The following is a 576716-nucleotide window of genomic DNA, read 5'->3' as shown; positions in this document are numbered from 1 at the left end:
CAATACAGAAACTGTTTAAATCCATTGTGTTTATATAGCAGCTTTATTTCCGAAGTGCTTGAAATACATTTTCATATTTGGTCTTTGCAATCTATTTACAGAAGATGAGTTGGGGAGAGTGAGTATTGCAGTTTACGCATCAGGCACTGAAGCCCAGAGAGATGAAATGCCTTCCTTTAAGCCACCAAGCTGCACAGTGGCAGGGGGCTGTGACATGGACTCAGCGTTTCCTGGAAATTTCTCCACCAGGATACCCCCCAAGTTCTTGGGCTTCACCTGATAAGTGGAACCATCTCTTCCGCTCCCAAGCCTTTGTCCTCCTCCTGGTCAGTCCCACCCAGGCTCATCTAGGCCTGAAATCTGGTCATCAGCCTCACTTTTGGGACTTTGTCATAATCCACATCCAATCAAGCACCAACTCGTTCTCCTAAGAATTCCCTAAAACCTTTCCCTTTTCTACACTCTAAAGTCAACTGCCCTAGGTCAGACCTTCATTATGCCTCATCTCCTCTGGACTGGGCTTTTTTTTTTTTTTTAATCACAACTTCCTAACTGGTCTCCTTGTTCCCAGGCTCCCTCAAACCCCTTCTCCAAAAATGCAAATCTGGCCACATCCACCCTCTTCCCTGCCCCTCCCACACTAGTTTGAAGGCCTTCATTGGCACTCATGATTTATTGAATAGCCTGTGTTTTCTAGCATGGTGTCTGGGCATTCCCAGATCTGATCTCATCTGGCCCATCTATCTGCACCACACCTTATGTTTTCCTAATACTGGGCCAACAGTAATTCTCCAAATAAGCCATACAATTTTCTACCTTCACGCTTTGGCTTGTGCTGTTTTCTCTGCCTCGAACAACCTGTGCGGTCCTGTTTGCCTATTCTTGGCTAATTGCTGGTCTTAATCTTTCAAGACTTAGCCCATGTGATGCCATGTGGCAGGATTAGCCACTCTCTGGCTCGTCTAATACCCTGTACCCATTTCCAACATGGAATCTTCTGTGTTATAGGTAGAAATGATCTGTTTACCTATTTATCTCCATGGTAAGACTTCTGTTTCTTGAGAGCAGGAATAAAATCTTATTCATTTTTATAGCTTCAGTGCTACAACTACAAAGCAGAACAAAGTATGTGTGTGGTAGGGTTTGAAGGAAAACACTATCTTTGATTTTATTCTCAGAGTAGTGGAGGGGGAGAAAATGCCTAAGGATGTAGGATGTCCTAATAAAGATGTTGTTTCTTCTTTGTGCTGATCCTGGGGGTCTCTACCTAAGATGCTTCACTGAGGTATAGATGCTTGGTCAAGGTCAACCATATCTGTTCAACACTGTCTCTAGTTCTGAGTCCAAGACTGTGACTCCAGCCCTAAGAAGAGCTACTTACTTGGCTTAGAGGAAACTTCTATTCCAAAGCCACAGATATTCCCATGATCCTCAGCAGTCATCTTGGAAATTACTGTCATTGGCTCACAAGGAAGAGCTGGTGACAGGTCATGCAGACACCAAGGCAAACCCATTCTTTCTCCTTGTACAGGGGAGGAGAGAAAACTCTAAGGAAGCCTTCAGAATCACTGTATGCCTCCCAGCAGTGGTGGTGGAGGAAGGGGGGGTCAGAGGGCAAGTACCATTTCAGGGAATCGTGTCTCTCTGTGTTTCTGTGTATGTGTGTGTATGAGAAAGAGAGAGAGAGAGAGAGAGAGATACTTGTTTTCTCTGCAGCCTATGGAGACTGAATAAATGTTGGGACAGAGTCTGGCAACAGCCAAGGTTGACCAGAAGTAGCAATTGGCTTTCCCTCCCATGAGGACACTTCATCCCTGTCTATCCATGGGCCTAACCAAGCAATCACTGTCTCCCACTGTTTCAGCCTTTTACTCAATCACTTAATGATTTCTCAGGTCTGGGTGGCATGGCCACAGCCCTGTATTAGCACAGAGCATAATTACCCACCCCATTCCTGTGACTGTGCCTCCTATTTACTGCCCTTAAAAAGACCAAATTCCACCCCTCTTCTTGCTGTGGGCATAAAAAGGACCTTGGCCTCTTATCACTGCCTGGGGCCTTGGAGCAGCCAGCCATAAACTGCAATATCTGCTCGTTTATTCCTGTTCATTCAATTGGCTCCAAATTGCTCTGAACGAATTCTTGGGCTGCAGAAGAAGCTGTGCAGGCCTATTTTCATTAGCGTGGACACTGAGCAGGGAGACAGCAAGAGAAAAGAGGAAAGGAGAGGGCACTGCAGCTGGGATTTTCTCTACTCCGCACCCCTACCTTACCCCTCAGCTCTTCTGGGCACACATTGCCCCTCTGTGCAGGAAACAGGCCACTCCAGCGTGCCTGTGCCTGAGCCTTCTGCTGACAACCTGGATCTTATTGACACAGACTCACCCGCATTAAATGGATAACTTAACAAGCCCACGATAGGAGGGAGAGCTAAACCTGTCTTCCCCTCCAGCAAAGCTGTACTTGCTGGAGAAGATGGCACCATCTGACCATCTTTTTATCTTTCCCAGGGAGCTGGAGAAGCTTGGCCAGGGGGAGATAGGGTCCCAGTGTGACCAGTTGAGCAGGGATGCAGGATCAGCTTTACAATGATCTTAACACATTGATATAGTTTGGATCTGTGTCCCAACCAAATCTCATGTTCAACTGTAATCTCCAATGTTGGAGGTGGGGCCTGGTGGGAGGTGACTGGATCATGGGAGTGGTTTCTCATGAATTGTTTAGTGCCATCCTCTTGGTACTGTTCTTGGGATAGTGAGTGATCTTGCAAGATATGATTGTTTAAAGGTGTGTAGCACCTCCTCTGTCTCTCTCTTGCTCCTGCTCCTTCCATGGGAGACACCTCTTCCCCCTTCACCTTCTGCCATGATTGTAAGCTTCCTGAGGCCTCCCCAGAAGCAGATGCCTATGTAATGCTTCCTGTACAGCCTGCAGAAATTAAACCTCTTTTCTTTATAAATTACCCAGTCTCAGGTAGCTCTTTATAGCAAGGCAAGAATGGCCTGATACACACATTGATGATTTTCCCTTCTTATCATCAACACGGTCCCCATAGGACCACCTCGTCCCAGCACCCTGGGGCTGAAAGAAGGATTCTGAGGTCAAGACATTTGGTTTCCCTGCCTTGTGTTCTTTCTTGATTTCCTGCCTACTGTGTTTGCAGTTTGGAAGTTCTCAGGCAGTCTGATCTGAATCTTCCTTATATAACGAAAGCCTATTTCTTTTTTGTTTGTCTTCCCTTGGGGCGTCTATGCCTATAACTCTTTTGAAACTGGAAGTCAGTTATGAAAGTCTTGTCTCATTTCCCTCAGCCTCATGTTCTCCAGGCCAAATCTTCCCAATTCCAAGAGTCCTAGCATCATGTAACTTAAGAGTCAGAAGGATGCCTGTTAACTAACTCTCCTACTTGACTTTATTACCCCTTCTACACATAAGTGACTTCCTTCAGATCCTGCCCAATTTATCTGCAAGATTTTTAAAAATGTGGGTGGTCCACTTCTATTTCTAACAGCCCATGTGGTTCTGGGGGCTGAAATGAAAACTTTAAAGAGGGGTTCTTGGTCTTTCCAGCTTTTTTTCTAGAGTACTGGGATGGAAAAACATTAACCTGACTTCATTTTTCTCTTTCCTTAAGGACAGGGCAAGGGAGACGAGGTTTAGTGGGACTGTGGGTTTTCAGCATCCGGTTCCTACATTTCAGCTTCAGGAAGGAGGTCTGCCCAGAGGAGGTGGGGTGTGGTAGAAAGAATAATTTGTTTGTGTCCAGGATGCATGAATTCTAGGTATAATTCTCCCAACTCTAGCTGGGTAACCTTGAACAAGTCAATTTACTTCTCTGGGTCTCAGCTTCTTTGTCTATAAAGTGAAGAAACTGGAGCAAAGGAATTCTAAAGTCCTCTCTAGTTCTGACATTGCTGAGTGAAGAGCCCTCTAGGGGAATGACCAGAGGGTGAGGGACACTGGCGATCCAGGACAGTGCTGCTGAAGACACCTGGGCCAAATGAGGCTCCAATGAAATAAGCAAGAGAATGTGATGGACGGAAAACAGGGTGGTGGTATTGACTCGGCGGGCTGGTGCAAGGTGTGTGGCATGGGTGGTCAGGCCCACATGGGCTGGGGAGTGTCAATCTCCTTTTTGTTCTTCTAGAAGCTGCTGCACCCATCCATGGTGCTCTTCATGGCATTGACCTCCGTCTTTCTCCTGTACCCATAGCTCATGTTGAAGTAGGTTGCTTCAGATTTTTCAGATCATCTGAGAAGTGCTGTGTTTTCCAGAGTTTCTCTCTATCTGGTCATTCGGTAGGCAAAGAAACCCATCTAAAGGCTAGGATCATCTCACAGATAGATAATAAAACCTGCCAGCTTCAAGCGAGCCTTTTCTAACAAAAGAATCCAATAACCAATATTTCCCACTGCCTTTTCTTTGTTAATGCTATGGAAATGGTGCATTAGATACAGGAGCTGGAGTGGTTTGAAGGATGAAGAATCTGTTTTTCTGTGTCTGTAAACATTTTCTCCTTGAATTATTTGACATGGTTGGATGTTTTAATGCCTTGGGCCCTGGCAAGTGGAGTGTCCACTGAGCAGGCTCATTCCCCTGTCTCCTTCTCCCCAGGCTCAGCCAATTGCCCCAGCTAACAGAGAAAATGTAGCTTTCTTGTAGTGATGGAGGCTGGAGCAGGCGTGGAGCCCTGCAGCTTGCCAGATAGTGCTGGGCAGTGCTACCATCTGAAACAAGCTCCAGAGGCAAAGGCAGGGGAGAGACCAGGTTGACTCCTGGCCATTTCTCAGAGCCATAAGATTTCCAGGCAGCTGAACCAGCTTTGGCTGGACAGTCAGGAGCAAGGCCTGGCCAGAGGGCTGAGGGTGGCATTTCTAGTCCCTGGTCTCAGCGGCATGCTGTGGGCATTGTGGCTCAGGACTGTTAGGGCAAGCTGCTTTGTCAGTGTCCCCAGATCATTCGCCTTCTCTCTCCTTTTCCCTGAGAACATTCTGTGAACTACTAAAATTGCAAAAGACTGAGCACAGATGAATCCTTCTGTAGTTTCCTGGTGTATGGATCAATGAAGCTCACATGATATATGACCTTGAACAAATCATTCTTGTTTTTTGTAAAGTGAGGCCATCTCATCCCTGGCTGCTGCCTGCATCCCCCCTCTGCATTGTACAGAAAGGGTCATGGACCTGGAATGAGGCGTCTTGGTTTCAGTTTCAGTTTCCGTTTTAACAGTGCCACATAACAGCAAACTTGTGACATCAAGCAACACTTTTAACTTCTATAAGCTTCAATTTCTTTATCTGTGAGATGGGTTTAATATTTGCCTTGACTATAGGGTTTTGGAATCAAATGAGTTAACACTGCTTTGCAAGAGGTGAAGATCTGTACAAGGGTAAAGTAGTGCTAATGATATAGATATGTGTAGCAAGTTTCATGAGAAGTCCTTTGACGTCATCATCAGAAAGGATATGTATACGGGAGTGGCCACTGGAAGTGCTGTGTTGAGCAAGGAGATGAGCATATCAGACCATAGTGCTCAGAGCTCCATGCCATCATCATTCACTTAACCATCTGAGAAATGATGAATCATTGGGGCTGCCCAATCCCTTACTTGTCATTCCTCAAGTCATGCCTATGAGGACATTTTGGGGAAGACGGAAGAGAAGAGAATAGGGAAGGACCATGAAGTGAGGAGGGCAGGAACCCAAGCTTCTAGATCCTGGAGATTGGCACCATCTAGTCCCTATCCTGGTGATCTTCCGAATTCATCAGCAGCTTCTCCAGGCAGGCCTTAAGCTAAAGGTAGGATTCACTTCTTAAAAAGGCTTATTCACTTCTTAAAAAGGGGACTAACTGGGTCATGGGAACCATCGAGACTTTGACTAGGGTTGACCAACTTTGAGCTAATTCAGTGGAGAAAGCCTCATGGGTTGTGGATATTTCATGTGAAAAAAGAACCAAGCTAAGGGCCTGTGCATGAACAGAATTGCTTTTTAAGACATTACAGTGTTGCTAGTGCCATGACAGTGCCTGCCTTTGCCTTTGCATTCAAGTGTGTGTAGGCCTGATCTATATCACATGGATAGGTATCTAGATTATCCTTTAAAATATTCTGCGATAGGAGATTCCAAAATTGCCCTTGGCAAGCTATATAAGTATTAGCAAATTTAGCAATCCAGAGGCCTGGACCCACATCTCATTTTCTACTGTAGAAGAGGATATTCTTGAGTTTCCAGGAAGCAAGAAATAAAGTTTATTGACCTCTCTTTAAAGATATACTATTATTTTTATTGAAATTTGTTCTCAAGTCTATTAAAGCCAAGAGTTGTGAAGGGTCTGAGATTTTACTTTACTTAAAATGTAATAGTTAGCCTGTTATTGTTCAAGTTGTTGTAAGACATGAGATTCCTGGATCAGAGATGAAAGACTTTATTACTCACAGCAAAAGCAGTAGCCAAGTTGTCAGCTTATTTGTGTTGGTTCCCTGGACCCACTTCGCACAAGGTGGGAATGAAGATGGACAGATAACAACCGGTACGCAGAGCAAGTTTTATTGTAAGAGAGAAACCCTGAGCTTAGAGAATCCAAATCTTTTCTAATGGGCAGTAAACGTTCCTGTTCTTCACTCTGGAGTGAGATCCCATCTTATCTTCCAGGGATGTTTGTACACAAATACTCTTGAAAAGGTAATCTAGAACATAAGATAACACCTTGCTTTCAAGACATGCAAAAAGCTGAGTCCCATGGAGAAGTGTCTCCCAATATTGATCAGTTTTACTATGTTTATGTGAGCAAATTCCAATTTCTTTAACCTTTTTCCCTGGGCTCTATTTCCCTACCCCTTCATTTATCGGGCACTTATGCCCAGTGGTGCTCCGTGGCTATTTTTGGGTCCTGTGGTTTCTTGCCTCTTAGGCAGCACCATCCAGACAGACTGTCTACTCTTCTATAGGAGACTTCCACAGAAAAAGTTTACCTCCTTGTTCAGAGGTCCCCAAGGAAACTGCACCTGCAAGGTGCATTGCCATCATCTGTTCCGTTCTAGAAAGATGAAGACAAATTGAAGGCAATTCAGAGACAAGCAACTTAGGTGATTAGGGGTGATGTCAGGGGAAAGATGAAAAGAACTGCACATGCAAGCGTCTGCTCAGGTTGTGTTGAAGAAATTGGAGAAAGGGGATGTAGGGAAGCTTCCAGTGCCTGAGCGGATCAGGCTCAGAGTAACTTTCAGGATACAGACATCTGACTCGGTTCCTCCCTAGCTTGGCCTCTTTGTGGATCTGTTTCCTTTTTCATAAAACCGGGATGAAAAGGGTGCATTGTTGTTGGAGATTAAAGGACATACTATATGTTTATAATCACCTAGAAGGCACATAGGAAGAGCTCAAGTAATGCATCATGTTTTTGGAACACAGAAAATGCGAGCTAGAAAGAATCTTAGCCCCATATTCAGCTTCTCAGTCTACAGAGGAGGAAACTGAAGCTCAGAGGCAGAGGTGACGGATCCGTGGACACAACACTAGCTACAGGAAGAATATGACTAGTCCTAAATCCATTCTTTCTTTAAGACAAAATAATATATTATGGCTCCCTGTCATTTTAAAGGTGTTTTAATGGTTAATGTCCAGACAATGAGCAAAAGTGGCACATATTTATTAGGCTTCAAGTTCTCCTTCTGAGTTTCTTTAGAGAGGGTAGGCACATTGGTGGTAGCTTTTCTGAGATGAAATGTAGCCTTCTCCTTACAAAGGCCTACGGATGAAGCTCACCTTCTTACTCTGAGTGTTAACACCATGGCTAAATGCATATGGGCTTTTACAACAACTTTGGGTGTTGACGCCATGACTGGAGACATGTGGGCTTTTTATTCTGGAGGCTAAGTAAAGGCAGATACCAGCTCCTTATTTTCCAAGTTCTCCTGTAGGTGTCTGTGGGTATGGGTGAGGAAATGTACTCTAACTTGGCAAAAATAAATTAAGCTTCCTCTTGCAACATACATGAAGGATGTCAATGCTTTTAACTTCTAAGTGATCTCACAAGACATTTTTTTCAAAAAAATGCATTGATTAAACAATGATTATTATTCCATCTTATGTTAATCAAAATTTAGCTGCCAATCAGAGCTTCTGATCAGTAAAACGTCATTGCTATCCTACTGAGTTGACCTAATTCTAGGCCATAAATTGAAACATCTTTTTTTTTTTTTTTTTTTTTTTTAGTGTGCCCGGGCAAACCTGTCTCTCATAAATATTTCTGTTTCATTTTTGGAAATAGTGAAAGATGTCCAAAGAGCCCCATTATTACTTTCAAGAAGCACTAGGGACTGCCACCATGAATCATAGGGTCAAGAAGCTAGGAGGGATCTCAAATAATCTAGTCAAACTTCTGGCATTTACAGAAGGAACAGAGGCCCAGGGACTGGATAATGGTCCAAAGACAGTAGCAGAGGCCTCTTGGAGTGGCTTTGTATTAGTTCGTTCTCATGCTGCTAGTAAAGATATACCCCAAACTGGGTAATTTATAAAGGAAAGAGATTTATTTGACTCACAGTTCACATGGCTGGGGAGGCCTCACAATCCTGGCAGAAGAGCAAGGGACACCTTACATGGCGGTAGGCAAGAAAGAGCTCGTGCAGGGGAACCCCCCTTTATAAAACCATCAGACCTTGTGAGACTTATTCACTATCATAAGAACAGCACAGGAAAGACCCACCCCCATGATTCAATTACCTTTCACCGGGCCCCTCCCATGACATGTGGGAGCTACAATTCAAGACGGGATTTGGGTGGGTACACAACCAAACCATATCAGGCCTTCCCAGCTCTACTGATGTCCCTCATTCCTGAGAACGACTGCAGTATAGGGGGAGGCCTCAGGGCCACATCTGGGCCGTCATTCCTCCTGACCTGGACCCCAGAGGTAGCAGGTTCTCTCTCCTGGCCTCGAGCTGAGCTTATCAGTCTCTTTCTCAAGAGTTTGACGTTTGACACAGGGACTCAGGCTGAAGGCTTCTTGAGGGTAGGTCTGTGAAGGGTGGCACAATTGGAAGGAAGTCCATGCTCTCCTAATGCTGAGTGCTGGAGCCAGTCTCATGCCCTCTCTTCACGTATCTTGGTTGTCCAACTCCTTCAATTTCGTACACCAGAAGTCTTCCAATAAATTTTTCATAAAAAATAAAGATGATTTAGAGCTGGTTTACATTACTGGTTACCAAGTGAACTTTAACTAAAAAGATAAAGAATTAGTAAATAGCAATATTATACCTAGAATCCAGGTCTCATAATTTTCAATCTAATGCTCTTTCTGGCACAGCAAGCTGCCACTCAGAAAAATCCATAAAGCCTTGATGTAACTCATGCTTTGAGCAATATAATAACTATTAGACAATGAAAATTCTAGGGGGAAAAATGCAACCTTTTTTGGAATCTTTATTGAAAGCTCTTTTTCAAAGTATGAGATGGGAAAAACAAAAGTCACATATATACCTAAATACTTGATTGCATTAAACTAGAATAATGCATTCAGTTTACTTTAAAATGAGATATTATTACACAATCTCTAGGGTAGTTTTACCAAAGCATTAATATACAAAATAGAAAGACATTCTCTGAATTTTGAAGTATCTTTCACTGGTATGTTTAATAATGCCACCTGGTTTTCTGTGAGTTCCTAGAGGGATGCAAATGAGTATGCTTCTATAGACAAATGAATATGCTTCTCTTCGAGGTTGTGAAGGAAAAAATAAGGATCTTCTATTTTACTCCTGTCCCTGTTTATGAATAGAGAAAGCAAGGCATTGAGGCTGATTTAATTGCTTGAGGTCCACTGAGAGAAGGCAGTGGAGGGGTCAAAGGAGGAACTAGAATTAAAGTCCACATGCTTACTGCTCTTGAAGCTTGGGCTTAGCTTCTGAAGTGAATTTTGAATGAAAGGAGAATGATGACTTAGTTTGTGTATTACACATCTTTATACTTCCCCATGCCTACCATGTAAACAGGCACCTAATCAATATTGATGGAAAGATGAATAGAGGGAGGGAGAGGAACTAAAAAGGAGGATGAAAGAAAAGTAGGAAATAGGGAGGGAAGAAAGACAAAGCTACTGATGTGGTTTGGATTTTTGTCCCTGCCCAAATCTCATGTTGAATTGTGATCCCCAGTGTTGGAGGATGAGCCTGGTGGGAGGTGTTTGGATCATGGGGGCGGATTTCCCCTTTGCTGTTCTCATGATACTGAATGAGTTCTCACGAGATCTGGTTGTTTAAAAGTGTGTAGCACCTCTCCCTGCTCTCTTCCTCCTTCTCTGGCCATGTAAGACGTGCCTGCTTCCCCTTTGCCTTCTGCCATGATTGAAAGTTTCCTGAAGTCTCCCCAGCCCTGCTTCCTGGACAGCCTGCAGAACCCTGAGCCAATTAAATCTCTTTTCTTCATAAATTACTGAGTCTCAGGTAGTTCTTTATAGCAGTGTGAGAACAGACTAATACAGCTACTGAACTGGAGAGTGTTAAAGGAGAGTTTATTTAAAAACTGCCCCCGGAAGTCCTGAGGACACATGTCCCGGTTACGCTATGAGGCAGAGAAGTTAGGAAACCTCTAGCCATCCTGGCTGGAATGGGGATTCATATGTGGAGAAAGGGAAAAGATGCAGAATAGAGGAAAGAGGATCAAAAGAAAGCTAAAAATGAAGAGGTTGAGGTTGACGTTTGGGGAGCAGCTGTGCGGTGCATGGTGAGCTGCCCGTCCTTCCCAGCTGCTAGGCTCTCTCAGCTCCCCCTGGTTATTGGCCCCCTCCTCGCTCAAGGTGCCTACTCCTCTCCTGTTTTTGATCAAAGCCAGCCTCCAGGAAGCGGAGGCACATTCACAGCTGAATAAAACACTGACCTCTTTTTAAAGTGTTACCAAGACATTTGCATTTTAGCAGATTTAAACCTTGAGCTACAGAAATGAATTTGTAATGACGCAGTTTGTGTCATCAGCTGGGGGACTGACAAAGTTTCACTTGGTGCCCCGAAATGAATCCCACTGAATGACTCTTACTGCTCAAGTCCTGCTTCTTCCCCAAATGCTCTTCCTCTTCCTACTTCCTGACTCAGCCCTCCTCCATGCACCTGGGCCCCACTTGTCTTCCATCTGCTCGGTTTCCTACCACTTGACTGGTAAGCCAAGCATTAAGGAGTTCTAGTCCCAAGTGCACACACAGGAAGAAATCATGCACTGCATCCAAAAGGGGGTGTGTGCTCTTCCTGCAGAATATGTGGCTTGTGCTTTGGGCCCAGGGTGGCACGTCCCCACTCCTCGAGATGTAATTTGTGCTCACCAGTGTCACAGGCTGGCCCATGCTGTGCCAAGAAAGTTTAGGTAAACAGGGGTAAGGAGGGAAATATGGAGATGGTTTGAGGCAGATGAAAATAAGAAGAAAGATTAATGGATGAGGACGGGTCCATTTGGCCACAGTAGTTCGATGCCATACTCACAGATGTCCACCAGGAGCAGTGTTTCCTAGAGGGTTCCTGTATTAGGGTTCTGTAAAGGGACATAACTAATAGGATATATGGATATATGAAGGGGAGAATTGACTCACACGACCACAAGGTGAAGTCCCCCACAATAAACCGTCTGCAAGCTGAGGAGCCAGGAAGCGTGTCTGAGTCCCCAAACCTCAAAAGTAGGGAAGCCAACAGTGCAGCCTTCAGTCTGTGGCCAAAGGCCTGAGAGCCCCTGACAAATCACTGGCGTTAAATCCAAGTGTCCAAAGGCTGAAGAACTTGGAGTCTGATGTTCAAGAGCAGGAAGCATCCAGCACAGGAGAAAGATGAAGGCCAGCAGACTTAGCAAGTCTGCTAATTCCACCTTCTTCTGCCTGCTTTTTTCTAGTGAGGCTGGCAGCTGATTAGATGGTGTCCACCAAGATTGAGGGTGGATCTGCCTCTCCAGTCCACTGACTCAAATGTTAATCTCCTTTGGCAACACCCTCACAGACACACCCAGGAACAATACTTTGCATTATTCAATCTAATGAAGTCGACACTGAATACTAACAATCGCACTTACTGTTTTGGTGATCTGGGACCAGGGCCATTAGGACCCAGTGGGAGTCATTTGAATTTCACAGTTAGGAGGTTGAATGAATGGAGAACTTTAAGGGCAAGCAGTGTAGTTTAAAGGTATGAATAAACTGTGTGTGTGTGTGTGTGTGTGTGTGTGTGTGTGTTTTCCAAATTGGTGGGAGGCTAGCAATTAAGACTATGTTGAAGAGACCACTATATCAAGAAACTGACATTTTAATAAATCCAGATCAGCTTCTGTTTCAACCATTCTGAATGCTCTGCTGTGGGTCTGAAATTAGAGCTTTTTTTTTTTTTCTTTTGAGACAGAGTCTGGCTCTGTCCCCCAGGCTGGTGTGCAGTGGCACCATCTCGGCTCACTGCAAGCTCTGCCTCCTGGGTTCATGCCATTCTCCTGCCTCAGCCTCCGGAGTAGCTGGGACTACAGGCATGTGCCACCACGCCCTGCTAATTTTTTTTTGTATTTTTAGTAGAGACAGGGTTTCACTATGTTGGCCAGGATGGTCTTGAACACCTGACCTCGTGATCCGCCCACCTCGGCCTCCCAAAGTGCTAGGATTACAGGCTTGAGCCACCATGCCCGGCCGAAATTAGAGCTTTTAAGGACCCATTGTACCAATACTTTCATCTCTTGATGCCTCAGTTTCCCTTCCAAATGACCATTTCGTTATTGACACGCCTTCCGTTTTCTTTTGCCTTATCAACCATGCAGCAAAAACAATTTAAATTCATGCCTTAGTAAAATTGCAAATTACTTTGGGTAATGAACCTCCTGGGTCAAAATAGCAAATGATAAGCCTGTAAATGCCAGTGTTCTGTCTACTGTATAAAACTGGTCTCCAGAGGAAGGTAGTTCGGTGGTGTTCCCACTTAACTCGGGTCCACTTACAACTCTGAGCTCCTCTGTTTTGAGATGAAGGGAATGAGGTTTTTTACTGAGAGGGGAATCTATTGGAGAATTCTCCTTCCTTAAGGGAAGGTTCTGGGGTGCACCATCAAGCCTGATGAACCAGCTGCTATAGTTTTCTATCCTCCCAGGACTGGGTAGTGCAGTTGCAGCCTGAGCCTCCGGCGGGCCCTGGGTGAGTTGCTGGTGTTGGGATTTTAGCAGGAGAGGAAGCAGACAAGAGGAGCCCAGCACGGATGCTTGTGAGCCGGAAGAGGCAATAGCATCTGCCAAGTTGATAAAGAGTAATGCTTGGATCTTGAAATCGCTGAAAGTGCAGAGGGAGGGGCCCTCCGAGAGGGAGAGAGAGCACAATGTCCCGCCAGGGAAGCCGCAGCACTTCCTCTCTGGTTTGATTCCCGTTATGCATGTCAGACAGACTTACTCAGAGAAAGAAGCGGGTGGAGGGGAGTAGAAAATCAATTGTTTTTCATATTTATTGATCTCTTTCAATGAATCGCTGTGGTAATGGAGTAGGAGGGGATGGAGGAGAAAGGGTCAGCCCCAAAGGGTGAGTAGCCACCCACTTCAGCACTAGGAGTGTCAGGAGCCCACTGAGGGTGCTGGGCGAGAAACTGCCACTGTGTCCCCAAGAGGCTGTGGGAGGAGCAAGGCTCAAGTCTACCCAGCGTTGGGGGAAGGGCCTGAACGTGCTTGTTTAAATATTTGGGGTTAGAGATTCATCCAGATGAGTTAGAGTTCTCCACCTCCGTGTTAGAAAATAATACACATCTAATTGCAGAAAAGATGGCTATAGAAAAGCGTACTGTAGTAGAAAGGTATGTAATTTTGTGAGAGCATTGCAAACATTCCAATCTTTTCTCCACATATGGTTTACGTACTTACGATAGAACTTACATGTACAATATGATATCTTGCTTTGTTTGCTTATCAATAAGTTGCATTTGCTATACTATTAAAAGCTCTTTAGAACATCCTCTAAATAGGACTTTTTTGGGTATAAAATAACAAATGACCATTACAGAAAATTTGGAAATATGCAAAAAATATAAAAAATAAGTAAAAGTATTCAAAATTTTACCACCTAGAAATGACTCCTGTTGATAGTTTAGTATATTTCATTCTAAGCTGTTTTCTATACATGTATACATGGTGTATTTACCTCTGTGAAATTTTGATCATGATGTATACATATTTTTTATGTTCTATTTTTTCACTTATGTGATCAAATAAATTTTAAAAACATGATTTTTAATGTTCGTATAATGTTCTATCATATGTGCTCAGCGGTTTTTATTGTATTGATCCTATTACTTCCAGTGTTTGGGTTATAATAAACAACACAGTGATGGCTTCTTTACATCTATCTTTAACCTCTTCTCTGGGTACCTAGAAAATACTATTTTCGTGGAGATGGAGCTGGATTTCCCCTCAGCTTCAGGTGGAAACTCCACTTCCCCTGGCCCGCTGAAGCTTGGCCCATGCAAATTTCGAAACTTGGCTCAGAACCTGCTGAAAGCCTCTAGTGGTGGTTGTCCCTCACTGACAGCCCTCATTTTTTTTTTTTCAGTTTAGTTTAGCGTTTTTCTAGAGCTTTCTGTCTAATACAGTAATACATATGTGGCTCTTCAGATTCAAACTAATTCAAATCAAAATTAGAAACTCAGTTTCTTGGTCACACTAACTACATTTCAGGTGCTCCAGAGACACACACATGGCTCATGGCTACCATATTGGACATAAAGTCACGGAGCATTTCTATTGTGGCAGAAAATTCTATAGGAAGGTTACCCTGGGCACTTCTGATTAACTTGTCTGTGGTCTCTCCAAGTTTTGGGGGCTGTCAGTCTCTACTTGCAATCCCCTTCCACCATCTTCTCAGGCAGACCCATATTTCAGCCTTCTCTTTGTCTGCTTATACCTAATTTTTGCGCCTAAGATGGCGTTTAGAACAGGTTCTTTTTGTCTCTAGGTGAGTAAGAATTTACCCAGAGATCCGAATGATAAAAGCATAAGTAAGCTTTTCTAGTGCTACCTCCTCAGACTCAATGAGGAAGAAAATGGATATTCCTAGCCAAAAAAGGAGGTTAGTGGAGGTGGCATCTCACCCCTCCAGGCTGGGGACGGCTCAGCTGACAGAAGGGTGGGCTGTTGTTCCTGTAGTCACTGCTCTTAGAGAGCTGGAGCCTTTCTCCTCAGCACAAGGGAGGGCTAGAGCGGCTGTCAGTGTCTTCCAGGCAGGTTTCACAGCAGCAGCTTGGGCAGAGCAAGACCATCAGTTACCACTTCCCCTTTATATAGGACTGGCCAGGTGTCATCAGACTCTGATAGCACGTAGCAAGCAAGCAGGGACTGAGGGCCCTGGCACGTCGAGGGAGACCAGGTGTTCAGGAGTGAGCAAGTCGCTTAAACACACCAGGGTGTTGAGAAGGATAGGGCGGGACACAAGCGACACACCGAAGCTCGTGAAAAACATAGCTCCAAGCCATTTACATTCACATTTCAACCATGATGCCAGGATCCAAATTCAGACTGTTGTGGTCTAAGCAGATGGCATCAGCCAGGTGTATAGAAAGGCCTACAGGCTTTAATTACTTGGGGGGCGTATTAGTCTGTTCACATGCTGCTAATAAAGACATAGCTGAGAATGGGTAATTTATAAAGGGATGAGGTTTAATGAACTCACCATTCCACATGGCTGGGGAGACCTCACAATCATGGTGGAAAATGAAGGAGGAACAAAGTCATATCTTACATGGTGGCAAGCAAGACAGAGCATGTGCAGGGGGAACTTCTCTGTATAAAACCATCAGATCTCGTGAAACTTATTCAGTATCACAAAAACATCATGGGAAAAATCTGCCCCCAAGATTCAGTTACCTCCCACTGGGTCCCTCCCATGACACATGGGAACTGTGGGAGCTACAATTCAGAATGAGATTTGGGTTGGGACACAGCAAAACCATATCAGGGGGACAGTCTGGTGGCCAAAGAAAGTCTAATTACAAAGATTACAAAGTAAGATTTGTTTGAGAGGCAGATTCTAGACCCCAGAAGAGATTGGCTTCTCCCAAGACAGGTTCTTATCCCTTGTCCACTGCCTCTTTTCAGAAGACAGCAGCACTGTGGGAAAGGAAATGGAGATTGCTTGCCCAAGAGGAAGTGAAGAAAGGAGACATTCTCCAGGACTCAGGTTAGCTCCTAGAGTCTTAGCTCTGTCAAAGTGAGAGCAAGAGCCAAGTTTGTCCTGCTCAGTGACCGGTCCTCAGGGCAGGCACATGGTAGATGCTCCATAATCTTTGTTAAATGAATGAATAACAATGATTTTACAATTTGAATTGATCTGGCCTTAATCAATCTCAACATGCCCCCAAAGGGCAAATGTATTTCAGGGAAGATAATGAGATTTGGGACCAGAGATGGCTTTCCCTCACATTCTTTCTTAGTATTTTAAATTTTAGTATATAATATTTAATAAATGTATTAATAAATATATGTAGAGTCTACATAACAATGTAACAAAGCATACTAATGAAACACACACTGCTGAAGCCACCACCCAAATTAAAAATCAGAGTTTTACCAATAAGATAGATGCTATCTGCTTTCTCCTCCTCCAGCAGACTCCATGGCCCTGCTCTTCCATAAAAATAACCACTATTTTGAACTTTATGTTTATCATTCCCTGAACTTTTAAAATATAGTTTCACCTCCTCATCTGTGTGAATTATTAAGCAATATGTTGTTTCATTCTGCTTGATTTTGAGTTTAAAAAAGACATATTGATGGTGGTCCTTTGAAACTTGCTTTTTATTCAACGTTATGTTTCTAAGATTATCCTTGTGTCTGTATTTACATTCACTTTTCACCACTACCTAATTTTCCATTGTGTGAAGATACCAGACTTAGTATGCACTCTCTCACTGATGGGCATGTAGGTTGTTTCAGGCTTTTAATGGGAATATTAGGATTGTGGATATCTTGCATATGTCTCTGGGTACACATGTGTAAGAATTTCTCTAGGATGTGTACCTGGAGTGGAATCACTCACCCTATGGTAGGTGCAATTTTAACTTTCAAGGTGTTTCCATATTATTTTCCAAAATGCCTGAATATACTCCTGACAAAATAATTATACTTCTGACATAAGAATCCCCAGTCTCCACATCCTCACCACCACTTGTTATTCTCGAGTTTCTTAATTTTTGCCAATATGGTGAGTATGATATTGTGCTCCTAATTTATATCCTCCTGACTATTAATGAAATCGACCTTCTCTTCATATTTCCTCTCTTTGATTTTGTTTTTCATATTTCCTCTCTTTAGTGGCATCCTTTCTCATGCCTTTTGCTCTTTATCTTTTGGGTTTTGTCTTTTCTTTGACTTTTAAGAATTATTTCTGTGTTCTAGATACTAATCCTTGGGTGATTAAATATCCTTTCAATGTTTTCTCCAGTTGCTATTTACTTATTTAATGGTATATTTTGATACCTCAAAATTCTTTCTTTTTGAATGGAAGTTCTTGATTTTAGAGTAGTCAACATGTATCAATCTTTTTGTGTTTTAAGAATCCCTTTCTGATTTTGAGTTTGTAAAAATACTCCTCTGTCTTATCTTATCTTCTACATGTTTTAAAATTTTTTGCTTTTTGTATTTAAGTCTTCAATGCACTTGGAATATATTTTTATGTGAGATGAGAGTAGTGACTCACACATTTCCCTGGATATCCCATTGTGTGGATCTTTGTGTGGATAGACAATTGTCTTGACACCATTTATTTAAATTAATCCTATCCCCAGTGACCCCAAAGCCACTTCTTTATCAAGAATATGGGTCTACCTAATAAATCTTGAAATCTGGTAAGGCAAGTCTCTTATTTCATTATTCTTGAGTGTCTTTCTTTCATTCTTAATCTGGAGGAAGGATGGCAGTACCCGTGCCCAAGGTCATAAATAGCAGGGACTTAGAACTCTGACAGTTTGTGTGTGATGCTTGTTTATGAGGTCTACACCAAGTAGACTATGCCAAAAACATCCGTCTGTGATGCTGAAGTCCCCAGTTCAATGTAGGAAATTCCGAGTCTCTTTTAGCTTTGGGCTATACTTTCAACATCATTGTAAGTGCTGAATTCCTAAGACAGTGAAACCATCTGACAGGAATATTAGGGTTTACCCAAGAACAGGATATCAGCGTTTGGCTTGTAAACCAGATGCGGTGGATGTGACAGTCCCGGGAGGGAAGCAGCATGGTCTCAGGATGGCTTGCAGCCAGTGGTGCCGTCCTGTCACACATTAGGAAGAGAAAATGAAGCAGAAGAAAAATGCTGCCTGAGATGTTCTCAGCAAAGCACTTTTCCATCACAGCCTCTGCTTCTTGACAAACAGACTCTCAGATGCATCTAGGAATATCTCTGATGTAGAAAAATACAAGGTCAGAGACACATTGGGTGTGGGAAGAGTCCATTTACTCATCTGTACAATAGCTATTTATTGAGTGCCTACTGTGTGCCAAGCACTATTCTATGGGCTGGGATTCAGCCTTGAACAAAACAGGCAAGTTGCTGACGTTCGAATGGGGGAAAACAGACACTAAACAGCTAAACAAATAAGCCAGATAATCTTACCTATGAATAACAGTTATCTAGAAAGGAAAACTGCATGATGCTCAGGGAAGGTTTCTCTGGGGCAGTGTGAATGGCAGGAAGCAGCAGCCTTGGCAAGATCTGCTGTTTAACTCAGTCCTTCAACAAAGGCAGCTCAATAGAGCAGCTGGACCCAGGTGTTGGCACCTCTGCTCCCTTCTCTTGCAGAGGCCTGGAGTTTTCTTCCATGCTCTTGGAGGTGGTCTTTCACTCACCAGCTGCCTCACACCCTATCCCCCATACAATCCCTCCTGCGGCCTGTGGTGGCCTCCTTAGAGAGCTGCTGCCCGACACTTGCTCTTCAGAGTTGCCATTGTGTTCTTCCTGACCAGCCCTATCTGCATGAGCTGTGGGACCATGTGCTCTCAGCTGCCCCAGCCAACCTGGCCTTGCCTGTTTTGCAGTGATGTACCAGTCTGCCCGGGGATTCAGGCTCCATTGCTGGAGCTGTCCTTTACCCGTCGGGTTCAGAGAGCTCAAAACCAGAAACCAGGAGACCTAGGTTCTCATCCTAACTTGCTGTGTGACCTTGGTTAAGCCTGTCTGGACTCCCATCTATAAAATAAAAGGACTGCACTAATGATTCTCTAACTGTTCTGTGGGACCCAGGTCTTTTCTCTCTGCAGAAGTGATTCGAATTTTATCCAAAAACTATTTTTATGGCTGTAATAGAAAAAACAAAACTCCAATGGGTTATATGCCAAATATCAACAGTTTAAAACCCAACATGTTAATTTGTTTTGCTAGGCAAACTCCTTTTTGCACAGATCTTAAACTAAATCTCTTATTGCCATCTGTGTGTGTGCATGTGTGCATATATATATATGTAAACTATTTATTAAAATGTCATTGATTTGGATGCTTGTAACTCAGCTCTTATCTGGGATGTCTGCACCTAATAAACGGTACCAGCAAGTGCATGACTACAGTGCATACCTTCCCTGAGCAACTCACCACCAGGTCCGTGCTAGCAGCATGTTTGCAGTGAACATTGTAATATAGGCTGGGCCTAGCTTTTTTTTTGTAGTTAAATGTTTTAGTTGGAAAGAACTTTAGATTTACAGAAAAACTGTCAAGATAGTAGAGAGTTCCTATGTATTCTTCACCAGCCTCCCCTAATGTTAACCTTTTGCATACCCCTCATCCCATTGGCAGAGCAGGGAAATTAACATTGGTACAGTACTGTTACCCAAATTACAGACTTCATTCAGATATCACCAGCTCTTCTACTACTGTTCCCGGGTCCCCTCCAGGGTCCCACATGGCATTTAGCTGTTAGGCCTTCTTAGTCTCCTCCAGTCTGTGTTGGTTTTCCAGTCTCGTTTTTCATGACCTTGACAGCTTAGAAGAGTGCTGGTCATGTATTTTGTAGAATCCCCCACAATTTAGGTCTGTCTGGTGGATTCTCATGATTAGACTGGGGTTATGCATTCCAGAACCCTGATCTAATCATGAGATGAGTTTCAATGCATCCCAGAACCCCAGTCTAATCATGAGATGCAGACCACATGGAGATCTTGCCCACTAGTAGCGTGGCCCAGTCAGCATTTTGGGACACAGCCCAATCAGACCAGTATTTCCCCTCTGGAGCTGGATTGAGGAGGGAACATGGGGACTGAAACCTTGAATGCTTCTGCTTTAAATACCCCGAAAAGGTAAAAAGCACTGGGTGGAGGAGCCCCCTCATTAGGGATCACTGGGGATACTGAGCAGCATTACTGTTGAGAGTGTGAAGGCAGAGGAAAGCTGAGATACAGCTCTTAGTGACATCCCTTGGCTGAAGCCCCATGGGAAATGGCCAAATTCTATATTTTATGTCACTGAAAAATTGGTAAGAGTTGGAAAAGGGGAAGGTTCTGTAAGTCACTAGTCTCAGTAATCAGGAATTATTGGTACTGTTGGAAATGGAAAGCATATCTGTGCTTAGAAGGACATACACGATGTGTGAGTGTGTACGTGTATGCATATGTGTGTGTGACACGGTGTACGTGAGTGTATGTGTGACTGTGAATGTATGCATAAGTGTGTGTGTACGTGAGTATATGTGTGAGTGCATATGTGTGTATATGTGTATATGACACTGAGTTTGTGAGTTTGTGTGTGTGCATGATGTATATGTGAGTATATATATAACTGTGTGTGTGAGTATATGTGTGTTTGTGGGTGTATGACTGTGTGTTTATGTGAGTATATATGTGACTGTGTGTGAATGTGTATGTAAGTGTATGTGTGAGTGTGAGTGTATGACAGTATGTGTTCATGAGTATATATGGGAGAATGTGGATGTGTGTGTTTGTGAGTGTATGTGTGTATATGTGTATATGATAGTGTATGTTTATGAGTGTATATTTTGAGTGTATGTGTATGTGTGTGACTGTGAGTGTATATGTGTGTACATGATAGTATTTGTGAGTGTATATGTGTGTAATTGCATGTGTGAATATATGTGAGTAGATGTGTGTCTGTATGTTCATGAATATACATGTGAGTATATGTGTGACTGTGTGTATATGTAAGTACATGTGTGAGTGTATATGTGTATATGATAGTGTGATTGTATGACAATGTGTGCTTGTGAGTGTATATGTGCATGACCGCATGTGTGTGTGTGTATGTTGGTGTATCTGTGAGTGTGTGTGTGTATATGATAGCATGTAGGTATTTGTGAGTGTATGACAGCATGTGTTTGTGAATGTATATGTATGTGACTGCATGTGTGTGTATGTTGGTGTATGTGTGAGTGCATGTGTGTGTGTATGATAGCATGTGTTAGTGTATGACAGTGTGTGTTCATATGTGTGGCCATGTGTCTGTGAGACTGTGGAACCGGCAGTGGCTTGGGAATTGGGTCCTAGTTCCAGCCTAGTTTCATGCATTCAACAACCTTACATCTCAATTTCCTCTTTCATAAGATGAGCCCACCAGTAGGGCTCAGACTGAGTGGCCTAAACAACAGGCATTCATTTCCCAAAGTTCTGGGGGCTAGGAAGGCCAAGAGCAAGCTATCAGTTGGATTGGTTCCTGGTGAGGGCCCTCTTGCTGGCTTGCACATGGCCACCATCCTCACTGTGTCCTCACAGGGCAGAGAGAGCACTCTGGTCTCTCTTCCGCTTCTCATAAGGACACTAATTCCATCACTGGGACCCTGCTGTCATGACCGTATCTAAACCTAAACACCTCCCAAAGGCCCCATCTCCAAATACCATTACATCGGAGATTAGGGCTTCAACATAGGAAATTTAGGAAGCCAGAAACATTCAGTCCATAACAGGGAGGGAATACAAAAGAGACTTCCCATGAGCCCAGGTGTTCTGGGTGGAAGAGACTGAGGGTGGAGGAGGAGCTTGGTGAGTCCAGCCCTTCAGCTGTATCCTCGGATGACTCATTCCCAGAGAGTCCATAGCTCTTCCAGGGAAAAAAAACACCAAGGGACTGACAGAGGGGAGATTAGCGTGTTCTATGAAGCTTGTCACCTTAATGGCCTGATGAAAGGAGGTGACAGAGAAAGATCAGAATAATACCGTAGATCACTTAATGGATTGCCACTATCATTAACAGCCTTAATTAGTCCATAATATACTGTACCTCCACAGCAAGTGCCACTGTTAGAAATGGAAATCAGGCCAGCCACTGGGGTGGCAAGCAGCAGGAATGCAAACGTCCACGACCCCTCAGATCCACACAAAGCCTTCTGACCTTGGAATTCAAGGTACTGGCTCAAGCACAAAATTCAGACCTGAGTTTCTAATCAAGCCTGTCTCTGGCTCCTCTCTCTTTACAGTCCTGTTCTTTTCCTCACTGCTCTGACCAATCATTGTAGCTCTTACTGCTTTCGCTTCCCTTGATGGTGATGCCACCCTAGGTGTGCACATCACTTTGTGCTCTTAGACTTGTGTCTGTGAGACTATGGAACCGGCAGCAGCTTGGGAATTGGGTCCTAGTTCCAGCCTAGTTTCATGCATTCAACAATTCTACAACTGAATTTCCTTACTCATAAGATGAGCCCCTACCAGTGGGCCATAGCAGCCACAGCTGCCTAAGACACTCTCCTAGTATTCTTATAGAAACTGTATATTAGTCAATTTTCACACTGCTATAAAGAAATAATTTATAATGAAAAGAGGCTTAATTGACTCAGTTCCATATGGCTGGGGAGGCCTCAGGAAACTTATAATCATGGCAGAAAGAGAAGCTGGCACCTTCTTCACAAGGCAGCAGGAGAGACAGCGCACGTGAAGGAGGAACTGTCAAAGACTTGTAAAACCATCAAATCTCATAAGAACTCACTATCATGAGAACAGCATGGGGGAAACTGCTCCCATGATCCAATCACCTCCCACCAGGCTCCTCCCTCGATATGTGGGGATTGTGAGGATTACAATTCAAGATGAGATTTGGGTGGGGACCCAGAGCCAAACCGTATCAGACTGGGACCATGAAATGAGGGCAAAGGAAGCGGCTGCATGAAACTTGGCATCTGGTTACAGTGTAAGTTCTTAATGGACATCCTTAGTAACAGGTGGCTCGCCCCTGTGGCCCACACTCAGCTCTGCAAACTAAGCTGACACACCTGAGAAGGCATCCCAGTGCTTCCTGACCCAGAGCCATTGGGTGTGGTCCTAACCGGAGGGGAAACATCTGTTGGTCTCTCCAATACTCTCAGGCTCTCAGCTGTGCCCATCTCTCTTGACCTGTACCTGAGCTGGGCACACAGCGTTGGCAGTTGGTTTGGGAAGTATGAGAGAGAGAGGGAGGTGGGCCTTGAGATTTTTGTCAGATGAGGAGACTCAGAACCAAACCTCCCCATGGTTCAGAATCTGCCACTGGGAGCCAGAAACGGTGTCTTTTTGTCAAAGGTCCTAATAAAGCACTTTCTCTGCCTCTCAGATATTGATTCATCATCTTTAATTTTGGGCAGGGCATGCACATCATATATTCTTTCCAACCACAGATCGACTGCCATTATTTCCTTCATCATCTTCCTCTTTAAATATATCATGAAGGAATTACGGTGGCTGGGACCATCTATTTCCCTGGAACCAATGCTGAAAGGGGGCTGGGATAACAAATGTCCTATTAGAGTAAAGTAATGTGCTCCCCTGAATTGAAATGCGCCTTTCTGGTCACCCAGCCCCTTTGATGGTGAAGAGGCAGGAAGCTGTGGAGCCAATTGCTGCCTGTGGAGTGAGAAGGAGAACACTGGGGAGAAGCTGCCAGGCAGAAGAGCCATGGGACAGCCAGGAACACAGGCCATGACCAAGTCTATTGTCTGCTTTGGTGCCAGAGATTCTTGAGCAAGACGAAGGGCGTATTTCTTGGTTGTGATAGTGATAGTGAATGTCTCTCGAGTGCTAACCATTTATCAAGTGTTAAGCCAAGATTTCAAGCTAAACCTAACACCTTGCAACCATCCCATGAGGTGGGTGTTGCTACTGTCTCCATTGTACCATGAGAGGAGGTTAAGTCACCTGCCAGGGAGACAAAATCATAGATGTGGGGTTTGAACTAAGCTTTGCTCAACTCCGGAGCCTTTGCTCACTCACTCCTCTAGGCCACTGCCTTTCAAACACTTTTGGCTGCAACCCACCGTAATAAATATATTTTACCTATGACCCACTATCCACACACATATTTGAAATTAAACATTTTCACAAAATGATACTTATTTTTACTAGTGTGTGATATATTCTGACTTTTGAAAATTTCCATTCTTCTTTTTTAAGAGACAGGGTCTCCTTCTTTCACCTAGGCTGGAGTGTAGTGGTGTGATCTTAGATCACTGCAGCCTCAAACTCCTGGGCTCAAGCGATCCTCCTGCCTCAGCCTCCCCAGTATCAGGAACTATAAGCATGGACCATTATGCCTGGGTGATTTTTTAAAATTTTTTTATAGAGATGGGGTCTTGCTGTGTTGCTGAGACTGGTCTTGAACTCCTGTCCTCAAACAATCTTTTCCTTGGCTTCTCAAAGTCCTGGGATTACAGGTGTGATCCACCTTGCCAGGCCCTCATTCTTTTTAAAAAAGGCTTGTTGGACTCTCCAAATTGATTTCACAACTTACTGTAGATTGTGAACCCTCAGTTTGGAAACCCTTCCCCTTGGTGTCTGTGAAAGTCATTTTAACCACAAAGAGCAGTTCTAATACGGCCTCTGAGACTGGGTTGGAATTTCTAGGAGGAGAGAATTCCTCCAGCTTGATTATGCAGCATTTGGGTTTGGGGCAGACTCCAGAGGCTGCTTTGTGTGGAGTGGGGGCTGGGGGAAAGTGAGTCAGCACACCTGGCGGCTGGAATTAAGACACCCTTTGCTGTGTTTCACATGTGTGTTAGGCACTGTGGGGGCTCTGAACTTGCACGTGAAGATTCCTGCCCTTGAGGAATTTATGATCTTTCTTAAAGAGCATCTCTGTGAAACAGCAGAAAAACAATACCAGACAGACAGGATCCTGCAGGAAGCTGAAGGAACATAGAGGAGCTTCATCATTACCCGTCCACACACAAGCCTTCCCACAAACAGAGCCACAGTCTTATATGAGCTGCCCTTCTACTTAAAACATCTTTCTTCTCCCCCCTCCTCTTCCTGCAGGTCTGAAAAGATTCAATGGCAGACCACTGAAATTCTCCCTACCACCCCATCCCCAGCCACCTAATACCTTTCTCTGCAGGTAACCAGCTCTTTTAATTTCTTGTGTATCCCTCAAGAAATAGTCTAGCACATATAAGCATGTGTAAATTAATTTTTTTAACACAAATTATATCATATCATACTCCTGTTTTGCATCTAGCACTTTCTATCTAGCACCTTTTGCATCTAGCACTTAATTTGTCTTGGAGATCACTGCATAGGAATAAAGAGTTCCAAGTTGGTTTTTTTTGGAACTTCCTAAAAATTTCTGTTTGGGTAAACCATAGTTTCTTTAACCAGCCCCTTTCGGATGAAACATTGAGATAATTTGTAATCTTTTGCTGTTATAAAAACTGAAGCAGTGAGCAACCTCCTTGTACTCTGGGATGTGCCTAGACGTGGTGAGGTGGGCCCAGGAAGGCCTCTGCCTGTATCTCTGCTCCGTGCCCTGTCGTGCCCCCCTCCCTCGCCCTCAACTTCAAGTCTGTCTGCCTTCTCCCTAGTTTCTCTCTCCTACCTCCAGGCCCCTGTGCATGCTGTTCGTTCTCTTTGGAATATCCCTTCTCCCTGGCTGACTCCTAACTCACCTTCTGGGTCTCAGCTTGAGAAATTTTTTCTTAGGAGCAACTCTGTTCATCCCAGCATTCTGTAGACTTGTAATCAATCACTTAATACTATACAGGGTGACCCTAAGGTTTGTATGCTTTTAGGAATTTTAATACATTTATTTCTATAATACAAACAATCCGCAAGATGGAAAATAGAGGAAATTTAATCATAATTTACTATATTTAATTACAGAAATGTTGGCTTTCTACATATCCAGCCTCAGTTTAGATATATTTGGATAGAACCATTCTGTATAAAGAAGGGTTTATTACCTAGAAAATTAAAGAAAGAAATTAGAACAAATGAATCATTAAAAATTTCATTGAAATCTTGAGTAAATTCATTCTCTGTCACACTTTGCAATTTGCTTCTATATTATATAGAAGCAAATTTATTAAAAACTCAAACTACACAAGAATTACATGGATATCCTAATTTATGTATTTATTTATTTATTTTACCATATTTCATCTAAAACACACACACTTTTCCCCACATTTAACATTTCTGAAAGGGGGATGTGTCTCACTGTTAAATGCTATCTTATGATGCTATGGGCTGGACAGCCACATTGACTGCTGTGATCATTGTCTGAGCATACACAGACTTGGTCATGGGTACTTATGTTGTCATCCCTCCAGTGGAGTTAGGTGCATGATTGACATTGCATATCTGGGGTTTAGTTTATATTTAAAATATCTCTTAAAAAACAATATCATTCTAATTTGGTACCGAAACAAAAAGTTTATATAGAAAGAAAACAGTAGGCCGGGCGTGGTGGCTCAAGCCTGTAATCCCAGCACTTTGGGAGCCGACGGGGGCGGATCACGAGGTCAGGAGATCGAGACCATCCTGGCTAACATGGTGAAACCCCGTCTCTACTAAAAATACAAAAAATTAGCTGGGCGTGTTGTTGGGCACCTGTAGTCCCAGCTACTTGGGAGGCTGAAGCAGGAGAATGGGGTGAACCCGGGAGGCGGAGCTTGCAGTGAGCCGGGATCATGCCACTGCACTCCAGCCTGGGCGACAGAGCGAGACTCCGTCTCAAAAAAAAAAAAAAAAAAAAGAAAACAGAATAGCAGGGTGTCAATTTGATGCTAGCAAGCAAAGCAAATGTTTTATCATTCGAAAGATGAGATCACTATTCTCTTGCAAAGTAACAACAAAATGCTTTGCAAGACTGTAGTAGCCTGAATTGTGTCCCCCTTAAAGTCACATGTTGAAGCTCTAACCCCCAATGTGACTGTATTTGAAAATAGGGCCTTTGGGGGAGGTAATTCAGGTTAAATAAAGTCATATGGATAGAGCCTTCATCCAACATGACTGGTGTCCTTACAAGAAGAGACACCAGGGATGTGTGAGCACAGAGGAAAGGCCATGTGAGGATGCAGCAGGAAGGTGGTCATTTGCAAGCCAAGGAGAGAGGCCTCAGGAGAAACCAAAGCTGCCTGCACCTTCATCTTGAACTTCATTCCCCAGAATTGTGAGAAAATAAAGCTCTGTCGTTTAAGCCACCCAGGCTGTGGTATTTTGTTATGGCAGCCTGAGCAGATTAATATAAGGACAAAGAAAGAAAGAGTCCACAAGGAGATGAAGCTATGTTATGGTTACATTAGTGTGCAAGAATTGTGTATCACAGGCAAGCATGGAAGCATCAACATCCATTTGTATGATGAATGTCAAGAACTTGGAAGAAAGTCTTGGAAGCAATAGTGGAGCAAACTTTTAGAAAATACGGCCTCATCCATCATCCATCCATGGTGCCATTTTCAAGTCTGAGTTGGAAAGTGATTCAGAAGACTTCAACACCGAATAATAAGTTTTAGGGACAGTGTAATTAATTTATTTTGCTTTTATTCCCCTTTTTGCCTGTATAAGGGCAACACAAAACTAAATGATTCTAAAAGAGTTTTTCAATAAGTGTAAATGTTCTAAGTGATAAGAAGTAATTGTGTTTAATTGGCAGGGCCTCTTTTTTTTTTTTTTTTTTCAGTAGACATAAGACAATGGTGTGTCACAAGGTCAATAGTGTCCTGGATTTGATGAAACAGGGTGCATTGGTCACCTTGGGCTACCATAACAAAATACTGCAGATTGGGTAACTGAAAAACATTGATTTTTCTCATACTCTTGGAAACCATAAGTTCATGATCAAGGTGCCAGCATATGTGGTTTCTGGTGACGGCTCTCTTTCTTGCTTGCAGATGGCTGCCTTCTCTCTGTGTACTCTCATAACCCCTTTTCTTTGTACATGCAGAGGTAGCAAGCTCTGGTCTTTCTTCCTATTCTTATAAGGACAGCAGTCATATGACCTCATTTAACCTTAAGTACCTCCCCAAAGGCCCTATCTCCAAATACAGTCACATTGGGCTTAGGGCCTCAACAAATTAATTTGAGGGGGATGAGATGCATTCCGTAACCTATGGCTATATGCATTTATTTAGTGTAAGTTTCTCCTACCAATTGAAAGATCCCTGAAAGCCATAACTTCTTTGATTGTCAGTTCTATGCTGATCATGTCTTCTCTGGTCACTGTGTACCCCAGCACCCAGCACGTGGTCTGGCATGCAATAGATACTCCAGGAACATCTGTTGGCTCACTACCATCTCTTCCTGATCCTCTGTAAGAACAGAGCACCATTTCTGCTTTGGGAAAGAATAACAGAGATATCTCATGTATGCTTTAGATGCTGGTGTCAAGGCCATATCCTGTCTTAGTTATAATTACTTATCATGAATGACAATGCAACGTTAGAATGTTGGAGCTCTGCAATCCTTAGAAATCCAGCCAAATCCCCTCGACTCACAGATGAGGAACCTGGGCAGTGTTCTTACCCGAAGCCAGTTAGAGAAAGGGCTGGGGCTGGATCTTGGGTCTCCTCTGTCGTGCCCTTTCTACCCATGACTCTGATCAGTGGTCTGGAAATTTACAAGTGTCACATGGAACTGGATGCCATGGCTTTAAGACTTTTACAATTTGAGTGTAGAAGCCAGGATATTTATCATTGGAAAATTGCATGCATTTTTTTCCTAGCTATAGATGAAAACTTTAACATTATTTTGGAGAAGATTAATCCTTTGTTCTGCAAGACCCCCTGAATGGCCCCTTCAGTTCCACGCACGCTGGGGAACCAGGTGGGGGTGGGAGGCGGCAGTGTTGACTCAACGCAGAGGTAAAGCCTGGAAAGATAAATGTTCTTTTTAGGAACATTTTACTACTGGTGATTGTGGGGGCGCATGGTTCTTGGCAGGGCTTCAGGGAATGAGGGACAAGCTGAGTGGCAAATATTATATTTTACTTTGCCTGAATTCTTGCTTTTTCTTATACACACAATGATGTCAGTGTATACATGGTCATGATGGTGAGAGGTCAGGGAGGTTGGGAGCTGCTTTTAGGAAAATAGAAACAGAGAGCAGACACAAGAGCATGAGGTTTGATCTTCCCTTTGGGCTGGAAGTGGAAACTGAGGCACAGACTACCCTGCTAGAGAAAATTAGCACAAAGGCCTAAGGACTGGAAGAATTGTCGCTGTCCCTTCTAAATGAGAAGCCCTGGATCTGGGCACCCAGGATATGGAGGATGGATCAGCACTGAATCTCAGCCTGAGACCGCTGGCCTGGGTTATAGGCTCAGCACCATGATGGGTGTTCTCAGTCCATCCTTGGATGGTGAACTTTGATATGACCCAGATGCTGCAGAGTTGCTGCTCTGGGATGCCAACCCCTAGAGCACCATGCGAGGGGTGCCCACTGGAACTGGGAAGTGCTGGACCTGTGGGTGTAATTCCTGAGGACCTTAGGGATATCTGGAGACTTGAAAAGATAAGATGTCCTGTGATTAAGCAGGCTGGGGCTCAGAGTCATTGCTCTTTGTACGTTGAATGTCAGTGAGCATTTGTCCCCACAGGCTAAGACATTCTGGTTAGACACACACCAGAGCATGTCTTGCTCCCTCTAAGCTCAAAATGCTTCCTTACCATTATTAATTTTTTTATTTCATGTGATCAGGGTAAAAAGGGTAAAAGAGAGTGAAGATGTGATAGGCCAGAAACCATGGGTACAAATGGTCGGCATTTTTTTTTCTTTTTTTCTGTTTTTTGAGACAGAGTCTTGCTCTGTCGCCCAGGCTGGAGTGCAGTGGTGCAATCTTGGCTCACTGCAATGTCTGCCACCTGGGTTCAAGTGATTCTCCTGCCTTAGCCTCCAGAGTAGCTGGGATTACAGGCACGCACCACCACGCCCAGTTAATTTTTGTATTTTTGGTAGACACGGAGTTTCACCATGTTGGCCAGGCTGGTCTCGAACTCCTGACCTCAAGTGATCTGCCTGCCTCAGCCTCCCAAAGTGCTGGGATTACAGGCGTGGGCCACCATGCCTGGCCCTGGCAGTTTCTTGTATAGGAGTTTTACTGAGATTGTCTCACTTAGTCTTCCAACCATTCTAGGCCTAGACCTGCTATGATGTGTGTTCATCTGCTCATGACCTCATGGGGTAAGCAGGGATGGGCACAGGGCTGCACCTGGCATGACAGCTGCCCATGATAGAGGGACAGATATGGGAAACCGAACCACAGTCTCTCTTGCACACACAGCTATGTAGGGAGGAGGCTATGCGCTGGGAGCAGAGGCTCCATTGTGGCAGCACAGACCCTGGGGGTGGATGAGAGCCCAGGCTTCAGCCTGGGCCCTGGTCAAAAGCTGTCAGGAAGCACTGCTATGGAAGACATTGGAGCCCAGCTGACTGTGGGGCTGTGGGCAGACTCTAGGACTGACAGAGGCCAGGAAACTCCTGCTTAGTATCCATTTTTGGATTTAGGAGTTGGAACCAAGGTAGAATACTTTATAGTGGGGAGAAAGAAACCGAGCCACCGTAGAAGCTTCCTGTCTCAGGATTAGTTCAGGATCTGGGCAGGGAGTGGAGGAGGGAAGTCTCTGTAGTCAGCCCATTGGAGATGGGGAGGCAAAGGCATGGGAGATGAGGCAAAGCCTCGCACCTGCGGTTTTGGGATGTCCTGTCCTCATTTTCAGTTATTTGCTTGTTGATGGATTTTCTGCTGGAGTAACTACATCACAGGTAGGGAAACTGAGGCATAGGACAGGCCAATGCTAGGGCTGCCAAGGGTTTCTCATAGACTTGGAAGACAAGCATGGTTTCTGTCAGTCTTCCAGAATTTTCTTAGGCAGGAGCTGGGATGAGGGGCAGCTGAAAGCAAGTATGGGGGCATCTTTGCTAATATTTTGCTCCCAGTTAAAGAGCACTTCCAGTGTCTGAGAACGTCGCGTGGCCTTCCCCCTGTGCAGGGTGTGGAAAATTGCATTCTTCTGTGCTCAAGGCAACCAAGGAGAGCCTGGTATGTGCAGGACCCTGCTCTGGTCTCTTTGTCAAGTCCTCTGTGACAGCTGCAGATTCAGAGACCACACTTCAATTACGAACCCAGCAGGTGAAGGGGTGCTTGGACAGGGCCATCACGTTGAGATCAAGGAGGTAATTCATCCTTTTCACAGCCACGGAAAGGGGGAAGGATTGTGCATACAAATTGTGGTCCTGGTCTGAGAGTGGAATGGGGGATGAGGAATGGGGGAGGGGATAGACAGAGAAAGAGAAGGGTAAAGGAGCTGAGAGCCAAGAGAATGATCAAAAGGCTCTTTGGGAATGGACTTATAGAGCCATCTATCTCTGCATTCCCTCTCGCTCATCCTTGTCATTCCAAGCATTTCTACAAAGCACTGTTTCAGCATCAAACAATATCAAGAAGACTTGAGGCAATAGCTTCCTGGGAGGGAGGACGTGCATGTTGGGGGAGCTGGATGGAACAGAATTCTTCTGACCTCCCCACCTCCTGCATCCTTTGCATGCAGATAGCTGTGGTCTCTGTAACCTCATTCAAATAGCAAAGGCGAGGGCTGGCTTGGATTTGCCCAAGGGAGACCAGAATGATTCAGTGCCTGAGGCCAGTAGCATTTCGGGAAGAGAATGAAGCTCAGAGAACTGCTAGGCTGGGAAGTCCTTTCTCTGCTCAAACAAGGCCACCTTATTGGGGTGCAGTGGGGGAAGCACGTGGGGTGGCATCATATGAAATCTGACCTTCTAAGGCTTTATGTGAATCTGGAAGGGCAACAGCAGAGCAGGGTTTTGGCAGGTGACTGGCTGCTACTCCCTGGGCCTTGTATGGCTGTGCTTTGAAGCCCACTTGCCTCAGGGCATTTGGGCATTTGCATAGCAACCATGGGATGTAGCTGGGAGTATGGGATAACAGCCAATCACTCCTGGGGGGGCTATTCCTTGATGTGGTCTCTGAAGCACACAGATTCTTGGAAAACCATACCCCAGAAGCCCCACCCCTGAAACATCAGACTACAGGGGATCTCCCAACCCATGTGGCTAGAAGTCCAGGCTGCTGGTGCCTCAGCTTCCCTCCTTGACTTGGGACAGCCCCTTCTCTCCTCTGCCCTCTGCCTGGTTTCTTGTGGTCCCCAATTCCTAGGCCCCTGTACTCCCAGAAGCCTCTTGGCTGAGGAACTCTTCTGGCTTTTGGCTATGGAATCTTCGGATTGCTTGGAGTTCTTGTGCGGAGCTGAGCCAACCTGGGTATTGGATGGGAGGCTTTGAGCTGAAAGTTTCTTGCGCTCATTTTCCGTCCTTATTGCAAGATAGTGGATGCTTTTCCTCCCACCTCCCTCTGCACATTGGAGCCTTTTGGAGGGGATGCCCACTCCTGAAGCTCTCTACCCTCTGAGTTCTGTTGAGAGGGATTCTCCTAACAGATCCCTGGAAACTCCTCCTCCATCCCCCAGCCGCCTGGAAGAGTTGCATCCTATCTTTGCTGCCTGCAGATAAATACATTGCATTCATTTACCTATTTCAAGTTCAATAACCCGGCCCTTGGAAAACTCCTCTGTTGTTAAGTATTAAACGTGGAACTTCCTGATGCTGTTGCTGTTGTGTGATTTTACATCTTCCGGAGTTAGTTGGAAAATTCCTGTGTTGCTAAGTATTAAACGTGGAACTTACTGATGCTGTTGCCGTTGTGTGATTTTGCGTCTTCCGGGGTTCGTTGGGGGTTTGAGGCCAGACTGACAGAGGCATGGGGCAAGGTGCAGGGCAGTGGGGTCAGAAAGAGCCTGTCCTGGGGAGCTGAGGAATTGTCACGGCATTTCTTCCTCTTCAGTCCTCCAGGAAACCTCTTAGCAATGTCAGCTCACATCGTTTTTTCCTTCTAATTGCTGGGAACATTGTGTGTTCTATCTCTCGGTTATTTTGAATCTAGCACTGTATTTTGTCTTAGAATGTTTCATGCCTGTGGGTGTATTATCCCTTCCAGCCAATTTACAAGCTCCTGGGAACAGGGGCCATATCCCTAAATCCAAGTATACAGTTCAAAAAATCTATTCAAGTTCTTACTCTGTGCCAGGTGCTGTGTTGGCATTAAGAGTGCAAAACTAAGTATGCTATGACCTTTGACCCCAAGGAGGAAGCAATGGACACATGACTTCAGCAGAGCACAGTGACTGTATTAGGGTTCTCTAGAGGGATAGAACTAATAGGATACGTATATATATATATATAAAGGGGAGTTTATTAAGTATTAACTCACACCATCACAAGGTCCCACAATAGGCTGTCTGCAAGCTGAGGAGCAAGGAGAGCCAGTCCAAGTCCCAAAACTGAAGAGCTTGGAGTCCAGTGTTTGAAGCCAGGAAGCATCCAGCACAGGAGAAAGAGGTAGGCTAGGAGGCTAGGCCAGTCTCGTCTTTTCATGTTTTTCTGTCTTCTTTATATTCTAACCACACTGGCAGCTGATTAGATGGTGCACACCCAGATTAAGTGTTGGCCTGCCTTTCCCAGCCCACTGACTCCAATGTTAATCTCCTTTGGCAACACCCTCACAGACACCCAGAATCAATATTTTGCATCCTTCAAAGTTGAGATTCAGTATTAACCCTCACAGAGCCCATCATGACAAGGCCTGCAGGCACATCCACATGTCCCAGACTACGTGAGAGGTGGTGGCCAGAGGGGGATCTCAGAGGGGATCCTTGAGAAGCTGAGACCTGAGTGAGGCCTGCAAGGGTGAATGGAATTAGGTGGAAAAGGGAGAGGGCAATATTCAGAGAGAACAGCATGTGCAAAGGCCCAGGGGCACTTATTCAGCGATCTAGAGGAAGTTCTATGTTTCTGGTGTATTGAATTTAAGGCAAAGAGTGGGATAGGATGTTGTGGATAAGTATGGCTTTCTGTATGTGTGTGTGTAGTATGTGTGTGTGTGTGTGTGTTGGGGCAGTGTTCCTGTGTGTATGTGTGTTGTGTCAGACCCCTACTCACTCCAGTAGGGATGGAACCATGTCAGAGAGGCCAAAGAAGAGACCTAGAGCCAGTGAATGAGACAGGGTTTATTGAGGCCTTACATATGGGCAGACTAGTGGCAGTGGGCTGGACGGGAGAACTGCTACTGTTTGTAAAAAGCATGCAGTTTACATAACATTTTCACTTAGCACCCTCTACCTGGGAACCTCCACCTAGCAACCTCCATTTAACCCTAAATAAAGGGCTTTGATGCCCTGTGTGCCCTGCATTCCAAGGAATGGGCCAAGGGTTTAGATGACCCTCATAGATAAGGAATGAGGCTCCAAGCTGGCCAATCCTGGATTTCTTAGCTTGGAACTCCAAAACCAGCACTTTTCTTAGACCACAGGGCCAGTCTCAGGGTATGCTTAAGTTATTGCTATCAGGTGCATCTGCCATACACTGTGTGTTTGTGTGTGTGTGGTGTGGTGCGGTGCGTGTGCATGTGTGTGTGTGTGTGTGTGTGTGATGTGCTGGAGTTGCTGTGTGTACTCAGTGAGAGATCTCAACTTGATTCCTTGGGTGACAAGGGAGAAGATACTGATGGGAGGAGGTGAATCACAGGTTTGCATTTCTGAAAACTCGGTCTGGAGAAAGATAAACAGGCTATGGGGACATGGAGCAAAGCTACTTCAGTGGTCCACCAAAGAGATGATGAGGGTCAGAGTCAGGGAAGCAGCTGGGGGAAAAACGTGAAAAATACTTCGGAGATAAAATGGTCAGGACCAGATCCTTGCCTTTAACTATTCAGTGCCTGAATATATCCTTGATGACACCGTAGACTGAGAAAGGAACAATCCGCACAAGAATGAGAACCTTGGTGGGGTGTGGTGGCTCACGCCTGTAATCCCAGCACTTTGGAGGGCCGAGGCAGGTGGATCACAAGGTCAGGAAATCGAGACCATCCTCACCAATATGGTGAAACCCTGTCTCTACTAAAAATACAAAAATTAGCCCAGCGTGGTGGTGGGTGCCTGTAATCCCAGCTACTCAGGAGGCTGAGGCAGGGGAATCGCTTGAACCTGGGAGGTGGAGATTGCACTGAGCCAAGATCGCACCACTGCACTCCAGTCTGGTGACAGAGTGGGACTCCGTCTAAAAAAAAAAAAAAAAAAAAAAAAAGGAGAACCTCAAGCCCCACTGTTTTCTCTATCATGTGGAGCAAATTGTGTTTGTCCTCCTCTGTCTCAGGCAATTTTAGACCTTTGCTGTCTGCAACCCACTCAGAACACTGGCTTCATTGATTTAATTTTTCTCTCCCCATCTCTTCGCCCACCTCCCCCTACATACTGACTGCTCTTGACCCAGTAATATTCTGAGTTGAAGGGAGTGTGGAAAGCCTGGTTAGAACGGAGGATGCCTTGGATAGGAGCAGACACAGGTTTTCCCTCCTTATGATGTTTCCAGGGTTGAAGCTGGGGGTCTGTCTCCCCACCTTCCACTCCAGGTCAGCTTAGAGACTCAGCTCTGTGTCCTGAGAACACAGAGATTAGAAGAGCTAATCTCTGGCTCCAAATGGGAGCCAGTGGGATCCCAGATAGTTTCCACTGGTCTTCAGCAAAATGGGGAAAATGTGGAGGCTGTCCTATTTTTCATAAGTCTAAATTTATTCCGTTTAAGTTTCTGCTTTTATCCTGAGATTATCTTCTTCCCATCTTGCGGTGTTAACAAGTCATTTAAAAAATGAAATGATAGTGATAATGGGATTTATTTTTAATGTGGTTATTTGGCAAAATATAAACTTGGCAATTTTGTGTTTATCTACCCTCCCCCAAATTATTTTGAAATTTTCTTGGCAGGTGAAATCTCAGAGTCTGGGAGCTGTTGAGATGGATGCTACATTTCTATCCCAGGAGGTAGATAATGAGTAAGAGCCTAACTCTGGAATCAGGCACATCTAAGCTCACACTCAGCTCCAGCATTTGCTCACTGTATGACTTCTGGGCTTCAGGTTCCTGATCTGTAAAGTGGGAATAATACAGTAGCTACTTTATAGGGTTGTGAGGATCAAATGAATTAATGTGTATCCTCTATGATTATTACTTCTAAAGATTTCCACTACATATATCATTTTTTTGCCTACCATGAGCTCTAATTTCAGAAATTCTACCCAAGAAATTTAGAATGCTCTTCCTCCGCTATTTTTTATTTTTTTTTTGGAGATGGAGTCTAGCTCTGTTGCTTAGGCTGGAGTGCAGTGGTGCGATCTCGGCTCACTGCAACCTCTGCCTCCCAGGTTCAAGTAATTCTTCTGCCTCAGCCTCCTGAGTAGCTGGGATTCCAGATGTGTGCCACCACGCCTGACTAATTTTTTTATTTTTAGTAAGGACGGGGGTTTCACCATGTTGGCCAGGCTGGCCTTGAACTCCTGACCTCAGGTGATCCACCTGCCTAGGCCTCCCAAAATGCTGGGATTATAGGCATGAGCCACCATGCCCGATCTTCCTCCACTAATTAATCCAATCCCTCTCATATTTCTTTGGCAGTTAGAGTTTTGATGAGAGGAATGAGCAGAAAAGAAAGGAATTGAAAGGACAGTGCTTAAAGTTGGAACATCTGACTATGTCCCTTATTGTAAGATCAGCCCTACTTCCAAGCACGAGCTTTTAGCATTGGCTTGGACATGTAGCATAGATTTAATCATCCCACGAATAATGAGGAGAGGTGGGTGAGGAGCAGATGAGACCATGGGGTTGGGGGAGGGTCTATGGAGTTGAGTGACACTTGTTAAGTATATTATCTTCTAGGAGCCAGCTACTTGGCCCAGTTTTGATGACTCAATAGGACTAAGGCACCTTAAGAATAAGGGCTGTGCCTCTTAAACTGTATGTGTCTCATGGATACACAAAGTAATGAGATAAATTGATCAGTTTTTCAAAGCATCAATTTGACTTGAAGACTGAAGAAAGAAAGTAAAGGAAAGCAATTTAAATGCCAAGTAATTTAAAACAATATTCTTATATTAAAACAAACAGATCCATTATGGAATAGGGGCAAAATTTGCATATATTTAAAAAATAAAACATGAGATTTCAAAGAAATTTTATGCAAGTGGTTGAGTCTTTTGGACTCCATCCCAGACACTTAGGCATACACATGTTAATTCTCTGCCACTATGGGTGTTCTGGTTTAAAAGTTTGAAAGTTCTTTCTGTGTGTCATGGGAAGAAGTTGAAGGGTTTTAGTTAGGGAGAGTCATAATAAAGGTTGCAGTTTAACAATGTCACTCTTGAGGAATACCAGGTAAACGTACAGATCAAACACTTAATTTATTTCTACTCCCTCTGAAAACTCCACTGATATGACCATAAAGAGTCAAATAAAGGCCAGGTGCAGTGGCTCACGCCTGTAATCCCAGCAATCTGGGAGGCTGAGGCGGGCAGATCATGAGGTCAGGAGATGGAGACCATCCTGGCTAAAACAGTGAAACCCTGTCTCTACTAAAAATACAAAAAATTAGCTGGATGTGGTGGTGGACACCTGTAGTCCCAGCTACTTGGGAGGCTGAGGCAGGAGAATGGCATAAACCCAGGAGGCGGAGCTTGCAGTGAGCCAAGATTGCGCCACTGCACTCTAGCCTGGGCGACAGAGCGAGACTCCATTAAAAAAAAAAAAAAAAAAGTCAAATAAAAAAAGCAAAAAAAAAAAAAAAAGCCCAAAGTGGACAATGTTTACAAAATTGAGGAAGCTGGAAAAGCAATGGGCACATGACAAATGACTTAGCAGTGCAGAGAAAGTGAAAACGCTGCTGGGGAAAAACCAAGAAGCGAAGTGATTTGCAGAAAGAACCAGAAATCAGAGGCAGTAGAGTCTGAAGTTTTCTGTTACAGACTGTGTGCTATGGAAATTGAATTGTGTTTTCCCCAAACTCATATGTTGAAGCCCAATATCCAGTGTGACTGTATTTGTAGATAGGGACTTTAGGAGACAAGTAAGGTTAAATGAGGTCATAAGGGCGTGGTCCTAATCTGATAGGATTAGTGGCCTTATAAGAAGAGACACCAGGCCGGGCGAGATGGCTCATGCCTGTAATCCCAGCACTTTGGGAGGCTGAGGCAGGCGGATCTCGAGGTCAGGAGATTGAGACTATCCTGGCTAACACAGTGAAACCCTGTCTACTAAAAATACAAAAAAATTAGCCGGGTGTGGTGGCAGGCACCTATAGTCCCAGTTACTCGGGAGGCTGAGGCAGGAGAATGGTGTGAACTCGAGCGGCATGGAGCTTGCAGTGAGCGGAGATCGCGCCACTGCACTCCAGCCTGCTGGGTGACAGAATGAGACTCTGTCTCAAAAAAAAAAAAAAAAAAAAGAAGAGACACTAGAGAACACTGTCTCTCCATGCATGCACAGAAGAAAGGCCATGTGAGGACATAGTGAGAAGGCGGCCATCTGCAAGCCAGGAAAAGAGCCCTTACTGAAAACCAAGTTGGCCGGAACACTGATCTTAGTTTTCTAGCCTCCAGAACTGTGAGAAAATAAATTTCTGTTGTTTAAACCCAGTCCATGATATTTTGTTATGGCAGCCCAAGCTAAGACACTGGCTGGCAATAGGAGAAATGGTTAAAAGTTGTTATAAGGCACAGTTGGACTCATGGTTCCCAATCCTCAGTATGCATCAGTTTCATCTAGAAGAGTTAAAAAATATGCAGGTCAGGACCTCACTCCAGAAAATCAGAGGTAATGGTTCAGGAGAGGGTCTAGGCATCAGTTTTTAAAAATGTTTCCGAGGAGATTAATGTGCACTCAGCATTAGAATAATAGAATAGGACCTACGAGATGCCCTTTACAAGTCTACATACTCAGGTATCTGTCTATGATCTTAGTGCAGGAATGAAGCTTTCCTCTCTGGAGAAGTTGTACAAGAGAGTCTCTAGACTCAGAGTCATCAGATAAAATTGATGGTGAAGTTGAGTTAAAGCCAATTTACTGAGGCCTCTTATTCCCCTTCTTCCATTTAGCTTCCCAGAATGCTGGTAGTTAGGTTTATTTGTCCAAGGCAGGGGTTCTAAGTATTCCTCTCTGAGTAAAACGATCCACCCGAGAGAAAAGATCTAAAGGTATTACCACTTGGGGTCTCCTTACAAAAGGGCCTGGGCATACCTGATCAATCAATAATGAGATCAACTAGCAGAAAAGACAGTGACAGAGCTTTCAATCAGCATTTGAGTGCCTCACTCTTGAATATAAATAGACAGCCAAGGACATAAGACATCTGAAGAAATATTTTTAACATGAGACAGAATTTGAACTAAGCAAATCAGAAGGAACTCAGAAGAAATGAATGCAAGGCGTAGTGTAGAAGGAAAACAAAAAATATCCTCATCATGAAAATGCTTTGAGATGTAAGACAGAATACTACATTCATAAAACAATAACAGAAGGTTGTAAAACAAGGAGTTTCAGAGAACAAGATCACAGAAATTAAAAATAAGAGAACGGAAATAACAAAAAAGCTACAAGATAGTGTTGAGGAAAGTCTAGAAATTAGATCAAATTAACCTAGAGACTGAAATGGAAGAGAAAAATAAAGAAAATCCAGGAGATCCAAAAAATAAAAGATGTTTAGAAAAAGAGAAGAGAGGAAATGAGGGAGAGAGAGAGAGGGCATTTTTAGAAACAAACCCACAAACAAAAAGACATGTTCAAAGAATGTGAGTTTCTAGACTAAAATGATCTGCTGAATGTTCAGCATAATCGAGGAGAAAAAAACACTCTAACAGAAAATATGAATTTTCAAAATGCCATATAAAGAGCCTAAAAGCTGAGAGAAAAAGAGAGAGAGAAACAGAGAGAAAGAGAGAGCAAGAGACAGAGAGCAAGAGAGAAATACAAAGGAGCAGGAGTCAACACAGCATGGGTCTTCTCATCAACAACATTAACAGTTGGAAGACCATGGAGCCATGTCTTCAGAATTCTGACAGAAAATGCTTTTGAACCTAGAATTTTATACCCAACCAAAGTACCTCAAATATGAGGATAGAATAAATTTTTAGGAAGGCAGGTCTCAAAATATTACCACCTGTATACTCTTTACAGTAAGCTGTTAGAAAATGTGTTCCACAAGGATGAGGACTATTGAGCAGGATTAGAAGGCTTCTGTCCTTATTGGGAAAAGATGAGAGAGAGCCTCAGAAGGGATGCCTCCAAGGAGGAAAATATTAAATGCATTGAAGACCATGAATGTTTAAACATATTGAGAAGAAATATTCTGGTGGAGGGTTTGGAGAGATATTAGTGAGAGTATCTGAGTCCATTCTTGTTGCTATAACAAAATACTTTAGACTGGGTTATTTATAAAGAACAGACATTTATGCAACCACAGTCTGGAGGCTGGGAAGTCCAGGATCAAGGTGCCAGTGGATTCATTGTTTGATGATGGCTGTTCTCTGCTTCAAAGAGGGTGCCTTTTTGCTGAGTCCTCATATGGTGGAAGGAGCAAATACTGTGCCTTCACATGGTGGAAGGGATGAAGGGCAAAAGGGCCTAGTGAGTTCGCTCGAACACTTTTATAAAAGCACTAATCCCATATATAAGTGTGGAGCCCTTGTGACTAATCACTTCCTCTTAATACTGTCACGTTGAGTCTTAATTCCAGCATAAGAATTTGTGTGTGTGGGACACATACATTCAAATGATAGAAATGAGGGCTACATAAAAACTAAGCAAATAAGACAACCAGGGAAAACAAACAAACAAAACTGTACAGGAAAAGAAATGTAATCATAGTATACACCTTAGATCAGCTGTGAATAATGTCATATAGAATGAAAACAACAAAAGCAATGAAAATTGTGATATAAGAATCTCAGGAGAATGAAGACAGGAAAAGTGTGTGTGTGTGTGTGTAGAAGATCTAAACCTTCATCTTTCGTAATAGGAAGTTGACAGATATCTAAAACTGAAAAACATCAACAAATAGAAGCATAAGCATGTTATTTAGAAATGTAAAAATAAATGGCAGAAGGCGATGGGATGGGTGTTGGGAAGGAATACTGTTCTTCGTTATGAGCCATGAGTTATATTTTGTTTCATAAACTGTAGTACTTCAATAAAACTAAAAGTTACACTACAGAGATTGGAAATACAACTTTTGTAGATATTCAGAGGTGGGATTGATGAAGGGTTGAGCCAAGGTAGAGCAGGTAGTCAGGAGCCATTGAAATTTTCTTGTCCTCATAGATTGGATTCCAGCATGCAGACTCTTTATTAAGGAGGGTCCTTGGGATCAACATCTGTGAAAGAAAATGGACAGAGTACCATGTTGTTCTGTGATGCAGGCTCACTCGCATTCTCAGATGACCCCATAGGGTGCTCCAGAGCTATATCCTGGGTTGGGCTGAGATGCATGCACCTTGAGTGAGACAGTTCTCTGCAGCTGAAGCAATCCCATTAGGGATTGACAGATGTGTTAGGTCATTCTTGCATTGATATAAAAAAATACCTGGAACTGGGTAATTTATAAAGAAAAGTGGTTTAATTGGCTCATGGTTCTGCAGTCTTCTAGGGAGGGTTCAGGGAGCTTTTACACATGGTGGAAAGCAAAGTGGAAGCAGGCACATTAGATGGCCAGAGCAGGAGCAAGAGAGATGTGGGGAGATGCTGCACACTTTTAAATGACCAGATCTCATGAGGGCTCACTCATGATCACAAGGACAGTACCAAAGGGATGGTGCTAAACCACTCATGAAAAATCTATCTTCGTGATCCAATTACCTCCCACCAGGCCCAACCTCCAATACTGGGGATTACAATTCAACATGATATTTGGGCAGTGACAGATATCCAAACTATAGCAATAGTTGAAGGCTGAGCACCGACAGCACTCCCAAAGCTGAGGCAAAAGTCCTTCAGGCTAGATTGAGAGGGAATCTGGGCTGTGCATGACAGTGTCCACTACAGTAGGTAAGAAATGATGATGTGACGAGGGCTTGACCTAGTTTGTGGCAGTGGGAATGTGGAGGAGGGAATAGATTTCAGAGGTACTTAGAAGGTAAAGTCTACAAGGCCTGCTTGATTGGTGGCAGTGAGTGAAGGGGAGTGAATTGGGATCATCTGGTATACCACCAGTTTTCTTGCTTGTAAGTCTGGGTTCACAGAAAGAGGGTGTATAAGGGTAAGGGTGATGAATTCAGTTTGGGATAAACTGAATAGAGAGGCCTGTGCGGGGAGAAGACCTGCTTAAAGCTTCTATTTCAGACTACTCAGATCTTTTCTCTTAATTACTGATGACTTTGTTTTCTGAATTCCACAATCAAACCTTGAAATATATTTCCTACAAGAATCTAAACTCCATGAGAGCAGGATTTTTGTCTGTCTTGGTCTTTGCTGTATCCCAGTCCCTAGGGGAGACACTGGTATGAAGTATGCAGCAATATGTGGATATTTGTTGTTGATCTACCATTCCCACATCGCTTCTTTGTGTCTGACTTCTTCAATGACAGTGCAAGTCTTTTGCAGTGATAGTATGAAAATTATTTTACTCCTCTACATCCTATAGCACCCAGCACAGTGCTGGCACACATGTGACAAATGCATGAGGATGAACAGATTGATGAAGGCCAGGGGATCTCAGGCCTCTAACTGCCTAGGACTCCACACACTCCACCCTGCCTCACAGACCTGCCTTTTGTGATGGTCTCTCTGGTGCTTGATGTAACAGATGATCAATGGTCTACAGGATCTATGTGAATGGTGTGAAAAGATAGTACCTACAGAGGGGGAAATCCCCTTGAAATATTGCAGAATTAACCAGTTTTATTGGAGATGAACTCACATAATGTACATTAACAGGGTAGGGAGGTAGTTGTTGCATCTTAGGACACAAATGTCAGAAGAGCAGAGTTAGGGATCCCTTGACCTTCATAATTCTGCTCCTTCAGGATCCAGCACTGTGCTTGGCTGGAGGGGCTTTTATCATGTGGTTGCATGACCCTCAACCCAGAAAGGCTTGATTTGGCACTCTCCACCTCTCCTGGGCTGAAGTCATCGGTCTGTACCCCATCGGCGGGTTTAGGTTCTTTCAAATTGCCTAGCCCTCACTTTTGAGATGGAAAGAGTAAGTAAAGGACAAGTTTGAAGAACAAAGAAGAAAAAATCATGAAGGTCAAATAGATAGCTTTATTTTGGGGACTCAGAGTCCTGTGGATGAAAATGCATTCACAGCATTGGCCATTTGTGGGGAAGAGTTATTTTATCTACTTTACACAAGGAGAATAAATTGGGCAATCTAGAAGCAGAAGAAAGTCTGAGGACTTGGGTGAGTTTTTCTCTTTTACTCTGGACTCTTTGTACACTTGCTTCCTGTTCAGGCTTGAGGACTGACTTAGAGGTAGGTGAGCTTTTGAGATTTATGGTGAAATTGATTCTAAAGGTTGTGGCAGGTGGTGGGGAGCCTAAATAGGGCAGCCTTTGCAAAATTTGCTGGTGGGGCTGGTGTTTAACCCTAAGCTTGCTGAACGCTAAATCAGAAATCTGTGAGTTATATGGACCAAGTTCATGACTTATACCAGGATCCAGGAGCTGTAGTTTTCAAGCTCATGCTTCCCTTTCCAAGATTGAGTAGCCCCCAGATGTGACTTTTCATATGAAGTAGTACTTGGGCTTTGAGTTGGTTTCTAGGTCTTGAGGATGAGTTTGTGCTGATCTGCTCATTCTCTCTATTCTTCCCACATACACATCCCCATGTGACCTCTAGCATAAAGATTTCCACTATTTGGCATGGGCTCTGTGATCTATGCTCATGAGAAAGGATCACCTTTCTCAGTGTGAAGAGACAGAACCTGTAGCCATGGGAGCTAACCAACCAGGCATATGCTTATGGCCAGGGACTGGAGTCTGTATGTGCTTTGCATATTGCTATGATGAATAGTATACTACCATCACCATGGGTACTACCATCATGATGGCAGCATCAGAGTCTCAGCAGTGAGGGTAGGATAAAGAGCCCAGGTACTTGGAGCCTGAAGATGTGGTTCCAGTCTTGCAACTGCCTTGGGACTAGCTTTGTGGCACTGAGCGTGTCACCAAATCTCTCTGAAATTCTGTTTCTATTAAATGACAATCTATCTTGACTACATCATAGTAGGTTCTGAATATTGAATGAGACAATATAAGGGAAAGTGCTATATAAACTGTGAAGTGCTATGTGGCCAATATGCTGTGACTATTACTGATGGCAATTCAAAGACTAAGCTTCTTTTATTCTTTCATTCCCCAAATATTAAGTGCCTGATATGTGATGGATACCAAGCCAAGTACTCGGAGTACAACAGGCAAAAAGCAACTAAGCAGCTTGGCTTTATGGTCCAATGTTAAGATTTCCAGGTTCACATTTGGTGGTCTGCCACCTTTGGGTGAGGTGCTGTACACCCTGGGGGTTGCTTCCTGCTAGACCTTTGGATGGGTCACCTGTAAAGGCCTTTGGAGTGGTTGTTTTTAAACTGTTCTCTGTAGAGCCCCAGGGTCCCAGGGAGAAACTCACATGGATATGGGGTAGAGCAAACAGGAGGGACTCTAAGTCCTCCTCCCCCTGTCTTCAGCCAGGCTTGCTCTCCTTTGACTATTTTATTTGATTGTTTGAAAACTGCTGCTATGGTGGAAGGAGCTGGACAGTCTGGCTCCTTGATCTCTTCTAACTTTTGCATGTGACTTATGGGTGAGTCCTTTTTAAAGTCCCTTTCCTCCTCACTCTTCCTAGGGCAGCCAGAGGCATAGACTGTTTGTTGTCATTATTGGAATGTAATCAGGGTATGAAGACTTTAATTTTAGTTTTTCTTTTCTTTTTTTTTTTTTGAGATGGAATTTTGCTCTTGTCACCCAGGCTGGAGTGCAATGGTGTGATCTCAGCTCACTTCAACCTCTGCCTCCTGGATTCAGTGACTCTCCTGCTTCAGTCTCCTGAGTACCTGGGATTACAGGAACGTGCTGCCATGCCAGGCTAATTTTTGTAGTTTTAGTAGAGATGGGGTTTCACCTTGTTGGCCATGGCTGAACTCCAGACCTCAGGTGATCCACCCACCTCGGCCACCCAAAGTGCTGGGATTACAGCTGTGAGCCACCATGCTCGGCCAGTTTTAGTTCTTATACCCAATGGGGAAGGGGCTGGAAGGGTCACCTGGAGGGGTGGGTTGGTTTCCTTTGATAGCCGTGGAACAATAGCCTGCACAAATAGCTTTGACAGTCACCTGGCTGGGCAGCCATGCTTCATGAGAAATGTTGGGCATGACTCTACCTTGGGCAATTTCTCCATGCCACAGAAAGTCAACTTCAACAGGTAAACTGGTAACCATGTGGTAGCTTCACCCCTGGCCCTGAGCTCGAGGGCAGCTTCCTAATAGCAAATGGCATTTTAAATAGTCTTTGACCTCGGATGAAACAATTCTGCAGCATCTAGACTCTCTGCAGTAATTGACTCTGATGGCTGACAGGACATTTCCATGGGAACAGGGTCCTCCAAGCCTGACGCACTGACCAACAACTGGAGTCATCTGGGAAGTAGTTCTTGGGTCACAGTGGGGACCAGAAAACGGAAGAAATCTCTTTTTTAGCTAACCTGTGACATAGGCCAGGGATTTTTTTTTTTTTTTTTTTTTTTTTTTTTTTTTTTTTTTTTTTTGCCTTCGGATAGCCCCTAATTCTTCAGACAGTTTGTAAGATGGAGTGTTCTGTGCTGGGAGGTATACCTATATGCCCAGGATGACTCCCTGATTATTTTCCTAATGTTTTTATAGCATCTGCAATCATCTTCATGAGCTAATCCTCACTACAATACTGGTGGTTGCTGTAATAATAATAAATAACCCGACAAGTGCTTGAATAATTCTTGCTCACATTAAATCCAAAACAGGTGTTCAGGATTGGCAAATAGCTCTTTTCAAGTGGTGACTCAAGGACCCAGGCATCTTTTCTCTTTCCTCTGTATTTCTGCCATCCTCAACGTGTGGCTTCTAGGTTCATCATGCTTGTTTATATCCAGCCAGTGGAAGAGAGGACAGCATGGAGATTGTGTGCAGAAGGTTTTTATAGGCCAGTCCTGGAAGCGGTACACATCGCTCCATTTACATTTCAATGGCTAGAACCCAGTAATAAGTCTCTACACAACCGCCAAGAAGTCTGGGAAACACAGTCTAGGTGTGTACCCAAGGAGAAGAGATTTGGAGGATAGCTAGCTGTCTCTGCTACTACTATCTACTTAGGTAAAGTCTCCCTATTTATGGGGAGAAGAGGACAAGAAATAGAGTTAGAAAAATTATGTTAAATAGCAGCAATGTAGTTGACTTCCCACATTCAGAATACTCCTGGGCAAAATAAAACAACAGTGAGAAACCATTTTCACTCATCCGATTTGAAATGGTTTTAAAGTTTGATGATGATGGCAGAGGTTTAGGGAAACTGGTTCTCTCATACCTTGCTTGTGGGAGAGTAAATTGGTGCAGCCACTTCAGAATGCTATTTATCAGTAATTATGGCAATTTTAAGTGTTCACGTCCTTTGACCCAGCAATTTCATTTCTCACTATTTTTTCCTGGAGTTAACACTTGCCCATGTATATGGTGGGGCTCAAATGAGATACCTTTGCAGCAATGTATAAAAACCAAGAGATTGGCTGGGTGCGGTGGCTCATGCCTGTAATCCCAGCACCTTGGGAGGCTGAGGCGGGCAGACCATGAAGTGAAAAGATGGAGACCATCCTGGCCAACATGGTGAAACCCCGTCTCTATTAAAAATACAAAAATTAGCTGGGCACGGTGGCATGCGCCTGTAGTCCTAGCTACTTGGGAGGCTGAGGCAGGAGAATCACTTGAACCAAGGAGGTGGAGGTTGCAGTGAGCCAAGATTGTGCCAGTGCACTCCAGCCTGGGTGAGAGAGTGAGACTCCATCTAAAAAAAAAAAAAAAAAAAAACCAAGAGATTAAAAATCACCTAAATGACCAGCAGTTAGGGACTAGGTAAGTAAACTATGATTCACTTGAATTATAGAATACCATGGAATGGTGCTATGGACTGAATGCTTTTGTCTCCCTAAAATTCATATGTTGAAGCCCTAGTGTGATGGTATTTGTGGGTAGGGCCTTTGGGATGTGATTTACTCATGAGGGTGGAGCCCTCATGAATGAAATTAGTACCCTTATAAGAAAAGACATGGGAGAGATTATCTGTCTGCCCTGCGAGGATACAGCAAGAAGGAGGCCATCTGCAAACCAAGAAGCAGGCCTTTACTGGATACTAAATTGGTCAGAACCTGGATCTTGGACTTTCAGCCACTAGACCTGTGAGAAATAAATGTCTATTGTTTAAGCCACCCAGTTGTTGGTATTCTGTGATAGCAGCCTGAACTGACTAAGACAATTGGTTAAAAATATAGGGTAGAGTTATATCAATGGATGTGGAAAGGGCTTTAAGACATATTCCAAATGAAAACAGCAAGTAGTAGAGAAAAAGGTATCCTATTACATCATTTATAGAAATAATAATGAGAACAAGACAGAAACTACAAATCTCTCTTTAAGTGCGGATACATTTATGTATGTCAAAGCACAGGGAAGAGTCTGGAAGGTTATAAACCAGGGCAATGTTTTTACCTTGGGGAGGGGACTGGGTTTGACATGGTAATTCAGGAGACTTTCGATTTTATTGTTTGGATTTTAATAACCGTGAAGCATCCTCAATGTACTACTTATATATTAAAAACAAATTAATAAAAGTAAAGATGTTATATAAAATAAAAAACTCAAATATTTTGGACTTTGCAAATATAAATACCAATGGTATTTATCATGTTTTATTATCTTAATATTTTAAGACCTTGAACAAAGAAACAAAAACTAAGCAAAACAACAAGAACCTTCTCAGAAATCCTAATCAGAGGCAGGCCGCTTATCCAGTGTCACCTCAGAAATCATAAGAGTAGGTGGGATTATGAGAACATGCATACTGAGTGTGTCATTATGTCTTTCAAGACCAGTAGGTGATCATGTGACCCTGAAGCCTTAAACATGGTACCATCAAAAAATAGCTTATTAAGAAAAATGGGCCAGGCGCGGTGGCTCACGCCTATAATCCCAGCACTTTGGGAGGCTGAGGCAGGAGGATCACGAGGTCAAGAGCTCGAGACCATCCTGGCTAACACGGTGAAACCCCGTCTCTACTAAAAATACAAAAAACACTAGCCAGGCATGGTGGTGGGCACCTGTAGTCCCAGCTACTCCAGAGGCTGAGGCAGGAGAATGCCATGAACCTGGGAGGCGGAGTTTGCAGTAAGCTGAGGTCGCGCCACTGCACTTCATGAAGCCTGGGCGACAGAGTGAGACTCTGTCTCAAAAACCAGAAAAGAAAAATGGACAAGGAGTCCTGCTGTTACCTAGTAGTTCTCCAATTATGTTCCAGTAGTCTGATAGCTGGAGTGAGGTTGGTTCAATAGCTAAAATCAAGTAGTTGATCACACGTCTTTGCTTAGCTTCTAGAATATGCCAGATATGCTAACCAGGAACTGAAATGGAGCCATGAATAAGACAGTCATTGCCACTTTGTTCATGGGGCTTGTAATCTAGAGATATTTTCCTAATTAATACAAAACATTTAGTCAATTCATAGAATTTTCTCTGTTTACAGTTTTTCTTCCATAGATGTTTCCGTTGATTTTTGAGTTGCTTACATACCAGCAAGCACAAATGACAACAGCAATAAAGCTGATGAAACAGTAGCAAATAAGTATTAACAGAAAAATTGTGAAATCACTTTTTATGTTTAATCTGGCAGTTAATCTTTTTGGACACGTATGCATGGTCGTGATATTGTATTTCATGTATGTGGTATAATCTTCTTGTCCCCATATAAAATTGTTGATTTGTAAGTGGAATTTAAAATATCTCTTGGGGGCTAGCCAGAGAATGTCATGATTTCCAGGCTTGATACTATCTGGAAAAGTTTGAGAAACATACACATATACTTCGCTCTTTTTAAGGGTTCTTTTTCCTAAGGATTCAAAACAGGCGGAAATCTTGGTTAAGAAGGTTTTTTGGGATTTACACTTCGCTGACATTTTCCCACTGTTCTGAGTCATTTCCTTCTGAGCCACAGCTTGTCTAGTTACCAGGCAGTGTCTGGGTCATAGAAATACAGTCTATTGAATTTAAAAAATTTCCAAATAATTTCTGTCCTCTTCTTGCATTTTTTAATTTCATGATGTCCATAGTGATACTTCTGAAACCTACTTTTCTTTCCTGTCCACTTCTCTCATGGAGCCCAGGCTACCAGAAATCACTTTTTATGTTTAATTTGACAGTAATCTTTTTGGACAGGAATGCATGGTTGTGATATATTTCATGTATATGATATAATCTTCTTGTCTCTAATTAAAATTGTTGATTTATAGATGGAATTTAAAATATTTCATGGGGGCTAAACAGAGAATGTCATGATTCTGTCCTCCCAACATAAACCTTCTGCTACTTTTCTCTCTCCTCGTTGCCTCACAATCTTGCATTACGAAAGCCCAAAGCAGTTGTCTGGCCCGAATGAGCCTGGCCTAGAGGACGACGAGGAAAAACTTGAGAGGCAGACCAAGTTAGGCAGAGCTAGAGGGAAGCAGGGAGTGAAAGGCAGAGAACAGTCAGAGGTTAATTACAATTATCTTTTCACGTAATCATTTGTGAAATAGTTCACTTGGTCAACACATATTTATTAAGAACCTACCAAGTGCCAGGGCCTGGAGATGCAATAGTAAACAGACAGAATGAACATGGCCTCTGCCTTCATGAAGCTTCCCCTAATGGGACATAGAGAGGAGTAAGCAGGTATTCACCCAGCACCGTGATGAATGCTGAAGAACAGCAGTACAGGAGTTCATGGGCCATGGTGAGGTAGGAGGAAAAGCTTCCTGAGGGAGGCCACATGGCTTGCCAGGAAGCCAGAGGCTGCTAGGTGTCCACTAATATTCCTTTAATAACAGCACCTAAATTTATCTGACCAATGGCTGCCCAGCTAGGGACTGCATTTCCCAGGCTCCCTTGCAGCTGAGTTTGGCCATATGACTCAATTCTGGTCCATGAGACTGGGGCAGGAATGATGTGGGCAATTTCTGGTTTGCACCCATAAGATGAAGGGTCTGCCTTCCTGCTCTGATTCCTGCCTGGAAAGTGGGCCTGGAGGTGGTAACTGGAGCAGCCACCTTACACAGTGAGAAGGAAGCTCAATGGTAAAGGTGGCAGAGGAGAAAGAATGAAGCAGAAACAATACTGTTCAGCAGAGTTGCCCTACCAGCCCAAGACCTGCAGAGAAAAAGATTCTGTCTGGTATAAACTACTCTTATTTAGTTTCTATTCTGGTAGCTGGACAAACATTTTAGGTCATATATCAGGTTTAAGAGAGAGTTCTGAATTTCTAATCTCCTCTTCTTATCCACTTGGGATCCCACAATTTAATTCAGTAGCAGTCCTTGGATCAACCAGACTGGGAGGCATTTGGGAAATGGGCTGTCAGTGTTTTAGATTTCATGGGAGGAAGCCTCAGTGATGTAGATACTCGTCCAATTTAATTACTGTGAAAATTTCTAAGAGACAGTAATTACTGCCTTATTTGCTGAAAGAATAGCCTAAAGGAAAAGAATTTATATATTTGGTCTAAAATCAAACTCCTTACCATTAGGAAGACATAGGACATGCAGAAACAGGGAATACAGAGGCATTTTTCACTCTCTGGCTTAGAGCTCTTTAGCCCAATGTTCAGGGATGGCCCTGGGATAAGAGTGGAAAGTGCCCATCAGTTCCTGGAGCAAGTCTACCCACATGGTGCCTTCCTGATCAGTCTTCAGAGTCTGAGCCATTTCTTACATTTTGACCCCATTCCTCAAACCACCCCATGCTTTTCCTCCGTGGCACTGTGGCTCCCTGTCACTACTGAGAAGCGCCCTCTCAGCATGACAGCTGGGAGGGAGCAAGCCTCAGAGAACAAACCCGTGCCCAAGGTGGCAATCGGGTTCTCTACAAAGAGGATCAGTCAAGAGAAGCTAGGTTGTGCTGATGTAACGAAACCCCCCAGATCTCAAATCTAACATGGCTGCTCACTTTAGCCACTCAAGTCAACCTGGATGACCATCTTGTGACTCGACCATCCAACATGAGGCTTCAGGGTTCGTCGTGGTGAAGAGGAGAGAGAGCATGGGAAGTTCTTGATGCTCCCAATCAGAAGGGACCCATTTGCTGGACAGGGCAAGTCATGCAGCCACTCCTAACTTCATGGGTTGGAGAGTAGGGTCCTCCTGTCTGTCTGGAAAGGAAGGGCAACTGGAAGGGTCAGAGAGCGGCACAGTCTACCACAGAGACGACCCATGAAAGGGCCGGTGGGTAAACGCAGTGTCTTCAAACAGGTGCATATTCCAGGAGGCTCACAAGAGGATCCACTGGGTGCAGGAACAACATAATAGAACGTTGAGTTATATTTATTCTTTGTCTTCTCCTTTTACAGTTTCTATATTTTGAGTATGTCAATTACATCCACTATAATGTCTATTTATAGTATAAATAATGTTAGACATGTAGTTTATGTGATTATAATTTATAAATAAATATGTATATACTGGGGGTGGGTGCACAGAAAGTTTTATGGATGAGGCAAGCAATTAAAAATGTTTGGAGGCCACTGGGCTGGAGAACAGGACACAGAGCCTCTTAGGTTATAAGTGCTGAGGGCTCTTGGAAAACAAGGCTCCTGCAGCCCTTGACCTCAAGTGACTCAGTTTCCTTGGCTATGAAATTCCCATTATGATTCCCTTTGCAGAAGCTTTTAGGATCAATACCCCAAAGGTCCTTAGAGAACGGGCTGAGACAGGCTAGGCAGGTAAGGTAGACAGAGGAAGCTGAATACATTTTCTCCTCTCTTGCCTGCAGCCAGCAAATGCAGAAGCACTGCGAAGACGCAACGTGCTTTTTAAACTGTGCATGGCACATGGAGTGGGTGTGCGGAGTACATGGTGACCATGTGTGTGTCAGGTAGAGAATGCGGCCTTGGACTGGAGAGCCAAGAGAAAGCGTGATCAGGGAGTCTGGGCATTATCTGCCATTGCTTTTCCTGGTGTGGCTGGAAATTTTTGAGGGATCCACCCCAAGGGAAGAGTGTTGCTAGCTAAATCTGACTGATTTGGGGACAGGGCAAAAGCAGGCGGTGGGGAAGAAAGAGAGAGAGAGAGAGAGAAAGAGAGAGAGAGATCCTTTATCTGTCAAAAAGTGTATTAGGTCTGCAGAGGGGAGAAGGGAGAGGGGAGAGAAGAGAGGGGAGAGGGAGGGATAGAGGTGGGGAGAAGGAGCGAATGAATGTATGTGTGTGTGTGCATGTGCATGAGTGTGTGTGTGCACCCACGTGCACGTTGCTGAAAGCTGATGTGGACAGAGTCTGTTAGTTTTTCTTCCTCTGGTTCAAATGGGGTCTCCCAGCTTTGGGACATGGAAAGCGTCACTTCCCTGCTCACTCCAATGGCCCGCAGAAGGGAAGAAGAGCAGAGAGGTGAGCAGGAGCAGGGAATAAGGTATAAGGAGCAGGTGCTACAGGGTGCGGGAAGGAGAAAAAGTGTCAGAAGACAGATCCCGAAGTGGACACCGGAAGTGACTCTTCGTTGCGTCCAGAGCCCTCAGCCATCAGCCAAAGCCTGCAACCCAGGGCCCCAGGGACGCCGAGGCCGGGCACTGCGGGCCGCCTGCGGTGGGGTGGCGGGAGCAGCCCCAGCCCCCGTCCCCTCCGCCAGGGGCGGGGGCTGCAGAAGTCCCCATGGCGGCAGTCCAGGCAGACAGGACGCGCGTGGGGTTTGTGCTGTACAGGCTTCAGTTTCCCTTAGGGCCCTGCTCCCTCTGCCACCACTCCCCTCTCTGTGAAGGACATCATCACGTTCCCAGCCACAGGCTCAAAACCTCAGCCATCTCCCGAACCCCCCTCCCGCTCCACCGGTGGCCAAAGCCCTGGAATCTCAGCTCTCCCAGATCCCTCCCTTCCCGCCCCCGTGCCCGGTCCCTAGGTCGGGAGGCAAAACCACGGAGTGTCCTAAAGCCCTGTGCTGATGGTATTTCTTAGGACCTTCTAAATCTTTTGTTCTGTGGGTTAGAAACCAGCGTTCTAAAAGAGGGCGAGGGCTCGGGGGAGAGAGATTTATTACAGTTTAAGGGCAAGGGCCATCTTGGGAAGCCAGGGGGCAGGATTTCAGAAGAGGCTCCGGAAGGGTCTGGAACTTGGAAGCCGGCGGGACACAGGCGACCTTCCCAGCCACTCCTCCATCTCCGCCTCCCTGCACATCTGCTTCCTCCTTCTCTGCAGCTTGCTTTTCTCTGCGGCGGCTCAGTTCCGCGGTGGGAGGTGTCTCTGGCATTTCCCAAGTATTTACATCTCCTCCATTCAAGAGACCTGAATAAACTGAACTAGTACCAAATTTCTTGGAAATTTCTCATTAGTCAAATTGGACCAGGTGCCTCTGTCCCCGTCAGCTGTAGCCAGGCAGTCAGAGCGCTGCACACAGCTGTGGTTGCTGGGGCCCGCGTCTGGTGCCTGCCAGCCTTGCCTGGGCACCCTCCCTGTGGGTCTGGCATTTATAAATCTCTGCTCCAACAGTGCTCCCTGAGTCTTCAGTGCCTCCCGACTTTTGAGCTTTATTTCCATCAACTTACATGCTGAAAACAATATCAAATACGCTTGTTCCAACTTCACCCGCTGTCTGCTGCATCCTGCTATCTTTCAGGGTGGGCCTGCTTAAGCCCACTCCCACTATGGCACTAGACCTGTCCAGTATGAGGGCCTCTGGCCGCATGTAGCTACCGAGCACTTGAAATGTGGCTAGTCTGAACTGAGATGTGCAGTGTGTCAATCACACACTGGATTTTTAGCGTTTAGAAAAAAAGAGTGTAAAATACCTCAATAATCATTTATATTGTTGATCTGTTGGAACAACATTTTGGATATCCAAAATATTGAATATTAATATTAGGTTAAATAAATAAAATGTAGTTTTAAAAAGTTAATTTTACCCATTTTTTACTTCTGTAATGTGGCTGCCAGAAAAATGTGACTCACATTACATTTCTACAGGATAGCACTGGATGAAAGCACATTCTCAGCAAAGGCCTGGGCTTTCTCACTTACTCCCTTTACTCAAGCTGTTCCTCCCTCCAGAAGGTCTCCCCATCTTCCACCTATGCAACTCCTATGCATCCTGCAAAACCTCCTTCCAACGTTGGCCTTTGAAGCCCCATGCCCACAGGCAGAAGTAATCTGCCCACCTTCAGAACTGTGGAACTCTTTTTTCTTTTACTTTTTTTTTTCTGGATTTAAAAATACACTCCTAGCAGACTTTACATGTAATTATTAAAATATATTTTATCTTCTGTATTATATTGTAGGTCCTTGTGGCCATGTTTTGTTTATTTTTTTATTCCAGGTATAGATAGCCAACAAATGCATATAACTAACTCGGAAATATTAAGTCTGTGCAAGAATATCACACATGCTACTTTGCGTTTGTCCTGGTCTGTGTTCCAGTTTTCTCCATCACCCCCTCACCCACTCACTGACACACCACAGGTGCACACAGTCTCACCCCCATTGCCATATCCACTCAGCCACCGAATACTTAATGGCACTTTCCTGTGCCAGGTGCTGGTGGAATATGGGTGAACAGCAGCGAATAAAGAGACACGGCCCCTGCCTTCATAGAAGCCACAATCTAATGGGGAGAGTGATAATTAAAAAGTGAATAGATCCACATGGACTTATGAACTGTGATATGGAGCATTCAGAGAAGATGCCAGTGGGGGAGGGCGGCTTTATTCAGATTCATGGTCAGTTGGTGGCAGTGACCTTTAAGTAGAAGCTGGTGGCGTGAGGAGGCAGCTATGTACAGAGCAGAGGAGGAAAGGCCCAGGCTGAGAATCTGATGCAAGAAGATCCTGAGATGGAAAAGTGCAAGGTGTGCTAAGCCGAGGGACGGAGGAGGAAAGCTGCGTGAGACCAAAGGGCATTTTCTCTGCAGTCCAACCTTTGTGTGCGTGAGAGGAATCACTAGTAGGTCAGTTTCCTCTCTGTCTTCCGAGTTTACTCTTTGGAAATTCAGAAGCGTCAGGGACTACACTGGTCTCTTAACATCTTTTCAACAAAGCATAAAGATTAAGTCCATTTTTTTTCTCATAGTGTTACATCTAGGTGACTGTGTAATATAGTAAATGTATATATATTCTTATGAAGATCATGTGTATAATCTCATTTTGATGCCCTTTTGATAGAAATCAGTGGTTCTCACCCACGGTTGATGTTGTCTTCTATGAGACATTGGGCAATGTCTAGAGACAGTTTGGGTTGTCACAACTGCTTAGGTGGGGGATGTTGCTACTGGCATCCAGTGGATAGTGGTCAGGGATGCTGCAAAATATCTAACAATACACAGGACGGGCCCTCCCTGCACCCAATAAAGAATTATTTGCACAAAATGTCTGTAGTGCTGAGAGAGAGAGTCAGGATGAAGACTTTTTTTTTTTTTTTTTTTTTTTTTGAGATGGAGTCTCTTTCTGTTGCCCAGGCTGGAGTACAGTGGTGCAATCTCCTCTCACTGCAACCTCTGCCTCCTGAATTCAAGCGATTCTCCTGCCTCAGCTTCCCAAGTAGGTGGGATTACAGGGGTGCACCACCACACCTGGCTGCTTTTTGTATTTTTCAGTAGAGATGGGGGTTTCACCGTGTTGGCCAGGCTGGTCTTGAACTCCTGACCTCAAGTGATCTGTCCACCTCAGTCTCCCAGAGTGCTGGGATTACAGGCATGAGCCACCGCCCCTGGCCAGGATGAACATATTCTTTTAACAGGTAGAAAGTTGAATCTGTGACAGAGACTGCCAGGTGCTACATCACATCTCTTGTTCCTTCCATTCTTAGTAAAAGAAGTCCAATTTTTTTCAAGGTCACACAATGCATGCAGCTAACAGGTGCTATTTCCCAGTGTACTCTGCAGTTAGGTGTGGCCATGTGACTAAGTCCTGGCCACTGAGATGTAAGCCGACATGTGCTATCCTTTGGGAAGGTTGTTAAAATGGAGTTGACTTGGCATGCATTGCTGTCAAGGGGACATTTTGCTCTTGTTTTTCTGATTTCCTGCTCCCTAGAAGGTGGTGTAATAGCAGAAGCTCAAAACAGCAATCTTGACCTACTGAATGGGAGCCGTGATGCAGCCTTGAGGTGACCTTGAAGATGGCAGAACACAAAGTCAGCAGCTTTTGTCTCCAATGACTTCATGGAGCCCCTGGACTCTTTCCTTCCTCTCAGCCTTTTTTAGGTGAAAGAATGTGCCCTGCCTGTTAAAACTTCTGTTACTTTAGTTGCTTGTAATATGCAGCTGATCTATTTTTAGCTGAGAGCATCACGGTCACAGAGAAGGCTGAAGGTCCAGGGCCCTTTCTACTGGTTCTCTCTCACTACAGGTATCTGGACTCCTCTTTTGGTACTGGTCTCTCTTGCTAAATTGTCAGCCTTGGATACAATTTTCAAATTCTAGGCCAGACTCTACCTATGGGGAGATTTGTGTGTAGCCCATCTTCCAGGATCATGCCCCAGGTTGTTTAATAAATTCCCCCACCTTTGGGTGCACGTTATGATGTGGGCACATCACAGTAGCCTTGCTGCCCTCTGATCTTTCTTGGAGACGTTCAGAAGTTGTGAAGGGGTTGGGTACTGAGAAGTGTGCACTGGGCTTGGCCCCACTGCTGTCACTTTTGAAGTCTGAAGTTCTGTGTTGGAGCGTGGATTTGGAAGCGTTAAGATATGTTTGCCAAAGGCTGGAGTTTTGATGTGGAGTGGAGAAGGAGCTGTTACTTTGAGGGGGAGAAAAACACCTTTCATTTCTTTAGGGAAAGATAAGTAATGCAACTTTGCAGTTTCTCACTTCTGATCTTCTGGGGAGCAGATGTTTCTTAAGGAATGGCAGGTCCAGAGGCGACATATTTAAGTTCGCAAACACCACACATTTAGATGTTAGACATTTCAGTGTTGCTAAAGAAAACCACCAAATGAAACAGCCAACTCTCCCTCTTAGTTTGTCAAAGAGAGACTTTTAAAAATTCACTTGGCTGCTGGCCGGGGGGATCGGCTCACTTGCCAGTCTCAGAGATGGGGAAAGGGGGTGACTGTGTGATTGGAGTTGAGGAGACCAGTGACTGAAGGAGAAGAGATATGGGGGTGCCTGGGCACACAGAGAAGCTTCCCTTCCTTGTGGGGACAGACGAGGAACCGCTCCACGGGCCAGACACCCTCCTGCTCATCCACATTACAAGTGGCAAACGTCTGCTCCTCTAAGAGGCAGTATCATGGCACTCAAGGTGGAATCCATCCCTGTGCTATATGGCCAGTTATCTCTTAAGGTGCTCTCTCCAGGAGGCAGAAACTGGGAGGAGAAGAGGAGCCTTAAGCAAATGAATGGAAAGGATTCCTTCAGATAAGAATGAATGACACCTGGGGTTTAAATGATGCACTTTGGGTTGGGTAAATGGCTTCCCTTAGCCTGATGACCCTCTTCCCATGCATGCACATTTTAGTCTTGAAGACATTGCTGAGGCTGAATGTTAGGGCAGGTTGCTGCAGAGAGCAGAGAGAGAGGGAGCTTTAAGCGGCTGTATTCTAGCTATGGTCTGAATAAGATGAAATTCCGCCTTTTATTTTTAGCAGGGATGGGGGGACTAGGAAGAACCTTTGAGAGGGGACTGAAGAGCTGCTTTTGGAGGATGAGGATGAGAAAGTTAGGGATGCCCTCCAAACACCTGACAGTGCAGCAGCAGCAATAGCAGAGCAGTCCCTCTGCACACAGCATAGCTCCACTTCCCAGTCTCAGAGGCTCCTACTGCCAGTGCTCTGGTGGAGAAACTGAGGCCCAGGGGTTGTAGTGACTTGTTTCCTATCTTCCCAGAAATTCCCTAGGAGGAGCAGGGCCAGCCTGGGGTTCCTGGCATCTCGTGTAAGGGTTTTGTCTGCATGATTGCTTTGCCTTCATTATTTCACTTTCTGCTCGGGTTCTTGGAAGTGTTCCATAAATGCCCTGCTATGTGAAGCTCTTTCTTAAAATAGGAAGAGGATAAACTCATCTAAAGGAAGAGAAGGACCTTGTGAAGAGAGCTGGGCATAATTACAACTCACCCTGGTTTCACTAGTTCAAGTAGGCAGATGGTGGATAGAACTGAAGCCAGATAATTTGCACTTACCAAATTAGCACCCTTCTGTTAGAGTCTGGAGAAATGGGAAAAAATGGGCATCTCTCTTTTCACCATATAAGGTAAATAAAAGCCAGTGCTCATGGAGTGTTGGCCCTACAGGACACAGAGTCAATGCTGTCCCAGCTACTGCTCTACAGCCCACAGGCTTCCCCCTCCCACTGCCAATGAGGGGCAGCCCATTGTAGCGGGAAGAATTTAGGCCTGGGAGTCAGACAGCCAGAGGTTCAAATCTTAGCTCTGGTACTTACTAGTTGTGTGGTCTTGGGCAACTTAACACGAAAGAGGCTGTTTATTCACCTATAAAGTGAGGATAGTAATATCTATTAGTCTAACTCAGTAAATAAAAGTAAATGAGCAGGTTGTATTTGGCCGTCTGCAGTGATAGCTCATTGATAATGGCCACCAACCCCCTTTTGGTCATCACCTACATATGACGACAGCCACAAGAAGGGAGGTGGAAGGGACTAAGGGGAAGGCCGGTCCAGGGCAAATTCCCCATCACTCCAGGACATTGCCCACAAACCACATGCTCTTGTGGTTAGCCATATGTGAAAGAAGGATGAGGCTTTTACTCTGCAGGACTTACAACCGCGTGATGGAGCAACTCACATACTTCCAAGCAGCCATGGACACATTTTGGAAACAGTTTGTCGCTGACCACTCTTTCCACCATCTATTACTGAGTGGCCCTACTCAATGTCAGGTGCTGCTCTGGTATTGAGGAGACTGGGTCTGCACTCAAAGAATTGCAAATCTGGGAGGGAAGGGAGATACAGAAATGTAATTATCACAAAACGTGTAAAATGCCATAATCAAGGTGTGATGAATCCCACTGGGAACGGGACGGAGTGGGCTGTGGCATGTCACTCATGTGGACACTGAGCTGGGCCTTTAGGGATGAGGGGCATTTCAGCACGTAGTGACAGGGTAGGAAGGGCCCCCCCAGGTAGAGAAACAACATGTGAGCAAGGCCTCAGGTTTGGCAGTTCCTGGCTCTCCCAGAGTGAGCACCACAGGGTGACCAGTGTCAGTCCCACCTGGGCACGGCAGAGCAGGGCTGCGTCTGACTCTGAAGGGCCTTTTCTGAGTTTGAATGTGGTCCTTGAGACAAGGAGAGTTTTTAGACAGTGGAGTGAGTAATCCCTGAGGGTTGCAGTTTTGGGAAGATCCATCTGGCTGCACCAGGGAGAATGGACCACGAGAGGCAAGTGGAGGCAGGGAGACCAGTTTTTAGGCTGTCGCAGGAGTGTAGGGGTGGGGGATGTAGGGAGGGGTTGAATGGAAGCAGTGGCAGAAGGAACGGATTGAAGTCTCCATGAGAGGAGAGACTGGGCAAACTTGGTGATGAATTGGCCACGGGGTAAGTGTCAGAGGGCCAAGGGTGAATGCCTTATGACTTTCTTGGGCAGTTAGAATCTTGGGCCAGCTTCCTCTGAGAGCACTTTCACTGTAATGCTTGCAGTGTACTTCTCTTTTGCCATTGGACTGAGTGTTCCTCGAGTGCAGTGACTCTGTGTTATTCATTCTACCTGTAGCCCTCATGCTAATACAGAGTACGGTCCCAACAAGCATAGAATTAATATGTTGGTGAATAAATGAATGAACTATTCATTCTGCCTTTTGCTGCACACGTCTGCCTGGAGAGTGTGTGCCCAGCTGGCTTCTTACAGCTCTCAGCATGGGGTCTCATTATCCCCATGGTATAATGAGGATGATGGTGATGATGATAGTGATGGTGATAGTGATGATGATGGCGGCAATGGTGGTGATGGTGATAGTGATGAGGATGATGGTGCTGATGGTGGTGATGGTGATAGTCATGAGGATGATGTGGTGATGGTGATAGTGATGAGGATGATGGCGGTGATGGTGGTGATGGTGATAGTGATGAGGATGATGGTGGTGATGATGGTGATGATGATAGTGATGATGATAGCTGTGATGGTGGTGATGGTGATAGTGATGAGGATGATGGTGGTGATGGTGTTGATGGCAATAGTGATATGGCGGTGATGGTGGTGATGGTGATAGTGATGAGGATGATGGTGGTGATGGTGTTGATGGCAATAGTGATATGGCGGTGATGGTGGTGATGGTGATAGTGATGAGGATGATGGTGGTGATGGTGTTGATGGCAATAGTGATATGGCGGTGATGGTGGTGATGGTGATAGTGATGAGGATGATGGTGGTGATGGTGTTGATGGCAATAGTGATGAGGATGATGGTGATGATGATAGTGATGGTGATAGTGATGAGGATGATGGCGGTGATGATAGTGATGGTGATAGTGATGAGGATGATGTGGTGATGGTGTTGATGGTGATAGTGATGAGGATGATGGCTGTGATGGAGGTGATGGTGATAGTGATGAGGATGATGGCGGTGATGGTGTTGATGGCAATAGTGATGAGGATGATGGCAGTGATGGTGAAATGATGATGATGATGATGGCAGTGATGGCGGTGATGGTGATAGTGATGATGATGATGATGGTGATGGTGATAGTGATGAGGATGATGGCGGTGATGGTGGTGATGGTGATAGTGATGAGGATGATGGCGGTGATGGTGGTGATGGTGATAGTGATGAGGATGATGGGAGTGATGGTGGCGATGGTGATAGTGATGAGGATGATGGCAGTGATGGTGATAGTGATGATGATGATGATGGTGGTGATGGTGATAATGACGATGTGATGCTGCTCACTTTCCTCTTTCCAGAACATAATGCTTCTGTTCTGAATTTCCTTGGGGAATTCAGGAGGCCTAATTAATTTACGTGAGAAAAGTGATTTGATTGGCACTTCTAGGCTGCAAAAAGGCACAGCCTCAGAGAACATCTTCTTCGCACAGTGATCATTGCTCTCATAGCCCCTCATAACGGGCCCCATTAAGGTGTTTCTATCAAAGGTAGATAAAACTCCAATCCCTTTAGCCTTGTTATTACGTTTCAGAACTATCTGTCTCTCCATCTATAAAGTTTTTCCTTGATTTCTCATCTGTTCAGTATGGATTTGCAGCTGCTCTTGTGTTGTGCTCTGGGCTGCTCCTGGCTAGGTGTGAGAGGCCCTGTCTGCCATTGGGGATGCAAAAGGAGATCCAGGGTTGGTGAGCAGTGAGGCAGGAGGGGGAGAAGGTGGAAGGAAGGAGAGAGGCTGCTTTTCCTTAGACAACTTGAGCCATACTGGCAATTTCTCTAGAATTTGAAACCATGCTCAGAAGTCTTGTCTCTTGGGTGTATGTGCAGGTCAGCCTCTTGGAACTGGAATGCTCTGGTTGCAGGTTTTCTGGTTAACTATGGATTATTGAAAATCTTTGTTTTGGTTAGTCTCGTTAAACTTTTTCAAAGGCGTCTGTTCATTTTCCTTCCTCAGATGTTTGAATGTTGAACATTATTTACTTTTGATTTGGTGATTTAGAAAGCATCCAGGATCATGATTCAGAAACCCCATTCCAAAAATGCCAGTTTTTATTATGCTTGACCACAGGTGTGGAAGGCTCAGGGTACTGTGTGAATCTCACTTTGGGATGCATTCCTGATTTTGTTTGGCTAAATTCCAGATATCAGCTTGTTTCTCGTGATTTGCTTCTAGTGAAGTTGAAGGCAGAGAATTCTAAATATATGAGAGCTCGAGCTGCTTTCTGATGAATGAAAATTTTTGCCATATATCAGGTTCTCCCTCCTCCCTATTTTTTGTCAGGCTTAAAGTGAGGGGTGGCCCTCACGTGAATCTAGAGAGTTACGTGTAAAACTGTGCCCAGCCCTATTGCTAACTCTCTGTGTGAATTTGGTGGTTCAGTTAGTTCTGCTATAGTGCTTGTTTTGGAAATGCAAATCTGTTCCAATGCAATTGATGGATTAGGGAATGATTTGAGCGTAACACAGATTTCACATTTACTTATGTGCGATTTAGCCTACGAGAAACACTGGGTGAATGCAGAAAACTGCATACAGCTGAACTGAGTGGCATGAGAATGTATAGAACGCATGCTTACACACTTCAAAGGTGACCCAGTGACCTCGGTTGGTTTCCCTTTTGTTACCCTGACCTGCTCAAGGAACTGGGTTTTTCTGATGATGACTACTATTTTCCTGGGGCTGACATAACAAAGTACCACAACCTAGGTGGCTTAAAACAACAGAAATTTATTCTCTCACAGCTCTGGAGGCTGGGATTCTAAAATCAAGGTGCCTACAGGGCCATGCTCCCTATGAAACTCTCAGGAGAATCCTTCCTTACCTCTTCCTGGCCTCTGGTGGTGGCTGTCAATCCTCGGTGCTTCTTTTCTTTTATTTGAGACAGAGTCTTGCTGTGTCGCCTAGGCTGGAGTGCAATGGCATGATCTCGGCTTACTGCAACATCCGCCTCCCAGGTTCAAGCGATTCTCGTGCCTCAGCCTCCCTTGTAGCTGAGGTTACAGGCGTGTGCCATTGTGCTCAGCTGATTTTTGTATTTCTATTAGAGGCGGGTTTCACCATGTTGGCCAGGCTGGTCTCAAACTCCTGGCCTCAAGTGATCCACCTGCCTCAGCCTCCCAAAGTGCTGGAACCACAGCTGGCCTTTGGTGTTTCTTGACCTGCATCTGCATGGCTCCAGTCTCTGCCTCTATCTTCACATGATGTTCTTCCTGTGGGTCTCTCTGTGTCCAAATTTCCCTCTTTGTATAAGAACACTAACCATATTGGATTAGGGCTCACCCTAATCCAGTCTGATCTCTGCTCAATTTGATTACATCTGCAAAGCCTTATTTCCAAATAAGATTACATTCACAAGTACTAGGGGTGAGGACTTAACATTTTTTTGTGCATGTGAGGGGTGGGGGTGGTGGTGACACAATTTAACTTATTAACAATAACCAAACCAAGTTCCAACTCTGCCTGGCTTCCTGTGTCCCCAGAATTGGCCCAAATCTACCAATGCCACCTACCCACTTCCTAACAGACCCCCCATGCACCATCACGCTTCCAAGCCCTTGACTTTTCCACCACTTATCATGTCACCTACCTGTTCTCCAGGGCCAAAGTCTAGTTCTGCCTTGTCCCCAAAACCTGGGGACAAAGATCTGTTGACTCTATCACTGGATCCCCTCTCTAAATTCTTACAGCTGTTGCTCAGACATAGCCTCATCAGTACAGTAAATAACAAAAGCAATGCCTAGTCCAAAGGGTCTCATCTACCCAGGCTACGAGGCAAAGTGCATGGCCTTGGCACACCGCCGCATGGATTTGTATCTTAGCTCTGCCGTTTCCTAATTGTGTGACCTTGAATAAAATGACTTATCTTCCCCATGCTTCATCCTCTTCATCAATAAAATGTGGATAAGAACAGTGCCAATCTCATAATTTGTGAGAATTAAATGAGATGATTCCTGCGGAGTGCTCAGCATGGGGCCTGCGCATTTGTTAATTTTATTGTGAGTGCTGAGGACACTTGCCTTTTAAAAGCACTGCTTTTTAGGTCGATGCTGAGCCTGGGCTGGTGTGCACTGCTAGGACTGGAGTCAACAAAGGAAGAGCCATCAAGGGGTGGGACAAGAGGGAAGTGCAGGACCAGAAGGGTTGAGTCCCAGGGAGAGGCTGTGGCTAGGGGCAGAGTCCGGTGCAAGCGGAGTCATATCTAGGGGACAGGACTGACAGATGTCACCATCTGCACATGGGAATAGAGGTATGTCATGGTCCCTGCACCTGTACAGAGAAATGGCTTATCAAATGAATGAGTTATTGAATAATGATGAGTTTAGTTCAAAGTAGTTGTAGGATATATAGATAGGGAAGATGTCCCAGTAAGCAATTATATCAAGTCAGATAGTTGGCTGGGCAGGGGTGGGGTGGGGCAGGAGAACCTGTGGCATCCGTTGGCCAATTCTCTTATATTACATAAGTTGATGTTTACTGTTTATTGAAAAACAACTGTTTACCAGATTATTAAGACTTTTTTCTATTTCATGTAACAAAACCAGCACAAGCTACTTTTCACGAGACAGAGAACCTTATTTTGAGGATGCAAGGGTATGAGTTTCATGGAAACCCAGGGGCAGAGATGAATTAGAAGCAGAGCCTCGAATGATATCTACCCTCTGTCTCCTGTTTCCTCTCCATGTATCTATGTTCCTCTTCTCTCTCTTCATTTGAAGACTAGCTCCTCCCATTGTTCCAGGCTGGTTGGCAGAGCACAGGGTCCCTATCAGCTCCTGAGCTAGTGGGAGTTCATAGGCCACTATCCAGAGAGAGATTGATTTCTCTCAGCACTCATCCAGTGCAGAATCTTGGGGAAAGGCATGCATATTGGCCTGGCTTGTGTTAGGTGCCCCCCGCCAGAACACAGAGGGGTAGTGGAGTCAGGTACCTTAGCACCCTCCCCTGCAACACAAGGAACTTCACAGAATAGGGGTGTGGACAGTGGTGGGCACAGCTGGGCAAATAACCCAATTGGATAGTCTGCTAAGCACTTTGGGCATGTTATCTTTTAAATCCTCACCACAACCTTGCAAAACATGCATTAACTTTCCCAGTAAGGCACCATCAATACATAGTGGATGCAGGGTTTTAATTTAGATCTATTTGAAACAAAGGACCCCGCCCCAAATTAAGTGATTTGCTCAAGGCCAGAATTAATTGGTAGCTAAATATGCACTCATCAGTGTGATATAGTTTTTAAAATTCAAAACCATACCCAAGGAAGAAATATAAATATACATAGGTCCTCACAGCTGGGAGTCTAATATACTTGGTTGAAGTCCAATATCTGACTCCCAAGTCCTAAGGTTGGCCCTGCCCTTTTGCATGCTGTATGAGCTGGCTCCTGGGGAATGCAGGCCCCCTCCCATAGCAGAATCTGTACTTTTAGCAGTGGCTTCTCTACTCAAAATGTTTACCTGTGAGACTGAATCCTGGCCTGCAGGTGGTCAAAAAAGCTGGTGCATATTAGAGGCTGGGCTCGTCCACTTCTTCCTGCAGGCAAAGCTGGTACCAGAATCCTCTTAGGGGAAGTCAATGAATCTTTTGCTTAGAGACCAGACACAATCATGGTCTGGATTATCTGCAACTCAGGGCTGCCGAGTAGCTGGGCAGAAGTGATTTACAGAGGAATAGTTCCTGACAAGGGATTCTGGTGACCTTATAAACCAAGAGACTGAAGCAGCTCGGCTCCTCTCTTCCCAGGGTGGAATTAATTCCACCTTAATCTCTGCAGTCCATTTGATATTTTTTTTTCAATAAGGAGAATACAGATCCCAGCAGTCTATGTTGCTTCTTGGAGACATTTAAACGACCAATCTCATTAGTGTGGGAGCTTCTTCAAGGAAAATTGAAACCAGCAAACTGGCTATGAGAAGAATAGAAACATAGTATGGAAAGGAAGGAAAATAGGGAAACTTTTAAATGCTTTTATTTGCAGGCTAACAGCTCTTTTCTGGGTACTTTTGGTATTTCTTTCATTTTTTAATTGATTGACGGGTTGTAAGTGGTTGATAGGGCATACGTATTGAAAAGTTTTGGTTAGGGTAGGGGAGAGGTTCTCTTTCTTTCTCCGTGTTTCTTCTGGTTCATAGACTTGCACTAACACTTCCTGATGGCTTTAGAGAGATCTTTCCACTCCTCAGTGACTCCTCCATGGGTAGAGGAGAATCCATTGAAAGGTGAGACAGTGAGAGTCTGATGACTTTCTCACCATGCCTGTGTCCCTTCACAGTGCAGATCTGTGTCAATGGCTGATTCTCATGTCTCTGATCCCTCTTGTACTCTCTTCCCTCACTAAGATGGGAGGCAGGTCCTTGTCATCCCTGGTAACTATTTTGGTGGCTGGGTAAATGTCTTTTCTGTAAGCTGAAACCTTCCTTGTGTGTGAGGATCAGAGTTGGGGCTTGGAAAGAAAGACTGGGAAGCTTGTTTGGGTCTTGAGTGTAAACTTTTCTCCTGGTCACAAAAGCAAATATTTTTTAATTTAATTCAGGTGATTTTGAAGTTGATTTTGAGAAGAACACTCTGAGAAACTCCCCATAACAACAAGGAGACCACAGGGCCATAAAGAAGCTGGTAGACAGAGGCAACATGGTCTCTTGGTCGTATAGGTTATAGAGCATGTAGCTGTCATCTGGGGAGCTTGCTCTGGACTGAGTTCCAAACCTCCCTGCAAAGCCATGACTGAGAGAGTGGACTCCAAATGACAACTCATGAAGGAGGTGAAATAGCCCTTTGAGAGTCAAGCTCATTAGCCACAATGGGTGGACAAAGTTTTCATATTTTTGTCCAGTGGTCTTTGACCTTGAAAAGAACAGGGAGTCTAATTACCTCGCTAGCTAGAGAGTCAAACCTGAGAAAAATCATACCAGAGTCTGAAAAATTTGAGGCTTACTTGGATTTTGCCCAGGCAGTCACTAGAACTGAAAATTATTCAGTGTTTACATGAGTAAACCCAGATTCTTCTATGGTAAGAACCTTTGGGACCAGCCCTCATTGATTTAGAAGACGCAAATCTGTCCAACAAATTGAGATCTGAGTAAGAATGAGAGATAAATCATAGTCTCAGCTCCCATATTGCTTTCCCCATGTGTGAAATGGGATTTAACATCAACTTCTTTCTTAGATCTTTGTTGTGTGTGCAAGGTCACCTTTCAGAAAAGGATCAACATGTACCAACTGAATCAATTACTAATCTAATTCTATTCTAATCATTTAATATGTTCAGCTACATGTGGCAGAAACCTCCCTCTTGCCACCGTAGAAAAAGACCCCAAACTGTGCGTTAAACAACAGAGGAGTTCTTTCATAAAGAAGTTCAAAAGCTATCATCTTGAGCTACCATGAAAGCTTCCGGTACAAGGAACCCAGGCACTTTATCTTGTTCCTCTGTCGTGTGAGACTTCCATTCCCAAGGTCACCTCCTTATCCATTTTAACTACTGGAACCCTAACCATGAGATGCAGATTCAAGAAAGCAAGACTAAGAAAGGGGAGGAAAAAAGACACATCTTTTCCCTTTATACTTTCTCAAGTTGTACCCACCATTTTCACATGTATCCCATTGACCAGAAGGTAATCACTTGATCTTTATTTCAGATGGTTGTGTGCCTAGCTAGAATTAGGGGTTCTGTCACTAAGGAAGAAGAAAACAATGGGGGGAATCACTAATGGGCTCTACCACACTATCAGAAACGTTTACTGTTTTTTTTTTCTTTTCACTCAGAACGCTCAATTATATGACCTCTGGAGGTTTCTTTAAATAGAGAGATATATATTTCTTTACATTAAATATTCCTTCAGCAAAAATTCCCTCAATATTTACTGAACCCTCCCATGTGCTAAGTGGTGTAGTAGGTATTTTGAGGACTATGAAGATTGACAAAACATATTATCTGATCTCAAGGTGTTTAGAATTCATTTATTCAATAAATATTTGATAGAAAAAAGTTTCTGTGTACTAAGTATATGCTAAGCTCTGGAGATAGAAAGTCAAAACAGAACTATGGGATTAAGCCAAAGAAACAAGAGTACATGAAATAATAAACATAAGGGCAGAAATCAATAGAATTAACAACAAAAGAAAAATAATAGTAAAGATTACTATAACCAAAAGTGAATTTTTTCATATTATTGGTAAAATAGACTTCTGAAGAGACTAATCAAGATAAAAGAGAGAAGATACAAATAATAAAATATGAAATTTAAAAAAACTATAGACAAATCAGGAAGTAAAATAATAAGAGTGTTATGAATAATTATAGGCTAGATGTAATGGATATATTTTTAGAAAATATAAAAAGTCAAAATTGGTACAAGGGAAAAATGACAGGCCGGGTGCCATTGTTCATGCCTGTAATCCCAGGACTTTGGGAGGCTGAGGCCAGGGGATCCAGGGATCCCTTGAGCCCAGGAGTTTAAAGCCAGCTTGGGCAACATGGTAAGATCTCATCTCTACAAAAAATAAAAAATAATTGGCTGGGCAAAGTGGAACACACCTTTGTTCCTAGCTACTTGGGAGGCTGAGGTGGGGGATTGCTTGAGCCCAAGAGATCGAGGCAGCAGTGAGCCGTTCTCACACCACTGCACTCCAGCTGGGGTGACAGAGTAAGACCCTGTCCCAAAATAAAATAATAAAATAAAATAAAGATCATAATTAGACCAAAAATATTAAAGAAATTGAAATGATAACCAAAGACATCTTATCTCCCCAAACTCTAAGCCCAGATAGCTTTAAGTTTCATTCTATCGAACTCACAAAGAACAATGAAATCCTACCTTTTACATATTATTTTCAAGAAAAGAGAAAGAATAAAAGTTGAAGTTAGTGTAGTTTTTATTTCAAAATGAGGTAAGAGCAATGTAAGAAAAGAAAACTACAGGCATATTTCACTTATGATAGGTACAAAAATCCTAATTAAAATATTAGCTAACCAAATTAAACAATGTATTAAAACATATCATTATCAAGTAGGATTTATTCCAAGTGAGCAAGGATGGTTTAACACAAGAAAAATCTATTAACATAACTTATCGTATTAATAGGCCAAAAGGCAATATTCATATAATTATCTCAATTGATGAAGTACAAGATAAAGTTCAACAGCTGTTTATGACAAAACTCTTAGCAAATTAGGAACTATGGAAATTCCTTAAACTGGTAAAAGATACACCAAAAAAGAAAAAGTAAACATTATCTTTATTGAAAAATATTTGGACATATTTACCTTAAGACTGAGAATAGAATAACAGGGCCGTTATCAGTGCTATTGAAAGACAATATAGTTGTGTTTGACTATAAGAAAAGAAGAAAAAAGGGGGAGAAGTCTAAATGCTGGAAAGGAAGAAATAAAAGTGCTTTGTTTGCAAATGATATGATCACTTACCTAGAAAACACAAGACAAACTACTAGAATAAATAAAAGATTTCTGGGCATCAGATCTACCTAAAACAAAATGGCATTTTTCTATAACAATAACAAAATATAAAATATTTAAAAATAGAGTGTTATTCTCATTGGTAATAAGAACTAACCAGGAATTAACTTAAGAACACCTGAGGTCCTTCCAGAGAAAAAGTTAATATGTAATAAAGTACATAGAAGTTGATCTGAGTAAATGGAGACACATGCTATGCTCAAATAAGATTTTTAATATTTTAAAGATATCAATTAATCTCCAATTAACCAATATATCTGTTGCACCTTTGAATCAAAATTCCGATTGATTTACAGAACTCAATGCATCTACACTGAAATTTACATAGAAGGATAAAAACCCACCAACAAAGCAAGATCATAGGAGGAGTAAGTAGGGGGACATACCCTGCCAGACTTTAAGACATATTAGAAACACGTGGTAGCAAAAACTGGGGTGGTCGGGCAAGAACAGCCAAAAAAATCAGTAGAACAGAGTCAGTATAGGGAGTAAATATATAGTTAAGATGAATTATGAATTAATGAGGGAAAGATGAATTATTTAATTAACAGATTTGGCTAAATTTACTTACCATACAGATAATCATTAAACTACTTCCCCACCTAATGCCACATATAAAGGTGACCTAGAGATGGATTAAAGGCCTAAATAGGAAGGACTAAACTATAAGGTTAAAAGAAGATTTCCTTTGAGATCTAGAATAAAGGATAACTTCTTAAATGGAATTTTAAAAGCACAAAATATAAGGAAAAAAGTATTTTATTTACCATAATCGTATCAAAATTCAGGATTTCTATTGGATGAAGGATACCATGGACAGTGAATGAGCTGATGACAATTGGGAGAAGATATTTTACTATGTCTAAAACTGACAGAGCACTATTATTTAGAATTCACAGGAAATTCTTGCAGATCAACAAGCAAACAATGAGAACTCCAAATGAAATACGGGCAAAGGTTATGAACAGCTAACTTATAAAGAGGAAACCTGAACAACTAACAAGTATATGCAGAAATAATCCAAATCTCTTTAAAATGCAAATTAAAATGTTACTTTAATGTAGTAGACTGACAAAAATGTGGAGGTTGGATAATGTTTGTTGAGGTTGTAGGAATATGGAAAATCTCATGCCAATAAGAATATATATTTTGGCCAGGTGCAGTGGCTCACGCCTGTAATACCAGCACTTTGAGAGGCCAAGGCTGGCCGATCATGAGGTCAGGAGTTTGAGACCAGCCTGGTCAACATAGTGAAACCCCCTGTCTGTACTAAAAATACAAAAATTAGCCAAGAATGGTGGCGAGCACCTGTAGTCCCAGCTACTGGGGAGGCCGAGGCAGAACAATCTCTCGAATCCGGGAAGCCGAGGTTGCAGTGAGTTGAGATCACACCACTGTACTCCAGCCTGGGTGACAAAGCAAGACTCCATCTCAAAAAAATACAAAAAAAAGAATATATATTTTGTTGTAGACATTCTGAAGGGCAACATAGCACAAATTAGTCACACATATTTGTTAACCATAGGACCCAGAAATTCCATTCCTGAGTATATATTCCATGGGTCCCTAACGGGATTGCACCCAGGCGCAAGCTGGGTGCCTATCAATGGGCAGTAACAAATGTAAAATGTGGTAGAAGCATACGATGGAGTGCTATTGAGAAGTTAAAAATTACAGATTGGATGTATATATATATATATATATATATATAGAGAGAGAGAGAGAGAGAGAGCAACATGGATGGATTCTTAGAACTTAACATTGAGTGAAAACAGTAAGGAACAGAATGAAGCATATGACATTATATATGTATGTAAATTAAAATTCTATATCCATGAAATATACACATATTTTACAAGAATGCATACAAACAAAAGACCCTCATTAACCTTAACAGAATTGTAGTCAGTGGTCAAGGTAACAGGATTGGAAAGGGAAATAAAGGGAATAAATAAATACATGAATGAATGAATGAATGAATGAAAGGAGAGAGACGATGCATGATTGAATGTGTCATGAACTAGGAATATGGTTGACTTAATTCTCTGGCCTAAAGCCTAGTAAAATAGAAAAGAAAAAAAGAGATGATTAAATATGGCCACTAGGTCTTACAATTTAGTAAAAGGACATAGACATATTTCATTTAAAAATAGACTGGAATTATTAAGATATTTTGGAACAATTCTGCTTGTGATAGAATAGTGACACAAATGATGATGTAGTGACTTCTATCTGAGTGGGGACTGGGGAAATGAGAAGTGGCCTTGTAGAGGAGACAACAAACTATTGGGGGAGACGGGCGTGAACAGAAATAATACAATTCAGAGAACGATAGGGAAAACTCCAAAGTGAATTACAAAAATGAATTCAATGGAAATGCAAGGAAAGGCGTGATAGTTCTGCAGAGGGACTTGAGGAAGGCACCTTGATCCTGAGCAAAGTCCATAGCACCGGGCTGGTGACTCAGGCAATCAGCCTGTTTGGGGTCACATCAAGTCCAGAAGTGGCTGCTGACTTTAGCAGACTATGTATGGAAGCCCAAATCAAAGCTCTGCACAATCGTGCCCCCGTGTAGTTAGTGTGACCTGAGAACCAATCAATTAGTAATAAAATACAAACTTTTATTCTGCTTCCTCAGTGAGGAGGTGAATCCTTTTAAAACCAGGTTCCATGATGCTGGTTTTTTTTTTTTTTTTTTTTTTTTTTTTTTTTTTTTTTCAGGATTTAGATTCTGTTTCCAAGTTTGTAGATGTAATTAGATGATTTATCATGGAAAATTATTGCATGATCATCAAAAAGTAATGAAAGTTGTCACAGCCTTCCTTCTTAATGGTATTTCTCCCTGACCTCCTTCTCCCTAACCGGAAAATGAGCTCTAGGACTCTAGCATGGAGCCAACCTAGGAGTCTGATGTTATTTAATTCATGCAGGCAGTCAACCATAAATGCATTTTTCAGAAGTAAAGACAACTCCCGTAACTTTTTAATTAGAGCATAAAAGCCGTTAATTAAAAAGACATAAATCACTGAGAAACCTTTAAATCTTTATAATCTTTTGTGGCATTGTATGTGTGTTTCCAGCTGTGCTCACTAAAATCTCAAAGGCAGCAGAGTCCAGAAAGGGCCAGTACTGTTCTCCAGTGTCCTGGGGCTGTGGCTTGGCAGGACCAGGCATTCAGTGGCTCTGTCGTGGTGGAGGTGCTGGTGTGGACCTCACTCAGTGGAGAGAGAGGCCTGGAAGACCTTGGAACAGGAACATCCAGCCCTGCTTCTCTCTTAGTCTCAGCCCACACTCAGAGTGTTTAGTAGGTCAAGATGGCAGCCATTTCTAGGGGATAGAGGGACAAGTCAATCAACACCAGAAAGAAGCAATCAGACAAATCAAGAATATACAACATTTATAAAACTATCAGCCTGGGTTCATCAAAAAGTCAGTGTCATGAAAGAAAAAAGTTGGAAGACTGTACTGGATTAAAAGAGAGTCAACAGACACTACAACCAAATACAATGTGTGAATTTTGATTGGATCTTGGTAATTGTAAAAAAAACCTATAAAATATATTTCTTAAGATGATGGAAAAATTGAATAGGGATTTGATGTTAGATAATATAATGGAATATTATTAATTTTATTATGCACAATAATGATATTGAAGGTATGTAGGATAATGTTTCATTCTCAAGAGAGGTTTGCTGAAGGGTCTAGAAGTGACATTTCATGATGTCTACAAATGTGACAAGATGATAACAATTATTGGGTATAGGTGGAGGGCACCTAGTGTTCATTTTATTAATCTTAAACAGTTTATATACATTTGAAGCAACTTTGTCACAATACTTGGGGGGAGAAAGAATGGCAGCTTCTTTGTAACTTCTATGTGATCTTTCTCTACATGTGGGTCACCAATGTACTGATTGAACGAGAATCAGGTTGGGCCAGTATATCTGGACAAGTTTTCCTCTTCGTTCTGACTTAGTGCCTGGGTGTTGTGAAAGTACCCCTTTTCCAGATTTTAAAATAATATGGGCTTTAAGAACAAGGTAATTATTCAGGTCTTCCCTCTGGAGCACTCATTGCTGATCCACCCATATCTGGGGATTTAAAACTTACGCGCACAGAAGTCCTTATTCTCCTGGAACTCCCAGTCTAGCATGGGAGATGGATGAATAGTTAGGCAGCCAGTCTCCATGAGGCATCACCCCGTGCAGAGGCTTCTGACACCTGTGTAATTGAGTCTGCCATGATGCCTGGTGCCCCTACAATATTGGGGATACCATGCTCCTTCTTTCTCTGTTTAAAGATAGACAACAAGGGCATCATATACATCTCAAAGTGGTGTTTATTGTTCTGTGAGGCATTGGACATCACTGCTGGGTGCTGGGGGTCTCTGTGGGAAGATGGGGAAGTGGTAGGTCACAGAATCTTTCAAGTGGTTGGGTTCACTGTGGAACTTGAGATGGTGACTAGGGTCTAGAATGGGACCGAGTCTCCAGGATCTAAGCCTAGCAAAGATTATCTATCTATCTATCTATCTATCTATCTATCTATCTACCTACCTACCTACCTACCTACCTATCTACCTACCTATCTATCTACCTATCTATCTATGTCTGAATGGAAACACCACTGGACTAGACCCAGAAATCTCCGTACTTTCTAGCTCCCACGTGAGGTAGCCACCTTCTGCCAGGGCTCAGTGCCTGAAGAAGCAGACTGGAATTATGTGGGATGGAGTCCAGTAGGGTCCCATCAAGAGATCAGCCTATCCATGCAGCTGGAGAAGAAAATGTCCCCCCATACAGCCTTCCCTAAATTTTGAACCGTTCTTTGTCAAAACTGAAAAAGGCGGGGGTGGAGCCAAGATGGCCGAATAGGAACAGCTCCGGTCTCCAGCTCCCAGCCCCAGCGACACAGAAGACGGGTGATTTCTGCATTTCTGCTTGAGGTACCGGTTTCATCTCACTAGGGAGTGCCTAACAGTGGGTGCAGGACAGTCGGTGAAGCGCACTGTGCGCGAGCCGAAGCAGGGCGAGGCATTGCCTCACTCGGGAAGCGCAAGGGGTCAGGGAGTTCCCTTTCCTAGTCAAAGAAAGGGGAAACAGACGGCACCTGGAATATCGGGTCAGTCCCGTCCTAATACTGCGCTTTTCCAACGGGCCTGGAAAACGGCACACTAGGAGATTGTGTCCCGCACCTGGCTCGGAGGGTCCTATGCCCACAGAGTCTTGCTGATTGCTAGCACAGCAGTCTGAGATCAAGCTGCAAGGCGGCAACGAGGCTGGGGGAGGGGCGCCCGCCATTGCCCAGGCTTGCTTAGGTAAACAAAGCAGCCAGGAAGCTCGAACTGGGTGGAGCCCACCACAGCTCAAGGAGGCCTGCCTGCCTCTGTAGGCTCCACCTCTGGGGGCAGGGCACAGACAACCAAAAACTCAGCGAGAACCTCCACAGCCTTAAATGTCCCTGTCTGACTGACAGCTTTGAAGAGAGTAGTGGTTCTCCCAGCACGCAGCTGGAGATCTGAGAACGGACAGACTGCCTCCTAAAGTGGGTCCCTCACCCCTGAGCAGCCTAACTGGGAGGCACCCCCCCAGTAGGGACAGACTGACACCTCATTCAACCGGGTACTCCTCTGAGACAAAACTTTCAGAGGAACTATCAGACAACTGAATTTGTGGTCTCACGAAAATCCACTGTTCTGCAGCCACCGCTGCTGACACCCAGCCAAACAGGGTCTGGAGTGGACCTCTAGTAAACTCCAACAGACCTGCAGCTGAGGGTCTTGTTTGGTAGAAGGAAAATTAACAAAGAGAAAGGACATCCACACCAAAAACCCATCTGTACATCACCATCATCGAAGTCAAAAAGTAGACAAAACCACAAAGATGGGGAAAAAACAGACCAAAAAAACTGGAAACTCTAAAAAACAGAGCACCTCTCCTCCTCCAAAGGAACGCAGTTCCTCACCAGCAACGGAACAAAGCTGGATGGAGGATGACTTTGATGAGTTGAGAGAAGAAGGCTTCAGACGATCAAACTACTCTGAGCTACGAGAGGAAATTCAAAACAATAGCAAAGAAGTTAAAAACTTTGAAAAAAAATTAGAAGAATGGATAACTAGAATAACCAATGGAGAGAAGGGCTTCAAGGAGATGATGGAGCTGAAAGCCAAGTTTCGAGAACTACGCGAAGAATGCAGAAGCCTCAGTAGCAGATGCGATCAACTGGAAGAAAGGGTATCGCTGATAGAAGATGAAATGAATGAAATGAAGAAAGAAGGGAAGTTTAGAGAAAAAAGAATAAAAAGAAATGAACAAAGCCTCCAAGAAATTTGGGACTATGTGAAAAGACCAAACCTACGTCTGATTGGTGTACCTGAAAATGATGGGGAGAATGGAACCAAGTTGGAAAACACTCTGCAAGATATTATCCAGGAGAACTTCCCCAATCTAGCAAGGCAGGCCAGCATTCAGATTCAGGAAATACAGAGAACGCCACAAAGATACTCCTCAAGAAGGGCAACTCCAAGACACATAATTGTCAGATTCACCAAAGTTGAAATGAAGGAAAAAATGTTAAGGGCAGCCAGAGAGAAAGGTCGGGTTACCCACAAAGGGAAGCCCATCAGACTAACAGCTGATCTCTCAGCAGAAACTCTACAAGCCAGAAGAGAGTGGGGGCCGATATTCAACATTCTTAAAGAAAAGAATTTTCAGCCCAGAATTTCCTATCCCGCCAAACTAAGCTTCATAAGTGAAGGAGAAATAAAATACTTTACAGACAAGCAAACGCTGAGTGATTTTGTCACCACCAGGCCTGCCCTAAAAGAGCTCCTGAAGGAAGCACTAAACATGGAAAGGAACAACCGGTACCAGCCCCTGCAAAAACATGCCAAATTGTAAAGACCATCGAGGCTAGGAAGAAACTATAGCAACTAACGAGCAAAATAACCAACTAACATCATAATGACAGGATCAGATTCACACATAACAATATTCACGTTAAATGTAAATGGGCTAAATGCTCCAATCAAAAGACACAGACTGGCAAACTGGATAAGGAGTCAGGACCCATCAGTGTGCTGTATTCAGGAAACCCATCTCACGTGCAGAGACACACATAGACTCAAAATAAAGGGATGGAGGAAGATCTATCAAGCAACTGGAAAACAAAAAAAGGCAGGGGTTGCAATCCTAGTCTCTGATAAAATAGACTTTAAACCAACAAAGATCAAAAGAGACAAAGAAGGCCATTACATAATGGTAAAGGGATCAATTCAACAAGAAGAGCTAACTATCCTAAATATATATGCACCCAACACAGGAGCACCCAGATTCATAAAGCAAGTCCTCAGTGACCTACAAAGGGACTTAAACTCCCACACAATAATAATGGGAGATTTTAACACCCCACTGTCAGCATTAGACAGATCAACGAGACAGAAAGTTAACAAGGATATCCAGGAATTGAACTCAGCTCTACATAAAGTGGACCTAATAGACATCTACAGAACTCTCCACCCCAAATCAACAGAATATACATTTTTTTCAGCACCACACCGCACCTATTCCAAAATTGACCACATAGTTGGAAGTAAAGCTCTTCTCAGCAAATGTAAAAGAACAGAGATTATAACAAACTGTCTCTCAGACCACAGTGCAATCAAACTAGAACTCAGGATTAAGAAACTCAGTCAAAACCGCTCAATTACATGGAAACTGAACAACCTGCTCCTGAATGACTATTGGGTACATAATGAAATGAAGGAAGAAATAAAGATGTTCTTTGAAACCAACGAGAACAAAGACACAACATACCAGAATCTCTGGGACACGTTCAAAGCAGTGTGTAGAGGGAAATTTATAGCACTAAATGCCCACAAGAGAAAGCAGGAAAGATCCAAAATTGACACCCTAACATCACAATTAAAAGAACTAGAAAAGCAAGAGCAAACACATTCAAAAGCTAGCAGAAGGCTAGAAATAACTAAAATCAGAGCAGAACTGAAGGAAATAGAGACACAAAAAACCCTTCAAAAAATTAATGAATCCAGGAGCTGGTTTTTTGAAAAGATCAACAAAATTGATGGACCGCTAGCAAGACTAATAAAGAAGAAAAGAGAGAAGAATCAAATAGATGCAATAAAAAACGAAAAAGGGGATATCACCACCGATCCCACAGAAATACAATCTACCATCAGAGAATACTACAAACACCTCTATGCAAATAAACTAGAAAATCTAGAAGAAATGGATAAATTCCTCGACAAATACACCCTCCCAAGACTAAACCAGGAAGAAGTTGAATCTCTGAATAGACCAATAACAGGTTCTGAAATTGTGGCAATAATCAATAGCTTACCAACCAAAAAGAGTCCAGGACCTGATGGATTCACAGCTGAATTCTACCAGAGGTACAAGGAGGAACTGGTACCATTCCTTCTGAAACTATTCCAATCGATAGAAAAAGAGGGAATCCTCCCTAACACATTTTACGAAGCCAGCATCGTCCTGATACCAAAACCTGGCAGAGACATAACCAAAAAAGAGAATTTCAGACCAATATCCTTGATGAACATTGATGCAAAAATCCTCAATAAAATACTGGCAAACCGAATCCAGCAGCACATCAAAAAGCTTATCCACCATGATCAAGTGGGCTTCATCCCTGGGATGCAAGGCTGGTTCAACATACGCAAATCAATAAATGTAATCCAGCATATAAACAGAACCAAAGACAAAAACCACATGATTATCTCAATAGATGCAGAAAAGGCCTTTGACAAAATTCAACAACCCTTCATGCTAAAAACTCTCAATAAATTAGGTATTGATGGGACGTATCTCAAAATAATAAGAGCTATCTACGACAAACCCACAGCCAATATCATACTGAATGGGCAAAAACTGGAAGCATTCCCTCTGAAAACTGGCACAAGACAGGGATGCCCTCTCTCACCGCTCCTATTCAACATAGTGCTGGAAGTTCTGGCCAGAGCAATCAGGCAGGAGAAGGAAATAAAGGGTATTCAATTAGGAAAAGAGGAAGTCAAATTGTCCCTGTTTGCAGATGACATGATTGTATATCTAGAAAACCCCATTGTCTCAGCCCAAAATCTCCTTAAGCTGATTAGCAACTTCAGCAAAGTCTCAGGATACAAAATTAATGTACAAAAATCACAAGCATTCTTGTACACCAATAACAGACAAACAGAGAGCCAAATCATGAGTGAACTCCCATTCACAATTGCTTCAAAGAGAATAAAATACCTAGGAATCCAACTTACAAGGGATGTGAAGGACCTCTTCAAGGAGAACTACAAACCACTGCTCAATGAAATAAAAGAGGATACAAACAAATGGAAGAACATTCCATGCTCATGGGTTGGAAGAATCAATATCGTGAAAATGGCCATACTGCCCAAGGTAATTTATAGATTCAATGCCATCCCCATCAAGCTACCAATGACTTTCTTCACAGAATTGGAAAAAACTACTTTAAAGTTCATATGGAACCAAAAAAGAGCCCGCATCGCCAAGTCAATCCTAAGCCAAAAGAACAAAGCTGGAGGCATCACGCTACCTGACTTTAAACTATACTACAAGGCTACAGTAACCAAAACAGCATGGTACTGGTACCACAACAGAGACATAGATCAATGGAACAGAACAGAGCCCTCAGAAATGATGCCGCATAGCTACAACTATCTGATCTTTGACAAACCTGACAAAAACAAGAAATGGGGAAAGGATTCCCTATTTAATAAATGGTGCTGGGAAAACTGGCTAGCCATATGTAGAAAGCTGCAACTGGATCCCTTCCTTACACCTTATACAAAAATTAATTCAAGATGGATTAAAGACTTATATGTTAGACCTAAAACCATTAAAATCCTACAAGAAAACCTAGGCAACACCATTCAGGACATAGGCGTGGGCAAGGACTTCATGTCTAAAACACCAAAAGCAATGGCAACAAAAGCCAAAATCGACAAATGGGATCTCATTAAACTAAAGAGCTTCTGCACAGCAAAAGAAACTATCATCAGAGTGAACAGGCAACCTACACAATGGGAGAAAATTTTTGCAACCTACTCATCTGACAAAGGGCTAATATCCAGAATCTACAATGAACTCAAACAAATTTACAAGAAAAAAACAAACAACCCCATCAAAAAGTGGGCAGAGGACATGAACAGACACTTCTCAAAAGAAGACATTTATGCAGCCAAAAAACACATGAAGAAATGCTCCTCATCACTGGCCATCAGAGAAATGCAAATCAAAACCACAGTGAGATACCATCTCACACCAGTTAGAATGGCCATCATTAAAAAGTCAGGAAACAACAGGTGCTGGAGAGGATGTGGAGAAATAGGAACACTTTTACACTGTTGGTGGGACTGTAAACTAGTTCAACCATTGTGGAAGTCAGTGTGGCGATTCCTCAGGGATCTCGAACTAGAAATACCATTTGACCCAGCCATCCCATTACTGGGTATATACCCAAAGGACTATAAATCATGCTGCTATAAAGACACATGCACACGTATGTTTATTGCGGCACTATTCACAATAGCAAAGAGTTGGAACCAACCCAAATGTCCAACAATGATAGACTGGATTAAGAAAATGTGGCACATATACACCATGGAATACTATGCAGCCATAAAAAATGATGAGTTCGTGTCCTTTGTAGGGACATGGATGAAACTGGAAAACATCATTCTCAGTAAACTATCGCAAGGACAAAAAACCAAACACCGCATGTTCTCACTCATAGGTGGGAATTGAACAATGAGAACTCATGGACACAGGAAGGGGAACATCACACTCCGGGGACTGTTGTGGGGTGGGGGGAGGGGGGAGGGACAGCATTAGGAGATACACCTAATGCTAAATGACGAGTTAATGGGTGCAGGAAATCAACATGGCACATGGATACATATGTAACAAAACTGCACATTGTGCACATGTACCCTAAAACCCTAAAGTATAATAAAAAAAAAAAAAAAAAAAAAGCCAAAAAAAAAAAAAAAGAAAAAGGCTTTAATTTAGAGAGTGAGAGCTGGAGGGACCTTGGAGATTGCACCATGGTTTTCAAAGTGTGCTGCCGCGAAGTTGTGGGACATCAAATGGAAGTTCAAATGGAAGTCAAGACTCAAATAGTTTGAAAGCTGCAAATCAAGTCCAACTTACTCACCTTATAGAAAACGAGCCCATTAGTTTCCCAGGATTGCCATAACGAAGTACCACAAACCGAGTGGCTTAGCAGAAATCTACTGTTTCACAGTTCTGGAGGCTGGAAGTCTGAGATCAGGGTGTCTACAGAGTTATGCTCCTGCTGAAGGCACCAGGGGAGGTTGTTTCAAGCCTTTCTCTTAGCTTCTGGTAGTTCCTTGGCTTGAGACAGAATAACTCCATATGGAGAACATGGTATTCTCCCTGTACGGGTGTCTGTGTCCAAATTTCCCCTTTTTATAAAGACACTGGTCATGTTGGATTAGGGTCCCATGCTCCTCCAGTATGATCTCATCCTAACGAATTACATCTGCAATGTCCCTAATTCCCAAAAGGTTACATTCTGAGGTATTGGTGGTGACCACTTTAACATACGATTTTTGGGGGGGGACACAATTCAACCCACAACAGTGAGTAGAGAGGCATAGACTTGCCTTAGCTCAAGTAGCCTTGCCTGGTCATGGCCCCATGCCTGGGTCTGGGTCTCTTGGTCCATCACCCGGAGCTGCCTTCATTACTGCAAACTGCTTCCCACCTGATGCTCGGGCTGAACAAGGATGCCCAGGCACACTTTTTTCAGCCCTAGCATAGGAATTGCTTGCCAGTTTTGGGGTGCCTTCAACCTCTTTTTGTGAGTGCCTGATCTCCCATTTGGGGAATCTGCTATTGTATGGCCCTTCCATGGCAGGCAGCACTTGTTTCCCTCTTGGGGACAGAAAGGGCAGACCCTCTTTCTCCTGTCTTCAGGGAGCCCATGTGGATATATAGCTTAGGCTGAGCCAGTGAGACCTGCTGCCTGCAACTTGGTCCCTGGAATGAGCGATGGCACGATGTGGAGGCCACATTTGGGCTCCAGGGCTGCAGCCATGCCTGAACCCACCTGTCCTGTAGGGTGGCCGCGTGGGGCCTCCTCCTGAGCCATCCTCCAGGACTCCCTGCCTTCTCTCTTTTGCGAGTCCCTGATGTCCTTTTAGTAAGTTCTATCTTTGCCTAGGAGAGGCAGATGGCATCCATTTCTGTGATGGACACACCCAGGGTGTCACCGCTTACCTGGGGTGGTGTCACAAAATTCATCATGATTTTAGGATGAGCCAGGACAAATCATGAGACCCTAAAGATGACAAATGACCATTATGTGGATTTTTTTTTTTCCTAAGTGAGACCTGAGACCTGTTCTCTGAGGGTGTGACTAACCCAACCAGCTTGGAGCTGGGGTAGGCAGGGAGAGGAGCTAATTTAGATTCCACAACAGCCCACGCTGCGCATCAATTGTGTGGGTAAACAGCTTCCCCACTGGCAGAACACCAGGTCCAGCGATTTTATCTTGTTAAAACTGAGCCTAAACAAAACAGATAAGCGCTATATCATCCTCACGAATTAGTCCACCTCTGGTTTATCTTCTGAGAGGCTTGCCACCCTGTCATTTGTGTCACTGTAAACATAGGTTGAGTAGATCACTCTTAACTAATTTAATTTGCTTTCAAATGTATATGTGTGTGGGGTACCTCCTCTAAACCAAATTATTTGGAAAAATAACATCAAGATCGGTGAAGAAATGCATGTGGCAAAACAAGGTCTTGGGTTTTTTTTTTTTTTAATTTTTTTTGCTTTTGGAAAACAAAAAGACACATAAGGGTTTATTTTTGATTAAATGCCTTAGCCTTGCTTTGGTATTTATCTTTCTGTGGCAGCCCCTGATCTAGTCACAATGTGTAATTCCATTAGCATTATCTCTCCATTCATTTGAGAGGGGCTTCAGCCTGGACAGCCACAGCATAAAAGGGCTACAGCGTTCCGGAGGCTTATTTCTTATTTCTTCAGCAAGTTTATTCCTTTATCGGCAGCTCGTTTAAAGGGAGCTAAAGGGGCCCCCGTCAAATCATTAAACGAGAATTTAATGTGGGTTTTTAAAGGCAAACCCAAAAGCTTTTCAGAAAAAAAAAAAAAGGTTAAATTAAATAAATGAACAATGGCCCACAGCAAGCATAACTGATGGCTGAGGATAATGCGGACTGGCCTCAGATTTATGAAGGAGGTTTTATCTTTGTCCTTTTAATGAGACGAGTGATTTTGATCGGGTGTCAGGACTCCTGGGTGCGTTCTAGCTGAGTCGCTAAGTGACCTCATGACTCTGTTTCTCTCCCTGTACCGCACTCCCATCTTTGTCTCTTGTCCACCGCAGAGGTGATGCTGGGAGGAAGAAAGAGAGGCTCTTTCTAAAGTGCTTTGAGTAGCTGCAAAGGAAGATGAGGGCAGGTGGAATGTAGATACAGGCAATTCTCATTTGTCCATGCTAATGGGAGGCAGGGTTCCCACGGAGAAATGAATTGCACAGAGAATGCCCAGACCTTGAGTTTTAACTCTCCCTTCCCCGAGGGGACTTTCACCTCATGGGCTGATGGGTCACCTCTCTGCCTGGCTTTGCTTCTCCTCCTCTCCTTGCTCTTGTTCACCCCTTCACAGAAGTTCCCACCAGCCAAGACACATACGGAAGATGAACAGCAGGTGGAAAGAGGAGAAGATGCTGGGGGTTGTGGTAGCGATGTGATAATAGCTCCCGGGAGCTGCTTGTAGGACTTAGCACCTGTAATCCTGTTTTCTGGGAGAGGGATTTGAGGTGCCCAAAGAGCACATAATATGCAGCATTCTGAGAATGGAGTTGGGAAGGACTGTGGCAGATGCCGACCCTTGCCATTAAAAATGGCAACACTAATGCATCTGAAAGGGAGATGGGGACAGCCTTTGCTGAGGACCCAAATTCTCCCAGTCCTGTGCTAAGTCCTTTATGTGTGTTATGTTTTTAAGAAAGTGTTTCCAAGCTTACAAATAAAATCTAGACCCTTACCAGTAAATTTTTTGAGCATTTCCAACATATACACATGTATGTATTTATAAGTTATATATATTCTATTGTTGTAAAGCATTATGTATATTATATGCACAACTGTACGTATTTTAAAAGAATGAGAAAAATAAATAGAAATAGAAGCTACAATACTTTTGTCCTGTATCCTTGTGGAGTCGTGGGCAGACACTAGGCGCTCACAATTCACTCTGGCAATTTGTGCTCTTCACAGCCTGCTTGACAGATAGGTGTTGTCACTTCCTTCGTATGGATGAAGAACCATGGTGAAGATTGTTTGAGTGATTTGATCGGAGCTGGGATAGTGACCTGTGTCTTCTGAATCAATTACAGTGCATTCGCTTTTCTTCCCTCTTGTCCCCAACATGGGCCCTGTGTTTCTGTGGCCCAACCTTCCCTCCTTCCCTTGTTCCACAGCTCCCCATGTTGATTACATCTGCAGAGGATGACAACTTGACTCTTGATTAGTCCAAATCAGTGTTAGTGATCCCATGCCTCCTTTCCAGATGCTCTTTTTCCCAGCCTCCCTTGCAGCTTGGAGTGGCCACGTGACCCAATTCTGGCCAATCAGACATGCAGGAGCACTCTGAGAAGTTTCACTTGCTGTCAGAAGAGAGCACTGGGAAGGAGATGCAGAGAAAGTAGGAAGAGAGACTGGGTCCTTGATAACTTCACTGAGTCCCTGCACCAAGCCCAGAGCCACCTACCTCCAGACTGCTCTCCTGAGATATTAAATGTCTTACTGCTTGAGCAGCTAGATGAGTGTGATGGTTAATATTGAGTGCCAACTTGACAGGACTAAAGGATACGAAGTATTGTTCCTGGGTGTGTCTGTGAGGGTGTTGCCAAAGAAGATTAATATTTGAGTCAGCTGGACTAGGAGAGGCAAAACCCACCCTCAATCTGGGTGGGTACCAGCTAATCAGCTGCCAGCACAGCCAGAATATAAAGCAGGCAGAAGAACGTGGAAAGATTAGACTGGCTTAGTCTTCTGGCCTACATCTTTCTCCTGTGCTGGATGCTTCCTGCCCTCAAACATCAGACTCCAAGCTCTTCACCTTTCACCACAGACTGGAGGCTGCACTGCCGGCTTCCCTACTTCAGAGGTTTTGGAACTCAGCCTGGCTTCCTTGCTCCTCAACTTGCAGATGGCCTATTATGGCACTTCACTTTGTGATCACGTGAGTCAATACTCCTTAATAAACTCCTCTTTATATATACATCTATCCAATTAGTTCTATCCCACTGGAGAACCCTGACTAATACAATAGGCATTTTGTTATTTGCAGACAAAGGCCTTCCTAACTGACTTAGTCTCTATTCCTAATAGGCACCTTCCTTCCTCAGTTCATTTCCTCAGTTACCTTCTGTGCCCGTGCCTCAGTTAACTTTTATGGAACCAGGCTTGGTTCATATGGCATAAGAAGTCAAATAACCAAGAGATCTTTTCAGAGCTACAATAGATTTTCCTAACTCTTTTCTGTTATCTTTCCCAGTTGAATTACTATGTGTGTATTTGCGTGTTCCATTTCTTTCCCTTGCATAGTTCTACCCACATTGACCCTTTCATGGTTCTTTGGAACCGAGTATTTTCCCTCCTCTGTGTCCCACCTGGAACTGAGTATTTTCTCTCTTCTGTGTCCCACCTCACAGCCTTTGCACTGGCCACTCCTGTTTCATCTTCTCTCGTCTGCTGGCTCCTTCTTTCCCTTCCAGTCCCAGTCCAGATGTTACCACCTCAAGGAAGTTGTTCCTAGCAGTGTATCTCCACTCTTCACAACACGTGTTTTAATTTTCTTCATGTGAATTACCACTGCAAGAAGTTCTATTGCTGGTTCATTTCACTCATTACATCTCACCCCCATCCAGAATGTAAGTTGCACAAGAGCTTTGATCTCCACTTTATCTGCAGCACCTAGAGCAGTGCTTGGTATACACTAGGAGCTCACAGTCTATTTTTATAAAAAATGAATAAAAGAAAGAATGAATAGATATAAGGTGTCTACTCACCCGAGTCCTTGGTTTTCTTCCTCAAGGGTACATTTGAGTGTTTATAAATGGGGATACTAAAAGCTAGAATAATCAGAGCTTCCTGTGCAACATGCTAATTAAATAATATGCTATCATCAACTTTCTATAATTTAAAATCTTAACTTAGAAGAACATATATAAACATTATTATTTCTTACTGAGTCTTATTTTTGAAACATTATAACAGCAGAGACAATATTAATAAAAATACATAGTTATAATTTAATATAGTGTTATGATCAGAATCAAGAAGAATTGCATTCTAAATTGACACCCTCTCCATCACAATCCCACACTATTGGGAGAATACTTATATCTTGGCATTAACAACAGACTACTACAGTTATTTGTTTACCGTTTTGTCCCCTATTCACCTGAAACCCCCTAAGGGTAGTGACTATGGCTGAAACAGCTTTGATCTGCAGCATAGTGACATATGGCAGGCATTCCATAAATGTTTTTTTCAATGGATGATTCTAAACATGATGTGAGTTACATAAAATATCCTGTTGGCATATTTTGCTCTACAATTACAATGAAATTTTCTAAAACAAAAAATCTTTATAGTCCCATGAAAATCTGTACTATCTCTTTTGGTTTTTTGAAGATACCTTTATTATTGTCATCATCACTCCTTCCTTCCTCTATTTCTTTCTCTCTCCCTTCCCCAGCTCTTTCCCCCCTTTCTTCCCTGTCTCCCTCTTTTCTTCTTTCCTTCCTTCCTCCCTCCCTCCATCCCTTCCTTCCTTCCTTCATTCCCTCCTTCCTCTTTCTTCTTTCTTTCTCTCTTTCTTTCTTTTTTCTTTCTTTCTTTCTTTCTTTCTTTCTTTCTTTCTTTCTTTCTTTCTTTCTTTCTTCTTTCTTTTTCTCTTTCTCTCTTTTCCTTTCTCTCTCTCTTTCTTTTCCTTTTTTCTTCCTCTCCCATCCCTCCCTCCCTCCTCCCTTCCCTTCCATTTCCTTCCTTCCTTCCTTTCTTCCGTCTTTCCTTCCTTCCCTCCTTCCTTCCTTCCTTCCTTAAGGTGTGCTCTGTCTTCCTGTAGTTTTTATGTCTGAATACGCGTGAAGAATTAGGGAGGGAAATTATGATCATGCCTGAAAGATACTGATAAAGCCACCAGGGAGGAAAATATGGGTGCTTTAGTTTTATTTTCAGGAGAAGAAAATGATGCCAGTGTTGACAATACTGATTGCCGTACAGGAGGAAGCATAATTGGGAATGGCAAAGAGATATTTAGACAAAATTTGGAACTCCTGCAGAAGAAGTAAGCACACATTATTTCACAGACAGGTGTATTGATGACAGAATAATTTCTTCCAAGGGAGAGATAAGAATGCCATTGTTCAGGTCATTTAAGACAAACTAGAGGAGGAAAAAGCAGTAATTATTTTTAGTTTGGAGAATGTCCACAGTGTAGTTAGGCATAGGACAAAAACCTGTCCAGCCAACAGGTTCGCAGTCCATAGGATGAGATGACGCTACCTGACACTGAGTTCATCACCTGAGGCCTCTGTGAGACATTAAGATCCCTGTTCTAGTTTTCAGGACCTTATTAACTGTTGAAGCCTTCAGAGGGTTATGGGGGTAGGAAGGGAGAAATGGAAAAGGTCCCCCAAGGAAAGGGAGAGACCACCTAGAGAAAAGGGAGACAAAAGGATTCTGGACATAGAATGAAGAAAGACCAGGAACTCTGGGGAGTGTGGAGTGGGAAGAAGATTTGAAAACCAAAGAGAAAAATAAATAAAAATTCAGAGCCCTGGATTATATGAATATCCAGTAGGCAAATGGAACATGGAAGATGAATTCATATGGACCAGCAACAAGCGGAAGATGGTGCATCTGATGAATGAGGTGTACAGTGCAGAGTGGGGAGAGGCAGGGTTTAATTGAGTTCTGTGCCTGCCTCTTCCCTTCATCCCACCCTTGGCCTTATGTTTCTGGCTTCATCCTTGACTTCTCTCCTTAGTAATGGTCTTGGGTGGGATATTGGTTCTCTTCCCTAGGAATTACCCCAAAAGCATTCCAGTTCCACCTAATAAATATCTACTAAGTCAATGCAAAGCCTATAGCACCATAGGGCATACAATGATAAATACAGAACAACAAACATCTCAAACCTCTAGAGACATCAGAGGTCATTCAATCCAAACTCTAGTCTTCACTTGAGCATCCCCTGGTTTCTGCCTGACCACACGAAGTGATGGAGAACTCACTACCACTCAAGAAAATGTATTTTATCTTTAGAGAACTCTATTAGAAAGACATTCCTCACATCAAGCCAAAATATGTCTAAATAAGATAAGTTCCATTCTCTGATCCTACTTTCACATCTTGAAGTTACACAGAAGGAATGCAGCAGCTCTTCTCTTTGACAGCCCTTCAAATATTTGAAGCTGTTATGTTCCCTTGAGCCTTACTTCTCAAAGCTGAACATCACCAGTTACTTTGATTGTTTCAAATTAATTCCCTTCTGGGCTCGGCCACTCTCTCCTGAATGTGCTCAAACTTATTATAAAGTGCTTAAAGTGTGGGGCCTTGAGCTCTATAAAATAATGCAGGTATAGTCTGCCTATCTCAAAGTTGAGTGGGACTGCTTCCTTTGGGACTCCATTCTCTTTTAATACAGCTTACAATCCCATTGACTTTGGCAGTGTTTCACTATTGATTCATATTGAGCTTATTGTCAACTTCAGCTCATACTTTGTTTTTGGTTTGAGACAAGGTCTCACTCTGTCACCCAGGATGGAGTGCTGTGGTGCAATCATGGCTCACTGCAGTCTTGACCTCCTGCTTGGGCTCAAACGATCCTCCCACCTCAGCCTCCTGAGCGGACTACAGGCACATGCCACCACACCCAGCTAATTAATTTTTTTTTATTTGTTTGTTAGAGATGGAGTCTCACTCTGTCACCCAGGTTGGAGTGCAGTGGCACCATCTCGGCTCACTGCAACCTCCGCCTCCCAGGTTCAGGTGATTCTCCTGCCTCAGCCTCCCGAGTAGCTGGGACTACAGGTGCCCACCACCATGCCCGGCTAATTTTTTTGTATTTTTAGTACAGAAGGGGCTTCATCATGTTGCCCAGGCTGGTCTTGAACTCCTGAGCTCAAGAAATCTGCCTGCCTCGGCCACCCACAGTTCTGGGATCATAGGCATGAGCCACCATGCCTGGCCTGAGTGCCATATATTTTCAAATGAAGATCTGTTAAGCTCGCTCACCTTTTTTATTCCTTAGAATGGTACCTCAAGGCAACACCAAAATGCCCTGTCAACACCCAAAATGCCCAACATTCAGCAAAAGTTTCTTTTTCTTTAGGATGGAGCAGGATTGTAAATACTTATATTTAATATGTTTCTTTTATTGCAATCATAGACAAATCTGATGACCATGTCTCCTCTATCTTTACCCAAGTCATTAGTAAATGCGTTGAATAGGATTAGTCTGAGAACAGAGCTCTGACATATACCCTAAGAAAACCTTCCTTCATGTTGTCTTTGATGCGTTAATGAACATCTTTGGGGTTTAACCATTGAGTCAATTAATTCACCAGCCTACATTGCCTGGTGTTCTACAAGGATTTTATTAAAGAGTCTATTAAATGCCTTGATGCAGTTCAGATATTCTCTCTTACGTTTCCTTGATATAAAAGCCTCACAGCCTTGTTGAGTTAGAGAGCAAGACCAGCCTAACCAAGTTTGTTCTTCATGATTGCTATGGACTAAATGTGTCATCCCACTCCCAATTCGTATGTTGAAGCACTAACCCCCCAAGTTGGGGCCTTTGGGAGGTAATTAGGTTTAGATGAGGTCATGAGGGTAGAGCCCCCACACATGATGGATAGAGTCCTTATAAAAAGAGGAAGAGTCACTTGAGATCTCTGTCTGCTTGAATGAACCAAGGAAGAGCCATGTGAGGACATAAACAGGAAAGGAGCCATCACCAAGTACCTGACCATGCTGGCACCCTCATCTCAGACTTCCAACCTCCAGAACCATAAGAAATAGATGTTTGTTGTTAAAGCTACCCAGAGAGTGGCATTTCATAACAGCAGCCCCAAATGATTAAGACAGTGATTCCAGACTTACTCCTAGTGATCAATCACATCCTTTTCTAAATAATTACACATCTATCTTTTAGTGATCCAATGGTCACTTTGGGGGGCCACACTCATTTGTTTGTGTTTTTCAGAACTTACATTATTTTCCCCTTTTGCAAAACTGGAATGCCATTTGCCTGTCTCTGGTTTTTCTTTGTCTCTCCCTACACAGTTCCTGATAACATTAATAACAATATGGAGCTTTCACGCGCTGCTATCTAAATGTCTCCTGAAGTCATCCTATTTTTGGCCTGTACCATGTCTGAGTATTAGTTTCCATGAGTTTACTGACTCCAATGTAGAAGGATATTTCCTTTGACTTGATCTAAAGCTGCTTGCTTTAGCGTAGAAAGGAGGTGCTGGAGCATCCCTGGAATCCGCCTAAAATCAATCTAGTGCCAAACAGAAGTTCTCTGGCCAAGTAGGATACTGGCTGGTCTTTAGGAAATGAGAGATGAAGTCTCATTCTCTGGGACGTTTACCAGATCCACTGAGCTGTCTGCCTAGGCAGACAGGCTGCTGTGTGACCTTCATGGCAGCCCTCAAAAGAGGAGCAACAGGGTGCATCTAGTAGGAAACTAGAACAAAGGCAAGCTCAAATATGATACAGATTGGGTGGAGGAGTGGTTGGCTGGATTTGAGAAGAGAGAGTGAGCAGAGGACTGGCGGTGTGAGAAAGATGTTTTTAGCAGCAGTATTTTTTTGTTCATTTTCAACTAGCTTTTTGAAAAATAGAGAATGTAGTACTTGCACGTGGTAAAACATCAAAAAGAATAAAGAATATACAATAAATTAAGAAAATACATATCGCTCTGTTTCTCACTCTGAGGCTTCTGCTGTTAAGTTTTTTGTGTATCCTTCCAAAATGTCCTATGTATGTACAAGCCTATTTTGTATATTCAAAATATGCAAAGATATACATGAATACACCGTTCTGCATTTTGCCGTTGTTTTTCAGAGCAGCATACATAGATTTACTTCATTTTGTTTTCATTTTGTTTTACATCTGCACCATGTTCTGTTGTATGGATGTACGGTAATTTTAATGCAGTGCTTTGAGGAAATGAAAATAGAATTTCTGCCAAACCCAGTGCATTAATCTTGAGGTGGAGGGAGTAAATGACAGGTGTTACCAGATGTACATTTCAAGCTTCCTACACACCCATGGGTCACGTCAACATCTCTTGCCTCAGTTTACCTAGCAGGAAAGAATAACAATTTGATTTTAGTGTCAAAAACCACGAATAAAGGCTCCTTACCTACAGGACTTGGAAAGAACAGCTAATAGAAAGAGTCCATATTAATATTTTCTTATAATCAAAGGGTGGGGTATGGACAGAAAGAAACTCTTACTCTGACCCTGAACTGGGCTGATGCAGTTCATGTATCTGATGGGTTCCCAAGAACAATCATTTGAGAACTGGGCAGGCCTGGGCTGACCTGTCTTATCCAGGCCCATCATTGGCCCTGCCAGAAGTGTACTGGCAGGTGTTTAACAACCAGCTCTCCACAAAAACAAAAGTCCCGATTTGTAGCATGTGCCAATTCCCATAGTGCAATACATCCACAGTGGCTGATTTCCAGCGACTGACCTGGCATCGCTTGTTGCAGAGTTGGGGAGATATGGCACAATTGGCCCTCCCCAACCCTCATGTGCTACCACACACCTCTGTGGACTTCAGGCTTCGAGGGCCCCCGCTCTCTCTGGACTCCACAAGGGACACCTTACATTTGTGAAGGTTACAGTCAGCAGGGCTGCGTTAAGAGAAAGCTCTTTAAAAACAGAGGAAGAATATAGGGCCTGGCCAGGAAAATAGGGCCAGAAGGAGAATGGAGCCAGGCCACAGAGTCCTGGAGATGGACACTAAAGTGGGGAGAGGTCACCTTGGGCCTAAGCACTGTCCTCAGAATCCCTAAGGCAACTGTCTGCGGCTCTCTTTCTCCGCTTTGCATAGGCACTCCTGTCCCTTCATTCTTCTTTGCCTCTTTCTTCTCTTCTTCTCTCGTCCTAATCCTTGTATATGCCTTGGCTCTGCTGATAGCCTGCAGGCTCCACTGAGCTCTCTGGAAGCTGCTGAGGGCACAGGAGAGAAGATGATGCGAGAAGTCCTCAAGGAGAATGGTGTGGAGGGAAAGTGGACGATCAGCTTTCAATCATGTCTCGCTTCTAGTCTGTTTTTACTCTACTTGCCATCTATGGGAAGCATCGTTGGGCCTCCCTCCTGCCCTGTGGTGCAGCATGGGTCAGGATCAGATGTAGGGAACACTTTCAGCACCACTGGGCCTGGTGCTTAGCAGGTGCAAGGCCTCACCCTGGAGCCCCATTCAACCTCTCCTCCAAAAGGCTCTCTGGCAGAGGCAGGTGCCAGACAGCTTGTGAAAGTGAACAGGACTCGGCACAACTTTCTGCCTGTCTCTTGAATGTCTCTGATGGCCAATACTCTGGAACTGAACTGATGATGGCCCATCTCAAGTGAGTGCTGGATTTCAGTATTCTGTATGTGGATGCTTTCAAGCCTCTTCATTGGGTTTTCTCATTTCCATGTAACACACTGAGATGAACTAAGAGGCTTAACCCCGGAGCTCTGAAGGGAGTGACTGGCAGGACATCTATTGGTGCTCAGTCCTGCCTAGTATGAGACTATCATGCATCAAGCATGCCCCACTTTGTCCTTCTTATTCTAAAGCCAAGTGGGCTCAAATAATAAGCTTAAGAGGTTAATGAGGTCAAGGTCAGAGGAATGATATCTTCCCTGCAAATCACTGTATTTGTTATCTGTTACTGCATAACGAATCTCTGGCATAAAACCATATCTTATCTCTGCTCCATGATGTCTGGGATCTCAGTTGGAAGCTTCTGAAGGCTGAAATCATCTGAAGGCTTAACTGGGGCTAGAGGATGGGCTCCTAGGGTGGCTTGCTCATAGAGCTGGCAAGCTGGCACTGGTTGTTGGTGAGTAGGCTCAGTTTCCCACCACATGGCAGATCCAAGGGACTCAAGAGACCAAGCTGGGAGCTAAAATGTCTTTTTTTGACCTAGCCTTGGACACTGTCACTTCTTGGTCACTTAAGTCAGCTCTGATTCAGTGTGGGAGCAGACTGTATGAGGGCATGAATACCTCTGGTTGAGAGTCACTGGGGCCATTTTGGAGGCTGGTAACCACGGTCACTTAGAACAGCTTACACTCAGACCACCTGGCCACCATCTTGTAAATGTATTACCAGGCAAGAGCATTCAACCCATCAGCACGAATCCATCTTCATCACAGGGAAAACAACTTGAGGCCTTTCTGTTATGTGCACCCCAGTCAGAGGGGCCAAGTGACTCATTTAAACTACTTAGCCAGTGTACTAGGCAGTGCCAAGAGAGAGGCACCATGTGGGAGACATGAACTGTATCCAGTCCTTGTAATGCAGGCATACTACGGGACCTTGTGCCTCCCAGGACTTAACCCCAAGAAGGGTTACACTGAGGTATTTCTTCTTTCTTGTTGTAGTAAGACATGGCTCTGGCCAGATCTGGGACTCTCTTGTTTCTGGCCAATGGAGTTAAGTCACACCCCCTCCCTCCCTCCCTCCCTCCCTCCTTCCATCTCCCCTCACCTCACAATATCCTCTAACTTCTGGTTTCTGTAGTTAAAAAGACAAGTTTTTTTTTGTTGTTAGTTGAAAGAGAAGGAAGCATTCCGGAGAGGGGGCAGTGGATGAAAGGGTCTGGGGAAGAAGGGGAGTAAGACTTGGACCATGGGAGGCATGGGAGTTGTTTTGGTGCCCAGAGGATCAAGATCCACAGTGTGTGTGTGTGTGTGTGTGTGTGTGTGTGTGTGTGTGTAGGAGGAGAGGGGTGTCCTCCCCACCTAAACACCAACCCTCCAGTGTGGCTTGGAAAGCCACGGCACAGTAGCAGAGCTTGCCATGTTCAGCAGTGCAGCCGGGTGGAGGTGCCCTTGCAGAGCGCAACCACAGAGCTGGTAATGCAGAGATGTCCTTCCATCAAATGGCTCATGGGCAGTGGATTTCCAAGCGGGTACTTGTGGTGAATGAAGTGGTCAGACTTGTTCCTAAGCACACCCACCAGTGGCGGTCTCTGACGTAATGGGAGGAGACAGGGAGGGGTTTTTCAGTGGTGGCCAAAGTCTTATCTGAGCAGAAAAGGCTGGGAGTTGAGATTCGGATGTTAATATCTCTGTGCTCATTTGCACCCACATGCTAGGGAAGCCTGGAACAGTTGGGTCTACTAAGAATACCCAGTCACCAAGTTCAACCTACTAGTAGGCCCTGTGGTGACACAAGGATGTTCCTCCCCTCATCTTCCTCGAAAGGCAGTCACTTCTCCTTTCTGCTTTACTGTTCCATGGTCCAGTCTTGAAGACAGAACCCTTGGCTTAGAGGTCCACTTAGTCCCTTAGGAGACAGATGGAAGAATAAGTTAGTTTGAATGGACTGAGAATCTTGAGAGCTGCTGCCCATCCCTCGAAATGGCAGCATTCAAGGAGGATGCAGATTAAAGGCTGCTGGAGTGTGCTGTGGACATGTGGTGACACATGCAGAAAACAGGGGCCAGAGGGGACCCTGGCCTCACCTGTGTCACTGCGGAAGGCTCCTCTTGCCTCCTCTGCTGAGCTGTGGGATACCGATGATATTCCTGCTGTCCTGCAGGTGGCGCCACAATTTAGGTTTTTAAGCTGCTGACTGCCTGCCTGTGGTTTTTCTATCCAGTGCAAGGTACAAGACCTAGCCATGGGGGCAGCTCTTGGGGGAAAGAAAATGTCTCTTTAGCACCACCAGGCTCTGGTGATTTATTTAACGAGCAAATCTGGCTTTTATCAACTTAAATAGCAGCACTGTTCCTAGGCTAATAAAATGGTGGTAGCTGAGTGAAGGGAAACTTAAGGGTTTCTTCTCTTCTTTCCTGTTAAACTGGTCCTTTTATTCAGCCATGGGAGATGAACCAACACTTTTTCTGTCTAAACCCAGCAATAAACCCCAACCCAAGTCCCACAAACATAGCTTCTTTAGAAAACAGGACTCTCTGAAGCAATGTGCCATTTAGCCTCTCCCTCTTGTGGCCATGGGTCCAGACAATGACATAATCAGCTTCGTGACCAGGCGAGGGGTAGAGGGAGTGACTCACAGAGCCATTGTCAGTAGGGGACACCTAGATGGTCCTACTTGTGTCTCCCTTAGCCCTCACCAAGGGACAGGGGGTAGAGGAGGTGTGAGAGCCAGAAGAGCTTGTACCTAATGCAGAAACACATTTTGAACTGTGGGAAGATGCTGCTTTTGCCTGTGTATTTATTCATAGGGTGGGGACAAGATAGCAGAAGGCCTACCCTCATTGTATCGTTCTATTTGAAAAAAAAAAAAAATACATTCGTCTGGAAAGTGACTCTAATTCCCTACATGTGTTTTGTACCTACCTTAGAGTTTGAAAGCACATTAATAAAATGGTATGTCCTTTGAATGTCATTGCAACTCTAAGGGGCGAATGTGTCAGGTGAGAGATGAGGTATCATTGAGAGGATGTGACCCACTCCAAATTTTAAAGCTGGCCGATGACAGAGCCAGGAGTAGGACACGTGTTTTCTAACTTCCAATGTAGAGGCCCTACTCATCCCACCCCATTCCATTCTCCTAACTCAAGGGAGTCAATCCAATGGGACATCACTGAAAAAAAAAAATCCTCTACTGCGGCTAATTTGACCCTTTCTGCGCCTCCTCCCGATAATATGATAACTGCCCCCTTCAGTATGCCTTTTACCGTGTTATTCAGTGCAAGGCAAGCAGGGAAAAGGCAATTTGAGATATGGCCCCATTAACAATGGGAGAGCTGGCTGGGCCCCTCACCTGCCCATGGCTGGTCCAGCTTTTTGCTGTATGTCTTCCCTGTCATTTGGCTCTGTTATTAGTCTTCAGGCGCCACATGGCATTCATTTCTCTGAATGAAAATAAATGACACCACACACTAGGCAGGAGATAAAGAATAATAAACACATTTTATTTGCCACCTCTGGAAAAAAAAAAAAGGTCTTTGACTTCCCGTCCATCCATCAGGAAATGGGCCTGGAACTCAAGCCATATTCACACACACACACGTACACACACACACACACACACACCCGATACAAGGAGGAAAAAGACAATCAGATTGTATTAAAAATACATGCTAGAATGACTGAGAATGGAGACAGAGCTGTTTTCTCACCTCCCCCCCTTCCTTTCAGCATTTTATGGCATACCCTGAAAGCTGAGTGGCCAACAGACGTTCGAAAGGAGTCCCCCCACCCCCGCTTTTATTGAACGATATTCCTTAAGTAACCCATTAGGGACTTCCGTGGGGCTATCCGGGCTGTCACTTCCGGAAATGGGCAGTGATGGACCCATGCAGCAATTTTAAAAGGGACACTTAGAAGCAGTGCCAGGATCAGGTGATGCAAACCTTAACATGGACCTTGGGGTGAGGGGGCTTCCTTCGATTTTGTATCCTCAGTGCCCAGCTGGCCTCATGCTAATCCCAGTCTTGCATAGAGAAGCATTTGGCCCTGTGCTTCCTCCACCCTGGAAGGATGTCCAAGAGGCAGTAGCATTGAGTGATTTTGTTATGTGTGTCTCTGGACTTCTGAAACTAACCTGATATTGTGTGCTTTATCTAGAGTCTGGGATTCAGGGTTTCTGGGAAGAGTGGAGTCAGATCAATGTATTCACGTAAGCTTAATAAGATAACTCCTTGCTGCTTTCTCGACCATGCAATACTCAGCAGAGAACCAGAGACTAAAAGGGCTCCACGCTGTCTCCTGGAATATCCTTTAATCAAAGAATCAAACATCTGGTTTCCTCCTCATTCTGGCTTGGTTCATCTTCTCATTGGTGAGAGCAAAGTTTCAGCAGGGTCCTCTCTGGGCCAAGCCTGACCTACATGTGCTGCTCACCTTGGGGCTTGTTTAAGCTGTCATCTCACAGCTCCTTTCATAGGCTCCCCAATTCACACAACTTTGATTTCTGTGAGAATATAACCCCTATAGGGAGGTATAGGAACTTAAGCCATTATCAATCATGTCCATCTAATAAGGAGGCTCTGAGATGTTTCGATGGGAGGGACAGTAACGGGCAGGGAGTTGCTGGGTGTGAGGACAGGGAAAACTAAAGAAGGGACAGGAGAGAAGAGGCCAAGAGCCATGGGCTCCTTTAGAGGGTCGTCCTTGATGGTTGCCTATCCCAGGGAACGCTTACTGGACACTGCTGAAGGTGCCGCTTCCCTGAGACTATGGTGGGAGCAGGGATGAGGATGAGGGAGGTACGCACAGAGTTGAGTTAACAGGTGTGGGAATCCCTTCGGTTTCTCTTGGTGGGTGGGCCCATTCCTAGGGGGATCTAGGCAGAGGTTTGGGAGGTAGTGCCACCCACTCGCCATCTTCACTGCCTAAACCAGAGCCACATGGTGATTTCTTTCTTTGGGCTTCAGAAACCACCCTGATGTTGGCATGGTCTGTTCTGGTTGTAGTCTAGGATCTAGGGTTTCAGAGAAGAGAGGAGCCAGGAGAGCCGCTCAGTATAAACATGACTGGAAAAGTCAGGTTACCAAACCAGCTCTGGGGCACTGGCCACTCATGTTCTCTCGTGCAGGCCTTGTGCCCTCAGTGTCCTCGGCCTCCTTGGGTGCCATGTGGGGGTGACTTGGCGGGGTGTTGGGAGGGGTTCTCACTAGGAATAGGTGTATGCCTCAGCGTCAGTGTGCGCTTGTGTCAGCTCTGAGCACCTGAGGTCCCTCCGACGGCCAGTGCCCAGAGCCGTACCTTCCGAGGCGGCTGAGTGCCTCCCTCTGAGCGCGTGCCTTGCGCCCCAGTCACCCATGTATGCCCCCCTCTCCGCCCCACATCGCCACCGCCAGGGTAGCTCCGTGCGGGCCGAGGGAACCCAGAGGGGGTGTCGGCAAACGCTGGTGCGGAGGAGAGCCGGCAAGCCAGGCGGCGGCGGGTGGGAGCGTCTAGGGAGGCGCCCCCTGCCCCCTCTGCCGGCCGCTCTCCCTCGGTCTAGATGTCAGCCTCGAGCTCCGAGCCAGCGAGAGCGAGCCAGAGAGGGAGCGGCGGCGGGCGGCGGGCGGCAGGGAGGAGAGGAGGCGAGGCGAGGGAGGGAGGAAGGGAAGCAGGGAGGGCGGGAGGGAGGAGAGGAGGACCCAGAGAGCGCCAGGCAGCTGGAGTTTTTGCAGCGCTTGGCCGGGCTTCAATGCACAGCAGCAGCGAGCCGCGGCGGCAGCAGGCAGCCCGGGAGCTCCGGCGGCGGCCGAGCCAGCGGCGGCCCCGCTCCCTGCCCCCTGCAAACTTTGCGAGTAGCTCGCCCGGGGGGCCGGGGGCGCGCCCGGGAGGCCCGGCTCGGCCCGTGGCCGAGCTCTCCGCCGCCGCAGCGCCAGCCGCCGCCGCCACCACCGCCGCAGCCCCGCGCCTCCCAGGGGAACAGCCGGTGGCTCCCGCGGCCCCCCAGCCCCGGCCCCAGGGCACTGCCCGGCGAGTCCCTCGGCAAGGGTGGGGGCTGCCGCGGCGCGGCCGGCCGCGGGCTGCCGGGGGGCGGCCGCCGCTACCCAGAGAGGCGCGCAGAGGCTCCGAGAGCGCTCCCCGGCGGGTCCCCCGCGCACTCGCCGCGCCCGGGCAGCGGCCCGACCGGGAGAGCATGGGCGGCGCGGAGTGACGCCGCTGTGCCCGCTTGGCATCAAGGACATTCAGCCCGCGGGGGTGGGGACGAAGGGGGGCAGCCCCGCGTCGCTACCGCAGCCCCCGAGAGCCTTCGCCGCTGCTCGGGCTCCGGGGCTGGGTGGAGGAAAGGGGTGTTCGGAATCGATCCCCATTTTCCGACCTTTTTGTTGGACATTACGCCCACCTTGGACGCCGCAAGAGGAGCTGTCAAGCCCCGCAGGCTCTGATTCGGCGCCCTCCGCGTTCCTCGGCTGCTCCCGGCTTCCGTGTGCCTCGGTGGAGTATTTGCGTTCGGGGCTGGGGCTGGAGGAGGCAGCCACACGCGCGCACACGCACACGTTCAGAGGAGGGCGAGAGGCAGCGGCATAAGCTCCATCTGCAGTGTCAATGCGGCGCTCCCGCTGAAGGAGGGAAACGCGGCGCGTCCAGGTAAGGAGCCGGCCGGCCGGGGAGTGGGGCTGGGCGGGCGGCGAGGGCAGCGCGGTCGGAGAGACCCGGGCCGGCCCGGGAGTCCTCGGTGTCCCGGAACCAGCCCGCGGCACACGCACACGCACACACGCAGGCACACACACAGATCCACACCGGCACACACGGCGCTCGCGCACCTGCCCACGTCCCACCTGGACGCCCGCGGAGGTGCAGCGGCCGGAGCAGGGATTTCCCGGGTGTGTTCTCCTCTCACGCTCCCGGACTCAGACTTCTCTTTCCCGGCACTTTCGGGGTGGGATTCTGTGTATTCCCGGCTCTGCCTCCCACCCGGGGAGGTTGAGGGAGCAATTTTTCAGCTCCCAGCCCCTTTCGTCCCGAGCTGGGCTTTAAAACGGGAGAAGTCCTGAGAGGTCTCCGGAGACCCACCCAGTGTCATCGGGGTCCCGTGGCCTTTGGACACCCTGGGATTTCAACGGGAGACAGACCCACAGATATTCGGACGCATATTTGGAGAGTGGTGGCCCAGCGCCCGGGGAGGAGGCCACATAGGCGGTTGGGGCTGCAGTTCTGTAGGGCGGCGCATATGAAACAGACACTGCGTTTCCCCAGTAAGAGGCAGCACAAACGCCTTTCTGAAGCGTGGCACTGCTTCCCCCAGAATGCGCCGAGATTTCAGGCAGAAAGCGGCTTAAAGCATCGCCGCGTATGTTGCTTGTCTAGGGAAGGTACGGGGGTCCGATCCTCCTTAAAAGGTATGACCTTATTCACAGCCTCAGTCCCTGCTTAGCAGCAAGCAGACAGGACTTGGAGACACAGGACTTGGGTCACCTCTCACCTCCCTACCCTTCCTGGGCACATGGGGCTGCCTTCCCCGGTGCCTCCGGCTGGCGAACACCTGTCACATGCCTTTCGCGGTGTGTGTCTGAGAAAGAGAACTAGAAGTGGGAAGCACGAGGGGTGTAGTCCTCCAAAAGAGGAGGCTCCCCTCCCTCGCGATGGCGGCGGCAGTGCCCACCGGAGGAGGCAAGGCAATCGTGGGTCTGCCAGCGTTCCCCAGAGCCCAGGGCTGCTCCTATGTAGAATCACTCCCCAGAAGCCCGTGCTTTAAGGTCCTATTTCCCGAAAGCATTTTCATTCTTGTTCTCTCTGGCTGGAATTTCACAGGCTGCTCATTTTAACTTTTTCTGGAGGAGGTAGGAAGTGGCTGGGCTTCTAAGAGGCTTTTCCATAGTTCCCTTCTTGGGGTCTAAGAGCAACTAATTTAGGGTCTCAGTTTTCATAGGGAGAAGAACATGAGATCCAAGTCAAATTCAGAATTGAATATACATGTACAAGCTCCTGTGTTTCTGGTGCTGTCACTTTGAGGTAGCTTTCTAGGCAACCTGATCATATCATTCTCCCACAAAACTGAATAAGCTTGTACCCTCTGTCCAAGATCATGTGTTCAGAGTATCCCACAGACCCACCAGTGGAAAAAATATGTTAGGAGCCTTCCAGAACGTGATGGAAGAGGAGCAAACATTCTTTTGAACAAGGAGGCCCCAGTGCTAGGCTCAGAATTTGGGTTGTTTTTGTAAATCCTGAAGATAGGGGCTGAATGAAAGGGCTTTTTCAGCACCCTGACTCCGCTATTTCCAAACTTTTTTCAGCTCCTGCAAAGGTCTCTGGATAGGCTGGGGAGAAGCGCAGACGCCCCGGGAGGGAGATTGTATTCCTGCTGTGTGCTGTGTGAGCTGCCCTTTGATTGATTGAAAAGCATAGACGGAATAAAGCAAATCTCTCACAATGGAGAGACCCCAGTAGGGGGAAGAAACCTTATTTGCTTTTTAGGAATGGTGGGCGTGTGCACACACACACCCAAGATATATACACACATGCGTTCTCAGAGTCTGGCTAAATGTGGTCAGCTCCCCCCCCACCATGTGTGACAGTGGGGTCCACCTCTGTCTTCCGGGCTGTGGAAGAAATGGAACATTTCTCCCCACATGCCCCTTGAGGGCGTGGACAGGCAGATCCCACCTACGCGTACAGCAGCACATGGTTTGCAAAAGAAATTATGAGCTCCAGCAACAGCGGGTGCTTCCCAGGTAAACAGCCCCTCATGGGACCTGGAAGAGGCAAAGGGATAGGGTACAGGGTCTTCCTGAAATGTCTGTGTCTTCCCTGTAGACCTCCACTCCTTTCTCTGCTTTCCTCCCTACCGTCTTTCCTTTCTCATGTATTTGCAGCCTCAGGATCCATCATTTTAATGCAAAGCTAGTATCATTATGCTGGTTATAAGCTAAACATCTGGGTTCAAAAAATCTCTGCACTTAGCATTAGGTACTAATTTGGTTTCTAGGACAAGGCAGGCATTAATTAACATCTCTGTAAAGCGGAGTATACATCACGTTTTCCTGGCTCTCTTGCCTAGCCCTGGAGCATGCCACGCTGTCATTCACCCTCTCTGCCACTCTTCTGTGCCCTTCCTTTTAAGTTCTCTGAGGTCTTTCTCACTGGGAAGAGAGACACACTAGAAAAACCCCAGCCATGAATGCTTCTTTCCAGCAGACCCTCACTGCCTGGTAGATGGTGCTTAAGGCAGCTCTCCTGTGAGCACTAGGCATGGGTCACCTACAAGCTGCTCCTTCTTACACAATCACACCTCCCGGGGCTCTCGTCTGTCCTCCCAGGACTTCCTCCTGGATGCCCACTGGGACACTGCAGACATTTCTGGAGGACTCCAAGGCAGTCAACTTGTTTCCTTTCTCCTTCTCTGTGCCTTTCTGTCGCCTGCTGCTGCTACTCCCTGCAGACAGGGAAATCTGCATGGCATAGTCTGCCTACACACACTTGGCCTCGGGATCCTTTTCATCACAATGAGGGCTGCTGGGAATGAAGTGGGGGCTTTCTAGGATGGCAGCAGTCCTGAAGTGGGAGAGAGCTAAAGGGGCTGGGTCATTAACCACTCTTGATTCATAATTATCAGGCTTTGATGCAAAGAAATCGCAGTGGATCTCTCTCCTCCTAGTCAGCTAGGGGGCATTTCTTAGCTGCTTCTCCCCATCCTCACCTAGAGAAGGCATACGCAGACAATGCACATCAGAGACCTGTTGGAGCAGCTCTGTGGTGGGTTACAAGGGGGCGGCAGCAATACAGAAAACACGACCATGGTCTTGGCTGTCATTAGACTATGCAACCGATGTGCCAGCATCTCCTCTCTTCTTATTTGTGTCCAGCGCTACCCAATGTGAAACTGGCTCAGACCCTGGGCTATTGAGTAGGTTCATTTCCCTCCCTTGACACCTCCCTTCCTCTTCCTCCAACCCCCACTTCTCCGCCCCCACCACTTGCTAATCTACCTCTTGGCTTTGTGCGCACATCCGCCAGCCCATTCGCCCTCAAATTTGCGGCACTCCAAGAAATCAATATAACATGAATTTAACGACAGCTGGATGATTAAGTGTTATTTATATTTAAGAGCGGCATTTTAAAAAGACGTCTCACTAATAAATCAAATGGCTGTTTGGGAGATGCACATGATTAGGGTAATTGGCCTATAGGCTCTATCGAGCTATGCTTGGTCCACACAGGGCCCTGTGGACAGGACACTGTCTCTTTAAAAGCTGCAAGCTCCACTGCTCCCTCCCCAGACTCCCACCCGATCCCCTCTAGCTGCCCAGACTTTTTCTTTCTTCTTTCATGTTGTCCTCACTGCCCAGGCTGTACCATTCAAGTTGCGGTAGGAAGGTGGAGCCCGCAGGGAGACTGAAGGGGGCTCTGCTGCTAAGTGGTGAGAGATGGATCTTAAAACGAAAGGCAGGCAGGGGTCCTGATTCCCCTGGAACAAGAGCCCAGGCCTTGTTCCTGAAGGAGGAGGCTGCTTCCCTGCATGGTGTGGGGCAGCCTGGAAGAAGAGCTTCCTGAGTCCCTGTGTGAGTCTGTGTATGCCCCCACACCCTTGTCTGGTCCCGTGGCATCAGCCTCCCAAGGGAAGAGGCTGTGAGGATATTAGTATTGGTTTCAGTTCTTGTAAAAACAATGGAATGGAAGATGATAATTAATGATGATGGTGGCCAATATTTATTGAGCACTCATTTGGTTTAGGCACCATTTAAGTAGTTTGCCTCATAACAACCTAGATAGGCTGTTATGGTCCCTATTTCCTCCAGGAGGAAACTGAGATGCAGGAGGTTAAAGACTTTGTCCCAGATCACACAGCCACTTAGTGATGGAGCCAAGTCTCACTTGTGAGCAATCCCTTTCTCCTCATCACTGTGCTGGTTTCCTCCTTAGAATATATGTGCTCACTGTTCTGCTGCCCCCTTGGGAGGTTTATGGGTGAGTGCTTGGGAGGAAGTTTAGAATATCTGGTCCCTAGTCTCTTGCACTACCTCTGTGATGCCAGGCAAATGGATTTATTCACTGAGCCTTGATTTCCCCATTCGTCAAGGGGGATGAGTCTTCTCCTTGGCTGTTGGTAGGTTATAAAATTGCATGGATCATTCTAGCAGAGTGCTCAGGTCCTGAGGGTGACTGTCACCTCATTTGGCAATTCCCATTTTCTCCTGGGAAAAAATGAGTGAATGAATGAATGAGTGAAGTCCCCATCTTTACTTTAGACTCTATGAGGCTCCAATTCTGATAGGAGTCTAATTCTCCCTGGTGACTGCTTCAAATTGCTAGTATTGTAGAAACAACACTTCCTCATTTCATCTTTAAAATAGCTGTGCAAGGTAGGTATTGTTTATTCCCATTTTGATAGCATAGAAACTAAGGCTGAGAAGAGAGTTTAGGTGAGATGTTCAAGGCCCCAGGTTGCTAAGGGATGGATGATTTTTTCACTCTTGGGCAAAGATTCTTACCATTACACCACTCACGGTAGATACTTGACACTTGTTCATTCATTCATTTATTACTCCTAGAGTTTCTGACTTCAGGATCCAGAAGCAGGGAAGAAATCTGTGCCTGGGGACATCATGCCATGCTGGGTGCCTGGATCCTATGGTGGTTGCAGCAGAGACTCATCGCGTGTTGGTGCCAATGGACCATGTCAGGGGATAGCCATCCTGTAGCACTTAGAGGAATTTTGATAGGTCCCCATTTGCACGAAGAAAATAATTCAGACCTGAGATGGTGCAGGCTAAGGCAAGGCATTAGGAATTACATCCTGATGCAAAAAGGTGTGGGTTTGAATCCCTGAAGGAGCCCATGGGCCCTGTTGGGTTCTGTCCCACTCCAAAGCCAGGGCTAAACTCAGTCCCTCTGGTCTGAACATTTTAGGAAAAAGCAACAAGTGAGGCACTTTGGTTACTTGCCTTTTTTTTTTCTTTTTCTCCAAAAGACAAACTTTTATTCCATGCATTATTTCTTTGACTTCTCTACACTGTAAAGTGAGTGAAAGTTCTGTCCAACTTGAGGTGGCTAGAAGGGGTGCACTTGGAATTTCATCACCTCACCCTCTGAGGCAGCAGTAGGAATGAGTGGATAAAACATTGGGAGGTAAAGGCCTGTGCAAACTGAAACCAACAGGTGTTGGCGAGATCTCAGGCATCCTCTCTTTTCCTTCTAAGCTTGGATCTTCCCCTCCGCCTCTATGGTGTTTCCTCCATGAACCAGGATTCGCAACAGCAAATTGGATTTTGGGATGTTTTGTCACTCCGACACAAAACAGATCACTAGCTAAGAGGATAGTCTCCGCAGTCAATGTGCTGAACACAGCCTCACTGAATCAATTCCCAAGGTCTTACAGGGTAGAGTATTTTCATTATGAAGTAGGACAGAAGCAGTGGAGGAAGAGGTCATTGGAAATTTAGGAAAGGAAAACCATGGCAGTTGAAAGGCTTTCCTGGTCTTCGCTCAAGATCAGTTCCTTATCTGACATACTCACTGAACTCTTCTTGAATGAGCACAGCTGGATTTCCCTTTTGGTAGTGTGGAGGCTCAACCTAGAAGGTGAACCAATCATTCCTTGGCTTTGACCCAGAGGCCAAGAGGAAAGAAGTAAGCAAGGCATAGCTGGTGGATTGCTTCCGTTCTCGTGGTGGGGTTAGAGAGTGAGAGGAGACAGTAGCAGACGTCAGGATGTGCAACTAAAGCAGCCTGCCTGGAATGTCAGCTAATGTTGCTAGAGTCAGTTGGAGTTCATTTTCTTCCTCTCCATCTCAGACCTGCTTTCCTGAAAGTAATACTTAAAATAGACCACAGTTTCCCAAAGTATATTCTGCAGGGGTGTGAATAGGCATTACATACAAAAAAGTTTCTGCAGTGAAATAAGTTTGCAAGACCCCGGGTGTAAAGCAAAGCTAAAGATACTCCTTGCTGCAGGACTTCTCAGAGTCTTTAATACACTCACATGGATTGTGAAATCACTAAAGTAGATCAACTGTGTAGTGGACCTGGAATCCACTGAGAAACACTGGATTAAGACAAGCACTTTCTTATGACTACTCTCAAATGTGAATAAAGGGGTGGCTTCTCCAGTGAAAATTTCCACTGAACCTTTGCATTATGTAAACCAAGTACTGGATTCTGCTGATGGTGTGAGCAATAGATTCTCAAGCAGAATTGTGCCAGATAGGTAGAGAGTCCACTTCTGGCCTCAGCATTTGCTCAGCCTTCTTCAGAGCCAATCCTGCCCCTTGTCTTTCCAAGGAAAGAGACAGCTACTTAGGCACGTGTCCATTTTCTTAGGTTCCTAGATGATTCCAATATGTCCCCTTGCTTAAAAACCACTGTTGTGGAAAAAGCTAGGCTTTGGATACAAATAGATGTAGATAACTCTAACTAAAGCATCTTGGGAAAAATCATTTTATGTTTCAGTTTATTGTTTATAAAATGAGGAGGTTAGTCTAGATCGGTGATTAAACATATTTTAATATGTATACAGTGAAAGTCTTTGCTCCAATGAAATTTTATATGGAATTCCAATGCACAGAACAGATGCAAGCAGGACTATTCTTGTCAAAGCTATGGAGAGCCTGGGCCTTGCCCCCTCTGCCTGTCTGTCCTTCACCCCAGTCACAGCCTGGGTTCCCTAAAAGTAGAGCTCAAGGCAGAAGCTATGTATTACCACTTTATTGAGGGGTGGGGTCCCAGGGAAGCAAAAGTGAAGCAAAGGAGGAGAGGTAGGGAAGGAAGGAGAACAAATAGTGTGTTACCAAGCTGGCCCTGCCTTCCCAGTGAAAAGCAGCTGGTGGCTCAGTCACTCAGGAGGTATCCAGGGAAGCCTGGTGTGAACACTATGTCTCGGAATAGTCTGTGGTGGTGAGGCACAGCCAGCAGTTAATCCACGGGTCCTTCTGGTCTGCTGGAACTCACTGGTCACAAGTCACCCCACGAGACATGAGTCAACTCCCCTCACTTTGGGGTTGGGAATACCAGGTCAAGCTAGAGCCTCTGTGGGTCAGGCCCTGGGGCTGGGGCTTCCTTGGCTCTCCCTGCAGAAGGTATGTCAGGGTTACCCCTACAGGAGCCCAGCCTTTGCCTCTGAAGGAAGAAAAGACAGCAAGAACTTTAGGACCAGAGGAGCGGCAGAAAGCATCACTGAAGCCTTTTGTCCGTTAGATACTGACTCTGTCTTCCTCCCTAAATACATATGCCTGCCCCTAACCACTGATCGATGTGAGCAACTCATTGACTTAGAGACGTGGGTCTGCGTTAGGGCATCTGCCTGAGAGTTGCGGCTCCTAGAGGGTAGGGTCAGCCTCTGCTTCAAGCAGTGTCTTGTTTAATCAAGAGGTCAATTCATGCTTTTTAATAATGGTGAAGAAGCTGCTCCTGGCAGTGGCAATGATAACAAGGGTTCAACAGGAAAATGGCCGCAGTTCAGAATTGGGGTGGGGTGGCATGATGTCAGGTGGGACTCAGCAGATTTGGGCAGATATATAAATTGGAAGTCTGGGATAATGGTTTCCATGCAAAGAACATAAAGTTCTTCAGAACAGAGTCAGATGGCAAGACAGGGGTACTCCAATTAGGAGCCCCAGAATTCACGTGTCTATGTCAACACTAGTCGACTACACTATCATCCCATTGAAACCCCAAATAGAAACCACATGAAGAATGGGTGCCAATCCGATTTCTGGAGACTTTTCTAATGTTTTGGGGCTTACTAAACAACAGCCAGCCTTCCGCATACTGGTGTGTGACTATCTCAGGGGCGGCACGGCTGCTGGGAAGCAGGGAGAGGTCGAAATGACCTCTGCCACCCTCCTAGTTTTAAGAAGTAATGAAAGCATTGAAATGTAATGCAACAGGGGACATTTCTGCATAAAATATTTCCTGTAAGTCATTGCTTGTAGCTAGTCCTGCCCCTCATCAATGTTTTTTTACTACTCTTGTGCTTTGAAGGCCCTTTAGGGTCAGGCTGGGGAGAGGACTGATGGTCATGCTGTGCTTGTGACCTCTTTCCCTGCTCTCTTGTCCATTAGATACTGAACCTATCTTCCTCCCTAAATGCACTTGCCCCTAACCACTGATTGATGTGAGCAAATCACTGACCTAGAGACGTGGGCCTGCATTAGGGTGTCTGCCTGAGAGTTGCAGCTCCCAGAAGGTAGGGTCAGCCCCTGCTTCAAGCAGTTTTTTTTGTTTCATCGGTAACTCAATTCATGCTTTTTAATAATGGTGAAGAAGCTGCTACTGGCAGTGGCAATGAAAACAATGGGAATCATGTATTTCCTTATGTTTTAGGTTGAGAGGGATCATTTCTTACTTCTTGTATACTCAGTGCCCAACCCAGAGCCTATCTTACTGGAAGCAATTGATAAACATTTGCTGTAAAAATAGAAGGAATAAATGGAGCAGGATAAGGTGGAGAAGAATGACTTTAAAAATATCAAGACTAGGGAAGTGTGAACCAGACTAATATGGTGGGTTCTTGCTCTGCAGCAGGGACAGAGTAGGGATCACATCAAGTCAGACTGACTGGCTATTCCAGAGGATTCAGATGAATCCAGATGGGTACAGGCTGAGCCCCTCAGTTATCCTCCAGCATCCTGGGTCATAGTGGTTGGGGACAGGTAGGTGCAGTTGTCTTGCACATGGATGCACATGGAATTAAGTTATTTCTCTCTGTGTAAAACTCACTATGGGTTTAGGCGCTGATAGATTAGGGGGGAAGACCAAGCTGAATTTAGCAGAACATTCCAGAGACTAGTCTATAAAATCCTCCATGGAAAGAGCATTCTGTGACCAAGTAAGTTTTGCAAGCATCCTCTCTTTTGTCCTCTTCAGGAGATGCACAAGGGCAAATTAAAGGTGAAGAAGACCTGTTATTGGGAAACCTATTTACTCTTCGCCCACTGCTTTTCAGATTGTTGGGTCATGGGGGTCCCTTTGTGTGAGTGTATTTAAGCCTATTGATGTCTCCTGGAAAGAGGGTTCCATAGAAAGGCATTTTGGGAGATGGTGACCTTCAACTGGAAGCTTTCAAGTTTTGGTTTACTTCAGAGGTGAAAAAACCAGAAGAATGAATTCACTGTACTGACAAAATAGGGACTTATAGGGACTTGTGACCCCAACTTTCAGAGGCACCGCCTGCCTCTTGTCCTTGTCATTTGCTTTTGAGACTCCCAGAAATGACTGCGAATTCTCACAAAACTTTAGCGACCGTGGCCTTGCGATCTGCCTTCAGGTGTATATTTCATAAAGAAACAATTTCGAAAAGTGTGAATGCCACTCTGACAGGTTTGTGGACATGTTTCCCACAAGTGGCACTTTTTGGTTTCACATAACGGATCAAGATGGATGTTTTCAAAATATGTGAGTAATGACATTCACCTCAATTTTTTTTCTCCAACTATACTTTTTGAATAAGAGGCTTCAATATAACTGACAAAGATAGATGTTCCTTATCAAATTAACAAAGGAAGCTTGAGTTATTAAGGCACATCTCCCTAAGCTTTGGATGGCTGAAACAAATTTTCTCTTGGGAAAAGAAAACTTTGCCATCCAAGAAAAGGCTGAGGATTTCTAATTAGACTGTAAATCCATGGTTTCCACCACTGGGTAGTGACCTGGAGAGTGAAGTTAGGCATTTCCCATGGAAAGCGTTTTCACTGCCCGGCATTCTTCTCACATAGGTAATGATTGTACGTGTGTGTGTGTGTGTGTGTGTGTGTGTGTGAGAGAGAGAGAGACAGAGAGAGAGTGTGGGAGTGTGTATGTGGGTTGGGGTAAAAGGGGGTATCCTCTCAGTGGTATTTGGGTTTGAATCACTTGGGGACACTGTCTGGTAATTCACATGCCCAATTATAGAGCCCCCACCCCCCATGCTTGGTGCAGGCACAGTGCTCCTTTCCAGAGTGAATAACAGTTGCTAACACACACTAACAAAATTCCCCTGACGCCCATTCATAAAGCATTGCACTGGTGATTCTATCAGCATTAAACTGTTTGGTGACTGAGCTTAGAATTATAGGAATTGGAGAAATGAATTAGCAGTAAATCAAGTCCCAGCTGAGTTCGAACCCAACTGCAGTGAGTTTTAAATTAAAAATATCTTGCTATGATGAAGCAGTTGTAAGTCAAGCACTGGAGCTCTGTTGCTCTTGACTTTGGAGAAGTGTGGCAGCCACCCTTTGAAAGGAAAACGCTGACAACAGCTTGTATTGATTCCCAGCCATGCTGGGAAATTGTCACTTCATTTCTTCTTCATAAACTGTTGGCTTTCATTTTTTTTTTTTTTTTTTCAAAAAAGGAATCCTATTTGCAGGGATACAGCAGAGCTTTGGGAGGAAGACAGGTGGGAGAGGGCTCAGGCCCATGGGGGACTATTCATGGCATTCTCTTTGGTCCTCAGAAAGAATCATGTGGAAGAAGAATCTGGGTCTGCGGGTGTCATGTGGTTTGTTTCCCTGCTTGGACCATATTTGATTCTTCTTTCTGGAGGATCTGTATAAAAAATAACAAAGAGAACACTTCAAGGAAGCTGCAAGACTGTCGTATTGCAGTGACAATTGTGGTGTAATAGGAAATCATTTATGTAAGTTATGGTGCCCTCTGAATGGAGCTTGTCAGAAATGTGGCTATGGTTTTTCCAGGCCTATTTTTGTTTCCTCCTGCAAAATAATCCTGAGGTTTTCATTTTCAGAGCAATTGAAGAAGTATTACGTACTGGCCAGGGAATATGGAGACTGAGCTTCTAATCCTAGCTCTGCTGAATGTCTTTCAGCAAGTCCCCTCTCTGGGCTAGGCCTCAGTTTCTCCTCTTTAAAGCCAGGAATAAGCCCTTGCTGTTTCCCACCTGCAGCCCAGGAGGTGAGGATGAATGTGGCCTTGCATATTAAAGGGTTGGGTGAGCATCAGAAGAAAGAGTCTATTTACACACAAGGTCAAAGAAAATCAAGACAAAGAGAATGAAAACTGAGCTTAGGCCTCTCATCACACCTTTGCCAGCTCCCGTGTGTTTGCTGATCTGGTGAGGAGGTGTAAGTCATAAAAACCACATGCAGAGGGTCAGAAAGGAGAATGCAGTAGGGATGGCAGGAGACAGTAGCAGGGGATGGTCAGTGCAGGAGTCCAGAGGCATGGGTCCCCGGGGGGATCTCCACCCTGGCAGTAGTAGGTTCAGCTGGGGACTGCAGAAAAAGAAAAGAGTTCGTAAGATCCTTTGATGCCTACATTTCACCAAGCTCCATGCACATATATTTGCATATTTTAGTAAGAGAGGTTGATATGATGTTATGAAATATTTAATCAATTAATTGACCAAGAAATCAGCCAATTCAAGCAATATTTATTGAGTGCCTACTATGCACTTAGGCACTATGTGAGAATTTGTGCAGAGATGAAAGACCTACTTCTGCCAGTAGGGAGTTCACAGCTTAGTGTAGCCACAACATACGTGGGAATAGAGAATTTACATGCAATGTGGCAGGAAGTGAGATTGGGACATGAAGAGGGTGCTCTGGGAATAGGAAGAGGGGCACCCATGCAGTTATGAAAAGCAGGACATGAAGAAGGGCTCCTGGAGAAGGAGGAGGAGGAGCAAGAAGAGGGGGAGGAAGAGGAGGAGGAGAAGGAGGAAGAGGAGAAAGGAGAGGAGGAGGAAAAGGAGAAGGGGGAGGAGGAGGAGGAGGAGATGGAGGAGGAGAAGGAGGAGGACGAGTAAAAGGAGGAGAAGGAGGAGGAGGAGAAGGAGGAGGAAGAGGAGAAGGAGGAGGAAGAGGAGAAGGAGGAGGAAGAGGAGGATGAAGAGAAGGAGGAGAAGGAGTAGGAGGAGAAGGAGTAGGAGAAGGAGGAGGAGGAGAAAGGAGGAGGAGGAGAAGGAGGAGGAGAAGGAGGAGGAGAAGGAGGAGGAGAAGGAGGAGGAGGATGAAGAGAAGGAGGAGGAGGAGAAAGGAGTAGGAGAAGGAGGAGGAGGAGAAAGGAGGAGGAGGAGGAGAAGGAGGAGGAGGAAGAGGAGGAGGAGAAGGAGGAGGAGGAGAAGGAGGAGGAGGAGGAGGAAGAGAGGAGGAGGAAGAGGAGGAGGAGAAAGGAGGAGGAGGAGGAGGAAGAGTAGGAGGAGTTGGAGGAGGAAGAGGAGGAGGAGGAAGGGAAGGAGGAGGAAGAGTAGGAGGAGTTGAAGGAGGAAGAGTAGGAGGAGGAAGGGAAGGAGGAGGAAGAGTAGGAGGAGTTGAAGGAGGAAGAGGAGGAGGAGGAAGAGAAGGAGGAAGAGGAGGAGAAGGAGGAGGAGGAGAAAGGAGGAGGAGGTGGAGGAGGAGAAAGGAGGAGGATGAGAAAGAGGAGGAGGACAAGGAGGAGGAGGAAGAGGAGGAGGAGACGAAGGAGGAGGAGGAGAAGGAGGAGGAGGAGAAGGAGGAGGAGGAGGAGGAGGAGGAGGAGGAGGAAGAGGGGCATCCAGTTGAGTTTTAGAGGATGTTTTGAAGGATCCCTCAGATTGGCTTTGTGAACTCATAAGCAGAGGTCCCACGTGGAGGAAGCAGCACAGAGAGGTGAGAGCACAGCCCTCTGGGTCTGCAGGAGTTCAAGGCAGAGGTGGGAAGTGGGGCAAGGGGCAACACGGCAGAGGCTGCACCAGGACCAGTGTCAGTGTCCAGCTAAGGGATTTATCCATCAGGCAGCAGTCAGGCCTTGAGGATCTCCAAGGAAGAGAATCAACAAGACCAGATTTGTACTGTAGCAAGATTCAGCGGGGGCCACGTGGAGAACAAGTGGAAGCAGGCTATTGCAGTAAATCAAAGCATCCTAGCTGGGGCTGATCAAAGGTGGTGGCAAAGGAGAGAAAGGGGCTGATCTGAGAATTACATCGTAGGAGTTAGCGCTGACAGATGATGGTGGATATGGTGGTGAAGGTGGTGGGCAGCAAAGAACGGGCAGTGGGGTTGTCCTGCAGGTGTCCTGCCTGGGCAGCTGGTGGGAGATGATGCCATTCATGGAGCTGGAGAAATCTGGACTGAGGCAGGTTGTGGGGGAAGTGGTGGGGCAGGAGTGCTGCATTCTTTTCTGGACAAGGTGAATTGAGGCACATGTGGATTTGCAGGTGGAAGTGACCAGGAGGCCGGCGGATACAAGGCTTTTGTGTCCCTGGCAGCTTCAACTTCATGCTTACCTAGTGATGTTTACTTCTGGACCCAGTTGCAGACTTAGGAGTTCCTTTTGGGATCTGGCAGAAACTTGACAAAGAAGCAAGAAGATCCACGTAGAGATTCTTGCATTTTTCAAGTGGTTCATGTTTCGATGTAAACATACTCTCTTGGACAATGTACTTGAAATTGTTCTGAAAGCATCCCAGGTATTCACCTTCCCTTAGGAGAGTCCCACTACTTTCCAGTGGGAAAAGAACGATCCCAGGAGGCTGAGTAGCACCCAGAGTGCTATGGAGCAAGCTTGGAACAGAGTGCACCTGGGTCTCTGTTCTGCTTGTTCCCTTCCTCGGTGCATGCCTCCAACTTCAATGAGCGCATGCTCAAAACAGTGTGGTCTAGGGAAATGAACTCCACCATGAACTAAGAGATTGGTGATTAAAATATTGACCTTGCCCATTGGGAATAACGTCCTGTTGGTCTAATCCCACATTCTGGGAGGTAGGACAAAGTCTGCACAATCAAAGCCTGCAGGTAGGACCTGGCCGCTAGATAGGGTTGGCTTGGTCCGGGAGTGTCAAGCGTCAAGGAAAAATTTTTATCATGGGAATGCCTTTAGGTGGGGCAATCCCTCTCCAGGTTCTACCCCCTGTTTCTCGTATCTTTGCTTCACACATCTATGATGAAGGTATTTTTAAAATACCAGACACAGTCTAGGGCTTAGTAAAACTCAAGCAGTATCTGTTCTCTCTCTTTCCAATACATGGGGAAAAATTGAATGGGTTAGCATATTAGTGACAGATGCTTTGCATTCTGCAGGGGAGCTTTATAATTTAGTGGTCTTCATTTGTTTTAGGAGATGTAGACATGGGCTCCTGTGTTCCATTACAGTGTTCATGTCATAGGAACTGCAGAGAACAGGCCACTGGTTTGAGCAGAGTGCTAGAGAGAGAGATATGCCCAACTCCTTCAAGTCTTCCCAGACGCTTTCAACCCTCTGTGCTGCTGCAGAAGGTAGTGAGACTTGGGGTTGGGGAGAGGCCCCAGACAGTGCAGGGCCTCTGACTAGCCCGGGCATCATTTATACCAGTTCTTCAAGACTGAGGGACCCTGGGAGTTCAGGCCCAAAGAGTGTCTTTAGTTGCAAAATTGCAGTACAACATCAAGTGAAACAATGGATCTACCCTCTTCTCTGGATTGCTTCTGGGTATCTCAGAGCTGCTAATAAAATTGGCTTGTGCTTTGGGCTGTCTTGTGGGGAGAAACGGGGGGCAGCGTAAGTGTTTTTGAGCTCTAACCTTTCAAAAACCCCATGGAGGTGGCAGGATTTCTGTTCATTCCTCCTCATGCCTCTTTTCCCAGCCCTTGTACGTTTTATCAATTGCTCTCAGCATGTAATACATTTACGGAGCTGCACTTTTGGTCTCAGGGAATTCAGCAGTTTCTCCAAGTTTATCTGGTGGCACATTGTTTCCTTACTAGGAGGCAGAGGGCAAGGCCTGGGGATCTAAGAAGGAAAGTAACCTAACTGCAGTGATCTGTGGTCAGGACTGGAATAGAGCAGTTGACGCCACCGAGGGTGTCCTTGTTACATCCCCTCACCATGCCCCTGTCCACTGTGGGTGAGGCCTTTGAGATTGGTGAGCTGAGCCCTCTCCAAGGCTCAGAGCCTGCAACAAAGGTAGGGAATCCCTACACTTTCCCCTTTTCTTATACCACCTTCTTATGTTTCATTTTAGAGACTACCTACTGAGCTGGGGGTATCAGATGTCCTCAAAGGGGCTGCTGGCTTTATGCTCGGATGAGAAGATCTAAGAAAGCAGGCAAAGGCGAAAGAGGCGGGGTAGTGACCATGTGCATGATGTCAAATTGGACAAAGAATCTTGGCTGTCATTGGCCCCAGGCTGATTGTTGGGGGTGTGGAGGAGAGAGAGTGAGCTTTGCTAAACCCAGGCCTAATTGCATGAAGTTGCTGTAGCTGATTTCACTCTCCTTTGTTCCTTCTCCTAGGACTTAATACTAGCAAGACCGAAGCCTTCTTAGCAAATACTTAAAAATAAACTAATTGAATAATTTTTCTAAACTGTATTTATATTTCTGGCAATCATTGTTGAGTGAAATGGTATTTTATTTACATCTAGGATTTGCAGAAATGTAATAGAAGTTCTCTTGTTTTAATTTGATGATGCTCATTTTTGGAATGTTCTAAAGAACATTTATAAAAAAGCTTACAGAATATCACATATAGAATATGTGAAAATTCACTTATATAGTGAATATATATACCAAATATAGAAAATTCACTTTGAAAAAATGTCATTTCTCCCGCACATACTGTTTTGAAAGAATGACATTTTCACCTGAAACTTATATTTGAAAACTTAAAAATATTGCTAGGCATGGAACAGCATTTAACCAGGTAACAAATTTTACAAGTAGACTTAGCCACATGCCAGGTCTGGGCATTTTTGTGTGCAGACAGTATTATATGTAGAGACTTTCTGAAAACTCAGCCTGCCAAGAATTTCCTGGTAATATATGATTATTGGCTTGTATTTTCAATATTTACATCTCATATTCCCACTTAATTGCAAGCTTCTTGAAAGCAGGCATTGTCTTAGACACATTTGCAGTTCCCTTTGGACCCAACATAAGGTTGTTTGATTGTCTCTCTCTCTCTCTACCTTAAACTTGGTTTTCTGAGCTTGAAAAGAAAAGTATTTGAATGGTCGGACAGTAGAGGGCATTACACATCCTGAAACAGCTGTGGATCTACAGGAAGTGGGAAGTAGCTTCCTGGGGAAGTCTGCAGGCAGTCATGTCCATGTCTTGGTGTTTATTCTTCCATACAATTATCATTTTTCACCAGCTGATAGTAAACAGAGCACCTAATGAGTAGGTCTCTATACCACAGATGTACCATATTGCTTGGTAGACACAGAGGAGCTGCAGATAACATCCTTTCCAAAATGAAAACTCCATTAAACTTGGCTGACTTCCTGTTGTCTTTGGTCAAAAGGTCCAAAGGTTTTGCAAAGGTGAAAACTTTTTTTTTTAAAAAAAACGTAAATTAAAGGAAAATTCAAGGAAATAAAGAGATTTTTATTCAAGGGCACAAACAGTTGCTTCTTGGTAATTGATTGCCTATCTTTATGTCCCCCCCGCCTCCCATTAACTCCATCTTCTGTAAAGAGAATCTTAAGTTGTAGGTTTTGATAAACTCTCCTCCCACCTCTTTTCTCTGAGCCAAACATCCTGGCTGTGCTGGCAAGTTGGGAGCCTTTGCAGGGGATGGGAAGAACTCAACTTCAGTAGCACGTGATAGAGGGTTCTTTCTCTTTTAACTGCTTTGCACATTGATGGAGAGCTCATTGCTGCTCATGGTGCAGGTAGGTCTGACTCCACATCTAATTTTGTGACTGATCACAGGTGCAGGTCACCATCTGCAGGAGGTGTGGATAGCAAAGCCCAATGTCAAAATTCATTCGTGTGGCAGGGTTTCTGGGCAGAGGGTCCTTTAAGATCTTGGGGCAGCCCCCATCCCACTGCTGGTTCATAATAAGTGGGTCTCTAAGCTTCTCTCACCCTCATTTTATGTGTGTCTTACACAAACTTCTGCCACCTGGTACTTTATTCATTAATATTTTTTGAAGCCTAAAATTTGAATTTATGTATGTCACATTCAATTTCTTTTTGGGGGTCCAGTTTTGACCCTGTTTCAGGCTGCTAAGATAGTCTTAAACTTTGTATCATCCTCATCAATGGGTTGAGACTTACTCTACTATTAAATGACTTCTCTCATATTATCTCATTTGACCTTCACAAATCCTGGAATCTGTCAGTTGCAAATTTGATAAATGTGACTCTCAGTCTTCATTCAACTTACTGATAAAAGTATGAAACAGCACAGCACCAAGGACAGAACCCTTTGACATGGCATTTTCTGAAGAGCTTCCCTTTTGGGTTTGACAAATAACCATTGATTCACTTTCTTTAGGCTCCAGAAGCAGGAGAGCACCCAGGACCCAGGATAGACTTTGGAGGCAGACAGGTCTGGCACTGCAACCCAACTTAATGCCAACTTGGCCATGCCCAATGGGCAGATTATGTGGGGACTCATTTCCAATGATTATAGGCAGGTGAGAGCTACGGGCCTTCTCCTCCACAACCTTCCTACTAAAGCAAGTTGCAGATTCAATTCTACGCTACCTACCAATCTTTGTTAGTAACCAGGCATGGAAATAGCCATACAGCCTGTTTTTGAAGCTCAGTGTGGATCCTGCTGTCTGCCTCAACTAGTGTGCCGGGGAACAGTCTCAAGGTTTGCTGATATAGCGGGTCACTTCAACCCTCCTGGTGGACAACCAGAGGGCACGAAGGGCATGCAGCAGGCAGAAGCTCCCTCTCTGGCCCCAGGGTGTGGTAAAAATATTATCACTTTCTGCAAGTGTCAGGAAGTGAGAAAGTTTGGGAGGCACTGACTTAGTAACTCTGACAAGTTTATTTCAAGGAAGATTTATTTGAGGCAGATGTGGCAATGCGGTTGCAGGTTTCAGCTCACCTTGTAGTGGGATTAGAGGACAGCATCCTTTGAGAGATGAAATAGATCCTAGTAGGACCCCTAGGCCAAGAATGGAGCCACAAAGGGCTCTAGGCTTGCCAGATTCTTGTGCCCAAAGGGCAGAGATGCCTGGATGGCATTTCTAACCAATTATGCATATTCGACACTGCTTAATTTCCTGTTGATAAATTGTTTCCAACATCTCTTATGTTTTTTAACAAACAGTGTAGACTCTGATGCAAGGCTTTCAAAGGCTAAGTCACCAGCTCTGGTTAGTTACAATACTTCAGATGTCGACTAACCATCCTTGGGTGAGGATTGGAACTAACTTACATTATACCACTCTGTTTAAGCTGATGCATTTTAAAGTAATTTACAGACATCGTCAAGCCTTGGCTACTCAGCTGTGTGGCATCAGCATGTTACCTGTCTTCTCTGATGTTCAGTGTCCTTATCATTAAAAGAGTAAAATAAGGGACTGCTCTAACAATTAAGTGACATAATACATGGAAATAGCTTACACACTGCTTGACACATATTAAATGCTCAATGGAGAGGTAATATTATTGAAAATTGTTGCCTGTTCTTCAGATTCCTAAAGCTTGTCAGTTCTGCTTCTTGCCACCCTATGTTGGATTAAAACACTTCAGGTTTCTTAGTTTATAAATAGTCACATCTGTTTCTAACACTGGGCTTTGACAAGTCTACTGCCTTGAGGTTCTATAAGCAAATGGGAAGGGAAGAAGAGCAGGTGGCTGGTCCCATTGCATTAATTCTGGCTCTCTGTCAGAGTATGACCTCTTAAAAAAAGATTTAAAAATATTTGTAGGGATTCCTTTATTTTTGGAAGACTCAGAATTTTCTCAGAGTCTAGAATTAACAGCCACGTTTATATATTCAATCTGTGCTCAGATCAGCTATCCACATGTAAACGTACGTTATTTTTATAGGACCTAGAGTGATATCTTAGATAATGTGGTTTTCTTGCCAGGCCATGGTGATGCTTACTGTTTTTTTTTTTTTTTTTTTTCAGGTTTACCACCCAAGACTCTGAATTTGGTGTAGGGAGAGCAGGTAGGAGACTCTTGGCTCAAAGCAGTGGCTAACCATTAGTGAGTAATTATTGCCTGGAGCCTACCTGATAATTATGCCAAGCATTGCAGGATGGGGCATCTGCTAATGTTTGCCTGCAACAAAGTCAGAAAGCTGAAGTGGTCCATCAGAGACCAGAGAGGTGTGTTCAGAGTACATGGTATTTGCATACTTGGAAGTCCTCACCTTCCTCCAACAGAGGATATTTATGAACACAGCCCATCTCAGCTGTCTTCAGCCCCAGGCCCTGGTTTCCTGGAAAGCTAGACTTAAACTAGCGAGTAAGGGCCTCTGGGATTCTCCTGTGTACAGCCAGCCAGCCAATCAGAACCCTCTGCCCTAAGGCACCCTGGTTCAGAGCGTGCTTGATTCTTCCAGGCACCTTAGCTTTGAAATCAGTGAAATCTCTGCATGATGACAAATGATTAAGCTGGAAACATTGCATTATTCCCAGCAACACTCGGGCTGAGAGAGGAAAGAACCACTGGTTGACTGTGGAGAAAGGTGATTTGCCACTGTGGAGAGGGAACAAAAGCTTGGGGAGTCTGTAAATGGAGTATGTCAGTGTATTTTGAAAGTGATGGGACGTCTGTGAGCAGAGAATCCGGCTCTGGTCTTGTGGAGGTGGTCTTTCCACCGCATAGCACACCATGGGGAGATTTGCCGTTGCTTCTCTGTCCCCTAAAGGAAAAGGGGCACCTCATTGTCACACTGTCCCCCCAGGATCCTTGTCACTGCCATCCTCTACTCTTCAGCCCATCTATAGTGACCACAGGCCCTGTGTTCACTAGAACAGCCTGTGTTTCAGATATTCTGTGCCATTGCTTGAATGTGTGTCCTGATATTTTTGGTTTGAAAATAGTCATGTATCTATATCTATATCTATCTCCAAATGGGTATCCTTGGGCAAAATTGAGAAGTAGTTGAATTTTGCTCCAAGTACTTGGGTATCTCCTCTCTATTTCTCTCTTTCTTTCTTTAGACAGGGCTTTTGGTGCTATACGCTGTAGTGTGTATACCTGTGAGCTGGGAGCAAATAAGGGCTGAAATTCTGCTCATGTTTTATTGGCCAAGGCTTGGTGTATCCCTTTACTCAGGAGGGGTTGCCCTTTTCTTCCCACAGGATGCCTTCTGCTTACCAAGTTCTGGCCAACCAGAGAGGACAACACTCCCTAATTCTCAGTAAATAGCCATGTAGATCAGTGGGGACCCTGCTGTTTGCACCCTCTCCACTCTCTTCTGTTTAGCCTTGGGCCACAGAAAACAGAGGTGATGGAGGAGGTACACTAAGGTGTAGGTTGTTGAAAGAGACAGCATGATGCTTGACCCAAAGAAACCATGTTCCAATGGTGGACTTTTAGCATGTCAGTGGAGGGAGTAAGATATGGACTAGCGCAGGGGAGCTTTGCTAGGACCTCTCAAACCAGACGGGAAGGTCCTATGTGTGGCCATTCGCTAGGTGCCTGTGCTTCAGATTGAGCTGGGGGACAGCTGTCTCTGGCCCCTCTTTTGCACTTAATTTTCATGTACCCTGTCAGGAAGCTGTCCCCCTGGGCTGGGCTGATGACCATCACCCCTTGGCTTTTCTGATGGGTCTGGGGAACCTGGAGATCCTTCTGACTGTGTTGTGAACCTCCTGGGGGCAAAATACCATTCGCAGGAATGTGGAAAATAGCCTAAGGACTGCTGAGAGCTGCCTCCTGCCATGTCCCCAACTTCCTTTATGTGTGTCCTCCCTGTCATTCCAGGAATGCTGACCTCAGGGTGAGCAGGTTGCAGGCCACGCCTGGGGCTGGCAGAAACATATCTCAGGACGCATCTGCAAGGCTTCTAGATCATCCATGTGTGGATGCCGTGCCATAGCTAGGCATTCAGAGCAGCAGGTTTTCTGCCTGTGAGGTCCACCCAGAGATACTGGCTTTTCCAGCAACCAGAATTAGGAGGAACTCCGGTTTCATGGCATGGGAGCCCATAGCACCCCAGAATCCTGAGCCAAGCATTCTAACTGCTAACAAGCCAATTCCCTGCCTCCTGGCAGAATCACCCCTAAGAGGGCTTGTAATGGGCAGTACTGGCCCCAAGGCAAATTTTTTTTTTTTAGTTTCTTTTATCCTAACACAACTTCTACTTCAACTAGCATCACTGAGCTGGCTTTGGGGTGAGGGTCTCAGGCACCTAATTGATTTTTTACAGAAGGGCATTTCTCCTGATATTAATCTTTAGGGAAATGGAGGCCCACTTTTCTTCTGTCCAGTGTTTTGTGGCCCAAAGGGGATGTGTCTCTAGATGAAGGAAATGGAGTATCAATGCTAATTTGAGATCCAGTGAGCAGCGGCTCAGGTAATCAGATACCACTTCAGCTGGAAACCTCACACCTGCAGAAGGACTTTTTCTTCTCACCTTCCAGAGCCTTCTAGCTATGGGGTGTGCTACAGGAAATTGGAAGCTGATGAAGAGGCAGGCTGCCCCATTCCCACCCCCAGGGCTGCCTGTAGAGAATCCAGGCCCTTCATTTCCCAGTGCCTAGCATCTTGGGGCAAAGGTACTTCCAGCTACTGCTTGTGAACTAGAATTTTTGATGAGGGGTAAGACTAACAAAAAGCCCCAAACAAATAACTCCCCCTGTGGCTTCTTTTTGACCAAGTGTTTGCTGAGAACTAAATCAACTCTTGTAAGTGTGTTCTTTCTTAGTATTTTAAAACAAGGTCTAGGAGTCAGGGCTTTAGCACTGAGGTTCCGGGTAACTCTGCCAGCTGTGATCCTGGACACCATCTCTGAATGGCTTTTCCTGCCCCAATTAATGTCTTCCTTGCTCATCACATTAACTCTCACCGGGAGCTTTCCTGTCAAAGGAAGGAGGCGGAGCAAGCACTTAGCTTTCCATCTTCTGTCAACTTCAGTTGCATCTTGGCTGCATGTGCAGCATTGATTTTACATGTCCCTCCTCAGCAAACCTGCTAATAAGATTCTTTTCCCTCCTCTCCTTCCCCCTACCCCCTTCAACCTGGCCCCGACTCCTGGTCAGACCTTGATTACATGTCTCATTGATTCCATTCAGCTATTTATTAATACACTAATTAGTATGTTCATTTAAAGGAGAGTGACACGCTTTTTAAAAATAGATGTACAGAGGTGTAGGTTAATGGAAATCTCTGTTTATTTAACATCGATGTCTGGTGTGAAGAGGATTAGTTTTGGATGTTAAAAGGACACAGGGGTTTTTCCAGGGCTTAAATCACTTTAGCTGACAGTCACTAACACCCTTTGAAAGGTGACACCTAGAATTGTATTTCATTTTCCTTCAGTGATCATAGACACTCCAATATTGGGGTGGGGAAACTAGAGGGCAATTGAGAGGGTACAGTACAGGGCTGGTGGTATTAAGTCTTTTGCAGACAGCTCTGATTGTGTATGGAGACTGGCTGGCCCTTGCAGCCTCCAGTGAGGTATACTCACTACTCTGGCTGTAGGACCCGACTGGCATTTTGTAATGAAAGGTGTGTGAATGGAAAAGCATTGCTTTTCTATTATAGGCTTGTTCTTTTTGTTCTTGAGTTGCTCACTATTAATCATGGCTGGTTAATTCTGTAACAAATCACCACAGTTCAATAGGGGTTGGTATGTGGGGGGATTTTTCTCCATGCAGTCATTCAGGAGCCCAGGTTCCTTCCACGTTGTGGCTCCACCATCCTGTTAAGGGCTTCTCAATTTCCCACTGGCTCTTCTGTATCTGATCAAGAGAGAAGGGAAGAGAAAATGTGTGAAGAAATCTGCTGAGTGCTCTGGGGACCTGGGTGTGCACCTAAGCCCTCTGTCTCCAAGTTCGACATGCCAGGACTGCACTTTGAGTGTTGGGGAATTGTCAGGAGGCTGCTGCTGTGGTCCAAGGGAGAAATTATGAGGACTGGGCCTGAGGTACTAAGTGGAAGGGAAGGCAGAGGCCCAGAAGTGGCTCTTGGTGAGAATTAGATGAGGCAGCTGAGGGGCATGGAGGACCGAGTGGGTGCTTGTGCTCTAGCAAAGGGAGAGAATGCAGGAGAAGGAACAGGTGGGGCTTGTTTTTGAGTAGCTGGGTTTGAAGTGTCTATGGGACAGCATGGAGATATACTGGGTGTGTGAGTGGCCAGGAGGTCAGGGGGAGACCAGGATTAAGGTCTGCACTGCAAATTGGATGAGGGGCTATAGGTGCAGATGTGGTCATTGCAGCCCAGTGGAGTAGGAGGACTATTAGGGTCATCAGCAGCGGAGGAGCTGGACTCTTCCTTTCCTCCTCCCACTGAGTCTCTCAGACAGAAGCCTTGAGGGAGGGGAGGACAAGGAAGGTTAATTGTGTATAGCAGACTTTGGTGCCTTGCAAATGCAAAATAAAGTCATATTTTGGTTAAAACTCAAATTATGATGATTTTTTAAATTAGCTGAGCTGCACTCAGATCCTCTTTAAGTGTCTACTAATTGCCTCCTGCAGCTGAAGAAATGCTGACCCCTCCCTCTCATTGCTATTCTCCCTGTTAATCGTAGCCTGGAAGAGGTCCTTCCCCAGATTCCTTCCAGCAGAAAGAGATCAGGCTGTGTGTTTGAATACAACTTTTTTTGATGGGTCAAGGGTAATAAAAGAAACACAGAGAGTAACTTAACACTTCTTCAAAAGGTAGCCACTGTAGGCACATCTCCAAGATTAGACCTGTCCTCACTTGTGGGTGCCTCATGCCCCACTCCTGGGCATCCTGCTCCCTAGAGGAAGGGCAGGCTCCCCACCATGCTGTGGGGTCAGGGGTACTCTGAGTTGCAATGAGGACGCACATTCCAGCCTTCATTGTCTTCCTAGGGAACGTTCACTTCCTTCAGGGTAAACCTTACCTTTGGGCAGCAGGTGGGGTATAGCCCTAGCCTTAAAGCACCCACAGAACAGCCACAGCAGAACAAGGTTCCAACCCCAAAGTCTGGGTTGGTGCTCCAAACTGCAACTGGATCCTGGGCTTAGCCTCCACCTTCTTGTAAAGTGAGGATCTCACCCACCTGTGCTGTCTTCTTCTGCCTAATTTTCAAACTATAACTCTACCTCTCTCTACCTAATGTTCAAACTGTGGTTTGAACTATAACTTGTCTGCCCATCCACAAAAATAAGCTGAGCATTCTAAAGTCATTTTAAGAAAAAAATCCTAGCCCCCATGCTGCTCCCCAAACAAACAAACAAGCAAGCAACTCACCCCAAGGAAATATTAAAGATGTAATTTAACCCAAATAGCAATTGTCATGACTGCTGAGGAATCCTCCCTGCATTTGATGTACTTTGCCATTTTCCAGGACACTAAGGAGGGTAATGACTCAGGCAAATGACCCTCCCAGAGGCAAGGAAATCTGCCCCCAGGAAGATTTTAGGGTCCACTCACTTTTAAGGTTTTTCCTGCATTGATGATTCCAGCTTTCAAAAATCTTGGGAGGGCCAAATGTATCAGCATCACCGGGGTTGGGACCCAGGATTTTTTTAAGTTCCCTAGGTGATTCTCATGAGTAGCCAAGTTCGGAATCCTTTCCAATATCTGAAGGAAGTGGTTCAGTTCCTACCAAGACACCTCGAGGGTGTGAGTAGTTAATAAGTATTTTGCACGAGGGGAAATTAGGTTCCCTGGGATTCCTGTTTTCTTAGGTGGGATGATGATAGGGGTCTTACCAGAAAAGGGTCCTGATCCAGACCCCAACAGAGTTTTCTTGGACCTCACACAAGAAAGAATTCAGGGCAAGTCCATAAAGTAAAGTAAAAGCAAGTTTATTAATAAAGTAAAGGAATAAAGAAATGGCTACTCCATAGGCAGAGCAGCAGGATGAGCTGCTTGACGGAGTATACTTACAGTTATTTCTGGATTATATGCTAAACGAGGGGTGGATTATTCATGAGATTTCCAGAAAAGGGGCAGAGATTTCCCAGAACTGAGGGTTCCTCCATTTTGTAGACCATATAGGGAAACTTGTGGATGTTGCCATGGCATTTGTAAACTGCCAGGGTGCTGGCCTGAGTATCTTTTACCATGATACTGTATTATAATTAGCATACAATGAGCGGTGGGGAAGACCCGAGGTCACTTTCATCACCATCTTGGTTTTGGTGAGTTTTAGCCAGCTTCTTCACTGCATCCTGTTTTATCAGCAAGGTCTTTATGACCTGTATCTTGTGCCAACCCATATCTCATCCTGTGACTAAGAATGCCTAACCTTCTGGGAATGTAGCCCACTAGGACTCAGCCTCATTTTACCCATCCCCTATTCAAGATGGAGCCGCTCTGGTTCAAACACCTCTGACAGGGGTATATTTTACTCTGCAAACTAGGAAATAACAGATTAAGGTTTAAAAGCTACGTTGGGTATTTATTGGAACGTTTAGGAGAACCCTTGGTCTTGGTCTCGGGTGAGAGCAAGCCTAACCTTGGGTCAGAGCACATTTCTCTTGGCCTGGGGCTAGGAACAGAGAACTCAGACTGCCTAGCAGCCTCTCTCACTGTTGTCAGTGTTGTCTACCGCCATGTCCCACTGCTGGGCTCTCTCCACAAGTAAATGCATACAAAATGATGGGACATTTTTTAAAAAGCAAATAAATAAAGACCTTACTTGCACTTGAAATTGCCCTAGCCTCATCTGCTTATCATAAAAATCCTTTCTTAGTCATCTTGCAATTAGAATTAAACTCCACTCATTGATTTGTAACGAGGGCTAGGGGAGTCTAGAACTCCACTTCCTACTATGACAACTAAGTGTTTTCAACAAGCAGGACTCTCCAAACCCCTCACAAACCCCACCGGATTTGGGACATGGCATTCCTAGAAACTCTTTTGAGGCTTTCCAAAGCCAGGCTTTGTCTCTCTTCACTCTCTCCCCACTCGCAGCCCTGGAGCGAAGCCACCAATTCAAAGGGCTCTGTGTGGATGGGTGTTTTCTTCGGTTTCACGTTTTGTTCGACAGCATTAGATCTGCTCATGTTCAGACTCCCCAGGGCCTGTGTGTACGTCACTGAAGGCTTTTTGTCCTAATTTGGTCATAGTGGTCTCGGGATCTGTAGTTGTGGCTACAAAGAGAGGTGCTTTCTGCTTTCTTGCCATCCCCAGGGCTCTTTTGCCAGCTGCTGCATGAAGCTGAAATACAGAGCAGTCCAAAGAATAAAAATCTAGGCCACCAACAAACTCTCTTCTTGCCTCCACAGACCCTGATTTGATTCTCCTGGTGGGTATGTTTGTGAGGTCCTGATGGCTTTGACCGCCTCCCTGTTTTCTCTGAGGTTCTGGTTTGCCTGGCTGTTGGAATGTCTGTCCTTTCATTCTTCTGCACAGTAGGCCAGAGTTGGAATCCCTGGTATAGTTCTGCACCCCACTAGGAGATCCCAGGAGGAGCCCCAGACAGCTCCCAGCCTCTCGTCTTGACTCCTACTACTCACTGTATCCTTACGCATGCCTTCATGCACTCAGGAGCACCCTAGTGAAGAAATGGATGCAACCACATTGGCATGGAGGGGATGCTTGTTAAATGACATACAAAGACCTAGAAACTTAAGCAGAGATGTAGGTGTGGGAAGGTTTAAGAAAGCAACATACCGTATAGGCTTCAAGGTAAAGACTCCGAAATCAGATTAAAGTTCAATTCACATCCCACTACTTTGTAGTTTGGGCAAAGGTACTTAAATCTCCCTGAGACAGTGACTTCATTTGTAAGATGGGTGTGACAATGCCTTCCTTACAGATTATGTGAGATGACGTGTGTGACGTGGTCAGCATCAGTACTGGGCCCAGAGCAAGCATCATTGAAGAGCACAGCCTACCGTATCTTCCTTTTGAAAAGGATTTTTCACTTTAAATTCTCTCTGTGAACTGAATCAGGGAAAATATCACCATGGAGCTAGCTTGCTGTAATTCAGTTTACTATTTCAAGAGAGGAAGTATTTAAAACATAGATGTATTTTTCAGGCCACTTGTAACAAATTAGCATCCTTTTGGGCTCCCTTTCCTGGAATAGTGAAACCAGATGGGCCAGTTTGGCATTTGACTTGCATATTTTCATTTTGTGAATCTCATGGGTTGGACCCATGATTCCTAAGCCTTGTTTGTCCTCAGATTCACCTGAGGAACTTTTGAAAGTTACAAATTCCCTGCCCTTGTTCCAGACTGATGTAACCAGAATCGACAAGGGTGTTAGAAGCAAGGGTGGGGATGGAGAACCTTCTCAAAAGGCGGGCTTAAGGTGAATCTGATAATCAATCAGTTTCATAAGCCCAAAACAAGTTCACTGTTCACTAGTGGGGCATTTGTTTCAATCATTTCCATTAACGCTGTTTCTTCTCCCCTCTGCTCTCCAATGTGTTATTAAAAAAGCTTAGCACTCAAGGGATTACCAGCACCTGCCCCCTTCTGTTCCTGAGTCTCAGTGAGTATCTGGTTGTGAATTAAGAGTGCCCACTGTTTTTGGCCACACGAATATATTAGATTCTGGAGATATGCTTACAAATGGCTTTCACCAGAGTTCTGCTTTCTTTGGACTTAAAAAAATTTGACTGGTGCCTTGGGATTTTTAGTCTCTCAGTTCCTACATCCCAACAGGGTAGAATATTGAACCCACTAAGACTGTCAAAGCAGGAGGGAAGATCAAGACCAAATGAAAGGGATCCCTAATACTTGTCCCTTCTTAGATGCTGCATTTTTTGTGGTCCTGGAAACATCTATTCCTGCATTTCCACATCCTAGCCCTTTTTCTGCAGTGCTGCCATTGTTTTTCATTCTGAAGATTAGTTTTAGGAGTAGGTAAGCTACTATTCCTAAAGTTCTAGCTAGAGACAAAGATCCCAAGTACTTGGGTGATGGCCAAAACATCACAGAGGAGAACCAGATGTAGGTCAAGCTAGTCAAATGCACCCTTCTGAGCACCATCTGGGGTTGGTGTTAAAGCCAGTCCCCTGTTGGACTCACTAATGATGACTGTGGTTATCAAAGGTGACTGACCACTCAGCACTGGTCAGTTTTGGGGGTTGGTCGGTAACTGCTGGTCCTCTTCTTAGCCTTGAATGTGCACAGTTATCCTAACAGTCAGCAGGAATACACCCAGCCGCCTCCTGCAGGGTCCAGGCCTGCAGGTGCCTGATGACTTTGTGGTGATGGTGTCAGTCAATCAGTCAAACCTCTCCCTAGTACAGCAACACTGGTTTTTCTTAGCCTCCTCTACCCTATTACGCTTCTTAACACCTTAGTTCCAAATTTTCTTAATCCTCATTTTTTTTCTTTTCCTGCGAAAAACAAATGAAAGTCATCCACTCACTGTTTTACTTTCTTCTGGAATAAAGGCATTTAGAGAGAAAAAATGAGCACATTTATAGGGAGGATTCTCTTTGGGGCTGTGTCATGAAAGAAAAACCTTGGGTCAACCCATTGCCCTGCCTTTGGGTGGCAAATGTACAAGGATTATTTGACAAGAAAGTGACGCCTGGCTTGTTTTTCTCATCCCAGCTCTCTCAGTTCAACAATTCAACAAGTATTTATAGTGTGTTTTTTATGAGCTAGGTATTGTGCCAGGTGCTGGGGGTTCAGTGTGAGTGGCAAACATGGCCCTACCCACAGGGAGCTGAGAGTCTATCCCTGGGATGTTTTTGTTCAACCTCATTCTCCTTTGATAGGCTTCCCAGGCCTCTACACAAACCTACATCCTGACTTCCACTGGGATAAATTAAAGCTGCCCACAGGATCATGTGAAATAACTGCAGGAGGTAAGGTCCTTTTGAGAGAATTAGTAGGAGCTTTCTTGGGGCAGACAATAGGAGCCCAGAGGACACTGGGGGAGGGGTGGTCATCCTCTTAAATTCCAGGTCTGAAGCCAGAGAGGAGTCCTGGGATAGAATAGGGAGAAAAAAATACATTTGCTACATTTGCTTCTTGCAGATCTTATTGATTTGGTGTAGACAATAAGAAAGGCAAAAGCAAACAGGTTGTGTGCTGAGCTTTGCCTGGTGTGGCTGTACTAGTCCCCTCTATTGTAGCACAGGTCCAGTTCAGATCAATGTCAACCTCAGTCATTTATTTATGAAATTTATATAGCCCTTTCCCAAGTTACATTTTACTTTTATTTCATCTCCAAGATCTTTGCAGTGAAAGCGAAAGTTTTCTATTTTTATTTTTTACAGGTACCTACTTTTGATATTCACTCATATACATGGAAGGGAGGAAAAAATATCTGTAGCGCATGACAGACATCTAGGCCAAGAAAGCCATAATTATTTAAAGGTTTACATTTCCACTCCATTCAGACCCTACCTAAAAACCTGGGAAGTTAACCCTAATGGGCACCTTTTCATCACTCAGTAGAACCAACAGTGAGAATCCTAGGAGCCCCCATGGATCACCTGTCACATAGTGACAGGGTGTGTCCCCCTCACCCTCTGCATACTTAAGTCTATTTCTATGTGCTCCTTCTTTTCTATGGAAGTTCCTGGCTTGTATTCCAATGCTCCAAGACCTCTGCTACTAACAAGTGGCTCTGGGAGCTTTCTCCTTCCCCAAAACAAGAATTGTGCTGTCAGCCAATTTCACTTAGAGAATCTCTAGTATCACAAAATGGGTTGCTCTCTGACTCTCCAAGAGGTTATCCCACCTGCCTGATTGTAGTGACACCATGGGTAGGTTCTCTATTCTCATATGAAATCATCTCTCCTCTGGGAGGGTTTTGGGTTGGAGAGTGGCCACTGTCACTTACTTGAAACTGAGATCTTTTCTTTGAGCTGTCTCATGACTAAAAGGAGGATGGGTGGGTTGTGGCTTAGCCCTCATAATCACTTTCCCTTGTCTGAGCTACCCATGTTCAAAACCTCAGTATCATCTTTGATTCTTCTTTCTCTTTCAATCCCACTCTCAGTTAATGGGCAAATCATATCATTTTACTTTTCTCCCTCTGTCCTTCATCTGGTTTTCTTTCCATACTCTGATTTCTGTCTCCATCTTCTAGGTGGTGTGCCTCACTCATGAAATAACCCTGCACTTCCCATCTGTCCCTGTCTTCCTAGTGTTGCCCTAGCTCAGATAGTTTGCCTTCTTCTCTGAAAGTTTGATAAAAGCAGTCAACTCTCCTTCCTGATTTTGGTCTCACCCCCCTCTAATCAGTTTGGCACATAAGTGTCCAATTCATCTTCCTCAAGTATAGCTCCCAAGGAGAACTCCTTTGCTTGAGAATCTTCAGTGGCTCCCCATCGCTTATCAAAGATCCTTCCTTTTTAGCTTAGCATTCAAGTTTATCCATGTTTTGGAATTGGCCTATTGTTTGGGTTTATCTTTTATTTCCTCCCAAAAGTAAATCCAATGCTCCAGTCAAATCAAATACCAGCTGGGAGGTTTTTGCTTCTAGTAAAGGCAGACTAGCTTATTCAATTGACTAACCTTCCTACTGATAAAAATTCAGAAAGTGGAGAAGATATTTTCAAAAGCATGCTTGAAGACACATGAAAGCTAGTAAGGTGGTAAATATTGATAGGGCCAAATTTTGGAAGAAGCTGGAAATCAAGAGGTTAACTAATCAGAGGGATTAGACTTTTGCTGGCTTCTAAAGAGGCATCTGAGAGTCTAAGCATTGCATTTGACAGCATTAGGGCATTAGAGGACACAAGCTGGAGTCCAGGGCCTATTAAGCATGGGAACATTTTGGGTTGGAACTACAAGTAAACCAGCTTTTGCAAGTTGTGAAGTCAGGCTTTGAATCCCTTGAGTAGCTTAAGAAAAATGATAATTTCTGAAATGGGATTAATGTTACACTGTGTTGCAAGTCAGTTACCTGGTAGAAGCAAACAATACTATCTGGAGGAAGATACCTTATCCTAGTCATTGTATTATTTCTACAAATAAATCTTTGAATACAATGTCCAGCATGTAATCAAAGATAAGCTGACACACAAGGAAATAAGTCAACATGACCAAGAACCAGCAGAAATAATACACTCATAGGTTTCCTGGATAATTTCCAGTGCAATTATCAGAACATGGATTTAAAATAACCATGCTTACTATTTTCAAGTAGAAATAAGACAAGATTACAAGTTTTGGCAGCAAACTAGAAACTATAAAAATGACATAGTAGATTTCAAACAAGAACCAAAAAGAAATCCTGGAACTGAAAAAATACAGCAACTGAAATTAAGAATTCAATGGATGTATTTTAAATAATTTAGAAATAGCTGAAGAGATAATTAATGAATTAGGGTAGGGGGCACATGAAATCATCCAAAATGAAGTATAATAAATACAGAAAACTTAGGTAAGAGACATCGAGGATACAGTGAGAATAGTGCTATCTATTTAATTGGATTTCCACAAAGAAAGAAAAAAATGAAGAAGTATTATTTGAAGAGGTAATGGCTATGAATTTTCTAAAACAAAGAGAAAATATCAATACAGAGATTCAAGAAGGTCTGTAAATTCTAAGCAGTTTAAATAGGAAGAAATCTACATTCAGATCAGTCACAGTACAAACATAGAAAATTGAAGACACATTGTAGTATTTGTTATTTCCTGAGCAAGTCTTTAATTTTCTTGCATCTGTACCTTGGCCTATACTATTCCTCTACCCCCTCATCTTCATCTGTCCAGATGTTACCCATTATTTACCAAGCTTTATCTGATAATCCTCCTGTCTTTACCTCCAACTGGATTAATAATTAAAATTATCAGTAAAAACTTAATGTCAACCATATTAATCCTACTTGTTAGACTACTGCTGTCATTACCAAGTGCTTACTTAGTTCCAGGCATTGTCCTGGGCACCAGTCATGTATTATTTCTTTTAATTCTCATAAAACTCAGTAGAGGTTATTACACAAGAAAACACAGAGACCACCCACCTCTCCTCTGAACTTGTCTAGTATTTTACCTTTCATGTGCCACCTATTTCATTTTTTTAAAAGCACCTCTCCTTCTAAACATATATTAGATTTTCCTGGAACTATTATAATTTGTATGTAAAGCCCATTTCATCTAGAGGAAGTGATTTGCATCTGGTTTTACTCATGCATAGTAGGTGTTCATTCATTTGTTGAGTGAGTCTCTCACGTGGCTTACCTGGCTTGTCCCTGAGATGCCTTAAATGCCTTCGGATCTGTTAGAATCTGAGCAGATGCACCAATGGAAACTGAGCCCATCCCCACACCTTATCGTCTCTGCTTGCCTTAGCAGCTCCCATTCACACATTAAATTGAAAGCAGCAACCCATGCTCTATTTAAAGTGTCCTCGAAAATGGTACTCAAGTGTATAACACAGCTATTTCACTCACGTGGGCAAGGCATTTATGGAGAAGTTGTTTTTCCTTTGGATAGGGGGCTTTATAACCAGAAGCCATTATATGACACCTATGTGGATGTCAAAAGGAAAACAACGAAGAAACCTCTACTAGAGTTACTTCCATCTCTATCAAGACATAATCTCCCTGGTTATTTTCTCTATCAAGCCGTCTCTCTTCCATCAGCATCCAAAGATCACAAAATGCAACCTGGGGCCAGTAAAGTTGAAGCAGGAATTGTCCAGAGCAGAAAGAATAATTGCGGTTTTCACCATTAGCATTCCGGCAGCACCGGCTCTCTCTGGGTTTGTTCACCAACTCAGCTTGACAGCTTAATGGTTTGTGGGGCAAGGAACATTTTAGCACAGTCAGTTGCTACTCTTATGGGGCGGGGGAAGCTGGTGAAAGCACTAGGTAGGAGTCTCTAGAGAAAGGGGCTATGTATGGGAAGAGAGGCGTTAAGTTAGGGGAAATGGCCAACTTCGTCCAGCCACATTTCATCCAGTGCTTCAGGAAATCTGTGAATCGTGCATGCTTTTGTGTGCTGCTGTCACTTTTCTCCCCTCTGCTCTCTGTCTGGCACTTTTTCCTTGGGAATCCTTTGAAATAAATCTTTATTGATTCTACTGATTAAATTCACTCCTGCCATTTTTGACAGCCAGGATTGTTAAGTTTCTGAACAGTACCAATATTCTCCTCTCATCCTTACCTCCGTCTCCCTTTCTGAGTAACAAATAATAAATAGCACAGAGTTTTTAAGAACGGTCCACACTACACCTTCTGCTCTCTTGACCCAGCATCCATTTCCTGTATGAACTTTGGGGAAATTTGGGGAATTCCTACTAACACAGTGTTGGAGAATGTTTGCCTGCGCCCATGGAGCTGGAGATCTAGCCCAGGTCTGGTAAGGGGTGATTGGAGCTTGGGCAATTGAAGCAATTGCATGTTAAATGAGATTTGAAGCAATTGCATGTTAAATAAGACAATGAAATGTCTAGAGTGGAAGGTGGCCCTTACAACATCCACAGTAGGACTTGAGCAGGAAACGTGTCCCATGAGACGTCCAGCCCTCCACAGCAATTGTGATTGTTTAGTGGATTCTCCAGGCAGACACATGGCGCATGCTCTGGATAGCTCCGAAACTCTGGGTTGATCAGTGTTTCTCGGTGGAGATGCCACTGGCATTGTAAGTAGGATGCTTCTTCATTATGCAGAGCCATCTTACACAGTACAGGAGGAGCATCCCTGACCCTTTGGATCCTAAAAGCCAAGAGCACTCAGTCAACCACAAAGCCTCCATACATTTCTAGATGCCCATGGGGAAGGGAAATGGCCCCATAGGAGTCCTTTTGCAAGTCAGAGAGAAGGAAGGGCATTGTTAACACCTTGCCTTCGGTTAACACTGCTCTCTTCTCTGGGGAGTGTCTACTAAGATATCTTTGATAGCTGAGTGACCTTGAGTGATTCCTTTAAAAACTCTCTAAGCCTTCACTGAGGTCCTTGATAGTTGCCTGGTGATCGTGGAAGAACTCATCTCTTAGGTTTTTAGGAAGATCAATATTAGCAAATATTTATGAGTGCTTACAATTTGCTAAGCACATTATATGCAGGGTCTCATTTCATCTTTGTAACCGACAACCCTGTGAAATAGGTTCCATCATCATTCCCGTTTAACACATGATGAAACTGGTTTTGGTCCCACCTTACAGATGCAAAGACTTAAGTGTATTACTCAAGGTTGTGCAGCTAGCTGGACTATAACAGGTCAGTGGCTTTTCAAACTTCAGTGTGCTTCAGAACCTCCTGGAGGGCTTGGAAAAATGAGATTGCTGGAACCCAGCTACAGAGTTTCTGATTTTGTAGGTCTGAAGCGGGCCTGAGATTTACATTTCTAATAAGTTCCCAGGTGTTGCTGCTCTGGGGACCAATCGCAATTTGAGAACCACTGACTGGAGCCCTCCAATTTGTAACTGCCAGTAATTTGGAATGTATTGTGGGCTCTGGGAAGACAGGTGGAGGGTCTGTCCCTCTCTCCATGTACACATAGCACACTCATCAAGGGATATTGTATGGCTCTATATGGCCTTGGACAGGGCACAATCTTTGTGGCAGGGACAGAGTCTCACTTGGGTTGTGCTCCACTGTCAATCTCTTGAGACTCCCTGTGTCCCACAGCCCTGGGATGGAGAGGCAGGGTCCTAAGTAGGCACAATATATCCTGGGGCCTTGTAGTAGGAGAGAGAAGAGCAAGGAGGGTGAGAGGGTGGCAGCAGTCACAGGGAAACAGGCAGAGGCTGAGAGGTTAAAAAAGTCATAGAAGATGTGAGTTATTACAGGATCTGAAACCTGTATTCAGGAGCTTTAATTATTTCTACTGTGTTTGTGTTTTCTGTGACTATCAGATTTTCATTCTCTGCTTTTCACAATGTCAACTTGGGCAAAGAGGAGCCAAGGAAAGGGATTTTCTTTCCCTCGTGCTTGGGGCAGGATGTTCGTGGGGGAACAAGGTCTCCCTCTGGTTGGTCATGACGGCAGCAGCTGGAATCAAAGTGAGGGAAGCCCGGAGATAATGGACAAGGGGTGAGGCAGCAGCCTACAGCGTCCTGGCTCTCCTGGCCTGGAGGTGCTTCCAGTCATAATATGATAGCCACTGCTTATCACGTGCAGGGACAGATGCTAGACACCTTATAGTTGTGAGGGATGGATTCTATTTTTGAAATCCATTTTATAGATAAAGTAAGTTTGAGAGATTCAGAAATTTCAAAGATTTACACAATGAACAAATAACAGAGCCAGGCCTGGAGTCCAGGGTGGCCTTAGGTATAGCCCCCAACCTTAATGCTTTTGCAGTAATGCTCACAATCTTGGTGCTTGCTGTGTCTGAATTCCTGATGGTGGGGACATTTCAGTTCCATTCACCTTGTTTAGAAGCAGATATTCCCTTCCTGTGAAGCTGGTGATGCTCCAGGCTTCAGACTGCCTCTGCCTAAGACCTTGCCAGTGAATTTGTGCTGATCATATAATCTCATGGGGCCTGAGTGTCTCTGCTTGGGGAGCACCAGGACTCCTTTCCTCTCTTGCTGGGCTGCTGTGTGGACACTGACATGTCTCTGGGCTCATGAGAGGAAGGTGGTGCAGGTGCTCATGGAAGCAGGCAAAGGCTCCACTGCCACCCTGTGTCTGCAAGCCTGGTACACATTTCTCCTCCAGGTGGGTGGCGGCATTGGGAGGACTGCAGAAGGGGAAGCAACAGAGGACAGCGATTGTCTGATCCTTTTCTTGGAGGAATTGAAATGTGAGCAGGTTTGGGGTCTGGCAGGATCAGCGAAGCTCTGCATTTCGCAGAGGAGTTGCTCTGTGCTGGGGGATTTTCCCCTCTGCTGGTTTGATAAATGATCCCAGGCTGGGTGTCCAGGCTGAGCATGCAGGTCATGGTGGCCCCCACTGCCCGTGCACTTCTCCATGAAATTGACAACAGAAGGTCATGGCTTGAAGAAGGGCTTGATCCAGATAAAGACTTTCTTTTTTAAAAAATTTCCCAGCTCCCATTCTTACCAGAAGCTTTGTTGTCATTGTGGATTTGACACCTCACTCTCAGAGGGCCTGGCTTCACTTCTCTCTTCCTGTCTGGCCTTCCTCATTCCCACTTCCATGCAGCATGGTAGAGCATGTTGAGTAGATGCCTCCCACCCTCTTCGGGGTCTGGTCAGGCACACGTGCCTCAGTCCCGAGACACCCTGCAGTTCTGCTTCTGGTGTTTGTCTCTAACTAGAGAATCCTAGCTAAAGCCCTTAAAGAAGGTCTTAACTTTTTTGAAATAGGAACTGGGGTGCTGAAAATGGCCCCTTCAGGGCAACGTATGGACTTAGAGGATTAAGGCTTCCTCCTAAGAGGCTACTTTCATTGTGTCAGGCCAAAAAAGAACCACCAAATCTTATCATTAGATTGTTAATTCCACCAAATTTTCATTTGTTGTGCTTGGTAGGTGCCAGACACAGCCAAGAGCTCATTTTAGGCATTGCTTGCTCTAACCTCCTGCCTTATCGGGGAGTCTGGTGCACAGGAAAAGGGCACCTGGCTGCTGCCTGGATATGTCTGTGGTAGCTTGACCCATTGCCAGGCTGGCCCTGTGGACAGCGAGGTCTCAGAGAGGATCAAGATCTCTGTCTTCTGACCTCCACTTGCAGGTCCTGCTTCTGCCCTTTGGAAGAATCCAGAAAGAAAGCTCGCTCCTCCAGGCAGCAGCCCCCAAGTGCAGTTTATATGTAACCTGTCGCTTCAAGGCTTCCCAGACTTCTCTAGTTGCTTGCTTCCTTGCCATCTTTTAAATCAGCCTAATGCTCCTGGGAGGAAGGTCAACTTAGCAACACTCCTTGGCAAGAAGCAGAGGCTGACACAGAGTGGGGACTCAGCAGTTCGTGCTCAAAATAGTCTGCTTTTCTTCAGAAATACTTTCTTCATGACCATTTCTTTCTGCCCTGACTTCTTGGAGTTGGGACCTTCGACTTGTCAAAGTCAGCCACCTCTTTAGGGCAGCATCTCCTCGCTTAGGGGTGGCGTATGAGTCGCTGCCACTGCCATAGCTGCTGGACCAGGCAACTCCGTGGCTGGCTCTAGGATTACAGCCTACCAGCCTCTCTCTGCAGCTCCTTGTGGCTGGGTCCTCTGGGCTGATTTGCCCAAGGACTGGCTGCCTAATTAATCTCCAGGTATCTGGAGCCCTGGTAGAGCAGCCTATATCTGGCAGGTTTACTCAGAGGAGAAGCTTGGCGGCGCCACATGGGGGTCCTGCAGGGGCTGAAGGAAGCCTTGTTCAGAAGCCTCCTTCTCCTTCCTTCTGCACCATTGAGGTCCTCGTTCTATTTGTTGAGACCTCGATGTCTCAGTGGGGTGCATGCAGAGGTGGAGGTAGGCTTAGGGAGGGGAATTTAGTCTTTGCCTTCTGTAATGCACAACTTCTCCCTTGGTCTGTTGCAAGGGTCAAGACTGGGATAAAAGGATAAAAATTAGTCACTTACAGGGAACAACAGGAAGAAAAACTGAACTTACTAGGGAGAGCAATATAACACAGTCATGATGGCAATAATAACTGCAAACACGAAGTACAGCAGCTACTATGTTTGCAGCACTGTTTGAAGCATTTACACTTATTAACTCATTTAATCTTCACAAAAGCCCAATGCAGTATGTCCTATTATAACCCCATTTTATGCATGAGGGCCCGAGGTTCAGAGAGTAACTCGTCCAAGGTCATAAGACGAAGGTAAGTTTTTCTCCAAGTTTGGCACGCCCGATTGCTGTGGGAAGCAGGAGAGAGGTGGGGAGCAGAGATTCTGGAGCCTGGCTTTGAGTCTGGGCTGCAGCCTTTAAAATGATCTACTCTCTGTAAACCCCAGTTTTTCCCTCTGTCTAATGGTAATAAGACCTACCTTGTAGGGTTGTCGTGGGGATTAATGGAGATGATGGGGGTCAAGTGTTCAGCCACGTGCCTGGCCTGTGGCAAGTTCTCTGTAATTAGCTCCTATTGTGCAGGGGAAGATGCCTTGATTTTTCAATCATCGGGGAAAGATCCTGCCTGTGTGGCCTGCAGAGGGGATCTTGGCCAAGGTGTAATGCATGAGCCTGGGAACAAAAGGACCTGGGTTCTATTCTCTCGGGGTCACACTTTCCTTTTGGCTTTCTTAGTGAATTGGTGGGCCAGTGAGGTGTGGGGTATGGGGCGGCTGCCATCGAGGTAAATGAGATGAATCAGGGTCCTGAATACCAAGGGACCCCTTTCCTTTCCTCTGGAGCCCCAACTCTGCAGCTGATATGAGGAAGAGGGTAGGAGAGGAGATAAGCTCATTGGCCTCAGCCACAAAAGGCCATTACCAAGAGCTGGGTCTTGAGGTTCCTGAGTGTGGCCCCCCTCTTGCTCTTCTCCCATGGAAACACACCAACAAGACCACAGCCCCTCCTCTGACTCTGCAAGCCAGGAGAACCCTCAACAAAGTCGAGGAATGGCATTTGGTCTCTGATGTTTTTGGCATGTGCCCCCATCCATTGGGCATTGTCTCTAAGTAAATCAGCGCTCACTGGGAGGTTCATCATTAATGATGGTGAACATAAATCCAGATATCAAAATAGTCTTCTTCATAATTTTGATTTCTTTTTTATTTGGAGACGGGTTGATTTCTGGTCTGATAAGTTGGTCCTGCAGCTTGTAATATGGATGATGAAGAGCTATACTAGGCGTCGAAGGATCACATCTTCATTTTCTTATTGATTACCAGTGCCTGCATTATTTATGTGTTATTTTCTATCCATATTCTCCTGATAGGAAGCCCTTAAAGCCACTTGCCTAGTTTTTAAAACGCTGGATTATTGAAGTGAAATAATGCAGTAAATCATAAGTTTCCTGAATTGGCTCAGGTATACTGTCATATCTTGCTAAATACTGATGGCAGGTTAAGGAATGGGGGCACTGTGTCAGCCTCAGCATCATGGTGCCATCTGCTCTCAGGCATCTGTAAGACCCATGCCCCTCAACACACCCAGTAATGGCACCCATTCTTTATATCAAATATTAGTAGAGCTGTTATGTTTCAGTCTTTTGAGATACAAATAGATTTAAATAGAAGTTCTAGTATTTTCTTTCCATAGCCCTTCTTTTGGAGACTACTAAAATAAAAGGCTTTGAGTGCCAGCCAACCCAGTGTTCATCCCATTTGCTCCAGCTCCTGGCTGCTATCAGGCTAGAGGCTCTTTGTGCCTCCTCACCCCATTCTGCCACTACAGAATCTGTGCACACACAACACTCATGGGTAGGCATCCGTGGACAGGGCCCCTGGAGCCAGATTCTCGGTCTCTGCATCAGGCTTAGATGTGTGGACGCCAGGGTAGGGAGGGCTGGGGTGGAAGGAACCTCAGGTCTCTCACTTGGCTCCTCTCACTCGGAAGTTGCTGCTGTTTCATGGGGCCTCCCACAGAGGGGAGGGGGTCTAATGGTGGAAGTAGTTAGTAGGGGCGGTTGCCTGAGGCTGATGACTTGGGGAGCCGTAGAGCAGAGTCAGGGAAGATCTGGAATTGCTGATTGGATTTCTCAGCAGGTATCTCTGTTCCAGCCAAGTAGGCTTGTATCCTCTCCTTGTTGAAGCTGACCGGTTTTCTATTTCAGTGTGAGTTCTTGCTCCCCTCTCCTCTTTACAACTACACACACTCAAGCTGCGGCTTCCTCTTCACTGGCCTTTTCTTTTCTTCCTCTTTACTGGCCTTGGGAGTTCTCATAAAGCAGCCATTTTATTTCCCTGTCTTCAGCCTTCACTCAGCCACCAAGGAATGTCTCTGAATCTCATTGCCTTTGTTGCCTGGTGACTTGTTAACATAATAATAATAATAATAATAATAATAATAATAATAATAATATCCTTATTCTGTCCTGTAGAGCAACCCCACAGGGGTCTGGTTCTGTGGGAAGTGGTCCCAAATTAGAGTTCTTGGTTCTAAGATGAGAGGATGAGGTGGCTTTGTTCAAGGAGGTGGGTTGGTGTGGGATGGGTGACAGCTCCAAGGTGGGCGGTGAAGGGAGGAAATGCTGGGTGCTGGCGGCAGGCATAGAAGGGAGAGCAGAGCTCTCTGGTCCTGCAGCCTGTGTGCTCAAGAAGCCCGGCTTCCACTGATCAGAGCTCCCTGAGGTGGGCAGGGCAGCTGAAGCTTCTTAGACTAGCAGAGCAAAAGGAGAACAGAGGCCCAGAGCATCAAATAGAGAAAAATGGTTTTCTTGTGGAGCCAAGGTTTTTTGTTTTAAGTAAGCACAGGGGAGTCCTGATGTGAATGGGAATCCTTGAATTATTTGAAAGTGCTTGGGATGGCAAATTGGGCTGAGGCTGGCCTTTGTGGATTCTGGGGAACCCTTTGAACAGGGGGTGTCTGGAGACAAGTTAATTGTTTTCATGTTGGAGGCCTTGCACCTCTCCAATTCCTGAGTTTATGTTCCACCCAAGGATTTGGCTACCTACGATGAGACCTCAGAGCACTGCAAGGGCAGCTCTGGGAGGCAATTTAAGGTAACACAGTCCTGATCATTTGTTCCTCCTACTTTGAGTGGGTGTTTACACTGTGCTGAGTACTGTGCATGAAACTGAAAATAAGAAGCATATCTTCACCTTAATAAGGTTTCCTTAGCAGCAAAGGGAATACAGGTATAAACGTTATGGCAAGTGCAAAGTAGAACATGATAACAATAATGTGTATACAGGTTCTATTATTCTGGAAATTAAAGGAAGGACAGAAATCCCTTTGGTTTGGAAGTTAGGAGGGATTTGCGGTGGTGGCAACCAGTTCCACTGATTGCCCTACTTATTCCTCATCACAACCTACGAGGAAGATTCTGCTGTCATCTCTGTTTTATGCTTAAGAAAACTGAGGCCTAGAGGGAATAAATAGCTAGTCTCAGGTCACATTTGTAAGTGTAGAGATGGGGAAGGAAGGAGGAAAAACGAATCTCAGGTAAAGAACAACTGGGTGAAGGCGTGACAACAGGAAAGCACAGGACATGCATGGGCAATAGAGAGTAGTTCTATTAGAGTGGAAACCATGAAGTCAGATGATGGAGGTCTTTGAATACAATGCTAAGTCTGTCCCTCACTGCGTAGGCAATAGGGAGCCGCTGAAGATTCTCAAGTAGCAGAGTGGCATGATCAGAGACGACAAATGGTTTGGAAAGAGGAGAATCTGGAGATGTATAGAGCATTAGAGTTGATGGTAATAAAACATACGAAGGATAATGCATTGTGCATAGAGGTTGGTATGATGTCATATTTTTTCAAACAAGGCAGGAAAGAAAATTTTCTTTCACTTGCATAAGAGGCAACTGATTTCATAAGAATAAAGAGGAAGTGACCCATATTCTAGTTCTTCCCAACTGCGTCCACGCATTTGTACCTGGAAACTTTCTAGAAATGCAAACTCTCATATCCCACTCCAGACCTGTGGAACCTGTGTCTATAAAAGTCCACCAGGTGATTCTGAAGCATGGTCAGGTTTTAGATTCCACTGTGACAGAGTCCTGACCCCCAAACTAGGCTGTAGTCCTGACCCCTTTTTCTGTCTTCTTACTGCATTTCTTTGGCACAAATGCCAGTTAGTTTTTTAGATCACTCTAATGCCAGTTTGTTGGAATGGGTAAAAACATCTTTTATGTCTTCAGACCTGTGTTGGCTTTGAGGGAGGTTGTGCCAAGTTGGCACCTGGAAGCATCCAGATCACTGGGGTGATGGCTTTATGCTGTAGTGAAAAAAAGCTTTGGACTGAGGCTCTAGGTCCAGCCAATAACTAACCCCTTTTGTGGTTCTAGGATTTACAATGTCAGATTTTGAGTTACTGCATCTGTAAAATGTGGATAATAATGAGATTCTGTATATTAGTGATTCTCAAAGTGTTGTCTCTGGGCTATGAGTGTTACCTGGAAACTCGTTAAGAATGCAAATTACTGGTGGAGCCAAGATAGCCTAATAGGAACAGCTCTGGTCTACAGCTCCCAGTGTGAGCGACGCAGAAGATGGGTGATTTCTGCATTTCCATCTGAGGTACCGGATTCATCTCACTAGGGAGTGCCAGATAGTGGGTGCAGGACAGTGGGTGCAGCGCACCGTGCGCGAGCCGAAGCAGTGCAAGGCATTGCCTCACTCGGAAAGCACAAGGGGTCAGGGAGTTCCCTTTCCTAGTCAAAGAAAGGGGTGACAGATTGCACCTGGAAAATCGGATCACTCCCACCCTAATACTGTGCTTTTCCAATGGGCTTAAAAAATGGCACACCAGGAGATTATATCCCACACCTGGCTCGGAGGGTCCTATGCCCAGGGAGTCTTGCTGATTGCTAGCATAGCAGTCTGAGATCAAACTGCAAGGTGGCAGCGAGGCTGGGGGAGGGCGCCTGCCATTGCCCAGGCTTGATTAGGTAAACAAAGCAGCCTGGAAGCTTGAACTGGGTGGAGCCCACCACAGCTCAAGGAGGCCTGCCATCTTCTGTAGGCTCCACCTCTTGGGGCAGGGCACAGACAAACAAAAAGACAGCAGTAACCTCTGCAGACTTAAATGTCCCTGTCTGACAGCTTTGAAGTGAGTGGTGGTTCTCCCAGCATGCAGCTGGAGATCTGAGAAGGGGCAGACTGCCTCCTCAAGTGGGTCCCTGACCCCCGAGCAGCCTAACTGGGAGGCACCCCCCAGTAGGGGCAGACTGACACCTCACATAGCCAGGTACTCCTCTGAGACAAAACTTCCAGAGGAACGATCAGGCAGCAGCATTTGCGGTTCACCAATATCCACTGTTCTACAGCCACCGCTGTTCTGTAGCCACCGCTACAGGCAAACAGGATCTGGAGTGGACCTCTAGCAAACTCCAACAGACCTGCAGCTGAGGGTCCTGTCTGTTAGAGGGAAAATGAACAAACGGAAAGGACATCCACACCAAAAACCCATCTGTACATCACCATCATCAAAGACCAAAAGTAGATAAAACCACAAAGATGGGGAAAAACAGAGCAGAAAAACTGGAAACTCCAAAAAGCAGAGTGCCTCTCCTCCTTCAAAGGAATGCAGCTCCTCACCAGCAATGGAACAAAGCTGGATGGAGAATGACTTTGATGAGTTGAGAGAAGAAGGCTTCAGACAATCAAGCTACTCCGAGCTACAGGAGGAAATTCAAAGCAATGGCAAAGAAGTTAAAAACTTTGAAAAAAAATTAGAAGAATGGATAACTAGAATAACCAATGCAGAGAAGTCCTTAAAGGAGCTGATGGAGCTGAAAGTCAAGGCTCGAGAACTACATGAAGAATGCAGAAGCCTCAGGAGCCAATGCAATCAACTGGAAGAAAGGGTATCAGTGATGGAAGACGAAATGAATGAAATGAAGTGAGAAGGGAAGTTTAGAGAAAAAAGAATAAAAAGAAATGAACAAAGCCTCCAAGAAATATGGGACTATGTGAAAAGACCAAATCTACGTCTGATTGGTGTACCTGAAAGTGACGGGGAGAATGGAACCAAGTTGGAAAACACTCTGCAAGATATCATCCAGGAGAACTTCCCCAATCTAGCAAGGCAGGCCAACATTCAGATTCAGGAAATACAGAGAACACCACAAAGATACTCCTCGAGAAGAGCAACTCCAAGACACATAATTGTCAGATTCACCAAAGTTGAAATGAAGGAAAAAATGTTAAGGGCAGCCAGAGAGAAAGATCGGGTTACCCACAAAGGGAAGCCCATCAGACTAACAGCGGATCTCTCGGCAGAAACTCTACAAGCCAAAAGAGAGTGGGGGCCAATATTCAACATTCTTAAAGAAAAGAATTTTCAACCCAGAACTTCATATCCAGCCAAACTAAGCTTCATAAGTGAAGGAGAAATAAAATACTTTACAGACAAGCAAATGCTGAGAGATTTTGTCACCACCAGGCCTGCCCTAAAAGAGCTCCCGAAGGAAGCACTAGATGTGGAAAGGAACAACCGGTGTCAGCCACTGCAAAAACATGCCAAACTGTAAAGACCATCAAGGCTAGGAAGAAACTGCATCAACTAACGAGCAAAATAACCAGCTAACATCATAATGACCGGACCAAATTCACACATAACAATATTAACTTTAAATATAAATGGGCTAAATGCTCCAATTAAAAGACACAGACTGGCAAATTGGATAGAGTCAAGACCCATCAGTGTGCTGTATTCAGGAAACCCATCTCACATGCAGAGACACACATAGGCTCAAAATAAAGGGAGGGAGGAAGATCTACCAAGCAAATGGAAAACAAAAAAAGGCAGGGGTTGCAATCCTAGTCTCTGATAAAACAGACTTTAAACCAACAAAGATCAAAAGAGACAAAGAAGGCCATTACATAATGGTAAAGGGATCAATTCAACAAGAAGAGCTAACTATCCTAAATATATATGCACCCAATACAGGAGCACCCAGATTCATAAAGCAAGTCCTTAGTGACCTACAAAGAGACTTAGACTCCCACACAATAATAATGGGAGACTTTAACACCCCACTGTCAACATTAGACAGATCAACGAGACAGAAAGTTAACAAAGATACCCAGGAATTGAACTCAGCTCTGCACCAAGTAGACCTAATAGACATCTACAGAACTCTCCACCCCAAATCAACAGAATATACAATTTTTTCAGCACCACACCACACCTATTCCAAAATTTACCACATAGTTGGAAGTAAAGCACTCCTCAGCAAATGTAAAAGAACAGAAATGATAACAAACCGTCTCTCAGACCACAGTGCAATCAAACTAGAACACAGGATTAAGAAACTCACTCAAAACCGCTCAACTACATGGAAACTGAACAACCTGCTCCAGAATGACTACTGGGTACATAATGAAATGAAGGCAGAAATAAAGATGTTCTTTGAAACCAATGAGAACAAAGACAGAACATACCAGAATCTCTGGGACACATTCAAAGCAGTGTGTAGAGGGAAATTTATAGCACTAAATACCCACAAGAGAAAGCAGGAAAGATCCAAAATTGACACCCTAACATCACAATTAAAAGAACTAGAAAAGCAAGAGCAAACACATTCAAAAGCTAGCAGAAGGCAAGAAATAACTAAAATCAGAGCAGAACTGAAGGAAATAGAGACACAAAAAACCCTTCAAAAAATCAATGAATCCAGGAGCTGGTTTTTTGAAAGATCAACAAAATTGATAGACTGCTAGCAAGACTAATAAAGAAGAAAAGAGAGAAGAATCAAATAGATGTGATAAAAAATGTTAAAGGGGATATCACCACCAATCCCACAGAAATACAAACTACCATCAGTGAATACTACAAACACCTCTACGCAAATAAACTAGAAAATCTAGAAGAAATGGATAAATTCCTTGACACATACACCCTCCCAAGGCTAAACCAGGAAGAAGGTGAATCTCTGAATAGAACAATAACAAGCTCTGAAATTGTGGCAATAATCAATAGCTTACCAATCAAAAAAAGTCCAGGACCAGATGGATTCACAGCCGAATTCTACCAGAGGTACAAGGAGGAGCTGGTACCATTCCTTCTGAAACTATTCCAATCAATAGAAAAAAAGGGAATCTTCCCTAACTCATTTTATGAGGCCAGCATCATCCTGATACCAAAGCCTGGCAGAGACACAACAAAAAAGGAGAATTTCAGACCAATATCCTTGATGAACATTGATGCAAAAATCCTCAATAAAATACTGGCAAACTGAATCCAGCGCACATCAAAAAGCTTATCCACCACGATCAAGTGAGCTTCATCCCTGGGATACAAGGCTGGTTCAACATACGCAAATCAATAAATGTAATCCAGCTTATAAACAGAACCAAAGACAAAAACCACATGATTATCTCAACAGATGCAGAAAAGGCCTTTGATAAAATTCAACAACCTTCATGCTAAAAACTCTCAATAAATTAGGTATTGATGGGACGTATCTCAAAACAATAAGAGCTATCTATGACAAACCCACAGCCAATATCATACTGAATGGGCAAAAACTGGAAGCATTCCCTTTGAAAACTGGCACAAGACAGGGTTGCCCTCTCTCACCCCTCCTATTCAATATAGTGTTGGAAGTTCTGGCCAGGGCAATTAGGCAGGAGAAGGAAATAAAGGGTATTCAATTAGGAAAAGAGGAAGTCAAATTGTCCCTGTTTGCAGATGACATGATTGAATATCTAGAAAACCCCATCGTCTCAGCCCAAAATCTCCTTAAGCTGATAAGCAACTTCAGCAAAGTCTCAGGATACAAAATCAATGTACAAAAATCACAAGCATTCTTATACACCAATCACAGACAAACAGAGAGCCAAATCATGAGTGAACTCCCATTCACAATTGCTTCAAAGAGAATAAAATACCTAGGAATCCAACTTACAAGGGATGTGAAGGACCTCTTCAAGGAGAACTGCAAACCACTGCTCAATGAAATAAAAGAGGATACAAACAAATGGAAGAACATTCCATGCTCATGGGTAGGAAGAATCAATATCGTGAAAATGGCCATACTGCCCAATGTAATTTATAGATTCAATGCCATCCCCATCAAGCTACCAATGACTTTCTTCACAGAATTGGAAAAAACTACTTTAAAGTTCATATGGAACCAAAAAAGAGCCTGCATCGCCAAGTCAATCCTAAGCCAAAAGAACAAAGCTGGAGGCATCACGCTACCTGACTTCAAACTATACTACAAGGCTACAGTAACCAAAACAGCATGGTACTGGTACCAAAACAGAGATATAGATCAATGGAACAGAACAGAGCCCTCAGAGATAATGTCGCATATCTACAACCATCTGATCTTTGACAAACCTGACAAAAACAAGCAATGGGGAAAGGATTCCCTATTTAATAAATGGTGCTGGGAAAACTGACCAGCCATATTTAGAAAGCTGAAACTGGATCCCTTCCTTATACCTTATACAAAAATTAATTCAAGATGGATTAAAGACTTACATGTTAGACCTAAAACCATAAAAACTCTAGAAGAAAACCTAGGCAATACCATTCAGGACATAGGCATGGGCAAGGACTTCATGTCTAAAACACCAAAAGCAATGGCAACAAAAGCCAAAATTGACAAATGGGATCTAATTAAACTAAAGAGCTTCTGCACAGCAAAAGAAACTACCATCAGAGTGAACAGACAACCTACAAAATGGGAGAAAATTTTCACAACCTACTCATCTGACAAAGGACTAATATCCAGAATCTACAAGGAACTCAAACAAATTTACAAGAAAAAAAAACAACCCCATCAACAAGTGGGCAAACGATATGAACAGACACTTCTCAAAAGAAGACGTTTATGCAGCCAAAAAACACATGAAGAAATGCTCATCATCACTGGCCATCAGAGAAATGCAAATCAAAACCACAATGAGATACCATCTCACACCAGTTAGAATGGCCATCATTAAAATGTCAGGAAACAACAGGGGCTGGAGAGGATGTGGAGAAATAGGAACACTTCTACACTGTTGGTGGGACTGTAAACTAGTTCACCCATTGTGGAAGTCAGTGTGGCGATTCCTCAGGGATCTAGAACTAGAAATACCATTTGACCCAGCCATCCCATTACTGGGTATATACCCAAAGGATTATAAATCATGCTGCTATAAAGACACATGCACACGTATGTTTATTGAGGCACTATTCACAATAGCAAAGACTTAGAATCAACCCAAATGTCCAACAATGATAGACTGGATTAAGAAAATGTGGCACATATACACGATGGAATACTATGCAGCCATAAAAAATGATGAGTTCATGTCCTTTGTAGGGACATGGATGAAACTGGAAACCATCATTCTCAGCAAACTATCGCAAGGACAAAAAACCAAACACCACATGTTCTCACTCATAGGTGGGAATTGAACAATGAGAACACATGGACACAGAAAGGGGAACATCACACACTGGGGACTGTTGTGGGGTGGGGGGAGGGGGGAGGGATAGCATTAGGAGATATACCTAATGCCAAATGATGAGTTAATGGGTGCAGCACACCAACATGGCACATGTATACATATGTAACAAACCTGCACGTTGTACACATGCACCCTAAAATTTAAAGTATAATAATAATAAATTTTTTTAAAAAAAGAATGCAAATTACCAAGCCCTCCCCAAGATCCACCAAATCAGCCGACTCAAGATGGGCTCCAGGTGAGAATCACTCCAGGCAAGAATGCACTCAGGTGATTCTGATGCATCATTAAGCAGAGAACCACTGCTCTTTGTTGAGAATGACTGCTGCTTGTCATAGCACTCAAAAGTTCAGGCTCTTAACTGAACTCGATTTTGGCTCTATTACAGTGGTTCTAAAATTTGACCATCCTTCAGAATCACCTGGCAGTCTTGTCTAAACACAGCTTTCTTAGGTCTGGAGTGAAGTCTGAGAATTTGCATTTCTAGGAAGTTACCAGATGAGAAACATTATTCTATTACATACTAACTTTGTGGTCTGGGACAGGTTTCCTGCTCTCTGTGACTCAGTTTCCTTGTCTATAAAATAAAGATCATAATAGTATCTACATTATAGACTGTTAAGAGAAATAGAATAGGTAATTCATGTAGAGTTCTTAGTGCCTTATAGCTTCATAAGCCTTTTCCTTGTTATTAATTAATCTGTAACATGTTTTACAAATACAGACAGTAATTGTGAGAGTTGGATGGCAGAGGACTACAGTGTGTCTACATTTAAAAATTCTTGCAGGGTAGAGTACATAAAACATTAAATTTTCCATTTTAACCATTTTAAATGTAAAATTCAGTGGCATTAATTACACTCATGATGTTGTGTAACTAAAGTTGTCATCCATCTGCAGAACTTTGTCATCTTCCCCAGCTGAAACTCTGTTACCATTAATAACTCCCCATTCTCTTCTCCTCCCAGCTCTGGGTAACCACTGTTCTACTTTCTGTGTAGGAATTTGACTGTTCTAGAGATTCAGATAAGCAGATTCTTACAATATTTGTCCTTTTATGTCTGGCTTATTTCACTTAGCATAATATTTTTAAGGTTCATTCATTTGTAGACATATCAAAACTTCATTATTTATATGGCCAAATAATATTCCATTGTAAGGATATATCACATTTTGTTTATTGGTTCATCTGTGGATGGACACTTGGGTTGTTTCTGTCTTTTAACTCTTGAACATTGTCTGCAGTGAACACTGTTATACAAATATCTGTCTGAATTTCTGTTTTGGAATATACTTAGGAGTGGAATTGCTGGATCATGTGGTAATTCTATGTTTAGCTTTTTGAGGAACCATCAAATAGTTTTCCACAGTAGCTGAATAAACCATTCTACACTTTCACCAGCAGTATCCAAGAGTTCCCATTTCTCCACATCTTCACCAATACTTGTTACCTTCTATTTTCTTGATTATAGCCCTTCTAGTGGATGTGAAATTGTATTTTGTTGTAGTTTTGATTTACATTTCCCTAATGGCTAATGAAATGCATATTGACCATTTATATATCTTCTTTGGAGAAACATCTCTTTAAGTCATTTGCTCATTTTCAAACTGGTTTATCTATTTGTTGTTGAGTTGTAGAAATTCTTTATATATTCTGGATATTAGACTCTTATCAGATAGTTGATTTGCAAATATGTTGTCCCTTTGTGTTTGTTACCTTTTGGGTCTATTTTTAAATACAGTTTTGTTGAGGTATAATTGATATTCCATAAACTGCTGGACAGTTGAATAGACAGTTGAATAAGTTTTGACCTGTGAAGCCATCACTATAATCGAGGTAATGAGCATATCCATCATCCCTAGAAGTTTCCTCATGGCCCTTGGTGAGTCCTTCCTCCTGTGCTTCCTCTCTCTGTCTATTAATAATAATGATCTAAATACCCTGGAGTTGACACAGAAGCATGATGAGAAGATACCCGGTCTGGGGCTCAAGAGATCAGACCCCAAGTGCCCTGGCTTTCTTGCCAGCAGATGTGTGATTTTGAACCCTGGACCTGCTTCCTCATCTGCACGTGACAGGGTTTGTCTATCAGTGGTTCTCATCCACTCTGGCTGCATATAAGAATACCCATTTGAGGGGCCGGGTGCAGTGGCTGATGCCTGTAATTCCAGCACTTTGGGAGGCTGAGGCAGGTGGATCACGGGGTCAGGAGATCGAGACCATCCTGGCTAACACGGTGAAACCCTGTCTCTACTAAAAATACAAAAAATTAGCCGGGCATGGTGGTGGGCACCTGTAGTCCCAGCTACTCGGGAGGCTGAGGCAGGAGAATGGTGTCGACCCGGGGGGTGGAGCTTGCAGTGAGCCGGGATCGTGCCACTGCACTCCAGCCTGGGCGACAGAGCAAGACTCCATCTCAAAAAAAAAAAAAAAAAAAGAATACCCATTTGGGAAGCTTTTAAAAAATATTGATGTCTGCCCTAGACCCTTTAGACCAGAGTTACTGGGGGTGGGGTGCTGAAATCTGTGTTTTTAAAAAAACTTTCCCAGTGAATCCAATGCATAGTAAGTTGAAAAGATTTCCAACACAGCCTTCATGTCCCAAATTCCATGATTTCTGTAACATCTTGTATTTTTCATATTGATTTAATTTTATTCTTTCAAAAACACCACGAGGTGGGTAAGAAAGACATAGCTCATCCAAAGACATGAAAATAAGTATGCAGAGTAGGGAGGATTTGAGGAGATATGAGGTAGAGTGGGGATGAGAAGGTAGCAGGTGTTTTCTGCTATTTCTGTTATTCCCTTTGATTGCTGTTAAACAAGGTGACACCAACCTGCAATGGGAGGCAGCCAGTAGTTGCCAGGTAGGGCCTTCCAGGGTGGGGTTATTATGGACTGGGGCTGGCTTTGCTGGTATGTGTACCCAGAGATGAACAGATTCTCAGGTCTAACTCATTCTAGTCCCAAGTATATTGATATTTAAGATAAAATGCCATCTTATTCATTGCTGGAGTCTGCTGTTATCCACTTAACAAAAGAATGGCTGTTGCTGCCCTAGACACCCTTCATAGTCTTTATGGTAGCAAAGTATCATCAGTGAGCACAGCTATAGCCTGAGGGATTACTGGGTGAGTCAGTGAGATGCTTTCACCTTCTGGTAGGACCCAGTAATAGTGTGAACCATAAGTGAATGGTGGCCTCATACAAGAAGACACAAGTTGGGCGGCTCCAAAACTGGTCATTCAGCACCTCCCCTGCATCATCCTACTCCTGGCACTTCCCTTCTCTCTGTTCAGCCATTGCAGGCACATCAGTGGTGACTCTCTCACGGGTACAAGAAGTCTGCCACAGTTCTAGGCATTGTAAGCAGGTGGACAAGTAAGGAAGAGAGGTGCTCCCTCACATGTGTCTCTTTTAAAGAGCAATAAAATTACATTCCTGAGGCCCCTGGCAGGCTTCTCATTCAGTCCCATTCATGAGGCTTGGGTGGCATAGCTGTTCCTAAACTCATCACTGGTAGGGAGAGGGAGACCAGCATGATTGGCTTAATCCAATCACAACTGTTGGTTGAGGCTGGGAATCACTGGCTTATTCCAATCATGGCTGCCTGCTTCTGGAGTGTGGCCATGTGTGGAGGGTGAACTCCTGAATATAGTTGGGAATATTCCAGCAAGAAAGACACATTGGTGGATTGGCTGCTCCTTGGGGGAGCATGAATCGGGACCAGGAGGCTGGGTGTTCTTGAGAACAATGTAGTCCGCACAGTGGAGAAGCCTCATGTCCAACTGCTGCCCCTCCTGGGAGTTCACCTTCCTGGTGAGTCAACCACAGCTCTCCCTCCTTGGCTGGCATGAGATTAAAAACCAAGCACTCATGCTGCTTACTCTGTTCTCCGAGCCGACCACCCCGAGTTGGTTAATACCTTCTTTATTCGAGCTGTTTAGATTACAGCCTTCTTAAGTTATATTCTTGTCCTGGGGAAGAAACCTTGTCGCCCTGATTGGGCTTCACTTCCCTGCTTTTTCAGTGGAGACCTGGGGACACCTTGCCCTTGTAAGGTGGTTTCTGCAGATATCTGGTGCTTCCATGCAGATGTCTTGATTGTTACTAAATTAACTCTCAGAAGGTCACCTTATCTCCTTGTTCCAGGGGCTCTGTTCTCTTGCTTCTGTGTACAGGCTCTATTAGCTACCTCTCAGGGCTGTTGGAAGATGCTCTTCAGATTGGATCAGGTGGACACGTGCGTGGAGGTTGAGTCTGGCATGTGGGCAGTATGCTGGCAGGTGGCATGGGGAGTCGGTCTGGGCAAATACAAATATGATTGTAATGCAGTCGGGTGTCAATTCAGCTGGGAATACAGGTTATTGGTCCATTGCCTCATCGATTTTTGCAGGCTGAGCCTTTGCCTCATTGATTTTTCACTTTGGACTGAATCTTGTTCATCCGTTCACTAGAGATTGCTTCATTTCTTTCCAATTCTTTTTTTTTTTTTTTTTTGAGTCTGTTTCACACTGTGCCACATTGTACTGCCCTTACTCACTATAGGTTCCTAGGAAAATCTCTGCGACGTGGAGAAAGGCATTTAGCCTCCTTAAGCTTCACTTTCCTCATCTGCTCAATGGGGATGGTAATTCCTGCCTAAAATGCCTACAAGCTTTGAAGGCAGTTGGGTATCTGGGAGAGTAGCTCCTGAGAGGTGGATGGCAAGATTTCCTCAGTAAGGGAATTCTTACCTTGCTGAGCAAAATAAAACTCAGACTCTAGACTTGGCAATGGAGGAAGAACGTCTACTTGAGGAGGTGCTGAGGTCCTGCAGCCTCAGCTCTTGTCTAAAGATTCAGTTTTTTCTGCCAGTAACTGCAGCTTTGGCCACATTGGGTCCAGAGAATGGAATGCATCTTCCCAATAATCTACATCCTAAGTTTGGATTTACAACTGTCCATTAACTTCTAAGAGCATGGCTAACATAAGGCTGGACATTTAACAGGATTTTACCCGGGGCCTGGGGGTGATAAAAGTGAAATAAATAGAGAGAGTTACTATAACAAGTCAATGGGGTTTCCAAGTTATGGTTTATTTTGCTTCATCAGTGTCTCTTGTAGAGTGGCCCTGTTTAACACCCATTGTGCCACCATGGGGCAGGGTCTCTTTGACCACTTGCCAGACCCTCAAGACCCCTTAAAGTTTAGGCATGAAGACTATGCACCAAAGAGGGATGGGAGGTCCCTGTCATACCTGTGAAGGTGTGCCATCAGTCCTAGTGATCTATTTGAGAGCCACCTGGATGACTGCCACTGTAAATTGTTCACCTTCTTGAGAAGCCATGTCCAACCCTCACAAGCATAGCCTTACCCCATAGGGCAGGACAGAAGAGTCATTATCCCCAAATAAAACAGTAGCCCCTACAGGGGCACCAGGAGTACATGCACTACAGGCAGCAAGGAAGTGAGCCATTCAGGCAGGGCACCTTAGAAGTCAAATCAGCAATTTGGGTGTGAGGGTTGGCGGGGACTTTGAGTCTGGGAATGAACTAGGAGGGGATGAAACTGAAACCTACACTTTGTTGAGATAGACTCATTTTATCCTTCCTCCTTTCTCTACGTTTGTTTTCCTGTCAGATTTCTTATAATCAGAGAAAATTGTGGCCTCTCTCATCTGTGCTAAGCGGATCAGGAGAATGCAGTTGTCACAGGCATGCAGGCATCTGCCAGGAGATTAACGGGAGGGCTGCTATGTCTCCATGGGGCCATGGTGATGGAGGATGCAGTGTGTTCCATGCATGAGCCTTCGGTGGGAAGGGAATATCAAGGAGTGCAGTCTATACCACTTGCTCCCATTGCTTCTCCTCACCTAGAGGTTTTCCTTCCAGAACTAAATCTTGAGAGCTTGGGTTTTCATTTCAATAAGTGAAACAAATTGCTTTAAGTTTCTCAATTTACTTGACAGGGTTTTAATAAAGACTCAGTGAGAAAATAGATATGAAAGTGCTTTGAGGAATGGAAACCAACATGCCAGTATTTCCCAAGGTGTGTACCATGGAACAGTGTTCCCAGAGGTCATAATAGGGGTTAAGCAAGAAAAGCTTCCTTGGTCAAACAAGTTTGAGAAACCCTGGTTCACAAACCTTCCATGGGTTTGCTTATCAAAGCACCACCTCTCAGGACTTTTAGTGAGCTGACATGCATCATGGCTCCCCAGGAGGGTGGTGCAGTGTTGCTCATACTTGCTTAATAGGGGACTCTTTCAAGGCAGAGCCTTGGGAGGGACTGGTATTCTTCTCAGTGCTATATTATTATAATCCTATGGGTCTGGAGATGCAGGTTGGTGAAAGGGGCATGTTTTCACCCAATAAGGCATTTGTTCACACGTTTTCTCTAGGTCTTCCCTTTCTCACCTGTGTCCATGAACTGGCAACTGTAAACCGGAGTTACTTAAAACCCAGAAGTTTCTGATGCCCCCGCAAAATGGATCTTTATTAAAAACCATCTTTCATGCCTATAATCCCAGCATTTTGTGAGACTGAGGTGGGAGGATTGTTGGAGTCCAGGAATTCGAGACCAGCCTGGGTAATATACTGAGATTCAACTATACAAAAATTTAAAAAATTAGCCAGGTGTAGCAGCCTGTGTCTGTCTTCCCAGCTACCCAGAAGGCTGAGGTGGGAGGATTGTTTGAACCCAAGAGTTAGAGGCTGCAGTGAGCCGTGATTATGCCACTGCACTCCAGCCTCAGCGACAGTGAGATCGTGTCTCTCAAAAAAACAAAAACAAAACAAAAAACACCATGTTGTCTACATGTTACCACATGAATGAACCTTGAGGACATTAAGCTAGGTGAAAGCAGCCAGACACAAAGGGAAAATACTAAATGATCCTACTCATATGACATACTTAGGATAGTTAAATTCATAGACATAGAAAGTAGAATGGAGGTTGCCAGGGGCGGGGGGGTGAGGGGATGGGGAGTTGGTATTTGATGGGTACAGGGTTTCGGTTTGGGAAGATGAAATGGCTCTGGATGGCAGTGATGGCTGCACCATGACATGGATATACTTAATGCCCCTGAACTGTATGCTTAAAAATTGTGAAAATTGTAACTTTTATGTAATGTATATTTTATCATGAGTTTTAAGCATGTTAATATGTTTTTTTAAAAATAGTCTTGCTGGGTGCGGTGGCTCACGCCTCTAATCCCAGCACTTTGGGAGGCCGAGGCGGGCAGATTACGAGGTCAGGAGATCGAGACCATCCTGGCTAACACAGTGAAGCCCCGTCTCTACTAAAAATATAAAAAATTAGCTGGGCGTGGTGGTGGGCACCTGTAGTCCTAGCTACTCAGGAGGCTGAGGCCAGAGAATGGCGTGAACCCGGGAGGCAGAGGTTGTAGTGAGCCGAAATCATGCCACTACACTCCAGCCTGGGCGACAGAGTGAGACTCCATCTCAAAAAAAAAAAAAAAAAGTCTTGCCCTTAGTCTGAATTATTTTGATTTCAGCCTAATTTCCTTCAGACTGGCCTTTAGCCCTTCACTGGTTTATATAACGGGGCACCCAGGACACTCTTTATGACTTGAGAGAAGAGAGGGCTCCTTGCTAAGAAGTATATGATCAATACTGTTTCCCCTTTTCCATTTTCAGTCCTTTAATGTTATTAACTTTGGTTGGGAATTTATGAAGTTTATAAAGTAGCCTGTACTGCATAAGCATCTGTAATTTCCCTTTGGTAAAATCCAGTTTGCTGTGGTAGTTCTTCCTTCACAAAAAATAAGCATCGAATTCTAGGTTCCTCAGTAAAATTCTTTCATTGACATCCCCTTCTTCCAGCCAAGGACCCTTGGTACAATCTCTGCATCTACACATGAGCCATCACAGTTACAAGGCCACCATCTCTATGGGGCTTATTGCAGGGTTAGGTTGGTGTCTTAGCCTCACTTCATTTTAGTTATTGAGAATCAGCTTCTCATCCAGAGAATAGGGATGACATTAGCATCCTCCTGGGAGCATGTACATGAGATGCCTTCTGCAGAACACACAGTGTGGTTCTCTGTGAGTCACCTCCCTTGATTGTTCTCTTGAGCATCAACCTGGGCCAGGTGGGGCCTCTAGACAACCTCACCCTTGACATCCTAAAAAGAACTCTTGTCTTCTCTGCTCCTCTGCCCTGATTTCCCCATATCAGTTAAGTGGTACCAGCACGCACCCAGACCCTCAATCCAAAAATCAAGGAGGTGTGACTAAGTCCCTCTCTTCCACCCCCTCGTTTCCATCATTACCAGCAACCCCTGCTTCTTTTTTCTTTTAGGTCTTAGCACTATCTGAAAATAGTTATTTTTCTTGTTTATTGTGTGTCCTCCCTATTAAATGTAAACTCCACGAGTCCAAAAACCTTGTTGTCTTACTCATTGCTGCACCCCCAGAATGTAGGTTCCCGGTGTAGAGTCTAGGGAGCTGAATAAGTGTTGGTGAATGAATGCATGAAGACATGTGCCATCTTCCCTGCCTGCTGCTTAGCTTCTTCAGACTAGCCCTTGGCCCCTGAGAGCTTGCCCAGTGGTGCCACCTCCTTGAGCTCCGTTGTGCACAAGCTATCAAGGCCTATCAAGGTGACAGGCCAGAACAGGTCAGAAGGCTTTTCTCTCTTCCCAGTTAACATCTGTGCATTTATCATGGGCCTTCTAGACAAATTTCCCTTCCCACTTTTGCTATACAATCCCCAGTGATGACTCTGGTGAGTGGCTTTGGGGTTTGTTTATTTATTTATTTTGAGACACAGTCTCCCTCTGCCACCCAGGCTGGAGTGCAGTGGCACGATCTCAGCTCGCTGCAACCTCTGCCTCCTGGGCACAAGTGATCTTCCTGCCTTAGCCTCCTGAGTAGCCGGAAATGCAGGTATGTGCCACCATGCCTGGCCAATTTTTGTATTTTTTATAGAGATAGGGTTTCACCAAATTGCCCAGGCTAATCTCGAACTCCTGGGCTCAAGCAGTCTGCCTGCCTTGGCATCCTAAAGTGCTGAGATTACAGGCATGAGTCACCACACCCAGCCAGCTTTGGCATTTATTAGGAAGGTATTGGCTCAACAGAAGACCCGAGGCGTAGAGAGAGGAAAGGCACGACTTTGGGAAAGTTAATGAGATTCTCTGATACCCGAAGTCATGCCTCGGCAATAATCCTAATGGGTTGGGTTGGGGTGGTCATATATGTTTGGAGCCATGAGTGGTTTATTGCCTGTGAAGGAGCTTAGAGAAGGCAAAGCATTCCACCAATGAGAGGTGGTGATGGTTGTGTTGATGATGGAGTTTTGGGTGGCATAAGAGTAGGAGGGCAGTGGGAGCTGGCAGGTGTTGTCCCCTCTGCATGGAGCATGCGGTGTCTGTGTCCATGGAGCTGATCCACAGAGTGGATTCAGAAGAGCTACCGAGTCTACTGAAAGGCCTCCTGGGTCTTGCAGCAGATCTGACCCTTTATCACACCCCAGCCCACCTCCTGGCCTCTCTTTCCCCATGGACACAGCTTCTGAGCAGGTCCTGAAAGGGGGATGTCAGTAGCATCGAACATGAATCCCCCCTGTGCCAGGCCCTGCCTTGGGCCCTCCACCAACATGCTCCTTTCTGTATTCCTGTCACCTGAAAAAGGAAGAGGGCATGGCCAAGTCATAGGGGTGCTGTGGGAGGGAACCTGTTATGTCAGGAGCTCTGGCAAGAGGGCCTGGTGCTGATTTCAGAGGTAGAGGTCGGCTTACTGAGGACACATCTACTTTACAGTCATGGGCACCTGAGAGGATGGTGTCCCCGGTGTTTCACCCTTCTGTGCCCGGCTTTGTGAAGTTGGGGAGTAAGGGGATGAGACTTCCTGTTCCTTGCCCAGGTGTTGCTGGCACAAACACAGAGATAGGGTGAGGTTTCATCACAGTCCAGGGGTCAGGGGAGAAAGAGCTGGGAGATGGGGATGTGTTAGTTAATTTGGAATCATTGCCAGAAACTGCACATCCCCTTGGCCATTTGATTCACAGGCGTGTGCCCAGTGGGAAAGGCAGGATGACTTGGAGACTGGGACCCAAACCCTTAAAGCACATGTTAATTCTTGGGAGTAAGGAATGAGTGGGACCAAAACAACCTCTTTACGATGTATGGCATGTTCTTCTGGCATGTGCACTATATATTACACTTGTTACTTGATCAATACTAAATATTTCTTAAATTTAGTGTTGTCATGGTGATACAGATTATTTCCAAACTTTATGTCCAAAAATCCTCTATTCTGCTACCCCCTTACATATTATCAGGTAGTAGTGCCTGGCCCCAAAACTTTGTTGCCGTCATTCTGAATTTTTTTTTTTTTTTTTTTTTTTTTTTTTTTTTTTTTAAGGAGCAAATATAGCTCCGTTCAGCTTCCGGCTGCAGCGGAGATTTCTGCCAAGATTTTCGGCACACAGCTGAAATATGTTTTGTATTTTATGAGCTTTGGCTCATCGTGGAATTAAATAGCACTAATTACATGAATATAGACCAGCAAGGGAGACAACTGTTCACTTCCTGATTTTCCGGGGAATTGAGAAAGAAGAGAGGGGGTAGAGGGACAAAAGGGGCCTGGAGTGAGGCGCTCCCACTAGATGTTGGTGACAACAGAAGCACTGTCATTTGGCTGAGTGAGCCCCAAATAGCCTGCTCCCCCACAGTGCCAGTGTTTGGTGGGATTATGGGCTTCCTCGAGTGAAGACTCTGTGGGGCCAGAAGGTGGGTGGCTGAGCTGTTGGGGCGGCTGTGACAGGGGCTGGTGGGGGTGATCAGGCCTTTTAGGAGTGGAGGGGTGGCCGGAGAGATGCTGAGGTCCAAGGATCTGAGTGTATGGACTCTCGGCTCGGTTTTTCCAAAACCTTGCATATATTATCATTTCTAAACTCACTGACTGTTTTTACAGTTAGAAAAGTCTAGCTAGAGATTTCACACCAGTCTGTGGAAGGGAATATTTCCATTTCTTTTTCTTACTTGCTACAGGTAGGAAATGAAATGGGTCAGATCATGCTGGCAGAGTCAACCTGTTGAGGGGTCTAAATTAAGCCCTTGGGTGGGCGGGGGAGTTTCAATGCTTGGAGGCCTCCTGCTGGCCTCCTGCTATGGACTGAGGTCCTCAGAGGCCGTAAGAAGCAAAGGCCTTTCCCGGAAAGATCAACTTGCTTGTCAGCCTCAGTGAAATGGACCAACACCTGAGATGTTAAGAATGTGCTTGGGCCTTTTTATCTAAGGGAGAAAATAGACTCCAAAGAGTGTGACTTACATCCACTTAACAGATGAGTATCCCGAGTTCTCTGAGGGCAGGCTGTGGAATTCAACCCTGGCAGGCATTCCTGAGGCTCCCCACAATCTAGATTCAGGCAGCTAAAAAGGCAACTTAAGCAAAGATGCAAAGAGTCTTTGGAGAGAAACTTCAGTACCAGCTTTTTGTCACCCAGTGAACACCACCCCTGGGTGTTGTAATCATCACATCATGTGGCTCTGCCCTGCACCTCCACAAAGGCGGTTTGTGGAAACTTCCCAACCTCAGTGATAGCCTGTGTTCTGTGAAGCCTACATTTCACTCTCACTTCTGGATTTAGCACAAGAAGAAACTGGGTGATCTCTCTTCCCCATCCTATTTCCAGAAACACCATTTTACAGATGGGGAAACTGAGGCAACAAGAAAGAAGGGCTGTCACTTAGCAGGACGTGTCTGGTTAGAATGACCTGATGCCAATAGTATCCTTGGCCATGGCAATTCTGAGAGGAGGCTTTTATGGGTGACACTGGCTGATGCATGATTGGCTGCGAGCTAAGAACATCCCACTTCTTCCCTTGACCATGAAAGGAGAACAAGGAGCTCATTTGGGTGAAGACCACTGAATGTGGCTTTGCCTACTGGGGCCAGGCCAGAGCAGCTAGAGAGGCTACAGGGAGTGTAGGTTAGAGTGGCAGGCAGGGATGCAGTGAGCCTCCTCTCCTGATGAAAATGTCAGCTGGGCAAGCCTCAGGCCACATGCACGAGACAGGGATTCCTGGAGAGGTGACTATCCCCAGCCTGTGGTGACACCCAAGCCCCTTTTCTGTGGCCCCTATGTCCACTCAGGTCTTGGGGCAGCAGAAGTGACAGCAAGTCTCCCTTTGCTACAGCTTAGCAACTTCCCATGGTGTCCCCCCCATTTCTGTGCACTCAGAGGCCAGTGGATCCCCTTTGAAGACCAGGAGCCAGTACCCCTGGACAGACCCTGGATAGAGTATTCATCATGGGCTGGGTAGGAGACAGTGGCCACATAGGTGCCAGGCTGTACCATTTTGCAGAGCAGGTCTTGACACCAACTCCAGCTGGGGCATCTGACTCCAAATTCCTGGCTGGCCTGTTTCTTTAAGTGAGATGCTGGAAAGAAGTTTAGGATTCTATCCTCCCCAAGCCAGGATCCTATTGAGAGTGCTGTGTTTTTAAAGCCTCGCTGCCACACTTGGAGTAAAGGAAGCCATTGCCTAGCGACTCCCCCGCCCCAAGGCACAGTGCCTGGAATCTCAAGGCGATCTCCACGTGGTAATGGAGAGTTTCACATGGGGCTGCCTGGGCCTCGGCTGGAGCTCCTGCTCCACTCTGCTGGGAACGGCAGACTTGGCCAGGGAGAGGTGGTTTTGTACCCTGAAGGAACACCCTCCAGGCCAAGGACAAGGGGGCCTGGGGGAGGGAAAGGAAGGAGGGTGTGGAAACCATGTATAAACGCCTCAGAGGTCCAGCTGGGACCTGATCTCTAAATGGAGAGGCTCACAGGCTTAGCCTCCTGCAGATGCTTCTTCCAGGCTGGGTCCAAAGGCTCTGTCCATGGTAATCACTTCTCCTCAGCCCCTTTTAATAAACTGGGAAGTAAGGATGAAGGAAGCCCTGTGTAGCTGAGCTTGGTGCTGGATTTCCCTGGGACCGGGCTGGTTGCCTGGCGGGGCCAAGACTACATCAGTGCCTGGCCCTCCATCGCTCCCTCTTCCCCATCTTTTATACTTTTCTCCAGCCCTCCCACCAGTCATCAATTTCACAGTTCCCATCTCTCAGAAGAGAAGCAGAGGCAGAGGGAAGCACACTGGAAGGAGGGCTCCCATGGCCCCTGCTGGACTGCTGCTTCCTGGATTAAGGCTGGGTTGTGGCTGAGCCGACCCCATGAGGCCCCACCCGCACTGAGACTGCCAAAAGCCAGCAGTGACCGTCTCTTGGGAAGACAGTTGCTTTGACTTGACTTTTCCCCCTAGTGATAGTGATGGGTTTTGCTGTGTCAACCCTACCCTCTGGCTCTTTCCTTTGATGAATGAGACACACATTTCTGAGATAGCCAGCAACAAGGGGCAGGGGGACATTGAAGGCTGGGACAGATGGAGCTGCAGTGAGGTAGCCAAGTACATGGGGTCAGTTGTCTGTCACGGGCCCCAGACTGTAGCGAGCTGCATGATTGGGCCCTAGATGGGTGTAAATAGAATTCTCCATGGAAAGATGTAAAATAATTCATGGCTCCCACTTCTAGAAACCAAGAGTTTAAAGTAAAAAAAATGCAGACATGAAAAAATACCGATCTTACTGAAGATGCTATTTTGAATGCACAGATTACAAATTGGAGTAGAAATCTACAAATAGCATGTGTCCATTTTGTTTGCATGGATCAATGAGTGTTTGAAGTTTCTTAGATGAAATGGGAATGAGGCCTCTTGCTGCTCCCCAACTCCCTCACTGCCCTCAGCTGCACACACACTTACCTCCCTGGGCCCCAAACTTGGAAATGGCCATTGAGCAGGAAGATTTCTCTATCCTGTATATGTTAGCTTGGCCATCTCCTCTCTCTGGGCTTAGCCACTTGCAATCTGGCTTTGGAAACAAGGGAGGGGGCTGCTGACATCTAAAGAGAACTCTTCCTAGGGCCAGAGCCTGATGTACCACAAAGAACAGAGACCTGGAGCCCCCCAGCATTAGGTTTGAATCCCAGCTCTGAGATGCAATGAGCTTGCTGTGTTTCTGCCTGTGAGTTAGGGTGAGGTTAACTGTTGTCACACACAAATCCACAGTTTCAGTATTATCACAGTAAAGATTTCTTTCTTGTCTGATGTTCCTGGTTGGTGCACAAATCTTACATCTTGAGGCTCCACCATCCTATAGGGCTTCAGGGTCCTCTTTGTCCAGCTGGGTGGTGAAAGAAACTGTAGAGAAGACACATTTATTTCTTCCCTGCTTTGGCGTGGAAATGTCACCATGAACTTGCTATTCACACAGTCACACCTGGATACCGTGTGGAAATGGAGAGGCTGGGAAATGTCATCCATCGCTGGTGGCCGCCTCTCACTGACTTCATACCAGCAGCCTCACGCATAGGGAAGCCCGTGTTATTTGTGAAAAGTTAGCTTCCTGGCCAGGCGCGGTGGCTCACGCCTGTAATCCCAGCACTTTGGGAGGCCGAGGCGGGCAGATCATGAGGTCAGGAGATCGAGACCATCCTGGCTAAAACAGTGAAACCCCATCTCTACTACAAATACAAAAAATTAGCTGGGTGAGGTGGTGGGTGCCTGTAGTAGTGCCAGCTACTCGGGAGGCTGAGGCAGGAGAATGGCGTGAACCCCGGGGGGCAGACCCTGCAGTGAGCCGAGATCGCACCATTGCACTCCAGCCTGGGTGACAGCGAGACTCTGTCTCAAAAAAAAAAAAAAAAAAAAAAAAGAAAAGAAAAGTTAGCTTCCTGTTCCCAATCCACCTGCACAATTGAGATGAAATGACCTGTTGTACAGTGTTGTAGGAAGTTCTGGGTTTCTAATAGAGGCTGAGACGGGGAGGATCTGCAGAGCTTGCCAGTGGGACAGCTAGAGGGGCCTCTAGAAGACCCTCAGCCCCTGGAGAGCAGGGACACTGGTTTTGTTTGTTTGTTTTTTGTTTGTTTGTTTGTTTGAAATAGAGTCTTGCTCTGTCACCCAGGTTGGAGTGCAGTGGCACGATCTCGGCTCACAGCTGCAACCTCTGCCTCCTGAGCTCAAGTGATACTTGAGTAGCTGGGACTACAGGTATGTGCCACCATGCCCAGCTAATTTTTTTTTAGTAGAGACAGGGTTTCACTATATTGGCTAGGCTGGTCTCAAACTCCTGACCTCAAGTGATCCACCTGCCTCAGCCTCCCAAAGTGCTGGGATTAAGGCATGAGTCACCGCTCCTGGCAGGGACACTGTTTTTTGCTCTGGAATGTATCTATCCTTTGCACCCAGTCCAGAACTCCTCATGTGGTATGTGCTCCATCAATAGTTGTTGGCTGAATACAGGAGTGCATGCTGACTTCTAGCAACTGGCATCTCCTGCATTGTGGCTGTTTTCTGTTGTCTGTTTTCCATGCTGCAATTTTATTTTCAGGCTCAGCTTCTTCTATTCAACCAGGTCCATACTGATTTCCTTTGCTGCATAGGATAGTGGTTCTCAAAGTCCAATTTGCTAACACAAGACAACTTTTTATGATATTCCAGCTGGTGGACCGGTTGGTCTCCGTAAATCATATATGAAAGATGTAGTTTCTCTGATGCATTTGAACTCATGTCCTAATAAAAATAAGAAAAAAGGAGCTTTACCTTTAAATACAAATAAATAAATAAATAAATAAATAAAAGGACACAATGGAGTATTTTAAGTATTTATAAGCCCTTGTTTAGAACAGGGTACAACCAGTTTTTTAGGTTGGTCCCTGTTTGAGTTGACAGGCTCAAAGATTTACTTGAACCACCAAGATTTACTTTGTACTTTAGCCGTATGTGATACCCACTGCCATCTCATATACTCTGCTATGGAGCATGCATGCATGCATGCATTCATTCATTCATTCATGTGTTTCCAAACATCTATTATACACCTACTGTGTTTCAGGCTCTGAGCTTGGAACTAGAGAAAAGAGGGGCAATATATAATCCTTGTCCTCGAGGAGCTCATATTTTTAGAGTAGGAGACAGCATCAATGGACAAATATAACAGAGTTTGTAAAATGTAAGACTCTGGTGGCACTGGTTCCTGCACTAATATATAGTAGGGGCATCTTAGACCAGTGGCTTGATCAGAGAAGGTTTCATTTGAACAATGAGTCTAACTCAGGGCCCGGAAGCATAAATTGGTGAAGACTTCCCAAGAGCTCTGCTGGTGCAGCTCCTACGGCAAATGCTCAGCAGACAGGGAAGTGTTGTGTTTGCTTCTGAAAGTTGGTACATAGATATGCACACATATTTGAACATCACTTGGGAATATGCCTTGCTGTCTGTAAAACCATAGTTTATCTCTGTGGGCAGTGGAAGGCACAGATCTGTTTGGCTTGTTCACTTGATCCCATGGAATAATAGTCTATTAGAGAGGTTGTGGTGGGAGACACTGTACTCTTTGGGATTTTTCTGTGTATGGGTTAGGATTCTTACATCAGCAAGTGCCAGAAAACAGAACCCAAACTGGCTTCTGCAAAAGGGGAATTTTTTTTTTTTGACTCACATAACTGGAAAGTACAGGCATAGAGCTGGCTTCAGTGGACACAATGGAGACATTTATAGGATGTCGCCAGGCCTGGGACCCAGTACTCTCTAACCTTTGGCTTAGTTCTGCTCTTCTCAGTACTTTGGCTTCATTCTTCCAGCCTCCTGTCCCCTGCTCCCACCCCTGTGATTACAAGATGGCACCAGCGGTTCTTAGGCCCTTGCCTCTCCAAGGTCACATCTGGTGGAAGAGCTAGAACTTTCTCCCCCAGTATCCCTATCCAAAGCCTGTTGCTTGTCGGAGACCTGATTTAACCAGTTTCTCATTCCTGAGCCAATCACTACACCCTGCCCACCTGTGTTCTGTGCTGAGTGGCTCAGGCTTTGAACCAGAGGTGGAGTCAATTCCAGCAGAAGTGTTTGGGCAAAGGCACAGATGCCCGGAGGATAAATGAATGACAGCAAAAACAACAGGTATGCACCGTGTCTGAAAGTGTGTTTCAAATTTTTTTGACCATGACTATATTAGTTGGGCTTCTTCAAAGAAAATAGAACCAAGAGGATATGTGTGTGTGTGTGTTTGTGTGTTTGTGTGTGTGCGTAGAGACAGATTGATTTAAGGAATTGGCTCACACAATTTTGGAGGCACCAAGTTCAAAATCTGTAGGGTAGGCCTGTAGATGGGAGACTTAGAGAAGAGCCAATGTTGTACCCAAGTCCAAAGGCCATCTGCTGGTAGAGTTCCCTCTTGCTCAGAGAAGGCCAGTCTTTTGTTCTATTCATGACCTTCAACTGATTGGATGAGGCCCACCCACATTATAGAGGGCAGTCTGCTTTACTCAAAGTCCACTCTTATCCCAAGACACCCTCCCAGAAACTTCCAGAATAATGTTTGACCAACTGTCTGGGCATCGTGGCCCAGCCAAGTTGACAAATAAAATTAACCATCCTAGGGATCCAGTTACATCACACATATTTACATCACACTCAATATGTAGTTTGCTATATAGTGGGTAAAATGAAAGTCTCACCAGCCAGGTGCAGTGGCTCACGCCTGTAATCCCAGCACTTTGGGAGGCCGAGGCAGGCGGACCATGAGGTCAGGAGATCGAGACCATCCTGGCTAACATGGTGAAACCCCGTCTCTACTAAAAATACAAAAAATTAGCCGAGCATGGTGGCAGGCACCTGTAGTCCCAGCTACTGGGGATGCTGAGGCAGGAGAATGGTATGAACCTGGGAGGTGGAGCTTGCAGTGAGCTGAGATCGCGCCACTGCACTCTAGCCTGGGCAACAGAGGGAGACTGTGTCTCAAAAAAAAAAAAAAAAAAAAAAGTCTAACCAAACAGTGCTTATCTTTTCTATGTGACATACTAGTATTTTCCCTTCTATTTTATTTCATTAAGAAGAGTACCTGGCCAGGTACGGTGGCTCATGCCCATAATCCCAGCACTTTGGGAGGCCGAGGCAGGGAGATCACTTGAGGTCAGGCCTTCAAGACCAGCCTGACCCAACATGGTGAAACCCCATCTCTACTAAAAGTACAAAAATTAGCCAGGCATGGTGGTGGGCACCTGTAATCCCAGCTACTTGGGAGGCTGAGGCAGGAGAATCACTTGAACCCCTGGGAGGCAGAAGTTGCAGGGAGCCTAGATTGTGCCACTGCACTCTAGCCTGGGCGACAGAGGGTGACTCCATCTCAAAAACAAAACAAAACAAAAACAAAAACAAAAACAAAAAACACCTGTGACTCACCTAATTCATGGTGTGTTGTGACATGAATTTTGAAATGCCATCCTAGGGCACATTTTCTGAGAATCCTATTACCCCATAGCAAAAGGTCTGAGGACCAGAACTCCGTCCAAGGGGCCGGGGAATATATTGTGAATAACTGAGTGAGGCCTGAAGAGCTCAGCTCTCCAATGCCCAACGTGACTGTGTGTGACCTCAGCCAAGACCTGTACCTGTTCATGCCTCGGTTTCCTTATCTATAAAGAGGGCATACTTATAAATACCTCATCTACCTAACAGGGTTGTCATGAACAAGATATTCAGAACAAGGCAATATCCATGAAAACACTTCATAAACTCTAAAGTAATTTCACAGGGTAATTGCTATTTTAAATGACTCTATAATAACTTTCCTCTCTACCACTCAGGAATCTGAGAGGATGGAGCTATTTCATGAAAATTAGTTTCAGTTCTTTGAAACTTGATGCCTAAAACAAAGACAGCCCCAATTTCTTTAATCAAAATGATGATCAGCTTCTATAAATGAGTCCCATCTCCCCCGAGACTACTCAAAATTAAAATCTGATTTCAAAGAAGGGAAAACTATAGTGTGTTTGGGTTGGGTTTGGGGGTCTTTCAGTTCTGCCTTCTTACCCACTCTACGTAGTTCGGTGAATCCTTCGGGGCAATTGTGAAGGTTATTTGGTCCCATTACTTGCCTTTAAGAATCAGAGTTGGGCTGAATGTAATTTCCAATACTTGGTTTTGAAACTAGCTAAATGGTGACTTGAGAGCGAAATGGTGGGTAGGCTCTGAAATTGGGGTGGGGGTTTCCTAGGTTGGGATTACTGCTTACAAGAAATGACATCCTGGAATGGAAACCCCCCTGGAAACTCTTGCTTTGCCAGATTGGAGCAGCCTTAGACAGCTCAGGGAGACAGGGGGCTGGTGGCTCTTCATATCTGTGGGTCCCAAGCTGGACGGGGTGTCACCTCTGTGGTGGTTCCTCATGGGGTCTTTGGTGAGGCAAGCTGGAGCTCACATCCTTATTTTCCCCTTTTCTCTTCCATTTCTCTCTTATTTGTTTTCTAATCAGTCCCTTTCTTGGTGTGTAAAATGAAAGGCTGGTTATTCCCAGTACACGTTATTGTTTCTGTAGGCCCCCCTCATCTCTGGGTATTGTAATCTCACCGTCCCCAGATGAGGGTGACAAGTGTTTGAGATGCATAACTGTGTCTCCTTTCAGTGTCTAATAGAAGATACAGAATGAGCCATGACACCTTTCTGCTCAGTAAATTCATAATTATAGGATTCTTCATCTCGCCTCTTGCAGAGGCCATGGGTCCATGTGTGTGTACAGTAAGGCAGGTCGTGGGGTAGGCACACTTTCCCTAGCATATGGCAGGTTGTGATACAGAGACTGTGCGAAGTTCCCTCCTCAGAAAAGTTGGTGGCTGAGCCCCGACCTGCACCTGCCTGTCTGGAAGGGGGATTATCAGCCCTGCTGGAATTTGGTTGTTGGCAGAGATGTTTTGAGAGCCCTGTTAGCCAGCAGAGCATATGGTGCCCAAAGAGCAGTCTCTTTCAGACAAAGGCTGGAAGCAGCTGCTGGAGTGAGTTCACATAAAGTCACAAGAGAGGCCGGGGTGGTGGAAGGAGCATGGGGTTGACAGTGTGAGACCCAATCTTACACTGTTTTCAACTCAATGTGTGACCTCTTGCAATTCCATCTGACCTCTTGGATTTCAACTTCCTTGTCTCTAAAATCAGGGATTGGGAATCACTAAACTGGATTGTCTCTTTCAGATGAAAAACTTATAGATTCTTCTTTGATATTTGAATTTGCACAAGCAATTCAAGGTGAACCATCTTGACTCTTCATCACTCATCTTGAGATGTACCACCAGGTACCATCTCATTATCATAATCCTAATCTTTCTAATCCTATTTTAATCTTGCTAATGATAACAATGACAGCAACTGTCATTTCCTAAGCACTTAACTGTGCTGGGCAAAGGCTCTGTGCAGCTGCTGCTTTACAGTCATTAATACTTTCAGAGGTAAACCACAGAACTCACCCGATCGGTGTTATCTACCAGCTTAGGCCCTGAAGGTCAGAGAGGACTTTGTTTTTCTCCTGATACTGGTAGGTGATATCCCAGGATTTCTGTTTGGGGCTTACAAGAGTTAACAAGGGCTTCTAATTGCTCTATCTTCTGGGCTCTGGAATTGTGCATTTCTAGAAAAGTATGAATTTTGCAGTGATTGAAACCTGGACTTCAAATCCAGTTCTGCTACATCTTAACCAGCGTCCTTGCAGAGCTAAAGTTTCCTCATCTGAAATAGGAATAAGACAATTCTGACCCCAGGGAACAGTGGTGAGGATTATGTGAGCCAAGCTACGTGAAAGTATTTGCATGAGCTCTGGGGTGCAGTGAATGCTCCACGGATATTGATACTCCTCTCTGCTTCCAGCCCTTCTTTCTGCCAGTCAAGAAACAGTTGTTGAGCCTCCTCTATATGTCCAGCTGTGAATGTGTTAATGAGCAACACAGACCCAGCCCTGCCCTGTGGAGTTCACAGAACCTCAGCTCCAAACTCTCCTTCTGCAAAGGCTAAGGCTAAATGGAAAGGGAGAGGCTCCTCTCTGGGGGCCTTTGCTCTTTTCCTCTACCATGTCATTTCGGTCTTCAACACTGCGCATTTCAGTCTCAACTTCCCAGTGACATGCTGGTAAGGCTGAAGCTCTCTCTTTTCAGCCTCATCTTCCACCTGATCCATTCACGGACTATGTTCTCCAGACGTACTCTTCGTTGTACACACCCTCATGTGATATGCCCACGCTTCTCCCATAGAAGGCCTTTCCCTTCGTGCTCTGCCTGTCTTCTCGAAGCTCACAGCTCAGCCCAAATTCCATGCCCTCCCCAAGGCCTCCTGCAGCCTGCTTCTTGCCCTCTCTCACCCCAAGTTAGAAGTCTTCCTCCTCCTAGGAACTTTCAAAGCACTCTTTTGTATGCCATGTGACTTTTCGTCATGCGCATCAGTTCAGGTTCTGGTGGTATCGGCCTGATTTGACTACGCGTTCTCTGAGGATCCGATCCTTGGGCCCCACAGCATCTTGCACATTTTGTGTGTGTTCTGAGCAAACATTTGCCACATGGGTGAATGAATGAAGGCCCTTGGCTTGCAGCATTGCTCTTGGTTGTGGTGTGTTCCACTAACCAGTCTTCCTCCTCTGATATTGACTGGAGAAGACCTGTGCTTTTCATTAGGATGCTGGCTGTCAATGCAAAGTCTTTATTTGGTTTTCTTCCTTCTTCTCTTGGTTTCCATCTAACCTAGTGTTTGCTCCCTGCTGGGGAATTTTCTATTGCTTAGTGATCTACCTCTTCTCATTCTCCACTTTTGAGGTGTTTGGGGGTGAATGAGAAAAATTCCACAGAGCTGAGATGCCCCCAGATAGAATGTTGGCAATTCCTGCCCTGAATTCTCCCAAACTGGAAGAAACATAAAGCTGTCCAATGGGAACACACGCAGGAAGCATCTTGAATAGAAAGAGACCCTCAGGATGGGAGGTGATCTTGTTCCTCGGGGAGTTTTGTATTTATTTGTTTATTTATTTGCTTGACCGCTTCTTAAAGCATTTTTTTTCTCCCTTTAATGAAAACCTCTCAGAGGAGGTCCTGCTAGGGGAGGAAGCCAAGATCTGCCTTGTTAAAATGACATTAGGACTCAGGGTTGGGCAGCGAACCCAGAGGACCTGGTCGCTGCTGCAGTGTGAAGAGATTGAGGATGTGGGTTTTTAATTTGGCCTCTTCATCCAGCAGAGGAGGCAGAGAGGAAAGTTTCTCCTGCAGTAGTAGGTACAGACACAGAGAACTGGAGGCAGTGGCTGTAATGGACAGCCCCCAAGAAGGGATCAACCTTAACTCTTCTGCTGCATGGGACAGGGACCACGGTACAGCCGCACCTGTGCAAGGCTGGGGTGAACTGCGATGCTTTAGCAGTTAAGATTGCGAACCTGCACACATTTACACTACTCATATTTGGAGCTACCTCTACCACTTATAGCTGTGCAAGTTACATGACTCCCCTAAGCTTGCTTTCCTTAGCTATAAAATGTGGCTACAATAGGATGTACTTCGGAGGTCTACCAGTCAGGGTGCCAGCAGGTAATAGACAGCACACACAAATTTGGTCCTTTGAGAAAAGGTTAATAAAGGGGCTATTCATAAAAGTGTGGCTCTTTAAGGGGCGATGTAGTATGGGGGGATAGTAATAGTGAGGTCCCTGTTACCACCTCTACGGCCAGATGGGGTCCAGCAGGAGGTGGTTCACAGAGCCTGGAGATGGAGAAACTGTGTGCAGAGGCCTACTGTGGGGAACACCGGACAAAGCTTGCAGCCAGTGCAGGCAGCCCCGCCTCCTGCCCTTCCTCCCTCCCTCCCTACCTCCCTCCCTCTTCTCCTCCAGCCAGTCTTTGTGGATGCTGCCTGCTGGTGGCACCTGACCCGGGTGACAGTGCTGGACACAAATTCAGGCACTCAGTAGATAACGGCTGTTGATCATTATCATCATCATCATCATCACTGCTATTATTATCATGTCATTATCATCACCACCATTATCATTACTGATGTGTCCTCCTGGGGCCGCTGCCACCCGGCTCTGACTGTGTCACATGCCTGTGGTAGGGGTTGACTCAGTCAGCCTCCAGCACCCCCCGCCAGTGCAGTTCTGCTCAGTGTGTTCAGAACATTTTGAAAGTCCAGGCAGACAAGCTGTGGGGTGACATGAAGCCACTGGCGTTGTTATCCAGCTCATAGTCTTCCCTTTCTCCAGTAGGGGAGACTGCATTGCTGAGTCCTGGCCCTCGAAGGGGACGACAGTGCCTGAGTGCTGCTGTGCCGCTGGGACCCGCCTCTGCCATGAAAGCCATGCCCTGGAACTGGACCTGCCTGCTCTCCCACCTCCTCATGGTGGGCATGGGCTCCTCCACTCTGCTCACCCGGCAGCCAGCCCCGCTGTCCCAGAAGCAGCGGTCATTTGTCACATTCCGAGGGGAGCCCGCCGAGGGTTTCAATCACCTGGTGGTGGATGAAAGGACAGGACACATTTACTTGGGGGCTGTCAATCGGATTTACAAGCTCTCCAGTGACCTGAAGGTCTTGGTGACGCATGAGACAGGGCCGGACGAGGACAACCCCAAGTGTTACCCACCCCGCATCGTCCAGACCTGTAATGAGCCCCTGACCACCACCAACAATGTCAACAAGATGCTCCTCATAGACTACAAGGAGAACAGGCTGATTGCCTGTGGGAGCCTGTACCAAGGCATCTGCAAGCTGCTGAGGCTGGAGGACCTCTTCAAGCTGGGGGAGCCTTATCATAAGAAGGAGCACTATCTGTCAGGTGTCAACGAGAGCGGCTCGGTCTTTGGAGTGATCGTCTCCTACAGCAACCTGGATGACAAGCTGTTCATTGCCACGGCAGTGGATGGGAAGCCCGAGTATTTTCCCACCATCTCCAGCCGGAAACTGACCAAGAATTCTGAGGCGGATGGCATGTTCGCGTACGTCTTCCATGATGAGTTCGTGGCCTCGATGATTAAGATCCCTTCGGACACCTTCACCATCATCCCTGATTTTGATATCTACTATGTCTATGGTTTTAGCAGTGGCAATTTTGTCTACTTTTTGACCCTCCAACCTGAGATGGTGTCTCCACCAGGCTCCACCACCAAGGAGCAGGTGTACACATCCAAGCTCGTGAGGCTTTGCAAGGAGGACACAGCCTTCAACTCCTATGTAGAGGTGCCCATTGGCTGTGAGCGCAGTGGGGTGGAGTACCGCCTGCTGCAGGCTGCCTATCTGTCCAAAGCGGGGGCCGTGCTTGGCAGGACCCTTGGAGTCCATCCAGATGATGACCTACTCTTCACCGTCTTTTCCAAGGGCCAGAAGCGGAAAATGAAATCCCTGGATGAGTCGGCCCTGTGCATCTTCATCTTGAAGCAGATCAATGACCGCATTAAGGAGCGGCTGCAGTCTTGTTACCGGGGCGAGGGCACGCTGGACCTGGCCTGGCTCAAGGTGAAGGACATCCCCTGCAGCAGTGCGGTGAGTCCAGGGAGGGCTGCGGGCTGGGATGGTCGGGAGTGTAGGATGAGAACCCCAGCCTTGTAGCCCCCATGGGGTGTGTATCATCCTTCCCCTTTTGCAGATGAAGCGAGTATATCCCATCCCATCTCTGAGTCTCATTGGACCCAGAGTTACTAAATATCCTGCAACTATGACATTGAATGTATAAGAGTCAGAGTGGGAGCTGAAACATAAATTCCCATCAGAGTACTTTTCTCTGCCCCATATTGGCTCACTGGTTATGACGGGGAGTGCTGGAAATGGGTAGGAATTTTGTCAAATGGATGTCATAGGGACTGGGCATGGCTGGAGTCTAGATCACAGTGTGCTGTAGTGCAAGACGCATACACACCCTTTGTACTCACCAAGCCTGCAAATAACTTTCCTGGGAGCTTAGAATAAAACCATAGGGTAGAGGGAGAGGAGAATGTGAGGAGTCATCCTACATTTGGGGTAGATAAAGAATTTCAGGAGAGGTGTGTTTTTAGCCCTTTGTATGTCTTTAGGAAATGCTAAAATGAGAGCACAGTCAGGTAAGAGTGCAGCGAACACATAGAGAAAGCAAAGTTAACTTAGAAAAGGGATGGGAAGGGACAAATCGTGTTTATTGAGCACCTTCTGTGTGCACAGTGCCTTGGAAGAGACATGTGAGAAAGTCAGGAAGCAGCCCGAGAGCAGCATGGGATGATGGATGAGCTGCGGGGAGCCAGAGGGAGAGCAGGAGAAGGGTTGGCTTAGGGGTCTTCGCATGGCTGGTGGGTATGGCCTTGCTGGGTGACCCCAGGTGAAGCGGGGGACACAGACTCCTGCCTGTCGCAGCCTAGCTCACGTGTGCCCCACCATGAAAACCATCCACCTTCTTGTGGCTTGACTGTTCCTCTTCACAATGGTCGTGTTTTTTCACAATTATTCTTTGGGTGACTTGAAAGGCTCAGCTATCAGCATCTTCTGTGTTCTTGTGCTTTTCCTTTTATAACTGTGCATTTTAAAGATTATGAACCTAGTTTGAGAACATCAATTCTATAATTTTAATTTGGGCAGAAGAAGAAATGAAAATGTATCCATCGGACAGAAGTACGCATCCATACTGATGTGATTCTTGACTCCTTAAACTTTGATGGAGTTCCATATTAGGAAATGTATTTTGGTTGTTTAAAGAAGTGTAAATTTCCTTTCATAAAGTATAACTATGTGCCAGGCAGATCTCAGTGGGGACTGGCACCCTCCCCAGCCAGAGTGTGGAGAGGCCATCACTCTGGTCTTTGGGATTTGGGTTGGAGATAGGGAAGAGGGAGGAGAAAGATGGTGCCCTGGCATTAGGCTTAAGCTGTTTTCCACTGTCAAGTCTTCCAGGCACTGGGCCGGCTGAAACTAAGAGATGTCATCTCTTCTTGGAGGTCTTGAAAAGCCAGGAGTTCCCTGATGTCACAAAGGAAATAGGAGAGGTGCTATGGACCAAGCAGGGAAGCAAAAAGTTGACAAATCAGAGCCAGACCAGAGAATGGAGGGGACTCCACTGTATCTACTGAGCCTTCCTAGCAGGTGACTTAACCTTTGGGAATGCCTTCTGGAGCCCTTTGTTTGGGGCAGTAGTGGAGCCACTTAATAAAGTCCATGAGACAGGGCTATGAACTTGCGGGGGTATGGATTGCTCCCAAACGAAGGCAGCAAATGACAGAAGCTGTGCTGGACATGTCTATTAGACACTCAAACATGGGTCTGTGGTGAGATGTATTAGATTGTTGGTGTTGAGAAGGCCTTTTGAGAGCCTTGGCCTAAAACTTCATTTTGCATTGAGCACCTTAAGACTCAGCAAGGTGAATGAATTGCCCAAGGTCACACATCTTAGGAGTGAGTAACAGAGCCAGCAATTGAAGAGAATCCCCCTTGCCTGCAGGACACCCACACATGCGTACATGTAATAAACTCCCCATGAGCATGCACACATATGCAGGCCTATGTCAGAAGATGGCAAGTTTATGCTGTGCACTTACTAAACAACAACTAGTTCTTTTGAGACCAGAGGGGTTGGCAATCTCTGACAGTTTCCTGTAGAAAACTTACTTAAAATCCTGACTTTTTGGGCGATGCTCTTGGGAGAAAAGTCAGCTGCAAGGGTCCGTCTGGCTTCTCGTGGGCAAGTGTTCGTGCTGCCCTTGCTTCCTGCCACAATACAAAAAGCCAAGTTCATCATGGAAGTCTGCAGAGCTGCAGGTCCCAACACCGTGTGGTAGCCTTAGAGAGAACAGAGGGAAAACAGCTTTGCAAGACAGGCTAATGCCGGGACGGGGAGTAATGGAGCCAGATAACAAGCTTTTGATTTTTCTTTTGGCTTTAATTAGCCCTTTCAAGTTACAGGCAAGTTCAGGGCCAAGAGTAGAAAGGAGGAGGCCAGAAACTCTGCACTGGGCTGGGGCTGTCTCTCCAGTCAGTCTGAAAAAGGCCAGGCTGGCGTTTAATGCACAATATCAGTTTCCTTTGATTTGGCAGATACCTGAGTTCCTTTGCTCCCACCCTCCTGTTACGATTCATTTGGAGTTGGCTCAGACCACAGGTGTTTCATGCGACATCGGCCAGGCCAGGCTCTGTGTTGCCCCGATGGCACCATTTGCAAACTCAGCTCTTCCTCAACCCATTTACAAGGCTGTTGGGTTGGTTTTCTTGTTTCCTTCCTGCCTAGGGGTGGAGAATGAACAAGATGAACTCTGGAGTTCTCTCTTGTCATGGAGTCTGACACTCCCTGAAGCCCTGTGAAGTGAGAACTCAGTCCCAGATGACCTCTGTCCTGTGGTGTTTCTGTTGTAGGAAGATGGCAGAGGGCAGGGCAAGGCCCAGGAGGTTGGCTTTTAGGACTGTGTTTTGTAGGGTAAGGGGTCCCCTGTGGGTTTTATCATAGTTACAGCTCTAAAAGCTTGAAGAAGGGATTTGACTAGCAATGAATGTCGACAGTGCTCCAGGCTGTACCAGCTCTCTAAGTTAGAATGCTCTTCCCATGGAGTTCTTCAGGCTTTTCTAGCCGTTTCCACTTCCTGAGACCCACATTCTTCCCCTGAACTCACGCCTCCAGAACTCAGAGCTGGGATCCGCATAACTCTTGGGCCACCTGCCTCCTTCACAAGATCCCAGCACCTGCTTTGGCTGTGTTCATTTGGAGGATAGGAAGGAATGGTAAGAAGAACCCCTACTACAAGGCCCCTGGTGCCAGGGAGCATCCACAGAGCACTGGGCAGGCTGGAGCCTGAGGACCAGGCAGAGGGAAAAGTCTTGGGCCATGGGGGTTGAACCTGCTGACCTGCAGCTCCCAGAGAGCTCGGCGGTGTCTCAACTTCGGGTGAATCAGGGAAGGCTGGCTGTGCTCCCATTGGAGATGAGGGCTGGTTGGCCAGGAGTGGCCTCCTCGTGGGAATGTGTTGCTGTGGATATAAACGGGCCTGTCACAAATGTACATCCCTGAGTGGGCACCGGGTGTGGAGGCTGGGGAAGCAGCTGGGGCTTTCTGGTGTTGGTGGAGGGTGGGAGCAGCAGCTTCTGCCTTCACCCTCTGAGCCATGCTTTACCCCTGTCCTGGCTTTCTCCAGCCTCAGTGGAGAGAGGTCTCCCAGAACAAGTAGGTTAGTATCTGAAAGTAACTCTAAGGATCTCATGAGGACATGGGTATGAGGGAGGTCCTAGAGGGCCTGTCAGGGCCCCAATTTGTCTTGGGACTCAGGAGACTAGAGGTCAAGCTGAGACTGATTTGCTAATGAGCACTCATGTGGTGAATGGCATTAATTTCATTTCTCAGTTTCTGTTGCTTATCCCTGGTGCATCTCTATCCCCAGCCCCTTTTGAAGGCTGCCATCCAGGCTCCCTGAGGTCCCCTGTCTGCAGAGCATGTGACAGACAGTAAGGCTGAGGAGCCCACACCTGTGATCTCTGTCATGTGCCAGGACCTTATGCAGGAGAAGGTGACGGCTCTCTGTCCTTCTCTGGGGGGGACCTGACACTCCTGACTTGGAGTGGGCAGCTGGCTGGAGAAGATGCTGGGTTTGACCAAGCACCTGGCATCCCAGAATTCCCCAGGCATAGGGTTATCTATACCTTCTCTCCTCTCTTCAGCCTCCTGGGGCAACCTCATCCAACACTAATGAACTAGCACCTCTAAATAAACTAATGAATGGAGAAACATGTACGGAGCCCTAGGAAAGGGCTTGGCAATGCACTCCCTCCTAGTGGATACCAAGCATCGTGGAATGGCATCTGTCTCCAGGAGCCCACACAGTGGAAGAGAGAGATGCACACCAGCAGGTCATTATGGCCCGGGTGATGGGAACAATGGCTGTGGTCATGGGAGTGACTGTCATTCACTCCACTTCAATCTTCCCTGACTTTGGAACCGATTGAGCCATGGGTATAGGAGTCAGATAGTCTCGGCCATAGTACTGATTAGGCGGTGTGGAGAAAGGTGGCATGGAGGAGGTGCAGAAATCAGCTTCTCGATCTCCCTGTCAAGCCTTGACCTGAGTGTCCTTCAACTAGAAAATTTGGGTCCTTGGAGCAGAAACTATCATCCAGCATCACCAACTCACACCTGTCAAACCCCAGTAGTGGGAGCAGAGGGCAGAGACCTCCCGGCTGTCTGGAAATAACATACTGGAGTTTGCATGGTACCTGATGGTTAACAAGGGCTTTCTCACACCTTTTCTTCTCCCAACAGTACTGTAGGATAATGGAAGGGCAGGCATCCTCTGCAGTTGAGGGAATGGAGGAACAGAAAACTCAAGTGTTTCACTCAAGGTCATGTAATTAGTAAACCAAAAGCTGTTCTGTATCCTAATTCTCAGCTTGGTGCTCTTCCCGTGGTGTTTCACAGGAGTGTGCTAGCGGTGTCTGGGGTGGGCAGTTCTTGGTGCAGGGACTGCCTGATATTGTAGGGCATTTGTGATCTGGGGCCCTAGAGTGCTGAGCACCAGTGGAAGTTCCCAGCCACTACAAGACTAGAAAACCTCTCACATTTCCAGAAGCCTCTCATTGAGAACCATTGCTAGACCCAGCTCCCGCCTGACTCTGGAGTTTACCCATCAGCCCTGTGTAGTCCCACAAGGGCCACACAGACACAGGAGATGGAGCTGTTTCTTTTTAACCCAAAGCTCCCCTTCCTGCCCTGCTGTGTGCATGACTGGGTGGCGACGGAGGTCCCCTTCCACGTGCCGTTCCTTTGACTCACTGGTTTCCTAGGCATGGCAGTCCTGAGCAGGAGACAGGGTCACCCCCTTGGACTTGGGCTGGCCTCACGTTCCAGTCTGGATGGTTACTCAGGTTGGTCTGGCGCCTGAGATCCTGAAACTCCACGAAAGTGAGCATCTGGAATGGCCAGGCAGGCATCCCAGGCTCCGGGGCCTGGCTTCTGCAGGTCTTCTTGGGGTGTTTTCTTTTCCCTGTCAGCAGGAAGCACAGGGCTCAGACTCGATGGGGTTGTATCCTGTTGTTTATGGCATTAGACGAGGCTTGCTCTTTCTGCTCAGCTCTTGTCCTCTCCAGACTGGGAACTCCTCCTCTTCCCCGCACCATCCCTCCTCTCTCATCTCCACTACACTTGCCACACACACCGTGGCCCATGCCACACTCACGTCCCAATAAATGCACTCATCAAAAATCTAACATATTGGTCTGAGTGCCCACCTGTCATGGCCCATGACCCTGTACTCCAGATTTCTTATTTAGCACTGGGTGCCTGACATATCACAGCCCCAATCTTTATAGAATCAAGTCTTCCCACTCTCTCTTGGAGATGGCTCCTGTCTCAGGTATTTAGGTGAAAGGCCCACCCACCTCCCTCTTTTTGGCCAGCAGGGTTTGCAGTGAAAGTCTCATCCCAGACTAGTGTACATGGTGCTTTGTGTGACAGGTGGCTGAGCCCTGGGCGATGTGTTGGGTTTGGCAGGAGCAAAGTTGAGGCTGGCTTCCTAGGCTGGATGTACTCTCCCAGGATGCCCACCCTGGAGGCCATCGGGTCAGCAGGGAGTGAGGTGGGACCCGGGAGTCACACAGGCTGAATTTTAATACAGATGGCTGCCAGGAGAGCTCAGCACAAAGTTAGGGTTGAGGATGTGTGGTCTTACAATACTGAGACGTGGACTGCATGTCATGAGCCCAAGCACAGTGGTGTACATACCCATAGCACACCCACGTGCACACACCCATTCTCTCTGTCCTTGATGTCTGTCCTCCTCATCGCTGTCTGTCTGTTGCTTCTCTGCTTCTCTCCTCTTCTTCACTCACTCACACTCTTGGTGCACGGTCCTCTCTTAGCCTTTCTCTGTCTCCCTCTTTCTGTGACTTGTTCTCCCTCACCCCACACACTCTGCTCAGCAGCAAGTACAATGAGATTTCTCTCTCTCTCTCTCACACACACACACACGCCTCATGCAGTGTGAGATAGCCCTGCCAAAATGCGAAGCCAGACCTCTTGTTCAATGGGCACGTAGACCATCCCTACTTAACAATCCAGATCTGGACTTCTGGGCCTTCCCTTCAATTCCTTTAGTCCTCATAGGGTGGCGTCTTGGCCGGGTTACTGGTCTGGAGTCAGGATCTTTGGGTCTCAGCCAGTCCCAGCTTGTGAGATGTCACTGGGCAAGCAGTTTCCCTTTTGCTTTGAATCACACATTTTATCTTCAAGAAGGAGATAATAAAAAAGTATCCTTTTAATAAAGAGTACGGAAGCTCATAAGGAAAGAGAAATATACAGATGTTAATAATGATAGACGCACAGGACACTCAAACATCTTCATAGCATCATCCTGTGTCTCCTCCTTTAATTATAATAACCACCCAAGGGGACAGAAAGGGGCATAATAATATTGCAGTGATTTCATGCTTAGAATTTTTTTTCTTCACCAATACCTGCTTTTGAGAGATTTGGGCTGTGCTTAATGCAGATGTGATGTTTGGTATCTCAGGCCCTAGGATGTGCTCCAGTTGCCTTTATTATTATTATTTCCCCTTCCCCTCCCCCTCCCCCTCCCCCTCCTTCTCCTTCTCCTTCTCCTTCTTCTTTTGAGACAGTGTTTCACTCTTGTTGCCCAGGCTGGAGTGCAATGGCACGATCTTGGCTCACTGCAACCCCTGCCTCCCAGGTTCAAGCGATTCTCCTGCCTCAGCCTCCCGAGTAGCTGGGATTACAGGCATGCGCCACCATGACCAGCTAATTTTTGTATTTTTAGTAGAGACAGGGTTTCATCATGCTAGTCAAGCTGGTTTCAAGCTCCTGACAGGTGATCCATCCACCTCAGCCTCCCTTCAATTGCCTTCCTTTCTATATAGCACAGGTTATGAATGATAAGAGAATGCATTTGGATGACAAGACACGTTTTGAGCCAGTGCTTGCTGTTGTTACCTTCACATGTCCCTTAGGTTTTGTAATGTAGAAGGGAAGGACTGCACATCACCGCATCAGGCTTGTTTCTTTTATCAAGAAAGTCAGTGGAGAGAAGGAGAAAGAGACAACTGAGAGAGCCCTTCTCCATCTGGCATCTCAATTTACATGTTTTCCCTAGTGTGTGTGGCCCTATGGGCAGGAAACGGGGTCAGTGGGAGAGAAGCAGCCCACTCCCTTCCCTAGTCTCTGTGTCATTACTGTGTCTCCGTCAGTGTTCCAAAATATAATGGGATTTGTTCAGCTGATTTATCCTCCACACAGGCAACATTACCCAGACCCACACCCAGACTCGAGGAGCAAGAGAGGAAGATACATGGCCATGAGAGTGGGGCTAATAAAATTTATTTCCACTAATGAGGGAATGACCTACCCTATAACTCAGCCTGGGGAGCAGGGCCACTGCTTCCCAGCACCCACCAGAAAACACACAAACTTAATCATCATGGTGTTTCTCACTTCAGTGACAGCCCTTGTGGCTGCTGAGTCTGCCTGCCGTAGACTCTGGCAGGGAGAGTGGGATTTGGGATTGATGGACTGGTGGCATGGGATTTATCTGCCCCTGACAGGTAGCCACTGGGGTTCTCTGGAGCTAAAGTACAAAAGGAGAGAGGTGGCACCCCGGTAGGTTTTGGTTGTTACCATTCGCAATGCTGAGAAACTTCCCTGGGATTTCCCATGGGTCTGGTGTTGGTTGCTAAACCAGCCCCCAGGGATAATGCCATCTGCAGAATTCCAATTCTCTTGGTAGGCTGGCCTAGAGCTCTGGCCTGTCCAGATTATTCCCAGGGCATGGCCCTGTCTGCTTCTCAGAGGGAGGAACACGAGGCTCTTGGCAGCTAAGCTAATGAGGAGAAGGTCATGGGTTCAACCCCTAGGATTCTGAGCTGAAGCTTGTCTCTGGCTGCTATGCTCAGCAACCCCTAGAAGGGGTGTACTGCTAAAGCTCAGTATTGGTTACAGCCTGGCCTGCAGAATGTGTGCTTGGCTTAATGCCCTTCTCCAGGGAAAACTGGTCAATTTGGTGACATTAGTTCCCTATTAGAAGGATAGCTTGCTTTCATCATGAATGAAAGACCACTTAGATATCTGGTGGGCTTGGGCCACAGATGGTCCCAAAACACACATAGAAACTTCAAAATGAGTATTGAAAGAAGTGTTGCTTTTAGCAAATGGCTTTCATCATTCCATAGGTAGTTAAATGCTCTCATTTAATGAATATTTGCATCAAAATCCCCAGCCCCACCTCCGAAAACACAATGACTTCCTACCCTGTTTTCTGGTCTGCTCTCCTCCTTTTTGAGATGCCCAGAAGCAAAGCTCTTGGTTCTTGAGAACTGGGGCCATATGATAGTCCCCACTTATCCTTGGGAGATGCATTCCAAGTCCCCCAGTGGATGCCTGAAACCGCAGGTAGTCCCGAACCCCATATATACTGTGTTTTTTCCCATGCATACTGTCATCATTTGGCTATGTCCCCATCCAGATCTCATCGTGAAGTCCCACATGTTGTGGGAGGGACCTGGTGGGAGGTAATTGAATCATGGCGGCAGGACTTTCCCATGCTGTTTTCGTGATAGTGAATACATCTTATGAGATCTGAGGATATTATAAGGGGGTGTTTCCCTGCATACGCTCTCTCTTTTTGCCTGCTGCCATCCATGTAAGACCTGTCTTGCTCCTCCTTGCCTTCTGCCATGATTGTGAGGCCTCCCCAGCTATGTGGAAATGTAAGTCCATCAAATTTTTTCTTCCAAGTCTCCGGTATGTCTCTATCAGCAAATGGACTAATACACATACATACCTATGATAAAGTTTAATTTATCAATCAGGCACAGTAAAACATTAACAGTAATATAATCATAAAATAGAACAGTTTTAACAATATACTATAATAAAAGTTATGTGAACATTGTCTCCTCTGTCTCTCAAAAATCCCCTGTTGTGCTCTACTCTTCTATTTTTGGGCAGTGGTTGATCTGAAGCTGCGGTAACTGAAACCATGGAAAGTGAAGCCAAGGATCGGGGGAACTACTATAATTTGTTGGGTTGTTTTTCTAACCCCAATACACTTTTCTCTAAGCCCCTGCAATGATGTGTTTGTCTAACTGAGTTGTTGTGACTGTGGCTTGCTGGCTCTCCCTCTCTTTCTCTTACACATTCGTTTTCCCTACAATCTCATTGAAAAAGACAACAGAAAGAATCATTCTGGGACGAAGCATTAGTAACCGAGTGTATGAGCCCTCGCTCCAGCACTGTTTCCATGGCCTGTGCTCACAACCAGGGTGCAGGGGTCAACTTTCACCTATTATAGGACTTCTCTGGCTTGCTTTCAAGAGACTTCAATCTCATAGGGCCAGCGTGGGTCCTGTGTCTGAAGGTCACGTGTCTGAAGGCAGACCTTCCAGGGAGGGCTAGGAGTCATAAAAGAGAAAGTTTAGGCATTAAAGTAAAGCAATCAGAGGATTGGATAGTCAGGTCTTTTTGATTTCTTCTTTGTTACAAAATCATCACTCAAGCATATGGAAATATCTTATAGAATAATAGGCTTTCTGAGGAGCTAAACCTAAGCCTACTAGAGACTCCCAGAGATATTTCTACCTCCCTGTGGACACTCTCCACTTACCTCTACCCCTGAGGAGGTAGTGTGGAGTAAACACGACGTCATCTCAAGGGGTGGATGCATTTTCTGTATTTATGAACACCTTAGGGGTCAGCCGTCATATCTGAGATATGGTTCCCAATAAGTGGGTGATCATTATCTGTCTGTACTGCAGAGCTTTACAACTGGAGCCTGCATTTAGATATGAGCTATTACAGTTCATCTGATCAATATCTCCCTTTAAAAAGAAATCCCACATGTGTAATTCACTGATTCCCCATTTCCAGTGGAGGTGTGCTATGGTCAGCTCCCAGGATATGTGTATGTGTGTGCGCGCACGTGTGTGTGCACGTGTGTGTGTGTGTGTGTGCGTGCGCAAGTGTGCATAAGTAATTAATGGGGAGAAATTTAGGGCTGCTTAACACGAAGAATATAAAGACCTTTTCTTTTCTGTATCAATAGGCAGCTCATGGGCTTCCCTTCCCTTTTTCTCCTAACTTGAATTTCTTTTCAAAATGTCATTTCTCACTTTCCTTTGGGATGCACAGACCCAGGAAAGGAAGAAGCCCAGCTTAAGTGAGTGGTCAGGGGCCTCCTTGGGAGGGGAGAGTAGGTTGCTTCCAGTTTCTGGAGATGGCAGAGCACTCATCCCTGGCACTGGGAAAGGGAATGGACACGTAGGCTCTTCCCCAGCAGTCCCCTGCCTTCCTCTGATCCTGGAATAGATTGTCTTTGGGACCACCCTCTAACAACCCCAGAGGAAACCCCTGCTTAGGATCAGTTTTTTAGCCGTGTGTGGTGGCTCATGCCTATAGTCTCAGCATTTTGGGAGGCCAAGGCAGGCGGATCACAAGGTCAGGAGTTCAAGACCAGCCTGGCCAACATAGTGAAACCCCTGTCTCTACTAAAAATAAAAAAAATTAGCTGGGTGTAGTGGCAGGTGCCTGTAGTCCCAGCTACTTGAGAGGCTGAGGCAGGAGAATTGCTTGAACCTGGCAGGTGGAGGTTGCAGTGAGCCAAGATTGTGCCACTGCACTCCACTCTGGTAACAGAGCAGGATTCCATCTAAAAAAAAAAAAAAAAAATTCAGGTTTTTTGTTTTGTTTTCTCTCTCACCAGGAATTTGGGGTTTTGGTACCTATTTTCTCAGCAACTTGATAGGTAACCAGGGGAGGCACCTCACTCTCCAGGCCCCAGTGTCCCCTTCTGTAAAATGGGGCTGTTGGATTTTATGATCCTGAGTTATTTTCCACATCTGAAATATGATGTGTGAAAGAGGGGCAGAATACTGTTTCATAAGCCAGAGAACTTGAATGTGAGCCCAAACCTCGCCTCTTCCTCAAAGTCATGCCTGCTCCCCAAGGCAGTTGGTGGCCCACTCTCTGGACTCCCCCAGGCATATAACTGAAGCAGGCCCCAGGTGGCTTTGTCTACTCATGGCCCAGGTCTGTCCATCCCCACACTGGGAAAGAGGCAGTTCTTTGGGGCAGAAACTGAGACTTTTTCATCTTTATATTCTTAGGGGCTCACCTAGTGCTTGGGGCTTAGGTTTTTCATAAATGTTCTTAAGCAAATTAGTAAGTGAGGAAAAGTAAATAGCATTGTCTTCATCTAGTGCCTATTTCCCTTGCTGAACGCAGGGAGTTCCAGTAGCCCAAGGAACCACAGTTTTGGTAGGAAAAGGTTGGTCTAAAGATCCAGTTGGCCCCACCATGGGTGAGCTTGGGAAAATCTCTGATGTCTTCTTACCCTATGCAATGGACAGGAGTGGGGACTTCCCAGCTGTGGAGGAGCATGAGGCTAGATGACACTTTTCCATTCAGGAAGGGCAGGAGAGCTGGTTTTCTCCCAGATGAGAGAAATCCTCTCTCTCCTGGACCACAGGAGTTGCCCACATAGCAATGGGAAGACCAGATCTGATTTTGTCTTCCATCCTGGGGCTCAGATGGCTGCTGCTGCCCCAGAGCAGCAGGGCAGGTACATAGGTGGCTGGAGGAGTTGGCTGCATGGCACATCCCTGCTGGTCACCTGGTCTGCCTCTTCAGGATCAGCTTAGGATGTTTGTAAACAGTGGATGCCTGCGGTAAGAGGGCAGCCTGTGGCTATGGAAGAGACTGTGTCCCAGAGCTAAGCTAATTGGCCCACAGGGGGATGGACCTGCTGACCTTCACCTCATTAGCACTGCATTTGGGCCATTGGGCTCTGGCTTGGTTCTGACCTTTCCGTAATAAGGACTCAATGTGAGGTTTCTGCAAAGGTGGGGCAAGCCAGGGCCAGGGCTAAAACAGCTTCGCTTGGCAGAGGAGGTGCTATCAGGACTCACACCAGGGGCTGTGCAGGCTGGGGTCAGGGGAGGATTTGGGGATCGGGGCCCACCCTGCCTCATCACCTGTGGCCTTCAAGATAGATTGATGTGGCTGTCAGAGTGGGTGATATTTGGTTCCTTAAGAGTGTGTCATTGAGGCCTAGGGTTGGGGGTGATGTCTAGAGTTCTTGGGGAGATCCCCCCACTCTTCCCCAGGTCTACCTCCTCCTCCAGCCCTTCCCAGGGAGTCTCCACAGAGACCACCAGACATTTCTGGGGTCCTTGGGCAGTGACTTTGCAGCTCTGCCCCCGAGCCTGGGGAACTGCTGGAGGAAGGACACCGTCTGCATTTAAAGTCCCCTTTTCATGGAGATGATAGAGCTTTTCAGAGTGCCAGTCTCTCTGCAGAGTGGGAGCAATTTCCCTGTAATTGGTAAAGTAACCGTAACTGCTCTGTCATTTGTATGTGGTGACATGTAATTGCATGGTAACCTTTGCTGCGGTGCACGAGGGAAGCACCATGAGCTATTAGATTGTAATTCGGAGTGTCAGCTCCAGCTCCCCACACCACCTCCACCACCGCCACACTGCATGGCAGGCCCCCGGGGAGGCTGCTGTGAGGGCTCTCTGCATTCAGGTCCAGCTCAGGGTCCTGCTCCCAAGTGGGGATGCTAGGCACATGCTGTGTTCTGTAGTGCCCTCAGCTAGGAAGGGCCCTCCATGGTGATCTAGGCCAGTGCTTCTCAAACCTTAGCAAGAGGGGGTTGGAATCACCTGGAGAGGTGTGAAGATGAAGATATCTCAGCCCCCACTCAAGACTTTTTAATTCAATATGTCTGGGGTGGAGCTCAAGAATTTGCATTTCTAATGAATAGCGCTCAATCTTCTGGATCTGAGACCATTACCCTGCTCCTTCAGTCAGCTTTGTGATCAAATGTCTATCTGATTCTGGAAGATATTTGGGAAGAACTACCTTTGCTATTTCATCTTCACAACATTAGCCCCTTTAATCTTGATGATACCTCTGAGATAGATACCGTGAACTTCCTCAAAGATGCTGAGACCCGCAGAAGACATCTGACCCATCTAATGACAACAAACAATGAGTGAACACTCCCATAGAATTAAGTGCCAAACATTGTTCTGTATGTTTTAAATTATTTAATCCTCACCACAGTATGACAAAGTATGTACTATTATAATAATCCCCATTCTACAGGTAACAAATTAAGGCACAGAGAGGTTAAGTGACTTTCTCAAGGTCACAGGATTAAGTGGCAGAGTTGATATTCAAACCTAAGCACTTTGGTTCTGGTTCAGTACTGTTAGCCACTGTGAAGCTCAGGCTTTTATTTGTCTATCTATGCAACCATCCATCCATCCATCCATCCACCCATCCACCCATCTATCCATCCATCGTATTAGCCTATTACAAGCCAGGCACTAAGCTAGGGGTACAAAGATGCATAAAACGTGGCCCCTGTGCTTGAACTCATAGTCCTTGGAGCACAGTGGATCAGCCGTCTTAATTTGCACCCCATGCATTCTATGAGGACATTTGAGCCAGTGAAAAAAAGATCCAGTGTCCTCTGGATAGGGACCCAGAGAGTGTGGCCCTCTCAGGGCTTCTAGGTCTGTCCACAGGGTTGTCCAAGTGGGCTCCATATAAATTCTCATGTAATGGGCCCTTATTTCCTTTCCTTGTGAGAGTAGAGTTGCTCTCTAATAAACAAGGGTTATCATAACCATGGCCGAACATTTTGTGTATTTGTGGAGTGACAGGAGGCCAGCCCCGGGCCTAGGGCACGGCTGGGCTCCTGGTAATAGCAGAGTCCAGACCTGGCTCCTCTGGCTGTGGCTCTAATCTCACTGTTAATGGGGCCCAGGGGAAGGCTCAGCCAGGGCTGGAGCAAACATTCTCTTCCCCCATCACCCAGGTGCTCAGGAAGCCACATCAACCCTCGCCTGTTGAAGGCTTTCACCAATTAGCCTCCCCTTCCCGGGCCCAGGCAGCCCTGGCATCTGTTCCCTACACGTCCACCTCCCAGGTCTGCAGGCCCTGGGGGACCCTCCCTCCTCTTGCTTCAGGTACTGTAATTAGCTGGTGGTTTCAGCTCAGACCCAGCAATGCATACTGTGTTTGCAGTGCATGCTGTGGTCGAGAGGCATGCTAGGGCCACACCCTGCAGCCATTCTACCCCTGTTCCAGGCAGGATTTCTATACACAAAAAATCAACACGAAATATCTTACATTGAAGTGCTTCCCAGCTCACCAGGTGCCATCGCTCCTATAAGCTTACCCACTCTATAGCCAAGGAAAGTCAGGTTAGAAAACAGTAGGAGCAAGTTGTGCAATTGGGAAGCAGCTGAGCTGCCATTTGAACCCAAGTCCTGTGATTTTTCCACTGTTTCAATCTTAAAAATCCCTCCCCCATCACCCCAGATTCAAGGAAACAAAGAGCAGGGCCACCTCCTGCCACAGCTGGGGGACCTCAGCAATCATGAAGACCTGGATGGTGCTTGGTCAAAGGGCTCAATGGTACCTTTATCACTTGGGGCCCCAATCAGAGAGAGAGAAGCCAAGCCACGGGGAAACTTAGGGAGAAATCTGTCATTGTCCCAGATCTCGCCTGGGCTTCTTGCTGCGTGAGGTTCTGCAGAGGAAGAGAGTCACAGGTCCCTGACTTTCTGGTGAGTGAATGATGTAACCAGCCAGATGTATACTCTCTTTTTGTACATGGCTGTTGATGTGCTTGTGTCGTGCCCAGCCAAGGGGAAGAATCGTATTCAGTAATCCTGACCACTCAGAAATGCAATTTTGGGAGCTGAGAGGCCTGAAGCCTCCTCAGGCTAATGAGGCCTATGTTTGTGGCAGAGGTGGGGGGGAAATGTGAAACATGGACTCCCTTTCTCCCTGCCTCAGTGTCCCCACCCTGTGCAGTGTGAACAATCATTCAGCCACATCTACTGGGAAAATGGATCATAATGGGTGATGTACAGAATTTGCGATGGCAGAGGTCCCTGCAGCACAGTTTAGGCCTGAGAAAGTTGGGGATGCGAACTCCTTGTGAATCAGGAGCAGGAACATTCAACAGCCACGAGGACGCCTAGCACCCCAGGCTGCCCTTGGAAGGCCTGGCAGGTTGCCGTGATCATATCCAGCAGGCACAGGGCATCTTCTCCCCTTTGCCTGGATTTGTCCTTCCTCTCTTCTACTCCTCCCTTTCACCCTCTGCCTCCTGTCTCCTTCCCCATCTCCTTATTTAGGGAAGCGTGGTAAAGATCAGACTAAATCTTGAACACTCACTTGTAAATTTGACTCCTATAATTTTTTGTTTGTTTTTTTAGTAGAGACAGTGTTGGTCTCAAACTCCTGACCTCAGATGATCTGCCTGTCTCTGGCGGGATTACAGGCGTGAGCCACCATGCCTGGCCAATAATTTTTCTTTTTCTTTTTTTTTTTTTAAGGGAAGGGGAGAGAGCTGTGTTTGGCCTGGGCTGGTGGACCAGGCCACACAAGAGAGGCCAGAGGCTATCAAAGTCCTGGAGAGGACGTCTGCTCTGCACTGGCCTGCTCAGGCTTGCCCGTGCTCTCCCCATTTTCGCTCTGACTGTCCCTACCCTGTAGGAAGAAGGGGAGCCGTCAGAGAGGCTTCAGATGCTCAGCAGGTCACCTTCTCTGGAGGGATAGTGCCTGCCTGCACTTCTTCTGGGAGGGAGTGGAGGAGTCTGCTGGGGCCAGGTGAACGCCTGTGGCCTGGTTTCACACACTCCCTGGCAAGAGCCTGCCTGCTGTTCTCCAGATGCCCTTTCCTTTGGCCGGATTGAAGCCTTTAAAAAAGTGACACCTTGTATTTTATTTCACCCCTTTCTCTGCAAAGTCCAAAGACATTTACAGGCACGAGTGCAATAGGCTTTATGGTAGCCCATCAAAGAGTGGGGATTGTTTCCGTCATCTTTATAGAGCAGAAAATAAAAGCACAGGAAAACGGAGTAACTCTTCTGAGACCACATAGCCCTTCCAAGACACGGTGGAAAATTCACCCCAGAGGGGTGCGTGTGAGACCCAAGCTGCTTGTAGGGAGTGCCGAGGGCTTTTCACCCGCTACTGCCAGGGTCTTCACCACTCCCTAGCACCACAGAGCCCAGCTGAGATCGTTTCAAGGGGGACCTGACGGCCCGGTATAAAAAAGAGAGATTCCACTGGGAATACAGTGAGGGAACTGGCCCCAAAGCTTTCTGACTTCTGAAATTATACTTCCTGGAGTCAGGAGCAAGCGAGTCAGGGTCAGTATCTCACAGGATATCTGGAGAATATTCTCTTTAAGGAACATTAGTAGGTGTTCCAGTCAAAATGGTTTAGCGGCTGGGTGCAGGGGCTCACACCCGTAATGCTAGCACTTTGGGAGGCTGAGGGTGGTGGTTGCTTGAGCTCAGGGGTTTGAGACCAGCCGGGGTAACATGATGAAATACTGTCTCTACAAAAAACACAAAAATTTAGCCAGGCATGGTAGCACATGCTTGTGGTCCCAGCTACTCGGGAGGCTGAGGTGGGAGGATTGCTTGAGCCTGGGAAGTCAAGGCTGCAGTGAGCCATTGTCATGTCACTGCACTCCAGCCTGGGTGACAGAGTGAGACCCTGTCTCAAAAAAAAAACAAAACGAAAAAAGGTTCAGTGAATAAAATGTTTAGGAGAGGCTGAGATAAGGTTAAACATATTTTTTCTTAAAAATACTTTTCAGACCTTTCACATAACTAATCGTTATGAATCTCTTAGATGGTGTTAAAAGGCTTTCTAGAAATTTGCCTGCAGAGCCCTTTTGTGCAGAGCATATCGGGGACCTGGGTTTCCATGGATGGCACTTTGGGAAGTGCTGGTGTAGGCATGGCAGGGCCAGGGCTGCCCTTCTTCACAATGCTCTAAGAGACACAGGGAGCCTGAGGTCGGAGCTCATAAGGCACCAGCTGTGGCACATTGAGTTGAATCAGCACATTCCTTCCCCCATTGCTCCTTTCCCCAGCTGATTGCCTGCACATGCCTCTGTTGTGCTAGTGCTACTTACATGCTAATATTTTCAGTTCCCTAGTCTACACTTTTGAGTCCTCATGTGTGTGTCTGCTCCAGATATGGAGACCACACCCCTCTTCTGTATAGATACAAAGACCACATTCCTCTTTGTGTAAGATACGGAGACCACATCCCTCTTGTGCCTAAGCAGAGTGGCCTGGAGCCCCTGCTCATCTGGGCTGACCCAGGGCTTTTCCACGTGAGGATGATGATGATAATAATGATGGACAAAGCTCCCAAGATGGCGCTGGGAGGGCTTAGATGAGGGGCAGGGACGCACAGATTATGGGGAAAGGAGACCTGCGGATCTGTGTTTTCTGCCATGTCGCTGCACCTGCCCACTCAGGTGACTCTTCACAGGTCACCTAGTTTCTTTGGAGTGACGTTTTTCATGTAAGAAAGAGGGATTGTTACCAGATGATTCATCTCTAAGGCTTCTTCTACCTCCATAGTTTCCTGACTTAATATCTCTGCCAGTTTCCTTGACGCTCCCTTCTAATTTTTCTCTGTTTAAAATTTTCAGCTCTTAACCATTGATGATAACTTCTGTGGCCTGGACATGAATGCCCCCCTGGGAGTGTCCGACATGGTGCGTGGGATTCCCGTCTTCACGGAGGACAGGGACCGCATGACGTCTGTCATCGCATATGTCTACAAGAACCACTCTCTGGCCTTTGTGGGCACCAAAAGTGGCAAGCTGAAGAAGGTAGGAATGAGGTGCAGTCCTTTTGGTTACTGTGAAGACAGTCTGCCCCTCCTGGGCTGGACATTATCTTAACGCCTTTTTGCTACCTTGGGTGTGTGGGCAGGTGATACAGATTTGAGCTAAGGAGACACGCTGCTGTTGAGGTCATGATGATCCTCTCTGCCTCTGTGCTGAGGTTGCGGGGTGAGTGTGTGGATTCACCTCCTCCCTAGAGCTGGTGTGCACATGAGAGGTGTCAGACCAGCCTTGTATGGTTGTTCTAAATTGTGCATACTGTGTTCAATTTGGGCTTGTGCCCTTAAGGCAAAGGCTTTATTAGGTCTGAGCAACTGAGGAAGGTGGGCAGGGGGAAGGGACATGCCTGTTCCCCTTGCTCCAGCCCTTCTGGCTGCTGCATCATCTGGAATGCATTCAGGGAACAGATGGAGGAAAGTGCAGACCTGTTAAAGTTGCAAATGGGGCCCAGAGCCAAGTTGTGGGCTGAGAAAACCACGGGTGTGATGGGAGCATGAAAATTGCTCTGGTGAGGTCAGATGGTATGATCTGGGGTCCTGACCTTTCTCCTGCATCTTCCGGAAGCTGGCAGGTTCTGGGGTCCTGGGTGATCTTGGCTCATCAGCTGTGTTGGGAGCAGTCATCTGCCCAGGGATGTTTTGTGCTCAGGCTTCTCATCTCGTGAGTTGGAGCTGGCCCTGTAGTTCATGCCCTTCTTGATTGGGTTAAAAGCCCTTCTGAGATGGTAGGCAGGAGGTCCTGTTTCCTGTTGGCCAATAATTGCATTTTAGTCCTTTCCCAGGAAATATTGATAATTCCATGTGCAGCTCTTGCTTGCTTTATTTTGGCCTCTCTTGGAGTTCTCTGGACATTGTGTGATTCAGATTGAGTAAAGATTGAGACTGAGCCTTAATCCCTCCATTTCCTTTTGCCATATTTCTGGCTGCTAGCTCTGGATGGTCAAGGGGAAATGTTCTGGGCATATTTAGAGGACTATGCCTATTTTACCATCCAACAATGTAACAGCCCAGCAATCATTTCTTCTGGCATCTCTGTGAACAGGTGGTGTGTCTGGAATGGGAGCATGTGGAGGACAAGAGGTGGGCACCCCAGAGTGTGTCTGTGACTTGGGAACTTGTGTGTGGAGTTGTTCTGGGGTAATGACTGGGAAAGAAAACAATGAGCACTGGGGAAACACCATGGTACTCTGCAAGAATGGTGTCCATGATGTACCACACAGCAGGTGCTGCCCAGGAGGAAGTAACCGCCTAATTTGAGTGGACCACCTTCAGTGTCACAACTAAAAAACAGCAAAACCATCGCGTACGCATCTTTAAGAATTGCATTTCATAATTCCCTGCAAAGAATTCTATTTCATACCTCTGTTCTGTGATGAAAATAGTAAACACAATGGAATCTTTCCTTGCTACCTCGGACTCCTCGTGATTTTTGTTCACATATTGAACTGAGTTTTGTGGATGCCCAGGGAAGACGCTGCGAGGCATGGGCATGTTATCCCCACACAGCTCCTGTGTCTGATTTTTGCCGCCTTCCTGGGTCTTCCTCTCGTGCACTTGGCCACTCATCACTTCCAGTTGCTGCCAGGAATCCTGGTTGACTTCAGCACCTTTCCTCCTCCCTCATTCTGCAGCTTCCAGCTTTGGCGAGCTAGGAAACCAGATAGCCAAACTCTGAAATTGTGTCTGACAAGTGTCAGTCCACACTGAGGAGAGAAGTGCATGAGCCTTGGGGCAGGTGAATCAGATGGCTCGATTCTTCAGTAGGATTTGGCAAGTTTGGTCTGCTGGAAAAGTGAATTCTAAATACCAGGGGCGTTACTGTGTACAATTCATGCACTGAGACCTGCTTCACCTGCTGCAATGGGTGAATGAGCACTATTGAGAGTAAATAAGTTAGCAAGGTAGTATGGGGGATGCTTTAACTCTTTTCTCCAGTGAGCTTAATCTCAGTGCAATGGAGAAGTAACTTCTGCCTTGCCCTTAAAGAGTCTTACCCACTGAATTTCCTACCAGCTGCCAGAGGACCATTTACTAGCTGGCAGGATGGAGTAGACCCTGGATGAGGATTTGTGTGTGTGTGTGTGTGTGTGTGTGATTGTCTGAGCTGGTTGGGCAGTGAATGTTATCAATGAAATGAACATTGAGAGTTCAGTGCACATAACAAAACAGTTATTTTCTCTTGGAAAAAGGAAGGTGTTTCCTGACCACGGCCGCATTGTAAACCCAAGATAGTCAACTTGCATTTTTGTGCTGTTGGTCCAAGGGTGGGTTGAGGCATTTGGTGACTGGTGCTCTCGTGCCTGTGGAAGCCTGTCCAAATCTGTTCCCCAACAGGGAGGTCAAGTGCAGCACCATGAGTGTGGGATCAGGACACCCCCAGGAGCCTGGGCCAGCAAGGCGCTCAGAGACCACCCTCCTGAGGCAGGTGAGGACAGAGCCCAGCAGTTGGTCAGGCAGGCAGTGACAGGTGACACAGGCAACACCCCACCAAGAGGCTGGGGCTTCATAAACCACGGCCGGAATTCCCATCTTTTACTTTGGTAGGTTGATATAAGAACAGTTCTCTTTCAGCCACCTGGGATAGTCTATCTAATTTCCAAAGCAGTGGTGGGGCTGGTGAGGCATAAACATTTGAAAGGTAAGAGCGCAAGAGTCAGTTGGGGGGAATGAGCCTTCAGTCCTCCTGGGGAAAGCCAGGCCACTGGGGCGGCCAAACTTTCTGCTCTGCAGGCTCGGAGTGGCAGCCTTTTAATGGTTTTGCTCAAGCCCGGCTCCCGTGCCTGCAGACTCAGCACAGCTGGCCCAGGGGAACAGTCTGAGTTGGGAAAGGAAGGCTGGGCTGCGGAGTCTGTTGTTTGAAATAATAAAAAGCAAAAGTGGCCCGTTTATTTATTTTTTTCCTGAACAATAGAATTCCCCACCCCCACTCCCTCACTAAGCACCACTCCCCTTTCCTTGTAATAATTCTGACTTGCTTTTCCCAGAGGTTATCAGGACCACAGTCACCTTTTGGGCAGAGGCCCAGCCATGACAAGTTGTGGAGCTGCAGGAGGATTTTGCTGGAAGTTTTGCAAGTGACTGAGGCCAGGGCCTGAGAATAATGGAAATCATACTGTAGCCATAATTATAGAATTGGTTTCTCTGAGCCCTGTAATAATCTCCTGTGTGTATCAAGGGCCTTTCAGAGTTCTTTACGGTATGACTAGAGACTGGTAATGGGGGTAGGTGGGCAGGAGAGAGCTTGGGGGGATGCTAAGAGTAGGGGTGTTTGCTGTGGGTTTCAGGGGTCCAGGAGCTAGACTGAGCTATCCGTGGGCTGCTCTCAAAATTACTTTTTATTTTGCTTGAAAGGCGTGAGTCCCAATCATTTGCAACCTTGTCTTTGACGACCGTAATTTCACTCCTTTAGTGCACATGTCATATGAAGCATGGGGAAAGGAGGTGAGGAAAGTACCAATTTAGATGTCTTTGATGTTTTCTGATGTGTGTGTGTTGTGGACGGTATTGGCAGCCTCTTCCTGTGGTGAGCTTTAAGGGTATGTGTGTTAAGAAATATGACCTATAAATGCTACAGTCATGAGCAAGTGTCTAGGAACTTAGCAATAACCTACAGACTGTTAACTTTTCCGCTATAGGTAAAAATTGTAAGGCAAATGCCATCTTGATGGGCTTTAGGGCCAAGCAAACCTCTAAACCTTTGGCTTGAGGTGGGACAGTCAGCTCAGTGTTGTCTCAGAAGCACAAGATTTCTTTGCTTGAATATTTCTGCTGGAATCTTTTCCCTCTCTCTCTTTCTCTGCCTCTTGCTTTCCTTTCACTAAGCAATCATTTTTATGGCTGCTGTTCAGTGGTGAATTACTGCCTGACATTAGTGGGAGAGACTAATGTTCATTGTGAACCAAAACATCATAAACTTCCACTTGAGGTGTGATTGCTCCTCTCGCTGGTGATTGCATCTTCCCTGGATGTTTTTGCTAGGTTAAACTGTTCATACCTAAGGGGGTGGAGCACTGTACAGATGTTGGTTAAGCGGCACTCTGGCTGGCCCTGCTATTAGCCTGTTGCAGGACATGCATCCCTGTGTCTGTGCACAGACTAATCCATACCAGCCTCTCTGAATAGGAACTGGGTGCACATTCCCATGGAGAAGCAATAGGAGTATATAGTACAAAAACCATTCTTATTGGGAATTGTCATGTAGATTAATTTAATCTTCCTAATTTTTTTTTCTCAAGCCTGTTTTAAAATTAATTTGCTTGTGTTCCCTAGACCTTCAGCACAGGTCCACAAGGGGGAATCACCCAGGAGTGGATTGGAGTGGAGGGAGATCCACCTGGGGCGAACATTGCTTCTCAGAAACAGATGCTGTGTGTGTATCTTCAGTGCTCAAGTCACAAAGCAATATCAGATCAGAGAGTCCAGCCTCTGCTTTGTTGCTTCCTAAATGTACCTGGGAATTCTTCCTAAAATTACTCTGGAAATTTGAATCCACTTTAACTAAAAATAAATATTCATAGCACAGAAAGCCCTGCAGATGGATGTAAGTGTCAGGAAATCAAATGGAGATACAATGTTGGAACACCAAATAGACTAGGAACCTGCGGTTAGGGCAGAGGGCATATGTATTTGATACAGGGCTCGGTCAGGTAGTTCTGTTGTGCTATATGTTTCTCCAGCCCAAGCTGCCATGGGTTCATGTGTGATTGATCACAAGCACAAAGGGAAAGAAATACAGAAGCATCAGGGGTGACCGATTTCCATGACAGAAAAAGACCCTCTATTTGCTATATTGTGTCTGCATTTTCCATCCCTGGCTTTGCAAATATTAAACCTGCATAGACCTTACCCTGTGGGTTGTGTGAAGGGGAGGCTGAGGTTGAAGGGCTCCAGGCAGAAGATCCCACAGGTGTGCCAGCATGCCACCCTCCCTCCTCTGATTTCACATTCAACCACAGACAGATGGCATTCTGTCTTTAGTCTTTCCAGCCTGGGAATTCTAAGACTGGCCCTTCAGACTGATCTTGCCTCGGACCAATGCATCTGCTTCTCATGGGCCTTCCTCCCACCTCATTTCAATCTCTTCTGCTATGTTTTAAGCTTTCTTCCCAAGTTGTACTCAGTTGATTAGAAGAGCAACTAAGCTGGTTGATGTCCTCTTGGACGTATTTTATATTCTTGAACACTATTAAGCCCTCACTCAATCACCCTTTTGATGTAAGTGTGGCCACACTGGCCCTCTTTTCTTATCTTTTTCCATTTCTCACTATTCTGCCCTTGGGCCCACCCACCTTCCCTGCACATCCCTGGGGGATCTTGAGTGGTCCCTCCGTGCTGACCTGAATAAACCTGGGGAAGTGTTCTCATCGTGAAGTTTCTGCTGCAGCCAATAGCTAGGCGTTGTTGCATTCTCCTCCTGGCTTCCTCCTGAAACACATGTTGAGATCCCAGCAAAGAGTTTCTCAGGAACACTTGTCATTCTGTTTTCCAAGTGATCATTTCTAGTGCACATGATTTAAAGAGATCATCTTAAATGAGCTTTGCCAATTCAAGATTTATTGATATATGTGCCACTTTTTTGAATCATATGTGTGTATATATACACAAATTGGTATAGAAAGATCCTGATCATAAATTAAAATGCAAACACATTAAAATTGAAGAAAGTGCTGCAGAAACACCCCAAATCATAGAGCGCATTCAGTCAGCTGATACACAAATGTCAGACACACTAGAGGAATTTATCCAGTGACACATGCAATTGAAGTAAAATATTGTGCTTTACAAGAACATATCATTAAAATGAAAACTAGCAGCATATCAGGAGTCTGGCCATGTAACCAAGACAACAAAGATGGGAAAGGATGAAAGACATGATGTACAGAGGAAGAGGGAGGAGGCAGAGGCAAGAAGAGAGAATGAGCCCCCAACCATAAGTGGTCCTTTTACTGCTGGGCTCACACCTGCTAGACTCTGGATGGGAGAATAGAATCTTGATGTCAATACCAGTGAGGACTCCTAGCGAGGGTAGAGCCAGGGGAGGTCTTTCTTACCGGCAATTGCTATGATTTCTTCAGCTACTTTGATGGGGAAGGCAGTGGCAGTTGGACCAATTCACAGCCCATGAGTTGATGTTCTGATTGGGGGTCTGCTGAGAGTCCATACTTGTTCTTAGGGAACTTCCTGGGAAAGTGTCCACTGGGATTGCTTATTGGTGATGTCATGGTGCTGCTTTTCCCAGCAGTTCTGGCTTCTCATAGAAGTATCCATGGTGACTTTTTTAAAAGAGGTCTCTCGGCCGGGCGCGGTGGCTCACGCCTGTAATCCCAGCACTTTGGGAGGCTGAGGCAGGCAGATCATGAGGTCAGGAGTTCAAGACCAGCATGACCAACATGGTAAAACCCCATCTCTACTAAAAATACAAAAATTAGCCGGGCATGGTGGCGCGCACCTGTAATCCCAGCTACTCAGGATGCTGAGGCATGAGAATCGCTTGAACCCAGGAGGCGGAGGTTGCAGTGAGCTGAGATCGCACCATTGCACTCCAGCCTGGGCAACAGAGTGAGACTCCATCTCAAAAAAAAAAAAAAGAAAAAAAGTTTCTCAAAGCTCCCACACTCACTCCATACCTTCTCTCCTGGCCCAGGAGACACATGTGTATTAGTTATCGATTGCCCGTGAACTACTCCAGACTTAGAGGCTTTGAACACTTATTATCATACATACAGTTTCTGTGGTACTGGAATCTGGGCATGGCTCAGCTGGGTCCTCTGGCTTAGGGTCAAAGTATTGGCTAGGGCTGCAGTCATCCCACAGCTAAAGACCAGAATGGGGAAGAGTCTACCTCCAATGTCACTCCCGGGTTTGTTGGCAAGCCTCAGGTCCTCACTCGAGAGATCCCTACATTGCCATGTGGGCCCCTCCATGAGGCCACCTACACAACAAGGAGCGCAGCAGCAGGCTTCTCTAGAACGATGTCTGAGAGACGGGGGCGAGAAAGAGGCGGAGCAAGGTGCAATCAATCCATTGTCTTTTTGAAACCTGGTTTCAGAAGTGACACCCCATCCCGTTTGCTGTATTCTGTCTTAGAAGCCAGCTACCGGGTCCAGCTCACACTCCAGGAAGGGACTCTGTAGGTCATGAACACCCAGAGGTGGGGATCACTGGGGGGCCATGTTGGAGGCTGCCTTCTACATGAGGGCTTTGTTTCTCAGCCATTGAGGGGACTTGAACCCATACTTTCAAACTTCAAGTTCACTTTTAGTAGCGTGGAAAAGGACACAGCCTTCCTCAGGAACACCAGTGGCCCAGGCACTGAATCCTGTCTTTTGGCTTGTGGCTTTGATTGTGCAAACACAGTAGAGAATCCAGAGGATAAACAGGAGGCTGTGAAGCAGTCGCCATACCCACAGGACCAGGGATGAGGAACCTTCCTCAACAAGGAGGCCTGGGGGCTCAGCAGGCAGACCCAGGTGCTCCGTTCATCTAGAGAGAGAGCAGTGCTTGATGATGGACAAGAGACACTTAGATTTTGAATCAGTAGCTGCCGAGAACTCTGTGTGGCCATGGAGAATCCACATCTTCTGCCTTTGGCCTCTGTGGAGAGGCACCCAGCATCTTAGGAAGGGGTCATTTTCTTAGTGTTTGGGGCTGGCAGAAAAGAGGTGATGCAGAGGGAACTACTGAGCTTTGAACACCATGTAGGCACCAGGATTGTTCTAGATGTTTTCACATGTTACTTACATTGATTGTCACGTGTAATCCTCAATTTTTTTTTTTTTTTTTTTTTTTTTTGAGGTAAATGTTACACCTTCCATTTTACCCAGGAGGAAAGGGGTTGGGTAACTCCCCAGAGGTCACATGGCCTAATCTGAGGTTGTCCTGGGACCCGTATAGAGTAATATCACAGACTCTACCAAGGCCTAGCTCCTGGGCTGTAGGGTAGGTCACCTCCCTGATGGAAGGAGGAGGTGGTGGCTGGACCTCTGGTACCTGTCCCAGAGCCTGTTGCTCAGAACCCTCCTTTCATTCCCTCTGTTCTGTCCCTGACCTGGCTCAGGTCCTGATGTCCGTGTTAGGGTGGTTGAAACTGATTTTCCCCTCTTTAATCCATTATCCTAGGAAGATGGATTGAAGAGGGGAGCACTTTAGGGACAGGAAAATCAATTTGGATGGATCCTAGATGGCAGATTCAGCTTCCTAAAGCAGTTCTAATCCTCTCAGCCTTGTCACCAAGAAAAATAAAACTGGACTTGTCTCATCCACCCTTCCGCAGCCCCTTGCCTGTAGCTCTGCCTGTGTGGAAGTGGCCCTGACATGCTGAGGACTCAGGTCCCCAGCTCAGCCATTCAGCCTCGGCTGGCTGCCTCGGCCTTCATGTTTTGAGTCCTCAAGTGCCCTGGCTAAATTTAAATACCAAGAAAGAGGCTCCCACCTTAGAAACGACGGGACTCCCGCCTTTGTGGCCGTTCTCACATCACCAACCTGCCTCCACGGGCAATTTCCTTCTCCGAGAGCAATTATGCCAGAGCTCGGATCCCATGGCCGAGTGGGAGGTGGCCACAGGGAGGGGAGGAGGTTTTCCAGGAGGCAGCCAAGCTATGCTTTTCCACTTACCCCTGGCCTGCTGCCTGGGACAGACTGGGCCCATCTTTGTCTTGGTTTCTCACTGGAATTGTCCCTCTTAGAGCCTGTGGGACTGTGTGCTGTGGTTCTGGGTGATTCTTCCTGTGATGGGTTATCCATGGTCCCTCTCTTGATCCATTTGGAGGATGGCAGCTTCTTCCTAATCACGGGTCATTATTGCTTTGCAAGCGCTCTGGAACGGAGGGCCTAGTTAGCCAGTCTCCTTGTGACTCCCAGTCACCCGGAGCACTTGTCGCCACCAGCGCATCCAACCTTCTTTTTCCTTCTAAGCGTCTAGCCCCCAAACCTGAGCTTTTCGGCTCTTCTCACAATCCTTTGCCTACTTTCCTCACTTTCACCCCCTCCATTCTTACCTTTTCCTTCCTGTTGCTCTGTAGTATTGTACTTTTAACTTAGTGAAGATGTGCTCACAAATGTTATCTTGACCAATTAATTTGCTCAGGATGATGTGGAGTTAGGAAGGCCCAAGGCAGTGTTAGCTTTGCTATTTCTTTATAGATATGGGGACTTGGGGGAATAGTATGATTGAATGGAAGGTTAGGGAGACTACTTCAGAAGTGTGCATAGTTCTTTATGCAGTCAAACCTCTTTTTAAAAAAATGCAGAGGCCAGGCGCAGTGGCTAATGCCCGTAATCTGAGTACTTTGGGAGGCCGAGGCAGGTGGATCACTTGAGGCTAGCAGTTCGAGACCAGCCTGGGCAACATGGCAAAACCCTGTCTCTACTAAAATATAAACATAAAAAAAAAAATCAGCTGGGAATGACGGTACATGCATGTAGTCCCAGCTACTCCAGAGGCTGAGGCAGGAGAATTGCTTGAATCCAGGAGGCGGAGGTTGCAGTGAGCTGAGATCGTGCCATTGCACTCCAGCCTGGGCAACAGAGTGAGACCCTGTCTCAAAAAAGTGATTAATAAATAAAAGAATGCAAAGAATCTACAAAGAGCAATCCTCTTCCCCCCCAAACCACTCCTGGATGCCCACTGCCAGGCGGCATTCTCTCCCTTGCTCATTGTGGGGTCCCGGGCTCACTAAGGTGTGGGTGGAAGGCTGTATTTCCATGCCCTGTGTTATGGCACAGCTGCATGGGGACCCAGCTCTATTTTGTTGGCTTCCTGGGATTCCCTTATGAGTCCTTTTAGGAAAGGCTCTCCAAGAGTTGCATCTGTGAGAAGTGGGTGTTGGTTTGGGGTTTTACCCCACCTCACAGGCTCTCCCTTCCTTGGGGCTGCCCTCTGACACTCCCAGTGCCTCACCTAGTCCCAGTTTTCCTTTTGGGAACTTTTTTTTCCCCCCAAAGAGATAGGATCTTGCTCTGTCACCCAGGCCAGAGTGAAGTGGTACTATCCTAACTCACTACAGCCTCAAACTTCTGGGCTCAAGCAATCCACCTGTCTCAGTCTCCCAAGTACCTGGGACTACAGGTATGTGCCACCATGCTCCACTAATGTTTAACATTTTTTATAGAGATGGGGTCTTGCTATGTTTTCCAGGCTGGTCTTAAACTCCTGACCTTAAGCAATCCTCCCACCTCGGCCTCCCAAAATTCTGAGATTACAGGTATGAGCTACCATGTCTGGCCATGAGAGTTTTTTGAGCTGCCTTCCAAAAAGTTTCTCCCCTACTGGAGAAGGCTTCTGAAGCTTTGGTGGCAAGGAGGTTGGAAGGAAAGAGATGGGTTGTCTTTCTGCTTAACCACTTTCACCTTCCCACCAAGATATGAGTATTCTGGGGCTAGAGGTGGCTAAATTTGAGTGTTCCCAGGTATTGTTGGACCTGAGAGGCCAGAATGATGTTGAAGCCACCTGATGACCCGCCCTCATCATTGCATCCAAAACTTAAACCAAATCCTACTGTGTTCCAGGTATTTCCATGGGAGTCTCAGATACAAATTGCCATTTTGGCCTCTAGGCAGGATTCTACCTAAGATCATATATGGGTGCCTTATATACATTGTGGTTTTTTATAATAATGAAAATGATTAGATATCTTCAGTCTACCTTTAAAAATCTGTAAGTCAATACATTCTTTACCTTGGTCTTTCTGCAACAGACCAACATTTCCTCCAGAGATAATTCAGCTCTGACCCTTTTGTTCTTCATTCCCCCACAGAGCATAAAACTTATCCACGATTTTCTGTCTCAAAGAGGATTCCTCTACTATGAATATCACTTGTGATGGGTAAACATATTTTTTTAAATGTTGCATGTAATTATAATCATATTTTAAATGCATCAGGTTAGCATACCTGGAATATCTTATTTTATTTAATCTTTATGATCAAAGTTGTTCTGGGCCTTTTCCCAGACATACCAGACTTGGGAGAGAAAAATACATCTTAAACCTCACTTAGAGAATGAGTCTTTCTTAGATCCAGGGAGGTTTAGTTAGGCAGTGTTGGCTTATGCCCTAGGTGGGCCTGAACTTGTACAATGTTGACCTTAAGTAGAGCTAGTGTGGCAGCTGGTGACCCTAGAGGCTCTGTGACCTAGGAAGGGCCATGGGTGGAGGGATGCTGATAGTACTGATGGCTTCCCTGCCTCAACCAGGCTGTGGGCTTCTTTATCTCACTTTGGGTAGGAAATGTGGATTCATTGTAGGAAACTAATGAATCTCTTTCTAAAATGGAGAATTATTTTCTAAAATTAATAGCCTGATAATGTATCCATTTTATAAATTTGGTTTTTATTTAGTCACATTTTGATTACCCCAAAATTACAGGCAATAGAATCTTCCAACATTGTAGCTGAGATGTTTTTCTGAAAGGAATTTGTTCATTTTCTTCACGTACAAAATACAGTTCATTAATATAGCTGGATCTATTTCCCCAGTGTGTTTACACCTTTTTCCAATTAAACTGAAGGCGCCCCCACAGTACTGCCCAAAGGTAACAAATGCTGAATAAAAAAATGTATTTGAAGATGGACAGATCACTGGGGCTTAGGGTCTTCTAGTGCCTATGTGCATGTGTGTGTGTATCAGCTAGCTTAGACTACGTTATGTTGCAGTAACAAATGACCCCCAAGTTTAAGTGGCTTACAACAACAACATTGAAGGCTATTTTCAACTCATGTTCATGTGCACCCTGGGCTGGCTGCAGTCCTGCTCCATGTTATTTATCTGGGAGACTTGGAAGGGCAGCCCCTGTCTGGGACATGTTGATCTCATGGCCAAAGGAAAAGAGAGATGGCAGAACCGTGCCATGGTTGTTAAAGCTACTGCTTGGTGGTGGCCCACTACCATTTTATTGGCCTAGCCAAAGTGAATGGTGTGGAAAATATAACCCTGCCTGGAGCCTGGGGAGGGGGCTGATGTGTATGTATGCAGGGAGGTGGGAGAGGAGGGCAATGAATATTTTGTGGATAATTCTGCCCATACAGTTTACCATAAGGATTATTTTTGTGAACATAAACATTCAGTCAAGAACTATCTTCTTGGTCATCTAAAATGCGCTAGGCACTTCTTGACTTAAAGAGCTTGGGATCTCTTCTTTGCTTAGTATTGGAGAAGATGTGCAAAAAATATAGGATATGGCTGATTTTATATCATCAACCCCAGATATAATGTTGGAGATTTTTAAAAAACTAAATCCTCTCTCAGATGATTTTCCTGTGATTTACTTTTTTCCTCCAAAAACTGAAACTGAAACTATTCCTTTTCTTTCATTAGTCAGGCTCTGAATGTTTGTATCTCCCCAAAATTAGTTTTGTTAAGAGTGAGGGCACTTTTCTACTTAAATACAATGATTAGATTGTGTTCAGCAGATGTCTCTTGGATAATTAAATTACCCAAATTTATGGAAGCATTTCTTTTACCTATAATTAAATAAAGTTTCCAAATTAATTTTCCCTAAGTAATTTAAGCTCCAGAGATTCCCCCACTTTCCCTCTGAACCCACTTTGCCAACCATGGGTTCCAAAAATTCACTCTGGACACAGGCAGGATATTGCCCATTAAATTCCATTTCTCAGGACAAGGAACCCAAAGCTGTCTACTGACTTAAAACAAGCTCACATGCCTCCATGTCAGGGTTCCCTGCCAGCCTGCTCCTCTCTGGAAAAGGCAAGAGACTTGCAGAGTCAGAATCCTGAGTGGAGGAAGCTATCCTGCAGACTGCATTGAAAAACATTGATTTTTATCTCTCAAAGTCATTTTGTAGACTGCCAAGTTTTTGGCCAACATATCTTAAACTCGCATCATATTGATGATGCCTGGAGAAGCATCAGTCATCCGTAACTGGGTACCACAATATGTATTTTCATGGCTGAGCTGGTGACAGCAATGGCGGGGGCCTTAACAATCTCAGAAAGCTCATAAGGAGTTGCCCGGTTGCTATTATGCTAGGAGGGGCACTTTGATTCTGTCTAAGCTCTTCACCTTCTATTTTCAGGTAGATAAGATACACTCACACATGCCTGATTCTGTATCCCCTCTCCATACACACATCCATAATCATAAACATGCACAAACACCCAGCTGACACACACAACAGTGTTCACCCATGCACAGGGAGGCACCCACACATGCAAGCATAGGAACCAGCAGAGCCTTCTCTGCACTCAAGCCTGGGGCTGCTCCTGCTGGGCTCTGCCCTGCATCCACCTCCCTCATGTTCTCTCTGGGAGATCAGCAGCACACCACCTAATCAGTTTACCTCTGACTCACCCACTTTGGCTTCAGGATGATGACAGAGTGGAGCTATTTAGCTGTCAAATGCCCTGACCATGCCCAGATGGACAGTGCCTCAACCACCAGAGTGGCTTCTTTCTCCTCTGGGTGTTGGGGGGAATCAGTCTCCCAGTTGCTTTTTTTTAAGTGCTCCTTGCATCTGCCTTCAATTTTCATGTTAATGTCTCTTGCTTGCTGACCTGGCTTCCTGGCAGCCAGCCTAAGTGTGAGTCCCATAATTAGCTTAGTGATAATTTAATCTCTCTGCCTTGAATCTGATTGTTTCTGAGAGAGTTGGGTCAGGGGAAGGGGGACCTTTATTTCTCCCTTGACCTGTGCTTTTGTCTGGATTCTTGTTCTGTGCAGGGCCAGGGGCAGAAGGAAGCAGTGGGATTGGGGGATGCAGTGACAGAGCGGTCGCTGGCATCAAGGGTAGATACCAGGCAGGAAGCTGAAATGAAGTTCATCTCTATCTCTAACATTTTCTCTCTTAGAGGGGGTTCCATTTCTTTGTCCTCATTTCCCCCTAAAACTGTGAACACATGTGAGTGTGGACACATAAAGAGCTCTAAGATGCTTGGAGCTGGGGGGCAGCTTGAAAATGGGAAATCAATGTGCTTCCTCCGCTGGTCATGGCGACCATTCTCAATCCCAAGGAGGGCTGGGAGGGGCCATGGGATCCACTGTGGGCCACCTTGCTGCCTCCCACTACTGCTCCTAGGACTCCTGCAATCTTCATGCCCAGGTGTCTACCCTGGTCTGTGTCTGGGGCCATCCATCCCTCTAAATTGTTAAGAGCCAGGCCTGGGTGTGGCTTAAAATCTTGGAACCGACATCCAGATCTTAACTTTGTTTCTGGCTGCACTTCTGGTTTGGGACAAATGCTTTACCCACACGTATGTCACCTTTGGAGTAATGAGCATATTAATGTATGCACCCTCCCTCCATCTCTCTTATGAATGAGCTGAGGGTAGTGAGACTTCACATCTGTAGAACATTCTTTAATTCACCCAGGAGGAAAAAATTGAAACAAATTAAGAAGAAGGCAAGGATTCATAAGACGTTCTGTGTTTAAAAAACTTCTAAGAGTCTTCAGACTCACAAATGCAAACAGCCATGTGAGCCCAGGCTAGGTAGAAATGCAGAGGGGGGAAGGTCTCCAGAGGTGGGGCTCTGCAGGGGAAACAGCAGATGCTCCAAATAGAGGCACTAACCAGTTCTGATGGGATTTAATTGTGTGTGTGTGTGTGTGTGTACATGTGCTCAATATCTCTTTGGGAGAACTTTGGAGACCCCAATGAAGAAGGTGAGATATAATTCATCAGAGCCACCCTTGGCTACTCACTGAGTCCCTATAACATGTGCGGTGCTGTAATTGGGGTGAATAACCTGGGTGAGGGAAAGCAGGACGGGCAGGGCAGGCTCAGCTCTGCAAGGCTTAGGTTCCCTCCTACTACGTCCTGCAGGCTGGAAACAGGGGCTTTGATTTATGAGCTCACTTTTAATTAAAAGAACTGCAGAAAAAAAATCTCACGTTGCCTCTACAGGATAAATGTTTTACAATCTAAACTAATTTTGTATCTTTCCCAAACGCCCCAGTGCTGCAGGTGGTGTGTGCATGTGTGTGTGTGTGTGTGTGAGAGAGAGAGAGAGAGAGAGAAAGAGAGAGAGAGAGAGAGATCTGATCTTGGCTCAGCCCGGTGAGTCTGACCCCATAAGGATTCTTTGCTCCCACTGCTAATGCTGCCTTTGCCCTTTGGGCTCTGCTGCACAGCCCTAGTGCCACCTTCTCAGTGTTTATTGTCCTGTTTTTTCTTTTTTTTTTTTTTTTTTTTTGCCATTTCTGTTTGCAGCTTTCTCTAAAGTCTTCACTTGAAGAGATGCTGTCAGTTCTGTTTTAAGTTGCTTGTTGAACTTTCTTTCCTTTAACCACAATAATGTTCATGCTGTCTTTGGTGGGAGAAGTTTTATCTTGGTGGCCACTCCAAATTCTCAGTACATTTTAATTTCTTTTTTTTTTTTTTTTTTTTGAGACGGAGTCTCGCACATTCTGATTTCTCTGACAACCCCTCATTATGTTGCCTTGGCACTTCCCAGTATGGAATTTATTAGCTTCCTAGCCCTTGTTCTCAGGGAGCTGATCTTCTCTAATATGACTGAAACTGACACAGGAGTGGTCCTGGTGTGCTTGAATATAAACCTGGCCTTTTTAACGTGACAATATTTATTTGCCGTCACTATCCATCCCCATTAGCAGTGTGATACGAACCACTCTTTTTGGTGGGTCCTGCCTTCTGTAAGTACCTATGTTTATTTGACATTTAGAAATGTATTTATTTCTTTGTGAGAGGTGTCAAGTCTGCTTTTCGTAGTTATTTTCATACCTTCCTTCATCACAAAGGTTCATGGGATGCTGTCCATGAGCTACAGAAGCAGGAGACAGGGGTCCCCATCCCAGCAAAGGACCTGCCACCACGGCCCTCCTGGGACTGCTTTTGGGAAGCATTGGGGGAGCTGCTGAGGACTCTTTGCTCCAGGAACAGGAGGGAGAATCTGACCACCAGACACACTAAGAAACTGCAGGGAAACTGACCAGCAAAAGTCTCCAGCTAAGGAGCCAGAAAACCAACTTCAGAGCCATGGAGAGGCAGCTTGCGCCAGTGGCAAGATTTGGGGTTTGCACCTGGTGACAAGTTCTCATCTTTTTCTGCCACTGACTCACTGCAAGAGACAAGGGATCCTTGCCCTCCTTTGCAGGGATTTGGTGTTATTTTCAGTAAATAAGAGGGAATGTGCCCCACTCTCTCTACCTTCTGCCTGCTGCTGCATTTGTAAATATGCTGCCACGTAACATCCTGATGTGGGCCTGACAGGAGAAGCTGTAACTCCACAATGATAATGTTTAGTACTGTTTGCTGCTCATCTCAAACGAAGTGTGTCCGTATCTGTGACCCTGTCCTGGAACTTCAGCTCACTGTGCCTGGGGTTGTGGGGACTCTGAGGAGAGCAGGCTAGTAATGCCCCAGACCCCCCAGCCTGTTCCCCGCTGGCCACACCCTCACCATCACCTGTACCTGCTCCTTGTGGTCTCGGTGCTCCCTTTTAGTGAGCTGAGAGAGGGGCCCTGTGCCTTTCACCTACATTATGGGACTAGCAGTGACGTCCACTTCCCAGCTTGTCCAAGTGATGTTTCCCTGACCCCTGGGGCTGTTCTGCAAGATGAGATCATCGGTGCTAAATTTGTCTCTGCTGACAGCCTGGAATTGGGTTCCATAGCCCCAGCAGGCTTGGGAGGCGGTCGGCTGGGGGCGTGTCCCATGCACTGCCCTGGCTCCTGCCATCGCCCCTGCTGCTGTCTGTTGAGAGAGGCTTCCTTCTTCATCTGAAATTCTTACCTCTCTCTTTTCAGCTCCCAGTTTCCTTGTTCTAAAGATTTGCATTTGTGCCCAAGGAGGGAATTAAAAATATGATAATCGTAAGGGAAGCCATGGTAGATATGAAGAATCCAGCAAAATAGAGATAATTGATGCTCTTGTGCAACTGACCAGAGCAAATTAAGAAACAAGCCGAATCCAATAAGGAAAATATTTCTGAGCGAGAAAAGATCTGGATTTTCTTGCCAAAAGACCTTGCTAGACCCCAAGAAAAATAAGTGAAGATATGGGAAAAAAAGTATCAGGGCAAAATTTTTTTATTTTCATGATCAAAAAGCAAGTATGCAGGAAAATAAATTGAATTTGAAGAGGAAAGAAAGGTCAGGGTGGGCTCAGATTCCTCACACTTCTGAGGCTTGTAGATGATAATGGAGCATGGTTACAAGCAAACTTTACAGAGTGTTTTCTGCAGAATACAAGTTCCGAGAAATACTCCATCAGAAAAGTGTTTTGGCTTTTGTTTGTCTGATCAAACGAGTTTATGAGATGCTGCAGGTATGTCCCCTTTTGGGCAGTTCAATAAAGCACACTTGATGTATTTTAAAATTCTGAGAAAACAAACAAGCTGGAAAACATACCTGGTTCCGGTAAGAAAGGCCGTGGCCCTGCTTGTTTGTTCTTGCGTGTACTGTTGTTTGGTGTGGAAAGCGAGGTGGCTGGTGTTTTACAAGTCCACGTGTGGGGAAGTGGGTGAAGGGGGAACCAGAGTTTGAAAGAGCACCCCTCCTCCTCCTCCCACTCCAAGGCATCTGTGGTCTATCCTTCCGACAAGTGATGTTTGGAACTCGAACGGTCTCAGGGATTAGAAACAAGATCTAGAAGGCCCTTTAAGGAACCAGGGCCATTTGAAACTGGAGAGAAGAGAGGACAGGCTGCTGCTGCTGTCCTGGCGAGGGGACTGATGAGGGGCAGGGCCAAGGTGATCCCTGGGAGTGACAGGTGTGGTGCCCCCATGGGAGGACTCAGCCAGCAGCACCTTCAGAGAAGTTGGGCCATGAAGGAATGAAGGAAGAAGGGCACCTCACCAGAAACAGGCAGTGTATTCCATTCCTAATACTGCTGTCACAAATGACCACAAATTTACCAACTTCACACAACACAGCTTATTGTCTTACTATTTGTATTAGACCGTTCTTGCATTGCTATAAAGAAATACCTGAGGCTGGATACTTTATAAAGAAAAGAGGTGTAATTGGCTCATTGTGCTGCAGGGTGTATATCTGCTTGGCTCTGGGGCGGCCTCAGGAAGCTTACAGTCATGGCAGAAGGCGAATTGAGAGCAGGCACCTCACATAGATAAGGCAGCAGCAAAAGATGGGGGAGGTGCCACACACCTTTAAACAACGAGATCTCGAGAGAACTCTCTCACTATCACAAAAACCGCACCAAGAGGATAGTACTAAACCATAAATGAGAAATCCACCCCATGATTTAATCACACCCCCCAAGGCCCCACCTCCAATACTGAGGATTACAATTCAACATGAGATTTGGGCAGGGACTCATATCCAAGCTATGTCACAGTTCTATAGGTCAAAAATCTGACATGGGTCTCACTGGGCTAATCCAGGCACTGGCAGGTCTTCATGCCTTTCCAGGAGCTCATCCCTTTTTGGAGGTTCTAGGAGATAATCTATTTCCTGTCTTTTCCAGCTTCTAAAGGCCACCCACGGCTACAGTTCTCTTCCTCCGTCTTCAAAGCCAGCAGTGATACATGTTTTTGGCCTTTCTTTTGTAGTCAAGTCTCCCTCCCTCTGACCACGGCTGGGAAAAGTTCTCTGATTTTAAGGACTCATGTGATTTGAGTGTGCCTACCTGGATAGTCCAGGCTCATCTCTCTTTTTCAAGGTTCTTAACTTCATGATATCTTCCAAGTCCCTTTTGCCATGTTAGGTAACCTATTCACAAGTTCTGAGGATTAGGATGTGGACATCTTTGGGGAGGGGGCATGATTCTACCTATACAAGTGGAGATTCCTCTAAAACATCTGCAAAACTGATTGGGGATAGGTGTGAAGTGTGGGGGATGGCATTTGGGGACCAGATAGGTCCACTGAGAGGCCCACATCCAAAAAGAAGGTGAGAAAGTTTTTACAAAGACTGACAATCCCACCAAACTTTGCCATCATTCCCAACTAGAGCAATTCAGGTCTTCTGATCCAAGCCAGACGGGGTGAGGACAGACTCCCCGTGTTTCTGAGCCCAGTGAACTCTACTGGTCAAGATGACTGTCAGTTCTCCCTCTTGGATATTTATTGAGAGGAGCCCTCTGTAAACTTCTCAGTGTCATTGACTTTGAGGTTTCATTATATACAGAGTTTCTTCCCCTTAGTTTTGGAAGAGCTTTGGGCATAAAAAACTTTTGGGAAGTTCATCTTTGTCTTAACTGCACAAGGCAGAGAGGCTTTTGGTAGCTCTGGCATGTGGAGCAGCTACTAGAGCCCAGTGAGAAGATCTGCCACTGAACCCGACAGTATGTAGGGCCAGTTGTGACAGTGGCAAATGGTGTCCTCTCTCCCAAAGGGGAGTCACCACTGACCTTGGTTGTTTACTGATCAAGGGAAACCGTGACTGACCAGGCTTATGTTGTTGTGTTTTGTTTCTGTTTTCCTCTGATACTTTCCTGGCGCTACTGCCATCTTCCGCTTAACACTTACTGTTGAGCAAGATGTGATTTTAGGCAGTGTGTGACTATCAAATAAGGAAAAAGTGGTCTTTCTGTTCTTGGAGATTTTAGGTAGACAGAAAAATTGGAATGGACGAATGCATTGAGAAATCACAGAGGTATATTGGAGTGAAGACCCATGGGCTACTTTCTCACTGAAAGGGCATGTTCTCTGCTTGGCTTTGCAAAGCATCCAAATGGAGCCCTGTTTCAGGAAGGCTAAGAACTCCACAATCAAATTATTGAAAGTCAGTCTTCAATCCCAGGGCTGAGAAATAGAACTCACTTCCAGCAGCCAGGCGAATCATCAGCTGAGGCTGGGTCTGCTGCAAAAGTGGAAATCACTTCCAATCAGTCAGGGCTGGGGAGAGGGAGAGAGAGAATGGAAAATGAGAAAAGAGTGAGCAACTACTCCATGGTGAACCTTGTGCTATCAATGTTTAACACATGTATGGTCTAAGGCCCTCACAGCAACCCTGCAAGGTGAGGATTTTTGCTCCAATTTACCCTAAAGAAACTTACACCCAGGGAGGTAAGGCACTTCTTCATCCACAGACTCCAAAACCCATGACCTTGTGTTACATCGTGACATTGTGCCACTGCTCCCTTTTGGACCTAAAATACTTTTTTCTTTCTTTCTTTCTTTCTTTTTTTTTTTTTTTCTTTTTTGGTTGGTGTGCATTTCAGAGCTCAATTTAGCTTCGCTACCAGATACCCAGCTCTGTAGGGATTAGTCTGAGGGATATGTGGAGACTGAGACTCCGGAGAGGAAGCACTTGGTACTAACATCTCAGATCGCCCTCCAGGCTGGAAGCTTTCAAGCATTCCACAGGCCATGTTCTGTGCTTCAGAGTGGGCATTTTCTCAGTGCCTGTCGAAATTCCTAGACTCTCACCCCAGACTTCTATACTTATAGGATTGAGCTCCATTTCAAGTGGGCCTGTGAAAATGAACAGCTGATGTGTTACATAATTCCTTCTCTCCTCAAATGTGTGTATGTAACAGTCGTGCATAAATATTGTGTGTGTGTATTGTGTGTGTGTGTGTGTGAATATTGTGTGTGCTGAAGGGAGGGAGGTGTTCCTGGAAAAGTGGAGGAGGACCTGTCTGCCATTTTGGATAACTTATTTCAAAGCATTCGTCTCTCTTTCTCCTCATCTCATTCTACTCCTACATCTGCAGGAAGAGTGAGAGGGCCACAGAGCAGTGTTCTAAAAAGGGACGATAGAAGCATTGCCTGCCCCTTCGACTGCCTCTTCTAGTTTTTCACCATAAGGCTAAGACTTCCCCACCTGACTTCAGTTCTTTGGATTCTTGAGATGAGAATTTTTTCCTTCAGGGTTCACTGGGATTGAGTGTGAAAGCTAATAACATTATTAGGAAAAATTATTGATATAGAATACATATAGTATATGTGTAAGTACCAATTTACAAAATAGTAACTGGGGACAATTTCTAAATCATGTCCTCTAAATATTAATTATATTTTAAGTTTTAAACAATACCATCTGTCTATGTGTGTATGTGTGTTTGTGTGTATGTGTGTGTGTGTGTGTGTCATTTAAAGCCTTGGCAATTTGAATGTAAGATTTGTCTATCTCTGTTGTAATTACCTGAGGCTTATCTTAGGCCCAGTTGATACCACATTACAGGATTTTTTTTGTTTTTTCTTGTTTTTTTTTTGTAAAACTTTCTCTTATTCCAGAGAGCTAAGGACTGGAGGGGTTTATTCTAACTCGGTCACACCAGAATGGATTGGGGAGTGCAGCCAGTTGTACCCAAGGAACCACCCAGTGAGCCAGCTGGAGCTGTGTGCATGTGTGTGCAAGTGTGAGAGCCATGGGCAGTTACTGCTGATGGCATTAGAGGGGACAGGTGTTTCATTAAGTTGGAGAGATTTGGAATATGTTGGCGTTCCAAAGTGAGCCAGCAAAAGGATCCCACAAGAAGTGTATTCCTCAGCAGTGCTGCCATCCAGAGATGGTCTGTTTCACCACTTGGACACTACCATCCTGAATAATGAGGTTATTTGAAGTATTAGAAAGACCAAAACAACTTACTCCCATACCACCTATGGGAATATTCTCTTGGGCCATCATGGGAATAGGCTGGGAGCCTGGGTCCCTAGGTTCAATGCCTTTTAATTTTGTGATCTTTGGCAGTTACTTTGCCTTGTCTCTCTGTGTTAATTTCCCACCTTTGAACTGAAGACCAGAAAATGTGCTTGAGACATGTGCTGGGACATGATGCCCAGCTGAGAGGTGGGAACTTCAAAGAAGTTTTTGGTGAGTACTTCTTTGAGCAGACCAGTTTTCAGAGCCTAGGATGGGAGGGTCAAGTTGTATGAAGCAGTATAGTAACAAGGCCAAGGTCTTTCACGTATCCCTTGCAGGGGACAGCAAATACCTCTGGCCCGCGGTCTCAGGTGGAACCCTGAGCTCTTGCCTAATGGTCACCTTGGCTGTGAGGGACTGTGACTGACTCAGCTCTGGAAAAACAATGCAAACTCACCCCCCAATATAGGTCAATTACCCTCACACCTCTTTTGGCCCCAAGATCAGCTACTCTGCAGAGCTGTGGAGATGACCCCAGATAGGTGGGCTAGGAGCTTCTCATCTTATTTTGTGACTTGATGAATTGGAAGACAGGCCGCCTCAGGGGCTGTGGACTCTCAGTCCACATCCCACCAGTGACTTCTCAGTCCGTCTGAGGCTCTTCCACGTGTGGAGCAAGTAGTGTGCAGTTTACCTGATGGGGCTGCTTAGGGAGTTGCTAATCATCATGGAGGGCAGCTAAGGCATAGTGGCTATGGGAGCTTCTCTAAGAGGTTAGAAAACATTCTAGTCAGGCTGCTTCCCCCAGCAGGAGTCTCCCCTAATCACCCAGAAAGCCCAAGAGCCTGTGAACAGGCAATTGCAACTATGCTCCTACATTATTTAAGCTTCTTGATAGATGGCTCTGCAAATCTGCTAAAAGAACACAGGGGGAGAACTTAGAAAATGCTTAAAAAATTAAAAAAGGAAGAAAATGGAGAGAGAAGAGTAAAGAAAAGATGGAAGCAGAGAGACTGCCCCTGAGGGAGGAGGTTACACATAGAGAGAATTGCTGTGGGGGTGCTGTGCGCATCCCACTGCCACATCCACCCACCTCCATCTTTGCATCTTGGGAGGGCTGGACCCAATGGGGCTCAGCGTGAAGGGGGTTTCCCCACGGCTGCTCCAGCCAACACTGACTGCAGGCTTACCAAGTGTGGACGCTGCTCTGCGTGATTTACGTCTGCTAACTCTTTCAACCCTCAGAACAGCCCCACAAAGTAGATATGCCTATCATTGCTAAGGACGTTCAAGGGAACTGAGGTCCGGACAGGATAAAGAGCTAACCCAAGGCCACATGACTCAGGCTCTGGAGGCAGGATTTGAATGCAGGGCCTGACTCCCTGCTCCAGAGCCCGTACTTGTCCTCATCATGCCCTGCTGGGCTCAGGCTGAGCTGAGCGTGGTCAGCCACAACTCCTGCCCGAGACCTACAGCCTCCAAGAAATGTCAGACATTGTCCCTCCTGCATATTTCCCCCTTTCACACTGGCCCTCTCTCTTGGATCCTTCTTGCTCTAAGATCTTTCAGAGCCAAGCAATGATAGATGACCCCTTTCTGCCTAGCTGGCTGATGGCTTCCAGCTTCTCCGTCTCCAAGGGGAGAAGCTGAGCTGAGGGGCTTCAGCTTGCTGGCCTCTTGATGTTTCCCAAGTTGAGACCAGGCCCCTGACCTGCGTGGGTACCTGGCACAGTGGCTTGTGTTGCCCATGTGCTTTTGAATCCCTTCGAAGGGAATGTTCTCTGGCTCTAAGCAGGTGTCTCTGTTTCCCTAGCCCCCTCTTTTTCTAAAAACATATTTTGAAAAACACAGATGGGTCTCTGTGCACTCTTCCAGCCCCTCTCTCCTCCAGCTCTGCAGGAAAAGTGGTCTCCTCTGGGTCTTCCTGCTTTCTTCCCTTCCCACCAAACCTGCTGCCTGTGTCCCCTTCCAAGTTTGTGTAACACATTGCTCGCTTGGGCTCATCTGGCCTGAGCTCACATTCCCAGGCCCCATGATCCTGGGATGACAGAACATGGGAAAGGAAGAAGGGCTTTTTCCAAGAAACAGAAAATTCCTTGTACTTAGGTGTGGTAGCCACATGCTCAGAGAGATTCTGGATGGTGTTACTGTTGGACTACATTTTCCCACTAGGAATAAAACATGGTCGTTATTTGGATGAGTCCTTAGGTGACTTTACTCCAATCCAAGGATCAAGGTAAGGTCCTCCTTCCCTGGATTCTTATAAGCCTCAGGAACAAAGATTGTAAAACTTTTTAGAGTTTAGAGAGAGAACCTTTTCTTCGCATAAAATCTTATGTGAAAGCCAAACATTAAACTGGTAAAAATCATTTCAGCTTGAGGGTGTATATTGGCGGGTACGAAGTGGTTTCAGAGCTTCCCTCTCAGTTTTCCCAGTGTTCCCCAAAGACTCCTAGGACACCTCGGGGGAGCTCAGGGGGCCCAATGCAGCACAACTAGAGGCCCCACCCTCCACACTGCCTGGTGGGGGGTCCAGACTGAATCGTGAAATCACCCTGTCTATGGGCTGTGTGTCCAGTTGTTGGGGTGAGGTCTGGGGAGTGGGGCATGCAAGTGGTGGAGGGAATGAAAGGAGGGAGAGAATCTTCCGGTGCCTCATCATTTACCCATCCCATAGATGGCACCTGGGCTCCCCGGGGCTGGGTCAGGCTCTGAGTGACAGCCGTTGAAGAGAAGCCAGCCTCCAGGAAATTTCTCCAGCGTGACTGGGCATCCTCTCTCCTAGCCAAATATATCAGAGCTTTGAGGAAAACGGGCTTCTGGCCAGGCCACCCTCGTCCTTAGGAAGAGCTGTTTCCATCTGAGGAATCTTTTTGTAGACAGGTGCTAACCCTTGAAGGGTAGGTCCGCTGAGCTTGCGCCATAGAATGCCTGCACCACTGGCATCCTTTAGTCCTGCTGAGGGGAGGGACTAACTCCTGGTGATTTTCATTTTGTTGATCAGTAAAGGTTGTTGTATTGGCAAATGCCACCTGCATCACTACTACAGATTCTTAGGGACCTACCCTCACAGGTGAATCTTGGGTTACATTTTGCAAAGCCCTTTCACATATTTTGCAAAGCATTTTGACACATTTTTCACATATTTCACATATTTTGCAAAGCCCTTTCACTGTATTTCAATGCACGCCCACCTGAGATGCAGGTGCTGAGAGTCTTACTTTACAGATAAGGAATCAGCTTAAAGAGCTTCCCTGACTCAGGCATGGTCACAAAACTGGTCAGTGCCAGAGTGGAGACACAACAGTCAACTCTTCTCATTCCAAGCCTGATGGCATCTCGCCATGCCACAGGGGCCTTCTGGTGGTATAGCTGGTGACTGAGGATGGAAAAGAAGTAAGACAATGGCAGATTCTTAATTTCTAGCAGGTTCTCTGCAGCTCCCTCCTGAATCTCCCCTAATATTCCCGCTTACCTCCTCACCCTTCCCTGGTGAGACAGAGCAGGACTCTTCCAGAGCAGATTTCCATTGTTATTTTTCGCATCTCAGCACCACGTGTATTGCTATTTTTATCTTGTACTAGAAACTATTAAGTGGGGAGAAATGTTAATTGGTATTATTACAGCAAACTGTGTCCTAGTAACATTGCAATTCAGAGGTAAGCTCTCCACTCCTCTCCCCTGCCTTTTAGGCAAAGATAGGAATTTTATTCATTTTGCTGACAGCCAGCCCTGGTTTCCTAGGCTGGTGCCGGGTGTGTGGGGAGAAGTACTTGGGACCCTGACATGTATTGGACAGGCTCCTGGGCCTCTGCTCTGTGGCTAGTTTATGAAGGAAGGAAGTGAGGGTGGGTGGAATAGCGATGAATTTAGTTCTGTTTTATCCACTGATGCCGGACTGGAAGGAATAAGATGTCTGCTCAGGAAGCCCTTGTGAGGGGTGGCTTGCAGCATCTTTGTGAAAGAATCTGGGGCATGTGGATTCACGGTCCACCTGAAAGTAAGAGACAGTGGCCCTCATGGTGTGTCCCTGTAAACCAGAGGGAAGAATAAGCAGATTAAAAAATAATAGCAGTGAAGTCCACACAAGTTCTGCCTAACTTCCAGAAGGACGGGGACACATTATTATTAGGGATTCAACAAACAGGCTGGTTTCTAACCCTGGCAGCTTGCCTTCCCAGCTACGTAACCTTAAGCAAGTCTCTTATCCTCTCTGGCGTCAGTTTCCTCATCTGTTGTCAAATGGGCTAAAAATACTTACATCTCTGGGTTGTTGTGAGAATAAAGTACATTGCACAAAGCACACAGTAAGAGCTCTGGAAATTAAAGCTTAATAGTGATGTTTTTTTTTTTTTTTCCTCATGTGCTCTAAGAATACTGAGGGCTGAGTGTGCACTGGTAGTAGATGGAAAATCCAGTTTCCAACCCAGCAGCATCCACTGACTGATCAAACCCAACCTGCGCTGGATAATACCTTCCAAATCCTCTCTGGCCCTTCTTCCTCCCGTGGGAAGAACAATCAGCTTGATTTCATGGTACCCTACAACTTTTACTTTTTATAATGTTGGTTGTTTTTAAGAATTATTATAGGCTGGGCGCGGTGGCTCACGCCTGTAATCCTAGCACTTTGAGAGGCTGAGGGGGGTGAATCACCTGAGGTCAGAAGTTAGAGACCAACCTGGCCAACATGGCGAAACCACGTTTCTACTAAGAATAGAGAAGTTAGCTGGGCGTGGTGTTGTGTGCCTGTAATCTCAGCTACTCAGGAGGCTGAGGCAAGAGAATCACTTGAACCTGGCAGGCGGCGGTTGCAGTGAGCCGAGATTGCACCATTGTACTCCAGCCTGGGTGAAAAGAGCAAAACTCGGTCCCCCTCACAAAAAAAAATTATTATAGAAATGCATATGATTTGTGGAAAATATAAGACAAGAATAAACAAGGAAAAAAATAACCTGAAATTCTATCATCTTCAAAAAATTATTAATGCTGGGCGTGGTGGTTCATGCCTGTGAATACCAAAGACTTGGGAGGTTGAGGTGGGAGGATCACTTGAGGCCAGGAATTTGAGGCCAGCCTGGGCAACATAGTGAGACCCTGTCTGTACAAAATAATAATAGTAATTATTTTTTAAAATAAAAAAAGATACTTGAGTATATCCCTATGCCTTTTTCTCTATGAACCTAAAATATAGACAAAGTTGAGATTATATATATGTACATATTATGTTTTTGTCCCTACTTTTTATTGTGAACATTCCCCTGTGTGATTAAGTATCCTTCAAACATGGTTTTTAGTGGCAGCCTAATATTTCATAGCACAATCCTTGTTTTTCTGTTTTTTTGTCTTTAAGCTTTCTGGTTTTCTTTTTGATGCATTTACTTCCTATTTCCTTTTTATCACTTGTTAATTATGCTATGTGGGTTGGATTTTCTCTGCTTTCCTTCCTTCTGGTGATTTGGAAAGTATTCATCCTATTTTAACCTAATAGTGGTTACCCTGAAGTTTTTGAAAGCACATTTAAAACCACATTCCCTAAAGCATCAAAGTTAAGAATTCAACAGTATGATTTTATGTCCTTCTCCTCCCCCTACTTCCAATTTTTATTAATATGATCTAGGTTTTAAGACCTGTATTATTTTTACATTATGATAATTTCAACATGGATTCATCCCTTTCAAACACTGTTTTTGACGTTTCTACTATGTTATAATTGAAATTACACTAAGTATTTGGACAACTTTAATAGCTTTTCATTGCTCATAGATCTGTAACATTGTAAATTTTCCACCTGTGGGTTCTTAATTTTGATTTGTCTCCTAGTAGATCGGCATTTGCCATTAAGACATTTTTTTCCCCCATGAAGGGAATAATATTTAAGCCCTTGGATATCTGAGACTGTTATTCTGTCAACCTTAAATGTAAATGGAGACTTGACTATTTTTCTTCCCCTCAAAGTTGTTGAAATGATTCCATTGTCTCAGAGCAATGAATACAGGAGGGGAGCCTGAGGCCCGTTGGATTTTGATTCCTTTGTAGGTAATCTCTTCATTTACTTTGTCTGAAGGTTTATAGAATTTTCTCCACATATCAGAAACATTTATCAGGATATGGATATGTGTTGACTTGATTTCTTTTGCCTTGGATTTAAATATGTTCTTTCAATCTGTAGCCTCCAGTTTTCAATGCAGGAAAGGCTTTTATTATCACTATTATTATTATCATTCTAATCAAGATGTCTGCTCTGTGCTGTTTTCTCTTTGGAGGGCTCCTTGTATGTACGTATTGGGGTGTCTGGTTTTGTGGTGCAGATCTTGTTTTCCTCACTGCCATCTGATTTCTGAGAAAGCTTTTCAAGTGCATCTGTCACCTTCTTTTTCGCATTATACTTCCTGCTTCTTATAGTGAGGTTTTAACTTCAGCCATTCATGCAACCTTACCTGAGGGCAGCTCCTTCCCTCTGGATCAGAGGAAGAGGCCAGATTCAGTCCCACCCCCTCATTTACATATTGTTTCTGCTTAGGGAAGCCTTGTTGTACAGAGACCATGTGGCCTCAAAGCCATGCATATTTCTTGCCTAGCCTTTTAATGGAAAAGTTTGCTGACCTCTGTTTTAGATGCTGTTTACTTTGATTTTTTTCAGACAAAAGTCCTGTTGAATCTTACTGAAAAATGACATTTCCCAGACATTTTCTTTCTTTTTTCCTTTTGATAAATCTATCTCATAGGAAAATATTTCTTGTGATCATCCTCATCTTTCTTATTTTTTACTTTTTGGGGCTGCAATATCTTTCTTCTTACTTGGTCGCTTGCTTCTGTTTGTTCAGCCTTACAAAGAGGCTGTGTGCAGAGGTACCATGAGTCTAAGAGAGAATAATGTGATCACCATTCTGAAACGTTTAGGATCTGCTCCCATCCCCCCTCTGCTTTTGTTTTACTGAAAAACCAAAATCATCCTTGTGGTGGGTGATGTGTGAGATTAGCAGAGGGTAAGATTCATTCTTAGACAGTAAAGGAAAGACAGGGAGAAACTGAGGCTCAGAGAGGCTGTGACCACACATACTCAATTTTGAATTTAAATATCACCTGCCAGGTTTGACTTTTCTAGTCCCACACTTCTCAGCTGGTGGCCTGATCTCCAGTTGTCCTGACTTGATTTGGTTTCCAGCTGGCAAAACATCACCCAAGGTTCTTTGCCACCTGAACCTCTGGGAAGCCTATGACGCTGCTACTTGAGAAGTGGACCCCACGGAGCCACAGGAGAGAAGCGTGGGCACACAGCTAATTTTTTCCATGCAGCTATTTTTGAAAATATTTAGAGAAAATACGACTTAAGGTTTTTTTTTGTTTTTTTTTTTTTTTGACAGTGTCTCAGGCTGTCACCCAGGCTGGAGTGCAGTGGCATTATCATGGCTCACTGCAGCCTCGACTTCCCAGGCTCAAGGGATCCTCCCACCTCAGCCTCCCAAAGTAGCTGGGACTCCAGGTGTGTGCCACTGTGCCTGCCTAAGTTTTTAAAAAAATTTTGGTAGAGACAGGGTCTCATTATATTGCCTAGGCTGGTCTCAAACTCCTGGGCTCAAGTGATCCCCTCAATTCGGCCTCCCAAAGTGCTGGGATTACCAGAGTGAGCCACAGTACCCAGCCAAATGGAATTTAAACTATTGTATCTGAATTGTACACAGCCATAAGTATTCTTGCTATCGGTTGCCATCGTGACTGCATTGGGTACTGGTATTATATGCTGATGTATAGGTTAATTACAGGAGGTGCATGGGGAAGAGAAGGGGCGGAGTGCGGGCACTGTTTTGTACACAATGAATTAAAAAAATCAGATATTTTCGCAATTTAGTCAACTCCAATTATCTACACTTCTGGAAGGGAGGTGTGATGTAGATCATAGAAACCAGAAGGTAATGTAAACTTTATTTTCACTTTGTTTTGGGATATTGTATATTAGGATCGAGGGAGCCTCCCCACTTCAGATCAGGCTCCTTGCCCCCAGCACCCCCGCCGCCAACAGATTTCCCTTCTTGTCTGTGCCTGCTTGGGCTGGTGTTGAAACAAGCTCAGATTTGCTGAAACGCTGCCCATGGGCCTGAATATCTGGGGGAGCAGGAATATGAATTGAAAATGCCCGAGGGAAATAAACCACACACAAAGCCGAGACCTGGACCCCTTCCGGCATCTCTAACCTCCTCAAGTGCTGGCCCTGGAAGAATCTACAAAATCAAATTGACTGTAGCCTGCTCATTGCTCTTTGGTCTTTCCCTGGGGTTCCTCTCCTACTGCCAATCCATTTGCATCCAGCTCCTCTTGAATGACAGATTATGACCAAGAAGGCTATATTTCAAATAAGAAAAGGGGTGGGAGATCGTTTCCCCGAATGTAAGATCTTGTTGGTGTTAAAATTAACAGTGGTAACTATTACTGTTCCTCCAGTTCTTACTTTCTGCTTCTTCAGGCAATTTTTAAATTAGGGGTTCTGGCTCAGAAAACTGTCTGCTCAGGGGAATTGATCCTCAGAGCTGCCGTCTTTGATCAGACAGAGGCCCAAAGGGTCCAAATGCTCCATGGCTGGGTGGCAGGAGGAAGAGCGCAGGCTCTGGTTCGGTTGTGCTGTGTAAAGGCACGTGGTTTACCTAGGCCTACGTAGATGTGTGTATTTATACTTTCTAAGCTGCATATTTCAGGCTGTAATTGCATCCTGTGTCCCCACAATATTATAGACATGAAGGGAAAATGAGGGCTTTGCACATTCCCAGAGATGTAATTATGGTAATAGGCAAACCTCATTTGCAGTGCTTGTCCCGTTAGGCATTTCGCCCAGCTCTCCACTGCACACAGTTTAGGATTGGATGGGCTTGGCAGAGGGATTGTTTCCAAACTGGGGTTTCTTGGGTAACTTTTTATTGCACTGTCATATTCAGGCAGGAATGTGCGTATGTCCTAAGTGTACACCTTGGTGAGTTTTCACATGCTAAACTCCTCCATGTTGCCTGTACTGAAACCAATAAACAGAACATTCCCATGCCCCAGAAGTCCTCTTCTGTTCCCTCCCACCAAGGACAGCCACCATCCTGACCTCTCACAGCCCAGATGTGCTTTGCCTGCTTTCTGCTTGATATGCCTGGAATCCTGCAGTCCATACTCTCTTGTGTCTCCTTTCTTTTGCTCTACTTAAGTTTGTGAGAGAGACCCAGCTCACTCTATGCAGCTGTAGTTTGTTTATTCTTATTGCCGTGTAGCGTTCCATTGTGTGGGTACACCGACATTGACTTTTCCTTGTTGATGAACATTTGAATAACTTTCAGTTTTTGCCTTCTATGAACAGTGCTGCCCTTGATACTCTCATGCAGGTCTCCTGGTGACCATATGTATTCACATTTCTGCTGGAAATACACCTAGGAGTGAAATTGCTGGGTCATGGCATGTGTACCGCTTTGGTAGACCCTGCCAAGCATATACTAGATATTTTTAAAGAACTTTTTGGTTCTGGTAGGCTGGTGAATATCCTCACCAGAAAATAGCAGGAACGGGGTACCTTGTCGTTTTTAGACTGCATGGTGTAGTGGGTTCTGGAAGGAGATACACCTGGGTATATTCGCCCAGTGAGTATGTCTCGAGTGGCCACTATTCTAAATGACAGGATGTGTTGGTTTCCTACGGCTGCTGTAACAAATTACCCCAAATTTGGTGGCTTCAAGTGACACAAATGTATTCTCTTACAGCTCTAGGGATCAGAAGTCCAAAATAGGATTCACTGGCCTGAAACCAAGGTGCGCACAAGGCCACATTCCTGCTGGAGCTTCCAGAGGAGAATTCATTGCCTTGCCTTTTCCAGCCTCTGGGGCTGCATTCCTTGGCTCATGGCTCCTTTTGCATCTTCAAGGCCAACGGCATAGCATCTTTAAATCTCTTTGCTTTGTCTTCACACTGCCTCCCTCTCTGTGTAGTAAAGTCTCCCTAAGTGTCCCTCTTAAAAGAATACTTGCAATTGCATTTAGGACCTACCAGATAATTTAGGGTAATCTCCTCCGTCTCAAGGTCCTCAACTCAATCACATGCAAAGTCTCTTCCTCTAGAAGGTAACATATAAGGGATTAGGACATGGGTGTCTTTGAGGACCATTATCTGGCCAACCACACAGGAAGGTATTGTCTCTCCATTTTCACCATGTCATCCTCAGAACCTGCCTTCATGAAACATCATAAATGGCACCACAAGCTGCCCAGTTGTTTAGCTCCTCTCTGTGATTCTTATTACATTGTGAGGGAAGATTGATGGATGCAATGGGGGACGTACGCTTAAAGGATAAATGACTTAAGATTTGTTTCATCAAATTGTCATTTACTTTCAGCAGTAATGAATAATCTAAAATGGATAGGAAGAAAAATATCAGTGCAGTGTGGGATCTTGGATTGGATCCTGGAACAGCAAAAGGACATTAGTGGAAAAACTGATGAATTCCAAATATAAGGCTACAGTTTGGTTAACAGTACAATGTTAATTTTGTTTCAATAATTGTACCATGGTTACACGTAACATGTTAACACAAAGGGAAGCCAGGTGGGGGATAAACAGGAATCTCTGGGTTAACTTTGCAATTGTGCTATAAATCTAAAATTGTTTTAAAATAGAAAATTAAGAAGAATACAAGGTACTCACTTAGGTACCAGAGAAAAAGCTCCAAATACCTTATGTCTATGTGACATGGGAGACAGGGTTCAGTGTTGGCAGAATGAGTTTAGATCTGAAAGGTAATGATGAGGCTTAAAAAAATACAGAACCATTAAAGTGTAAATGAAAACTGGGGAATGTGAGACAAATCAGATGGTGTCGGTTATCTCTATGGGGATGTAGGAACCAGTTCCATCCAAGGTCTCCCAGGCGGGCTGGGCTGAGGGTGGTCCTTGGGCATGAATGGAGAGGGAGCCCCGCCCTCAGCCTTTCTGATTGATTTGTCAACTCCTCCCCAGCCCTCTTCCCCTCCCCTCCCCTCCACTGCCCTCCTCTCTTGGTGGCCCATCCTGGGCTCAGTCTGTTAAGGGCTCCCCAGTGGCTGCCGGCTTGCAGCTGAGTCGTTATCTTCTCGTCACACACTTATCTGGGCATGGTTAGAGCTCCATAATAAAATTTGTCACTGACTTTAATCCCATCACTGTCCAGACCCGGTTGATTAGTCCCTCTGGTTGTTTTGGCTTAGTTCTGTACCTCCAGCCTCTTCTAGGAAATTGGTTGAGATAGAAGTTCAGAGCACGCTCTTGGCCTTATAAAAAGAGAACAGAGGCTGGGTGCAGTGGCTCAAACCTGTAATCCTAGCACTTTGGGAGGCCGAGGCAGGTGGATTGCCTGAGCTCAGAAGTTTGAGATCAGCCTGGGCAACACAGTGAAACCCCCATCTCTACTAAGATATAAAAAATTAGCCAGGTATGGTGGCGGGCACCTGTAGTCCCAGCTACTCGGGAGGCTGAGGCAAGAGAATCACTTGACCCAGGAGACGGAAGTTGCAGTGAGCTGAGATTGTGCCACTGCACTCTGACCTGGGTGACAGAGTGAGATTCCGTCTCCAAAAAAAAAAAAAAAAAGAGAACAGAGGAGATGCAAAGAGGGACCCCCAAACCTGTCCACCAGAAATACATATAAACAGTTTTGTCTCCCTCCTGCCCTCCTACCGGCCCCCTGTCAGGCCCATCAGGGCCAGAGACAAGGGAGGGGCACCTTCTCTCATCCATCCTGTGAGCTGCAGAAGGCTGGCCTCACCTGCATTCTCCTGACAACTTTGCATGCCCCACCTCTTCCTCCCAGGCCTCCGGAGGTGGGCAGAGGGGTTGATGGTCAGGTCTGGGCAGGGGAGCAGAGGGACTGAGACTGTAAGTCAGGTCCCTGGAAGTTAGGCACCCACACCCTCAGACTGGCTGAGGACCATCTGGTCCCCACTCCCCCGCCCCTCCACTAGGCCACATGGAGCATCCTGGCAGGCTTCTCTGCTTGTATCACTCTTTTCACAGCTGCACGCTTGATGCACAATTTCGAAGCCCAGAAAGAAAGGATGTGTGTGGAGAATGCAAACGGAGGATTCTCCAAGGAGCATTTTCACTCAGCAAACATACTGCAGGGGCTCCCAACAGACAGGAAGACCGTGCTTGTGTGTGTCACCCAGGGTCTGCATGCAGGCATATGTGTGAGTGAGTGCATTGGGGTTTGGCGTGTCTCCAAGTGTCAATTCAAGCAGCCCTCACTCTGTATGTGTGTGTTGTGTGTCATATACTTGGGCACACTTGAACGTGGCCTGGCCCTTTCCTCCTTCTCATGTTCTGCTTTGCCGCACACCTGATACCTTCCTCTCTCTCATTCCCTCTGCACCATCCTGACAGCCAGGCGCCCCTCCCCACCCCTGAAGTTGAACCTGTTCTCTGCAAATACGTGTTTTGTCTCAGCTCCATGGTTTTCCATCCTTGGGCTGTCTGGGCTTCATGCTTTATTTTCAGGCACCTGCCAGGAGGGAGGCAAACACCGGAACAGTCACAATGCTGGCCACAGATACCTGCCAGTGTGTGTGAGTGCAAACAGCGTCTAGGCGAGGCTTCAGGCTGACGGCCGGGGCTGCCTGTTTCCCAGACATCTCCCTACCTCCTCAGTCAGGGTGGTACCTCTACAGCCTCAGGCCCCCACCCAGGGCAGGGATGCACAGAACCTGCTCTTCTTGGCCAGCACTGGCCCCATCGAGGATGCTGAAGGAGCTCTGGAAAGGTGGACAGCCCACCATGGGACAGGAAGAGATCTGGATGAGTTTGCTAAGGCTGCCATAGCACAGTACCACAGACTGGGTGGCTCCCACATTTATTCCTTCGCTCTCCTGGTGGCTGGATGCCCAAGACCAAGGTATAGGCAGGGCTGGTTTCTCCTAAGGCTTCTGTCTTTGGCTGTCTTCTCCTTGTGTCTTCACATGGCTTTTCCTGTGTACCTACTGGTGTCCAAATTTCCTCTTCTTATAAGGACACCAGTCAGTTTGCATTGAGGTCCGCCCTAGTGATCTCATTTTAACTGAATGACATCTTTAAAGACCCTATTTCCAAATACAGTCACATTCAGAGGTACTGGGGGTTGGGACTTCAACATATGAATTTGTGGAAAGGCAGTGACACGGTTGAGGGGGGGGCACACACTTCAGCTCAGAACAACGTCCTTTCTATGCTCTACTCAGCCTCCTTTTGTAGGGCCATTTCCCAGGCAGCTTCTTGTTAAAGCCAAGAAATGCCCCTCACAGAACCCAAGCTCCTTTTCTTGCAAGGCTGATAAGTCAGCTTTTGGTTTTGTGGTTTGCAAATTAACTGCAAAGAAAATAGAGAGGTTTGTTGTTGTTCTTAAGAGGAAGGCAATGCAGAAGCATGAACAAGAACTTTGAGATGAGGCTCAAGAGTCATGTGGCCTTGATGAAATGGCTTCACCCCTCTGAACATGTTTTGTCTATATGATGGGGCTGTTGTGAGGATTGGGTGAAAGAAGGTGTATCAAATGCTCAGGACAGCGCCCGACAACCAGTGGATGCTCAAAGCTTACTTGCTTCCTTTACTTTCATTGACAGCATTGTTGCTGCTGCCATTCCTGCACAGGAAAGTGTGGTGACTACAGACACACTAAACCCAATGGGCTGCTGGGCTGTTGCCCACACCAGAGAGCAGGGACAAGGGTGTGCTCAGCACCTGATGCAAACCTCATTTTGTTCTTTCAAAATAAACCACACTCTGATGTCCTTTCTGCTGATGGTGGGTCAAAGACCACATCTCTGGATACAAATGCTTATTATAGTCACTGAAAGTGATGTGAGGTCTCGAAGGGGAATTTGGAGTTTAAAAGCACTCCTTGGCTGGGCGCGGTGGCTCACGCCTGTAATCGTAGCACTTTGGGAGGCCGAGGTGGGCAGGTCACAAGGTCAGGAGATCGAGACCTTCCTGGCCAACATGGTGAAACCCCATCTCTACTAAAAATACAAAAATTAGCTGAGCGTTGTGGCACATGCCTGTAATCCCAGCTACTCGGGAGGCTGAGGTGGGATAATCACTTGAACCAGGGAGATGGAGGTTGCAGTGAGCCGAGATCACGCCACTGCTCTCCAGCCTGGTGACACTGAGACTCTGTCTTGAAGAAAAAAGAAAAGAAAAAACCCTCATTGTGGGCAAAGCATGCAATGGAAAACTGAAATTCCTTTTCCTTCCAGGGACTGTTCTCAGACCTGAATGTTAATCGGGATCACCTGGGGAGCTTGTTAAAACACACCCCTACAATTTCTGAGTCAATAGAGCTAGGGTGGGATCCAAAAAGTGGTGTGTCTCACAAGTGCTGAGTGATGCAGCTGTAGCTAGTCCTAGGATCATAATTGGAGAACTGTGGCCCTGCAGTCTGAGTCCCTGTGTGGGGTCTGTGTCACCTTTCTCTCCAGCCTTGCTTGTCTTTGCTGCTCTCCCACCTGCCTAATCTGACTTCTTTCTCTTCTTGGGAGAAGGGCAGGTTTGTTGACCTGCTTCCATCCTCTCCCTGATTGACATAGGATTTGCGTTTGTTCATGGGCAACTGTTTTTTTTGACCCTTATCCTTCTCTCCTCCTTTCCTCCACTTCTCTTGTCATTTTGGGGCCTCTACATAATTCCCCATGACCAAAAAGTAGAACGTGGTGCATGGCTCCCTAACTGTTGCCTGCAGTGATCCCAATTAGGAGGAGGCAGATGCAGAAGGAGCATCTTTGCCACTGCCATCCTCATCTTCTGAACCCCCAGGTTCAGGCCTCTACCCCAACACATATCCATTCCCTGGTCCCAATTCCATAATCACTTTGCCAGAGTAAATAATTGGTGTGTGGTGACCCAAGGTCATAGCCAATGGAGGGATGTAGTTAGAACCTGCATTTCTGACCATCTTGGGAGCTGTCTTGCAGCTGATACATTTCTCTGAGCCCTTGCACTGACACTCATGTCCAACCCCGTCTCTCTCCTTTGAAGATCAGAGAGCTTGGGTTGGAAGAGAGTTACTCATGAAGAGATGGCCATATTGCCTTTCTTTGCATCTCACCCTACAGAAGCGAGAGGGTAGAGTATCAAGCCCCCAGGGAGCTGGGAGCTGGACCCTTACACCTTTCAGACCATATCTTGTAGTGTGTGAGGGCTCATTAATGAGCCTTGCAGGGAGAGATTTGAGACTAGAAACACTCTGTGCCATGTTTTTTTGGATTTCCCAAGACGTCATGGCCACCATCGCTTTCCTTGTGTTGGACACATTACTTCTTCTTTTCCTGGCCTTCTGAGCCCTGCTAACATGTACTTGGCAGAGATGGGCATGCCACAGGCTGCCTGGGTCTGAAGTGACTTGGCATGCGTCCTGATGGGCGGGACGCTAATGTGGGAGGCAGAAGCCTGGCCTTTTATTCCTGTCTCTTCCATCTCTCTATGCTGGAATGATTTCTCTTTCTATTAAATGCATGGTGCTGGGATGCCTTGCTGGGGGAGATGATGACAGACAAAGGTTTTTGATTTCCTTTGGAATTATCCTCCTGGTCAAAGCAGGGGAGGAAAACATCTTCTTTCTCTACTCTGACTCCCATGGCTAAGCCAGACTTGAGACAAAAATAAAACCAAAAGAAAAGGGCAAGAAACTCTTGTGTGTCCTTCCACCATCCTTTTTTGGAATGAGAGAGGACTCTTGGGGAAGGAAGTGGGCAGGGAGTGTGATGTAATATTTTGGTGTCTGATACTTTGAGCCTCCTTTTGGGAAGAACTTCCAGACAGCCTGAAGGGAGCAGAAGTTTTACTGATTGAAGAAATATGGGAATTGTTGGCTGTCAGGGCCAGGAGGGCCCTGCCTACCAATGAACTTGCCCCTCCCACACAGCCCCATCCCATCCCTGTGCCAATCACTCCCGGGCCACTGGGGCAGCTTAGGAGTGTGAGCTTGGTCTCTTCTAGTGGCTGGCACCGCCTTCTCTTTTTGGAGTCCCATGGGGTCCCTGGACCAAGCTCTTGCTTCCTTCTAGAAAGATTCTCTACATGCAGGGATGTTTCCTTGACAGCTCAGCTCACTGCCATTTACCCACTGGGCCTATCAGGCAGAGTACAGGAGACCCCACGAAGGAAATAGCCTTTCCTTGCTGGATATCAGTGCAGGCAAGCCCTTACTGAAATTCTGATTTGGGACCAGGCTTCTGTCTAATCGTATTTTCCCAACTTCCCGAGTACCGGGCCCATCTGCCCTTGTGGACGTGCTTCCCCAAATACCCCCTAAGCTGCTCAGCACATTGGCTCTTGGTGGTGAAGGGGATACGGATGTGAAGTCAGCAGCCACTGCTGCCTCCAACCCTTTTCCTGTGATAACCTCAAGAAGCCTCAGGGCAAGGATGCAGCAAAGAGGAGGCCCAGGGTGCAGACTTCAGCCAGAAGGACTGGAGTACAACCCAGCCACTCCTTAAGATGAGATGCTTATGATGGGAAGACTTCTGGACCAGCGTGGATGAGGCCTCAGCTGTGAAGGCTGGGCCCTGAGTCCCTCGTGGTCTAGACTTACCACACCTGGCCTCACGCTCCTTCCTTAGACACGGTCTTCCATGAGGCATAGCAGTCAAGTGCCATTTTCACAAAAGTGGCTGAGTAACTAGGACTTCTGAGTTTGTATAATCTACACCTTGAAGGTGTAGCTACAGAAGAGAGGGTGACCTGGGAATTTTTCTCTGGCTTGAATCATCTTTCTGGGCTCCTTAGCCTTGGGTCAAAGATTCCACCCCTGCAGAGGACCTTGAGCCATAAAACAAGAGGACTAGGGACTGACTCATCCATGTGGGCCTCCTGGGCCTCTGACTTGCTCAAGGAGCTCCAGACCATAGTGGAACAGAGTGCTCCCTCATGGACATACAGAAATACTCTAGAATCTCAGAGAGAAAGAGGGCTGAAGAGGCCCACTAAGGGGGCTAGGAGTCCCTGGGGACACTCAGCTGCCTCCTTGGCCGTTGTTCCTATAGCAAGCCAAGCAGGTTCCTCTGCTCCAAGAATTCTGGAGTAATCCCACCCTTGACTTCAGTTGAGGGCAGGGTCCTGGCCTTTCCAGCCTTCCCAGTCCACCCTTCTCAGTAGCTGAGTGACCAAGGAGTTAGGGAGGAGGAGTGAAATGAACATGATCACTGGCTGCTGATAGAACAGTAATGAGATTAATGGCTCTTAGAGCTCTCTCATTAACAGTGGAAACGGTGTGTCAGAGGCATTTATGGTATTGGTTCTCAAGACATCAGCCCAGTACACACAGAGCTAATCGTATGTCCTGCCTACCTCTGAGCAAAGACCTACCTGCTTCCTTGGAGGAGCACTCTCTCCCATTTTGAAACTTCGTGTATGAGGTTTCATACCTCCTTCATAGCTGAGGAAGAGTAGACGCCAGGGTTTTGATGTGGTTGCTTCTGAGATCTACAGACACAGCACTATGTGGCTGCATTAAATTCCAGAAAGAGCCACAGCCTCCTGGACCTACGTCCCGATCCCATCTCTCCTAGTAACTTCTGTGCGAGCCTGAGCAAGTTGCATGGCCTCTGTGGATATCAGTGTGCTCACCTGTATGTGGAGGGGTCCCGTAGAGCAGTCATCTTCCTTCCTGGAGGACACAGGGGACTCGAGAAATGAAAAACAGGAGCTGGTGTCCAGGAAAGAAATGGACAGTGTGACTGGGAGAGGCATTTCATCAGAGGCCATTAGCCCAGGGCCCCCAGGGGGACTGTCACAGCCTCTGAACTCTGTAAGTTTGTAAAACAATGGATGAGTGAGCATTTTCCAAAATATTTGAGAAGATTCTCAGAGAGGTCTTGGTTCCCCCAAGGTGAACACCCATTGCCAACTTAGGGTGGAAGTAGTCTGTACTTCTGCCACTAGGTTGGGGAGGACGGGCCTCTCTGTTGAGGCAGTGCCCCAGCCCAGCAAACCTGGGCTTTTGTACAGGGCACTGAAGGCGTTTTGCCTCTGTTTCTGGATGAAGCTGTCAGCAAAGAGAGAAGCATGACCAATGGTGGCAGTCATGTGTGACAGAAGATCCAGAAAAGGACAGGTTTCCAAATGAGGTACCTCTGCCTCCTCACCCCTTTATGGGAGTAGAGCTGGTGCCATGTGACCAGGATCTGTCTCTTCATCTCTTTGGGCATGGTTTCCCTGAAATGGATCATCTGCAGTGGGAAACACTGATTGAGTTGGAGGTTTGGAGAACATGGTTCCTCCTGCCTTCTGAGTCCACTTCTGAATGTAGACATGGTGGCACCAGCTTCATTGTCTTGACCTGACTAGGCTTTGGATTGTTTTAATTTGGGTTGTTCAAGGTGCACAGTTGAATGTAGTCAGGGGCCAAGTTACCAGCTTACTAAGAACCAAAAGGCAAAAGCACATGGATCCGAGTAAGAGGCCAGGAGAACTGTGGAGAAAGAAGCAAAGCCATTCAACTGGACAATACAGAAATGAGTAGAGCCAGGGGTGAGAGCTCAAGATATCTTATAAGATCATGTATATGCCTAATCAGTGCCTATCAGTCTAGCCAGCCAGCCAACCAGCTAATTTTTACCTCTTAGAAAAGGGATTTGAAAAGTCTTGACATCTGATCATAAGCCAGTGGTTTGCCACCAATTCAAATCAATTCAAAGTGATTCAATTAATAAACCAAAATTTTATTAATTACCTGTTGTAACATCAATATCTTACCAGGTACAACCATGGTTATATAAGAAATGAAAGGCACAATCCCGATTTTGATGAGCTCTACAGTTAGCTGTTGTCTTGTATAGATATTTCTACACAAGAAATCTCTAGAGGCAACTAGAACTGGGCTGTATATAAATGTGCATATAGAATTCAGTCTATAGTTCAGAGCTCTTTGTTGGTTTTTCCTTCTCTGACTCATGGCTTCTGAGGAATGATAGGATCCAAAGTTCTATCTCTTTAGTTTTCTTCACTTTAAGTCTGAGAACATGAAACAATAACTGCTTTCCTTACAGAAGAAATAACATATAGCTGCAGAGGGAATAAGATGTTTCCTGGTTAGGAAAGAAGGAAAGGAAAGGTGATTGTTTAGAGTTTGCTTTTCCCAGGATACTAAAGAATGTGGTTTCCCTGACTTGCCTCCACCTCGTCCTCCTCACCCCACCCTTTCTATGCCTCTCCCTCTATCTATGTTGACCACATGACTGGGCACCCTCTTCATGAAACTCTTGGCTCTACAGAAAAAAGTATCCCTGATTTATAGCAGATGCCATTTTCTATGGTGTAAATACTTCTACCCTGGTGTTCGCAAACTATCAATAGTTTAACAACTGGATCACAAACTTCCTAAAAATGTAACAATCAGCTATTGTGAGCTGGCAATGGCCACTCTAGCGTACCTCTGTGAGTTGTCTTCTCCTTGTGGAGCTGGTCACCGCTGACCACTTCACAGGACACTGGGCCTATTCCTCATTGACAAAATGGAAGCTTCCATAAAATACCACTTGGACACCCACTGGTCAGTACCCACTGGGAATGGGAAGTTCTGGGAGGAAAATGTAGCTCTGTTTGGAACCTAGTAGTCCAATGTACTTACCAGAGACAGAAGCTAGAAGGTGTGAGAGAGGCTATATGTGTTTGTTTGTTTGAGGTGTTTTCTGTTGTTGTTTTTTAAGACAAGATCTCCATCTGTTGCCCAGGCTGGAGTGCAATGCCATCATCTTGGCTCACTGCAACCTCTGTCTCCTGGGTTTAAGCAATCCTCCTACCTCAGCCTCCTAAGTAGCTGGGACCACAGGCACATGCCACCACACCTGGCTAAATTTTTTTTTAATTAAAAAAAATATATATATTTTTTAAAGTAGAGACGAGCTTCACCATGTTGCCCAAGCTGGTCTTACACTTCTGTACTCAAGTGATCTGCCCACCTCGGCCTCCCAAAGTGTTGGGATTACAAGCATGAGCCACTGCACCCAGCCTGAGTTCTTAAACTTAGGGGGTATGCTCACCTTCCTAAGATGTGCTGTGTGGCGTGGACAGAAGGCTGACTTAGATGACCTCTGGGGATTATTAAGTCTCGTTTTAGAAAAGTGATCATTCTATGAAGTCTTCTGATGGATTAAGAAATGAGAGGTCCTCCGTTTGTGACATGGTATCCCAGTCCCCTTCCCACCTCTATCTCTCAGTCCATTTGGTCTTCCTCATAATCCCCTTTCTCCTCCACAAGAGGTCCAATTACCCCAGCTATGGCTGAAAACATCAGTACTTAGGAGATCAAAATTCACCTGATCCCACCTCCCAAGACATTTTCCACAGTTTTCCGCTCCTCCCCTTCCCATTGAGAATCTTGAAGGACTGAAGTGTGCATATCCATCAATCGGTTAATGGGGACACAGTCTAGAGGACACTGAGTTCTGACACAGTGAGAGCACTGAGAACAGGAAGTAGGGGATGACGTCCAATTCCGCTTATCCAGATGATGCGCTATTCCATTCTGGGCTCTAGCGGGAGCCTGGCAAGCCAGCTGCAAGCCTCTAAGGGGAAATCAACCGGAAATGTCAGTCAGGCAGTGGAGCGGGGCCAGAAAATCAATGCTGAATTTCAGATGTCAGGAGGGCAAGGGAGGGGATAGGAGGATGAAATGAGAGCATTTGTTTGCAATTCTAATATAACAAATCAGCAGATCACTGGGCAAAGTTGCCTAATGAAAATGCTCATTATGGATGTGGGTGGGTGGGAAGAGGAAGGGAAGATGGAAGGTCCAGGCACAGGCCTGTCGAGGAATTCAAAGGTGTGTGTGTCTGCTGCAGCCCTGCTGCAAAGGGGAATGGTGCCAAAGACCAGCTAGCTCTAGGCTGGAATCCCAGATCTACCACTTACTAGTTGTATGGCCTCAAACTCATTACCTTAGCTGTTGACCCTCTATTTCCTCCTCTGTAAAATGGAACCCTTGGGAATTCGGATAGGGTAGGGTTTTTGTGAGGATACAATGAGGTAACATAGTTACCTGGATAGTTGATGCTTGATATAGGGGAAGAGCTACTCTGTTCTTGTTTAAAAGTTGCATCTTAGTGTCTGGTTTATAAAGTTAAGTTTCCCTTCTCTTCGAGGAGGCAGTTCAAAGGCTAAGAGAGATAGAGTCAGAGTTCAGATTTCATGCATTGTCTGGGCAGCTGGGCCATTTGAAAACCTTTACCAGGTTTCTTCTCTGGGCCCCTCCAGTGGAATCCATGAGTTCCACCCTTTTCAAATTCCCCTTTTGATTCCTCTTTTAGCAGTGAGACTTGGGGCAGATAGTTAATGGCACATGGGCTGGATTTCCTCTTGCATAATGGGATGGTGACAGTGCTTGTGCCTAGTTTGTTGGGCTGTGAGGTGACAAAAAGAAGTATAATAGGGTATTTGTTGTTGATATGTTGTTATTAATATTACCTAACCTTTACTGATGGGGATGAAGTGCAGCCTCTGGTCTAAGCATGCTGCATGCAGTTTCTCGTTTAACCATCAACAACTGTAAGGGGTTTGCACTGTTATCTACGTACAGCTCAGGGAGGTTGGGGGTCAGTCTACCTCTTGGGCTCAAGACCATACCTGGCTGTCTTGGTCTTGCCCCACCTTGGGCCTTCCCTTCCTCCATCGGGGATACAGGGCTTGTGTTAACTTGGAGCAGAGCTGACCTGAGCCTACCAGGGAGATGTCAGCTCAACTTTTAGGGCACAGCAAACAACCTCCTTCATCAAGGTCTTGGGAGTTTTTCTCTTTAACTTTGGCCTTCATTTTCCCACCTTATCACATGAGCCTGAGAGGCTGTGTGAGGAGCTAGAATCCCTGATGGGGGACACAGTGAGGGCTGAGCAGAGCCCCCAGAGAGAAGAGCTTCCTGGCACCCTCCGGTCCCATCCCACCCTGCCTTCCATCCACAGGGCGGGGTCAGTGGCATCTCTGGGACTGCTTTTTTGTGTTTCTCACTTTTATTTTTCTGTACAGGGAAGTGAGGTGTTTCAACTGGTCTGGTTGTGGAATGAGGCCAGATCATATATTTGCTTTCAAAGAATTTTGGCGTGAAAAATGCCATTATCTGTCTAGAAGTGAATGTCAAAGTTACATAGGTGTGACCATGATTTGCTCAGATGCAATAAATTCTGGTTCACACCATGGAGACAAGTCTCTTATCTACTGTACCCCATGGCAGTAGGCAACTAGATGTGTTGTGTGAGATGCTTTCGGGGGGAAGATCCACAGGGGCACTGATGATGGTCAGATGAGTGGTTGCCAAGGCAGGGGCACTCATTCTGCTGTGGCAAGGAGAAGGCTTTGAAGACCCCAGAGACAAAAATCAAGATTGTGTGGGGTGTGAGTTGCCCCAGACAAGTCTCTTTGTGTCTGCTCGAGAAATCACATAGAAGGAGGAGCAGGTGGCAGATTGGGAATATTAACCTACACATGGAAGGGTGGATATGGTTAGAACCAATCTTTTTCTTTTTTTTTTTTTTTTGAGACGGAGTCTTGCTCTGTCACCCAGGCTGGAGTGCAGTGGCGCAATCTCGGCTCACTGCAAGCTCCGCCTCCGAGGTTCGCCCCATTCTCCTGCCTCAGCCTCTCCGAGTAGCTGGGACTAGAGGCGCCTGCCACTACACCTGGCTAATTTTTTTGTATTTTTTTAGTAGAGACGGGGTTTCACCATGGTCTCGATCTCCTGACCTCATGATCCGCCCACCTTGGCCTCCCAAAGTGCTGGGATTACACGCGTGAGCCAACACGCCTGGCCGAGAACCAATCTTAAGGGTTTTAACACACCTGACTGTGCTGGTTTTCAGTTTCTCCTGCACGTCCAGAAAAATGATTTTGCATGCATGATCTACTGCCAGTGACCAGCAGAGCACTCAGGTGTGGGGAAAGTGGAGAGGGTGCATGGTTGCACACCCACAGGTTGGCACAGCTTCACACAAACCCCACACACCTTTCCACGCCAACACACACACACCTTAACACAGATGTGCACCAGGCTGCCTGGGGTTACTGGAACTTAGGTCCCTTTACATGTTCATTAGATGACACCTGCCATTCAAGATGCTCAAAGGACAGAACTGGGTCCTCTTTGTCAAGAAAGTAGTTACGTTCAGCCAGGCGCAGTGGCTCACATCTGTAATCCCAGCACTTTGGGAGGTTGAGGCAGGTGGATCACCTGAGGTCAAGCGTTCGAGATCAGCCTGGCCATTGTGGTGAAACCCCATCTCTACTAAGAATACAAAAATTAGCTGGGCATAGTGGCATATGCCTGTAATCCCAGCTACTTGGGAGGCTGAGGGAGGAGAATCGCTTGAACCCAGGAGAAGGAGGTTGCAGTGAGCCGAGAGGGCGCCATTGCACTCCAGCCTGGGAGACAAGACAGAGACTCCTTCTCAAAAAAAGAAGGAGAAAAGTTACTTTCTGACAACAACACCTGAGCCAAAGGGCATCATTAAAATGATGAGAAGGTGAGTATCTGGTTTAATTTCCAAATTTGAAGGACAGGAGTAAGTATGGACTAGAGTTTCGAGACAAAAGACTTTCAGATTCTAGAAAAGGGTATTAATGAAGGCTGAAATTCAGCAAGATAGTGTTCTTAGGTTGGTCTGCAGGTTTTCAATCAGGCTCAGTTTGTAAGCCAGGCATTTTGCGGAGAAAGAACAAAGGCAGGGGGATCCCACCCAGTTCACTGAGGTGGATGTGGCCTTGTTGGACAGTGTTTTAGCACTGAATGACAGCGGGGGAGCCAAAGGAATCCATGGCCCTCCCCTGCTCACTGATGGGATTGGTCTATTATTGTGTTGCTTGGAATGGAAGCACACATTTTTTGAAAAGAAGTTATGCCAGAAATGTTTTAATTTGAGGGAAGTACCAATTTAGAAAATGAAGGGGAACCCTGGAGATGCCACATGTTGGTCTTTGGAAATTTTCTCTGCTGAATCCTTCAATAGCAATATTTTCACTTCTATGTAATAAAGAAAGGATGCAGACGTGAGGTTAATGAAGAGGGAAGTTTCTAAAGGAAGACCAAGTCCAGGGCAATCCAGGGGAACATGGTCATGACCACGTGCAGTGTCGGCTCATCGTCTTTATTTGTATTGACTGAGCACGTGCCAGGAAATGAACAACAGGCAGGGTGGCAGCTGGAATTGACTCTAGAAACATCTGGGAGGAGAGGGCAGAGAGATCACAGTCATGAAACCATCAGTTTCTCGTTTGCACTGAGGAAAGAAAGACTGTACAGAGTATCGGCAGACTTGAGTTCTAGAAAGCAAATTGCCCAGTTGATTTAAACTTCAGGCAGTGCGACTGCTCTCTCTGAAGGCTTGGAACTTTGGAACCAGAAGGAGAGCAGCCCAGAAGCCAGGAAAGCTCCCCCAAAGAGAACAGGGTGCAACAAGGATGGTACTGCTGATTGGATTTGCCTTGGCTGTAGGAACATGGCCACAAAAAGGAAGGAAAGCCTCCGAACATCAGCAAAGGAACATCCTTTAGTTGGGCAAAGCTTCTTGTTCCCCAAGAGAATCTGAGGGAGCTAGGACCCTGAAGACACCAGGAGTGGGAAAAGCATGGAGAGGTCTGGCTATCTGCATGGCTGTACCATGATCTCAGGCTTCGGTTGGTTGGTCTCCTTCGTGATAAAACCAGCAGGAGGGGTGTTCAGATGGAAGCTGGTGTAGCACGGGCTGGGTAAGCAGAGCCGACTCTATTTGTCAGCAACCAATAGGACCCTACTGGTGCCATCCCATCAAATGCCAGCCAGCCTTGGGCACAGTGTCCCGGGGTTTGACCTCTCAGGCCCTGCCAGCCCCAACAACTGATCCCTTTAAGTCTGCTAGATCAGGGCAAGCTAAATCACAGAGACAGAAAAATCAGGGGCCACAAGGTATTGCTGATGCGGGCAGCTTGGTTCCTTGTTTAATGCCTGACACTGTGAGCTCAGGTTGGCCTGGGACTGTTTTTTGTCTTGGTCACTGTTCCACATGTCGTGCTTAGCCCAGGGCCTGGGCACAGAGCACACTTAAGTGGGGAAGTTTGTGGAGGGGGACTTCTCTGTGTGATAACATTTGGGAGGACAAAGGTCAGCAAAAGAAAAAGAACAGAAAGAACCCCATGGAGAAGCAGCAGATTGGAATCTGGAAAGAACACGTAGGTGGTGGGGAAAGTTGCCCGTTCGAGAAAAGTAAGAATCTTGAGGCATTCCCAAGAAAAAAGGGAGTGGAAAGGACATCTGTTAAAACTTCTGAAAGTGGTGTGGGGGTTGGGAGATGCCTCATTTCCATCTTTACAGGCTTCTCTTTCTTGTTTCGGTGCTTGCTGACATCAAGCAGTAACTTCATATGCAACTTATATACAACCCACAGGCTTATCCCAGCTTCTGGCATCAGGGACCTCTGTGGCCCTGACACAAGAATCCAGGCTGGTGACACTCAGCATGTTCCCTTAATCTCCCACTCTTTGTCCCTGACTGATAACTCATTCTCTGCTCTTTCAGATCCGGATCTGTCCTCTCTTTTTGTCTCTGGAGTGCCTGGGTGTCCCTGAAGGCCACGTGTGATCATTAAGGGCTTGGGGCTCCTCCCAGATAGGGTGAGCACATGGTTCTCCAGCCTCAGGAGATCTGTGCCATTGTCTTGCCCCTGCCTCTGATCGACTGGTGACTTGAGGTCAGGAGTGTCACTCTTGCATGTGATTTTGACCGAGCGTTGGTGGCATGCCACTTCACAAAGCAGTTGGCACTCCTTACCCTGAAGGACTTCTCCAAAGTGAAGCCCCAACAGACCTCTGGCCTCATTAAGCTGAGTCTACCTTTGGGATCATCCTTCTCTGATATTCAGTCTTTGCTGGCCTTGGGCAAATCACTCTTTGTGAGACCTTCATTTCCCTGACTGGCAGCCAAGGAATAGGATTATTATTTGACTGAGTAGGTTTTTAAAATGTGTAATGTAAAATAGGTAATGATTTTTAAAAATATAAATATAACGTGAAATGTAAAAAGGCATGAAATAGACTCCAAATGCAGGGTTTAAAAAAGAATTCCATTCATTACTTCCTAAAAACACTGAGCTTAGTGCAATGAGCACATGGAAATGCTAGATCCTATAGCCTTGGGATCTATGGGCAATGTCCTATGCTTTGGAGTGCAACGTGCTCCTAGCTAGGGAACATCAGTGGGGGTTAAGAGCATTTTGTTGTTATTCTCAATTCAATGCAGTGAGCATTTATGGAGGATATATTGTAGTTCAGGCTCTGTGCTGGACACTGCCAACCAGAAAGAACTCACCATGATCTGAGGAAATATCAGCCTCCCCTTACTGGTCAATCTTCCAAAATACTAAAAAGGGAAGCATCTTGTCCAAGATCCCATAACAAGTTCGGTGACAAAGGCGAGTTTAAAAATCACCTACCTATAAAATTTACCTGTTGTTGCAATGCAGGTGTGATGCAGTCACATGGAGTGGGAGCTAGCAGGCAGAGACTAAGAGTTAGGAGACTTCAATTCTAGCTCTATTTCTGATGGGAACTCAGTATGCAAAGTTGTGGTTTACCATTGGGAGGGACCCAGGGTCTACTCTTCCTATATTATATTTGAGGAAGCTGAGTCTTCAATATACTAAGCCTTGGTTTTTTCATATGTAAAATGGAAATAGTAATACTTACTTACTTTGCATGGATTTTAGCAAATAAAATGTGAAAATAACTATCATATTATTTTGGAAAAAGAAGTGCATAGCGGCCTTGACTTTGCTTCTAGAAGCGGATGTTGTCCTGTTCACCAACTTTTTTGCTCTTCATTCCCTTCTCTACCAGGTGCCCAAGTGAAACCTTGTAGATCCCAGCAGGGTTTCTGCCAAGAGAGTCAGATGCAAGTTTTAAAAACATTTTACTTGTGGGCAAAAATCCCATAACAGCAGCTAGGCCTTGACCCCTTCTGGTTGACCCTTTTCACAAATAAGTGTTTGATAATCACCTTTCATGGTAAAATATTTGATTTATTTTATGTCAGTTCTTTGGAGGGCCCTTAAAAAAAAACCACAAAAGCATTTGCTAGCAGCTTTAGGGAAGGGGAGGAAAGAACAGGAAGAATTATGAACACACACCCTTGGAATCGTTATCATATTAAACCTGTGTTCCTTGAGAGTACGGATTTTCTGATATAGTTGGATCTCTTGCCTCTGGACAATGAAATTGCTATCCTCTGCCACAGAATAAATTACCTGTCAGGCTCTTTTAAACAGTTTCAGGATGGTTAGTTTGAAGACAGCAGCCCACGCTGGAGAAGGCAGACGGGGCTGGGTGTGGGGAGAATATACTTTCAAAAGTTGCTGGTTGCGTGTTGTAGTGTTATTTGCTGTGTCATGTTGATGGGGTGTGATTTGACAGCTGCATGTGAGAGGCAGCAACCTCAGAGAATTGAGAAGCACCTTCCAGGTGTTTGTCTGTGCAACATATGTCTGTGCAAGGCAGGGAGAAGGTAAACCAAGGCTCCCTTTTTCAACACAGAGATCCTGGCATTCTCCTGAGGGTTGAAGCTCAAAATTTGTTTTTGTTGCCTCACTTGTGGGGAAATGGGAGAACGTAATTGACCCTATTATGAAGATAAATTTGTGTTTTATGGCAGCATGGCACAAGCCCACACAGATCTCACACACACACACACACACACTCACACATTCACATGCACACATGTGTGCACATGTGAAATAAGGTTTTCCAATAGCCAGAAGCATTTATCCTAATTCCATAAAGCTTTACAAAGTGCCACACTGCTCATTCACCATTGGGAATGTTTGAGGTCAGGAACCAGGTGCTTCTCTCTCTAGTAATGCCCTACTCAGCAGGGCCTAGAGGACCATGGGTGCAGAGGAAACTGTCCTAGGGCCTTTAGGGAAAGGGAAAAGAGAGTAGAAATAATTAGGACCGCAAACTTTGGTTGGTCACCTGTCGTGCGAACCTCTGAGTTCAGGTCTTGCCCCTTGAGTTCAGGTCTTGCCCCCTAAACAAGTGGTTTGCAAATGTTTTGGTTCCAAAAGCTATTTGAGCAGCAGAAAATGCCCCTCCTTCTCCCACAAAGATCCCTACAAAATGTGTCACCCAAGGTGACTGGGAAGGGTAGCTATGCATGGATATACACATTGTATGTGTATATGTGTATGCGTATGCATATATTTGCACATGTGTGTACATGCATGTGTATTTATGGATATATGTGTATTTGTATATCCATGTATACCTGTGTGTATACATGTATGTATAATATGAATCACCAAGTAAATTGCTTGTTCATGTATTCTAAAGTGTAGCTGGCCACACATTCTGAGGGACCAGTTTGCAGATAGCCTGGAATTTTCAGAGACCCCCAGCGATGGCTTCATTGGCTGGGGCGGGACTCTATGGTTGCAGAGCCCAAGCAAGGTGGGCTTGTTGCACCTGTGGGCCATGTGTCTGAAGCTCCAGCACCTGCCAGCTGCACTGCAAGTGTCAGGGCAGCTGAATCTGGCTGAGACTATTTTCTGCTTCTCAATTCCCTCCAGGCCTGAGGAAAAAAAAGAGAACTGCAGTTTGTGAATGATACCAGGGCTGCTGAATGAACCAGGGACTGCTGACGTTCTTGCCAATTGTAAAGCATGTTATACACGGTAATAATTGTAGGTTAGTACTTGCTGCCTGTGATGGAGTTTAAAAGGGACATGACAGTTCATCTCAATGTGGGTTGAAGAATTAATACATCCACATGTTTCATATAAACCTGTGAAAGTCCATTGATGACTTACTGTCTAGCAGTGGGCAGTTGATATGGAATAAATCTTTTTGTTTTGACATGTTGACAATCAGCTATAAGGATGATTGAAAAAAAAAAGCTATTAGACCAAGAACAGAATTGTCAATATTAAGCACATCTAAAACTCCACAGAACTGTAATTTTTAAAAACAGCTGCTGAGGTGTTAATATGTGCAGGGCATTAGGCTAAGCCAGCCTAATTGCCAGCAAGTGGCAAAAATAGAATACTCCCATAGTCTAATATCAAAGTCCTTGCTTTACCATGACACTATGGGATACTTTTAAATATATGTTAGACTAATACTGAGATTATCCAGTTAGAATTATCATCCTATCTTGATATTCAGTGTGTGGTTGAGAAGTTAGCAGTTCCCTGTTTAATTGGGTAATATGAACAATGGCTTTCTTGCAAATAATAATGTTATGTATCTACCTACCATATTTTTGCTATGTCATTTTAGACCTGAGATCATGGGGAACATCAAATAATAATAAACCAAATTAGTGTTTATTGAGCACTTACTACATGCCAGGCCCTATGTCCCGTGCTTTATCATGGATTATGTCATCAAAGCAACCCTATGATAGTTACTGTTATCTACACCTCAAAAATGAGGACACTGAAGCTCTAAGTGGTCATATACTCTAAAGCTGGTATTTTAACCAGAATCTGTGGTCCTAACCACCCTTTAACCCAATTTGTAAACATGCTTTTGGCATGCTGCACGCAAACCCACACACATGCTTATACACCTGTAAATTGTGCTGAGGTTTTCCTGCATAGAGTGTACCAGAGACACACTTCTCAAAAGCTCCATCCTCCCAGAACCACAACCACACACAACCACATGCTGGATGCAGTTCCTGCCCCTCCTCTTGACTTTCCTTCCGGCCTGGCCTCCACGGAACCCATGGGCGTAATCTTGGCTCAAGTTAATTTCACTTTTCACTCCTCCCACCTCTTCACCTCTCTTTCTCAGTGGAGACAGTGTTTTCCACTTAATGTGGAGGGAATCACATGGGCTTGTCAGGCTGCCCTCTGCAATCACATGGCCCTCCTGCTGCTGACAGTCTGCAGTGTGTGTACTCATATTGCTGTGGTCACCACCTCTGGGTTTTGCTGTATCTTCAGGTGGTGTGTATTTAGTGGTCTGGGGCCAACCTGGGGTGGGAGAAACAAAGGAGAGTTTCACTGAAAATAGGAGAGGCTGAAGCGGCCAATGAGAGTGCAACAAGCTAAGGATCTCTTGGTGCGGAGGGTACAGGGCTGGTGGCTTTTTCTGTTTTTTTTTTTTTTTTTTTTTCCTCAGATGCAGCTTCCTTCCATTTGTGATGCCGAGCTTCACATAGTCACATGCTCAACCCCCTAACTCTCACACATACACCCACACATCACCAGTGATTGCAGTTTCATTTGTAAGAATGTGTGTGTCTGTGCACATGCTTGCGTGCAAACATGCACACACACATGTGGTCACATCCCTCCCTGCTAGATTTCTGCCCCTCAGGAGTCAATTTCTTCAGATACTTTAAGGAGTTGCACTTAGGACCACGAGGGGAGGCAGCTGGCACAGGCCTGGACTTTTCAGGGTCTTCCCATGCGCCATGTTCTGACTATTGCACTTCTGATTCTCTTTGAAGAACAAAGTGGATGCCCTGTATTAGTTGGTGTGGCCACTGAATTGGATTCTCTTCTCCAGAGCGTCAGCTTGTAGCCATTTTCATCTGAGGGCTCAGGGAACAAAGGAAAAGAAAATATGAGGATGCTCCCTGGGCATGCTCCTTCCCATCCATGTTTTGGGGCCGAGGTCAACATGGGCATGATCCCTGAGCAAGGCATGCGTATGGGGCGATGGAGCATCTGTCGGGCATTGCCGCAGGAAAGCCCAGTCATATCCAAGTCAGATGGCTCCACATGCTCCTGCAGGGGTGGCATCTGAGATGGCCAATAGTCCAAGTGTCCTGGAGCCCTGAAGCAGCCTGCATTGAGTGGGGTATAGCAGCTGTGAAGCCACTAACAGGGACTGCATCCCAGCTTGAGGGAGGGGCTGGGGATTTTAATAGGTCATTCCTAGCTTGTGGCAAACATCTTTCAGCTTCTCCTTTCCTCTCTCTCGCTCACTGACCTTTTCACTATCTCTGTCCTGTGCTGATTTTGGGTCTTCCTTGTCTCTTGGCTCAGCAGCCATCACTGAAATTCACAGCTCTGATTTTCCATGTAGCAACTTGGAGGAGGGGTATGCATAGGGACTTTTCTTTGCGTTTCTCCAATGATTGGAAATTGAGGGACAGGTCATCTTGCTTTGATTGGGATCTCCCACTGCATTGGTTCCTTCTGCTGTGTTTCCATTTGCAGTGAAGGTGCAGGTGGAGGAAGGGAAATCCTAAGCTGGCTGGCCCTGTCTCATTGCTCATAATCTATGGGGCAAGCCTTCCGCCGCCTGGCTCCAGGATGGCTGGGCGAAGTAATTATCCTGGATAGTGGCATGGTGTTCGTTGCCATGGCCTTACCTCATCACTCCCCGTTTTTCACTCTAGCTGCTTAAAATATAAACCAGACCCGTTGTCCCCGTAGACGGACTCCCTTCAGAGTGGGACGGAGTGTGCAGCGTGTCATATGTCATCTGATTTGCAGCGTGTTTGGGTTATTGCCAGATGAATACAGGAAGAAGGAGAGTGCAGCCTGGAGTGTGCAGGGAGATGTGTGGCTTTCCAGGGACAGAGTCTCCAGGCTGACACCTGACCCAGCAGGTGAGTTTGACAAGTTGCCAGCCTCTGAGGTCTCATATGTGGATTGGAAGAAAACCTAGGAGTCACCCATCATTTTCTGGGAACTTGAGAAGTCTGTGGGGAGCAGGGGTGGGGGGTGTCCCTCAGCCAGAAACCTCTAATTTAGAGAATATTAGTACAGTTGTTCTCTCTATCCCAACAATTTGCTGAGAAATTGTTGGAAGCTGCTGGTACCTACTGGCTGGGTGCTTACCCTGGCCTTTGCCTCACAGGGGTTATCCTTGGACTACAAAGCTTAGAGCTTTGTAGGGGGAGAGAAGAGAGGAAGCGGGCACTCCAATGTGTAGGAAGGGGAAGGGAGATGGGCTCAGTGGACGTGCTGTGGATGGTCACGCTCACCTGCTGGCTGCAGCCTGCCATGCATCACGTGGGTGCTCAGAGGCTCACCAACACAAAGGCAAGTGTCACCGGACACAGGTGGCCCCGGCAAACATCCACAGACAACCCCCCAGATGTCTGGCTGCATCTCTGACTCCTTCCTTTCACTTTCCACTTTCTTCAACACTCCTCATTGTTCTTTCTCACCTCCCCTGTGAGCCTCACCCCTCCTTTGCCCCCTGTTCTCTTTGTAGATTGGGATGGTCGGAGGATGGTGGTGGTCCTGCAGGCTGCTTGGGAGCCCCCTGGCTGGGGGCCATTTCTGGGTCTGCAGGCTCCATCCACGGGGCTGATTAGAACAGGCTGCAGTCTGAGCAACTGTATTAAGGAGTGGTTGTCATGGAAACAGGGCTCTTGATGTTGTCTAGATTCCAGAATCTCTCCCCTCTCCCCACCTTGGTTATTTTCTTTCTTCCCTTGTTTTTTCCCTGGGGGATGTGGGTACATTTTCAGTAGGAGTTTGTGGACCCGCAGCTGACACTGAAGACTGCAGATCTCAGCCGGCTCCATGATGCCACCATTCTAAATGAGGATATGGGTCTGTGTGGCCAGGAAGCCCGAGGCAAGGCACACGTACTTCCTGCCCGAGTCCTAGAGATATAGGCTGATGTGTCCAGATGCCAGAAGCACAGACTGATGCCCCAACAAGTGTCATGTGTAAAGAAGGGCTGGGGAGAGATGGAACAGACTGGGAACTTGGATCTCAGCCCTGTCTCTTCCCAGGGTGGCCCCAGAACAGAGACCTGGAAAGAAGTGTTGAGCCTCTGGACTTGGGTTCCTCATCCTGGGTGAAACATTAGAGTGGGGACTTTGGTAAATCCACAACAAGGCTAGTGTTTCGTCCATACAAGAGACTAATCCTCTAACTCTCTACACCTGTACCCATCAAGGCCGTGCCAGCTTATGCAGCTGAAGGTGGTCAGAGCAAAGTGGAGCTCACCGTTCCACACTTAGGATAACATCATTCATGGGCTGTGTGCCTCGGTGTCCCCAAATGAGGCAAAATGGGGTTCATATTCTTTCATCTGACTACATTCATCCCAAGGATGTTATGTGGCTAAAAAGAGATAGCAGATGGCAAGCTCCTTGGAAAGAAGCAAGTATTATACAAAGAAAGAAATAGTTGTAGTCAGGAATCTACTTTAAGATAGACTTGAAACAGCATGACTTAAGAAAAGCCACAAACTGATTTGTGTCTTGAGGGAATCTGAACTTCTAAGTCTGAATTTTGCTAAACATCGGGGAGAGACAGTATAGCATGCACAGAGTGTTCAACTACCTCTCTGCCCTCCTTGCCTCCCACCCTGGGCAGTTGGGACAGGCGTGGCAGAGATGCCAACCAAGATGGATAAGGTGAGCTGGGCCCCAGGGACAGCAATGTGGGTACACTATGGTGGCCAGAAAACCATGGAACCGGGAGCTGGATGCACACTGTGTCCAAAAGAGAGCTTGGAAAGCCAGCACCGGAGTGCTAAATCTGATGCCAGTGAGGGCACTGGGGAGAGAGAAGGAGAGACAAAAGCAAAGTGTCAGAAACTGAGGAACGGAAAGGAAGGGCAACCGAAGGCGGGAAGCGTCCTTGGAGTCAGGCAAGGCTGCCCAGTGGTGGGCAGACCAGCCTGGTTTCAAGGCCCAGCTTGGAGCAGTTGCATAGTAATGGCACCTAGGAGGTGCTGAACATGCTTTCACTGACGGGCTGACACTGGTTCATCCATCTCTAGGGACTGGGATCATCGACTTTTCCTTCTGTGAATCCTTAGCCTGGTGTTAGCATGTCAGGCACTTTTGTTTCTAATTTCCCTCCTTTGCCTACTCAACTGAATGGAATGAGGGTATGGAGGGAATTTTCCTATATGGTGATTCTTTCCAGAATCCCGAGAGGTGCCGATGAGGTTAGGAAGTCAGGGCTGATCTGAGTCCTTTGATCTCCTTGCTCAGGAGGTCGCGGGTATCACAGGTATCACAGGTCAGGTCTTCTGTTTGGGGCCTCTCCTTCTAAGTGGTAAATTGTGCAGCTCTCTAAGTAGGAAATGATAAAAGATAAGATGGTGTCCAGCTGGTTCTCTTTTCTGAGAAGAGAGAGGAAGCTTCATGCACAAGCCAGCTACTCTCTTCCTTTCAGTGGTGTTTCTGCTGTCACCAAAGGGAAATGAACGCTGAGCACAAACCTCAGAAAAACACCCTATTTTAGAACAGTTCTGCTGTGGCCGTGGCCACATGTTTTCTCTTGCAGTTGTGTTTCATTGAGTGTCTTTTTACCTCCAGCCGCCTGTGTTTGGCACTCATGAGCAAGGGTGGCACTGAAGCCTTTGCTGGGTGTGTAGGGTAGAAGGCTTCCTGTCCACTTCAGGGACCCCCAAAGCATGTTTTTGGTATTGCTTTGTTACTATGACAAAAGGTGACATTGAACCAGTGGCTGTAGGAAAAGGTAACGTCACAGAGTTGTCAAAAGCGGTGAGTGATCTCAGAGTCAAAAATATTGATTTTTCCCCCCAAGTTTTACTCTAGTAAGGAAACATTTATAGAATTTAGGAAATTAAATATAGCTCCTAAGTTTTCCAACCCAGTCAAGTGCTTTAATCTAGTCATTTTTGTTGGCCCTGTTGCCCATTTGGTGTGGATATCAACCGGAACTAGACAGAAACATCATATGTGTAAGAACCACTGTAATGCACAATGTAAGTATAATGAGAAACACTTACAATGGTGGGATGGTAATGCATACAAGAGACATGATAGCTCCAACAGTGTACTGTACTTGTTTGCAGAGATGCTGTGGGAAAAAAATGCTAAAAGGGACTCGAAAGGCCTAGGAGTTTACGCAATGTCATTTCTAGTGGTATGTTTCTGGAAAGATCCTTTACTTTTTGGGGTTTTGTCTATACGATAAATGAACCTACTTTAGAGGGATGTTGTAAAAATTAGATGAGAGAATAAAAGTGAATGCACTATCTAAATGCAAACTGCTTTTGACAATACTGTTTTCTTATGAGACGTTCCCACAGCCTCCTTCTTACCCATTCCCTCAGTTTTTCCATCTGTTAAATAGTCCTTCCCCACACCCCATCAACAAGCAGACCTCCTCCCCTTCTCTCCCTTACGTTAGTGAAGAAAGAATAATAGATGTGAAAATCTTTGAGTTCCTTGAAACCAAGGAGTGGGATAAATACCCTATATTGATTATGATGATTATATCTGGGACTAGAAAAATATGATTGCCTGGTTGCCAATAGCAACCAGATGGCAATGCAGGAGTAGGAAGTTGAGTTGTGTTGTGTGGAGAGCTTCCCTGAGCACAGAAACACATTTATTTTCTTCCTTTTCTCAAATCCCCATTCCTGCTCTCTTGGGCTGGTATTCTTGCTTTTGGGAGACTGGTCACTCATAAATGGGATTCGAAGGGAGTTACCGAGAGGACTAACTAAAGGCTTCTTAGGGAATGCCATGAGTGACTGGTGAGACTTCCGTCATCAGTTCTGGTCCCCCGTTAGATGCAGGGATGGGATATCCAGCTTCTTGGAGTGAGGAGGGTGGGCTGTAATTGGACCAGGGAAGAGAAGAGACTACTATTGTGGAGAAACACAGAACCCCCACGCAAAGGAAGACAGAGGAGCCATCTAAAAAGGTGTGGGGGAGAGCTCATGACAGAGGCCACCGGTAGGCAGTATGGGGAGGCTCTGAGCCTGGTTAAAACCACTTCCACCTAAGCAGAAACCAAGGTCTCAGGCAGGCATCGATTATGAGAGGTGAGGTCCCGTCCTCGTCTCAGGTGTGAGCAACCGTGTCTCCAAATTCCAGATTCCTCTGTAGCACTGGGCTACAGTCTGTGCTGAACACACATTATCTCACGTACCCTTATTTAACTGATGTCCTTATTTACGTAGTCACATGGCCAGGGAGCGCCGAGGCCAAGAACGGAGCTCATGGCTGCCTGGATGCAGGGCCTGTGCTCTCTCTGCCAAGATGCTGATCATGTTCCTAGCAGGTCAGAGGCCTAAATCTTGAGCATGAGGGTTCCCAAAAGGGACCCCTCTTGCAGGTCAGACGTCTTGCAGGTCAGAGGTCTTGGCTTGAATGCTGTGACACTCCAGCGTTCTAAGAAAGAAGGCATTTAACTTCTGAGTCAGGTCTTCCCCCTCCCTTCCTCCTTCCCTCTCACAGTGTTGGGGCTATGAGTTTTCTGTTGAGCACATTGACTTGCCTGATAAAGGTCCCCACGTGGGACTGCACATTTCTGGTTGTTGGTTTTCACTAGCTGGCTGAGGCGTGATGAGGAGGGTGTATGTCAGCCTCCTGAGGATATGGTGTGTGCCTCACCACCCAGGATTGGGAGGGGGAGAGGGGAGGTGGGGGGTGACTGTGGACTGTGGTCAGCTATCCTTCCACCTCTCTGGCAAAAACAAGCTTCTCTGGCCCAAATGGGACTCCTGGCCAATGGACAGAATTTGACCGGGATTAGCACATTTCTATTGAGAATTTGCTCCGTGCAGGGCACGAGGGTAAGCACTTCACATGTTTAACCGCATCATCTCAGCTTCACACGGACCCTGTGAGATGATGACTCCATTTTATTGCCTCAGTTTTACAGATGGGGAAACTGGGTTCCAGAAAGGACTGATCATTTCTGGGGAGTAAGTGCTGGAGTTGGACTTGAGCCCAGTTTATCTGACTCCCAGGTCTACACTCATAACCACGAATCACTTTACAAGTCCCACCTCCTCCCACTGGCCCACAGCCACTCTTCTGCTTCACCCAGTGGTGTGGCCGAGGCTGCTGCTCCTGTCCTAGTTTAGGGTTTCTTTAAAGGGACTCCTTGCTTATCCAGTCCTTATGTACTCTGCCACCATGTTCTCTTTCCTAATCTCATTGCCACCCAACCATCTTTGCTCAGAAGATTCGATGCCTCCTACCACCTACAGATGTTTAAACTCCTTTGCCTGACTTTCTTGGCCCTCAACAATCTAGAAACAGCTTAACTCTGGATTGTTAGCACTCAAGCCATTATTCCTCAAGAGGCATGAAGACTGCAACCTCAGCTATCCATGTTCTTATAGACACCATCATGCCTTGCTAGTTGTTCTTTCTGGCTGGAATTTTTCTCTCCTGTTTCTCTATGCCCCAACTGTGCATACCCTAATCCGACTCATCTTGTCAGGCTTAGCTCAACTGCCCCCTCTGTCATTGGCACTTTCTTGGCTTCCTCAGCTAGACCTAATTCTTCCTCCTCTCTGCTTGCATAGGATTTGATCTGCCTTGTGCTACTTAACCATTTCCATCTTGCACATTGATTTACTAATTCACTCAGCATTTCCTGAGCTTCTCCTGTGTGCCTCATGCGGTGCTGGGTGCTGGGTGCAGAAGAGGAGTAATGTCCCTGCTGTCAGGGTACTAACCGCATAGAGACTTGGTGTCTGATATCCTGTGCCTGATTTTCCTCTGGCATGATGCCAGAATAGGCATTCACTCAATATGCTGGTTTTGAATGAATGAAGATACTTGGTACTCCCTGTTGCTAAACGGAGAGGCAGTAGGAGAAGACAGTGGTAAGTTGGGTTGTGCTGCATAGAAACTCAGGATGTTGGTCTCTTATTTCCTTATATGCCACAAATACCCCCTGCATAGAGAGGGGCAGATTGAGACACAATTCCTCTTCCATATTCTTCTGGGGAGGGATTGTTTGCCCATCTAGGGAAAGCTGTCATCCAGCTGCCCACCCTGCTCCTGGGGACTGGGTTCTCACAGACATCAGAGGTGTCTTGAGCAAACCTCATAGGATGATTTCCTGAGGGCTTCCATGGTTGGTAATATCCTGGCCTACCACGGCAATGTGACCTAGCAAAGACTGACCATCAAGCCTTGTTCTAAATACCATGCTGGGTTTATGGAGTCAAGGAATGGTTAAACTCTGAGTGTGGAATAATCAGAGAAGCACAAAGTCTTCTGGCAACATCTTAGAGCAACAGTCAGCAAAGTCCAACCCATGGGCTGGATCTTGTTTGCCACTTGTTTTTATAGCTCACAAGTGAAGAATTTTTGTGTTTTGAAATGGTTGAAAAAAATCAAAAGAAGAACAATATATCATGGCATGTGAAAATAATATGAAATTCAAGTTACAGTGTCTGCAAATACAGTTTTGCTAGGACACAGCCATGCCTACCTGTTTACATATTGTCTGTGCCTGTTTTCATGGTGTGATGGCAAAGCTGAGTTGTTGCTACGGAGATTGCATGGCCCATAAAACTGAAACTATTTCTTATCTGACCCTTCCTGGGAAAAGTTTGCCCACCTTTACTCTAGAGGGCAAAGTTCTTCCTATACCCATCCATTTTGGTCAAGAAGGTAGAATTTCCCAGCTGTCCAGTGGGTGGGACCAGTGAACTGTAACCCAGGGACCAAAGGCAGAAGTTAAGGAGCCTGCACATGGACAAAGTGTTGGCCTGGGGCTTGGAGTCCTGAGTTCTGTTGGTTTGGGGCAAGACCTTTTCTCTCTTGGTCTTTCTCATCTTGACAATGAGAAGTTTGGTCTGCATGATCTTGAAGGGGGACATGGTTCTCTAGTCTACATGGCTATTCCACAGAGGGGTCTGCATTGCATGAGGACTTTCTGAGCCATCCTTTGAGGCCCTGAGCTGGAGGCAGCCCCCAGCTGACCAACCAGCAGGCAGACACAGGAGTGCCTTTGTCCTCCCCACTCTCCTTCAGGGTCTCAGCCCTTGCACCCCAAAAGCTTTCCAGAAGTACCATCTTTTCCTCACATTGGTCCCTGTTTGGACTCAGTTCAGCCTTTTTTTTTTTCCCTGAAGTGCCTGAGATCTAGGAGAACTGTAATTATGTAATTCTTCCTCGTTATCTTTTCTAATTGTTCTCAGAGCTGTTTCCTAAACTGATTGGAAACAATTGCAGACAGGGAATGGAGTGGGAGGTAGGCGAGGACCTGGCTGCTGGCCAGAGCTTGGCCATCTGATGGAGGCATCGTCTTGGCAGTGGTCGCAAGGACCGGGACAGAGGGGACGACCAGGAGCCAGGCTGCCCCTCACGGTTCCTGTGTCTGAGCAGCAGGGGTAGCAAGAAGGAAACACTCACTGAGGTGTTGGAAGCTTCGGTTTAATCACCCCAAAATAATAAATCTCCCTCCTGCTCTCGGGCCCTAGAGACCCAGCTGTTTTCCCTTTCTCTGCTGACGCTGGTAGAGCTCCCTGGGGATTGCGCCAGGGGCCAACAGGGAGCAAGGTCCTCGCCTCCTGGCATCGGATTGCTTGTGCTGTCTTAACAGAACAAAAATTGCAACTCTTGAGCCATCCATCACCCCCAGAAAGCTAGGGAGAGCCAGATGGGGAGAACATAGGGACTTCCCACAGATTTGAGCCTGAGGGAGTAGAATGGGGTCCCTGCTATGAGATCTTTGGGAAAGCATCAAAGGTGCTGGCTCTTTGGGCCAGAGCCCCAGGAAAGGGACCTTGCTGGGATGTCCTCTCTGTTAGGAATTTGTCCCCTCACTGCATGGTTCTCTGGTGGGGGCAGGCAGAAGGCACCTCTTGCAGGGCACTTGGGGTACATGGGGCCTCCCATGTCACCTGGAGGCTTTCCTGCAGTGTCCCTTGGTTTCCCTGTCTGTGCCGATGTCCTCCCCTCCCTCATGCCTCTTCTCACCTACTTTGCAGAAGCATATGGGTTTTCTAGCAGGGGGAGAGGAGAGGGGATGTGGAGGGGATGCCGACCTTGCCTGTTGTGCACAGTTCTCCCTGCACGTCCACACCGTCTCTTTAACATTCCCAACAACCCCCCAAGGCGTGGAGACGGTCACTTCCATTTTCCTTTTGCAAAAACATTTGCAAAGGAAGGATCACGTTGGATTCTGCAAGCGTGTATGAAGCACGTAGTGCATGATGGGTTCTAGAGAAGGCATTGGGCAGGAGAATGGAGTAAGACAGAGCCCCTTCCCAAGAACCAGACTCTCCAAGATCACAGGGACAGTCAGACTATGACTTGCTGGTGTGCAAAGCCCAGCGGGTCTGACCCTAGAGCTCTTTCCACCAGCCCCTGAAGCTGCCAGTTAAGATGGATACTTGTTAGGCTGAAAGCTGCACTACTCGCTTGCAGGAGCTAGCCCAGGTTCAATTCTTTTAGGGGTGGAGGTGAGGGCCCCCACAATTGTCACCCATGAGTTTATGACTGAGTGGATGGGGGCCTGTCCATTCTGCTGTGTAGTTATTTCTCTTCCCTCTTTCCCAGCCTCTGGAACCAGAGAGGGGAGGAAAAAAGGAAGAGTGTGAGGGGTTCTGGTGGGGCACTGTGGACCCTAAGGTCACTCCACTTTGGTCTTCTACCTGGAGCACCCCAGCTCCCCTGGCTGTTTTTAAGGTCATGAATCCTTCCAGCCCCGCATTCTGATCCTGCCCTCGGTCAACCTCCTGGAGCTCAGACGTCCAGTGCGCCATTTCTCTGAAGGTTTTAAGGTCTGAGGTGAGGAGCAGGAAGAAGCTCCAAGGTCTTTTGTCTCCCAGAAGCTCTTCCTTCTGTCCTGGCAGAAGGGACAGCATTGCAGTGTCTTACCCGGTTGCCCTGCTAGGTTGCTCAAGTCTCCCACCACTTTTAAAGTTTGTGAGTGTCTTGGGTAGGGGTCACTGACTGGTTTTGGGGAAGAATCCCCTCCTGGGCCCCGTTTCTTTTTTCATATGCTGAGCTTGGTCCCAAGGGGGTACAGGTGAGTGGATCCAGCTCTGGCCTGTGGGACTCTAGGGGCTACTGCCCTAGGTCAGCATTTCTCAGCTTTTTAAAAATCACCTTTTCCCCTTGGAGAAAAGTTAAATTTAATTTAAATTATCTTTAATGAGATGACATGTGAATTTGTTGAGTAATGTTGACCTTTGGAGGGCCACAAATCATTATATCTAAGATTGTTTTTCTTTTGCCCTCTAATTTTCACCCTCTGGGGAGCACTCTTGCACCCATTGAGAATGCATGTTCTGGGCATTCCAGAAGACTATATGTTTTGAAACAGTCTGTAATTTCTCCAGACTCTCACTTAAGCTATAGAAAGGAGGGTCTCCGTGAATGAGGAATGTGCCTCCTAGGACTTTAGATGGTACTAAATCTGCTACTAGAGCAAATTTGCCTCGGTGTTTCTGGGCCTCCAAATTTCCATGTATAAAATGCAAACACCTGCTGCTGCCCCTTCAACCAACAGGGAGGCCACACCTAGTGTCAGGTGGGCGTGACACTGAGCTAGGGTTGGGCAGACATGACAGCGCTGGTCACACTGTGTGCCTCACACAGAGGTGGAGACAAGACATCTATACTGTCCTGTTCCTACCCTAACTCCTGCCTGGCAACCCAGCCAGTGGAGGGGTGTCCCTGGGGGAGAGGACCCCCGCCCCCATCACCTTAGCCGCTCTGCTGGGTCATCACCGGGGGCCACTGAAGGGTTGATGAGCCATGGTGGTGGGCTCTGCAGGATGACGGAGGCCCCGTGCAGTTGCTCTGGGCATCTTCTCTTGCTTGGCTGCACTTCTTGACACTCCCCCAGTTGTACACTGAGCTCCCCCTGGGAGAGGCCCTCTTTCGCCTTTTTGGAGGCAGGAATGAATCCACAGCAGTGGCAGAGGCTGGGAGGAGCCAGAAACTGCGCTGTGCTGCCTTCCTCCTAAATGAGGCACCCCAGAGTCCTGTGCCTGCACTTTATGAAGAGTTTTCTCAGTTTCAGAGCCAGGGAGTTGGGGTGACTGAGCAGGGTCAGGGAGCCTGGGCAGGAGGCCTGAGGGTTACAGAAGCCCCTGTCTGCCTCCACTGGCACTGTCTGGGGGAGGCACCATGTTCAAGAGTAGGCCAGAGCCCCCCGCTCCCGCCCCCACCTAGATGGAGAGTTTAATAGGAAGCACAAATGAGAAACAGCCTTCTGGAATTTGGCTTTGGATCCTTTCTCTCAGTTTCCTCAAATGTTTCTTTCTTCTGTTTCCCCTGTCCTTCTCCTCTCTCTTTGTCCTCTGCCCTTTTCTTCCTCCTTGTATGATTTTCTGGCTGAGTGTGTGGCCCTGTCTGCCTGGCTGTCTGCCTGCCTGTCTGCCTCTTCTAAGGCAGGTACCCTTGACTGGGGTAAGGCAGGGCTCAAGGTGGGGAGAGGTGGGGATCTGATGAGGGAGGGTGAGGAAGGGGAGGAGGAGCCAGGAGGGGCCTGGGTTCCGGGACACAGTCATTAACCCTTTCCTGGCCTGAGGACGTCATTTAGCCTTCCCCTCCCCTTTCCCACCAAGGTCATAAAATCCGTTTCTTACTTTCGCCAATTCCCCTGTCAGTGCCAGGAACACACAATTAGCTTTAAAAGTGTCTCCAAGCTGTGGCCAGTTAGAAATTTATGACTTTTTTTTAAAGCTTTCCTTTAAAGTGGCTAATTAGGTGTATTTCTCCAATGGTAATTTTAAAAATGCTAATTGGTCTGCACTCTGGAAGGAGGAGAAGAAAACTTTCCCCCTTATTATCTTGGCACTAGGGAGACATGGAAGAGATTGACACGGCTTGAGCCTCCAAGGAGAGAGGCTAGGCGCCTGCTCTTTTACAGACTTGGCAGTGTGGAGGGTCCAGGAATGGTTTTCTGTGTTCCAGACAGTGGCCTTGCCAAGGGGATGTGGCACAGTGGGGCTGGAGAGGGCAGCTGGGGTAGGGTTGGAGCAGCAAGTGGCTCACCCACCCAGGTGCCATGATGCTGACACCCAGCAGAGGGGTGGCCTTCCTGGGAGGATGGATGAGCTGGACGATGCATGGAGGGCACATCATGGTCAGGACTCGGCTCTAGCACAAGATTTGACAGCTGCCAAACCACACGCTGGCAGAACCTTCCTTTTTTCCTATATATTTATGTATAAAATTTTTATTGATTATATAATGTGGTGTTTTGGTACATGTATGTAATGTGTAACCATCAGATCCGGGTAACTGGGATATGCATCACCCCAAATATTTATGTGAGAATTCACCATTTAGGGGAGGCTGTTTCTGCCAGGGACAATTACAAATGGAATCGAAAGGGGACGGTATCCAGGGTGTATAGTGTCCTCACATGGAGGAGGGTCAGGTCACAGGGAGCCCTGGGCAGGAATGAGGCTGGGAAAGGAGCGCTGGCCTGGGGGGTTCTACTGACCTCCTGACTTGCCAGGCAGGGTGGGGGTTCCACCAAGATTTTGGTCCCTACAGAAGGATGGAGACGACCTCAGCCTGCTTGGACATCCACAAGGAGCAGTGCCCCCTCTACTCTCTTGTGGGCCTGGGCCAGGGCTCTCCAGCTGAGCTCCCTCCTCAGCCTCTCCAGCCATAGAGTATCTTGGGACTTGGTATGGATTTCCTAGATCTGCCTCTTTTCCAAAAGTTGCTCAAAGATGGAGCAAAACCCAGGCAGGGAGTGGGGCAGCCCAGCAACACCAGCGTGTGAATCCACAACCCCTGCATTTCCAAGACATGGGCCTGATGTTGGGTGAGGGGCTCCCTGCTCCTCTTTTTGGGGCTGGGGAGTCACTGAGACCCTGGTGAGGAGGAGGTGTGGGCTCATTCCTTTCAATGTCTCAGACTTCGCTGTGGGAAAGCTAAAGTGGGGCTAGAATCAAGTGCCTCAGGTGACCCCTGCTTGTGGTTAGAGGCAAAGGGCATGTTCTGGGAGCTGATCCAGAGGGGAGGGCAGCCCTGGGAGGCATTGACCTCCATGCAGCCCTGCCTGGTACAAGGGGGCCTGGTGGGGAATGATGCGTTCTCCTAGAATGCTGTTGCTTTCTCCTTGTGGCCCCGATGCTGGTGGCTGTAGTGTGGCCATCCCCATGTGTTGCTATGTGAGTAACGCAATTATGAAGACACAAAACAGGGATGAAGAAAAACATTCTGCAGGAGAGAGAAGGGGAGGGAGGACCGGTCACAATCAGCTCTGTTGTTATCGGATCATTTCAGGGAGGAGTAGGATTCCAGACAGGGAGCCCAGTTCCATTTAAAACCCTGTGCTGTTGTGGAAGGGAGGAGTGATGATCAATTAAACAGATTCCTCAGCTTGTTTGCTGAAATGAGATTTTATTAAGGATGTCACTTCCCCTCTTTGGCTTCATGACCATCTCTAGAAAAGCTGGATGGACATGTGACTGATATTCTGGTCCCAAATCTCTGCAGCTGTTTGCAGCTTCCCTGAATTGCTCTCAGACTCAGTTTATCCATCAGCAAAATGGGAAGAGGGAAACCCCTTCATTCTCTCTGCTGCAGTGTGACAGATTTTTTGGAGCCCTGAGGGAGGACGGAACAGGGCCTAGATCCTGGCTTTCCGCTTCCCAGCTGAGTGGACTTGGGAGTGTCCCTTCACTACGTAAGCTTTGGCAGGTTGGGAAAAGTTAAATGAAATAATAACATGAATTGTGCAAAATAGAAATATGGACTAAATCTGATTGATGTAAAAATTGAAAGATGAGCAATGCAAAGTACCCAGCACAGTGCTGGGAATGCAGAGCCTCCGCAGGGCAGATCTGATTTCTTTGCTATCCCTCCTGGCTAATTCCACAGTGTTTGCACCGGAGGAGGCAGGAGAGGATGAACACGGTTCAGGAGTCGTGTAACGAATTCCATGCCACCCCAAGGGGCTAGCGGGGCAGGGATGATGAATGTTCTTAATCAGAACCTGCCACACCATCCATTCTGCTCTCCCTTGACTCTCTGCCTCTGATGAGGTGGAGAAGCCTGGCTCCCTTGGCTGTGGGAGGCTTTCCTTGGCAGATCTCACCTTCAGAGGTTTCCCGAGGTGCTAGGCCAGCTCGTTTGTCCATCTTCTGGGGTTATCCAGAGTTACTTAATCTTTATGATCCTCTGCCCAGTGGGGTAATAATACCCCCTTTATAGGGATATTATGAGGATTAAGATTATGTATGACCAGGAGCTCCTGGAACAGGGCCTGGGCCTTGGAAAGTGCTCAGCAAATGTTACTTCCCTTCCCTCTGCAAACCTAATAGACAATAAACTGGCAACTGGACATCTGACTAAGCACATCGTGAATTAGCTTGAGTCATAAAGGAGACAGAAGTGGAGGGAGAGCCAAGCCATTAGATATGGCCAACACGAATCTGTCTCTGGATGAATTACTGCTGGACAATTAGGATGGTCCCTATCAGCATGGCTGCTTGGAAGGGTGGCACGTTCATGGATTTTGGAGGTTGTCAGCCATACTTTTGATCTCAGCTTTAATGATGCACCAGCTGTGTGACTTTGGGTAAGTTGCATATCGTTCTGTGCTTCTCTGTGTGTGCACTTAGATGAGAAGAATTAAATGCTGTTGTGGCTGTAGAAAATCTGGAAGGACACAGTAGATCCCCAATAGATGTTCTTCTCCCCTCTTGCTGTCTGAGGTGGGAGATCAGTTCCATCTGAGTAAGTCACCCATTGTTCTGCAGGAAGTCAGATTCTTTGCATCCCATCCATGCAGAGCCATACAGCGTGGAGGAGGGTGCTGGGCTCACATGTTCACCCTTGTTTTCCAGCTCCTAGGGTGGGACTTGCATAAGGCATAGACTCAGAGCATTTGGTAACCAACTGAGCAAATCATTCTCAGAGTATGACTTTTTCTGTGACTACAGGTGTCTATTTGACAACGACTTCCCTGTGAATGGCTCAGGGCACTTTGAAGACATTACCTCATTGTTGGGAGAATTTTAGAGGCATCATTTGATCTATTTCACAGCCAAGGAGGGTGAAGAATACAGAAACACATTGGCTTGCCCAGGGTTGCAGCGAAGCAGTGATGTATTTGACATCTCAGTTCTAAGCTGGGGTTCCCACTGCGGTACTCTTGGTAACTAAATTGGTGTCTCAAAAAAGAGGTTCTGGGATTCTCTTGGGGATCTCTAGGGTTCATTTGGGATACTAGCACCAGACTGTGACCCTGGAAAACATTATTAATTGGGATAATAATAATAATTACCATTTTGAGCACTAAGTTGTAAGTTTTGTGTTTGATATTTTGTATCTTTCATCTTATTTCTTTTTCACAACAGTCATTATATAGAAGGTAGTTATTTTTGTTTTGTAACTGAAGCTGTGGTCAAAAACTTTAGCAATAAAGTAAAGAAGCAGCTAAGATTTAAATTCAGGTATGTCGGCCATAAATAAAGCCCACTCGGTCGCCCTGACACCATAGTAGAGAAGACAGAGAGGGTGAGCAGAATGGGGGAATTTTCTAGGGGCAGAGTGATGATAAGAAGATGGAGTGAGATCCATCCTTGGTATTGTTGGGGAAGAGACGAAGAGAGTTTGTTGTCAATGTCATATGTTAAAACTCCTCTTACATTCTAGGGCAATTTGGGTCCCACCTTTTAAAAGTGAGTGTTCTCTTATTTAGCCTTTAAAAAGAAGGACATTCTGACACATGCTACAATGTAGATGAACCTCGAAAACATGAGGTTTAAGTGAAATAAGCCAGACACAAAAGGACAAATGCTGTATGATTCCACCTACATAAAGTACCTGGAATAGTCAAATTCATAAAGACAGAAAGTAAAATGGTAGTTGCCAAGAGCTGGGGGACAGGGGAATAGGATCATAGCGTTTAGCAGGGACAGAGTTTCAGTTTGGGAAGATGAAAAAGTTCTGAAGATGGATGGCAGTTAGATTAGTCCATTTTCACACTGCTGATAAAGACATACCCGAGACTGGGCAATTTACAAATGAAAGAGGTTTATTGGACTTACAATTCCACATGGCTGGGGTGACCTCAATATCATGGTGGAAGGTGAAAGGCACATCTCACATGGTGGCAGACAAGAGAAGAGAAGAGAGTGCATGCAGGGAAACTCGGTTTTAAAACCATCAGATCTCATGAGACTCATTCACTGTCATGAGAACAGCAGGGGAAAGACTTGCCCCCATGACACAGTTACCTCCCACTGGGTCCCTCCCACAAAACATGGGAATTCAAGATGAGATTTGAGTGGGGACACAGCCAAACCATATCAGTGGTGATGGTTGCACAACAATGGGAATGTTCTTAACACCACTTAACTCTACACTTAAAAAAATTGTTAAAATGTAAATTTGAAAAGAACTGAGTGTTCTTCTTCCTATTCAGGTGCTTAAAGGCAAAGAGCTTTTTGTTGTGCAGGGGCACCTGTGGGGCAGGTGGGAGCCCTGTGGCTTTAGTTAGCTGAGGAGGCTGTGGAGGCTGGAGCCTGAGGCTAGGTACCAAGGAGCACCAGAGGATGAGCCCAGCCATAGATTCTATGCATGAGCCAAGAAAAGTATTAGAAAAGGCAGAGGCTCTCTTGCTGTCCCCTGGACCAGCAGCTCAGGAATCTACTGGATCACAGTCCCATGGGTAGACAAGCAAAGAGACATTTCAAGGTAGAGTGAGAAACGTGTGGTACAAGAAGTGCATCCTCTTGGAGAACACAGTTCAGGGGAACAGAGACCATCAATTAAATACATTAGAATTCATGCTCTAATACAGAGGCACAGGAACAATGTGGACTTGATCTTGACTGGTGGGCAGCTGTGGAAGAGGTTGTTGGGGCTCCCCTCACTCCCACCTATTTGTAGATGCCAGAAGCCTTGAAGAGGACTGGCAACATGCTGCAGGCATTGGTTGATGTGGTGTGGTCTAGAGGGTGACAAACTCTGGCTGCCAGGCCAAATCCAGATCACCTCTGATTTTGTACAGCCCATGAGCTAAGGATTTTTTTTTTCTGTATTTAATGGTGAAAAAAAAAGGCTATGTCATAGCCCATGAAACTGACATGAAATTTGAATTTTACTGTACATGAGTAAAGTTGTGTTGGAACACAGCCACAATCATTTGTTTATGTATTGTCTGTGGCTGCTGTCATGCTACAACGGAAATGTTGAGTTTTTGTGACAGAGACCATATGGCCTGCAAAGCTGAGAATATTTCTTATCTGGCCTTTACAGAAAAGTTTGCTGACCCTTGGTCTAGTCCAGTATTTTTTCAAACTGTGGGTCACAGCAGCCAGTCATGAATCAACTTAGTGGAACATGACCAGAATTCAAAAAAGAAAAATAGAAGAATGGACAGAAACTATCAGAGTGTATCACTTGTTGTAAGGCTGTGTTTCTCCTTAAACATTTTCTTATTTCCTTTAACTTTTATTTCAATTAAGTATGTATGTGTATTCTCAGTCATGAGCTGAATTATTTATCTTACTTATGGGTCTTGATCAAAAAAGTTGGAAAGCTACTTGTCTAGGTGAACCTAGGAAATTTCTAGTTGTTCACCCAGTTATCTGGGATGAAATTTGGTTGCAGGCTGCTCAGCTACCTGTGCTCAAGGGAGCAGTTCTCTGTTCCTGCAGCCCAGATCCAAGCTAAACTGGTGGGTACAAGATTCTCTGCTGCATTTTTCTCTCCAGAAGAACTGTGGTTACTTCTGCCCAGGACACAATGCCTGGCCCCAGGTAGAACCCTTTCCTTGTTCTCACCCAATTTTCTCCCACTTAAAGAGGAAGTTTTCCATTTTCCCTATGGGAATGAATGAGGAATGTTCACTTCCAGGCAGAAAGAGAAAAAGAAGTAAGTCCCAGGACCAAGGACACAGAACTCCCTTCCCAACCCTTTGATTGACAGCTAATACTCAGTGACAAGAGATGGTGCCTGTGTGAGGTGACAAGAAGTGAGATCCGAGAAGGCTCTGTGTTTACAAACGTATTGCCAAAAGTGTCACGGATACAATTGAAAAACATCAATAGTGATCGATGGGAACAAATCACTGGCCCCAGCCATTAAAAAAGAAAGTGACTCCAGGCCTGGAGGAAGTGACGGGGAAGAATCTGTAGAGGATGGGAGCATGGTTACACCCTCTGCCTCTCACTTCTTCCCCTCCTGCTTACTCTTTGTTCACACCCCCTGCTCCACCCCTCTGCTCATCACTGCCAGTTGCCCCCTTTGCAGTGGAAGGAAAACCACTGATTTCTACAAAGCCTCTGCCTTGGTCTTAGAGACAGAATCTGAGCAGAGCTCCCTGCTTTCCTCTTCCTTTCTCCAGGCTGTGCCCAGGATGCCTGTTGAATTTCAAGCAGTGAGTTTGTGAACCAGTTCTTAGCCAAGCTTCATGTTCTCAAAGACATTAACCATAGGCATCCCTCCACACAGAGCATTAGGGATGTGATATGCTTTGTCTGAGCAGGGGATTCTAGGACTTGAGAGCTAAGCTGGGTTGGATCCATCTTGGTCTGGAAAGTTTTGGGAGGCCAAGGAACTATGTTCAGCAGGAAGTTTCAACCCGGATATTATGGTAGAAAACAGAGTGTGGAAAACAGGAGCAATCACAACTCCAAAAATTTGAGGTGAATTTGCCGCTGGAGTCTGAGGGACTGGAGTAGACATCATGGAGAAACTTGGGGGAGGGATGAATGAACTTTGATGGATGGAGAGGAGAACTTTTCCTGAGTTCAGGTCACTTTAGAGCCTGGAAAAGGGGTGTAATCATTCTTTTAAAAAGTAAGATAAAACATACAGCAGCAGCAAGAAGGGCAGTGCTTATACCAGACCTGCAGAAGAGTCTAGAAGGACTCAGCAAAGGGCTGGGGTTGGCTAGGTGCTTGGCTGTGGATGGTCATTAAAATTCAGTGCCCAGAATGCTAGTTCTAAATAAACTCAAAAAGTCTTCCACCAGAGGAATAATGAATTAGAAGTGTTTTGTCCAAATAAACCAAAGTGACCTAAGAAGAGAGACTTTAGAAGACAGATATCAGGTGGTTGCAGAGAAAGCAATTTCCCCACAAAACTAAGGAGGTAGATAGGGGGCCCAGAGAGAAAGAGAACAGAGACCCAAGGACCAAAGAGTAAACCAGCTTTCCTGGGATGAAACAACAGCAGCCCAGGCAGAAACCAGAGTAACAGATTGGGCATTGGTTGATCTCCTGCTCCTTCTGTCTCCCTCTGTCTCTCCCTCTCCCCTCCTCCCCTACCTCTCCCCCTTTCTCTCTCTCTCTCCTTTTCAGTCTTTTTCTCTCTCTCCTTCTCTCTCTCCCTCACACATATATATGCATTCATTCATTAATCTATTGTATTGCTTATTTATTTTGTGCAAGGCATTTTTCTGTACACTGGGAATTCAGATTTAAAAGATATAGAAATAAAATCTCTGCCCTCAAGGAATTTGTGAACTAAAGCATTACCTCATTCCTTATCTACTGGACAAAGTCTATATCCTGAGATTTTTCACTGAGTCTCAAAACAATTGCATCATTTAAGTGACTGAATATGTGGTTTGAGGGAACAACCACGAAGCAAGGGTCTAGGAAGAAGCAGAGGAGGCAGCCCCAATCCCAAGCGCAGGCCCCATGACACAGGGAGCACACTTGGCCATGGCGACAATAATGTCGTGGCAGGTAGCAGATGCCCAAGGACCTCCAGACAAGCAGCCCCTTCTGCCATTTCATCTCTGGCTGTCAGAGGCTCCCCCACAGCCCTGGTCGGTGGTAAGTGAGCTGTCAAGAGGATGGATTGGCCTCATGCAATGAGGTAGGTAATGATCTTTGAGGCCAGGGGGAAGCAGGAGTCCCTGTAGAGTGGGCATTAACTTAGCTTAAGAGAGTGTGAATTTCTAGTGCCGACAAGAAGGCATTCAGCAACATTCCATTGCAGGACTTAAACCCCTTCTTTGTCCTGGTATATAGTCATGGTAGGATATAGTCACTTTTTTTTTTTTTTACTAGAATCTGAAATGCAGTTGAATTTTTCTATGTGCTGAGATGTTTTCCATTTTTAGTAGCTTGTAGAGAAGCAACTGTGAGTTGGTGATGAACAGTATGGGGGTGGGAGAATGGGGCACTAGTCCATAAAGTGGTTGAAGGACTGTTAGGTATCATCCATCCACTCTTCCATCCAGCCAAACATCCATTGGTTTACTCAAGAAGTATTTACTGAGACTGAATAGGGAAGAGAGTCCTACTGGGCTGCTTCCCAAACTCCAGGTTTGCCATTTATGTTTTCAATTGCTGCTATTTTACAAATGTTCAATGTCTCATTCTTGGACAGCCCTGTGCCATTATAAGAAAGGAAGATGCAGCAATACGGCTAGTGATTTACCTGTTAGGAGTCATAATAGTGTGAAGACGTGTTGGAAATCACCACTGAGTACTCTTGATATTTTCTGTGCACATCTCAGAAGGGATCAAGGATCAAGATGATGGGAAAAACCCAGAGTGACAGGCTGAGTGGGACGGGAAGAGCCTTCGACATAACTGGCTATGTGACCTGGGCCATTGGCCTCCCCAGTTGTCACTGGCCTTATTGTAATGTATGAAAAGAGGTTGAATATGCTAATCTCCAAGGCCCCTTCCTTCTGTGGCATTTCTTGAAGTCTCACTTGTTAATAACAACAACCAATTGATCCGTGTCATGCTGCCCTAAGTTCTCCTCTTTGCTCTTCACCCTTTTCTTGTCCTTTCTAGATGGGAAAAGCTCACAAGTTAATGCCATCCTTCCTCCAGCTGGTTATCCTGAAGAGCGTTTCCATTTGCCAACATCTAGCCTTATCCTCTAACCAGTGTTACCTAGTGAATTTTCAGTAAAAATGGCAATATTCATATCTGCACTAGTCATTCTGGTGGCCACCAGCCACATGGGACTACTGAGCACTTGAAATGTGGCTAGTATGACTAAGGAACTAGATTTTAAATTTTACCTAATTTAATTTTAATTTAACTTTAAAGAACCATGAGTAGCTGGTTATCAGACAGCATAGCTACAGTCTATTCTTTCCCCAATGCTCTCTGGTCTATATCAAACTTATCTGTTCATTTCTTCCTAAATCATTGATTAAATTTGGTATCTGTAGTGAAACTTCTTTGGCTGGAATTCTCCTTGACCACTTACTAGCTGCAGAATCTTGGGCAGTTTACTTAACCTATCCAGACCTCACTTTCTTCACCTTTAAATGCAGGTACTGATAGTCCTACCTTGTGGGGTTGCTGTATTGATGAAGATAATTAATAAAGAACACTTAGCACAGTCCCTGGAACTTTGTGTTGATAAAGCTTAGCTGAGAGTGAGGAGGAGAAGAGGGAGAAAGGGAAATGTATTTCCACCATCTATCTCCTGTTAGAGTTAAGTTTTGCAGGCTGACTATCTAACCTGTAGTATGACTAGTTAGCATATGAGACAATACTGTCTCCCAGGGCCCACATGTGTATCTTTTTTATTTGAGTCTTATCTCTTTGCCCAGCTCTCCTGATACCTCTGTTCCCTGCACCAGAGCAGATACAAATCTCCTAACAGCAGCTACACTGACACAAGCTGAGAGGCCATATCCCTGTTCTTACACACACATACATGTGAACATACCCATGCACACACACACGTCTTATAAAACAGACAGACCTGCGATCTCATTCCTTTAGACATCTGTGTCTTCTGGCTGTGGCTCCTCCTCCTTTGGGTGATGGGGAGCAGGGTGATGACCCCATTAATTCCAGGCAGGCCCTTGTTGCTCTGCAGGCCGCCGACTCCCTTCGGACCTCCCCTTTGGCCAACTTGATCTCCCAAGTGACATCTCTCAATCCTGCCTCAGGAATCAGATGTCTAAATAGCAAATGAAAGATTAATGCCAGTGGCCAAGATTAGGGTGTGAATAATTTAAAGGGCAGAATAAGAGCCAGCTCTGCTTACCAGCAGGGCTGCCTGGTAGAGGTCAGGGAAAGGGTAGGGGCCTGTGTAGGGCCAAGGATAGGAGGTTGTGGATTCCAATGGATTGATTTGGGAGAGGATTTTTTGTCCTTGGCATTGGGAAGAATTTGTAGTTACAACTAGGAAACGGATCCTTTGGCATTCTTATCAATATAGGGATTGTGGGTTCCATGAGGTGTCTGGGAGGTTTTCGTGTGGGTGCCATGTTTCCATGGAACTCATGGCACATCCTATGCCTCTCATGATAAGGACGTCTCTCACCAATGTCTCTGTTCTTGTTGCCACCTTGAACCTGTTGGGCTATAGGAATCCACATGACTGGGGACTGGGGGCTGATTAATTAGCCACCCCATAATCAGTGGAGCACTTTCTGGGGTTATGGGATTTGAGGTGAGGAGTGGCTTGATATTTGTGAAATAAGCAGATATTTTACAGAGAGTATGGCTCTTGTCCAAGCATAAAACCTCTGTGTGGATATTTTTTTCTCCCCTCCCTGCCATCTCGGTCACCTCTCTGCCACCCCAGCCTCCTGTTAGGTTTACCGCAGTCTCTCCTCTGATGGTTTGGGGTTTGATAAATACTTTCCCCTCTGGAAGTCTTTAGCAGTGCAGCAAAAAGGTTACATGATGGATTCTCCCCATCACTTAATTGAAGCCATAAAAAATGAAAAGAGAGTTTCCAATAAACCAAACCATTACTCACTGGTGGATGAGAGGGGATCCCAGAACCAGGACCTGGAAGGCACAGCTGGGAAGCCCTCCAGCTGACTGTCTATTATGATTATTAATCACAACAGCAACAGGGTTCATCTGTACCGAGCTTCTTAATGAACTTGGACTCATGTCCTTACAAGGTTGTAGCCATTACAGCAACCAGGGCTTTTCCATTTAAAATCCCTGAAGGCTGATTTGGATGGATGTCCAAGTGGGTACATATGTCCCAGTGCTCCCCCAAATTATGAGATATGTGTAGTCGTGTCTAGGCCCGAATAGTGGAAGAGAGATAGCTCTATCTGCCATGATTGGGAGACTTGTGTAGTGACTGGCAGTGTAAGAGTATGGCTGGTGGCGGAGTGCATACCTTTTTTTGTGAGTACAGCTTGATGGCTGCATATTGTGAATGGGGTGTTAAGAGTTTTGTTTACTGGATGGTTGATATGGGGGTGGGAGTGAGGAGTAAAGTGGTCCTGGGTGTATATAGTCTAAAATAGCATCATCTCTATGTAGATTCCATAATATTTGGGTTTCCAGGTACATCACAAGTAGGAAGACCCTAGAATTTATTTTCCAAACTGGAAGAGTTTTAAAAGTAAAAGAGGGCATCGCTAATATTTTGCCTGGGCCACACGCATAAACCAGCACTGTTTCAGGCAACCAGGACCGTGGGGTAACTCCATTTGTAAGGCATCGTTGAATTGCTCAGGTGTGTTTTCTGTTGTGTTTTGCTCTGAGTTGGGTTTAGGTTGAGGCCATGTCTGTTGGGGTTGGTGCTTAGAGGAGTGGCAGAGGGTGCCTCTTTGGGGGCAGAATAATCGTGACATCTGTCACATGGTGGAAAAAGCAGCCACATGGTGGAATAAACAGCCCCCTGGCTCCAGGGTCAGAGATGTCCTGGTTGTGTGCCCCTGTCTTGATGCTGGGGAACTTTGGTGTTCACTCCAGGAGTTACTGGAGACAGGACGCCCAGCCAGTGAAGCAAACCCCTGGGCTGCTCCAGGGAAGGAAGGAAAGACCCCATTGAGGAAATCTTCAGAGTTGCTTCCAGGCTTTGCTGTGTGCCTATGCAGTGAGTCCGGAGGCAGACTGTGTTCCAGTATGATTGGGTCTGTCCTGGGCTTGCCCAGGCCTCAGTTTACCTCTGTGTAACACTCAGGGAAGAATAGTATCTAGTAATGAGAGTGTTAATCCTTGAGACAGCGTCGGAATGAACTGTATAAGAACAGCATGCCTTCTTTTCCATTTTCCTCCCTCCTTCTCTCCCCACCCCCATCCTTACCATTTTTTTGTTTATCAAGTGACTTTGTTTCTAAAGACCTCAGATCTTTGTTTCCTAGTCACTAATCCCTCCACATCAGCAATAGTTTACCTCTGTCATGGCAACCCTGAGGTTTAGGAGGAGAGAAGAGGGGTTGTCCCTCCAAAGCTTGGCCAGCGTGTCCTGCATGGAGGTCCCTCCCCAGTGCTCCAGGCCCTGGTTTTCTCTCCAGTTCACCCTGGGATCCACGGCAGGCAGTGAGCTCTCTGGAATAACACCTACAAGAATTGTGTCCTGGCTGCTTTCTCCAGAGGTCCTCTCTCCCACCTCCTCCCTGAAAACGAAGAACTCCCCCATGCTGCCAGCAACTAGATGTAAACAGAAATTAATCCATCTGTGCCAAACCTCAACATGTCACCTGATCCTTATCACTGCCTCATAATCGCCTCCAAGGAAGATCTTATTATATTAAAAAGCAATTGCCCTCTATGCTGGTAACACTAATAGATTTTTGTGTGATATTTATACAGGATTTCGTTGTCAGCTCACGAGATGCTATTCCCTTCCTTCTGCCTCTTTCCTGCCCCCTTCGTCTTTGCCCAAGTCTCCTATGATTTCAGTTTCCTGCAGGTCGCTGTCTGCAAGGCGATCGGCTCCATGAGGACAATGCACCTGTCTTCTTGACTGTTGTATCGTCAGCATGGGAAGCATGCTTGGTGTATAGTAGGCATACCATTTCATCCAGCCACTTCATTCATTCATTCAACAGATGGAGCTGAGGTCTAGAGGGGGAGATATGCCAAACACCAAACAAATAAATAAAATAATAAACAGTTATCAGGGCTTTGAAATAAATAAGTAGGGTGCTGAAATAGAGGATAATCAAGTTTTGGGGGTCTACTCAGAATGGAAGGCTGGAATGTTTGCTCTGAGACCTAAAGAATGTAAGGAGCTGAGGTGAGGGGAAGAGCGTTCTAAGGCGAGGACACAGTCCTACCTGGGGGTTGTGAGGTGGAGAACAAACTCGGCATCTTTGAAGGCCTGAGAAAGACTCCCTGTGGACAGACCTTCATGAAGGGAGGCAGAGGGCGTTGGTCAAGTTTGGAGGGGCAGGCAGGAGCTAAGCCATTTCAGAAATGTCTGGGGTGGTCAGAGCATTCAGGGATGTGATCATGTGATTGGACGTAGAATTTGGGATCCTTCACATTCCAAGCATAAATATCGATGTGAATGACAGACCAAGCCCCTGGGAAGTCTGTGGTGTGGAAATGCAAGGTGAAGTTGGTGAAGACTGGAATTTGAACTGGGGATGCCAGAATTTCTGGGCCTTTTCTTCTTTTTCATACTGACTGACACTCATTTCCTCATGTCCTCTGTTCCTCAATGTTTACTGAGATGATGTCAACATAAACAGGGAATTTGGACTCAGAAGGCTCATGCTCAGATGGTGGCAGAACTTGAAATCAGGGCCCAGCTGAAGTCTTGTGATAAGTTGAAAAGACCCAGGTTTCAAAAACAGCCACAATCGTAACAATGGCAATGACAGCCCATTCTTGCCTTCTGGGCGCTTTGGTATCAGTAAATTCAAAGCAGTTTCAATTGAAAATAGATTTGATGGTGAGAGCCAAGCCCATAACATACCCTTCATCAGCTATGGTCTTGTCAATTATGCATCCGCAGTAGATGCTAATGAGGGATTCCAGGGTGAAGCCCGAACAGGGTGGCGAGGTGCCAGAGCCCAATCTGATTGGTGGAAGATACCCATTCAGAGTCTGGGGAAACGTAACCTGCACAGAGAATCACCCAGCTCCAAGAGAACTTGGGCCTTCATCTGCAGTGAGGGAAGAGATGGGAGAGTTGTTTGGACACATGGAGCAACTCATTAATTAGAAGTTAAATGTACCCCTTTCTCTGCCAGCTCTGAATACATTAAAGTGAAAACATGAGATCAAGCACGTTCTTTTCGTTCTCTATTTCTAAACATTCCTTGAATTAAAATCCTCATGTTTCTTTATTCCATGACAGCCAGATCATGTCATGGGCAAACATAATCAGGATGATGGCCAAAGCACCAGAACTTTTTCTAAAAGATGCTACTGAGGACTGGGGCTTGCTGCACAGGCTGGTATCTCCTGGGGCTCACGTCTGAGGTTTGGGCTTCCAGTGGAAGTTCCACCTAGAATGGATGCTAGCCTGCTGCGGGGGATGGACAGATGGGTGGGTGCACTGTCAGAAGGGGTACTAGCTGGAGTGGAGGCAGGTTTGTGGCACCTTCCATATCTCCTGATGGAAATGAGTAAAAGCATAAATGATAGTGGTCTTCCCCACCAGGGCCTTGGGGAGGGGAGTGATTGCATGTCTGTTTTTGGCCAAAGTGCTTGGAGACAGGCAGCCTAGACAGACGAAACCTTTATTATCAAAAGGCAGCACTTGGTAACCCTCCTCCCTCCATGACACCAGCCTCTCTGGTTGTCAGCTCATAAACGTGTCTCCCAGTTACAGAGCACACGACGTAATCCTGTCAGATCTCCTCACTGCCCACTGGGATGGAGCTGGCAGTTCTAACGGTTATCCCTGCGGAGGGGGGAGGGCTAGGCTGGGGTCTGTTCTCAGCTGTGCGAGTGACAAGGCAGCTTCACGTCTCTGAGCTTCCTTCTCCCCATGGACGAAGTCAGGAGAAGTGTCTCTCCTTCCTGTTCCTTCTGAAGGTGCTATGTGTGAAATGCACTTCAGAAGCTCAGATGGAAGGCACTATGCTGCTTCTGGGATTCTACAATGCTGGCTCAGAGGGTCTCAGTCCTGTCTGTAAAGAGGAATTGTGAATGCTGAGAATAGCATGGGCTGGGGGGGGGCACGGGGAAGTGGGCACAGTTTCCCTTTCCTACCTGTTTGCCCAAAACTGTTGCCATCCCCCAACTTTCACCTCTAGAAGCAGGAGGGAGAGTGTGAGGATCCAAGCCTAAACTCGTCCTTGTTACATTTCAACCATCATGATTATCCCAGGCAACCACAGTCAGCTTCTCTCAACCCAAGGGACTCAATTCAAAAGAGGGAGCAGGGAGAGGTGAGATTCAAAATATTTAAACTTCAAGGGCACAAAGCCTTAATGCTGGGTGAAGAGTCTGGGGCCCCCCTGCCGGGCCAGGCATTAACCCTTTAGGTGACACATCTTAGGGAGGTCATTGGGGGATCTCCCAGAGGACGAGCCAGCCTGCTGGGACTACAGGGGAGGTATCAGAAGGTGACGGCAATTTACCAACCAGTGTGGAAACATTTCAGTATTTTATCTTCCATCCATCCTGGTGCATGCTGGATGAATATCAAGTCTAGAAACAAGTCGTATTTTCTCTGAACTGTGGGAAAGATGGCCAAAGTCCAGGGGAGAGATACAATCCCATGTAATTATCAAATCATGGAATTCCACCATGAAAGACTGAAAAATCCAATTAACCCCCTCATCCAGGGTGGGGAGCTGGTTCAATGTGTGGATTCTCATTTCCCCTCCCCTGTGAACCACTCAACCACTCTGGGATGATTGAAGGAGGGATAGACTTTCAAGGGGTGACAGACAATGTCCTTGAGGAAATGGAACTGGAAACCATGAGATCATCAGATTATTTGTGAGGAGGTGCCCCATTCTCATAATGGACAAAAAGAATCCCACGGAGTTTGGTCAAGGGAAGATGTCTGGGGGCTGGAGCTGCCATAGCGCGTTATAGGACATGGGATCTGTCCTGCTGTGCCTGTGTGGGCCACCAAGCCATCTACTGCAGTACCCTGGAAGGTCAGCTCCAGCTAGTGCCTGGATGGAGGCACAGAGCTGAGCCTCCACCTCCCTAACCTGGATTTCTGGCTTCACAGGGCAGCTGCCCGCGACCCCATTAATTTGGATGTTTGGCTCCAGATGTCCAATCCCAAGGACATCAAGTCAGCATTTTTCTCTGCAGACTGTAAAAGAACAGCTGCATCTTCTAGAAGACCATCCAAGTTCATGGTTTGTTAGGATGATTACAGCGTTTTACTTGAAGCATAATTACATCTCTTGGACCCCTTTTTGGGATCCCATTCTCAAACACAGGGGCATGATATTTCAAGACACAGAATGTGAGAGCAGAATGGGTTTTAGACATCATGTGATCCAACACACTCCTCCTAGAGATGATGACATGGGGTGGGGGGCGGGAGGGAGGCAGGCAGAGAGGGCACTTCCCTGCAGTCATCTGCAGAGGTAGTGGAAGAGATATGACTGGACCTCCTTTTATAAATAATGTGTTTTTAGCCAGGTGCAGTGGCTCATGCCTGTAATCCCAGCACTTTGGGAGTTTGAGGCTGGTGGATCACTTGAGGTCAGGAGTTCGAGACCAGCCTGGCCAGCATGGCGGAACCCCATCTATACTAAAAATAGAAAAAAATTAGCCAGATGTGGTGTCACGTGCCTGTAGTCCCAGCTACTCATGAGGCTGAGGCAGGAGAATCACTTGAACCCGGGTGGCAGAGGTTGCAGTGAGCCAAGATTGCACCACTGCACTCCAGCCTGGGTGACAGAGGGAGACTCTGTCTCAAAAATAAATAAATAAATAAATAAAGTGTTTTTGTGTTCAAAGCTAAAAAAGAATTGAAAAATACTTGTTTATTTAAAACATTTAGAAATCTATAAGAAATGTAAAAACTGCACACCCAGAATACCACTGCCTGCAGCTATCATTAATATTTCCTTTCAATGTTTTATGTTAATCATTTTCTGTAGATAAGATTATACTATATATCTCATTTTTTCCTGCCTATTCAGTGAACCTTGTAACTCAACTAACTTCCCCACTTGTTGTAAACTCTTCATAATTTTAAACATCTGCTTAATATTCTATTATGCAAATACATTATAGTTTACTTACCCACTCCCCTACTGTTTTATATTTAAGTTCTCATTTTCAAATTATAAATAATGCTAATATGAAAATTATTGTGCATAAAGGTCTTTTTAAAAAAATCCCTGTATTTCAGACTATTTCCTTTGGCTAGAGTCCCAGAAGTGGTATTTCTAGGCCAGAGGGTATGAACACGTTAAAGACTGGCTATCTGTTACTAAATTGTTTTCTAAAAGTATTGTTCCAATTTATGTTCCCACTAGAAAGCTATGAAATTTTATTAGGTCTTTGCTAATGCGTAGACATTTCTTGTTTCCGATGTATAAAATCTGTGTGTTCTAAGTGCATGTTCTGTGGCATAGCAGAGATTGTGATATGAATAAACAGTTTCATTTAACATTCTTCAAAATTCAACAAAGCCCTGCATCCACCCTGGAAAGCAAAAGAATTGGCCCCATTTAGCCCAACTGACTAGGACAAGCCCCTCAAACTGATGCCCACTCTCCAGACCAGGAGAGATGTATTGACATAGTCCCAGGAATAAAAATAAAGTAGGTTGGTTTCCAGGGGGCATGCAGGGATGCAGGACCTGAGCAGCCAAGGTATTTGTGTGCACATGTGTGTGTGCATGTGTGTATTCGTGTGTTGGTGTATGTGCATGTTTGTGTGCATGTGCATGTGTGCATGCATGTAGGATGCATCTACATCCCTGGAGGAAATCCAGAGTGCCGGATCAGTGGACTCACAAACACACTTCTCACACTGGAAGCTTCTCACACTAGAAAATGGGTGTCACACACCTCTCTGTGAAAATCGCCAGAGGGCCTCATTTGGCTACTCTGATGATCCACATCAGTCCATCTCAGCCCTGCTGTTCAGGGGGCCTCCGAGTCCCAGGGGTTGGGTGTCCCAGAAAGGGTTGGGCCATTTCAGCCTTGCTTAAGGAGAAGGCCAGCTGAGATAATGGGCTCCTGCTCATTTTAGGGCAGTCTGGCAGGCAGGACCACCAGAACAAATGAGAGTGTCAATATCTGTCTTTGCACATGCATCAGACAGGGCCATCAGTGTAGCTATTTCTAGAATGCCCCTCTCTCACAGACTCCATAAGGCAGATGAGGACTTGGGGGATGAAGGATTTCTTATGAAAGTGGAAATCCTGCTTGGGCTTGTTTTCCTTATGATGAGAAAAGGGGTAAATGAGGCCTAGAAAGTTGAGTTTTCCCCTCAGAATGATCACCTACTCTATTTTGATTCTCTTGGTGCCCACTCAACCTTCTCTGCAAATGCAGAGTTGGGGAAGCGCAAGGACATTAGAGATTTGAACTTGGCCCTTCTTACGTTCATTCACAGAGAGGTTGCGTGGCTCCTGGGACACAGGTCACCCAAATTCTAGCCCTTGCTCTAGCAATCCGTGTGGCTCCAGGTGAGTCACAAATGTCCCTGGGTCATGCTGTTCTAATCTGCGAAACAGGAGGCTGGATGAGGTAAACCCTGTACTTTTTTTTTTTTTTAGTTCTATGAATTTGAGATATGACAAAAATCAAATATGCCTAAATAAGTGATATTTGGCAGAAGGGGGCAGATGCTCTGAATCTAGGAGGCCAAAGGAGAAGCTCTATTCCTTTCATTCATGTGGTCAGGAGGCTCCTGGGTTTCCTATAGCATCCAAAGATGGGAGAGTTAAAGGTGAACAACAGGTGAGTTAGAACGTGCTCTAGTTTACTCAATTCCTAAAAATCTCAGCAGTGAGGAAATAAACCACAGTTGGAGTAGCTGAGTAACTGACTCCAATTTTGAAGAAGTCCTTGGAGTGTGTGAGTGACTTATCTAATGTCAGCTTCATTCATGGGTCATAGAAAAAATACTCAGACCATTGTGTGGCAGGAGGGTATGCTATCCCTTTCAAATGAGCCAACTTCTGTCTGGGCTGAGAATTAGTCACTGGAAGGATACTGGGCTGAGAATTAGTCACTGGAAGGATTCTCTGTGAAGAGGTCCATGGATCTGAAAAGTCCTTTTAACCCTGCAGTGTAAGCCTGGAGATACTTGGACTCTGACTTTGTCGAGCAGTCTGTCCCTTTGCAAAATGGGATTTCTGCCTGCATTGAGGCCACATTGAGTCATTGTCACTGCCCTGCCGCTCAAACGGTGCTTTCCAAGCCAGGGGGCCACAAACTCATTGTGTGGCTTTAAGTCAATGTAGTAGGCTATGGCCAACCTTTTTTAAAATGGAATAGACTAAGAAAGGAAAATATCTGAGTGCATTGCAGGTAGCAAGGGGAAGACTTGTTTTCCTGAAATGTGTTGTTTTATCCTGGGTTTCAATGTGACTAAGATCTCCTGGGTAGGCCTCCAGCAAAACAATTTTTAAAACTGCCCTAAAGGATGGGGAACCTGAGGTCTAAGGAATCCAGATGCTCTCTGCACATCCTCACAATGTATGTTTTGTGCCACATGGGTATGTGTACTGAAAACCAGAAATACCACCTGGCTCTGAAAGTGATGGGCTGTGGGGCCTGTGGGGCATCCACCGAGGCCAGTGTCCCTGGCTTTGCAACCTGGGCTCCAGATCAAGGAGACCTGCTAAGCCGACACCTCCTCTCCTGGGAGGACCGAGAGCTGTCACCCATGTACCCAAGGCTGGCAGTAATCAGGACTCTCCATTTCCTGTTGTCCCTGCTCCTCTAGCTGCTTTTCTTGAAGACCGAGGAAGCTGAATCAAGGAAGAGTAAGATCAGAGAGCAAAGGGAGTAGCTGGCTCAGCGTCTCATGGTGAGTCCAGTATGGCAGGTATGGAATCACAGTTCCTAGGATTTCCTAAGTAGGAGCAGCTGTAGACACAGCCTAATCCTGCCTCATCAGTGTGCAAGGAACCCAAAACTCTGCATTGCTGTAGCCCATTTCAAACCCAGACTTTTAATCACCAAGGCCCAGGCTCCACGGCCCTGCCTCCTGCTTTCAGCCAAGCAGGGAGCACCATGTTTTAGCAAACGGCTTCTGAGAGCTATGGAGTGGAAAACATACATCCATCAGAAGAGAATGTGTCCAACACACACACGCATGCACGCATGCATGCGCACACATATGCATGCATACATGCACACACATGCATACATGCGCACACACATGCATACATGTACACACATATCCTCAGCTGCCCTCTCTTATTATTTTTCAGAAACAATGGATCCCCCGATGTTATTTTAAAGTAGAACATCAGACTCAGGTCCTTCACAACAGGGAGGACCAGCCCTGGGGAAGCCAGTGGGGACACTGGGGTGACAGGAAGGCAGTAGCACCCTGCCCTGTGCAGTACACCCCCTGCAGCTCCATCCTTCCACCCTCTATGCCTTCTGGTCTCCTGGGCCACGGGGATAATAATAATAATAATAGTAGGAATCAGAATAGCAATCACAGCCTACACCAGCACTTACCCAGGCTTGACATTGTTCTAAGAACTTCACATGAATTATCTTGATCTCTACACTCCTATGAGGTGGCGCTGCTACTATCACCCCCTTCAACAGGGGAAAAAACATGGGAAAGTTAAATAACATGATCACATTGCTCATTAGGATGCCAATCAAGCAGTCTTACTTGGGAGTCTATTCTTAATCACTACCCTGTAGCGTGTGGCCTCCATGTCACCCGGTGCACTGCCAGGTCCATGTAACAAGGACACTGTGACACCAGCAAGCCGTGTTGGTTGGGTGGCATCCTGTTCTGCCATCCAGTGGGAGGCCACCTGCCCACTGCCCCCTGGCTCTGGGCTTGTGAGGGCTGGTCGGTGACAGTGGTAGGGGCTGCCCACCAGCCTTCTCCTTTGCCTCACAAAGGCTAAGGGGGCTGCATCTTGTCCTGGTTGGGGTTTGAGTAATGAAGTCACTGGGGGGAGTCTCCCATAGTCTAGGAAAAGGGGTCTTTGGAAAGCTTTCTTGGGACATTTCCTGGAGTTGTGTTGGGCGGGCCCATCAGAGCTCGTTGCATCATGTGTAGCCTCATATCAGCCTCCTGGAGGGTTAGTAAGGTTCAGCCTTCTCATGGAGCTATTTAGGGTCAAGGCCTCTGGGTTAATTCCTCAATGGCCTCTGACCCATCCTGTGTTATGGAGGTGCTTGGGGACCTGTGGAAACGAAAGAAGTGAAAGAAAGCCTTGTCTCCTGGCTTTAGTGGGCTGTGGCCAACCTTTTTTTTTTTAAATGGAATAGACTAAGAAAGGAAAATATCTGAATGCATTGCAGATAGCAAAAAAGAAGGCTTGTTTCCCTGAAATGTGTTATTTTATCCTGGGTTTCAATGTGAGCAAGATCTCCTGGGTAGAACCCGGGTGAACTTCTGCTCCCCAGAATGGCAGGGCCAACTACAGACCCCTTATCCTGCTCTGACCTTCCCTGTTGCGCTTCCTGAGTCCCGCCCCTCATGAATGGAGCACGTCTGATGCAGACTCTTTTGGCTGCCCTAGGAACTCAGAAGGGGTTTGCTTGGAAGGGGGACTGGACACCAAAAGTCGGCAAGTGGGTCCAGATGGCCACTTTCTCCCTCCTGATCCCTCAGGTCCTGTCCCCGACGTCAGCCCCCAAATGCCCTCTTCCCCACTTTCTGCCTCTTCCCTCCCACCCCACAAAGTGAAGCCACAAACCTGCATTTTGGAGTCTGCAGGCAGATTCCTCCATCATCACTTTCCATGGAGTGGGAGGAGGTTGGAGAGAGAGAGTGGAGGAAAAGCCAGGCCAGTCAGGGGAAAAAAAAGTCCCAATTTAAACCCAGGCCAATTTGGGAATTCAGCTGACACAGCAAGCAAACGCGATCAGTAAGAAGTGAGAGGGAGATGATTTATGTTTTGTGCCTGAGGATCCACGGAAGACTTTCAGGTGTCATCAGGGTTACCCCGTGATCTTTAGCAGCAGTTAGGGCCCCCTCCCCTTACCTGCCTGCCTGGTTTTAGGCTCACGCTGCCAGCTCCTCCCCTGAGTAGGGGAGATCTTAAAAGCCTCTCTCCCTTGCCTGACTTCTCTTTTTCAACTTTCACATTTGACTGAAAATGGGACACTGGCATTCCAAAGAGAGAACATGATTGAGTTCTGGCTCCTGAGGGGCCAGTGCATTACCAGCATCCATACCTTTCCCTGCTGCTTTTGGGGGCCAAGCATAGCAGGGGTCAGGGCCTCTGAGTCTGGGGCCGGGACCTGGGCTCTGTGTTGTGGGAGAGACCATCTTCTCTCTTCCTGCTCCAAGCACTGCCTCCTGGGATGTTGGCATGGAAGGGGCTGCCCAGCCTGCCCTCTCTGGCTCTGAACCACACAGAGAGCCAAGGCAATGCAGCTGGCCAAGAAGAGATGCTCGAGGTTAGCTGCGGGGGAAGAGAGATCCAGTTATTACACATTTGCATGGTGGCGGTCGGTCAGCTGAGTGTTTTGTGTTTTGTTAATGAGCTCTTCAACACTAGCTCTCTGGATTGGGGGTCAATGGGTGGGCGTGCTCAGCACAAGAAATGAAGCAACTGGGTCAAGGACACGCAGTTTCTGGCCACGTTGGAGGTGGCGTTCCCAGCCAGACCTGTCTCATGCAAAGTGATGGTGCTGTGGTAATAATGCAGGAGGTGTTTCTCCTGGTCCTTGGATGCCTCCTTGTTAAACCTGATTGATCCAATGGACTGAGCGTCTTGCAAGCAGCCTGTCCTTTGCTCTGCATATCCCGTGATGGCAGTGGCCGGTGCTACAAGGTGAGAAAGCAGGCTTTGAGAGGGGGGCTGTGTTTTTGGCAGAGGGTATTTCCTGCAATAAGATGATTAGCCAGCTGCCCCTCCCATAGTGGCAGCCTGCAGCAGCACACTGCCCCTCTCTACTGTGTATATGTTGGACTAATTGATAACAGAAAAAAGCAAAGAGATGTTCTCCAAGGCATTTAGAACTTGGACTTGAGTATCTTAAAGCTCTTTCTCCACCTTTACAATGGAGCCCCTGTGCCTCGCTAGGGTGGCTTCCTCATGTTAGGTGAGTGTCCCACATTACTTTTTATAGCTTTCTGTCTCCCTGCCTACCATCAGGGTGTCTGTCACCTGTCACTTCTCACTGTTGTCACTGATCCTGTCTGATGCAGCTCTCCTGCTGCCACTTAATTTGTTCTGTTTAATTTGCTATGGGCTTGGAAACAGATACTCAAGCTTATTAGACTTGTGTATAAAATAAGAATAAAGAGGTGTTGGGTGATTACTCTAGGGACCTGCTGAGTCAAGTGCATTTGCTGTGGTATGTAGGCTTGAGATTTCTATTTTACCCTTTTCCAGGTCATTTCTGGTATTTTCTAGCACCTGGCTGGGCTCTCGACTTGGGAATCTAAGGCCAGCTGAAGTGCAGTCAGGCAGAGTGACATGAACCATGACAACGACTGCTTACTTTTATACCCATCGATACTATATTCTGAAGCCTCTCCAGCCTCTCCCTCTTTTGCTTATCCGAGAGATGCCAAGTGCCTTCTGGGGAATTGGCTTTTTGCTGAAAATTGCTCTTGGCAATTTGCAGGGACTTAGAGCTGGTTCAGGTGTTTGAAAGATCCGCTCATCTAAGCACAGGGATAGAGCCAGTTTATTATGAAAAGTTTTATCCATCTTCACTCCTCAGCTGTCCCCAAGTTCAGTTCTTCCCCTCCTCCACAGTATGGCCGCACCATCTCTGAGCCGTTCTTTATTGGCATAGAGGGCCCTTTCCCCTCCTCTGAATTCTCCACTTCTGCCCCATCCTGATTAAGTACCACTTCACCATGAAGCCTTCCCTCATCCTACATGAATTCCTCTAACCTTATGCGTCTGTTCAGCAGTTCACTGATTTGCTCCACAAGTATTTATGAAGCCTTTCGTACTGTATCACATGCTGATTGTTCCTGGATTTCATGTGTGTGTCCCATCTTCCCAACCTCCATGAGCAAAGATTCTCAGCCTGGGCTTCACATTAGAACCACCTGGGGAGCTTCTAAAACTCTGATGCTCAGGCTGCACCCTAGTCCCATTAAATCAGACCCTGGAAGCACATTTTTTTACTTTGCCTTTTGAGATAATCATGGATTTGCATGCAATTGCAATAAATTGTACAGAGGGGTTCCTGTGCCCTTCACTCAGTTCTCCCCTCCACATGGCATCATTTTGCATAACCGTACTACAATATCACAAATGGAAAATTGACAGGTACAACCCACCAAGCTTATCCATTCAGATTTCACCAGTTTTTGCTTTGGCGGGTGTGTATTTAGTCTTGTGCAATTTTATCACGTGTGTAGATATGTGCCAGGCAAAGGTCTCTCCCTTTTCCACAGGCCCTGGAGACCTGATTTGAGATCGTGCATGTCAGGTCGCTGGAGTCCTCTTCTGGCCTGTTTGCACAGATAGCTATTTGCAGGGCTCGGGAATGAAATTGAAAATAGACCAAACAATGTGACAGTTTTCTCCTGCTATTTTTTCTTCCACGAACAGAATGTTCAGCATTATTTTTTTCTCTTTGTGCAATATTGCAAGTGAGAAATAATCTGATTGGAATGCTGGCTTATGCTGTTTATAAGCCTGCAGTCTCCCGCAAGCTGTGCGCAGGGAGCTTTCCCGAGGAGGACATCTAGGGACTTGCAAGATGAAAGGTTTGGGGAGTAGCTGTGGCCACACCCAAAATGCTGGTGAGGCTAGGAAGTAAATGCGTGGCATGCATATGGATGGTACCCCTGGAGGCTTCTCTTTTTCCTGGGAGCGTTCTCATGTGTTTTGCCTGAAAACCATCAAGGAGCGGCCTGGCCCATTCACACGGGGCCTGGGAAGGAAGGATGAGCGTGTCTGAGGCTGGGGTACATTATGTCACAGATTTTGTCTGCTGAATAGCTGGGAGGAGAGACAAGCACCTTGAGCTACCTGCTTGATTTTGTCAAACTTATGGAATTTGAGGCCTAAGATGGACTGGCTGTATAGAACACAAGAGTCTGGGTGACAGGTGGGTGGCAGGACAGAAGGATACTCTTCTGCATCCTCCTAGGGACTCCTTCCTAATCTCAAGAGAGAGGACAAGAAAACATCATAATTGTCAGTGTCACATGGGAACTTAGAGAAAGTAGAGTCCTTTATTTCCTGGGAGACTTTAATCTGAGAATGTTAATTCCTTCCTTTTTTTAAGAAACACATATGGATCACTCACTCTGTGTCTGGTGTGAAGCTTGGTTCTGGGGCACGAAGGTAACAAACACAAAGACAGACTAGGCATTTGTTTGTTTAGATGTGGACGAATTTTATTTTATTTTTTCTCCTGGGGTAGGAGGTAGACTGGTGTGGGGCAAGGGAGGAAGTTGATTATTTTGATTTATTCCAATTTACGGATGCCCAGAAGATGTAGGTATGGGACAATCTGATCACAAAGGTCACATTCCTCCCCTTTCCTGCCCACGAAAGTATCTAGATCTCAGTTGGATTGTTAGTTACACAGGTGAAGGCATTTGTCAAAAACTCATCAAAGTGTGCACTGAAGATCTGCACGTTTCACTGTGTGTAAATTTTACCTTAAAAAAATTACACTCCAAACGGAAATGGAAAAGAAGCAGTGAAGCCCCAGTTAAGAGCAGTCCACTTTCATCAGGAATAAAACCTGATTTTGAATTTCATTCTAACAACATTTTCAGATGCCAGAGCCCACTACATTGAATATACCTGTGTCCCTGCAGCTCTGCACTCCAAAGCACAGATGTGTGACCTTCAGCAAACTCACTGCAGCCCTGCCCGGGTGTGCCTGCTTTTGCTTCTGGAACACTCCTTCCAGGCCCCACTAGGACCAGTGTGGTCCTGTCTCCCCCATGAAGCCTCTCTTGATCTCTCCAGTCATCCAAAGTGATCTTTCCTTTTTTTGTTTCACCTGCATTGACTGCCTTAATACAATGTGACTCTTATTATTTAGAGTCTTTCATTCACATTTACTAAATAAGCCAGCACATATAAAGAGCGTAGAACAGTGCCTGGCACAAAATAAATGCTCAAGAAGTGATCATGACTATTTTTGTTGTTGCTATGTTTTATGCTTATGATCATTCCCTCTAAGGCCTGTGTCTTTGACTGACATACAAGCTGATATGTCTTGCGGGGACTGGGTTGTGTCCCTTTGGTGACCAGTGTGATGCTGAGCACTTGCGCCCATTTGAATCCATTGGAATCTGCAGAACTGTGTGTAAATACCCCAGGCAAACTTGAAGCCCGTGGGTGTAATAGAGACGTGACTGAAGGAAATTCTAGCAGGGACCTCTGTACTTAAATGCAGCACCAATCAGATGGCATGGGATGGGAGGGGATGCCCAGGAATCTAAGACCTTTATCCAGCCCTGCGGTTGAGAGGCCTTGAGACAAACCTGGTGCCAGGGCCAGCTGAGGAGCGGAGGTGGCAGCCACAAAGCCATCTTTGTGGACAGCCTTTAGAATCTCCTGTGGGCATCCTGAGATGGGGTAATAAGATGCCACTTGATGACAACAGCCCTGCCTTTCAAAGTGACACTTGGCAAAGGGGCGTCATGACAATGACACCTGCTCATCAGCCCTGTCCACCTCGAGCTGGCAAGCGCTGGGCCACCGTGCTCATTAGGTCGGCATCTGTCCCCACCAGCCTGCCAGCAGCTGATGCTCATTAATCCTGGAGCCCTGATCCTATTGGGCTGAAAGAGGCTGAGCTTTTAGAGCCATTTATGGCAATGGCCTCAGTGAGTGCTGCTAGATTGATTTATAATTGGGCTGAGGGGGCTCCCTGCATCCCCGGAGCCCAGGCTCTTAAACTGGGCCAGCCCAGGAGTGTGGTTTTGGCTCATTGACTTCATGAAAAGGACAAACGCAGAGCTGGGGTTCCCGTCAGACCCGGCGTGGATGGCATCTCCACAGAGCTGACTCCCTCACACCCAGGGCCCTCCTGGCTTGGCCGCCTTGGACATGTGGTTCCTTGCTGGGACACCAAGTAAAACCTGTGATAGTGAGGACATGGGCTCTTCGGGAGAGCAGGACACTCAGCAGGGTCTTCCTAGCAGGCTTTGGGATCAGTCCTCTGAAGTCATAACAGTTTCACAGGAGAATATCAATAATGAAAATGGCGGATTATATTTATTGTCCGTTTAACATCTGCTTGGCATTGATCCAAAGGTTTCAAATGGATCATCTCATTCAATGAAGCAAGAACTATTATCAGGTCTCTTTGGCAGATAAGGAAACTGAGACACCAAGGGTTCCATAACTTGCTCAGGGACACACTGTGCTAGAGGCAGAGCGTGGCTTTGGACTAGGTGGCTTAGCTTGGGGCTTTGGTGCCTTTGCTTTCTACTGCTCCAGGCATGGGACTTGGCATTCCCAGCCTAAGCAATGGGTCTGATGGGTTGTCAGAGATCCTGGGAGCCTCCATAGTGAGATGGCAAAGCCTGGGGTGATGAAAGAGAAGGTGACTGGCAGTCAGGAGACTGGAATTCCAATTTCCTTTCGGTCGCTAAGCAGCTGTGTGACTTTGGATATATAACCTTTCTCCCCTGTGCCCTTCATCAAGTAGGCATACTGTCCTTAGTTATTGCTTTTAAATAAGGATGTTAACTTGCAATGCATATTAAAACACTGAGAAAATAATTAATAATGATGCCTATGGTGGCCCTTGGCCCAGTAGGAAGGCCCCCAGCATAGGTCAAGAGCTTGAAGGAGAGCATCATATTTCAGGTGGTAGAGACAGTGAGCATTTGTCAGTCCAGGAGCGGCTTCATCCTTTGCCAGGATGAATCTCTGGTTCTCTGTGTTCTTGTCTTTCTGTGTCCCGTGGAATTTCCTGGATTTAGGGGAAGCTGGTGTCTGCTCACCTCTTTGGGTCTTTTCTTTCTCCCGGCATGGGACTCTCATGAGTGTGTGGTAAATAAAGCACCTGATCCTACCTCATTCCCCCAATTCCTCCTACTACCTGCTCTCCACTTCCCCTTGTGTCTGTTTCTCTCCTTCTGCTGGTTCACTATCATCAAAGACGCATCTCAGTACCCAAACTGTGAACCCAACTGTCTTCATTGCTGCAGGTTTCAGATTAGCTCGAGTGATGGTGGCGCTTTTTACAGCAACAGAAGCTGCTGATGCATAATTCAACAAACAATCCAGAATTGCATCAGAATCCAAATTACTCACATCAGAAGGATCTTGATGTTAAACACTGACTCTTAAAAACCAACTTCATTCATGCCGGTTCCTGCGCTTTTATCTTCTAGTATTTGTAAAATTTTGGGGAAGGCTGAGATGTGGAGAAGGCTTTTAGCCTAAAACGGATGGCTGGGTATCCCTGCAGAGAATGCGGGTGGTGTGATGTCCCCAGCCCCCATCCCTGGGCCAGCTGTCAGAGTGGCAGGTGTCTGGGTCTGGATCTTGGGGCAGGATTTCCCTAGGCCCCAGGCAGGTGTGGGATAGGGCCGCCCCTGGAGGCTCTAGTTCCCACACCAAGGCAGGGTCTTTCCCTAAAGAAAGGAGCATCCTGCTTCACTCTGGAGAGGCTGCGCTGCACCGTGGTTAAGAGTGCACAGGCTTTGGGAGAAGCCTCCTGAGGTTCAAAGTCCAGCCCTGTTGGCCAGGCGCGGTGGCTCACACCTGTAATCCCAGCACACTGGGAGACCGAGGTGGGTGGATCACTTGAGGCCAGGAGTTTGAAACCAGCCCCATCTCATGGTGAAGCCCCGTCCTCTACCAAAAATACAAAAAATTAGTCAGCCATGGTTGCACACACCTGTAATCCCAGCTACTCGAGAGGCTGAGGCATGAGAATTGCTTGAGCCTGGGAGGCGGAGGTTGTAGCAAACTGAGATTGTGCCACTGCACTCCATACTTGGTGATAGGGGGTGACTCTGTCTCAAAAACAAACAAACAAACAAACAAGAAACAAGAAACCCAAAAACCCAAGTCCGGCCCTGCCACTAATCAGTTGTTTGACCTTGGACATGCTACTTAACCTCTCTGTGACTTAGCTTCCTTATCTATCAAGTGTGGATAAAAATAGTGCTTATCTTAATGTGCTGTTGTGAAAATTAGAGTTAATATATATGAGTGCTACATATGTGTTGGCTATTCTTCGTCTCTTTCAGAAACTTCCATAGATACCTAGGGAACCCACAGGTCTCCCCATTCCCTTTATGAACTCCCCAATTTTCAAAGCATGGCATACTCTTCAGTATCTGGACTGAGTCTCCGGAGTCCTTTCTGCCCGTCCATGGTGGGGATATCCCAGGAGGCTGGCTGAAGGCTTTCTCTTGATGTGATCACTTTGACCACCAGCTCCCCGTCTCTAGGGTGCATTTGCCTTATGCCTACTTTGGTTCAGCTGTGTGTCCCAGGAAGTCCCCAGGCAACATCACTGTCTATCTCCAGTGAGGCTTAAAGGATCAGAAATTTATATCTCACCAAACTATGGCAGCTCTTGGGATACCGGTTGCCCATAATTTGTGAGAAAACAAAACACCCCCAAACAGTGAAAGCTTTCTGTGTCTTGAACATGTGTACAGGCATAGGTATAATGGGAGAAAGACTAATTAGGAATCAGGCTGCTAACTGGCTTCATCATTTGTTTCCCGGCCATGGGGATCCTGGTCATTCCTTCTAGAGCAAGTGGTTATGGATTGCACTTGCATCTGGACTTCTTGCTTTTTCTGGGTGACAAAGAAAGTCAAGTAATATTCTCCCCTGTCTACAAGAGGCTAATTGAGGCTCCCAGCTTCCAGGCTGTCTGCCTATCAGAGGCAGCCTGCATGGGTGCCAGGGTTTAACTGGCTGCTGCTTCCCCCTGGTTCTGCTCAGCAGCATGTCAGGGGCCACATGGCCAGACATGAGATGCACAGGTGGGACGCACGTGCCAGCCTGCCTGCAATACTTCAAATAGGACGTTGTGCCCCCACTCAGTGCTGCATCATCAAATGTATCTGGCTGACACCCTCTCTCAGCAGGACTCTCTCTGGGGTCCCTCCCAAGGTTTCCATTGATTTCTTCCTCTCACAGGGCCTCAGACTCTAAAGAAAGTGCTTATTCATCTTGTCTCCACTCCTCATCTTCCTTTCTTCCCGAATGGCCACCAGCCAGCCCCTTGTCCTCAGCCATGCCAACTAGCCCCCATAAAACCCATGGTCCTGTCATCCTGCAATAGCCGCAAACCAGTGATTTCTAGGAGCCTGGAGGGCAGGCTGTGACTTCCACTCCAGTCCAGACCTACACCTGAATGCCTAATTGAGTGTTTCCTCCATTATTTCCAGGAGTGAAAAGTAGGTTATTTGGTCAATAGCTCCCCTAGCTCTTTATCAGTAGCTGTGGTAGCTACCCATTTGCTGTAAGGCTGCAGAGAGATGCAGCTTCACTTTTGCTGGAGTGTGCAGCCACACCTGCCCCAGAAAGGCAAGACTACATCTGCACGTGATGAGGCCCAGGATCCCTGAAGGCTGAGGATCCCTGAAGGCTGAGAATCCCCAGGGCTGGTCCCACAGCTCACCTGACTGGTGGATCAGAGCCACAGATGGCCTCAGAGAATTCTGGCGAAGCAGAGGGATTTTTTCGTGCAGGAGGAAGGGCAGGAGCTCAGAGCAGGACTGCACACGCAGTGGGTGGACCAGCAGCTTCCTCATGACTAGAATCTCAAGGCAAGGACAGTGGGAAAGAGTGGAGAAAAGTTCTTCATAGATTCTCATGATTTCTTCCTGGGTTCATTCATGGCCCTGGCCTCACATTAACTCAGTTTTAATTTCATGTTGTGTGCAATGTGACTTCTAAAAGATGACTAATCTTAGCCCAGAGAGGTGAAGGACTTTACCCAACATCACACAGTAGGTTAACAGCAGAGTAGAAGTGAAAACCCAGTTTTCTTTTCTTTTAAAGCAGTATTTGCTCTTCTGACAGCTAGAATCACAGACTCAGACAACAGGGACACCTAGGGTCAGAGAGGTGAAGTGACTTGCCCAAAGTCATACAGCCTATTCGTGGCAGAGCTGGAACTAGAACTCTCTTAATCTAGTGTTTGTTTCACTTCTCACTCCTGATCACATTCTCTGGTCCCTTCACCTGCTCCCCTCATTAGCTAGGGAGGAGGGACCCTCTTAGGGACTGGCATCTGCTGGTGCCATCTGCACCAAATCAGCTTGGGTGTCTCGAGGGGGTAGGATAGGGCAGCCCTACTGGCTGGGCACTGCTTCAGAGGAAACTCGGCCCCATGCTGGCCCAGGGGCTGAATGCAAGAGCAAGTTTTGCATGAGCACAAACTGTTCCCTTCCCCCTCTCCCATGTGTCCTGGGTCTTGGCCAGGGCTTGGAGAAAAAAAAGAAATCTGGATGGCTGCTAGCCAGGCAGACTCCCAGGTTGTCAGAGGATTGGGGAAGGTCAGGCAGAGATGCCAGTTAACATGAAAAAAAAAAAAGGGTCGGGTGCAAATTAGTGGTCTGCGTCTCAACACCACTGTGCCTGGAATCTCTAATAAGTCTTGTCATAAGTTGGCAGAAGAGCCTAGATTGTTACACAGCCCCACTTCTGAGTCAAGCCTGGGCTCTGCTGCCATGCTCTGAAGATGGCTTAGTGTCCTGGTGCCACCCCACTCTGCCAGTTTCATCCAGGCTGAACTTCAAGCCTCTAAATGTCCAGTTTCTCTCTTACACGGAGTCAGGGACATCTTCTGTGGATTCCCACCATCCTCTCCACTTCCCTTGCCATGTCTACTTACTGTTCTGCCTCTCCTCCTCGCCTAGGAGTTTCTAGAGATCCAGGACTATGTCTTGCTGCACTCTGTATTCTCAATGCTTAGCACGGTGTTGTGTAGTGTTATGCTTACTAAATATATCTCAGATGAATGAATGAATGAATGAATGAATGAATGTTTAGCTAACAAAATTAGGACTTGAGTGATGAGCTTGTTGGGAGGAAGGGTGCTCCCATGATAATCAGCCATGCCCAAATCCAGGTTCATATGTGGGGCTGTTTGCTCTTGACTCCTTAGTTTGACACCCAGGTTAAAGCCAATACACCCTCTCTGGATCATGGGTTCTTGAGGGTAAAACCCATTCACTGCCTTAGATGTTGGGCTGATAATCAGATGAGAGACACAGTCTGGCAGGGGAGTGGGATTTATCACCCACTGTAGGAGCCTAGAATGGGGAGTGGGAGAGTCTTCTTTGGTGGGTGGGGCTGGGGTCAGTGGTGGTGGTGGGGGTGTTAGGGGTCAATGTTGTTGATGGTAAGCATGAGCTAGGCCTTGGAGGATAAGTGAACATTTCCAATGAAAAGGATGAGGAGCAGCATGAGAAAATTCGGAGGAGGAAACTGACAACTGGTATAGGGAACTGTAATAGTTTTATTTGGCTGGGGCATGGGGTAGGGTGGGATGGGGTAGGGCGTGGCTGCAGAGGAAGCTGTGAAGCGCCTTCATGCCAACCGGAGGAGATCCTCTGCTGTGGGGTCTGGGCGCTCAGATGGACACAGGGAGGTGGCATCTCCTAGGGCTGCTGGGTTTTGTGAATGATCATGCCTGTTTTGTCTCCTGGCCAGCTTGGGGCTCAGCAGGACTCCAGTGTCTGTGTCCACTCCCTGGTTTGAGATGCCTGGACCTGCACAATGACCAGGATGGCTGTGGCTCACAGGATTGCTGTAGCCTGCAGCAGCGGCCCCTCCTCCCCAGGACAGCCTAGGCGAGGCTGAAGCCTGGCTGTTGCCACAGTAACTGTCAAGCAAGGCACATGGCAATGCGCGATGCTCAGCTCTGCAACGCATCTCGCTGCAGAAGAGCACTGAGGCTAGACAGCGACTGCCAGAGCCTCTGGGGCACCCGGCTACCTGCCTGGAGCATCACCTGCCAGGGATGAGCCTCCTGCCAGCTTGAAGTGTCATGACTGTGAGCCCAGGAGACCTGGGAAACTCAGGGAGTGGCAGCCCTGGAAAGGTTGTGAGGAGAGATTGGGAGAAACAATGTCCGCACTTTTCAGAGTGAGTCTGAAAGACAGGCTAGGGCCTCCTGATAGCAGGTGCACATTTACAGACCACATGAAGGCTAGTTAGCTTTGTTGCCTCCCTGATGCCCTTCCATTCCTCCATTTCTTCATATATACACTTGTTAATATAATAAATATTTATCAAGGGCCCATCATGCCCTTGGCACATGGATGCTGCCCTCCAGGAACTTATGTTCTAGGAGGACAGAAATATCAATGAGTAATTCCCACACACACTAAGGTGTGCTTCTTCCAGGAATCTTTTTTTTTTTTTTTTTTTTTTTTTTTTTTTTTTGAGACCAAGTTTCACTCTTGTTGCCCAGGCTGGAGTGCAATGGTGTGATCTCAGCTCACTGCAACCTCTGCCTCCCAGGGTCGAGTGATTCTCCTGCCTCAGCCGCCTGAGTAGCTTGGATTATAGGCACCTGCCACCATGCCTGGCTAATGTTTCATATTTTTAGTAGAGATGGGGTTTCACCATGCTGGCTAGGCTGGTCTTAAACTCTTGACTTCAGGTGATCCACCCGCCTCAGCCTCCCAAAGTGCTGGGATTACCAGCGTAAGCCACTGGGCCCAGCCATTCCAGGAATCTTTTATTCATGCTCCAGAGCCTTGTGCTCTCCAAAGACTGTGGAGTCTGCCTCAGTGGCCTCCCTGGCCTCTGACTACCGGATGAGCTGGACAGTGAGGACCCTGGCAGGAGACTGGTGGGGTGGAAAGGATAGAGGTTGGAGATTAATTCACACTAGTTCCCCATCTTTAGCACTGCCCCCCCCACCCCACTGTCCACCCCTGCTGGGTAGCCTGGGGTTGGCTGCATCCTTTACCTAAGATCGCTTCTCAAAGTGATCTGCCCTACGTGATTCTCCTTTCAGCTTCCAATAACCATCCCCATTCCTTGCTCCCTCAGGCTAAAGGGTTGTGAGGGTGCTTTACTTTTGCTAACCCCAGGATCCTGCACTATCCCTTGAGGTTGCCCATTAGTTCACATGGGTGAACCAGAGAAGTAATTAGAACATATCAGCACAAGCTGTCCCCAGTAACAGAACACAAATGCAGGGAGGTTCTACTTCTTCAACATGCTTTGCCAGTCACAATGGGGGAGATCAAGTAACGGAAGGGAAGTGGATTCCCTAGCCCCAATTCTTCTGCCCTGAGCCTGATGCTGGGCATTGCATTTCCCATGTCACCTACTTGATGCCACCTTGCAGCGTGGCCACACACACACACATGCACACACGTGCACATGCCTGCTCCTGCCAGCTGCTGGTACTCTTCCATCTTCCTGGCTGGGCACAGAATCTCCTTTCTACTAATGCTAACTGGCATTGAGGGGAAGCAGAAACTAGATTCCATCATCCCTTTGCTTTACTCAAAAGGAAAAGGATGGGGTAAAATGGAAACTCCCTAAGACTGTGATGGTGTGGTACAGGGAGAAATAACTAGAGTTTGCCCTCTGTGTTCCTTCCCGTCCACTGCCTTCTCTGCTTACCGGCTTTTAAGTCACCAGCAAAGAATTTCCTGTCTTGTTACAGACATCATTTTTCAACATTAAAAGCACAAAAGGAGAAAGGAAAAGCCTTAGCCCAGCTCGTGCCCAACCAATGTGAGGAAGTACAAGCTTCTTGGGACTTTCAAGGAGTGCGAGTGCCTGCTGAAAGGCAGGGTGTGGCTGGGCGTGTCTCAGGAAACAAGAAGGAGGGTGGTTGGTGGGCAGAAGGGGGCTGGGACTCATGGGGCAGAGAAGCGGGGGCCATGATGTGGCACACCCTGGGGCTTGCTTTGCCAGAGAGAGAAGTTAATGATCGCTGTGTTTTCAGTGGGGGTCTTTTCTTTTTCATTGTTATTTTTTATTTATTATACTCTAAGTTCTGGGGTATATATTGTCAGGACGTTGGCACGGGCAAAGACTTCATGACTAAAACACCAAAAGCAATGGCAATAAATGCCAAAATAGACAAATAGGATCTGATTAAACTAAAGAGCTTCTGCACAGCAAAAGAAACTATCATCAGAGTGAACAGGAACATACAGAATGGGAGAAAATATTTGCAATCTATCCATCTGACAAAGGGCTAATATCCAGAATCTACAAAGAACTTATACAGATTTACAAGAAAAAAAAAACAACCCAATCAAAAAGTGGGCAAAGGATATGAACAGATACTTCTCAAAAGAAGACATTTATGCAACCAACAAACATGAAAAAAACGCTCATCATCACTGGTCATCAGTGGGGCCCTTTTCTTTTGAGAATGTTGTCTCTTCCAGCCAGAGCTCTGTGAAGGACACGCCTCTGCTCTGAGCTGCCAGTCATGGCTTGTGGTTCATGTTCATCTCATGTGTTATGGGACTTGACAGAAAGAAGCCCTGCTTTGAGGAATAGAATAATGAAGCCTAATGCTTCCTAGAATCTTGCAGAATTGGAAGGGAGGGCTGGCATGAGCCCCAGGCTTGAGCTGATCCCACCCTGAATTCTACAACCCAAAGGTTGAGACAGTTTCTGTCTTATCCACCCTTGAAGCCAATGTAGTCCCAACTTGAGGCCCCAAAGCCTCTTAGGACCCCTGGGAGAAGTAATTAGGTGAAACTCTTCATACGTACTTTTTCTTCAAAGGGTTGAACAGCTGGAACCCCTTAGTTGGATTGGTAAAAATACATGGTCAGGACACAGAAAAGACATTAATAAAGAGACCTTTTTTTTCTGAGCCAAAATTGTTAGGGTAGACTATTACGATACAATAATGAGTACAAAATTATCACTGTGGTGGAATATCTGGTGACTGGGACTAATATGAATGATTGACTTACGAATCATACATTTTATTGTGTTAATCTCAGGCAGGGACACAATCTGGCTGGGTGACTTTGGGCGAGACACTTAACAATGGGTGTCCTCAGTTTCCAGGGTCTCCTCAGCTCTGTGTATAGGTGATTTTGGGCACGAGGGGAGAGAACTCCTATGGAAGTCAGACTGAAGTGACGGTCACAGTGCAGGTGAGACAGGAATAGGGAGGACAGGTGTAGGGGAGTGCTCTGAAAAGGGAGCCAGGGAATGGCTGTACCCCACCTGCACCCTGAGATAGAAGTCGCTTATGAATCTGTACATATTCCTTGTGATTTCCTTTCAGCTGGACTGAGGGGGCTGTGACTTCTCTCCTCACTTGTGTGCAGGTTGAATGTTTTAATTAAGATCTGGGCTGCTGGTCGGTGGGAATTGATTGAAGCAGGTCTGCAGTCCCAGACAGAAGCAGAGAAATGCCGCGGGAGGGAGGTGCAGAAAGAGACCCCGGGGAGCTTCCAGCCTCTCTGGCTCTATGCTGGAGACAGAGCAGGGTTCAGAGAGCCCTTAATGGCCAAGCAGATTAGGAACATGTTCCGGCTGAGGGCATAGAGCCCTGGTGAATAATAATCAAACTTGCAGCCAGTCAACCAGCTAAGCAGACAAGATCTAAATAAACATCCTGCTGTCTCTGCGTGGGCCGGCCACGATCTCCATTACAGAATCAAGTTGTCTCCTCCAGCACCCTGACCTTGGGCTCTCTGCTTCATCCTGGTGCAATGCCCATTTCCCAATATTGGATTAATAAATGTCTCTCACCCTTTGTGTTCACTCTCCTGGGCTCCCTTTGGATCTGGCAAGTGAGTGCCGTCATTCTCTGGTGGCTTCTGAACCATAGAGTTACCTGGCGACAGATGGGCTATTCCGTTTTCTCAGGTTTTCTTCTTCATTCTTGCCAGTTACTCAACTCCCATAAAACATTTCAGCCTGCAGACTCCGCCAATTTTTACACCCCCCTCTGCTCTCCAACTTAGTTAAGGCACTTCAGTGTTGAGTATCTCCTTTACTCAAAGACATTGTGAAGGTTGGATGGAAAGAAAACATTTATAATCTATTAGCTCAGAAGCTTGGTCTGTTCTAGCACATCTCAAACTTTCACATGCACACAAATTGCCTGGGAATTTTATGCAAAGGCAGATTCTTATTCAATAGGTTTGAGGTGGAGCCTGAGATTCTGCATTTCGTGCAAGTTCACAGCTAATGACGATGATCTTGGTCCTTGAACCACACACTGAGTGGCAAGGATCTAGATCAGTGCAATTCAGAATATACTCTGTGAACAAGTTGTTAGTGGTCTATGCTGAGATAGGTACAGACAGTGAGAGTGAGTATTTAGAAATTTATACAGCAACTTGATATTGATGCAACATCCCAGCTCATAGTCAATGCATTTGTATTTTGCAGCTTTAAGTTTCACTCTTCTAGTAATTTGTTCTTCTAGTATTTGACAAAAGTTTCCATCTACAGTAGATGGGAAATTTTACAGAATGGTCCTTCAAAACAGTTTGAGAAGCCCTGGCCTATATGACATGTGATGTGCTTTGCAGTCCCCGAGATTCTCTGATGCTCTGCAGCTTGTGCACAAAAGTGTCCTGTCTTTGGGGGCAACCCTGGGGAACATGATCCCTGCTGAGGCTCTCGAGCTGGGTCCCTGGAATATCTTCATCCCACCTGTTTTCCAAGCTCAATGTTTTCTTTTCACGGCAGAATGCTGGGTATTTCAGACGAGGGTTTAACGTACCGGGGGATATGCCAGGAAAGGCCGACTAACGAGAGAGGCAGCCAGAGAGCCTCTGAGCATGCGGCCCCAGAGGTGTCCACCCCAAGCCTGGGCAGCCTGCTCCCTTCCCCCCTAAGCAGGATTTTACTCAAATGTAGTACCACCTGCCCCACTTCTGAGAAAGAAAAAGTCGGGCTGCAAAACAAGCCAGTGAGAAGGCTTCCTGCCTTGCGTGCCCACAGGGGAGGGCTGGGTGTTAATGAACCCAAGTGCAGTCATAACAGGAATGAGACCAGCTGGAGCCCGCCCGTGTTTGACCAGCGGTCATTTGGCAGGATCCAGACTGCTGGGGGAGTGGTCAGAGACGCAAACATAGCCCGGTGTTCTCCCTGCAGAGGCTGTCTTTGTTGTTCTTGGACCACTGTGGGCCAGGACTGGTGGGGTTGACCCTGGGGACGCAGGGCTGGCAGAATTCCTTTCAAACTCACTCTTTTTCTTCCATTTCCCACCTCTGATGCTTGTTTCAATGCTGGGCAGCTCACGGGGCCCCTCTATCAATGGACTGATTGGTTTTATATTCCCCCCTTTTGAGCTGGAGGTAATCCCTCAAAGATCGCTGCTCTATGGAACATCATGCCATCTTTACTAAATGCTAATTAAGTTTAAAAATCACAGAGAAAAGGGGCTGATATTGAATAACCATGTGTTGAATAATCTTCTTACATCCTTTGGAAATTAGCCACTTCAGTGTTCAAAAACGATGTGATTCCAGCTAAGTTCAGATTTAATTGAGTGGATAGATTTTAATTTGTGCTTATGATTTATTGAATGACCCTAAGCGGCTTTATCTTTTAATTTGCGCAAATTATTAGTGAGGGGCAAAGTTGGCCACAGGAGGACTTGTCACTGAGAATGTGTGTGTGTGTGTACATGCGTGTGTGCGTGCACGCTCACCTTTGGATAAAAACTGATACTTGGTAAAGTGGGGCTTTGAGGTTGTTCTTTCAGGGATATAGGCGAGGCATCCTGTCCTGATCATTCTCTTGCTGTCTAAGACACGTGCCACCATTCAGCTTGCTGAGTCAGGTGCCTGAGGCGGGGTGTAACATCCATGGCCAGGGAACAAAAGTAAAGTTGTTTGGTTGACCCAGGATTTGGACTCTAACTGTGGCCTCATTAGTTCTGCTCCATAGACATTGAGGCTCTTAATACATTTTGTAATACATATTTACTGTATTTCAGTATATATTTACTGTATTACAGAACTGTAATACATATTTACTGTAAACAGAAAGGAGAAGGAGAATAACGAGGCTTATGGGCACATCTTGTGCACCATGGTCCAAGTCTGCTAAGGTTTCATCTTGTCCAGATGTCTGGTACCAGCCTCTGCCCTACCCTTGAGCTACAGATGGGACCCCGATCCCACAGAGCAACCGTGACTCTGGAACTTCTGTTCTCCAGCTGTTCATCAAACTGAGAAAAACTTCAGAGCTGTGTAGGCTTATTTAGTGTGTTGTCAGCCTTGTATACTGGAAAATGGAAACAGATGAGACACATCTACCTCCCTGTGAACCCAGCCATATATCATAGCTCACGTCCTGCCACCCCAAGTCCTTAGGTAAAAAAGACTTTGGAGAATGTGTCTCTGCTTAGCTTGGCTAGGTAGTTGGTCTATTTTCTCTGCCCCAAGCATCCCATGGGTACTTTTGAACAATGGAGTGTAGGCATGTTTGACTGTTGCAGTGTTATCACTTGTAAATGTCAGTGAAACTAACTGATTCTCCCATCGGAATATAGTTATCTCTCGGACATGATATATGATAGGATAACCTCATACTCATCTGTCCACTTCTGCAGCCAAGTCACCTGGCCAGTGTGTGTGTGTGTGTGTGTGTGTGTATGCTCATCTGTGTTTAAAGGTGTGTGTGCATACACAAGGCAGAGAGGATGGAGCCCACCTTACTGCAGCATCATGTAATTAACTCAGTGCTCAGAACCATCCCAGCCTCTGCGGGAAAGAGAAAAGGAAGCCAGCAGTGCCTGCTGAGCTGATTATATGTGCAAAAGCTCTGTTGGCATCTGGTTCAGGAGAGCACCCAAAAAAAGTTAATTGATGTTGTCCAGTCTCCTTTCCTTAAGACTATGGTTACAGCCAAGCATGAGCAGTGTCTCCTGCATGGCCACTATCCAGCACAATTCCATAATTCCCCCATAAAGCTGGTGGGGAGGAGGAGGTGAGTGGCTAAGGAAGTGGGAACAGTTGGTGTCACGTGCTCCCATCATTTCTACTAGCTTACTGGGAAATAAAGCGTAGTCAAGAGTGTATGAAGGCAAGATGTAAAATTAGAGACTGGTGCTAATCTGGTTACTTGAAAACAAATGAAAGTGCTGTAGATTTGTTCTGTTGCTAAGAACCACCACACTAAACCTCGTGTAGTTCCTGGAGGATGCACAACAGTGTAATTCTCTTTAGGGTGTGCCACAGGTTCCTGGCCTGTGGGAGGGAATGAATCAGGAGGGGTCTTGAGAACCTTCATCTGTGTGCTTGCTCTGGAAGTGAGTCCCAAAGCTGGAGATTTAGTGACAGCAGGCATCCCCTCTCTGTCTCACTGTCCATATTCTGGAGGCAGAGATTTGTAACAGGCCATGTGCACCTGCATAGGGATGGGTAAAGCAGGGACTCTGAAAGAGTCGAAAAGCATTATAAACAGTTGTTCAGAAATGAGTCCCAGGAGTTCCACGTGAAACTGGCTCTGTGTGCATTGAAGCATGGCTGTTGGGAATTCTAACTGGTCCAACACTCCTGCAAAACAACGTGTAAATATTTAGGAAGAAACTTGAAAATAGTCAAATCCCTTGAACTAGTGACAATTTTTTAAAGAATCAATTCTAATTTGTTCCAAGGGTAATAATCACCAAGATACACATTTCAGCATTTATTTAGTCTATCAAAATTTGGAATTGATATATACACTCATTTATAGGAGAATGGTTAGGTAGATTTGTATATTTATGTAGTCAATGAAAACTTCGTTTATAAAGGCCAATCTTGTGACTGATTCTTGTGTGATAACATTCAGTGAAAAAGCAGGAGACAATTAGAAAGCAGGATACAACGAATAAAATAAAAACTGGAAAGAGAACCACCAAAATGCTAATAGTAGTTGTGCTTGGAAAATGGGGCGAGGTGTGGTTTATTTATTGTTTTCTATTTATTTACATTTTTTTCTTAATTTTCTTTAATGACCATTTATTACTTTTACATTGGAAAAAATAAAAAAATAGAATCCCAGGGAATGCTTTAGGTAGCATTTAAGTCTGAGGGTGAAGACGCTTTGAAATATCCATGTCCAATCCCGGTGTGTGCAGCCAGCCAGCTAATTAACTCAGCAGTGAGGGGGTCTTTTTTCAAGTGGGTTGTATGGTTTGCTTGGTGGCTTGGCCATCTCACAACACGTGCCATGAGTGGGCTTCAGAGAGAGGGAGCATGGATGGAGGGATCAATATGAGCCTTTCCCCACTGCTGGGATAAACCTGACTGCCAACAGGAATGTATTAAGGGTTTCTTACAAAGGATGCACCCTGCTTTGAACTAAAGATGATACAGAAGAAGTACAAAGGAAAATTGTTGCCCATAAGAACTTGTATTCCTATTTAAGGATATGATACTAAGACGTAGACACGCAAAAAAGTTCATGAACATAATATATAACTATATTTGTGTATGCATATACTTGTGTGTGTTTATATATGTATATATAAATATACACATGCACACCCACACATATATATGCACTCACATATACATACTGCAAATACTCTCTCAAATAGATTGGTAGCTCAGACAATATATAATTGTGCAATGCAAAATAAGCACTTGTTATACTGTGTTAGTAGCATTGTCTTTGAATACAAAGGACAGCGTATCATTGCTGATCATTTTGATAGTGGTAACAATTATTGCAGACCATGCCAGTGCCAATACTCTCTGTTATTAATGAGCTGATGATGTAGCAATCTCCATTTGCAAAATGCCACACATGACAATGTAAAAATCTTGATCTTTTCACTAAAATTGACTGTGCATGCTTAGGGTGAAAGACTTGTGGAGGTTTGAGGTCCCTGCCACAGGGACCTCATATTTGGTTTTCACTTGAATCCCTCCCAATGAGCTTGAACAGCCATCCTCATTTTACCAAGGAAGAAATTGAGACTCAAGTAGGCTGCATGAGAGCCTGAAGCCAGCAGCAGCAGGGGCTGTGATTCTTGTGTCTACACTGCACCCCTCAGCTGGTCAAATATTATCCAAGCAGGCAAGGCAAACAACCATGAAGGGCTCATGCTGGAGCCTGGAATCCGTCTTTCTGACTCCTGCAATCGGCTGTGCTCTTAACCCTCTTCCCGCTTCCTCTTCTCTGGGCTTCAGAGAAAGAAGGAGACCTCCTCAGCCTGTGTGCTTTGTCCAAGAGGACAAATGCAGGTGACCTATTAGAAAGCACATCTAGTGGTCTACCCTATACCCAGCCCAGAAAAGTCTCCCAGCTTTCTTTTCTCCCCTCTCCCTTGTATTTTATCATGCCCTGTGGCTTCTTCTGTGTTTTTTTCCCTCCTCCTCTCTCTCAAAGCAAGCAAACAGGAGTGTGAATAATTGATTGAGAGAAACTGGAATGACTAACAGTTCTGGTGGGAATCGTCTCTCACGTCAGGAAGCCTGCGGGGGTGCACAGATGACGACCAGACGCCTCTGGCTCCTGCCCTAGAGGGATTGTGGGCTGCAGGGGATGCCCACCAGGCCCTGTGGCACCTGGCTGTGTCTGGACCCTGCTCAGGGCTCCTGGTGCTCTCATTAAAGCCTCAGCCCTGGGCAAATGGTGCAGTATCTTGGAAAGTCCTCTGTTCCAATCTAATTTGAATCACACCAGATATCCGCTCCGCATTCATCCCAAATATGTGAGCGTATGTGAAGTAGAACACGGGCTAGGGGTGTAAATTCTTTGCCTTATTAACATCCATGCCAGATGTTTCCAGCCCGTGTTCCTTGCAACTGGAATGTCGCTTGAAATTTAAATAGATGTTTTTAAATAAAAGATTATCTGGTCAAATTTGAGAAATACTACATAGCCTCCTCTTGGAGATTCACTACACACTTAAGTTTATTAAAACACCTGAGAAGTCCAGTAGATTCTTCAGTTGCATTTGTTTTCTTCAAACTTATTTGGCCATTTGACATTTTGAATCACTTCTTTTTTATCTTATATCTTGTAGGACACTATCTCAAGTGTACAATTTAGGCAAATATTGTTCTATGCAACTCTGCTCCCTACCTCATATCTAGAAGGGACAAGATCAGACTGGAGATGTGAGTTTGAGTCCTGTCTCTGCCTCATGCCAGCTGTGAGACCTTGCAGGAATCTCTGAGCCTCAGTTTCCCCATCTATAACAAGGATACAACCAAACCAACCAGTCCTCAATTTGCGAGTGCTACCTATTGCCAGTAACAGTGCCCAGCAGAGTGCTTAGAATCTTGGAGATGCCCCATAATCTTGTATTTAAACTGATTATAGTCCATGGTAGATAAAGTTACCTTGTAGCTAAGCAGAACACATTCAGATCCGTTTCAGAAACGTGAGTCTCTAGCTCAGGAGATTTCCACAACTGTCCTTAGTAACCTGATCTTATTCTCATGTTTAACCTTGGCAGTGGGAAGTTCTTCCTGGTATCTTGCCTAATTTACTGGAGTTGGCATTAATGCCATTTCCCCCTAAGGCATGGCTCTTGGACCAGTATCACCTGAGAATTTGATAGACATAGACCCAGAGTTACTGAGGCAGGTGCTCTGAGTTGGGGACCAGCAATCGGTGCTTTAGCAAGTTCTTTGGGTGATAGGGTTTGGAAACTACTGCTCTAAAGCATCATCTGTTTTGACTTTGCCAAGCACAATCTGAACTCAGTCCCGTGAGGCCCTGCTCCTGATACTTTAAATCTGTCCTGTCTCTTTTTCTGCCTCTCCGTGGAGGACTGCTGTCTGTTTTCTGGGTTCCTGGAATGTTGGCAAGTTTCTTTAAATCAGGATTATAAAATTCTTTGAGAATGGCAATCATCCATACTTTAGGAACACACTAGGAGATAAAGGGCTACATTATATTATCTTCTCCCTCGGTGCCTTGGTCCTTCTGTCTGGGCAGGTTCTCTGATTCCACCCATCTGTTTCCACAGCCATGTCAGGGACCAGGCAGGGTGAGCCAAGAGGGCCACAGTATTGCAGTGGAGGAAAAACAGTCTCCCTGGGGGAGAAGTGTTGCATAAATATGCCTCCTTGTTATCACCACCAGGGCCTGGCGCTGCCCTTTGCACATGATCACAATGCTGCAAATTCCACAGGCTGCTCTCTACAGGGATTTGAGCAATGAATAACAACTGTTGGGAGGGTTAGTTCTTTGGTATTTTGATTCATTAAAAAAGTTATCTGTAGTTCCCGGAAGCCCCAAGGGGAGGGGCTGCTTCTACTCCTGGAATCCCATATGGGGCCAGTTTCAGCATCTCGAGCAATTCTCAAGCCATAAATAAGCCAACACCGTTATAAAATGTGGTGAGCCCTGCCTCTGTTATATTAAGCCACTGTTATATTATGAGGTACAGGGGCGGTGAGGGGTGACGGTGGTGGCAAGTCCAAGAACATGTGAAGCCCAAGAACATACCTTTGACTAGTAAAGGCCAGACAAGAATTAAATAACTGGTCCCTACTGCAAAAACCTTGAAATCTAGAGACAGTGTGTACACCAAAAAGGGTAATAGTTTGGATGTTATCTTTCATTGTTTTTGAAATTTGCAGAGTGAGTATGAAGAGCTATAGTGTGAAATTCTGGAATCCTGGGTTTTAAGATTGGCTCTTCCCTGGTGGTTTGCAACCTTGAACGAGATTATTTCTTCATTCATTCTTTTACTTTTTCCTTCAACATTTGACTGATGTTGATGATGCTCTTGCCACTATGCTGGTTGCTCAGAGTACATTATATATCAAAGAGTAGAAGCACAGCCCTGTTCTTAAGTAGCCCACAGTCTGAGGAGGGAGGTATTTGTAAATAGATCACAATACAGAGCGCAAAGGCTTCCATGGAGGTATGCAAGGTCCATGGGGATCTGTAAGACAGAGCCTCAGATGCTTTGGAGAAAGGAATGCTTCTCAGACAAGGCTTTGACATACTGCCTCCATTTCTTTCCCTCCTCCAGGGGTTTTGTAAAAGCCAGGTCATATCAACCTAGTCCTGGTTCTCCCTTGCATGGTAGACTCCCACATGAGGAGGGACATGAGACACTGCCTGGTGTAATCACCCTTTGGATGCTAATGTACCCACTCTCATAGTATACACCCACCCTTGCCCACACACAACAACCCAGCCACTTGTCCTGCCTCCACTTGAATATCTCCGATCATGGGGAATTTTGTACCCAATGTTATGGCATCTGTTATAAATATAAGATCTGGCCGAGTGTGGTTGCCCATGCCTGTAATCCCAGCACTTTGGGAGGCTGAGGTGGGCAGATCACCTGAAGTCAGGAGTTCGAGAACAGCCTGGCCAACATGGTGAAACCCCATCTCCACAAAAAATACAAAAATTAGCTGGGTGTGGTGGTGTGCACCTATAATCCCAGCTACTCAGGAGGCTGAGGCAGGAGAATGCTTGAGCCCGGGAGGCAGAGGTTGTAGTGAGCCAAGATTGTGCCATTGCATTCCAGCCTGGGCAACAAAGAGTGAGACTCCATTTCAAAAAAAAAAAAAGATCTAATGCCCATTTCAGAATTGTCTTGGCTGTCACTGGTTTAAAGTAGACTAAATCTCAACTAGCAGAACCTCCTGATACCATTGAGTGAAATTTCAAATCTTAGCAGCTCAAAGAATATCAGAGGTGGGAGGGACTTTTCAATAATCATTATCATTCTCATTCTCTTTCTTTGAACCTCATTTTGCACAGGAGAGATCGCAGACCCAGGTGAAATGACAGGAGGAAGTTAATCATCTGCCATGGCTGCTATCCATGAAACTGCTTGGAATGTCTGGTAGTTTTTATGGAATAAGGAGCTCATAAGAACACCTCAGGGATGGGCACAGTCCTCAGAACTATGACATGCTAGGGGAGAGGGGACAACCCAGGACACAGCCTGCTTTAGGCATTTCTAATCTCTAGAGATTGTTGCCTAGTAGAGAACTTTGGCATCAACCAATGACTCAAGAAATAATCACCCAGGACATACCATGTGCCAGCCATGTGCCAGGGGTGGTGAGAAGCTGGAGCTCTGAGTTAAATATTCCTACTCTTTTCTCTAAAGCACGTCTTAAGTTTTCAATGGGAGGAATCACTATTTCCATGACTTGAGAACACTAGACCTCTGGCCCACAGAGCAACAATCACCTCTGCACCATGAAACACCAAGCTGCCACAGCTAGTGCTCCCTTCCAGGTACCGTCATGACTCTTGAGAATAACATGTGTTTCTCACAGAAACAAGATAATTGGGGAATAGCATAGATGTTTCACCAGGAGCGTGTGATGGTCGGGTGAGGTGGGTGATGGAACCTCTAGGGCACTCTTCCTACCCTCACTCCCAATATTTGGGGGAACAGTGCTATGTCAGCAGAAGTTGGAGGATTGCTCCTGAAAGCTCCATCCATTGCCTCTCCCATACCACAGTTTCAGCTCGTGGCCTCCAGTAGAACGTGGGTGTGTGTTTCTGTTCTTTTCTCTTGTGCCAGGCTGTGCTGTGAGAAACAGCACTCTCCCCTGCCATCCATCCTGGCTCTTTTCTCTCCTCAGCCCCAGGTCTCTGCATTTCAGTCGTTACCCCCGGCCATACCTTCCTGCTCACAGATATCTTCTGGAGAGCAAAGTGATTTGCAAGTAGGCAGCAGAACCTATCTACTGAGTTGGTGCTGGTGGCCACTGAGGCCACAAGGAAATCAAATGGTCTCTCCAAGCAGCAAGGGGGTGAGGGGGCTCCTGTGGACCCATGAGGGATGTCATAGAAGGGGAGGCTGTGGTACCCCATCTTCTGTGCTGCCCAATCAGATGTGTGGGTACCACAGAGATGGGAGACGATGTCACATCTTGCACCTCAGTTTTCCTACCTGCACAGGGGAACAGGGGAGTTGATCCTTCCAGCTCTCTCTCTTTTGTTTTCTTTTCCTTTTGAGTTTGTAGAAGACCGTGTGTGGAAAAGCTCTGGGCTTATCAGGGAAACACATTCTGTACAGGCCATTTTAGGGGAGGCTATAAAAAGGAGGCAAAGGTCATTTGGCTTGGAAAAATGATCTTTAGGATTGAAATCATTTAAAGCAATTTTTTCTAGGAAAAGGAGAGAACTTATTTATTTGGGAATCTGGGTTTTTTCCAACTGGGTCCCAGTAAACAAGGCTGCTGGGCTGATATTTCATAACATAAGCATCTCATATTCTCTGGCTTTTCCTAAATAGCCTTTTCTAGCAGAGAGAAAGAGAGATCCAATTGCCTCATAGAAAACATCTGGGGAATCTAGTGTAGGATTTCTTTTTCTGTACTTTGTTTTTACACATTTCATGAGCCTGGGAAAGGAGTTTTTGCTGGCGTTCATGTTTGATGAAGAGAGAGCAATGCAGGAAGATAAGTTTCTCTATAAGCAAACATTGCCATAGGTGGGATTTGGCTCCTCCTGCTAAAAGCAGAGAGAGGATTAACCCTGCCTGGCACCAAAGGTTGACCTGGGAAGACAGAGAGGATCAAGGAGGACTGAGTACAGGTGGGGCCAGGCAGGAGTGATGACCACCTCGTGTCCTTTCTAGGACAGTCACAGGGACAATTTCTTCTGGTTCCAAATCCAAGCCAAAGCCACCATCAGGGCCTGCTGGATGAAATTAAAGGTGGTGGGCGCTGCCTCCACTGCAGGGCGGAGAAATCAGGAGGCCTGGGGGGGCCTTCTCTCCTGCCCAAACAGTGATTGATCAGGGCTCCTGAGAAATGGTTATTGCTGAGCAAATCGCTTCCTGGGAGTGGAGATTTAACAGCAGCAATTTTATTTCCTTATGGTTGCTTCTTGCTGAAAGTGCCTTGCCTAACGTCACTGTTTATAGTTGCTGGGTTTGAAGGCCCTTTAAAAAAAAATCCTTTAAAGGAAGGTATTTGGAGAGCTGAGCCAAGTGTAAATGAGGAGAAACAGATACTTAATTGGGATGCAGTGGGCACAGGGACCCCAGCATCTTGCTCCGCCATGGAGCAGCAGCAGAGACACGGATTTCTTCGTCCCTTCCCTGTATCCTCGGCTGGGGGTCCTTTGCCCTGTGGAGCAATAGAGGCTTTCCTATTAGCATGTGAACTCCAAGGACTTTCGGCAAAGTTGGTACAGTCCCTGGGCCAATGCTGGGATCCCTGGTGATGATTGATGAGAACTTTTCACATCGCTAAAGCTCTCCACAGTCTTCAGAGTAGCAATACTTCAAGAACCTTATCAAAATTTGGTTCTCACAACAACACTATGGGGCAGATGCTACAGGTGGGGCTGTTCCAAATTTGCAGATGGGGAAGCTGAGACCCCTGAGGTGAAGGCATTGGTCTAAGGTCATGCCAGTGGCATTGGGACTCAAACTCTACTGTCTGCTCTTTTCTGTTCACATAAGGGACTGGCTGGGGTGGAAGGAAATATTGCTCCTTGCTCTCCTTGGCTCCTATTTGCCTTTTTCCTTTCTAAATTCCACATAAGCTCTCCCTCACTTAGTTCTTCATGCTGGCAGTCCCCACTTGTGCTTTGTTGCCCCACATGCCATGCTGTTTCCCACCCTGCTGACTGAACACATGTTGCTCTGCCTACAGTGTCTTCCCCACCGTTCTGACTGCTCTAGGAGCTCTTTCTCAGATCACATGTCACCTGTTCCAGTAAGCCTTTTTTGATCTGTCCTTCCTGTCCTCCTCTTCCCCAAGTAGACAGAATCACTCCCTTTCCTGGACTGCTACTGGGTCCTCTAGCATGTCCATGTTGGCATGGATCACACTGTGCTGTGGTTATTTAATCAACTGCCTGTCTTTCTTACTGAGTTCTGCATGAGACCCTTTAGGGCAGGAACATCAACAGTTTGTCTTTGGGTCTTCAGTGCCACACACAGAACATGCATATGGTATTTGCTTTTGATGAGTGGAACTGGGGCTGGGGAGCCCAGTCCATGTGGCATTATTCTTGAGCCTTTTCTACCTCTTGGAGGACAACCGGGTTTCTGGATCCTAAGGAAGATGTTTGTGTGAATTGAATGATATTGTCCCAAATCCTTTTGAGGGCTGGGTGGGGTGGAGTTAAGGGGAAGGACCAAGATGACATGGAAGATGTGTAAGCACTGGCCATGTGGGCTTGGAAAGCCCGACCAGCCTCTGCCCCACCAGGTTTCTTTCCTACTCTGGCCCTGCCCAAGCCTCTACTAGTAGGACTCAAAATCCCAGCTAAAGTGTCTGTCTTGGAAAAAGGCACGCAGATGAAATGGGGACATCAGCTTCAGAGGCCCTACTAACATGAGCTTGGGGTATCCAGGATGAGAATGTGGAGGGTGGGGACAGCCTTGCCTTTCTTGGTCTTCTCACACACAGACTTGTGCACGTTGTCCATCAGACCTCTCTCTGACACCTTGAAAAGAACACACAGAGAGCTTGTCCCACAGCAGACAGGGTAGTTGTAACTGACTCTGGGTGGCTTACCCCTCACATACATTTTCCCTGCAGAAAGCTGGAATGCTTTTCTGGCTTTAAGAGTGCGTTTGTTGGAGTTGATAGTGAAATTGCTAGATAAAAATCATATGCTCTCTGTTAGTGCAAGTACCTCACACTGATTCATTTTGCTAGTCATGACTTTTCTGTTTGTTTTGGGGGCAAAGCTGGCAAAACAGGAGTTTGGTAGAGCTAGAAACTGTTGTTAGGATTCGAGGGTTCAACAAGTGGTGACTCTTTGGCAATCGTGAAAGAATAGCCCAGAATCTACACCAGCTCCTGGGACCCACAGATACTCTGGGTGTGTTCCTCTCTGCAGACATCTGGTGGATGCATTCTGATACCCACCAGTAGCTTCTAATTACCAGCTGCTCACCCTTACCTTCCCTCCAGCCTTTGCTGGTGTAGGCCTGGCATCTCCCAGCAGCTAGCCTTTGACACCCTGCTTGTTTTGTGAAGGAGCCTGTCGTGTGGTATTAAGGCAAGGTGGATCAGCCCCTCAGAACTGAGAGCCAGACCCTGGATAGAATTGCATGTGACAGGAGAGATGAATTTATCAACATCAGCGGCTCCTAATGAACACAATCTCCCGGTGCTAATGGGAACCTTAAGGAGTTAGGCATGGATGAAGGCCACGGAGGCTTTCAAATGCAGATGCCCCTAATCAATCACATATTGTGACTCATCACTTACTCCTTTGGTCCACTTTTAATAAAGACCAGGATGAGCTTCTCTGTCCAAACAGGAATGAACGGGAGCCAAGCTGCCATCTTCACTTGGCCCAGGTCAGCATCAAATGGCTCATGATTACTCTCTGATGTGCGGCAACTTATGTGTTGCTGGACTGGCAGCTCTGCAATCAATCCCAGCTGCTGGACTGGAGGGTGAGGAGCCCCTGGCCACCTGAGCCTCAGGTTGGAATCCTCTCTTATATCCCTATTAAATACAAGGCCCTACCACATGGGAGAGTTTAAAGGGAAAATGAGATTTTATTAAAGCCAGGAGACCTCCCTGATAGAACAGAAAACCTAATAAGGGCGTTAAGATTTCTTATCTCCCATGAAAGTTTCCTATTTTCTCAGATTCCTCTCTTTTTTTGTCACTGTATTGCTCCTCCTCCACCCCTGCATTTCCATGGGCACCTCATTATTTAAAGCCACTGCTAAAAAGCCAAAAATTAGTAGCCAAACCATCCCAGAGCTGTTTCCCCCCAATGAAGGCCCAGGGGTTTAGAGTGTATTTGTTTTAAAGTTTGAACATGGTGACTTCAGTAGACTCCCCAGCTTTAGAGCATTGATGGGATCTGGATTTCCAGAAAATAAGACAAGCCAGAAAAATGTGTACATCTATAGCCCTTGGTCCAGGAGGAGCTGATGGCCAGACACACAAAATCTAACCTTTCCAGCTGCCACTCTGCTGGTTTCACTAACCCTATGCACATCCAGAACTATGGAGGTCTGGCACCAATTGTAGAATCCTAGGGCATGAGGCACTAAGGCCTGGAAGCCTCTCCCTTTCCTTCCCTTCCTCTTGACTTCTCCAGACCTTGGAGAGAACATTGCAAGACTGAGTCCTCTGGGGAAAGGTGTACTTGGCATCCCTGGTTGCTGGGGCTAAAGGTGAACTTAGCAATGAAGTTCAGCTAGAGACTCATGGGCAGCCAGGGCTTGTCTTGCCTGCTCTACTGGTTTTATCATTACTTCTACTGCCTGACCACATCATGCCCTGTCCATCTCAAAGCTTGGAATTAGTGCCTGTGCAAAATGGGAATAATGATATTTACCAACGACATAGTATTTTGAAGATTAAAAGGGATAATGGATGGTAAGCCCTCAGAAAAGTGCCTGGCACATAGTAAGTAATAAATGTTTGGCATTATATAGTTGGCATAGCATTAAATTATTTTATGGTTTTCTTAATAAATGCTGGAGAAATGCCAATTTTCAAGGCACTTCCATGCTCTCCACGCCAGGTCCTCTCCTGAACCCACAGACAAAGATTATCTTCTTTAAGCCTCTCAACTTTCCCTATTTATAGGTGAGAAAGTTGAGGCTTTCAGATGTTGCACAAAATTATACTGTTGGTGAGTGACAGAGCCAGAATTTCTTGTATTGATATTTATGCGGTACTTATTTTATGTCAGACACTACTAGGTGCTGGAGAATTGAACCTTTGTGGGTTTGATTCTAAAAGGCTTCATCTCTCTAATGCATCATGCTGGTTTCCACTGTGTGAGGTGTGGGAGAGGGTGAGTAACATCTGACCTTGGAGATAATGAAGATAGAGAGGACACATTGCTTGGTGTAGGGGCCTCCACTCCTGCCTGAAGGCTGTGGTGCAGTAGCTAAGCTGATGCCACTGGGAGGAAGGATCTGCATGGATCTACCTGACCTCCTTCAGAGGACTGTCCTAAGGGAAGAGGAGGGACTCCTTCAATGAAGAAGAAACTGCTTGAGTAAACAGGGCCCAGGCCACGCCACATGTGTGATCCGTGTGGTGATACTGAATGCTATACACTTTATTCTGGGAAAATTTAAACATCAAAACAGCAGAGCCACTCAAGGTTATCATCTCTGACTTGGTTTTAGCCATTTGTTTCTGCTTCTTTTGGATTGGAAAATTGAAGCTCATTGCTAGAAGGGGTGATACCTTTGCTCAATACCTGGTCCTGCAGCCCTAATGTAGTGCCACATGACATGTCACATGATATAAATCTTTCCCAAAGCATTCTCATGTGCCTGACCACCTTCAGTACAGCTGGTGGGAGTGTGGGTGATGCGTTGATTGATAGGAGATAAGCCAGGCTGGGACAAAAATAATGCAGGTGTCAATCTAGAGGCGATGGCCAACAATCATTAATCAGAGTAGTGGCACAGATAATCAAAAGATCATGTCTTTTTGGCTTTGGATGCATGATTGCAGTTTTTCACATCAGGCTTACCTTTCCAATCAATTTTCCCCAGAGTTATTTCTCAGTGTGTTTTCATGGATTAAAACACTCTTCAGTGGCTGGGTGTGGTCCAGACTGAGTGTGTGTGTTTTGGGGGGGGTGGGGGGGTTATTTCTCAGTGTGTTTTCATGGATTAAAGCACTCTTCAGTGGCTGGGTGTGGTCCAGACTGAGTGTGTGTGTGTGTGTGTGTGTGTGTGTGTGTGTGTGTGTGTGTATGTGTATGTCAGGAGGCAGGGGCAGATCAGAGAGGCCCAGCCATGGGCCTTGATAAAGGAGTTACTGTCCTTGATGCCTTCTCTTTAATTTATCCCTTTCAAGGACGTCTGTGAACATCTTTGGCCACTGTCTCCATCCCCACCCGAGTTTAAGGCTCCCTCCTGAGTGGCTGCTTCCCTTCCAGGCTCACTGCGACTTTGGTTTTAGCCATCAGTCCCCTTGGTGCCCCAGTTTTATGAACTCCTAGGGGGAGGATTAATTTTTCTATCCCAAGGCTTTATTCAGGGAACTGTGTCCAGAAATACGCTGCTACATCTAAAAGATACTGACATCATTGGCAGGAAACTCTCACAAGAAGTGATTTGAGATTAGGGAGATACAGGAATAGCTAGCTGTAAGATCCCGAAAGGTAGAGAAGAGGTAGCTGAAGATGGTGGGCCACTTTCTTTGAGGGTCTTGGGCCATCTTAGAGGGTCTCCTGGGACAGTTTTTGGTAAGCTCCTTCCTTGCCCACCCAAACAGCCCAGTCTTAACTTCCCATATTCTTTTCTCTGTGCCTTCTGTATACATAACATGGAGCCAAAGGACTTAAAACCTGGTTCATGATTTCCACCTTCACATGTGTTACTCCCCACCCCCATTTCCCTCTCCACCACAGGGCACGTGCGTCTGCAGACCAGCCCTAACCTGGAAGTGTGCCTTCCCCACTCCACGTGCTCCTTCTCTGGGATCTCCTTTCCACTCTTCTTGTGCCCCCCCCACCTCTGCCTCTGCCCACCAGCATGGCCATCCACATGTGGCCGACACTGGTTCAGGTGCTCATGCCAACCAGGCATCAGCTCTTCCTGCCTGCCATAGGCATACATGCATCCTCACTGGGGACCCTCAGGGCAAAAGTGAGTCGTCGACTCCTGGGACGTGGTATGCCCACACAGGAACACAGTTTTGCCTAATGTCAGAGGATGGCCTAGCTCAGTCACACCCATCAATATCTAGGGGCTGGAGCAGGGCGGGGAAAGAGGCGATAAGAAGGAGTCAACAGAATGCAGGAAAAGAATCTGCTCACTGCTCCTCTGCATGAGTTTGTTGTACATAAACATTTATTAGTGATATGATTGGAATAGAAATAGGTGAAACACACACGCGCATACACAGGCACACACACAGAGTCCAGGAGAGCTGGCACTGCTAAATACAGGCAAAGCAAGGCTAGTTTTATTAACCAAATACAGATGAAGGATATTTTTATGTATGCATCCAAATACAAATGGATAATTTTATAAAAGTTGTTTGCCAGCATTAAGAATTCTAAATAAGGCCAGGAGAGCATCACCAAAGGCTGTGGGCTGGACATCCTCCAGCATTTGAGAGGCCACATCCAAGTCAAGAAACAATGGCGCCTCTGGCTTTCGAGGCCTGTGGGCTTCCCAGTAATCCCATCCCCAGCTGGCTGCCTCTACGTCCCTCGCATCTCATGCCAGGGCGGCATCTGTGATAGCACGGTGATGGGCAGCCTCTCTGCATCCACCTACCAGAACAGCATTTCGAGAGGAATGTACCTGGATTTTCTACACTCAGAGCTAAGACTGGGAAGGAAGAACACCCAAGTTGACTCTTGCCTCTTCCGCATTAAATGCTGGAGTTCTCCTTGCAAGGGAGCTCAAACTTGCTGTCAGGGGCCACAGTACATACCATTTTTTTTTTTTTTTTTTTTTTTTTTTGAGACGGAGTGTTGCTCTGTCGCCCAGACTGGAGTGCAGTGGTGCAATCTCTTGGCTCACTGCAAGCTCTGCCTCCCGGGTTCATGCCATCCTCCTGCCTCAGCCTCCCGAGTAGCTGGGACTGCAGTCACCTGCCACCATGCCTGGCTAATTTTTTGTATTTTTAGTAGAGAAGGGGTTTCACCGTGTTAACCAGGATGGTCTCGATCTCCTGACCTTGTGATCCACCCGCCTCAGCCTCCCAAAGTGCTGAGATTACAGGCAGGAGCCACTGCGCCCGGCCCCGTACCATCTTTTTATACCTACTTCTTAGGGGGCCGTAATGGACAGATTAGGAATCAAAATCACTCCTCTATAGGGTGTCTATAAAAATTCCCTTTCTTTGATGAGCTCTTTGTTCATAGTGATGGTTTCAGGGCAGACATGAAGTGCCTGCTTTTGGGTGATGGCTACTGAGGGATGTCCTTCTCTGTCAACACAGATGGTTGGTGCCCTCTCTTTTTGGTGTATGTTATGCCAACTGGGGGCTCTTCCATTCTTTCCACACAGCCCCCTTGGCTTCTTCCATTAGCCAAGCCAGTGCAGGCATTAGTCTGCCCTCCTTGGAAGGCTTATTGGGGTGGTAGTGGAGAAACAGGGGCCATCGACCAGCACTCCCTCTGTTCTCACCAGGCTTGGGGACTCCTCCCCTCACCTCCTTTCCGGGAAGCCATGTCCTGTCAGTTTTGCTGAGAAGGGGAAAAAATGCTTATGATATCAGCAAGGGATCTGGTGATGTGTCTTAGCAGGTTTCTGGCGCCTGGGTGGCTCTGGGGGCCTGAGAATCAAAGGAGGGGCTTAGGCCACTCAGCTTAGTCCTGTCTCTGCTGCTGATTTTGCCCGAGGGGAAGGGAAAGTTGAAAGGAGCTGTCTTGGTCAAATGGCAGAGGCGTTAGGGATTCTCTCATCTCCTGTGAAAGGGCTGGGAGAGGCTCTGGGCTCTGAGCAGCCAGACACATCAGGCCAGGCAGATCCAAGCAGGAAAACTCAAATGTGGAGGTGTGCGGCAGGATAGAGAAATGGCATCGTCTGAATTAGGGGAGGGTGGATGGAAAAGAGGACTGCAGGGGAAGCTCCTTCAGGTGATGCTGACAGCAGCAAACATTTTCAGAGTGCTATGTGAGGTGAATGCAGACACCCACTGCAGATGCAATGTGGGTTCCCAAGGTCATCGCCTGAAATCCAATGTCACCACGTGGCTGGCAGCTGGTGACTGCAAGTTTCACCTGGCAACCATGTGCTTTGGGAGGGCTGGGCTGCCTTCCTTCAGGGTGGGGCCCGGCTCCTCAGCAGACGTCTGCTTGTCAGTTCTGCTCAGCCCCAGCCTCATCTGCGACTGTTGACGGGGACGGGCAAGGTGCCCAGAGCAGGTGTCTTTGAGACCGGCAGGACGCGCCACACCTGTGTGTCCATCAGGTGCTGTTAGCCGCAGTGTGGGCAGCTGAGGGCCCCACCCTAGACACTCCAGGTGTCAGCCTGGGCAGACGGAGGGGGACAGGAGAGACCACAGCCCACCTCCTCTGGTCCTCAGGTCAGTGGGGGTTCCCGCCAGCTGGGCTTAGGCTCAGACAGCTGCTCCTCTGGATGCCTGGCAGGCCCAGGAGCTGCTGGCAGGAAGGAGAGTAACAGGGTGCCAGGATTTGTGTGGGTGCAGCCGCATCCCTCCCCACCCAGCTCTCTTCTCCCGTGTCTCCTTGTTGCTTTTCTTTTCTCTCATACCTTAGTAGTTGATCAAATAGTTAACCTAAGGAAAAAACACTAACCAGAATAGAATACTCAAATAAGCTGCTGTTCCACTCCCTCTAAATGCCCTTGGTTCTCCCTTCTTATGGAGGCGACACAGCCCCTCCTTTGATCATGCCCAGCATTGACATTGGCCCCAATCAACACCCTGCTGTCCAGCCCATTTCCAAGACATTCTCCTCTCTTGCCGACTGCCCCCATGGTGCGTGGGTGTTTTCTATGTCATCACAGAAAGCTCCTTTCTACACCCCCTGTGATCTCTGCCCTCCCGTCAGGCCTGGAGCATTAAGAGAAAAGTGTCACAGTAGGAAGAGAGAGGGCTTTGACGAGCAGAATTGCAGTTCTACCGCTGACACCTGGGGAAACCTGGGCCAGCTATTTGGCCTTCCTGGTCCTCGGCTCTCTTATCTAATAAGTACCTGCATGGCGGGTCTGTTGTGAGGGCTCAACTCAAGTCAGTTCAGTTAAAGCATCTGGCTCCTGGTGGCTGTTCCATCCCTGCAGGTGCCCTTTGCTGCTCTGTCCTTCTCATTCTCTACTGGTCTTCATGGATGTTCCCCAGAGACGCACTGCTCCAACCTGTGGTCAGCTGTATCAGCTAGATGTGTCCTTCCTCTGGACTGTGTAATCTCTAATGATGTCCCCTGCATGAGAGGGGGACTTAATATTGGTTTTTTCTGTACTCGTGATTCTTCCGGGTTTCTCCGTCTTCTTGTGTGTTGTGTTCATCCACCGCTCCCCACTTCACCTTTCACCTGCATCCTTCATCCTTTCTTCGCAATACCTTCACCTGCCTTTCTTCTTCCAGGCTCCAAGGCAGTTCCTCCTTCCCTGCCACCTCACCCCTGGTGTGTATCCTTTTTGAGGGTGGTACGCTGCCCACTTGCTGTCATGCCTGAAGAGTTCAGTGTATGGTGATCCTTTGGAAATACTTCTTTGGTCATAGTCCATGACACAGCTGCTAGGCCACCATCCTTAGTAGTCTCTGGACCTAGGCAGGGGATCTGTGTGGCCACCACAGCCCAGCCCAGGGCTACTCACCTGAGCATTTTCACCTCTATTCCTTGAACATAGCCAATGTAGTTAATGATCTGCAACTTGCAGTTGCTCTATATCCACATGTAGAACCCAAGTTTAGCAAGAGTTTCACTTCCAGGTAATCTTAGATATCTCTTTCTTAGCTTATTTGAAGCTCTCACTAGCTAGGTACAGTGGCTCATGCCTGTAATCCAAGCACTTTGGGAGACCGAGGCTGGAGGATCACTTGAGCCACAGGAGTTTGAGACTAGCCTGGACAACATAGCGAGAGTCTGTCTCTACAAAAATAACAACAACAAAAAAATTAGCTGGGGATGGTGGCAAGTGCCTGTGGTTCTAGCTACTCAGGAGGCTGAGGTGGGAGGATCACTTGACCCCAAGTGTTTGAAACTGCAACAAGCTATGATTGCACTACTGCACTCCAGCCTGGACAACAGAGCAAGACTCTGTCTCAAAAAAGTTTTTTAAAAATAATTTAAAAAAAGATTAAAGCTCTCATCATCATATTCCAACAGCAGATGTCAATTATTCTTTCAACTAATTTTTCCAAGGAAAATTTAAATGGCCCTTTGCTGGAATTTCTTTTCTGCAACATCAGTCCTTCCTCTTCTTCCCAAATAGTTACTTTTGATTTCCCAAAGAGCCCCTACTTTGAGGTGGCCAAGAGAAAGCAATACGTCTTATTTAATTCTCTTTCTTTTTTTTTTTTAATTGAGACAGAGTCTCACTCTGTTGCCCAGGTTGGAGTGCAGTCACACAATCTCGGCTCACTGCAGCCTCCGCATCCTGAGTTCAAGCAATTCCCCTGCCTCAGCCTCCTGAGTAGCTGAGATTAAAGGCACCCACCACTACACTCAGCTAATTTTTGTATTTTTAGTAGAGATGGGGTTTCACCATGTTGGCCAGGCTGGTCTCAAACTCCTGACCTTGTGATCCGCCCGCCTCAGCCTCCCAAAGTGCTGGGATTATAGGTGTGAGCCACCGTGCCCAGCCTGTCTCTTTTTTTAATGGTAGGAAAATCAAGACTCAGAAAGCACAGGGTCTATTACCCTAAAAGACAGACCCCCTTGGTCCTGGAAGTGAGGAAAGAACTGAGGCTCTCACCTCTGGCTCCTGCACAATGTTTTTGGAGCTCTGAATGTACTGTGTGTATTTCAGGAGGTAACTCACCACCATCCCCGGCTTCATGATTGGATTACAGATTTCTTCCAGTTTCTCTTAATATGGAGCTCCCTGTAACTAGACAGTCCTATCGAGACAGTTTCATGGCTTGTAACTCATCTCACTGTTTCTCTGGAGGAGTCCCCAAGCTCCCTGAAAGATAGGAAGGCACCCCAGGGACTGTGAAGGTGAAGGAGCCCCATCTCCTGTGGTTAGCGACATGAAAGCAGAGCGGGCAGGACACCCAGATTTCCTCTTCACAATGTGCTTTGCTAGCTCACTTTTTAACGTTCTCGAAGGAATTGAGTTTCAATAATTTCCTCAGGGATCTGGGTTTCTATCTAAGAGCACTTGGCAGAGGAAAGATTTACTTGCTGATGCCTGTCTTCTCTCTCTGAATCTCCTCTTCTGTGCCCTGGGTATCAGGAGCCCTGGATTTGCGCTTCACTTCTCCCCTCTGCCTCATGTAAAAATGCCTTCCTTTTCTTTTCTGGTTTTCCTATCCTTCAGCCACAGTTCCGGAATGATGGATCCATTGAACCGCAAGTCATTCCAGAAATGAAACTGTACAACTTTTATTTTAGAGATGAGGAAACCGAACCCCCAAAGGGGGAGGGTCTTGCTGAAGACAGAGGTGAGCATAGAATCCAGTTTTCTGACTTTCAGCCTAACCCCACTCACCATCACACTCTTGCCCCATGCACGTGTGTGCACGCGTGCACACACACACACACACACACACACACGGGCCGTAGGAAAGACCAGGAGAGCAGGGCATGGAAACCCCTGGAGGGACACCTTCTCCAGTGTACTCAAGGGACCATTATTCACTAATGCTTTTTATGGACTCACTGCTAAGCTCTCTCAGCTTATTGATGGAGCAGTTAAATGAACCAGACATAGACTTCAATGAGACGAGTCCTTAAGTTTGTTTCCTAAACCTTCAAATTTGGTGAGAAGCCATCGCTATCCCAGAAATGCCCAAATCCAGCTCTCAGGAGCCCTGGTAGGAAGGGCATTCACGAGGACGGACGTCTGTCAGGGAGGGTTTCATGCAGTCTTCCCCAGGGAGGGGGGACATCTCCATTGGCATGGGACAGTAACCCTGAGAGCTTACATTGTGCTTTTAGGTGCCGGGCTCCTGATATTATTAACTGAGATAAGGCATGCATTCTTGTTTTCTCCAGTTAACAGAAAGAATATGAGGATTAAGCAATGTAGTTATTGTAATAATTTTCCTAAATTCACACACTAGAAGTATCAGCCCTGGGAGTCAAACTGGGTTTTTCCCATCCGAGAGCCCACTTAGCTCAGCCACAGGATGAAACTACGAACATAGTGAGAAAAAGGAACCGTCATTCTCTACATCTCCTGAGCAAGACCACGGAATGGGTATTTTTGGTGATAAGGAAAATTCCTGATAGTTTTGGATGATTTCACTAATGTCCAGTCCAGGCAGAAAGGGGGCTAAATGACCCTCTGTGGGCCCTTTTAAGTCCAGTGACTTCTCAACGACTTTATGGAGAAAGGAAGAGCCTGTCAAGTTGGCTGCCACTCTCAGATGTCAACAATGCCCTGGGCTGGGCCGCATCCAGGCAGTGCAACCTCTTAATGTCTGTGAGCTGGCATGAAACCACTGCCCCAGCGCAGAGAGGACAAGGAGTCTAAAGCTTTGTGCTCTGGCAGGCTAGCTCTGATCTCGCCAGCTGCCAGGGCTTTGGGGAACAAAGAAAGGCAATGAGTTTCTTTCTTGTTAGCGCATTATTTGAAAGCTGAGTTTCTATCCAAATATCCTGTCATTTGCTCCATATGACAAAGTCTGGACACCAATATGTCATAACCAAAATGTGAATGGCTTCCTCCCACCATGTCTGCCCATTCCTCCCCATTGTTCCCTCCCCACTGTTCCTTCCCCACACCCAGCCCCACCTTTCCCACGAAGGGGTCTGCATTCTGGAGGGTGGCATATGAGCCATCCCCCTGCCCAGGGAAACATTGCTGCTGATAAGTGAGAATGTTTTTCCCCAGTAGAGCACTGGTCCTGGCCCAGGGACCACACCAGGTGAGTGGCAAAGGGGATGGATTCAAGTTATTGCCCCTCCACCCTGGTGCTCTGCTGAGCAAGACAGCCTGCCAGCCACAGCCTGGGCAGCAGGAGGTGAGGGCAATTTGCCATGTGCTCCTGGCTAGGCCCAGGCCGTACCTGGATGACTTCAACTTGAATTTCTTCAACCTTTATCTCTTTGTGACCCTTCAACTTCTCTATAAAGTTTTTCAAACAGGCATTACTAATTGAAATGTAAGAACAGATGGTGGCAGTATGATGGTTCCTCAAAAAATTAAACATAGAATTACTATATGATCCAGCGGTTACACTTCTGGGTAATGCCCAAAAGAATTGAAAGCAGGAGCTCAAACAGATGTACAACCATATTCATAGTAGAATTACTCACAAAAGTCAAAAGATAGAAGCAACCCAAATGTCCACCAACAGATGAATGGATAAACAAATGTGGTCTATCCATATAATATAATGGAATGTTATTCAGTCTTAAAAAGAAAGGAAATGTCGATACGTGCTACAACATGGATGAAGCTTGAAGACATATGCTAAGTGAAATAAGCCAGATACAGAAGGATAAATACTGTGTGATTCCACTCATATGAGATTCCTAGAGTTGTCAAACTCCTAGAGATAGGAAGTATAATGATGGTAGCCAGAGGCTGGGGGGAAGGGAAGAATGGGGAGTTGTTGTTTAATGGATTCAGAGTTGCAGTTTTGGAAGATAAAATAGTTCTGGGGGCTGGGTGTGGTGGCTCACGCCTGTAATCACAACACTTTGGGAGGCTGAGATGGATGGATCATTTAAGGTCGGAGTTTGAGACCAGCCTGGCCAACATGATGAAACCCCATCTCTACTAAAAACACAAAAATTAGCCAGGCATGGTGGTGCATGCCTATAGTCCCAGCTACTCGGGAGGCTGAGGTAGGAGAATCACTTGAACCTGGGAGGCAGAGGTTTCAGTGAGCCAAGATCGCACCATTGCACTCCAGCCTGGGCAACAGAGTGAGACTCTGTTTCAAAAATAAATAAATAAATAAAAATCGTTTTGAAGATAGATGGTGATAGTGATTACATAGTAGTGTGAATGTACTTAATGACACTGAACTTTACACTTAAAAATAGCTAAAATGTTAAGTTTTATGCTATGTATATTTTGCTACAATAAAAGAGGTAGCATGCATACATGTTTCACAAATTACAAAATTCATATACATACATTAATTTTCCTGTTGTTATTATTATTTTTAATGATTGGGCCTGTGACTCAGAAAAGCTCTGTGTCTTTCCCAAAGTCATGGTTTATAGTCTTTTGACTTCAAGTCAAGTGTTCTTTTAAATGTACCAGGTTGGCGTACGCATAGCATGTGATACCAGGACTTTCTTCTAACCCTTACGGCAGACATCAGTTAATGGGTCACTATACTTTCTGACTAAGTGAAAATTCAACCCCATAGTCATTCTTAACACAGCACTATAGGGAGTCACTACAAATCAGTCAGAGTTAGCGTGCAAGTTGTAGCTTACTCCCATCTCTGCACTTCTAGCATTTGCATCAGTTTCTTAGTCTGGGCACCCCTGACGTATCACTATTTTTTGTGAAGTTTTGAAGATGCATAGAAAGCGTGTGGTCCTCTTTGGAGAGCAAGGAGGCTACTTGCACCAATTCCCAACCTATCAATGAGTGCTTGTGGTCTTGTCTTATTTGAATATTGCTATCTCAAGCCACCTCTCTGAGCTTGTAGCAGCCGTACCACATCAATAGTATATCCCTCCCTGCAGGTGGCTCTACAGCAAACCCATTGAAGACGGAAGTATGAACTGGAGGCCTCTCCATCTTGCTTTTCCCATCTTGGCCTTACTTGATGATGTATCAAGGCCTCTAAATGGTCTCATGACTTAAGTGGGACCAGGGGAGGGGAGAGGACCTATGATTAAGAGAACCCCTGGTGGCTGTAGTGGCCTTGGAAACCCTCTCTTATTACATGTTGCAGGTTTTCATTTGTGGATTGCCTGGGCTTAATAGCTATTCATACCTCACTTTAGATCCAGTTGAGTTATTGATGGAAGTGAAGGAAAGAAAAGGAACAAGATTGGTATCAATTTCTCTTCTTCTTTTCCTTTTTTAAATGTTCTTTTCTTTGAAAGATCAAAGGAGGGCCAAATAGAACTTTTTTTCATGCACGCGTGCACACACACACACACACACAGCCACACCCCCACCATAATAGAACACAGGAGGGAAAATTCCAGCAAACAAAATTGTTCTCAGACATCTTTTTATTTTTCCTTTCAGTGGCTTTGATTTAGTCCCCTGGCTTTAATCAAAGTGTTCAAGGAGGCACAGAAATGATTCTGTTAAACAAATTTCTGGCCTCACTCCCTCTTCCTGCTCTAACCTTTCCTCCTTCCGCCCCACTCTCCACATTTTTTATTTTTCTTATATTGATGTAGGTTGGAAAAAATATTCTCTCAGCAAAAGAGAAAGTGAGGACTGGGGAGAAATCTTATTTTCTAAGCTAATAACTGGTTGCGGTGCAGCCTCTCTGCAGCTGACAGACCATTCTCAAATTTGATTGTCCCTTTCCCTTCCTTCTTTACTAAATTCATCCATCACCCTGGGCACAACAAATAAAAGGCCCAATAAGCAAATCAATCAACGCATCATTTTCTATAGCTCAGAAGATACCTACAGTGCAACACATGCGGGCTCTATTCTCCAAGCAGTGAGTGCACACACAAGGCATCGTGGGCCTGCAGGGGCCTTTGAAGAGGCTGGTTTCTGTCACTGGGCTGGCACAGTGGACAGCCCTCATGATTGTCATCTGCCAACCTGCGACACTTCTCTCTCTTCTAGCTCTTCCTAGTTTTCCCTGGAAAGTACCCCATGAGTTCACATCTGGAGCAGAGCAGCAACCCACCCCCTAGGGTTCATTACAGCTGAGTCCTTGGGGAAGTGGATGGCACGGTGGACCATCCATGTTAAGGCCAGTATCTTCAAACAGACTGTCAGGCAGCTGGAAGTAATACAATCAATTTTACTCATCTCTTTGCTCCATTTACCATGCATTCTGCAAACATTTAGTGAGCTCCTATGCCGGGTTAAGAACAAAGCCACCACCAGGGATAAAATGTGCATTCAGCAGATGTGGACCCCATCTTCAAGCGGAATGCACTCAGTAGACTTGAGGTGGGAGAAGAACAAGACAGGGGCTATCCAGGATGCTGTGCAGGACTGGATGCGCTAAAGCCAGCCCAATGCAGAGGGCAGCACCCACTGTCTCTCTCTCTACAAGCACGCAGGCTTCTGTGCCATCTTCTGAGCTCCGAGATGGACAGAGGCACTGGCCACCCTGCAACAACTCTATGGGGGGTTTGGGGCCTCTTCTTCCAAACTGGTCCATTTTTATCTTTTTGTTGTTGTCGAGAGAAACATCATTCAGCTCAGATATCACTGCTAGACCTGTCATGAGTATGCTATATTCCTGCTGAGGAAAGGATAGAACGGGACCCTTATTTTTTGGTGACCCCATTGTCCTAAAGAGAAACTGAGTATCTGATCTGTATTTTTAGTGAGCACCACCTTTGCTCTGATCCTCATAATCTCCTGTCTTGGTGCAATGGGATAGGAAAAGATGATGCCTGGGACCTGGCGGGGATGAGTAATTGACAGAGCATATTCTCCTAAGCTGCCTTGGGGTTCATTAGGAAGGCCTGAGGGACAGCAAGAGCTCTCATGGCAGCTTCATGTGGATGAGGGACAGGCCCACCTGGAGGTCCTGACTTCTTGGTCTCTCCCACCCTCTGAGACCGTGTTTCTTAGTGACTGCCTGGCAGAAAGGTAAGCTTAGGAAGAGAAATTGCCCATACCTTTAAGATACATAGCAATGGTCCCGGGAGCTGTGTAATCTGGTAGGATAAGAAAAGGGATGTTGTGTCTTTAACATCAGATCCCTAAAGGGAATATATTTGTTAAACATTATAATTACCCTTCAGCCGCTGAACTCCATGGCAAATGAGAACTCAATAGCAATTGAGAACTATATAGCAATTGAAACCACACTGAGGCCCATTACTGTTTCTCAAATGATGCTTTCATTTAGATAAGACAGGCAATTATGCATCTTGATTAGGTCACTGCTCCCAAGAGGATAAGGTATTTTTCAGGATTTTCCCCCTCCCTGTAAATAATGCCCTAGAACTACATTCAGTCTCTCAAATACCTTTTTTTCTTTTTTCTCTCTAGATACAGATAATGAAATAAAAACTTAGATACAAAGACACAGACACACACATAGACACATGCAGACAAAGCTCTATTTTTCTCTCTCTTGTCTTAACACTTAGGAACATTGAGATGTGTGAGTCTTTGTGGCCAGGGTGGGAGAGATCAGAAACAATAATTTAAGACCTTAGGTATACATTTTTCTTTATTTTACAAAATACGTTTACACGTATTATTTCTTTTGATTACTGCCACAGTCAAATGAAGTGAACAGAACAGGTATTAGGAGCCTTGACAGCCAGGCACGGTGGCTCATGCCTGTAATCCCAGCACTTTGGGAGGCCATGGCAGGAAGATCACTTGAAGTCAGGAGTTCAAGACCTGCCTGGCCAACATGGTGAAACCCTGTCTCTACTAAAAATACAAAAATCTGGCATGGGGGTATGCACCTGTGGTTCCAGCTCCTTAGGAGGCTGAGGCAGGAGAATTGCTTGACTCTGAAGGTACAGGTTGCAGTGAGCTGAGATTGAGCCACTGTACTCCAGCCTGTGTGACAGAGCAAGACTCCATCTCAGAAAAAAAAAAAAAAAAAGCAGCCTTGACTTTTTCCTTCTCAAATAGGAGGGGGCTGGACATAAAAAAACAAAACAAAACTCTCAGGTGCCTTCCAGGTCTAACTTTGAGTCTCTTTGTAGTACTCATTCGCAGAGGAGAAAACTGAAACAGGAAGGTCGAATGGCTTTCTCAGGGCCACCTCACTAGTCAAGCCATTGGTCTGGGTCCACCCAGGTGGTCTGATTTTGGTGCTTTTTCCTCTAAATGATTCTAAGCCCTTCAGTGGATTCTCCTTGCATCCATGATAAAATCAAGTGCCCCTTGTGTAGCCTGCAAGATCCTGACTTTCCCAGGCCTTGCCATGTCTAGCCCTGCCTGTCTTCAACCTTCAAGTCTCAATCACCCTGCTGTGTCCTGAGCGAGCCTACCCTAGCCCTGCCTATGAGATTGTGCCCAGCGATACTCGCTCATAACTGCCTTCATCTTTTCTTCACAGAACTTGACATAGATGTGATTATACACTCACTTGTAAAAGTTGTTTTAAAAAGCTTGTTTTTATCCCTTTATTCCTAGCACCTACCCAAGTCACTGTCATAGAGTAGGCATCAACTTAATATTTGTTGAATGAACACATGCATTAAGGAATTAACTGTGAGTAAATAATGGCCTGGAACCTCTAAATGGCCATACCCGAAGATTCTATATGGCTAATTACTTCCAGGTAATTTAATAAAACACAGTCATATCCTCATTCCGTTTTCTTCTCTACCAACCCTCTCCTCCAAATTACTTGGCCATTTGAGAGCTGCTGCTCTCTAGCTACACTGGCAGGCAATATCTTTTCTTTAAACTTTGCTCTCCCCAAAAAGAGTGTGGGTACATTGCTTCAGGCTCACTTGTTAGTAGAAAAGGCAGCCCTTGTAGACAAGTGAACTTGAACCTCCACCCCCCGCCCCCCGGTTTCAGATGAGAAATCTGAGTCACACACGCTTGCTACAGATGACAAACATCTGAATTGGAAGTGGGGAAAAGAAGGATTTGTATATTTCAAATATCTGGATAATTAAATAAACTTCTCAATGCCCTTCCAAATAGTCGATGCCACATAGATGCAGCCGCAGAAAGACTTCATTTTGGATTCTAAAAAACAAGTTAGTGGTGGCAGTGGAATTTGAATCTTGTTCACAAATTCTCATCTCCGTTGAGACACACTGGCTGGGAAAAAAAATATTGTTGTCCTTTCCCCTGAATGGAATGCTCTGTGTCTAACAGTCTCCTGCTTTCTGGCATGGATTTCTCTGTTAATTCCTTTCTCTGACTTTGGCCTAACAAAATCCTTCACTTTAACTTGGGCTCAGCCCAGCGCTGGTATTTATTTACTAGAGTTGCCTGCAGAGTTCTAAGACCACCAGGTGTACACACAAATCTATAAAAACACAATGCAATTTCCAAACACTGCAGTAAACTCCCCCTGAAGAGTCTGCTATCTTCGGGGAGGTTAGACTGAAAAGGTTTGTGTTGGTGGCAAAGAGAAGGCTGAGTGGCTGTCTACAAATTGAATGAGGACAGACCTTAATTCCTCTTAGAAAGAGTTCTGAGCCCCTCACATGCTTGAGATGGGATGTCAGAGGCTCCGGCAGATCCTATCTTCATGGCAACCAGGGGAAAGACAACACGCTGCCATGCAGGTATTTTGGCATCTTGGTCTCTTAAGATTCCAAAGTGGACATGGATTCAGGACCAAACTATTGCACTACTCTATTTACAATGAACAAATGAATTGATAACTCTCATTTGGCTGAGAACATGGACAAGAGCAGTTTTCCTTGAGACATGCACTCCTGATGATGAGAAAACCATGCAAGAAGCCCTTTGCTGAGGCAGATTAGGAAGGCAAGAAGGATGCAAAGGAAAGAGGGAGGGCATGTGAAATGCAGGGCACAGACCTTGGCACTCAGTGTTCGGCGCTCTCAGCTGAGCAGGCTGGCTCTCCAGGCCCCACTCTGTTTACCCCATGTGCCCTGCAAAGATTATCATTTCTTATGGCTGCCATGAAAAAGGTGGGAAAGTTCTGCTGTTTTTAGATGAAGATGGTGGCTCTAGCCACATGTACATTTTTTCCAGGCTCTTGTATCAGGAAGAGACTCTGGCTGGTCAACATTCCTTAGCCGACACCCATCTCTGCATTTGGACGCCACACCTCTCATAGGCAGATATGTTGCCTTTAATGTTGAAGCCCTTTGGAAACAGGTGGTTTCACAACCTTCCTTAGGAATCCTTCCCCAGGCCCCTCTGTCTTCCTCATACTCTAGTGAGAATCCCTCAGGGAGTATTTTTGGCTCTCTAATACATGTTCCTTCCTCAGAGGAGGAAGGCTAGCTTCCATTTCTCATATGAGAACCACCCATGGAGAGAAACAGCTCTTATGAAGTCCTGCCTCCAACTTCTGTTTTGATTAGAATTTTGATGGGCTTTCTCTCTGACCTTTAACAATCCCTTTTGTTTTTCCCCTGGACTTCTCAGAACTTGCTTAATAGAGGGAACCAATATTGCCTGGGCTAGAATAATTATCCAACTGTGTCCCTGTTCTGGCATGGTTAGGTCCATAATACTCCTGCCCTAGCCTTACTCTGTTTTGGTGGACGACAGCAGTGGATGCAGACCTGGCCTTGGGAAACGACCAAAGCAGGTAGTAAAGAGAGGAAGAGGATGACATCCTTGCAGGGGTTTGCCCTTATATGGCGCTTTTTGTTCAGCACAGGAGTGAGAATATGGGAATCTTCAAAACATGAACCTTCTAGTCTTGTTTTTTAACAACAGCATTGACCAAATGCAGAAAGTTCATCTTGAACATCACTGTTTATAAATGGCTCAGAAATGTTTACCGTGGTTATAATTGGTATCATTAAGCTTAGGTGACATTATTAATGCTGCTGATTAAATTACTATAAACCCAACTTTGCCACTTACACAAACAGCTGTATCTGAGCTTCAGGCTTTCCCATTTGAGCACCTGGATAGAAAAATAGACCCACTGGAGGGCCCAGTTGGGAAAAAAATAGAACCCCAGCTTCTCACAGATCTGCTAGGTGGAGCTTCTAGGAAGATCTGGCTCAAGATATCTTCACCTTGTATGAGTAAAGTGGTTTCCCTTTCTAAAGCAGTTCTTCGAAACTGGACATCCCAAGTCCATTAATGCACGTTCAAAAGGAGCATCAGATATCTCCGCTCTCGCTCTCCTATCCTAAATCCCCTCCTCCCTCTTCCCCTTAAACCTGCATCAGCTGCCCACTGATATGTTGGGGTCATTTCTCAGCCTTGTCCTACTATAGAAATCTACCCTCTATCATTTAACAAAATGGTATCTTCCTACCTCCTCGTACACTTTACAAAATGAATACTCCCTCCTGAAAACTCTTTTTTCTGTTGGCATCATATGATCTCCATTTCTCTCCTTCTCTCTCCCTCCCTAAAGCCTCTTGATTTTTCCCCCTTCCCCTTCACTCTCTACCCCTCCTCCCTCTCTTCCTAGGCATAGGCAGAGGGATTTATATGCCTATTTGTAATTGCTTGTCTCATCCCACACTAGGATTCAAACTACATGAGAAAAGGGATTTTCTCCTATTTGTGGCTGCATCTCTTGCTCCTAGGGCAGTGCCAGGCACATGGTTAGTACCAGGTAAATATTAATTGGCTGAATGGGAGAGTCTGCCAAGCACCCATGGTCTCATTTGTCCAGACTTGTGATGAAAGTGGGGATCACTGTGGCTGCACTTTTTGCTCACAGCCAGTGGGGCTTGCCCTTTCAGCTAATGAAATCTGACGTCAGCTGTCTTGGGGGCTTTATCAGTTAGGATGTTTCGGTTGTAACTAACAGAGACTGACTCAGGTTATCTTAAATCAAAAAGGGAATTTATGGAGAAGGATATCAAGTCCTCCCAGAATTGATGGCTAGCTGGATGAACAGACTTGGACAAAGTTCAGGAATTGGGACACGGGAAGCTGGAAGGATGATAGCCATCTCTTAGCAGAAAGCATCGTCCCTGCGGTGACTTACCACCGACATCCTGAAGAGTGTCTAAGCATCCTTCCTTACCAGTGCATTACCTGCTAGAAATCCAAAGGCTTGGGAGCAAGGCTTCATGAACCAGCCCAGGGCCCTGACCACTAGAGGCAGGAAGAGGGGCATCTGGCTCTTTGAACTTCCAAAGTGGGGGCTCTTGGTCCTGCCTGAAACCAAGACCTCCCATCGTGGAGGGTTTCACCTAAGGAAGGAGTGCTTGGATCCTGGACACCCCTAAAATAAGACCAGTAGACGAAAGCAGGCATTTGCGTCATCTTTTACGAATTGTGTTTCACAACCACTAGACTCATTTATGCTCGTGCTGAAAAGGGGCTCAGGCACCTTCTCCACATTTTCCTGTGGCTGTCAGCAAGTTGCCTCCCATAGGGCCCTGGTGAAACTTCCCACCACTTCTCTATTTCTCTGCCTTTGCCACATCTGTATGTGCTGGTTGCTAAGTGGAGGGAGGAGCTACAGCATCTTCCTTTTTGAAGAAAAAGAATCCCTCTCCAAGAGCTTTCCCTGTCCTGATTAATTAGAGCCATCTGCAGAGCAGGGGTACATTAGGACACACACATGTGGACAGAAAAGCACGTCCAAGAGCCATTCACCGAGAAGCCTGCCCCTACTCCAGTGACCTACCTGCGTTAGTGCTGAATAGTGCTGATGATAATGATGATGCATTATGATCAAAAGTTATTTTTATGAAAGGCTCCTGCCTACCACCCTCTGCCATCAGAATAGTCTATTCCCTGATGGGGAAAGAAGAACCGTAGTAGAATAGGAGCAGAAGTGGGAATATAAAACACTTCAACTCCAGAAAACTGAGCCCTAAAAAGATTTTAGACCCCAATGGGTTTCAAATAAAAACTCCTCCTGGCTAAATTGTGAGTACCGTGAGTTCACAGGGATACATGTTTGTGGATTTGAGCTAATTCCTGATTTAAACCCCTTAATATGCACAGGCTCAATGTGCAGTGCACTCACACACACACACACACACACTGCTGGTGCCCCAGGCTTACAGGCATACACACTTCTGGCTGTAATGATTCAGATGCCATTAATCCAAACCCGCCAGGACAGTTGCTCCTTTGATGTCCCCTTGGGGGAACATTCCAGGAGGTCCCACTCTTACTGATGTGGAACTCTCTGGGGGTCAGTGAGCAATGAGGACATGTGTTGGGGGTTGGAGGGGAGAAGAAAACCCTGGGCTCAGGCTCCATGAGGAAAACCGATCTGACTTAAAAAGAATTCAGACTTTCAGGGGTTGCAAAGCTTTCAAGAAGCACAACAGACTTCATTAATGCCAGGCTATGAGGACCTTCCTTACAGGAAACAGGACAACTGACACCTCATTGCAGGGCTGGGCAAGATACTGCTTGCCCCCCCACCTCAAGTTCTCCCCATAATAAATGGGGGAAATTCATACTTTCTCTGCCTCTCAACCATAGAACCAAGTCATTCATACATTTATTGGGTCAAATAAGAACAGCAGAGGAAGCTAATGCAGGGATGAAATAAATCATGCTTGTGTTTTTTTGTTTTGTTTTGTAATAAAGTTTTCCTCCAGCTTCAGGAAAGTCAACATCCCAAATAAATGACGGAACTTGCCAAACAGATATTTCAAGGTGTGATAATATGTATTAGGAGGAGAAACTTCCTAGTGAATATAGGAAGAAATGCAGTTTGTAAATTTCAGCTTTACAAGCAACTTTTCCAACATATAGGTATGTATGTTGCATAGAACCAAGTATACAAATCTGTGATTAAGTAATAATGGTAAGATGATAGCAATTGGCATTGCACTGATGCTAAGTTTATACCATAACAATTAGTCCTCAAATGTGATTTAATAAAGGAATAAGCACATATTTAAGAGGGGATCTAAGAACAACTTAGAAAGTAATCACAAAAAGTGTTCTGGGATGGAGCCATAAAAACTGGGCCAATAAATCTCAGCCAGCCAACCAGACATTCTGTTATTTGATAAAACTAATAATGCAAAACTTATTGCTATAGCAGAAACGTCATAAAAATGTAGTAAAAATAAACAAGCACATGGCTCTGGCAGAAGAGCTAAAAACAAGCGTGGAAATTGAAGACATCAAAGTATAGCGAAGAAACGTCTTGGCAAGTAGGAGCAGGCGATGTTCACATATATTAGTGGAAAATGTTAAGGAATTTGGGATTTTTTTTCATGTTTGAGCAATATTTTGGGAAGTGATATTTCATACATACTTGTCTCTGTACCAAGATATTTCCCCTCCCAAGATTATTTTGTAACGTACTTGACTGGTGAGGTCTGTTGCTTTTATGATGCCTTTTGGTAGAAAGATTTGAAATTTGTACAGCAAAGGGGAGAAGGCACTAAACGTTATTAAGCCCCCTACTCACCACTTTAGCTGTATTATCTCAATTAATTCTCAAAGCAATCCCGAGTGGAAGGAAAGCGTGTTCCTATTTTACGTAGGAGGATGCTGCAGCTTTGAGAAGTTGGTCACAAGTGTCTGGAAACTGCCACCAGCCCTGAGAGTGTTCTCTTCACCATAGTGTGTGAACTTTTTCCCATATCCCTCCTCTATTCAGGTTCTACCACCTGCCCCTGGGGGTCTTTCCAGGATAGACCAGGCAGGGGATGGGAGGAGATTCAAAGGTCAAGGTAAACTCTGCTTCCAATCCCAAGTCCCCCTTTTCCTCACTGTCCCGTGAAAAACTCCTGCACCTCCCACTGCCAATCTTGTCCACAGCAGCTTGGAAGCAGGAGACGGAGGCTGGCCTCCCTCCCTGGGGCTCTACTCACAGTCTGAAGTCTGCTGCCCAGCCTCAGCAGGCACACACAGCTCTGCACCTCCTATAGTCACCGAGGACCGGAAGCCGGCCAGGCAGGGATGGGCACACGTAGGCGAGAGGGGAGCCTGCTTCGGCCTCTGGGCACTTATCAAAGGAGGAGGAGGAAAACAGCTGTGTTTTGGATCTGAAAGGGTTACAGGGCCTGCTCAGCCCCTGGGATGGCAGCCAGCAGGGGAAGTGGGGAAGCTGTGAGGAGAATAGCAAGTTTCTCCTTGCAGGGACCCTATTCCAGCTGAATGCAGCCTCCTCACCCTTAAATCCAATTAAAGGCCGATATTATGTCAGTGGAAATGTATGCCAATCCTAATATAGTCTAATAAGCCTTAAAATAGCACTCTGTAAGTGGAAAGCCCTGTGGTTTAATTTGATTCGCAGCCTAATAACAGGCTTAATAAGAGGGAATTGGCCCCCTTTTATTTTCCAACTGGTCTCTGCATGCTCTTTTCTTCTTTTCTTTCTTTGTCTCCTTTTTCTCTTTCTCTGGAGCTCTGTGGAATGACCAAGAGAGGCAGGAGTGAGCAGGAGGTGGGCGCATCTTCCCCCCCCGCCATTGCTTCCAGCTCAGAGGCCTGGCACCTGCTACCTGAGCGTGGTTCTGGGATGTGGCAGGGACTCCAGGTCCTTGGCTGGGTCCTACATGTGACTTGACTCATGGTGCACATGGACAAGGTGCTTCCTGTTGGCTTTGTTGCCTTCCATTGTAATGGAGAAGGTGGATGGGAAGTACCTCAAAGCAGGTATCTTGGGCATGCACCTTTGGATGAGAGAGGACTCATCACTTTCTTCCTGGGCCTTGGGTCTCCCCTCCCAGGAAGCTGGAGCCAACAGCCATTCTCAGACACCCTCTGCTAGAGATGATGGGGTGGCCAGCCATGGGCAAGTCTTATCAACACAATCTGGAAACTGAATCTGCTTTATGGAACTTTGAATCAATTCTTTATAAGGACAAAGGATTCTCAAACATTTAAAAAGCAGAGTTTTTGAATTTAAAGTACTCTTTAAAAAACAGCTTTAATGAGATATATTCACATTTGGTATAATTCACCTATTTAAAGAGTACAAGTCAATGGCTTTTGCAATTCAGTAGCTTTTACTATAATTACAGAGTTGCACAACCATCACCACAATCAATTTTAGAACATTCTTATTGCTGCAAAAAGAAACCCCACATCCCTTAGCCATCACCCTCTCCAGCTCCACATGCCCCCCAGCCCTAGGTAGCCACTAATTTATCTTTCTCTATACATTTGTCTATTCTGGACATTGTGTATAAATGGAATCTCATATGTAGCCTTTTGTGTCTGGCTTCTTTCTTATTCAGCATAATGCTTTCAAGGTTTAGCCATATTGTAGCATGGATCAGTACTTCATTCCTTTTCCTTGCCACTAATATTCCACTGTATGGATATACCACATTTTATTTACCCATTCTTTATTTGATGGACTTTTGGGTTGTTTCCTTTTTTGGCTATTCTGAATAATTCTGCTATGAACATTTGTATATACGTTTTTGTCTGGATGTATGTTTTCATTTCTCTTGCATATATTTCAAGGAGTGGAATTTGGGGATTATATAGTAAATCTATTTCACCACTTGAGAAGGTGCCAGACTGTTTTCCAAAGCAGCTACCTCACTTCCATTCCCACCAGCAATGTGTGAGGGTTCCAATTGCTGCACACTCTCACCAACACTTGTCATTTTCTATTCTTTACTCTAGCCATCCCAGCGGGTGGGAAATGGCATCTCCCGCTCATCGATGCTATGATTTGCATTTCTCTGAATGGAATTAATGTATTCTTTTTTTATTATTTATTCATCTTTTTGAGACAGAATCTCACTCTGTTGCCCAGGCTGGAGTGCAGTGGCACAATCTTGGCTCACTGCAGTCTCCGTCTCTGGTTCAAGCAATTCTTATGCCTCAGCCTCCCATGCAGCTGGGACTACACGTGCGCACCACCACGCTCAGCTAATTTTTGTATTTTTTAGTAGAGATGAGGGTTTCGCCATGTTGGCCAGGCTGGCCTCAAACTCCTGACCTCAAGTGAGCTGCCTGCCTCAGCCTCCCAAAGTGCTGGGATTACAGGTGTGAGCCACTGCACCTGGCCCTGAGTTAATGTATTCTTGATCTGAACTGGTCTGCAAGTTAATAAACAATGAGAACAGAATTTAAACCTCAGCTGTAGTGATGATTAACCAGATCATCCTGAATCCCTTCCTTCTCTGAATCTTAACTTCTGGTTTGTGAACAGGAGGTTGGGATTTTGAAGATTCACTAAGAGAATGTAGAGAACAGCTTACAAAGGGGAGGGCTGCAGCACACATTCATTTCCTTCCCTTCACCTGGTCCTAAGTATGCCTCCATTTTCGGGATGGTACAATGGGAATGATATTTACTCCTGAGCCATCAATTTTGCAACAAGGTCAGAAGAAAAAATATACTTAAAAAAATGGACGGTGATGATGGGTTGAGTGGGGACAAAGGAAAAGGGCATTTGATGGCAAGATACAGAAACGAGTTTTATTTTTTTTATTAGTAAGAAGCAGCAAGGGGTGAAAAGCAACAGGATACCCATCCTCAATATAAGAGGGGTTATGATGGGGAGGAGAGTGACCAGCTGTTCCTGATCTCCACGAAGGACATCAGAAGGGAAAATGCATTTAAACTGTGGGAAGAAGCCTGTAGCATAGCTATTAGGATGAGCTCCTTTACTGTCAGGGTCGTGAAACATTGGAATGGGAATTTATCAAGTTTCCTGTCCCTGAGGGCCTTTCCAAATATGATCAACTACATCTAGGAGTGGGAATGAGATGCCCTGAGGCAGCTCTGTCCAGCACAAAAATGCTGCAATTCCTGGCAGTGGCCCCCCTTGGTAGCCCTCCCTGTGTTGGCCCCCTGCACACACCAGGCAGGGTTGCAGCCACTCCTCCACCCCCACCAGCCCCCCACCCCCACACCCTGTTTTGGCTGGACCCAGTTGCTCCCTCTTCTTTCCCTCAATGCTGTGGGGGAGATGCTGCTCTTCTCTATTTCAGTAGGGAGTGACGTGGCTTCTATACATAGCACGGCTTATAACTTCTTTGGCAGCTCCTGGGTTGAAAGGTGCTGTTAAAAGAAAGGGAGGGAAAAAAAGAGCTCAATAACCCTTTTATTTATTTTAAAAAAAATCTTTCAAGAAAAGCTCAAACATGAGGTCCTTTACTTCAATTGCTCACTGAGACCATTATGGTCCTTGACCCATCTTTTGGCGTTGGATGGCTACCAGTGTCTTACGGAGGAGCAAACAGAAGTACACATGGGGGCAGGCGTATAAAGGGGAACACGGAGGGGAGCATCAGACTTGGGATGCTGTCCCCATTAGGAGTTCTGCCTCTGTCCATTCAGTGTGCAGTGGGGATGGTGGTAGTTTCCCCAACAAAAATTCTTTCCACCTTTCTCCCATAGCATAGTAACCAGGAAGCATAATAAGAATTGCCTCTACCCCAGGACCTGAGGTGGGCTCCCATTGGCCTGTGCTAACCAGAGTGATTCTCTGCACTCCAGGGTTTAGCCCAAATACTTCTAAACCAATTAGTGTCCAGATGTCCCCTGGCCCCAGGGACTGGGGTTGCCCCCACCCCAATTTTGGGCTGTGCTTACTTTGCTTCCTATTGATTACCAGGAACCTAAATATTGATCCCCACAGCCCTGGGAGATGCCAGGAGGGTTGTGGGGCAGCCAGAGCCTCAGGGCCATGTGCTTGCAGCTGGGAACAACCTCTCCATTGACCTTGGCCTGTTGTACAAATACTGTGATCTTTCTGTGTCATGATGTGGAAAGGTTAGGAAACACTCGGTTTGAGGAGAACAGGTTTGGAGCGAGGACAGACTAACCTTCCTTCATGCATTCACTCACAAACTGTTGGATTTGTCGGTTGTGTCCTTGGGCTGGGCTTCCCTCAAGCATGCAGGAGAAATGCTAGTGACATCTTAGGTCTGAGGTCTGTGGGTCCCTCTTTCTAAGGCAAACCCTAGGAGGTAGGTATTGTTATGATCTCTGTATCGAAGATTAGGAGGCAAAGAAGTTAAGGGATTTGGGCAAGGTTATTCAGTGAGTGAGCGGAAGGGCGAGAGTTTTAACCCAGGCAGTCCAACTTCATTCATTACCCTAATCTTTCCAACTGAGTAACGGGCGGGTAGGGAGAAGGGAGGCCAGGTTGATATCTGACACCTCCTGCCCCATTTATCACTTTTCCAGCACCAGCCTAAGGAGCAACTGGGAGGAAAATGGAATGTTTTCCTCCTTTCCTTTCATCCTTTCTCCTCCAGGAGAGCCATCCCTGGAAAGGTGCTCAAACCATAGTGCCCATGGCTCTCTGCAGGGGAAATCTGGTTACAATGAACACGCTGGTAGCATGAAAGTGCCCAGAAAAGCAACTGCTGCAGGAAACACTTTATAAAAGGGGAGAAGGAGAAAGTGAAGCCAGTGGAAGATATAAAGATAGTCCCGGACTGGGTTAGAAAGCACAGGTGTAGATCTGGGCTCTACCACTATCTCTGTGATCATGGGCACCTGCCTTTCCTCCCCGGACCTCCAAGGTGGCTTGCAGACCCTTCTTGGAGCACACAACCACTTGTCCCCCTCTGTGACCAACTCAACACTAGACCCTCAGACTGCCTCTCCTTTTGTGACCCAGCTGCCGTTTCCTACCAAACGATTTTGGAAGGCTCTTTGGGCAGCCAACACTCTTCTCCAATACCTCTTCATTGAGCTGGCGTTGATTTGGTCAGTTTCTTGGTTAGTTCTCGATGCTTTTGTTCCCTTTTACCCATCCCACATCAGCTGCAACACATGCCTGCTTTTGAACAGGCTTGCCCTTGTGGGAATCCAAACTTCCTGACAGATGCACCCTCCTTTCGTGTCTTGCTTAGTTTTCAGGTGATGAAAGTGGCCTTGGCCTGGGTGGTTGTCATGGAGACGCATTGCAGCTTCCCGCCTCATATGGGCCCTTGAGCTCTTCCCAGCAACCTCTCTGGGCTAGAAAAGGAAGAAAGGTCTGGCTTTGCCCTCTGTGTCTCCTTTTTTGGGGGGAAGGGATTCAGCTGAGAGTGCTTTGATGCTATTTAATCCAAGTTATTCCACTGGGGAGAGGGAAATAGGCTAGCAAAAAATCCAGGCGGTTTTTCTACTTGCCTTATTGTATTAGCTAATTATCTCAAGTGGCAATCAGAAAGAAGAAAAAAAAATGGAATCAGAGTAACATCCATGTTATTTATATTTTATCATCTTTGCCAAGCTCAGCAAAGGGATGCCGTTTTCTTTATTTCTCTGACCCTTCATTTAATGTCATCCTCTCACTACTGATCAAATCTCACTGCCTATTGATATCGACATCAAAAATACCTCACCTTTTCATTCAAGGCTCTGAATAGACAGCTCATCAATAATATCTACCTGAACCTCTGCAAGTATACTTTCTCTAAGAGCCTGGACTCATCCAAATGTCTAGTAAAGTGTGTGTATATGTGTAATTTTTCCAGAACTCATCTCTAAGCATCTCAAAAGACTTTAAATTGTACCTTACATAATTCTAACCATTTTCACTAGGAGAAGACCTCCTGCTACAGTGGGCAGATGGGGAAACTGAAGTATAAAGTATAAATGAAGGATGGTATGTTCTTTTGTGGAATCCAACAAATTAAACAGGTTTAAATCTAGTAGGGAAAACAATGTAGGTTTCCTGCTGCTCTGTGGCCTTTCCAGCATGTTTGGAAGGCAGGGCTAGCACAAAAATTCTGCCACAGCATTTGCTTTATAGAGAGAAGAGTGTAATTAGCAGTGGATAAGGAGCCTGCTAAACCTGGGTTTTATTTTTGCTTCCTCCATTACTGACTTGGGTAGGTCAATTAATATTTTTGAACTTTGTTTTTATTTTGTTTTCTTAAAACACTGAGTTAAAACACTTACCTGCCTTCCTGGTAGTGGACCAAAGATGTGAAGAGCCTTTGTACCCGTAAGGCATGCTAAGTTTCATTACAGCTATGACATATCTCATTTAGTCCTTGCAAACATCCCATGAAGTTAGCATTATTTTATGAGGCTCGGAGACATCAAACAAGTGCCCAAAGTCACACAGATAGCAAGCAGCGGTATCTGGACCAGGGTATGCTTGTCATTGGCCCACAGCTGTCTGCGGGAACAAGGTTAAGTCAGTGCTGAGAAAGACCCAGAGGGAAGGTCATTTGAAGGTCATCCCAACAAACAGCCTGCTGTGCCAGCTCTGGGATGATATGCTGCTCTGGTGACCAGGGCTGATAGGAGACTTGTAGCTCATGCAGCAGATGGGGAAAGAGGAGAACAGGATAGAGTGGGAGAGGAGAAACAGTGGAGGAGAAGGGGGAGTCATGTGAACGGCTGTGCTGGCCTGGGAGAGGGGTGGGTAATGTGCCATGCTGAGGTCCTTTGAGCCAAGAGAAAATGTGTGTCTTTATCTTTGTCTGTACAATTTATGGTCCAGCTGGGCTCTTTCATGAGGCTGGGGCTGTTCTGCCAGTGCCAGAAGAGTTACTCTTGGGGTGAGACACTGGAGCCCCTGGGGCCCTGCCAGGAGCATAATGTAGTCGTGGTTATTGGAGGGGAGTTCCCAACTGGTGTTGGCTGGCACAGCCCAGAAGATTTAGGGAGCTCAACTCTATGGAGTTCCCAGAGCAACTGAATGACCTGACCTCATGTATGTTAGAATCATGGGTTATAACATTTCCTTCCCTACTAGTTGGGATGACAATAACATAGCAAGCTAGGTAGCTGTTATAATTGTGGATGAGCTGTAACATGTTTTTCTGTGGGAGAGATCAATGTACTGGGTACATTTGAGCTTTCTTGACATTAAGAAATGGGCAAGAATGAAGTGTTAATGCTTAATGCACATATGGTATGTGCAGATTATTATAGTTCACCATTGTTCAGATGATTTCTTGGAGTTAATAACTTACTGAGATTAATGACGATCTTTGGAGTGTTGAATTTAACAGAAAAGTTTGTCAGCCAACTTTGTGCAGTTGTGTGTGCTTTGGCGGTTCTAATGTTTACCAAAGTAACCAGCCTTAATGTGTTAAAAGTCTAGACGTTATGCCTATATTTTATTATTTAACACTCTGCTCATCAATGGATTTCCTACTTTCACACCTACATCCATCCCCCAAAGAACTAAAGATCTATGATCTAAAATGTATGTATGCATTAATTCATTTCACCAACATCTACCAATACTGGCACCTAGTCTGTTGGGGAAAATATGTATTATTTACAACTTCCTGGTGAGAAAACTGAGCTAAGATGCTCTCAAGGGCACTGCTAGTCCACAGCAACCCTCATTCCTCTTGCTGGAGTGGGGAAAGATCCTTCCTGCTATGATATGTGTTGCTTTGGGTTTAGACACAGGATGCCAGCAAGCCTTGCAGATGTTATTATTCCCTAGTTCCACTGAGAGGCAAGACCTTCTCAACTGATCTCTTGCTTGACACTTAATTAAATTGTAGTACAGAAGTGACATGACAACACTTCGAGGACAAAGGTAGAAATAGAAGATGTTTTGATGAACAGCTGTTGGAAATCTGCATCAAACCCTGCATGTAGGTAATAGAACAACTTAAAGAAGAGAAGAGGAAGGAGGAAGCTAAACCTCCAGGAGGTTTAAAGGAGGACTGCCAGAGGGAAAGGGGAGGGATGTGGATGCTGGCCCTCGTTGGACAGGGGCTGGTAGTGACTATTTCTGGTTGCAGGAAGTAGGCAAGGCACACGCAGTTGCTCCACGAGACCCCACGCCTGCTCTGCAGGGGTGAAGACCCTAAGGTAGCCCTTCATTGCCCTGGTCCCTCCCTTGCCTCTGGGGAGCTCAAAGTTTTTCTGTTTTTTTGTCTTGTGAAAAAGGAAAATCCAAATTTCAATAGTCCTTAATCATACCATAGCACATGTAGAAAATGATAATATCTGTGGGGCACATTGAGGTTGCACACAGTGGCAGGCGACTGCCACCCCAAGGGCTAAGGGAAAGAAAAAAAAATCATGTATTGACACAGGGGTGTCATGGCACCCCTTCTGTGCTGTGGACAGTCGAGATGAGCTCATTAATGAAAGGACTGGTGCTTTCCAGAAGGCATTTAACCTGTTCTACATGCAGTAAACAACTGCACTGGTGTCATCGTGGTAAGACACAGTAATTCAAGTTGGCCATTGGGTATTAGGGGCATTATGGGCAGGAGTGGTGAGTGTGGGGTGGCAATTATGTGTCTAAACTAAGTGTTTGCTCTAAACTAAGTGTTTGCTCTCAGAGAGGTAATACCTGCTTGTGCACTTAATTATTTACTTATTTTTTTTTTGAGACAATTTCACTCTATCACCTAGGCTGGAGTGAACTAACATGATCTCAGCTCACTGAAACCTCCACCTTCCGAGTTCAAGCAATTCTCATGCCTCAGCCTCCCAAGTAGGTGGGATTATAGGTGTGCACCACCGTGCCCAGATAAGTTTTGTATTTTGTAGAGATGGGGTTTCACCACGTTGGCCAGGCTGGTCTCAAACTCCTGACCTCAAGTGATCTGCCCGCCTTGGCCTCTCAAAGTGCTGGGTTTAGAGGCGTGAGGCACTGCACCCAGCCACATTGAGTGTTCTAAGGGAAGCCAAGTCTTACTCTCTTCTGAGCCTCAGTTTCCCACTTGTGACTTTAAGCCAGAGGGCTCTGGAAGGATGGTTCTTCCCTTTTCAAAGGACACAAATTTCAGAAGGCCTCCTGAAAGCACAGAGCAATACTGATTATGAAATGCTCCATTGGAAAAAGACTTTCCAGACAGAAACTAGAATGGTGATTGCCAGGGCCTTGAGGGAGGGGAAAGGGGAGCAGTTATTTAATGAGTGTAGAGTTTCACTTTTGCAAGATGAAATGAGTTCCATGGATGAAAGGATGGTGGTGATGGTTGCACAACAATGTGAATGTTCTTAACACTGCTCGGCCACACATTTAAAAATGATTAAGATGGTCGATTTTATGTTAGGAATATTTTACTGCAATTTAAAATTGTTAAAAGAAGATTTTCCATGGAAGGATCTCACCCAGTCTAATTTGTATCATTTCAAAGTAGCTTCCTTCTTCCTTTTGTAGTGGGTTTTCCTAACCTTAAAAAAAAAAAAAAAAACTTAACTGTTGAATTGATCTTCAATATTAGAACTTTAGACACTTCTTACTTTTTCCTAGGGTTTGGTTTTGGAAAGGGACTTGTGCCAGATGCCAGTATCCCCCATCCCTTGTGTAAATATCTTCTTTTTTAATTTTTTTTTTTTTTTTTTTTTTTGAGACAAAGTCTCACTCTGTTGCCCAGACTAGAGTGCAGTGGTGCAATCTTGGCTCACTGCAACCTCCACCTCCCGGGTTCAAACGATTCTCCCGCCTCAGCCTCCTGAGTAGCTGGGATTACAGGTGCCCAGCACCATGCCTGGCTAATTTTTGTAGTTTTAGTAGAGATGGGATTTCGTCATGTTGGCCAGGCTGGTCTCAAACTCCTGACCTCAGGTGATCTACCCACCTCAGCCTCCCTGAGTGCTGGGATTACAGGCGTGAGCCACCATGCCTGGCCTCGTGTAAATATCTTCTGAGGGCAAACATATAGTGGCCCAGGGAGGCTTAGTCAGCTCCCTTCTCCTTAAGCCAGCTTGCAATGGTCAGAGGATTGCTGGCCTCTCGCCTGTGCCTAGAAACATCTTTGAGCTAGAGAAACGAGAGGCAGAATTCTTGCTTGGGGTTGTGCTTTCAGGTTTATTAAAACACACCCTTGTCTATAGCATGATATTTTAAGCCCAGCTTAATTTATAATAACAACAATAACAATCACAGAAGCTTCTTATTTTATAGCCAAGATGAATCTGTTTGTAACTCATTATATTCACAGAACCTTTACTGGACTAAGCATATTACTATGGTTCGTGAATTCTCTTGTTATTATCAGCATTGTTATTCATACCTTTATCCAACTTTATTATTTTTTTATCTAGTTGCCTTTTTCTTTACTTTTTAGTAATGTCTTACAGGCTTTATTTTTATTTATAATCATAAATTCCCTAACAGCAGGAAATGCTTTTTCTGATGTTGTGGGGAGGAGGAATAGTAAGAGACAGAGCTGGCCTAGGTGGTCTCCTTGAAGCCAGATTGATGCCAGAGGAAAATCCATGATGGATTGGTTCATTCATGTCACCCCCTGCCTCGCTTGATGCCAGTGCTTAGACCACTAAGATCCATTTTAAATGGTTAAAAATGGGGCAGTGGTGTCACCCAAAAGCATGTTGGAATCCCATTTTGACTAAGTCAATAGCCCGTATGAATTTGGCAAAGTTGCTATCTATGTGTTATTTTCCTCATTAGATAATAGCACCCTCTTGCATATGAAATCTATGTGGTTTACACTTATATAACTGTCATTCAGTAAATACTCAACACACGTTAACTACTGTTTTATCTTCCTCAGGGAATTTATAATCTAGAGAAAGAACTCAACCCCAAAAAAATACTCAGAACTATCCTGTAAAGGGACAGGGTAGGGGCCATGATGAGGAAGAAATGGAATGTGAGGACCAGCCCAGGCAGGCTAGGGGGGCTGGGGCCAAATGGCTACATCCCAGGCAAGAGAGACCACTTCAGCCCAGGCCCAGAATTAGAAGGTGTGAGTGTGCTCACCAAGGAGAATCAGGCTGAAGCTCTGGTCCATGCAGGAAGGCAGGATATGGGGCTGGAAACATTGGTTGGGGCCATTCTGGGAAGGGCTTTAATGCCATTGTAAGGGATTGAGATTTTACTATATATTAGCAATTCTAAGACACATTTTCCCCTCACAATCTAACATCTCTGAAATTGAATGCTTCTTACAATCAATGTATTGTCATAGTTAATTGCCGGCCTTTTTTTCTTTCTTAGTAGTACATAAAATTATAGTGTGCTATAAAATTGGTGCCTTAGATTAGATAAAATATGGTGTGTTAAAGGCTGCAAGACCCAAGGGTTGGAGAAAACTTCATGTTGCTATTGTTTCTGTGCCATTCTAGTAACTTGTTCAGTGTTAGTAAGTAAATGCCCAATTATCCTCAGATAGAATTCAGTTCTGATGGAGGTCATGAGTCTCCCCAACTCTTAGCAATCATTCAGGGGTAGGGACTGGATAGGAGTCAGTCCTAACCCTCATGCCCCTTGAAATGTTCTACAGCTTCCTCCAAGACTGGTTCTGTCTGTGCCTAGCTGCTATGGGTTCTGCAGGATGAGTTAAGAACCTAGGAGAGGCCAGGTGTGGTGACTCATGCCTGTAATCACAGCTCTTTGGGAGGCTGAGGCAGGCCGATCACCTGAGGATGTGAGTTTGAGACCAGCCTGGCCAACATGGTGAAACCCCATCTCTAATAAAAACACAAAAATTAGCCAGGCGTGGTGGCACATGTCTGTAATCCCAGCTACTCAGGAGGCTGAGGCACAAGAATCTCTTGAACCTAGGAGGCAGAGGCTGCAGTGAGCTGAGATCACATCACTGCACTCTAGCCTGGGCATGAGAAAGAACCTAGGCAGAAAACTGGACTTGCAGGATGGATAATACTGCAGAGAGAGGTTCTTTATTGTTTCCAATTTCCCAATTCTTTTGTGCTCTTTCCCATCTCTTTTGCGTCCTCCCCTTCTCCATTATGCCCCTCTTTTCTGCTTCTCTCCATTGAGTAAAGCTGTCCTTGGGGTACACTAAATCCACGGCTCACTCTTCAGTAGGAACAGGAAGGTAGAAGGTGACAGAGGATCTGGAGATTCCAACTGATGCTTAGAAGTATCTGAGGTCATTTATATCCAGGTGCCTTGGAAGCCTTGCCCCTCCTTGGTGGACCAGGCTTGGTTGCCTAGCAACAGTGCCCTCTGCTCTTTTCACACATCCTCTTCAGCATCTTCTGTATCTTATTTTCCTTCAGACCAGTCCATGAAGTTGATTTTTATCCAGTCTTAAACTTTAATAAGTAATACAGTGAAGACGGATGGGAGGAGTGTTTGGTACAATTTTCCTTAGACCCTCAACCCTTTAATTCCAACCAGGGCACTAAGGATATACGTGGAGTCCAATCCACTGAGTCTCTGTCTCAACTGCCACAGACTCCCTCAGGGACTGGTCAAAAGCAAAGGTTGTGAATGAGACCTAGAGAATGTAAAAAATAATGAGATCTGTTGGGCCCATAATTCTACAATATACCCATTTCCCTGCTATGGCTAGCTAGGCAGGGATGCTGAGTGAATATTTTCAGTCTGGATCTATATTGTCTTATATGCTGTGTGTGTAGATTACAGTGTCTTTGGTTAAAAATATCTTCGTTATTAGGTTCGGCTTCTGTGCTAGGTCCTTTTACATAAGAACCATTAGAGGCCTTTTTATAAAGAAACTTCCAGTTAAAATCAAATATTCTATAATCTAATCATAAGTCCTGAATGCAGGCATGCTAGGTCACTTGACACCTGAACTCAGTGTGAGGGCCCCTGAGTATTCCATCCTAACCTAAAAAGATGGAAAATTCAGGCCTAAATACTTACAATTATTGTATCCAGGGTGGGGCAAGGAGAGAGAGAGAACAGGGGGAGAGAGGTTATATTAAGGTTTATTCATTTATTTACATAGGGGAAAATGCATTCATAATTGCTACTTTTCACAAAATGGGACACTCTTTTCCCTTTTTTATTGATGCCTTGCGTATGGTAGGTACACAGTAAATATCTTGGAAAGGAGAAATGGAAGGAATCTCTAGTTCAATGATTTTATTAAAACAAATCTTTTCATGTGATAAAATTTGGAAAACTGCTCTGTAGAATATGTGCCTGAGAACTGGTGTTAAATTTAAGTTGCAAGATTTATTTCCAGAGATAAACTTTCGTGTAGTCTTTACTGGCCTGGTGTGGTAAGAAACATTAGATGGGGGATGAGGCAGTATAGGCCAAGTCACATCTCTGGCATAGGTGTTGTTACTTACAAAATGAGAGGTAGGTAGAAAAATCTCTAACATTTAGGCTGGCTCAAAGGTTCTGTGATTGCAGATGTTAATCATTATGTTTTGCCGAGTCTCAGTTTGTGTGGTCTGTAAAATGGCAAGTATGCCATTTACCCTGTAATTTACTAGCTGAATAATCACCTGAGCCAGAAGAGACCTCGTGGGGACCTTCTCTTTCCCAGGCTCCTTGCCATTCCGGAAGAAGCTGCATCTCATCTTGGTTGGGTCCACGGGCTTCCATTCCTCCTCTTCAGTCATCACAGTTCCCTGAAAGGAATTGTCATGGAAAACAGTGCTAAGTGGTCTGTGTCATCTCGCCAGCAGTGAGATGAGCCATCCTTCCTCCATAATTTTAGGATGCTGCTGCAGCCCAGAAATTTGTCTTCCTGGATAAGAAAAGAACCATTTTCCTGTCCAGAGGATGTGTACCTGATGAGGGAAGCAGGTGGTTGGGGTTGTCAGTTTCCACAGTTATTATTTGAGGGCGGGTCCTGTCTTTTATTCAGTGCTGCATCCCCACAGACCACCGTCCACCTCCTGATATTTATAATGTGGTCACTAAGTAATTATTTATTGAATGTTGAGCATTGTGACTCTTTTACAAGACATTCCAGGCTAGATTAGAAAATATCTGGCTGTCTATAGAACATCCTCATATGATTTGAAGGGTGAAAATGTTAATCACTGTGTAAATATCTGAGTAATTACTGCACTGGCAGCATTTTTGAGACAATTTGTCCTGAAAGTGTGGAGCAATTCATTTTTACTGACATCACATTACATCTAGACTTAGTAGTTGGCTGGCTTTGACAACGTCAGAGGTATTCTTTTTTGTGTGCCATTTTTCATAAAAGCAAGATTGGCATTTGCCTTTCATCAGTGGATTTTAAAACATCTTGGAGTCATAAGGTTGGGGGAGCTCACTGACCCACTAAAGTTTCATCTATGCATTTAGAGGCCAAGAGGACTTTGAGTCTGTTCACGGCTCCTGTGCCAGTGGCAGAACTAGTGTGGACCCAGTTCTCCTGACTCCTGATCCAGTGCTTTTTACAAGACACACAATAGGCTTCCATCCTGCGGTCCTTTCAGAAATTGGAAATTTTAAGAGCACACCCTCAGCACAGTATGCATCTGAGAATATGAGTTTCATAGAGGATGAAAGTCACAGTGAATTTCAGAGAGGACCTTGCCGAAGTTGAGAATGAGTATATAACAGCACTCTACAGTGTAGATATGAGAGTGTGACAGCAACTGCCTTCCCCACCACAAGAGAAGATGAACTTAAATTGCTCCAGGAAAAACTTAGAGCAGACAGTCAGCAGAACTTCCTTGTTCTTCCATAACTGGGCTGGGCAAAGGCAAATCTCATCAGTCTGTGACTCACCCAGCTACTGGGGGTGGCTTTCTGTTTTCTCCAAAAGTTCATCTAAAGACCCTTGAGTGAGCCAGGCACATTTTACCCAGCCTGGAAATATGTTACAAGGAGAGCCTCATACCCCCTTAAGCTCATTATGCCCTGCTCTTTTTTTGAACATCGTCTGGTTGCGTCATTTTGGATAAAGCCAAGCCTGCCAAAACTACTGAAGCTACCTTGGCTGTCTTTTCTCAGCAATAGGAAGAGAATGTTCCAGCATTTAACATCTAGGTTGTAAACGTTGTTTCTCAGAAATGGGCTTAATGTGCTGCAACTAGGGTGTAGTTGACTGCAGAATTCCAGGAGGGCCTTACTGGTGGCATTTATATGAAAGACAATAAAGCACAACCTTCTCCATATGACTTCCCATTTGCACACCTGTGTTGAGCAAGTATGAATGTGCACAACACAGGTATATGTGCACTGTTTTAGCCATGTATTTCTGTGCATGCGTCTGAGTATTCATGTGCACAATTGTATGTGCTTCCACAGCCAGGGGACATGTGTGAACATGGGAAGTGTGTATGAACATGCATGTGCATGTGACCATTGCCAGTTTTTATTTGCACATCACCCACAGCTGCACACATGCACAGGTATATCTACAGCACATTTGCAAGTGTCCATTCTATTTTTGCTCATGCCATTCTCCCTGCCTTTATGGGGGAGAAATTGTTGAATGTTGGCAATGCAATAAAGAGAAACTGATTTCAATGGAATGTTCCTTTGCCCTGCAGACACATTGCCACCGCTTTTATGCAGCACATTACACCGCGGTGAAATTTAGTTAATTTTATGGTTTGTTATTACAACAGCAGAGTGGATTGAGAGAGGCAGCTTTTGTTGGCTCCAAGTTCCAGATTTCCTGGGTGTGATGGGAGCGAACAGAGCAGGAAGCTAGAAGTGGTAGGAAACAAAGTCCACGCAGAAGCAGAGTGACTGTTTGAATTGGCTTTTAACTACAGGAGTTAGTTAATTAGTCAGCAGAGGCTTGGCTGCTACCTTCATGGAGTGTGTATTTTGGTCAAGGGCATCAGAGGAACATTCACAGAATGATGAGAAAGCAACCAGTTGCTCAAGTGTTTTTGCTGAAAAGCAAGATGTTTTGGTGAAGAGAGCTTTGCAGCCTGAATGTTCTGTGTTCAAATCCCGGCTTTGCTGGTGATTCGCTCCCTTGTCTCTGACCTTAGCTTCTTCGTGTATAGAGTGCAGGGTGGTGATGGCCACCCTCTGAGGTTCTGGAACCAAGCACCTAGCACATAGTAGATGCTCAATAAGTGCTCCTTCCCCGTCTCCCTTGTTGCCTAGGAAAACTCTTCTGTTCTGGAATATCTCTAGAGGAGAGAGAAAGACAAAGCAGGTGGGGTTTTGAGATCAGGCTAAGTACCAAGTAGGAAGAGGCTATGGATGCACATAATAGTGCCCATAATTTCTGAACCCCCATATCAGGATATACAATGTGAAAACTTTAGAAGGACTACTCTGGAAAAACCAGGACAAAGATGTGTGTTGCCTGGATCAGATGCTCAGCACCTTAATTCAGGATGTGACTAAAACGCATTAGCTCAATGGGAGTTAAGCCATCAGTCACTGTGAATGAAGCAAAGCCATTAACATTCTTATTTATACTACTAATGAAGCTAATTAAATCTTAAATCCAGAAACAGAGTTGATGTGGACTAGAATACTTAGAGAGCAGAAGCTATTTCCCTAAGAACATGGCTTTCCTTGTTATTCTTCTCAGCTGGGGCCTTGAATCTTGCCATCCATGGTAGGGCAAGCAGATGACAGAGAATATGTCAGCTCTGCTATCATTCCTCTAAGTTCTGGCAACTTCTTTCCCAGACTGGGAGGCTGTTCATCTCTCTACTGATGGTTCCTTCATTCTCAGCAGACAGTAGCCCAGCAACTCTGGTGGTCTTGCCAAGTGGCACATGCTGGTTGGGGGAGACCAACAGCAGGCCCCCACTTCCCTCCTAGAATGGGAAAAATGTCTTGAGACAAGGTGGCAACACAGGGGACAGACCTGCAGATCCAGGTGCATGGGTCAGCTTTAGTTCTTCATTGAGCCAGTCTCATCTTTGGTAATGTGTTTTCTGGAAGTCTCCTTGCCTTTTCCTGTCTTCGAAGAGCTCTAGGAGCATGGAGATGCCATGAACTCATATTCGTTGATGGTTTGAATAAGAACAAACAATCATGTCGTTGTTTCCTGAGTAGAAACTCATCATTTCATGGATAATGTCAGAACTCATTAATTTAATACAGGATGACCCTGAGCTTTAAAGCTAAAAAAGGCCGGGGGGTGGGGGCTGTTCTATTTTGGCCCAGGGAGCCCCAGAATGAAAATACTTGAAAATTAGCAAACAAGGCTAACTCATTGAAGGAGAATGAACTCTTGTGATTTGGGGCAGTGGGAAGAGGAGGTAGGACTTGGGAACAAACAACCTCTGGCAGAGAACAGAGGCTTCTGAGTCATAGCATTATAGAATAGATTTTAGCAGTCATTAAATCATGCCCCTTATTACAGAAAAGGGATGCTGTTTATTTAGTGTCTTCCCTTCAGAATCAAAATGTTCATATTGTTCATCATCCCTAGGATGCTAATTTCTCATATGGCTCACGAGCCCTATGAAGGTTTCTGTACGAAACTGCTCAGCTATGAAGACTATGCTTAGAGAATAAAGTCTTGGGAGTCACTAAACAATAGATTTGGGTGAAACAAACAATATATTTTGTACAAGGGTGATAAATGGTCAAAAGATTAAGGAGCATCAAGTTTGACTTCACAATACAGTTATGCCAAATATAAATTTTTAAAAATTTATTTGAAAGCAGTCAGGATTTTCACAGAGCTTAAAGTCATCATCCAAATATTAACCTGTCAGTGTAGATATGCTGACATTCTGGGTAATTGAAAGAACAGCAAAAGCAACTTACAGTCCTGCATTTTGAATGAAAGGGTTTGATCGTCTTATGATTAGACCCTGGGGACAGTCTTTTGTTATGGCACCATGCAATGCCAATGTTCTGGGCACTGGGTGGTGTGGTGCCTGAGGGCAGGTTGGTAGAAATATAAGGAAGAGCGTTTCATGTCTAGTACAACTATTATCCACATGAATGGGAGAAGGGCTTTAGGGGCCGCCATTCGCCCTTGTTGTTTAACCCATGAAGTTCCGTCCTGATTCTGGCCCAGATATCATGTGCAGGCCCTGAATTGTGACTTCCTCATTGTTTGCAATCACCACAGAATCTGCAGTGCCTCTCTCTAGAGTAAGAAAAATGTCTCAGCTGGGTACCTGTAAGCTGGGCACCTGTAATCCCAGCACTTTAGGAGGCTGAGGAGGGAAGGTCTCTTGGGGCCAGGAGTTTGAGACCAGCCTGGGCAACATAGTGAGACACCATCTCTACAAAAAATAAAAAATTAGCTGGGTGTGGTGGTGCATGCCTGTGGTCCCAGCTACTTGGGAGGCTGAGGCAGGAGGATCATATGAGCCTGGGAGGTTGAGGCTGCAGTGAGCTGTGATTGGGCCACTGCACTCCAGCCTAGGAAACAAAGTGAGACCCTGTCTCAAAAAAAAAAAAAAGAAAAGAAAAGAAATCTGAAATCTTATAAAGCACCAGGAGACACCTCTGTTTGAATATAATCATGAGACTTCTCTGTGCAAAAATATGACATTTCCCCCTCCCTACAGCTTCCGTATTTTACACTGGGCTACAGAGTTCCACTAAGGAGATTACATGTAGTGTAAAACAAAGAAGTTACAGATGTTATAAAATCATCACAATTATTAAACATGTTTAATAAGCATAACAACAGCAGCTAAATATGTGTACAAAACGCTGCTTTGTTCAAAGGACCTTATAAACAGGGAGAAGTAGGTCTTCCAGGACCCTGGAGAGGAAGGTAAGTTTTCCTGTGTAGAAAGAAGAGAGAGAAAAAATCAGCAGGGCTGGTGGTTGGAATGAGTCCCTCCCGCTCAAAAGCGTTGCTGGCAGTGTTTATAAGACAAGGCCTGTGACAAAGCTTTGGAAGTGTCTTATCCCCACAGGACCCTTGGGAAGTGGGGCCTGGAGCTGATTTTCCTCACTGAAGGGGAACGATGTCTCTTTCTCAGGACTGTCTCCTGGGGTGCCCCAAGCCTTGACTCTCATCTTTTGGCAGCCCTGCCCTCTGGTAGAAGCACCCCTCCAAACCCAGACACCTCCTGGATTGCACCCCACAGTGGCTGTGTCCCTCCAGCAGCTGAGGAGCGGGCACAATTAAGAGCACCATTGCAGCTCCCAGTGGGGCTGTCAGCAGCAGCAGCAGGAGTCAGGGGAGGAGGCCCAGGTGCCTCCCATCACACCTCCCCTGGTGCTGGCCCTGGCCTAGATTACTCATGGTTGCCTGGTGCTTGTTGCTACCTTCCCACCTCCCCACCTCCCTCTTCCTCCTCCTGGCTGAAGATGCATGGGAGCTCCAGCTCAGAGCTGGGAGCAGGTGCGGCATGGCGGGGAGCTGGGAGATCCCGTTATTACTCTGCACACACGTGCCAAATTGTCATTGGGTGGGAGTCTCTCAACAAGCCCCGGTTCTGGAGACCCCTTCCCACAAATCCCCCACTAGCCACACCCAGGGATGGCCGCTGCAGGGCAACAAGTTGTTGGGGAGGAGTCAGGGCGTCAGAGAGCTGCTATCCCAGTTTCCGACCACAGCATCAGAAACCAGGAATGTCCTTTTGAGCGCATCTCATCCAATGACTTTTAAATTGCAAGGTGAGACCCATTAATGTGTCATGAAAGCAGTTTAGTGGGTTGTAAATGGCATTTTATTTTAGAGTGAATGAGTGAGAGAGAGCAAGAAAGAGTAAGAGAGAGTGAGAGAGAAGGGAAAATATCAGAATTCATGTCATAGATAAGTGGAACTTTTACTTCTGTTGTCTATAAACATGGATGTCCTGTCTTTTTTTTTTTTTTTTTTTTTTGAGACAGGGTCTTACTCTGTCACCCATGTTGGAGTGCAGTGGCATGATCATGGCTCACTGCAGCCTCCAACTCCTGGGCTCAAATGATCCTTCTACTGCAGCCTCCTGAGTAGCTGGGACTATAGGCCCTCACCACCACACCCAGCTAAGTTTTGTATTTTTATTTTTTTTTGTAGAAATGAGGTCTTACTGGCCGGGCGCGGTGGCTCACGCTTGTAATCCCAGCACTTTGGGAGGCCGAGGCGGGTGGATCACGAGGTCAGGAGATCGAGACCACAGTGAAACCCCGTCTCTACTAAAAAAAAAATACAAAAAATTAGCCGGGCGTGGTGGCGGGCGCCTGTAGTCCCAGCTACTCGGAGAGGCTGAGGCAGGAGAATGGCGTGAACCTGGGAGGCGGAGCTTGCAGTGAGCAGAGATCGCGCCACGGCACTCCAGCCTGGGTGACAGAGCGAGACTCCGTCTCAAAAAAAAAAAAAAAAAAAAAGAAATGAGGTCTTACTATGTTGCTCAGGCTGGTCTTGAACTGCTGGCCTCAATCAGTCCTCCTGCCTTGGCCTCCCAAAATGCTGAGATTATAGGCATGAGCCACCATGCCCAGCCCATGGAATAATACTGGAATAAATTCTCCCAGTGAGGAATTTAGGAATCCCAGTTCCTCAGATAAGATTTTGGCCAACTTCCCATAGATGATTCCCGCCCTTCCCACTGGCTTCCCTAGCTCACACCATCTCAGCCGGGACAAGACTCAAGTTAAACAAGACCTGGTAGAGATGTTCTTGCTTCCAAACATAGCCATGAAGACCAGTAGTCACAAAAGGACAGTGGGGGAGAAGAAGCACACTGATTTCAGAGCAGACAGGCCCCAGAAACACTACAGGAAAAGGCTGTGACCCTGGTAGTGCATTGCCCAAAGTTTCAACTGAAATGATGTCTATTCCGTGGCCTAAATATCTCAGGCTTCTTTCCACACTCATCGTGGGCACCATGGGTTCCTTCCACTCCCTTCACAGGTACAAGAAGGCAGAGGAAAGAGGCAGAATTCCAGATGGCTTCAGAATGTTCTCTTAGTGAACAATGACTTTATTGTTAATGAAATGTGAGTGTTTGAAGGGAATTTAGAAGTCATGTATTCGTAGCCTGCATTTTACATAGATGATACACACATTGTCCATGAAAGTTCAGTGCCTTGCCCAAGGTTGCCCAGATGCCTGTAGCTGAGCAGATCTCAACACTCAAGAGCCCCTTCCACTTTCTCACAGATGCATGAATGTCTCCAGCCACAGCAGTGGCTGTAGGATGGGGAGGACAGGACCAAGAATCCCCATCCTATAGAACCCGCCCTGTACCTCACAAGGCACACTGGTTCTGCCTATCACCTCTTTCAACCATGGTACTTGGGACAGGTGAGACAGAGAGCTGGTGCTTTGGGATCCCTGGAGAGGTGGCCTGGAAGGAAAGCCTGAGAGCAATAGCCACCATTATAATTATTATAAGAAAAATACTGTACACTTGAGGTTATTATTAGTTGCAATGGCTGCGTGAGCTGTTCACTTGGACCTAATAGAAAATTCCTCCTGACCACTCCCCATAACCACAGGATCTAGAGGAAAGCGATTGAGAGAGATGCTGTCACCTTCCCTGGGGAGTGACATGGGCAAGACTCAGACCTGATGCCCCAGGTTCCTGAGCAGCAGAGCTGTGTGTCTTGCTCCTTCCTGGGCCGGTGGCTCTGAGTGGGAAGAGCGGGTGGAGGTTGCAGCACAGGCTGCAGGCCCTGATTACCCTTGGCAGAGGCAAGCCCTCTGTCCTTGGCAAAGGTGAGGCTGTGTGCAGCGGTGTTTCAGCCCCTCTGCCAGCCCCAGCTGGCAAGGTTAGGGGCCAAGGCAGGGAGAGGTTCCCATATCCATCTTCCTCCCGCTCTCAGCTGAGCCCATTAGGAATGTATCTCTGCCTCCTGATTGCTCTTCTGTGCTATTAATTTGTGGTTGTATTAATTCCTGCTGTTATTATACAGCTAGGTGATGCAGAACAAAGCTGCTCATTAACATGGCCAAGGAGTTGTTGCTACTGCCAAGGTTGAACGGCCCCTCCCCACTGTCCCATCCCACCCTCACTCTACTCTGTCTTGACATGAATGGAGCCTTGAACCTTGAAAAATGACTGGAAGGCTTGGAAGTCAAAGGTGACCAAGGAGGTTACAGTAAAAGGAGTAACTTTGCTTTGTTCCTGCCCTTGGTCGACTTTCTTTATTTAGAAAAATATATTTATTATGTTTGTAAACACCTGTAACCCCTTATGACAGGTGTTGCTTTTGTGATAAGTAGGGATACATGGTGCACAGGGTCACATTCACCAGGTGACTGCCAGGGTCAGTGGTGCTGTCTGTGACCTTGGACATGTCCATCCTTGTGATTCCAGTAGATTCAAGATCAGATCCATAGCACAGCTGGGACACTCAGCCATTGACCAGCCATGTCATTTCCCTGAGAGTTCCCATTTGGGCCACTCCCTTCCTACAGCCAGATGCAAGCACAGTTGGGGGCTGGGTAGGATCCCCAGTGCAATGCCCTGGCTTAGCCAACTTCTTTACATTTTCACATTTTAAAATGTGCTGTAAAGAAGTACTCAGGACTCCTACAGGACAGAAGACAAGTTTTATTTTTAAGGCTTGAGGACCTTTTCTGCCCTTTCTCTGCTTCTGTCCCTTCTGGATCACTCACTGGTGAGCGGGTTATATTTCACTCAGTGATTACTGGAAAGGCTTGAAATCCTGATTCTGATAGTTACTCTGCCACTGTGAGCAATCTATTAGGTCACTGCTGGTGTCCCAGAGGTCTCCTGATGTAAGGTGGCCAGCACTGCGAGGGACTCTCCCTCCAGCTTCACCTTCTTCCCACCATGTCCCTACTCAGCTCCAGCCAAATTGAGCACCTCACTGCCTCTAAACAATCCAGGTCCTTCCCACCTCCGTGGCTCTGCACTGGCTGTGCCTTATACTAGTCTGTTCCCTCTCTGCTCCGTCTTCACAGTGCCCACTCATTCCCTAAAAATCAGCCCAGGGAAATCTGCCCTGTGCTCCTCCCCTTGCCTCCTGCATGTCCATGGCACTTTCTGGATTTCAGCCAGCTCTCAACACACAACGGAGAGCATGCTTCTAAAGAGTTAAGGTCTCTCAGACATGGTACGTGGTGCTCAGGACAGCACCTGGCTTCTCTAAGCTCAAAAAATACCTGTTGCCTAATGTGGAATCCTCCCTATTTTGTAACCAGAAGATCTTCATCATGGGGCTCAGAATGACCAGGCCTAGGTCACCAGATAAAGATTCAGGCCGGGCGCGGTGGCTCACGCTTATAATCCCAGCACTTTGGGAGGCCGAGGCGGGCGGATCACGAGGTCAGGAGATCGAGACCACGGTGAAACCCCGTCTCTACTAAAAATACAAAAAATTAGCCGGGCGTGGTGGCGGGCGCCTGTAGTCTCAGCTACTCGGAGAGGCTGAGGCAGGAGAATGGCGTGAACCCGGGAGGCGGAGCTTGCAGTGAGCCGAGATCGCGCCACTGCTCTCCAGCCTGGGTGAAAGAGCAAGACTCCGTCTCAAAAAAAAAAAAAAAAAAAAAAGATTCAGTGGCAGCAGGACTAGAACTCGGGGGCCTTCATTTCTTTGTGGGGCCCCATGAATCGTCAGTATCACCAGATTTCCCGAGGGCCTCCAGAGACAAGCAGTCAACCCGTTTGTTTCCTCTTTGTTCTTCTATCCCTTCAGAATGGCTGGTGCAAAGGACTTGTGAGTTATTATTTTGATAATTTAAAAAAATCCAAAGGAGCTGGAGGCCCATGATGCAGATGAGGAAAAGCAGCTGGAATTGGCTGCCGGCTCTCATGCAGTGCAGCCACACTTAAGGCTGGTGCTTAATCAATTCTCCTTGGTTTCTGCACAGGCAGTGTGTGACAACCGCTGGACCCCTGGGGCCCTGGCAGGCACATGGCTGACCACCCTTGGGCAGAGTCCTGGGGGGCACAAACAGGAGGCACTCACTCTTTTCCTGTAAAATGAGGGAAACACACACATAAAGATATAAAAATTCATTCCAAGAACCAGAGACAGGGAGAGGGCAAGCATACCCAAAGATGATGGGGAGACCCCAGAACAGCCTGGGGTGAGTGCTAAAAGGGTAAGGCTGGAGCTGGATTCAACAGACAGTTGCCACCTACAGGAAGGTGTGGAGTGGGGGCATTTGGACTTTTCCTACAGATTTATTTTATGGGCTGACAAAAAGGTATCCTTCGGGCAGCAGTTCCCAAACTTGGGGGTGCATCCACATCACCTGGAGTGCTCCTTGAAGCACAGACGGTTGAGCTCCACCCCCAGAGGGTCTGATCCAGTAGGTCTGGAGGGAGTCCGAGAATCTGCATTTTGAAAAAGTGATGTCGATGTGCCGGAACCACGCTTTGAGAACCACAGCCTCAGAGCAAGCAAACCCAGCTTCCCCAGGAACCCAGACCTTGTGAACCTGAGGCCAGATAGGGCATCCTTGGTGGCTGAGTCTTGAGAAGTCACCCCCTCCTCATATGCAATGGTCTCTCCCTCTCGGAGTTGCCATGAGCAGGACGGGAAATCATGCTTGTAGAGCACCTGCGGTGCAGAGGGAGTGATCAGTAGAGCACTGGGGACTCCTGGAGTGTGCATAGGTCTTTCTGATCCCACCTGGTTTGCCCGGGCCTGGAAATCCTGCAGGGCAGCTCCTGAGACCAAGCCCATGCTCTCCTGCTCTGCATTCCAGTTTCGCCACCGTGACGTCCTCTCTAAGGAGTGATTACCCTTTATTTCTCCAAGGCGAGGAATCTGTTGAACCTCATGGCCCTGGTCATAATTGCTCCCAGAGTCAACAGCCCAGGCCCTCTGATTCTTACATCTGATTCCACTGGAACAGAGGTGGTGGAGGTGTGGGGCAGGGGCAGGGGGCCCCCTTGCTCCTGTTAGCCCCAGGCATCTTGCACAGAATGCCCTTTTTGTCCAGCCCTCCGCCAAGCCCATGTGCCTCAGTGATGTCACAGCGGAGACATGGTCGGAGGAAGACCACGGGGTGGGGGAGAGTGACACAGGCCGAGAAGATCAGAAATGCAGCTGAGAAGGTGGCTCAAAATAGCTCACGCAGAACAGGCTTCTGCTTGACAGGCTGACGAGGATGTGCCTGGAGCCAACACTCCTCTTGGAATGCTCTGTCTCCTTCTAATTATGGATCTGTCAGGAGGAAGAGAAGCCAGCGCCCGCCCGACCCAGTGACCCCTTCACTTAACGTGGAAACTCAGTCCCCGTTAGCAGGGTCAGACGCCTAAAGGAAAATGGGCTGCCAGAGCGGAACTGGGAAGACAGTTCAAAGGGAGCACTCTGTCCATCCGGCCACCCTTTCCATGGGGACCGGAAGTTCTCTTTGCACCCTGCCACTGGTTTCCTTCTAGATATGCAGAGGAGCTCACCTGTGTCCCCACACAGGGCGGCTCTCCCTGTCCTCAGGGATCAGTGGGAAGGACTGGAACCTTCTCCTCATCCACCGATGGGGGAGGAGGCTGGTGGAGGGAGGACTTGCTGAAAATCTCTCTGCTGCTGAGACTGGCTTTGTGTCCCTTCTTCATATACAGGGCACAATGGACCATGTGCTCTGCTCTGTTTTAGAGATTTGTTAACTCACATATGAATAATTTTATGAGAGGATTTCAATTTGGTATACTTTGATGAATAAATCATACAGGATCCAGATGTGACCTTCCTCACACAGTGTTCACCTCTGTGTCCGAGAACCCAGGGCATAGCAGAACCTTGATGCATATTTTGCGTGGGTGTCTGACCTTGGTGTTATAAGGGTGACAAATGAAATTCAGTCAGAGAGGACCTAGCTTCCCAGGCAGACAAGTTATATATGGATCTTATTCTGGAAGAAGAACCTGCCACTTCAGAAGGTTTGGGGGTAGGAGTGAGAATGGGAGACTCCATATGTTATATGATTTTATAATAAGCAATTATGACCTTCCCTGAACCTTCAAGTAAAAGTTTATCTTTAAAAATCTACATATTTAATCTTAATTTTCACGACTAACCTATTTCTCAGTACTTCTGACCCTTAGATGGCAACCTCCCCCTGGAAATGTCAAATTATGGGATGCTCCAGGCATGAGCAGACCCAAGGGACTATCTTTGAATGGTGCACTTAGAGCCTGGGGTTGCAAAGCTGCCCACCTTCCCCCCATCCCTTTCTTTTTTTTTTTTTTTTTTTTTTTTTGCCTTTTCTCCCTCTTTCCTTTCCCGTCTCTCACTCTCTCCTTCTTTTCCTTCCCACATTTCTTTCTCACTCCTTTCTTCCTACCCTCCCTCCTTTCTTCTCTCCCTCCCTCTTTTCCTCCCTTCTCTCTTCCCTCTTTTTCTTCCTTCCCTCCCTCCTTTGCTTCCTTCCTTTCTCACTGTTTCTCCTTCCCTTCTTCCCTCTCTCCCTTTCTTCCTTCCCTTCCTCCTCCTTTCCCCATTCCCTTCCTGCCACAACACTTACTGAGTACCAGCCCTGAGCCAGGCACTGGGCACAGACACTGTGGGGAGTGAGACAGACATGATTCCTGCCTTTAGGGAGTTTCTAGTTTCTATTGGGGGAAACACACACCAAATAAACAGCTATAACTTCAGGTTGTGTTATATAAAAAAAGATAACACTGGGTGAGGGCACAGAGATGTGTTAGAGGAATGGGAACCATCAGCACTGGGAGTCAGGGAAGCCTCTCTGAGATGCTATGGGGGTGCAAGGCCTGCGGGAAGCAAGTGCCAGCTTTGTGAGGTTCTCCGAGAGAGCATCCAAGTGGGCAGAGCAGCCCTGACGCAGGGGCTGGCAGAGGAGGCACAGTGAGAAGGTAAGGGGGAGGGCAGGAAATAAGCAGGGGCAAGAGTAGGACAGAGAGGGGGTCAGACCATGCAGGCCACGGGAGCACCAAGGGCCACCATTCGGGGGCATCAGAGCATCTGATTCCACATGGATTCTACCAAAACCCAGGAACAATAGGATGGTGTGTATGTGTGTGTTCATTTATTTACATACATAAGGAGATTTGTTGTAAAGAATTGGCTCATAAGACTATGGAGGCTGGGAAGTTCCCTGATCTGGAGTTGGCAAGGTGAGGAGCCAGGGAGGTCAATGGTGTGAGTTCCAGCCTGAGTCCAAGTTCAAAGGCAGAAGAAGACCAATGTCCCTACTGGAAGACAGGCAGGCAGAGACAGGGAATTCTCCCTTCCTCCACCTTTTTGTTCTATTTGGGCCCTCAGTAGATTGGTAGAGGCCCACCCTCACTGGGAAGGAAGTCTGATGCACTACTCCAACCACTCAAATGTGCATCTCATCTGAAAGACCTTCACAGGCGCACTCAGAATAATGTTTAGCTAGCTCTCTGGGCACCCTGCGGCCCAGTCAGGTTGACACATAGGATTAAGGATCATACAAGGTCTGGACAGTGGGTAGGAAGAGCTACTGTGTCCTGGCTGTCAGCTATGTTGGAATCCGCTGCCTGCTGGGCCAGAGGCCCTGTAAGATCCATGCCCACCCTCGCCTTTACACGTCTCCCTGTAGTGCCGAGAATGACCCACTGGGTTTACGTGTGTCAGTTTCCTAGGGCTGCTGTAATAAAACACTGTAAACTGGGTGGCCTGGGGCATTAGGAGTTTATTCTCTCACAGTCCCAGAGGCTAGAAGTCTGAAATTAAGGTGTCAGCAGGGCCACACTCCCGAGGCTCTGTGTAGAACCCATCCTTGCCTCTCCTTTGTGCTGGTAGTGGCAAGCCATCCTTGCCTTGCAGCTTCATTGCTCCAGTGTCTGCTTCCATCGCCACATGGCATTTTCCTCTTCTTTTAAGGATACCAGTAATATGGTGTAGACTCCACCCTAATCAATTCCTCTTATCTTGATTATTTCTGCAAATATTCTATTTCCAAGTAAAGACACATTCACAGGTACTGGGGCTTAGGATCTCAGCATATCTATTCAGGGGACACAGTTCAACCCATAACAACTGTTTTTCTGAGATGCCCTTGGGTGCTAGAGACTTGTGCAGAGGGGCCCTGATTACTCAAATGGCAAGAATTCTACTCTTGCTTTTCAGCTATCAACAAACTCACTAACTGTAGATGGCCCTGTATCCAGAAGCTTCTTCAATGCTCTGAGGCATCCTCATTCACACCCCAGGTCCAGAGAAACTGTTAGGCACCCTAGAAGCCACTTGAGCAGTTGGGTGGTAAAATTTGAGCCACAGAATGAGGGTTTCTTTCTTTTTCCGAACCAAGCTAAAAGTTACCCAGAAGAATAAACCAGTATGAGGAGCCCAGAGGTGAAGGCAGGTGGGGGCAGGTGTCCAACGCGCTGCAGGAGTGTTGTGAAAGTTTGTCAGCCAGAGGATGCTGCCAAAATTCCATCTGGATAAGAGGAGGCTGCTCTCTTCTGTTTTGTGCTTTTCAGGGGGCTTGTGTTCTTGATTTTAATCTTTGTGGATTCTGCTTTCTGTAACCCATTACCCAACACTCAGATACCTTTCCAGGCACCTGCAATGCTTATAGTGTATTTTGTCAAAATTCAGTTATCACCCCATTTTTGATGCCCCTACATTTCTGCAGCATCCAGAGAATCCTTCTGGACTAAACTCTGGCCTCAGGCATCGCTCCCATTCACCCTAGGGAAAGGATGTTTAATCTGCAAAATTACTTTAAACTTATCTGAAGAGGCTCTCCAGTGCTTAGCCTTTTTAATAGCCAACTCTCATTCCCTTCCCAATGCAAAGAAGAGAGAGATTTATTCTGGCCAGTTTATCCCAAGTAAATCTTGGGTATCTCAGTTTTACATTTTAACGAGAAACAAGCACTTTATAATAGCCATTCAGATTAAACTCCAACATACTCTCAAACCATTAACCTGAAGGAACTGTAACGATAAATTAAACATATTAATGAAGCTGTGTTACAAGCTCAAAATTTGTTAGGTAAATTGTAGCATTATTAACAACCAACTTGACTTATCACAATCTATCACTGGGGGGGAAATGAACTGAAACAGTGATTACATGACATGCAAACTCTGTCACAATAAATAAACACAAAAATGTTTGTTACTAGGAAATGCAAATCTGCTGGGACATTTTCATGTGAGTGTCAAACCAGCAGATCTTTTAAATTTTTCTCTTTTTTCCTCTCCCATTGTCCCTTCACTCCTGTCTGCTTTCTCTCCCTCTTCCCTTCTCATTCATTCCCTTCACTTTCTTGGAAGGATCTTGGCATCCGGTTTTGGGTTCACTGGTCAACATCCTTGTCTGCAGTTCTCTGCTAAGTTTTTAGATACAGCCTAATTTTTGTAAATAGGATAAATTGCTCCAGGGCCTTCCTTACCCATTGTTTGCCTGTCTCTGATGATCCCTGCCTAGCTCAGTATGCTGCAGGATCATCTCCATCCTTAGGCCTATTTTGTGATGATTTGTAGCCAAATTAGTTTGCACCTCATGTAGAATTGCATCATTTCTGCTTGGAGGAACCACAGAGATATGAGGCCCTCACTTCCACACGAGGAAGCTGGGGCACAGAAGGGGGTGTATCTTTCCTGCAGCCACCCAGTTATTTAAACAGTGACAAAAATCAAACCTGTAAGTCTTCTCCACATGACAGATCTGTATATTATATAACAGGTTTCTCAATCTTGGGTTCAGATTGTTTTGCAGAACCCAGAAGCATGGCTATAGTCTAAGGACAGCCGACATTATAGTGGCCCGGAAGTGGAACATTCACCCATAGCCTGGGAGAGTCATGTCAGAAAGACTCCCCGGCATGGTGACACTTTGCACAGCAGAGCCATGGAGTAGGAGGAAGACCTAGCAGAACTATTTTGGAGGGAGAGTGCCTAGAATTGTCCTGAGAGATTTTAGGTGGACCCAGGTCAGGCCTCCTGGGTTGGGGTTTTGTTGTTGAAGGCTTTGCTTTTACTACTTTCTCTTAGGCTTTGGAGGTAATAATGCCTAACTCCTCAGATCACTCAAAGGATTAGATGAGATGATGCAAGTACAATCCACTTTGTAAAATGAAAACCTAATGGGCTGTGTAGCCTCATGGCTGTTACTGCTAGCACATCAACACACCCACATCTCTCAATCCTTCGGTTTCCTGTGCCCACCGGGGCATCTGTCTGTTGAGTTTCATGAATCATCTGCTGGCGCCCAGCAATGCACACATACAGGTGATTTAAGGCCTGGTGGTGGGGAGAGGGCAAAAGGGAAGACAGGCTGGACAAGGTGAACTCATGGGGATCACAGTTCAGTGGTCACCTGAGTTATGAGTCTCTCCCGCAACAGATCTTTTCCCTCTGTGAATTTCCATTATGTCACCCCGTGTATTTCATCTGTGCTAAAGGAAAATACACTGATACAAATGCGCACCACCCCTCTCCAACCCTTGTATTTCTGATGTTAAGGCCTCTCTGGCTTATATTGCCTAGAGGGGACCCAGTGAGATAGTGGATCAACTGTCCTGTTTAAAATCTGAACAGATCTCTAAGTCACAGGAAGCCGAACCCCAGAACAGTTGTATCCAAACCTGGTTTTGTGACATCCCTTTCTTCCTGAGCGTCTCTGGTTGTTTCAAAGAGTGACCCAATGATCTCCTAAATTTCCAAAGCAAAATAAGTCACAATAGTTTAAAAATACATACAGCACAGGAGGTGCTTAAGAGGAGATGAGTGTCTCCAACTAAATGAGTGATAGTGATGGAGCAACTCACCTCCTACGTGACCAGGTACTTTTTGGGGTTTGAAACTAGGGAATGGTCCTGAGAGGTTGAAATTGCACCAGGACGTTTAGCCATGCTACCTTCTTGCTGTGTGGGATAAAGAATGGAGCCACAGCCTCTTAAAACCTGATGCGACATCTAGGAGACAGACATGAAAAAGGCAACCCTTCTGGCCGGGCACGGTGGCTCACGCCTGTAATCCCAGCACTTTGGGAGGCTGAGGCGGGTGGATCACTTGAGGCCAGGAGTTCAAGACCAGCCTGGCTAGCATGGTGAAACCCTGTCTCTATTAAAAATACAAACAATTAGCCAGACATGATGGCACATGCCTGTAATCTCAGCTACTTGGGAGGCAGAGGCACAAGAATCGCTTGAACCCAAGAGCAGAGGCTGCAGTGAGCCGAGTTTGCACCATTGCACTCCAGCCTGAGTGATGGAGTGAGACTCTGTTTAAAAAATAAAAAAAAAAGAAAAAAAAGACAGCCCTTTTAGGGAAATTGAACTCTAGCCTTGGTCTATCTGGTTTCCAGACCCAATGGAAAGTGTGTCTCAGACCCAAGGGCCTGCATGCAAAGATTTCCAGATTTCTCTGGCACGTTCCTTTTCCAACCTCTTTGCTTACCATATTTATTTTTACTGTTTGTTTGTTGTTTGTTTTTTTCTCACTACTATTCTACTATAATTGTGCCCAATTTGGTGGTTGGGACAAAAAAAGCATGGAAACTGGGTTGTAGCTTGCCCAGATACTCTGCTAGTTTCTACCTTCTTCTGGGGGTGGAGTTTAGGACTTCCTATGCCCCCTCCGCCGCACCCGGGCTGCCCTCCTCCCCAGAAACTCAGAACTCTCCTGGGAGGCTGGCCACCCGCATACAGGCTCCCCAGTACATGCACCTTGGCTCTCTCCAAAGGGCCTCCTTTGTGCTCCTCCCCACCCTCAACCACAGACACATCTTTAAAACCTTGTCTTGAATGTTCACCAGACTCTAACATGTGTCCACGTGTCCCCCAGGGCTCCCTCCTGTCTGGCTCTCTGCCTCCTGCAGGTCTGTCTGCTCATGTGCACCGACACAGCAAACACACATGGCTCACCAACATTTCAGCCCAGTGTTGCTTTGAACAAGGCCTTCCAGGGGATCAGAAATGTGGACAGCAGATGTCAGAGGTGACCCACCGTCTGCTGTTTATGGGAGTTGCTCATTCCCTGGGTCAGGGAATGTGTACAGAGACTGTCACAGCCAGCGCAATGAGCATCCAAGAGGTTGTCACTGGTATCTCCCTGGGAATTGGACCATGATTTAAAAAAAAGAAAAAAAAAAGAAAAAGCTTGCCTAGAACACAGACACGCTAGGGTAACTGTAGATCTTACGTTCACACACACCCTGGGCTTGACATCCTTGCCTTCAGCAGCTTGGCAGACAGAAAAATAACAGTTTGTTTTCTGTGTGATCGGAGTTAACCAACCCCTGCCAAGCTCTTCTCTTTGTCAGGAGAAAGAGTCAGACGGAGGTGAAGGCATGCAAGCAAGTGCGAGGGGGCGGTGGAGGGAGAGCCAGGTGAGGAGAGGCAGCCGGAGAAAAACAGTGGTGGGAAGCTGGCTGGTGAGTGTGGAGCCAGGTGATGTGCCAGGCATCTGACAGTCGTCAAGGAAGGGCAGCTGGCAAGGGATTGCCAGGAACCGGAGGGCAGAAAAACAGGGAGACTTGGGGCAACAAATGACATAGTCGGTGGCTGGAACTTGCTGGGGATGCCCTTGTGAGCCCTGCTGCGGGAGCAGTCATTCTCAAAATTTAGGATGCATCCAGACTACCTGTAGAACTTATTAAATACAGATTGCTGGCTTCAGCCCCGGAGTTTCTGATTCTGTAGGTCTGCGCAAGGCTAGAGATTTGGCATTTCTAACAAGTTCCCGGATGCTGCTGGTCAGGAGCCCAGACTCTGAGAACCACTGCACTCAGAGAAGCCCAAAGCTGACTTGCTTTAAGCTCTTCCAATATGGCATCCACCAAGAGCAAAAACTTTATTCATGGGAAAGGTCATTCAGTGCTTGGAGAAGCACTGAGACTCTGCTCTCCTCTCTCCAGGTAGGAGGTAAGAAGTGAAAGCAGAATCTTTGGTTCGTGGGGTGTTGCAGGTTGAACTGTATCTCCCCAAAGGGAAAGCTGAAGTCCCAACTTCTGATACTTGTGCATGTGACCTTATTTGTAAATAGGATATTTGCAGATGTAATCAAGTTAGGATGAAGGATGGGCTTTAATCCATTGACTGGTGACTTCATGAGAGAAAGGAATGGGAAATTAAGACAGCAAGACCCGGGCCATGTGAAGACAAAGGCAGAGTCTGGAGTGATGCTGCCACAAGCCAAGGAACAGCAAGCACTGCCAGCAGTCAGTGGAGGTGGGAAGAGGCAATGAAGGATCCAGTCCTGCTGGCCCCTCGATTCCAGACTTCTCATCTCCAGAGCTGTGACAGAATACATTTCTGTTGTTTTATGACACCCAGTTTGTGGTCACCTGTTATGGCACCCCCAGTAAATGAACACTGGGTTTTCAGAGTTTGTTTGTGTTGCCATGTTAAAAGCACCCAGTATGACCACTGTGGGTAGGTCTTGTGTCATGCTGACTTTCAAGGGAGATGCCTGTCCTCTGCGCATATCTGTGGGTGCAGCTCTAGGTTGCTTGACTGTGGAGATGCTCACCAGGGCAGTCCAACTCAGGTGTCTGAGAAGGCAGGGGTGGAGAATATGGGAGAGGCGGGGAAGCATGGCACTGCCCTGCAGAACTCCAGCAGAGCCTCTTGACTGGGAAGGAAGCAAGTGGAGAGCATAGGAGAGGAGTGGAAGCATGATACTGCCCTGCACGGCTCCAGCAAAGCCCCATGGCTGGGAAGGCAGGGTGAGGCACTGTGCATTTCAGGAGCTTACACTGAATAAAAGAAAGGTTAAGATGACAGGGAGGCAGTGTGAGAAAACCTGCTTCTGGAGCAGGAAGTCCGGTGATCTCAGAGCACCAGGAAATTAGCATAAGGAAACAGCAAAATTGTCCCTTAAGAATGCAGAGCCAAAACTTCATGGTAGAGGAGTGCAGCAGCAATGCGTTTGAAGAGCAGGAAACAGGTGGAGAGAATTATAAATTACGAGGAACCCTGAGAACAGATCTAGAGTAGGAAACAGGTGGAGAGAATTATAAATTACAAGGAACCCTGAGAACAGATCTAGGATGAAGCCCACATCACAGCACCCGGAATATGCTAGTTTTCTATTTCTTAATTTGGAGTTCCCTGGCGACTGCGTGGGAATCACCAGCAGCACTTACTCAAAATGCACGTTCCTGGGCTCCACCTCAGCCATGCTGCGTGAGAGTCTCAGTGGACAGGGCCTGGGAAGCTGCATTTTCACAAAATCTGCAGGGGTTTTATGCTGAGTCTGAAAACCATGCTGCATGTGCTTAGTAAACGTTAGTAGGTTTCCCCCTTTCTAAATTAAATTAGGGGAAATAGAGAAGAATGGAAGAGAAGAGAGGAGGTTTCAGAAGGGCCTTTGGATGGCTGTCCTCCATATTGCCTTGCCCAGGACCTCTATGTGGGCCACCTTGGGGTGCGTGTGGACACGCCTTCCCTTCTACGGTTGGACCAGTCCTGACGAGCGCTGCGGGGCCAGGCGTCACAGGACTGGAGTCACCCGACTGTCGCAGCACTGCCACCTGCTGGCTGCAGGAGAAAATGCAGCATTCAACAGAGAGTCGGACCAGCTTCAGAAACACACAGGCAGAGGCCCGTGCACACACATACCTACATACGCACCACCGAACAGAGCCCCTCCGACCCTGGCTAGACCACAGCAGCACCTGTGATTTCGCCTGTGTAACAACTACAGATGCGTTCGATTTCTCCCTTCAGGGGACAGATGAGATTGGAGTGGGGGAGAAGAATTAAAAAAAAAAAAAAAAAAAAAAAAAAGCAAAGCGCATGATGATCACCAGAGGCGCTGAAAAGACTTCCTCTTCCCTCCTTCCTTCCTGTTTTCCAGTAAACACAGGAGGTAAAGATGTTGTGCAGTTGTGGAAACGCTCACTCTGCAGGGGGTGGGGAGGGAGAGTCCTGCAGCTGAGGCATCCCTTGGCTCCCAGCCCTGGGGAAGGAGAGGGAAAGCAGAGAGGGAGGGAGCCAGGAGGCTGGGGAAGCTGACCCTCCCCCAGCTCAGCGCTCTCAAGTGTCCAAAGCAAGTGAGCACATACTGATATCACCTCCTTTCCTCGACACTCTGGGTTCTGGGCAGTATTGCTGTCTTTTCTGCCTCAGTTTCCCCTTTAGTGAGCAGATGGGGCTGCCAAGAGGGTCAGACCCAGGTGTGATCTCTGGTGCTCAGAAGGGTGAGAGTGCCCACGTGAATCACCTGTCTGGCTAGGAAGGGCTCCAACTCCCTCCCCCTTCAGCCAGAGCCCTGAAAGGCATGCTGCCCCTGCCCTCTCCGCTCCAGTCCCCCTGCCTGCAGGCCTGCTTGTTGTGTGGGATGAACTGCTGAGATTGCCTTGTCTCGGTTCAGGACCTTATGTCAAAACCACTTGGGATTGAGTTTCTTTGACCGGGTTACTCAGGTCTTCAGGGAAAATGGATTACAGCCTTTCCCAGGAGGCACATATTCTTGTGCTCTCAGAGAATGTTCTCTGGCCTGCAAACTGTGCCTGCCTGGCCCCGACCCTTGCTCTGCCTGGCTCTTGTTCTCCACTCCCTGCTCTTAGATTTCTTCCCTACCCATTTCTGAAGTTGCCTGGCCAGGTGTAACCTAAGCCAGTTGAGGGAGGGAACGGCTGAGAGGCTCCCTACAACTGGTGTTCCGCAATGCTTTGCTGACTTTTGCTTGTGCTGCTCCCTTTTGCTCCTGTTACACACAACCTGATCATGGTAAACTCATGGTAGCTTTGCAAGGACAAGCAAACAGTCACTGAATGCCACAGAATGAAAGTAATCAGGGAAGACTTTGGATCCTGTGCTAGTGAATCCCAGACCAGTAAATCCAACCCAGTTCAGTCCAACTGAAGTCAACCAATTTAATCCAATTCAACATAACACAACCCAATCCAACCCCATCCAGTGCAACCCAATCCAATTCAATCCAACTGAACACAACTCAGCCCAATCCAATCAAATTCAACCCAATCCAACTCAACTCAATCCAATTCAATACAATCCAACACAACCCAATCCAATCAAATTCAACCCAACCCAACCCAATCCAATGCAACCCAACTCAACTCAATCTAATTCAGCACAACCTAACTCAACCCAATTCAATCCAATCCAACCCAACCCAATCCAATCTAACATGATATAGCACAACACACACAACCCAACACAACCCAATCCAGTTACATTTAATCCAACACAACTTAACTGAACCCAGCCCAATTCAATTCAAAACAACACAACACAATCCAATCCAATTCAACCCAACCCAATCCAATAAATCCAGTCTAACACAACACAACACACACAATCCAATTTAACACAACCCAACCTAATCCAATCCAATACAACACAACACAGCCCAACCTAACCCAATGCAGCACAATACAATTCAATCCAATCCAACCCAACCCCAGCACAACACAACTAGGCTCAAGCAACAGGCAGTCTTATAGCACCCTGTTTTACTCATCTCATTCTGCATTGATGAAACTGGAGGGTGGGGGACTAAATGGTGTACTTTTCTTGTGAGACCCCAGTCCCTTATTTAAAAAGAAGTGGGTGCCAAGATAACATAGTAAGGACAACAGGTTCAGAAGTGAAGAGACCTAATGAAGCTACAGTGGTGTCATGAATTTGGAGAGTCATTTCTCATCCAGGTGTTTGTTCTTCATCTGCTGGGGAGCTATGCCCTAAGGACACTTCCCAAACCCAGCTCACAATACTGTTGGGAGGACACACTGAAATAATGTACATAAAAATCCTTTTCAAAGTTTGAGGCACCAAGCTATTATTGATTAAGTACTTTATAGGCTAGTGTTAAATCTATGTTTTAAAATCTTAGCCTGGAGGTTTGTGAGAGTTTAGGGTCTCTATCCCATAGGGACTTGATCAGTAAAGTGCTAAAATGAAATGTTGTTCCTAAGTCCACCATTTTCCATGAGTTTAAATCAGTTGATTGAGTTTGTGTTAAGAACATCAAGGTTTTCCCAAACTCTGGTTAGAGAGCTTGCTGCAAAGAAATGTATTGTTCCCTTAACCTAAACACGAAAAGTTGACTAGAAGAGAATTGGGAGAATGTGGACAATTCAATAAAATCCACCTCCCGACACAACATAGGGAGGCTTATGGTGATGGAGTCGCATTTTTTAGTTTAGTCATTTGAGGCAATAAGTAGGTGTTCACCTTTGTTAAAGGAATGACAGTGCCCCTCTTCAAGGGCATAGCAGTTTTTCCAAGTTGAAAAAGTAGGGTATGCTTCGCTTATTATCTCCAGTTTACAAAAGTCAGATCATATCTGTTCCCCCATCCTGGAAACATACAACACTTCCCCTCTGTGTACAGGTTAAAGCCCAGCACTTTGAAAGACATTCAAGGGTCTTTTGTACCTGCATCCAACCTACCACTCTGGGCTTCCCTCCTACCATGCCCCCGTAAGGCATATGCCCTGACCACAGCTGACTACCCTACACTGCACACACACGGCACTTTCCTTCATCTCTGCCTTTGTTCATGCCAGCCTGCCTAGGACATATTCTTCCTCATGGCTCCTGCTATTTGAATCCTATTCCTCCTAACAATCAGCTCATATTGCCACTCTTCTGGGAAGCACACTCCTCAGAATTGACCACTGCTTCCTCTCCATGGCCACCAGAACGGAAGTCAATCATTTGAATGTGCTTCACTCAGGAGGGGCGTGAGGTGTGGGCCAAGGTATATTGGGTTTTAACCAGAAGATCTGATCGAAAATGAGATCCAGCACTTGTTAGCTATAATCTAACTTTGAGCATCATGTAGCCCATCTGAGTCTTAGTTTGTTCATAGATACAACATGAATACAAACAACCATCCTCCTTCCCTCACTGGAATCATGGTTCATTTATTAATTCAATAAAGTTTATTGTGTCCTTACTATGTGTGGTGTGAATTAAATTTAGAAAGTCAATGTGAAACTGCTTTTTAAATTGTGTTGTGAATCTTGTTTTGGACAAGAAGTCTTTGAGGGTAGAAACCAGCCAAATCTTATTTGAAACATCTGCATTTCTGGGTGGGATTTTACACAGTAGGTGCTCAACTCATGTTCAGCAATGGAATGAACTAGAGAAAACAAGCCTCCCAGAGGTCACACAGAACAGACTGGAGTGAAAGCCCCTCTGGTCCTGTTTCCCAGGCACCAGTAGCAGAAATGTCTCCCTTGCTCACAGATCCTCCCCTGGCTCACTTAGGTGCCAAATGAAAAAGTCAAGGAAGAAAGTGCCACAGAGGAAGAACACAATATTCCATTGGATAACTTGCTTAGGAGAGTGGATAAGATTATCCTTAATAATCTGACACTTTTGTTTATGGAGTGTCTGTGATAAAAACCCTCCAAAGTGCTTGCAGTCCATTGGAGGAGAGGAAATAATTACCTGCCTAGAAATCTGAGAGGAAGTTAAGTGACGCAAGACAATTTTGTTGCTGGCTTCTTTTCGTGTCTTGCAACACAACAAGCTGGCGTGATCAGAGCCCTCCTGGGCTGAGGAGGAACAAAGAAGTCTTTCCATCATGACTTTTCCTGGTTTACCTTGAGGATGGGAAGTAAAGTGGCTGGAAGTCCAGTTAGTGAACTCCAGCGTGCAGACCCAGGGCGGTTCTGATACAGGACCCAGGGTCTGGTGATGTGGAACCTCCATGAGGACCTCTTTTGGAACCCCAGAATAACAACCTGTAAAATCTCAGTTGTTCTTGATATTCTCCAACCCTCAGCTCTCCCACCCTTTCCTTCCTCCCTTCCCTACTTCCCTTCCCTACTTCCCATGGCCTCCCTTTCCAGACTCTGATGGGGGGTAAACCATGGAAGGCCCCAAGAAGCAGAAGGGAACCAGTGACCCCTGGTCATGGGCATTGGCATGAGGCCAACTAAACGCTCTGACCCAAGGGGAAGGTCTGTGGGGAGAAAGGGCCACACCACATACTCAACCTTTAGAGTGCTTCATTTTGTTTTAAGTCTTAGGTCAGTGTGGGAAATAAATCCTGCTATTTTTTAAATAATGGTAGATATTTCTGGATTTTTAAATTGACATAGACTTTGGAAAGAAGTTCTTGAACCAGCCCTAAGCAAAAATTTTGAAAATTTTGGTGCAAAATGAGACTTTTATTTGGTTCCATGAAACTATTTAATCCAAAGAAAAGTTCCTCAGATACTAAAATTGAAGGATCCTGGTGATGGTTCAGAGAAGGTAATTAAATCGGTGTCTTTCCTGTGCTCCTCAAAGTGACTGCCTATTCATTTGCAAGTTTATGTTGGGTCATGCATGGAGCCTATTTCAGCTGCTGGGATGAGAAGTGGGAGAACATTCTATTTCTCAACTGAGCAAGCCCTCTGTAGTGTGTGGGGGCAACGTGAAGGGAATTAGGAAATAGAGATTTATGTTCTTCCCTTTCCCCGACACTTTTCCAATCTGTATTCTGTACTCTACGGAATGTGTCTGATGTGACCCTCAGAGACAGGGTAGGAGGGCCAGCCTGCCATGGTGGTCATCTAAATTCTGGCTCCGGGAAATGATTTGATATCATGATTTCACAATCCACCTCTAAAATGACAGTGACTCAATTGTCCTAAGCAATGACTTTCTGCCCAAGCAGAAAGTCATTCAGTCAGACATTCAGCAGACATTCAGTCCTGAATGTCCAAAAACAATCAGACAGTCAATCGGCCACACTCCCACCAGTGACATTCAGCAGATCTCAGACCCGCACTTCTTCTTTCCACCCACACGGCATTCCCTTCAACTTGCTCCTTGGGCCCACCATTCCCTTGGCCACCCAGGTGTGACAATCCAGAGTTGTCCCTCATTCTTCAAGCTCCTTCTCTTTCTCCCTCTATCCTTACCCTCTATTCCAACTGCCTTTTGGCTAGACCAAGATAAGCATCAGAGTCCTTTACTGTCACCCTACTTCTAGTCTCTCCCTGTCCACACGATGCAATATAAGAGAGTATGTTCCAGGCACATGCAACTTCCTACAGCAAAAAGATTCAGGAAGGAGAATTATTTCAAAACCAGTCTCAGACTCCCACCATCCAATACATTTTATCCCTTAACATGTCCTTGAAACACATTAAAAAATAATATTACTTTAAATGCATTTCATAAATAAGACTTTGTGTAACCATTACTGCTTAATATTGACTCTAGGCTTGAGGAAAAGTGATGGGGACATAGGTACAGTGAGGTAGGCGGAGAGGGAGGTTGGAGCTCAGGCCCACCCCCGTGTACATCCAGGGGGCAGCTGCAGACAGAGGTCCAGGTGCAGCTCCTGCCTCAAGACCATCAAAAAAGAATGCAGTACCCCTCAAATCTCAGTGCAGCGACTCACAGGAGTGTAAGCCTTCCCTCTGTCCTTTGCCAATGATGTAGCTGTGCAACATGAGTTGCCAGAGGTGTGTCATGGGTCAGTGAGTAGCCATGGACCCCCGTGTTAATAAGTGCTAACTGTAGTTTAGCTCTGATTGTGTGCTGAGCAGTGTGCTAAATGCTTTTCATCTACTAACTCATTAAATCTTCATGTCAGCTGATTGTGGTAGGTATTGTTATTATCTGCATTTTCCAAATGAGGAAACCAGGGGTTAGAGAAATTGACTCATTTCCCAAAGGTCATGTAGCTAGGTCCTGGCAGAGCTGGGTAGGAGCCCTTGTTAATGGCCTCTGGAACCCATGCTTTCAATTACTACATTATTAATTTTTTGGGCAAACCTAAAAACTAACACTTTGACAGAGTAAGTGCTGGCCAAATGGATAAATGGATATATTATTATTGATATGTCAATATACCATTAGCATATTATATTAACATATTGATCATTAATATTAATATGCCATCCCCTGACTCTCTTGTTCTTGGTGACTTCCCCACTGGGCTCAGTTTTCACATCTGAAACATGGGAAGAGGCAACTCCCAGAGCACCAGAACCAGCGGCTGTAGGTTTTTGCTCAGTGCCTCGGAGCTGGGAGATCAATAGTTTAATTGCTGTGAAACACATGGGCCTTGATGATGCCGCATAAATAATTGTAATAACTGTGGCCAGTGACGGAGAGAATGGTTTTCCAATATCTTATTTTAAAATGAATTTCTCTGCAACTAACTCCACAGGCTTGTGGCAGAAGGAGTAACCCATGCAGGCACTTATTATTTATTTATTTATTTTTTCCTTCAAGGCACTTTGGCTCTGGTGCCTCCCTCACTGGGATCAAAGGTCACCTGTCTGATTGGAGGAGGATGTCTTTAGGCCCCTCAACTGAGGGCGGGGGTGGCTTAAAGCCAGGGCTCTGTGGTTTTTCCTGGGATGAGAGTGGTCAAAAGCCCCTTTGTGATCTTCCAGCCAAGATCTCTCCTGGCCCCAGGGCCCCCAGCTTTCTGCATCTGTGCATTCCAGCTCTGTCTGGTGATGTCATCCCCAGACAGGGATGCCCTTCTCAGTTCCAGCATTCTAAGCCCAGGGAAGGCTGTCCCCACAGTCTCTTTGGGAACAGATTTTCTGACTGTAAACTATTCACATGCCTCACCCCAGGATTCATGAATTCCTGGGTCCTCATTTGTGATAGTTCCAAGTGTTTCTTTCCCAGAGTAGCTGCTGTTTTTAAAAAGTAAGATGTGGGCAGTGTCTGTGCTGGAGAGATATGTGGGCCGGGGAGGGGAAGGATTCAATAAGGGGTGGTGATCTATGAGATAGCCCTGAGTGAGGCCCACTCTTCAAAGAAGCTCTAGTAATTGTTTTTGCTGGTGACACTGAAATTACAGTGCCTACTTTTAGAAGAATTGTCGCTGAGTACAGGTTTGAAGCCAGAAAATGTAAACTTCAGTGTGGGGCTCCACTTATTGGCTAGTGAGCTTGGGTAAGATGAATAACATGTAACCCCTGCACTCAAGAAGCTCCTAGGGAGTGGGGAAGACAGTGAGCGCTCACAACCCCGTGTAGCAATGCATGTAAGTGCCACAAGCAAGGTGTGCAAGAAGTGCCGCTGGAGCCCACAGGAGGCACCGAATCATACCGGGAGACTCTGGGGAGAGTTCTGAGACTCTCAGTTTTCCCTGAGCCGGATCTTGGGTAATGTCGCATGCATCCCTCACTTCCTTCTGACCCTCATTCAGGACACACACACACACACACACACACACACACACACACACACACACAATTACCCTAGATAGCCCAGGAACTGGGGCTACTTTGAAATCCTGGTATAGATCCCAACTGAGCAAATCTGGAATCCCCTCCTGTTCTAGGGCTTTGCAAATGCACTGACATTGCAAAATGAAACTCCATCATTTCGGCCAGAAGGCAGGCAGCACCACTCTGACCAGTGTGCTTCCCAAGGGGGTGAGGAGTGAATAGAGGGAGATGCCCCAGCCTTGCTGAAGTTGCGTCCTTCCTCCACCTTCTGGGAAGTTGCACCTCTGCCCTTTGTCATAGGTGAACATGGGCTGTTCTTAGCCTCTCACTCACACACACAGCTGTCCTTGGATGGTAGCCTCAGTGCCCCTTGAAAGTGCTGGTGCCCCAATAGCTTGATGAGGCTGCAGAGGAAGAACCTAGAGCAGAGCCCAGCAGGGAGAGCAGATGTGGAGGTAACACGCACTTGTCTGACACTCCCTGGGTTATTTATTTGTCAAGGAAATTGCAGAACAGTGCCTGGGGGCTAAGCAACAGACCCATGGGCCTTCCTGCAGACAGCATGATGATGGGAGCCATATAGGGCTGGCTGCTGTGGATGCCCTTAGTGCTAGAAAGAGATTTGGTGGTCCTATAAGGACAGAACATCAAAGAAATGTAAGCTTGGAAGATAGTCTCTGAGGATGCTGGAACCCTTCTGATCTTTTTCCAATGTTAATGGGACTCGTGTGTTCATTTGTTAATTTACTAAACATCTATTAAGCAACTGGTGTTCCCAGAGCTGCCAGGGAGCCTTGCTAGGGGAAGATGTGCTCTGCTACACCATCATCAGCATCACATTATCTCCTCTTCATCTTCATATTGGCTAACTGGGCACAGCTACATATTAACTGGCCACAACTCACAGACACGTATGTATATTGCATGTATCAGGTGCTGAACTGAGAGCATTTCAGAATTCACCTGATGAGATCCTCACGGCAGCTCTGAGCTCCAAATTCTGAGACCCGTGTTTCAGCTGAGGATGGCAAGCAAGTCTGAAAAGTCCTGCCTGAGGTTGCAACATCTATAATAGACAGAATCAGCAGTCGAGCTTGGTTGCCTGCACAGCCCTAGGCTTAAGCTCTACACCACTGGCCTGCCCTCAAGATGTTGACACACTCATGGCTGTCACACCCTATAGCTTATAAGGGAGCCACTCTAGGGTGGTGGTGCCAACTGGTAAATCTGGGATGTGAAGGGAGAGGGAGGTGAAGCTGCTTCTGAGGCTGCGATGAAGGCACCCTTTGCTAGTGCAGTTGATTTCTTGAGTCTCTGCTCTGTGCTGAACTCTGTGCTAGTAACATCCTTCCTCTGAGTTAGTACCTGGACGACTACTGACGGTGCGGTAGCAGCTCACACAGGAGTCCCTGGATTCCCAGGCTTCTCTCTACTTCTGTTTTCTTTGGGCCTCCAGCTGGACAGGGGTTTTCTCCTGGTTCTGGTGTACCTGCACGAAGCATCGGCTGGATCCCACTCCAGAGAAGGCCAGATTTCCAGCAGGAGAGGAACATGGACTGTGCCAGCCCCAGCATCCTTGCACACCTGTTCCCAGTCCTCATTGTCTCACAGGCATCAACCCCTTTGTCATTGTAACAGTTGTGTGGGCAGAGAGGAGAGGAGGCAGCCTCCTCATGTGTGGGGGCAGAGATGAACGTGGCTTGTCCAAGCTGTAGGATGAGGCAATAGAGGCATGTGGATGAGGAGCTGGTGGTCCTGGTTCTGGCCTGCGTCTCTGGGCCTGACACCTTGCAGAGCCACTGACTCTGCTTTTGGAGACTGGCTCTGCTTCTCCCCAGCATCCTGCCGGCCCCACCTCTGCCCTCCATCCTCCCTGGGTCCTCAGAGATGCCGCATCTTTCAGCGAGCCCAGGCTGTGGTTCTCCACTTCCCCTCCTGCAGCTTGGTCAGACCATAGGCATGAAACTGCTTTGTTCTTCCACCATAAAGTCGTTGGCTTTCTGAGTCTCTCCTGAGTTAAAGCAGACTCAGGGTTTCCTGGACAATTCCTGTAGCTTCAGGGCAGCCACAGGAAGGTCTCTGGGTCCGTTTTCTTCTGTACAATTCATCCTAAAGAGCACAGACTCTTTAGTCCTGGTTCCCTGCCCTCTATTGTCTTCAGACAGCCCAGAGCTAAGCTGGGGTCCTCTTCTCCCTCTCCTGCCCTTAGGTGAACTTGTCAGATGTTGGGAGTCCAATCTGCAGGCCACATCTTCTAGCCTCTTTATCTATGGCACATATAGAAACCTTCTAACCTCTTTATATCAGGGTTGTGTTCTCAGTGGGCTTGGATGAAAATCATAGGGATCCATTCATTTGAATAGTAATCGTTGCACATTAATCATTGCTAGTATTTATCAAAACCCCCTCACTCTGCTAAGTATTATCCATGCTTGGGACATTATCATACTTGCACAATAATGATGACAATGAGGTATTGTTATTATTTCTGTTTTTCATATGAGGAAAGTGATACTCAGGAAAGTTTAGTAGATTGTCTGAGGCTGAACAGTTCCTAAGTGTCAGAGTTGGGAGTCACGCTGTTTGCCCCTGGACTTCACCACTCCTGCGCTGCCAGTGCACCCCAGCTCAGGATTCTAGTCTTTTGCAACATGGATGAGCGTGGTCCATCTGCCAGGTGTCAGAAGGAGCTGATGCATGTAAAGTGCATGGCATGGTATGTGGCGCATGGCAGGTGGTGAATTAACTATCTATTCATGGGAACTTGTTTTCCTAGGAGTGGGAGTGGCCCAGGTCCCTTTCTAACCAGAGGCACATGAGAAATGGCCAACCAAGATTTTAGGGTGCAGGCTATCCAAAGAAGTTGTGGCTCTGGGGTCACAGGGTGGCTGACCTACCAAGGTTTCAAACCTGTAACTTTAGCACACAGTGCTCTCTGACGAGTCTCTGGGAATGGTGCAATCAATGAAGCTGTTTCAAAATATTCCACATGTGAAACATGCTGGTTTGAACCTTTTCCTGGTATGTTCTTTACATCAGCCCTATTGACTTCCCTTTTTATTTCTTCAGCATCTTTCTCTTCTGGAATCGTAGCTTGTTCTTTGTGTCACCACTCAAGCAGGTGGAGAAGGTTTGGAGGCCATTATCCCTGGTTTCTTTTTGGTTTGGACATCGCAGGGCAAGAAGTTCCTAATGGCAGTGTAGAAATCATTATTTGGCTCTGAGAATGTGTGTAATGGGAGACCCAAAGGGACCGATTGTCCCGGCAGTGTTTGGTAACACGGCACGGGATTCGTGCACACACGCTGCCTGTCTAATTAATTACTGTTTACACTCTTGCAGTTCCCTTTGCATCCCCTTTCTCCTGGCTGGAATCAGGAAATCAAAACAAAGTGCCTCATGGAGCTATTCTGGGGCAGCCTAAGCAGCATGAACACAGAAGCAGGGTTTACGCCCACCTTCCAAGCCCTGAGACTAAAGGCGGGAAGGCACGGATGTGGCGTCAAACAATCCACCCTGCTGGCGAAACAGGGCACCTACCGGCCACATGGGCCTGGCTGGGCAGTTTCCGCTTCACTTTTGCTATAGCATCTCCCAGTTACAGTGAGAGAAAGCCCCTAACTGGTTCCTTCACTGTAAAATAGGGGAGCTCTACACCAAGAGGATGAAGAAACACGAAGATGATTACTTTGAGTGTTTTCATTCATTCATTCATTCAACAAATGTTTATTGAGCACCTACTCTGTGGCATGGTTCAAGGGTCTGAGATATAAAGATTTCTGCTCCCGTGGTGTGTATGGTCTAGCAAGGGTGTAAACAATAACCATCATAAATGAATGCAGGACACAGTACGTCAGAAGGGGACAAGTGCTGTGAAAAAAAGCAAAACCAGAATGGGGAAAGGGGATTGGAAATCCAGGGGAGAGGCAGGAGGGAATAATTTTAAAAAACAAAAGCCCTGGGGAAGATGAGAGGTGCTTCTATGAGTGCAGTCTTATTCTCAGATGCCCTTGGTGTGGGGTTGTAGGGATATTGGCAGTGAGGGCCTGGGGTGTGAGGGAGCTCCTCTGGTGGGGAGATGGACTTGCAGCCCATCAGAGTCTGATGGGAACTAAGAAATCCTCCAGTCCAGCAGCCTGCAAACTAGGCAGCTCTTCCACAAGGAAGGGCCCCTTTCTGAAGACGTTTAACCCACAACCAGCCAGTTGCCAAGATACTCAGACCTCATGCCCATATTCGCATCTATCTTCCTGCCAACCTGCTGCACCCTTCCCAGCTCCTCTTTGTCCCAGACACAGTTGTATCACCTGTCCTCTCTCCCTTTTCACAGAATGAGAAAGGGAAAGTTCTAGAGATTGTGTTTGAGCTGAGATGTGGCCCCATCTTCAGAGCCAGAGAGTGCACATGTGTATACATGTGTGTGCACACATGTCTCTGAGTGTGCATGTGTGTCTCCTGGTTCCAGCTGTGGCAACTCAGACCCAGAATCAGCTTCTCAGGCCATTCATTCATTCAACAAGGAGTACCTACCCTGTGCCTGATTCTGGCATTATTTGGTGTGCTAATTCTTCCTTTCAGGTACTGAGTGACAGTGATGAGGGCTACATCATTTAGAACCTGTGGGTCCAACTGAGTAGACTGCATATCTATGATCCAAATGGCTCACAGTTTGCTCCCTCCTGAGAGACATCATACCGCTATTGTGTGCCAGAGATATGGCTGGTCACTCATTGCTTGCCAAGGATCTTTGTTGCTGCCTTCTTGAGAGCCAGGTCAGAGCCAGGAGAGACACTCAGGACAACTAGGAGAGCTGAAGTCATGTGCTGAAGGCTTCTGAGAGGAGCCAAACCTGGCCCCCTTACTTCCCTCCTTTGGCTCCTCACCTATTCCTGCCTGCCCCGATGAAGTCTCCCTTTTGCAAACTGACTGGTTTGCATTTTGTTGCAAGGGATCTCCTTCCAATTCTGGGCACTTCAAGGCCTAACTCTGGCTCTGGCATGGCTGGAATATGGGGCGCCTCCCCACAAGCCCCTCCACCTCTGGCCCTGTGAGCAAGGCCTGACCTCCTGTCCTGACCACCAGCTGGTTTGCCACGTGCCTCTGTGTTTGAGGTTTGAGGGTCTAGGTGGGGAATTCAGATTTGCCCTGGGACATATGCCTCCAGGTTTGCTCTGTTCCCCTCTCCATCTACAGTTCCAGCTCTATATCCCTGCCTGTTGGATAAGACCCCACCCTTGCATTCTTATACCTGGGCCCAGCTCCCAAATCTCAAAGGTGTAGACCTCCATTAGGAAGTTTGGGGAGGATGTGAAGGGAGAGAGGAAAGGGAGAGTGCAGAGGTGGCCTGCATCTTTAGAGATGAATAGCACTGTTTGCTCATTAGGGAGATTAGTCCAAGCAAGACGGCAGCCAGAATGCTCTAGTGCAAGCATCTGCCTGCTACTGGGAGACTATATTTATTGTTCAATCCTTCAATGGATGTAAATAAACAGCCCGGCCCAGATAATGTTCCAATAAACAAACAAGCAGCTGCCAGGAGCTCCCCGGATGGCTGACCTTTGCGGAGGCCACGCTGCTGATGTTTCAATAGCAGTCTGTCTGGCAGTGCAGAGACTCACCGTGCCAGGGCTGGAGATAGGTGGTGGTGCCCACTGGTGGATCGGCAGGGGGCCAGCGGGGCTGGAGGAAAGGGGCTGGCTGCCTTGGAAGATCCCGGGCTGGGGACTGAGTGGCTGGGGATGCAGATGCCTGGATACTCAGAGTAGAGTTTGTGTGTGTGTGTGTGTGTGTGTTCTTGGTAAGCTGCATGTAGTGTGGAGTAGTGCAGTGCACACTGAACACCGTAGTGGAGGTTTCTGTGTGGCACAGGCAAGATGATGCTCAGTCCTTAAGTGCTCATGTGGCCTCACCTGTCGTTAATATTGAAATGCATCTATGTAATTGGTAGTCAGTTGCTGCCCCCAGCCCCAGAAGCCCACCACCGTCTAGGTGTCCCACTTATCACCACTCTCTCCCAGGGCAGTATTATTTGGTGCAGGTAAGAGTCTCCAAGAATCCCCTCCCATAGCAATGATTCTGGCTGACTGGTTGGTCCCCTCCCACGAGCAGGGGTACCAGAGGTCCTGCTGCACAGGAGGTTTGCCCAGAATGTGGGAAGAGAAGGCATGAGTGCATCAAATGAGCCTGGATTAGAATGAGGCCCATGCAGCAGCATTCTGACTTGATGGGGACCATACAGCTGGTTGGAACATACAGCCCAAGAATGCCCAAAAAGTAAGGGCAATGGGGCACACTGCACTGTGCTGTAGCTTGAAGGTCCCTGGGAGACACAAAGGGGTTGCAGCAGAGGACAGGGCCGGTTGGGGTTGGCAGTGGTTGCAAAATCTCAATGGAGCTTGCCTCCAGGGGGATAGTCACCAAACAAATTATTAGCAAGGTCAGTTGGTGAGTGCAGAATCAATACACAGGAAAGAGAATAGTCTAGAATTGTGCTGTCCAATATGGTAGCCTCTGGCCGCATAGCGAGCACCTGAAACGTGGCTGCTCCAAACTGAGCTGTGCTGTAAGTGTAACATGCACCTCAGGTGGCAAAGGTTTAGTTAGTATGAGGAAAATAATGTAAAATATCTCAATAATAATTTTTATACTTGTAGACATGCTAACGTGATCATATTTGGGGTATATTGGGTCAGATTAAACATATTATGAAAATTAATTTTACTTGTTTTTTAAAATTTGGCCACTACTAGAAAATTTTGAATGACATATGTGACCCACATTTGTGGCTTGTACTATCTTCCATTGTCCAGTGCTGTTCTGGAACATTCTACGGGGGCTGAGGTGAGGCCTGCAGGGGCACCCATCCCTACCACAGAGGACACAGTGGCTCTCTGATCTTCTCTAGTCTCTCTCTCTCCTCAAGATGATGCTGCAGGAAGATGATCAAAATCTTCCCCTCGGACGCCCTTTTTCCAATTTTTACTCTAACCCTCTTGTCAGTATGTTACGTCTTTATGAAATCTATTAGTCCTGCTAATTTTGCTACTTCAGATCAGTTTTCCTACTGATCTAAAAGATTTAGTCCCCTAAGGTGGCTTTGAGTAAATCTGATGTTACGTGCTACACGTTGTATTAGTCAAGCTCTCATCACTGGCAGTGCCATATTGGTAGCTCTTGGTCATGACGCTCCCTGACCACTAGCCTCGCCTGGAGCTGGGCTGATCATCCCTGGTTAAACTCCAGCTGGCCAGATCTCCTGAGAAGAACAAAGAGAGGCCTTTGAACACTCCTCTGCCATAGCATTTGCCACGTGGCATTATTTGTGTGAAATCTGAGCCCTCCAGGAGACAGGCCTCCTGGAAGGCAGGGCTGGCACTTACCACCTCTCCTCTCTAGGAGAGGTCCCAGAACAGTGGGCATTCAACAGACACATGGTGGGTGTGGGATGTGTCGCTCCGTCAAGGGACACACAGGATTGGGGTGTGGTTTCCTCCTTGGTGTCATCCTCAGAGATTAACATCTTCCAAACACCCAATGTACCTTTGTGACCCGTGATTGGTTTCTTTACATTTTCTTTTTTGAGACGGAGTCTTGCTCTGTCGCCCAGGCTGGAGTGCAGTAGCACCATCTTGGCTGACTGCAACCTCTGCCTCCTGGGTTTAAGCTATTCTCCTTCCTCAGCCTCCCGTGTAGCTGGGTCTACAGGCGCCTACCACCACGCCCAGCTAATTTCCGTGTTTTTAGTAGAGACAGGGTTTCACCATATTGGCCAGGATGGTCTTGATCTCTCGACCTTGTGATCCGCCCACCTCGGCTTCCCAAGGTGTTGGGATTACAGGTTTGAGCCACAGTACCCGGCCAATTTCTTTACATTTTCTACCAAAAAAAAAAAAAAAAAAAAAAATCAACTTCTGTTTTCATCCTTTCTCATTGTTTAGGTGATCCACAAGTATCTATACTATGTAAAAATAAGAAATCTAGGCTGGGTCCGGTGGCTCACGCCTGTAATCTCAGCCCTTTGGGAGACCGAGGCGGGCAGATCATGAGGTCAGGAGTTTGAGACCAGCCTGGCAAATATGGTGAAACCCCGTCTCTACTAAAAATACAAAAATTATCTGGGCGTGGTGGTAGGTGACTGTAATCCCAGCTACTCAGGAGGCTGAGGCAGGAGAATCGCTTGAACCCAGGAGGCAGAGGTTACAGTGAGCTGAGATCGTGCCATTGCACTCCAGCCTGGGTGACAAGAGCAAGAATCTGTCTGAAAACAAAAACAAACAAAAAAGAAATCTAATTTGTTCAAGCTGTCATGTTACAAGTGTTGGGGTGGCCTCTGCATTGGTGACTGAACTGTGGCCACTGGTCAGTGTGTCTCCTTTCGTCTCAACTATTTCTTTCTGGCGTGGGCTGTCTTTCCTAGGCTGTTCTTGAGTTGCAGGCATCTGGATTGTGTTCCTACCTTATGAGGGGTGAACTGAATGTGATCTCGTATGTTCAGGTGAACTTGACCAAGATGACGGCTTCTGTTCGTCTGTTTTTCTATGAAATCTTACTTAAATGCTGCCTAACATTTTGTGGGCCTTTTTGGCTGCCTGAGTATTGGGAGTAGTAAATGGTGGCTCTGATCCCTTCCTCGATCCTGACTCTTACCTCGATTATAACTAGCAGCTCAGATATCAGAGACTGTGGTTGTCTTACATTTATTCGGTAATTACTTACTAAGCACCAACCATGTATCAGGGATTGCACTGAGTACAGCAGGCATGACCTCTTCCTTGGGAGACTCATGGTCCCAGGGCTATTTGCCCATGTGGCAACTGTCAGCCCCTGCAGAGGGTGGACCATTTTTTTTTGTAGTTCACCTTTGTTGTTGGACTTCTTGCTGTCCCAAAGAGTTTAGAATCATTTGCACATTTTCCTCTTCCTCCTCCAGATCATTTATAAAAAATATTAAATGAGACTAGTCGTAACACTTGTTACTTCTCCATGCAGAAACCTGTCTTTTCCTGTCTCTTAGTTCTCTCTCTCCACGGCCAAACTGCCCGAAGTCCCACGGAGACTCATTATTTTTAAATACCTTTTCATGTGGAACCTTGTCAAAGGCTTCTGGAAAATCTAAATAGCTAAGAGACAAGCACTGAGCTAGGAATCAGGAGACCTGGGTTCTAGTCTTATATGCCATTGGTTTATCATTGAACTTGGGGCAAGGCACAGAACAGCCTCCATCTCTGCTGCTTCATCAGGAAGATGAGAATGATTATTCTGGCAATCAACATCATAAAAATTTTACAACCATCAGCTGAGACAGTGTTATTTAAGAATGCTTTGCAAGGTATAAAGCAAAAATATAAGGGATCATTATTTAGAAAATTTACAACAGCATCTTCATTCATATGCACGTTTCTCTCCCAGAACTGCAGTAGATAAAGACATGGCTCCTCCAGCACCCCTGCGGTGATGCTTGTTTAAAATCAACTCCTTTGACGTCTTGAAGGAATGCAGGTTTACATAAACAATAGTGCCGGGTTCAGCGTGAGCCTTTGGTGTAGTGTGTGAACTCATAGAAGCATGATCACTGGAATCAATCAGACCCTGGTATGGGTGCAGCTTGTGCCATCCGCCAGATGTGTGACCTTAACCAAGTTATTTAACCTTTTTGTGCCACGCCTGTAAATGGGGACAATATTAATGCTTACTTTACTGAGTTCTGAGATTTAAATAAGAAAATAAATATATATAAAATGCCTACCATCGTCCCAGACCCATAATGGCCACTCAATAAATAACAACTCTTGTTCTATTTGTCTATGTTAAGGGTCCAAGAGCCGGCAGCTGGTCCATTCTACCTAAATTTTTGGATTGCTCATCAAACATTCAGTAAATTCCATCATAAACTCTTTTATCCATGTCTTGTGTGAATTTTTTCAACAGATGAATAAATAATGCTTTTCTTTGGTTTTCTGAAAAGTTGTTGGAGGGTGGGGTGGGAAAAGAGAGAAGGAGCCTTTCCAATTACATATTTCTCACTGGCAGAGTGCAGAGGGTGGGGACTTCTCTGCATCCAGCCTCCTTACAGAAGGCCAGGCCTATGGAAACTTGTCCAGTTGGTGCTTCCTCGTCCACCCCTCTGTCCATCCCCCAAGTCATCTGGCTTCCTTTGATGTCCAGCCACACCCAGCAAACCCCTCATCCTAAGGAGCAGGGAAGTTGGAGTCGAAAGATAAAGGAGACTGCTCAGGCACTGAATGTAATTTCATTTGGGGATCAGGCCAAGGGGCACTGGATGGAGCTTAGTTCCGCCAGCACTCCCCCAGGGACCCTGCTCTGGTCGACGGTGGCCTGAGGGGGCTGGAGACCAGCCAGGGCATTCGGTATCACTCTCTGCTTCTGCTCCAGGGGCACCTCACAGCTGGGGATGAAGCTTGGCTGGGCTAGGGGCCAAGGCCATCATTGCGCAGTCAGACTTGGGTGGTAATCCCAATTGGTTTTGCATAAACTCCTGTTTCATCCAGATTAGGAAAGGACCTGGCCAACATGGACATCTGGTGGCTTGGGGGTGGGCATAGAAGAAGGAAGACTCTGGGAATCAGAGGCATTTCCATTTTCGATACTAACCATGGCTCCTTAAATCCTTTAACTATTGTTTTCATGAGCTTAATGGGAAACTATCAAAGAGGAATCTGAACTACATTCATTTATTTATTCATTTTCAAAATAAATATTTGTCAAGCTCAAGTGTTTGAGCACCAAAGTCAAGAATGACCAGAGAACTCAGGAACTGGTCTGACTAGAGACAGACCCTGACCTCAGCTCCCTGCCTTTAGGTGGCCACCACCGGGAGACATAAGGGAAACCCTCCGGGAGCAAGGACTCTCACGTAACTGGTGGTAGGAAAAGCATGGACTTCCACAGTCAAACTGAATTCTAATTCTGTCCCCAGATTTTATCGCACAGGCCAGTTGTTTAATGTACCTGGGTATCATTTTTCTCGTCTATTATCAGTGCATCCGCTAGGACTTTTGATGTTGCAAAAAAAACCTTTGTATTACTTTAACATAAAGAAACTATCTGCAGTAACTAGAAAGTCCCAATGTCCAGCAGGCTTTGGGGTTACTTTGATTCAGTGGCTCAGCGATGTCACCAAAGAACAATTTTTTCCCATCTCTGTGCTTGACTTTCCCTGGTTCCAGTTCCCCTCCTTGTTAGGAGAGGGCTGCCCACAGATCTTTGAGCTCCAAGTTCATTTTACCCCTTTGAGAGTGAGGAAAGACTGCCTCTTCCCTCTACCATGAGTCCCTGCTTTGCTGTGATTCAGGTTGATTGGCTTGAGCCTATTTTCTCTTAATCACTGTGGCAGAGAGTAAGATCAAGCTGGTTTGTTTATGCTCATCACGGACAACCTGGGGAGCAGGAAGTGGGTTCAATCCCACCCAAAAGGTGGGAGAGGGTGGAGTGGATGCTGGAGGGGCACATGAGCCGCGATGAATGAACATTAAACCCACAGGATTGAGAGGATTACGTCAATAAGGAATTGTGTGCAAAACCATCTCCCAGTACCTGATGTCCATGAAGCTTAAAAATAACGCTTAAAAGGAAATTTTAAAAATCAGAGTCCAGAACAAACCTAAAATCAAGCAAATAAACCACAAAATAACCTGATATCAGAGTTCATGGACTCAAGAGAAATGAAAGGTGGGAGCCTTCTGGGGGACCTGGTGTGGTCAGTTGTCATTAATGTGGTGTTCTTTCTGTAATTTAGCTCTTCAGACTGACTCTTTTATTCTCCTTGATCTTGTGAGAGGTTAAAAATTACACATTAAAAATTAAAAATAAGAGTGCCTAATGGGAATATTTGGAATATAATTTTTTTCTTTAGTTTTATTGTTGAAATCTCTAAAATTACACTATGTGTACCTTACAGTCTTGTGTGTGGTGGGGAAGTGTGGTGATCCCCTAGTTCTTGCCTAACCACACTCTCAGTAATATTTGTTCCTGATTTATGGGAGTGGTGTTATTAGCAGTGACTGTGCAGCGGTCATGTTGGATCTATGCACTCAAACACAGGATGGTTCCAGAGACCTTGGCCAACATCCAGAAGCCAGACAAGCATCATGCAGGGTTGGAAAGCTCATGTCTTTTCTAGGTTAGTTCTCATTCATGGGGCATGTGGGCAGAAGTCCTCTTTCCATTGTCTCTACGCTATCCCAGCGTTTCTAAGAAGGACTTGTGGATGGCCGGGGATGATCTATTCAGCTGAGTGTTTGCAGAAGGTTGTGGATGACTCATGCCTGAAGCACATTTTCCTGTAATTCCCATATCCCCTTCCCTGGGGGCATGAACAAAACCTCTAGAAGGTTTCAGGACCTAATGGTATAAGTATAAGCCACTATTTCAATGGCCAAAAAGAGACCCTTAGTGTGAAACCTTTGGGGTTGGCCCCCTGCCTGGTTGCCTTTCAAGGTACAGCAATGACATCTGGGTAGCAGTTCCCATCCTTACACTGACATGTTTTTCTACTAACCAATGCAGAAAATAATATTGCCTTTCCAATGCAGGGTGACACTCTGATCTGAGGCAGCTTCAATTACATGCTGTTCCTCCATGTCTCAGAGCCTCCTCTTTTTCTCCAAAGACCAGCAAGAAAGGCATCAAATGCTTGAGCCTGAGGCGTAGGGAACCAGGGAGATCAAAACTGGATTCTTGATGAAGCCCAGCTTGGTCCCCCACTTCCCTCTCTGCCACTCCCATCCTGAGGCCCTTGGTGAGCTTATGTCACTCCACTCCTTGGCTTTAGCCTGTGAGCACTGTAGAGACAGAACTCATGCCCTCTCCCTTGGCTGTTGACAGGGTCTCTGGCTGAAGTTTGGCTGTGGGCATTGCAGGATCTGAACTCACATTGGCTCTCCTCTTCTTCTCCACAGATCCGGGTGGATGGACCCAGGGGCAACGCCCTCCAGTATGAGACAGTGCAGGTGGTGGATCCCGGCCCAGTCCTCCGGGATATGGCCTTCTCCAAGGACCACGAGCAACTCTACATCATGTCAGAGAGGCAGGTAAGGCTCTTTGGGCTCTGCTAGACATTTGTCTTACAGCTAAATACAAGCCTGTGGCTCAGTACAAACCTTAGGAGGCCAACTGCAGAGAGGTGATTTGATTTATTTGGCGTAGTGTGTATCTTTTCAGTTATGCTGCCTGGGGACTGAGGCTTGGTGTTCTGAAACAGGAAAGAAACATTTAAAATATCAAAATATTGGAGAGTCTAGAACAAATCCACTAACTTCAAAATCATGCGTATGTGTTCAGGGCCAACATTTGCTTTCTTTTGAAGGAACGTCATACAGATGCCCAAATTGTGGGTCCAGATTTCCCTATACAAAATGCAATCTCATACCAAAGTCACCTTCCTGGCCCCCAGGAAGCCTGTGGGATCAAGAATTTATTGCCAAAAAGCACATAGTTAAGGGAGCACCATGGTCAGGACTCAGAAAACAGTCTGTGTGATGAGATGCAATGGGGTAGGGCACGGCCTGAACTTTTGTGTTTACATACAACTCTTTGTGGAAACTCCAGCAAATGCCATGGAGCCCACCCGAGAAGAACAGATATGGTGCAGGTTTGCTGATGCTGAGTAGGAAGTAGAAAACCTGGGCTTGGTTCTCAAACTGAGCTGAGAACGAAGTAAGTTTTTCTGGAGTCCCTGAGCTCAGGCCAGGAGTCATATGTCTGCAGCAGGCAAAGGAAGGGGTTTCACCTTGGACATCCATGTATTTAAGGGTATTTCCTGGAGTCCTCTAATTCACTGCCTGGAGTGCTCCACCCCACAACACACAGCCCACCCCAAGTGTGGCGCAGCACTGCTGTACCTCTGCCCTGTGGCCTCTGTGGAGGATGGGTCGTTCCTGGGAGCTGTCCCTCCAGCCCATGAATATGTATGCGTTAGCTCTGAGTGGCAGCAGCGGCCATGAGGGGCAGATCTCCTCTCTTTTTCATCCTCGTCAGCGTGGCCTGAACTCTCTGGAGGACCCTGCTGACAGAGTCTGGATTGTTCTGCCTGGACCCTTTTGGCATTGTGAGGGAGATGAATTCCACATTATGCCACCCACGGGGCTTGTGCATTATGCCTTAGCAGTCACAGGAGTTCTGCCCTCCCCAAGAGCTCGATGACATCTTCTCTTGGTATCGGACTCCCCGTTCTCCCGACTTCAGCCACACTGGGACCCATTGTACCCTGGTTGATGCTGCTATGGCTTGGGAATGGTCTCATTCCCAAGGTGGGGTGGAAAGTGGAGTATTTTTTGCTGGGAGGGGAGACTACCGAGATGGATCCTGCAGCTGGGCGTGAGGCTTCCCTTTTGTCCACATTCCTTGCTTTTATAACAGCTTCCACACTCCCCACTCCCAGCCCACCTCTGAGGCCCTAGGAGCTGGGGGGAAGCAGCTTTCCTTGGTGGCATGAATCATCTGGAGAAGATCTTCACAAGACATTGAATATTCAAGATTTCTTGCCTGATCTGAAAGCCAGCATTTCTGAACCTGGGACTTAAAACATAAGAGGACTTTCAAAGATGGAAAATATAAACAGAGCCAGGCGCAGTGTCTTGCACCTATAATCCCAGCTGCTCAGGAGGCCGAGGCAGGAGGATTGCTGGAAGGCCAGGAGTTCAAGGCCAGCCTGGGCAACATAGCAAGACTTTGTCTCTAAAAAAAAAGAGAGAGAAATTAAAAAAAAAAAAAAAAACAGGAAGTAAAGCTGATAATATGAGTTATCAGCCCCCTTTGAGAACTGAGTCAGGATTCTGAGCATTACTCTTTCCCTGGAGGTGCCCATCTGAATCCTTGTCCACCTCTTTGTCCTCAGCTGTTTCCGCTTGGATGGGTAATGTGGTCACTATCCATTCAGGCTTGGCAATGAGGCATCCTGAGAGCTCCATATTATGGGCACATTGGAAAGGAAGGCAGGAATGAATAGAGCCAGGGTTTTCATCCATTCCAGGGCTGCTCCACACAGATGTGGAGACTGGCCTGCCATCCAAATGACCATCTCAAAGGCCTAACACCTGGGCCGACACTGGTTTCCACTGGGCTTGTGGATTCTTGGTGGAGATTTGTGGAACAGTGCAATGATTAAGTCCACAGGTGTTGCCCTTAGAATATCTGAGCGTGAATCTTAAATCTCATTTACTAAATGTAGTCTCTGGTAAGTTCCTAACCTCCTTAAGATTCAGCATTCTTTACTGTCCTATGTAGGTGACAATAATATCAGATAGTTTTGTTCCAAGAATTGAATGAGATAGGCATATAATAAGCTTAGAACCATGGCTGGCACAGAGTAAGTGCTTGTTAAATGGAGAGACTCTTGTTTTTATGACTCTGTGACAGGAGTTTCCAGACACTGGCCATGTTTAGAGTCAGGCAGGGGCTGGTATTGAGATTCTAGATGGTCCATCTGGGTTGGAGCACAGCAGCCCAGGTGAGACCAAGGGAGGCAGGGAGCAAAAATCCAGTCCCAGGGGAGAGCACATCAGGAACCCAGGCCTGCTTGACAGGCTGGGCATGCGGAGTAGAGCTCAGGGCAAAGCATCTTGATAAATATACCTGGGTATTTTCCAGACCCAGTGCATCAAGACTAATTCCAGCCTCCTTCAGGTGGTGGGTCTCCCTCAGCCATGATGGGTCAGAACACTTTGCACACTGTGTCTGCAGGCTAAGGGCATAGCTTAGCCATGATGTCAGCGCGGCCTGGAAAGCACTTTCCTTTCTTATCTAATTTTTCCTTGTCCTTCAAAACTTAGCTTGGCTGTCACATTCTTCACTGGGCTATTCCTGGCCTGCAGTTAGACATGTCTATAGTAGCTCTTGTCAGACCAGGCTGTGATGATGACTTCCTTGTCTCTCGTGCTGCCAGCAGCTTGAGAGCATCCGATGCCTTGCCAGCCTAAACCTCACCTAATAGGTCCCTCATAATTTTTTGATGAATGAGTCCCCAGTGCCTTCATTTAATCAGAATTGGAAAAGAGAGGTACCAACACAAATAACCTATTGCTTGAGTTAATTTCAAAGTTCAAACTTAAGTAACTGAAATACTGAAGTTCAGATAAAGGAAGCACCTCCTGCATGTCAGTAATCTATCACTTGTATTCATTGGCTAGGGCTGCCATAACAAAATAGCACAGACTGGGGAGCTTAAACAACAGAAATTTGTTTTCTCACAGCTTTGGATGTTGGAAGTCTGGGATCACAGTGTCAGCATGGCTGGTTTTTTCTGAGGCCTCTCTCCCTGGCTTGCAGATGGCCACCTTCTCACTGTGTCCTCACATAGGCTTTCCTCTGTGTGCACGGTCCTGGTGTTTCTTTATGTGTCCTACTCGCCTCTTCTTCTAAGAGCACCAGTCAGATTGGATTAGGGCCTCCCTCTGTCAGTCTCATTTTAACATAAACACCTTGATACGGTTTTGCTGTATCCCACTGAAATCTCATCTTGAATTGTAGCTCCCATAATTCCCTCATGTCATGGGAGGGACCCTGTGGGTGGTAAGTGAATCATGAAGGCAGGTCTTTCCCATGCTACTCTCATGATAGTGAATACGTTTCATGAGGTATGATGGTTTTCTAAGGGAAATTCCCCTGCACACGCTGTCTTGCCTGCTGCCACGTAAGACGTGACTTTGCTCCTCATTTGCCTTCCACCATGATTGTGAGGCCTCCCCAGCCATGTGGAACTGGGAATCTGTTAAACCTTTTTCCTTTATAGATCACACAGTCTCAGGTATGTTTTTATTAGCAGAGTGAGAATGGATTGATACACACCTCTTTGAAGAACCCATCTCTGAATACAGCCATATGCTGAAGTGCTGAAGGTTAGAGCTTCAATGTGTGAGTTTTGGGGAGACACAATTCAGCCCATTACATCACTGTCATGACTTTTGCCCTGTCCTATATTTTACATTATGTTTTTGTTTTAACTTATGATTTCAACTTGGATAACCTACTTTAACTGTCTCTTAAATAGTAGTATTATGGATCTAATGTGTTAGTCGTGTATAATATGACTAATGTACTTACAAATCAAACAGAACTCTTAAAATTATTAAAACTCCATGTCTGCATCCACACAAAATCATCTATGTGTTGCTTTGGGAACCACTGATGTATTGGCTGTAGCTTGGGTTTTGACGTCCAAAGACCTGAATTCAAGGCCAAGACCTATCCTCCCCTGGCTGATGGCCTTGGACAAGTCAATCAGCTTCTTTGAGTCTCAGTTTTCTCATCTGTAAAATGAAGATAATCATGATAATCTTCCATTGCAGAGCTTAAATAACACAAGAGACACATCTAGTAACGTTCAGATTGTTATTTTTTTTCTTCACATGAACTGAAGACCTAAATATTCCTGAAAGATGTGAATTAATGGCATTAAATACCAATGAGTTAGTCCAGGGGTTAACAGACTTTTTCTGTAAGGGGTCAGATAGTGAAGAGTGTAGGGTTTGTGGACCATATCATCTCTGTTGCCATTATTCAACTTTGCTGTTGTTACATAAAAGCAGCCATATATAGCATGTAAACAAATGGGGATGGCTATCTACCAATAAAACTTCGTTCACAAAAACAGGTGAACAGCAGTAGTTTTGCAATCTCTGAGTCAGTCCTACAATGAAAATGTGTTAGATGATGACCCTGGCATTGGAGATGGTGGAGTTACTGTGTACAGGTCACTCACAGAAGTGTGAGGAGAAAATTCCTCAGCCTATTAGAATGGACCCCAGTGCCACATATCCAACTGCTGCCTGACATCTCCACTTGGACATCTGGTAGATATCTTTACTTAACATGTCAAAAGCCAAATTCCTTATCGACCCTCCCAACAATCATCACCTGTAGTCTTCTCTATCTCAGATGATAGGGAGGATGGCAGATGATGGCAACTATGCCATTCAAGCTAAAAACCTTAGAGTCATCTTTGACTCCTTTCTTTATCCCTTACCCCACATCTAGTATGTCAGGAAATTCTACAGACTCTACAAAATATTTCCAGAATATGGCTACTTCCCACCACTTCATTGTTACTCACCTGGGTTGAATCCCCATGGTCTCTTGCCTGAATATTTGCAATAGCCCTCCAACTACTCTCTGTTTCCACCTTTGTCTTTCCAATCTTTTCTCCATGCAGCAGTTAATCTTCAAAAGTTTGAGTTAGATAGTGTCATTCCTCTGTTCAAATCCTTTCAATGACCAAAGTGCCTATGAAGACCCACAGGGCCTTATATGCTCTGTCCTCATGAGATGTCCAAGCTCATCACCTGCCGCTCTTCCCCCTCCCCTACTCTGCAGGGCCAGGGCAGGAGAGAGTGCTCTGGACACAGAGATGTCCTCTGTGATCCTCCTGCAATATGGCAGGCTCCTGCTTCGGGATCTTTGTCCTGGTTGTTCCCCTTTGCCTAGAATTCTATCCAGGTATCTGCCTCCCCTAAGTACCACAGGTAAAACTCTAGATTGCCTTCCACCCAGACTCATAAACTCCCAATCCCCTCTCCTGGCTCTATTTTTATCCGTAGCACTTAGTCTCTTCTTATTTGCTATATGATTCTTAATAATTGTTCTGTATTATATGTCTTCTTCATTTAAAATGTAAACTCCATAAGAATATAATTTTTTGTTTTTCAGTCTTTTTGGTTTGCTTGTATATTACAGACCCCTAGAACAGCACTGACACCTAATAAATACTCAATACACATTTGTTGAATGGGTGACTGAATGGATCTGGGCTCAAGAGAGCTGTGGTTTCAATTTTGCTGCTCTGGCTGCTCCTATAACTGAAGACTAAAATCTACCATGAAACATACTAGCATCTGTATTCCCAGATCTTAGTGGAAGGGCATCCTAAACATATGGGAGAGTGGCAATCTGGATGATAATCCAAGAGGTTTATATTGGATTGAAGGACACATTTTCTAACAGGGATCACTGTGTAAAAAACTGGTGGTAGAAAATGTGTGCTTTATGCTGTCCATTCTTACGTACCAGCCTCTCTCTTCTCTGATCTTTTTGGGATCTCAGCAGGGCAGTGGCCTAAACGACCTTTCGGTCCTGGTGTTGTGTTCAATACAATGACAGGTGATATGGTTTGGCTGTGTCCCCACCCAAATCTCATCTTGAATTGTAGCTCCCATAATTCCTATGTGTTGTGGGAGGGACCTGGTGAAAGACAATTGAATCATGGGGGTGTTTTCCCCCATACTGTTCTCATGTAGTGAATAAGTCTCACAAGATCTGATGGTTTTATATTTGCTTGGCTCTCATTCTCTCTTCCCTGCCACTATGTAAGATGTGATTGTGAGGCCTCCCCAGCCACCTAGAACTCTGAGTCCATTAAACCTCTTTTTCTTTATAAATTACCCAGTCTCAGGTATGTTTTTATCAGCAGCATGAAAACAGGCTAATACGACAGGTGAAGAGATGAGCACAGAGATGAGCAACTGAATCAGGAGGCTTGTGAGAACTTTCCAAGTTAACAGAATGTGTGTTCATGGACCCCTCCTACCATCAGGGACATCTCATCATTATCGGCATAAGGCCCAAGCTCCTGGCATGGCCCCTTGGCCCCTTCCTGTGACTCCTCTCCACCTCTGCAAGCTCATTTTGTGACCCTGGCCCCTGGCTCTCCGTGCACCAGCAAACAGGCCTCCGTTCTGTCCCTGAGCCCAGCTCCTTCCTGCTGCAGAACTTGCACGCTCACTGTTTCCTCTGCTGTGGAAACTCTCTGGCTTTTCCTGTGGCTAGTTCCTCCTCATGCCTTGGTTTTTGCTCAAATGTCGTGTCCTCAGAGAGGCCTTCACTGGCCACCCTACATAAATATCCCTCACCCTGGAATCTTGACTTCTTCCTATTAAGTCTTTTTGTTTACTCCCTTCTGCTGCCCACCACAGTATGAAAATTACCTGTTTATTTCCCATCCCTATGCATTAGCATATAAGTTCCTGGAGGGCAGGGACCTTGTCTCTCTTGTGTCTAGCAGGTAGATGAAGACCTCACCCAGAGAAAGGGCCAGGTATATTCTTGTAGAGTTAATATGAGTGAATGAGCTTTGGACTTCATCTGTTTGTGATGAAGAGCAGCCCTTCTTTGAGAGCACTCTGATTTTGGTGAGGCTGAGACCTCCTGCCTGGAGATGATGCCTGAAGACTTAAATAGAGATGGCAGGATTCTGAGTTTTGTTAAGAACCAGATAACTTTGATTCAGTCAGCAACCCGGTAAGCTCTAGGGTGTTACCTCTGCCCCTGAGGAATGTTCCCCTTTACCATTTGGTGGGCAGGGGCTGCTCTGTCTTCTAAACATTCTTTCATCCCCTCTTGTCCCTAGTTTCTTTGTGGATGGAGATGCTGGTCTCTGCCACCTCCAGCCTCCCTCTGATTTACCTGATACCACACTGGGTGACACAGAGTGCAGGAAAGAGGCATTTGACAGTCAGGGGAAATATTTTGCATCATATTTTAGTAGTCATGAAACAGTTAATGAATCCATAGTTAAAGAAGTATCCAGAGAGATCAACTAACTTTGACTCCCCACCGCTGTTTGAAACTTTCCTTGGGGCCGAGTGTGATGGCTCACGCCTGCAATCCCAGCACTTTGGGAGGCCGACGCGGGCAGGTCACCTGAGGTCAGGAGTTCGAGACCAGCCTGGCCAATGGGGTGAAACCCGTCTCTACTAAAAAGACAAAAAATTAGCTGAGACTGGTGGCATGCACCTGTAATCCCAACTACTCAGGAGGCTGAGGCAGGAGAATTGCTTGAACCTGGGAGGCGGAGGTTGCAGTGAGCTCAGATCACGCCACTGCACTCCAGGCTATGTGACCTAGTGAGACTCTGACTCGAAAAACTAATAAATAAACTCTCCTGGGTTCCAGTGTTCCTCATTCCATATGCTGAAATAGGCCAGCTCTTGGCATGTGGTAGGATGAATGGATGGCAGAGAGGATAAATGGATGGCCAGCTCTCGACATGCAGGGTAAGGATTATATGACTAATGGAGGTAGAGAATGGAGTGTGTGTGTGTGTACACATGTGCATATCTCTGCACACAAATGCTACATATTTTCTGGTTCTGTCACCCATTCCCTCAGCACCTTATTCATTCGGTATTCAACAAGTGTTTACTGAGCACCTGCTCTGAGCCAAGCATTCTTCTAGGTTACCAGGAATTCCACGGGGAACAATACAGGCAAAGTCCTTATCCTTATAGGCCTTGCATTCTGGGCAGAGAGACAGTGAATGAGAGAATGAATGAATGGCTTAGATCGGGTAATAGTGAACAGAGTGAAAAATTAAACTGACTCAGGAGGAATAAGGTGATGGCCAGAAAAGTGGAGGGGAGTGCTCTTTTAAAGACGGTTGCCAGGGAAATTCTCCAAGGAGGGAACTTTTGAGCAAAAAGCAGAAGAGAGTGAAGTGGTGCGAGAGGACCGTCTGGGGAGAAGCGGTCCAGGCAGAGGGAACAGCAAGCACAGAGCCTAGAGATGGGCATGTGACATGTGTTTTTGAGGGTACCGGACAGGCTGCCAGGAGGGGAGAAGGTGGAAAGTGGTGAGTGAGGCAGCTGAAGACAGAGGCCAGCTCAGATCACTCCAGCCTCTGTGTGCACCTGTGAAATGGGGATTTAGTAAACAGTATTGATATCCCGGAGTGAGCGAAGGTTCAGTGAGATGTTCCATGTAAAAGAGCTTGGCTCAGAAAGAACATTCAGCAAACGTTAGCTATTAGATTATTTGCAAATTACATAGTTCTGTAGCCTGGATATGGTTTCTCTTATCACAGACGTGTGAGTCCCTCTGTGACCTCATGCAGCAAGTGCCATGTTCTGTGTACACTTCTGCTTGGAGTGTATGAGTGTGCACTGTGAGGTGTCAGTGTCATTTTGTCATGGTTTAACTGTCTCTTTCAGAGCCATGTTACATTTCTCTCTGTCTCTTTTCTTTCTTCTGCATGATTCTGGATATCTCTCGGCTGTGTGTGCGCATGCACACCCACCCCTTCCCCTGTGTCTGTCCCTGTCTGGGTGTCTCTGTTAGCCTCCTTCTTGCTTTGTGTGTGTATGCATGTGTATGAGTGTGGTGTGTATTTACTAAAATTCCAGTAACCCCAAGGGAATGTCTATACACAGTGACACCAGTGTGATAAAAACCTGCCAAGCCAATGGGAGGGAGGTGAGAGGAAACGTCAGTGAGTCAGATAAATGAGAAGATGAGGTGGCAGAGCTGGGACCATCCTTGTTCTTGGGTGCCCTGGATTGACCCCTACCAGGGGAGAAGCAGCTGTCCCCCAGACAAGGCGAATATCTTGTTTGATAGGCCCAGAGGAAGTGGCAGATTTCTCAGTGAATTTCAATGTATCTGCCTCTCCACACACCAGCCCTTTCCTCCCTGGAAGCCAGAAGCCTCAAACACACATTTCTGCTTTGGGGATCTGTTTCAGCCAAGTTTGGACCAAAGCCATCTTTTATAGTGTCCTTTGTTTTACTGACTCCTGTTCACAGTGGGTCTGCTTCCAGGTGCTAGCGGACTCTTGCAGCCTGTCCTCCTGAGCAGCTGGTGCTCAAGTCCTTGCTATAAAGCAGGATGCGGATGCCTGTGGGGCCTGAGGAGGTGGGCCTGGAGGTGAGTCCCCTGCCCGTAGGCATTGCCCGGGATAGCAGCCTTGCCTGGCTCCTTCCAGCATAAACTAGTAGTGAAGTGGCCAGGGCTACCTTGCTTTATAGCATATTACTCAGGCCTGATTCCTTCATTCATTTAGGAAACAGAGATCAACCTGGGCAACATAGAGAGACCCTATCTCTAAAAAAAAAAAAATTTTAATTAGCTGAGCACTGTGGCTCATACTTGTAATCCCAGCACTTTGAGAGGCCAAGGTAGAAGGATTGGTTGAGGGCAGGAGTTTGAGACCAGCCTGGGCAATATGGCAAAACCCCATCTCTACAAAAAATTTAAAAATTAGCCAGGTGTAGTGGTGTCAACCTGTACTCCCAGCTACTCAGGAGGCTGTGGCAGGGGGATCACTTGAGCCTGGGAGGTTGAGGCTGCCGTGAGCCATGGTCACACCACTGCCCTCCAGCCTGGGCAACAGAGGAAGATGACTTCTCTAAAAAAACAAATAAAAATAAATTTTTTAAAAGAAACATTCCCTAAGCTCCCTCCTACTATGTGCCAAGCACCACCAGTCAAGGCATTGGGAATACAACCATGAAGAAACAGTGAAATGTCCCTATGATTTTAGCAAAAGGAAGCAGCAAAGAAGGAACCAACCTAAGAAATAAATCAGAGACTAGGTTAGCAGGTGATAAACACTCCAGAAAAAGGAAATCAAGTGGATTAAGTGGAGTCAGGATCCTTGTCGGGGTGAAAGGGTTGCATTTTAAAATAGAGTGGCCAGACAGGCATACAAGAGGAGAAGGGGAGTCCTGTCCATGCTGTCCTGTCCCTTTCCTTCTATTTATTTGCAAGTTCTTTGTTTGGGATTGTGAAATTGAAAGATGGTGAAGCCAGCCTCTCTGGAGGGAAGAGGTGAGAGGAGGCATCGTGATTGTTTTTTACCACCCTGAGAGCTTCAGAAGGAGCCATAGTTCAACGGGGAGGTGGTATCATGGTCTAAGAAAGGGTGACATCGCTTGAGGCTTGGGAACCCTAAGTGGATGGTACCTCCACCAGGGACCCCCTGTGTGATGAAGGAGACATTACCGTTTCTTTGCACCTCAGTGTCTGTCCCTGTCCCCACCCTGCCTCCCAGGATGTTCTGAGGGAAGTGATGTGAAGTCTGACAGTCTTGGAGGTCTATAGACATTGATTTGATAGAAGATGCTGTTGTGGAGATACTGTCTGCAGCCAAAGGTGCTGGGCTCCTGTGAAAATGATTCCTGCTCTCAGCACTGGGTCTGCAGGCATGTCTCACGTGAGATGCACTGGATGGTGATGCAGCCGTCTCTCTGCCAGCCTCTCTGCCCCTGCGGGGGCCAAGCTGTACACTCTAGTTAGTGTTTGGATGGCTGACACGGTGACAAGCCCATGTGGACGTTTGCTCCTGGCACCCAGGCTGGCCTATGTCTGATAGCTCCTGGGAGAGCAAACTTGAAGCATAGGGCTGAGGAATGAGTGACAGGAAATGGAGCCACCTCAGACATTCACAAAAACAGAAAAGCTGTCTCAGTGTTTCACCCCATTTCACTTAGGTGGGAGCCTTCTCATTTGTCTGGAACAGATTCTGAAGGTTCCAGAATGTCTTTACTGAGATATTCCCACTTCCCACTTCATTCTCAATCAAGGCAGGATGTCTCCATTTTACCACGGCACAACTGGAGGAACCAGAGGGGAAGTGACTTCCCTCCCTAGTTTCCTACAGTCAGTAGGTGCTGAATTGCCCACTGTATCCTAAAACCTTAGACCTGGAAAATGCTGCTGGCTTATCTGGTGCAACATACTCCTACTGCACTTTCCTCCTGCGATCAGTGTGGAAACTGAAGCATAGAGGAGGGAGCAGGTCATCCAGAGTCACCAGCAGTTTGGGGGAGGAGCTGAGCTTGAATATAGGGCTCAGCTCCTTCTGCAATGCCTTCCCCAGCCCCCTCTTCCAACGAGGAACAGGGAGCTCTCTGTGAGAGCAAGAGATACTATCTATCATCTTGACTTTCCAGTAAAAAGTGGTGTGTCCCACTCTGGGGTGTCAGAACCAGCCATAGAAGGCAGAAGGACTCTCTGGGGAAGGGGTGGTGGAGCAGTGCAGATGTGATCAGAACTCAGAACCTGCCTCAGCCCCATGAAGGAGGGCCCTTGGTTTACTTCTCCTTTGTTGTAGCCTGACACAAGGTGGGACAAGCGCCCCTTTGCAACCTCTAGGGCATCCCGGGGTACATGGAGCCCTGGGCGGCACCAGCCCCACCTCACAGAGGGAGTAGGCAGGGCAGCAGCCCACCACCCCCACTGTTCTTTTCCAACAGACGTGTTTCTACATGGTCACTGGTGTAGGCAAAAGTCTCTGACATCTGAGTATGATCACCACAGTGGCCTGGTGTCTCTCAGGCAGACCATGGGGGTGACCAGAAAGTATAAGCATGTGCAGGACGGAGGCTACAGGGGCGGGTCATGAACAGACCATGGACTTGGCTTTTCATACCTGTCCTTAGTACTCACCAGCTGTGCCACCCGGAGCAACTCACTCAAGCAGTTCATGCTTTGGTTTCTTATGTAGAAAATGAAAGTGATGGTAACTCTCTTTCAGCGCTTTTAGGATTGAAGTTAATATATGAAAGTGCCTAGCACGTAGTAGGCTTTTAGTAAGTTGTGGTTGCCATCATCATTATCATTATTCTTATTACTATTAGAAAATATATTGTTAATCCTAGCGCTTTAGGAGACCAAGGCGAGCAGATTGCCTGAGCTCAGGAGTTCAAGACCAGCCTGGACAACATGGTGAAACCCCGTCTTTACTAAAAATACAAAAAGTTAGCCAGGCCTTATTGTGCATGCCTATAGTCTCGGCTACCTGGAAGGCTGAGGCATGAGAATCACTTGAACCCAGGTGGCAGAGGTTGCCATGAGCCGAGACCATGCTACTTCACCCCAGCTTAGGTGACAGAGTGAGACTCTATGTCCAAAAACAAACAAACAAACAACAACAACAAAAAAAAACGTTGTTAGGGGCAGGGAAGCATGGACAAACCACTTCTTGGTGGCTAAAGGCCAGTTGAGCTCCAGGCACCAGCTACCCAGGATTCTGTGCTTCCCCTATCCATCATCTCAAAGCCCCTGGAAAGTACTCAGGCAGAGACTCCCTTCATAGTAAGGAGCACTGCCTTCCAGGGGATGGAGGGCCCAGGAGGCTGTGGTCTCCCACCCTAATCAGAGAGAGCTATGTTGCAGCTGGATTTTTCTCTGTAACTCTGCTTCCACTCCGGGGAAGGAGTCTGAATCCATTTGAGTCCAACCTCATTGGATATATGAAGTTATCACAGATTGGGCAGCTGAAGAAACTTTTAGTCCATCATCTCCCAGGACTTCTAGAGCAGAGAGAAAACTGGCTCATTTTCCTTCTCTCTGCCCCAGAATAGAGAAGAAGAGCTATGACGTGGAGGTAGAGCAGGGGTGGGTGAGGGAGGATGTGGAGCAGGAGGAAAGCTGAGGAAACCCAAGGGCCAGTGGTTAAGGAAAGCACTGGCAGGTCTCTAATCCTGAAATCCATTAAGCATCTGTCTCCGGCAATTGCCCTGACAGTCATCGCACCTTCTCCTAACTTAGCACTGGTGTCCTGGTACTTTCGGGGCACTCTAAGTGCCATTTTTAAAGACAACCACCTATAATCGTCCACTTAGCAGCACATGAGGAGACTCCACAGGGTGGACAGACAGGACCAGGGCTGCTTCTCTACTAGATTCCAGCTCCTGTCCCACCATGTCTGTTTAGTAAGCGTCCACTGCATGCCCCACACAGAGTCAGTCCCTGTACACAATCAGAGAAGGGCCGAGGGAAGGCCCTGTTCTGGAAGCTCTGCAGTGGTGAAGTGAGAGCAAACTCCAGCTTGAAGGGTGTTAAAAAGAGTGTGGTCCTACTGTGGGAATTGCTCCGGAAACCCAACTTTCTCATGGAGTTAGGGATCAGGGAAGAAAAAGATGTCAGTTTGAAGGGCACATTCTCCTTACGCTTTTGAGTGAGGTCATTACAAGGACTCTGGTCTGGAGGCTGGAGTCTTTGGGGTCTTCCTTAAGACTACCACTGATCCTCACTTGTGGGTGGGGGTGGGGCATGGGCCTTGACCACCTCACCCCTCTCAACAGGCCAGGTGTTGGTAGAAGTTGACTCACACTGTTCCAACCCACTCCCCTGTCCCCTAGGGATGGTATCCTAATGGAAATGGTTAAATTCCATGAGCACTGATTGACTTGCTCTTGAGTTCTGTGGAAAACAGAACAGAAATGTTGATACTTAAGTAAATTTTACACTCCGTTTGAATATCAATGGGACGTTTTCAAAAGTAAATAGATGCACATTAATTTATGCCCTTGTTCAAGATGACTAGCTAGCATTAATGATGTCATGTGACTTTACTAAATGCAATATAGGTATAAAAGGGTAAATTACAAATGGCATTTATTTACATATCTCATATCAGTCTTTCAAGTGCATTTCAGATATTGCAAGCAGACAATGGAGACATCAGTTTGAAACTGACTCAGAGACGTATGCGATGGTTTTGAAGGGATGCACGATGGCAGAGGGGAGATTATCTGAATACTTATTTAGACAAAAAGTCCAGAAAAACAATGAAGAGGTGGAGGAACAAGTAGAGAATGTATCCTTCTCCAAAAGGATTCCAGCTGGTGCAGAAGGCTATCCAGTTACAAGCTGGATGGCTTGAAGTTGGGTCAGGGCTAGAATCACAGCTCTGCTTCCGGATTCTGGCTCTGCCACTTGACTTTGGACAAGTTATTTAATCTCTGGGTATTTCAGTTTCTTCATTGGCAAAATGGGAATATCCTAGTGCCCGTTGGCTGGGTGGTTACAGTGAATAAATAAGAAAGTGCACATAAAATTCTTAGTGCATTGCCTGGCACATAATGACAACTCAGTGAGGCTTAGCTTTCATCTCTATGATTTTCAGTATGCTGGTGACTATTATAAGAATGTCTATGTTTTATTGAAAAAAATCCACCTATGCCAGGCGTGGTGGCTCACACCTATAATCCCAGCACTTTGGGAGGCTGAGGTGGGCAGATCATCTGAGGTCAGGAGTTAGAGACCAGCCTGGCCAACATGGTGAAACTCCGTCTCTACTAAAAATTCAAAAATTAGCCAGGCATGGTGGTGTGTGCCTGTAGTCCCAACTGCTAGGGAGGCTGAGGCAGGAGAATTGCTAGAACCTGGAAGGGGGAGGTTTCAGAAAAGAAAAGAAAGAAAGAAATCCACCTGTAATATTTTTCTTCCAGCATTCATAAACTCACTCCTGTATCCTCTGGAGCGTATTAGGTGTTTTTGGTGCCAAGAGTGACCAAGAGCAGACCAGGAGGCCTCCATCGGCCCCACTCCCGGTTGGCTCTGGCCTCATAGTCTGAGTCCACAGGTTCCAAGGCCCCTTGGGTGTTCTACTGGACAGAGGTGCCCAACCCCCTTCCCTGAGACATGGCCTTTGGCTAGGGCCACTACTCACACCTGAGATCACCTTCAGCAGGAGAGCAAGGCCCTCTGTAGAAAGTCCTATTCCCTCAAAACCCCTTTTAATCCACAGGCTGGGAGATAAATGTTCACTCTCATTAAAGTGTGAGGGTCTCAAGAGACAAATGATATTCACGTGAAGCATGACATGTGTAGGAGACCTCCTGCCAGTCCTTGCCTTGGTACAGATTTAAGCATCAGTTAGTTAGTCCAGCATTTCCCAAACTTCATTTCTTAGAACCAAAATTCTGCAGGATTTTTTTTTTTAAACAAAAGCTTTCTTTAGCCAAATATGTTTGAGAAAATCTGAGTTAAGCAGATGTATAGGTATATAGAGATTTTTAGAGATAGGGTCTCACTCTGCCACCCAGGCTGGAGTGCTCTGGTGCCATCATAGCTCACCGTAACCTTGAAGTCCTAAGCTCAAATGATCCTCCCACCTCAGCCTCTGGAGTAGCTGGGACAACAGGTGCCCTTTCTCTCTAAGCTAAATTTTTAAAAATTTTGTGTAGAGATGAGGTCTTGCTGTGTTGTACACACTGGGCTCCTCCTGGGCTTAAGTGATCCTCCTGCCTTGGCCTCCCACAGCACCGGGATTACAGTCATGAGCCACTGTGCCCAGCCCTTGAGTTAAGTGGATATCTTGACTATAGCATCTTATAGTGCATTTAATATACTAATGGGTATTATGAATCTCTGAGCTATGAGTGAGATGACAAATGTAGGAAGTAGTATCTCTCAAAGTCATTTGGCCACAGAACTCATGTTACCAGGAGCACCTAGAGTGATTGGTGCATTGTGGAACCTTCACTAGGAAAGACTTAACTATCTTTTCCCAGCTCTCCTGGTTTCCTCTACCTTTTCCTTGGCTAGTCTCTCTGGCTGTAGGCCTGACCCCAGTTACTCTTTTTTGTGTGTGCTGTTCTGTCATGAGCACAGGCTGAGTTCTTGTTGGTCTTCATTCTTGCGATTTGGGGAAAGGAGGGTTCTCTTCATCAATCAGATTCTCAGGGTTACCCCTTGAAGTCTGGGCAGCTGTTGCCTTTGAGTATAACTGATGTTTGTCTTGCTCATGCTCACACAGATGCCCAGGATCATATCTCTCCATCCTAGGTCTGCAGAGCCTTCCACACCTCTGAGCTTAGTCCATGCTTTCAGTCTCTAATTCACTGTTCTTTTCCAAAAGGCATGCATTTTGTTACTATTATTAAAAGTCTGCCTCCTACTGCTGCCAGTTACATAGTTCTCAACGGGAATTCATATATCATTTTGCATCTTCTCAGATGTTCTTAATTTAGGAGCCATTGTTTATTGTCAAATATTTATTACTCTGTCTTCCACAATTAAAGCTGAATGCTAGCTGGGCATGGTGGCTCATGCCTGTAATCCTAGCATTCTCGGAGGCCGAGTCCAGTGAATTGCTTGAACCCAAGAGTTCAAGGCCAACCTGGGCAATGTGGCAAAATCTTGTCTCTACAAAAATTAGCTGGGTATGGTGGTGAGCGCCTGTAGGTCCCAGTTACTTGCGGGGCTGAGGTGGGAGGATCACTTTAGCCCAGGAGATCGAGGCTGCAGTGAGCTGTGATGGTGCCACTGCACTCCAGCCTGGGTAACAGAGCAAAACCCTATCTCAAAAAATAAATAAAATGAAGTTGAATGCTGAAGACCCAATATCCCCAACTTCACAATAATCTAGGGGAGGCTATTTATTTACCGTTTTGCTCCAGAATACCAGAGACCAAACTCTAAAACACTGAGCTCCCTTTTGCTTCTTTAGTGTTATACATTTTGATGCCAAGGGCTGCTAAGAAGGAACACTCTCCGATGAAGCAAGGGGAGAAACTATTAGAACTACTTCTTCTTTTCTTTTTTTTTTTTTCTAGAGACAAGGTCTGGCTCTATCACCCAGGCTGTAAGGCTGGAATGCAGTGGTGCAATCGTGGCTCACTGTAACTTCTGCCTCCCAGATTCAAGCCATCCTTCCACCTCAGCCACCCAAGTAGCTGAGACTACAGGTGTGCATCAAGGCATACAGGGTAGTCTCAGGGCATCACCATGCCCAACTAATTTTTGTATTTTTTGTAGAGATGGGGTTTCTCCATGTTGCCCAGGCTGGCCTCAAACTCGTGAGCTCAAGCGATCCACCTGCCTTGGTCTCCCAAAGTGCTGGGATTGCAGGCATGAGCCATTGTACCTGGCCTATAATTTTTTTAAAAAAAAATTTATTTGAAACAAGAAATCTGGTTTTACTTGTGTTTAATATTGAGTTGATGCTAGCTAGTGTCTGCCTCCCTTGGTCTATGCATCAGTCATTCGTGCATTAGAGAGGCACAGAGATGCTGGGAACCCTACATCTTGGAGGGCTTGACACTGGCATCCTCACTGGCTGAGTCAGTTTCAACATACTACAACAAATTTGCAATTTATGCGTGACAGATATTATCAATGTTATAAAAACAATCCTTTAAATAAAATATTTATAATACTTTGCAATGATGTACAAGTGACCGTGGAAATTTTTTGTACAACACAGAGGTCTACTGCTTATGGAAACATAATTAATCATTTTTCTTTTAAAAGAACCATCATTCTCAGTAAACTATCGCAAGGACAAAAAACCAAACACCGCATGTTCTCACTCATAGGTGGGAATTGAACAATGAGAACTCATGGACACAGGAAGGGGAACATCACGCTCCGGGGACTATTGTGGGGTGGGGGGAGGGGGGAGGGACAGCATTAGGAGATACACCTAATGCTAAATGACGAGTTAATGGGTGCAGGAAATCAACATGGCACATGGATACATATGTAACAAACCTGCACATTGTGCACATGTACCCTAAAACCCTAAAGTATAATAAAAAAAAAAAAAAAAAAAAAAGAACCAAAATGTTCCACATTTGCTGACCTTTTCAGTTCCGACAAGCAGCTGTCAGAGTATGCCACTTTGTTGGTAACTTTGAAAACATAAACACTTAATCTTTCCCTCCAATATAAAGGTAATACATTCACAATGGGTAAGAAAGTAAGTACTTTCAGATGGATTTATGGCATGGGGAGATCATTTGGGGAGAAAAAAATGTTTGGAAATATTTTTATCATTATGTGATTTTGTTGCCGATAATGAGTAAATGTGACACTTTAAAAATTCATATCTTAAAACTTTTAAAACTTGGAAACAGAATCTTCTACCTGCTTAAAAATATTCCAAATGAAGAGTTTCAGAGAATTTTGACCCCTTTGTTAAAAAATACAAAAATTCAGCACCCTCCGATTAGTTCCAAGAGCCGATTGACATCAGAGAAGATGGAAATCTACTAGCTGAATTTCAACAACAGTCTTCACATAATTGGTGTATGAGACTGAAAAAAAAAATCTTGATTTATTCAGCACAGCCAACAATGCACTTTTTTGTATCTCTGTGTCTATGTGAGGTATCCTTTTCAGTTATGACAGCCATTAAAACAAAGTATGGAAATAAATTGAACCTTAGACCTTAGAGCCTTGTATCACTAAGTGCTAAACGAATGTATTAAACAATAATAAAATCAATTCTAGCACATCACTCTTACCATTATAATAATTTTCTTGGGGATAGTAAAATGTTTTGTATCACTCATTTATAAAATCAGATACAAATTAAGATGCTATTTTATCTTTATCTCACTTCATTTCCTGATTTTCTAAAGGTTTGATAGTGCTATGATGCTAATGAGCAGAACATATATATTATTTATTAATAAATTATTTATAAATAAATATATGTGCATTGTAGGTGATGCTCAAAGAATTTTTTACTATGAAGTGTACAGTGAAAATCAGTTACAGACCTCTGGCTATTGGAGTATGTAAACTTGCAGCTTCTTTATAAATTAACTTTACCTCAATTGCTGAATTTCACTTTTCCATTACCTTCTAAAACAATCTCCTTTGTACCAAGAGTTTGTTGTGTAAACTTAGTTCAAAGTCTGTAGAACCCACGGTGCAAAGGAGTAGGTAAAGTGGATGTGGTCAGTTTCTATTTCTTGGTAATTTACCCAATGCCTTCTAGACTTTTCTGTTCTTTTCTTGAAGAACAGATGGAAGATTCTGAGAGTCACTATAGGAATTTGAGATGGTGCTGACAGATATGAAATCCCCAGACAGGCAAACAGCATTATCAAGGCTATGGCCATTAATTCTGGCAGGGAAGATTCTTGTATAAATATGGCCAGAATGACTGTGGAGCTTGACAGCAGTTTTCACGGATATGAATCTGTCAGTATAGGGTTTGTCTTTTCTCATTATGTCTCCCATTTCTCATTCATTTCTCCCTTCTTCTCATTTAATTTCCATTCTTTCCTTTATCCTCTCCACTATTTTTGGTGTTTCTCCCACCTTCTTCCTTATTTTTATCTCAATCTCTCAATCTCTTGTCTCATTCTTTTTCTCCATGTTCACCTTCCGTTCTCCCAGCCTCTGAGGAGGGAGGGGGAGCTGGAATACGGTCAAGCCAGTGTTTTTCAAACTGCTGGTCATGATACATTAGTGGGTCAAGAAATCAATTTAGTGGGTCATGAAATCAATTTAAAGGGTCATGACCAGAATTTTTTTTTAATGGAATAGAATAAAGTCGAATAGAATAGTGGCCATCAAACATAGTAGGGATAACTACTATTTGTGAAACTATACATGGGCATGTATGTATGCCCTGAATTGCAATGTAAAACATATCTTTTCCATGTGTCATGGTCAAAATGAAAGTCACTAACCTAGGGAGGAATGCCTTGTGTAAACTGGCAATATGTTGACTTCAGCTTTGGGCATCTGGCTCCCATCTCAAGCCATGCTAATGTCATCATCTCTCCCTCCACTAGTTTTAAAGTGATTTCTCAACCTCAACAACTTGCCTTCTACAGTTATTTGTTGACAGTTTACTGCGGGTGGCAGTGGAGTAGCAGGTGAAGGATTAAACATAGAGTAAAGCTAACTGGATTCAAGTTCTTGACTTGTGAGACCTTGACTTCCAAGTCTCAATTTTCTCTCTTTTTTTCTTCACTGAGACAGAATCTCACTCTGTCGCCCAGACTGAGTGCAGTGGTATGATTATGGCCCACTGCAGCCTTAACCCCACTGGGCTCAAGCAACCCTCCCACCTCAGCCTCCCAAGTAGCTGAGAACTACAGGTGCATAGCACCATGCCTGGCTATTTTTTGTTTTAAATTTTTGGTAGAAATAGGGTCCCACTATGTTGCCCAGGCTGGTCTCAAACTCCTGAACTCAAGTGATCCTTCCACCTTGGCATCCCAAAGTGTGTGAGCCACCATGCCCAGCCTTAATTTTCTCATGTGTAGAGCAGATCAATTCTTTCCAACCTGTCACTATGTTAAGGCACACACGGAAAATGAATGTATTTGTGTGGCTAGCCCAAGTGATGGAAGTCCTCTAATGACCAGAGGGAATGAGGTATTTTCCAGCTGCCCCAATGGCTGAAAGTTTCACTTTGGTGGCACACCTTGGCCCATCACAGTGTGCACCACTCATCAGTCAGGAAGCACTTTCCAGATGACCACAATGGACTCTGTAGGTCTAGAAATCTTTGTCCCTGTAACTTTGTGCATATGTCTTCGTGCTGGAACATCCAGAGATGCACAAGACAAGCTCTGTACCCTCTGGGAGCTTACTATTCAGTCACTGTTGTCACCACCTGCAGTTTGCAAGAGATACAATGTGGTACAGAGCCAGCTGAGTCACGATCAACCTTCCTTTGCAGTGGCCTCTCCTTGCCTGAAGCCCTGACATGTGAAAGTTTCTTTTCTCTCCTTGGGAGCTGAACGCAACCCCTGAATTGCCTTGCAATCTTGATATTTCTTCATTATAGACATAAACCTCAGGCAAATCAAGATGAGAGGGACAGACTCCAATGGTTCTCCAAATACCAGATTCTGCTGCATTCACCGTGTGCACCGAAGGGGAAAAAACTAATTACTACCTTTCTAAAGAGCTGAACATGGGTGGATATGCCCTTGATAGTGGCCAGCAGATATGCTTCTTGCAAACCATTCTCCCCATGCAGCTGCTGGCAAGTCTCTCTCCCAGGGCCTTCGCTGCCCTGAGGACCCCTGCCTCGGGCCATTAGTGAAGAGGCTGGTCATTATTAACTAGTTGGCATTGACTGATGACACGAAGGCTTTTTGTGGCCACGCATGGACTGGTGTAGGCACTTAGTTGACCCTTGGAATTTGGAGTTTATTCTGCCATGAAAACAAAGAAATAAAGAAATGAACAGAAGCCTCCCATAGTTAGACATACTGGTTAGAGGCAGCCCAACAGGCTGGGCTGCCCCATCCAGAAGAATCTGCCTCCCAGTCCCTTGTCTCAGACTCTGGCACAGCTCCTCCTCAGGCCTATGAAATGAGAAGGGAGATTCTTTCCCTTTTACTGCCCTCTGAAGCCTCTTGCCATGCAAAAAGATAGTGTCTGTGCAATATCTTGCACACTGGAGAAAATTCTGAGATTCAGGTTGTATGTAAGGGACCATTTCTTGACGCGTGTTCATAGAACAGATTGTATGTTATTTGGCCACAGGAACTTTCTGCATAGAAAATAACTCTTTTCACATGTTCTGCATTTGTGGACTTTGTCAGATCATATTTGACATTTTTAAAAAGTGAGGCACACTTATTATTAATTGATGTCACTTTAACTCAATTCAACAGGCACTTATTGTTCACCCAGTAGAGAGGCTGGCAAGCGACAATCCCAATCTGATCAACCACCTGGTTTTGGAAGTAAAGTAGTATTGGAACTTGGTCACACCCATTCATTTACATGTGTGGTCTACGGTTGCTTTGGCCGCAACAGCAGAGTTGCATAGTTGAGACAGAGACCATATGGCCTCTGCAAAGTCTAAAATATATATGCTATTTGGCCTTTCTTAGAAAACAGTGTGGTTTCTCCTGCCCTCCTAGGTGTTAAGCCTCAAGGTCACACAGAAGAAAAGTGGTAAGAACCAAACAAGTCTACGGCAAGGTCCTTGTCCTCAGAAAGGTTGCAGGTTTATTGGAGAGAAGAGTCTGAAACACAAAGCATAAACCGCCAACAGTTTCTCATTTTCTGGGCAGCCACATGGTGTGTGTCCTCCCTCCTGAGCCTCTGCTTTCCTCCTGCCATCTGTTCAGGACACCGTGGGACTCATCTGCCCGGGGAAATCCTGTGCGTGATTCAAAGGCTGTGTCCTATACTGAGTCATCCTCACACTCATCCTCCAGACTGCACTCTCCTTCAGGGCAGACACCAGGGCTTATAATTGGCTTGCAGCCCTCACAGGACCTGCATGGTGGTTGGTACTGTGCAGATACTCATAAGCATCTGGTGCATTTAAATGAATCTTCACACTGATTTAGGGAAGGTGGGAGGAACTTACATGAAATGCCCCTTTCTTCACCAGTTAAAAAAAATTCCCAATTGGAGCCTGGGTCAAACTCCTGAGATCCAGCTTCCCCCACTTAAGCCACAGTGCCAAGGATTCCCTGAATAAGTAAACCATTCTAGTAACTGACTTCTAAGCAACCCAGTGTTTCCGGAGAATGTCCAGACAAAAATGTTTGCCTTCTAGGAAAAAGGGGCCAAGTGACTCCTTCCTCTTCTGCTTCCTCACTAATAACTTCTCAATCCTACCATCTTACAAAAGAAAATTTTTAAAAAATCAAAATGAGAACAATAATTTTATGTGACAGGAGTATTTATATGGCTGTTCTCCCCATGATGAATCCATCTAGGGGCTCAGCACCTCCCCCAGATGCCAATTCATAAATCAGAAAATGCTATTACCCACTGGCCATAAAAACAGAGCCCACCCCCAACACAGAGGACTCATTTCAGAAGCAGCAGCCCCATTTCCAGGGCAGAAATGAGTTCAGAAAATCTACCTGGCTGTCTAGAGAGAGGAAAAAATGTCTTTTCTTTGATAAATAATCAGTCTTTTCTTCCTCTCCATCCTTTTTCCCCTAGAAATATGTAGAGTTAATGGCACGGATATATGCCATTCCACAGAAATAATAATAACAGGGCTAACCAGATTGCAGCAGGGCAAAGGGGAAGAGTGGGAATGGCAAGAAGCCTGCGGATTTCTGGGGAAACCTTTTCTATTAACTTAAATGCAGTTCATGAATAAGCTGCTTAGGGATGACTCAGGGAGAGCCCTGCTTTCTGGGCACTCCTCCTGCAGGCACCCATCAACAACAGGCAGGGCGCCAAGGGAAAGGGTGGGGAAGGAGGGGGTCATTGGAGAAAAGGCTGGGAGTAGGAGGAAGTCGCTGGGTTTGCTTGTGATTCCACTAATGATATTCTGTACTTTATTTTCTATCTCAATGGGTGTGTGTTGGAAGCGGGAGGAGACAGAGAGCTGAAAGAGAAGAAAAGAGGAGACAGAATGAGAAGGAAGGTGGCAGGAAAACTCTTCTGGGGGTGTGAACAATTTTAGAAAGTCCCCACTCATATTCCTTTGACAGAGTGGAGAGGCAGCAGTGGACCAAAGAGGCTATGCTCATGCATTTACATAGCTTACATTCTGGAGGGGACTGGGGATAGACAATAAACATAGCAGAGAATAAATAACCAAGACAGCTTCTTCCAGCAATAAGTGCTATAATGGAATAACACAGTCACATGATAGAGAGAAACTGGGACCACGGGTTGCAGGGAGGGGCCAATTCAGACTAGGTGGCCCAGGAAGCTCTTTCTGCATAAATGAAATGAGAGCTGGCCACCAGACATCTTCAAAGAGAACACTCTAGACAGAGGGAACAGCAACGGAAAAGACTCGGAAGCAAGATGCACTTGGCATATGCAAATAACAAAATATAGTCACTGCAGAGAGGGAAAATGGGAGCAAAAGAAAGCCCATGCTGACGTGCATGAGAGTCACATGTCACATGCATGGGGGTGACAGCCCTGGAATCACTCCAATAGAGCTAGAGGAGTGCTAGACCCAGGTGCTGGCGACTCATTTCCATCTAATCCATCCAGAATAGCAGCAATCAGGGAGTCATGCAAAAGGAGAGGTCCCTTGCCCCTTTGTTTGTTTCTGGGACTGGCCTTTCTCTGTGATAAAACAGCAACAGTATGAGAGCTGATAGTTATAGCGTGCTTAGTATAACGTGATCCTGGCAATGTTTGGGTGGTTTTTGGTTTCGGTCTTTTGCCAGCTTTACTGAGGTATAATGTGCATCTGATCACCAATTTTAAGTGTCTGGTTTTATGATGGTGATGAAATAGTTCTGGATGTTGATTGTGGTGGTGGTTTCATGAAACTAGACATGTAATAAAATGATATAGAACTATATCCTCATTTTAAAGAAATGTCCATTTCTTGATTTGATAGTATACTATGATTTTGTAAAATATAACCATTGGGGGAAGCTGGGTATAGGGTACATGGAACATCTCTGTACTATCTTTACAACTTCCTGCCGTTCTATAACTGCTTCAAAATAAAAAGATTTTAAACAAGTAGAAGACAAAATCAAGATTTTTAAATGTGAAAGAAAAGAGGAAAAATCTTTAATTATGTTACAATAATAATTATAGAGAAGAGTCACTACTGAATACAAAATTGTGGGCAACAGTTTGAGGAGAAACTGGGTATTTGCATAGTCTCAAAGTATTGACCGTGAATATTTATTAGCTACAAAGGGAAAATAATAACTTTATAGTGTAGAAACCTGGCAGAAACCATCTTAACCAAATGATCAAAGTTAATATCATCAGTAACAAGACTTGACAACATCATGACAATTTGATATGATGCACTGAGGCTGGGTGCTATGGCTCTCACCTGTAATCCCAACACTTTGGGAGGCTAAAGTAGGAGGATAGTTGAGGCCAGGAGTTCAAGACCAGCCTGGGTGACATTGTGAGACTCCCATCTCTTAAAAAAAAAAAAAAAAAAAAAAAAAAAGGATGCACTGAGAAGGGCATAATATCATTTCTGTGGTATTCGTGCCAAAAATATATAACTCATTCTAATCATGTGAAAACCTCAGACAATCCCAAATTGACAGATATTCTACAAAATTACTAACTAGTACTCATCAAAAGTGTCAAAGTCGTAAAGACGATGAAGGATTGAGGACTTGGTAGAAATGAGAGATGATGAGGTTACAAAGGAGTTATAACAAGTAAATGGAATGGGGGACCCTGGAAAAGAATAAGAAATTAAATAGAAGAACTGGTGAAATCAGAATAAGGCCTAGAGCTTAGGTCGTGATATTGTACCAATGTCAATATCCTGGTTTTGAGCATAGGACATGGTTATATATGCTCTTAACATTAGGAAAAGCTGGGGGAAGGGGATATAGAAGCTCTTTCTACTATTTGTGCAACTTTTTTGTAAGTCCAAAATTATTTCAAAATCAATAGGTCTTAAAATAGAAATATATATATATATATATATAAGTGTAATTACCACTACACTTATGATATAAACGTTGCCATCACTCTCCACAATTCTTTTATGCCCCTTTGCTGTCAGTCTTCTCTCCCTGTCTCCAACACCTGGAAATCACAGACCTGTATTCTGTCACCATATTTTTGCCTTTTCTAGAATTTCCTAGAAATGGAATTATACAATACATAGTCTTTTGTATTGGCTTCTTTCACTCAACACGTGCTTTTAACATTTATCCATGTTGTTGCCCCTTTTTTTTTTTTTTTTTTACTGCTGAGTAGTATTCTATGGCATGGGTGAACCTCAGCATACCCATTCACCAACTGAATGATATTTGAGCTGTTTCCAGTTCAAATTATAAATAAAGCTCCTATAAACACTCTCACCCAGGTTTTTACATGAGCATAAATTCTCATTTCCTCAAGTGAGACTTCTGGACTTTAGTTGCTGCTTAAAGCCCCTTCAGTACTTTAAAAGCTGGAGGCTGTCTCTTTCCATTTTTTATTTTTGTAGATAGATGAGAGCTAGTGTTACAGAGTTATTCCCATTTTATAAACAGAGGGAAACAAGCTGAAGTCTCATAGCAAGTTGTGGCTATGGAGAGGAAACTCATCTAGGGAGTCCTAGGTTCTCAGTCAACACTATGGCCATCAGCTTCCCTGATCTACCTCCCCTCTCCTCTTTGCCTCTAAGCAGAATTACCATGCAGCATAATACTATCCCAGCAGATAACTAAGTGAGGATCTTGCTGTTCATCAATATAGCTTCCCTTATATTCTAGAATCAAGGTCAGAAGAAAAGTTGAGCAGTACATAGTTGAGGTCAGTCAGCAAAGCTGGGTGCAATTCTCAAGGTTGAAATAGCCTATAATGTTATGATTCTGGAGACAAAGTGATGGGAGGTGTGTGTGTGTGTGTGTGTGTGTGTGTGTGTGTGTGTACAAAACCAATGAGGCATCAATTAAAGGGTTCCAGTTCCAAACAAAGAGTTTCCAGTGTGAGCTTAGTGTATTATATTTTCCCCCAATGTTAGGTTCCAATGCTTCCACTTTCAACAATTCTGGAAACACAGACATCACTCAGAGTGGATGACATCTGCTCCACGAAGATAAAGGCTATGTAGGGATCATCTTCATGACCGTTTTATGATTGCTCCATACAGGCAAATGCATTTGTTCAATTATTCATTTGTCAAACATTTGATGAATACCTACTAGGTAGTAGATATGGCTTTAGGAAAGAGAGTTGCAGAGTTAAATAAAACACAGCCTGCCCTTCAAAGCATTCATGATTATTGAAAGCTGACATGCAAAGACATAAATGACAACATAATGAGTTAAGTGTGACAACCGAAGTGAATACATTATGGAGTGGTAACATGGAGAATGAGCGATGAAGAAGGTTCTTAAGGAGGCCAAATATGAGCTGGGTTTCAAGGATGAATAGGATTTTGCTGAGAAAACCAGAGAGAAAAAGGACATTTCAGCAGAAGGAACAGCATTACAAAGTCATAGGAAACTTTGAAACATTACTGTGTCTTAAGGGAAGCTATAAGAAGTGTAATGTTGCTGGGACATAAATTGAGATGAGAGAATGGCAAAGACTGAAGAGTTGGGCAAAAATTGTATCATATTGTATCCTAGTATCATACTAAAAGAACCCCTGGATTTTACTCTATAAACAAAAGACACCAACTGATTTGATTTAAGCAGGAATGAAACTGTGCAAGACTTGATTGTCAAACAGATCAAACAGATCATTCTGGTGACAAAATAGTGAATAAATAAAAACTAGGAAATCCAGGGCTAGGGAGACCAAGCAAGAAGTTTTTGTGATCCACTGCCAGGGGCTTATTTAATTTAATCTTCACAGCAGTGCTTATAAAAATTAATTGTTTTTATTTCCGTTTTACAGATGAGAAACTGACAAGTTTGTAATGTACTTGTAAAGCCGTGATTTGAATAGCTCCATCAAAATTAAGGTCCTGATTTAAGGCTGTAGAAATAGAGACAAAGGTATAAGTTAAGAGGTATTGAGGAGGTTAAATAGCATTGATGATAACAGAATGCAGGGAAGCCTGAAGGACATAAGAGGTGTTTGTGATGATTCCTGGAGTTCTTGGCCATTAGAAATTAGTTGTATGTAATGTAGAAATTAGATGCACTGACTCAAGTGAGAAATGCAGAAGAAAAACCTACCTAAATCCTCATGTGTTTCTCCTCCTGGTAACAAGTATCTTCCACCTGTGCTCTGATCCCTCCTTCCTTCAAGCATACAGACTTTCTGTCCAAATTTTCAAAATCTTGTGTTTCTTCCTATCATCTGTTTTCTCACCTCTACCTTCAATCAAACTCAAGTTTTATTTTTCTCTTCTAAACTACAGCTTTGTTTCTTTCCTTTACCACCACATAATTTGAGTCTGTAGTTTAGAGTTTCTACTCTCATTTTTTCACCTCTAACTCTTTCCTCAACCCTCTGTAATCTGGTTTTTCCAATGAAGCTACTCTTTTAAAAAGGTAGCCTGTGACCTCCTGTTGACCACATCCCATGGTCTCTGTTGAATTCTGATCCTCTTTGACCTCTGCTTGATAGTTACATCCATCATTTCGTGACAGTGGTGTTGACCTTGGCTTCTTTGTACATAGAACTCTGATTATCAGAAATTCAACATGGATTATTTGACCATTTTAAAAGGCAGTGCAGAAATGGACTTCTGTACCAAAGTGGTGCCTCAGCCTCTGGAAATATTTCCTTTGTTGCTTTCCCAAATAAAGCTATGTACCAGTCACCACTGGGGTGGAGGGAGGGGACATTGTCAGGTATGTTTCTTTTTTTTTCCCTAAGTGACTAAAGTTCCTTGTTTCCCCATCTATTTATTTGATGTCTTTGATAGCAGTGTAAGGTTTTATTGTGATGGTCATGGTTTTTAGACATCCAGATGAATAACTTAGTATATTAAGATGAGATAGGATAGAATAGGATAAGCTTCAAAAATTCAGGAACTTTAACACATAACATTTTATTTCTCTTTCATTCAAAGTTTACTATGGATCTGACAGATCTTCCAAGGAGGATCCTTTCCAGATGGTCACTTAGGAATTTAGGCTAATTCCCTCTTGTGGCTCTTCTGTCTCAAACGTGGTCAATATTATTGTTGCTGTGGGGGGAGAAGAGCTGAATGGTCACACAGTGACTTCAGTCTTTTGGTGCAGCAGTTATACATTTCACTTTCACGTACATTTCACTAGATAGTCATATGGCCTCACATAACTGCAAGGGGATAGGGAAGCTCCATTTCTATGTGTCTCGGAAAAAAATAAGAACCAGATATAAGTGAGTACTACTCATTTCCACTGCATTGAAAAGTTTCAAAAAACATTTTTCCATAGTTCTCTAGTGACGGAACAAGTACTCTTTTAGCTTTATATTGGTCATAGATGGTTGAGCAGCAACTCTACTCAGAGCCAGGAGAAAACATTCATTCATATTGTGTAGGCACTTTAAATGATAAAATTCTTCGGTTCTGTATTTCAGCATCAGAACTTGAGGACAGCTCCTCCACACTGTAAAGGATTCTGCCTGTACATCAGGTTTATTAGCAGTACTGATTTCCTGAATTTTCTTAGAGGTATTGACATATATACAGCATAAAATATTGCAATTAAAATACTTCTTGCTCTCATTCCTCTATCCCACAAATTTGAGCAACTTCTTTGATGAGCAGGGACAGAATGTCAAAATGCCATCCTAAGTGGTTGTCAAGTCTATCTAAATTTTAAGTAACAACCTTTACTTTCTGAACTTATGAGGCTGCACTGCCTTTCACCCTAATGAAACTGCGAAGTAATTTTGGAATCATAGGGGAAAGTCTGGCTCTAGCCCTGAGGGGATATATTGAATAACTTGTTTCGTGCTGACCTCAATCGGTCTATAATTTCTAGACTTTTTAAGGTATTGTCTGTGAATCTCTCCCTCTCTCTGGGTTCTTATTTGGAAACTATTCCTGTGGTAGATATAACTTAAGGAGTCACAGGCACGGCAATTATTGCTAAAAGAAATTCACATGTGGCAGCTCTCTCCATATGTGGTATGGAAATTAATAAGCATTTATTTTATGGCAAAATAAAAATAAAACCGTAGGTAGGGCTATGTCCTTGTTTCTTCATATATACATGTCTCTTTACATATAGTGGTTTCTCTCCAAGTAAGCATTTAGGACGATGAGTTTAGTTCTTAGAAACCTGAGGGTGAACCGAATGGATTCTGAGCATGCTGGTGTTTTTTATTATTCCTGTCAACCCCTCAAGCACGTTTCTTTGTGATTTCCCATTAAAAGTAGGAGTCTCAGCACTGACTTCCCATAATGTACTAGGGACAGCTCCCTCTCCCCTCTGCAGGACTCCCTGTTTGCCTCATTCCTTTCTCTTCTCTCTAGCAATAGCAATATCAGACATCCCAGCAGCGCGTTCCTGTTCATCCAAACCTGGCAGCCACTCAGGGAAAAGGACAACAAAATGAAGCCACATTCCCAGAAAAAGATAAAAATAAAATAAAACCTGCAGAGGGATATGTTTTTGGAAGGGCAACTGTTGGCAGAAAAAAAAGGTCTTTTTTTGGCAGAAAAAAAAAATTAATGTGTCAGAGTCCCACCACTGGGTCAGCTTTTTGTTATTTCTACAATAGGATTGCATCTGCACCTTCAGATCCTGCTGGCCATTTCAGACATGCCTAACCTGTCATGAAAACACTGCCCAGTTCTGAAGAGAGCTGATGTGGTGTCCCATGCCACTCTAGGCATCATGAGCAGCGTCCTTTCACTCTCATCTGATCTGTAATGTTTGCTCACTGGTCTGGTGGAACTGTGGGGAAGGCTGTCGTGGGAGAGGGGATGGTGGCGGGGGAGGCAGGGGGTCTGTAGGACCTCTTTCTGCTCAAATTTGCTGTGAACCTAAAACTGCTCTAAAAAATAGTCTATTCAAAAATAGTAAGTTAGAAAACAGGCAGTATACTACTCTTTTATCATTCCCTTAATGAATACACCTACGTTCAAATGTCCTTCCTTGCTCTCATACACCCAAATCTGACATGTCCAGGGCACACGGAAGAAGGGGAAGGAGCAGAGCTGCCACCAGTACTGGGGCAGCTGCAAAGGTTGAGGGACCCAATGTGGAGAGCCAGAGGTGGGGGAGGACGCATGTGTCCAGTGTCATCTGGACACATTCCAAATATTAAGACCAGAAGCTAATAGAATAATAATACTTTGTTTTTACATAGCCCCCCCTTTTGGAGGTATTCCAAGTGCCTTGACAACTGAGACTCTTACCAGCCCTAAATGAAGTACTACCCTGTCCCCTTGCTCGAAACAGGGACAGCTGAAACATCAGTAAGTGGGACTCAGGAAAGGTGACATGATACTCCTTCCCCACATCACACATTCACCAGGAAGGCCAGCAGTTGACATGCCACAAACATTCCTTGGTCAACTGAGGAAGAAACAGATGCTATCCAAGAAAAGAGGGCTGAGATCTGTCATCCAGGAAGCCTGGCAGCCTTCCTCCTCCTGGAGGCACCAGCAGTCTGAGATGTCATGTGGGAGTAGATTAGTCCATAGGCACCTACGCTGTTCACATGAAGCATTTAGCTCTCTCTCTCTCTTAGCAGCCTGTGGGGTGATCCCCTCTGCTCCTATGTAAATAAGACCCATGCCCCTTCCCGCCAGCCACACTCCAACTAGCCTTGCTTCAGGTAATTTTTCATAAGTGTTTCATGAGCAGACCAGTGATCCAAACAAAATTTCAAACTCATGGTGAAACTGGATGAGGGTAAAATAAAGAATTGCACAGAGTGGGCAGAAAGCCAGTCTTATATTTGGGAATGAGGAAAGTGAGGCCAAGGAGGAAACTGTCATGCATGGTATTTCCATGGTGCTGTAGTTTCACTGTCTGATACTTTAAAGCAAAGGAGCTAGGGGTAAGCATAAAGTAGTTTTACCTGCATGCATTCCCCTGTGTAATAAATTCCTTTCTTAAGAGACCAGTGCAATCATGACAGGTTAGGGAGCTCTATGCCAGCCACGTTGTATCTCAAGGCCCTGCAAACCATGGAGTGGCACTAGAGGCTGGCAAGTTCATAAATAACTCTCCCAGTCGATTGCATTTTTAATCACGGTGTGCACCATGATCACTAATGGCACTTGCTTACGGGACAAAGCCCCAGTATTTATCTTGTTTTAATTATATTAGAAAGCAGTGATATTCAATTAACCAACTAATCAAGCAAGCCAATCAATACTGGTCCTGGCAGGATTCTCCATTGCCTGGCTTATTGTTCTGGGTGGCAGTGCGTGCATTAGAGTCAGATGGAGTTAACTCTTGATGGCCAAGATCCTGCTGCTAAGAAGCAGACAGGAGCAAGGAAGCCAGAATTCAGCTCTCAGACATGGGCAGAAACCCCACGGGTTCTTTCCTTTGCTTTATTATGGTGAGGACTTGCAACAGCCTCCATTTGGTTTGAGGCGTTATTTGTTCTACATAGTGTGCTTGTTTTCCAAATACATATAAAAAACCATTTCCTTCATTCTGAGGATTGAAGAGCTGAGATTCCATGTCATATAAGAAGCCAATGGCAAAGCTCTAAGTTTTGAGCTGAGAATCTAAATACCATGAGAGGATGGCTTGATGTTTCCAAGGATTGCCATGTGGTTCCCAGCTCCATCATGTAGCTTAACAGCAGTGGATCACCCTGGAAAGCCTCTACCAAGACTATTTGGGGCATATGTGTCTAGACTCATGATAAGCTGGAAGATGTACTAAGTCAAGGTCAGAGCTGCTCTAGGGCTGAGGGCTCTGTGAGCTGGGCCCACCCCTCTCCCCATTCACATGTGTCCAAGGACACCTGGCTTTGAGACTGTGTGGTTGGTTGTCCAAGGATTGGAAGTGGTTGTTGACTAGAGAGGAAAGTGTTCCCCTTGGGCTATGCTCATTATTCTTCATCCTCATTAGGATCCTCCTACAGACACACCTGAACATAAACACTCACATAACAACTCCACTTCCCAAGGTGAACTGATGACTGAAATTTCCTCAGGGTTTCCTAGTTACCTGATTATTTTTCCTGACTTATGAGGCAAGAGGTAGTGTGGAATTTGCTCCTGAATGCTCCTTACTTGGGTGGTTATGTATTCATCAGACCCCAAGCCTTGCAACAGTTTCAGGAATTCCCACCCTTCACAAAGCTGAAGGTCTCAACTGGAATCTCTGTAGGTGGTCTGCTGCTAGATGAGGATGGCATTAGAAAGGGAGAAACTATCCAGATAAGTGGGATTCAAGGATGCCCACCATTAGCTCACAACTCCCTAGCAGGTAGCATGGCCCATACACAAGATTAATCCCTTTGAAGCCCAGTCACTTTATCCAAAGGGGAAGTAGTTCTGTTTGATGACCAGACTGTACCCTAGAAATGTCTTTTCAAATGTATTAAAGCTCTAAGGCACCCTTGGATGGAAAGTAGAAATCACTTGGTGAAGCCAGGTCAATGCTTATGCAGAAGGACAGTAAGTATGTTGCTGGTTGGAGAAACCACCCAAGTTCTCAAGCCCTTGCACCTCTGTGGGCAGGTGACTCCCTGCTACTTCAGATAAGCAAGACTCAAAACCTAATTCCTGAAGTGCAGCTGTCTGAATCCAAGTGAATATGTGGAAAAAATGAGACATTTCACAGAGAGATAGATTAAAAGGAAAAGAATCTTAAGACTGCCATAGTTTCCAAACATTTGATGAGTTTCAATTCATTAAGAGGTTCATATGCTTGTTAATTTCATAAGAGCAAATGGGGCCCTAATGTCAGACAACAATCAGTAATTTGAAGGGGGTGAAAAAGAATAAGAAGTAAAACAGTCATTACCTAGCACAATGTTTAATCAAAATACACCAGGAACTTTCAACTTCACAGTAATGTTTTAAAAGGTTGGAGATTTCAAATGCACACAGTCTTTGACTCTGGCTGGCAGGCTGGAAAAATGGACATACTTGTGATAATTGATGGTGATGGATTTTTAAAATTCGGCTCCTTACTCTCCCCACCACACCCAAACACACAGACACATACACCACACATATACACACACTCTTACCCCAAACCTTCTCTTTTTCCCTAGAGCTGGATTCAGTTTGGGTTCCAGCCCAGTGAACATAGGGAAACAAGGCTTTATCATGGGATTTGATGTCTGCAGAGCCACACATTGGTACTGAGTCAACTTTTTCTTGATTCTGAGCCATTTTAGAGCTCCTCTTTTCTAATGACTTTTTCTTATTCCCACCCATCCCTTTTCATGTTATAGTTAGGACCTGTGTGACCATGTGGTTTGTGGATTCCCCAAGCCCTTTGGGACCCCCATCCTGCACTGGCTACTGACTTCTAGATGACTGCCCAGAATGTTAGTGCCCATGTGTGTGGCTGGCGGGGTCATAGTGCATGGTACCTGCAGCTGAGCCCTGTCCTGTTCTTCAGGGACTACCCAGGTTCACATGTGTATCTGCTAGGGTCTGTATACACTCGCTTCTGCTACACAAGGTATTCAGTTTGAGATTCAGAGATTCATAAATACCTAGGAAGGACCCCACTGATCTTGTCTGCCTGCTCAGTTCTTTGCCCAGGACTGAAAATGACCCCAGTCCTGTCTTCTTGCTATTCTCCTGCCACCTGGTCCTTCCCATACACACCCTTCGTATTGCTACCCTATTCCTAATTGTTTGATTCATGATGCCAATTGACCATTCGATTGAATGAATGAATAATGGTTCTAAAGGCTTCTCTTCAACTTTTAAGGTGCTGCATTGCCTGACCAATATAGTACAGTACTTAGCCTGGGATAGACACTCAACAGATGCTTGATAATTGGTAAACAAAATAGTGTTTTTGAAAGTATGGAAACAACCTGTTTTGATCTAGGTGCTTCAGAATAGTTTTGAAACCTGGACAATCAGGCAGGACCCAGCTGACCCCAAAGCACAATTCAAACTCAACACTCAGAGTTTCTCAAAGTTATGAACCTGGTATATGGTGTGGTTGGGACTCAAACCCAGGTCTCTTCAGGGCTCTTCCCACTCACTATATCTAATTGCTTCCTGTGGCCTGCCATTGCTTGTTGCATTTGTCGTTGTTTAAAAGCTGATTTTATCTACTTCTGGGATCAAGTTTCTCTATTAGCATTAAAAGGGACAGACAGGGCTGGGTGCAGTGTCTCACGCCTGTAATCCCAGCCCTTTGGGAGGCCGAGGCAGATCACTTGAGGTCAGGAATCTGAGACCAGCCTGGCCAACTTGGTGAAACCCCATCTCTACTAAAAATACAAGAATTAGCTGGGTGTGGTGGCAGGCGCCTGTAATCCCAGCTACTCAGGAGGCTGAGGCAGGAGGATCACTTGAGCCCAGGAGGCGGCAGTTGCAGTGAGCCGAGATCGCGCCATTGCACTCCAGGCTGAGCAACACAGTGAGACTCTGTCTAAAAAAAGAAAAAGAAAAAAAAAAAAAAGCGGCGATGACAGATAGTATTTCCCAGAGCCAAATGACGCCCAAAGAGTAGGTGGGGTAGCTCAGGGCATGAGGAGCCCAGCGTGGCCTGTGATTTAGGTGGTGTTATAAACCCAGCTCGCCCTGTGTAGAGCAGAAGTAGCAGAGGGGCCACAAAAGCAAGCACTGCCTACTTTTAAGTGTCTCTGCAAATCAGGGCATATGAGGCCTCATTTGCAGAAAAAGAAGTGTGAAGTCTAAGTTGGGGAAATTCAAGGTCAAAGCCAGGTTTGGACCGAATTATTTGCTACTACTCCCCAAGCTCCACTCCAGACAGTTGACCCCACAATAATTTCTGGGCCCTGTGGGCTGCATCTCCCTAAAGATAAAAGCCATTTTAGTACCTGCTGCAGAGAAAGTAGAGGGAGCAAACTCCAGGGGAGAGGGTTCTGATGGGATATGGATTCCTTCATAGCAATTACCACAAGCACCAGAGCTTTCAATTTAATTAAACCAATTCTTCAGCTTTGGGATCCATCTCTGGGTTCAGTTGCTTTTCTTCTTTCTTTTCATTCTTTCTTTTTTATAATGTTCTTGCTTCTTCAGTCTTGTATCTGAGTGCAGCAGGATATCTGAAATAATGACGAGCAGGTGAACAAAAAAGGAAAAATGATTTCTCTTCTGGCGCCTTAATGGAAGGCAGTGAAAGAACTGAATCAAGAAGTTAATATTTACTATCATTTATGCACCCTAGAAAGCTTGATACAGGCGAACTCTAAATTATCTTTGCTAATGGTGCAGTGGTAGCAAATGAAATGATGCCATGGATCTGTTTAGTGCTTGCTATTTCCCAAGTGATTTTCCACACAATCTCTCATTGAACCTACCCAGCAATTCCTTGAAGTTGGCACCATTATCTCGTGTGACAGATGAGAAAGGTTAAATGACTTCTCAAAAATCACCCAGCCGATATGTGGCAGTCAGCTCTCAAATCCAGGTCTTTTGATTTTGAGTCCAGGGCTCCATAAACAATCCTAAAATCTCATATGGAGTGTTACTTTTAGTTTTCTCTCCCACAAAATCAATGCACACAATGGATAATTTGCTAGGTTTTAAGTGTCAGCTCTGCTCCATCTTCCAACTATGGGTAAAGGCTTCCAAACCAGAACTAGTGTGTGACAAGGTCTCAGAATAACCCAGGTAGGGTTTCTTACCCCTACTTTACAATGAAGAAACTGAGGTCCAGAGGCACTCATAACTCAGCCCAGGCAAGTCTCTAGTAAACAGTAGGCTGCTGCCCCAGCCTGCTCTGATGGAGTGCCATGGGGCTGCTGGCTTGCAGGGTGGAAGTGCTGCATATGCCTGCCTCTTGGGTAAGCCTGTGCAGGGTGGTGGTGAGTGTGGATGGCATGGCCAGAACACATTTGGCATGGCCAGTCCTGCAGTCCCCACCCCACTGGTGGTGGGCCAGCCACGCCAGGTTCCTTTCCACAGAAGTTCCCATTTTGCATCTCTGCCAACTAGATGGATGTGAGGGAGAACAGGAAAGCTGTGGATACTGAGGGGAGAAGCTCAGCCTCCCTCTCTCATATGGACTTGTGCTTTCCTCAGTGGTCCTGTGCAGGCTGCCTGGATGTAAGGCTCAGGGGTCCAGACTCAACAAAAAGCACTGGAAGCTTACGAGGGGTCACATGCCATAAAGGAAGTGAGACTTCGACCCCACTAGTAAAAGGAACTGGTTCCACTGAGCCACCCGCTATTTGTGGCTTCCCGTCCCCAGCTCCATCCAAACCTTGGGTTGTGGTGTTATGCAGAGTTGTGTGAACTTGAACCACTGACCTTAGGGAGTCATGAACAACAAGTGTTCTCTAGGGACTGGCAGTCCGCTGATGTTTTGACCCCTTAGACCCAGTTTCTCTGCCTTCCTCCCCAGCCTCCCCACTGAGCTCAAGCCAGCAGAGGAGCTCTCCCTTCCCCAGAAATACCATCCAAAGCAGATGGTTCCTTTCTTCTTAGTGCACGCAAGGAATAAGCCTAACAACAATATTAATTGATCAGTTAATTAATTTAAAAGTCTCATTGCCATGGGAACCTGACATATACATAACACTGTGCTGTCTCCTCGTAAGTGGGCTGGGAGAGGCAGGCTCATCCCATTTGTCTGTGCCACCAGCTCTTTCCTACCTGCAGCCATGGGACCACCTTGAAGGACAGTCTTACTCCCCTCTTTACCCCCTCCATGGAAAGGGGAAAAAGCCCATCAAGGTTTGCTGTCAAGGGTCTACTGAAAATCAAGTTACAACCAGCACAATGTGTTTCAGAGCATCTGGGCTCCAATCCATCAGCCCAGGATATCATTAATAATCCACAGCCTAATGACGGAGATGAATATTGGAGCAGGGAGCAGAGGGGTTGCGGCCCCCAAGCAGCAAGGCAGAGGGAGAGAGTGACTTATAAGCTTGGTTCCAGGTGTAACCTCCTCCCTACCACCAAGCCGGGCCAGAATGATTTATTGATACAGTAAATGGATTTTTATAATTAAAATTGATTTTCAGTTTTAGCCTGGTCTGGAAGGGCTGGGTCAAGTTCAAGAAGGGAAAGGGGGGCAACCCGGGGAAAGGAAGGGAAGTGTACTCTCAATTTCCCATATATCTTGGATTATTAGAGCAGGAAGGAGCCTCTCATTTTACAGGTGAGAAAACAGCAGCCCTGAGAGGTTGATCTATTTGGTCAACCTCTGCTAGTGAGGTAAGGCAGAGCTGAGATTGGTTTTGGGTCTCCTGGATCTCTGAGATACACTCATTTCCCTGGGACTGTTGTGTGTAGGTGCTCACAAAGCCACAGTATACTGTTGTGTAGGTTGCTCACTGCACAAGGACTCCTCACCAAGGGGCTGAGTAGGGGCTGAAATCTAACCATGTCTTGTGCACTAGGGCAGAGTGGCTGCTACCCAGAGGATGTGCTCAGAGGCACCATCTGGAACTGTTTCTTTTAGTGGACTGCTCGAGGCTGGCCAGCAGCTGCCCGGGTCCTGAAGGGCTGTGCCCATCTGACCCACTCCCATCATTCAGTGCCTGGAGGCTATGCTGGGGATGTTTATTGACAGCCCCTGGTGGGCTTTGCTGCAGACAGTGGAAATACCTTGGGGTGTAGCGTGTCCAGCCCAGCGTCATTCATCAGGCAGAGAACTGGTGACACTGGCAGCAGCAGACACTAATTGATAAATAGTGTGGGTGTATCTGCATTTTCATGCACAGATGGGCCTGGGCACATCTGGATTGCGCTGGTGCTGCTGGCACTCCCACATGTGTACACACTGCTCTTGTTCAGTCCCTGCAGGAAAAGCACAGCTAGGAGAAAAAAAGTGAGTTCGTGTCCATTGCCAAATTTCACTGAGTAGCCTTTTTCTGTTCCAGCCCACCGCAGGCATCGCAGCCACAGGGCTTTGCATCCTCCTCAACCTCTGGCTCTCCACATTGGGTCCCTCAGCCTTTGCAGCAGCCCCAGTACTGGTGGCAGTTCTGCTCCTTCCCCTTCTTCCACGTCCCCTGGGCATGTCAGATTTGGCTGTATGAGAGCAAGGAAGGACATTTGAATGTAGGTGTATTCATTAAAGGAATGATAAAAGAGTAGTATACTGCCTGTTTTATAACTTACTATTTTTGAATAGACTATTTTTTAGAGCAGTTTTAGGTTCACAGCAAATTTGAGCAGAAAGAGGTCCTATAAACCCCCTGCCTCCTCCCACTGTCCACCCACAGCCTTCCCCATTATCAACATTCCCAACCAGTGTGGTCCCTTTGTTACAATCAATAAACCTACATTGACATATCATTATCACTCAGAGTCCACAGTTTTTGGTAGGGCTCACTCTGGGGTTACATCCTATGGGTTTGGACAAATGTGTAATGACAGGTATCTACCATTATGATATCATACAGAAGAGTTTCACTGCCCTAAAAATCCTCTGTGCTCTGCCCATTCATCCCTCTCCACTCCCCCAACCCTGTCCAACCCCTGAAAACCACTGATCTTTTTTTTTTAATTTTTATTTTAGGTTCAACACATATATGTGCAGGTTTGTTGCATGGGTAAATCACGTGTAGCTGAAGTTTGGTGTACAAATGATCCCATCACCCAGGTAGTGAGCATAGTACCAGATAGATAGTTTTTCAACCCTCAGCCCCCTTTCATCCTCCCCACTCTAGTAGTCCCTAGTGTCTGTTGTTCCCATCTTTATATTCCCATGTGTGCTCACTGTTTAGTTCTCACCTATTAGTGAGAACATACAGTATTTGGTTTTCTGTTCCTGCATTAATTTGCTTAGGATAATGGCCTCCAGTTGCATCCATGTTGCTGTAAAAAGCATGATCTCCTTCTTTATTATGGGTGCATAGTACTCCATGGTATCTATATACCACATTTTATTTATCCAGTCTTCTGTTGATGGGCATCCAGGTTGATTCCATGTCTTTGCTATTGTGAGTAGTACTTCGATAAACATACGAGTGCAGGTCTTTTTGGTAGAACAATTTATTTTTCTTTGGGTTGATACCTAGTAATGGGATTGCTAGGTTGAATGGTAGTTCTGTTTAAAGTTTTTTGAGAAATCTCCAAACTTTTCCACAGGGGCTGAACTAATTTACACTCCCACCAATAGTGCATCCGTGTCTTTTTTTCTCCACAACCTTACCATCTGTTATTTTTTGTCTTTTTAATAATAGCCTTTCTGACAGGTATGAGATTATACCTCATTGAACCACAGATCTTTCTACCATCTCCATAGTTTTTGCCTTTTGCAGGTCATATAGTTGGAATCACACAATGTAGGCTTTTCAGATTGGCTTCTTTCATTTAATAATATGCATTTTAGGTTCCTCCATATCTCCTCATGGCTTGATAGCCCATTTCTTCTTAGAACTGAATAATATTCCATTGTCTGGATGTACCGCACCATTTATTTATCCATCGCCTACTGAAGGGCATCTTGTTTGCTTCCAAGTGTTGGCAATTATGAATAACATTGCTATAAACATCTGTGTACAGGTCTCATTTGGTGGGTAGTGGATGGACCACCCCTCACTATAGAAGAACCAAGATGCACAAAGGCTTCAGTGAGTCCAGTCTGGCTGGAGGGCCTTGGGAATGCACACCTTATCCCACAGGTGCCAAGCCCTGGAGGTTTGAAGGGAATACCATGGGCTAGTTTTCTTTTGCTTTTCTTTTTTTTTTTTTTTTTTTTTTTTTGAGTTGGAGTTTTGCTCTTGTTGTCCAGGCTGGAGTGCAGTGGCATGATCTTGGCTCACTGCAACCTCTGCCTCCTGGGTTCATGTGATTATCCTGCCTCAGCCTCCCAAGCAGCTGGGATTATAGGTGCGTGCCACCACATCCAGCTAGATGGGCTGGTTTTCTAAGCCCTGATCTCTGAGTGATCTTCCCAGCTGTACTGAGGAATAAGTCTGAGCCTGCACACTCTCTGTAGATGGAGGGTCCATCCAAGCTTTCTGTGCTATTCATTTAGGGTACCCTAAGAACTCTAAACCCCGAAGTGGCTCAATACTGTCTGCTAGGGATAGAGGAGGGACCTCTTTAGAAGCTAAGTCACCAAGAGATGTAAAGAATGCTCCCAGCTCTTTGTTTTTGTAATTATGAGTAGATTACCGTGGCACACAAGCAATAAATTAGGGCAACAGTACCAATAAGCACAGTTTAATGTTGCATCAAACCCTTTCATAAGTCATGTCTGATTATATTTAATGATGTTGTTCTTATTATTTTTCTTCAAATTGGATGTAACTTGCAAACACATAGCATAAATGTCTGCATTGAGTGGTTATATCCAATAAAAGGTTGGATTAGGCAACTAAGTTTTCACCCAACTCTGGGATTCTTTGGTCCTAGAATTAGGTTAGTGCAGCCAACCTATGCTTTCATAGTTATTTTTGTCTTCTTCCCAGGTGTTTTCCTGGATCTGGAGTCTGGATGGGTGTGGGTGGTTTCTCTAAGCATCACAAAAGGTCTAAGCATAGCTCCTACAGAATCGTGCACATGAGTGTCACAGGGACACTGATCACAGGGGACAGGAAGGAGGAGAGTGGTGAGAAAGGAGAAAAGGCCAGACCCAAAGGCAGGGACTATGGTCAGGCATGGTCCCCTTCTCCTGGAGTCATTGAGAACACAGGACTTTCACTCTACTCCTTGACTCTGCTCCCAAAAACAAGCCTGCAGCAGCCACTGCCAGCAACGGCCTGACGCCAGCCCATTCATGCTGAAGTATGAGTGAGAGAGAGCCCACTGGGCAATTTCTGATAAAGAACAAAAGCAGGAAGAAGAAAAGGGAAAATCTAATAGGGAACTGAGGCATGCAAAGCTAACCTTTCATACCCTGTGGTGTCACCAATGCCACCCTTTGCTCAGCCCCCAGCCCGCCTTTCATCGACACAGCAGCTATTTGGTCTGCACTGTTTTCAGATTCCCTTCACTCCTTGAAGAAGCATTGGCCAGAGAAGCACCAGGGGTGGGGAGACCCTCTCCAGGCTTTGCTGAGTCTCAGTGACCTGACATGAGGGCAGACCAGGATGGCCTTCCAGGCCAGGACTCTTGCAGAGATTAGATGGGCCCTATGGGGTGGAGCTTTCTCTCCAACTTTTCTGCCTTCAATGACGCTTTTCCAGCTACACCCTCCACCTCAGAGAGCTGGCTTTATTAAGGCCCATGCTAGCCAAAGATGCCTTTGCATGTCAATGATTTTGCCGGATTCTCCCTTGGCTGGACCAGGGTGAATGGCACAAAAAGCTGAGATGGACCCTTCCAATTCCTCCATCTACAGACAGTCTGCAAGGTCAGACTGATTCTTCAGCATAGCTGGAAAGATCCCTCAGAAAACATGGCCTAGGAAACCAGGCCACGGCCTTCCCTTCAAATCTACAGGGCCACAACTGAGCATCTGACAGGGTCTCTGTGTCAGAACTAATGGCCCACTCAGTTCTAGCAGCCTGAGAGCCCTGTGAAGGTCAGGTTGTCCTAAAGAATTGGCCGCCTGTGGGCTCCTGCTGCTCTGTGTCGCCAGACCATACCCTTGGCCCCAAGACAGGATGTAGATTCCCTACCAAGCTCCAGGCAGCAGTTGCCTCAGGATATGGCCAGCCCTGAAGTCTGCAGCCCCTGGAGCCAGTGAAACAATTCCATAATTGGTAAAGTCTCATGAAGTCAGACATACCAGCCCCTGCTGGATTTGGCCAGGGTGACATTGCACCACCACACTGAGCGATTGTCTAGAATCTTGCCAGGCCCCGGATGATAGAGAGCCTTATTTGGAGATGTGTGTCATGTAGAAGGAGACAGACCTTGTGAGGGAAACATGTTGGCCAAAGAGTGATTATAAGATATATCTGAATGGAAATTCTCCAAGCCAACTCTGCCTTCATCATTGTCCATGATGTTTGGGACAACTTGCCTCTGCAACCAATTAGGCAGCTGCTGCTCATCACGAGGGAGTTATGGCCACCTGGACCCTGCAAGAGAAGGGACTGGAGTGGAGAAAGGAGGCTGTGCCATGCCATAGAGCAGCTGTTGGTCATAGACACCTTGTGTTAGAGACTTGGCACTGCCACTCACTGGCTGTGTGACCTTGAGCAAGTAGCTTAACCCCTCCCAACCTGTGTCTTCATCTGTAAACTGGAGGCTGTCCTCCCTGAGCTGGCTACCTCACCAGATTGTGGTCATAGGCAACCATGACTGTGAAATTGCTTATGAATGGGGAAGCCATGTACAGCTGTCCAGTGTCATCTCTATGCTCACCCCCACCCTGTCCCTGTGCTCCCATAGCCTTCCACCTGCCGTATCACTCAGATTCCTGGGCAAAATGCATAATCCTCAAATCACTAACTCCTCTGCTCCCTATGGTCAAGGCCAGTTGTCCCAAACCCAGCCCATTAACAGGGTCATGGGTGGGGGAATAAGCGGAGGAGTACAGGGCCTTGAGAAAATACAGATGCCCAGCTCCTGGGAATTTTGATTTTGCTGCTCAGAGCTTGGCCCAGGCATCAGCATCTTAAATCCAGCAAAACAGAATCTACTGTTGATTCTGATGCTCAGTGAAGTTTGGAGCTGATTAACCTGACCCCAAATTCCTGCCTTTCCCTCCTCCTTAGCACCTTGTAAGTGCCCTGATTCTCCCCTTAAACTGAGCATCCCTGAGGGGTGGCCCACAACTCAGCAAGCGGTGGCATGGTGAGCTTGCCCGGGGAGGCACACAACCCAAACCAGCCCCCACTCTGCCCCAGACTCTGGTCCAGGTTAAGCTATATTCCCAGCAACATCCAAAGCAGGCTTAATGGAGGAGAAAAGCATTTGAAAATGAATTCCACGTATGGCATGCTACCTGCCCTGAATTGTCACATCCGTTTTCTTGCTGCTGCCTCAGCCCTGTATCCTGCAGGTTTGTTTGCAAACTCAGCAAATGTCCCATGTTTAATTGTGTCTGGAGGCTGCATCCTCATGTCCCTGTCACAGCAGGGACTACTGGATTCTGTGCCAAATACCACCATGCTGGTCCTCACTGCCTGACCCTGGCCTTCCAGACGTGCCGTGCCAACTCATGTCCCAACATGCCGGCACACAGCACGGCCTCTTGTGCTTGGCTAGGAGCCAGCACGATTTCCTATCCCAGACCCAGGGCACGCTTTTGGTTATGCCTGTTCACAGAGGTTGGGGAGACTCTGATTAAATAAAGAGCACAGATAACCCTGACCTCATTTCATCAGAGAGTTGGAAGTGTTCCCTGTCTTTTCTTAACTTTTCCATGTGCTGGGGCAATAAAACTTACTTGCTGGGGTTTTCCTCTTTTCCTTCCTATGCAATTCAAGAGCAGAGCAAAAGCTCTCAGAATAGCTGAAGAGAGGAGAGAAAGAGATGGGGAACTGGTTGGAAAGTTCTGGGGCTGCGCTGTGTGACCAAAGCCCTATTGATAGGGAGGGATTCTTTAGGCCTGGGGATCACAGGGCATCACCCATTGGAGTCAGTGGTCAGGTTATATTCTCACAGGAATAAGACTGTGAGATCCTATCACAAGTTCTCTTCAGTTCTGACTACTTTTCCAGCACTTACATATATGGTAACTGAGGGCTGAAGTATTCAGCAATCACAGGGACACATCTGGAAATCTTTAAAGTTGAATTTTAAAATTGAACTTTGCATTAAGGCGAATGTTGTCTGTCCCAGGAAAAGCAAACCCGAAAGATGAGTTGGCCATGGTGGTCATGCCTATAAGGACAGATGCTGGGTGTTAGGTGTGGATGGTATAGGACTGTGTTGAGTGTTTTACATGTATTATGTCATTTAATCTGCATAGCTTTCAGAGGCTTGAGAATGTTGAGTGCGCCTGACCAAGCTCTTAAGTGGCAGAGTTAAGATCTAAGCATCAGCTCTCAGACTGCACAGCCCAGGTCCCAGCAGCAGCAGGTCCCAGGTCCCCTGTGACCCACAGACTCCTGACTAACACTCAGTTATTAAGAGCCTCCACCTATCCACTGCCCCTCCCTGTGGGCTGCTACACTTTTAGATCCTTCTCCCAGGTTCTCCATCTACTGAGCTTGTCTGTCACAGGCAATGGCATTTTGGTATTGGGGGTTGTCTGTTGTAACAGAGGCCTGAATGGACAGAAATAGGGTGGCTGAGACTCCCGGCCTTCCCCCAGGCCACCCACCCTGAGAATGGGCCCAAATTAGCCTGGAATTAGCCCCCTCCTACCCTATCTCCACCCCAGGGCCAGCAATTATTTCTGAGCTCACTGAACCCCTAGTCTAAATATAGCTCTAATAGCTATTTCTCATTTCGGAATGGGGAATCTATGCTGAGCCTTAGTCGGATATAGATCAGACTCCCCAGATGCACAAAATGTGAAATGGATGCATTATCCCTACCACCACCACCACTCACCCCTTGAAAATGAACTTCCTAATGGAAAGCAACTGGCCTACTACTACAGTCCAATGGGGTCAGCTCCTGGCAGATGGAAGCAGGAAGCTCTGCATTACGTCTGCAGCCTAGAAAGCATGAAGGTTGGCACGGCGCAGCCGGGTCCCCTGACTGTCCTCCCAGTCCCACACAGAGAAAGGCAAGAAGGGATGTTGCTGAGCACTGACAACAGGAGTTAATCGTCACCTAATACTGCTCCCTTTATGCACAGGAGGAAACCGAGGCTCAAAGACACACTTTTGATAAGTGGCTGAGCCAGGAGTTGAATCTAGGACTTCAGAAGCCTGTGCTCTCTCCATTCTCTCAGAAAGGATGTGCACACAACCCTTTACTCACCCTCACAATTGTTTATATTAATGATAGATAGAAATGGTCGCAGTAAACTCTAGTGGTTTCATAATTCATCATTAGAAGTTGCGACAATTTCCTTGCTTAGAATTCAAAGTATATTTCGAATTGATATCATTGTACTTTTTTGAGATCACAAGAGCTAGGGAAAGGGCAGAGCTGAGGGTCCCTATTATACAGATAGATGAAGTAACCAAGATGAGAATAAAATTGAGGGAGATCCTGGAGTGAGACTCCTGGAGATTTTTCCAGCCTTAAGATAGTTAGTTATGATGGAATCTTATGGCTAGAAAGGACAATAGAGATCAATTTATGTTGAACACTGAAAGCTAGACAGATGAAGACAATTGCTAAGGGCTTGCAGCAAGTAAGGAACAGGTCTAGGATTACAGCCCAGGTCCTAGGACCCCCAGCTCAGTGATGTCCCAGCACACCATGACTCCTCCACATGGAAACTAAACTGATGCAAACATAGTGCGTGATAGCGTCTGCACATGTGGGGGCTGTAGGCAGAGGTGCCTTGGTCCTTGCCCAGTAATTTCTGTGGAGAGATGGAGTCTTCTCCATGTTGGGTGGAATTGGTGTGGGTTTTCTGCAGGAAGCTTCTGGGCGGACAGGTGACATCACTGAATAAGTGCATTGCCAAACAATGACTTTCCCACCCAATATGCGATAGTTAATTTTATAAGGAGAAAACTTCCCCATGGCCCAGGGCTCACTTCTAGGGTGCTGCTGCTCAGAAGCTGAACCAAGAGGGAGAGACCAAGCAGCCAAGAGCCCTCTCCATAGTTCCAGAATATTAGAAATCTTGTGGGTATAAAGAAAAGTTGGGCCGGGCCTGGTGGCTCATAACAGTAATCCCAGCACTTTGGGAGGCCACGACAGTCAGATCCCTTGAGGTCAGGAGTTCAAGATCAGCCTGGTCAACATGGCGAATCCCTATCTCTACAAAAAAGAAATACAAAAAAGAAATTAGCTGGGCATGGTGGTGTGTGTCTGTAGTCTCAGCTACTCAGGAGGCTGAGGCGGGATAATTGCTTGAACTTAGGAGGCAGAAGTTGCAGTGAGCTGAGATCGCGCCACTGCACTCCAGCCTGGGTGACAGAGTAAGACTCTGTCTCAAAAAAAATAAAATAAAATAAAGAAAAAAGAAAAATTCAAGCTGTCACCCTAAAATAAATTTTGAGCTGCACAGTTAATTTAGTTTAAAAGACTAAAGGTTAAAGCATCTTTAAAATACTATTTTAATTTCCCAAGTCAATAATACCCTGTCTGTGAAAAATTCAAACTCCTCAAAGTTAACCACTGTTAGCAGATATGTTACTCTCTCTCTAGAAGTTATTATCTGCGCGAGGTTTGCATATGTATGTGTACACAGCTGCACAGTTGTCTTTTGAAAATAAACATTGAGTCTTAATATACCCTTTTTATAAAATTTGTTTTTTTAACTCAAATATGAATCATAGACATTCATCCATCTTAGTACATACAGACTATTATCTTAGAGTGTAGATGTGCCATGATTTTTTTAGCCAGCCCCCTGTGGATGGATATTTAGGTTGTTTCCAAACAGTCATTACTACATACAAAGCCACAGTGAATGTCCACAGCCAACCGCCGGTGTCTAGGTGCTAGTATTTCTGCAGGAAAGATTCCAAGAGGAAGACTTGCTGGGTCATTTTAGGTTTTAGTAATAACTGCCAAATTACTCCTCAAAATGGTTGTGCTAATCTAAACCCTCACCAACAGTGTATAAGGCATAAAACCCTTTTAGAGGCCAGGCATGGTGACTCACGCCTATAATCCCAGCACTTTGGGAGGCCAAGGCAGGTGGATCACGAGGTCAGGAGATTGAGACCACCCTGGCGAAACCCTGTCTCTATTAAAAATACAAAAATTAGCCAGGTGTGGTGGTGTGTGCCTGTAGTCCCAGCTACTCGAGAGGCTGAGGCAGGAGAATCGCTTGAACCCAGGAGGCAGAGGTTGCAGTGAGCCACAATCACACCACTGCACTCCAGCCTGGGCAACAGAGTGAGACTCCGTCTCAAAAAAAAAAAAAAAAAAGCACTTTTAGAATGCTGTCATTTTAACAATTGTCCTTTCATATTTGAAGAATTACTGGAAGATGCCCTCAAAGCCGTATCTCTTAATGAAGAAGATACATTTTGCCTGTGTCCAGGATGACCCAGACACCAGAGGGCCCTCTTTGTCTTTCCCCAGCAGCAGGCTGGGCCCTGATCCCACAATGGAAGCTCATATAAGTTCAGGAGAGTTAGGTGGGTACCTTGAGACAGGAGATAGGGTGAGATGAAGACGATTTAGAATTCCTTGGGCCATCTGTCGTCTCTGCCTCCTTTCTAAGCCAGCAGCACCTGGTCTCCTGAGATTGGGGCCCTATGTTGATGGACCTAAAAGGTTCTCCTTCAGGAATATCAGTTTCCAATCATTTGAGCACCATAACTTTTCCCAGAGTCAAATCCCTTTTTGAAAAAAGATGTTTGTTTCCTAGCCAGAGAAGCCTCATACCCAGCCTTGGTTGCCTGCGGCGAAAGATGTGTTTATTTGCAAACACGCTCCTGTGGTCCAGAACACTTCTGCCCATAGGTGTGTGCAAATGCCACTTCTGTGCTGAGACATGTACATCTGGGCACACCCCCTTGGGCTGCTGTGCACTCATTCGCAAAATGTATCATTTACACACACTTTTTTTGTGGTTTGAACAGCCAGAGCATTGCTGGGGACGCTAGTCAGCAGAGCCCTTGCTAGAAGGAAGTCAGAGAGAAGGGTCAGGTGCTAGATGGAGAAGGGAGTGCCCGCCCAGCCTGCCCTGCCACTTCCCACAAGGAGCCAGTGCCAGCCAGCTAGGGAGCCTCAGCATATGCCTGGGGACTAGCTTGGCTCTGCTGCCTGGGCCGGGAGTTAGGTGTCACCGTGCCAGCCCCTCCCTGCCTTCTTCTTGGCTGCAGAAACAAAGGCTCCCATTGAGCAGGCTGTGCTTGGGAAACACACAACAGCAGGTTCCCGGTTCCAGTTCAGAAGGGGCCATAGTCTTTGTTTGTGTCATTTGCTAAAAGATGGGCTGGAACAGGAGCAGCACTTTGATCCCCAGGACAACAGCCCCTTCCCACCTGCTGGGCTTGGGGATGGGGAGGGAGGCTTGCATTTTCCTCCAGGATGTGGGGCCCTGAGGCTCTGCCCCTGCTTCAGCCCTGACCTTAAGACAGGGTCAAGAATGAGCATCTTGGCCAGGAGTCCATATCTAGGGACTGGGTATCAAATGAAGACTGTTGGTAGCCATGTAGCCTTGGACAAATCCCTGCAGCAACTGAGCTTCACCTGAAAAATGAGAGGATTGGCAGCTAGAATTTTTCCAAGGTCCCTCTCAGTTTGTTAACTCTGTGAATGCCAGGACACTCCTCTCATCCTCCATTCCTTTGCGCCTCCATGTTGGCGGGGTTGCTCTGGGGCTGCAGTCTCCTCTGTCAAATGCATGGGATCTGCCTAGATAGAGAAACTCACACATTGCAACCCTGCAGCCCTGGAAGTCAGGAAGTTGGGCCTCCTGAGCCTGTGTGTGAATGTGAGCATGAGAGCTCAGAGATAGGAGAGGATTTAACCTTTACACTAAGAGATTAATCTGTGGCAATAATCCAGAAATGATAGGTTTTAGAGTAGAGCCAAGATTGCCAAATAAATGATCTCCAGGGGTTTCTTGGAATATGTACAAGTGTAACAGGAACTACATTCATTCATTCACTTATTTATTTATGTGTGCATACAAACATTCATTCACTTTTCTCATTTACTGTGCATAAGCTGAGTACTAGGTGTAATGGAGTGAAGAGAGATGACTTTGCACCACCCATCACAGGGGCATTTTATCGGAGGAAGATGCTGGAACAACACAGTTTCCATTAGCATAGCACTAACACATTCATATGTGTCATCCCAACTATTCTTCAAAACAACCCATCAGGGTACTTAGATGAGGAAAAAGAGGCTTGATGAAGTTAAATAAGTTGTCCAAGTCACACAGTGGTGGCAGATCCAGGATCCAAACCCAGGTCTGTTTTTCTTCCAGATCTCTGCTTCTCACTTGTCCCTGAGATAAAACTATTTCAAACTCTATTTTTCTCCCTAACCACATTTGAAGGAGTAAGAAAACCTCCTGGAGGAGGAGGCTGTGCTGAGACCAATTGTCATTCTCTCTTCAGGGCTGCTACTTGGTGATCTGCCCATAGGAGGGGCTCCTCAGCCCCTGAACTCAGCCAGACCTTCCTCGTAGTATAGTAAGTAGCCTGCAATGCTGTGAAGTTTTCAACACAGGACCTGGGTTCAGCAGAGGGACCAGAGGTTTCTCAATTGCCTGTACTATGTTCCGGGAGCCAGTGGTGTCTGGCAGGCCTGAGGGCGGGCTCCAGCCCCCAGCTTCATTTCAATTTCCACCTTTGCCACCGCCCTGCTGCGTGACCTTGGGCAAGCTGCTCAGCCCCTCTGGGCTATGGCTTTTCCATCTGTGCAGCAGGGAAGGGGATCGCTCTCCTGCTTGGCGAGGGGTCTGGCTAATAATGATCACGTGCCATTGTAACGCAGCCCACACTGGGAAGCCTGAGGATGGGGTGATTTCTTGATGCTCTGCAGAAAGCACGCTGAGAGCTCCTTGCCCAGCTTCCCAGATACTGCCGTTTGCTAATGAGGACCAACATATGTTGATGATTCCGGCGTCGGCACTCGCTCCTTGGCTGTCCGAGTTCCCAGAGCAAACTGGCTTCCTATTAGGCATTTATTCTTATTAATAGCAACAAATTGCAGCCCTCCGCAGCATCTGCTACTTTTCGTTTACAAGAAGCTTCTCAAATCATTTGTATTGGTAGTATTTTGTGACCAATTCTTTAAGGCAGAGCAGGACTGGATCCCCCTAATCTGAAAATGAATCGAGTGAGGTATGAAAAATGGGAAAATGGGAAGATTTTGTTCAAGGTCACCCAGACACACAGATTAGATTACAGCTTGGAATCTCAGCTCCCCAAGCCTCATGCCCTGGGGCGGTTGCCTTTGCTATTCTAAATATCGTCGGCCTTGACCCCAGAGTTCCTGCCTAGAGGCAGGTAGGGACAGTGGTGGTAGCCAGGGCTGCTGCCCTTGACCCTGTGCCTCTGTCTGCCCTCAAGTGAGGCCCAGCTGGATTAGCCCCATGGCCCAAGCACCAGCAGGAGGAATTGCAAAGCTCAAGGCAAATCATTCCCAAGGAGTTTTTACTGCTGCCAAGTAAAAAAAAAAACAATAATAATTTTCTGACACTGGGGCAGCCAGACGGTCAGTACAGGGGGTCTGAAGCACATTTATGCTTCTGGACAGCTGACCACATCTGGAGGGCTGCATTCTCTTTCCAGAGTCTTCTTCAGTACTTTGCTCAGGGGCTAGACCTTCCTGAGATCGGTAGATCTATGACCATAGAATTAAGAGAGCATGGCCAGCGTGAGAGGTACTGAGAAGGGCCATTTATCATGTTAGACCTGGCTTTCAATAATTTCTGAACTTGTACCAGGTACATACACCCTCAATGTTTGCATGACCTATTTGAAGCACAGGGTGGTAAGAAGCTACCATACTGCAACCTTCCCCCTCCTCCATTTGACTGACCTCTCCCTCTACCTTTCATGGGACCTTTGCATCCTGGCATAACTTTCTGCCCAGCACCTGTGTATCAGCCAGCTATTGCCACAATAAAGCTTTGTAGCAAACCAGCCCAAAACTCAGTTGCATACAATAGACATGAATCCTCACACTCATGGCTCTGCAAAGCAATTGTATGTCAGCTCCCTAAGCTCAACTCAGCTGGGCAGTTCTGCTTCAAGCTGCTGCATCAGCCAGGGTTGTCTCCTGGCTGTGGTTTGGGCTCAGGTCTCTCTCCATGTGGGTTCATTTGGGGCCCAGGCTGAAGAGGAAACAGCTATTTCAGGAAGCTCTTCTCATGGCAATGACAGAAGCACAGAAGGCAAAGATGAGCACATAAGCACATCGGAAGCATTCATTTGCCTCGTGTTTCCTACTATTCATTGTCCAATCAAGTTCTGAGGCCATGCCCAAAGTCAAGAAGTGGGGAAGTACACGCCACTTCTCTATTCACCGTGAGGCCATAGAGGTGGAGACATAAAAGTCTTCTTTTTAGGGAGTGAATAGTTGGGACTCATAATACAATCTGCCACAGCCTGGGACCAGCCTCCTGGCATCTGCCTTTCTTACCTGTTAGCCAGGTTCAGAACCTGCCACCTTTGAGCAAAGAGAATGGGAGTGACAGGGTTCCAGGCATGTGGAGTGACTTGAAATAAGCACAGCTTCTTGAGCCACTGCTCAGCCACAAATTGCAGCCCTGGCAGCGAGAGCCTTGGAGCCATCACAAGGAGATTCCACAAAACCTTTGTGTGGTCCCTGGCCAGCAGAAATAAAGCTTGGAAAGGCAGCCAGTGGTGACCAAAGGAAATGAAGGCTGGTGGAGATGCTTTGAGGAGCTCCCCAAGACCATGCCACCAAGACCCATGTGTATTACTGAGCTAAGAATTTGCCAGAAAAGGACTAACTTTTTTCAACTCTACTTCCTCTGCTTGGGGACAGTGGCAAGGAAGGACAGCATGAGGTACAGCACCAAATGCAGCATCTGCACAGCTTGACAGTTCCCCCAGCAGCCTCTTGGAGTTTCTTACTGGGTCATCTTGCTTCTTTTTTTCTTTCTTTTTTGACAATTTTGAAGGAAATTGGGTCCTTAAGAAAACTTTTGGACATTTAAATTAATTCCAACCATCAGGCTCAGTGTAGCCATCATTGTATTAGCATCCAATTATAAGAGTAGAAATGGAGTAATAACTCACATTTTGACCAGAATGTCAAATGCTTAAACAAATTAGAGATACACACAAAGACTGCATGCTATATCTATGGAACATTTCTGAATGTAATCAGCAGAACAGCAGGCACCCTTCGGAAAGTGAGCAGCAACAGGCAGAGTGGGACCCTATTGCCAGAGGAAAGCATCTTTCGAAATATCAGGGAAACCAGGTGGGAATTGGGCAGTGGGGGCCAGGACTCAGAAGCTGTAAAAATTCCTCCAGCTGCCATGGAAGACCCCCAGGCTCCCAGGTCCCCAAGCAATGGGCTCAGCTCCTCAGCTGGAGAAACTTATGAAGACCAAGGCCATGACTTAAAATCTGATTTGGAACCCTTTGCTCTCTTCTTAGTCATTCATTGCCTTCCTATGCTAGGCCATTGTTTTGTAAATTTGTGGCCTTTGGAACTGGACAGGTTAGGAAGATGGTGATGATGATGATGATGATGATTGCATGTACAACAGCAAATGATAATTCTATTTACAATTATTTAAAACCAGACCAAACTACATTATATTACATAAGGAAGCTTACCTTGGTGGCAAAAGGATAAAACCACCCAGATTCCCAGAAAGGTGATCTAGGGGGAAAGGAAGTGTAAATGGGGAAGGGCACACGGGTGATTTCTGGCCATAACTGTGAATGAAAAATACCAAAGGAGAGCTTGAGCAACAGCAGGAGGATTTTCTAAAATCAGGGGCCATTTGACCTCGTGTGAGTTATTTGAATTGGGAGCTCCTTGTCTAGGCCTTTTGGAATGGGTGAGAAGTAAGGAAAAGTTCCAGGAAGAACAAGGCTATGGCATTATTTTTCCAGATCAGGAAACAGGTATCCAGACCTTGAGAACGACAGAGCCAGTTATGTAATGATATATGATAGGAGACATTTATCCAAAACGCTTTATCCATTTGAGATTACATTGAAAAGAGTAGCGATGCCTATCTTTTGACTGAAAGATCTCAGAATATTTCATAAACATGATTGTATTAGTCTACCAGCAAAAGCTGTTCCCCTTTGACCCAAGGAGCTAAGCAGAGAACAGGTGTTTTCATATCGTGCTGCCAAGCCAAAGATGAAATAATCTGTGAAGTCCACTCAAAAGGGTTATTTCAACTTTTTTATTGTAGTAAAATACACATAACAAAAATTCACAGCGTTAATTATTTCTAAGTGTGCATTTGTAAGTACACTCACATTGTGGTGCAAGCATCACCAACCTCCATCTTCTGAACTTTTTCATCTGCCCAAACAGAAAGTCTTTGCCCATTAAAGAGTAACTCCTTATTCCTCCCTTCCCCAGTCCCTGGCAACCACCATCCTACTTTCTGTCACTATGAATCTGACTACTCTAGGCACCTCACATAAGCAGAATCATGCAGTATTTGTCCTTTTATGTCTGGCTTATTTCACTTAGCATCAAGTCCTCGAGGTTCATCCATGTTGTAGCATGTGTCAGAATTTCCTTCCTTTTTAAGGCTAAATAATATTCCGTTGTATGGATATACCACATACTGTTTGTCCATTCATCTGTTGATGGACATTTGGGTTGCTTCCGTCTTTTGGCTATCGTGAGTAATTCCACTATGAACCTGAGTGTGCAAATGTCTCTCTGAGATCCTGCTTTCGGTTGTTTTGCGTGTGTACCCAGAAGCAAAACTGCCAGATCATATAGTAATTCTGTTTAACTTTTTGAGGAACTGCTAAACTGCCTAATAGGTTTTTGCACAAAGCCAGGACAATGTCCCAAGGCAATGTTGTGCAGACCCTACCCTAACTCTGTACCCAATCCTTCCCCCCAAGCACAGTTTACGCACACGTGGAGGTCCCCAGAGGTGATGGGGCTCCCATCTCTAGAAGCAGCGAAGGTGAAGTTGCAGCCACATCAATCAACAACTTTGCTAGAGTCTGGTGGCCAGGGGACAGACCTCAATATTCTGTGGTCTCTGAGACAATCTATCATTATGGTAGCTTAGGTCATGTAACCATCTGATTTGTTCTCCAAACAGAAGTCCCTCCCCCGCCCCTATTACTTTTTTCGCCTCTTCCTGTGGTCTGAATTCCCTCACTCAGTTAATTAGTATGCCTGGCACTGCAGCTTAAGACTTTAATCAGCGTGGGGTGGTTTTAATTAATCGTGTGGCTCTGCATCTGGAGTGGTTTGTGTTCCAGGGTCAGGAGAGGAGCTGGAGATGGGGGATGGGAGAGGCAGCTTTGTATGGTGTAAGGCTGTGAGTGGCAAGTCTAGGTGTTTGGGGAAAGAGAATCATAGAGGCAAGGTGGCTCAGAGGCCATCTGGCCACCTGTGCAACGTACTAGCAAGGTGTGGATGGTAACTGGGGACATGAGGGAATACATTTAGACTGAGCTAAATGGTTGGACTAAATCCAGTTTTCAAAAGTGATTTAAAGTATTAGAAAAACTTCTGATGCTTTGCAGAATTAACCATGGGGTAGAGAGTGAGGCAAAGCAGTGATAGAGATGGAGAGCTTTGCAGCCAGTCTGGGAGGCCTTGGCCATGCTGGAGACTATTGCCTGATGGTGGGTCCTGGGAGATTTCCCTGGTTCTGTCCTTCCTTGGGAAGGTCCTGGCAAGGTGAAGGAGGTGGCACCTAGCTCTCAAATAATGGTAACCTTTCTACTCGGACTGTCAGAATCCTGTTGGCTGAATGTCCACACTTTAAAAAGAGTGGAGAAAACCTAGATCAAGTTCAAAAGAAAGTCATAAAAAATGGTTAAATCATAAATAGAAATATTCTGTGAGGAAAGACTAAAGGCAGTTGGGTTGTTTACCTTCAAGATGAGAAAGCTCTACATGCCTGGATGATTGTCTTCAAGAGAATGTTTTCTTGAAGGTGGACCCGGTGCCATTGTTATACATGTCCATGAAAACCAAACAAGTGAGATGAGGTTGACCCGAGAGACTTTGTCAGAGCATTAACAAGGAGCTTAGCATCCTAAGGATGCTAGGACTGAGAGGGAATTCAGAACGAACATGCCCAGTTCCTCATTTTTCAGATCATCAGAAAGAAGCCCAGGAGAGACTTGTCCAAGTTTACCCAGGAAACTGGGGGGCAGAGCTGTGGCTGGAACCCAGGGCTCATAATACCTGTGCAGGACTTGTGTCCCTGTCTCACATGGACCCACCTACATGAAAAGCTAAGAAAAGCAGATAGCTGTTCCAGAAGCTAGTAAAGATAGTGAATAAGGCCTGGAAATGAGGTATCATCTGAAGTGTGGAGCAATGAATGGTTTAGGGGCAAATATCATAGTTCAAGGAGGAAATGACACTATCAAGGTACCAAAAAAGAAAAGTTCTCCCAGGTCTGTTGAACTCCTGACAGAGTTCCTGAGGCCTCAGAAGACTGTCAGAGGAGTTTTCTGGGATGTGGGGGAGAGGTAAGTGACAGTACAAGGAGGATTGGGATATTAATAAAAAGGATAGCAGCAATCAATCATAGCCATCACTTATAAAGTGCCAGACCATTTACAAAACCATTGTGTCATCTGTGCTTTGGGAAACTGTGAATTGGGGTGGGGGTGGGGAGGGGGGGATTTTTATCTCCATGTTAAGCCAGACTTTGAACCTAGCTCTGAGGGCTCTTGCATTCTTTCCAACCCAACAAAAAATGACTCATGTTTAAAATCAAGAGGAGGGGCTTGACAATTCCAGGGTATGGACATTATTAAACATCAGTTTCAAATATTTTAAGAATCTGAATGCAAAGGTTTTTGAGAATTTCAGATTCACCAAGCAGCTGGCTCTTGACTTGATGTGGAACATTCCGGAACCCGTGGCCACATTCCATCCAAGGTGGATTATAGAACTTGTCAATAGGAGAAACTGGGGAGGATGGTAATTAAGTTTAGAGCAAGAAAATGCTTTTGATTGAGCAAGGCATGATTTTCTGTTTAAGCCCATGTGAAATATGGAGTGCTAGACGAGCAGCTGGAACATATGAAAACATTATTGTGTACTTATGGTTCCCAACTTTCACCATTTATGGCCCCTTTTATTATTTTTTCCCTCTGTGCATTATGTTTTGAAAGATTCTGTCTACTAAACAAACTGTATTTATTAAGTAATAACATATTTCCTATTTTAATATGAGACGTACATCACTGAGTATGAATAAAAAACATAAAACAGCAACAGTTCAATTTCCATTAGGCTTTGGGAAATATTGAAAATAGCGTGTAGACCTCATTACCACTCATGAATTCCTAGGAGTCCAGGTACTTTGGGTTAGGAGCCACTATTTATATGCTTACATGACTAGCATGTCTATGCTCACTTAAGGAGTAGGAAGAGAAATTAAAGACGCAACAGAAAGAGGGCAAATTCTTGGCTGGTGTGGAGCCAGTGTGGGTAATTTGCAAGGAACTAATTGTTAAGGTTAATTAGTAGGATAGGAAGGTTGTATGTAGGCAGACTCCAGGCACGGCCCATGCAGATTACATCAGCAGTAATAAAAGAAAAGATAAAATTCCAAATGTGCAAAAAAGACATCTGAGAAGGTGGAGGAAGGGCCACAAAGGTCAAGGTCACTGCCATCAGAATGGGAGAGGGAGGCTAAAAGGTTGCTTGAAAGAAGTGGAAATGCAGTGTGGTCATTAAGAATGCTCAGTGTGTACTTTGGAGAACAAAGAGATGCGTAAAGGGAATAAGAAATTTAAGGGAAAAGAGATCATGTGGGATTTGGAATTAATTATTAATTAATTCCAAAAGAGAGTTGGAGACTAATTGAGAAGCTCTGGTGCCAGTTTGCCTGTGTGTGAGTTACAAGTAGCCCCTGCCAAGCGGACATCATTTTACAGAGGCACATGCCCCATAAAACAGCAGGGGAAACACTGCCTCTGCATTTGCTCATGTAACAGAGAGGGTTCAGCCAGGTCAGCACAGTTTATAGTTTTCTGTGCCTGTTGTCTGATGGTGAGAAATTAAAAAGGACGGCCACATCAAATGCTCTTAGCTCAAGCTGAAACATCAGGTAGGATTCTCCATTGAGATAAAAAGGTATCCCAAATGGAAAAGGATGATGTAAAATTGAAAAAAAAAAAAAAAAACTTTTTGTAAAGAAAAAACTGGCAAAATGGAGAATAAAGACCAAGGCTATAAAAAGAAAATAAAAACTCCGTTTGATCCAGTGTATCATTATTAAATACCTACTATGTAGCAGGTGCTGGCAAGTTATGTAAAGAGACACCAAGGCAAAGCTACAGTGGAGAACAAAGAAATTCAAAAGATATTTAAGAGCATGTAGGAAATGGAAGCATTTGGGCTAAGCAAAAATGTCATGTGGAACATTTTACATTAGCAGGCGGCTGGTGAAAGCTAATATAAAGTTTTGGGTTGGAGAGGAAGCCTCTAGTCATGAAAAGAGTGTGGGTAGGAGGAGAAATAGCAGCAGATGCTCTTTGAAAGCACCATAGTGAAAGCTTTTAGAGCCAGTTGGCCAACATTATGAGAAAGAAAGAGCGGGCAAGTAACAGCTACAGAGTGAGCTTATGATATCTTGGTAAATGGCAAGGAGGAAGAGAAAGAGAAGGGTCTTGGTCTCAGGCTAAATGCTCTCTGGAGCAGCAAAAATGATGAAACTTGAAGGAGGGCTGGAAAGAAGGGGAAACACTACAGAAAGAGAGAAACCATGAGAGAGTGAGAATGACCATTTGCACTTGTTACATTGATAGGAAACAAATACATGATGAGTTGGCTGTTTGTAGAGATATTTGGTGGTTTCAGAGGTAGAAAACTTGAAATGAACACTGTGTAAATATCTTTTCTGACAACTTAGTGTGGACTGTATGGAGTCTATTCTGGAGATTGCTAAGAAAATAATATGGCTGCTTGTCTCCCTGGATGCATATGTGGCCACCTACTCAAACATAATCACTCAAAGTCCCTTCCCACACTGGGCTCCAAGCACCTTCATGCTCCAGCAACATTTCAGGTGATACACTTGATATTTAGAGCAACATCTCTTCTGGTACGCTACTGGGTGTTCTGCAAAATCTTGACCACCTTCTCCCTATCCTGCTGTCCTAGCTCACCAGAGTCCCTGTGGAGTCCTGTGGTCAGTATCAGAGCTGCGGCGAGTGCCTTGGCTCAGGCGACCCGCACTGTGGCTGGTGTGTGCTGCACAACATGTGAGTACCGTGGGGAGGCTGCCTCCTGCCTCCCACTTCCTCCTGGTAATTCCCTTCCTCCGCTTCTCTGTCATCACTGCCCTTCCCTTTGATCTGTCTTTTCTCCTCATCTGTTCTTGCTCTTCCTTCCTTGCATCCTTTCCAAATGTTATCTCCCTTCCTTTGTTCTTTCTGACTTCTCTTTAAATTTGCCAAATTCCCTTAAGAAATATATGGCAGTGGTGGCATGGGAATGATGACGGGTCAGGATATAGTTGTCATGCTGGGCAATCACACACTGGAGGGCTGGAGGAAGCAGGATTCCTGGACTTTCCTGACTGTGGCTTACTGGGCTGGAGACTGACTTTCCAGGACTGAACACCAGGAAAAAGGCATTGGATATTTTTTTCTCCAGCTTCATACTGGCCCCGAAATCATGAACAAGATATATGCTGTCCCTTTAGTGATTCCACATCTCCTTAACATCTCCTTCAACATCTCCATAGGATTTTCTGGTTTGGGTCTGCAGTTAAAGTGTGTAGCACCTGAGGACCCTCCCACTGCTGTCAGACACCCATCAGCTGGCTGTGAGTGCACTTGGGCTGGAGTCACTGGGCCAGTAAAGCCCGGCCTGAGTGCTGGCCTCTTTCCAACATGGCTCCTTTTGTGTGGCTCCATTTTATTATGTAGAAGACGGAAGAAGGCAATGGCATTATAGTGGAGGTAAACAGTAAATAAACCAAAGGGCAGGAATAGGGCTCAGACAACCAGAAAGCTGAAGGCTTTTCTTTGGGGATCCGAAGACCCTTGCCATGATTACCTGGAGAAGCCAACAATGGTTGGACCTCACTCTGATGAAATTTGGTTCCAGTCCAGCTATTGTTGTTTCTGGCCAACACTTGAAATGTGCCACTTTGTGAGCTGGATCCAAACATTATAAATTAGGAAGAAAAACTTTAGTCTTCCTACTAAGAACCTGAACTACATGTGATCAATGACATTTACCAATAATTTTCAAGTATAAGAAGGTGGGGTATGATCTTGTCTTCTCCCCTCCCCTTTGCAAAGAGTGCCTCTAAAAGTCGGAAACACCCTCTTAAACTCGAATACATCTCTGGGTGGCAGTCTCAGGCATAATGAGTCCTTGAGTTCCTTAGGGGAAGGTCTGAAATCCCTCAGGTAGGTTATAGTGGAAAAAAGTCAAGAACCACTGAGCTACACTGAAGTATACATAACTCAGTCTACGGCCGTGCCACCCTGAATGTGCCTGGTCTTGTCTGAAATATACATAACTCAGACAGATCAGAAACTATGCACTCAAGTGTATAGAAAGGTTGCATGCTAACAGAGCAGGGGAGCCTAGGAGTGGCCAGCATAGAAGAGGATGGCAGAGGTTGCATTCAGAATGCAGATTAGCTCAGATCAGGCCAGAATTGTTCCCTGAATGATACCTTGCCAGGCAGACAGGGGGCAGTTTTCTTTGTGTCACCCAGTGAGGCCTCTGAGGAAGGGACTGTTTTCTAAACTCATTGCCTTACTTGGGGGCCTTGACTACCCTGTTTTCTGCTTGGCTGAGGATAGCTCTGCAATCCTGGCATGGGGCTTTCCTACCTGGCATAATTCAAAGGCAATCAGAAAATCTGGTCCCTCCCTGACACTCCATGTCCAGTGGCAATTTCCATGTCAACTTTGGTCTCTGCCCACAATGCTGTCCCAGCCCCACACAACACGGAGCCCTGTGAACAGAGGGGCTCCAAGGCTTGGAGAAGGCACAAGAGAGGCTGTGAGGACCCCCACCTCCCACTCCCAGGGCTGCAAGGTAAACAGACATGAGAGGAGGAGGCACAAGACAGTACTTCCTGTATGGCCTCAGTTTCCCCTTCTGTAACATCGTACCTGCCTCCTGTCAAGTGGAAGAAAACGGGTGGATGGAGGCTAAGGTGAAGTCTGGGCAGTTCATGAAGGGGGCCCTCAGCCTGCACGGGGAAGCCAGCTGCTCCTGTCTCAGCATGGCATAAAAACAGCCATGGACGTGAATTTTGGGTGCCTGCCCCCAAGTCCAGACTCCTCATCCCAGCCCCTCCTCTGTGAATTGGACATGGTGATGCCTGTCTCTCCTGCCTCACTGAGTCACTGGTGAATCAAATGAGATGGTATGAGGACCAATGCCTGGTGGGATGTGGATCACTAGGAAATGTAGTGTGGGATGGGGCAGGAATGTTGACAAGGCTGGGGAAGGACTGTGAGCTCATGGGTGCCCCACCTCTTTTGACTCTGTTGATCCCTGGTGATTTTCCAGATGGCTCTACTGTAACTGCATGCTTCTCTTCCTGGGGGGTTCCCAGCCTTTGTCTAAGTGGCAAGTACTCCTGCTAGATCCTCCTCACCCCTTTAGTCTGGCACCATGTTTGGTTCTAACACGTGTATATCTTATTCGTGTTTCCATGGAGCATCAGCCCTTGTTAAGCACAGGCTCTCAGAAGGCAGGGGCTGTGCAAGTGTTGTTCTCTTTGTGGTCATCATTGTCTGCTGCTGCTGCTGCTGCTGCTGCTGGCACCTCATTGCTCAAGGAGCCACAGTGGAGCCAGCAAGTTGAAGCACTGGGGGACACTGGGAGGATTACTGGAGTGGAAATCAGTGGACTCGAGTTCACATTCCTTGGAAACTTGTTGTGGGGCTTTAAGCAAGTGCAGTCAGTTCTCATTGCACATGGTAGATATGTTCCATAAAGTCGCTGGAACACAGTTAGTGAATACCCAGCCATTGCTCCTAGGAAAACTACAGGGTTAGGTTCCTGGGAGCCTCTGGTCACATTTTCATCAACAAATCCATCTATAACCTTGTTTTATGTGTGTTTCTGTTTAAAGACATTTTACTTAATATATATAATTGATTCATTAAGCTTGGCCTCACTGCCAACAGTACTACAACACATACCTGGACAAGGCTTATCCAACACAGCTATTTTCTCCATAAGGCACACCACGGCCTTCTTGCACTCAAGATCACTAGACAGACCTTCAGCACTACATTCGGGGACTATTTTAAGCAGCAAAATCACCTGCAAAATTAGACAAATATGGCACAAAATAGGGCTTGAAGAGGACACTTGTTCATAGAGCGAGAGCTAAAACAAGAAGCTGAGGCTGCCTTGTCCCACCTCAGCTGGGAGTGTTTGTGCCAGATCACTCAAATTTTTCACTGCCCTGTACATGTCCACGGGTACCGATTTTTTGTCACAAATAAACGTTAGCAGTTAGTTGAATTTGCAAATAGATTCCACGATAACTCCGTATGTCAGAAACTTGGCATCCTTGTATCAAAGAGGGAGAACAGTACCTTCTCACAGTGGTGGCAGGAGGATAAAAAGAGGTGACTGATATAGGATGTTACAGAATTCCAAGATGCTCTGCCAGGGCAAGGTGCTGTCATTCATAACCTTGAGCCTCCTGGTTGTGTCCATGACCTGAGGAAGGCGGACACAGGTATAAGAGTTGTGCCAATGTATCTGGTAAAGCCCAACTCTTCCAGGAGGACAAAGCTCAAGAGCCCCCATAGGCCAAGGCTGCCTGCCCACTGAGACACTCAGTAAATCCATCCTTCCTCCCTCTCGGAGTTATGACCAAGGAGAGCCCCCTGGCAACTATAAGAAGGTGGGGATAAAATATTGTCTTCCCCCACTCCCTTGCAAAGAATGCCTCTAAAAGCTAAAAATACCCTCTTAAACTCGAATACATCCTTGCTACAAGAGCAGGCACCCTCCCCATCTCTGAGTGGCAGTCTCAGGCATAATGAGTCCTTGAGTTCCTTAAGGGAAAGTCTGAAATCCCTCAGGTATGGATTTCTGAGGTCCGAAATCCAGGTTCTAAAATCTGGTCCTGGATAACTAGAGTAGGTCCCTGGATTTCTAAGATATTTTTAATAAAGGTACAATTTTAAATTTAGATGGAATGAGATGCACAGATCTTAAGTGTACAGCTTGAAAGCTTTGACAAAGGCAAACACCCTTGTAATCCACATGTCTATCAAGATATAGAACACTTTCTTTGTCCAGAGAGCTCTCTCCTTCTTCCCAGCGGGCCTTTCTTCCCTAGTTCCTCAGGTTCAGGTCAAAGCCAGATATTGCTCCTCCTGATCTTCCCTCCCTTTCACTTTTCATGAGAGCAAACTGGATGTCGATGGCTTGGAGAGACACATGAGGAAGTGGGCTCAGCAGGAGAGAAAGGAGAAGGCTGGGGGCTGGCAGTTCAGTGCAGGAGGTTGATGGCAGCCAGAGAGAGCCTACGGATGCTTGCTCTGAAGGGCATCCATTTTCTAGGAAGGGAGACAGGTGGCAAGAGTGGGAGGTTTAACTGCTTCCAGGGAGTGCTGTGTCCACACTCACAAATTTGTCCGTAGATCTCTCAGACCTGCCCTTCTGCCTCCGTGCCCAGCAGTGTGCCAGGCTCAGTGATATGAAGGTGACTCTGTTAGGTCATCTCTGCCCTAAAGCTTTTGGGGAACCAGGACTTGGATTCACGGTGGGAGTTTACTAGAATCAATGCATTTGTTAGGCCCCCACCATGGGCAAGACCCTGTGCCAAGTGACTCGGTTGCTTGCTGAGTGGCCTCAGCAAGCCTGATCTTCACTCACGAAGACCAGGACGGCAGGAAAAGGGTTCCTTGAGGTGTCAAGAGAAGTCCATTTTCTCAGTCACTTTTGCCAACTTTCCCCATGGTTGGAGGGAGTGAGGTGGTGGTAGCATTGTGGAAGAGAAAGGCAGCAGATGGGTGTATGAGAGACAGAGACAGACAGAGACAGCAAAAGAGGAAGAAGGAAAAGGCAGAGAGAGAGGTTGAGAGTCAGCACATGTGACTGAGCAGTGCAAGGGCAGGGCCTCTGTAAACAGGTGGCTCATGTGGCTGAATGGACTGTTTGTAGCAGCAAGGTCACAGGTGGGTTGCACAAAACATGCTTAAGAAAGGCTCGTGTAATTTAAATCCTCTCTCCTGTTACTCTCAATTGTCATGAAGCACTCACCTGCCAACCCGGTAGCACACAGGGTCACTCAGTCACTCTCTTTTGCAGCCCCTGACCCCGGCCTACAGGCTTGCCCATCTCTGATGGCAATGACAGCTTCAGCAGTGCTAAGTATTGAGGTGGCCCTGAGTTTTGAGCCTTTATTCCTTGTTCCTGAGCTGACCCATTCTGACTTGGGTGAAGGTAAAGGAAAGCGTACAAGCCCACTCTGCCTTCGCCCTATCACAGCTATCTCCTGTCCTAGGCCAGAAACATTTTCTCCAGTGACCAGGCTTGGCAGGTCCCCAGCCCCCTCTCTATCTTCCCCTCCCATGGCTTCGTGCCCAGGCAAAGAAGCCTGTCTCAGTCTCAGCAGGTAATGGGATCCTGCCCGGCAGACCCAGCCGCATCGATTGGCCCAGACGTTACCTTTCTTAAGAAAAGTCATCAGCATCACTCCTGGGAGGCTCACGTAACCCAAGACATCACAGGGGAAGGATAAGATCAGCTTTTATAAAGTCTCCCTTTCACCACCTCGCGACCCTGCCTCTTCCCAGATTTCTTCTGTTGGAAGAATGCCCTCCTCCGGATAGGTTGGCAGGGGTTACTTTTCAAGAGTCACTCCTATTCTTTTCTATATGGTTTCTTCCAAGATGGCGAGAGTGGAAAGACAAGAAAGACACTGCTTTTCAGAGCAGAAAAGATGAGTTACAACTTAGTTACAACTGAGGACCTGGCTAACAACAGACCCAGTCTGGGTTTAGTTTCTTCAGCTCTAATTTCGTAGCCACGCTATAAAAATTAAGGTAGGGGACCTGCATGAAGCCCCTTGCTGGGCCTACAATGCAGCAGGTCCTCATGCCTGAAGTGGCCCAGATGGCCACGACTGTGGGAGCAGAGGCTGGAGTTGGACCCCAGTGCCTCCTCCTGGTCCCCCTCCCCTTCCATTCCTCTCCTCCCCAGGACTGGTGCTGGAGCCAGCCCACTGTTGGGAAGTCTTCCTCCCCTTGGAAGGCTTCAACCAGCCATGCCAATGTCCACTTAATGACACACAAGCTGATTGCAAAATGCAAGCCCTGCCTTGCTTCACTCAGGCATATCCCACAGCCTTGCTATCTCATTTTTTAAACCTATATTCAAGGGCTACTTAACACTAATCTGCTAGGTCACTGATCTCTCCTAGGGCTGCTTGCACAAGGCCTACACACTCATGAGGAATGGTTGGTGTCTACTTCCACCCAGCAAACTCCTTGCAGTCTGTGCAAGGAGGTTTTCCTTGACTCTTTGCCAAAAAGCTATCAGCCTCTGATCCAAGGGAATGAGTCCCAGACTAGATTAGATATTAGTACATTGGACTTTTCCTCTCCATGGCTTAGCAGAGACACAGTATGACTTAAGGAAATGGGCCTTTTCTTTTTTAACCCTGCCCCCCACCCCCCCGCCAAGTCCCCAATACACATACGCGCACACACACACACACACAACACATGCTTCATGACCAGAGAATGCTAAGTCAAAAATGCCATCTCCCCATATAAATTAGAGTAGCCCAGTGGTCTGCACAAGCTCTCAATGTCCCTCCCAGTCTAATGACTTGGATCCCTGTGGACAACCTGAGGAGCTGGCCTACCTCTGAGGCTTCACTCCAGACATACACACCCATATTCCAGCATTCACACACTTCATTCAATCACGCTGCACTGGGCCACATAGGATGGAGCAGCCCAGCCTGCACAGAGCAAAGTGCTCCCCTGCACCAAGCCTGCTGGACTTGGTGACATTAATGGACATGAAGACACCAGGCTGTTGGATAAAGTATAGTGTAAAGTTGATGAGAATCAACTGGAGTCATTGTTGGAATGTGTCTCAGGTAATAGGCAGTGTTCTCCTTGTTACTGACTAGATTAGAAAGAGAATGGATTCGCCTGTGATGATGCCTTTGCTGTCTCCTCCTCCTTTTTCCCTTCTCTTGCCTTTCCCTCCCTCTCCTTCCCTCTCCCTCCCTCCACTCCTGCTCTGCTCCACATCTGTTCTTTCCTAACCTCTCCTCAACCTTAGTAGAAAATTAATAGGCCCTAATAGAGCTAGCCACTGATGAAGAAAAGAGAAAGACAAGCCCACTTCACTTTCTCTTTTGGCAACTGCTACATGTAATTTTGTTTGGTTTGGGATCATCTGGAAAAAAATGAACATTTCCAGGTCCTTTTTGCCTCTCATCTAAGGTTTTCTTCAATAGATTGTTCATTCAAAGAAAGCATGGCTACCAAGGTCAGAATCCAGTCAGGGACCCAGGGCAGAACATGGCTTCTCAATGCAGGCTGCAAGCCCAGCATCTGAGCTGATTATGGTGGGACAGGATGCCTTGGTTGCTACACAAGCCCAGAAAGGTTCTTGGGTCTCCACTCAACCCCTGAACCTGCTGGTTTCTGCTAAGTCCTACGCCCTCCTTCTGTAGGGGAGGCATGGATAAATCTGATTCAGCTGCTTCTTAGGTTAATTTTGGATCTTTAGAGATGGCAAAGGACCATGGGCCCAGTTGCCAGCAACTGATGGCAGAGGGAAAATTACAGTAGAACCTTGGGCTTCCTATCTTGGGATTCATCCTAAGTATTTACACGGCACAACCCAAATACTTCAACTTCCGTGAGACCATGGTGTCAGTCATTGTATCCTAGAATTGTAACATTGAAAGGACTCACCTGATCTACCCCTACATTTAAGAAACCTCTTACACACCCACCTGCCTAGGAAGGATCCTGTACTAGCTACTCCACTTCCTCCAAGCCACACACATGCATCTATCCATTACTGTGGTCATTCTCAAGGAGGACAAGGGTAATGAATTAGGAATTCTAGTCTCTTCCCTTGTCAGGGTCCCCAGATGTGATGACAATGACCAAAGCTTCCAATAATCTCCTAGTTGAGTAGGCATTCTAAATTATCTTAACTTTTCTGTTAGGTCCACTGGGGAAGGCCCTCACCCTTACCCCCTTTCTTTTTCAATATTCTCAATTCTAAGCACAGATGGTGCACCTTAAGTATAGGTCATGGCAAATGTGAAATGTTAAGGACTGGGAATCATCTGCAGGGAGAAGTAAGGAGCAAGTTCTGATGTCTAAGCCTGGTAAACACATGCTAGAGAGCCCAGGGAGATGGATCAGCAACAGCCCCTCCAAGCTTGGAGGCTCACTCAGGCTGGACTCACAGATAGCCCTGTTTCCAAATTGAAATTTGTTTGCCTGGCCAGCGGCACCGGGAGTTAATATTTCTATCACTGTATTTGGGAATTAATTTCTAGAGGACTTAATCACCACCTCTCTCCCTCTCTCTCACCCCCTTCCTTCCTTCATTCCTCTCCCTTCTAATTTTCCACTTGGCTGGGAATTCTCCAGCAGTGAAAGTTCAGGCTTAGAGGAGGGTGGAGGTAGCTGCTTCATTAGAGAGGATAATCTCATTGGAACCACTGGCTTGAATAATAACCCCTTCCAGGGGCCCTAGGGCCTTTCTCCCCAAGGGCTTTTTGCACCTTTGATCTGAGGCTGGAGAAGATGAAATGCAGAGAAGTGGAATGAGGAAGAGAGGTCAGAAGAGGTTAGCAGGGAGGGACTCCAGCTCTGGGGGTCTGGTGTATTCTCTTGGGGTCGGCTTCCTGCTGGCCATCTGAAGGTTTGTATTTGGGGCGGGGGTGACACTGGCATGCAGAGAAGAATGTCAGAAAACTCCAAGTCACACAGCATATGCACTGTCTGAATCCGTATCAGCTCCAGTTTTCCTACCTGGGAAATGGATGAAGCAGGGGATTCCTTCATGTCAAGGGGCCCGTACAGTGGAGCTGAGGGACATGCTTTAGGAGTACCTGAAGCCTCTTGGAAGGAAACATCTAAGCCACTACCCCTGCCTCTCAGGTCATAAATTAACACTTTTCTCTGGTTCCCAGCTCTAGTCTGGGCTGTGGGAATTGCAGTCCTAGAAAAGCAGACCATTCCCTTGACAGACCCCAGAAGAAACCAGCAGGAATTCATGCCTCCCCTTCCATTATCCTATCACATTTAAGGTCAATTGTCTGTGCTTTTGGACATTTGTAGCCTCCACCCTCATGAGTCCTGGAGGATAGTAGAAATGTCAAAACATCCCTGGCTCTAACCTTACACTTGACTTTCCACTAAGATAGCTGAGTTCTCAATACCCTTTGACAGCTAGTAAGAAAACAGAGCTATGATCCAGACCATTCTTTCACTCTTTTCTCCCTCCTGGCCTCTGGGCTGTCCTTCTCCTTTATTAAGAGGAAAACTGCTGCAGCCCTGCCTTTCTTTGGTCTTTGATCTGCCCCAAGGGCCAGTCATGGAGATCTGTGGTTCTGGGCTGGGCATGGTGGCTAACGCCTGGGCATGGTGGCTAACTCCTGTAATCTCCACACTCTAGGAGGCCGAGATGAGTGGATTGCTTTAGCTCAGGAGTTTGAGACTAGCCTGGGCAACATGGTGAAACCCTGTCTTTACCAAAAAAATACATGTTAGTTGGGCATGGCGGTGTGTGCCTGTAGTCCTAGCTACTTGGGAGGCTGAGGTGGGAGGATGGCTTGAGCCCAGGAGGTGGAGGTTGCAAACAGCTGAGATTATGCCACTGCCTTCCAGCCTGGGCTACAGAGCCAGACCCTGTCTCAAAAAATAAAAATAAAAAACACTCATTCTAAAAATAAATAAGATAAAATAAAATAAAATAAAATAAATCTGGTTCTGCATCAGCTACAGTTTGGAGAGGTCAGATGAGGATGTCAGAGAAAGGATAAGATGATAATACTAGCTAACATTTATGAGGGCTTACTATGAGCTACATCCTATCCTTAATGCTTTACTCTCATAATCTCATTTGATCCTCATAATAACCTTATTAGGTAGGTACTGTTTTGTCCCCATTGTATAGATGAGAAAGCTGAGGCACCAAGATGTTAAGTAATTTGCCCAAGATTATACAGTTAAATGTGATGTTTAAATTGTAAATTGCAGGTGGCTTCCCTATAAAACCTAAAATTGGGGGAAGGTGATGGGTAGTTCCTTTGGGGCTTTCAGGAGCAGTGGCAAGATGCAACCACATGAACTTTGGAAGCAGCAAGCAATGCACGTAGAACTTGTCCTGAGATCCCCCAAGCAAACACCTGTGTGCTACCTCTCCCTCCCTACCCTTGGAAGAGAGATGGAGTCCTGTCTTTTCTATCTGAATCTCTATTTGGTAACTCCAGGTGATGTTTGGCCTGGAAACAGCTCTGCTTTTCCCTCTCTTCATAATTTAATCAAAGACATTTTTCAGACCTACTGATTGCTCTTAGAAATAGGAACTTCAAAGTTGGGGAGTCAGTGAATAATTTAAGCCCGTACCAGCTCTCTGGGTCTGCTGTTAATGGGAGTAATAACACTGTTAATAGCGATGTCAGTGCAGACACGCTGGAAAAGTCCATAACATTAGCTTAATGGCTGAAGGTAATGGAGTCCTCGCAGAGGAGCTGGCCTGGTAAATTAACTTCCAAGTCTTTTAGGCAGACACTCTTGTTGCCATCGGTCAGCGGAGCAGCAAGGAAGTGCCACGGGGGTGACCACACTCATGCCTGATCCTTCACTCCTGGGAGGGGGTTTCCTAGAAGCACCCTGGATAATTTATCTTCATCCAACAAGTTGCAATAACACTCAAAGTGCTTCCCAGTGCCAGGCAAAAATAGTGATTAGCCTAGACAAAAAGATTGAGGGGAAAATGTTTGAATTGCCCTAAGGACATGAAGGGGGCATCAGGATGGTGAGCAGAACCAGCTTAGTCTGCAGCAAGGGGTCTGCCCCTCACTCCTCAGTCTGGAAGCTTCAGGAGGTAGAGCTCTGTAGTGGAGCACAGGCTGCAGGGTGCATCTGTGTCCCAACACATCCTGACAAGGTGGGGTTTGTCACAGCATTGTTATGAGACTTAAACGCTAGACAATGTAAACCCTGTATCATGTGCCTATTAATAAGTGCTTGTACCTCTCAGCCATGAGTGTACTGTTCAGGTTGTTTTTTACTTTTGCATTGCACATCCATCTACTCTGAAGTCCTGTGTTCTGTCCCTGTGTCCCTCCATTTATCCCATCCTTAGAGGGACAGCTTCAGCCCATGGCCTTCAATGATTTTCTCCTTCATTTGCTAGATTCTCCTCTCAGGCTCTCCACCCAGGCTGTCCCTCCCAAAGGTTGGGAGGAGAAACCCCCATAGCTTTCCCTAAGCCTGAGTTACCCCAAGAGCAGCTCAAGGTGTCCAGGTACCCCCTTCCCTCATCTCCTTGCCCCACACCACACCTGTCTGCTTCCTGAGACAGTCAGTTGTTCCCTCCCCAAGGCTCCCTCCCCATGTAGATTCCCTATCCCTGGCTGTTCTGTGTCCTAATAAACTCCTTGCCCGGGGCTCCCTCCTGCCCTGCAACAGCTCCTGACATCTTCCTTCCTCTGCAAAATCTTTTCTCTTTAATCAAAAGAGATCAGCAACTCTGGAGCGATTTCCCTGCTGTCTCATCTTCTCTCATCTTGTCCCTTCTGAGGACCCTGCTTGCCCCCACCCCACAACAGAATCTGTAGTCCAGAGTTTCCAAATCATGACCACTTGGTGAAGCCCCATGTCCAGAAAGTTCACTTGACTTGGATTAAATACTGTTCCCTGAAATTCAGATGCCTCCATGCAGTGACCTCAAGTGATGCCTGCATTTGGGAGAGTTCCATGTTTTTTACATGCATCTTTCACAAACCTTCATCACCTAGGACTGCAAGATCCCAGGTCACACTGGACGTGGTCCACCTGTGACACCATATGCTTTGCACAGCACAGAGCACTGAGGAGTAACAGCAAACCTTAGAGCCAGGATTCTGATCCAGAGCAAGCTTTTAACTATAGTTCTTAGCTCCTTTGATCCTTCCTTCCCTCTCTCCCACCTGCCTACCTGAGGGGATTCCAAAATAAATCGAACATAGCTGCTTTTTTTGAGAAGCTCCTACTTGGTAGGAGAGGGCTGCACTTAGCCCAATAATTGTCATATAATCTAAGAAATTCCAGACTTATTAAATTAGGAGACTCCAAGGTGCTATGAGATCATAGGAGGAAGCTCTTCACTTTGCCTAGGGTGGGCAGAAGAGATTGCAGGTGCAACTTGAGCCATGGCTGGAAGAAAAAGTAGGAACTGGACAGGTGGAAAAGTGAGGAGAGGGAAGTCTAGCAGAAGAACTGGCATGTTCAAAGGCAAGGAGGTATATTTTCTATATGAAGAAAACAAATCTCTGGTTGCCTAAGGAGGAGAAGAGAATGGCAAGGGCTAAGGATGTGCAGAGAGGGTGAATAGACAGAACCATGCCACACCTTATATGAGTTTGGAGAGGATGAGGGGAGTTAGGATGACTCTCAAGTTTCTGCCTTTGGCAAGAGATGATTGGGATTGCCATCTTCTCTAAATATGGGAATGATGGAGGAGGACCAGGCTTGAGGAAGGACACAAAAAAGTTAGCTCTGGGCGCATTGAGTTTGGACACATCCTGGGAGCTGCTGGAAACGCCTGACCTCAGCATCCGCCCCTCCCTGGACCAAGCGGCCATCTCCTGAGTAACTCAAGGGTATGTCCTTCCCAGTTGCACCCGGAAGGAGCGGTGTGAGCGGTCCAAGGAGCCCCGCAGGTTTGCCTCGGAGATGAAGCAGTGTGTCCGGCTGACGGTCCATCCCAACAATATCTCCGTCTCTCAGTACAACGTGCTGGTAAGGGTTGTGGGGGTTGGGGTGGGGTCCAGGGATGCAAGGAAAACTCTCCCCTCACTAAAAAGTGCCTCAGCCCAAGGCCCCTCTGGAGGACTGGGCCAAGCCTGGCCAGCAAAAGCAGCTCGAGAGAAGGGTGCAGGATATCAAAGAATTAAGTGTCCATGGGGGGATGCAAGAAGGAGACAGGGACAGGACTATTGGGGAAGAGGCTCTATTCATAAAGAGTGGAAAGACAGGGAGCACCATCACCAAAAATGATGAAAGGGTGACAAAGAATGACAAAGGGTGTTGGGAATGATATCTTCAACTATAAAATGGGAAAGATGCATGTACAGAGACAGAAAGGGGCACAGGTGACTTCCAAGTTCTAGCACTGGGCACGTGGTGGTTGGTGTTTCTATTTTTCCAAAATTGGTCCTAATGGGAGAGGTGCTCCATCAGCCATGCCTCAGTCCTGATCAAAAAATGGCACCATGCAAATCCCCTAAGCATTCTTGTTTCCAGGGGCCAAATCCATTTCCATCCTAATGAGGTTTCTTTTGTCTCTTTGCATCTCACCACGGCCTCTGTGCCACTCTCCTAATAACCTGAGTCTGTTCTCCATGTTAATATTGCCTCTTGCTTGTCTTTGCTTTCCCTGTGATCTCTCTCACTCTCCCACTTTCTTTTTTTATTCCATATGTGTCCTTTTCTCATTTCACCCTCCTCCTTCTCTCCCCCTGCCTGGCTGTTCACAGCTGGTCCTGGAGACGTACAATGTCCCGGAGCTGTCAGCTGGCGTCAACTGCACCTTTGAGGACCTGTCAGAGATGGATGGGCTGGTGGTGGGCAATCAGATCCAGTGCTACTCCCCTGCAGCCAAGGAGGTGCCCCGGATCATCACAGAGAATGGTGAGCATCCCGGAGGCACAGCTGAGTGGCACTTCTTCCTCCTGGCTAGATGAGAAGAACTCAGGACAGATGTGGGGGGATTGAAGGAACCTTCAGGCAGGAGAGGGTCAGAGGAAGGGGCATGGGTTGGCGGGTGTGTTATGGGAAGAGGGGGATGAAATCTCCTTCCACTGCCCTTGGCATTGACTGTTACAGCCCTTCTGTCTCAGCCCCAGGTTAGCCCCCAAGAGTCACCCTCATCCTGGGCAAGGAGCAGCTGCAGAGAGGGTGGGGACGGGCAGGCCAGGACAGCAGCAGAACCTGTGGTTAAGTTCAGCCTGCTCCACTGGCTTGGCGGGTCAGTGGAGGAGGCCACTGAGCAGGAGCAGGGATGCTCACACAGCCGGTCTCTGACCCTGGACAACTGCCTCCCCAACTCTGCCTCCCCAGAGCTGTGTGTTGTTGGGGGCAAGCTGCCCTGGGAAAGACAGGAGTGGGCAGAGGATCCATGCTGGTGAGGGACAGGCCCAGCCTGGGCAGATTGATTCCATGTTGTCCCTCCCATTTGGGCTTGCCACATTTGTTCGGAGCTGATTGATTAATGAGGCTCTCAGGGAAGGCAAAGAATAAGGCTTGAAGTGGGGGCCTAGGGTCAGGGCTGTGAATTAAACATGGGCTGCAGCTCCTCCCTGGCACCAGCTGAGGATTCCAGGGTCTCCCGCCCTGGTGGAGCCCTGAGCCCCCCAGAGGAGGTGGTGTCAGAACACGGGCTCTCTTTACAGAGACAGGGAATGAGCTCATGCGTACACACACATACATGCAAAACCTCTTGTGCAGTTTGTGGCTGCATTCCTAGAAGTCTACATATGTGTTTCTCCTGGTTATGAATCAATTTTCTGAGCCTAGCCAGGACATCATGCATGCAAATGCACATTTGAATCCCTGGCGGTGTGCATCTGTGTGTGTACACGTGGAAGAGGGGAAGTGATACGGTGGGCAGGGAGAATAGACGAGAACTGCCCTCTGCAGCTGCTCTCAGGGTTGTCCTGGGACTGGGTCTGCTGAGTCAGAGCCCTGTTAAGCCAACAGCACCCTGGGGAGCAGGCTCCCTTTTCCAGCATGTGTCACTGGTCAGGGAGTCCCTGGCTTGGGGCCTCAGCATTCCCCGGCCCCTCAGCCATCTCTCCTTGTAGGGGACCACCATGTTGTACAGCTTCAGCTCAAATCAAAGGAGACCGGCATGACCTTCGCCAGCACCAGCTTTGTCTTCTACAATTGCAGCGTCCACAATTCGTAAGTGGCCCCAGCCTTACCCACTTCCTGTTCCTGGGGTCAAGTTTCATCCAAAGATCAGAAAACCCCATCACTATTCCCAGGGAGTCACCATTTAGAAGCCCCAGAGAAGGCCTCCTTCACTCCCTCTCCTCTGGTACCCACAGGGTTAATGGAAAGAGACTAGAAGAGCAGAGAGTGAGAACTTATGGAGTGGGGCTTTCCGCATCCCTAGCGCATACATCTTCCCTGACATCAATCCTTCTAACTCAATTCCATCTCCACCATCTGTTGTGGGGTGGTGCATCCCACATGAAGAACAGAGAGCAAACTCCATGGGCAGAGGAGGGATCTGAGGAGGGAGAGAAGCCCCATTGTGTGTCCAGGATTGGGGCGAGTGGTCTAACCACTCAATCGCATGCTCAGCTCTCCACAGGCTGCCCAGGCTGAGTGAGGACAGGCTGGTAAGGGCCAGAGGGAGGCAGAAAGGTATGGGGTGGGTGGACTCTGGCTCAGGGGTCAGGAAGCCTGACTCCAGCTCCAGCTTCGTTTGACTTAAGTATCCAACTTCCAATGGCAGGTGGGGAGGGCAGAGGCTCTGGCTCTGTAGCCGGACCAGCTGGGAAGCTCAACCCTTCTGTGCCCCAGTGTCCTCTATCAACAGGGAAATCATAGTGCTCCTTCCAAGGGCGTCACACAAATATTTACCAACTGACGTGGCAGGAGCACTGTCCCATCCGAGCAGTCATTGGCTGGCACCCTGTGCTGGCTGCTAGCCCTGAATATCAGCTCTGCCTACGCCGCAGGACAGCCACAAGGGGTAAAAGGGCCACGCTAAGGAGAAGCATTTAGAGCCATGTCTGGCCCAGTGTTTAGACACCACATGTGTTCTTGCTATTATTATATTATCTTTTCTTTATCAAATGATGGGGTTGGACCAGGTTGTAAATGGGCCAGCCTTTTTTTCTTCTCACCATAGAAATCTTAAACTGAAAGTAGGTGTGGATGCCCAATATACAGAATAGATGGGAGCAGGAGCTCCTCTGATTAAAGGCTGGGGGGCCTGGAACCCCTGTCCCTAGGAGCCCCAGAAAACTACACATTCTCCAGAGGAACTCCATGGCATCCCCAGAGTTCCACAGAGCAAACCATGGGACCTGACCTCAAAAAACCCTGCTTGCTTTAACATACTCCTGTTTTGCTCTCCATGCATGATAGGTAGCCAACATGACCAGAGACACTTTGGGGATCTAGGCTGGTGGAATTTTAGGGTCTATTGATCTGCTTATGGCAGCTGTGAGTCTAAAGCTTAGCTCTCTTTGGGGCCCCAAGTAAGAAGGCATCCAGCCCTTCCAGCCAAAAATGACTTGCTCTAGCCCTGGGACTCTCCTCTTGCCTCTTGCGGCAGAGCTGTCCCTATCTTTAACACTCAGTGGCCTAATGCCTCCCTCCTCTGGGGAAGCAGAGTAAATAGGTGAAATCATGTGTGAGGCTTTCATTAAGCCCATAAAATGATTTTAAGCATCTCCTATGTGCAAGGGAATGTGTTGCTCATTAGATACAGTGGAGTCAAAAATCAATGCAACACAAAGACTCAATCCTTACCCTCCAGGAGTTGATGGCCTATGGACTAGTAGAGGAGCTGGACAGGTAATTGTGAGATATGACACAAGATGGTCAGGACTGTCCCAGAGATGTCAGCCAAGAGATTCACGGGAGAAGGGCCCAGGGTGACCAGCTCTTCCTTGGTCAAGCAGGTAGTCAGGTGGAGGAAAGAAGAAATGGTGCTCTGGAGGGAGGGATGGCTTGTGGGGAAAGTGTGGCCTATTCGTGGCCAAAGCAACAAACCTGTGTTGGCGGCAGTGGCCATCTACACCATGAAGGGCATAGCCTGTATGGAGACGCATTTGAGTTGGGCTTTTAAGGAATCAGGAGCTCTTATAAAATTGTCTTGGTTTCCTGGGGTAAAGGGGAAAGGTGGGGTTGCCAACCGTGTAGAAGCCATCGTAGTGAGACAGCAGCCTCAGTCACTTCCTCCTGAGGCAAGGTGCAGGTGGCTTCTCTGCAGCACAGACCCAGAGTCAAATTGCATACAAACCTAATCTTTTGTTTGCCCCAATTCTCAGGTCTCTCTACACAAGCCCTCTGCTCCAGACCTTATCATTCCCTCTTTTGAAAAGGAGGATGTTATCCCATGGAGATGGAGGAGGGCTAATTTGGCCTTGGGGGAACGGGGTTGTGAGCTACATATGGGAAAGTGAGGAAACCGGAGACCATTAGCTTCCTGAGGTCTTGGGGAGTAAAGGGATAGATGTGAATAAGATCTGCCCTTCCTGCACATTCAATGGTGGTTTCTCTTAATATTAAAAATGTTTTGCTAGACCCTAGAGACTCAGGCCCTCTGCTTTGGGCTCATCCAGGTTCTTAGATTTGTGCCTCCCTTCCGCTGTGCCCAGGTGCCTGTCCTGCGTGGAGAGTCCATACCGCTGCCACTGGTGTAAATACCGGCATGTCTGCACCCATGACCCCAAGACTTGCTCCTTCCAGGAAGGCCGAGTGAAGCTGCCCGAGGTAGGTCCCTGGCAGCCAGAGTGGTGAGTGCCTCTTGTTGTGAGCATGGGACACAGAAGAGAGGCATTCCCTTAAGAGGAGAAACCAAAGGAAAACTGTGCAGGACCACCCCCTTCCTCCTGGCTCTTAAGCGTCCACTTTATAAAAGCAGGAAATATGCCAAGCTCTGTGCTGGGACTGTGGGTTCTGGATCAGCCCTGGAGGTTCTGGTACAGACAAAGGTGTATCCCAGGTCACTCCAGCCAGAAGGATCCTCCACACACCAGGTGGGTCCTAGAAAGATTCCGAAGAGATGGGTGTGTTGGTGTGTCCTAGAAATAATTCTAGGTACACAGCAGGACTGTGTCCAGACTCCTCAGCTGTTCCTCAGGGCACTGTTGACAGAGGAGAAGTGAGACCCCCAAAGAGGGCAAGTTGAGTAAAAGGGAGAGAGATGAGAATGAAAGAATGGTCAGCTTGTGAGCTAGAGCAGTGGTTTTCAAAGCATGGTTCCAAGACTAGCAGAATCTGCATCAGCTGAGAACTTGCTAGAAATACAAAGTCTTCTGATCCACCCTAGGCCAACTGAATGAGAAGCTCTGGGGGCAGGGTGCAGCAACTTGGGCTTAAACAGGCCCTCCCAGTGGCTCTGATGCTTGGTCCAGGTTGAAGAATCACTGAGATACTGTTTGGCTCTAAGGCTAAAATGTGACCGTTCTATTCCCTCTGAATTTTTATTCTTCTTAAACACTTATCCTCGCTGTACCAAAAATACTTTCTGCTTATGCTGTTACCTCTCTTGGAATGTCAGAGTGTGGGCAAGGACTTCTGGGATAACAGGTATACCTCTGGAAAAGTCTGTTGTTCAAACATGACAGGTTTCTTGCACTCTCAGCCAACATTGGACTCAGCAGGCTCCAGCACCTTCACCTGCACCCCTAGTCTTGGGTGTATCTTTCAGACCCCTTTACACACCACACAGGTGTCATGACCATGTGGCCAGCCCCACAAGGGACCTGTCCAGGTGCAGGAAGCATAGGGGATTTGGTGGGGGGAGGGGGGCAGGAGGGGCATTGAGAGAACACACAGGCCCATCAAGTGCCCTCCCCATCCCAGACTCATACCCCACTAAGAATCCTACCTTTGGCCAAACCGTCATGGCAGGAGAGAAGCTGTTTATTATCTGAGGCTGAAAGGGAAGGTCAATGTACACCCCACACTAACACCTGCTGCATGGTGGCTCCCCTAGCACAGTGGGTAGTGACTGCACTGTGCTTAGCCATCAGAAAATCCAGGCCCAAATCCCAATTTGCCCGAGTCCTGATGGCTGAGCAGGAGTTCTGCAGGTGGACAGTAAGCAGAGTGATTCATTTTAGAAGTAAAAGCAAGGAGTGGAGATGTTGTCTGGGGAGAGGATGATCCTGACTGAGTAACAGACAAGGGGAGCAAACAAGAAAGAAAGAGTAGAAATTTGAAAACCTTCATTAAGATAATGAAATGACTCAGGGCCTTTGGAAGCCTCCACATAACTCAAATGTTTTGATTGCATTTTATTCTTGGGCCTCTTTGCTAGATAAAACCTTTGCTAGATACACTAGTCTGGAAAGCTGGAGAGAGGCTGAAAACCTTTGTCTCAGCTCCCATGAAGTTCCTTGCAAGTTTCAGACAGAAACAAGAAGAGATTATGGAAGCCTCAGACACAAGAACAACTCCCTCTCTGGGAATCTGTTCATGCCTGGAAATAGCTACTATGGATTCACAGTCAGGAAAAGAGACCCTGGCTGAGATTGTCCCTTTATAGGGAAAGGGAGGAGAGTGGTTGCATCTTGGATTTTATGTAAGAGTGTGAATCTCATTCTTATGTGTCATTTCTCTACTTTAACAAAGACAACATGGATATAAAGGTAATAAGAGTGAGGTGAGTCAGACAGCAAGGGCATGTCCTTGATAAAAGGCTGCACAGTCTCATCAGCCTGGCTGGGTCTGTCTCAGGGTGTGGTTTCAGGAGCAGAAGGACTGGTTGACCCACCAAGGCTGGGGCCAGGGATGTGGGAAGAATCCTTTTCTTGTTCTGGTCTGAAACCTGCAAATAACTTGATGGGAGTTGAGACAAAGTGGTCCTCAGCTTCTCTCCAGCTTTCCAGACTGCCGTATCTGGCAGAGGTTCTATGTGCGGAGAGGCCCAAGAGTAAACTGAAAGCAAAAACAATTGAGCTAGCTGGTGGATTTTGAAGGCCTCTAATCACTTAATTACCTTGCAGGAAGCTTTTGAATTTCTGCTTTTTCTTTCTTGTTTGTTCTTCTTGTACCAAATTTCTTTCTTTTAAGTATAGAAGAGGAGCCTCCTTCTGTTGCTCAGAAAGAGGGAAAAAGAACCAGAAGGGAATAAAACAAGGCCAGGCATGGTAGTACCAGTACCTTGGGAGGCCAAGGTGGGAGGATCACTTGAGCCCAGGAGTTCAAGACCAGTCAGGACAACATAGTAAACTCTCCCCAATAGAAAAATATTTTTATTTTTCTACAAAAAATAAAAATAAATAAGTAAGTAAGTAAGCTGGGCATGGTGATGCATGTCTGTAGTCCCAGCTACTTGAGAGGCTGAGATGGGAGGATTGCTTGAGCCTGGGAGATTGAGGCTGCAATGAGCCATGAGCAAGCCACTACACTCTAGCCTGGGCAACAGAGCAAGATCCTGTCTCAAAAAAAAAAAGAAAGAAAAGGGGAAAAAGAAGAATAAAATAAGAGCCCACCATGTGTCCCAGGGCAATGCAGAGATCCCTTTAGAAGAATGATGGCTTCAAGCACCCAGACTCCAAGCCAGGTGGGACACCCCTCTATACCTGACACAAGCAAAGACTGCTGGGGATTCACAGCATCTCAGAGGATGGGATGCTAGGGCCCCAGAGAAAGGAACTAGTCTGGAGGAAATGGCTGAGAGAAGGATATGGAGCTGTATGTACTAAGCTCTTGCTGCCATGCTGAAATCCTCTCCATTTCCCATGAGCCATGGTACGATGAGCCTGGCAGGCCATAGCAGGGAGGGGCTCTGGGGTAGTTTGGAATCGCCCATGCCTCCCTTATCACACGAATACATTTTGGCTCCTCTTTACCTTGGGTGTTTATTTATTCTAAGAAAAGGAAGCTCTAATGGGGAGCTTCTGGTCCAGGTTTGGAGGGTGCATTCTACCCAGCTCAATCCCAGGGCCGTTTTGAATGTGAGCATAGAGATGAACCAGAGTTGGCCACCTGGTGATGGTTGTTGTAGCATCTTCCTAGTGAATGTGGCAAAGAGGAAACAAGTAAAGAAGTATGTGTGGATTACTGACTGACTCCAGCCATTTGGGGTCAGTGAAAGGAGGTCATTGTCCTCAGAACTCAAAAGACAGTTCCTGGCTGCTAGTGTAAATATGAGAATTTTTTTATGTTGTTGTTTTGTTTTGTTTGCTATATTTTTACATTTTATATGTACTTATTTTAGCAATATACAGTCATGGGCTGCTTATTGTTGGGGATACCCTCTGAGAAATGTGTCATTAGGCAATTTTGTCATTGTGCGAACATCATAGGGTGTACTTATGCAGACCTATGTGCTGTAGCTTACTGCACACCTAGGCTATATGGCATAGCCTATTGCTCCTAGGCTACACACCCATACAGCAAGTAACTGTACTGAATACTGCAGCCGATTATAACACAGTGGGAAGTATTTGGGTATCTAAACACATCTGAATATAGAAAAAGCACAGTAAAAATACAATATTATAATCTTATGAGACTTCTGTTCTATATATACTTTGTCATTGACTGAAACATCCTTATGTGGAATATTACCATATGTGTTTCTGGGAAGAGACAGTAGCAGGAGTAAGGGGTAAAAAAAAAACTACCCAATTGAAAGGTGATTTTATGGAAGCCCCCAGACACCTGTGTCCTGTCACTACTCTAGGGGAAGAGCTTACTCACAGCACGATACTCTGAAGTTTTGTTACAATTTAACTGTTCATTCTTCATTACCCTAAGCATTTCAGTCATACTCAAGGCATTGTGAGAGGTTTAAAGGTGAACAAGATCTATGGAGATCTGTGTTTAGAGATCTGTAAAATGAGGCCTTTGGTCTACATCATCTCTAAAGTTCTGTCATTGTAAGTAGAAAGAAGCTGGAAAGCCCCCAAGATAAATCCATGCCCAAAAAGTGGTCAGTGGGGCTGGCGATTATAGGGTGTCAAGTCAAGGCTTAGGTCAACCATCTTTACCTAACAGGGTGACCCATACCCTCAGGGCCTGCAGTTCCACTGAACCTCCAGCCCAAGGCCCACCATCTTGGAATGAAGGTATACCCAGGCCCTGGTGACTCTTCTGCAAATCTCTGAGGTTTTCATTTCCTTTTACCCTTTGAGTGAGGGGATGCAGACAGTGTCCTTTTGTTAGCTAAGAGTGAGGCTAACAGGTGGCTTTTCATGTACCCGGCACCATCTTGCATCTCAGGAATGCTTTCATCTGTGCGTCTTCCATTTCAACAGTAGCTTTGTTGACTATCAGGGATATTGAATTACCTTTTTTTTTTCCTGAACAAAGAATGCGTTCAGGTGAAGTTATTGGTCTGGAACAGATAACTGGTCAATCATTGTTGTTATTATATTAATGGCAAGTATTCTACCATAATTACAATTATTAGAAATAGAATGCCCAATAACATATGTTGTTTATAGTAACTATATTCCAGTTACAAGGAATGATTTTGTTTCAACTAATGATGGCATTGTGATAACATCCCTGGGCCTTCAGATCAGCTGCCAGAGCCTTGGGTAGCCATTAACAAAGCCAAGCCCACCCCTCTACTGAGCAGGAGCAGCCACTGTCCCCAGGTGGCTTCGGAATCCATCCCCAGCTCCTCCACAGGCCAACCTGGACCTCCCATCAGGCATACACACTTAAAGATGATGCTTGAGGAACAAAGGTGAACTTCCTTGCAAAAGCAAATCTGTTGGCAAAATTTGTCCTTGATGGACTATTTTGCTGTTTTTTCTCATCTAAATTGAAAAGCAAAGTGAGCTGCTGCTGAAGCTGTATTCTCTGGGCACCAGACTAGAGAGGCTTTGCAAGGAGGGCAAAGCACATCTGGCCCCCAGGTGTGCAGGCTCACCGAGAAGGCTCCCAGGAACGCCTCTCCTCTTGAAGTTCAACCAGCCTGCCTACTCCAGAGAATAGTTGTAAGATCAGAGGAGGTAAAATGAATTCTATTTGATTTGCAAAGCTGTGTTTGAAAGCTTCTCCAAACATCCCCTAATACCCCAACACCCCTGAAAAGAAATTCAGAGCCAGGATGAAAGCCGGTATCAAAAGGATGAAGTCCTCTGCAGGACTGAAAACCCGGCAAGGCCGAGAAAGTCCTAGCTCATGGGCTGCCGCTTGCCCCTGGTGCTGAAATAAGCCCCATGCCCTGAGACAGGAGCAGACCAAGGGCACTGACCCACCGACTGGACTCTGGAGGGAAATCACCAACTCACTTTGTCAGCAATTCTGCTGCCCTTCTTGCAGGGAAGGCATTCCTGGGATCCAACCCAAGGGAAAAAACCACCCCACCGTGCCTTTCACCCTCCTGTGAAAAAAAAAAAAGCAAAAAAAAGCAAATCCAGCTACGGAACATGCTCCCCACCCATGCACCACCCCCACTCCAGGTATTCAATTACTGGGTTGCCATTCCTCCAGACAACTGCACTTTCTATCAATCTTGCCTGCCCCTCCCCACTTCAGGTTACGGGTATTTTCTTTCTATATTATTACTTCGCTCTCTCTATAAACCAGCCTGTCATAGATCACACTAATGGCATTATAAACTTGGGGAACAGCAAGAAAATATATGATGTGTTACATTTTTGTATTGGGCACTGTGGTTCTGAGAAGGTGAGTATAAATTTGGGGGGTTGGTTGGGGTTAGGGCTGGCTTGTCTTTGGGACTGATGAAAGCTGAGGTGACTTGGACGGAGGAGAGGTGACCTGCAAATCATTTATTCCTTAGCTGCCCCCCAGGTCCCTGTTCTTCCCTAGAGCTCTGTTTTCCCCAATCTTGCTGTAACAATAGGAGAATTAAAGCCCTCATTTTGTAAACACACTAGAGGCTATAAATTCAAGGGCCTATCCCCCCCATCTGTAGGCAGCACCAGCCCTGAAGGCAGCCTTTTCTCTCCCAGCTAGGCTGCATTCTTTATGTCCTTGTTCAATTATTTAAATATGCAATGAAGCCTCTGTATAAAGCAGTCACTAACGTGCTGGACATGGTGGATAGAAAGTCATCATTCTCGCTTTTATACTTTGGCTTTGTGTTCCTGCCCTCTGCAATTAGCAGTGCAATTTGTATTTTGTGTGCATTTCAGTGGAGACCAAAATGTGCATGGGGCTGGACAGTTGACCTGGAGCTCGCTGGAGTCACCTCCTGAATGCCAGGCCTTTAAAGGTGTGCTTGTGCCTCGAGCTGCTGCCACTTCCCACCCCCCTGCATTCTTAGAACTGCGGAATGTAGCCACAGGCAAAACAGCCTCCGAGGGAGTTGGGTTCTTCTGGCATGCATGTGTCTCCAAAGAATCTTATTAAATACAGGTGTTTTCCATCCTCCAAAAGCTGGCCCTTTCAAATGATAGTTCAGAGAAATGGCCTCCCTCAAAAGAGAAGGGCAGTATGATTTTGAGGATTTTTGGATGGAAGCTGGATAATCATCTGTGGATAAAGGTCAGTACGGTGATTGGGTGAAAATACTGTGCCAATCATTGCCATGGGCAGACTGAGGTAAACGGTGTCCTTAGCGTCTTTATCTAGAACATAGGAGTGATCTTATATGTATGTGTGTGTGTGTGTGTGTGTCTGAAACAATATAGCACATGGAAAATATGTGGAAGGGGATGGAGGTAGTGGAATGGACACTGAATTGAATGCTTGTACCAAGTTAACCATGTTAATTAGAATCACAGCAGTATCCCATGCTGCCTATCAGAGCCAGTTACTCAATTGGACAACCATACCAGGTTGCAACATACCAATTATTAAAATATTAAAACATGTCCCTGCTGATAGGTGAAGAGCCACCCCTCGGAGGCCCACCTCCCCCATGCCTTCAGTATTCATTTACTGGTTTATTGAATGCCACATTTTGAGCTAGTTTTGCAGGTACTATTATCCCCATTTTAGAGGTGGGAAAACTGAGCTTCAAAAAGATCATACAATTATATATCCCAGATTATCAACTGGGTTATTAATAGAACTGGGACTAAAAGGAAAACAAACTGTTCTTCTCTATACTTAACACAACAGCAAATGCGTGGGGCTTTTTTCCACACCAAGCAATTCTCCAGTCCTCTGCAGAAACCACTTGGGTAGCCTAGAACTCAATTCATTTCTGACACTACCTGCCCAGAGTGAGCATTAGATCTCACAAGTTAAAGGGCTGAGTCCCACAAGACTGTCTCCACTTCAGATGCCAATTGCAAATCTGAGGTTGTCACCTGCAGTTCTGACCCACCAGTTATAAGTCAGGGGCTCCCACAATCCCCTCCTCAGATTGGATAATTTGTTATAACAGGTCACAAAACTCAGGGAAACATTTACTTACGTTTACTAGTTTCTTTAAAAGGGTGTTGCAAAGGATACAGATAAACAGCCAGATGCAGCAGTGCCTAGAGCAAGGTATGGGAAGGGGCACAGAACTTCCTTTTCCTCTCTGGGCACCACCCTCTCAGCATCGCCACCTGTTCACCACCAGAGAAGCTCTCCAAGCCCCTTCACTTAGGGTGTTGATGGAGGCTGCTTTACATAGGCATGATTGATTAAACCATTGCCCACTGATGGTTGAACTCAATCACCAGCCCCTCTCCCTTCCCCAGAGGAAGGGGCTGAAGTGCCACCCTCTAATTACATGTGTGGATCCTCTGGCAACATACCCCCATCCTCCAGGAGTCACCTCATGAACATAAACTCAAGTATGGTGGAAAAGGGCTTACTGTGAATAACAAAAGATGCTCCTTTTCCCCCAGTCATTCAGAAAACTCCAAAGGTTTTAGAAGCACCATGCCAGCAGCCAGAGGAAAAGACCCAATGTATATTTCTGATGTCACAATATTCCAGGGACTGCACAATTCATCGAATCCAAACCAACCTCTTCATTTTATGGGTAAAGAGACCCAGAGGGTTTGAGGGGCTTGCCCAAGGCCAAATGGCTGGCAGATCTCCTGTCTCATAGCACATGGAACATGCAACTTTACAGTGTCACTTGCCAGAAGTGGAGGCTGCTGTTCGGGGAGCAGTGGCCAGAACTGGGACCTCCCTGCCAGTCTCCCTTGTGTTTGGGACACTTGGAGCTATTTAAGTTAGGCAGACTTATCCTAAGATGTGAAGCCCAGAGGAGTGAAATAAGCTGGGTGGGAACTGCTGGGGTATTTGCAGAAAATTACATGGAGGCAGGAGCAAGGGAGATGGCTCTTTTGGAAATGAGGTGGGAAAAGGGAGCAGATGAGGGACAAGACGCAACCTGGGTTGGGAGGAAAGGACAAACATTTGCTGAATGTCCACTCACTCTGGGCCAGATGCTTTATATGTGTTAGTTTATGGAATCCCCATAATGGTCATTTGGGGGAGGAATTTTCAATCCCTATTCATGGTTAAGCCAAGCAATGGTGAGAGCACTTGTTCAAGACACTGAAACTAGCCGGGGAGAGGGGAGACAGACTTGCTCTCACAGTTACAGGATTCTCAGCCAGACTCCTGCTGGGTGAGGAGCCTTCAAGGTGAAGAAGATAAAGGTCTGGGTGCCCTGAGTCCCTGGGCCATGAAACAGGGCCTCGGGCTCACGTCCTGGAGGAACATGAAAGTTTATCTGAAGTTGCCCTGGAGTGTCAGATCTGTAGGTAATTTTGTATCTGGAATCTCAGCGCGAGGCAGGTCAGGATCTGGGATGCTGGGGTGGGAGGAAGGGGCAGGGTGGTGGAAGTGGTCCCTTCATGCCTTGTTGCCTAGGGAGAAATTGCCATTTTACATTTCAATTAGGAGGGACACTGGGGTCAATCAGCAGCGCCACTAGAGGAAAATGTGCCCAGCCCAGCCCTGGGCCTCTCCAATTATTATTAATGAACTTACTCTCAGAGCTGCCAACCTTTTTATATGCAAACTAGGCCTTTATGGGGCTACTGATAATCAGGACTCATTAGAGAACTCATCACAAGCCTCACTAAGAATCTTACAGGGGACGTGGGAGACAGGTTTTGCTGCTGCCCTTGTCCTGGATAAGAACAGTCCAGCCCCCAGGCAGGGTTCCAGCCTAGCTCCGGAGGGTTTCACAGCTCCAAGTCCCCTGGACTTCAGGGGGACCCTTGTTGACTGACCAGCCCATCCTGAGGTGGTCCTGCCCACTGCTGGGAACTCTCCTGTTTCGTGAAGGGCAGAAACTTGGCAACTCAGGCAGTTGGCATCTGAGTTCTTCAGCTACCAGCTCATCTGTTGATACTGAGCCCTTCTTTCTCCTCTCCTTGCCTCAGTTTCTCCTTCACAAAATAGATGGGGTCCATGAGGGTAGTCAGAGGATTCTGAGATTCCTGTACCATCAGTGCCTCATTTCTCAGTGGCAACATGTGGATGTGGGAGGTGGAGGGAAGAGATTCCAGGGCCTCCCAGCTCTCACTCCCAATACGACCAGATCTGATTCCCTCCACGGACTGTGGCAAGAGGGAGAGTCAGGCTCCTTCCTGCTTCAGGGGAGGGGAAGCTGCCCAGGGCTCAGGCAGAGGGAGGGTGGAGTTGAGTGGAGCCTGGACTCACAGAAACCCCACTCTCAAGGATCTGCTCTCCTCGAGCTGCCAACATCACTCTGCTCTCGCTTCAGTTCTGAGCTCCATCATTTTCACAAATCGCTTCTTTCCTCTGTGTGCCACATTCCCACCTTGCTAGAGCAGCGGCTGTGGTGGGGGCACAGGATGGAGCTGCTAAGACTCTCCCCAAGTGGCTACCTGGCGTCTCCAGAGACCCACACGCTGTAGAGCCTCAGACCACACGCAAGGTGGAGGCCAAGACCAAGGCCCCTGTTCTCTTCCTGCTGGCCCGCCTCCCTGCTGCTCCTCTTCATTGTTTTATAATTGTGGCAAAATATACATATCATAACATTTACCATCTGAACCGGTTTTAAGGATACAGTTCAATGGCGTTAAGTACATTTCACATTGTTGTACAGCTGTCACCACCATCCCCAACTGAGGCTCTGTTCCCGTCAAACAACTACTCATCCTGCCTCCCCTTAGAAATCACCATTCTACTTTCTGTCTCTATGAATTTGACTGTTCAAGGGACCTCCTACAAGTGGAACCCTGCAGTATTTGCCATTTTGTGGCTGGCTCATTTCACTGAGCATAATGTCCCTAAGGTTCATCCATGTTATAGCAGAGTTTCCTCCCTTTTTAAGGCTGAGTAATATTCCATTGTATGAATAGGCCACATTTTGTTTACCCATTCATTCCTCAGTGAGCACCTGGGTTGCTTCTACCTTTTGGCTGTTGTGAATGATGCTGTTGTGAACATGGGTGTGCAGATTTCTGAGTCCCTGTTTTCAGTTCCTCTGGGCATGTAAACCCAGGAGTGGAATTTCTGGATCTGCGGCTCCTCTTTCAGCTGCCCTTCAGGATAAAGGTGTGAGCAGCCTGTAGGGTTGTGGGAGGAGGGATTAGTTTAATGGGCCTGGGGCACTCCCATGAAGCAAGGCTCCACTGCCGGTCCATCTGTGGACCATGGTCTTGCTCTTCCAGCTTCCTCTCTGTCTCCTAGCTTCCCTTATAACTTTCTCTCTCCCTTTCTTGCTTCCATTTCCCCTGCCTCTCTTTCCCTCCTCTTTTCTTGTTGGATGATCAGAAAGGATAGAGGGAACAACCACTCCAAATCATGGAATCATAATGGGTTAAGATCGACAGGGCCTTGGAGTCCCACTCAACTGATAGATAAAGAAATTGAGTTTCAAATGGGCTGTGATGTGCTCAGAGTTCCAGAGCTCATCAGCAGCTCAGGGGTACCAGAGCTAGCTCAAGCCTTCTCCCTCTGAGCCTAAGTCTTGTTATGGTATAGCTCACAATGGCACAGGGAGATATTTGGCTCATGTTTGCTCTGGGACCTGGGAGGGACAGCTGCCAGTTGCCTAACTGCCTAGAACCCCTCCCTTCCACCATTTCCCAGTGGCTTCCTTTCTGCCTTACTCTGCTGAGGACAAGTGTTAAGGTGCAGGGAGAGAAGCCTCTGCTGAGAGTTGCTGGTGAGCCCATGACAAAGCACCATCAGAAGGAACATGTGCGTCATGCTTTTTGATGATCAACCTGCCCAGGAGCCATCTGTCTTGGCATGTCCCAGACAGTGCCACAGATAGAGGAATCTGGAGGATGGTGGGACCTGCCTGGCACAGGGGATGCCCAGGCCATGATTGTCTTATGGAAGGCCTCACGCCTGCCCACATCCATCAGCAGGAGCTAGAATACTGACTCTCCTCCACCCAGCTCCTGAGAATACAGCAACATACCAGCTCCTACCACTCAACTGGGCAGAGCACCCACCCTCCTTCTTCTGACCTCCTTATGTCCCCAGCCCTCCCTGGACAAAGCCGATAGCCCCAGGAAAAAGGGGCCCAGTGATTCACTGTCTCCATCCCAAAGGCCATCTGGGCTCCTGTGGCTCCAGGGCTAAGTGTGCCCATTGCTAGCATCTAGAAAGAGCTCAGAGTGTTTCTACTCTGAGAGGCATTTCTTTGGGGCCAGGACATCCTAGAGCTTGGTCAGAAGCTTCTGGATTTATAAGGCCTCTTAGGGCCCATTCCAGAACATTCTCAAACATCAGATTCAGCCCATGTAGGAAAGGCCCTCCTAACCTCCCTGTGGCAGTCAAGACTCACATTCCAGGGGCAGAGCAGGGCCCAGGGCTTTGCCTCTCTGCGGAGCTTCTCACATGGTCTATGCATCCCAATTCTTGACAGCCTGGAACTTAGCATGCAAAGAGATCATCAGTCCCCAGTGGGAGGGGAGGCCTAGCCCTCAGAGGCAGTCTCTACTAGGGTAGAAGGGTGCCAGGAGGAGGCTACAGGAGTGTCAGAGAATCTGGATTGCATAAGGAAGGTATTCATGGAACCCAAAGAGGGTGGGGACCACCTCAAGATATGACACTAGGACCCCAGATTCCTCAGTTTCATTTCTGTCCTCAGTGCATTGCCCACTGGGAGGGCACGAGCACCTTGGGGGTCACCTGTGGGTGTGTCCATGGAAGGGTGGAGATGGAACGTCTGGCTTATGTCTGCAGAGGTCCTTGCTCGTTTGGTTTCCTGGCTGCCCAGCCTGAGCCATGCCCTCTGTCCCCAGGACTGCCCCCAGCTGCTGCGAGTGGACAAGATCCTGGTGCCTGTGGAGGTGATCAAGCCTATCACGCTGAAGGCCAAGAACCTCCCCCAGCCCCAGTCTGGGCAGCGTGGCTACGAATGCATCCTCAACATCCAGGGCAGTGAGCAGCGGGTGCCCGCCCTGCGCTTCAACAGCTCCAGCGTACAGTGCCAGAACACCTCTGTGAGTCGCCCAACCCTGCCCACCGCCAAACCAGGCCCCAGTCCACCCGCATCACTGTTGTCTTCCAGGAGCCAAATCAGCTCAACCCTGCAGTCATTTCCTTAACACGCACAAAACTGCCCACCTGCTTCCCCCATGCCTGCTGGCACATCCCAGCCCCACAACACCTGCCCCAGCAGCGTGCTGGGTTCTGAGGTCACCCAGGGCCTGGCCCTAGTTGTAAATGTTTTGTGATGAAGGTTGTCCGTGCAAGACAGGATTAGAAGGGAGATTGGACCAGCTGTGGAGCTGTGAGCCCTGTTTGTGGGCAGACGCTGGGCTCCAGGAACCTTCATGTCCATCCTCTTTCCTGAGAATCTCTGAAAGCCCTGTGCCCTGCCTTCTTGACAAGCCCCAGAGACATCCCACCACCTTCACATCTACATAGGGGCTGTTTCTCAGCAGAGAAGGCTTCTGAGACAGACCAAGCATTGGCAGGAGGAAATAACAAACGGGAAGGAGCTGGCCAGGAGAGTGCTGCTTAGATCAGCGCAAACCCTGCCCAATGTGTAGCAAATCCACATTAAGCCCAAGCCCTATCAATGAGTCGTCAGCAGCCCCCAGGCTGCCGACAGCTGTCTACCTAATTCCTAGGTACCCCACAGTGAACCCCACCTGTGTATCACCTTTCCTGACTTCCTTTTGCACCTGCCATGTTGCCTTTCCAGCTACTGCTCTGGTCTCTCTCTCTCTTTCTCTATTTCTGGGCTCCTTTCTTTGTGCCCAGATGCTCAGAGACAAACACTAGACACATAGATTCAGAACATTTTCAAGTCGTAGGAACTTTAAAGTTTTTCTTCACTGCACAAAAGAGAAAGTAAAGGCCTGGAAGCAGGGGCAGATCTAGGTTTGTGGGGTGAGACATACCATTCTTTAAGACCAAAATATAATAAGTACAAATTAGATACATAGGCCTTAGAAGGGGCTGTGTGTGCAAGTGTAGGCCCAGAAGCTGAGCTCTAATTCACTTTGGGGTAATGCACCCCAAAATGTGCCTGAAGGTAAGTGACTTGCTCAAGGCCACACAACTAGTGAGTGGCAGAGGTGGCCTGGATTTGAGGACCCCTCCTGTGTCACACTTCTTCCTATGTATTCTTCTAGTTGCTCCCGGGCACTTACGTGCAGTGTCTGTATTTGGAGATGTGATGTGCGACCAGGAGAGTCCCAGACAAAGGATTTCGTGGGACACCCTACTCTTCCTGCAGGAAGTAGTCCAGGGGGAATTGGAGCTCAGAGAGGCCCACACACTTGCCCTAGGTCACTCGGCACTACAGGGATAGAACTGGTCGCTGCTCTCACAACCTCTGAAACCCCAGAAGTTGTCCCATGGCATCCTGTGTGCCCATCCCCCTCCTCCCCTGGCTGCCAGGCTATTTTTCAGATTTCTGCTGCACTCCAGATTAAACCTGTGAGCAAAGGAGATATTAAACACCTCCTGTTTCCCCATAAATTCTGAGTTCAAGCAGATCAGCCCCAAGGGTTTGGCTCAAGTCATTCTCTCCAAAACAAGACCCTCCCTATAGAAAGAGACCTCCATCTGGGCCTCACATTTGACTCTGTGGAAGGCTGGTGAGGATCTGAAGCTGTGGGGAAAATAGCCTTGTTTCTTCAGAGAAGCTGCCCCAAGGATCTGGGGATGTCAGGAGGGTAGATAGAGCCTGTGGGCCTCAGATGGCTGTGCCCAAGAGAGGGAAATGAGTGTCATAAAACTGGGCCCCATGGCCTGGCCTTTGGTTGACTCCGTTAATAGACAAAGATACTCCAGACAGCAGCATTAGTTAGTCTTCTAAATCCCTTGGTCAGAAGTTCCCTTGTGCCCTTGGGACTAACTTTAGCTTCCAAGAAGCTTGCTGGGACCCTCTGCCATTCTATTGACTGCCAGAATTGGAAGTAGATTGTGTTGAAATGTCCTCAGCATTTCCCAGGCCAAGAGCTGCCTGATCAAATGAGTCCTTAGCCATCACAGGGAACTCCCCGAACGTGGGTGTGAAATCAGAGCCTCCTGGGAACAAGAACACAAACAGGGTCTCAGCAGCGCCAGGCAGATGAGTGCTGTCTCCTCCTTCATGGTGTCCCAATGGGGTACATGGAGCTGGCACCCTGGTCGGCACCCATGGGAAAAGGAAGGGAACGGCTGGGCTCCAGTGTGCGCACAGTCTGTTTGTCAGATGTTGAATCCTTGGACCTCAAGAAATCAGCAAGTGACATAGCTCCTCCCCTGGGAATTTCACATCTGGAAGCCTGATGTCCCAGGACACAGTGTTGAGTTCTACTTCCAGCCCCTGTTGGCATTGGAGCTGGAAGCCTGGAAGCTGTGGCTCCCTTCACCAAGAAGAGAACCTGATGTTGAAGCTCCTGGCCCATGCCCTGCCCCCAACTCAGGACCTGAGGAGGGCTCCCGCTGCACTCTGGCCCTCTAGAGTTCAGAGCTGCGGCCTCTCCATCCACCATGGGCCAGGTCTGGGTGCCCCCAGGTCACTGCTTCCAAAGCAGCTCAGCTGACTTTGCCTCCATGACTTTTTAATTTTGACACCATTAGTTGTAGGAGAGGTGATTTCTCTACCATCTTAAAGTCTGAGAAAGAAACTGAGGCAACAGGAGGGGTGCCCCTCAGACAGTAGAATGCAGGAGGAGTCCCTTCTGCTTACTAGGACCCACTGGAATCACATGGTTCAGGAGGGCTCAGCTCTGACATTTCCCAGGAGCCTCTCTTTTTATGGGGGGCAGTGGAATCCCAGTTTAAATGCTGGTCTGGGTCAGGTTGCTGCTTGCCATCAAGCAATTTCCATCAAATATCTTTGGGGTCATGATCAGGGGCAACCCTCCCCCACCACAGTTACAGAAAACAGGGTACCATCAGACAAGAATAGACCTGAGAGGGTATCTAATTAATCCTGTTACAGATGAGGTCTCCAAGGCCCAGAGAGGGCAAGTGACCATCTCCAGATCACCCAGCAAGTAAGGCACAAATTCAGAACTTGAATCCAGTTTCATAACACATCCCCTAATCAAAGGCTGAGCAAAGAACAGCAGCGAAGGGCACTTTCTACCCCAGCTTTGGTGTTATTCCTGGGAGTACAGTCTGATCAGCCTCAAAGAGGATTGTGCGGAAGAAGAAATTGTTTCATTTCCTAAATCTGTGAACAATCGGAGACAGCCTTGGACAAGGGATCTAACAAAGAAATCCATGAGTTTGTGATGGCAGAAGGAGGTGGGTGATAAATTGGTCTCAAAGGAGAGCAGAGAAAAAAGAAAATTCAGTGTGGGAGTGACACTGGGCTGGGGTGGTGGAGCCACTTCCAACCCCATTATGCGGGGACAGGCCTTGAGCCAATGGCTGCAGCCCCCAGGGGCTGGTGGGAGGAGGACAGGGTGGACTCACAGGCAGCAGTGGAGGGGAAGCAACTGTGGGTATTCGTGGCCTACTTTAGATCAAGGCTCTAGGAAAATGTCAAGTGCTGCTAATAATAGTGTGTGGCCACCAGCTCTCAGAGGCTGCCAATCATGCCAGTGAGGGGGCTGCAAAGGGCATCTGGCTGGCTGAAGTGCTGGTCATGAGGGCCGGGGACAGGCCCAGCTTCCACGGACTCATGGTGGCCTCTGGTTTTCTCTTGGCACCTTCATTTACCACGTGCAAAACAGGGATAGGGGAGCAATAGGAAGAGAACTTGTCCCCTTTCTACTTTATTGGGACATGGCTGAAAAGGGGTCAGCAGAGCCCTCTGGACTAGAGATGGACACAGTGTACATACCAGCTTCTTGTGTAGCATTAGGTTGTTGAGATTTGTTTGCCCAAATGGCAGAACTTTCCAGCAAAATATCTTAGATCTTGGGACAAGGGACTGGCTGGAGGAAAGAATGTCTCAGTTATATCGAGGTCTCATTTTTGCTTTAGAAGTAGAAGCTGAGGTTCACACTTTCCCAGGGTAATGGGGAAAGTCATCCATTAGCCCCGCATGGTGTGCCAGACCTTGATTGAGACACTTAACCTCCCGGCCTCCAGGAGCCTGGAGCCTGTCCTCCCTGGGCTCTGAGCTTTGTGCAGATTAACTGCCCGCTGATTGCAGAGAGCTATATAAATGCTAAGTGGAGTGGAGATGGGGGGATCCTGGGGGATGGGAGCCCGCGGTCCAGGCTCCCAGCTGTCTGCAGAGGCAGAGAGACTCCGTCTGCCATGACCACCCCTTTCCCCTACCCTTCCCCAGGCACGTTGCAGGTCATCCACAGGAGAGACAGCCTCCAGGAACAATGGAAACTTCCCTAGAGACAGAGCAGGGCTGGAGAGGGGGAGCACACGGGGTTAACGATTTCTCTAATAAATCATTAGATCCCAGGATTGGGGGAAAGAAAGAGAAAGAAATGCCCAGCACATGTGATCCTAATGTCTTTTTTATTTTCAGTTTCTTCAAAGAGAAAATTCGTGCTTGCACACATGCACACACACACACACACATACACACACACACATACCAGAACACATAAGCGTTCTCATATGCATACGTCCCCATACATATTAAGAGTCTGGCACAGGAACACTCAATGCATGGCTGCTGTTATTTTTCTGCACAAACATAAACATAGGCAACATGAATATAGTTTTGCATAGCATCCCCAACTGTATGCACATAGACTAAAATACACAATCACATTTGAGTGCTTAGACTATATGACAGATACTATGCTCAGAGCATGCTGCGCATGATCTTGAATCCTTACGCCAATCCAAGGAGATGTGAACTGCTTTGAATTCCCACTTTACCAATGGGGAAACTAAGACTTGGATTATCTGCTCATTTCACACAGCTGGTCACTGGCAGAACCACTTTGTGGAACTGTGTGGTGTGTCTGTATATCTATGTGTGTGTGTGCATTTATGGACATATAGATAACATGGAGATGTGTGCTCACGTCTCCTCAAGTCAGCACGCACATAAACACATTTGGGTACACAGATGCTCACATGCATATGTATGTAGGATTCTTTGCCTTCCTCTCTCTGGGATGTGAGGTCCTTCCTGAGAGGGGGCATGAGGATTTATTGATCTTTGACTAACATACTCCTGGCCACCACCTGCTGCTTCCACTTTGTGTCTTGGCCAGACCCAGGCCTGAAAGCAGAAGCCAGGCTCCCATCTTGACATAGCCACTGTCAGCATCCCTCCTACAGGTCAGAGCTCAGCCTGCCCCAGCACTGCCTCTAGGTGATCAGATGGTGCTCAGCTTGGGGTGAAACAGCCGGCCCTGCTCAGACCCATTCAGGCAGCAGCTTGAAGCCTGTTGAGATCACCTTTCCCCACTGGGACTTTCAAGGAGAGAGATGGGAAAGATGGGAAGAAATTGAATATGGCTGGAGGAGGGAACTGGAAGCCTGGAAGTTCTCTCTCTATCTCTCTCTGTCTTTCTCTGTCTCTCTCTCTGTCACACACACACACACACACACACACAAATACACACAAGGAGGGAGGGCATCCCTCTCTTATACCCTTCTCCCTCCACTGGGGCAGTCATCTGCCTCCCTACTTCTAACAGACTGCGGGGATTCTCTAACTTTAACCAGCACCAGAATCACAGAGTAGTTCTCAAAATGCTCGTCTTTAGAGATTCCAGTCCGGCAGATCTGGGATGGGCCCTGGAATCTGCATTTTAGTAGGCCCCCTGGGTGATTCTGCTGAAGGAGTCCATAGACCACTCTAAGAACCACCGGTCTAAAATAGAAGAGGTTTTCAAGACAACTTACGACCACCCAGCCTGACCCAGCTGCAGAGACAACCTCTGGGGAGTTGATGATTAAGTTCTATGATGATCAAAGTTTCCACTGTGGTTTCTGCAGGGCTAGGAACCTTTGCTTTACTCTGTGAGCTCGGACCCTGGCCTTGGCCCAGGTGCCATTGGTCAAATGAGAGATTCAATGAGGGGGGTGCAGTGCAAACTCCTCCACTGTGGGACAAACACCGAACTTGGCTCTCTGGCCCTGGCACGTGTTGCCAGGGAGGAAGTTAGAACTCTGGATGCTAGGGCAGAGCCAGGAGTGGCTGGAGGTATGTCCTCCTGCGGTTGCTGTATGAGGGCAACGTCAAGTCACAGTCTGTTCTCATGGGAGCACATTCAGTAACTCAGGAATTTAGGGTGATTTTCTGCATTAAAGATTAGAACATCTCCTTTAGAAGCTCCTACAAATAGGGTGCAGACCTGTCCCTGCCCAGAGGCAGAGGTGTGGACAGTAGCCCTCTGAGATTATTCCCAGATGTATTTTCCCATGTCCTGTGGCCACCCTCCCTGTCCATGAAGGTGCCATGGCCAATTTGGAGGACGGAGCCTCAGTGGCCTCCTGTGATATCCATCAACATCCCCCTAGCCCAGCCCTCCAACTTTTTAATTCAAATTAAATTTGAATTAAAAGAGCCCATAGGTTCTGCAAACACGACTTCAAACCTGGTCCTCTGGACTAACCTCTTTCAACAAATTGCCAGGCCTCAGCCCCTCCTATGCAGAAAATCTGTCTCAATTCCATTCCTCCATCCTGCCCCTTGTGGCGAGCAGAGTTGGCTGGAATAATGAGAAAATCACCAGGTAAGGGTTGGAAATTGCTGCCCAGGGTGGGCTCTAAGTTCCCTCTGCTAACCCTCTTTCTCTGGAGACTGAGAGGGATCTGCTATGGGAAGGCAGACTAAGGGGCATCATGCCTGGGGACTGCCCCCTCCACCAGCATCTTCAAGCCAGCACCTCCCTCTTCTCTCCACCCTCCACCTCTTATCTCTTAGCCAGGTAGGGGAGCAGGACCCTGAGGAGCCCTCCGAGGACAGGAGTACAACAGGAATCTGGGCATGAGCCTGGCTTTGAGCTGGTGACTGTCGGCAGCATCCAGGCCCAGATTCCCAGATTTGTCCTCCAGGGTCCTCAGGATTTCCTCCCTCACCAACAAGCTCCCATCTAGTCCTCTTCTCTCTTAGCCCCCAGCCTCTCATCCCCCTAGGGTGTAGCTCCTTCATTTCTTAGTCTCTGCAAACACCGCCCTGCCTGGGAAGTGATTACCGCTCCCCAGGTCTTTGGTAAAACATCCACCTACCCTGGACATTTCCTGGAAATTAGAGTTCCCCAATCTAATTGCAGACTTGGGAGGGCCTAGGGATCAGGGTTTTCCTGGGCAGCCAGGGAGGAAGTGGACTCCTCCCTCGGTTTTACCTCTCAGGAAAGCCCAGGGGTTGGGAGCAGGCCTCCTGCCTGAGGCCCACAGAAGATGACCTGGTGGCTTGCTCCCATCTGCTCCTTGAGCCGGCATCCACAGGGGCATGCTTGGAGGCCTGGCCCACCCCTGTGTTATTTTCCACCCCCTCTGATATACACTTCCCTGCCTGTACACATAGGTGCCTGCGCATACTTGTGTGCACACAGGTAGACACATGCACACAGGCACAGTCTTGGCCAGTCCTTAGCCCGTGAGCTCTTAACGGCCCTAGGCTGATCACTGGGGCCCTCTCTAGAACTCTCTGTGACCCCACTTTCTTCTTTCCTCCTCCCCGACCTGGCTGCAGTATTCCTATGAAGGCATGGAGATCAACAACCTGCCCGTGGAGTTGACAGTCGTGTGGAATGGGCACTTCAACATTGACAACCCAGCTCAGAATAAAGGTGTGGAAGGGCTGGGGCCTGGCAGGGGAGGGAGGGGAAGGGATGAGGTAGAGAGGGAAGGAGCTGCCCTGCATTCTTGCAGGTGTTGTTCTGCCCCCGCCTCCTAGTGGCTGTCCCTCTCCCTGTGAGCCCCTCCTTCACAGCCTCTCCACCATCTGTGCTTCTCAGTTACTTCTTGAGCATGGGTTCTGCATAGCTTGACCTGGGCTGGGGGCTTCTGGTAGGAGGTGGCGTGCAGAGGACTTCCTGGGAAGGGCTGCTGAGTGCTGAGTGAACGGAGACCCCCAGAGCTTCCTATTTCAGTCCCTCTGCACAGGCCTGGACTTCCTTTCAGGTTCTTTTTTGCATCAGAATAGCTAAGGGGGCAAAGCTGCCCTTTGTGTCCCATCACCCCAGGCTGGGACTGCACTCTTTGTCTCTCTCTGGGCCCCTCCTGTCCCCACTGCCATTCCCAAGCACCCCTTGCCCTTGCCCTTCCCCTCTGCAGTTCACCTCTACAAGTGTGGAGCCATGCGCGAGAGCTGCGGGCTGTGCCTCAAGGCTGACCCAGACTTCGCATGTGGCTGGTGCCAGGGCCTGGGCCAGTGCACCCTGCGCCAGCACTGCCCTGCCCAGGAGAGCCGGTGGCTGGAGCTGTCTGGTGCCAACAGCAAGTGCACAAACCCCCGCATCACAGAGGTAAGCCGGGGTCAGGCCTCCTGCTCCAAATGGGCAGGCTCCAGGCTGCTATGCCACACCCTGTGGAAACTCTGCCCAGCCGTGGTGTCGGTCACCCAGTGGTCACCGGATGGACTTGGTTGCTCCGACTGGCTGGGTGGTGCCCTAGTTTTCCTTCACGGCTTCCCCAGAAGCTTAGGCTTGGATCAGAGACTCCTGTTGGGGCTCGACTGTCCTCAACAAGGGGCTCAACTGTCCTGTTGGAGTCTCCGAGGAGCTGTGTCAAAAAGGACTCAGTCCTAGCCAGCCCCTTCCCTCGTCTGTAAGAGCCTCAGTGGCAAGGCCTGAAGTTCCACCAGTGGCACCCTCACCAAGTGTCAGCCCGTGATTGGAGGTTGCATGGGCGTTGGGGCACAGCCTGGCTCTGGGAGGTGAAGAAGGTCACAACAGAGAGGCCTTTGAACTCCCCCAAAGCAAGCCCTGAGCTGTAAGATGGAGCACAGTTTAGGGGGACCAAAGGGACACAGGCCATGGAGCGAAGACCCGGGAGAGGAACACGGGGAAGAGCTAAACATGCAGACACGGGGTCCCAGAGAACGGGGTTTGAATCCAGGCTCCACCAGCTGTTTGCTGAGTACCTTGGGGCTAAATCACCACTATCTCCACACCTCACCTTCCTCACATGTGCGGTGGGCCTGAGCATCCCTCTTACATGGGAGTTGGAAGGATTTCACGCGCGCCTACAGGCAAGGTACCTCGCTCCGGGCCCAGTGCATGGGGATCTCACCAGCCTCCTCCTCACTCATTGTCACTGGTAAAATCATTCCCAGGGATGTCTAAGCCAAGGAAATCACTGCCCCTGGAGTTCATTTAAGTAGTCTTGTCTCTTCTCCTCCCACTCCTGCACTCTTCCAGCAAGGCTGGAGCCCCTTGCTCCCTCTTAAAATAAAAAAGAGGGCTGCATCTCTCTCTCCACATGCTCCTCCCCCATGGCACCATGGCATCTGTGGCACCATGGCATCTGTGGCACCATGGCATCTGTGGCACCATGGCATCTGTGCCTCCAGCTCAGGGCTGAGCACACCGTAGGTGCTCAATACCTCTTTACCATTGCGGATGCTGGTCAGGATTATGAAGCAGCAGGAAGAGGGAGAAGGAGAGAAGACAGAGACTCAGTCTCTGCCTCAGTGAACAGTGAGGATGAACTGGTACCGGGCTTTGTGCACAGTTTCACAAATGCACACAGTATACAATCACTTAACAGTGGCAGGCACAGTCATAGGCCATATATTTGTGTGATGCCTAATAGTTGCACCACACGTTTACAGCCCTTACCTTGTCAGTCCAAACAACCACCTGTTCTTTTAGGTTCCCAGGGCTGCCATCACAAGGTACTGCAGACTAGGCAGCTTGCATGACAGAAATGGATCATCCTGAAGTTCAGGAGGTAGATGGTCAAGGTCAAGGTGTTGGCAGAATCGGTTCCTCCTGAGGGCTGTGAGGGAAGCGTCTGTTCCCCGTCTCTCTCCTTGACTTGGAGATGACCATCTTCTCCCTGTGTGGCTTCCCATCATTTTCTCTCTGTACATTCCTCTGTGGCCAAATTTCTCTTTTTCATTAGATCGTATTGTACAAAAGCCCATCCTAATAGTCTCCTTCTATTTTGATTGCCTCTGTGAAGACCCTGTCTTCAAATAAGGACACATTCTGCAGACTGGGATTAGGACTTCACCCTGTGACTTTGATGGAAGCACAATTCAAACCCATAATGTCTCCCAGGCCAGGGTTATCATCAGGTTATTATTCTCTTCCAGACAGAGCCTAATGCTCAGAGAGGCACACATACTCTAACCAAAGTGTCAGTAACATGGTCCTGAATCCCAGATCTCCTGAGTAATGTTCTCCTAGGTTATTATTCTCCTCCACTACAATGGTGAGACTTCACACCCCCACTCACAAATCGTGCACGTGCCCAGGGATGTGTGAAAGCAAGAAGCTTCTTGGCTTTTGTGGGTGAACAGCCTCAGCCAGCAAAGCAGCCCCTTGGGGTGGCCCTCAACATGTGCCCCATGCTTCAGACCCTTTATCCTCCACATTCCTGGCTGTACAGGCTCTGAGAGTTTCTCTCAGTCCCCACTTCAGTCTTTTGCATGGTAGGAATCTAAATAGTGATTCTCAGACTTGGAGGAAATATTTGCAGAATTAACCTACAGAATGATCTGGAATAGGAGGACAGGTGGACCTCTCCTCTCCCCACTGCCCCTGACCCCACACCCGGGCCCATGTCCTCCCTTCCCAGTCCCCACCCCTCACCCTCACACCTTCTCTGTGGAACGGCTCCTCCCGGAGCCCTCAACAAGAAACCAACCCAGGGGGCTCTGCGCATGGCAGTGTGTCTGGTGCCATGAGTGGGACTTGCTTTCTTCTTGGCCTACGTCCAAGAAAATCACAGGGAGGAGATGGCAAATTAAACAAATCTCCCTGTGACAAAGGCTATTTACTGCCTCCATACTGGTGTTGGCCCTAGGGGAACCTGGGGAATGAAGGAGTGGGCCACAGATAAAACTCCTTTTTCAGTATGACAAGCCAGGGCTAGAATATCATGGGGACACTGCTTTCAGGTGCCACTGGCACTTTGGGGACTGGCTAGGCGGGCATTTAGGAACAGCACAGACTCTCCCTCTGACCTCCCCCACATCTGTCCACCTCCCTCTCATAGAAATGGGCCTGTGTCTCCAGGGAAGCTGTTTTTCCACTGCAATGGGAATACACTTATGCACAGGCTCACACCCCTGCCCACGCTCACTCACAATCACACCCATCCTCACGGGGATGTGTAGGAGGTGGGAGGTAGCTTTACTGTGGCAGATAAGCCATCTCACCTGGAGAAGCTGCCACTTGGTGGGGAGGGCAGCACAGCCTAATTTCTTCTGCTTCCCCCATCTTTCACCCTCACCCCAGGATAGAATTCCCACTTGTAGTCCTGCAGGGTTGAGGAGAGTTGGATATGCTGAAAAGGGATAGAGATGGAATCTCTGGGCTCCTTCCATTCTAATCCTGCTGACATTGGCTAAGGTCCAGGTGCTGGTGCTCATAGGCACCAGGAATGGAAGCATGCCCTTCTCCGGCCCATGAAACGCTGGGATGAGATTGTATTAACTGTACAGCCGTCACCTCAAAGCAGGCACTTGGATGTTGAGTCCTCACATTTTAATCACGGGTTTTTTGACACTGATTTAGGAGGGAAAGCCAGTACACTTTGACCTGTGTACGAGGGTAAAATTTAAATTAAACCTAAATCTATGTGGTACCAGGCCAAACAACAAAGGCAAAGGAGTTGTGACAAATGCTCATAATAATTCCGGAAAGATGTTTGGACAGTTGTAGGTTTTATTACAGTGCCAATGCAAGACATTAAGGTGGTACTGTTACTGAAAAGCCTACAAGGAGTGAGACAGACCTGCTGTCAGAGATTCAGGATCAGAGGAGGAGGGGGCTGGGAGTGGGAAGGATGAGGAACAGGCACAAAGAATTGTTGCCAGGTAAGTGGCACAAAGAAGGTACCCTGGAATTTAAGTGGAGAGAGAGGAAGAACACAGGGTTATGGGGCAGTGTCATTTGAGAAGGATCTTGAGAGGTGGATAGGGTCACATAGGTGTAGAGGGCTCTGGGTGGATAGGAGGGGTTTTTATTTTCCTTGAGAGTAGAACCAACACAAGCAAATGCTAAAAGGCATGAATCCCAATTTTCTACGAATCACCCAGTAGCATTGCTGGTCATGTTCCGTCCTCTCATCTCTTCTATGAAATGGAAAGATGGGCCGGGCGCGGTGGCTCATGCTTGTAATCCCAGCACTTTGGGAGGCCGAGGCGGGCGGATCACGAGGTCAGGAGATCGAGGCCATCCTGGCTAACATGGTGAAACCCCGTCTCTACTAAAAAATACAAAAAATTAGCCGGGCGTGGTGGCAGGCACCTGTAGTCCCAGCTACTCGGGCTGCTGAGACAGGAGAATGGCGTGAACCCGGGAGGTGGAGCTTGCAGTGAGCCGAGATCAGGCCACTGCACTCCAGCCTGGGTGACAGAGTGAGACTCTGTCTCAAAAAAAAAAAAAAAAAAAAAAAAAGAAATGGAAAGATGTACCATGGGGTTTGCATACTGCTCCTAGTGACACACACAAACACGGACTGCTTTCCTAGAAGCTACTACCCATTGATTACCGCAGGCTTTGGGTGCCCTTGGGGCCTTTGAGCCACTCAGGGACTCTGGGGCAAATGAGACAAGAGCCAGCAGCCTCTCCTTGCCTCATCCACAAGTGAGTGGCAGTATCTTGGTGTTTGTCTAATTATTTCTCTTCCTCCCTCCAGATAATCCCAGTGACAGGCCCCCGGGAAGGGGGCACCAAGGTCACTATCCGAGGGGAGAACCTGGGCCTGGAATTTCGCGACATCGCCTCCCATGTCAAGGTTGCTGGCGTGGAGTGCAGCCCTTTGGTGGATGGTTACATCCCTGCAGAACAGTAAGTGAAGCTGCACACAACGTAGGAGGAACAGGGGAGGGAAGACGGGTTAGTATTAGGGACGTCCTGGTCAGCAACTAGGTGCTCTCAGAGCCTGTTGTGGGGGAAAAGGAGAACCACCCTAATATTCTAGAGTTGGAGGGCAGACTCCCACAACTCCCTGCCTACTCAGCTAGCTAGCTGCCATATTGGGGAAAGTGTAGAGAGGGAAAGGAGAAATAGCTGGGAGAGAAAGGTGACTGTTACCTACTTGGGGTATAAGGCCACATGGAGGGGAGACAAAACAAAATGAAAATCTGCGAGAGAAGTGTAAGTCCAATTTCTTCTGCTGTCCTCAACTTCCCGCTCACATCCCCCCAGCACTGATCCTGTGCTACTCTCTATGGAGACTGACAATGAAATTCACACCCACTCTCAGGCTTGTGGGTGCCTTAGATTATTTTTCTCTTTGAAAGTCTGCTGGCCCTCTGAATGGGTCATTCAGCAAAAGACCTTGACCTATAACCCACCTAGTAGAGGAGGTTCGTGAATCATGCATGGCCTTGTAAATAAGTAAGCACCATTTTCCAGCCCAGCAAACACAACTATGAAATGTTTACCAGCATCATAGAATCTGTATTCCATACCATCTTTGTTGCACCTCCTGGAGTGAAATCTTGTCACTTGTGCTGTATGCACAAGTTATTAACTCTTCGCAAGGCTTCCCCTAGGTATGTGAGTGCAGTTTCCATTTCTGCTTGCTGGGTCTTGCCTAGGTTTACTGATTCTGAACCATCAGTACCGCCATCCTCAATTCCTCCTGATTTCCATGAGGTCTCCCCAAGATGCTCATAGCAGATCAGATGGTTTAAGGATCCAGTCTTGGTAGGACTCACCTCTCTGGTCCGTCACCACTTAGTTACCAAAAGATCTTTCTATGGCTCTTTCAACTTTCTGACATCTTTCTAGAATGAAACCAAAATAGGCCACTGCTAATATATTGTGATTTGGAGAATTTTAAAATATCCTACTTTAGATTTACATAGCCAGATATCAAAAGTATTATTATGAAGCCACATGATTAAAATATTGTGATACCAGTTAGATCAGTAAAGTAAGATAGAGGACCCAGAAAAAGAATGCTCATGCATACAAATTTAGTATGTAATAGAGGTGATATTTCAAATCACCCAAGGAAAGATCATTCAATAATTGATGCAGTTAACTCCCTGGAAAAAGTACAATAGCAGATCCTTATTCCACATTACATACCAAAATAAATTCCAGATGGATTAAGGAGTTAAGTTTTAAAAATGAAACTGTGAAAGGATTAGAAGAAAATGCAGGTGGAAATTTATTCGATTTCAAGAAGGGGAACTTGTACAAAGTATAACTGCAACAGAGGAAATTATAAAGAAAAAGATTAGGGGATTTGGGTACATAAAACCTTAAAACTTGTGCATCAAAAATCATTGCAAGCAAAATAAAAATGTGAATGATAAACTGGGAGTATGGTTATACCCTATTACAGTTAATAAATACTTTTTCTTAATATGTAAAGAGCTTTTATAAATAAAAGGCAAAGATCACAAAATGATCAAACAGCATGAACGTACAATTTATGAGATAAAAAAGAACCAAAAGTCATACAAAAAATAAATGTTTAACAGCAGTAGTAATCAATTAAATGCAAATTAAAACAATAGGGAGTGGTTTGTGAAAGTCAATGCCCGGTGCAGGAGAGAGGCATGAGAAGTAGCTGACTCCTTCAGTCATGGTGCAAGGGGAAATTGGGACAAACTTTCTAGAAGGAAATTTGGAAATGTGGGTCAAAAGCCTTTAGCCTGGCCATCACACTTCTAGAACTTTCCCTAAATAACCAGAATTCACAAATATTTATTTTCAAGAATGTTTATTTCAGCATTATTTATAATAGTAAAAACTCAAAAGTGATTTACATGTGTAAAAATAGGGAATTCATCAATTCAATAAATTATTGTATAAGCACAGGAAAGAAAACTACACAGCCATTAAATCTGATATTATAGAAGAATCATGACCAGCCATATACTCAAGGTGTATTAAGTGAGAACACAGGTTCTTGGAACACAGGTTACAAAGCATAATATAGAGTTTCGAATCAATTTTGTAAAAGAAAAGCAAGACTGGCCACAGAAACACCAAAATGTTGACACTGGATATTACACGTGGGTGCAAGGCAGTGTGGCATGGTAGGTAGGCAAGAGCTTGGACTTCACAAGGAGATTCCTGGGACTGGAGCCCTGGCTCTGCCACTTACTTAGTGGGTGAATGTAAGCAAGTTGCTCAACATTTTATTTGCCTCAGTTTCTTCATTTATAAAATGAGGATAATAATGGCATCTACCCCGTCGTCTTATGGAAAATTACATTCTGAATGGTGCAACTGGGGGGGTGTCAGTATGACAAGTGCTTTTATGTACTTTCTATTTTTTTTTAAACACCAAACGTGCACTAATTGTGTGATCTGGATAGAAAGGTATTATTTGTTCAGGAACCTTATTCAAAAGTTGTTTTTAAGAGAAACATAAAACATAGAAGCCATAAAGTAAAAGAACAACCAACTTAACCACACAGATACTTTTAAACTTTAGTGTGGCAAAAGACATTGGAACCACAGTTGAAAGATGACAAGCGAGGAGAAAATCATTGCAATATTTATAACAGACAAAAGTTAATGCTCCTAATTCAGACAATCTATCAGCAAGAAAGAGGGCTTCAACAGAAAAGTCAAAGGAAAGGCTATACGAGATCTTAAAAACACACCCATGTGAAAATTTATGAAACCTCACCTGTAATTTGCAAAATAAAAATGAGATTTTTCCCCCTATTATATTGGAAAAACCTTAAAAGGATTGTTCATATCTGGTGTTGGCAAAAGAGCAGGCCATCGATAGAAGTGCATGGTCCAGACTTCTTGGAACATTATTTGGCTTTACCTGCCAAATATTAAATACACAAACTGACCCAACAGGTTCCTTCCTTAGAAATCTATCCTACTATACAGTGCCTAAAGATGTGTGTGTCAGTTGGTTCATTTTGCAGAATTATTTGGAGTAGCAGAAAAATCAGGACAACTAAATTTTCATCAATAGGAAGATGGTTGTGTAAATGATAGTGCAATCATCAGATGAGATACCGTGAGGCTGCTAAAAAGAAAAAAGTCGAGCCATGTCTACAGAGACAGGAAGGAAGGTCCATGATATTGTGCTGAGCAAAAAGCAGAAGTGTTTATAGCAGTGGATATGTTATGTTTTGCTTTTATTTTAAAAAACACATATATCTTTCTTTACACATGTATGTTTATAAGTGTAATTGTATATATGTAAAAACACATTTATGTTCATGTGTGCCTGCATATGAAATACAAATATAAATATACATATGTGTGTATGTATATATGTGTATATGTATGCAAATATATGTATTGGGCAAGTTTCCTAACTTTTCTTTGCCCCAGTTTCTTCATTTGTAAATGAAGAATACATATACATATATACATAGATCTATATACACATATATATTTGTATATTATGTCTGCAAAGATATATATATATATATACACACACACACTTAAGTTTTAAGTATATATATAGTTTTAAGTTTTAAGAAGAATGGGACACTCACTTTTTACTGCCATACTCTGTACTGTTTGACTGATTATTTTCAAAGGGTATAAACAAATTTTGTAATCAAAGCAATAAAAATTTTTAGAAAGGAAAAAGTTCACACACGCATAAACACACACACATTCTCAATTATTCCCTCACCCAGCCTGGAGGCTGGCTGGGAAGCAAAAGCACTTCACTGAGGCAGCCCAATTATTGGGAGCAGAAAGCTCCCAGGTGGGGACCAGAAAACCTTAGGTCTGTTCCAAGTTCTGGTTTGACTTGCTGCAGCCCTTGGGTAAGTGGCTTTGCCTCTCTGGACTCTGCCAGCCCTATTCCCTAAGGGTTTTGGCTAGAACATGCCCTCCAGTCTAGTTGACAACTGAGTAGATAATCATGAATTAGGGACTGAACATCTAGGGTCAGAACACAGGGACCCTCTTCTAGGCTTCTTCAAAGGAGATCCCATAGGTCAAGTTTCCTCATTGCCTGACAATTAAGGAGAAGCCCCTGCTAGGAGGAATTAGGATATCTCCTCCTTCCTCCCCTACCTGGCCATCCCTGAGATCCTACTGTGGAGAAAGGGACCTGGGTAGGTGCTATGGGGTGCAGGGTCTTGGCTGGAAGTCCTGTGACCCATGGGATTTCTCCTATCCTCCTTGCAGGATCGTATGTGAGATGGGGGAGGCCAAGCCCAGCCAGCATGCAGGCTTCGTGGAGATCTGTGTGGCTGTGTGTCGGCCTGAATTCATGGCCCGGTCCTCGCAGCTCTATTACTTCATGGTGAGTCTTGGCCAGCAGTGATCTGGCTGGGTGCAGGCCACAGAGCTCATTACCATGATTGCTGGGCCCCTCTAGAGCTCTGTGGGCAAACCCAGGGCAAGGGCCCGCCCTGCAACCTCTCTCAGTTCATGAGACTCCTGTCTTATAGTGAGTGAGAGCACAGCCTTTGAAGTCTGGAAGACCTGGATTCAAATCCAGACTTTTCTGTGCCTGGCTGTGTGGTTTCAGGTAAGTTGCTTTAGCTCTCAGGGCCCAGAGTCCCCATGTGGGTGCATGGCAGTGTGGCATGGTAGGTAGGCAAGCACTTGGACTTCACAAGGCAACTCCTGGGATTTGATACCTGGCTCTTCCACTTGCTAACTGGGTGAGCGTGGGCAAGTTGCTCAACATTTTGTTTTTGCCTCAGTTTCTTCATTTATAAAATGAGGATAATAATAGCATCAACCCCATGATCTTGTGGAAAATTACATCAATGTATTTATGACTTCTAGTATCATTTGTTTTATTATTTCTGTGGTTGCCACCATTGCTTCCATTTTCTGGCCTGTCCCTGCACACTTGTGGCCCATTATGCCATCCTATCGCCCTCACACTTCTCCTTCACCCCAATGTCTTAGTCTGTTTACTGCTGCTATAGAAGAATGCCTGAGACTGGGTAATTGATAAAGAAAAGTCATTTATTTGACTCCTTATTCTGGAGGCTGGGAAGTCCAAGATCTAGGGGGGGCTGCATCTGGCAAGTGCCTTCTTGCTGCGTCACCTCGTGGCAGAAGCTGCATGCAAGAGAGCAAGAGTGGGAGAGGGTGGAACTGCCTTTCATAATAAACCCACTCTTTGACAATAAACATGTTCCTATGATAGTAACATTAATCCATTCATGAGGGCAGAGCCCTTATGAACTAATCACCTCTTAAAAGTCCAACATCTCCACACTGTTAAATTGGGGATTAAACTTTCAAGACATGACTTTGGAAGATGCACTCAAACCATAGCACCCACTCACCATTATCCCTATTTCATGACCTCATCAACCCCCGCCCACCTCTCACCTGCATACCCAATCCATTTCCCTCCACCCACACCATTGCCCCTCCCTCTCACCCTACCACCCCTTTCCCCATCCCATGGCCTTTCTGAGGATCTCTCCCAAGTCCTTAAATTCCTTCCTGCCTGGAACCTCTCATCCCTTCAAAGGCTGCCCGACAAGTAGTTCTAGGGGACAGAGGCTTTTGGAATCTCTCAGCCTTGTGATTATGGAGATGGTGGAGATATGAACACATTCCCTCCTGCACACACCCATCATTTTAAAAACTAAACCTCTCAGATTAATGACAGCTGTAATGGTATAATTTCCTCATGATTCTGAGCTGCTTTTGGAAGCTGGAAACCTGAAGTGATGGATTTTATGCCTGGCCATCAAATGCCCTGAAATATGTCATGGGGAGTTGGGCTTTTATTGTCCTCCTTCCTCTCTCTCTCCCTCTTTCCTCCTTCCCCCCACCCCCTTGCCTCCCTCTCTCTCTCCTTCCTTCCTCTCTCCCTTCCTTCCTTCCTTGCTTCCTTTCTCCTTCCCTTCCTTTCTTCCTCTTTCTTTGCTTCCTTTCTTCCTCCCTCCCTCCTTATCTCATCTGCCTTCCTCCTCCTCCTTCTTCCTTCTTCAACTGGCAGCCATTGATCACCTTGCACAATGCCTCTCACTAGATTATTTAATGAGTGCTTGTCTAATTGAGTTGGATTTTATGACTTGATGGTTCTGGCTGTGGGGGTTAATGGATGATGAATAAGACCCAACACAGCACCTCCCTCAGGAGGCCTACAGTCTAGAAGGGGAGGTGAAAGCAACTGAGCTCAAGTACTTGACACAGACTTGAACATAGTCAGGGCCAAACCTTAGAGAAACGTTGAGTGTCGTGCCGCACCATGACTGGGCCTGCATCTGCTCCACCTCTGCTCTCTGAGGGCCAAACCCCTTCTGGATGCAGTTGGCTGTCACTGAATGCACATGGGAATTCATAAAATGAGAAGAACACGCACATATAATGGGGTTCATGGACGAGTCGTTTTCCTTATTTGTTTAGGATTTGTACCCGCCACCTTCTCCTGAAAGCATATGAGGGAATTTCCAAGGTGAACCCAATAGACATTAAGACAACTAATGAGAAATGTATATATATTTGTATATAAAGCCTGCATATATATATGTGTGTGTGTGTGTGTGTATATATAGTATATGATATAGACATAGAGACAGACAGAGAGAGAGAGAGAGAGAGAGGAGGGATGACATTCGCCAGGTTATTTGCTAAAATTGGGCAAGAAATCTGGCTTTGAAATTTCCTGGCAGCCAAAGTAAAATGGGAGGAAACTGCTGCATGGCCAACGCAGGCACTGGACTTCCTTGGCCAGCCACTGCCCAGAGCAGCTTTCCATCCTGAGGTTCTTGGCAGCGATCCTAAATGATAAAGTGGACAGGGCTAGAGCCACCTCCAACTTACTAAGCTGATGCTTCTTTTGAACCTTAGCTGCCTCTGCCCTGCATCCCCAGTCAGGACCCTCACTCCTGTGGCTCAATCAAGGCCACCAGCACCTGGCTGTCCTGCCGTCATCTCCACTTGGCCCACTCAGGCTGTCAGCTCCCATAAACAGTGCATCCTCCTCTCTTGCCCATTCCCATCAGTGGTCCATCCCCTAGGCCTACAATCCTGCTGGGCTGTGGCTCAGCGTCCCTTCATTCCTGACATCAGTCCATCACCATGTCCTGGAGTCTTCCTTTTCCAATTCTCTTTGCCATCACAACGGCCTCCTTAAATCCTTCCCTTGCTTTTCTCTCTGAACCTGTTGCAATCCATCTACCATCATGTCAGCTGCCACCTCAAGAAGAGCCAAGGCTTCCCCTCCCTGTAAGACATTGTCCAGGCTCCTCTGTCTGCTTCCCCATTCAATCCTATTTTGCCAGCCTTTGCATTGTCTGCCACCTTATCCTCTCTATCTCCTTCTCTTGGTTGCACGAGCCATATCCTCCTTATTCATCAAAGCTGTGCTCGGGACCCAGTCCTCGGTCTGCAAATGCACAGGCCTGAGCCGTGGATACTGACAGGCCCTGCATCCCACGCCACTTACTGGGACTCCAGACATCTGACTGCATCACACAACTCAGTGGGTCCTCTTTGTGCCCTACTCCTCTTGTCAAACCAGTCAGTCTTGGGAGCCACTTGCCTTGGCCAGCCACTTGCCCAGAGCAGTTTTCCATCCTGTGGTCCTTGGCAGGGACCCTGGAGGACACAGTGGACAGGGCTACAGTCACCTCCGCCTCATTAAGCTGATGCTTCCTTTAAGCCTCTCTGCCTCTGCTCTGCAGTTGCAGCCAGGCCCCCATCCCTGAGGCTCCATCAAAGATCAGCTGAAGCCCAGGACTTTCCTTTCTTTGGGAGCCCCACAGTGCATAGGCAGTGCTAAACCTCCAGACACAAGAGAGTCTCCTGGGGCGGGGTGAGCATTAAACAAAATGCTCTGGACCTGTCCCTGCCTCCTGCCAAGACTAATTAAATCCATTGCTACAGACCCTGGGTAATTCTGAGATGCAAGCTGGGCTGAGGCCCCCTGACCTAGGAGAAAGGATGTTTCCTGAGTAGCTCCCATGTACCAATGCACTCAGCTCTCTGCTTTTATTCTTATAATGAGCCTGTGTGCTACACATTGGAAAGTCTCATCTGCCCTCAGGAAGGGTCCAGTCTTGGCTGTGTGATTGTTCCTACCCTGGAGAGGGGTGTGATTGAATTTAGGGTATTAAGGGAGACTTCCTAGAAGAAGCTGGAGGGAAAGATGGGATTTGTATAATACAAATAGAATATAATTTTCCATGTGGATCTGAAGTGGTGGGAGGCTGTTCCCAGCATAAGGTCTAGTGCACCAAAAGATGGGAACAGGAGGGAGAAGGAAGAGGGTGGGTGGTGAGGAGGAGAGACTGAAGCAGAGGCAGGTCAGGACAGATGACAGAGGTTGCCACAGGCAAATATGCATTGGTCTAGTGGGTCCCTGAAGCTCAAAGATTTGTGTCATTTTTCTACTTAAGGGACATCTTTGAGGAATGGCTCCAGTGCCACATGTTCACTTGGGAAGACTTTTAGGAAGGAGGTAGTGCTAGGGACCCCGGTCTCTTTCTCTGGCCCCTTGCATTTAAGGGTTGCGTCACTGAGGCCCACTCCCATCCCTCGCACACAGTTTCTAGGGATTCCAGGTGGGAATGAGGGACAGAGGTCCCCATGAGTCTCCGCAGGGGGTTGAGAAGGGACAGAACCCCCATCTATCACACTTTCCAGCATCTCCGAGCCCTCATGGCCTTCTCATCTACCAGGCAGCTTGCAGGTGCACTCTTCGGGCCCCACACAGAAGCCCCTAGCTCCCCTGGAGTTCTGACACAGCCAGGAAGCTCTTTCCCCAGGACTTGGAGACCCTTTTAGTACCAAGGCTAGAGGGAAGATTTGACCTCTCCCACAATCAGGCCAGACTCCAATGTGTGGGTTTATTCACCAAAAACCAAACGCCAAGGCCAAGAGGCCCCAGATTAGCACCCTGGGCTGTCACTAGCTGTTCCTAAAGGTCTCCATGCAGGAAATGCTTTCCCCCTTCCCTCTACCTCCATTCATGGAGCCAAGTGAAGAGGTGGCAAGTAATGCAGAATTTGATTTCCCATGCAAACTCACCGTGAAATATTTATGAAGCATGGCTTGAATAATTAACAGCTTCTCACAACTCTAAAACATGTATCCATAACATCCTCTCCCCACCAGTGAGCCCCTTGATAGTGCCCCAGCAACACCTGCAGGGATTACTCACTTCTACCCCTTCTAAGAACCCTCACCCACAGGCTGCCAGGGAGCACCAACCCCCATCTATTTTAACTTCCCTGAGTTCAACTCTGTCTCTCTAGGACCATCCCTGCATCGAAGCCTATGTGTACAGTCTTCTCTCTCTCTCTCTCTCTCTGTCTGTCTCTCTCTCTCTCCTTTCCTTTCCTTTCCTTTCCTTTCCTTTCCTTTCCTTTCCTTTCCTTTCCTTTCCTTTCCTTTCCTCTCTGGGAAGGTTGGTGGAGTTCCTTTAAGATGGGGCACAAATACCATTTGAAGAGGTACTGCAAGTTACAGAACAAGAGAACGGCCAGGAACCTTGAAGATCACCACTTTTTGGCTCAGCCCCCTGATTTTGTTGACGAGAGAGGTGAAATGTCTTGTCCAGGGTCACACAGCGAGATCCAGGCAGAGCTGAGAAAGGAGGGCTCTTTCCACAGCCTCACCCCACCCTCTTCTTGGTCTCCCGTTGAACCAAAATGACAAGCTATTCCTTGACTTGGCCCATGTTACAGGGATGCTAGACCTGGGATCCAGAGACAGGGCGCTGAGACCTGGTGAGGCAGGTCAGGAGCTGTGGTCTGTGTGTCTCCTCACCCATGTGCCCTGATCCTGGACCTGGAGGCGCATGTGCCAGGTAATAGGGAAGCTCTGGGGCTTCCCTATCAAAGCATCTCCAAGGGGAGGTTGTCAGCCTCCTCTGAGGACCTGAGAGGGTTCGACTTTTGGTGCTGAATTGTTTTAGGAGGAGGTAGCTGGGGAAGGGAGAGAGAAATCTTCATTTAAATGCAGATACAGGCTTCTCACCTGGGACTGAGGAAAGTTTTTCCATTAAAATGCTAATGAAAGAACAAACTGCAACTCCAAATCCCCAGCTGTCAAGAGCTTTTTTCTGCTCTGCCCCCAACCCGGACTCCTCACTGGTCCCATTCTGGCAGAGGGCTGGGGGCAGCCCTTGAAAGCAACTGACTCTTTTCTGCTTCTCTCTCTGAGTTTCCCTGGGGCTCTCACTTCCCAGTGCTCTGCCACTGTGTGCTTTGGGCAGCTCTTTGTAGAGACCTGTGGGAAAGACACTTTACCACCCAAGAACAGAGCTGTAGGTTGGAGAGGGGTTGAGAACTGGAGCTCTGGGGTAAGATCTCAGTTATGCCATTTTTTTAGCTGTGTCACCTTGGAAAACTAGCTTAACATCTCTGAATCTCTTCTGTAAAATAATAATGCCTACTTTAAAGAATTAATTGGTGATTAAATTATATATATGTATGTGTATATAGGGATATATACACATACATGTATAATTATGAAGACATACAATCTGACACTTAAAAAATAAGTACATGGCAGCTATTAGTATTACTCTTACTAAGGTAGGCATGCAAACTCTCAGGGTCTGGAACATTGCCTGTCCACACAAGCCTAAGAAAACTGACCTGGTTCTCTGGGAGACGGCTATTACCAAAGATTACAGAAGGCAGCTTAGGGGAGTGGGGTGCTGCCTCACACCTGCCCAGAAGCCTCCGCCACCCCTTCCTGGTTGTGTCTCAGGCTACATCCTTTCTACACAGACACTGACTCTCTCAGATCTGAAGCCCAGCCGGGGGCCCATGTCCGGGGGGACCCAAGTGACCATCACAGGCACCAACCTGAATGCCGGAAGCAACGTGGTGGTGATGTTTGGAAAGCAGCCCTGTCTCTTCCACAGGTAACTCAGAGGGCCCCTTTCTGCAGTACCAGAGGGGGAAAGGTTAGACAGGTAAATCACTTCAGGGTAGCTTTGTTTTTATTGCAGGGAGTTGGGAAGGTGTAACCACCTGACAGGTTCTTCTTGCCAGCTGCACAGATAGAGCCAATTTCCTGAGACAGCATTATTGCAATAGAGAAAGAATTTAATAAATACAGAGCTGGGTAAAAGAGAGACCGGAGTTGTATGATTCAAATCAGTCTCCCTGAAAATTTGGATACTAGGGTATTTTTAAGGATAATTTGGCAGGCGGGGGGTTAGGGAGTGGGGAATGCTGATTGGTTGGGTTGCAGGTGAAATTGTATAAAGTTGAAATAGGTTTTTCTTGCTGTCTTCAGTTCCTCGGTGGGATCGCAGAACTAGTTGAGCCACGTTACTGGTCTGGGTGGTACCAGCTGGTCAATCAGAATTCAGGATCTGAAAAGTATCTCAAACAGTGATCTTAGGTTTTACAATAGTGATGTTATCCATAGGAGCAATTGGGAACATTTGGAATCTCGTGGCCTCTTGTTGCTTATGTGCCTCCTGAGTCATAATTTCTGATCTTGTGGCTAATTTGTTAGTTTTTCAAAGGTGGGCTCTCTGGTCCCAGGCAAAGAGGGGGTTTGTTTCAGGAAAAGGCTGTTATCATCTTTGTTACAAAGTTAACCTATAAACTAAATTCCTCCTATAGTTAGCTCGGTCTGTGCCCAGGAATGAACAAGGGTAGCTTGGAGGTTAAAAGCAAGATAGGGTCTGTTAGGTCAGACTTGCACTGTGATAATTTTTCTATGTCAGACTTTCCTCACTGCCATAATTTTTGCAAAGGTGGTTTGAATCACCTTATGGCTTGGAAATACTCCTCCTGCCTAACAAAGTGGACATGCTCTTTGGGAGAGGATTTGGGCTCAGTCTGGAGACCTGTTAGCCCTCCCTTCCCTGGATGGCCTGAGATTCTCTAGAGAGAGGATTTTTCCCTGAGAGAGCTACGCTGAGGGCTGTGACAATTCCCAAGTCAGACCTGGCCAGGCCTGGCATCAGTAGTGTTAAAGAAACAATTATTCTGACACTTGTTAAAATAGCAAGGAAGACTCAGGACAATTGCAATTGATGTCAAGACTACTGCATCAGGGGAAACAGATGGGGCTCAACTCCAAATACTACAAAGACAGCAGGTGATTTATAGCCAATGAGCAGAATATGGGGCTCAGTGAATGAAAAATCACTAAGAGGAGACATCAAGATAGGCGGACTCCTGCTAAACCAACTGAACATGATTCCTGCGAAGGCAGGCCAGGGTGATCAGGTATCAAGTATGGGAGGAGTCTCCCCAAATAGACTTAGCCAGATTCTTGCTAAAAAACGAGGCTAGACAGGCCAAAGACAGACCCAGGGATGAGGCCTGTTTGAAAAGAAGGCTCAGAGGAACCTGTCTAAAGTTTGGCCAAGGAGAGTCTTTGTCACTAGCTCTCCAGCTTTCTATCTGAGAGCACCCACCCATGGCCTCTGAGCACCCTGACATGCAGGGAGCAGTGTGGGAGGGCCCTGACTCAGGACCTCTGTCCTCCTCAACACCAGGCGCCCAGTGCTCTGTCTTCCTGCCCTCCAGGCGATCTCCATCCTACATTGTCTGCAACACCACGTCCTCAGATGAGGTGCTAGAGATGAAGGTGTCGGTACAGGTGGACAGGGCCAAAATCCACCAGGACCTGGTCTTTCAGTACGTGGAAGACCCCACCATCGTGCGGATTGAGCCAGAATGGAGCATCGTCAGGTAGGAGCTGGCCCAAGTGGACCTTAATGCTTCTGCACCTCTGTTTCCCTTCCCTGACTCTTGAAAGCCAAGGAGATTTCTGGGGGCCCAGTCCTGCTTGGGGGACTGATGAGCTGGAATCGGTTCCACACACCCACAAATCAGACCTTCCTACTGTGACTCCCTCCTTCCACTGAGAGCACCTCTGTGCCAAACCCAGCCTGGAGGCCAAGGTCATAACAACAAGAGCCTACTTTCCCCAGTTCTAGGACAGGCACTGTGCTGGAGGCCACGTCCCCATGCTGCAGTGACTGCTGAGGGTGCCAGGCTACTCTTCTCACTTCTGGTAGACACATGTGCTAATCCTGGTCCCACCTTCAGGCTGAGAGGTGTGGAAGAAGAGTTAGATCAGGCCTGACTACTCCTTGTAGTCAGCTTCCTTGGGGGAAGTTGTGTCCTGAGCCCGGAGGCCCCGTCCGGATACCTATCCTCTCTGCTCCTGGCTGCCTGCTTACATTTCTCCTCCCCTCTGCTGTAAACTCCTCAAGGGTAGAGTTTAGGTCTTGTTCCCTGCTCTTTCCCGGTGCCCAGCCAGATGCACTGAACATCTGTCTCAGAGGGAGGGGACCAGACATTGGATGTTGGTATAGAAAGGCCCTAGGGCAGGGACTTGAGGACCTTCATTTACCTTGGGCAAATTGGTATTCTTCCTGGGCCTCTGCCTATTCAGCGATTCACCCAGGGATTTTGAAATCCCAGGATCTCTAGAGTCCCTGGAGTTGTATGTCTCCCATCAGGGGAGAAGGGGTAGGCACACGGCATGAGTCTGCCTTTCCAGGCCCTGGATAGCACATGGGAATGAGAAGATGCTGCAGAGCTTTTTTCTTCCCCCAAGGAAGCTGACTACAAGGAGTAGTCAGGCCTGATCTAACTCTTCTTCCGCAGCCCTCAGCCTGAAGGTGGGACCAGGATTAGCACATATGTCTACCAGAAGTGAGAAGAGTAGCCTGGCACCCCCAGCAGTCACTGCAGCATGGGGACACGGCCTCCAGCACAGAGGGCACCCCACAGCAAAGCTCATAGATGTCATTGGGAAATCACTGTAACAGGGGCAGCATGGGAAGGGTCTCAGCCCAGCTCCACTGCTTACCAGCCCAGTTACCTTAACAGTTATCTCACCTCCCTGGGGCCAGAGTCCCTCATCTGTCCACTCTCATAGGCAGCTGAGAGACTGAAGTGAGATGCACATGCACAGGGCAGTGCCTCGCTCGGCCCCCTCCCCCCGCCCCCTGCTGGGACCAGTCTTCTCACTGTTGGCTTCAGTTCTCAGGGGTGTGGGGCTGGGGGAGTGAGCAGGAAGTACATGCAGAAGTAGTCTCCCTGGGCTGAGGCAGAGAGCAGGGATGTGTCCAGTCCAGGGAACAATCTTTTTTTAATCCAGGGATCGGCATACTCCAGTCCGGGGGCTGAATCTGGCTAGCCACCTGCTTTTGTAAATAAAGTTTTATTGGCACACAGCCATGCTCACTCGTACATGTATTGTCTATAGCTGCTTTCTCACTATAACAGCAGAGTTGAGTAACTGCGACAGGGACCATATGGCCTGTAAAGCCTACAATATTTACTATCTGGCCCTTTACAGAAAGAGTTTGCCACCCCCTGCCTTAGACCCAAAAGAAAGACAGCCTTTGCCTGCTGAGATGAGATTTGGCTGTCCTCAGCAATCACTCTATAAGGCCCAAACCTTCTGAGCTTTAGCCATGACCTTAAGACCGATGAAGACCGGAAGGCACAGAGAGGGGAAAATCGTCTGTAGAAAGCCATGCCAGCATTTGGCCCCAGGAAGTTGATGCAGCCCTTTGTGACTTAGTCAACAAACTTTGCAACTCTGTGCAAAATTCACAGCCTGGTATACTTCAGTTCTTTGTGTCATCCTCATAGAAATAGAGGTGTCACCCTAACTGGCATTCAGCTGCCGTTCCTACATCATGCTCCCACTAGGAGGGAGGTTGGAGACAGACATGTTCTGGGTCTGCCAGCCAGCTCCAGGGCTTTTATTTAAGTTAATAAAGTCTGAGGATGGGGTGAGGCTCTGCTCTTATAAGCCGCCTGGGTTACTTGTGAACAGTGATGGTGGGCATTTGATAAATGTGTGTTAAATTGGTGATTGAGAGGACTGGGAAGATGGCTAGACACCAGAAGGTCATCTCCAGCACTGTCACATGTGCAAGAGCCTCTCCAAGTTTCACAGGAATCTTCCTCTGTGTGTGCACGCACATGTGTGTGTGTGTGCGCATGTGAGCAAGGAGAGAGGGGGAAGCAACTGGCAATATAAAGACAGGCAGATGGATAGATGGGTGGAAATGAATGTGGGTGTGTGTGTCAAGGATTCTTTACTCATCAACTTATAGCTAATTAACTTGCTAAAGCCTGTTTTAGATAGCAGGATTCTTCTCGAAGATGCTCCTTTGACTGGGGATCAGGCTATTTCTCATTTTTCTTTGAGTAGCCCCCCTGGAGGACACAGTCCATTACAGTACTGCCCACTCCTTTATGCCCACTTCTCAGCTGCCCTAAGGATGGGCACTGGGTCCAGCTCTCTTTTGAAAGGCTACACAAGATGAAGCTCCTAGGCCCTCCCTGTCAGCAGTCCTGTGCCCTCCCTGTCAGCGGTCCTGTGCCCTCCCTGTCAGCGGTCCTGTGCCCTCCCTGTCAGTGGTCCTGTGCCACCCCAGGGTACAGGAGACGCGAGTCCCAGAGCATTTCGCACTTGCATTCACATTTGCATTCATGGACCCTCTGCCTTTCCCAGATCTCAGCCTGATCAAAGCCTCCGAGATGGAAACTTGTGGAATGATTGCCCTGGGGGAGCAGACTGTGCTCAGCCCCTGGAGGATGTGGTGGGGACAATCTGGAGCGAGACTTTCATGAGGCCAAAGCTAATGTTTAAAAAGTCCCAAGATTGGCGAGGACCAGGGGAAGGATGGAGGAAGAGACATCAAGGGGTTGCAGAGAAGCAGCTGGGACAAATCAAGAGGGCTTGGAGAGCCGAGGGGGCTGTGCTGTTGACTGGGCCTCCACAGGGGTCCATACTCCGAACAAACTCAGCAAAGGATGGCCACGGACATCTGGTCATTACTGCCCTCCCCTTGGCTGCCGAGATGCTCGTCCTCATTACTATGCAGTCAGCTTGTCATCTTTGTCCCCATGAACATTACCCTGCTGCCTAGTTATCACTGTCCTTATTGTCATAGCTCAGTCATTGTAGAGTGCCACTGCTCTTCCTGAACTCATGATTTACATGCCTCCTTCTTTCTTCCTGCTCAGTGGAAACACACCCATCGCCGTATGGGGGACCCACCTGGACCTCATACAGAACCCCCAGATCCGTGCCAAGCATGGAGGGAAGGAGCACATCAATGTGAGTGCAGGGCTGATGGAGTTCATGGAGGCTGCCCACGCAACATGTTGCTTCCGCAAAGGGTGTGGGTCTTCCCAAGTACTGAGGTGACTCCCTGCCCATACACTGACAACCCCAGCCTGACACCCTTGAATACTAGGATAGTGGAATAGGGGAGAAGATGTAAGGGCATTTTTACTTCTTGGGATATAGACATGGAGGAGCAATTACTTTTGGGATTCCCAGGGTTTTATACATTTACTCTTGCATTCTTCCAACCCTAGCCATTGCCACACCCACTACGGGCAAAACTGGAGCTGGGTGCAAGCTATAGAGCCTATTCCTTGAGTGCCCAATTGTGTGGCCCTGACTCATCTCTAATCCTCTTGTCAACCCCTTGCTATCCTGATGACATCCAGGGAGGCCCAGTACGTGCACTGGGGCTGTGGGTATGTGGAGATACTGCATAGACTCCACCCTGTGGCTCCTCCCACAGATCTGTGAGGTTCTGAATGCTACTGAGATGACTTGCCAGGCGCCCGCCCTCGCTCTGGGTCCTGACCACCAGTCAGACCTGACCGAGAGGCCCGAGGAGTTTGGCTTCATCCTGGACAATGTCCAGTCCCTGCTCATCCTCAACAAGACCAACTTCACCTACTATCCCAACCCGGTGTTTGAGGCCTTTGGTCCCTCAGGAATCCTGGAGCTCAAGCCTGGCACACCCATCATCCTAAAGGTGGAGTGAGGGTGGTGGGAGGCGGGGGGGAAAGGAGGGGCTGCTGCATGGAAGGGGGTGTTCAAGTCACAGACTGCTGCCACATTTCTCAACCGGCCTCTCTTGCAGAGGTTGCAGTGTAGCCCAGAGTGTGATAAATGTTCTGAGTCTGTACTGGGAAGAAAACTCTCTTTAGGGGCCGGTCCTACCCAGGGAAGGCAGATCCACCTTGGCTATTTGACTCTCAAATTTTTATTGTTCTGAAAGTCCAAGTACTGGCAGGTCAGGCTCACTGCTTCCTCTGAGACAGCCTTGTGTGAACCACAGCATAGGGCTTCCTTTGGAAAATGGGTTACAGGTTAATTAAAGCTTATGACAATTTGAATCAATTGGTAGTGACTGACTCCAACTCTGCATTGAGAAGGATTCTGAGGCTGCATTTGGGATGAGCTGAAAGGAGTACTTTGATAACTGACTACCCACTGGGAGGAAGAGGCAATGGTGGTAGTCGTGCCATGAATATTTTTTGCACTTATTACCAAAGTTGGCTTCTTCACCAGCTCACCAGCAGGATGGGACCTCCAGGTGGGAGGACGTGAGAGCCAGCTGGTAGCTGTGGTCCTCACTCTGGGGTGGGAACTGGGGCTTTCCCATCTGTACAGGGCAAGAACCTGATCCCGCCTGTGGCTGGGGGCAACGTGAAGCTGAACTACACTGTGCTGGTTGGGGAGAAGCCGTGCACCGTGACCGTGTCGGATGTCCAGCTGCTCTGCGAGTCCCCCAACCTCATCGGCAGGCACAAAGTGATGGTGAGGCTGGCAGAACCCCATCCTAGATGGAGCGGGCAGTAGGGATGTGGATGTGAGCGGCCCAGCTCCATCTCAGGCCACCAGGGCTTTCTAAGAGGGGATTCCGTCCCACAAAGAACTTTTCCTCTAGCTACCCCACACCCCAAGTTCTTTCTTCATGTCCACTTTTGAGCTTCTCTCTTCTGTATTGTCATTCTTTCCACGCTGGCTGGTGCAACAGTAAGGAAAATGCAAAACAGCATTAAACAGTTGCTAAATCACCTGCAACAAACAAAGCCTTCAAGGAGAAGGCTGTTGCTGGCCCAGGGAAGTCCATAATATCTTAATATCATGTTCTGTGCTTCAGTTGTCCACCCTTAGAATGGGCATAAATCTTAGGGGAGCCAGTCATTGGTGGCAGACTGTGTTTAGGTCCCAGTTGTGTGCTGTTTTCTTACGAAGATGACAAAACTCACTCCTGAATAAGAGGAGGTGAGGTTTTTCCAGTTGGGGGTGAGCTCTGTTAAGCTGTGCCTGTCCCCGCTCCCAGCGCCCCATGCCCTCTTGTCTATTTTGACACTAGTGATTGGTCTCCTTTCCCTCATCCTGCCCTGGTCACTAGTTCATGGGTAACTTGGGACTGTTGCCAAAGCTGCTGTGTCCCCACACCCAGCTCCCTCTTGCCCGGTGTGTCCCCAGGCCCGTGTCGGTGGCATGGAATACTCCCCAGGGATGGTGTACATCGCCCCGGACAGCCCGCTCAGCCTGCCCGCCATCGTCAGCATCGCGGTGGCTGGCGGCCTCCTCATCATTTTCATCGTGGCCGTGCTCATTGCCTATAAACGCAAGTCCCGCGAAAGTGACCTCACGCTGAAGCGGCTGCAGATGCAGATGGACAACCTGGAGTCCCGCGTGGCCCTGGAGTGCAAGGAAGGTACTGAGTGGCCCCGTGCTGGAGGCCGTGTATGTGTGCGTGTGTGCATATGTGTGTGCGTGCGCATCTGTGTATGTGTATGTGTATATTTCATATACAAACAAGCAGGCTGGGCAGCAGTGGGCAGAGCTGGAGGCCGGTGGTGTGTGTGTCTGTGTGAATGTGTGTGTGTGCATGTGTGTGTGTGCACATCTGTGTGTATGTATATATGTTTCATATAAAGCAAGCAGGCTAGGCAGCAGTGGGCAGTGCTGGAGGCTGTGAGTGTGTGTGCGCACGCATGCGTGTGTGTGTATATGTATGTGTTTCATTTTCAAGCAGGCCAGGCAACTGTGAGCAGTGCTGGAGGCTGTGTGTGTGTTGTGTGTGTGCACGTGCGTGTGTGTGTGTGTATGTGTTTCATTTACAGGCAAGCAGGCCAGGCAGCTGTGGGCAGTGCTGGAGGCTGTGTGTGTGTGTGTGTGTGGGTGTGTGTATGTGCGTATGTGTTTCATTTACAAGCAAGCAGGCCAGGCAGCTGTGGGCAGTGCTGGAGGCTGTGTGTGTGTGTGTGTGTATGTGCGTATGTGTTTAATTTATAAGCAAGCAGGCCAGGCAGCTGTGGGCAGTGCTGGAGGCTGTGTGTGTGTGTGTGTGTGTGTGTGTGGGTGTGTGTATGTGTATGTGTTTAATTTACAAGCAAGCAGGCCAGGCAGCTGTGGGCAGTGCTGGAGGCTGTGTGTGTGTGTGTGTGTGTGTGTGTCGGTGTATGTGCGTATGTGTTTAATTTACAAGCAGGCAGGCCAGGCAGCTGTGGGCAATGCTGGAGGCTGTGTGTGTGTGTGTGTGTGTGTGTGTGTGTATGTGCGTATGTGTTTAATTTACAAGCAGGCAGGCCAGGCAGCTGTGGGCAGTGCTGGAGGCTGTGTGTGTGTGTGTGTGTGTATGTGTATGTGTTTAATTTACAAGCAGGCCAGGCAGCTGTGGGCAGTGCTGGAGGCTGTGTGTGTGTGTGTGTGTGTGTGTGTGTGTGTGTGTATGTGTTTAATTTACAAGCAGGCAGGCCAGGCAGCTGTGGGCCGTGCTGGAGGCTGTGTGTGTGTGTGTGTGTGTGTGTGTGTGTGTATGTGTTTAATTTACAAGCAGGCAGGCCAGGCAGCTGTGGGCCGTGCTGGAGGCTGTGTGTGTGTGTGTGTGTGTGTGTGTGTGTGTGTGTGTGTGTGTATGTGTTTAATTTACAAGCAGGCAGGCCAGGCAGCTGTGGGCCGTGCTGGAGGCTGTGTGTGTGTGTGTGTGTGTATGTGTGTGTATGTGTTTAATTTACAAGCAGGCAGGCCAGGCAGCTGTGGGCCGTGCTGGAGGCTGTGTGTGTGTGTGTGTGTGTGTGTGTGTGTGTGTGTGTGTGTGTATGTGTTTAATTTACAAGCAGGCAGGCCAGGCAGCTGTGGGCCGTGCTGGAGGCTGTGTGTGTGTGTGTGTGTGTGTGTGTGCGTATGTGTTTAATTTACAAGCAGGCAGGCCAGGCGGCTGTGGGCCGTGCTGGAGGCTGTGTGTGTGTGTGTGTGTGTGTGTGTGTGTATGTGTTTAATTTACAAGCAGGCAGGCCAGGCGGCTGTGGGCCGTGCTGGAGGCTGTGTGTGTGTGTGTGTGTGTGTGTGTGTGTGTTTAATTTACAGGCAGGCAGGCCAGGCGGCTGTGGGCCGTGCTGGAGGCTGTGCATCCCACCTGCAATACCTGCAAAGCCTCTCACTGTATAGTCCTTATGCCTGTGTCCCAGGCCACACCCATATCCAAGCAGGCCCCACCCTGGCAACACCAGAGAGGCCAAGGTCTCGTTGCCTTCCCCTTGAAGGTGTCAGATTAGGATCATTCTCCACCCTGCTAGAGCAGCCTCCAGACCTGGAATCCTGGTTGAGTGGGTTTTGCACTCTACTTGAGGGGAGATCTGGGGGTGTCTTAACATGACGCATTTCAGCAGTCTCCAGCTTTCTTCCTCTAGCAGGAAGGTAAGGCTGTAGGGCTGATCTGTGATTTAGAAGGAAGGGTGTTTCACAGCTTGTACTAAAAAAAATTACAAACACCACCATAAAGTGAAATCAGCTGCACTAAATCCAAGAAGGAAATTTAGGAGTCAGACTCTTGTAACCCCCAGGATATCATTTTGTGACTCACCCTGGGAGGATCTGAGCTGGTTCTTTGCTGTAGATTTATACATGGAGTAAATCCGGCGCCATACCTAGGGCTCTCACTTCACACCCATTCCCACCAGGGCAGCCACGGCTCTTTTTGATGGGGAAGTGGATCCATTCCATCCCCTCTCTACATCCTTCAGCTGTCAACACAGCATCCGCCTTGTGGGACTGTTAATTACTGCCTTTTATTATATTTACGCTGCTTAATTTTTTTCTCCGCAATGTACTCCTTCCTTTAATTAGGTGTAGTGATTAGAATCTCTTTTATGTGTGGCAGGCACGCAGCTTTGAATGTTGGAGGCGCTTGGTGACTTAAAGGAAAGCTGCAGACTGATAAAAAGCCAACTCCCTCCTTCTGCTCCCTGTGGGCCGAGCACCCCAACTGGGAGGGGGCAGCCGAGGGGAGCTCCCACCCAGGGTTGTCAGCTGAGGCCCCAGGAGGAAACCTTGGCTTCAGACTTTAGGGGCGAGCTATGCTGTGCACGTAGGAAGAAGGGGTCTTACAGCAAAGGACTTGTCAGACTAGCCACAGAGGCACTTTGCAGAGTGCCCAGAGCCAGCCGCTGAACGTTTACAGGGCTGCACTGGCCCAAGCCAAGGGGTCTCCTCGAAGACTTCACAGCCAGCCAGGACGTCCTCTACACAAACTCAGAAGACACCCAGCTGGGCCCTTCATGGGCCTGAGCTTCTGATATATAAACATACCCGTGTATTTACAAACACTCCCACACAGGCCCACACACACTCGCTGACATACACTTATGGACTCACACATACACTCACATGCACACATGCATGCACACTCACATACACTCACTCGTGCACTCACACATACATGCCCACACACAGTGACATGCTCACTCATGCTTTCACATACACTCACTGACATACACTCATGTGCTCACACGCTTATGTACTCACATTCGTACACACACACTCACTGACATGCACACTCACACTCGCACATGCATACACACACACTCATGCACTCACATGCACACATGCATGCACACACACATGCACTCAACTCACAGGCATGCACACACTGACATGCCCACATACTCAGGCACTCACATTCACACATGCATGCACACATAGACGCATGCACTCACACATGCATACACACAGACATATACTCACACTCAGGCACTCACATTCATACTTGCATACACACCAACACACACATATGCACTCACACACACATACCCACTGAGACACACACGCAGGTGCTCACATTCACACACACACTCATTGACATACGTTCATTCACATCCATGCACTCACATTCACACATGCATACACACTGACGTTCACACTCGCACATGCCTACACACTCACTGACATACACACATGCATGCACTCATGCTCACACACACTCCCTGACATGCTCACACACTGTCATACACACTCCCTGACATGCTCACACACTGTCACACTCACACACAGACACTCCCTGACCCTGACATACACACTCAGATAAGTGCCCGTGCACCCACACCTATGGTCATGCACATGTTCCCACACTCTCCTATAAGCATACACACCCGTGTTCCTCACTCAGGACATACATGAGTGTTCCCCAGGGCTTTTGGTGACAGCACATGCCAAAAACACATGCGCACACACATTGGCGCAGGCTCCACTTGGATGCATTTGGGTTCTCTACTGTTGAAGTCAGCCTACATATCACGAACCCCATGTGTCTGTGTGGCCAGTGTAGAGGTGCAGGGGTGCAGGGAGAGAGGAGCAGCAGGAGAGGCTGCAGAGGCCTCTCCAGGTGGCATCCCCTTGGCTCTCTCAAACAAGCAGTCTTGGTATTCTCCTGGCACAGAAAGCCAAAATTTGAGGGCCTGAAGTCTGCTCTGCCAGGTGGAGCTCCACCCAACTCATGGGCAAGGGCGGGACTGGGGTCCCTGTAGACAGTTCCTAGGGCGGCTGTATTGCGTTTCTGTGGTGTCACAGCTCACTGGGCACTGGGCTTGCTTTCTGAGGCTCTAGAGCCACACTGGCTTGTTCATCCTTTCTGAGTTCACAAAATATTTTCTCCCTATTTTTGAGATGATGTAAAGAGAAAGAAATATTTTTTAGTAGTCAGTGCCCACTGGCTGTTCTTCTTTGCCAGCATGTGTTAATCCGTCCTGGTTGTCCGTGTGCATGCTTGTACGCATATGTGTGTGTGCACACACCAAAGAGAAAGGAGGAGCAGGGAAGGGCTGGGTGCCTTAGCCCTGAGTACCCCTGTGGCAGACGGTGGCCCTGGGGGAGGATGTTCCCAGAATGGAATATGGTGACAGCTTTGAAGCTATGTAACAGCCTCAGGCTGTACTGCATGCTCACTTTCCTGGGGGGTCTTGCCACTCTGTTCATCTGGAGGCCTGAACTGCTGCCACACACAGCAGTGCCCACATGCAGGTCATAATTCACCATCAAGTAGCATCACCTTGAGGAAGGAAGGACAAAGAAATACCTTGCCTATTTATACAGAAGGACTATATTAGTGTGGCTGAGCCTCCATCTCTGCCCTATTTGGAGGTTTGATGGCTCTGATGAGCTGCGTGGTCCAGACTTGTGTCTTTAAACTTGTTTTCCTTTATCAGAAGTTGTTCTTAACATCTTATAAGGAAATCTATTCTAAAACGCAGCATCAGGGATGAACTCTTCCTCATGGCACCTCTCCCTTCTCTTACCCATCCCTCTACATCCCCCTCCCCAGCATATTTTGCAAACCAAAGCCCTTCATCTTCAGATGGGGAGTCTCTCCTGGCCCAGCAGCAGCACAGATCTGTGGACAGCCTCACCCACCACCCCCCATCATCACACTTTGGAAAGGTTTTAGCCCCAAGACAAGGTTTCTTGCACTACATCTTTCTCCCATGCCAATGCCATTCATCCCAATCCCAGTTATGTAAACATAGCCTCTCCAGTTATTCCTGCCCATCGTGATCCATTGCTCATGTCTCCTAGGGGCTTGGGCAAGGGTTCTGAGCATTCTGAGATGGAGGTGTCTCCTGGGGCCTCCCCATCCAGCCATCTCACAGGCTTTTCTTCGTGCTAGCCTTTGCCGAGCTGCAGACGGACATCCATGAGCTGACCAGTGACCTGGATGGAGCCGGGATTCCGTTCCTGGACTACAGAACCTATACCATGCGGGTGCTGTTCCCAGGAATTGAAGACCACCCTGTCCTCCGGGACCTCGAGGTGAGAAGCAGTGCTCCATCCTGGCGTTACAGCAGGGGAGTGTGTTGGCAATCTTCAAGTCCAGCCCCCTCTTTCAGAGGTGAGAAAACTAAGGCCAGGGAGGGGACACAACTTGCCCAAGGTCCCCCAGCTTGTCAGCACCAGCCCATCCCTCTGGAAGAGGTGGGGCCAAGCCAGGGAACCTTGGAGCAAAGAAATGAGTAGGGCTTCGGGTCTTAGAGGGTCATGGAGCCCTTTCAGAATTGAACGGAAGTAGTTGATGACCCTCTCCCCAGAAAAAACTACATATGCACAGAAACAAGAAACATGGCAAATACATTGGGGAACCTCAGGGACCTTTGGTTAAGGGTCCGAAGTAGGGCATTTGACTCACGTAGCTGGTACTCAATATATAAGGGATTTACCACTTAGTGTTTAATTGGAAAAGGTAAACGACGTGTTGGGAAATGGGGTGGAAGTCTGAATGAGAAATCATAACCCTCTCTTCTACCAGCAGGGACCTCATCTTTTGAACACTTTATCCCACTTTCTGTCTAGCATGGTATCTGGCTTAGGTGTCTATTCATATTATACTTTGTCCTGAAAGGGCTTTGGAATGGCTTACAGAGATAAATACCAGAGAAAAGTGAAAAATATAAATGAGAAAAGACCAGGACAGAATAATAATCCTGAGGAATAATCACTATGAGTTTACTGTTACTAACATCTTAGTACAGTTTAAGCCCTTTGCATGCATTCATTCATTTCACCTCCCAAGAAGCCTCTGAAGTAAGTAAGCCCATTATACAGGTGACAACACTAAGGGGCCAGAGTTCAGTGGTTGCCTGGCACCACACAGCTGGTGGGGGCCAAAGGAAGATTTGAGCTCAGGCATTTAGACTTCAGTGTCTTCACTCCCAACAACAGGCCTCTGTACTGGACTTCTGGAGAGCTATGTCAGTGACCTGCCTTACAGCTGTGGATGGATCAAAAATCTACAGCCAAAGCAACAATGCAAACTAAGATTAATTCCAAGATTTACATTGTCCATAAAATAAAAACAGACCCATCACTCGGGAGTTGTGTAGGTTTGCAGGTACCGACACCTGAGGGAATGTCTAAGCGGGCTCTCCAAGGGAATATAGGCTGTGCACCTCTGCAGCAAACGTGAGAAGTCCAGAGGGGCATTCGTGGCACACACATTTCTCCATACTTGCTTGTTGCAAGAAGCGTGTGCTTGTGTGCGTTAATATATTGAGGGCATGGGCTTTTCTGTCTGAAGGAGGCTCCCTTTGGCTCCTCAGCTGATAGATACCAAGAGACACTTTCATAAGTTGGAGGTGACGGTCTCTATGTCCTCATCAACAAGCCACCTTTTCTGTCTGTCTATATGTGTGTATGTGTGCATGTATGTGTGCATGCATGTGTACATGTAGCCCATGTATAAATAAAAACATAACGTGTATCCTGATACTTTTGTCTATCCATTTCCTTGGTCTTGCTCCTGGCTCTTCCCCCAGTCCCACTCATTTTTCTCTTCCTTTTATTTTTCTCCAGCCTCACCTTTGTTTGCTTCAAATTACCAGGATTCTCTTAGGGCCCTGGAGAGTATGCAAATTCCTGTTTAAAGTGAGACATGAGAGGGACAAGAAGATAAGACCATTGTGTGTGCATGTGTGTGTATGATTGGATGTGTAGACTGTGCATGTACCTTATTTATCTTTGTAGTTCTAACTTCCAGCAGAGTAGAGTGCCTGGCACATAGTGGGCATGTGGGAAGTGGTAAATGACTGAATAAATGAATATCTGTGTGTTTGGCTGAATTAAGGTGGAAATGGGGGTTGTAGGAAGGGAAATTATGTCTGAACATTCCCACACTACTCTGTGGATGGGATGGAGAGGAATCTAAATAAGAATGCAATGAGGATGAGTATTTAAAGTTATTCTCCTTTCTTCATGAGTTCACAATTCCAAATCTAAGTAGGTTTCCTTTAAAGATGTAACTTTTAAGTTAGATTTTCTGAGAACTTTTACTGGCCCGCACTAGCCTGGAGCTATGTGAGATCTAGCCTTCTATGTGAAAATCGAGGGATTGTGTGTGGATCACTGTTTTCTTATTTGCTTTTTTCCAACCCCTTCTTGCCCCTGGAGTAGTTTCTCCCCCTTGGTGTTCTAAGTATGGAAACAAGCCATTGATTAATCCAAACCAGTGTTTCCCAGCCCTTTCAGCCACTGGGGTTCCTGCTCACCTCTGGAAGTGTGAAGAAGGAGGTGTCATCTTGCTTCAGGCTGTCCTGGAGGGGAGGTCACCCAGCCCCCTCACGTGGGGCTCTCTGGGTTAAGTCCAGGCCTTCAAGAAAGGTGCTTCCCAGGCACTAGTCACATACCAACCCTTTAAAACACAGAGCAGTCGATCTCCCAATTTCAGTCTATCATTGCTCCTAAACTCTAACCTATTGGGTTACAATTAAAATTTACTATCCAGTTTTATGCTCACAGACTTCAACTAAATTAGAGAACCATCTGGTGAATAAAGAAAGTCTTGTTTCAGAGTAGCATTTGCTTGGGCTGGGGAGGATGGCAGGCAACAATGAGGAACTGTTTTGGACACTCCTTACCGAGACACTTCACTTCCATCTCCTTCCTTCATAAAGTGGGGAGAAAATTCCTACCTCCCACACCCCAAAACACCACTCTGATGCATTAGATGTCTGGGAATCTCTTGGAGGAAAGGGATCCCTGGAAAGCAGTCCAGGGAGTCTGAAAGGCAGGTAATAAAACTGTTGCCGTTTAAGTGTGCACGGTGCGTGCCAAGCACTTTACATACATTATCTTATTTAATGTTCATAAAACATTATGACATAGACACTCATATTCTCATTTTACAGACGAGGCAATGGAGCCCAGAGGTGATGGAGTTTCCTCCACCTATGAGTCATTGTGGTCTCTCTGCTTCTAAAACCCATGCTGCTGAATAGGATGCTATTTCACTGTAGGTGGCTTTGCTAAAATCTTCCTTCCCGGGGCCCTGGACCTGCTTCCCAGGAGGCGTGTGCATTTTGCAAGCAGAGAAAGGGCAGCCTCGCAAGAAGCCCAGAGTGTATCCTCACACCAAGTGTGCTATCTGGCCAACCCATCTCCTCTTCCACCTCTCTAAATGCCATAGTGCTAAACCTTCTGGTGACTGCCCTCCCTTAGCCAGCCAGTCTGAGCTGGTGAGAGGCCCTGCACGGGAAGGCTTTAGAGAGACATCCGAGTTGGCTTTCAGACAACTCTCAAGCCCAGGGGTAGGGCTAGATATGGTGAAAGATGGGGAGGACGAACGGGCACTTGCGAGCCAAACAAGTTTGGGTTTCATAATCCAGCACTACCTGTCATGAGATAGGCTGCCTTGGAATAGCTGCAATAGCTTCTCTGAGAGATTGTTAACTCAATTTTGCAAGATCATTAGAAGGCTTCGTTGAAACAATGTGTGTAATGTGCTAGGCACTGTGCATTGCACATGGTGGGTGCCCAAGAAATGACATTATCCACTATTATTAGAGCAAGTCATAGAACTGCTCTTCTGAGTAATTTGAAGGACAGCGGCATGTCTGTGATGGGGGTGGTCACAGAGTTGGAAGACAGATAAATGGGCAGATTGAGGCCTGGGCTGATGGCAAGGTAAAGCTGTCCTTCCCTCATCAGCCCCCAGTGGAGGGGAGAACTGGGGAAGGCAGGCATGAAGAAAGCAGAGGCTAGTCCCACCTCCGAAGGTGAGGGGTTCACCAGCAGGGGCTGTGGCCTGCTGTAGCCTGTTTGTCTCTGGCTGTTCCCATCTGTCTCCTGATAACTGGCCCTCCAAGGACCAGCCCCACAGTGAGAGAAATGAAAATGAACCTGATTTGGAAACACACACGTTTCCTACAGCTTCCAGATCCATAGGAGCTACTGATGCCGGGCTAGTTGGAGGTTTCAATGAGAGCCCTTCTGTGCAGGGTGCAGGGCTGGCTCACAGAGCTCCACTATGGAAGGGATCTCAGGACTCGCTGGGGCTGGCCTCCTGGTTGAACTTCTTAGGACAGGGCCTGGGTCTGACTGAACCCAGCCTCCTGCCAGTGCCTTGCCCTGAGCCTGGAACACAGGGAATTGGTAATGAGGATAATGAATGTTCTGCCACCCTCTGCAACTTTGGTTAAAGAAGGCTTTCTCTGGCCATCTCCATTTTTCCCAGTTTAAAACCTCAAGAGTAGAGCAGGAGGATGTAGCTGCTGTTTAGGAGCTGGGGTGTGCATCAGCTTTTCATACACCCTCTCCTTTCAGTTCACATCATGGTCCCTGGAGATGGCGGAAAGAGGTGCCAAGTGCCTGGATTTATGACCTCCCTTCGCCCTTCTCTGTCTTGGGGCTTTGTGAAGCTCCTTATCCTCACAGGGTCCCTCATGGGGATTGTAACAAACCTACCTTTTTGGTGCTGTGTGCATTAAGTGGGTCAGTATTTCTAAAGCACACAGAACAGCAGTATGGAGTTAGAGCTATATCAATATTAGCTATCATTATGTTCATTTTGCTGGTGAAGAAACTGAGTCACTAAGGGCCCTAGGAAATGACTGTGACAGAATTAAACCCAAGCATGACCGCCTCTGAAACCAGGCTCGTTACTGCTGTATACATGACACTCCTTCTCAAAGAACTGAGGTATCCACCCCCTTGGGGAGACAGAGCCCTCAAGACATGGCTCCGAAGGCATCTCCCCAGGCTGTCCCTCCCACTCCCTGCCTCCTTCAGTGCCCCACTTCAGGAGACACACCCTGCAGTGTTCTCAGAAGCTCCCCCTTGGGGGCAGATCCTATAGCTGACCTTTTAAATACGTTTTTTGGTTTAACAGAAGCATGCATACAAATCATGCACAAATTGTCAGCGTGCAGCTCGATGACTTTTCCCCAAGTGAACATGCCCATCAAGCGGGCACCCATCAAGCCGGCACCAAGCAGAACACAGCCAGTCCCCCAGGAGTCCCGGGCTGCCCCCTTTTAGTTACAGCCATCCCCTAGAGCAGTTGTTTCTCTACAACCATTGATTAATTTTATCTGCTTTTAAAATCTTTATTTAAATGGTATTCTACGAAGACTATGCCCTCTTTAGCATCTGGCTTTTTTCATTCAGTAGATTTTCGGGACCCATCCTGTTATTGTGTGTAGCAATAGGTCATTCATTCTCATTGCTGTGTGCTATCCATTGGGTGGAATACACCACAGTTCCTCCACCTGTTCTCTTGTTTCTGGACATCTGAGTGTTTCCAGTTTGGAGCTATTACTGACAGGATTGCAATGCACACCCTTGGACATCTCAGAGGTGGGTCTTCCATGCCTACCTGAGTCATTGACTCGTGTTTGCTGAGTGAATGGCACACCCTTGCAGAGATCTCCCAATGAACAGACAACGGAGGCAGGAAGATAAGACCATCTTCTTCCTCTTCCCCTGCATAGAGCAGGGTCTTAGAAAGAGTCCCTAAGAAAACAGCAAATGCTAGAGTTAGGAAGTTCTTTAGAGACTGTTGGGCTCAATCTTCCCTTTTTATCGTGTGGATAAACTTGGGCCCCCAGAGAAGGAAAGAGACTTACCCAGAGTTACCCAGCAAGGTGATATCAGAATCCACGTGGAACCCAGATGTCCTGACTCTGAGGCCACTGGTGTATCAACAACCCCCCTAGGGCTGGAAAGGGGTGGGCATTAGGTTAGTCCCAGGCTCAGGGCTGGGGATTCTCAGGGTATAAACCACGACAGCCCTGGGCACCTGGAATTCCCCCACAGGGACTGTGAGGTGCTCTGCCATGGCACAGGGGCCCTCATCAACTCTGCGTCACCATCAGGGAAGAGCTCGAGTCTGGCAGAAGTGAGTGCCATCCTAGCCCCGCCATTTACTAACCATGTGATGCTCTCTCTGTGCTTCAATTGATCCATCTCTAAACTAGAGGCTGCAATGGAGGTTTAATCAGATATTTAACTCAGTGCTAAGGGCTTGATAGCATTAGCCAGCTGGACTGTGGCTTAATTGGTGGATGAGAGGGTCATGGATATGGGCACAGCCGTCCCGTGGGGAGGTCACTGAGCTCCCCACCCTGCCAATGGCATCACGACTCCTAGGTCTCTCTGCAGGTCCCGGGCTACCGGCAGGAGCGTGTGGAGAAAGGCCTGAAGCTCTTCGCCCAGCTCATCAACAACAAGGTGTTCCTGCTGTCCTTCATCCGCACGCTCGAGTCCCAGCGTAGCTTCTCCATGCGCGATCGTGGCAACGTGGCCTCGCTCATCATGACCGTGCTGCAGAGCAAGCTGGAGTATGCCACTGATGTGCTGAAGCAGCTGCTGGCCGACCTCATTGACAAGAACCTGGAGAGCAAGAACCACCCCAAGCTGCTGCTCAGGAGGTGAGGGTACAGTCTGGGGCACCCTGCTCCAGCCTAGCCATGCACCTGGCTCACCGTGCCTTGCAGGGAGACTGGGGTAGAGCTCCTAGGAGAGCAGCCATGTTCCCAAGTTCAAGTCACTAACTAGCCCAGAGCCAGGGCTACATTGCAGGCCCCCTTAGAAGAACCTGTCCACTGTCCTCAGGAGTCAACGATACGTGGACTTGTTGGCTTACCCTCTTGTTCTCTTGCCCCTATGTCAAATCTCCACTTTTCCTTCTCTGCCCTTCTACTTAATCTTGACCCTGTCTACTGCAATCTCCTCTCATGGAATCTTCAGAGGTCACTTAGACCATCCTCTGGCCTTATCTAAGTCCAAAGTTGGATTAGGAGAGAAGACCTGTGCCCTCATGCCATCAGGTGGCAGGGGACAGCATCGAGAGCACATTGGAGCTTGTTAGAAAAGCAGAATCGCAGGCCAGGTGCAGTGGCTCACGCCTGTGATCCCAACAATTTGGGAGACCAAGGCAGGAGGATCTCTTGAGGCCAGGAGTTCAAGATCAGCCTGGACAACATAGCAGGCAATATAGACCTCATCTCTACAAAAATAAAAATATAAAAATTAGCCATGCATGGTGGTGCACACCTGTAAAGTTCCAGCTACTCTGGAGGCCGGGACAGGAGGATCCTTTAAGCCCTGGAGTTTGAGGCTGTAGTGAGCCATGATCTCACCACTGCACTCCAGCCTGGGCAACAGAGCAAGACCCTGTCTCTAAAAAAAAATTTTTAAATAAATAAATAAATGCAGAATTTCAGGCCCTCCCAGACCCACTGAATCAGAACCTGCATTTTAACGAGAAACCCAGTTTATCCCAATCCGTATTAAAGTTTGAGAAGCACTGAAGGAAAGTCCTTTGGTGATGTCTCACCCAGCGCAGCCCAGCAAGTGTTTCCTGGCACCTGCTGTAGGCTCTAAATGGGCCCAGAGTCCACCACTCAACACCCTGGAGGCCTCAAACTTGACACTGTTGAAACCTTAAAGGTCCTATGTGAAGACATAACCTTATCCTGTGACTTTGGCCTTATAGGAACTAGAGACTCTCTGACTCTATCAGTGCTTCTGTTTGAACTTTCTGTGTACTCGAAGGCCATTTCTCCTCTAGGCCATTATTCCAATACTTTTGGCCTTGGCATATCTGAAGTTAGAAAACTCCCATGTCATGTCATTATGTCCAGCCCTCTTCCTAGACCACTCATGTGCTGTCTGCCTGCTGTCTGCCTGTCCCCCAGACTTCCATCTTTGGTCTTTGGGTCTCAGGCTGGGCTTCAGTGGCTCCCACTTGGTCCAGCAGATAGATTTGGCTTTCAGAAGTGTTTACTTCAGGCTTTTTCCTGGAGCAGTGGGCATTTGCCTGCACAGCTGCAAAAGTCTGCTGCATATAAGAGCCAGCAGACAGCTTTGGAAACAGCAAGGTAGATCATTTTGATTTTTGTTTTACTTTCACCACGCAGCCACCCACTGGCATAATTCTAGGGTTGCCACTGCCTGCCAGAGCTCCCACCGACAACTTCCCGGCATGGTCTCGCTCTGCCTCTGTGTCTCCTCCCCTTGTTTTCCGTTCCTGTTCTCCTGGATGCTCTTGCTTCCTTCTGGCCTCCTTTCCTTTTCTTCTTCTTGCCCCTGGCTTCCCACCTCCTTTCAATGTTCCTTCTTCTTTTCTCTTACCAGCTTCATTTTGTGCTGGTGGCCTCCCAACTACCTTGGGATTTTAGTTATTAGCGTTTTCTGGCAACTGCAACTTTAAACTCTATCCAGACATACCTGGATGGGCTAGTTTCTCTCTGGAGTTGGCCGCATGCTTAGTGCAAGTTTGAACGTAATTTGTTTTCTCTGAATGGATGCAACTGAGAATGTCCTTGGGCTGACTGCACTGCTGCTGCATCTTCATTTCCAAAGTGAAAGAGTGGATGGGCTTGTGTTGTAGCATGAAAGATGCAAGTTAGACTCAAGAATGAACTTTCTGTCATTGCAAATGAAATTCTGGAAGGGCTCCCAAGGGAAGTTCCAAAGGATGTGGAATCCTTTGCCATAGGACAGTTTCTTGTTTGTTTCTTTGTTTGTTTGTTTTTGAGACGGAGTCTCACTCTGTCACCAGGCTGGAGTGCAGTGGCAAGATCTTGGTTCACTGCAACCTCCACCTCCTGGGTTCAAACGATCCTCCTGCCTCAGCCTCCCAAGTAGCTGGGGTTACAGGCACGTGCCACCACGCCCAGGTAATTTTTGTGTTTTTGATAGAGAGGGGGTTTCACCATGTTGGCCAGGATGGTCTTGATCTCTTGACCTCATGATCTGCTTGTCTTGGCCTCCTAAAGTGCTGGGATTACAGGCGAGAGCCACCGTGCCCAGCTGCAATAGGACAGTTTTAACACGGCTTGGGCTGAGCTGGGTATATGACTTTATGCTGCTGCGAATGCCAGGAGCCTTTAGCTGAGGCTGTAGACTCAGTTTGGCCATCTGGCCTTCTGACATGGACCCTTCTCCTGCCACCTTTATTCCTATTCCCTGCCAAATTGGTACCTCCCCAGAATTTGGGATTTTTTTTTTCACCCCAAAGAACACAACTAGCCTATAAAGTTCTCTAAGGTTATACTATCTAATAGGATAGCTATAAGCCACATGTGACTATTTAAATCTAAATTAGTTAAAAATAAGGTTCAGTGTCAGTTCCCCAGACATGCTGCCACATTTTAAGTGCTCAGTCGCTGTGTGTGGCTGGTGGCTGCCATATTATATGGCGCAGGTAGAGAAAATTTTCATCATCACGGAACGTGCAATTGGACAGCGGTGCTCTAAGGCATTCCAGCCAAAAACCCACCCACAGTCTGATGCCCAAAATGTCATCTTCCAGCTTTGTAGGAAAAGCTTGTCTTACCATTATGGGGGCGTCTAGGAGTCCATGAAACTCTTATATTCATTAGGATCACAAGGTTTGGCCTAAACGCTAGAAGCAGCAAGATCAATGCACAGTTCCTCCCCTGCCCTTCCCAGCCCATGGGCTCTGACCAGCTGCCTCTTTCTTTGTCTTGTTCCATTTGTTCCCTCGGTGACTGCTAACAGGACTGAGTCAGTGGCTGAGAAGATGCTGACCAATTGGTTCACTTTCCTCCTCTACAAGTTCCTCAAGGTAGGGTTGGATGTGGACGTATTTCTGGCCCTGCCTGGTTCATTCTCTGCAGCCTGACTGGGGATCGCTCCACAACCCTCAGTCCTCCCTTACTGGGCCTGGCTCTTATAACCCCACAAGAAATGGAATTCATCCTTATCATGGACTGTCTAGGAAGACAGAGGCCTGCAGTCCATCATAGCTCCAAAGACACAGTCTTCCCGAGGCTAGTTTCCTCCCGCCTGGCAAGGGATAGATGAGCCCTGAGAGGCCCTGCATTGTCCCTAAAGCTGAATCCTCCTTTGAAGTTAAAAACAATTTGCCCATTATTTCTCTGCTTTTCCTCTTCCCTCTCCCAGCCCCAGACTTACTGAGGCTGATAAGGCCCCCCGGCCGGTGCAGAAGCCGCATGTTGCGGCAGATAAGCCAAGCATGCGCCTGGGAGGTGGAAGAGGCTCAGCTTCCAATTATTAACTTATGTTCTAAGGAGTTCGTGCCACCCAGGACTGACCTCTGCCTTTGGATGGGGCCTCTGAGAGAGCGGGGTGAGGCGGGGAGGGGGAGCAGAGAGGCGGGCAGGAGGGCAGGGGAGTGGGAGAGGAAGAAAGAGCCCTGGAGAGGCGGCAGTAGGAAAGGAGAAATGGGTAGAATGGGGGAAGACCCTGTGATCCAAAGAGCCAGGAGGAATGCCAGCCTGAAGGATGAGGAGTTGGAGAGAAGGAGATTGAAGAGCTGAGTATAAAAGCAGGTGGGGGCAGGTGGGGGAAGTTGGCAGGGGATGGAAGCAGCCCTTTGGAGAAGCAGGGACTGGGGGTGCACTCCAGTGTTCCAGGAGCTCCTCGTAATGACGTTCTTCTCACCTCCAGGAGTGTGCCGGGGAGCCCCTCTTCTCCCTGTTCTGTGCCATCAAGCAGCAGATGGAGAAGGGCCCCATTGATGCCATCACGGGCGAGGCCCGCTACTCCTTGAGTGAGGACAAGCTCATCCGCCAGCAGATTGACTACAAAACCCTGGTGAGCCCACCCGTCTGTTTCCCCTGGGGCTTTGACAGGCAGGCTTCGGTCCTGGGTAGCCCTGCTCAGCAGAGGGGATGGCTGAAAGGCTGAATAGCCACCTCTCCAGGTGTGTCTGCTGTGTGGGCCCAGCCAGGTGCTCCCTCTGTGTCCATCACCCTAGACTTCCTCTGTTCTGTTTCACCAGGGCATTTGGATTTGGGGACCAGTAGCTCAGACACATTCAAGCGACACTTCAGCCAATGAACTGGGGGTTTCCGGCCACACCAGTTATAGGGTCATAGCCCTTGACCCGGGTGAACTCCTCTTCTGTCCTCCCAGCTTAGAGTCAACACTTTACAGAAGAGGTCCGTGCAGGCGGAGAGTGGGGGACAGAGAGGAAAGGAAGCTAGAAAGAGTTCCTCATAGTTCTGAAGCCCACACTGCCTTCTGCTCTAAGTTCAAATACAACTGGGACCCGGGCTGTATAACGCAAGGCCAAGGTGGCCTAGTGGTGCAAGGCATTTGCAAAGGAACATGCGGATCCCCTCCAACAAGGTCAGGCTCCCTCACCTGACAAAAACAGCTACCCTAGGAGGCACCAAGGCTTCGCATTCAAGAGCATGGCCTTTGGGATCAGACAGACCTGGATCTGAGCCCTGACTCTGCCTTCGACCAACAGGGTGAATTGGGGCAGGTCCCTAATCTCTCTGAGTTTGGGTCTCTTTATCAGAAAAAATGAGAACACCAACAGAACCGACTAAAGTGGGGATAATCATAGTTGTTCAGAGTGAAGTTGTGCAGAGGATCAAATGGGACAAGATGAAGAGGCAGTGAAGCCCGCGTCATACTCATGCACTAGTGCTTGGTCACCCAGGCCCCGCTTGCCTCTCTCCACTGTCACCGTGCATCCACTCACTGCTCACTATCCTTTCAAACCCAGGGAGCTCACTCTAAGGATTTTTTGGAGATCACTGTGATCTCCAACCAGCCCTTTTTCTCTGAGAAAGAGAGAAATTGGAAGGAGGGAGTATGAAAAGATAAAAGCTGAGTGTTGGGGGTGATATGCATGCGGCACCCAAGAATGGAGGCAAAAGAGACAGAAGGGAATGAGGAGGACGGGGAACAGACGGAAGTTCAAGCGCAGTGGTCGGGAGAGGGAGCCACAGCAGGCCGGGGCATGGTAGGACTGGGAGGGAGTGTGATTCTCAGACAACCCCTCCAACTGCTCTGAGCTGAGGGCAAATTCCAGACCCTGTGGCTAGCTGGGGAGGCAGTTCCCACCTCTGAACAAAGCCATCCCTGCTGGCTGGGAAGGCTGCGACCATGATCCACCTATCCCACTCTCATTTTCCAAAAGCCCCGGGAATCCCAGTAGACGTCTGAACAGATTTGTGGGGATTGGCTCCGTTATGAAGATTCAAAGGAGCAGCCTGTGAATGAGGCCCCTGCTTTCTGGCAGTTACCGTCTGCTTGGAAGGAGAGAGAGAGAGGCTCCGATTAAAATGGAAAAGGGGGGGAAACCCTTCCAAAAATAGAGACCTGAATGGATTTCTTAATGAGATAGAACTACTGCGTAAATATCTTCCACCCTATCTCACCCGTTCCACTCCCTTTCTTTCCTGTCTCCTCAGCACCCTCCCAATATTGAATCCAACACAATGAGTTGTAATAATGTTCTGTCGCCAAATTGCAACATCCTTTGTTCCAGAGGCCACAGTACCGGTAGTGCACTGAGCTGATTTCAGGTGCCACAACTTACAGAGAATGTGAGGAAATTGGGGTGGTTCAGGGACCAGTATCCATTTAGGTGGGAACACTTGAGGACAGGAGCAGTGAGGAAAGAGGAAAGAAACTGCGATTGTTTTGCCTGGAGAAGAAACGGCCACGGGGAGCTTTAATAGCCGCCTTCAGGCCTGGGGAAGGTATTTGCACATGTGCAGGGGAGCAGCCCCCTCAGGGTGTGGACAGATGGCAAGAAATCGTGCAGGATAACAGCACACAGGGCGTGCAGACGAGTCCTGGAAGTTGGCGGTGGCTGGAGGAGCCCAGAGTGCTATGGGCCTGCTAAAAGTAGCCTTGTCTTGGGCAGGAGAGATAACCACAAAGAGGCTCTATGAGGCTTGGGGGGAAAGCGAGTGTACCACTTTGCAGTCAGGTGTGTCTCTAGGGGTTTAGTGATTTATTGGATTGATGCTGGAGCTTGGACTGGTGTGGCCAAGGACCATGCTAGTGGGAGCACCCCAGTACCAACATCAGCAACATCTGGGTGCAGAGTGCAAGATGCCTACCTAGGAGCCCACTAGAGCACTAGGTACCCACGTGGGAGCCTGGAGCCAGGCAATGCGAGATGCCCACCTGGTAGCCTGCCAGAGCACTAAATGCCCACCTGGGAGCCTTCCAGAGCGCTAGGTGCCTGCCCGGGAACCTGCCAGAGCACTAGGTGCCTGCCCGGGAGCCTGCTGGAGTTCTAGATATGCACCTGGAAGCCTGTAGAGTGCTACATGCCCACCGGGGAACCTGGGAGCACTAGCTACTTGCCTGGGAACCTGGAAAAATGCAGAATCTCAGGCCCCATCCCAGACCTCCTAGATCAGATTTTGTATCTCAACAAAGCCCCCAAGTGCTTGTATTCACGTCAGTGTTTGAGAGGCACTTCCCTGGCAGAGAAATCATGAGGCAGCTTGTTCACAAACTAGCCAAGGAGCAAGGGGGAAGGGAACCTGTGGGTGGAGCTCTGGCTTGGCCAGTGGCCAGGGGCTCTGTCCTTCTGTGGGGCCACTGCTTCCACTTAGAATGCCACCTCCTGCCCTGAAGTGCACCATGGAGTTGTTCTCATGAGGCCACGCTGAATTCCTGCGACAACTAGAAATGCCAGGAGATTACATTTAGGTGGCAGCCTCTGCCTCACGGGTCCCTCAGAGGAGGAAGCCCAGGGCAAGCTGTGTTGCTGTCTTGGGAAGGCTGAGCTGCCCCACCAGGGCCCAGAGGACAGGACAGCAGGCGCTGCCAGAACAGCCCAAGGGTCAGGCTTTGCTTGGCTGCTGAACAGAGGGAAGGGGCCAGAATGATCTTAGAAGGAGGGGAGAGCTGGAAGGAGGCACACATGGAGCGCTCGATGCAGAGGTCTCTCCACCATTGTTTTCAGGTTAGGGCATTTTGAGGGGGAGAGTTTGGTTTTATAGATTTCAGGGTTTTTTTTCTTCCCCTTCTTAATGGAATAAGCATGTTCCCGTTTGAGCTCATAGCAGTCAAGTTGCTAATGAAAGGCAGGTGCCCAGAGCCCAGGGTTCTGATTGCCACCACATGGAGCAAGAAGGGGGTGGAGTGGGAGAGAGACTGCCGTCTGGCTCTGCAAACCAGATGGGACAATTGGGAAACGCTTATGGGGGCACAGAGGGAGTGAAAGTTCCGAGAAGGAGAGAGACACACAGAGGGGCTCTCTGGCAGCGGGGCCCGAGGGAGAGTTCGGGAGCCCAGAAGGGGAGGGCCACTTGGCATCAGTACCCCTGGGATGCCCAGCCTTTCTGCCTGGGATCTTGTGCCCTCACTTACTCCAGTACCCACAGCACCCACCCCGTTCCCCTCCAGTCCACCCAGGAGCCCACACGGTGCCGTCGATGTAGAAAGATCCCACTGTGAGAATGGCAGGAGAAGAAAAGCCTTGTTCTTTTTAAAGGAAAAGCCCAGAACTTTTTAAAGGAAAAAAATAAAAAGATAATTTGGTGAAGCAGAGTTTTAACTTTTCCTACTAGTTCCAAAAGGAGAAATGGAGGCCCTGAACTATGCAGTCGCCTCTTCCCCCAACACAGGAGTTCAAGTTCAGGGCCAGGAAAGAATCTCAGGTGTCCCGAACCTGCAATCTTTAAAGGGCATCTTTTTATTTTTAAAGAATACATTGTGTCTTATAGGTTTGCCAACCTCTAATCAGGCAAATGAAACTTTCACAAAAATCGAAGCTTGTGAAATCTTTGGAGAAAGAAGCCAGATTCCTATTAGTTCTGTGTGTGTGTCCCCGAGGAGTGACAAGAAGGAGACAGACACACATGGATGGGCAGGGGGTTTCAGAGGTGGGCGAGGGTCTGAGTGTGCCGCTGCGACACTGCTTCCTGCATGCACGTGAGAGAGATAGCACATGTGCATGCATGCATTGGTGTCTGTTCTGTTGCAAATTTCCCCTCACTGCTTCCACATGCTTGGGCATTGTCCCTTTGAAAAATCAGGATTTTAATGAAGTTTGTTCTGACAGGGAGTGAAGTGTGCAGCTCGCACTCCCTCAAGGACATTGAAGCCAAGGCATTGTCCTGCTTGCCCGGACAGGAAAGGGCAGTGGGCTTGGTGGGAGCACAGATGGCCTGGAGCCACCCTACTCCTCCCCAGCCCATACTGGAGAGGACTAGCCATTCAGGACGGGATCCCAGGGTGCTGCTGGGGATCTAGGAGCTTTCCCTGCTACCCCATTTCATATGCCTCCTCTCCCCACCTTTCCTTCAGGTCCTGAGCTGTGTCAGCCCAGACAGTGCCAACAGCCCCGAGATCCCAGTAAAGATCCTAAACTGTGACACCATCACTCAGGTTAAGGAGAAGATTCTGGATGCCATCTTCAAGAATGTGCCTTGCTCCCATCGGCCCAAAGCTGCAGATATGGATCTGGGTGAGTAGGTTGCCCACCCAGGGGCTGTCCTTGTGGCTGGTCCTGAACACACCTCACCTTCCTTCTCCTGTCAGCAGAGGCAGGACTGGGGTAGAGATCTGAGGGGGATCACCACTGGCTGGAGGGAGTCAGTCATGGCCGGACCCCCGCCAGGAGCCCATGGGGTTACCTTCCTGGACTGCTTGGAAGTGACCAGAGCTGGTCAGTGAACAGTTTGCAGAGAGGGGTCCACGGGCCACTTGGTAGTCTGTTGGTGATCTGCCTGGCAGGATATGCCTCTGGGGTCCTTTGAATAGCAGAGGAGTGGGAAATGAAGGAGTCATATCTGGAAAGAAGGGGATTTAAGGGCAGAGTCCGCTAGTCTGAGCTCCTGTGGCCCAAGGTCCTGCCACCGCCTCTGTTGTCGCCCGAGGCTCTTCCCTTCTGCTCAGTTCCATGCCTATAATTTTTGCTGACTACCTACAGCTTGAGGGATCTGGGTCAGTGATAGAGAATGGAGAGAAAGTATAGGGAAAATGAGATATGACAGCCTGCTGGGGAGAAGGATGACATTTTAACTGAATGTTCCATGAATATATCTCCCAGCCTCTATAAACAAGGGCATGCTGGTTAGGGCCACCTGTACTTAGAGCCAGCTATGGTTTGCATAAGCATTTCATAGGATGCCATCCTGGGGAAATCGTTATGGGGAGCCCCAGGATCTGAAGAGGCCAGCGGGGAAGAGAAGTGGTTCCAGCCTTGTGGGCCAGCATCAAACACATCTAGGTTTGAGTCCTGGTGCCGTCAAATCCTAGCTGTGTGACCCTGGTCAAGTAACCTGTGTATGCCTTAGTTTCCTAGCTATAAATGGAGATAATCATAGTGCCTGCCTTGTAGTAAGAATTCAGTGAGATCATGCATGTAAAAGCCTCTTTAATGCCATGTGTGGTCCATCATACACATTCAGTAAGTACTGGCTGCTGTCACTGATTATGAGGATAATACAAGGATACTGAGTGTGCCTGTTTGTTGATGCTGGGCATGGAGGGAGAAGCATTGATGTGTGTATGTGCTCGTATCTGGAGATTCCTGGCAACATAGTGGTGGGAGGACCCCTTAGACGCTTCTAATCCATCCATCTGGCCTCTAAGCTGGCTTTGGCTAAGCCATCCAAGACAGACGGGCATCTATGCTATTTTCTAGAATCCAGAGGGAATTTTCATCATCGCCTCCCACTGCCTCACCCCAACTCCCTCTGAATTCTGATGCCTAAAGATCCTTAGGATCAGGAAGTTGTAGTAACTCCTCTAAATTCTCACTTCTTCATTTAACCCCATATCCTCTCTGTTGGCTCTTGGCTGAAGGTGTTTGGCCCTGTGCTCTGAGCTTGGACGTTGAGGGAAGGAGATTGGGTGAGCATGTGTCTCCCTCCACTGTGGAGGTGTCTCTGAGTGTGCTGTTTCTGGGACACAGAGGAAGCCAATGTGTGATGGTGGTGGGGAGGGGTGTGGGTGTGTGCTCACATGTGTGCCCTTAGAGCCAGACTAGACCTGTGTGTCTGTGTGCATTTGATTTGCTTTTGCTGCCGTGAAGATCCCACAGACTCATGGGGTGAGGAAACTGTTATGGACCAGTGGGAGAGAGAACAGTTCCTGGAAGGAGGATTTTTGTGTTCCCCATGTCCAAACAAACAATTGAGTGGGATACTCCTTAATGGGTTTTTCCGGGGAGAATTGAGTTCGGTAGTGGAACCAGCTAGCACCCACTGTTCCTTTGTTTTATCTGTGGGCCATATAGCAGGGGCACCTTCAGCTTTCCAGGGCTCTTAATGCAATTCAGGTGGGAGGAGAGTCCAGACAGAGTGTGGCCAAGAGGGAGAGCTGTGAGTGTGGCCAAGAAGGAGCAGGCTCCTTCATGCTGGAAGCTGAGATTGCAAAGATGTGCCAGAACACAGAAGGAGCGCCTGCATGCAGCTGCATGAAGAGATGTGTGCTTCTGTGCTTAAGAATAGGTGATTTCCCATGGAGGGGCTCATAGAAGGCAGCCCTGTGAGCTTCGTCCTGAGAGTCCCTTAAAAAGCCTGGGAGTGCAAGCCCAGCAAAGCAAGTCTCTTATGGGATGCAAAGCCTCCTGAAGCCAGAGTGCTAGACTATCTGGAGTAGAAACAGCAGCAGACAAAGCAGGCGCAGTCGCTCCTGCCACCCACCATGATGAAAGGAAGCCCAAGGGCAGCTCTGCAACAAGGACCTGCCCAAGGGTGGCTGGTCTCCCCAGCTAGAGGCTGCGCAAGCCAGGGAAAGGCTACCCACTTCCCAGGGGAAACAGGTCTCCAGTGCTCACCATGACTGTTCAAGCTCCAGGCACCCAAACAAACAGAGGGGATCCCTCTGCCATCGCATTTGCTGTTGGGCCACACTTGGAGGAATAAGATCCCCACACCAGGGACAGATAACAGAGAGAAACAAAGAGAGGCCTGGGGCAGTTTGAACCTCAGGGCGCCCTCTCACTGGGAAGGGGCATCATGCTGAGCTGCTCAGCAACATCTCCCTGCTCGACCATGATGGTGCTCTTCTGAGAAGCTCCCTTTTTTCCTTTTAAATCTAGAGTTTGGAGCTGCCTGCAAAGCTCTAGGCTTCTTCTTACCAAAGCTAGATTGCATCGCAAGAAAAATGGGGCCTCCTCAGAGACCCAAATGCTTTTTCCACACTATTCAATCACAGCCCCCATGGGGAAAGAGAGGCAAGGCAAGTTGTTCCCATCATGTAGGTGAAAGTGCTTTGAAAGCCTAAGAGCAATTTACAAATGTAAGGTGTGACTACTTATGCCAAAGAGACGCATAGCACACTGGCACTCACTCAGCCCCATGTGCTGGACAGGGCCAAGACAGCACAGCATGCCCCCCGACTTTCTCCCCGCACCCGCTGTGCTTTCTTCTCCCACTGCTGAGGGCATCGAGCAAAGGCTGCCTTCCCTCTCCTGATGCGCAGGCCCTGACACGGCAGGAGCACCCATCTCAGGCCAGCTCAGCAGGAAGCAAAGACATTTGGCACCACCCTGTCATTGTCCCAAGTAAATCCAGCCCAACCCTCCCACTCTTGCTTGGCTTGTGGCTCCTGCCTGTCATCATCATTGTGGCCCCTGGCTTTGCCTGACTGCTCACTCCTGACGTGTCTATGCATTGCTCCTCGGAGCTCATCAGAGCTCTCCCACTTCTCTCCCTGCACTCCTCGCCAGACTTGTCCAGGCTTTAAGGAGCCAAGATAGAAAACCACGTTAGTAAGCGTTCTCCAAAGAACTAGAAACAACAAGGGTTGTGTGTGTGTGCGTGTGTGTGTGTGTGTGTGTGTGTGTGTGTGTATGTATGTATGTCTAGAAACAGAGAAAGAAAGAGAGATTCATTTTAAAGAAGCGGTCACACGATTATGGAGGCTGGCAAGTCGAAAATCTGCAGGGTTGGCTGGCAGGCTGGAGACCCAGGGAGGAGGCAACATTGCAGTTCAAGTCTGAAGGCCGTCTGTTGGCAGAATCCCCACTTTCTCAAGGGAGGTCAGTCTTTTGTTCCAGTCAGGACTTCAACTGATTGGATGGGGCCCACCTACATTATGGAGAGAAATCTGCTTTATTAGAAATCCACCCTGATATAAATGTTAATCTCATAGAAAGACACCCTCACAGAAACATATCGAATAATGTGTGACCAAATATCTGCGCATTGTGGCCCAGCCAAGTCGACACGTAGAATTAACTATCCCAGGAACCACAGGGCCCACCTTCACTGCAATCTGTTGGAAGCTGGGGAAGGACAGCAACCACAGCAGGAGGAGTTGGGACTGAGGCAGAGCTCTAAGGCACAGTGCCCAGGTAGCACTACCCCTGCTACACGTGAGGCTGTCCCCACAACCAGGTTTAAAATGTCCCTTTCCACCCACAGGTATCTGGGCAGGGTAGGTATCTGTTTGCATCACTAAACTCTTCAACAAACACAAGAAGACCCTACCCTGTGGCCAGCTCTGTGCCAGGCATGGGGGTGCCATGGTGCCTAGGAGAAGTTCCCCACTTCTTGGCAGACTAGCAGAGACAGGACATTTTTCTGTCTGAACTAAAGAGCTGTTTCCTCCTCCCTTCACTCCTCAAGGGAAATCATTGGTGCCATTCTCTTCCCCTGCACAGATGGAGAATCTGCAGCTCAGAGAAGCACAGTGCCTGGGCCCAGGTTACACAGCAGGGAGGTGGAGAGAACTCCCATTCCCTTCACACGCAGTCTCCTCTGCGGCCCATTTCCTCTCCCCTCTGCCACTGTCCGTGACCTCCAGAGGTTCCTGTAGTTTAATGCAAATGCTCTATCAATAGCCCCCAGAACTCCACCACCCTCTCTCTGTCTTGCAGCTCAAGTCGAGCGAGCTGAAAGGATATATTTTTTCAAATAAGCAATTCCTGTAGGCAATAAAAAGATACACTATCTTCCGAGTGAAATATAAAGAGTTCACAGCAGCTGTCTCCCCAGTTTGCATTTTCCTCTGCACCTGATGGGAAGGACAGATAAAGATAATGGGATTTTTCTTTCTTTTTTATTTCACCTCCCTCTCTCCCTGGAAGGTGGAAATGTAACAAATTGGATTGTGAGTGTGTCTGTCCTTTGTGCTTGATGCCTGGAGCAGGGCATCCGGCTGCCGGGCAGAGCTGCTGCGAGAGAGGTCAGAGCTAGCAATTTTCTCTTGGTGCCATGCATATGAATGCTAGGGTCACCTTTCCTCCTTCCCACTGACACCACCTGCCTTCTAAACTCTTCTTTGACCCACCACACCGCCTGGAGCCATGCCAGAGCCCTGTGTTCCACATTCAGGAATATCTACTAAGTTCTAGCTTGTCTCTCTTAAATCAGGAAGCGGGGCTCAGCCTACCTTTGCCTTTCGCTCTCCAGGCATCCCCAAATAGCAACAACTGACCAGTGCACAGCACTTAACAGTTTACAAAGATCTAGTACCTTCAGTGCAAATAATGCACTTCTATTCAGGAACTTCTTCTTTTAAGCACCAGGTGTCATAGTTCAATCATGTTATATTTGGGAACTTGCTGTCACAATAATTTAAAAAAAAAAAAAAAAAAAAAAGAACATTTTTAGATGTCACCCCTCCTGCTCCCAGGTGAATTTTCTGACCTTTTTAGCAGATACACTCTGATCTTCTCTTGGCTCTCCCAGCTCTTCTCTGGTGCCTGCTCCCAGCACTTCAGCGTGGCCAGGTGTTGAAGGTCTCAGGGCTCCCTGCCAGGTGTTTCCTTGGGTTTCACCTGCTGACAGGCGTGCAGAGCCACCTGCTGACAGGCCTCCTTCTCCACCCGGGGTTTGGAGGGTGGAGTGGGCCCTGTGCAGTGCTGGTGTGTGCTCCTAGTGAGAACCTGTTCACAGTTCCCCCAAGGTAAGGAAAGGTGGCAAGGGTGAAAGTCCAGGCATGCGGTCATGAAGGTGCTCCTGCATGGACTGTGCAGGTCGATTTTGCTGGCTCTGCCTAGCCTGGTTAGTGGCTCCTTCCACCCGTTCCTTTCTTCAGCAGCCCTTCCTGAAGCTTCCTGGGATGGGTCTGAGGAGAGATGATGATAGGAAGACTGGAAGTTGGGTTATTACAAAGCCTGAAGGGTCCCCAGCCTGGTGTAAAAGGTGCATGTGCACATGTGTGGGTGCATGTGTGTGTGTGTGCATGTGTGTGGGTGCGTGTGTGTGTGCACGTGTGTGTGCATGTGTGTGTGTGCATGTGTGTGGGGGGGTGTGTGCATGTGTGTGTGGGGGGGTGTGTGTGCATGTGTGTGGGGGGGTGTGTGTGCATGTGTGTGTGTGTGTGCATGTGTGTGGGGGGGTGTGTGTGTGTGCATGTGTGGGTGCCCTTGGGCCCACCTGCATGTCTACACTGTGAGGGCCAGAACTACCAGGTGCTGTGCGCCCTGGGGAGAGTTTGCCTCTCAGCATGGCACCTACCGGTGGGTAGGGGACTCTTCAAGAGCCAAGCCAATGGGGTCCTCCATGCCAGCATTTCCTTCCAGGTTGGCCTGTGGAGGATCTCTTTCCTCTCTATGCCTCAGCTTCCCACTGCCAATCACATGGACCCCCACACACTTGGAGGCAAGCCAGGGTCCCCCTACCTCTCCCCTTCCTAGAGACTCTGCAAGCACGACCTGGCCATCTTCTGAGCGTCCCCGAAACCCACACCCATGAGCATCCCTGAAGCCCATCTCCACAGCCATCTCCTGAGCATCCCTGAAGCCCACACCCCTGCCCCACTACCTTCACTTAGGTCCTCGCTGCCACTTCTGCTTTGGACAAAGGCAGCCATCCCGACAGGGCTCATGCCTCTTTGTCCCTCTAATAATGCTCTCCTCTCCTTATCCCCTCCACGCTCCATCTCCATGGCCTCAGCTTAGCCCCAGACACCTTGGCATGGCATGCTGGATCTTTTATAACTTAGCTCCTGACCTCCCTACACCTCTCCAGCCTCTCCTTTCAACCTTCTCCTGCTCAGACTCATCGTTCCCTAGAACTGCGACTTGAGTGCCACCTTTGGACCAGAACACTTGTTCCCCTGGCCAGCCAGCAAACACCTACTCGTCCTTCACAATTTAACCTGGGCAGCCCTTTCCCACCAGCTCCTCTTCCCTGTCTCACCCCTGCCCTGACCAGCGGGCTCTTGCACAGCCTCTCCACACAAGGAGTCTTCAAGGACTAGGGCTTATGTTTTATTCCATTTCCTTGTTTAACTACCTCTCATGCCCAGCTGGCCGTGCCCAGCACACTGGGGGCACACGGTAAGTAAGTGTTCTTTGCTGAATGAGTGAGCGTGGAGCTGCAACACCTCCTGGACCTGGATTCTCACCACAGAGACTGCAGGAGATGCATCTTGTGAGATGGGACTGTAGGTGTCCTCTTTTGTAGGAGAAGGTGTTTGTTTGTGAGGAGTCACTCTGCCCCGGGATTTGCTATGGCTCTCTCTGAGCTCAGCATCTCATAGCATTTGATGCCTGGGAGGTATTTTCCAGCTTCTCACTGTGCCCCATGGGCAGGCAAAAAATTCCCAAGAGGCTCAGCCTTCACGGGAGAATGCTGGCCATTGGCTGAGCTATGACATTGCCTCTTTGCTGTCCTAATGTGGTCACCTCCTACGGAGCAAGGTAGAGACTCAAAAGAGAGATATTTTTAGTAACATTTTTACAGGCAAGACAGAAGGAGCCCATCTGGTGAAAAGAGGCTGGATCAAGCACTGGGGGACCTGGGTTCTATTTATTTTCATTACTGTTATTAAAGCTAAGCACACATTGAATATGCAACAAAGCACAAAATTAGATACTGCCCTCACAGAGGGCCTCCTGAGGCTGATTCAGCCAGCCATGCACACCGTGAAAGGACCAGGGTGCTGGCCTTCCTATCTAAGGTGGCAGGGTTGTCTCATCCTCAGCTGACTCAACCTGGCCTTGGGCTCTTTACTTCTGGGGTGGGGATGAGATTTTAGGAGCCCAGCCATGCAGCTCAGGAGAGGGCACTGCTCCTGGGCTAGAGGGAAGCCACCTGTGATGGCCTTTGACCTTGGCTTTTCCTGGCCCCTGCTTTACTCAATAGAGTTCTATGGCTCAGACTTCTATGGAGAGAAGGTCAGGAAGTCATGCAAGAGCACTCCAGAAAGCTGAGCCCATGCCCACTACCTGATCTTCTTGAGACATTCTGTGATGAGTCTAGGGAAAATAGAGACCATAACTGGCCTGAAGAAGGGGTTTCAGGAAAGGAAGGAGGGCAGGTAAGTATGGAAGTGAAAGTGGGTTCTGGCCAACAGGGTAAAAGTAAGGAATTTGGGCAGAGAAGAGTGACATTAAGGAGTGGCTTTCCTTGTCAGCCTACTTGAATTATTCTGTGCCAGGGAATGTGGAGCCGCCCGCCAGTTATACTCCACCCTCTCTCCTCCATTCTGGGTTCAGCTGGGTGGGCTACTTGTGATCCTTGCTTCTTTCCTGAAAGCCTCAGGGATGGAGCTGCCCACACCAGCTGCCCGTCACTCTGGGCTCTCTTTCATCAGGACTAAGTTGTAGATGCTACAAAACAACAATTTCAACTACTACTTTCTTCTTCCTCTTCCTCTTCTTCCCCTCTCCTCCTCCTCATCTTCCTCCTCCTCTTCCTCCTCTTCCTCTTCTTTTTCCTCTTCTTCTTCCTTCTCTTCTTCTTTCTCCTTTCTTATTCTTTCACCTTCCTGATATTTCAGAAACAAAGCACATAGCAATTTTTTTCTGTCTAGGAGATAACAAAACAATAGGCTTGAGAGATCTAAAAGCAAGCTAAGTGTACTCCTTGATTCCAGCCCCCTCTCTCCATATTGGCTTTTGGGGAAACATTCCTGACTTTTTGAGATAATTCCCAAGGAGACATGACTATGCCCTACCCAGTCTTTTTGGATAGGGGCATGGAGGTAGGTGGACTTTCATTCTCATTCTCATTTCTGGGCATGACTCAGCCAGGGTTGTTGAGCATGGCCACCTAGGCTGTGCACTGCACTGCTCTAAGGGGAATTGTGCATCATGGAAGAAGACCTGCCCTGGGGCCCAGAATCAGTCACCACTGTCATTGCCTAGTTGGCCAGGCCATGTGGTTTATTCAGATGCTCCTGAGATGTGCTATAATTCTTTATCAGCAAGGAGTGCCCTTGCAGCTGCTAAGCTAGAGGCTGTCTCTCCACTGGCACCTTCTTCTTCTAGTCCTATCAAGCCCCATGGTCACTTCAGTGGAGGAGACTCCCTTGGGCCCAGCCAGAGGACTTAGTGTCCAGAGCTAAGTTCATTGCATCCCTCTCCCTACCCCAAATATGAGGAAAGCAGAATGCTGGCTCCCTTTTGTGTTGTGCCCCAAAGCTGTTCCTCCACCCCTATGTAGCCTCTGACTTTTAACCAGGTGCTGCTCACCATGCAAGCGGGGGAGGCTCACTGCCGTATACTCCCCAACCCAGACTGGTGTCCACCAGCATCCAACTGCACAGCACATCAGCTGTCTGGCCAGCTTGGAGAGATTCCTCTTCCTTTGCTCCAACCACTCAAAAGTGCATACATGCATACCTCCATAAAATAAAAAAACAAAACAAAAAAACTCAAGAAAAAAAACAACAACACAATAACAAGCAAAAACGCTAGTGACCAGATACCTCAGTGAGGCATTTTCCCCTTTGCCCATTAGTCTAACTGCCCCAGACCATAATCGCCATGAGCAATCCCAGCTGTGACATCCACAGGACTAAGGGATGGATGGTCCCCAGAGACTTCTTGCTCCAGTGAGCAAGCATGTAGTCCCTATGTTTTCATTCCTTTGACCACCTGACATGATGCTAAGCTCTAAATCAGGCAGCAGGGAAGCCCCAGGGACTGGAGGCAAGGGGCTTAGATTTTAGGAGCATCCCTGCTATTCCAAAGGGCATGCCATCTGTGAAATGGGGTTGGCAGCACAGACCACAACAAATGCACAATGCAGGGAGGAATTGGTGCTCTCTGCCACAAATGTGGCTGGTCATGGACCAGCCTTGGCAGGAGGGAAATGAGGAAGAGAATCTGAACCTGTGGCTCTGTGAGACATAGGAAGAAATCCCCGGTGGGTCAAGCAGTGACTGCCAGGCCACTTAATCTAGCAACTAACGACACTCTGAACGAGCCCAGCATTCTTTGCACATTTCAGAAGTATCAGCATCTGAGAGGCATTGAGCAGGATCTGGGCTGCCTGGAAACCAAATGTCTGGCTTCTTGGCTGGAACACATGTTGCATTTGAATTTAAGAGGCTGTTTTTCCTTTCTGGTGTATGTCCATGAGAATGGTGTGTGTGCGTGCGTGAGCTCATACATGTGTGTGCTGCATGAGTTTATGTGTGTCTGACATGCACATGGATTTTCATGTGTGTACACTTTGAGATAGGAATGTGCACTTCTCCACCTACACGTGATTTGTAGCAAGTATGGTGGTGGGGATTTGGTTGATGAAAAACAGCCTCCCATTTCCATGTGTGATCCATCAGTAAGTCCATGTATTATAGGTGTTTGGGCCCATGAGAATAATATGGGGATGTAAATATATCCTTGTAACATCAAACAATTAGGTGTTGGATAGATTACAGCGTTGATATCATTTACATAAACTTTGCAGGGAAGGGGATGTTCATGGGCATGAGAATGGGTTTTGCTGATTTTTTCCACACTCTTTGACCCAATCTCCCTGACAAGGGTGACACACTGCCAGTTTCACCCTGTAGGATATACCCCTGGAACAGGTCTGGGGCTGTTCAGTGACTGAGCCTACAGCGTTTATTTCATCAGCTCTAAGAGCTTCCAATCAAACAAGTCACCCTACCACAACTATGCCACTTTGCATTTGCCTTATGCTTTGTCAAAGCTCAGTGTTTTATTATGTGCCTCTTTTGTTTGGCCAATACTTTCTGAGCACCTACTTTTTACAGATGTAGCCATTCATAGCAAGCAGATGGGCAGGGGTGGATAAGTGATGTTAGCCCCATTTTGGTCACATAGTTTGTTGGGATCAGAACCAGAACTGAAACTCAGGGCCTCACTGCATTGAGAGCTTTGGCACTCCATTTTCACAGGAGCATGTGCTAGCACTTGCAATGGATACACCCTTGAGCTAGCACGGCGTAGGTACCTACACCGGGGTCCTCAGCTTCCCCACAGGAGGGGTCAGAGGGCCTCTCTGAGATGCCACCGCTCTCTTGGCAGAGTGGCGACAAGGAAGTGGGGCAAGGATGATCTTGCAAGATGAAGACATCACCACCAAGATTGAGAATGATTGGAAGCGACTGAACACACTGGCCCACTACCAGGTGAGGGGAATGTGGAAAGGGGAGGAGCTAGCCAACTACAAGTCCTTTGCCCTGGAAATCATTGCCCTCAAATAACTAACAGGGCTAGACACCAAGCCCCTCACCAGCACTCCATGTTCCCTTAGTGATCCAGAGGAAATTGACGTCTCCCAGCCAAGAAACCAGGGAACCCTGACCTCTTTGGAGATAACATGCTGACATGCACACTTTCTGCAGGGCATGGGCAGAGTCCCCAAGGAAGGCCCTCCTGAGAAGTTCCTCTGGGCATTTAAGGTTGGGTCATCTTCCAGGGAAGCACTGGGATTGAGAATGCTAGGGAGGAGCTCTTGCCAGAAGTTACTCCAAGAGAAGCCACAAAATAGAACACTAGTCAGTATCCAGATCTGTGTCTTGTTTTGCTCCAAGGAAAGCTGACAGTCTCCAAAGTCCCCTAGTTCTCCAGCAAGGCACCAATTGCCCCTTAGTGCCAAGTTCATCATGATTTGTCCTTATTATTTCCTGGAGTGGCAGAGCTGCTGTGCCTAGGCCCTGAGAAGCTTTTTCCCTGTAGGTGCCAGATGGTTCCGTGGTGGCATTAGTGTCCAAGCAGGTGACAGCTTATAACGCAGTGAACAACTCCACTGTCTCCAGGACCTCAGCGAGTAAATATGGTAAGATCCCACCGAGTGTCCTGGGGAGGCCCAGGTGTCCTGAGCAGCTGTTGTCATGCCAGCAGCATAGCCAGAAGGCAGGAGACTCTTGGAGAGGGGAGATGGGGCATCAGGCAGGCTGACCATCAGGGAAGAGAGCCAGGTGGGGGAAGAGGCCCCTGGTTTCAGTCGGTCACTCTGATGCATAAGCAAGAACTTCATCCACGAGCAAAAGAAGTAAAGCCAACTTTCATGAATGTCTTCCAGGCTGTGTGATAGCTATTATCTCACATCATGTTCATAACAATCTAGTGAATTAAATAATTATTATTTCCCCCTATTATGCAGATTAGTACGTTATAACTCAGGTGCACAGAGGCTAAATGATTTGTAAGAGCCACTGTTATTTTGCAGTGGAGTGCAGGTACAGACCAGGTGCGAGGCTCTGCAGTGGTGGGGAGAGGGTGCTGGAGGTGGGGTAGAAGCCAGAAGGAGCCCTGTTCTGCCCTATCTGTGTGCTTTGGGGCTAGTTATCTGACCACTATGAGCCTTGGTTATTTATTTATTTACCAGAAGAAGAGATTGAAAAATCTACCGACTGAACAGGATCATTCTAGATAATAAGTGGATGAATACAGAGAATAGTGCCTGCACACAGTAGGACCGCCATTTCTTTTTCCTGCTCAGTACTCATTTCACAACACTTCACAAACACTGGCAGGAGTTTCAGCAAATAAACAGGAATAATTGGCACAGGCCAGAGGGGAGGACAGACGAAGGTGAGCAGGTTACCTGGCGGTTACTCATCCAGTCAGCGGTTATTAAGGGAGGCAGGCTACCTGCTGTTAAGTATGTACTTAATTGGCTGCACAGAACACATCCTGAGACATGACTTGAGAACTCTTACAAGGAAAAGCATTAAAAAAGTACAGGCTTATATTTTTACAAATTGAATAATTAAGGGTTGACACGATGCAGAGTACAGGAAGGAGGGGGAGATCTGAGTGGGTAGAATTAGCCACAGATAGTTTCCTGGAGGTGGTGAGAAAGGCATCCCAGTTTCAGGGAATGCACCAAACCAAGGCAAGGTGACAGCACCGGCCAGTGGCAGGAACTATCAGACGGTCGTTGGCCTCTGCCGGAGCAAGGGATGCATGGTAAGGTGATGGGCTAAGGCCGTGTGGCCTCACATATGTTGGGGGGTGATCCTTGCCTTGGCAGAAAACATGATCCGGTACACGGGCAGCCCCGACAGCCTCCGCTCACGGACACCTATGATCACTCCTGACCTGGAGAGTGGAGTCAAGATGTGGCACCTAGTGAAGAACCACGAGCACGGAGACCAGAAGGAGGGGGACCGAGGGAGCAAGATGGTGTCTGAAATCTACCTGACCCGACTCCTGGCCACTAAGGTATCAGACTGAAGAACTGGGTGCAGGGAGCCCAGAGGCTATGGAGTGGGGCTTCATCAGCCCACAGAAATGCCAGAGTAGCCAGTACCCAGCATTCATGCTGGTGTCCACTCTATTACCCACCCCAGGAGGCACTGCTGACCAGTCCCCGTACTGAACCTCAGAATCCTTCTCAATCCAGCACTCCAGGCAAACCCTACCGATACATCAGTGTTGGCATGCAATCTGAAGATTTGTTTCTATCCCTTCTCCATGCCCTTCTGAAATACTGAGACTCTAACTGCCTCTTTTCACATTCTTCTGCCATGCCTTATAAAAGAATGATTTCTTCTCTGGGATATCATCTACAATCTCAAGTGGGGGAAGTCGGGGCTCCATCAGCGACTTCCCAGGCACCATTTCTTTTTTTTTTTTTTGAGACAGTCTTGTTCTGTCACCCAGGCTGAAGTGCAGTGGTGCAATCTCTGCTCACTGCAACCTCCTCCTCCCAAGCTCAAACAATCCTCCTGCCTCAGCCTCCCAAGTAGCTGAAACTACAAGCATGCACCACCACGCCTAATTTTTTTTTTTTTTTTTTTTTTTTTTTTTTTTAGTAGAGGTGTGGTTTCACCATGTTGGCCAGGCTGGTCTTAAACTCCTGGCCTCAAATGATCCATCTGCCTTGGCCTCCCAGAATTTGGGATTACAGGTGTGAGCCACCGTGTCTGACCCCAGGCATCATTTCTAATCCTGGTTCTGGGGACGTTGCTTGCCTGCAGTGCTAGTCTTTCACTCCTGAGACTGGGCTCAGTTCTGCTCTCTGCAGAGCCAAGTGAGTCACTGTTCATTAGCCAGTGTGAGTAATGCCCAAACAAAGCCAGCAGATTGTGTTTGTCTGCCCTGACCAAGTGAGTATTCATTAGCATTTGTGAAAAATGCTAAAATAACACCGCCAGAGGGTGTTCAACCAAACTGTGTTGTTGGCAGAGGAAGCCTTACGTAGGTCCAGTCATCAGTGTTATATCTCTTTTCCATGTGCAGGGGAAATTTAAAGCTGTTAGAGACAGATGAAATGGGAAAAAAATGATTTAATGCATGGACTTACCCAATTTCACCCAAGTGGGTTGGGCTGTATACCATCCTCCCCTGCCTAGGTCTGTGAGGCAGGTTTTAAAAGCCATCCTCAGAACTACGTGAGTTGAGCTGTGTCTGGACATATCCTGCCTCTCCAGGGCACACTGCAGAAGTTTGTGGATGACCTCTTTGAGACCATCTTCAGCACAGCACACCGTGGCTCTGCCCTGCCCCTGGCCATCAAGTACATGTTTGACTTCCTGGATGAGCAGGCTGATAAGCATGGCATTCATGACCCGCACGTCCGCCATACCTGGAAGAGCAATTGGTGAGTGAAGGGAGGGCAGGGGGCATATCGGGAGCCCTGAGCCCACCCAGCCTCAAGTCAATGGTGGTGGGACTCTGGACCTCCAGGGGAAGGGCTGGCCAGAGTCTGTTTTCATCAGCAGGGACTCTGAGCAGGCACATTCTCTGGTCCTCCCCATCCACTCTTCCTAGATTTTTGTGTTCACTCCCTCTCTTACTTCCCTCTAGTCAAATCTGTCCGTGCATCTTTCTTTCCTATCACTTAGTCAGTTAACAAACATTTATTGAACCAGCTGAAGAAGCAAGAAATAATATGCCAAATGTCACGGCCAGGACACTCTCCCATCCAAGTACCTCCTGGGTGCCTGTGATTACGCTAGACACTGAGGATCATGGGCTAATCAGACATGGCCCCTGCCCTCAATGAACTGATAGATGAGGGTGAAAGGCAAGGAAGTCTGCTGGTGTGGGACAAATGCTATGGAAGATGGAGGATGTGTCATGTGCAACCAGATCTTAGAAGGGCAACGTCTAACAGTGACTTGCAAGCAGTTTTGAAACACACCTAGGAACCAACCAGGTGAACAAAGGGCATTTGTATTCTATTCAAGCAATTGCTCTCTTCTCTTCCCATAAACTCCTTTTCCAAGCTCTGTATGATGAAGAGATCTGCCCTTAACCACTATGTCTTCCTTTGAGACAACAGGATTCTCCAAGTACTAATTGACACTCTAGGTGTTCTCCCCTATGATCCCCTCTCTCCTTTTAACATGGATCATCCCTCCTTTCACTTATGAGTAATTTGTATTTCAGGTTGAAATTTCAAAATCACACATCAGTATTCAGCACTTAGTACGGAACCTTGTGTAAAGCTGGGTCTCAGTAATTATTGATGAGATGCAGAGCCCAGGCGGTCTCTGGTTGAGAGCTCTACCTGAGGCAAAGCTGGCTTATCCTTTGTCCCATCGGTTCCAGAACTGCCTCCCTGTAGCTTTTCTATGGTGCCTGTCCCAGGCTCTTCTTCCCCAGATCATTCTTCTGAGGCAGTGTGGGCCTGTTGCCCAGCACCAACAACTGCTAGGATGGGCAAGGCATTAGGGCTCAGCCAAGCACCCTGGCACCTAGCCCTGGGCCCCAAAGCAATGCACAGATGAAGGCAGAAGTCAGGCTTTGGTACCAAAACTGTATTCAATGTAGTATGCTCTGGCTTCTCATCCTCTTCACCAGGAGAAGAGACTATCCCTGCTGAATATAAAAAACCAGGCAGGAACCAAGGTTGAGACCACAGAACTGAAGCATGGGGTTTGCTCCCATATTAACTACTAGTGAGAGAAGACTTTCGTGCCGGGGTTCTTCCAACCTTTCTGAAATAAGACTTAAAAATCTAGATTGCTCTCTCAGTGTAGCAAAACTTTGTGATATGATTTCCTCCTTTGAAAGCTGTGTTGAGTCTGATATCTCCCAGGACCTGCCTTTAGGTAAGATGTGTTTAACTCTTCTAGACTTCTTGGCGTGACTACTGGGAGCTGTTCGGTGGGGCATGTCCCCAGCCTACCAATCTGCTTCTGTTAGTGAGTCTTCCTACTTACTGCCTCCATTGAATGTTAGCAGCCTTCAGGAGATTAACAAAAACTGCTCTGCCCAGAACTTCTCTTGGTCCTAGCTGGAGAAAGTTGGGTCTTTCTAAACATTTCTACCTGCTTTTAGTAGCACATTGCAAGAATATCACCTACAATGGTATCTAAACCATTTGTTTTCACCCCATCCCTCCTGCTGGGGCAAGGCCACCTCCAGGGGTGCCATAATGTCCTTGGAGTGGAGCCAAATCTTCTTGGATGCCAGCTCTTCCAAGTACTCAGGTCTGAGCAAAGGAAATCCCAGAAAGTAGACAGTTTCCCCCAACCCTGAGGACACTTTCCCCCAACCCTGACTTGATCTGTTGCTATGCTGAGCAAGACACAGTTAGTCTGGGAATTTTAAGATCTGCATATTGACTTGGAGTTAATTGTCTCTGATGGAAAAATGATTATTTTTTTATTCCTGGCCCAAGGTGTAACCCACCCTCTCCCCACCCTCTTCTTCCACAGTTCCCTACCTCTTCTCTTTTAAATAAACCTCCTGCTCATTTAGCCTGAGTAGCTGCAATCAACCAGAGATTAGTGCCACCACTAAGGTTAATAATATGCTAATATTTCATTAGGCGGGAGCCTCGGGTGGGTGCTGTGGCTTCCCTGTTTGTTTGCTGTGCCTGTCAGCAAAACCGGCCTGAGGACCAGAGAGCACAGGGGAGAAAAAACTGGCAGAGCAAATGTGGACTCCCAGAGTCCCTTACCTGGGTGCAATTTCTGGAAGAACAGGAAGACGTAAACAGAGACTTCGTTAGCTGGGAAGTCGTGAGTCCTCCATTCAGGGCTCTGAGCCCAGCTGTCAGGAAGGCTGGGCAGCTGGAGTGATCCCTACTTTCACCTGGGTGTCGTGGCTCTCTGAGCTTTCCTGGGCGCCATCCCACTATTTCCTATTAGGGATTTCCAGGGATGAAGCAAACACCGCCAAACATTGTCAGACCTCAATGCTGCCTGCCTGAGTCCCGCCCTGCACACTTTGTAGGAACTTAATAGATCCTTGTCGACTGATTGGCAGTCTTGAACATTAGGTTTTCCTGTATTCATAGCATTTGCTATTTGTACATACTGGCTGCTGGGAGATAGAACAAGTATAGAAATATTATACTGGTTCTGTTGAAATAATGTAATTCAAAGAGTTTAAGTTCTAACAAGTAAGCCAAACACATAGTGAACATTCTAACTATTACCATCAGTGAGAACAACAACCAAAACAATAAAACATCAGGGGAAATGGCAGGAGGCAGAGGAAAGAAGTAAGCAATCCATTGCATGGTGCTTAGCCCTCTTTCCCACCTGCATCCCAGCAGGCTGGTTGGATGCCGTAGGATTAGAGCCCGCAGGGATGGCTACAGCCAAAAGGTGCAGAAGGCAGTTTCTCCCAGTGCCCCAGGATTGGGACATTATAAGCAACAGGCTTACAATAGCAGACTGCAGGGCACACTTTTCCCTCTTTGTCTTTGTTAATGCAGATTTCCTGTCTGCAGCCCATCCTCCACCCCCTTCCTCCAGGCCTCGGCCTGCTAAGAAACACACAGGCCAGGCACGGTGGCTTACGCCTTGTAATCCCAACACTTTGGGACGCCGAGGTGGGCAGATCAACTGAGATCAGGAGTTCAAGATCAGCCTGGTCAACATGATGAAACCCCATCTAGACTAAAAATATAAAAATTAGCCAAGTGTAGTGATGATGGGTGCTTGTAGTCCCAGCTACTCAGGAGGCTGAGGCAGAAGAATCGCTTAAACCCGGGAGGCAGAGGTTGCAATGAGCTGAGATCGCCCCACTGTACTCCAGCTTGGGTGACAGAGCAAAACCCCATCGAAAGAAAGAAAAAGAGAGAAAGAGAAAGAAAAAGGAAAGGAAAGACTTACACAAGTTTTAAAACTCCCACCATCAAGTGCCCCCTTTGTGAAGGCATTCTGGACACTGCCCTCAGGGTAGGCTTGATGCTTCCCTTGGTCCCACGTTGGACCCTACACATCCCTGGTCTTAGCACCAACAGTCATGCCGGTTTGTAGTTGGTTTCATATCTGCCTTTCTATGAACCCACCAGAATGCAGGCTTCTTGAGGGCAGAGGATGCGTCTCATTCATCACTGTATCCCCAGTTGCAAGCACAGTTCCTGGTGGGCAGGAGGTGCCAACTGGAATAAGCAGGGAGGGGAAGGAGGGAATGCAGTGGGGCCCATGAGGTGGGTGAATGTGGGTTTTCAAGCGCACCAGCTTAGAAATGAAAAATCAGTCAGCTACACTGTACTTCGCAGCCCCAGTAGGAGTAGGCTGAGAGGCCCAGGCAGGGAGGAAGGGTGTGACTTCTGCCAAGTCATACAGTAGATGGCAGAGAGTCAGATACAAAGCCTGGATTCCAAGCAATTCCTTAAAGTTTGCCAACTAGATGCTCTTGTACCAGGCTTAGGAGCAGACAGACAGAGAGTTAGAAATTCCACTTTATAGCATACATCATGGCTGCCTTTTAGGCCAAAGGGAAGATGATGAGCCCTGCCATCAAGGCTGGGTATCAAGTCCTCTCAAGTAGCTACCAACGTTATATCTCTGGATGAATTATTCAGCCTTGCCAGTCCTCAGTTTCCTAGAAGGTAAATAGGGGCCCTGCAGACCTGCCTCACCTCCCTTCCCTGGCACATCCCATCCCCAGCATAGAGAAGGCTCTTAAGTTCTATTAGTTCCCCAGGCTTCTCTCCTTCTCCAGAGACCCCTCCTACCCACACCGCAGCCCCACTGCCCCATCTCCCCTGACCGTCTGCCTCTTCCTTCCATGCAGCCTGCCCCTGAGGTTTTGGGTCAACATGATCAAGAACCCGCAGTTTGTGTTTGACATCCATAAGAACAGCATCACGGACGCCTGCCTCTCTGTGGTGGCTCAGACCTTCATGGACTCTTGCTCCACGTCAGAGCACCGACTGGGCAAGGACTCGCCCTCCAACAAGCTGCTGTATGCCAAGGACATCCCCAGCTACAAGAACTGGGTGGAGAGGTGAGTGCTGGGCCACGGAGTCAAGTCAGGGCCCCTTGCTGGAGCCAGTAGCTTCCTCGACGAAAGGTCCCCTCCCCATCAAAAACCAGCTGCACTTCCAGATGAGTCATTCACAAAGCCTGATCCTGCCACTGCAACAGCCACAACCCCATGTCCCAGTGCTGCTGTTCCCTGAAACCAGAATAGGAAAACTTGGCCAGAGGTTACCATGGTAGCTCAGCTTCCCTAGATAACAGGCCCTGGAACCTAGCAGCTGAAATGTCTTCTAGGCCCAGAAAGGAGATGTGGCTCCCAGCTCTAATCTTCACCTCCCACCCCCCAAAAAATAAATAAAAACTGTCATCATAACACTTCAAGGGGCCAAACTACATCATTGCTGCAGAAAAGGCTGGAGGCCTCTATCCATCTGCTCCCGTCTGGCTAGCAGTTCCCAGCATTCGGTGGGGATGTCTTTGTCACTGTCTGAACAGTTTCTCACTCTCCCAGCCCCTTGACTCTTGCATGAGCTCTTAATGCCCTGGTTCTTGCAGCATTGTGATCAAATCCCAGTGTCCTGCGGACCTCTCGTGACTGAAGGTCCCCCTATGAGCTGCAGGGCTGGGCTTTTCCTAGGGCAGCACTGACTCATGGTAAAGGAGGTTAATGGTTTGTCTCAGCCACATCAGCTCCATATGCCAAGCACCTGAACTAAGCAACCAGCTGAAGCTTTATTTATTCATCACAGCAGCCCTGTACTAGGGAGAGGACAGGAACTATAAGCTCCTTTTATGCCATGAAGGTGAAGAAATATACATGCAGAATGGGTAAGTAATCTGCCCAAGATGATTTAAGGAACCAAGATGAAACTAGATCCCAGGACTCTTAGCTGACTCCCAAATAACCTTCCTACTTATTTGCGTTACTTTCAGACAGGGCCTCTGCCAACCCATATGATGCCTCTGTATGGTTTAAGAAAGATGCCCCTTCCTACAGAATGAGGTAGCCCCACACCGAGTGCGTAGTTTGATGAATGATGGGCTTTGTCAGCCCCAGCTCATCCTCTTGTCCAAGTACCTTTGTGCAGTGAATAACCTGCACAACTCTACATGGCAGTCCTGCGTTTAGACTTTCTCTTTATTCCAAGTAGCTTAAATACAGGAAACCTAGAGGGAAGCTCAGATTTGGTGCCTTTTTGAAGAGTAAAAGAGTCCAGAAGGGGTTCTTGACTTGGTGACAAAATGAACTTTATCATTTTGCATATGATAGAGACAGTCTCTGTCTTTATACTTGAAAATTGCCTTCCCTTATAAAAAGGAAATAACTAAGAGGGAGTAGAGTCCTGGCCACCTCAGTGCATTAGTGTCACTAAAAGGGTTTGATTTTGTTTTTCCCTCTCCCCTCTGCTCTTTGATACCCTCTCCTCCTTTCCTATGGATGCAGGTGGTGGACGTGCCACCTCAGCTGTCCAAAAGGAAGCTAACTCTTTTGTCCTAGTGTCTGATTATGTCTGAGTCACCTAGACAGGCTCCCACCTCCTGCTATGCAGACAGTGGCTCACTCTTCCTACAATAGAGCTGCCAGGAGCAAGCCCTCCAGCCCCTCCCGTGTGGACAGCCAATTCTTCAGCAGGGAGAGGGGGAAGAGGCAGCAGCTGGGCTGTTGGTCATCCCTGTGCCACAGCGTCATTGTGATAGTGCCCCAGACGGGTAGGGGGGAACCAGGGCTGTGAAGGGCTGGGAACATTTATGAAGTGTCTGCATAAAGGACACTTCCCAGGAACAGGCTGCGTAGTCAGAGCTGAGGCTCATGCATGGGCTGAGCAAGTGGTCTCCTTTCTGCTTGGTGCTCAATGAGATTTGTGCCATGCAGCTGCTGCAGGTCACAGGTAAACTCAGTCCATTGGGTTATTTTTAGGAGTGATTTGATGGTTACCATTTCCTATCCCGCTCGTTTCTTAGCAACCACTGACACTCTCAAGGAAGTCATCTTTCACTTACTTGAGGCCCCAAATCTTTTCTCCTTTCCGGGACCGGGGTACAAAGACAGACGGATCGAGAAAACAGCACACAGACAGGGCTGAGGTCAAGCCCAGAGTGCTTCTTCACTTGGTGATAGAGGGACAAGTCCACTCCCACTCCCAGAGGAGGTATCCTCCGAGCTTGTCTGGCTCCCTGGAGGGGAAAGTAAAGTTCGGCAGGGCAGACCTCACCTGGGACCACAGCACACCTGATCTCCCACCTCCCCATTCCAAGGACATTGGCAGCCCACAGTTGAGGATGATGGTAGAGTGACCTGGCCACGGCTTGGTCACTTCTGAATTTGCTCCCCTGCTGTTGGTCAAATGGAGACAGTCCTTCCAGGACTGGAACTTAGAGGCTCACCGCTGTGGAGTGTGCCCTGCACGAATTTGAGGAAGGTTTTCTGCACCATCACAACTAAAAAATAGGGCTTACCCTGCCTGGTCCTCTCTTCAGAGCGGGTAAAAAAGGGAAGCATATAAATTCAGGAAGCCTCAATAACTCTTGGTTGAATGGCATAGATGATTCTGCCAGTATGTTGAGTCTTCTAGAAATTCTTTACCCTCCCACTTATCTTTTCGTCTGTCCTCCCACCTATCCCCCATTCATCCTTCCATCTAGTCTCCCACCAGTCTTCCCACCTGTCCTCTCACCCACCTTTGCGCCCATCCTCCCACCATCCTCATACTCATCCTCTCATCCATCCTCCCACCTGCCCTCCCTTCTCTCACTCATTCTCTTACCCATCCTCTAACCCATCTTCCTGCCTGTCCTCCCATCCATCCCCCCCCTGCCCTCCCTTCTCTCCTCTCACTCATTCTCTTACCCATCCTCTAACTCATCCTCCTGTCTGTCCTCCCATCCATCCTCCCACCTGCCCTCACTCCTGTCCTGCCATCTATTTTTCCATCTCTTCTCCCATATCTCCTCCGACCCATCCTCCTACCTGTCCTCCCTCCCACCATCTCCCCACCCATCCTCCCCTCCCTGCCTCCCCTCCCCTGCCTCCAAGTACCTTGTAATAACGGTGGTTTGTAGCCCCACTGTGGATTCCCAGTATTCATTCCCCTCATCCAAGAATTTGAGCTTTTGCTTATGGCCAAATCTGGAAAAAGGGAGAAGAGTCTCTTGGTTTCTGATTAGCAGTTAACTGCTACCTTCATCTTACAGACAAAACTCAACAGTGTCGTCACCATGAAGTGGCGTGTTGTGATCAGTCGTAGTTTTTGTGTCATTACTAGTAGCAATACATTTGCACACTTTAGTAGTGATTTCCTCCAATTTTAACTTGGAATAGTTGAAAGGTCATTCTTGCAGCAACATTGGCCCCACTTACTTGCCATCAGTCAGCTTTTAAGAAGTAAGTAGAATGGAGTCACAGCAGGCCACTGGGATTTGGACTAGAGTGTGCCACACATTTGAATGTCATCTATCATGTGTGTCACGGCATGAAAAAGGTTAAGAATTTTAAATATTTAAATATGCCTCCTATGGAAACCATCCAGTCAAATACATAAAATGGTGACAGCTCACCCTGGGAGCAATACTAGAGGTGAGATATAGAAATTTCATTAACATATTCATTAATTCATGGGTCAAACATTAATGGTATCCATCATGAGTGAGTTGGGTACTTGAAATGCATTGAACTTGACCCTTTCCTTGCAGCTCCTGTGGTCAGGGAGGCCACACAGATGCTCAGCAGGCCCCACAAGCATCATAGTGGGGAACTCAGGGTGTGGGGCCTCATTCTGCTGGGCCCAGAGAGACCCTCCCGTAATTCACAGAGGAAAAGACTTCTGTGCAGGGCCTTGAAAGGTACATATTGGGGATATCAGAGCATCAGGCTGGAAATATCTTTCACTCCTGCATCTTCATCCTTGAGGTGTGTGGAGGGATGCCAACGCTGTGTTCTTTCCAAAGAGTTTAGGGCATTGGAGACCATATTCCCAATCACTACAGAGCTATCCTAAAGGCAGATGTGAGATACGCACTGTCAGTCTCTGGGCCCAGGATTTCTGCTGGCATCCCACTACCCCATAGAAATCCACAGACTAGGACCCTGCAGACTGGCCAACAGTGGAGGATGCGGCTCTTTGGGGTGTTGATCTTTATGGCCACTCCCAGAGGCCTGATGTCAGGACCTCAGGGGTGCTGGCCTCCTTCCTGCTGTGAGCAACTCAGCAAAGAGAACCAGGGAAGGCCAGTGGTGGGACCAGCTCCTTCTTAGCAGGTCAGACTTGGGGCAGCTCAGAGGGGTCCTGCAGGACTTCCTGGAGATGGGCTCACCTGTAGGCAGAACGCCCACAGCAGCAAGTTCAAGCACAGGGGCCTAGGCTCCCCTTTCCCTTCTTCAATACACAGCCAGCAGATGAGAATGCTTCTTTGAAGTTCCTTAACAGGGCTTAATTGTGTTCTTCTCAATCAATAAGGCTTCCCAGTGGATGAGGCCAGCACAGGGGCCAGCATAACAGGAGCGAGAAGGAAGCAAGGTTCACCCGGCAGAGGTAGTGCCACATGAGTCAGCGTCAGGCACAAGGTGCTGGCTAGGGAGTGGGAGTGGGAGTGGGGAAGCAGGAGGGGTCAAGACAGCATCGGCAAAGCCCTGCAGAAAAGATGGGACCACTTAGCAGCAGGCAGGCTTGGAATCAAAAACAGGGTAGACTCTCAGCAAGACTTAAGCCCCACACCCACAGACACTGGGCTGTCAGTGGCCACTCAGCTCAGCTGATTTAGAACTTGCTGAAGATGAGGTCATGCAATTAGCCCACCTGTCAATAGTATGTGGCCACAGACATGCCCTGGTTTGATCCAGCCTCCCCAGTGCAAAGGGAACAGGAAAGAGACAGGAGCTGCCCAGCAAGGACCTGACCTCAGAGAGAGGACGATGTGTTCAGGAGAGGCATGTCACCCAGTACCTCTAGATGAGATGGTCAGGGCCCCAGCCGTGTCCTACCCTACTCTCAATTCCCTGCCCTCCACCCCAGCAGCTCTCTCTGTCTTTTTCACACACACGTATATACTTCTAGATATTCTCTTTGGAGAAATGGACAGGACTTTTAGTGCGGGGCCATGAGGCAAGACACTGTGAAGGCAGAATGCTGGGCTTCTGTTGTTTCCCCTAGTGATGGTTCCTTCACTGCAGACACAGTGGTCCCTAACCTAGGATTCCTTACACCTCAGGGACTATAAAGTCAGCAAGAAGGTCCTTGGCACTGTTTGCAAAAAGTCTGACCCAGCCACCTGCCTACTGTGAAAGGTTCCACAGCTGGTGAGAGAAATAACAGGAGTCTTTGCTTTTGATGACAGTTATGTCCTTTCCATGGGAACCTGGGTTTTTCACCTGGTCAGAGGCTCTGATTGTGTACAGGTGACAGAGTATACCTGTCTGGTGGAAGCTTGGAACTCAGATGAGTTACCAGAGTTTCATGGCTGGCTGCTGGCCATGGTACCAAAAGTGAGTGAGGTTATTTGTTCACGCTTTTTACAAACACAGCCTGTGAAGATAGCCCTTTACTTGACAAACGTATCTTGCTTGGTAGACATGGGATCCCTAAGGGGACAATGACACAAATCTCCTTGGGAATGGCAAGGTTGTTAGCCACCAATGAAATCTCTGGTCTCCTACTATGAAATGGAACATTGGCATTTATTGCATTCCAGAAATGGTTACAATGTATCGAGTCTCCCTGCAATTTTATACCTGGAATGTTGTTAAATTGCTCAGAGCCCTGTGTCCTGAGGTACCTGAGGATGTGTTTTGGGGTGGGTCATAGGCCTTGAAGAGAACAGGCTCTTCTGGGGATGGAGCAAAAAAAGAAAAATGAAACAGGAAGGGGTACTGGGCCCCAAGGGTTCTGAAGGTGGAGGAGGGGCGGGGAATGGAAGAAGATGTGAAGGATGGAAATACAAATGAGACAGGGGCAGGGCAGCCTGTCTGAGCACCCAGGCTGCTCTGAGAAAGGCCATGTTATTATGGCCTTGGCCTTGTTACCTGTCTCAGGCTCCTGCCCAGCCAAAATGCTACCAGTTCAACAAAGCAGTTGGCAAAGTATCTGGTTTGTGGCCAGAGGAGTCCCCTCTGACCAGCCCCTTCCCTTGCCAGGGAGCACAGCTGTCATCTCCCTCCCTCTGCCTCCCCATTTTCCAGACAGAACAACAGATCTGCAATCCCAGTACCACGGTAGCTCAGAACAGGGAAGCCATCCCAACCCTCACTAGCCCAGGGATGCTCTGATGCAAATTGAACTGTCATTCCATTGCAGACCCTTGAGCTGATGATTGGGATGGCACAGGAAAACATCTCTGCCAGTCTTCACCCACCTCCTGGGCACTGATGGCAACAGTTGGAGGTCAGGGAAACAGCACAAGACTGACGGGGTCCTGGTTGGAGAAGTGAAGGATAGGGCTGGGAAAGACACAGGGCTGGGGGGCAGGGGGAGACTGTCCCGGAGCCTCTGACCAAGATTCGAGTTCTGAGAACTCCCAGGGTCTGTCACTGTCACCAACGCTTGCACAACCCCAAGAGTGAGTGCCTTTCCTTAAATTTGGTGCCTAGGTGCCTTGCTTGATGCACCCTAGTCCCTGCCCTGCAGACTGTCCTCCCCCATCCCCTCTGATCCTAGGTTTCAGGTTTACTTTCTCCAGCATGGCAGCCACAGGGATTTGGCATGGGCTGGATTAGGCTAGGCTGAGCGGGGCCACCATAAGGCCTTGAGGTTTATGATGCCTGCCTGTCATTGCAGTTACCTCTTCTCTTTTATGCAGTCCACAAGCCCAAAAGTGCAAAGGAGAGGGTGAGAAGCGGCTGTCTTTGGGGGCACTGAGGCCTTTCAGCTCCTCATTAAGAAACTGCGCAACCCCCCTCTGGCGGGGGAGTTGAGGTTTGGTGCATAAAATGTCAAATTGCAAAAATTAAAAATGTAAATGCTGGCATCTAATTAACCAGTTGACAGCAGTGCACAGCTGCAAGTGACAGTGACTGATTGCCTTCTGCCAGTCTCTCCCTGAGCAGCCTCAGCCCTGCCTCCTCCCATTTAGCCCCAGAGAGCGGAGGACATCAGAGAAGTGGAACCGCTTGGAAGAGCATTCAGGCCCTGCTGGAGGATATCCCTTGCATCTGTGGGAGGGGCGTTAGAGAAACTCAAGACAGTCTAGACCTCTCTGTGTGGTAGCTGAGAGCAAAGAGGATGCCTGAGCTGGGCCCTTCTGGCTCTCGGTTCCTCTCCTGTCTTGGCCACTCCCCAAATCCCTTCCCTCTATGCCTCCTGCCTCCAGAGCCGCAGAGGGCTCTTTCTGGTTCGGACCCAGCAACCCAGATGAGAGAGAGACCACAGTGGTCCCCAAGCGGTCACAGCACAAGTATCCACTACCTGGAGTGCAAGCTGAGCTCATGGCCCCAGACACGGTGCTGGGAGCATCCATCTCTCCTCTGTATGCAGGACTCCAGCTTCTCCCTATTTCCATCCCTCCGCAGGTATTACTCGGACATAGGCAAGATGCCAGCCATCAGCGACCAAGACATGAATGCATACCTGGCTGAGCAGTCCCGGATGCACATGAATGAGTTCAATACCATGAGTGCACTCTCAGAGATCTTCTCCTACGTGGGCAAATACAGCGAGGAGGTAAGCTTTGCCCTGCTCCAGGCCTATTGGTATGGAAGGGGGCAGAGAATGAAGACAACCCTGCATGCCTCCATGTAAGAGACCATCGCCACAGACACCTCCACCTCTGCTGGGGGAACCACCACTGAGGACCTGGGGCTGTGTTCCAAAGGCTGGGATGCTAGAAACCCTCCATCCCATAAATTCTGCATTCCTCCCTGTGCTTCTTAGATATATAAATAAGTACCTGTTTCTTTTATATTGTCTTTTTTAATCCTTATTTTCTCTCCAGTATTTCTTCTATGTTTTCCACATCTCTTTCTGATCTAACTCTCTTTAAACGGCACCTCACTCCTATGGGCAGGCTATGTGGTATGGCATGGTATGGTATGATATGGTATGTTGTAGAATAGAATAGAAACAGAATAGACTAGAAATGAAACAGAAGCGAGTCAAAACAGAATGGAATGGAACAGACTAGACTAGACGAGACGAGACAAGACGAGACTAGAGACAAGACGAGACGACACTAGACTAGACTAGTTTTTTGTTTTGTTCCCTCACTGGAAAATCCCACCTGGGGTCATTGCCACTATAGACGAGGCCTTCTTTCTGGCCAGTGCCACGGTGCTATGGGAGTTTTCTTAGCTATGCATGGGGTCAGGAGCAGCTGGGAGAGAGAGGCCCCTCAGACATCTTCTGGTCAGCCCAGGAAGCTCAGGAAGGCACAGGCATGTGCAGGGGCACACACGACACTGCTGGGTAGGAGGAGGCCTGTGTCTTCCTGGGCTTCTAGTCACCTCTCTTGCCATGGATCTGGCCATCCTTGGAATCCAAATTCCCTGCATCTGAGCAGCAGCATAGCCAGCTTCTCTGAGTGGAGGGTAGTAAGAGAAGCTGAAGCTTGTGCCCCAAGTTCTCTATTTCCTCCCATCCTCATCACTTAAGGAGAGTCCAGGAACCCCCAGTTAAAGCAGCAGACCCAGCAGGCCCAAGGCCTGGAGTCCTGCAGGCCATGAACAGCCTAATTCTGTGGCCCCTACAGCATGGGAAAGCCAGTGCTGGGTCCCTTAGGGGAGGGACTGCGATGCCAGTCTGCAGGTGAGTACTGGTCTGGGGCAGTTTTCCCCTGTCTGTGGCAATGCAAGGTAATAAGGATACTATCGTGTGCACCAGTGTGATATTCCAACCATCTCATCTCAGAAAGGATTCTGTTAGTCTATAAGTACACCTGTCTACCTTGGTGTTTAAATAACCCATCTATGAAATGATGGTGTATACAAATGACAGTTCTTGGCCAGCTCTATCCTGCCTCCACAATTAAAGAAACATTAACTGCGTCATGAAATCCAAAGCCCTGGGTGCCTCCCTTGAGCCTTCAGCCTCCTTCTCATCTCCTTGCCCTCCCTTCTTATCCCTGCCCCTCAAACTGCAACATCAGTAGGTTCCACCCAATTGTCTAGTGCCTCTCGGGAGGCAGGCCTTGTGTTGAGTTATCTGACATCCTCTCCCCTGGAGGTGGATTAGTCATTCCTACATTAACAGTTGAGGACGTTGAGTGTTCAGACAGGTAACCTGTTTGGCCTCAAATCACCCAGCTAGAAACTGGCAGAGCCTTTACTCCATCCCTCCTCTCCTGAGTTGGAGTAAAATTCTAGCACATTTTTCATCATGGGCCACAATTGCTGGCTGTCATTGTCCTCTGCTAACTGCCTGCCCTCAGAAAAGGCTTTGGTAGACATTATCCATTAGGTGTTAATGACCAGGAAAGCTTGTAGTCTTACTCTTCTAGGGATATTTGTTTTTTAACGGGCAAAGTGAAAACAAATGACTTTCTAAATGTAGAATTTGGGGCCTCAAGGAGCTGATGGAGAGGATTTTTATTCCTGCGGGAGGAAGGGTGGGATGTCTTAACATCCGTGAAATCACATTCCGGCTCCATGCTGAGCACTGCACATTTCCATCGGATATGGAACTAGCTGCTGTCTAACCTGCAGGTAACTGCAGCATCTCAGCACAGGCGTCTTCAGCAGAGCTTCTGCCCTCTGTCTACCATCTTTTGTAGCCAGTAGAATGCACACAGTCATTCAGACATGACTGTGTGTGCTGGCATCCTGTGCTCACCGCCACGCCGATGCTCACATGCTATGCCTGCCACACCTTCCCGCCCACGCTCCTCAGGTCTCCTCCTACCTCGCAGTGTCCTGTGTGCCCCTGCACATGCCTGTGGCTTCCTGGGCTTCTGACCACATCCACACCATCTTTGTGCCTCCTGAGAACACAGACCTGTACCCACAAATGAGTAACATCCCCGTTCTTGGCCCTTCCGCAGATCCTTGGACCTCTGGACCGCGACGACCAGTGTGGGAAGCAGAAACTGGCCTACAAACTAGAACAAGTCATAACCCTCATGAGCTTAGACAGCTGAGAACCATCCTTCCAGGGCCGCCCTGGAGGGGGACACACCAAGCCGTGCCTCAGTCTAGATTATCATCTTTACCAAGTGCAAGTTCCGACTGGCATCAGCAGCATCCCCTGAGCAGCGCTGTTTCTCTCTCTTTCTGCCTCTTTCCGTTTCTCCCTCCTTCCTGGATCTCTTCTCTTCCAGTTGCTCTGCCAACACGATTGGACCAAGCCACTGACCCTCAATTAGTCCAAGAATGGCCAGGCCCATGGCAAGGGAGCTGACCAGAAGATGTCAGAGGGGCCTCTGTCTCCCAGGTGCTCCTGACCCCGTGCATGTCAGCAGCAGGGTGCAAATATGGATGAAGAGCCAGGGACAGGGGACGTTTCTGTGCTGCTACTTCGCCTTCCACTTTGGCAGCCCCCGCTTCGGTCTGAGCCTTGGCCTAGGAAAGAGGCAAGGAAGGAGTTCAGTATTATCTTTACTGGGAAGACATCACCTGGCTCTCCCTTCCCACAGTTCCATCTCCAGTGGTTCAGCCAGTGGTCTGATCACTTTGCAGCTGTGAGAAGAAAGGCCAAACCTCCTGCATGTGGCTGGAGCAGGGCATGTGTGAGCAGCTGGGAGGTGCTCCTTGAGGCCCCCTCTCCCCCACTGGTCTGGTGTCCAGAGGCTTCCTGTCCTCTTCCAGGTCTCCAGAGGGACCTGCCTGCCCTGCCTGCTCCCCTGCCAGTAGAAAGCCAGGCAGGAGAAAGAATAGCAATTACATTCCACCATGGAGATTCTCCTAACCTTTTCATCTGAATCCTAGCAGCAGAAATGTAACACAGAGGGGGAGAAAAGGAAAGAGAGTTGCATCTACCCTGGAAGCAGAATTTGTTTTCCATTTACCCCCAAATTCAAATGAGTCACAATCATAGTCATAGGTCTAGTACATTACCAGAGCCCTGAGTGCTGTCAAGAGAAAGCATCTATCTCCACCTTCCTTTGTCACCTTTCATCAAGGGTCAACGTGAAATGCAGAGTGCATCTAGGAGATTCTACCTCCAGCCATCTCCATGGCTCCATCCCCACCATCCTTCCTGAGAACTCCATAGACGGCTGGGGCCAACAGCCTAGTCCCTGTTCCCTCTGCAGAATCTGGTGCCATTGCTATGCAGATGACTTCGTCACTGGGCTGTCCAGACCTCTTTGGGAATGATTTCCTCAACATCTCAGCTGTCTCTTTCATCATTCTCCTTCCTCATCTCTTCAGCAGTCATCCTTGAAAGAAACACTTAAGCGCAGCCTCACAGAGACAGCCCAAAATGCCAGCCAACCTCAGCATCCAGCTTGTCAGGTCTGGGAGGGACAAAGAGTCGAGCTGATAGGCCTGGCTGGAATTGAGAAGAGGAACATACAAATGACCTCGGCCTTGGCATCCATCTCCCCATCTGTTCTTACATCTACAGATGCACCATTTTAGCCAGGCAGGCAAATGTGTGCCTAGAAATGGATACTAGGTAAGCAGAGGCTATGGGGAGCGATGGTCTAATGGAGGGTTCTAGGAACCTTTCATCCTAAGGAGACCTTAGGTGCTGTCTGGTCCGGTCTCCCACCCTAAGCAGGAGTCTCTGTTGGCACCTCTGCTCTGGAGTTGTTCACCACTATGGGATACAAGGAGAAATATCATCTTAGGTGAGGTTGAGGAGAAGGATTCAGAGTCTTACCTTCACTCCCCAAACATCAGACATCGTTCCTTGTCACTCACTCAGAATGAGCCACCCTTGGGGAAGAAACCACACCATTTCCAGCAAGTCCATGGAGCATCCAGTACTTTTAAGAACACTTGCCCCTTTGGATATGAATATGTGCACATGTGTGTGAGCGCATGTGTGTGTGTGTCTGCCCCAGGTGTAGGTGGAAAGCTCAAAAGGATTCCTTGTCCTTTGTAGAAGGATTTTTGAAGTGTTCCCCTTCTCTTTCCCCTTGCTCATCCATTCATCCTGCAGCTTCAGGACATTTCAACACTTACTTGCTTTCTATGCTGAGAGCTGGTGGGTGGAAGGAGAGGGCGCTTGTCCATAGGAAATCAGGGTGGTCACCTGCCGAGGCCTGGACCTTGGAACGGGGCATCATGTGACATCGCAGAGGACAGATGGTGGAAAAGACATGAGCAACCTAATGGGAAGACGAAAATGGGAAACAATGCATTGGAAGAGGAAGAAAAAAAAATAACCAAAGGTTTTGGCAAGTGCAGTACCAAGTGGAGAAGCTTGGCTTTTCTATCCTTGATCATTTTATTCCCTCCCAAGAAGTCAGTCACAGGACCTGGAAGGCCAGAAAGGGTGCATGTGGGAGATGGTCTGAGGAAGTACCTCGGTCACTACAATATTTTTGCACATATAAAGGGTTGGGGAGGAAAGAGACATGAACGTATTTAACACAGATTTGCTGGATGGAAGCTGCGTGTGTGAACGTGTGTATGAGTGAGTGCGTTTTGATTTTTTTTTTTTTTTTTTTTTTTGCACAGTTAGAAAAAAATCGAACAAGCAGAAAAGAAAAAAGGACTTACTTACTTATCACAGTTCTGCTGAAGCTTTTATTTTTTACCAGATGATTATTGTTATTTACTTTGGCGGTACAGGACTTTATTTTTTTCCATGTTTTTGTTATAAGAAAAACTTCAAACACCTCAGAGAAATAGAAAGGTTAGGAAGAAAGAGAAGACAAGGACAGACAAATTTTCTGGCTGTCCCCATTTCTCCTGGGGGAGGGGTTTGGGTCCAGTTTGACTTTAATTGGTGGGTGGGTTGTTTCTGTCACTGTTTGTTTGCTGCAGTCCCCGTGGCCTGCTTGGGGACTGAGAAATCCGAGCCAGGTATCCAGAGCCACAGCCCACCTTGCTTATAAAAATTATCTTTTCTTTTGCTGTTTGTTTTCCATTTCTTCCGTTTGGATTCTTGGTGCACGTGTGATATGGTGTTTAAAAGCAAAGACAAGCAACATTGTCAAAAAGCTGTCCTTGCCCCCCCCATCCCCCACCCAAATCTTTTTTCCTAACTCCCCCAGGGATCTTCCTTACCCCACTGGCAGAGCAAACATCCAGGGGCTGCCCATGTGGCTTGCGGGCTCCCAGAGAAAGGAATTGGGCCGACTTGGTCCTGTGGGATGGAGGCCCCTTCACGGCCTCCCTCGAGGCAAAGTTAATTTGTAGGGTCACCATTATGTTGAGTCCTGGGCAGACAGAAGGAGAGAAAAGGCCTTCTTCCTTACCTTCCCCTCCAACTCATCCCGTACCCTCCCAGGGAAAATGGTACCAGACTGAGCCATCAAAATCACTGACAAAAAGTTTAGGTGGGGATTTTTGCATTTTGGAGAGAGAAGGGCTTAAGGTAGCAGGGAAGAAGGGGGCTTTGTGGGGTCCTAAATTTTAAGGAATAAGTAGAGGAAGACAAGAAACAGAGCGGTAGACTGGTCATTTCTCCTGGGCACAAGTCCCCCCAGATGCAGCTTTTGCCCATTCTTTGTCCTTCCCCATAAGGAGAGACCCTGACATTTCTTGGTAGCCGCAAATAGTGCCACTAAGTGAAGGCAGCCATCGTGCCAGTTACTTCCTCAGGAAAATATTTTCTTGCCTTCTTCTTTCAATATCGTTTTAAATTTGGGGACAGAGGATAACCCAAGTGTCCTACAGGCCAAGGTACATTCCAATGGCAGCATGATCCCTGCACGCAAAGCCAGCCCCTAGAGCCTCCCCATTGTGCACCTGCAGCCTGGTAAGTGAGCTTGGGTGCTTGCGAGGAGCTACGGGTGAGAGAAGTCATTTTAAATAAATCCCAAAGTTTGAGGCAGACTGTCCAGGACTGTTCCCAGGAAGAAGCAGGAGTTACCCACAGGAAAGGTCTCTGACCTGGTCCCCTCAGGCCCAGCTACCTGTGCCCACCAGCAGTGAAAGTTGATGTACTGGCCCAGCATCTCCACCTCCCCCACGCAACCAGGTCCCTGGTACCGTGTCTCCCGTTGCATGTCTGGCTTCTGCCTGTGCTCCTCCTGCCGCGAGCATCCTCCTTGTCCCTTCTCATTCCACCCTGCCCCTCCTGCACACATAGCCTCTGTCCCAGGGCGATTTATCCACTTGAGTACAGGAGCTGCTCAGACCTCTCAGCCCAGCCCTCTGTGACTGCCCCAGCCCCGTCCCACCCCGCCCAAAGCTGCCTTCCTGGCTGTAGGGGCTCCCTCGTCTGGCCAAGGCCCTGTGGGTCCCCATCTGAGGATCCACAAGCAATGACTTCCCAAATGACCTCCACTGCAAGAAGAATCCTCACCACTGTTTCCAGAGCCGTGAACGATGCTGTGATGGGCCCACGTCTCAGCACCACCCTGTGTGACCTAAAAAGAAAAGCTCAATTTCCATCTGTCTTCTTTCCCAGGACCAAGAAGACACAGTAACGTGAAGTCAAATACTTAACCGAGCGAAGGGCCAGTATTGTTATCAGTCAAGGACAAACCTCCCACCTCACAGACAGCCAAGCAGTGAGGGAAAGACAGACACAGGTAGGAAGGTGCAGTGCAGGCACAAGGCCCAGAGAAGCTCCTCTCCGGGAACTTCCCCTGCTCCTTCCAGGAACAGTGAGCCCAGTAAGCAGCCCCAGCCAGCTCTTCAAGACCTTCAAGGGGTCTTTCCATGACTGAGTCACCTCCAGGAGCTCACCTGGCCCCCAGAGAAGACCCACCCCAGGCATCTCAGTGCCCTGGCTTCTCCCCATGCCCCAAATCCCCCCAGCCATCCCTCCTGGTCCTCGTCTACATCAAGGGCCTCTTCCCCTCTTCCTGCCAGCTCTCAGGACAGGTGACTGGGAGGCCTTGACCCCTCAGCCTCTTCCTTTAAAAAAACAAAACAAAACTGTGGGCCATTTATTTGGGATTTGGGCGTTGTTTGGTTTTTGTTTGTATATCTTAGTAGTTCAAGAGTAAGAAGGGAGCCCTGCTATGGATGTTAAGTCCAAATTACTCGGTTGGTGGGAGCAAAACCTATGACTTCCAAGGGGATGAGGAGAGCCTCAGAGGACAGGAGGAGCCTCCCCCATTAAAAAAAAAAAATGGGTCAGGACATTCCCTGGATGAGGACAATGCTAGGGGTGGCATCTCACATGGCTGCTGCTATTCCTGGTGCTTCCCCGTGCTTTTGACAGATGGAGTCCTTCTACCGCCTCCTGCCACCTCACCCTACAGGCATTCTCTGTGTAGGAAACAAGAGCCTTATTTTCTAGAGTGGGGAGCTGAGACACAGCCCCAGGTAACACTGACACAGCTCCCGAGTGAGGCTGGGACACTCTGCAAACCTCTCCTCATGGTGCTGAGGGTGGCATGCTCTTGACAGGAAACCTAAATGACCACTCCTCTCATTTGGAAAGTAATCCACTGCAGTAAGTTTCAGACATGCAAGAGAGAGTTTTGGTTACTACAAATTTTTGCTCTCCTACAAATTTTTTTTTTACTAGAGGGAGTATCCAAGGTTTAAAAGTATATAGAATTTTTTGGTTGTAAAAGAAATACATACTCATTAGGATCCCAATTAAATGCCTTGAGTAGACTGGTGACTATCAGAAAGCAAAGCAAAGCAAAGTTAAACAAAATGAAACAAAATCCTTCATATACAAAAAGAACTTTCTGTTTGTATTGGCAGAGGTAGTGAGGTGGTTCAGTTAGGCTGAAAATCCTGGGTTGGGGGAGCCTCACCTTATTCCATTCCCACCCCCTTTGATGTCTATGCTTGGCTCTCTGGGCTGCCCCTGGTACTGCCGAATCCTACACATCTCTTATCAGCTTTCCTCAAACTTTAGGGAGGCTCTATTAGGGACGGGTCATGGGAAGACCCAAGTTTTCCCTCCGCCAGGATTGCAAAAGCAAGTAGACTTCGTCTATGCAGCTCATCTTCCACCAATTTCTTTATGTGGAATTAGAACTTCCTTTGTTAGTATCTTTGATCTTTTGACTCAAGCACATTTTGGAAGGGCTCCCTTACAAGAGTAGAATTTAAAACAGAGGACACAGTTAAAAAGCAACCCAAAGGACACTTAAGAAACCAAGACCACTTCACCAAACAGGACTAAGGAACACTTTCGTGCACAGAGGTCAGCCGCAATCCAGGCACAGGACGAAGATGGGATACATCTGTCTGTCCTCATCTGTGCTCATCTGTCTGTCCTTTCCTCTCCCTCCCCGATGTTCTCGTTAGTTTGTTGACTTGTTAAACCTTCTGTTCTTAAAAATGAAAAGCTAGCTTACCTCAAAGAATCTTGTTTCCATTCGGAAACCAATGATTTTGTGTTTTAGAATGGACAGCCCTCCCCTCACCACTCCCTACCTTGGCCTGGTGTCCTTGAGACATGCGGTCTTTGCTTAGTCGTGTGTTGGCTGCTTTGAGCAGGAACAAGGCCTCCAGGCCCCGAGGTGGGAAGGAAGGATTGGATGCCACTGCCCTCCTCCCCACTTTAGCATGCAGGGGCCAGTCCATCTCTTCCGGCAGGGTCCTGCCGAGTTACCATAGCAACCAGCAACTCCAGGGTACCACAACAGACAATGGCTCAGCTAGCCGACATGTGGGGGTGATGCAGGGGTTTTGGCCCAGCCAGATGACCCAGAGTTGAGCTTCAAATGCTAGAGGAGAAGGGGAGAAACAGGATGGAAGGGTGGTTTAAGGAACCGGCAGAGGTCTTTGAGTCACATAGAGAGGCTGTTGAAGGAGGTAGGGCAGGTTATCTCTGTTCCAGTCACCCCCTTCCAGCCCCATCCCACTTCTGTTTCAAACTAAAGCTCCCACCTCGAACATTGACCCTTTGTTAGAACAAAGCAAAACATATCTTTAGACAACAGTGTTAAAATGAGCCTCAAATATATGTGGATGAGACCTCTAAGAAGAGGGTCTTATGGTTTTGATTTTTAAAGAAGAGTATCCTAGTAAGATATTTAAAAAAAAGGATTAAAAAAAGTTTTTAAAAAGGAAACCTATGCTATTTAAATTGGAGCCCAGTTGTAACTTGGTAAAGGCAAGCTTCTGTACCTTTGTTATAATTAATTGTATACCTGTGTATGTAAATATAAGGCATTCCTATTTTGCAGTTCAGAACAAAAAAAACTTATTTGTAATATAGAATAAAGTTTATTAAAAAATAATAAAAATGCAGTTTGGGATTTTGGGTGCTTCTTTATGTGACTGGCTAGGAGGGGCTGGGGGAGAAGGCTGGCTATAAGATGGCAAGAGCTTCCAGCATGCAGACACATGGCTGGCACCTTCTCTCTGCAGTTGTGTGACATCTAAGCTCAACCACCAGAGATGCATCCTTCTACTTCAGGCTCTGTTCTCAGTGGCAAGGCAGTCATCCGAGGTGGCAACACTTCAAGCCAGGGAGAGTAAACATGTTACTAGTCAGTGCTGTCAGGAGACAAGGCTTTCCTACGCAGCCCAGTCAGTCCCAGAATCCCTCTCAACGCAGCCCTCCAGGAACTTGCTACTTGCCCATTAGAGTTGGCTCTGGGGATGACACAAGCATTGCCATCTCTGCTTCAGGTCTTCCTGGCAAGCGACACCTTCATGACCAATGATTCTCTCAGCCCCCACCTCCCCTGGTATGTTGATGGAGAGTGAAGATCTTGAATCCAACTGTGTTCCTGGGGTAGAGTGAGTTAGGGAGAAAAAGAGAATGAAAAGGGTGGCAGTGAGGAGGGCCAGAGAGAAGGAGCCCATGCCGCTGCCTGCCTTGCATGCCCATCTAACGCCCACACCGCTCAGAGGTGGGGGGCAGGGAGCCAGTGCAGCTGGCATGACACAGAGAGCCCTGGCCTGGGCACCAGGACCTCTGCAGGTTCTGCTGTTGGCTCAACTGGCCACCTTGGGCAGATTGTCCACGTTTTAAGCCTCAGGTCAGCTGGTGGAGGAGGCTGGGCTGGATGACTCCATGAATATTCCAGCATCCTTCTTATTCAAAGGGAAAGCTATGAGAGAAGGGAATCAGGAGAGAAGCAGAATAAAGAACAGGAGGCAGAAATGTGGAAAGGGGAAGACTCAGGAAGGAGGCAAGAAAGGAAGGAGGAGTGCAGGGTAGGGGAAAGGGGGAGGGGTGAGGCAGATGCTGGGGGCACCAACTCCTGATGAAACTTCAGGCAAATCCCACCCTCCTGCCTCCATACTGCCCCTACCTACCCACCCACCCACCCATAGGCCCCTCCAGCCTTCATACCCTGAGATGTGCATGGGAACAGTTCACCCAGGATGAGACCCCTGGAGGGCACAGAGAGAAGGGTCAAGAAGTGGACTGGGGAGTGTCCACAGGGGTCCTTCCTGGCCTTGCCCTCAGCACTGTCCCACCTTCCCGAGGCAATTTCTTCTGAGATACGAGGCAGCTCCTGAGGAGAGAGCATTCCTCAGCCTGAGATGGAGAAGCCACGGCCTCTGGAGGCACCATCAGCACGGCCACAGGACGATGTACAGTGTGGGGTGACTGTGGGAATGGACGGGGCAGCTGTGGGGAAAACCGAACTCCCTGGCCTCAAAACCTGGAACAAACCGAATGGATTGAAATCAACCAGAGTGGTGGGTGTTTTTTTTTTTTTCCTCAGTAGATCAGGCTTACAAGAAATGTATAGTTCAGGAATAGGAAGGAGATGTTCTTCCCTTCTCCTAAATAAAGACTCAGGCTGGGTGTGGACAGTGATGTCACTCTGAAGGTTCACATTGAGATTGAACAATGAAGTTTCCACCAGGGCCTCAGATTCCTTTACCTATGTGAGCTCAAACTTTGTCAGAACCAACCACCATGACCTTGAGCAGGCCACTTCTCTTGTATTTTGTTTACCTAGCCACAAAATGAAGATTGTTCTAATTGTACTACAAAGCCCAGAAGATTGGGGAAGGCCAATTTAGACAACCGAAGTGAAAAAGACCCCATGTACTATGAAGGCTCATGCATGCATGTATTATTATTATTAGTCATAAAAATGATACTCTACAGGCCGAGCACAGTGGCTCATGCCTGTAATCCCAGCATTTTCGGAGGCTAAGGTGGGCAGATCACTTGAGGTGAAGAGTTTGAGACCAGCTTGGCCAACATGGTGAAACCCCATCTCTACTGAAAATACAAAAATTAGCCAGGCATGGTGGCAGATGCCTGTAATCCCAGCTACTCAGGCTGAGGCAGGAGAATCACTTGAACCCAGGAAGCAGAGGTTGCAGTGAGCCAAGATCGCCCCACTGCACTCCAGCATGGGCGACAGAGCAAGACTCCATCTCAAAAACAAAATAAAACAAAAAAGATACTGTACAAATAATAGTGGGCCCATCCTGGAGCCTTAATAACAAATTTAGAATAATGCCTCATTTACCCATTGCAAAATAAGTAAATATCTAACACCTTATGAAATTGTATACTTTTTGTGGTCATTAGACTACGAGATCTTTGATTATTTTTTTTTTTCCTGAGACAGAGTCCTGCTTTATTGCCCAGTTGGAGTGCAGTGGCATGATCTTTGCTCACTCCAACCTCCACCTCCTGGGTTCAAGCAATTCTCGTACCTCAGCCTCCCAAGTAGCTGGGATTTCAGGTGTGTGCCACCAGGCCCAGCTATTTTTTTTTGTATTTTTAGTAGAGACGGGGTTTCACCATGTTGACCAGGCTGGTTTGAACTCCTGAACTCAAGTGATTAGTCTCCCTTACCCTCTCAAAGTGCTGGGATTATAGGCGTGAGCCACCGTGCCCGGCTGACTGTGAGATGCTTAAAGGCAGAGACCACATCTCAGTTGAATTTATTACCCCAGCTTAGCACAGTGACCCACTCAGAGAGAGTGCTCAATAAATCATGAATGGTGGGAGAGAGGCACAGAAAGCAAGACTCAGTGAAAGCAATCAGCTACAAAGTTGGCCACTGGGTTGTCTCCCAACTGTGACTCCATTACCTTCAATATCAGGCCACTTGCCCTCTCCCATGAATGGTTTATCTTTAGAAAACTAATTCCTTGAGTTGCAGCTAATGGCTATCTTTTACAGGTAAAGAGAGATGGTGTTGTAGTGAAAACCTCTCCCTGGGTTAGCAGAGCTGCTCCTAGCTGAGCAGAGTAAATGGAGGCAGATGCAGGTCACTTCTGCACCATCACTTTCTCTAAACCTGCCTCGCTTTTCTCTTAGCGGAACTCCTACCCTGGACACTGAGCCAGAGCCTGCAGGGCTGCTGAGGGTATTTACTAAAGCCAAGGCTCATGAATGATGTTGGACCCAGGCAGAGGAGGTAGGGTCCAGGCAGAAGAGGTTAGACCCAGGCATAGGAATATCTGGCAGGTTATATCACAGTTCAACAATATCTATTTCCCCTTCCTGAAGGAACAGTACAGTTTCCCACCCCAATAAAGTTCAGCTGGCCCAGCAACTTGGTTTGGGCCAATGGAATATGAGTGCTAGTGGTGTGGACACTTGTAATGCTCCAGAAAGCAGCAGCCTGAATCACAGAGTGAGATCAATGACAGCACAGAGCAGAGCCACCGGATGACACCATGGTTGTGTAGTATGAGTAAAAAATAAAACTTTGCTACTTTAAGTCACTAAGGTATGAGGCTGTTTGTTACTGCTGCATAGCCAAGACTATCCTGACTGCTATAAGGTACAAGGGACTTAACAGGTGGCCCCTCAGTTCATAATGAATGTATGAAATCTCATATTTCACCTACAAAGAAGTATTCTTTTGACCTAAAGCCTTCTTTAAAAGAGACACTATTGACTATTTACACTCAATATGAATCATTTTGTGGAAGATACTAATTTTCCTGAACTAGCTTTGGGACAGATTAGGGAAGAAAGTGAAGACTAAAAAGAAGCAGAGGTGGAAAAAAGGCAGTGCAAATCTACAGAGTTAGGACAGAAGGAAGTGTAAGGAGGGGAAGTATCAGAGGAGAGAAATGGGGAGGATTTAGAGGGTGAGAGTAAGGACCTGCCTTTTGCCAACTCTGTGCCAGGCATGTGCTGCCTGGTTCCCACACCAGCTGCTGTGGTGAAGAGTTTTCAGGCCCAAGTGAAAGTCATGGCATTAACATCCCACAATGTCCTAGGAGAAACTATTTATTATCTAGGAATGAATGCAACCAAGTTTGCTTAAAAATATAACCTATAGTTTTCTATATGCCTTGGTTTGGATCAATGATCAATTTACCATGAAAGCAGAGAACTCATCCTCAGGGGATACAGACCATATTCTCGGCACTGGTCCTTGATCAAGATGGCAGCTCCCTTTGGAAGCCATAAAAGACAGCTTCTTGTGATGCCTAGAAGGATGCTGGCTGATTCTACTGAAGGCCTCATGATCCCTCTAAAATGTAGGAGAGGAAGAAGTCATGCTCCTCATGCACACACACACAGAAGAGGGGTCCTTCTTATCCCTGCTCCACATCCAAGTCCAGACCAGACCAGCCACTATATCACTCACCTTCCAAGTCCCTGCTCATTACCTGTTTAAGCCTCTCCAAACTCTAGCAATGCAGAGGCAGGGCTTGGGGGAGAAAGAAACAGAGGCCCCGGGAGAGGTGGCTGGCAGGTCAGTAGGGATGTGTGCGCCCCCCGATTCATTAGGATCACATCCCTCACCATAGGAAACATCCTGTTCCTTAACTAAAAGGGCACTGGCTGTGCTGAACTGCCCCAACTCCACAATACCCTGCCAATCCTTCCTTCTGCCTTGGTTTGCCTGCTGTTTTGTGAATTTCTGTGGGCAACGCAGGCTGGAGATGCCACTGACTCAGAGCTGTGAGAGCAGCCCCCCTGGGCAGACAGCTAGGACTTCCACCCCTAGGACCCGTTCTCCATCCCCCTTTTGTATCTGGAACATACTGTCTACATAGTGTGATGGTGAAGACCACGGCCGGGTTCAAACTCTACCCTTCTCTGGCCAGCTTTTACCTGGAGTTCCGAACTGTCTCTAAATCGTGGCTTCCTCACCTATAAAGATGAGAATAATAATGCAGGGCTGCTGAGGGTATCCTCATACAGCTCTCGTGAGGATGAAGTGAGGCAAGGATTACAAAGCACTTAGAGCAGGTCCTGCCATCCTGTAAGTTTGTGATAGACGGTAGCTTTTACTATTGTGTAGCAGGCTTCTGAAAACTCCACATATGATCTCTCTAACCCTTGCTCATGGGACAACACCAAGCACATAGTAGTAGCCCTATAAATGTTTTTTTAAATGAACGAGTAAAGTAGGTACAAGAATTTCTCAACTGCCCGTCTTGAAATACACATGTAAATAGAACATAGCTTTCCAAAAAAGTACAAAAATAGATAACTAAAAATTATAAGAGCCTGAGTTCCCCCTAAAAGCAGAAGTGAGACAAGGGGTTGTGAGCAGGGGGCTTGTTTTGGGAAGCGGTCCTGAGGAACAGGAGCGGAAGGTAGGGAAGTGAGGACAAGCCAGTTCAAGGGGATATTTTCAAGCTGGCCCTCGCTGTGGGGGGCCAGGACTCTGACCCCTCTTGGACCCTCTGGTAATGTAGAAGGCACCTCAGAAACCATCCACTGGCTCCCACTCCCCACTGCAGAAAGTTTGCCCCTGGGCTGTTTATTCCTCACACTTCTAAGTTTGCAAGTGAGTTGGAAAAGCTGAGTGGTTTCCCCCAGGCACCCCCTGCCCTCCATGGTAGGAGCAGAGGAGCCCCGGGGGAAGAGGCCAGGGGAGCCCAGTGTCCCTGAAGCAGACACCATCAGGCTCCCTGTGCATGCCACCTGGTTGCTGTGGCAACAGCTGGGGTGGAAAGGCGGGTCAAGAGGGTATGCGGCCGAGTGCAAGGAAGTCTACAACACAATATGTGATCCTTTAAAACCCTTCATTCTAGATCAGTAAGATTAAAGTCATTTCAAAAACTTTTTTTTTTTTTTTTGGTACGGGTCCCCAGTTCTTTTCTTCTACCTCCTCATTTTTCCACTACTTTCATCACCGGCTACAGTGATTACCTTTTCTCCTCCTTTCCATTATTCACAACAAAGCCAAGTTTTTGTTCCACCTTGAAAGTTATGACATATGGGAGATAAGTAAAGGATGTCGAGGTAACCCTGTGTCATGGATGTTGGTGAGGGCAGGACAAGCCCATTGGTTCTGTGACTCATCAAATTCACACATGACTTCTGGGGTGGGATGTGATACTATCTAACCTTTCCCAGCACTGTCTGCATTTCTTCTCGGCTGTGCCATCCAATTAGCACCTTATCTTGGGTGGCCTTAGCCTTTTATTGCCAGTAATGCACCACTCAGCACTTTATTTTAATAGAATCAATGCTGATATGTATGTAATAATTTTATCCCCTAATAATTTCACCTTTTTATGTCCTGTCTCCTTAACTCAGAAATAGACCAGGTCTTCTATTTCTTTGATTCTGAACTCAATGCTGGATACACTGTAATTAGATGAATGCTCAAGTTTAACATGAACTGTGTATGTCTTAATTACTCATTCAAACATGTCAGCCCATTAACAAAACTCCCGCAGGGTTGTAATAATTATGAAATCCAGTTATTTATATTTTTACCAACTTTCAGTCATGTATAAGGCATAGATTTCACTCCCCCTGCCCCGCTAATTTTATTGCTTTGAAGGTGTATTTGCCAAGGTACAAGGATGGAACAAAGTTTATTTAAATATAAGCATTTGATGTCTAGGCCTCCATTCATACCCTCACCCTCTGCAGCTCTGCAAATGTTAGGGCTTGTCTGACTGTGATTCAAGGTCTCCATGCATAACATGGGGAAATATCTGCACTTAATGAGCTTTTTCTTGACTTAGAATCTCCTTCTCTGTCTCTTGGCAGGATGACGCCTAGCCCGTCTAGGAAGAGGGTTAACATTTCCAGTTTTTCAGGGTCATCAGTTCTTTCTACAATATTCAGTGCATAGGAATTCATGCAATGAATCATGATTTACTTTATGGAAAAACATCTCCTGAACTAGATAAGATCAACAGCCTCGGGCCATCTGTACTCGAACCTTAGGAGAGCTTTTAGAGACCCACCCTCCCTTGCAAAACTGCAGCTTACTCATTTATCTCTGCAGCCCCCTCATCACCTAGGTTCCAAATATGTAAATGGATAGGTCTGTCCAACCAAATGTCATTGACCATTGTTTTCTTTATAGCACTGGACCACAAGACCAGGTATGTAAAGAAGATCATGTAATAAAATCAAGCAGATACTGAAGGCAAGTTTTCCTAAGTGATCTTAGTCTGCTGTAGTCTATCAATTAAAAAAAAAATTAGGTCCCTTAGAAAATGGGATGTTGATAAGATACTTGGAAGAGATAAAGAAGACAATACAAGTGTTGAGTGGGACTGTAAACCCTGATTTCCAATAACCCATGCCCAAGAGTCATCACCTCCCAGGACATAAAGGGATTTCCTCAGAGAAATGACGTCTGTGTCACTCACATACATTACTGGCATTCAATTCTCAGGATCCAGTTCTAGTCTATAGTTACCATTATTACACCCATCTTACAGATAAATACGCTGAGGCTTAAAACAGTAATTGGACTCCAGTTCCACAAGTGGAAAGTGATAGAGATCAAAGAGCGGGAATGTAAGACCAGGTTTCTCTGATTCCAAAACCTACGCACTTAATGATTGTGCTGAACTACGACAAACACTAAACAAGTCTCTCTCTGTCTCTATTTCTCTCTCTCTCTCTCTTACTGATGGATGGATTATCATCATAGTGTTACTGGAAAGGGGTCCCAATCCACACCCCAAGATAGGGTTCTTGGATCTTGTGCAAGAAAGCATTCAGGGCAAATCCCTATAGTGAAAGCAAGTTTATTAGGAAAGTAAAAGAATAAAGAATGGCTACTCCACAGACAGAGCAGCCCTGAGGGCTGCTGTTTGCCTATTTTTATGGTTATTTCTTGATGATATGCTAAAGAAGCGGTGGATTATTGGTGCCTCCCCCTTTTAGACCATATAGGGTAACTTCCTGACGTTGCCATGGCATTTGTAAACTGTCATGGTGCTGAAGGGAGTGTGTAGCAGTGAGGACAACCAGAGGTCACCCTCCTGGCCACCTTGGTTTTGGTGGGTTTTAGCCGGCTTCTTTACTGCAATCTGTTTTATCAGCAAGGTCTTTATGACCTGTATTTTGTGCTGACCTCCTATCTCATCCTGTGACTTGGAATGCCTTAACTGTCTGGGAATGCAGCCTGGTAGGTCTCAGCCTCATTTTACCCAGCCCCTATTCAAGATGGAGTTGCTCTGGTTCAAACACCTCTGACAATAGCAAAGGACATTGTAGACAAAGTGACTAGGGGTAGGCATTGGGTTGCAACTGCAAGCTACAGCAGGGAAAAAAGAATAGAAATTGAGGGGATTCAGCCAGCAGATTTAAGGACTGCCGTGCGCAGGAGGGGGCACCAGGCAGCCATGCTTGTGGGATGCACTATAGATACAGAGGGATCTGGATTTAAATCTCCAGTACGGTACACACAGTAGCATGTGTGTGTGACTGGAGAAAAGTTTATTTTGATCGCTTTGCCTCACTCCCCTATCTGTGAAATGGAAATAATTTGTGAGCAAGTTGTGGGATTCAGCATGATGAAGTGCACCATGCCCGACTCACAGTCAGCGCTCCTTACAAAAGACAGCTCTTTTAAACAGTGCCTCATTGACTTGCCATTAGAAACCCACTTCCCGTGGGCTTTTCTTCATCCTGGACATGCCAGAGGCCACAGCTAGGGCCAGCTGGGAGGTGGGCATATTGGTAGCAAACCTCTCCTCTGGCCATGGGCATATCTTCCCACCTGCAGGAAGACCCCAGCTTCTTCAGTGAACCATTTGCCCTCATGCTGTGAGCTCTTCTGAGGCCTCGAGAGTATCTGTCAGCTCCCTGAGGAGAGGCTGGTGGTCACCATTTTGTAAAACGGCAAACTAGAGACACGGCCCTGACAAGGAAGCAGTATCCGGGCGTCTTCGTGCTACCCCACCCCACCCAGGAGGGGTCCAGTGTGTCCTCGCTGTGCGGTTCCACAGCACCCCGTGGAATGTGATGCTCACACAAGCCTTCTGTCTGATGTTTGTGTCCAGCAGCTCAGCTCACCTCTTCAGCCTCAGCTCCTTGTCTCTCTGACAAGCCTCACAGAATCCCTAACACCGACGCCTGGCTGCCCGCATCCAGCTCAAAAACATCGCCTTGGCCTCCCTTCACGCTCCCCTGAGGCCTCTGCCAGGTCAGCCTCTCATTGCTGGCACCCAGATTGGCCTTCCCTGGGGGCCCTGCATGACAGCTGAGGCCAGGTTGGGGGAAAGAGCAGGCCCCAGTGAGTTATGAGGCTGTAATTCCATCAAGGGCTTCTGGAGAGATCGTAAACTGATGTCCCAAGTCTCCCCGGTCCCCCGGCCCCTTTTCTCCTCAGAGTGATTTATGAGCCTATAATTCTGAGATGGGACTGCTTATTTCACATAACCCAAATATTTTCATAAAGCAGCATCATTCTTTCTCCTGGCCTCTGGTTTCCTTTTTCAGAGCTAAAGAGCTGCAACAGCGTCGTCTAGTGACTGAACCCCAGCGTGGGGCCCCTGGTGGAATCACCCATCACACCCCTTTTGAGATGGCTGTGGAAACCCAAGTCATGCCTGAAACCAAGTGGATATGGAGGACCTCTCTGAGATATGAGCCAAGAGGGATTTACGCAGCTTTGATTTCTGCATCATTAGTTGACAAGCATTTGCTGGGCTCCACTTGTGTGGTGCTCTCTGCAGATCCTGTGAGCTGCATCGCCAAGCCCAGGCTCCTTCCCGTGGCCATATTTCTGCCTTTCACATGCCAAAGACCATGTGTGACTGTGGTCACCATCAACAAGGCCCCGCCTGGCCCAAGACACCACCCTGAGGCCAATGGAACACAACGTTTATTACCTGACGTTATAGCTTCCATCTACGCTTTTAATGCCAGTCTCTCCCACTGGAATATAATAAGCTCCACGACTGTGGGGATGTTGCCTGGTTGGGCTCTGCTGTATTATCTAGCCCCAAGCGGAAGTATTTGTTGAGTAAAGCATGAAGGAGAGAGCCATTGAGTGATCCCGTGAGGCAGCTGGGTGGTCCACAGCATTGGCCTCAATAGATGAAAGAGACACACAGGCTTGCTGGGTGCATCCAAGCCCCAAGCTTGAGGATCAATGGTGGTACACTTTCCTACCATTTTCCCCTTTTCTCTGGCTTTGCTTTGGGTGGAGGCCCATAGTCAGGGGTTTCATGGAAGGAGAAAGAAGTGAAAATTCTTGGAGCTCGCACTGGAATAGGGCCAGAGAGTGGGACCTCTGAATGGTAATCATCCTACAAACTGTGCTGAAGGCCCCTTCTCAGCCTGCTAGTTGCCCTTCATGGGAGGCTACCATGGTGATGCACCATTACTGCAGCCTGAGGACCTCTGCCCCGGGATAGAGACAATGACTAGGACTGCAGCTAGGTGAGTGGAGGCCACCCTCTAGCCCAGACCCTCTCTGGGACCTGCCTCTTCCTCCCCTCCCTCCCTGCTTCCTGACTTCTGCCTGTGTACAGCTTTTCCCTTTAAGATCTGCTCACGTTCTCCTCAGTGGTGGCTGGTAACCATGGAAACTACAATTAGGCTGTTTTGCTCCATGTCTCTAAAAATTGCCACGTGCAGGCAGCAGCAGCAGCCCCTGACTTATGACAGGCCCCACCCGAGCTCTCCTGCAAGTTGTTTTAGGACACACCCTTTGCTGGGCCAAAGACAATGCTCCAGGAACTACCTGTGAAGAAGGACCAGTTTGTCTTAGACATTTGCAATTCATCACAGTTCAACGTTTTTGTAAAATGCAATGAAAACAAATTAGAAATGAAATGGAAAAAAGATATACAACATTCAAGCCCCGTTTTATTGTGATAAATTTAATAAACATAAGATTACTCATTAAAACTGCCACAAAAGTTTCTCAAAATTACTCTGCATTTTTGTACCAAATTATCATAGATCAGCACCAGTGTGTAGACAGGCTCCAGGCCCTGGACCATCCTTGGAACAGCTCTAGTCTGGAGTCACACCCAGGACCAAGCCTGCTGACCTTGTCCAGCTGGGATCTGTACCCAAGGATGCCTCAAGGTGGAAGGTGGGGCTTCTCTAGGGGCCTCTGACTACCTACAGAAATGTCTGTACTTGACTTGAGCAAATGTGTATAAGGGAAGCAGCTGCAGAGGCTTGGTCATGCCTGGAAGTCCTCCCCAACAGCTGGGAATCTGCACTGCATCTGATGGCATAGGACAGAGGTCACTCAGAGGAGGCCTCAGTGAGCTTGCACTGCGCCACAATTCAGCAAACAACCCCACCGCTTTCTTCATGCCTTCTACCAAAACAAAGATTACCGTTTGTATGAACTGGATGGACATTCATCTTTTTTTTTAACCTGATCTCTGAGTTTTCTTCCCATTTTATAAAACTGAAGTACAATTTTTGTACATTAAAGTGCATAAATGTCAAGAATACAGGCCAGGGTGGAGTGATTCACACCTGTAATCCTAGTGCTTTGGGAGCCCCGGGGGGAGGATCGCTTGAGGCTAGGAGTTCGAGACAAGCCTGAGCAATATAATGAGACCTTATCTCAAAAAAAAAAAAAAAATTAAATTAGCTAGTTGTAGTGGCATATGCCTGCAGTCCTAGGTATTTGGGAGGCTAAGGTAGGAGGATCACTCGACCCCAGGAGTTCAAGGTTACAGTGAGCTATGATTGTCCCACTGCACTCCAGCCTAGGTGACAAAATGAGACCCTATTTCAAAAAAAGAAAAAGGAAGGAAGGAAGGAAGGAAGGGAGGGAGGGAGGGAGGGAGGGAGGGAGGGAGGGAGGGAGGGAGGGAGGGAGGGAGGGAAAAGAAAGAGAGAGAGAGAGAGAGAGAGAAAGATAGCTCTAAGAATTTTTACACATTGATACCACTTAGATCAAAATATAGAAAACTGGCCAGGCCTGTAACCCCAGCACTCTGGCAGGCCGAGGTGGGCAGATCACTTGAGCTCAGGAGTTCAAGACCAGCCTGGGCAACGTGGTGAATCTCTGTCTCTACCAAAAATACAAAAAATTAGCTGGGTTTCATGGTGTGTGCCCATAGTCCCAGCTACATGGGAGGCTGAAATGAAAGAATCACTTGAGCCTGGGAGGCGGAGGTTGCAGTGAACAGAGCCTGGAGACAGAGTGAGAACTCCTCTCAAAAAAAATAAATAGAAAACCTCCATCACCTCCCCAAAAAAACTCCCTTATGCTTCTTCCTAGTAAATACTGACTGTCCCACACCACCCCACAAGCTAACTACTAGTCTGATTTCTATCACCATAAATTAGTTTTATACAGACTTTGTATAAATAGGACTAAATACTGTGAGCTCTAGTTTTTTATGCCTTTCATTCAATGTAATGTCTGTGACATTGACCCGTGTCGTGGACTGGTATCACTGGGCTCTTCTTAATTCGTGTTATGTTCTGTTGCATCTGCGAACACTTCTGTATAGCATTTTTAGTGCACACAGGTTTCATTTCCTTTAGGCAAATATCTAATAGGGGAATTGCTGGATCATAGAGTAGACATATGTTTAGGTTTTTAAGCAGACACTGACAAATAGTTTTCCAAAGTGATTGAACAAATTAACACTTCCATCAGCAGTGTGCTGCTTGGAATTCTGGTTGCTCCCCATCTCTGCCACACTTGATTTTATCAGTCCTTTTCACGTTAACCATTCTAGTGGATAGATAATGGTATCTCATCATGGTTTTAATTTACATTTCTCTGATAAATAATGATGTAAAGGACCTTTTCACATGATTGTTGGCCACCTGGGCATTCTCTTTCAAAAAGTTTAACTCTTTCACTCTTTTTAAAAAAAATTGGATTCCTTACCAAATGTGTGATTCATAGCTTCTTCTAGTCCTCAGATTGACTGTTTACTTTCTATATGATGCCTTTTGATGAAGGAAAGCTATTATTTTCACATAGTCCAATGTATCCATCACTCCCTCCATTTATGGTCAGTGTTTTTTCTGTTCTGTTTAAATACTTTTTGCAATACTCCCAAGATTATGAAGATATTCTGTTTTCTCCCAGATACTTTATTGTTTTATCTCTCACATATGTCTATAATCCACCTAAATTAATTTTTGCATATGTCGTGAGGTAGAAGACGCAGCTCATTTGTGTTGCTCTTTGGGTATCAATGGCTCCAGTACTACTTATTAAAAATATCATGTTGTCTGCACTGAATTGTGGTAGATTCTTTGTTGTAAATCTTGTGACCATAAATCTATGGGTCTTTTTCTGAATTCTTTATTCTGTTTAATTGATGGGTCTATTTGTCTCTCCTTGAACTCATATCATACATGTTTAAGTGTATAGTGCAGTTGGATAACTATATGCATATTGCTGTGCAATAGATCTCTAGAACTTTTTAATCTTGCATAACTGAAACTCTATACCCACTGAACAATAATTCTCCATCTCTTCTCTTCTCATTCTTGGTAACCATTCTACTTTCTGTTTCTATGGTTCTATTTTAGATACCTTGCATAAGTAGGCTTATGAAGTATTTGTCTTTCTGTGACTGACTCATTTCACTTAGCATAATATCCTCAAGATTCATCCATGTTGTAATGTATGACAGCAGGATTTTCTTCTTCTTCTTTTTTTTTAAATAGAGTCTTGCTCTGTCACCCAGGCTAGAGTGCAGTGGTGTGATCTTAGCTCACTGCAACCTCCGTCTCCTGGGTTCAAGCGATTCTCCTGCCTCAGACTCCTGAGTAGCTAGGACTACAGGCATGCACCACCATGCCTGGCTAATTTTTTGTATTTTTAGTAGATATGGGGTTTCACCATGTTGGCCATGCTGGTCTCAAACTCGTGAACTCAAGCAATCTGCCCCGCTCAGCCTCCCAAAGTACTGGGATTAGAGGTGTGAGCCACCATGCCAGGCCGATTTCCTTCATTTTTAACGCCAGATAATAGTCCGTTTTATGTCTACGCCACATTTTCTTTATCCATTCATCCATCAGTGGAAATTTGGGTTGCTTCCACCTCTTGGCTATTGTAAATAATGCTGCAATGAACATGGATGTGTACATATCTTTCTGAGATCCTGTTTTCAATTTTTGTGAATATATACCAAGAAATGGGATTGCTGGGTCAATATGGTAATTATACCTTTGATTTTTTGAGGAACCTGTATACTGTTTTCTATAGCAGCAGCAACATTTTATATTTCCTATCAATAAATAGCATTTTAAAAATCTCACTGTCCAATTGTCTGTTGCTATACCTAGAAATACAACGAGCATTTTTGTCTATCAACCTTGTACATACTGATAATTGCTAAATTCAGTTTTTAATTTTAATAGTCTGTAGATTCCTTGGGATTGACTATGTATACAATCATGACATCCGTGAATCAAGATGGCTTTACTGGTTAATTTCCAATACTTACACATTTTATTTCTTTTTCTTGCCTTATTGAAATAGTGAGGATCTCTAGCACAATGTTGAACAGAAGTGGTGATAGGGTACATCTTTGTCCTTTTCCTATGTTTACAAAATTTCCCACTCCATGAGCCTTGTTGAGAAACAGAGCCTGCCTCCTACCTAGGAGCTGAAATGCCAGATTCTTATTTTCCTGGCTTTCTTTGCAGCTAAGACATCAATTCAGTCAGTATCCCCACAGGAAACAGAGGGCAGATTCATTCAGATGGGATTCTGAAGAGAAGGTAACAAAGGGCTATTCACAGAGATGCAGACAGGATTAAGGGAACCAATAAAGGATGTCAAGGCATTCAGAGACTTACAATAGTAGGAAGTGATTTCCATGCCCATACCTGGAAGGGGCAAGGTGAGAAAACAGTGGTACTCAAGGCGTGTGAGTTTGGAGCCCTGGAAGAGGACAACTCAACAGGAGCTGAAATCTTGGAAAGAAGCAGGTACTGCCAGAAAAGCTGCCCTGAGTTAGAAGGGAGTAAGTAGGGACAAAAATACCCTGGCTCCTCTCTCCTTTCACCCCCCAGTCTCCTACTGGTACCTGCCATTGCTCCAACCAAATGGAAACCCAAGGACAAGGGAGCCTGGGTGGAGCAGTCCCTGGAGATCAGCCCCTGGGGCCTGAGAAGGCTAGACAAGGATGTGGAATGAATGGGAGTGGGAAGGTAATGGGGATAACTGGCATAGGCATGAACATGTGATCAAAGCTTGGCTAATCAGATGCATCCTTCCCAGACCACACATCAGAAGCTAGTGGTACAAATAAGCAGCAACCAAGAGGATTTGTTCAGGTTGTAGAAACAGGGACAGTACAGCGTCCAGGATTGGGGCCAGCAGTGTCACGAGGGCAAGTGAAGCATCTGTTGTAGCAATTCTGCAAGCTACCCAGTATCTGTTCAACAGCCTCCTCTTCTGTTTAAATTAGCCAGAGTTAAATTAGCTTTGTTGCAGCTAAGAACATGACGGAAACATGCCCCAGTGGTGGGTAACTTATCTCCATGCTGAAAATATTTTTAAAAACCTCATACTCTACCCTGATTCATTCAACATTTACTGGTTATCCCACATGATCCCAGCCTAGGCCAAGACATCTCTATCATGCCTCACTGTATGTCCTGCAAGAGGTGAAGGAGGCTGTGTTTTAGGGATAGTTAAGGTGACAGGATAAATATGGACTATCTTTCTTAACATTTTACTTTAGAATTTTACTTTAAAATGTTTCAGAGAAAAATTAAGTAAATTTACTACTAAATAAAAAAAATTATACAGAAATAATCACATATATTATGGAATTGATTGCAAAACTTGCTGGACTTCTTAAAGCAAAACTTAAGCCTTCAAAGAATTTCCAGGCATATGGTTGTTCACAATTTGATACAAAATGTTAAGAAAAAGCATATTAGAGTCTCTGATCCCTCTGCCTGTGTTGTGGAAGATCTCTCCAGAACATCAAATTGCTTTGGGAACCTAGATTCCCCTTCAAAACACTACTGATAGAAAGAACAGCCATTTATAATCTAACCATTAGAATTTAAATGCAAGTGCTGTATTTGAAATGGAAGAGCCTAATTGACTTTTCTTTACATTTTTATTAACATATTTTAAAAGGCTCAGTGAGAGTCTTGTGCTGAGCAGCAGCCCTTGAATGCTGGGCTTCTACCAATATGACAATAACCTTTGGCTGCTACCAATGGGGCAACACCCACCAGGCCCCTGTATTAGTCAGGGTTCTCCAGAGAAACAGAACCAATAGGTTTATTACAAGGAATTGGCTCACATGACCATGGAGATGAGGAGTTCTAAGATCTGCAGCCAGCAAGCTGGACACCCAGGAGTGTCTATCTCTCACTCCAGTCCAAAAGCCAGCAGGCTTGGGAGTCAAGAGAGGCAGATGTTTCTGTTTGAGTTCCAAGGCAGGAAAAGACCAAGGGCCCAGCTCAAGGCAGCCAGCTGAGCATCAGCATTCCCCTGTACTCAGCCTTTTTGTTCTATTCAGGTCTTCAATTGATTGAATAAGGTCCAGCCACATCAGGGAGGGTGGCCAATGCACTTTACTCAGTCTACAGGTTCAAATGTGAATCCCATCCAGAGACACCCTCACAGACATACCTAGAATAAAGCTTGGCCAAATGTCTGGGTACCCCATGACCTAGTCAAGTGGGCACATAAAATGAACCACACAGCCCTATAAATACAGAAGTCCCAGTGGCTCCCTTCCCCACATAGCCTGGAGAGGCAGCATGACCCACAGCTAATCTAGGCTGCCTTTCGTGCACCAGTCAAGACCGCTGGTAGAAGCGCTGTTTCTCCCCTGAACCGTGGAGGTCAAATCTTCTGTAAGCACTGTAGGCTGTCAAACAAGGCTCATCCCTTCCTCTCCACCACCAAGGTGAGGTCTGGGGTGACCCACTCATGCGGTTCACCCATGCCTTTCCTGGTTTTAGTACTGCAATTTTCATGTCCTGGCAATCCAAGGCAAACCAGAATGTTTGGCCACCCTAATGCAGCCTGATCTTGGAGGTGAGTAGCTGCCAACCTTTATATTCCTCTGGGCAAAAAACCCTTTCCTTTCTTCCTCCTTGGTGTAGGGAAGAGAGGTGGGAACATGCAAGCTTGCTTTCATTTACTCACACCAACTTGGTATGTATTGTAAGTCTAAGGCCCAGTCATTTCAAGGAAAAAGAGTAAGCTCTTAGTCCTACCTGTAGACCTAAGAAGCTTGTTCTTAATCAAAGCAGCCCAGTCAATGAGGCAGAGACACTGTGTACTCCAGCTCCCTGACCATCTCCCTCGAGGACAAAACTGGTGCAAAGACTTCTTGGGCTGGAGGTGACATGACCATTGTTCCCCAGGATCCTCCTAAGGTCTGCTGATTCTTGTGATTTTTTTTTGCGGGGTGGGGGGGTGTTCTCAAAATGCTCTCACATTAGTACGTGCTTTGTGGGATCCTCCCAACCAAACATAACCCTGAACAGAAGTTTAGTGTTGATATCCTCATCAAAGAATATTTATCCTGTGCCAAGGGAGCTTCAGAGCCATGCAGTGTTTATCAAAAAAGATTTGGTTCCTGGTCTCCCTGGACTTCCCCCATACAACCCCAATCCCACCCAAAGACAACACCACCACCAGACACACACTGAATGGGGCTCTGAGCAAAGCAGGGGAGAGGGGGTGAGAGTGAGAGACAGAGCAAGATGGTGACTTGTTTTCCTCTCTTTCTCTTTGTTCTCAGGTAATTTGGGAGCTGTTATATTATTGCTGTTGTTTTTTATGTTTTCACAAATAGGATGTTGCCTGCTTGCACTCAGAGGCTCTCTCAACAAAAGGAAAACAAAAACCTGTGAATATACAATGAAGGCAGAAAATGCATCTGCCTCTTGTCTGTCTGGTGAGCCCACTGGGATGGAGTTGACGCTGGGCCATGCAGGAGCTGGGGAGCAGCCTGAAAGGAGATGCTTTTGTCCAGCCTTCTTGCTGTGATGGAATTGTATCTTCCCCCCTGCCCCGATCTGCACCACATTCTTGGGGTGATATACTTGATTATTAACTGTTGCTGTTGTTGTTCTTATTGAAAGGCAATACATGTACATGGTGCCCAATTCAAGAGGCACAAAAGTGTCTCCATTCTACTCATGTCCTCAGCCCTCACTTCCCTTCCCCAGAGGCCAACACCATCGACTATCTTTCCTCTTTGCAGAGACAGCCTTTGAGCACTTTGTGATGCAATGATCCAGCTGATGTTTGCAGCAGACACAGGCTTGAATTCAATAAACAATCGCTTGCAGATCCAAAGCCTGTCCAGCTACATGACAAAACCCCAGAAGCAGTGGTATTTTTGTGAGGTGTTTTTTTTTTTTTTTTTTTTGGTGGAGAGGGGACAGGAACATGGAACTCAGGGAGAGTCTATTGTCTCCAAGGAAAAAATAACAGTACCATAAGGAAAGAGAGAGAGAGGTAAGACAAGAGGGCAGGCTGGAGAGGAGGAGGGAGACTGTTCTGTTTTGAAGCACTCCATCTTCTCAGCTCTCTCCCAAGGCATGATTCTGGAGCATGAGTGCTCTGCTGCTTCCCAGGGACTGAGCTGGCATTGGCGAGGGACAGGCAGAAGCCATCCTACCATGGGTCCAGGTTTGGCGTTCCTCCCCTCCACCATTGGCTTCGCCACCTCTGTGCTAGGGAGCTCACTAATTCACATGGCACTCCTAGAAAACTTGGAATTGTCTGAAAGTTTCTTCTTCTATTTATTATTATTTATTTATTTTGAGACATAGTTTCGCTCTTATTGCCCAAACTGGCGTAATCTCACTGCAACCTCTGCCTCCCGGGTTCAAGGGATTCTCCTGCCTCAGCTTCCAGAGTAGCTGGAATTACAGGCATGTGCCACCAGGCCCAGCTACTTTTTTGTATTTTTAGTAGAGATGGGGTTTCACCATGTTGGCCAGGCTGCTCTCGAACTCCTGGCCTCAGGTGATCCACCTGCCTCGGCCTCCCAAAGCGCTGGGATTACAGGCCTGAGCCACCGTGCCCAGCCTATTTTTTAAAAATAGAATTATTGCATCAACTAGAATCTCTTTCCACACAATTTTATGGAAAGTCTAACTCTTTTCTTCTGGAATCAAGCTAAGAGCCTGCATGGGCAGCTGGGGTGGGAGGGAGGTACTGAATAAAGGTAACTCTCCAATCATGGACACCTGAGAGCAGGTGGTCACCTGGGGCAAAGCCAGTGGGAGAGAGCCCCCCCAGCCCTCGCCAGTGGGAAGTGCAGAAATATGGGATGGGATGCAAGAGGTGCATTGAGGCCAGTCCTGCCCCTGCTACCAGCTCGGGGCAGTCTCCTAGCAGAGAATGTGACCTGAGAGACAGCCAGGAAAGACAATCTTGCCCTCAACTCAACTTCCCATCAAGTCAGCAAGAAGGAAGTTGTTTGCACCCCATCTCCCACCCAGACAAGGCTTTTCCAAAGAGGCTGTGACATAGAATCAGCATTTGCTTTGCATTCCCATTAAATATAGAATCTTCACTGTTCTGGGTATAGAACATACTAGACCATAGAAGGCCTGGACTTTGCCCTTCAGAGCTTATGGCATAACTAAATAGACCACAAACATGGTGAAAGTTAAACAGATGACTTGGCTACACTTTGATGGTGGCAGAAAGAAATGCTACAAGACAGTTCATGATGAATTGCTAAATGAACAGGAAAAGTATCATTGCCATAGGAACTCCACAGATGGAGCAGACAGCAAAGTCTCTTCAGAGAAGCCGAGATTTGAGCTGCATCTTGGAGAGTAGATAAGTTACACAGAGAATACAGAAGGTTATTGAACCCATCAGAGAAAATCAGCAGTCACACAGAGCTCAGAAAACCCATCTCCCTGCTCAGCCATAGACACTTAGGCCCTGACATCTGGGAGAATCAAGACATTGTCCAAGGTCAACAGTTGAGGCAGGTCTAACATTTGAGCCTTTGCTTCCTGCTTGCCCCCAGTCATGGCCTCTGGGGTCTTCCTCTCTCCCTTTGCCTTGTGGTGTTCCGTCACCTGTCCCTGGTGGTGGAGGGACAGGTGGAAGGGTTTTCAACAAAGCTCTATTGTGGGTCTCTGGGGTCTTTCCTCGGACACCTCTCTCCCTTAGGAGAGCCCCTCAGCCTCCCTCTTTCCTCCCACTTGCCAATGGCTGGGGGGCATACACTCTTTGTGCTACTCCCTCTTCCTTCGCGTGCTCCCTCACATCCAGGCATGGGGGCGCAGAAAGCAACAGACACAGAAGAAAATTGCTGCTCATGTTCCCTTGCCTCCCTGCATTAGAGCTGTCGCTTCTAAATACATATGAGAGGCCCAGCTCCGCCAAACTCAGTGAAATCCGGCTGTCTCGGGTGGCTGTTAACACCCCCTCCTCCGTCTCCAGGGCAACCCCTCCCTGGAGGTGCGACAGAAGGTACCCTGCTCCAGAAAGCCAGGGAGGCTGCTGGGGGCAGGATCACAGCAGGGAAGCCAGAGCCGGCCTGGTCACTAGTGAGGGCCATAAAGTCTCCTCCCGTTTTGGTAGCTGGCTATGCCTCAGAAAGGTGGAACACAGGCCCAGAGACCCTGAAAGGGAACTGGGATTCTCTGGAGAACAACATTTTGGGAAACAAGTTACTAAAATCAAAGGGACCCAATAGAAAGGAAAAAACAAAACTAGCTCACAGCCACCCTTCCCACTGACTTCCAAGTGAGATCCTGAGCAGAAGTGATGGGATCCAGCAGGTGCACACGGGCTCTGCTCTCCTGAAGTCACACAAGAAGACACTCAGATTCCTGAGGCTGGGGGAGTCGAGCCATGGTCACCTGGGTCTCCTTGATTCACAGACCCAAACAGAAGGGAGGCCAGCACAGGACGGGGCCTTGCCAGTGGCCATGCCCACCCCTGCGGAGGGCGGGGGTGGGGTAAGGAATCTTACAGAGACTGGGCCAGGGCAGCCCCCATGCCTGCCTCCCCAGCTTAGCATTACCCTTGAGGCTGCCTCCCACTCATAAGATCAAGATCTTCTGCTCCCCGAACTCCATGCCCTCCCCCAGGCCTCTCAGAGGTATTCCCCTACCAGGCTTTGGCACCCTGGACTGTAGAGCCTCCTATTGAGGGTAGGCATGGAGCTGTC

The 576716-nt window shown here is 46.7% G+C and overlaps 1 protein-coding gene and 2 long non-coding RNA genes across 5 annotated transcripts; 1 reads left to right on the top strand and 2 right to left on the bottom strand.

Moving 5' to 3' along the window:
• Window positions 1–98555: 98555 nt before the first annotated feature.
• On the top strand, window positions 98556–555734 carry PLXNA4 (plexin A4). Of its 3 annotated transcripts, none has more exons than XM_055284053.2 (32): window positions 98556–98640; window positions 169592–170865; window positions 188802–188984; window positions 379217–379348; window positions 437677–437777; window positions 450386–450509; window positions 451247–451400; window positions 452573–452672; window positions 455108–455222; window positions 467567–467767; window positions 475339–475435; window positions 475923–476113; window positions 480459–480610; window positions 484901–485018; window positions 491431–491567; window positions 493195–493359; window positions 496666–496759; window positions 497235–497474; window positions 498116–498262; window positions 498941–499175; window positions 504402–504544; window positions 510662–510930; window positions 514028–514094; window positions 514940–515086; window positions 519560–519719; window positions 530439–530542; window positions 531093–531192; window positions 532393–532583; window positions 533795–533964; window positions 538347–538559; window positions 546033–546183; window positions 548495–555734. In XM_055284053.2, the coding sequence occupies exons 2-32, from the start codon at window positions 169678–169680 to the stop codon at window positions 548588–548590; spliced, it is 5685 nt and encodes a 1894-aa protein (XP_055140028.1). In that variant the 5' UTR covers window positions 98556–98640; window positions 169592–169677; the 3' UTR covers window positions 548591–555734. The 3 variants fall into 3 exon arrangements, with proteins under 3 accessions (XP_055140028.1, XP_055140031.1, XP_055140029.1); XM_055284054.2 differs by having other exon boundaries at window positions 98583–98640; window positions 169595–170865; XM_055284056.2 differs by lacking the exons at window positions 379217–379348; window positions 437677–437777; window positions 450386–450509; ... (24 more) ...; window positions 546033–546183; window positions 548495–555734 and adding an exon at window positions 291793–294048.
• LOC129485020 (uncharacterized) lies at window positions 240637–242708 on the bottom strand. The gene is made up of 2 exons (XR_008658596.2): window positions 242372–242708; window positions 240637–240974 (listed from the first exon to the last, which is right to left on the bottom strand). It is a non-coding gene; the product is annotated as an uncharacterized lncRNA (long non-coding RNA).
• Window positions 413127–418287, bottom strand: LOC129485022 (uncharacterized). Its single transcript, XR_008658597.2, has 3 exons — window positions 418246–418287; window positions 417565–417773; window positions 413127–415055 (listed from the first exon to the last, which is right to left on the bottom strand). It is a non-coding gene; the product is annotated as an uncharacterized lncRNA (long non-coding RNA).
• Window positions 555735–576716: the final 20982 nt, after the last annotated feature.

This window comes from Symphalangus syndactylus, chromosome 6, assembly GCF_028878055.3.
Source record: "Symphalangus syndactylus isolate Jambi chromosome 6, NHGRI_mSymSyn1-v2.1_pri, whole genome shotgun sequence".
NCBI classification, from domain to species: Eukaryota; Metazoa; Chordata; class Mammalia; order Primates; family Hylobatidae; genus Symphalangus; species Symphalangus syndactylus.
This window is presented reverse-complemented; position numbering and strand designations above follow the sequence as displayed.

Excerpts from the sequence above, each read along its gene's own strand:
- PLXNA4 (XM_055284053.2), top strand. The coding sequence starts at position 169,678 with ATGAAAGCCATGCCCTGGAACTGGACCTGCCTGCTCTCCCACCTCCTC. Across the intron at positions 379,349-437,676 it reads ACATCATGTCAGAGAGGCAG|CTCACCAGAGTCCCTGTGGA; the intron begins GTAAGGCTCTTT and ends CTGCTGTCCTAG. Across the intron at positions 451,401-452,572 it reads CCGGATCATCACAGAGAATG|GGGACCACCATGTTGTACAG; the intron begins GTGAGCATCCCG and ends CTCTCCTTGTAG.